Source organism: Phodopus roborovskii, unplaced genomic scaffold, assembly GCF_943737965.1.
Source record: "Phodopus roborovskii unplaced genomic scaffold, PHOROB, whole genome shotgun sequence".
Taxonomy (NCBI): Eukaryota; Metazoa; Chordata; class Mammalia; order Rodentia; family Cricetidae; genus Phodopus; species Phodopus roborovskii.
In genome coordinates this window covers 998,841-1,551,312 of record NW_026125264.1, presented here as the reverse complement: position 1 = coordinate 1,551,312, position 552,472 = coordinate 998,841, and the positions used below count along the sequence as shown (strand labels likewise).

Below are 552,472 nucleotides of genomic sequence, written 5' to 3'. Positions count from 1 at the left end.
CCCGGGCAGGCTTAATTCAGGTGTTCCAGGGCTGGTCTCCAGGAGTCAGGCAAAACTCCTTCCACTGAGTCAGTGGCCCAAGACTCTTGTCTCACAAATTCAGAGTGAATGTCATGGACCATGAGGAGGGTGAGTTTTTAGAAATACGTTTATTGTAAGTTCCCAGGTAAGAGCTTAAGAGGGAGGAAGCAAGCCAAACTTCTGTGAAGCAAGAGAACATCCCAGGGATCGGGGTGCCATTAAGCTGCTAGTTTGGGGACTTTTATGCGGCTTATGGCAGGAAATGGGTTGTGGGGGTTGGTGGGCCCAGTTGTCCCACCCATTAGGCATCCATGTGCCTCTCCGTGCCAAGGTGTCTGGACTGGTGTTTCGGTCACCCCCTCACCTACAGTTTCCAGGAAGCTGTGTAAATGGAAAAGAAAGATACAAGAAATCAAAGCAGGAACTACAGTCCCAAAACACTTCTGGCATTTCTGACCTCCAGCCAGAACAGAGCTGAGGACAAGAATCAAGATCTCTTGTCTTCAAAGCTGCCTGGCAGAGTTCTGTCTTCTGTTCCCATCATCCCCTTCGGAAGCAGTAACCCTGACTGCCAGGAGGAAGTGAGGTGGGTGAGGGTGGCAGTCAGGGAGCCTCTCTGGTGGTCCTGTCTAAGAGATCTTGAAAGTGAGAAAAGGAAGCCTTTGGTGCCTGGACAGCGATGTGAAGGAGACTGTGTAAGGAAAACAGTTAGAAAAGTGAAATTGGAGCCCTTTGAATGTAAGAAATTATTCTGCTCCACTGGAAACAGACAGGATCGCCAACAAATGCTTAACATTCTAAGGCCCAAGAGAACCAGGAAAAGGCAGAACAAAGGAGATTTCCCAGTGTCTGAATCAGAAGCTGGAGATGTAGCTCAGTGATTAAGAGCACTTGATACTCCATCATGAGAATCAGAGCTTGAATTCTAGCACTCACACCGGCTGGTTCACAAACACCTGTAACTTCCGATCCAAGGGACGGAACACCCTATTCTAGACTCAGTAGGCACCTGCATATACATATGCATGTACACCAATGCACAAAAATAAAACAAATCTTTAAAAGAATACAAATGAAATGTCTGAATGAAAGCCCATAGGCTCACCAGAGCGTCCACCTGTCTGGCTTACTGGGACCCTGGTCAGCTCTTTCCTTCTCTGGCCTTCAAGGGTTGACTCAAGAACCATGAACCCAGGATTGGTCTGCCGGTACTGGGAGAGCTGTTGGAGTGGCTAGAACCACTGCATGAGGCCCTTCTCAAATTGACTGGAGAAAGATAAAGACAAGAGACTTTACCCTCATCGACTTTCAGATTGGAACAAAAGTGAGCCTATATCTTGGCTACAAGTCCTATGTAGGCAAAGGATGTGAAAAGTAAGCTAAACTCCAGCATTATTTGTAATAGCAAGAACCTGAAAGCAACCTAGATGCCCCTCAACTGAAGAATGGATAAAGAAGACATGTCACATTTACACAATGGAATACTACTCTGTGGGGGAAAAAAAAAAAAAAACAAAACAAAACAATGGAATCTTGCAATTCCCAGGCAAATGGATGGAACTTGAAGAAACCATCCTGAGTGAGGTAATCCAGTCACAAAAAGAGGAACATGGTATGTACTCACTCATATATGGATTTTAGACATACAGCAAAGGATCACCAGCCTATAATTCACACCGCCAGAGAAACTAGGATACAAGGAGGAATTTAAGAGATTCATACAAGGTCCCTCACAGAAGGGGAAAGGAACAAGATCTCCTGAGCATATTGGGAGTGGGGGGGGGCAGTGAGTGGAGAGGGAGCTAGGAGAAAGAAAAGTGGAGGACAGGAAAGATTGAGTCAGGGGAGGAATAGATGAGAGGGAAAAGAGAGAGAGAGAGAAAGAGAGAGAGAGAGAGAGAAAGAGATACCATAAAGGAGGGATCCTTTATAGGTTTGAAGAGAAAACTGACTAGAGAAATATCCAGAGACCTACAAGACTGACCCCAACTAACAACTTGATCAACAGTGGAAAGGCTACCATAAATGCCTTTCCCTGATAATGAATGAGATTGATGACTAATGTATCCACCATCATGGAGCCCTCATCTAGTAGCTGATGGAAACAGAAGTAGACACCCACAGCTTAACACTGAGCTGAACTGGAATCCAGATGCAGAGAGGGAGGACAAGACCAGGCTACAGAAACCCACAGAGACAGCTGACCTGAACAAGGAGGAGCTACTGGGCCCCCAGACTGATAGCTGGCGATCCAGCATTGGACTGACTCAGACCCCCTGAAGGTGGGTCTTAGTAGAAGGCCTGGACAGTCTAAGGGACCTCTGATAGTGGAACCAGGATGTATCCCTGGTGCACAAAAGGAATTTGGGAGCACATTCCCCATGGAGGGATACTCCCTTAACCTAGAGGCAAGAGGGAGGGCCTGGTCCCTACTCCAAACGATTTGACAGATTATGTTAACCCCTCCTGGAAGGCATCACCCTCCCTGTGGAGTGGGGGGGGGGGAGAATGGGATGGGAGGTGGTGGGGGTTCATGGAAGGGAGTGAGAGAGGGAGGGAGAGGTAACTGGGATTGATATGTAACATAAGAAAAAGTAAATAAATGAATAAATAAAAGCAAGTTAAACTGTATCTAGATAGCAATTTCTTTCTCTTTCTTCCTTTCTTTCTTTCTTCTCTCCTTTCCTGCCTTCTTTTTATTCCCTTCTTTGGTTTTTGCAAAACAGGGTTTCTCTGTGTAGCTCTGACCTGGAACTCATTCTGTAGACCAGGCTGGCCTTGAATACAGAGATTCACCTGCCTCAACTGGGACTAAAGGGATGCACCAACATACCCAGGGCTGCAGTTTCTTACCAAGCTTATAACATCTCATGTGGACTTAAGCCTAATATCTAGGGAGTATCATTATTTGGACTGTTAAAAAAAACTCTAATCATTTTAGTTTGTGGCTATACTTTTCAGTTATATGTTTAAGACCATATAGATGGCCAAAATTAACTATTTCCAGTCTTATTATTAAGGCCAGAGGGTCTGGTCATCGAGTTATTTAGAACTTGGTAGCCCTCTGGTTCTTCTAATCTTTCTTTTACTTATTTTACCATTTTCTGAGTGAGTTGCAGTTTTCTGATCCTTCTTTTGGAAGCATTGAGGGCTTTGCCCTTTTCCAGGATGTGTGCTGCATAGAGTCTAACCTCTGGGTCTCCACAGCCTCTCAGACAAGAGGACAGATGACTTACCAGAGCTGCAGGGTCCTCTGAAAGGTGTCCTGTTTTCATGTGGGAGCTGATGACCTTGGATGGCAAGTGCCAAAGTACAGGCCTGTGCTTTCCGTTCCTCTGTCCACAATGATGTGGGATTTCAGGCACAGTTACTGAATATCCAAAAGGTTGGTGACATCAGTTTTGAAGAATAAATCATGCTTTAAAATGTAGGTGGCATGCAATACTTTCATAAGGCAGAGACAGAGAACTAAATAGTTTTAAATACACACACACACACACACATATACATATACATATACATATACATACATATATATATATGTATGTATATGTATATTGTTCTTTAAGCCAATTTTTGAAAATGTTGCCCAGATCAATACTTAAGATAATTCTGTTGACTGGCATTGAGGTTTGTCATCAATGCACTGAACTTTGAAATCATATATTTTAATATCCTTTAATTATATATACATGACTATGGCATATGATAGATGTATGATGTACACATATAATCTTGGAGTCTCATTCTCTATAAACCTCCTGTGATTTACATCAGCCTTCTATAACATAAATTCCCTCTACCACATAGAAACCCTTCTTTGCTAAAATATCTTTCTGCTTACGTCCTCCTAACATTTTCTTTCCCTACTTACTGGTTCCCCTTTACTTTATGTCCTTTCTTAATGTCATGCAACATTAACAAATAATGACATTGTCTCATTTTTTTTGAAGATTTGAATCCAAACTATAGACATAATGTAATATAACAGATTAAGATTACCTGTCTATGCATTGTTAAACTGCAAGGTTTATGTCCATTGCATGTTTCCAGGTATACTTCATCCCTGCTTAGATTTGTCAAGGCAAGCCATCATTGCCTTTGGTACTATGCGTCGTTGCAGATGTGGATAGAAAAGAAACAGAAAACCAGTCGTTTCCCTTCCCAGGTTAATTTTCCTTGTCTCTGGGAGCTTCCCAGTCAAATCTTCCCCCCCCCCCCATTCTCTCTGCTTCCCACTCCTTTTTCCCTGGCCCAGCACTAGCATTTGTCTCCTTACCCACTGCCCTCTATATGGGTGCCATGTCCAGACCTGCTTGCACGGCTGCAAACATAGGAGCCAACCACTGCTCCTTCCAGAAAAAGGTCATTATGCTTCCTGCTGTAGTTTAAGAAAATCAGCGCCCAAGAGAAAGATGCCATGTGACAGGGTTTAAGCAGAGGATTTTTTTATTAGGGAAAGGGATCATAAAAGGGGGGGAAGGGGAGGGGAGAGACAAGCCTCCAGAGATAAGAGCAGCAGGAGAGAGGGCAAAGGAAAGAGGGGGAGGGAGAAAGAAGGGGGAACAGAGAGGAAGAGAAAGAAAGGGAAAGAGAGGGATGGGAGGTGGGCAGGGCCCTTTTAAAAGGGAACACAGTGAACATGCACAGGTGGTGCTCTTAGTGGCTGCAGCTGAGGCCGTATCTTGTCAGAACCCCAAGGACAGGCCAGTATAGATGCCTGAATACTGACACTTCCACCTACAAATTGCAGCCCCTTACCCTACCTCCTTTTCACTGCCAACATGTGACCAAAGTAAAACTGGCTTTCCAGCTAAGTCCAAATAACTCACATAGCAGTCCCTCATTCTTTAGCCTGCAGAAATGCCTTCAGCCACAACTCTTTCTTGTCCCCTCAGCATCCCAGGAAGCCATGCACCAAGGACATAAAGCTCTGACCCACCTTTATTTCCACCACCGTCCTGCAGCACAGTTCTCAGTCAAGCCACAAAGGACAAGACAGAGGTTCTGGAGGAAAGGGGAGAAGGACATAAAAAGACCTAGGTGACAAAATTCCTTCGTCCTGCACAAGTAAGCCTCCCCAAAAGCTTAAAAAACTACACTACACAGACCCCCAAACCTCTACTCTATCCCCTTCTTTCTCAATGGTCAATGCAATCATATTACATGTTATTCCAATGTGCTGTCATGTTCTGCCAGCTATCGTATGTGCTATTAAAGGCTTAATACAATCTGTCTATGTGATTTGTCTGTCATTTTATGTTCAAAGAGCTAAATAAGATCAAGAGCCACTGTATGATATGATTTATGCTGATATTGCCGCTCCTATCATTTTTAACGTGTGTACATATAGTACATATAGCATACATGTATAGCCATTGGTATGTATGTGTACACAAACACTTTAAAGTAATATCATTTTAAACACTATACAAATGAGCTGGGTGCTGGTGGCACATGTCTGGTCTACAGAGTGAGTTCCAGGACAGGTTCCAAAGCAATACAGAGAAACCCTGTCTTGAAAAAAACAAAAACAAAAACAAACAAACAACAAAAAAAAAAAACCTATACAAATGCCGGGTGTAATGGCACATGCCTTTAATCCCAGCACTCCATTGTGAGAGCCTGTCTAAAACAAAACATCAGTAACAAATAAATAAATGAGATAAAAACTATAAAACCTGCTCAAAGATATATTAGAATGTCTTTTAAAATTTCAAATGATCCCATGTATTTGATTATATCCTGAAAGTAACTTCTCTTTTACAGCATATTTAAATTGACTATGTACTGCCCATACCTGTGATGATTAGAAATAAAATTAGATGTAAAAAACATTCAATTTAAAAAGATGCAAAGGAGTTATAGACACAAAGTGTATTTTCAGTGTGTTTTTGGCAAAAAAGGTTAATGAAAAGAAAAATGTGTTTGGATGAGAAAGGATTTCGTGTGGTGAGGTGAAGACTGTTTCAAAATACAAATGGATGTGAACAACATTAGAAGACAGAAGTGTGCTGTCAAAAGATAGTGAGACTGAGACTAAAGAACATGGGCATGGTGGGAACTGTCAGGTCCAAAGTGGGCCCCCAAAAGGACAGCGCTACTGACAGTGTCCTAAAGTGGCCTCCTGGACTCAGCTCAGGCTGGACTCTGGGGAAACAGAAGGACTCCTAGCATATAAAAATGACTAAAGCATACCTCAGAAACCTTGGGAAGCAGGGTTCTGGTTGTTAGGAAAAGCCATTACTTCCCTCATCTGTCCTACCGTCAACTACCTCCAGGAATGGGGCATCTAGTTCCCCATTAACTTAGACAAGCTCACACCCGATCAAAATCTCCAGGCTGTCCTGTCTTACACAGGCTCTTGTACCTAACCTGTGCCTTCCTCTACTCTAGCTACACACCACCTCCCACCTTAACCTGCACCCCATAAAGCTGGCAAGGCTCTTCCCAGCATTGCTGCTCTCTCTGCCTCCCAAGAAACAGCCCGGCAGTTTTGAATTCCCCAATAACCCTTCCTTTCTACATAGGCAGTGGTCTAGTTCACTGGTTTCACTGTTCCTTTACTTATAACAACAGAGACAATTATAATTATGAGTTACTGAATTTTTAATGTCAGAATTCAATACTCTGAGTAAAACCTATGCCTCATTCTGTCTACAACAACTAGGTATTCTTTTTTATTACTTTTTTATTTGAAAGAATTATTTTACATACCAACCCCAGTTCCCGCTCCCTTCCCTTCCTGCCCCACAGCCTCCCATCCTTCCCACCTCCCCCTATTCACTCCTCAGAGCAGGTAAGACCTTCCTTGGGAAGTCAACAAAATCTGGCATATCAAGTTGAGGCAGGACCAAGCCCTTCCCCCTGTATATCAAGGCTGAGCAAGACATCCTGCCAGAGGGACTGGGCTCCAAAGGCCAGTTCATGCCCCTGAGTTAGGTTCTGGTGACAGTGCCACCCACCCCCCAACAGATCAAGTCTCATAACTGTCACCCACATTCGGAAGGTCTATCTAGTTCAGTCCCATGCAGGTTTCCCAGCTGTCAGTCCTAACAATAAGGTGTTGCTTAAGTACTGATCTTTACTTAGTGTTGTTTACAAAGAAATAACAAAGGCAAGGACTTTGTTTTATTTGTTAACTAAATGAAACGTTTTAAATCTGTAATTAGATTTTATTTTTATGTCTTTATGCTTTCACTTGCTAGACAGCCACTTCTTATCAATAGGAAAATTCTCTTCAAAAGAAGTATGCCTGGGGCTCAGTGGTGACAAGTCCTTGCTGTTCTTGCAGGGGACTGACTTTAGGTTCCCAGCGCTCACACTGGGCAGATCACAATTGTCTGTAACTCAGGCTCCAGTGCATGTGCATGTACACACACACACACACCCGCACACACAAATAAAAATAAAATAAATCTTTTTAAAAAAGAGAATAATTCCTACTTGGAGCATTTCTGCTAAATAGCATAAAGACTATGCACCTCATTTTAATGAACAAGTATTTAAAGATATTTATAAATTTGTACCATTGAATAAAGAAATTATACCAACAATTTGTCAAATTCTGCTAAAGATTTGGTTTCAACTACATTAGTCACAAACTATACCAAGCAACTGAATATTTCTCTTAGTTTTTAGTGCTTCTTAATTGCTTGTATAAATAATTCTTTTTAAATTACTTAAGGCATTTAGTACTTTATTTGGTGTGTTCCTATGTGATTAAATAATGCCAGCCTTAGTTTTAATGAACAACATTAAGGACAGGAATAGTGTTGCATGCTACATAAGGAGACCATTTCTCACAAAGGAAATACATGGCCCACAAAGGGAATTTCTTTTAGAAGATTTAAATAAGATTTGTCAACATAACAACTAGATTTTTGTCATCACACTTCTGACTGTCCTGGCATGGAGACATTTGTTGTCTTCTGGGGTGGTGACCACCCTTCAGGCAGTCTGTCCTGCAACCCTCAGAAGCAGTGCCTTCCTGCCTGCCTCCATCACCTCCTTCCCCAAGTCAGACATTCAGTTAGGCCAGGATCTCCTCTCTATTATCGGTTTCCTGAAGAGGAAGCGCGAAGTGCTTTGCCATCTGTACTTGAAATCTGTCCTAAAGTGTCTCCTTGTTAGTTCTGGGTTCCTTCCCCCATCCCAAAGTGAAGCACCAAGTCTTCCTTTGGAGCCAGCTGTGGTTGGTTCCAACGCTCCGGACCTGTGCGGAGTCCATGAAGCTCCACCGCTTTCAGATTTTCTTCCTTTCATTTGACATTTGGGTTTGTTTTGCTTTGTGTACATGTCTTGTTCAGTGTGGTCAGGGTTGAGTTTCTGCCACTGAGCAGAGTGGACAATCTGACTGCTGTTTCAACAGACCTGAGAGTCAACTCTCTGAACAGGACCCAAGATTGCACAGTATAAAAGTAGACACCCAGGAACCCTGACTTCTGTCTTCTCTCCTTTTGAGTATTTTGTAATTATTTTTGGAAATATTTATGGATTTGAATAAAACCAAGCTATACTAGAAAACAACAAGGAAACAAAGCAAAACAAAGCCTCAAACGTAGATTTATTTTACCCAAGTTGTACTGAATAATGGAAAAAAGTGAACACATGAAATATTTTAAACATGAAAACTGTATTAAAATAAGACAGGGGTTTTAGATAAGCAAACAGTCATAACAAAACTATGATTAGTGAAAATCAAGATTATTTTTGTTTGTTTGAGAGATGCCCGTGTTTGAATCCAAATACTTCAGGAAAAAAAAGAAAAGAGAAAAAAATAACTTTTTCCTACTAACATATATATTAACACACACACACACACACACACACACACACATATGGGGCTAGAAAGATGGCTCTGAAGCTCAGAGTGCTCACTGCACTTGCAGAGGACCAAAGTTTAGTTCTTAGCACTCACATCAGGTGGGTCACTACCGCAGGTAACTCCAGCTGCAGGAGATCCAATGTCTCTGGACTTCGGGGACACCTGTATTCATGTGCACAGACATCCACACATACACATAACTAAAAATAATAAATGGGCTTGAGAGATGACTCAGCCATTAAGAGCATTTGTTCTTGCAGAAAACCCACATGGTGGCTCACAAACATCCATAGGTATGCACATGGTACACAAACATACATGCAGACAAAACACCAGTACACATTAAAAAGTTTAAATTAATAATGATAATAATAAATATTTTTAAAAGTTACTAGGAGCAACCAATTCAATTACTACCTCTCTAACATTAACTCCACCTACCAGTTGGAGACACCTTTGAGTTAACGCCAGTAGTCTACGTTAAAGTGCCTGTCTCTCTCCTCTGCTAGCTGTTCTTCCTGGAAATTTTAATATGATACTTCCATTACTTCAGTGTTATCAGATACTGAGGGCCACCCGGGTCCTGATGGAGAAAAGATTAGTATGGTCCAGGAGTTTTTTTCCTTAGTGGCCTTAGTAACCACTTCTTTCTCCTGAAGCTCTGCCTTCTAGTTATTCATCATCATCTTCATCAACCCCTAGAATGAGCTCCTGGCAATGTGGGACATGCAGCAGTACTGGCCATGCTTGGCCAATAGGTATAAAAGTTACCAGGAAAAGCTATGTCTGTGTTGCTACAACTTCAACAAGGTATGCCTGTGCTTTCAGAGCTTCAGTGGTAAGTATGGAAAGTAAGACTATTTGGGATCTAAAGCCAAAATTGCCCAGGAAGCTGCTCACATGTTGAGCTGAGGAAAGGATTCATAGGACCATACACACCTCCAACCTATTCAGGCAGAGGACCATTAACGAAGGGGTGACTCATGCTGCCTCTAGGGCAGGCTCAGAATCCAGGAAGCTGTATGCTTATTAACCAAAAAAAAAAAAAATCCAACACCTATAAACCCACATGCGTGTGACCACCAGGGCAGGCCCAGCACCCAGAAGACTGAGAGCACACTAGCCTCCAGTACAGGTTGCCTACATGGTCAAGAGTCAGCAACACATTGCCAGTCACCCATATGCTGACTTCAGGGAAAGCCAGTACACAGAAGGCTGCTTGTATATTGAAACCAGTGCATGTCCAGTGTCTAAGAGACTGAGCCCGTGCTTTCCATGGTGTGGGCCCAATACCCAGAGGGTGTCCCTCACATGGACTAAAGGGTAAACTCAGTTCCAAGGAGGGAAATATACACAAATAAGCATGGACCCAGGCTACACTTCACCATGCAGGCCCAATATTAAGAAAACTGTCCCAAGAAAGGAGCAATACCTTGGGCAGGACCAATACCCAAGGGAATGCCCACAGGCTGAATTCAGAGGAGATCCAGAACCCAAAAGGCCAACTGTAGCTATCCCTAGGACAAGCTAGTCAAAGGGATGACCATCCAATGATCCCAATGAGCAGGTACAGAAAAGAAATTGCCAGCATGACTGCTCCATTGTGTGGCTAAGAGGAAGGTTTTTATTGTAAATCATAAAGGAACTGTCCAGGCTACCCACGCAAGAAGGGAGACCATCTGGGACAGGAGAGGGGACACTGTTATAAAAAGAGCAAACTAGTATCTGGGAGAAGCCTGAGAAAGTGAAGAGGACTAGGATGCTGGCACGGGGACTTTGAAATGTTATATACTGTACTCAAGGTGCTTGTGTGTAGGCAGGGGAGCCTGTGAGTTGACTTGGGCTTTGATATACAACCACAGGCATCTTTTAATGGAGCCATATGTCCCTTCTGCCGGAGATAAGGGGACAGACTCCCTTTGGCACATAGGAGCTGATTTCACAAGTTCCTAAGGAATGCTGGCTTTTATCTGACTGTCAGAACTCCTATAGTCCAGTTTGAGCTCATTTCTGAATATGTGGCTTTCCAGTTGCACTGCCTCAGAAGTACTAGAATTAGAACCAACAAGTTCTTGTACTCGAGGTACTATACATACTGCTCCTGGGACAGAACAAGCACAGGTGAGTAACTGCACACTGACCCCAGAGAAGATCCAAAAGCCATGTGACCATGTCCAGGCTGACCACAGTGAAGGATCAATACCCAGGTAAGCTGCCACAAGATGCTCCCGGGGCAGCCCTTGTTCATAGGAAGCTGCCAAAAAACTGTCCTCAGGGTAGTTCCAGTATCCACAATGTTATGCTAAATACTTCCATCCAGAAAAAGCTCAGTGTCCAGGGGCCAACCACATACTGCCCTCCAATGCAGGATGCACACGCAGAATCCTCCCTGAAGTCAGATGTGGTTGGCTTCCTTTGACACACTGTACCCCAAAGCTGCCACAGTAGACAGGCAGCCACTTATGCACTGACCTCAGAATAGAATTGATTCTCAGAAGGTCTCGTGCACACAGTAACCCTTTCAGGCCAAACACCCTGGAAACCCCATGCTACCTCTCTGGAAGGTCTCGGACCCAGAAGACCTTTGCACACTACTAACCTAACAGTAGGTGCAATACTCATGGAGCATCATGCTGCCTTTAGAACTGGCCCAGAAGTATGTCCATGCCCTGAAATAGCGAATATCAAGAAGACTCTTTCTACTGAAAATAACAGCCTTCCTTCTGCTAAAGCACTGTAAGGGGTCATTTTGTGTTCTTTTAAAAAAAAAAAAAACTAAAATCTGTTTTAGGGTTGAGGGTTTAGCACAATGGTAGACTAATTGCCTAGCAAGTACAAGACCCTGGGTTTGATCCTCAGCTCCAAAAGGGAGAAGAGTCCATATTTTATGTATGTTAAAGGGGAAAAAACAGAACTGCTAATTAGATAATATAAAATCTAACAAAAATCTTTAGGGGAAACCTGTGTGTAGCAGATGGATAAAGTGGGAGGAAGAGAAGGAGGAGGGAGATAAGGCAGAAAAGACTACATGAGCTGGAGCATAGGCTCAGCAGTCAGAGCACTGACTGCTCTACCAGAGGTCCCAGGTTTGATTCCCAGCATTCTCATCATGGCTCACAACTGTCTATAACCTCAGGTCTAGGGCATCCAATGCCTTCTTGAGGCCTTCACAGATACCAGGTACATATGCAGTCACAGACATACATGCAGTCAAATACTCACACACATAAAATATAGTTTTTTTTTAAGTTCTAAGGGGAAAAAGAAAGAAAGGTATTGCTACTCACATGTATCGGTCATGCTACCAAATGCTTGATGTGTTGCATCTAATTTAATCCATGAAAATCCTAAGAGAGTGGAGCTCACACTCAAGTAGGATGAAAGAAATAAGGCACAGGACAGCTTAACAACCCAAGGCCATTCAGGCTGTAGGCCATTCAACCACAATTAATGTCTGGGGCCATTTGGCCCCAAAAGCTGTGGTCAGTTATCTTGCCTCCTAAACTATGGGATCATCACACTTTGGAAGTCACAAAATACATGAAGAAACTCATTAAAACCAAGTAATCTCAGCCCATAGAAACTGAGGCAGAAGGATCAAGACCACCGGGGATAATTTACTCGGATAACAAATCGAAGTTGAGGCAAAGTAAGCAGTGTGTGGTAGACACACATGTAATCACTGCTTTGGGGGAAATGCGGACAGGAAGAGCAAGAGATCCATGTCATCATCAGCCGCAATAACAAGTTTGAGGGCAGTCTGAGCTGAAAGATGTCCAGCTTCAAAAAAAAAAATTAAAGGATTAAGGAGGGGGGGGCTTGGTGGTTAAAAGCACTTGTTGCTCTTGCAGAGAATGGAAGTTCAGTTGGTAGCACCCACATGGTGACTAACAACCGTCTATAATCTTCAGATAAATCGTATCCAAACCACTCTAATGATTTCCATGGCCAAGAAACATTCACAATACACATGCAGAGATGAAACTAAAACCTCAAAAACATAAAATCAATTCATCTAATTTTCTCCTTTAAACTAACAATACTAAGTTAAAAGAACATATTTTAAAAAACACTTGGAATATTGCATCATGCTTGTGTACATACCTAGCATATGTAAGACCCTAAGTTCAAAGCCTAGTATTAGAAAAACTAGAATGAGAACTCATCAAGAGTATGTTACCTCTACAGACAAGACCACACCTCACATACAAATTCAGACGATTCCTACTCTGGTTTCTCTTCAGGTCATATAAATCTTTCGCCTTTTACAAATTCAGAAGCTTCAGAGACACAAACACGCAGGAGAGGACCATATGAACCAGAACCCCCAAAGATCAGAACTGATCACACCACAGAAGCAATGGCACAAAAGGCCCAACTTAGTCTCCAAGCACAGAGAAGCAGACACAGACACATGAGAAAGGGGAAGTATAAGCCTGTCCACCAGTGGGAGCTTTGTATGTGCTTAAAGACACAGCTACCAAAGGTGGAAATATTGGTGGCTGTGTCAACAGGCATCTTGGCTCGAGCTGGCCCATTGTGATCTCTTCACATAGAGTCCATTAAGAGTTGGCACCTACCTTACATAGAACTGGCTATTGTGATCTCAGGCAGCCTTGGAAAGCCTTCAAAGGCTCACCCTTCAAAGGCATATAGCACATCCAATGACTTAGTGTCTGACACAAACTGGCCTTTGTCAGTCCTTTGTCCCCAGTTGGGAACCCTGCCCAGCATGGCACACTCCATGCATCCTGGATTAGCAGAATCAAAGGACTGCCCACCTCCTAAGAACCAGGAGGACCAGGGGACACCACAGACAATCTCCTGAGGTGGCCACTCCCCACCTCCTCCATAAGTTGTTTGGTTCCAGAAAAAAAACTACTGGGGACATTAAATCAAGAGGACTAATCACTGGGAGGTGGGAAAACGGACATCAAAACATGGCTCAATTTCCCACAAATGTCATGGATAATGCTATGAATTCTGCCCTATGGGAAACCATCAGCTGCCAAATTTTCTTTGCCTCTGACATTTCACCAAGATCAATGATGCTTGGACCTTTGGGGAGGGAGCAGCAGCTGAGATTCAGAGCAAGGACCAGTGTGGCTGGGGAAAGCCCTGCAATGGGAAATGCTGAGGTTGTTTCGAGAGCTTGTGGGGGAAAAGAAGGCTGCTCTATGCCCAGCATGTGGGGAGCCAGAACAGGCATGGCTGACCTCCAGTCAAATAACTCCATCCTGCTTTAGGGCTGTGATCGTCCCAGAACCTGTGACATCATGTACAGGGAAAATGGCAAACACTTCAGGGATGGGAGTCCTGCAACCTTCTTTGGAAGTGGGAGGGAAACCCAGAAAACAGGCATGGAAAAGAGACACAAAGGAGTTGGACCCCAGACAGACTTACAAATACAACCAGAACCATCCCAGACCTCTAACACCATTCATACCTCATTCTGTTACTGAATATAGAGTTACACCCTGTGCCCCATACAAGACAGGTTTGGGCCACCAGCTCTCAATAAGGCAATGAAAAGCCAAATGATTGTGAAAATCACAAAATGGATACTTAATCAATAAGTCTAAGTGGGAAGCAGGACAAAGAGATCCAGTGGCACACTGTCCCCCATCAAGACCTCTCTAGGGTTCTGCCATGTAGTTCAGGTAAGTAGAAGTCAGCGCTATGTACAGCTATGCAGTCCTACTCAGCACATGCTTGCTCCCATCACTGTCCCCCTGCAATCTCTACTGTTGGTGGTCTGATGAGGCCTCTGCTGTGAAATCCCTTCTAGGACACACCTCTCCCCTGAAAAGCATTGAGCTCCAACCTTTCTGCTCCTAAACTGGGATGCCAGGGCTCATTTCCAATCCCAGCAGGGCCATGTTTCTATCTGCTAGCCAAAGGAACAAATAAGAACCTCTTTAAAATATCCTTATCCTTCCCCTTTCTGCCCCATCATTCAAACAGGCCAATTCTTCCCTGCCCCACAGGCTGCAGGTTCCACAGGGATCTCAACTCCCGATGCATGCACGGCATTTGACTTTACATCAAGCTTCTCCAGAATGCCGCTTTCCTGCCCTATGGTCCACACCACCAGCATCTTGCATCCCTGTTCCTATAGGTAGGCTTGCTCCTTCACACCCCATTAGGCCACCCGACTCCTATGGGAAGCTCTCTAGACTTCACCAGGTCAATCCATCAGTACCAGTGCTACAAATGGAAAACCATGGCTCGACCCTCTCTGAACATTGACCATCCTCACTGAAAGAAAAATGGTTACTTAAACAAAACAGAATAACTAAATCAACAAATTACTTTAGATTGGAAAATTCCAGCACAGAAACAACACACACACACACACACACACACACACACACACACACACACACACACACACACCACACCACGCAGAAGGAAAAACAAAACCAGGAACACACCCCTTCCCAGAAATTTTGGAGTGCAATAATGATTCCAAGTGAGAATGACCTAGAAATTTCAAACAAAGAATTCAAAATCGCCATTACTACTGTGTTGAAACAAGTCAAAGAAGCTATGAGAACACACAAAGTCAATGAAAACAAAGAACTGAGTGAGGGAGCAGTCAATCCAAGATAGGAAAATAGAATTCACAAAGAACACAATGCTGAAATAAACCCAAATAAAAACCTTAGTGGAAATCCACACCAACAAAATAGATCATGTAGAAAAAGAACGTCAGAAATGGAAGATAAAACAGAGGAAGTGGATTATTCATTAAAGGTCAATAGTAAACTTCTAAATGTCTACAGTGGAACATGGCAAAGCTTTTGGACACCACAAAAGAAATAACCTTATGTTATGGATGTGGAAGAGGAAGAATAACATACTGAAGGCACAGAGAATATTTTCAAATTTTGCTAAGATTTATTATGTGGACATTTTTTACCTTCTGCACATGTTTCTGTGTGGATGAAAGCATGCATGCATGAGGAACCCTGAGGACAGGAGAGGGTATTATATCCCCTGGAACTAACTTATACATGGCTGTAAGCTGCCTGATGTAGATGCTGAGGAGAAAATTCATGTCTTCCCCAACAGCAGCAAGTGCTCTTAAACATTTAGACATCTCTCCAGTCCCACCAAGGAGTATATTTTCACAATAACGTGGAAGAAAATTTCCAAAGCATAGAAACAAAGAGATGCCCACCAGGTACAAGAGATTCATAGGATAATAAATAAGCAGGACCAGAAGAGAAACTCCACAACATACTGTAATTAAAACAGTACAGACAGAATTAAGAAAAAATATACATATCAAGTCATGTGACTTGTCAAGGCAGGTTCAATAAAGAAACACACGATAATCTAGTAGGAACTTCAAGGCCAGAAATGTCTAGAAACAGATATTCAATCTCTAAAAGACCCAACTGCCAAACCAGACTATTATACTCAGCAAAATTACCCATTAAATGGAGAAACAAAACTTTTCCACATTAAAGGAATTTATGACCAGTAAACCAGCTCTACAGAGGACATGGAAAGAAACCGTTCCAATGGAAGAGGAGGATAAACACACTCAAGGAGACACAGGGTATAAACAATATCAGGAAAGCATGAGTGGGGATGAGGAGTGAGAAACTGAGGGGGTCAGAGGCTTGACAAAATGACAAGTACATGCAAAGCTATATGAAAATCTATATGCTTTTCCAAACCAAGGAAGAAAATTTTAATTAGAGGACATAGAACACAGGTTATATGAAAGGAGGTTAAAGGGGATTGAGGAGACTAGAGGGTAGGGGTAAATTAGCCCAAATCAAGGATATATGAAAAAATCATAATGAATCCACTAGTTGGTAAGACAATCAGAAAACTCCTTTTTCTTGTGGCTATTGTTTAGTTTTCAGAAAGAGTTTCTCCGTGTAGCTCTGACTATTATAGAACTCACTCTGTAGACCAGGCTGTTATTGAACTCAGAGACCTTTCAGCCTCTGCCTCCCAAGTGCTGGTTTTAGAAGCATGTGACACCATGCCCAGCTAGAAAATACATTTTTGAGTGATTCTGAAGCAAAACTGCTCTTCATGGTTACACAATATTACTCCCAAATTCACAGATTATTACACACAAAAAATTCTCAATGCCAGGCACAAGATAGCACCCTGCAAGTTATAGGTGGAGGAGGTCCCAGAAGTGCCCAGAACATGTTGCTCTTAGGTGCTATATTAGTTGGAGTTTCCATTACTGTGACAAAACACCATGACCAAAGCAACCTGGGGAGGAAAGGGATTATTTCAGTTTATACTTCCAGGTGGCAGTCCATCACAGACAGAAGTCAAGGCAGGAACACAAACAGGGCAGGAACCTGAAGGCAGAGGCCAAGGAGGACTTGCTAACTTGCTTCCCCATTGTCTGCTGGGTCTACATTCTTATAGCACCCAGGACATGCGAACCAGGAATGGCATCACTGACTATGGGCTGGGCCTTCCACCATTATTCACTAATTAAGAAAATGCCTTACAGCTGGACCTTAGGGAAGCATTTTCACAATTGAGGCTCCTCCAATCTGATGCCTAGTCCCAAGTGTGTCAAGTTGACATTAAATTAGACAGTACAAGTGCATACCCTAATTAGATAACAATACCCTATTACAAAATCAGCACTTACTAAAGATACAGGATGCGGAGAAATCAACCTCAATTGACCAGGAAAATCTCTCCCTTCTTTGTAGCATGTATAAATACACAAGGTGCTAGGAAAGATTCTAGGGGAGTGAGAGACATCAAAAGTATCTCCTAACACTAGATGCTACATGCTATAATACTGATCTGCACAATACTGTGCAATAGTAGAACGCTGCTTATGGGGATTACCAAGTGCTTTCTCATTGAATATGAGGTCTGCTTCACAGAGGGATTTCATGTCTGATATTGTAAACAGCTAAAAAGCAAATGACTGAGGACATCATAGGACCAAGAGAAGAAATCTACTCATTTGGTAAAGGTACCTGCTGTCAAACCACCAGCTAAATATGTATGCAGATGTTTGTCAATTTGATTTCAGTCAAAGACACTTCCTCCTGAATTTGATAGCACTTAATACAACCTCATACCTGGTACAAGTATGATGTATAAGTAACTGTGATTTCACCTGTGTAACATACAATAATCTCGCAATACACAAGACTCAGCAGACATCATGAAAGAGTGGGCAGAAACAATGTTAAGGGATGGGAAGAACTATGAAGTGCTAGCTTCTGGAATAGCATGTCTACTGCACATATTAATTCCTACCAGCTGTATTCACCCTCAAAGACCTCCAGGAGATCAAAGGAGACAAAATTCCAGTACGGATGGAGCAGGGCCAAACAAATTTCTGCCCTTAGTGGATGAGCTAAGGTTGAGGGGGATTTGCTCTCCTCTGCAGATGCTACAATATGTTGCCCACCCAACAATGTAGAGTGCTAATTAGATTCAACATATATAAATAACCAAAAGAATGAAACTGTGAAGCTGTGAAGGAGAGGAAGCAAGGGCACCAGGGAGAGTCAGAAGGGGGTAGTTGTAAATGAACATCATCAAAATACATTGTATAAATGTAAAATATTTCAAAGACTAAATAAGGATAACTGGGAATACAATTGCACATATAATATCCATATCCCTGCCAGGCCTTATATAATTACACAACAAAAAAGAATAACAAAAAATAACAAGAAAAAAGAATTCCTACACAATTATATAACACCTTTGCTTAACACACATGACAACTGCCATGCTCCAATCAGTTCACTTTATCACTAGAATCCACCCATCCCTGCAAACCCCTTACACATGAGGAGGTTTTTCATATGGAAGGATCCTCGTATCAGTCATCCATGATACAAGTATTTGACATAAGGCCATCACCAAAATAATGACCAAGGGGACACCATACCTGTATCATGGATGCCTGCACTTCTGCTGATTATTGGGTGCTGAGTTTGTCATAGGACATTATGTGCCATCATAAAAGGACTGCTAACTCTCTGCCATGGGCATCTATCCAGTTTGATGCTGCTTGGAGTCACCCAACACGCTAATGACTACTAGATAAGACTTGTAAGGCTTGTAAAATAAGAAGGGGTCAGGTAAATGACCTTACAATAAACACCATGAAGACATTGACAAAAACAATTCATGGGCTTCACCACATCCCAAGGTGGAATATACAACAGGAAGAACCACCAAGGCCCCAGGGACATTACACGCTCTTTGTGATGTGCCTCCCTCGACATCCCAAGACCATCTCTCACACAACTAAGGAGATGCCAACAAAAGCAAGAACAAAGAGCAGCTGCTGACTTGGGAAAGCAGACTGCATCACACCTGTCTTATCAGCACATCTAGTTTCCGCCCCTTCCTACATGATGACCTTTCTAGGAGAGGCTGAATGCCTATAAAATGGGTGCACCTTTGGGGTGGACAGTCAGAGGCAGGAGCAAGAAAAGAAGCAGCTACTGAAGACTTTGAACCGTGAGAGCGGCAAGGTAAGGATTGACTAGAGGGATGCACTAAGAAGGGCAGGCCAAGTGGGAAGGACCATGGGACAGGTCACCTCTGGACAGATGACTAGGGCTTACTCACTGATCATCTAAAATGTTCCTGGGCTGCTGAACTGCAGGACACTGAGCCTAAAGTGAAACAGGGGAGAGCAAGACCAATTGGAAGAATGTTCTCTTCAGAAAACAGGAAACTGACTGCTCGAACTCTCTGAGAGGTCCACTAAGTCAGCATAGCCATGAACTCCTTAACAGGCACATATACCTTGCTCTTCCTGAGAGAGTGTTTAGATTAATGACATGCTGTTTAGATTTCCCAGAGGTCAGAGAGGGAAGGGGAAAGTATGGTAGAAATGTGGTGAGGTTTACTTTTCAATAAGGCAATTTATGTGATGCAAGAACTGCCACTGGCTTCAGTTTACTGGAACCACCGCTTTCTGATGGTAATGGCAGCAGAGGGTTTACCTTTCAAAGTAGGTATACATGGTGCCAACCTAAACCATCACCATTAGCCTCTAAGAATCATCAAATGTACACACATAGCCTAGCTCAGCTCTGGGAACACTCGGCTACTGTAGACTATGGGAGTATGCAGAAAGGACAACATGGAAAGATTTAAAGGCAGAGAGGGGAGGGATTACAGATGAGAGTCTAAAACAATATCAAGTAATTACTAAAGTGGTAGCAGTCACAGGTGGAGGAAGCGCTTGCTGGGCAGGCATATCACATGAACCTCTGAGGGTGAGGCCGCAGTGGTGTGTCTGTAAAGTAGAGGTTATAGCTGAAGTCTTAACAAATGGTCCCTGCTATCGGGAACACATGCACAGGGTCCCCTCTGTCATAAAGCAAATTGCACTTACTTATTGTGGGGTGAGCATTTGACAGAAGTGACCCAATGACAACTTTTTTATAGGTCACAGCAAAGACCCACACACCAATTTTACAAACCCTGACAGATGAAGGAGGACAAGAGGGAAGAAATGCCAACAGGGCAACTCACATGTTAGGGGGAAATGTCAGGAACACATGTGCAGCACCGTTCTACATGTTACAGTGGGACAGTGAAATCACTCAGCTGGTAAAGGTATGCCACCAAGCCTGATGACTTCAGTGTCATCCCTAGAACCACACGACAGAAGGAAGGAATAACTCCATCAAGTTGTCCTGTGATTTACACACATGACTTGCAATAAATACATAAATGTAACTGAAAGATTTGAAGGCAGACCAGGCATGGTGGTGTACAGATTGGATCCCAATAATCGTGGGACAGAGGCAACGCTTTCTCTGAACGAGAAAGCGAGCTTCAGGAAAGTCAGGACTAAGAGTAAGACCCTGTCTCAAACGTAAAAAAGATACATCAAGGTAGCCGTCAGAGACAAAACATCTAGAGAATAAGCATAAGCAAGAAATCTGAGAAGGTCAGATGGGAAATGATTGTCAGACGTCAACAGCAAACCGCAGCTCCACCATGAGTGGGGTACACCACCCAATTGACACGGGAAACTGAGGTAAAAACAGCACCTGATGTCTAGCTTTACAGGCACAATTTAATACTTTATTAACATTAAACTTTCTTAATGCTAATGAAAAAGGAAAATCAGGATGAATACATATTTATTCAGGGAAAAATAACTTAAAACAGAGTCAGATGAGCACCAGCAGGTTCCAGGTCCCAAGGATGCCTCAGAATGCTCCTCTGTCCCCATGCAGCAAAGAAGAGGGCATTCCAGGGCCCCTTCCCGAGACCTAGTTCCCCCAGATAACACCCACCCCTGTACCCACCCCAATGGGCGTGGTCAGTGCCACGGGTGCAGACAAAGTGAATATCTCACTACACAATTCTATAAGACCTCTCAGGAAAAGTCCAATACCAGCTACTCAGTAAGAAGCTTAACTTAGGGGCAGGGGCCAAGTTTGGAGTTAAGGACTCAAACTTGACATGTCTAAAATGGGAACTGGGAAACTACCAGGGGCCCAAGGACATAGCTTAGTTTTGGAGCAATGATAGAACACAGTCAAGCCTGTATACAATATCAGCACTGAAAAATGAAACAGGAGGAGAAATTATATGTGGGGTAACATAAAGGATATGTGACTACACAAATTAAAAGGAGAATATACATGAACCCAGGAAGTCAGACCTCAGGTCAGGGCTCACCCGCATTGACATGTTACAGCCAATACTGACAGCACAATTGCCCATGGTAGAAACAGTAATAAGAATATGTTAACAGGCATATATCAGACCATGTTCCCATGAGCAGAGGACAAACTAGGGTGTCAATAAAGTGAAAATGAAGCTCTTCTGAGAGACAGGGAGTCACCTGCACAGAGTTACATGACAGCTCTAGGTCCATGGTGAATGTGATGTGTGAGCCATTTCTCTTCTGCAGGTGTCAGCCATAGCAATGTGGGCTCTGCGGGCCTTGGTCATCACGTTGAGCATCCAAGCAGGAACACTTGACCTGGTAGAAACACCTCCAGGGGTGAGCAGTCTCCCCGTTGCTGTGCCCAATGTGAACACCCTTCCTCTTAACCTGCCAGCACCACCACACCTCAAAGGTTCCACCAACAAGCAAGGCTCGCCTTCCAAAAAGCATCCAGCTGCCTCCAAGGGTGGCAAGTGTGCGCCTGCAGCCAGATACTTCCTCTCCAGTGGCAAACTCCATGACTGTAAGTAAGGCTCATTTCAGCTGTCTTCTTAGGTCCTGTCTACACCTTCCATAGCCTGCACATTGGTGAGCTCAGAGCAGGTTCAGTCAACCCTCTAAATAAGTGGTTTCCCAACCTGGAGATCCTGTGGCAGCTACTTGTGCCTAGACAGAGAAGGGAGCTTCGGTCATGTGTAGAAATTCTGGTACAGCAAAGGTCTGAATCCAGCTCATCCAACAGCTCAGAGAGATGAAGAAGCTTTTCTTTCTTTCCTTTGTTTTCAGTCATAATTCTTTTTTTTATTATTATTTATACTATTTTTTATTTTTTCTTATTTTACATATTGATCCCAGTTTCCTCTCCCTCTCTCCCTCTCTGTTGCTCAGATACTTAGATGGGGTCATCCTTGTAGGTCTCTGGACATTTCTCTAGAGTCAGTTTTCTCTTCAAACCTATAATGGCTCCCTCTACTACGGAATCTCATTTTTTGCTCTCATCTAGTCATCCCCCTACTCGATCTTCCTAGTCCCACACGTTCTCCTCTCTTACCCTTGTCTTTCTCCTAGCTCCCTCTCTACTCACTGCCCGCCCCCACTCCCAATATGCTCAGGAGATCTTGTCCCTTTCCCCTTCTGTGAAGGACCTTGAATGAATCTCTTAGGTTCCTCCTTGTATCCTAGTTTCTCTGGCAGTGTGAATTGTAGGCTGGTGATCCTTTGGGAAGCTACTCATAAGATACCTGAGATTGGATCTAGGATTCAACTTGACATTTCTAAAGTGGGGAATGGGAAACTACCAGAGAACTGAAGACATAGCTCAGTGTTAGAGCAATGGTATAACATAGTCAACTCCTATGTACAACATCAGCACTGAAACAAAAGAGGGACTAAATTTTATGTGGGATAAAACCAAGAAGGTGTGACTACACAAGACAGCAGTAGAATATATATGTACCCAAGAAGTCAAACTCTGATAAGGACTCAAACTGCATTGACATGATACACCCAAGTGTAAGTTCAGGGCAGGCCGATGTCACCCTGGACAAGGGAAATGTCTGACTCCGGTGGATTCTTACCACCTACATACAGACTCTGTCACACCACATGGTTCCTCCTTGCTGGGCTCCAAACTGGTGTAGACTGCCTCAGCCTGGTTTTCAGAACAAGGAAACACCAAATTCAGAATCTGGCCCTGCTCTTGAACTCTGAGCCATCTATCCAGCAACAGAGGGCTATTCGTAACTAGGGCAGGGGCAGCACAAGGAACCTGGAAGGCAGAATTCTGAGTTGCCATATGCCCCAAATTTCAAGATGTCGCCTTCCAGAAAGGAGAGTGCTAGGATGAACTGAATAGAAAACCAAAGCACGATTGTCTCTTGATCTTTTTCAGATCTCATGAACAAGCTGCCCCCACAGATTGAGGACATTGTGAAGTGTGATGACGTTAATATGGCAGGCGTGCTCGGGACACTGTTAGCCACACTGGACAACTCTGACCTGCTCTCACTCTTAGATCCCACTTCCCTCCTGAAAGGGGCAGGTGGTCTTGGCCTAGATGGTCTCCTAGGCAAAGGCAAAGAAGGGAATGAGGATTCCTCAAAGCCCTCTTCAGGGTCCAAGGCCACTGGAGGGCTCGCCCAGCTACTCCCAGGGGGCAGTGGTGGCCTGGACAGCTTACTGAATCTTGGGGGAGACAAGGGCTCTGGGAAAGGTCTCCTGAAGGGAGAGGGACTCTCCAGTATCGGGAAGCCTCTGCATGACATGGTTGAAAATGTAGACAATATAAAAGACTCTGTCGAGGCCAAGGTGAAGGAAATGCTCCCCAGTGACCTCAAAGACCCAGTTTCAGATCTACTCAACATAAACATCAAAGAGCTTTTGCTTGAGTAAGTGCTTCTTTGACAATTCTCGGGGTCTCTGGAAGAACAAGATGTTCATTGGGACACTTACACTCAACATACAACAAGCATAGTGACAGCCACTTTCACAGAAGACATGCTTACTCGCACTGGAATCTCTGTAAAGTACTGCCAGGATGTCTTGAGCGCAAAAATCTGGTTGGGAAGCACAGTTCAGGGGCATAGGAGCAGCAGAGTTTAGTAGGTGGCGAGCCGCCTTCCCCACAGGTATTTCTCATGAGGGCTGGGCTGTTTCCAGGAAGCAGAACTGAGCCTGTATTGTCCCTCTGCAGATTAGAGGTGGATGAAGTAACAGTGGACAGCACGGACATAACCATGGCAGCTGATGAGATCCACGTCCACTCCACAGTCACTGCCACCATAGGCGGAAAAGGGTGAGCATGTTTCCAGATGATTGCTGGGTCACCAGGGATGAGGATGCAGGCCCCTATCCTACAGCCCAAGGACAAGGACACACAGAGAGAAAAGAAGATCAGCTATTCCCAGCAAGACTTCCTTACAGAGGGCAACTTCCCTCAGGAAAAAAAAATCACGTCCACATATATACATACCTACTTATGTATGTTATATTTTATGAATGTACATATGTATGTATAAGTATATACAAACACACACATACAAAATTGTCCCTGTATAGAATTTCCAATGTTAACAAGTTCTGGCTTACCCTGCCACGTTTCTCTTATGTATTTCCACACAACTCAGAAGGCCTAAGTGCTAGGTTTGAAGGTGAACTTAAAACTGACACCCTGTGCCAACAACAGGCACCTCCTTAAGGCTAGGTAGGACAATTATTCATCAAACATTAACGGCCTAAATGACCACACTCTTCACTCTCTGGCATAGGACTGAGGCCCTAGAGCACAGGGACTGGAAAACAGTTCTTCCCTCTAGAGGATGACCTTCACCACATCGGGAGGACATTCCCTAATACCTTTCTCTGCCCTGGTGTCTCAGGCAGAATTTCATTCGCCTCACATTCCTCTCCACAGAGCACTTGGACCTGTCGTCAGTGCACTGCAATTTGAATCCATCCTGGAAGTGACAATGAAAATTGCTGTTTCCTCCAACAACACTCAGTGTGTCAACCTTGACATCCAAGACACCCACATCCAGGTCAACGAAATGCACATTCAGTTAATTGAGACGTAAGTACAACCCCTCCTCCTTTCTACTCCATCAATCCAATCCAAATGTGTGTCACAGTGGCCTTCCTGCTGTCCCAGCGGACTGCTGGTCCACAATAGTACACAGGACAATCAGGAAATGCCAGGAGAGCTGACGAGCAATGTTCTGCTGTGTTTAAGAACTACCTTCTCACATGACCTTGTATCTTTCCTTCTTGCTCTATTTAAGAGACTCATCTTGGATTTTCCCTAAACAGTGCACTGACCTGAGTCAAAATGGAGAAAGAACCATGAGGCCATACAGTGAAAGTGACAATCTCTCTGCCACTCTCTGTGCCAGCTGCCTCCCTCTGACTCGGTTCACATGAGGAACATGGAGATGCTTCTCACCCACACATACCAGCCTTGACATCCTTTCCTTCCATCAGCTATGCCCTACACAGGACATCATTAAAATTTCTCTAGCTAGAATTTAGCCAGCTGTGAATTCAGATCCACAGCTACGCCAAGACCACAGGCTGGTCTATGGACAATTGTGCTCCAGTGTCTGAAGCATGAATCCATTCTGGGGACCTCAGGGCCAGGTTTCCTGTGCTTAGGCCAGGTATCTTTGCATCTTCCTTAAAGACCAAAGGTCAAGGCAAGAGCTCAGGATTTACAGACACATAGAGAAACCAAACATCATCCTGACTCCTTCATCAGTGAGGCGCTATAACTAAGACATACACCAATCTAGAAACACGACAATCACTACTTTCAACATGTCTATCTTCCACAGAGTCACAGGAACTGTGCCTCTCCCCATACCACTGCCATTGAATGATGTTGTCCCAATAGTGCTCTCAGCAGAGATGAATGAGAACGTAAGTCCAGGGAAGGGGTGGGGTTCACTCACAGACCTGAATCACTGATAACTGGCCTGCTGCTAGGACAGATTTAAATCAAGACCGGGGAACCTCAGAGCAGAAAGGCCACCATGGACAAGCAGCTCCCCTGACCACATGTCTACCAGCAGAACTAGAGAAGATGAGATTTGGGAACAGTAATAACTTCTACCAAAAGAGTTCAGGGAAATAGCACAGGAAAGGGGAAGCCCAGGAGAGCAGGGGAGGAGGAAGGCAGATTAAACAGGCTCCTGATGCTCCCTCAGCTAAGCTAACCTGTGGTGACTTCACAGCTGGAGAAATCCAACTCCTGTGCCATTGTTCTCAAGGACTTTAATAACTGCAAGAATGGTGAGTCCTTTCTGGTTGTTCTCTTGTCAATGTACTAAAGTGGTTCACAGACCATGGGGGATTTCATAGGATGATATACCATAGAAGAAGGGACTCTGGGATATCACGCTCCAAAACTACAAGGACCCTCACACACTACTATGCACACAGAGGAAGGACAGTGGTCCAACTGACCTTTTTTTCAAGGTACTTGACTTCTGAATCAAGGAAACAATTAGAAGACAGTGCCCGTGGGGGCTGCACAGAGCTTCCCAACCCAAACAGTTTCCAATGAAACACTACATACATAAAGTCTGAATCAAGTGCAGTCCAAGGACATCGTCTTTGGAGTCCTGAGATGAGGACATCCTACAATAACTCAATAAACATACCAAAAGCCAAGTTGGGAGGAAATATTGGGTTGAACAACCCAGGGAGGTGAAGGAAGAAACTGGACTTATTTCTCAAGTCCCACCATAGACAAAATATATAGTGTACATACCACTGTTTCCTTCTTCAAAGAGATTGGGACACATCAGATAAGAAAATAATTCTGTGCGGGTAAACCCGAAGCTCAGAGCATCCTTTGAGATATGGAAGATATTCAGAGCCACATCTTGAGTCTGGCAGGCAGGCAGATGCAGCTGTCCATACTGGTGTCTAGAGAGAGACCACAGGTACAGTTGGGACCCAACAGCCATCAGTGGCAGTGTGGGTTCTCACCATTCCTCCTCCTCTCCTCCACAGCTACCGGCTTATTCAAGTACAAGGTTCAAGGTGCCAGGATTTCTCCCAAAGGACTTTCCATCCTCTACTGTGTAAGTAGGCACTGTCTTTGCAATGAAACTGGATGCAGGGTGGAGGCATACCTGGAAGCACACAAGAGGTTAAAATGTCAGGACAGAGAAATGATCAGCTCTTTCTGACCCCTCATCTGATACTGGGATCAGTCTCCAGAGTGTCCATCGGGGCATGGTCACGCTAGTGCTCCTCTCCACTCAATTTCAGAGGATGACAGTCTATCAGGCACTCCAACTGACAGAACCATAACTTGTCCCAGCTGAGGTCTCCACTCCCAGTAGAGTACACACATCTAAACAAAAGGCCATCTCCTGCCAACCACCCACTCCCCAAACAGGAAGCCAAAACCAGGGTGTGACAAGTGATGAAGAGAGGGGACATGACTAGCTCAGCTTCCCCTCTGGAAATCCAGCAAAAAAGCTGCACTCAGAGGCTGAAGCACAAACCCATGCACATCCAGGATGACGTTCATCAACATCCTACAACATACACAAAGGACTGAGGGTCAGATACTTCTACACGCATCACATGTGGAAACATATAGCCATGCTTTCCAGATACTAATAGTCACTCTAAAGTCAAGAAAAGCGAATGGAGGTATGCACAGGACAAGAGGAAACACCAGTAAAGTCTGCATAAGTCTCTCTTCAGTGTATTCCTTGCTGAATGGTCCAACATCCATTTCAATACAGAAAATACTTGAGAAATATAATGGGAGAATGCACACAAAAATAAAGAAGGAAATGGACAGAAAAGCAGACACAGGAAATACCCAATATTAGCTTTAATATCTAAGAACTTATACATATACACATATGTCTTCGATGGTTTACGAATCATGGAAGGAAGGGAAGTGCAGAGGAAGAAAAGAGAGAGGAACCACTGAGGGGAACTGACTTTCAGTTCTGGAAAAAGAGGATGCAACTATTAAACACACGCACACACACACACACACACACACACACACACACACACACACACCTTCTTGAACTCCATCAAAAATGCTGTCTCACCTTTAGGCAAGGATTCATGATGTCTCAGGAAAGCCTGGCTGCCCTGAGCCCTGTTACAGTGCCACTGGAAATAAGCTAAGGCAACTTCACCCTACACTGTAAGAGCGACACTACAAGGCCATCCCTCTTCTTCTAGTCTCCTGAACCACATCGATGTTTTTCTACTTTTCTCTCCTTAGGTTGGAGCCAATTTTGGCAAAAGAACAGTACCAGTGATTGGAGGTCGGCTGCCTCAAGATCCCAAAAATGCCACCATTTCTGTAACAATGTCCAATTCAATGTTGAAGATACTGTTAATATATGTGGCCAAGCAGAGCTCTGTCAAGGTGAGTGTCCTCCATCAGCCTAAGTCTGCAATACACTGCACATCAGCTGAGACTGTCATTTCAGGGGCAGAAGAAAGGAGATAAGAATGAGATCCTAAGGTTTGGGTGTTTTTGTTTTGTTTTTTTGAGACAAGGTTTCTTTGGATAGCTCTGGCTGTCCTGGAACTAGCACTGTAGACTAGGCTAGCCTTGAAATCAAGAGATCTGCCTACCTCTGCCAACCATGTGCTAAGATTAAAGGCATGTGCAACCACTGCCTACAGTATCTGAAGGTCCTTGAAGACATGGGTAAGATCAATGCCACAGGACACACATCATGTTTAGGAATCAGGAAGGAGCCTTGGTGTTATCAGCAAGGCATCAGAAGCAGTCACGTGGGTTGGAGGAGGTAAATATTATGAGTGTGTCATCCATAGCCAAACAAACACACATCCATGTGTCTTAAATGATCAATGACAAGTAATCCTCAAAATAAAGCTCAGTGTAACAACTCTTCTTCAGACTGATGCCCTCAGAGATTGAGTGAGTGGCCAAGTCACAATAGCAGCAAGGGAACCAGGCTTATCTACCCAGGAGGTACTTTAATATGACCTACCCACGTTGAAGATAGGAGGAGGTCTCCACAGTGAGAGGAGCTCCCAGGCTCTAGGCACCATCATCTTGTGTAGCAGCATACAGGAATCTTTACCACAGAGTCCATAAGTGTTCAGCAGAGAGCTTCCAGAGCACAAGGGCAGAGAAGCACCCTTCCACTTTGAAATCCTTGACAGAAAGCAGCAGTTCACAAGGTCTCTTCCTCTGAAATAAACACAGAAAAGGGATGGGAATGTCCCTGTCATTAATTTTTCTCAGCTACACCAGCTCCCAGCTGGGTGACCAGGCCTACAGGAACAAGCACAGCATCTCATGCAAGACTCAGGCACACATGTCTGCCTCATGATAATGCACATCCCATCCTTTCCCCTCATTAACTGAGGTCTTCTTCACAACAGATGAATGACCTCGAGGCCAACATCACCAAAATAACCTACGCCTTCCAGAAAGACAAGCACCTCAGAGTTTCCTATGAGGTTGCAATAACAAAGGATAGTGGAGACTATGCCACTGGGAAAACGGTGAGTGTGAAAAATGAAGGTTCACTGAGTTGGAAGAAGGCCAACTCTTGAGACTTGGATGCTTGGGATGGACTGATCCCAAAAGCCTGGGGCCCCTTATTATGCCTTGGAGTCCACACAGAAGAGGGAAAGGCCATGGTCGCATGTTACACTAATGCTCCCTTGTGTCATTTCAGCAATTAATCATCTCCCATGACAGCAAGATTTCAAAAACCAAATTGGTACCAAGCATCAAAGTCACAAGGTACTACAATCTGTAACTGCACAGTCCTCTTGAACATGTAAAGGCCCTGTGAAACACATTGGAGTGGTGGGTTCTGGGCAAATATTTGAATAACTATAGGGAATCAGTGGCTTGCATGCTCTTAGTCACTTGTCTGTTCTGCTCAGTAGGCCCTAGTCAACAACTGACTCATCCCAAATCAATAGAGATAAGAGTTGAACTTAAGATTCAGTAGTATTGTTCTCACGAAACTAACATTTCTATCTCTGTATTTTCTTGCTGACAGTTCTGACCACAGAGTGGAGCCCCCTGAGGCTGTAAGTTGATGTAACCTTTTATATTGACCCATGATAGGTGGGAAATCATGTCAATGCCAGACACTCAGTGACTCAGGAGTGGGGGTAAGGGGACTAGAGCACACGTTTACTGTGGAACAGAACTGCAGACTCCTAACTGGCTCTAGGAAGAGCTCTTAAACTATAGCTGCCCATGATCACATTGACATCTGCTTGTGCAAGGGCTGCAAGGAGCACATACATACAAACACACACAAAGGTGACAGAACACATTGCAAGTCTGATGTCACATGCTGGAGAAAGGCCCATAGTGGGTTCCAGAGACGGGGTAGAAAATGTGTCCCTTTAACAGCCAGAGATAAGGACAGGCAGTAAACAGCAGACTCAGGAAACATTCCAAAGCTAGCAATCCCCCATCTCTACTTAGCAGGGAAGCGACTGCATGTTCCTTGCTGTAGACTCAGTGAAAAGAGTAAGACTGACCCCTGACCTCACAGACACATCCACATAGAGTGGTTTATGCCAATAGCTGTCTCCTGGATGGTAGAGGGCAGAGTTTAAGGAATGCCCTCTCTGTGCACACACTAGCATACTGATACAACAGCAACCAAACCCAGTTCTGCAGAAGCCTGACTTCCCACAGAGAAGGGTAAGGGTGATCAGTGAGAAGCTAGCAGAAGTACAGAAATAACCCCATATGCTCTCAGAGAAGGGTCACAGAGAGAGAAGGGGGCACCCTGACATGGAGAATCCCAGACCTAGACACCCTCAAGCCTTGTCAGAGCAGGCAGCAGTGACCACCAATAGCCAGTTCCCACAGCTTTGGCCTCCAAGGAGCTCCTTAAGACCCTCCACCTCCTGCTGTAACTGAAGCAAGGTGGCAGTGAATGGGCCAATATCTCTGCCAATGAAGCAACATGGGCAGCAAACTTAATAGGGGTCCCAAAACCCCCAAAATTGGGAACCATTAGGATACAAGGAGATCAATCTCTACATTTGACCTTGACATGTGACAGACCTGTCAACTAGAAAAATCCCACAGGACCCTGAACCCCGATCTAATGCTCCTGGGCCTTGAGGACAAGGGAAGGACTACAAGGCTCTACTGAAAATGTCCTTTTGTGCCTTGCAGAAGGAAGAGGCTGAAGGCATTTTGTCTGAAGTCATGAAGAAGGCCTGGTCTGGTTTCAATGGTAAGTGGCATTAATAACTCTGACAGCTGGCAGTCAGTGCCCCTTGAGAGGCATGAAAGCAATGGCACATGTAGGACACTAAAGCCCAAGGACAAGGCCACCCTGTCATCTGCTGAGTTATACATCACCTTCTCTATCATAAATGAAAGTATCTCATGGTCTATAGAGTAAACAGATCAAAGTGCCTGCTCTGTACCTGCCAGGAAGTTTTGTTCACAAGTGCCTTGCGACCAAGACCACCAGAGGATGCAGCTGAAGAATGGACCTGGGTCACCACACATTAGACATTAGGGTTATGACACTTGAAGGTTATATCATAGTCTCTTGGGACCATAGCAATGATGGTGATTCTACTTGCCAGGTATATTCATTCCTAGTTAGTTCTATTGTGGTTGTAAATAGTTTGCTGATCATCAAATGTATGTGTCACCTCCAGTCAGGTCCTGTAGTGAGGCAGTGAATCATTTGTCGTCAATGTTAGGAGACCAACAAATCCCCACTGCTTTGGGGACCTTTCTTCTCCTATACCATATCTGGCCTACATCCTGCAGGCTGGGGTATACAGTATCCATGAAACCATATTGAAAGTGTGTGGCAGGGACTGCTGTTAGGGCCACATACAGATCATAGATCCCACATGTGATTGTCCTCAAACAAACCAGCCAGGTTATTTTTTCCCTTAACTCCTGATACAAGGTGGTACTTCCTCATTTCAGAACTGTATAAACAGATGAATATTCCAGAAGGAGTGTCTTCATTTGCATTAATGAATGCCAATGTCAAACCACTGAAATTGGTAAGAAACATAATACAGCACTTTTCTGTGCTTCTGTGCTTTGCTTTGCTTTATTTGCTTTGCTTTGCTTTGCTTTACTTGGCAGAAACAGGACATCACATATAGTCTTCATCTACCTGTGCAATCAGTGTGCAATGTGTCATCAGCTTCTTTCCTAAGCCTCAACCTTAAGCTATGCTTGACCCCATGCTTTCTAGCATCTGGGCCTAAATCAATTCCTAGAGGGTCCAAATGACAGAAAGGCAGCATTTGCTCAGGGTGGCTTTGCATGCTCTCATTCTTCCTACTGACCCGCTCAGGGGCCAGGGGACCTTGCACCAGCCAGCCTTGATCACAAGAACAGATCAGATGGATGACATCTGAGATATAGCTACAGTGACAATAAACACAGCCTGCAGCAGCTTCTGGTGGTAACAGAGGAAGTGTAGTTACTGACAGCCAGCATTGTGCAAGGGTCAGCAGGGGCTACACTCAGCATCCTGTGAGCACAGAGTGGGCGCTGCTGCCTCTGGGTGGACCCTACTGCATCTGCATGGATCCCCTCCTGCCAGAGGCTTCACCTGTAAATTCCTCCTCTCACAGGCTAAGCTCTCCAGGGTGTTCACTCCAGGTGTTCTCTCCCATCCCTGAAGCAGTGCTGTGTGATCTGCTGGGGGACTGGATTGACAATACTCATGCTTGCAGGCAACTTCTGGGTTTAAAGAAGGTAATTATTGTCTTTCTCTCCCCTTAGGGTGAACTTCAGGCAACAAACTGAACACTACTGAAGCCAGGCCAAGACCAGGAAGATGCGAAACCCCCTGTGAATCTCTCCATGCCACCCTGAAGCCCCACCCTTATGATTAAGGGAACAGTAGCAGTAGTCCCCTCAGCAGGCTCAGGATCCTCTGCCTTGATTGACAAGGCAAATAAGAACAGTTCAAGGACATGGGCTTTGTTGTAATCAGCCACTTAATAAACAGTCCCTTCATGCAAAAGTAAAGGACTCTGACTCCTGTCTCAACTCTGGTACATGTTCCTGAGAATGCAAAGAACTTCTTTCTTACTTGGTGCTGAACAATGACATGAGACACCAAATCCAGTGTTCCCCAGAACTCTGTGGGATGGTCTTGACAAGGATTAACCCTTTCAGCAGCTCCCTCCCCTGTTTTACTTTGAATTTGGAGTGACTTCCAAAGGCTCAGGAGGTGAAGATTTGCTCCCCACCTGCTGCCATAGGGAGGTGGCCCCTTTAAGAAGTGCTGCCTAGAAGTAGTTTTTAGTTCACTGGGGCACATTCTTCAAGCCCATGAGGAACCCTGGCTCTTTCTTGCTTTTCCTTTCTGGCCATCTTGTGAACACTTTGCTTCTCAAGACCATAGACTGCTCACCACAGACCTAAACACCAGAAGAGAAATTAGGTCACAGTCTGGGTCCTTAACCTTAACCTCTTCTCTACTTCAGTGATAAATAGTGGGTCCTGGGTTGCTGGGCTCCTTGGGAGATGATATAATGAATCAGATCAGGCCAAATTAATAAATCCAGGATGAATCTGAGCAAAGCCTTCACAGGTGGCCCCAGGTTAACAGGAGAGAAGTTTGAATTAAACCCAAGAGGAGGGTCTTTTAAATGCCCTCCAGGGATGGAGCCCATGACATTGTTCTTCTCAGGACCATAGTTTGGAATGAGGCAACTCCAGGGAAAGAACCCCACCTTGGCACCATGAGGGTGGGGTTTGGAATGGGTGGCAAACTGGAGATTCCAAACAATGGGGACAGCATCCTGGGTCTGGAACATTTTGGTTTTACCATGCAGGTTTTACAAGGTACTATGTGGACACCAGAGACAGAAAAGTCCAGACAGGAGGGCACCAGGCCTGACTCTGCTGAGTTCTCTCTGGGAGTCTGCATGTTGCCTAGGGACCCAAACTTTTACTATGCACACTCTGAATTGTCTGTGGTGGGCCTGGCACCCACCTTCCTCCCAATACACTGCGGATTCTCTATAGTGAGTCAGAATTCTAACCCATGGGAACTCTCATGATAGGTCATTGAGTGTTTTACACTATATTATGTAGTTTCGATGACTATAGAATTATTTTAATTTCAGTTTTTTTCTTTCTTTTTCCTTTTTTTATTTTTTTATTTTTTTATTTTACATATCGATGCCAGTTCCCACTCCTTCCGTATTTCCCTCTCTGCCCGCCTCACATGCACCCCGACCACCCTGCCCTCCAACCCCCTCCACACTGCACATGTAGGGTGATGCCATCCAGGAGGGGTCATCTAAATCTGTCAAGTCATTTGAAGTAGGGACTAGAAATTCTCTCCTGACTCTAGGTAAAGTGTGTATCCCTCCATAGGGGATGTACCCACAAGGTCCTTTTGTGCACCAGGAATATATCCTGGTTCCACTGTCTGAGGTCCCTTAGACTGCTCAGGCCTTCTGGCTGAGACCCATATACAGGCGGACTGAGTCAGTCCCATGCTGGATTCCCAGCTATCAGTCTGGGAGCCCATTAGCTCCTCCTTGTTCAGGTCAGCTGTCTCTATGTGTTTCTGTCTCTGCATCTGGGTTCTAGTTTGGCTCAGAGTTTAATTGTGGGTGTTTGCTTCTGTTTCCAATAGGTACTAGATGAGGCCTTCATGATGGTGGATAAGTTAGTCATCAGTCTCATTATCAGGGAAGGGCATTTATGGTAGTCTTTCCACTGTTGCTCAAATTGTTAGTTGGAGTCAGTCTTTTAGGTCTGGACATTTCTTTAGGTTCACTTTTCTCTTCAATCCTATAATGGCTCCCTCTTTTATGTTCTCTCTCTCTCTGTGTGTGTGTGTGTGTGTGTGTGTGTGTGTGTGCCTGTTTGTCTGTCTCTCTCTGCCTCTCTCTATCTATTTTCTGTCTTCTATTCTTCTCCTGAATCAGTCTTCCTAGTCCCATGTGCTTTCCTCTCCTCCCCTTCTCTTTCTCCTAGTTCCCTCTCCACTCACTGCTCTGGAGGATTTGTCCCTTCCCCCTTCCGTGAGGGATCTTATATGAATCTCTTAGAATCCACCTTGTATCCTAGTTCCTCTGGCCGTGTGAATTATAGGCTGGTGATCCTTTGCTCTAGGTCTAAATTCCATATATGAATGAGTACATACTATGTTCCTCTTTTTGTGATTGGGTTACCTCATTCAGGATGGTTTCAAGTTCCATCCACTTGCCTGTGAATTTCAAGATTCCATTGTTTTTGTCCACAGAGTAGTGTTCCATTGTGTAGATGTGCCACATTTTCTTTATCCATTCTTCAGTTGAAGGGCATCTAGGTTGCTTCCAGGTTCTTGCTATTAGAAATAATGCTGCTATGAACATAGCTGAGCAAATGTCTTTGTTGCATGGATGTGGATCGTTTGGGTATGTGCCTAAGAGGGGGATTGCCGGGTCCTATGGTAAACTAATTCCCATTTTCCTGAGCAACCACCATATTGTTGTTTTGATTTGTGTTTCCCTGATAGCTAAGGATATTGAGCACTTTCTTAAGTGTCTTTCAGCCTTTTTGATTTCCTCTATTGAGAATTCTCTTCAGTTCTGTACCCCATTTTTAATAAGATTATTCGGTGTTTTGTTCACTAGTTTCTTGAGTTCTTTGTATATTTTGGAGATCAGTCCTGTGTCAGATGTAGGATTGGTGAAAATCTTTTCCCAGTCTGTGGGCTGCCGTTTGGTCTTGTCAACTGTGTCCTTTGCCTTACAGAAGTTTCTAAGTTTGTGGAGGTCCCATTTATTGTCTATCTCAGTGTCTGTACTACTGGAGTTATGTTTAAGAAGGGGTCTCCAATACCAATTTGTTCAAGGGTACCTCCCACTTTCTCTTCTAAAGAGTTCACTGTGGCTGGATTGATGTTGAGGTCTTTGATCCATTTGGACTTGAGTTTTGTGTGTGGCAATAGACATGGGTCCATCTGCAGACTTCTACACACCATCATCCAATTGTGCCAGCACCATTTGTTGAAGATGCTTTACTCTCCCCATTGTATGCTTTTAGCTGTTTTGGCAAAAATCAGGTGTTCATAGGTATGTGGGTTAATGTCAGGATTTTTGGTCAACTTGTATATTCTTGTGCCAATACCAGGCTGTTTTCAGGACTATAGCTCTGTAGTAAAGCTTAAAATCAGGGATGGTGATGCCTCCTGACGTTCTATTATTGGACAGGGTTGTTTTGGCTATCCTGGGTCTTTTGTTTCTCCATACAAAATTGATTATCATCCTTTCAAGGTCAGTGAAGAATTGTGCTTGGATTTTCATGGGGATTGCATTGAATCTATAGATTGCTTTTGGCAAGATTGCCATTTTTTACTGTTTATCATACCTATTCAAGAGCATGGGAGATCTTTCCATTTTCTGGTATCTTCTTTAATTTCTTTCTTTAAAGACACAAAGTTCTTATTCTATAGATCTTTCACTTGTTTGGTAAGCATTACCCCACGATACTTTATGTTGTTTCTGGCTATTGTAAAGGGTGATATTTCTTTGATTTCTTTCTCAGCCCCTTTGTCATCTGAATAAAGTAGGGCTACTAATTTTTTTTTTTTAGTTTATGTTGTATCCTGCTAGTTTGCTGAAGGTGTTTATCAGCTGTAGGAGATCGCTGGTAGAGTTTTTTGGGTTGCTTATGTAAAGTAACATAGCATCTGCAAACAGTGAAAGTTTGACTTCTTCCTTTCCAATTTGGATCCCCATGATATCCTTTTGCTTTCTTATTGCTTTATCTAGAACTTCAAGTACAATATTGAAGAGATATGGAGAGAGAGGGCAGCCTTGCCTTGTTCCTGATTTTTGTGGAATTGCCTTAAGTTTCTCTTCATTCAGTTTGATGTTGGCTGTTAGTTTACTGTATATTGCTCTTATTATGTTTAGATATGTTTCTGTTATCCCCAATCTCCCCAAGACCTTTATCATGAAAGGGTGTTGAATTTTGCTGAAGGCTTTTTCAGCAACTATTGAGATGATCATGTGGTTTTTCTTTTTCAGTTTGTTTATATGGTGGATCACATAGATAGATTTTCATATGTTAAACCATCCCTGCAACCCAGGGATGAAGCCTACTTGGTCATGGTGGATGATTTCCCTGATGTGTTCTTGGAGTCAGTGTGCCAGTATTTTGTTGAGTACTTTTGCATCAATGTTCATCAGGGATATTAGTCTGTAGTATTCTTTCTTAGTTGTATCTTTGTGTGGCTTGCGTACCAAGGTGATTGTTTCCTTCACCGTTTAATTGTTTTTCCTTGGCTTTTCTTACTTTTCTTACTCTCTTTAAGAGATTTGTTCATTTCTTCCAATTTTTGTTTGTTTTTTCTTCCATTTCTTTATGGAATTTGCTCACATCATCTTTGAAGGCCTCTATGACTTTTATGAAGATATGTTTTAAGTTGTCCTTTTCTGCTTCATCTGCTTTGGGGTGTTCAGGTTTAACTGGTATAGAGTCAGTCCCTAGGTTCATGTTTTTCTTTCTATTGTTAGGTGTTTTCTTTCTTTCTTTCAAATAATTTATTATTTCACATGTCAATCCCAGTTCCCTCTCCCTCCCTCCCTTTTACCCTCTCTGCCCCCTCACATGCACCCTGACCACCCTCCCCTCCCATCCCCCCACCCCAATTCCACATATAGGGCAATGCCATCCAAGTGGGGTCATATAGATCTGACAGGTCATGTGAAGTAGGGACTAGGGCTTCTCTCCTGTCTCTAGGTTAAGGCAGTTATCCCTCCATGGGGGATGTGTTCGCAAGGTCCTTTTGTGCACTAGGGATACATCCTGGCTCCACTGTCTGAGGTCCCTTAGACTGCTCAGTCCTTCTGGCTGAGACCCATATTCAGGGGGGCCTGAGTCAGACCCATGCTGGATTCCAGCTAACATTCTGGGGACCCATTAGCTCCTCCTTGTTCAGGTCAGCTGTGTCTATATGTTTTTGCAACCTGGTCTTGTGCTCTCTGTCTGCATCTGGATTCTAGTTCGACTCAGTGTTTAGGTAGAGGTGTTTGCTTCTGTTTCCAACAGGTATTAGATGAGGGCTCCATGGATAAGTTAGTTGTTGATCTCACTATCTGGGAATGGCATTTATGATAGCCTTTCCACGGTTGCTCAAATTGTTAGTTGGCAGCAGTCTTATAGATCTTTAGACCTTTCTTTAGGTTCAGTTTTCTCTTCAAACCAATATCGGCTCCCTCTTTTATGTTCTCTCTCTCTCTCTCTCTATCTATCTATCTATCTATCTATCTATCTATCTTCTCTCTTCTATTCCTACCCTGACTCAATCTTCCTAGTTGCACATGTTTTCCTCTCCTCCCCCTCTCTTTCTCCTACTTCTCTCTCCATTCACTGCCCCCCACTTCCCCTGTGCTCTGGGGGACTTGTCCCTTCCCTCTTCTGTGAGGGACTTTACATGAATCTCTTAGAATACACCTTGTATCCTAGTTCCTCTGGTGGTGTGAATTATAGGCTGGTGATCCTTTGCTCTAGGTCTAAAATCCATATATGAGCAAGTACATACCATGTTCCTCTTGTTGTCTTGTATTGCCATCTTCCCATCGCTTCTTCCAGTGGGTGCAGGTGGGATCTCTCTCTCTCTCTCTCTCTCTCTCTCTCTCTCTCTCTCTCTCTCTGTGTGTGTGTGTGTGTGTGTGTGTGTGTGTGTGTGTGTGTGTGTGTGCCACTCCCCTGGTGGGCTTAGATGGGTCAGAATTTCGATGCCTGTAGCTCTGGGTGGTCCAAGCTCTCTCCAGCAGAGGCCCAGCAATGGGGGTCAAAGATGCAGCAGGCAAGGACTCAGGATGGTCCCATGGAGATAGGCAGATCTCTGGCTTGGGCCCAGAGCTCTGGCAGAGGACTGGCAGTGGGGGTCAGAGATCAGGCAGGCAGGAACTCAGGGTTGTCCTGCATGGATAAGCAGGTCTAGTGAGCTCAGAGCAGCTCCTGGAAGTTCTGCCTTTCAATTTCTTTTTTAACCACCAAAATTTAGGAGGATTTCTATATCCTCTCCTCTGCTAAACTCTTTTGAATCATCCAGACAGATTCCTTAGATCATGCTGGCTTTGAGCATTTCCCGCTGTTCTGCTCTGGGAGCCAGCCATGGGAGGCGCAGATCACCAACCTTCCAATTAAGACACTGACCTGATGTTTTTGTTTTGTTTTGTTTTGTTTTTCCTATATGCCTAGCAATTCAAGTAGTACCTATTGTTGGAATTCACACGTTCACAATCACACTTCAGACCCGCATGTGTAGCCACACCATACATACAGAACATACATACATCTTTCAGCTCTCCTTTTCTTTAGGCCAAGATTAGTCTGTTGAAATAGAACATCCTTAATTGAAATCTCTTGTAATGCAGCTTGCTATAGCTAATCCTTAAATTATGAAACATCCAACATCTGCACAAATCCCATATCCCAATAAATTTATCTATGTCACCCTTTTTTTCTATAAGTCTTAAAACAGTTTCTGATAGGCTGAATTAATTTTTCCATACACTTGGCTGGGCGTTACCCATAGCAGTAGCTCCTAAGAGTGCAGGCTTCTAGGTCTTGTTTTGCCTTTGCTCTCTGGGCAGGGTCTGGCTCGCTGCAGCGCATCTGTGACTGCAGCTGCTTGAAAAGTAAGCAATCACCATTGTAGCAACTCTGAGTTCTTGGCACCCCCAGGTCCTGCTGACCTAGTGCATAAGCAGGGCTGCCCCTTTGCTCTCCCAAGCCCTGGTGCAGCTCTAAGACAGCTGCAGTGGCGGCTTCTGTGAGGGGGAAGGATCCTTACAAAACATTCAAATTCTAAACATTGCTGTACTTGCTCCTGTTTTAATCCAGCTATCCCGGCTATTAAAAAATACCCAAATAAATATAATCATCTGACTAATATTTCCCTGTCTCATATCTCTAATTATATACATTTTACCCCTGGAGGCTAACTAACTCACTTCTTTACCATCTGTCTGATATTTCTGTTTCACATCTACAATTATATACAGTTTTACTCCTGGCATTCACGCACCCCACTTTACTGCACTTCTTTATTCCGACGACTCACTTCACCTTTGTGCTGTCTGTTCTTCGGTGGTGTCCATCACTTATGTCCCCCATACTCATTCCCACGTTTCGGAGGTGTATGTCGGCACCATCTGTATGTCCTCACGTTGCTAGGCTATACCTCATCCATCATTTCTGTTCCCTGTTCTCAGCCCCAAGTTCAGGTGCCATATGTCCGGAGTTGTCTTTGTGTGGGCTGCAATCAGAGCCAGCCAAGCAGCCCCAAGTCCATACCTGAGTGGGAGAGTGTGGATGAGGGAAAGGCTAGCTATAGACAATAAAGAAAAGAAGTAGGGACAGAATAAAGGTCAGGAGGGCAGATCAGTCAATACTGAAATGCCACAAGTTTAGTTTTTCACCACTCTTATATACCATAACCCAAAAGGGGAAGGAACATGGTATCGTGTATAAGGAACAAACAGACTTTTCTTCCTCACTTATTCCAAGGGTTCAGTAACCTTAGCTCCAACTTCTTGTTCCCTAGCCTTGAGGTCAGGAGTAGCCACACCTCAGATTCAGGTCTGTTGTTATTTAGACTAAGACAGCCAAACATCCTTACTGTAGCCACATCTTTGACCTTTAGGTCTTGTGACTTGATGACAGCTTTGAACTCTCTTCCCTTGTGCCAAGATGAAGTGCAGCCATCTTTATGGACACCCACAGCCACCTCTGGTCCAGGTTGTGGGGACTTGGGTAAGACTCTGGATCCCTCTGGTCATTCAGAGCACTAGCCACCTCATGGTCTTGGTTGTAAGAGCTTGATTCAGCCTGGACCAACAGAGAACACAGATCATCATTTCCACTTCTCAGCTTTCTGGATGGAAGTGCAGGTTTCTCATTTTCCCATTGGAAAGACAATCCAGGTTTGTCTAGGGATCTGCAGGCTCAAGGACCTATTTGCTATGCTCCCAGTAGAGTAGTACTGATATCTGGCTCTTACCTGCTTTGATCCATATCATTGTTTGTGTTTGAACTGTGCTCTTCTTTTTTATTTTCTTCTTTAATTTTTTTTTTTCAAGAAGCACAGAGTTTATTTACCTCTGTCTCTGAGTACAGCATTAGAAACATTGTAAGAGCCAGTAGGGGTGGAAGACACCAAGCAAAGGCAGACTTATAGACAGAATAGGACCAACACAATATGAACTTCAGAGACTGTGGCAGCATGCACAGGCCTGCACACGTCTAAGGTTAATGAGGTCCCAACATTGAGAAAAGAAATGGACACCATCACCCACCCCTATCCTCCCCTTCTCTTTCTCCTAACTCCCTCTCCACTCACTGCCCCCACCACTCCCAATATGCTCAGAAGATCTTGTTCCTTTCCCCTTCTGTGAGGGATCTTGTATGAATCCCTTATATCCTAGGTTCTCCGGTGGTGTGAATTATAGGCTAGTGATCATTTTAAATTTGGTAATTATAACAGACTACATAAAGACAGCTTCTATAAAAACCTCCACCCACTTTAAGCAGAGACTCCAGTCAGTGCCACAGATATTAACTAAAACAATGGCCACTACTTTTTGTGGACATGAGGAACAAAGAGTGTTTGTTTATTTTAAGGTTGGCCTAAGGGACATGATTAGAGCATGTGGGCCCTCTGCTGGCTTGGCCTATGATAGCATGGAGAACTTAACAGTATCAGAGCAATAATCGCACTCATCAGCCTTGTTCCAGTTTCTGCTATGCAGCAGGACACACACACACACACACACACACACACACACACACGCACACGCACACGCACACGCACACGCACACACACACACACACACACACACACACACACACGAACACCCTAGAGAATAAAGGGCAATAGCTTTTGCCTCTCTGAGAATCCACTCTCAGAGAATCCACTCCAAATCCTTGGAGTTTCTCACTTCTCTGTAAATTCCCTTGAATAGTTTGCTTCCACTTTGTTTAACCACACAATGGGCCTGTTTTTACTCTTAACTGGCATGAGACATGACCTTGAAGTGCCTGTCCCAGGACTGTACTTAAGGCTCCTTGGATCAACCACAACTGGACTAAAGTAAACTCCCATCACACTCAAACTGTCTATCAACCTCAGAGATGGATCTGTACACCAAGGGCCATTTGCAACCCTTGGAGGTCCAGGGCACAAACGACCACCTGCATGGTGACCTAAGACAGTAGCCCACCGAGAAAGGCCCACTCTTGAAGACTTCAGAGCTGTCCCAGTACCTTGAATACAACCCACTCGAAAATCAGTGCAAGCCAGATATCCAAAGTACCATGTCTGTACTCTGTTATCAGAGTAGGCTTAGCACTTAGGGCACATTCCATTCTGACCTCATGTAATCCAAGTATTAAAAAGTTAACTAAACACTACCCTAGGTGAATTCCTACTATCCAGGATGCAGCTGTAACGTGGTCCCTAGGAAAAACCCAGGACTGGAGGAGATAGCCTTTGATTGGCTGAAGGAAAGATGTAGTTCTAATAGGGCAGACAGTGTGCTGAAACAAGGCAGATCCAGGACTCATAGGGAAATTCACACATTGACTTGGTGTAGGACTGGAATCCAGGGGGTCGACTTCCAGCTATTCTCAGAAAAGAGCTAATACCAAGAGGACTGACTGAATGAACCCTGCACTTTAATTCAGGCTCAGCTTCCATAAAGCAACTCCACAGTTAGCCTGACGATAGACCATAACACAAAGGACCACAAGCACACTATAACTAGTACAGACCAAGTAACTAAAGAGCCAAATTCATACTGCCCCCACTTCAGGTCCAGTATGCAGGAGCCACCCTTATACTGGCCAGTGAGTAAAGCCATATGCAACAGATGACCACATGCAGAAAGTAGGGCTTATACAATACCATGGGGATACCCAAACACTGACCAGTGTAGACCACATACCCAGATGGCCATAATCATGCTGTTCCCAGTGTAGGTCTGGTACACAGGATTTTGTTGCTACAATGTCCACAGGACATTGTCAGTATCCAGTGACAGCCTGACTGCTGACACCTACAGTAAGGCTCACCAATGAGGAGCCTGCCATACATCCTCAGTTAAGGTGAAATATCGAGTGTCTTCTGGAATCATGACCCTAGGACAGACCAAGTAGCTCAGGAGTCAACTGCATACTGCTCCTTGTCCCCACCCTATACGTAAGAGAATGCCTGCATGCTGACAGTGAAGGCAGTATTAGTACCCAATGATCCAACCACTTGCTTGATGGGAGATGTCATTCTGTATATGTTTCTCAAACTGGTTAATAAGTAAAGCACTGTTGGCCAATAGGAAAGGAAGATAGGAGGGACTAGGAGACAAGGAGGAAATAGGAAGTAAAAAGGAGGAGTCAACAATTGCTGATCTTTTGAAATCCTTTCAGGCCCAATATTGGGAGTATGTCCCACAATCCAGGTCCCGTCCAGAATCCATGAGCCCCAACAAGCCTAGGTCAGCTGTCTCTGTGGGTTTCTCCATCATGATCTTGACTCACTCCCTTGCTCATATAACCCTCCTGCCTCTCTTCACCTGTATCCCAAGCTCAACCCAGTGTTTGGCTGTGGATTTATGTATCTGCAACTATCAGGTACTGGATGAAGGTTCTGTGATGAATATTAGGGTAGTGACCAATCTGATTACAGATGAAGGCTGGTTCAGGCACCCTCTCCATTACAGCTAGATATTGTAAACTGCATAAAAGCAAATGACTGAGGAGATCATAGTACCAAGAGAGGAAATCTACTCATTTGGTTCATGTACCACCTGTCAAACCACTTTCTAAATATTTAGGTATACACATATAGATGTTTGTTGATTTGATTTCAGTCAAAGACACTTCTTTCTGCAGAAAGTAGTGGTTAATAGCATCTCATACCTGGTGCAAGTATGACGTATACCTAACTGTGAGTTCACTTGGGGACAAGTAACCTACAACAACCTTGCAGCACACAAGGCTCAGCAGACATCACGAAAGAGAGGGCAAAGACAATGTTAACGAATGGGAAGAACTGTGAATTGCTAACTTCTGGACATAACATGGCTATTGCACATATCAATTCCTACCAGCTGTTTTCACCTGAAAGTCCTCCAGGAGATCAAACCAGTCAAGATTCCAGTGTGGATGGAGTAGGGCCAAACGAAGATCTACCCTTAGAGGGAGCTATTGGCAGATTTAATGGTTGAGGAGATTTTGCTCGCCTCTGCAGGAGCTGCAAGTATGTTGCCCATACAACAATGGAAAGAACTAATTGGACTCGGTATATAAATAACTGTGAAGCTATGAGGGAGGGGAAGCAAGAGCACCAGGGAGAGTCAGAAGGAGGTAGTGGTAAATGAACATCATCAAAACACATTGTATAAATGTAAAACATTTCCAAAGATTAAATAAAGATAACAGGCATTTGGTCAGTGTTTAGGGCCCAGGCAAAAGCATTTCATCTAAGACATAACCCAGTCATAAAAAGAAGAACATGGTATATACTCACTCATATATGGATTTTAGACAGAGCAAAGAATCACCAGCCTATAATTCACTCCACCAGAGAAACTAGGATACATCGAGGAATCTAAGATTCATATAAGATCCCTCACTGAAAGGGAAAGAAACAAGAATCTCCTGAATATATTTGGAGTGGGGGTGCAGTGAGTGGAGAGGGAAGTAGGAGAAAGAGAAGGGGAGGAGAGAAAAGCACGTGGGATTAGGGAGACTGAGTCATGGGAGGAATAGACGAGAAAGAGAAAAGAGAGAGGGAGAGAGAGATACTATAAAGGGGGGGCATTATAGGTTTGAAGAGGAAACTGAACCTAAAGGAATGTCCAGAGACCTACAAGACTGACCCCAGCTATCAATTTGAGCAATAGTGGAAAGGCTACCATAAGTGCCCTTCCCTGATAATGAGATTGATGACTAACTTATCCACCATCATAGAACCCTCATCTGGTGGCTGATGGAAACAGAAGTGGACACCCACAGCTAAACACTGAGCCAAACTGGAATCCAAATGCAGAGAGGGAGGACAAGACCAGGTTGCAGAAACACATAGAGACAGCTGACCTGAACAAGGAGAAGCTAATTGGCCTCCAGACTGATAGCTGGGAATCCAGCCTTGGACCGACTCAGACCCCCTGAAGATGGGTCTCAGAAGGCCTAGGCAGTCTAAGGGACCTCTGACAGAGGAGCCAGGATGTATCCCTGGTGCACAAAAGGACTTTGGGAGCGCATTCCCCATGGAGGGATACTCCCTTAACCTAGGGCAGGAGGGAGGGCCTAGTTCCTACTCCAAATGACTTGAAAGATTTAGATGACACCTCCTGGAAGGCATCTCCCTACATGTGGAGTGGGGGGGGAGATGGGATGGGAGGGTGGTTGGGGGAGGCATGGGATGGTGTGATAGAGGGATGGAGGGAGGGAGGGAATGAGGGAGAGGGAACTTGGATCGATATTTCAAATAAGAAAATTTTTTTTTAAATTTTTAAAAAAGAGCAAACAGTAAAAAAAAATCTTTGAAAAATCATAGTTCCTACAGTTTTATGTTAATCAAATTGAGTGACAGAACAATTTTCCACATACATGCATGTAACTTCATTGGAAGTATTTGGATGTCTGTGAAGAAAACCTTAGACTTTTAGCTAGTCCTAAACTTTTATTTTCAGGAAAAGGGTTCCTTATGAAAAATTCACATACTTCTTAATTCTAGAGTAAGTGTGTTTTGGCAATACTATTCTTACATTCTGACACATATAAGTAGGAATTGGTTAAATCAGTTTGGTATTTTTAATTTTAATATATGAAACACCACATATATTAGACTACTCAATATAACCTAATGAAAAAAATACTTTTTGAGAAGAAACAGTCCATCCTTGGTCAAGATCATGTTAATATAGAGAGAGGCTTTTAAGAGAAAGATTTGCTGGCGTAGAAAACACTTCAAAAGAACTTAAAGTGTTCCCAGGTCTAATGAAACCTCATTTGCAATGTTTAGAGCTGTTTACTAGCCATCCCATTATTTCTGATAATGCCTTCTGCATTAATTTCTGTTATTTCAGGAGTTTATGTAGATAAAGCTCCTGGAAGCTGTCAGTCTTATCACTCTGAGATGGTAAGAGGGTTAGATGCAGACTAATTGGAATGCCTCAAGCCCCACCCAGTATTACATTTAACAACATTCATCTTTAACTGCAAGCTTAGGAGATACATTGTATCTCGCCTATACTGATTAGGTTTTAGCTAAACTCACCCACTCCTTTCAGCTTTACTAATTGTCTGTTTTCATCTATCATTCTTACATCAAAGACTGAGAAAAAAATGAAAGGGGTATATTTTGCCAAAGGTATATTTTGCCTCTTTCCCTACTGTTTTTCCCTCCTCACAGAGTCATCAATAAAAAGAGATACAGAGAAGGTCCTTGGATCAAAGAGAAATTCTCATAGATGAAGCAGGCAAATACAGATCAGGATGGGAGACAGATTGGTCATCAGATTTCAGTGATATGTTTCCCTAGGTCAGGGTAGTAAGTGTTCCATGCTGTTGATGCTCACTGAAATCCTTGGTCTCTAATAAAGTGAGAATCCAGGTCATCTAAACACTTCACATCTTTTGCAAAACATTTCAGTGCATCCTTGGATGAGAATATGGTGAAGAAAGCTGAGGTTTTCAATGTTACCAAAGATATATTTTTGGTCTTTGCTTTCTGGTCTCACCCCAACTCAATCTGCAAGGAATAATTTTTACTGTAGAATTTCATTTATGTTGATTGAAATCCCATAAATCTCAAAACACTTAACATTGGCTCCTGGCCTAGGTTCCCAGTAGTCTCATTGGCTGATCAGCTACTTCTATGGAGCATCGTGCCATCTGGCATTCCTGTTGTTGGCATGAATGACACCTCAGCAATGGTAAAAACACTGAACATCTTCCTTTTGTTATTTTCTACTAAACCCCTTATTTTACATCCTTCATTGCTCAGGCTTCTCTGTCCTATTAGCTGAAATATGCTAGCATTTTAGGTCTTCATTGACAGCTTTCAATCAGTTCAACTTCAAAGTCTTCAAGCTTGAACTTCACACAAAGATTTGTCTAAAATGAGATTTTGCAATACATTTAAAGAAATGGAACTTAATGTGTCTTAATTGATTTATTGAATCTATACCTTCAATTGTTAATAAGCCATTCCACTGGGGAAATTATTTTAATGAATGATTATGTGTCTCATCTCAGTTTTAATTAGTCAAGATTCATAAATAAGAATCTAAAAGATTTTTTAAAACTATGTGAAAAAGGCCTTATCAAATAGTCATATATTTCTATTAAAGAATTACTGAAAATTGATATTTTAATTTAGATCACATACATCTTACTAAATTAAATATATTCATTATAGCTAAATAAAAATTGGTTCAAGAATCATAGAAGTAGCAAAGCTTAGCAGGTGGCGAGCCGCCTTCCCCACAGGTATTTCTCATGAGGACTGGGCTGTTTCCAGGAAGCAGAACTGAGCCTGTATTGTCCCTCTGCAGATTAGAGGTGGATGAAGTAACAGTGGACAGCACGGACATAACCATGGCAGCTGATGAGATCCACGTCCACTCCACAGTCACTGCCACCATAGGCAGAAAAGGGTGAGCATGTTTCCAGATGATTGCTGGGTCACGAGGGATGAGGATGTAGGCCCCTATCCTAGAGCCCGAGGACAAGGACACACACAGGAAGGCTTCCTTACAGAGAGAAACATGCCTCAGGAAAAAAATTACATATATAGTCACATATTTCTATATACATATGATTGTATATTTTTACACATACGTGTATATGTATATATGTATGTATGTATACATATATATGTATGTATACATATATATACACAAACACACACACAAGTATATATATAAAATTTTCCCAGTCCAGAACTTCTTATGTTAAGAAACCCTGCCTTTCCCCTGCTACATTTCTCTCTTGTATTTCCACACAACAAAGAAGGCCTAAGTGCTAGGTTTGAAGGTGAACTTAAAACTGGCAGCCTGTGCCAACAACAGGCACCTCCTTAAGGCTAGGTAGGACAATTATTCATCAAACATTAACTGCCTAAATGACCACCCTCTTCACTCTCTGGCATAGGACTGAGGCCCTAAGAGCATACGGACTGGGAAACACAGTTCTTCCCTCTAGAGGATGACCTTCACCACATCGGGAGGACATTCCCTAATACCTTTCTCTGCCCTGGAGCGTCAGGTCTCAGCAGAATTTCATTCGCCTCACATTCCTCTCCACAGAGCACTTGGACCTGTCGTCAGTGCACTGCAATTTGAATCCATCCTGGAAGTGACAATGAAAATTGCTATTTCCTCCAACAACACTCAGTGTGTCAACCTTGACATCCAAGACACCCACATCCAGGTCAATGAAATTCACATTTAGTTCATTGAGATGTAAGTAACAACTTCCTTCTTTCTACTGCATTAATCATCCAAATGTGTGTCACAATGCCCCCCCCCTGCTGTCCACCTGCTCATCCACCACAGTATACAAGAAAATCAGGAAATGCCAGGAATGCTGATGAGCAATGTTCTGCTGTGTTTAATATCAACCTTCTCACATGACCTTGTATCTTTCCTTCTGACTACTTAAGTGACTCATCCTGTATTTTCACTAAACAATGCACTGACCTGAATCAAAATGGAAAAAGAACCATGTGCCAGCTGCCTCCCTCTGACTCGGTTCACACTAGGAAGATGGAGATGCTTCTCACCCACACATACCAGCCTTGACATCCTTTCCTTCCATCAGCTATGCTTTAAGCAAGACAGCTTTATAATTTCTCTAGCTAGATTTTAGCAAGCTGAGAGCCACAGCTATGTCAAGACCAAACACAGGTCAGTGGACTTCTGTGCCCCAGTGTCTAGAATGCATCCATCCAGGGGACCTCAGGGCCAGGTGTCATATGCTTTTGAATCTTCCTTAAAGACCAAAGACTAAGACAAGAGCTCAGGACTTACCCACACATTGAGAAACCAAACATCATCCCGACTCCTTCAGTGAGTTGGTGTGATTAAAACATTGACAAATATAGAAACATGATAAACACTTATTTCTTCTTTATTTAATTTAGACACAATCTTATTTTACATATCTATCTCAGTTCCCTTTCGCTCCCATCTTCCCATGCACCCTACCGACCACCCATCATCCACTCCACATGGAGAGTTAGGCCTTCCATGGGGGATCATGAAAGTCTGTCACATCATTTATGGCAGGTCCTAGGCTCTCCCCTCTGTATTTAGGATGAAAGAGTATCCCCCAATGGGGGAATGGGCTGTCAGAGTCCATTTGTTCACTAGGAATAAATATTGGTTTCACAACAAGAGACCCAGTAGACTTCCTAGGCCTCCTGTCACCCACTTCAGGGGTACTGGTTCAGTCCCATGCAGGTTCCCCAGCTCCCACTGGCTGGGTTCTTAGCTCCCACTTGTTCAGGTCATCTGTTTCTATGGGTTTCCCCATCCTGGTCTTGGTCCCTTTGCTCATCATTCCTCCCTCTCTATGACTGGAATCAGGAGTTTGGCTCAGTGCTTAGCTGTGCATCTCTGCTTCTGTGTCCATCCGCTACTGGATGAAGGAATGCTCAAGGATGGCATCTCATTACATGTGAAGGGCGTTTAAGGTAGCCTCTCCATTATTGCTTAGATTCTTAGAGTGGTCATCCTTGTGGATCTCTGGATAATTACCAAGTGTGAGATTTCTCTTTAAACCTATAATAGCTCTCTCTATTAAGGTATCTCTTCTCTTGCTCTCCTCTATTCATCCCCTGACTCTGTCTTCCTGATCACTCACATTCACCTCTCCCCTCCTCTTCTCCCCTCCTATTTCTCCTACTTCTCTCTCCCCTCCCCACTCCCCCATGTTCCTAATTTGTTCAGGATCTCTTGCCCCTTTAGCCTTCTCTGGGGGACCTTGTATGTCTCTCTTAGTGTCCTCCTTGTTTCTTAGCTTCCCTAAAAGAGTGTATTGTAGGCTGGTAATCCTTTGCTCTGTGTCTTATAGCAATATAGGTAGGAGTGACTACAACCATGTTTTGCTTTCTGTAATTGGGTTACCTCACTCAAAATGGCTTCTTCTAACTCCATTCATTTGCTGTGAATTTCAAGACTGCATATTTTTTTCTGCTGTGTAGTATTCCATTGTGTAAATATTTCATATTTTATTTATCCATTCTTCAGTTGAGGGGTATTTAGGTTGTTTGCAGGTTCTGGTTATTACAAATAATGCTGCTATGAATACAGCTGAAGAGATGTCCTTGTTGTATGGATGTGCATCCTTTGTGTATGTGTCTAAGATGGAATTGCTGGATCTTGAGGTAAACTGGTTCCCACTGTCCTGAGAAACCGCCATACTGATTTTTTTAAAGTAGCTGTGCAAGCTTGTACTCATACCTGCAGTAGAGGAGCATTCCCCTTTCTCCCCATCCTTCCCAGCATAAGCTGTCATTGGTGTTTTTTTATTTTTAGCCATTCTGACAAAGGTAAGATGGTATCTCTGAGTTGTTTTGATTTGCATTTTCCTGTTGTCTAAGGATGTTGACACTTTCTTAAGTGTCTTTCAGCCATTCTAGATTCCTCTATTGAGAATTCGCTATTTAGTTCTGTACCCCACTTTTTAATTGGATTATTTGATGTTTTGGTGACTAGCTCCTTGAGTCCTTTGTATATTTTGGAGATCAGCCCTCTTCAGATGTGGGGTTGGTGAAGATCTTTTCTCAGTCTGTGGGCTGTCAATTTGTCTTATTGACTGTGTCCTTTGCCTTATAGAAGCTTCTCAGTTTGAGGAGGCCCCATTTACTAATTGTTGATCTCAGTGTTTGTGCTACTGGTGTTGTGTTCAGGATGTGGTCTCCTGTGCCAATTTGTTCAAAGATACTTCCCACTTTCTCTTCTAAGATGTTCAGTATGGCTGGAATATATTGAGGTCTTTCATGCATTTGGACTTACATTTTATGCATGGTGATAGATATGGCTCTATCTGCAGTCTTCTACACACCATCATCCAGTTGTTCCTACACCACTTGTTGAAGGTGCTTTCTTTTTTCCATTGTTTGCAAGTGTTTGTAGGTGTGTGGGTTAATATCAGGGTTTTCCAATTTGATTCCATTGATCTACCTGTCTATTTTTATGTCAACACCAAGCTGTTTTCAAGACTACAGCTGTATAATAGAACTTAAGGTCAGGGATGGTGATGCCTCCAGAAGTTTCTTTATTATACAGGGTTTTTATGGCTATCCTGGGTCTATTGTTTTTCCATATACAGCTGAGTATTATTCTTTCAAGGTCAGTGAAAAATTGTGCTGGGATTTTGATGGGGATTGCATTGAATCTATAGATTGCTTTTGGAAAAATAGCCATTTTTACTATATTTACCCTACCTATCCAAGAGCATGGGAGATCTTTCTATTTTCTGGTATCTTCTTTAATTTCTTTCTTTAAAGACACAAAGTTCTTGCTATATAGGTTTTTCACTTGTTGGGTTACTTGTTGGGTTAGCATTACCCCAAGATATTTTATGTTGTTTGTGGCTATTGTAAAGGGTGATGTTTCTCTGATTTCTTTCTCAGCCAATTTATCATCTGTATATATAGTAGGGCTACTGATTTTTTTTTTTAGTTAATCATGTATCCTGCTGATTTTCTGAAGGTGTTTATCAGTTATAGGAGTTCCCTTGTAGAGTTTTTGGGTCACTTATGTAAACTACCATATTATCTTCAAATAGTGAAAGTTTGACTTCTTCCTTTCTAATTTGTATCCCGTTGATTGCCTTTTGTTGTCTTATTGCTTTACCTAGAACTTCAAGTACAATATTGAAAAGATAAAGAGAGAATGGTAAGCCTTATCTTGCTCCTGATTTTAAAGGAATCGTCTTAAGCTTCTCTCCATTCAGTTTGATGTTGGCTATTGGTTTATTGTATATTCTTTTATTATGTTTAGGTATGATCCTGTTATTCCTGATCTCTCCAAGACCTTTGTCACGAAAGGGAGTTGGAAATTGTCAAAGGTTTTTTTCAGCATCAAGTGAGATGATCATATATTTTTCTTTTTCACTTTGTTTATCCCTGGGATGAAGCCTACTTGGTCATGGTGAATGATGTCTCTGATGTGTTCTTGGATTCGATTTGCCTGTATTTTATTGAGTATTTTTGCATCAATGTTCTCTTTCTTAGTTGTGTCTTTGTGTGGCTTGGGTACCAAGATAATTGTAGCCTCATAAAAAGAGTTTGGTAACGAACCTTCTGCTTCTATTGTGTGGAACAATTCGAGGAGTGTTTGTATTAGCTCTTCTTTGAATTTCTGGTAGAATTCTGCACTGAAGCCTTCTGGCCCTGGGTTTTTGTTGTTGTTGTTGTTGTTGGGTGGCTTTTGATGACTGCTTCTGTTTCATTGGAGTTTATAAGTGTATTTAAATTGCTTATCTGTTTTTGATTTAATTTTGGTGATAGCTATCCAGAAATTTGTCCATATCCTTTGAACTTTCCTATTTTGTGGAGTACAGGTTTTCAAAGTATGACCTGAAGAGTGTCTGGATTTCCTCTGTGTCCATTTGTTATGTCCCCCTTTTCATTTCTCATTTTGTTGATTTGCATGTTCTCTCTCTCTCTGCTTTTTGGTTAGTTTGGATAAAGACTTATCTATCTTGTTAATGTTCTCGGAAAAAAAAAAAAACACTCTGTTACATTGATTCTTTGTATTGATTTCCTAGTTTCTACTTTATTGATTTCAGCCCTCAAATTGATTATTTCCTAGTGTCTACTCCTCCGGGGTGAGTTTGCTTCTTTTTGTTCTAGAGCTTTCAGTTGTGCTGTTCTCTAAGGTAACTATACACCGTTATCTTCATATGGGCACTAAGTGCAATGAACCTAGTAGCACTGCTTTCAAAGTGTCCCACAAGTTTGGGTGTGTTATATCATCATTCTCATTGAATTCTAGGAAATCTTTAATTTCTTTCTTTCTTTTTTTCTTGAACCAGGAATGGTATATTATGCATTGTTCAGTTTCCATGAGTTTGTAGGGTTTCTACAATTTGTGTTGTCATTGAATTCCAACTTTAAAGCAGGGAGGTCTGATAAGATACAGGGGGCTATTCCAATTATTTTTGTATTGTTGAGGTTTGTTATGTTGCCTAGTATGTAGTTGACTTTAGAGAAAGTTCCATGTATAACTGAGAAGAAGGTATATTCTTTTGTGTTTGGATGGAATATTCTATAGATATCTGTTAAACCCAATTGGGACATAAGTTCTGTTAGCTCTTTTGTTTCTTTGTTAAGTTTCTTCCTGGTGGTCCTCTCTAGTGGTTAGAGAGGTGTTGAGGCCTCCCACTATGAGTGTGAGAGGTTTTATGTGGGCTATGAGTTTTAGTAGTGTTTCCTCTATGAATGTGTGTGCCTTTGTAATGGGGGCATAGATGTTCAAAATTGAGACTTTATGTTGATGAACTTTTTCATCTCTTTTGATTGATTTTGGTTTGAAGTCTAACTTGTTAAATATTAGGATAACTACACCAGCTTGCTTTTGGTTCCATTTGATTGGAAGATATTTTCCCAACCCTTTACTCTGAGGTAATGTCTGTCTTTGAAGCTTAGATGTGTTTCTTGTATGCAGCAGAATAATGGATTCTGTCTTCATATCAATTCTGTTAGCCTGTGTCTTTTCATTTATGAGTTGAGACAATTAATGTTGAGGGACAGTAAGGACCATTGATTGTTAATTCTTGTTTGTTTTAGATTTGTGGTTGGCTATGGTTCTGTGAGAACAGTTGCCTCACTTTTTCTTTTGGGTTCTGGTAAAGTGGGATAGTCTTTGTGAGTGTACTTAACTCCCTTGGGTTGGAGTTTTCCTTCCAGAACTTTCTGTAGGGCTGGATTTGTGGATATGTATTGTGAAACTCAGGCTTTGCCATTGAATATCTTGTTTACTTTTCTATAGTGATTGAGAGTTTTGCTGGGTATAATAGCCTGGGCTGGCATCCATGAACTCTTATATTTGTAGAATAACTATCCGGGACCTTCTGGCCTTGAGAGTTTCCATGGAGAATTCAGGTGTAATTTTGGTAGGTATACCTTTATATGTTACCTGGCCATTTTCCTTTGCTGCTCTTAATATTCTTTCTTTATTCTGTATGTTAGGTTTCTTGATTATTATGTAGCAAAGGGACATTTTTTTTGGTCCAGTCCATTTGGTGCTCAATATACTTCTTGTATATTGTCCTTCTTCAGACTAAGAATGTTTTCTTCACCTTTGAGCTGGGCTTCTCAGCCTTCTTCAATGCCTATTATTATTAGGTTAGGTCTTTTCATGGTGTCCCATATTTCCTGGACATTTTGTGTTAAGGAATTGTTGGACTTGAGATTTTCTTTGGTCAATGACTCTATTTCCTCTACTTTATCTTCAGCACTGGAGATTCTTTCTTTGATTTCTTCTATTCTGTTGGTGATGCTTGCATCTGTAGTTCCTAATCATTTACCCAGGTTTTCTATTTCAAACATTCCCTCAGTTTGTGTTTTCTTTATTGTCTCTATGTCAGGACTTGAAGTCTTTCAATTGTTCCTTCATCAGTTTGATTGTTTTTCTTAGTGTTCCTTGCTTTCTTTAAGAGATATGTTGAATTCTTGCATTTTTTTGTTTGCCTTTTCCATTATTTCTTCCATTATCTGTTTGGTTTTTCTTCCATTTCTTTATAAGATTTTCTCAAATCCTCTTTGAGAGTCTCTATCATCTTCATAAAGTTGTTCTTAAGGTTGGTCTCTTCTGCTTTATCTGTATTGGGATGTTCAGATCTTGCTGTACTGGACTCCCTCAACTCTGGTGATGTCATATTAGTCTTTCTTTTGTAGAAAGTTTGATTATACTGTCATCACCCCATCACATGTTCCAGTGGGTACAGGTGGGTTCTCTCTGTCTCCTGGTGGGTATGGATCCAAGGCTCTCTCCCAATCAGTTCAGGTGGGTCCAAGACTCCAATGGCTGCAGATGCTGAATGCCTCCAAGTATCTCTGGGGAATTCCATGGAAGAAATGGACTCAATGAACACTTATTTCAACATGTGTATCTTCCACAGAGTCACAGGAACTGTGCCTCTACCTGTGCCTCTGAACTTGAATGATGTCATCCCAATAGTGCTCACGGACCATGGGGGGTTTCATAGGGTGATACACCATAGAAGAAGGGACCCTGGGATGCAACGCTCCAAAACTACAAGGTCCGACTGTACTAGGCACACAAAGGAAAGAGAAATAACCAATTCACTTTTCCCTCAAGGTACTGGAATTCTGAAACATGGAAACAATTAGAACACAGTGCCTGTGGTGGTTGCACAGAGCTTCACAACTCAAGCAGCTTTCCAGGAAACACTGCATAAAGTCTGAATCAGGAACAGTCCAAGGACATGTCTCTGGGATCCTGAGATGAGGACATCTTACAATATCCTAATAAATAAGCCAACACCCAAAGTGGGAGGAAATATTGGGTTGAACAACCCAGGGAGGTGAAGTAGGGAATTGGGCATATTACTCAAGTCCCACAATAGACAAAATACATGGTCTACATAGTCAGTGTTTCCCTTTCCAAACAGATTGTGACACATCAGGTAAAAAAAAAAATTCTTGTCGGTCAACCCAAAACTCAGAGCATCCTATGAGATATGGAAGATGTTCACAGCAACATCTTGTGTCTGGCAGGCAGACAGATGCAGCTGCCCATACTGGTGTGTAGGGGGAGACCACAGGTACATTGTGGGACACAACGGCCATCAGTGGCAGTGTGGGCTCTCTCTGTTCTTCCCCCTCCTCTCCTCAACAGCCAGCAGCTTATTCAAGTACCAGGTTCAAGTCCCAGGATTTCTCCCAAAGGAATTTCCATCCTCTACTGTGTAAGTAGTCACTGTCTTTGAAATGATAACTGGATGAAGGCTGAAAAGCATACTTGGAAGCACACAAAAGAGATTAAAATGTCAGGACAGAGAAATGATCAGATCTTTTTGAACCCCTCATCTTATACTGGGATCAGTCCCGTGAGTGTCCATCAGGACATGGTCAGGCTAGTGCTGCTCTCCATTCAAATGCACAGGATGACGGCCTGTCAGGCATTCCAACTAAAAACCATATCTTGGCTGAGCTGAGGTCTCTACTCTCAGTAGAGCATACACATAAAAACAAAAAGGGCCAGCTCATGTCAACCACCCACTACACAACCAGGATAGCAAACCCAGGATGTCACAGGTAATGAAGAGAGGGGACATGACAGGCTCAGCTTCCCCTCTGGAAATCCAGCAAAGAAGCTGCACTCAATTGTAATATCACAAAGTCATGTACATCCAGGATGACATTCAACATCCTATGACATACACAAAGGACTGAGGGTCAGAACATTCTACACATGTCACATGTGGAAACACATAGCCATTCTTTCCAGATACTATTAGTCACTCTAAAGTAAAGAAAAATTAAGGAGGTATACACAGGACAGGAGGAAAACCTTTGAAGTTTGGCATAAGTTTTTCTACTCTGTGTTCCTCACTGAATGTTCCAACATCTCTTCCAAAAACAATACAGTTCAGAAAGAAGACAAGAGACTGCATTAAAAAAAAGAGAGAGAGAGAGGAGACAGGGAGACAAAGGAAATACCCAAGATGACCCCTAATTAATAACAACTTATCCCTTCCTGTGTTATGAAACATAGGAGGGAGAGAAGTGAGGAGGAAAGAAAGGAAGGAGCAATCACTGAGGGAGACTGACCCTTAGTTATGGAAACTCTGACAAGGAGAGGATGCGACTATTAAACACACACACACACTCACACACACACACTCACATACACACACATACACTCACACACACACTCACACACACATACACACACACATACACACACACACACACACACACACACACACACACACCTTCATGAAGACCATCATAAATGGCTGTCTTATTTTCAGGAGAGGATTTATGACTTCTCAGGAAAGCCTGACTGCCCAGAGCCCTGCTACAGTGCCATTAGAACTAAGCTAAGGCAACTTCACCCTACACTCAGTGACAGCCAGTCTACCAGGCCATCCCTCTCCTTCTAGTCTCCTGAACAACATATTTTTCTCCCTTCCTCTCCTCAGGTTGAAGCCAATTTGGGCTGAGAAACAGTGCCAGTGCCTGGAGGTTGGCTGCCTCCAGATCCCAAAAAGGCCACCATTTCTGGAACAATGTCCAACTCAATGTTGAAGATATTGGTAATATATGTTACAGTTAGTGTCCTTCTTCAGCCCCAGGTCAGCACTACACTGAACATAGCTGAGACTGTCACTTCTGAGGCAAATGGTGGAGATAAGAACGAGATCTGAAGTTTTGCCTGTTTTTGTTTGGTTTTGCTTTGCTTTGCTTTGCTTTGCTTTGCTTTGCTTTGCTTTGCTTTGCTTTGCTTTGCTTTGCTTTGCTTTGCTTTGCTATGCTTTGCTTTGCTTTGCTTTGCTTTGCTTTGCTTTGCTTTTCAAGATGAGGTTTCTTTGGTTAGATCTGGCTATCCTGGAACTAGCACTGTATACCAGGCTGGCATTGAAATCAAGACATCCACCTAAATCTGTCTCCCAAGAGCTAGGATTAAATGTGTGTGCCACCATTGCCTGCAGAATCTGAAGTACCTTGAAGACATGAGTAAGATCAATGCCACAGGACACACTTCATCTTTAGGGATCAGGAAGGAGCCTTGATGTCCTCAGTGGGGCATGAGAAGCACACAAGTGGGTTGGAGGGGGTAAACATTATGAGTGAGTCATCCATAGCCAAACACACATCCATGTGTCCTTAAATGATCAATATCAAAATACAGCTCAATATAGGAACTCTTCTTCAGTTTACTGATGCCCTCAGAGATTTAATGAGTGGCCAAGTCACAGTAGCAGCAAGGGATCCAGGCTTATCTATCCAGGAGGTACTTTAATATGACCTACCCACATTGAAGATAGGAGGAGGTCTCCACAGTGGGAGAAGCTCCCAGGCTCTAGGCACCATCATCTTGTGTAGCAGCATACAGGAATTTTTACCACTGACTCCATAAGTGTTTGGCAGAGAGCGCCCAGAGCACAAGGGCAGAGAAGCACCCTTCCACATTGAAATCCTTGATAGAAAGCAGCAGTTCAAAAGGTCTCTCCCTCAACATTCAACCACTGGAAAAAAAAACAGAAAAGGGATGGGAATGTCCCTGTCATTTCTTTTTCTCAGCTACACCAGCTCCCAGCTGGGTGACCGAGTCTACAGGACCAAGCACAGCATCTCATGCAAGACTCAAGCACACATGTCTGCCTCATGATAATGCACCTCCCATCCTCTTCCCCTCACTAACTGAGGTCTTCTTCACAACAGATGAATGACCTGGAGGCCAACATCACCAAAATAACCTACGCCTTCCAGAAAGACAAACACCTCAGAGTTTCCTATGAGGTTGCAGTAACTAAGGATAGTGAGGACTATGCCACTTGGAAAACAGTGAGTGCTGAGAAATAAAGGTTCACTGAGTTGGAAGAAGGTCATGAACTTGGATGCATGGGAGGAACTGATCCCAAAAGCCTGGGGCCCCTTATTATGCCTTGGTCTCCCCACATTAGAGGGAAAGGCCATGGACACATGTTACACTAATGCTCCCTTGTGTCATTTCAGCAATTGATCATGGCCTATGACTGCGAGATTTCAAACACTAAACTGGAAACAAACATCAAACTCATAAGGTACTACAATCTATAACTGCACAGTCCTCCTGAACATGTAAAGGCTCTGTGAAACACATGGGATTGGTGGGTTCTGGGCAAATATTTGAATAACTACAGGGAATCAGGAGTGATGGCTTACATGTTATTAGTCTCTTGTCTGTTCTACTCAGTAAGTCCTAGTAAACAACTGATTCATTCCGTATCAATACAGATAAGACTTGAACTTCAACTTCAGTAGCACTGTTTTCATGAAACTAACATTTCTTTGTATTTTGTTGCTGACAGATCAGACCACAGAGTGGAGCCCCCTGAGGCTGTAAGTTGATGGAACCTTTTATATTGACCCATGATAGGTGGGAAATTATGTCAATGTCAGACACTCAGAGGCTCAGGAGTTGAGAAAAGGCAGGCCCATGGACACTCGAGCACACACTTACTGTGGAACGAACTGCAGGCTCCAACCTCCCTCTCTGAAGAGCTCTTAAACTACAGCTGCCCATGCTCACATTGACATCTGCATGTGGGGCTACAAGGAGCATACCAAGACAACAAAGGTGGAAGAACACACTGAAACTCTGGTGTCACATGCTGGAGTAGGCTCACAGTGGATTCCAAAGAGGGGATAGAAAATGTTTCCTATAGCAGCCCGAGATAAGGACACGCAATGAAACTGCAGAGTCAGGGAATATTCCAAGTTAAGCAATCCCTCATCTCTATTTACCAGGGAAGCGACAGGCTATTCCTTCCTTTCTGTGGACTCAGAGAAAGACTAAGACTGACCTCTGACCTCACAGAGGCACCCACATACAGTGGTTTATGCCAATAGCTGTCTCTTGGATGTTAAAGGGCAGAGTTTAAGGAGTATCCTCTCTGTGAACACAGCAGGGTACTGATACAGAGGCACCCCAACCTAGTTCTTCAGAAGCCTGACTTCCCACAGAGAAGGGTGATCAGTGAGAAGCTAGCAGAAGTACAGAAGCAAACCCATATGCTCTCAGAGAAGGGTCACAGAGAGAGAAGGGGGCACCCTGACATGGAGAATCCCAGAACTAGACATCCTCAAAACTTGTCACAGCGGGCAGCAGTGACCACCAATAGCCAGTTCCAACAGCTTTGGCCTCCAAGGAGCTCCTGAAGACCCTCAGCCACCTGCTGTATCTGTAGCAAGGTGGCAGTGAATGGGCCAATATCTCTGCCAACAAGGGCAATAAACATAATAGCGGTCCCAAAACCCCCAAAATTGGGAATCCTTAGAAACATGGAGATCCATATCTACATTTGGCCTTCACATATGACAGACCTGTCAACTAGAGAAATTGCACAGGAACTTGAATCCTGAACTAATTCTCTTGGGTCTTGAGGACAAGGGAAGGACTACAAGTCTCTACTGAAAATGTCCTCTTGTGTCTTGCAGAAGAAAGAGCTGGAAGCCAATATGGCTCAATTCCTGGTCCACATCACTATGACCCATAGTACGTGGTATTAATAATTCTCACAGCAGGCATATTGAGTCCCCATGAGAGGCATGAAAGCAATGGCACATGTAGGACTCTAAAGCCCAAGAACAAGGCCACCCTGTCATCTGCTGAGTTATACATCACCTTCTCTATCATAAATGAGAGCATCTCATGGTCTATAGAGTAAACAGACCAAAGTGCCTGCTCTGCACCTGCCAGGAAGTCTTGTCCACAAGTGCCTTGGGACCAAGACCACAAGAGGATGCGGCTGAAGAATGGACCTGGGTTCCACACATTGGACATTAGGGTTATGACACTTGAAGGTTATATCATAGTCTCTTGGGACAACAATGACGATGACAGTACATGCCAGGTATACTCGTTCCTGGTTAGTTCTATTGTGGTTGTAAATAGTATTCTGAGCATCAAATGTATGTGTCACCTCCAGTCAGGTCCTATAGTGAGGCAATTTGTCACTTGTCATCAATGTTAGGAGATTAGCAAATCCCCACTGCTTTGTAGCCATTCTTCTTCTTGTCTGCATCCTGCATGTTGGGGTATACAGTATCCATGAAACCATATTGAAAGTGTGTGGCAGGGACTGCTGCCAGATAAAATTCATGAATCCTACATATGTATTTGGTGAAACAAACCAGCCAGGTTATCATTCCTCTTAACTCCTATTACAAGGTGGTTCTTCCTCATTTCAGTACTGTCTCAGCCAGTCATAATTACAGTAGGAAAATCTTCACGTCCATTATTGAAAGCTGATTTCAAAACACTGAAATTGTAAGAAATGGAAATACAGCACTTTTCAGTGTTTCTGGGCTTTCCTTTACTTTAGCAGATACGGGATCTTGCATATAGTCTTGATCTACCTGAGCAATCAGTATAACATGTGACCCAGAAAACATCAGCTTCTTTCCTAGGACACAACCTTAAGCTATGCTTGACCCCATGCTTTCCAGCATCTGGGCCCAAATCAATTCCTAGAGGGTCCAAATGACAGAAAGGCAGCATTTGCTCAGGGTGGCTTTTCATGCTCTCATTCTTCCTACTGACCCGCTCAGGGGCCAGGGGACCTTGCACCAGCCAGCCTTGATCACAAGAACAGATCAGATGGATGACATCTGAAATACAGCTACAGTGACAAGAAACACAGCCTGCAGCAGCTTGTGGTAACAATGGAAGTGTAGTTACTGACAGCCAGCATTGTGTCAGGGTCAGCAGGGGCTACACTCAGCATCCTGTGAGCACAGAGTGGGCACTGCTGCCTCTGGGTGGACCCTACTGCATCTGCATGGATCCCCTCCTGCCAGAGGCTTCACCTGCAAATTCCTCCTCTTCACTCCAGGTGTTCTCTCCCCATCCCTGAAGTAGTACTGTGTGATCCGCTGGGGGTGGGGATTAACAATACTCATGCCTGGAGTAGACTTCTGGGCTTAAATGCTGTAATTGCTGTCTTTCTCTACCTTTAGAATAAGCTTCTGCCTGTAGTCAGAGCCATGCAGTAATGAAGCCAGGACAAGTCCAGAAAATGCAAAACCCCCTGTGAATCTCTCCATGCCACCCTGAAGCCCCACCCTTATGATTAAGGGAATAGTAGCAGTAGTCCCCTCAGCAGGCTCAGGATCCTCTGCCTTGATTGACAAGGCAAATAAGAACAGTTCAAGGACATGGGCTTTGTTGTAATCAGCCACTTAATAAACAGTCCCTTCATGCAAAAGTAAAGGACTCTGACTCCTGTCTCAACTCTGGTACATGTTCCTGAGCATGCAAAGAACTTCTTTCTTACTTGGTGCTGAACAATGACATGAGACACCAAATCCAGTGTTCCCCAGAACTCTGTGGGATGGTCTTGACAAGGATTAACCCTTTCAGCAGCTCCCTCCCCTGTTTTACTTTGGATTTGGAGTGCCTTCCAAAGGCTCAGTAGGTGAAGATTTGCTCCCCACCTGCTGCCATAGGGAGGTGGCCCCTTTAAGAAGTGCTGCCTAGAAGTAGTTTTTAGTTCACTGGGGCACATCCTTCAAGCCCATGAGGAACCCTGGCTCTTTCTTTCTTGCTTTTCCTTTCTAGCCATCTCCTGAACATTTTGTTTTCATGACCATAGACTGCTCACCACAGACCTAAAGACTAGAAGATAAAATAGGTCACAGCCTGGGTCCTCTAACATTGTACTTACCTTAACCTTTCCTCTACTTCAGTGATAAATATATTAGCTCCTGAGTTGCTGGGCTCCTCGGGAAATGATATAATGAATTAATCAGGCCAAATTAATAAAACCAGTCTTAATCTGATACAAGCATTCCCACGTGGTCCCAGGGAAGGGAACCCAGGATAAGGGTCTTTTAAATGCCCTCCAGGGGTGGAGCCCATGGCAGGGTTGTTCTCAAGGTCATAGTCTGGAATGAGGCAACTCCAGGGAAAGAACCCCAGCTTGGCACCCTGAGGGTGGGGTTTGGAATAGGCCCCAAGCTATAGATTCCAAACAATGGGGACAACCCCCTGGATGCTGAAATATTTTGGTTTTACCATGCAGGTTTTACAAGGTACTATGTGGACACTAGAGAGAAAAAGTCCAGACAGGAGGGCATCAGGCCTGACTCTGCTGCGTTCTCTCTGGGGTGTCTGCATGTTGCCCAGGCACCCAAACTTTTACTATGCACACTCTGAATTGTCTGTGGTGGGCCTGGCATTCAACTAACTCCCAATGAACTGTGGACTCTCTATAGTAAGTCAGACTTCTAACCCATGAGAACTCTCATGATAGGTCATTAACAATTTTCTACTATAACATGTAGTTTCTATGACTATAATTTTTTTTCATTTCAGTTTTTTCTGTGTAGCTCATAGAAAACATGGAACTATGTAGATCAGGCTAGTCCCAAACTCATAGAGCTTTCCTTGCATATGACAGGTGTATGATTTCTTTTTTTTTTTTTTTTTTTTTTTTTTTTTTTTACTTTGCCCCATGGTAGTCTGAGAAGACCATCAGTTAGACACCTGTCATTTAATTGGTTCTTCATTTGTGGCCTTATCAATAACACTTCCTGGGAAAAGTCTCCCATTGTTCTGAAAGAACTTGAGTGAAACCTCCTGTCAGAGCTCATTGTCTTCTTTAGGTAGTCAAGTACTCCATTCAGTTTCCTTCCCTATCTTTTGTGTTCTTGCCATACTTACTGTGGAGTGTCTGCTACTAGGATCTTGTCAGGTCCTGCCTTGATTCCCTCCCTGGTCTACAATCTGTGTCAAATAATGAGTCATGCAGAACATAATATCAAGACAGGCAGAATTTATTACAGTAATGGGATGAGGCTCTCTCAAAGATGAGAGAGAGAGAGAGAGGGAGAGTGAGAGAGAGAGAGAGAGAGAGAGAGAGAGAGAGAGGGAGGGAGAGAAATGGCTGAGGGGCCATTGTGGAGGAAGATATTCTTGAGGTGTGACAGTGGACAATGGTCAGAGAGAACAATGTGCTTATGTACATGTTGTAGTAGGCATTGTCCTAGTCCTAAAGCCATGAGAACACAACAGCTGTCCTGAGGAATGTTTCCTGTTTAAGATATTGACAGGCCCAAAGTTGAATGAACTTTGAAAGGGTTGGACAATGTGTGTCTTTGTTCTTTAGCAGAAAAGTTCCTGCTAGAGAAAACTGTTTTTTCTGGCACTTCAAAAAATGTGTCCTCATGCAACACCTAAAGTGTAATTCAGACCCAGTTCTTTTAAGATGCAAAAAAAAAAAAAATCATGTAACAGGCCAGATGAAAAAGAATTAAAATAAAACAAAAAGTACAATAGCCAGCTTCTCCATAATTAACAACCTCCTTTGCTTGGCATCAACACAGTCCTATTATCCTCTACTGTCTTCCCTTTCCTCTATACTGTAGTCAAAGTCAACATGGCTTTTTTACATCTTATTGAGATTGTGAGACGTCCTCCTTCTAGTGGGATTTCAAAGGTCGAGGAGGGGTAGTTGGGATCTTTTTCCTTTCCTAAATGAGTGTACTAACAGGAAAACTGATTTTGAAGAAATGCTTCTTGTAAGAGCCAGTAGGAATGGAAGACAATAAGGAGAGGAGAATTTGTAGATAGATATGAATTCGCACAGACTGTGACAGCATGCACAGGGCCTGCACAGGTCTAAGGTTAATGAGGTCCCAACACTGAGAGGAGAAATGGACTCCATCTCCCATCCCTAACCCAGAGACTATCTCCAACTGATAACTGCTGGCAAAGACAATTATTTTCTCTAAAGGAGGCTCAATAACTATACAAATCACACTTAGGGTAGCTCCTCTTAAGTCCAGTAGGAGATAGCCAACACAAAAACTACTCAGTGGAATTTTAGGATTTTTTTTTTTTTTTTTACTTAAACTGCTTTGTCCTGGATTTGTTGTTTTCCCTTACAGAACTTTTGTTTATCTATTATGGTTTCTGATTTGGCTTGTATGGATTTTCTGTCTTCCTTACTTTCTATCTTTTTTTATCCAAAATTTTTAGTTCATTAAAACAGTTTTCCCTCCATCCTCTCCTTCTGTTCCCTCCCCCACCTCCCTTCTACCCCTTCCTTATCCACTCCTCTTCAGTTTCCATTCTAATAGGGTAAGACCTCCTATGGGAATCAACAAAACATGACATACATCAAGTTCAGGCAAGATCAAGGTCTTCACCCCAGCACCAGGACTTAACAAGGCATCCCATCGTAGAAAATAGGTTCCAAAGAGCCAGCTCATGCATCAGGGACAGGACCTGGTCCCACAATTAAGGGCCCCACAAAAGACCAAGCAACACACACACAGATGAAGAGGGCCTATGTGGGTCCCATGCCAGTTCCCTGGTTGCCCATTCACAGTCCATGAGATCCCACAAACTCAGGTCAGCTGTCTTTGTGGGTTTCCCCATCATGATCTTGACTCACCCCCTTGCTCATATAACCCTCCTGCCTCTCTTCACCTGGGTCCCAGAGCTCTGCCCAGTACTTGGCTGTGTATTTCTGTATCTGCTTCCATCAGGTACTAAATGAAGGTTCTGTGATGACTATTAGGGTAGTCAACAATCTGATAACAGGTGAAGACCTGCTCAGGCACCCTCTCCACAACTCCTAGAACTCTTAACAGGGGTTAAGAGTGGATTCCTGGGAGTTTCCCTGGCATCAAGATTCTCCCTAACTCCATAATTCCCTCCTTTATCAAAATGTCTCTTTCATTACTCTCCACTCTTTCCTGCCCCCAATACAATCATCTGGTTACCTCATGTTCCCATCTGACTTTTACATTCTGTCTACTCCCACCCTTGTCTCCAGTTTATGCAGTCTATCTCATATATTTCCTCTTCCAGGGGAGATCCATGCAGCCCTTTTAGGGTCCTCATTATTACCTAGTTTGTCTGGGGCTGATAATTCTAGCTGGTTATCCCTTCCTTTACATATACTATCCACTTATAAGTGAATACATGCTGTGTTTGACTTACTGAGTCTGGGTTACCTCACTCAAGATAATTTTTTGCTAATTCCATCCATTTGCATGCAATTTTCATGATGTCATTGTTTTTTTACCATTGACTAATACTCTATTGTGGAGATTTTTCACATTTTCCTTATCAAATCTTTGGTAAAGAGACATCTAGGCTGTGTCAAGTTTCTGGCTATTATAAATAATTATGCTATGAAAATAGGTCAGCAAGTATCCTTGTGGTATGGTTGAGCATCCTTTGGATATATGCCCAAAAATGCTATTGCTGGGTCTTAAGGTAGATGGATTCCTAATTTTCAGAGAAAGTGCCATACTGATTTCCAAAGTGGCTGTACAAGCAGTGGAGGAGTATTCCCCTTACTCCACATCCTCTCCAACATAGGCTGTCATTAGCATTTTTATTCTTAGCCATTGTGACAGGTGTGAGATAGTTTATCTCAGAGCGGTATGGATCTGCATTTCCTTGATAGCTAAGGATGCTGAACACTTCTTTACGTGTATATTGGCCATTTAAGATTCTTCCATTGAGGATTCTCTGTTTAAGTCTGTACTTCATTATTTAGTAGCATTATTTGGTATTTTAATGTCCAGCTTCTTGAATATTTTATATGTTTTGAAGATCAGTCCTTTGTCTAATGTAGAGTAATTAAAAATCTTTTCCCATTCTGTAGGCTGCCAATTTATATTTTTGACTGTTCACTCACTGACTTACAGATTTTCAGTTTCAGGAGGTCCCATTTATCAATTGTAGATCTCAGAGTCTGTGCTACTGGTGTCATACTCAGGAAGAGGTCTACTGTGCCAATGCATTCAAGACTACTTTCTACTTTTGCTTCTATCTGCTTCAATGTAACTGGACTTACATTGAGGTTTTTTACCCACTTAGACTTGAATTTTGTGCATGGAGACAGATATAGATCTATTTGCATTCTTTTACATGTCAACATCCAGTTATGCCAGCTACACTTGTTGAATATGCTTTCTTTTTCGATTGTACAATATTGGCTGCTTTGTCAAGATTAAGGTGTTCACAGGTGTGTGGATTAGTATCAGGATCTTCAATTTGATTCCATTGGTCCATGTATACCTTATTATGTCAATACCATGTTGTTTTTATTACTGTAGCTCTATAGTAGAGCTTGAAGTCAGGGATGGTGATGCCCCCGGAAATTCTTTTATTGTACAGGATTGTTTTGGCTTTTTGTTTTTCCATATGAAGATTGGTATTGTTTTTTCAAGGTCTGTGAAGAATTATATTGGGATTTTAATGGGGATTGCATTGAATCTGTAGATTGCTTTTGGCAGGATTGTGATTTTTGCTATGCTAATCCTATCTATCCATCCATCAGCATGGGAGATCTTTCCATTTTCTGACATCTTCAATTTTTCCCTCAAAGACTTAAAATTCTTGTAATATAGATTTGTTTGGTTAGAATTACCCCAAAATATTTAATATTATTTGTGTCTATTGTAAAGGGTGTTTCTTCTCTGATTTCTTTCTTGGCTCACTTATCATCTGTATAAAAGAGGGCTACTAATTTTTTGTTTTTCTTGTTAATCTTGTATTCTGCCACATTACTGAAGATGCTTTTCAGCTGTAGGAGTTCCCTAATAGAATTTTTGAGGTCATTTACATATACTATCATATTATCTGCAAATAGTGAAAGTTTGACTTCTTTTGTTCCAATTTCTGTCCCCCTCAATCTCCTTTTATTGTCTTATTGGTCTAGCTAGAACCTCAAGTACTACACTGAAAAATATGGAAAAAATGGACAGCCTATTCTTACCCCTGATATTAGTAAAATTGCTTTGAGTTTTCTCTACTTAATTGGATGTTGGCTGTCTGCTTGCTGTATATTGCCTGTATTACATTTAGGTTTGTTGCTTGTATCCCTGTTCTCTCCAGAAACTTTATCATGGAGAGATGTTGGATTTTTTCAAAGGATCAGGATCCAATGAGATGATAATGTGGGTTTTTTTCTTTTAGTTTAATGGATTACATTGACAAATTTTTCTATATTAAACTATCCCTGCATCTCTTGGATGAAGCATTACTTGATTATGGTGGATTATATTTTTGATGTGTTCTTGTATTCAGTTTGCCAGTACTTTGTTGTGTATTTTTGCATAAATGTTCATGAGGGAGATCTGTCTGTAATACTCTTTCTTTGTTACATTTTTGTTTGGTTTGGTAATCTGGGTAACTGTGCACTCAATAAACAAAAGAATTTGGCAATATTCCTTCTGTTTTTATTGTGTAGAACAATTTGAGGAGTATTGATATTAGCTCTTCTTTGAAATTCTGACAAAATTCTATACTGAAACCATCTGGCCCTGGGCTTTTTCTTGGGGGTGTGGAGACGTTGAGTGACTGTTTCTATCTCCTTGGGGGGGTTGTAGGTCTGTTTAAAGGGTTTATCTGGTCTTAATTATGTATGTGGTACCTATCAAGAAAATTGTCCATTTCTTTTTACTTTTCCAAATTTGAGGTATACAGGTTTTTGAAGTATGACCTAATGATTCCCTGTATTTCTTCCAACTATGCCAAGTATGTTGTTATGTCCCCTTTTTGTTTCTGATATTGTTAATTGGGTAGTTTCTCTGTTTTTGGTTAGTTTGTATGGAGATTTATCTATATTGTTGATTTTCTCTGGAAGCAAATCTTTGTCCCATTGATTCCTTTTCACCATTCTCTTTATTTCAATTTTATTGATTTCATCCCTTAGTATGGTTATTTCCTAACTTTTCCTGGGTGAGTTTGGGGCTTTTTGTTAAAGAGCCTTCCCTGATGTCAGTATGTGGTTGGCTCCTTTTGACACAGAGTTCCCCAATGACTCACAGTAGCCAGGAGGCCACTGCATAACAATCTTTGTGCAGGAGCTAATTCTTCGGAAGCAGTAGGGGAAAAGGACTTACTGAAAAAAATTGCAAGATGCTCACATATAATGCTGTGGCTCTGATGATAAAAGAGAGATTAAAGGTTAAAACAATCAAGCCTGCAACACTGGGGAAGGTGGAAATGAAGGTTAGTGTATGGGTATGATACAACCAAACTGGCAAGATAAGAAGAGGGACAGAGCTATGAACTAGTACTGGAAGGCTGGCTATCCACTTCCAAATCCTGACGGAATACACCAAAGGCGCTTCTTTCCTTTCATAGCTTTTAAAGTTGGTAATTCTAACAGACTACATAAAGACAGCTTCTATAAAGCCTCCACCCACTTTAAGCAGAGACCCCAGTCAGTGGCACAGATATTAACTAAAACAATGGCCACTACTTTTTGTGGACATGAGGAACAAAGAGTGCTTACTATAAGGTTGGCCCTCTGGAGTTTCTCACTTCTCTGTAAATCTCCTTGAATAGTTTGATTCCACTTTGCTTAATCCCACAATGGGCCTGTTTTTACTCTTAACTGGTAAGAGACATGACTTTAAAGTGCCTGTCCCAGAACTGTACTTAAGGCTCCTTGGATCAACCACTACTGAACTAAAAAATACTCCCATCACAATCAAACTATCACTACTCAAACTATGTACAGAGATGGATCTGTACATCAAGGGCCATTTGCAGCCAAGAAAGTCTAGGGTTCAAGAAATCACCTGCATGGCGACCTAAGACAATAGCCTTCTAGAAAGACCCACTCTTCAAGACTTCAGAACTGTCTCAGTACCTTGAATACAACCCACTCGAAAATCAGGGCAAGCCAGGTAGCCAAAGTGCCATGTCTGTACTCTGTTATCAGAGTAGGCTTAGCACTTAGGGCACATTCTATTCTGACCTCATGTAATCCAAGTATTAAAAGGTTAACTAAACACTACCCTAGGTGCATTCCTACTATCCAGGATGCAGCTGTAACGTGGTCCCTAGGAAAAACCCAGGACTGGGGGAGATAGCCTTTGATTGGCTGAAGGAAAGATTTAGTTCTAATAGGGCAGACAGTGTGCTGAAACAAGGCAGATCCAGGACTCATAGGGAAATTCACACATTGACTAGGTGTAGAACTGGAATCCAGGGGGTCGACTTCCAGCTATTCTCAGAAAAGAGCTAATACCAAGAGGACTGACTGAACCCTGCACTTTAATTCAGGCTCAGCTTCCATAAAGCAACTCCACAGATAGCCTGATGATAGACCATAACACAAAGGACCACAAGCACACTATAACTAGTACAGACCAAGTAACTAAAGAGCCAAATTCATACTGCTCCCACTTCAGGTCCAGTACGCAGGACCCACCCTTATACTGGCCAGTGAGTAAAGCCATATGCAACAGATGACCACATGCAGAAAGCAGGGCTTATACAATACCATGGGCATGCCCAAACACTGACCAGTGTAGACCACATACCCAGATGGCCATAATCATGCTGTTCCCAGTGTAGGTCTGGTACACAGGCTTTTGTTGCTACAATGTCCACAGGACAGTATCCAGTGACAGCCTGACTGCAGACACCTACAGTAAGGCTCACCAATGAGGAGCCTGCCATACATCCTCAGTTAAGGTGAAATATCTAGGGTCTTTTGGACAGACACAGTTGCTCAGAAGTCAACTGCATGCTTCTCCTTGTCCCCGCCCTATACATAACAGAGTATCTGCATGCTGACAGTATAGGCAAATGACTTGCTGATCTTTTGAGATCCATTGAGGCCCAATATTGGGAGTATGTCCCACAATCCAGGACCCATCCATAGTCCATGAGCCCCCCAGAAGCTCAGGTCAGCTATCTTTGTGGGATTCCCCATCATGATCTTGACTCACTCCCTTGCTCATATAACCCTCCTGCCACTCTTCACCTTGATCCCAAGCTCAACCAAGTACGTGGCTGTGGATATATGTATCTTCTACCATCGGATACTGGATAGAGGTTCTGTGATGAATATTAGGGTCGTCACCAATCTGATCACAGGTGAAGGCTGGTTCAGGCACCCTCTCCACTACAAATACACACACACACACACACACACACACAAATATAATATATATATATTAAACTGCTTAAAAGCAAACTACTGAGGAGATCATAGGACCAACAGATGAAATCTACTCTTTTGGTAAAAGTACCTGCTATCAAACCACTTTCTAAATATTTATATGTACACATACAGATTTTTGTCAATTTGATTTTAGTCAAAGACACTTCTTCCTGCATTTGGTAGCAATTAATACAACCTCATACCTAGTTCAAATATGATGTATAAGTAACTGTGAGTTCAATTGTGTAAACACAAGTCTCAGCAGACATCATGAAAGAGAGGGTAGGAAAAAAATGTTCACAGAAGTGAAGAACTGTGAATTGCTAACTTCTGGAATAACATGTCTATTGCACATATCAATTCCTACCAGCTGTGTTCACCTGAAAGTCCTCCAGGAGATCAAACCAGTCAAGATTCCAGTGTGGATGGAGCAGGGCCAAACGAAGATCTACCCTTAGTGGGTAAGCTATTCACAGACATGAGGCTTGAGGAGAATTTGCTTGCCTCTGAAGGTGTTACATGTATGTTGCCCGAACAACAGTGGAGGAAACTAATGGGACTCCGGGTACATAAATAACCAAAAGAAGGAAACTGTGAAGCTATGAAGGAGGGGAAGCAAAGGCACCAGGGAGAGTCAGAAGGAGGTAGTGGTAAATGAACCTTATCAAAACATTGTATAAGACTGGGACAGAGGGTGGAGCCAACAGTCCACACTACTTCGGGGACTTCTCTGAACAAAGCAACTCTGAACAAAGGAGACCTGCCTATCCACGAGGGACCACCTATAATTTCCACCTGCTTGGTCTCTGACCCCTACCTCCAGTCCTCTGCTGGAGTCCCGGGCCCCTCCCAGAGATCCGCCTATCTCTGCAGGTCCATGCTGAGTTCCCTGGCAAGATCCTTGACCCCCCAAAGCAGGGCCTCTGCTAAAGAAAGAGGCCTCAGGTGGAGAGTGCCAGTTCCCAGTGAGATCTGACTATCGGTGCAGAAACATCCCCAGTATCAGCCCAGCCTTTGTCCTCTTCTGCCAGCCATTTGCTAGAGCCATTGGCAAGAGTCCACACTAATTCGGGGGATTTCTTGGAGCGAATCTGAACACAGGAGACCTGCCTATCCACGTGGGACCACCTGTAATTCCCACCTGCCTGGTCTCCGACCTGCACCTCCAGTCCTCTGCTGGAGTCCTGGGCCCCTCCCAGAGACCTGCCTCTCTCTGCGGGACCACTCTGAGTTTCTGCAGGCATCTTCTACTGGATCCTCATCCCTGACCCCATCCCTGGGTCCCTGTCTGCGGAGAGACCTCCTATAGAGCTTGGACCACCCAGAGCTACAGATATTGAACCTCTGACCCACATAAGCCCACCGGGGAAGTACCATAGAGAGAGGGGGAGACCCCACCAACACCTACTGGAAGAAGCTATGGGAAGACGGCAATACAAGAAAACACCTAACAACAGAAAGACAACCATGACACCACCAGAATTTAGGGAATCTACCCCAACTAGAACGGAACACAACAATAAAGCACAGGAAGCAGAAGGGAACAACTTAAAAATTACCGTCATAAAAATGATAGAATCCCTCAAAGAAGATGTGAGAAAATCCCTTAAAGAAATGGAAGAAACAAACAAAAAAGTGGAAGAAATGAACAAATTCCTTAAGGAAAGTAAAGAAAGTACAGAAAGCCAAGAAAAAAACAATTAAGCAGGTAAAGGAAACAGTTCAAGACTTGAAAACTGAAATAGAGAAAATAAAGGAAACACAAACCGAAGGAATGTTGGAAATAGAAAAACTGGGCAAAAAATCGGGAACTACAGACGCAAGCATAACCAACCGAATTCAAGAGATCGAAGAGAGAATCTCAGGTGCAGAAGATAAACTAGAAGAAATAGATTCATCGACCAAAGAAAATCATAAATCCAACAAATCCTTAACACAAAACATCCAGGAAATGTGGGACACTGTGAAAAGGCCAAACCTAAGAATAATAGGCATAGAGGAAGGTGAGGAAGCCCAGCTCAAAGGTGCTGAAAACATATTCAACAAAATCATCGAGGAAAACTTTCCCAATCAGAAGAAGGACATGCCCATGAAAGTACAAGAAGCATACCGAACCCCAAATAGGCTGGACCAAAGGAAAAAGACCCCTCGACACATAATAATCAAAACACCTAGCATACAGAATAAAAAAAGAATATTAAGAGCAACGAAGGAAAAAGGACAGGTAACATATAAAGGCAGACCTATCAAAATTACACCTGACTTCTCCATGGAAACCCTCAAGGCCAGAAGGTCATGGATAGATGTTCTACAAGTATTAAGAGAACACGGATGCCAGCCTAGGCTACTATAACTAGCAAAACTCTTAATCACTATAGATGGAGAAAACAAGATATTTAATGACAAAACCAGATTTTCCCAATATGTATCTACAAAACCAGCCCTACAGAAAGTATTGGAAGGAAAACTCCAACCCAAGAAAGGTAACTATGCCCACAAAAATGTAGGCAACAGATAATCTAACTACACCAGAACCCAAGGGTAAAGCAGAACAAATATATTCACAATACCACTGCCAACAACAAACCTAGATCAAACAAGCATCAACAATCAATGGTCCTTACTCACCCTCAACATTAATGGTCTTAACTCACCTATAAAAAGACACAGGCTAACAGAATGGATACGAAGACAGAATCCATCCTTCTGCTGCATACAAGAAACATATCTAAGCTTCAAAGATAGACATTACCTCAGGGTAAAGGGTTGGGAAAAGATTTTCCAATCAAATGGAAATAAGAAGCAAGCAGGCGTAGCTATCCTAATATCTAACAAGTTAGACTTCAAACCAAAATTAGTCAAAAGAGATGAAGACGGTCATTTCATATTCATCGCAAGAGAAATCCATCAACACAAAGTCTCAGTTCTGAACATCTATGCCCCTAATACAAAGTCACCCACATTCTTAAAAGAAACACTACTAAAACTCAAAGCTCATATAAAACCTCACACACTTATAGTGGGAGACTTCAATACACCACTCTCAACAATAGACAGGACCATAAATCAGAAACTCAACAAAGAAACAAAAGAATTAACAGAAGTTATGTCTCAACTGGGGTTAACAGACATCTATAGAACATTCCATGCAAAGACAAAAGAATACAACTTCTTCTCTGCTCCACATGGAACCTTCTCTAAAATCGACCACATACTAGGTGACATAACAAACCTCAACAGATACAAGAGAATAGGAATAGTCCCCTGTATCTTATCGGACCACCATGCTTTAAAATTGGAATTCAACAACAACACAAATAGCAGAAAACCTGCAAACTCATGGAAACTTAACAATGTGCAATTGCACCACTCCTGGGTCAAAGAAGAATTAAAGAAAGAAATTAAAGACTTTCTAATATTCAACGAGAATGAGGATACAACATACTCAAACTTATGGGACACCTTGAAAGCAGTGCTACGAGTGAAGTTCATTGCACTAAGTGCTCATATGAAGAAAACAGAGGATAGTCACATAAGAGAATTAACAGCCCAACTGAAAACCTTAGAACAGAGAGAAGCGAATTCACCCTGCAGGAGTAGACGCCAGGAAATAATCAACTTGAGGGCTGAAATCAACAAAATAGAAACCAGGAAAACAATACAAAAAATCAATGCAACGAAGAGTTGGTTTTTTGAGAAAATCAACAAGATAGACAAAACTTTATCAAAATTAACGAAAAAAGCAGAGACAGAACATGCAAATTAACAAAATCAGAAACGAAACGGGGAACATAACAACAGACCCAGAGGAAATCCAGACAATTTTCAGGTCATACTTTGAAAATCTGTATTCCACAAAAATTGAAAATTCAAAGGAAATGGACAAGTTCTGGATAACAAAGGATAGTTCTGGATAACTATCACTTACCAAAATTAAATCAAGAACAGACAAACAACTTAAATAGACCTATAACCCGAAATGAAATAGAAGCAGTCATCGAAAGCCTTCCAACCAAAAAAAGTCCAGGGCCAGATGGATTCAGCGCAGAATTCTACCAGACATTCAAGGAAGAACTAATACCACTACTCCTCAAACTGTTCCACAAGATAGAAACAGAAGGTTCATTGCCAAACTCTTTTTATGAGGCCACAATAACTTTGGTACCCAAACCTCACAAAGACACAAAGAAAGAAAACTACAGACCAATATCCCTGATGAACATCGATGCAAAAATACTCAATAAAATACTGGCAAACCGAATTCAAGAATACATCAGAGAAATCATCCACCATGACCAAGTAGGCTTCAAACCTGGAATGCAGGGATGGTTTAACATACGAAAATCTATCAACGTGATCCACCATATAAACAAACAGAAAAAAAAAACATATGATTATCTCCCTAGATGCAGAAAAAGCTTTCGACAAAATCCAACACCCTTTCATGATAAAGGTCTTGGAGAGGTCAGGGATAACAGGAACATACCTAAACATAATAAGAGCAATATACAGCAAACCAACTGCCAACATCAAACTGAATGGAGAGAAACTTAAGCCAATTCCTCTAAAATCAGAAACAAGACAAGGCTGTCCTCTCTCTCCATATCTCTTCAATATCGTACTAGAAAAGCTCTAGCTAATGCTATAAGACAACAAAAGGAGATCAAGAGGATCCAAATTGGAAAGGAAGAAGTCAAACTGTCTCTATTTGCAGATGATATGATAGTTTACATAAGCGACCCAATAAACTCTACCAGGGAACTCCTACAGCTGATAAACACCTTCAGCAAACTAGCAGGATACAAGATAAACTCAAAAAAATCAGTAGCCCTACTTTTTTCAGACGACAAAGAGACAGAGAAAGAAATCAGAGAAACATCACCCTTTACAATAGCCACAAGCAACATAAAGTATCTTGGTGTAACGCTTACCAAACAAGTAAAAGGCCTATATAATAAAAACTTTGTGACTCTAAAGAAAGAAATTAAAGAAGATACCAGAAAATGGAAAGATCTCCCATACTCTTGGATAGGTAGGATAAACATAGTAAAAATGGCAATCTTACCAAAAGCAATCTACAGATTCAATGCAATCCCCATTAAAATCCCACCACAATTCTTCACCGACCTTGAAAGGATAATAATCAACTTTATATGGAAAAACAAAAGACCCAGGATAGCCAAAACAACCCTATACAATAAAAGAACTTCAGGAGGCTGACTTTAAGCTCTACTACAGAGCTATAGTTCTGAAAACAGCCTGGTATTGGCATAAAAATAGACAGGTAGACCAATGGAATCGAATTGAAAATCCTGATATTAATCCACGCACCTATGAACACCTGATTTTTGACAAAACAGCTAAAATTATACAATGGGGCAAGGACAGCATCTTCAACAAATGGTGCTGGCACAATTGGATGAGGGTGTGTAGAAGACTGCAGATAGACCCATGTCTGTCGCCATGCACAAAACTCAAGTCCAAATGGATCAAAGACCTCAACATCAATCCAGCCTCACTGAACCTCTTAGAAGAGAAAGTAGGAGGTACCCTTGAACAAATTGGTATAGGAGACCGCTTCTTGAACATAACTCCAGGGGCACAGACACTGAAAGAAACAATTAATAAATGGGACCTCTTCAAACTTAGAAGCTTCTGTAAGGCAAAGGACACAGTGGACAAGACCAAACGGCAGCCCACAGACTGGGAAAAGATTTTCACCAATCCTATATCCGACAAAGGGCTGATCTCCAAAATATACAAAAAACTCAAGAAACTAGTCAACAAAACACCAAATAACCCTATTAAAAAATGGGGTACAGAACTGAAGAAAGAATTCTCAATAGAGGAAATCAAAAAGGCTGAAAGACACTTAAGAAAATGCTCCACATCCTTAGCTATCAGGGAAATGCAAATCAAAACAACTTTGAGATACCATCTTACCCCTGCCAGAATGGCTGAAAATAGAAACACCAGTGATGACTTATGTTGGAGAGGATGTGGAGAAAGTGGAACACTCCTCCACTGCTGGTGGGAGTGCAAACTCATACAGCCATTTTGGAGATCAATATGGCGGTTCCTCAGGAAAATGGGCATTAGTTTACCACAGGACCCGGCAATCCCCCTCTTAGGCATATACCCAAAGGATTCACATCCATGCAACAAAGACATCTGTTCAACTATGTTCATAGCAGCACTATTTGTAATAGCAAGAACCTGGAAGCAACCTAGATGCCCCTCAATTGAAGAATGGTTAATGAAGATATGGCACAATGGAATACTACTCTGCAGAAAAAAAATAATGGTATCTTGAAATTCGCAGGCAAGTGGATGGCACTTGAAGAAACCATCCTGAATGAGGTAACCCAGTCACAAAAAGAGGAACACAATATGTACTCACTCATATATGGATTTTAGACCTAGAGCAAAGGATCACCAGCCTATAATTCACATCACCAGAGGAACTAGGATACAAGTTGTATTCTAAGAGATTCATATAAAGTCCCTCACAGAACTGGGAAGGGACAAGTCCCCCAGAGCTCAGGTGAAGTGGGGGGGGGCAGCGAATGAAGAGAGAAGTAGGAGAAAATGAGGGGGAGGAAAGGAAAACATGTGTGACCAGGAAGATTGAGCCTGGTTAGGAATAGAAGATAGGAAAGAGAGAGAGACAGAGACAGAGACAGAGAGAGAACATAAAAGAGGGAGCCAATATTGGTTTGAAGATAAAATTGAACACAAAGAAAGGTCTAGAGAAAAAAATAAAACAACACCACCAACAAACAATCCTACCCACCGTGGAAAAAAAATCAAAAATACCCCCCCCCAGGAGAAAAACAACAAACCACCCCTTCCCCACCCCCCCACCAAACCAAGTTAAAAAAAAAAACACCCACCCCCCAAAAACACCCCCGAGGACCAAAAACCAAAAGGAAAAAGGGGGGGGGAAACCCCCGCGGCGGAAACACATACAGACCGCTTACCCGAAAAAGGGGGGGGGAACGGCCCCTAGACTGATAGCTGGGAAGCCAGCATGGGACTGACTCAGGACCCCCTGAATATGGGTCTCAGCCAGAATGACTGAACAGTCTAAGAGACCTCAGACAGTGGAGCCAGGATGTATCCCTGGTGCACAAAAGGACTTTGCGAACATATCCCCCATGGAGGGATAACTGCCTTAATCTAGAGACAGGAGAGAAGCCCTAGTCCGTACTTCACATGACCTGTCAGATCTACATGACCCCAACTGGATGGCATTCCCCTACATATGGATTAGGGTGGGAGGGATGGGAGGGGAGGGTGGTTAGAGTGCATGTGAGAGGGCAGAGAGGGTAAAAGGGAGGGAAGGAGAGGGAACTGGGATCGACATGTAAAATAATAAATTAAATTTAAAAAAAAATGCTTTGACTCCAAAATTTAAGTTGAAGGACAAGTTACTGGGGAAAAGGATTTCTATTTTTGTTTCCACAGAAAATGAAAAGATGTGGATTCCTTCCAGACTAATGTGGTTTGATCATGCCAGACCGCCTGAAACAGAGTATAAGGTAATCCTACATTCAAAACAGCTGGACAAAGCTGCCCTACAGACTACAGCCAGGATTTCTGAATCTTCTTCGAATCCCCCATGACAGCGCCCCTTACCAGCAGGAAGTAATTTGGAAAGAACAATGCCCAAATTCCCAAATATTGTGTATAAATGTTTGTTTTCATTTAATTGGACTTTGTTATATAAAATAAAATAATAAAAAAACACATTGTATAAATGTTAAACATTTCAAAGAATAAATAAGTGTAACTGAAAATACAAATGTACACATAATATCCATATTCCTGCCAGGCCTTTATAATTGCACAACAAAAAAGATATAATAGGGCTCCTACACAATTATATAAAACCTCTGGTGAACACACTTGACAACTGCCATGCTCCAATCAGTTCACTTTATCACTAGAACTCTCCATCCCTGCAAACACTCATGAGGAGGTTTTTCATATGGCAGGATGCTTCGTGTCAGTCATACATGACACAAAGTATTTCACATAAGGCCATCACCAAAATTAATGATCAAGGGAACACCATACCTGTATCATGGATGCCTGCACTTCTGCTGATCATTGGGTGCTGAGTTTTTCATAGGACATTATGGGCATCATAAAAGGACTGCTGTCTGCCATGGGCATCTATCCAGCTAAATGCTGCTCGGAGTCACTCAAACCCTAATGACTACTAGACAACAAGACATAAAGCTTGTAAAATGAGAAGGAGACAGGTAAACCACCTTACAATAAATGCCATGAAAAAAATTGACAAAAACAATTCCTTCACTTCACCACAACCCAACTTTGAATATAGAACAGAAGAACGGCCAGGGGCCCAGGGACATTACACTCTCTTTGTGATGTGCCTGCCTCAACATCCCAAGACCAGCTCTCACACACCTAAAGAGCTGCCAACAAAAGCAAGAACAAAGAGCAGCTGCTGATTTGGGAAAGCAGACTGCATTACATCTGTCATATCAGCACATCTAGATCCTGCCTCTTCCTACATGATGACCTTTCTAAGAGAGACTGAATTCCTATAAAATGGGGTGCAACTTTGGGGGCAAAGACTCAGAGGCAGGAGCAGGAGTAGAAGCAGCTTCTGAAGAATTTGACCCTTCAGAGTGGCAAGGTAAGTACTGACCAGAATGATGCACTAAGTAGGTGGGAAGGACCATGGGACAAGTCACCTCTGGACAGATGACTAGGGCTTGTTTACTGATGATCTAGAATGTTTCTACAGGAAACTGGGCCTAAAGTCAAACGGTCAAGAACAAAACTAACTGGGAGACTGTTTTCTTGAGAAAACAGGAAAGTGATTTCAGGAACTCTTGAGATGTCCACCAAGTAAGCATAGCCATGAAGTCCTTAACAGGAGCACATACCTTGCTTTTCCTGAGAGAGTGTTTAGATGAATGACATGCTGTTTAGATATCCTAGAGGTCAGAGAGGAAAAGGAAAAGTCTGGTGGAAATGTGGTGAGATTTACTTTTCAATAAGGCAATTTGTTCGAGGCAAGGATTTGTCACTGGCTTCAATTCACTAAAACCACTTACTGATGGTAATTACAGCACAGGGTTTACCTTCTAATGTATATATGGTGCCAACCTAAAGCATCACCATTAGCCTCTAAGAATCACCAAATGTACACACATAGCCTAGCTCAGCTCTGGGAACACTCAGCTACTGTAGACTATGGGAGTATGCAGAAAGGACAACATGGAAAGATTTAAAGGCAGAGAGGGGAGGGGTTACAGATGAGATTCTAAAACAATATCAAGTAATTACTAAAGTGGTAGCAGTCACAGGTGGAGGAAGCGCTTGCTGGGCAGGCATATCACATGAACCTCTGAGGGGTGAGGCTGCAGTAGTGTGTCTCTAAAGTAGAGGTTATAGCTGAAGTATTGAGAAATGGTCCCTACTATCAGGAACACATGCACAGGATCCCCTAGTAATATAAAAAAAATTGCACTTACTTACTGTGGGATGAGGATTTGACAAAATAGACAACATGACAACTTTTTTAAATGTCACAGCAAAAACCCACACACCAATTTTACAAACCCTGACAGGTGAAGGAGGACAAGAGGGAAGAAATGCCAACAGGGCAACTCATATGTTAGGGGGAAATGTCAGGAACACATGTGCAGCACCGTTCTACATGTTACCGTGGGACAGTGAAATCACTCAGCTGGTAAAGGTATGCCACCAAGCCTGATGACTTCAGTGTCATCCCTAGAACCACACGACCGAAGGAAGGAATAACTCCATCAAGTTGTCCTGTGTTTTACACATGTGACTTACAACACAAATAACCCCCAATGGAAAGCAATAAATAAATAAATAAATAAATAAATAAATAAATAAATAAATAAATAAATAAATGGAACTCAAAGATTTGAAGACAGCCCAGGCATGGTGGTGTACAAATTTAATACCAACACTGGAGGGACAGAGGCAACACTTCTCTGAGATTTTAAGGCCAGCCTGAACTAGAAAGCAAATTTCAGGAAAGTCAGGACTAAGAATAAGACCCTGTCTCAAAAATAAATAAACTAATACATCAAGATAAACATCAGAGACAAAATACCTAGAGAATAAGCATAAGCAAGAAATCTGAGAAGGTGAGATGGAAAATGATCTTCAGATGTCAACAGCTTCTACAAGCCCCAAGATCACACAGCCTTTGTATCATGAATATCTTAGAATTAGGGATTCTTGTCATGGATGAAACCAGTACACAGCTGTACCTGGCATTATACTCTCGTGAATGAATTGACTGTGTCATGATGTAGATTCTTCATGTAGCTTACTCCTTTCTATAACAAACTTGGGATTCACTTCCCACAGTTCACACCATCTGATCATTTACTGGGAAAGAAAATTCCCTCATGCATTCGCAGTTTTCCTGATGACATTCCCTATCTATATGTAAATAAATGTTCTCCATGCGCAAGGCCTAGTTTACTGATTATATTCGTCAGCTATGTGTGAGGTCTCTTTCCCACTATTAGGTCCTTGTTCCCCTCTCCACTGAAACTGCGGAGATCTGCCTTCCTGAAATTATCTTTATTGACAGGCATTTGGTCAGTGTTAGAGTCAAGGCAAAAACATTTCATCGGAGACATTCCTAAATACCCAAGGACACAGAATTACTACATGTCCAAAGTTGTTGATTCATAGCCTAGATGGATAGAAAATATAAGCACGCCCTTGGATTTACATCACTGGCAGACAAAGAAAGTGATAACCTAAACTAACCCTGCACTAACAGATTATCAAACTTCTTGTATTAACTCAAGATTTTAGCTCAGACATTTACTGCCCCCTCCTGTTTCCACTGAGAACATAAAGTAACATAGGTAATAGCCCATTTGCTCATGCTCAGGGAAAGCAAACTTTCCTGAAGTCCTGTGGCCTGAGCACTGGAAGGCACCAGGTTTAATTTCCTGTGCAAATCAAATTTTGACCCTTCTTTGACCTACAGCCCTAACTAATTGAAGGTAAAAGATTGTCCTAGCAATTTTAGCTTATTGTTTCTTGTGTAAATCTTATCTGTCTTGCTGACCCCGAGAAACATATGCCTTTCATTGTTATAAAAATAATTACTGTTGGAAATGTATATATACCTGAACCCCCAAGAATTGGGTGAAGAAAAGAACATAAGAGACAAAAGAAACAGAAAAGAGAGTTAGGGAGAAGAAGACAAGAATTGGAGAGACAAATGCAGAGATAGACAGCAACAGAGACACAGAAAAGCAGGAGAGAAAAAAAGGAATAAAGAACAAGAAGAGGAGCAATTGTGGGTGAGTCCATTCTTTTTTTCTCAGATTTTAGTTCCCTCGCTTGTTTTTAGTCCCTTTTATTTGAACCCTGAATGAAAATTTTAGTGCCTGGACTTTTAAAGTTTTAGACAAACACCACAGCTCAGATCCAACATGTATGAGGTATATTATGGAAACTGATATCTAGTTTTGCAGAGACAGTTCTATAAGATGTCTCTAGATAAGTCCAGTACCAACTACTGACAAAGTAGATATTAGAGGGAGGTCCCTGAGATTTGAATTAAGGACATGTCTAAAATGGGAACTGGGAAACTACCATGGGCTCAAGGAGGTAGCTCAGTTTTAGAGCAATGGGGTAACATGGTCAAGCCTTGAGTACAATATCAGCACTGAGAAACACAAGAGGGGGTGAAATCTACTTGTGGGATAATAACACAGATGTGTGACTACACAAAATAGAAGGAGAATACAAATGAACCCAGGAAGTCAGACCTCAGGTCAGGGCTCACCCGCATTGACATGTTACAGCCAATACTGACAGTACAATTGCCTATGGTAGAAACAGTAATAAGAATATGTTAACAGGCATATATCAGACCATGTTCCCATGAACAGAGGACAAACTAGGGTGTCAATAAAGTGAAAAAAAACGCACTTCTGAGAGACAGGGAGTCACCTGCACAGAGTTACATGACAGCTCTAGGTCCATGGTGAATGTGATGTGTGAGCCATTTCTCTTCTGCAGGTGTCAGCCATAGCAATGTGGGCTCTGCGGGCCTTGGTCATCACGTTGAGCATCCAAGCAGGAACACTTGACCTGGTAGAAACACCTCCAGGGGTGAGCAATCTCCCTGTTGCTGTGCCCAATATGAACACCCTTCCTCTTAACCTGCCAGCACCACGACACCTCAAAGGTTCCACCAACAAGCAAGGCTCACCTTCCAAAAAGCATCCAGCTGCCTCCAAGGGTGGCAAGTGTGCGCCTGCAGCCAGATACTTCCTCTCCAGTGGCAAACTCCATGACTGTAAGTAAGGCTCATTTCAATTATCTTCTTGGATCCTGTCCACACCTTTCATGCACATTTCCGGACCCATAGCAGGTTCAGTCAACTCTCTGCATGAGTGGTTTCCAAACCTGATGACCCGATGGCATCTCCTTGTGCCTAGACAGAGAAGGGGGCTTGGGTCATGACTAGAAGTTCTGGTACAGCAAGGGTCTGAATCCAGCTCATTCAACAGCTCAGGGAGATGGAGAAGTTTTCATAAGAGATCTGAGATTGGATCTAAGGTAGCAAATTGACATTTTTAAAATGGGGACGGGGAAACTACTGGGGAACTGAAAACAGCTCAGAGTTAGAGCAAAGGGTGACATAGTCAAGCCCTCTGTACATCAGCACTGAAAAACAAAAGAGGAAGTAAAATTTATGGGTAATAAAACCAAGAATGTGTGACTACACAAGACCTCAGGAAAATATATATGCACCCTGGAAGTCAGACTCAGATAAGGCCTCAGCCTGCATTGACATGATACAGACAAATTTAAGTTGGGGATAGGCCGATATTACCCTGGACAAGGGAAATATCTGACTCCGGTGGATTCTTACCACCTACAGACTGTGTCACACCATAAGGATCCTCTTTGCTGGGCTCCAAGCTGGTGTAGACTGCCTCAGCCTGGTTTTCAGAACAAGGAAACACCAAATTCAGAATCTGGCCCTGCTCTTGAACTCTGAGCCATCTGTCCAGCAACAGAGGGCTATTCTTAACTAGGGCAGGGGCAGCACAAGGAACCTGGAAGGCAGAATTCTGAGTTGCCATGTGCCCCAAATTTCAAGATGTCGCCTTCCAGAGAGGAGAGTGCTAGGATGAACTGAATAGAAAACCAAAACACGATTGTCTCTTGATCTTTTTCAGATCTCATGAACAAGCTGCCCCCACAGATCGAGAACATTGTGAAGTGTGATGACCTTAATATGGCAGGCGTGCTTGGGATACTAATACCCACACTGGACAACTCTGACCTGCTCTCACAATTAGATCCCACTTCCCTCCTGTAAGGGACAGGTGATCTTGGCCTAGATCCTAGGCAAAGGCAAAGAAGGGAATGAGGATTCCTCAAAGCCCTCTTAAGGGTCCAAGGCCACTGGAGGGCTCACCCAGCTACTCCCAGGGGGCAGTGGTGACCTGGACAGCTCACTATACCTCAGCGGAGACAAGGGCTCAGGGAAGGGCCTTCTGAAGGAAAAGGGGATATCCACTATAAGGTAGCCTCTGCATGACATGGTGGAAAATGTAGACAATATAAAAGAGGCTCTCAGGGCCAAGGTGAATGAAATACTCCCCAATGACCTTGAAGATCCAATTTCAGATCTACTAAACATAAACATCAAAGAGCTTTTGCTTGAGTAAGTGCTTCTTTGACAATTCTCGGGGTCTCTGGATGAACAAGATGTTCATTGGGACACTTACACTCAACATACAACAACCATAGTGACAGCCACTTTCACAGAAGACATGCTTACTCGCACTGGAATCTCTGTAAAGTATTGCCAGGATGTCTTGAGCTCAAAAATCTGGTTGGGAAGCACAGTTCAGGGGCATAGGAGCAGCAGAGCTTAGTAGGTGGCGAGCCGCCTTCCCCACAGGTATTTCTCATGAGGGCTGGGCTGTTTCCAGGAAGCAGAACTGAGCCTGTATTGTCCCTCTGCAGATTAGAGGTGGATGAAGTAACAGTGGACAGCACGGACATAACCATGGCAGCTGATGAGATCCACGTCCACTCCACAGTCACTGCCACCATAGGCGGAAAAGGGTGAGCATGTTTCCAGATGATTGCTGGGTCACCAGGGATGAGGATGCAGGCCCCTATCCTACAGCCCAAGGACAAGGACACACAGAGAGAAAAGAAGATCAGCTATTCCCAGCAAGACTTCCTTACAGAGGGCAACATGCCTCCGAAATAAAATTGCATATACAGAAATATGTTAATATATACATATGAATATATTTTATACATGCATGTCTGTATGTATACACAAACGCACACACACACATAGGACACACACACATACACACACACACACACACACACACACACACACACACACACACACATATATATATATATATATATATATATATATATATAAATTTGTGTTAAGAAACCCTGCCTTTCCCCTGCTACATTTCTCTCATGTATTTCCACAACAAAGAAGGTCTAAGTGCTAGGTTTGAAGGTGAACTTAAAACTGGCAGCCTGTGCCAACAACAGGCACCTCCTTAAGGCTAGGTAGGACAATTATTCATCAAACATTAACTACCTAAAATGACCACCCTCTTCACTCTCTGGCATAGGACTGAGGCCCTAGAGCACAGGGACTGGAAAACAGTTCTTCCCTCTAGAGGATGACCTTCACCACATCGGGAGGACAGTCCTTAATACCTTTCTCTGCCCTGGAGCCTCAGGTCTCAGGCAGAATTTCATTCACCTCACATTCCTCTCCACAGAGCACTTGGACCTGTCGTCAGTGCACTGCAATTTGAATCCATCCTGGAAGTGACAATGAAAATTGCTGTTTCCTCCAACAACACTCAGTGTGTCAACCTTGACATCCAAGACACCCACATCCAGGTCAATGAAATTAACATTCAGTTAATTGAGACGTAAGTACAACCCCTCCTCCTTTCTACTGCATCAATGCAATCCAAATGTGTGTCACAGTGGCCCTCCTGCTGTCCCAGCGGACTGCTGGTCCACCATAGTACACAGGACAATCAGGAAATGCCAGGAGAGCTGACGAGCAATGTTCTGCTGTGTTTAAGAACAATCTTCTCACATGACCTTGTATCTTTCCTTCTTACTCTATTTAAATGACTCATCTTGGATTTTCCCTAAACAGTGCACTGACCTGAGTCAAAATGGAGAAAGAACCATGAGGCCATACAGTGAAAGTGACAATCTCTCTGCCACTCTCTGTGCCAGCTGCCTCCCTCTGACTTGGTTCACACGAGGAGCATGGAGATGCTTCTCACCCACACATACCAGCCTTGACATCCTTTCCTTCCATCTGCTATGCCCTAGGCAGGAGAATATTTTAATTTCTCTAGCTAGACTTTAGCAAGCTTGGAATTCAGATCCACTGCTATGCCAAGATCAAAGACAACTGTGCTCCAGTGTCTGAAGGATGAATCCATCCAGGGGACCTCAGGGCCAGGTTGCCTTTGCTTAGGCCAGGTATCTTTGCATCTTCCTTAACGATCAGGACCAAGGCAAGAACTCAAGACTTACCCACACATTGAGAAACCAAACATCATCCTGACTCTTTCTTCAGTGAGTTGATGAAAATAAAAACTGACAAATACAGCAACATAATAATCATTTATTTCTTCTTTAGTTAAATTAGCAACAATCTTATTTTACATATTAATCCCAGTTCCCTCTCCCTCCCATCTCCCCATGCACCCCACCACCACATCCCATCCCCTCTACAGGGAGAGTTAGGCCTTCTATAGGGGATCATGGAAGTCTGTCACATCATTTAGGGCAGGGCCTAGGCCCTCCCCCATGTATTTAGGCTGAGAGAGAATCACTCCATGAGGGAATGGGTTCCAAAAGTCCATTCATTCACTACGAATAATACAGGTTCCACAACAGGAGGTCCAGTAGACTGCCCAGGCCTCCTGTCACCTATGTTCAAGGGTACTTGTTCAGTCCCATGCAGGTTCCCCAGCTGTCTGGCTGGGGTTCCTGAGCTCCCACTTGTTCATGTCATCTGTTTCTGTGGGTTTTCCCATCCTGGTCTTGGTCGCTTTGCTCATCATTCCTATCTCTCTATGACTGGAATCAGGAGTTCGGCTCAGTGCTTAGCATCTCTGCTTCTGATTTGGTCAGCTACTGGATAAAGACTCTAGGATGGCATTTAAGGTACCTCTCCAGTATTGCTTAGATTCTTACCTTGGATCATCCTTGTGGATCTCTGGACCCTTCCCTGGTGTGAGATTTCTCTTTAACCTATAATTGCTCTCTCTATTAAGGTATCTCTTCTCTTGTTCTCCTCTATTCATCCCCTGACTCTGTCTTCCTGATCACTCACGTTCACCTCTCCCCTCCTCTCCACCTCTTTCTCTTACTTCCTTCCCCCTTCCCCATTCTCCTGTGCTCCAAATTTGTTCAGGAGCTCTTGCCCCTTCCCCCTTCTTTGGGGGATCATCTATGTCTCTCTTAGGGTCCTCTTTGTTTCTTAGCTTCCTTAGAAGAGTTTACTGTAGGCAGGTAATCCTTTGTTCTGTGTCTAATATCCATATGTGAGTGATACATACCATATTTGTCTTTCTAGGCCTGGGTTTCCTCACTAAGGTTGGTTTCTTCTAGTTCCATCTATTTGCCTGGAATTTCAAGATTTTGTAATTTTTTTCTGCTTCCACATTTTATTTATCTATTCTTTAGTTGAAGGGCATCTAGATTCTGGCTATTACAAATAATGCTGCTATGAATATATTTGAAAAGATGTCCTTGTTGTACAAATGTGCATCCTTTGTGTATGAGTCGAAGAATAGAATTGCTGGATCTTGAGGTAAACTGATTCCCATTTTCCTGAGAAACCGCCATACTGATTTTGAAAGTAGCTTTACAAGTGTGCACTCCCACCAGCAGTGGAGGAGTGTTCCCCTTTCTCCACATCCTTTCTAGCATAAACAGTCATTGGTGGTTTTATTTTAGCCATTCTGACAGGAGTAAGATGATATGAAATCTAACAGTTGTTTTGATTTGCATTTATCTGATGTCTAAGGATGTTGACACTTTCTTAAGTGTCTTTCAGCCATTCTAGAATCCTCTATTTAGAATTCTCTATTTAGTTCTATATCCAACTTTTTATTTGGATTATTTGGTGTTTTGGTGACTAGCTTCTTGAGTTCTTTGCATATTTAGGAGATCAGCCCTCTGTCAGATGTGGGGTTGGTGAAGATCTTTTCCCATTCTGCGGGCTGCTGTATTGTCTTGTTGACTGTGTCTTTGCCTTACAGAATCATCTCAGTTTCAGGAGGTACCATTTATTAATTGCTTATCTCAGTGTCTGTGCTACTGATGTTATGTACAGGAAGCAGTTCCCTGTACCAATTCATTCAAGGGTACCTCCCACTTTTTCTTCTAAGATGTTCACTGTGGATGGATTTATGTTGAGGTCTTTGATCCATTTGGCCTTAAATTTTGTGCATGGTGATAGATATGGATCTATCTGCAGTCTCCTACACACCATCATCCAGTTATGCCAGCGCCATTGTTGAAGATGCTTTCTTTCTTTTTTTTTTATTATTTTCAGGTGTTTCTAGGTGTGTGGGTTAATATCAGGGTTTTACAATTCGATTCCATTCATCTACTTGTCTATTTTGTGCCAATACCAAGCTGTTTTCAAGACTATAAATGTATGATAGAGCTCTAAGTCAGGGATGCGGATGACTCCAGAAGTTCCTGTATTGTACAGGGTTGTTATGGCTATCCTAAGTCTTTTGTTTTTCCATATAAAGTTAGAATTGTTCTTTCAAGGTCTGTGAAGAATTGTGCTGGGATTTTGATGGGGATTGCATTGAATCTGTATATAGTTTTTGGTAAGGTTGTCATTTTTACTATGTTGATCCTAAACTATCCAATAGCATGGAAGGTCTTTCCATTTTCTGGTATCTTCCTTAATTTCTTTCTTTAAAGACTCAAAGTTCTTATTATATAGCTCTTTCACTTGTTTGCTTAGCATAGTGCAAGATAATGTACATTGTTTATGACTATCATAAAGGGTGATGTTTCTTTGATTTCGTTCTCAGCCCATTTGTTGTCTCGTTTTAATTTTGGTAATTTATATCTATCCAGAACATTGTTCATTTCCATTAAGGTTTTTAAAGTATGACATGTAGACTTTCTGGATTTCCTCAGTGTCCATTGTAATGTACCCCCTTTTCATTTCTGATTTTGTTAATTTTCATTCTCTCTCTCTCTCTCTCTCTCTCTCTCTCTCTCTCTCTCTCTCTCTCTCTCTCTGCTTTTTTGGTTAGTTTTGATAGAGGGTTGTCTATCTTGGTGATTTTCTAGAAGAACCAACTCTTTGTTACTTTGATTCATTGTATTATTTTGCTATTTCTACATTATTGATTTCAGTCCTCAATTTGATTATTTCCTGGCATCTACTTTTCCATGGTGATTTTACTTCTTTTTGTTCTAAGCTTTTAGTTGTGCTGTTAATTCTCTAGTGTGACTATTCTCTAGTTTCTTCATCTGGGCACTTAGTGCTATGAATTTTCCTCTAAGCAGTGCTTTCAAAGTGTCTTAAATGTTTGGGTCATGTTGTGTCTTCATCATCATTGAATTCTGAGAAATCTTTAATTTCTTTCTATTTCTTCCTTGACTCAAGAATGGACAATCACACATTGTACAATTTCCATGACTCTGTGGGATTTCTGAAATTTGTGTTGTTGTTGAATTCTAACTTTAGAGCATGGTGATCTGATCAGATACAGGTAGTTATTGCAATGTTTTTGTGCCTATTGAGATTTGCCTTATTGCCAAGCATATGGTCTATTTTAGAGACCATGTGGCGCTGAGAAGAAGGTATATTCTTTTGTGTTAAGGGGGAACATTATAAAATGTCTGTTAACTCCAATTGGTTTAGTTAGTTCCTTTGTTTCTCTTAGTTCCTTGGTTTCTTTTTAAGTTTATGTCTGGAGGTCCTATCTAGTGTTGAGAATGAGGTGTTGAAATCCCCCACTATAAGTGGGTGAGGTTTTATGTTGATTTGAGTTTTCATAATGTTTTTTTTACGAATTTGGATGCCTTTGCATTTGGGGCATAGATGTTCAAAATTAAGACTTCATCTTGATGGGATTTTTTCCTGTGATGAATAAAAAATGAACTTCCTCATGTCTTTTGATTTATTTTAGTTTAAAGTCTAATTCATTAGACATTAGAATTGCTACACACAGTTTTTTCTTGCATCCAATTAATTGGAAAATCTTTTCCCAATCCTTTACTCTGAGGTAACATTTGTCATTGAAATTGAGGTGTGTTTCTTGTATGCAGCCAGCAGAAGGAGGGATTCTGTTTTCATATCCATTCTGGTTGCCTGTGTCATTTTATAGGTGAGTTAAGACCATTGATATTGAGGGATATTAATGACCACTGATTGTTGATTCTTGTTTCTTTTTATTTTTGGTGTTGGTATTGTGTGTGGATTTCCTTTTCTTTGTATTTGGCTTTTGGTAATGTGGGATCATCTATTGCCTATGCTCATGTCAGTGTAGTTAACTTCCTTGGGTTAGAATTTTCCTTCCAGAACTTTCTGTAGGGATAAATTTGTGGACATGTGTTATTTAAATCTGGTTTTTGTCATGGAATATCTTGTTTTCTCCATCTATAGTGATTGAAAGCTTTGTTGGGTAAAATAGTCTGGGCTGGCATTTTTGGTCTCTTAGTGTTGGTAGAATATCTATCCAGAACCTTCAGGCTTTCAGAGTTTCCATGGAAGTCAGGTGTAATTCTGATGGGTTTGCCTTTATGTGTTACGTGGCCGTTTTCCTTGGCTACCATTAATATTCATTCATTCTGTATGTTTGGTGTTTTGATTATTGTGTGGCAAGGAGACTTTTCTTTTTGCTCCAGTCTATTTGGGGCCCATTATGCTTCTTGTACTTTCATAGGCATGCCCTTCTTTAGGTTAGAAAAGTTTTCTTCTATGATTTTGTTGAATATGTTTTCTACACCTACAACTGGGCTTCTTCACATTCATTCTCAGGTTTGGTCTTCTCACGGTGTCCCATAGTTTCTGGATATTTTGTGTTAAGGATGAGTTGGACTTGAGATTTTCTTTGGTTAATGAATCTATTTTACCTAGCACATCTTCAGCACCTGAGATTCTCTTTCCCATATTTTTTATTCTGTTAGTTATGCATCCATCTATAGTTCCTGATCATTTACCTAGATTTTCTATATCAAGCATTCCCTCAGTTTGTGTTTTCTTTATTGTCTCTATATCAGTTTTCAGGTCTTGAACTGTTTGAATTATTTCCTTCATCTGTTTGATTGTTTTTCTTTGTGTTCCAAGCATTCATTGAAAGATGAGTTGACTTCTTGCATATTTTGGTTTCTCTTTTCCTCTATTTCTTCCATTTTTTGTATGGCTTTTCTTCCATTTCTTTATGAGATTTTCTCATTTCCTCTTTGAGAGTCTCTATCTTCATCATAAAGTTGATTTTAAGGTCGGTCTCTTCTGCTACATCTCTATTTGGATGTTCAGGTCTTGCCTGTGTAGACTCTCTAGAGTCTGGTGGTGTCATATTAGTCTATCTTTTGTTGAAAGTGTTCTTTTTATATAATTATTTTTTATTTATTTTTTTATTTTACATATCCTTCCTAGTTTCCTCTCCCTCCCTCCCTCCTAGCCTCTCTTCCTCCCTCACATAAAAGAGGGAACCATTATAGGATTGAAGAGAAAACTGAACCTAAAGAAATGTCCAGAGACCTACAAGACTGACTCCAACTAACAATTTGAGCAACAGTGGAAAGGCTACCATAAATGCCCTTAATGCCCTTCTCTGATAATGGGATCAACAACTAACCTATCCACCATCATGGAGGCCTCATCTAATACCTATTGGAAACAGAAGCAAACACCCACAACTAAACACTGAGCTGAACTAGAATCCAGATGCAGAGATGGAGGACAAGACCACGCTGCAGAAACACATAGAGACAGCTGACCTGAACAAGGAGGAGCTAATGGGCCCCCAGACTGATAGCTGGGAATCCAGCATGGGACTGACTCAGACCCCCTGAACATGGGTCTCAGCCAGAAGGCCTGAGCAGTCTAAGGGACCTCAGACACTAGAACCAGGATATATTCCTGGTGCACAAAAGGACCTTGCAGGCACATCCCCCAAGGAGGGATACTCCCTTAACCTAGAGACAGGAGAGAAGTCCAAGTCCCTACTTCAAATGATTTGACAGATTTAGATGACCCTTCCTGGATGGCATAGCCCTACATGTGGAGTTTGGGGGGATCAAGGTGCATGTGAAAGTGTTCTTATAATGTCATCTTCCCATCATATCCTCCAGTGGGTACAGGCAGGTTCTATCCATCTCTTGGTGGGTCCAAGGCTCTCTCCCAATGAGTGCAGGTGGGGCCTAGGCTCCAATGGCTGCAGATGTTGTATGACTAGGTCTGTCTCCAGGTCTCCCTGGGGAATTTGGTGGTAGAAAAGGACTCGATGAACACTTATTTCAACATGTGTATCTTCCACAGAGTCACAGGAACTACTATGCCTCTCCCTGTGTCTTTGCCCTTGAATGATTCCATCCCAAGAGAGCTCTCAGCAGAGATGAATAAGAATGTAAGTCCAGGGAATGGGTGAGACTCACTCACAGACCTGAATCACTGGGAACTAGAGGAGAAAATTGCATTTTGTAAATGCCTTGCTACTAAGACAAATTTACATCAAGACTGGAACCTCAGAAGCAGAAGGACCACCATGGACAAGCAGCTCTTTTGATCATATCTCTAACTACAGACTAGAAATATGAGATTTAAAAACAGTGGATGACTTCTATGAGAGTGACCAGGGAAATAGCACAGGAAAGGGGAAGCCCAGGAGAGCAGGGGAGGAGGAAGGCAGATTAAACAGGCTCCTGATACTCACTCAGCTAAGCTAACCTGTGGTGACTCCACAGCTGGAGAAATCTAACTCCTGTGCCATTGTTCTCAAGGACTTTATTGACTGCAAGAATGGTGAGTACTTTCTTGTTGTTCTCTTGTCAATGGACTATAATGACTCACGGACCATGGGGAATTTCATAGGGTGATATACCATAAAACAAGAGTCTCTAGTATACCACACTCCAAAACTACAAAGGCCCACACAAGCTACTAGGCGAACAAAGCAGGAAGAATGATCCAACTGACCTTTACCTCAAGATACTTAATTCATAAACATGGAAAAGATTTGAACACAGTGCCTGTGGGGGCAGCACAAAGCTTCCCAAACCAAAAAGCTTTCAAAAACACACTGCATAAAGTCTGAATCAAGAGCAGTCCAAGGACATCGTCTTGGGGTTCTGAGATGAGGACATTTTACAATATCCCAGTAAACATGCCAACGGCCAAGGTGGGAGGAAATATTGGGCTGAACAACCCAGGGAGGTGAAGTAGGAAATTGGGCATATTACTCAAGTCCCACAGTATAAAAAAATACATGGTCTACATAGTCAGTGTTTCCCTTTCCAAACAGATTGTGACACATCAGGTAAAAAAAAAAATTCTTGTCGGTCAACCCAAAACTCAGAGCATCCTATGAGATATGGAAGATGTTCACAGCAACATCTTGTGTCTGGCAGGCAGACAGATGCAGCTGCCCGTACTGGTGTGTAGGGGGAGAACACGAGTACAGTTTGGGATGCAACAGCCATCAGTGGCAGTGTGGGCTCTCTCTGTTCTTCCCCTTCCTCTCCTCAACAGCCAGCAGCTTATTCAAGTACCAGGTTCAAGATACCAGGATTTCTCCCAAAGGACTTTCCATCCTCTACTGTGTAAGTAGTCACTGTCTTTGAAATAACAACTGGATGAAGACTGTAAAGCATACTTGGAAGCACACAAAAGAGATTAAAATGTCAGGACAGAGAAATGATCAGATCTTTTTGAACCCCTCATCTTGAACTGGGATCAGTCCCGTGAGTGTCCATCAGGACTTGGTCAGCCTAATGCTCCTCTCCACTCAAATGCACAGGATGACGACCTGTGAGGCACTCCAACTGACAAAATCATAACTTGGCCCAGCTGAGGTCTGCAGTCTCAGTAGAGTATTCACATCAAAACAAAAAGGGCCAGCTCCTGCCAACCACCGACTCCCCAACCAGAAAGGCAAAACCAGGGTGTAATAAGTTATGATGAGAGGGGACATGACTAGCTCAGCTTTCCCTCTGGAAATGCAGCAAAAAAAAAAAAACCGCACTCAGAGGCTGAAGCAGAAACCATGCACATCTGGGATGACAGTCATCAACAACTTACAACATACACAAAGGACTATGATCAGATCCTTCTACACACATCACATGTGGAACTACATAGCCATGCTTTCCAGATACTATTAGTCACACTAAAGTCAAGAAAAAATAAGGAGTTATACATAGGACAGGAGGAAACCCCAGTGAAGTCTACATATGTCTCTCTTCTCTGTGTTCCTCACTGGATGTTCCAACATCCACTGCAAAAACAATATAGTTCAGAGAGATGGCGGGAGACTGCATAGAAAAAATAAGGAGACATACAGACAGTGGAAATACCCAAGATTAGCCCTAATTAATAAGAACTTATTCCTCCCTATGTTAGAAACATAGGAGGGAGAGAAGTGAGGAGGAAAGAAAGGAAGGAGCAATCAGTGAGGGAGACTGATCCTTAGTTATGGAAACTCTGACAAGGAGAGGATGCGACTATTAAACACACACACACACACACTCACATACACACTCACATACACACACTCACATACACACACACTCACATACACACACACACTCACACACACACATACTCACATACACACTCACATACACACACACTCACATACACACACTCACACACACACTCACACTCACACATACACTCACATACACACACTCACATACACACACTCACACACTCACACACACATACACACACTCACATACACACACACTCACATACACACTCACACACACACTCACACACACATACACTCACATACACACACATACACACACTCACATACACACACACTCACACACTCACACTCACATACACACACACACTCACATATACACACACACTCACACACTCACACACACATACACACACACTCACATATACACACACACTCACACACTCACACACACATACACTCACATATACACACTCACATACACACACACACTCACACACACATACACTCACATACACACACACACATACACACACATTCATGATGTCCATCATAAATGGCTCTCTCATCTTCAGGCGAGGATTCATGACCTGACTGCCCAGAGCCCTGCAACAGTGCCACTGGAACTAGGCAACTTCACCCTAGACTGTGACACAGGTCTGTCTCCTGAACAACATAGTTTTCTATTTTCCTCTCCTTAGGTTGAAGCCACTTTGGACAAAGAAACAGTGCCAGTGCCTGGAGGTTGGCTGCCTCCAGATCCCAAAAATGCCACCATTTCTATAACAATGTCCAACTCAATGTTGAAGATACTGTTAACAGATGTGGCCAAGCATGTCTCTGTCAAGGTGAGTGTCTGCCATCAATCCCAGGCACTACATTGAACATCAGCTGAGACTGTCACTTTTGAGACAGATGGTGGAAATATGAATGAGATATTAAGGTTTGGATGTTTTTATTTTGTTTTGCTTTACTTTGCTTTTCGAGACAAGGTTTTTTGGTTAACTCTAGCTGTCCCGGAACTAGCACTGTATACCAGGCTGGCCTTGAAATCAAGAGATCCGCCTACCTCTGCCACCCATTTGCTAGGATTAAAGTGTGTACCACAATTACCTGCAGCATCTGAAGGTCCTTGAAGACATGGGTAAGACCAAAGCCCCAGGACATACATCATCTTTAGAGATCAGGAACGAGCCTTGATATCATCAGTGTGGCAAGCAAATGGGTTGGAGGGGGTAAAAATAATGAGTGTGTCATCCATAGACAAACACACATCCATTTGTCCTTAAATGATCAATGGCAAATAATGCTCAAAATACAGCACAACATAAGAACTCTTCTTCAGTTTACTGATGCCCTCAGAGATTGAGTGAATGGAAAAGTCACAGTAGCAGCAAGGGATCCAGGCTTATCTACCCAGGAGGTACTTTAATATGACCTCCCCACGTTGAAGATAGGAGGAGGTCTCCACAGTGAAAGGAGCTCCCAGGCTCTAGGCGCCATCATCTTGTGTAGCAGCATACAGGAATCTTTACCACTGACTCCATAAGTGTTCAGCAGAGAGCTTCCAGAGCACAAAGGCAGAGAAGCACACTTCTACTTTGAAATCCTTGACAGAAAGCAACATTTCACAAGATCTCTCCCTCAACATCCATCCACTGTAGTAAACACAGAAAAGGGGTGGGATTCTCCCTGTCATTAATTTTTCTTGGCCTCACCAGCTTCCAGCTGGGTGACCAAGCCTACAGGACCAAGCACAGCATCTCATGCAAGACTCAGGCACACATGTCTGCCTCATGATAACGCATATCCCATCCTCTTCCCCTCACTAACTGAGGTCTTCTTCACAACAGATGAATGACCTGGAGGCCAACATCACCAAAATAACCTACGCCTTCCAGAAAGACCAAAACCCCAGAGTTACCTATGAGGTTGCAGTAACTAAGGATAGTGAGGACTATGCCACTTGGAAAACAGTGAGTGCTGAGAAATAAAGGTTCACTGAGTTGGAAGAAGGTCATGAACTTGGATGCATGGGAGGAACTGATCCCAAAAGCCTGGGGCCCCTTATTATGCCTTGGTCTCCCCACATTAGAGGGTAAGGCCATGGTCCCATGTTTCACTCATGCTCCATGTGTCATTTCAGCAATTGATCATGGCCTATGACTGCGAGATTTCAAACACTAAACTGGAAACAAACATCAAACTTATAAGGTACTGCAATCTGTAACTGCACAGTCCTCCTGAACATGTAAAGGCTCTGTGAAACACATGGGAGTGGTGGGTTCTGTGCAAATATTTGAATAACTATAGGGAATTGGGAGTGGTGGCTTACATGCTCTTAGTCACTTGTCTGTTCTGCTCAGTAGGCCCTAGTCAACAACTGACTCATCCCAAATCAATAGAGATAAGAGTTGAACTTAAGCTTCAGTAGTACTGTTCTCATGAACCTAACATTTCTCTGTATTTTGTTGCTGACAGATCAGACCACAGAGTGGAGCCCCCTGAGGCTGTAAGTTGATGTACCCTTTTTATATTGACCCATGATAGGTGGGAAACCATATCAATACCCGACACTCGGTGGCTCTAGAGTAGAAAAAAGAGAGGCCCATGGACACTAGAGCACACACTTACTGTGGAACAAACTGCAGGCTCCTGCCCCCCTCTCTGAAGAGCTCTTTAATTACAGCTGCCCGTGCTCACATTGGCATCTGCTTGTGAGGCTGCAAGGAGCACATACATACAAACACACACAAAGGTGGAAGATCATACTGAAAGTAAGGTGTTGCATGATGGAGAGAGGTGTACAGAGGGTTCCATAGGTGTGGGAGAAAATGTGTCCCTTTAGCAGCTGAAGATAAGGACAGGCAGTAAAACTGCAGAGTCGGGAAATATTCCAAGTTCACCACTCACCCATCTCTATTTAGCAGTGAAGCAACAGGCTGTTCCTTGCTGTGGACTCTGTGAAAAGACGAGGACTGATCTCTGACCTCACAGAGACACCGGACATGCAGTGGTTTATGCCAATAGCTGTCCCCGGGATGTTACAGGGCAGAGTTTAAGGAGTATTCTCCATCCTGTGCACACACTGGGGTACTGATACAGCAGCACCCCAACCCAGTTCTTCAGAAGTCTGACTTCCCACAGAGAAGGGTGATCAGTGAGAAGCTAGCAGAAGCACAGAAGCAAACCCATATGCTCTCAGAGAAGGGTCACAGAGAGAGAAGGGGGCACCCTGACATGGAGAATCCCAGACCTAGACATCCTCAAGCCTTGTCAGAGCAGGCAGCAGTGACCACCAATAGCCAGTTCTCACAGCTTTGGCCTCCAAGGAGCTCCTGAAGACCCTCAGCCACCTGCTGTATCTGTAGCAAGGTGACAGCAAATGAGCCAATATCTCTGCCAATGAAGCAACATGGGCAACAAACATCATAGGGGTCCCAAAATCCCCCAAAAATGGGAGCCATTAGGATACATGGAGATCAATCTCTACATTTAAGCTTGACATGTGACAGGCCTGTCAACTAGAAAAATCCCACAGGAAACTGAAGCTTGAATTAATCTGGGCCTTGAGGACGAGGGAAGGACTACAAGGCTCTACTGAAAATGTCCTCTTGTGTCTTGCAGAAGGAAGAGCTGGAAGCCATTATGGATCAATTCCTGAATCTCGTCACTATGGCCCTTAGTACGTAGTATTAATAATTCTCACAGCAGGCATATTGAGTCCCCATGAGAGGCAAGAAAGCAATGGCATGTGTAGGACACTAAACCCAAGAACAAGGCCACCCTGTCATCTGCTGAGTTATACATCACCTTCTCTATCATAAATGAGAGCATCTCATGGTCTATAGAGTAAACAGATCTAAGTGCCTGCTCTGCACCTGCCAGGAAGTTTTGTCCACAAGTGCCTTGCGACCAAGACCACCAGAGGATGCAGCTGAAGAATGGACCTGGGTCACCACACATTAGACATTAGGGTTATGACACTTGAAGGTTATATCATAGTCTCTTGGGGCAACAAAGATGGTGATGCTACATGACAGGTATACTCATTTCTGGTTACTTCTATTGTGGTTGTAAATAGTATTCTGAGCATCAAATGTATGTGTCACCTCCAGTCAGTTCCTATTGTGAGGCAATGTACCATTTGTCATCGATGATAAGAGACCATCAACTCCCTACTGCTTTGGGAGACTTTCTTCCTCTATACCATGTCTTGCCTACATCCTGCAGGCTGGGGTATACAGAGTCCATGAAACCATATTGAAAGTGTGTGGCAGAGACTGCTGTTAGGGCCACATACAGGTCACAGATCCCACATGTAACTTTGGTGAAACAAGCACCCAGGTTATCATTTCGCTTAACTCTATTACATGGTGGTACTTCATTTCAGTACTGTCTCAACCAGTCAGAATTACAGTAGAAGAATCTTCACGTCCATTATTGAATTTCGATGTCAATCCACTGAATTAGGTAAGAAACAGAATACAGCACTTTTCTGTGCTTCTGTGCTTTGCTTAGCTTAGCTTTATTTGCTTTGCTTTGCTTAGCTTTGTTTGCTTTGCTTTGCTTTTCTTTGCTTTGCTTTGCTTTGGCAGATACAGGACCTTGCATATAGTCTTGATCTACCTGAGCAATCAGTATAACATGTGACCCAGAAAACATCAGCTTGTTTCCTAGGACTCAACCATAAGCTATGCTTGACCCCATTCTTTCCAGCATCTGGGCCCAAATCAATTCCTAGAGGGTCCAAATGACAGAAAGGCAGCATTTGCTCAGGGTGGCTTTTCATGCTCTCATTCTTCCTACTGACCCGCTCAGGGGCCAGGGGACCTTGCACCAGCCAGCCTTGATCACAAGAACAGATCAGATGGATGACATCTGAGATATTGCTACAGTGACAACAAACACAGCCTGCAGCAGCTTCTGGTGGTAACAGAGGAAGTGTAGTTACTGACAGCTACTGACAGCCAGCATTGTGCCAGGGTCAGCAGGGGCTACACTCAGCATCCTGTGAGCACAGAGTGGGCGCTGCTGCCTCTGGGTGGACCCTACTGCATCTGCATGGATCCCCTCCTGCCAGAGGCTTCACCTGCAAATTCCTCCTCTCACAGGCTAAGCTCTCCAGGGTGTTCACTCCAGGTGTTCTCTCCCCATCCCTGAAGCAGTGCTGTGTGATCTGCTGGGGGACTGGATTGACAATACTCATGCTTGCACGCAACTTCTGGGTTTAAAGAAGGTAATTATTGTCTTTCTCTCCCCTTCAGGCAACAAACTGAACACTACTGAAGCCAGGCCAAGACCAGGAAGATGCGAAACCCCCTGTGAATCTCTCCATGCCACCCTGAAGCCCCACCCTTATGATTAAGGGAACAGTAGCAGTAGTCCCCTCAGCAGGCTCAGGATCCTCTGCCTTGATTGACAAGGCAAATAAGAACAGTTCAAGGACATGGGCTTTGTTGTAATCAGCCACTTAATAAACAGTCCCTTCATGCAAAAGTAAAGGACTCTGACTCCTGTCTCAACTCTGGTACATGTTCCTGAGCATGCAAAGAACTTCTTTCTTACTTGGTGCTGAACAATGACATGAGACACCAAATCCAGTGTTCCCCAGAACTCTGTGGGATGGTCTTGACAAGGATTAACCCTTTCAGCAGCTCCCTCCCCTGTTTTACTTTGGATTTGGAGTGACTTCCAAAGGCTCAGGAGGTGAAGATTTGCTCCCCACCTGCTGCCATAGGGAGGTGGCCCCTTTAAGAAGTGCTGCCTAGAAGTAGTTTTTAGTTCACTGGGGCACATCCTTCAAGCCCATGAGGAACCCTGGCTCTTTCTGTTCTTGCTTTTGCTTCCTAGCCATCTTGTGAACACTTTGCTTCTCAAGACCATAGACTGCTCACCACAGACCTAAACACCAGAAGAGAAATTAGGTCACAGTCTGGGTCCTTAACCTTAACCTCTTCTCTACTTCAGTGATAAATAGTGGGTCCTGGGTTGCTGGGCTCCTTGGGAGATGATATAATGAATCAGATCAGGCCAAATTAATACATCCAGGATGAATCTGAGCAAAGCCTTCACAGGTGGCCCCAGGTTAACAGGAGAGAAGTATGAATTAAACCCAAGAGGAGGGTCTTTTAAATGCCCTCCAGGGATGGAGCCCATGACATTGTTCTTCTCAGGATCATAGTTTGGAATGAGGCAACTCCAGGGAAAGAACCCCACCTTGGCACCATGAGGGTGGGGTTTGGAATGGGTGGCAAACTGGAGATTCCAAACAATGGGGACAGCATCCTGGGTCTGGAACATTTTGGTTTTACCATGCAGGTTTTACAAGGTACTATGTGGACACCAGAGACAGAAAAGTCCAGACAGGAGGGCACCAGGCCTGACTCTGCTGCATTCTCTCTGCGGTGTCTGCATGTTGCCTAGGGACCCAAACTTTTACTATGCACTCTCTGAATTGTCTGTGGTGGGCCTGGCACCCACCTTCCTCCCAATACACTGCGGATTCTCTATAGTGAGTCAGAATTCTAACCCATGGGAACTCTCGTGATAGGTCATTGAGTGTTTTACACTATATTATGTAGTTTCAATGACTATAGAATTATTTTAATTTCAGTTTTTTTCTTTCTTTTTCCTTTTTTTATTTTTTTATTTTTTTATTTTACATATCGATGCCAGTTCCCACTCCTTCCGTATTTCCCTCTCTGCCCGCCTCACATGCACCCCGACCACCCTGCCCTCCAACCCCCTCCACACTGCACATGTAGGGTGATGCCATCCAGGAGGGGTCATCTAAATCTGTCAAGTCATTTGAAGTAGGGACTAGAAATTCTCTCCTGACTCTAGGTAAAGTGTGTATCCCTCCATAGGGGATGTACCCACAAGGTCCTTTTGTGCACCAGGAATATATCCTGGTTCCACTGTCTGAGGTCCCTTAGACTGCTCAGGCCTTCTGGCTGAGACCCATATACAGGCGGACTGAGTCAGTCCCATGCTGGATTCCCAGCTATCAGTCTGGGAGCCCATTAGCTCCTCCTTGTTCAGGTCAGCTGTCTCTATGTGTTTCTGTCTCTGCATCTGGGTTCTAGTTTGGCTCAGAGTTTAATTGTGGGTGTTTGCTTCTGTTTCCAATAGGTACTAGATGAGGCCTTCATGATGGTGGATAAGTTAGTCATCAGTCTCATTATCAGGGAAGGGCATTTATGGTAGTCTTTCCACTGTTGCTCAAATTGTTAGTTGGAGTCAGTCTTTTAGGTCTGGACATTTCTTTAGGTTCACTTTTCTCTTCAATCCTATAATGGCTCCCTCTTTTATGTTCTCTCTATGTGTGTGTGTGTGTGTGTGTGTGTGTGTGTGTGTGCCTGTTTGTCTGTCTCTCTCTGCCTCTCTCTATCTATTTTCTGTCTTCTATTCTTCTCCTGAATCAGTCTTCCTAGTCCCATGTGCTTTCCTCTCCTCCCCTTCTCTTTCTCCTAGTTCCCTCTCCACTCACTGCTCTGGAGGATTTGTCCCTTCCCCCTTCCGTGAGGGATCTTATATGAATCTCTTAGAATCTACCTTGTATCCTAGTTCCTCTGGCCGTGTGAATTATATGCTGGTGATCCTTTGCTCTAGGTCTAAATTCCATATATGAATGAGTACATACTATGTTCCTCTTTTTGTGATTGGGTTACCTCATTCAGAATGGTTTCAAGTTCCATCCACTTGCCTGTGAATTTCAAGATTCCATTGTTTTTGTCCGCAGAGTAGTGTTCCATTGTGTAGATGTGCCATATTTTCTTTATCCATTCTTCAGTTGAAGGGCATCTAGGTTGCTTCCAGGTTCTTGCTATTAGAAATACTGCTGCTATGAACATAGTTGAGCACATGTCTCTGTTGCATGGATGTGGATCATTTGGGTATGTGCCTAAGAGGGGGAATGCCGGGTCCTATGGTAAACTAATTCCCATTTTCCTGAGCAACCACCATATTGTTGTTTTGATTTGCGTTTCCCAGATAGCTAAGGATATTGAGCACTTTCTTAAGTGTCTTTCAGCCTTTTTGATTTCCTCTATTGAGAATTCTCTTCAGTTCTGTACCCCATTTTTAATAAGATTATTCGGTGTTTTGTTCACTAGTTTCTTGAGTTCTTTGTATATTTTGGAGATCAGTCCTGTGTCAGATGTAGGATTGGTGAAAATCTTTTCCCAGTCTGTGGGCTGCCGTTTGGTCTTGTCAACTGTGTCCTTTGCCTTACAGAAGTTTCTAAGTTTGTGGAGGTCCCATTTATTGTCTATCTCAGTGTCTGTACTACTGGAGTTATGTTTAAGAAGGGGTCTCCAATACCAATTTGTTCAAGGGTACCTCCCACTTTCTCTTCTAAAGAGTTCACTGTGGCTGGATTGATGTTGAGGTCTTTGATCCATTTGGACTTGAGTTTTGTGTGTGGCAATAGACATGGGTCCATCTGCAGACTTCTACACACCATCATCCAATTGTGCCAGCACCATTTGTTGAAGATGCTTTACTCTCCCCATTGTATGCTTTTAGCTGTTTTGGCAAAAATCAGGTGTTCATAGGTATGTGGGTTAATGTCAGGATTTTTGGTCAACTTGTATATTCTTGTGCCAATACCAGGCTGTTTTCAGGACTATAGCTCTGTAGTAAAGCTTAAAATCAGGGATGGTGATGCCTCCTGACGTTCTATTATTGGACAGGGTTGTTTTGGCTATCCTGGGTCTTTTGTTTCTCCATACAAAATTGATTATCATCCTTTCAAGGTCAGTGAAGAATTGTGCTTGGATTTTCATGGGGATTGCATTGAATCTATAGATTGCTTTTGGCAAGATTGCCATTTTTTACTGTTTATCATACCTATTCAAGAGCATGGGAGATCTTTCCATTTTCTGGTATCTTCTTTAATTTCTTTCTTTAAAGACACAAAGTTCTTATTCTATAGATCTTTCACTTGTTTGGTAAGCATTACCCCACGATACTTTATGTTGTTTCTGGCTATTGTAAAGGGTGATATTTCTTTGATTTCTTTCTCAGCCCCTTTGTCATCTGAATAAAGTAGGGCTACTAATTTTTTTTTTTTAGTTTATGTTGTATCCTGCTAGTTTGCTGAAGGTGTTTATCAGCTGTAGGAGATCCCTGGTAGAGTTTTTTGGGTTGCTTATGTAAAGTAACATAGCATCTGCAAACAGTGAAAGTTTGACTTCTTCCTTTCCAATTTGGATCCCCATGATATCCTTTTGCTTTCTTATTGCTTTAGCTAGAACTTCAAGTACAATATTGAAGAGATATGGAGAGAAAGGGCAGCCTTGCCATGTTCCTGATTTTTGTGGAATTGCCTTAAGTTTCTCTTCATTCAGTTTGATGTTGGCTGTTAGTTTACTGTATATTGCTCTTATTATGTTTAGGTATGTTCTGTTATCCCCAATCTCCCCAAGACCTTTATCATGAAAGGGTGTTGAATTTTGCTGAAGGCTTTTTCAGCATCTATTGAGATGATCATGTGGTTTTTCTTTTTCAGTTTGTTTATATGGTGGATCACATAGATAGATTTTCATATGTTAAACCATCCCTGCAACCCAAGGATGAAGCCTACTTGGTCATGGTGGATGATTTCCCTGATGTGTTCTTGGAGTCAGTGTGCCAGTATTTTGTTCAGTACTTTTGCATCAATGTTCATCAGGGATATTAGTCTGTAGTTTTCTTTCTTAGTTGTATCTTTGTGTGGCTTGCGTACCAAGGTGATTGTTTCCTTCACCGTTTAATTGTTTTTCCTTGGCTTTTCTTACTTTTCTTATTCTCTTTAAGAGATTTGTTCATTTCTTCCAATTTTTGTTTGTTTTTTCTTCCATTTCTTTATGGAATTTGCTCACATCATCTTTGAAGGCCTCTATGACTTTTATGAAGATATGTTTTAAGTTGTTCTTTTCTGCTTCATCTGCTTTGGGGTGTTCAGGTTTGACTGTAGAGTCAGTCCCTAGGTTCATGCTTTTCTTTCTATTGTTAGGTGTTTTCTTTCTTTTTTTCAAATAATTTATTATTTTACATGTCAATCCCAGTTCCCTCCCCCTCCCTTCCTTTTACCCTCTCTGCCCCCTCACATGCACCCTGACCACCCTCCCTTCCCATCCCGCCACCCCAATTCCACATATAGGGCAATGCCATCCAAGTGGGGTCATGTAGATCTGACAGGTCATGTGAAGTAGGGACTAGGGCTTCTCTCCTGTCTCTAGGTTAAGGCAGTTATCCCTCCATGGGGGATGTGTTCGCAAGGTCCTTTTGTGCACTAGGGATACATCCTGGCTCCACTGTCTGAGGTCCCTTAGACTGCTCAGTCCTTCTGGCTGAGACCCATATTCAGGGGGGCCTGAGTCAGACCCATGCTGGATTCCCAGCTATCATTCTGGGGACCCATTAGCTCCTCCTTGTTCAGGTCAGCTGTGTCTATATGTTTTTGCAACCTGGTCTTGTGCTCTCTGTCTGCATCTGGATTCTAGTTCGACTCAGTGTTTAGGTAGAGGTGTTTGCTTCTGTTTCCAACAGGTATTAGATGAGGGCTCCATGGATAAGTTAGTTGTTGATCTCACTATCTGGGAAGGGCATTTATGGTAGCCTTTCCACAGTTGCTCAAATTGTTAGTTGGCAGAAGTCTTATAGATCTTTAGACCTTTCTTTAGGTTCAGTTTTCTCTTCAAACCAATATCAGCTCCCTCTTTCATGTTCTCTCTCTCTCTCTCTCTCTCTCTCTCTCTCTCTCTCTCTCTGTCTGTCTTCTCTCTTCTATTCCTACCCTGACTCAATCTTCCTGGTTGCACATGTTTTCCTCTCCTCCCCCTCATTTTCTCCTACCTCTCTCTCCATTTGCTGCCCCCCCACTCCCCCTGTGCTCTGCGGGACTTGTCCCTTCCCTCTTCTGTAAGGGACTTTATATAAATCTCTTAGAATACACCTTGTATCCTAGTTCCTCTGGCCGTGTGAATTATAGGCTGGTGATCCTTTGCTCTAGGTCTAAAATCCATATATGAGCGAGTACATACCATGTTCCTCTTGTTGTCTTGTATTGCCATCTTCCCATCGCTTCTTCCAGTGGGTGCAGGTGGGGTCTCTCTCTCTCTATGCCACTCCCCTGGTGGGCTTAGATGGGTCAGAATTTCGATGCCTATAGCTCTGGGTGGTCCAAGCTCTCTCCAGCAGAGGCCCAGCGATGGGGGTCAAAGATACAGCAGGCAAGGACTCAGGATGGTCCCATGGAGATAGGCAGATCTCTGGCTTGGGCCCAGAGCTCTGGCAGAGGACTGGCAGTGGGGGTCAGAGATCAGGCAGGCAGGAACTCAGGGTTGTCCTGCATGGATAAGCAGGTCTAGTGAGCTCAGAGCAGCTCCTGGAAGTTCTGCCTTTCAATTTCTTTTTTAACCACCAAAATTTAGGAGGATTTCTATATCCTCTCCTCTGCTAAACTCTTTTGAATCATCCAAACAGATTCCTTAGATCATGCTGGCTTTGAGCATTTCCCACTGTTCTGCTCTGGGAGCCAGCCATGGGAGGCGCAGATCACCAACCCTTCCAATTAAGACACTGACCTGATGTTTTTGTTTTGTTTTGTTTTGTTTTTCCTATATGCCTAGCAATTCAAGTAGTACCTATTGTTGGAATTCACACGTTCACAATCACACTTCAGACCCGCATGTGTAGCCACACCATACATACAGAACATACATACATCTTTCAGCTCTCCTTTTCTTTAGGCCAAGATTAGTCTGTTGAAATAGAACATCCTTAATTGAAATCTCTTGTAATGCAGCTTGCTATAGCTAATCCTTAAATTATGAAACATCCAACATCTACACAAATCCCATATCCCAATAAATTTATCTATGTCACCCTTTTTTTCTATAAGTCTTAAAACAGTTTCTGATAGGCTGAATTAATTTTTCCATACACTTGGCTGGGCATTAGCCATAGCAGTAGCTCCTAAGAGTGCAGGCTTCTAGGTCTTGTTTTGCCTTTGCTCTCTGGGCAGGGTCTGGCTCGCTGCAGCGCATCTGTGACTGCAGCTGCTTGAAAAGTAAGCAATCACCATTGTAGCAACTCTGAGTTCTTGGCACCCCCCAGGTCCTGCTGACCTAGTGCATAAGCAGGGCTGCCCCTTTGCTCTCCCAAGCCCTGGTGCAGCTCTAAGACAGCTGCAGTGGCGGCTTCTGTGAGGGGGAAGGATCCTTACAAAACATTCAAATTCTAAACATTGCTGTACTTGCTCCTGTTTTAATCCAGCTATCCCGGCTATTAAAAAATACCCAAATAAATATAATCATCTGACTAATATTTCCCTGTCTCATATCTCTAATTATATACATTTTACCCCTGGAGGCTAACTCACTTCTTTACCATCTGTCTGATATTTCTGTTTCACATCTACAATTATATACAGTTTTACTCCTGGCATTCACGCACCCCACTTTACTGCACTTCTTTATTCCGACGACTCACTTCACCTTTGTGCTGTCTGTTCTTCGGTGGTGTCCATCACTTATGTCCCCCATACTCATTCCCACGTTTCGGAGGTGTATGTCGGCACCATCTGTATGTCCTCACGTTGCTAGGCTATACCTCATCCATCATTTCTGTTCCCTGTTCTCAGCCCCAAGTTCAGGTGCCATATGTCCAGAGTTGTCTTTGTGGGGCTGCAATCAGAGCCAGCCAAGCAGCCCCAAGTCCGTACCTGAGTGGGAGAGTGTGGATGAGGGAAAGGCTAGCTATAGACAATAAAGAAAAGAAGTAGGGACAGAATAAAGGTCAGGAGGGCAGATCAGTCAATACTGAAATGCCACAAGTTTAGTTTTTCACCACTCTTATATACCATAACCCAAAAGGGGAAGGAACGTGGTATCGTGTATAAGGAACAAACAGACTTTTCTTCCTCACTTATTCCAAGGGTTCAGTAACCTTAGCTCCAATTTCTTGTTCCCTAGCCTTGAGGTCAGGAGTAGCCACACCTCAGAATCAGGTCTGTTGTTATTTAGACTAAGACAGCCAAACATCCTTACTGTAGCCACATCTTTGACCTTTAGGTCTTATGACTTGATGACAGCTTTGAACTCTCTTCCCTTGTGCCAAGATGAAGTGCAGCCATCTTTATGGACACCCACAGCCACCTCTGGTCCAGGTTGTGGGGACTTGGGTAAGACTCTGGATCCCTCTGGTCATTCAGAGCACTAGCCACCTCATGGTCTTGGTTGTAAGAGCTTGATTCAGCCTGGACCAACAGAGAACACAGATCATCATTTCCACTTCTCAGCTTTCTGGATGGAAGTGCAGGTTTCTCATTTTCCCATTGGAAAGACAATCCAGGTTTGTCTGGGGATCTGCGAGCTCAAGGACCTACTTGCTATGCTCCCAGTAGAGTAGTACTGATATCTGGCTCTTACCTGCTTTGATCCATATCATTGTTTGTGTTTAAACTGTGCTCTTCTTTTTTATTTTCTTCTTTAATTTTTTTTTCAAGAAGCACAGAGTTTATTTACCTCTGTCTCTGAGTACAGCATTAGAAACATTGTAAGAGCCAGTAGGGGTGGAAGACACCAAGCAAAGGCAGACTTATAGACAGAATAGAACCAACACAATATGAACTTCAGAGACTGTGGCAGCATGCACAGGCCTGCACACGTCTAAGGTTAATGAGGTCCCAACATTGAGAAAAGAAATGGACACCATCACCCACCCCTATCCTCCCCTTCTCTTTCTCCTAACTCCCTCTCCACTCACTGCCCCCACCACTCCAAATATGCTCAGAAGATCTTGTTCCTTTCCCCTTCTGTGAGGGATCTTGTATGAATCCCTTATATCCTAGTTTCTCCGGTGGTGTGAATTATAGGCTAGTGATCATTTTAAAGTTGGTAATTATAACAGACTACATAAAGACAGCTTCTATAAAAACCTCCACCCACTTTAAGACAGAGACTCCAGTCAGTGCCACAGATATTAACTAAAACAATGGCCACTACTTTTTGTGGACATGAGGAACAAAGAGTATTTATTTTAAGGTTGGCCTAAGGGACATGATTAGAGCATGTGGGCCCTCTGCTGGCTTGGCCTATGATAGCATGGAGAACTTAACAGTATCAGAGCAATAATCGCACTCATCAGCCTTGTTCCAGTTTCTGCTATGCAGCAGGGCACACACACACACACACACACACACACACACACGCACACGCACACGCACACGCACACGCACACGCACACCCTAGAGAAGAAAGGGCAATAGCTTTTGCCTCTCTGAGAATCCACTCTCACCCTTGGAGTTTCTCACTTCTCTGTAAACCCCCTTGAATAGTTTGCTTCCACTTTGTTTAACCACACAATGGGCCTGTTTTTACTCTTAACTGGCATGAGACATGACCTTGAAGTGCCTGTCCCAGGACTGTACTTAAGGCTCCTTGGATCAACCACAACTGGACTAAAGTAAACTCCCATCACACTCAAACCATCTATCAACCTCAGAGATGGATCTGTACACCAAGGGCCATTTGCAACCCTTGGAGGTCCAGGGCACAAACGACCACCTGCATGGTGACCTAAGACAGTAGCCCACCGAGAAAGGCCCACTCTTGAAGACTTCAGAGCTGTCCCAGTACCTTGAATACAACCCACTCGAAAATCAGGGCAAGCCAGGTATCCAAAGTGCCATGTCTGTACTCTGTTATCAGAGTAGGCTTAGCACTTAGGGCACATTCCATTCTGACCTCATGTAATCCAAGTATTAAAAGGTTAACTAAACACTACCCTAGGTGAATTCCTACAATCCAGGATGTAGCTGTAACGTGGTCCCTAGGAAAAACCCAGGACTGGAGGAGATAGCCTTTGATTGGCTGAAGGAAAGACTTAGTTCTAATAGGGCAGACAGTGTGCTGAAACAAGGCAGATCCAGGACTCATAGGGAAATTCACACATTGACTAGGTGTAGAACTGGATGGAATCCAGGGGGTCGACTTCCAGCTATTCTCAGAAAAGAGCTAATACCAAGAGGACTGACTGAATGAACCCTGCACTTTAATTCAGGCTCAGCTTCCATAAAGCAACCCCACAGTTAGCCTGACGATAGACCATAACACAAAGGACCACAAGCACACTATAACTAGTACAGACCAAGTAACTAAAGAGCCAAATTCATACTGCCCCCACTTCAGGTCCAGTACGCAGGACCCACCCTTATACTGGCCAATAAGTAAAGCCATATGCAACAGATGACCACATGCAGAAAGCAGGGCTTATACAATACCATGGGGATACCCAAACACTGACCAGTGTAGACCACATACCCAGATGGCCATAAGCATGCTGTTCCCAGTGTAGGTCTGGTACACAGGCTTTTGTTGCTACAATGTCCACAGGACATTGTCAGTATCCAGTGACAGCCTGACTGCTGACACCTACAGTAAGGCTCACCAATGAGGAGCCTGCCATACATCCTCAGTTAAGGTGAAATATCGAGTGTCTTCTGGAAACATGACCCTGGGACAGACCCAGTTGCTCAGGAGTCAACTGCATACTGCTCCTTGTCCCTGCATAAGAGAGTATCTGCATGCTGACAGTGTAGGCAGTATTAGTACCCAATGATCCAACCAATTGCTGATCTTATGAGATCCTTTGAGGTCCAATATTGGGAATATGCCCCTCATTCCAGGTTAGGCCCAATTCCTAAGGTCAGACTACACATAGTAGATAGGGTAGGCCAAGTGCTTAAAATGTCATCCGCACAATGCTCTTAGGGCAGATCCAGTTCCTAGGAATGCACAGAAAGTCTACTTTGTACCCCACTGAACCCCTGTTGACCTGAGTCAGCAGATCATTCTACAGTGACCGATCCTGAGGGAGGGGACCAGAGAATTAGAAATTTTTAAAATTTGGAAAGCTGGTGACAGGAGATCTTTAACAAACTATGTCTTGTGAAAAACAAGTTTATTAGCCGGGTGGTGGTGGCACACATCTTTACCCCCCCAGCACTTGGGAGGCTGAGGCAGGCAGATCTCCCTGAGTTCAAGACCAGCCTGGTCTACAAGAGCTAGTTCCAGGACAGCCTCCAAAGCCACAGAGAAACCCTGTCTCAAAAAACCTAAAAGAAGGAAGGAAGGAAGAAAGGGAGGGAGGGAGGAAGGAAGGAAGGAAGGAAGGAAGGAAAAAGGAAGGAAAGAAGCCAAGTTTATTAAGAAGTATGGCATTACCAGGCAATGGTGGCACTTGCCTTTAATCACAGCACTCAGGAGTCAGAGGCAGGAGTATCTCTGTGAGTTCAAGACCAGGCTGGTCTACAAAGCAAGTTCCAGGACAGGGACATGCTCTAAAACTACAGAGAAATCCTGTCTCGAAAAACCAAAAAAAAAAAAAAACACAGAACAAGAAAAGAAATATAACAACAATCAAATCAATCAGGCAGTGTTGGTACATGCCTTTAATTACAGCACTCAGGAAGCAGAGGTGGGTAGATCTCCATGAGTTCTAGGCCAGCCTGCTCTACAAAGTGAGTTCCAGCATAACCAGGGCTATCTTGAAAAAACAAAAGAAAAAAATGAAATATAGCATCATATAAACAACATATAAAGGAAACTGAGACATACTCAGCAAAAAGTCACATAAAATGGAACAAAGTCAGCAGGGAACTAATGGAGCATACAGAAGTCTTGGGATTGATGAGCATAACTCCTCCAGGGAGAAAGAGTTGAGTTGCTTCAGGACATTACTGGCCTGCCCAATTATGAACTTGTGATGAGGTAAGTAACTATATCCCTTTTCTATACATCAGGGCCTCAGAGAAAGCTTGGCCCAAACATCTCATTGAGAGTATGTCACCTCTGCAGACAAGACCACACTTCATCTATAAATTCAGAAGGTTCAGAGATGCAAAGAACCCAGTGAACCCGGACTCCAAAGATCGGAACGGATCATACCACAGAAGCAATGGCACAAAAGGCCCAACTTAGTCTCCAAGCACAGAGAAGCAAACACAGACAGACAAATGAGAACAGAGAAGTGTAAGCCTGTCCACCAGTGGGAGCTTTGTATGTGTTTAAAGACATGGCTACCAAAGGTGGAAATATTGGTGGCTGTGTCAACAGGCATCTTGGCTCAAGCTGGCCCATTGTGATCTCTTCACATAGAGTCCATTAAGAGTTGGAACCTACATTACATAAAATTGGCTGTTGTGATCTCAGGCAGCCCTGGAAAGCCTTCAAAGGCTCACCCTTCAAAGGCACATAGCAGATTCAATGACTTAGTGTCTGACACAAGCTGGCCTTTATCAGTCCTTTGTCCCTAGTTGGGAACCCTGCCCAGCATGGCACACTCCATGCATCCTGGATTAGCAGAATCAAAGGACTGCCCACCTCCTAAGAACCAGGAGGACCAAGGGACACCACAGACAATCTCCTGAGGTGGCCACTCCCCACCTCCTCCATAAGTTGTTTGGTTCCAGAAAAACTACTGGGGACATTAAATCAAGAGGACTAATCACTGGGAGGTGGGAAAACGGACATCAAAACATGGCTCAATTTCCCACAAATGTCATGGATAATGCCATGAATTCTGCCCTATGGGAAACCATCAGCTGCCAACTTTTCTTTGCCTCTGACATTTCACCAAGATCAATGATGCTTGGACCTTTGGGGAGGGAGCAGCAGCTGAGATTCAGAGCAAGGACCAGTGTGGCTGGGGAAAGCCCTGCAATGGGAAATGCTGAGGTTGTTTCGAGAGCTTGTGGGGGAAAAGAAGGCTGCTCTATGCCCAGCATGTGGGGAGCCAGAACAGGCATGGCTGACCTCCAGTCAAATAACTCCATCCTGCTTTAGGGCTGTGATCGTCCCAGAACCTGTGACATCATGTACAGGGAAAATGGCAAACCCTTCAGGGATGGGAGTCCGGCAACCTTCTTTGGAAGTGGGAGGGAAACCCAGAAAACAGGCATGGAAAAGAGACACAAAGGAGTTGGACCTCCAGACAGACTTACAAATACAAGCAGAACCATCCCAGACCTCTAACACCATTCATACCTCATTCTGTTACTGAATTTAGAGTCACACCCTATGCCCCATACAAGACAGGTTTGGGCCACCAGTTCTCAATAAGACAATGAAAAGCCAAATGATTGTGAAAATCACAAAATGGAGACTTAATCAATAAGTCTAAGTGGGAAGCAGGACAAAGAGATCCAGTGGCACACTGTCCCCCATCAAGACCTCTCTAGGGTTCTGCCATGCAGTTCACGTAAGTAGAAGGCAGAGCTATGTACAGCTATGCAGTCCTACTCAGCACATGCTTGCTCCCATCACTGTCCCCCTGCAATCTCTACTGTTGGTGGTCTGATGAGGCCTCTGCTGTGAAATCCCTTCTAGGACACACCCCTCCCCTGAAAAGCACTGAGCTCCAACCTTTCTGCTCCTAAACTGGGATGCCAGGGCTCATTTCCAATCCCAGCAGGGCCATGTTTCTATCTGCTAGCCAAAGGAACAAATAAGAATCTCTTTAAAATATCCTCATCCTTCCCCTTTCTGCCCCATCACTCAAACAGGCCAATTCTTCCCTGCCCCACAGGCTGCAGGTTCCACAGGGAACTGAACTCCCTGTGCATGCAGGGCATTTGACTTTACATCAAGCTTCTCCAGAATGCCGCTTTCCTGCCCTATGGTCCACACCACCAGCATCTTGCATCCCTGTTCCTATAGGTAGGCTTGCTCCTTCACACCCCATTAGGCCACCCGGCTCCTATGGGAAGCTCTCTAGACTTCACCAGGTCAACCCACCAGTACTAGTGCTACAAATGGAAAACCATGGCTCCACCCTCTCTGAACACTGACCATCCTCACTGAAAGAAAAATGGTTACTTAAACAAAAGAGAATAACTAAATCAACAAATTACTTCAGATTGGAAAATTCCAGCACAGAAACAACACACACACACACACACACACACACACACACACACACACACACACCACAACGCAGAAGGAAAAACAAAACCAGGAACACACCCCTTCCCAGAAATTTTGGAGTGCAATAATGATTCCAAGTGAGAATGACCTAGAAATTTCAAACGATGAATTCAAAATCGCCATTACTACTGTGTTGAAACAAGTCAAAGAAGCTATGAGAACACTCGAAGTCAATGAAAACAAAGAGCTGAGTGAGGGAGCAGTCAATCCAAGATAGGAAAATAGAATTCACAAAGAACACAATGCTGAAATAAACCCAAATAAAAACCTTAGTGGAAATCCACACCAACAAAATAGATCATGTAGAAAAAGAACGTCAGAAATGGAAGATAAAACAGAGGAAGTGGATTATTCATTAAAGGTCAATAGTAAACTTCTAAATGTCTACAGTGGAACATGGCAAAGCTTTTGGACACCACAAAAAGAAATAACCTTATGTTATGGATGTGGAAGAGGAAGAATAACATACTGAAGGCACAGAGAATATTTTCAAATTTTGCTAAGATTTATTATGTGGACATTTTTTACCTTCTGCACATGTTTCTGTGTGGATGAAAGCATGCATGCATGAGGAACCCTGAGGACAGGAGAGGGTATTATATCCCCTGGAACTAACTTACACATGGCTGTAAGCTGCCTGATGTAGATGCTGGGAAGAAAATTCATGTCTTCCCCAACAGCAGCAAGTGCTCTTAAACATTTAGACATCTCTCCAGTCCCACCAAGGAGTATATTTTCACAATAACGTGGAAGAAAATTTCCAAAGCATAGAAACAAAGAGATGCCCACCCAGGTACAAGAGATTCATAGGATAATAAATAGGCAGGACCAGAAGAGAAACTCCCACAATATACTGTAATTAAAACACTACAGACAGAATTAAGAAAAAAAATATACATATCAAGTCATGTGACTTGCCAAGGCAGGTTCAATAAAGTAACAAACGATAATCTAGTAGGAACTTCAAGGCCAGAAATGTCTAGAAACAGATATTCAATCTCTAAAAGACCCAACTGCCAAACCAGACTATTATACCCAGCAAAATTACCCATTAAATGGAGAAATAAAACCTTTCCACATTAAAGGAATTTATGACCAGTAAACCAGCTCTACAGAGGACATGGAAAGAAATCGTTCCAATGGAAGAGGAGGATAAACACGCTCAAGGAGACACAGGGTATAAACAATATCAGGAAAGCATGAGTGGGGATGAGGAGTGAGAAACTGAGGGGGTCAGAGGCTTGACAAAATGACAAGTACATGCAAAGCTATATGAAAATCTATATGCTTTTCCAAACCAAGGAAGAAAATTTTAATTAGAGGACATAGAACACAGGTTATATGAAAGGAGGTTAAAGGGGATTGAGGAGACTAAAGGGTAGGGGTAAATTAGCCCAAATCAAGGCTATATGAAAAAAATCATAATGAATCCACTAGTTGGTAAGACAATCAGAAAACTCCTTTTTCTTGTGGCTATTGTTTAGTTTTCAGAAAGAGTTTCTCTATGTAGCTCTGACTATTATAGAACTCACTCTGTAGAACAGGCTGTTATTGAACTCAGAGACCTTTCAGCCTCTGCCTCCCAAATGCTGGTTTTAGAAGCATGTGACACCATGCCCAGCTAGAAAATACATTTTTGAGTGATTCTGAAGCAAAACTACCCTTCATGGTTACACAATATTACTCCCAAATTCACAGATTATTACACACAAAAAATTCTCAATGCCAGGCACAAGATATCACCCTGCAAGTTATAGGTGGAGGAGGTCCCAGAAGTACCCAAAACATGTTGCTCTTAGGTGCTATATTAGTTGGAGTTTCCATTGCTGTGACAAAACACCATGACCAAAGCAACCTGGGGAGGAAAGAGCTTATTTCAGGTTATACTTCCAGGTGGCAGTCCATCACAGACAGAAGTCAAGGCAGGAACTCAAACAGGGCAGGAACCTGAAGGCAGAGGCCAAGGAGGACTTGCTAACTTACTTCCCCATTGTCTGCTGGGTCTACATTCTTATAGCACCCAGGACATGTGAACCAGGAATGGCATCACTGACTATGGGCTGGGCCTTCCACCATTATTCACTAATTAAGAAGATGCCTTACAGCTGGACCTTAGGGAAGCATTTTCACAATTGAGGCTCCTCCTCTCTGATGCCTAGTCTCAACTGTGTCAAGTTGACATTAAATTAGACAGTACAAGTGTGTACCCTAATTAGATAACAAGACCCTATTACAAAATCAGCACTTACTAAAGATACAGGATGCAGAGAAATCAACCTCGATTGACCAGGAAAATCTCTCCCTTCTTTGTAGCATGTATAAATACACAAGGTGCTAGGAAAGATTCTAGGGGAGTGAGAGACATCAAAAGTATCTCCTAACACTAGATGCTACATGCTATAATACTGATCCACACAAGACTGTGCAATAGTGGAATGCTGCTTATGGGGATTACCAAGTGCTTTCTCATTGAATATGAGGTCTGCTTCACAGAGGGATTTCATGTCTGATATTGTAAACAGCTAAAAAGAAAATGGCTGAGGAGATCATAGGACCAAGAGAAGAAATCTACTCATTTGGTAAAGGTACCTGCTGTCAAACCACCAGCTAAATATGTATGCAGATGTTTGTCAATTTGATTTCAGTCAAAGACACTTCCTCCTGCATTTGATAGCACTTAATACAACCTCATACCTGGTACAAGTATGATGTATAAGTAACTGTGATTTCACCTGTGTAAAGTAACATACAATAATCTCGCAATACACAAGTCTCAGCAGACATCATGAAAGAGTGGGCAGAAACAATGTTAAGGGATGGGAAGAACTATGAAGTGCTAGCTTCTGGAATAGCATGTCTACTGCACATATTAATTCCTACCAGCTGTATTCACCTGCAAAGTCCTCCAGGAGATCAAAGTAGTCAAAATTCCAGTATGGATGGAGCAGGGCCAAACAAATTTCTGCCCTTAGTGGATGAGCTAAAGTTGAGGGGGATTTGCTCTCCTCTGCAGATGCTACAATATGTTGCCCACCCAACAATGTAGAGTGCTAATTAGACTCAACATATATAAATAACCAAAAGAATGAAACTGTGAAGCTGTGAAGGAGAGGAAGCAAGGGCACCAGGGAGAGTCAGAAGGGGGTAGTTGTAAATGAACATCATCAAAATACATTGTATAAATATAAAATATTTCAAAGAATAAATAAGGATAACTGGGAATACAATTGCACATATAATATCCATATCCCTGCCAGGCCTTATATAATTACACAACAAAAAAGAATAACAAAAAATAACAAGAAAAAAGAATTCCTACACAATTATATAACACCTTTGCTTAACACACATGACAAATGCCATACTCCAATCAATTCACTTTATCACTAGAATCCACCCATCCCAGCAAACCCCTTACTCATGAGGAGGTTTTTCATATGGCAGGATCCTCGTATCAGTCATCCATGATACAAGTATTTGACATAAGGCCATCACCAAAATAATGACCAAGGGGACACCATACCTGTATCATGGATGCCTGCACTTCTGCTGATTATTGGGTGCTGAGTTTGTCATAGGACATTATGTGGCATCATAAAAGGAATGTTAAATCTCTGCCATGGGCATCTATCCAGTTTGATGCTGCTTGGAGTCACCCAACACGCTAATGACTACTAGATAAGACTTGTAAGGCTTGTAAAATAAGAAGGGGTCAGGTAAATGACCTTACAATAAACACCATGAAGACATTGACAAAAACAATTCATGGGCTTCACCATATCCCAAGTTGGAATATAGAACAGGAAGAACCACCAAGGCCCCAGGGACATTACACGCTCTTTGTGATGTGCCTCCCTCGACATCCAAAGACCAGCTCTCACACAACTAAGGAGATGCCAACAAAAGCAAGAACAAAGAGCAGCTGCTGACTTGGGAAAGCAGACTGCATCACACCTGTCTTATCAGCATATCTAGTTTCCGCCCCTTCCTACATGATGACCTTTCTAGGAGAGGCTGAATGCCTATAAAATGGGTGCACCTTTGGGGTGGACAGTCAGAGGCAGGAGCAAGAAAAGAAGCAGCTACTGAAGACTTTGAACCGTGAGAGCGGCAAGGTAAGGATTGACTAGAGGGATGCACTAAGAAGGGCAGGCCAAGTGGGAAGGACCATGGGACAGGTCACCTCTGGACAGATGACTAGGGCTTACTCACTGATCATCTAAAATGTTCCTGGGCTGCTGAACTGCAGGACACTGAGCCTAAAGTGAAACAGGGGAGAGCAAGACCAATTGGAAGAATGTTCTCTTCAGAAAACAGGAGACTGACTGCTCAAACTCTCTGAGAGGTCCACTAAGTCAGCATAGCCATGAACTCCTTAACAGGCACATATACCTTGCTCTTCCTGAGAGAGTGTTTAGATTAATGACATGCTGTTTAGATTTCCCAGAGGTCAGAGAGGGAAGGGGAAAGTATGGTAGAAATGTGGTGAGGTTTACTTTTCAATAAGGCAATTTATGTGATGCAAGAACTGCCACTGGCTTCAGTTTACTGGAACCACCGCTTTCTGATGGTAATGGCAGCAGAGGGTTTACCTTTCAAAGTAGGTATACATGGTGCCAACCTAAACCATCACCATTAGCCTCTAAGAATCACCAAATGTACACACATAGCCTAGCTCAGCTCTGGGAACACTCAGCTACTGTAGACTATGGGAGTATGCAGAAAGGACAACATGGAAAGATTTAAAGGCAGAGAGGGGAGGGGTTACAGATGAGAGTCTAAAACAATATCAAGTAATTACTAAAGTGGTAGCAGTCACAGGTGGAGGAAGCGCTTGCTGGGCAGGCATATCACATGAACCTCTGAGGGTGAGGCCGCAGTGGTGTGTCTGTAAAGTAGAGGTTATAGCTGAAGTCTTAACAAATGGTCCCTGCTATCGGGAACACATGCACAGGGTCCCCTCTGTCATAAAGCAAATTGCACTTACTTATTGTGGGGTGAGCATTTGACAGAAGTGACCCAATGACAACTTTTTTATAGGTCACAGCAAAGACCCACACACCAATTTTACAAACCCTGACAGGTGAAGGAGGACAAGAGGGAAGAAATGCCAACAGGGCAACTCACATGTTAGGGGGAAATGTCAGGAACACATGTGCAGCACCGTTCTACATGTTACAGTGGGACAGTGAAATCACTCAGCTGGTAAAGGTATGCCACCAAGCCTGATGACTTCAGTGTCATCCCTAGAACCACACGACAGAAGGAAGGAATAACTCCATCAAGTTGTCCTGTGATTTACACACATGACTTGCAATAAATACATAAATGTAACTGAAAGATTTGAAGGCAGACCAGGCATGGTGGTGTATAGATTGGATCCCAATAATCGTGGGACAGAGGCAACGCTTTCTCTGAACGAGAAAGCGAGCTTCAGGAAAGTCAGGACTAAGAGTAAGACCCTGTCTCAAACGTAAAAAAGATACATCAAGGTAGCCGTCAGAGACAAAACATCTAGAGAATAAGCATAAGCAAGAAATCTGAGAAGGTCAGATGGGAAATGATTGTCAGGCGTCAACAGCAAACCACAGCTCCACCATGAGTGGGGTACACCACCCAATTGACACGGGAAACTGAGGTAAAAACAGCACCTGATGTCTAGCTTTACAGGCACAATTTAATACTTTATTAACATTAAACTTTCTTAATGCTAATGAAAAAGGAAAATCAGGATGAATACATATTTATTCAGGGAAAAATAACTTACAACAGAGTCAGATGAGCACCAGCAGGTTCCAGGTCCCAAGGATGCCTCAGAATGCTCCTCTATCCCCATGCAGCAAAGAAGAGGGCATTCCAGGGCCCCTTCCCCCTAGTTCCCCCAGATAACACCCACCCCTGTACCCACCCCAATGGGCGTGGTCAGTGCCACGGGTGCAGACAAAGTGAATATCTCACTACACAATTCTATAAGACCTCTCAGGAAAAGTCCAATACCAGCTACTCAGTAAGAAGCTTAACTTAGGGGCAGAGGCCAAGTTTGGAGTTAAGGACTCAAACTTGACATGTCTAAAATGGGAACTGGGAAACTACCAGGGGCCCAAGGACATAGCTTAGTTTTGGAGTAGTTTTGGAGCAATGATAGAACACAGTCAAGCCTTGCATACAATATCAGCACTGAAAAATAAAAGAGGAGGAGAAATTATATGTGGGGTAACATAAAGGACATGTGACTACACAAGTTAGAAGGAGAATATACATGAACCCAGGAAGTCAGACCTCAGGTCAGGGCTCACCCACATTGACATGTTACAGCCAATACTGACAGCACAATTGCCCATGGTACAAACAGTAATAAGAATATGTTAACAGGCATATATCAGACCATGTTCCCATGAGCAGAGGACAAACTAGGGTGTCAATAAAGTGAAAAAGAAGCTCTTCTGAGAGACAGGGAGTCACCTGCACAGAGTTACATGACAGCTCTAGGTCCATGGTGAATGTGATGTGTGACCCATTTCTCTTCTGCAGGTGTCAGCCATAGCAATGTGGGCTCTCCGGGCCTTGGTCATCACGTTGAGCATCCAAGCAGGAACACTTGACCTGGTAGAAACACCTCCAGGGGTGAGCAATCTCCCCGTTGCTGTGCCCAATGTGAACACCCTTCCTCTTAACCTGCCAGCACCACCACACCTCAAAGGTTCCACCAACAAGCAAGGCTCGCCTTCCAAAAAGCATCCAGCTGCCTCCAAGGGTGGCAAGTGTGCGCCTGCAGCCAGATACTTCCTCTCCAGTGGCAAACTCCATGACTGTAAGTAAGATTCATTTCAGCTGTCTTCTTAGGTCCTGTCTACACCTTCCATAGCCTGCACATTGGTGATCTCAGAGCAGGTTCAGTCAACCCTCTAAATAAGTGGTTTCCCAACCTGGAGATCCTGTGGCAGCTGCTTGTGCCTAGACAGAGAAGGGAGCTTCGGTCATATGTAAAAATTCTGGTACAGCAAAGGTCTGAATCCAGATCATCCAACAGCTCAAAGAGATGAAGAAGCTTTTCTTGCTTTCCTTTGTTTTCAGTCATAATTCTTTTTTTATTATTTATACTATTTTTTTATTTTTTCTTATTTTACATATTGATCCCAGTTTCCTCTCCCTCTCTCCCTCCAATCCCTCCTGACCACCTTCCTGTCCCATTCCCCACAATCCCACAGAGAGTGTGAGGCCTTCCAGAAGGGATCATCAAAATCTGTCAAGTCATTTGGAGTAGGGTCCAGGCCCTCTCTCCTGTCTAGGCTAAGGGAGTATCCCTCCATAGGGAATGTGCTCCCAAAGTCCTTTAATGCACCATGGATACATCCTGGTTCCACTATCAGAGGTTCCTTAGATTACCCAGGCCTTCTAACTGAGACCCATGTCAGAGGGTCTGAGTCAGTCCAATGATGGTTTCCCAGCTACCACTCTGGGGGTCCATGAGCTCCCACTTGTTCAGGTCAGCTGTCTCTGTGGGTTTCTGAAGCCTGGTCTTGACCCATTTTCTTATCACTCCTCCTCCTCTGCAACTGAATTCTAGGAATTTGGTTCAGTGTTTAGCTGTAGGTGTGTACTTCTCTTTCCAACAGTTACTAGATGAAGATTCCAGAATGCCATATAAGTTAGTTATCAATCTCATTATCAGGGAAGGGCATTGAAGGTAGCCTCCCTACTGTTGCTCAGATTGTTAGTTGGGGGTCATCCTTGTAGGTCTCTGGACATTTCTCTAGAGTCAGTTTTCTCTTCAAACCTATAATGGCTCCCTCTATTACGGTATCTCATTTTTTGCTCTCATCTAGTCATCCCCCTACTCGATCTTCCTAGTCCCACACGTTCTCCTCTCTTACCCTTGTCTTTCTCCTAGCTCCCTCTCTACTCACTGCCCGCCCCCACTCCCAATATGCTCAGGAGATCTTGTCCCTTTCCCCTTCTGTGAAGGACCTTGAATGAATCTCTTAGGTTCCTCCCTGTATCCTAGTTTCTCTGGCAGTGTGAATTGTAGGCTGGTGATCCTTTGGGAAGCTACTCATAAGATACCTGAGATTGGATCTAGGATTCAACTTGACATTTCTAAAGTGGGGAATGGGAAACTACCAGAGAACTGAAGACATAGCTCAGTGTTAGAGCAATGGTATAACATAGTCAACTCCTATGTACAACATCAGCACTGAAACAAAAGAGGGACTATATTTTATGTGGGATAAAACCAAGAAGGTGTGACTACACAAGACAGCAGTAGAAAATATATGGACCCAGAAAGTCAAACTCAGGTAAGGCCTCAACCTGCATTGACATGATACACCCAAGTGTAAGTTCAGGGCAGGCCGATGTCACCCTGGTCAAGGGAAATGTCTGACTCCGGTGAATTCTTACCACCTACATGCAGACTCTGTCACACCACATGGTTCCTCCTTGCTGGGCTCCAAACTGGTGTAGACTGCCTCAGCCTGGTTTTCAGAACAAGGAAACACCAAATTCAGAATCTGGCCCTGCTCTTGAACTCTGAGCCATCTGTCTAGCAACAGAGGGCTATTCTTAACTAGGGCAGGGGCAGCACAAGGAACCTGGAAGGCAGAATTCTGAGTGGCCATGTGCCCCAAATTTCAAGATGTCGCCTTCCAGAAAGGAGAGTGCTAGGATGAACTGAATAGAAAACCAAAGCACGATTGTCTCTTGATCTTTTTCAGATCTCATGAACAAGCTGCCCCCACAGATCGAGGACATTGTGAAGTGTGATGACGTTAATATGGCAGGCGTGCTCGGGACACTGTTAGCCACACTGGACAACTCTGACCTGCTCTCACTCTTAGATCCCACTTCCCTCCTGAAAGGGGCAGGTGGTCTTGGCCTAGATGGTCTCCTAGGCAAAGGCAAAGAAGGGAATGAGGATTCCTCAAAGCCCTCTTCAGGGTCCAAGGCCACTGGAGGGCTCGCCCAGCTACTCCCAGGGGGCAGTGGTGGCCTGGACAGCTTACTGAATCTTGGGGGAGACAAGGGCTCTGGGAAAGGTCTCCTGAAGGGAGAGGGACTCTCCAGTATCGGGAAGCCTCTGCATGACATGGTTGAAAATGTAGACAATATAAAAGACTCTGTCGAGGCCAAGGTGAAGGAAATGCTCCCCAGTGACCTCAAAGACCCAGTTTCAGATCTACTCAACATAAACATCAAAGAGCTTTTGCTTGAGTAAGTGCTTCTTTGACAATTCTCGGGGTCTCTGGAAGAACAAGATGTTCACTGGGACACTTACACTCAACATACAACAACCATAGTGACAGCCACTTTCACAGAAGACATGCTTACTCGCACTGGAATCTCTGTAAAGTATTGCCAGGATGTCTTGAGCGCAAAAATCTGGTTGGGAAGCACAGTTCAGGGGCATAGGAGCAGCAGAGTTTAGTAGGTGGCGAGCCGCCTTCCCCACAGGTATTTCTCATGAGGGGTGGGCTGTTTCCAGGAAGCAGAACTGAGTCTGTGTTGTCCCTCTGCAGATTAGAGGTGGATGAAGTAACAGTGGACAGCACGGACATAACCATGGCAGCTGATGAGATCCACGTCCACTCCACAGTCACTGCCACCATAGGCGGAAAAGGGTGAGCATGTTTCCAGATGATTGCTGGGTCACCAGGGATGAGGATGCAGGCCCCTATCCTACAGCCCAAGGATAAGGACACACAGAGAGAAAAGAAGATCAGCTATTCCCAGCAAGACTTCCTTACAGAGGGCAACTTCCCTCAGGAAAAAAAAAAATCACATCCACAAATATACATACCTACTTATGTATGTTATATTTTATACATGTACATACGTATGTTTAAGTATATACAAACACACACATACAAAATTGTCCCTGTACAGAATTTCCAATGGTAACAAGTTCTGGCTTACCCTGCCACGTTTCTCTTATGTATTTCCACACAACTCAGAAGGCCTAAGTGCTAGGTTTGAAGGTGAACTTAAAACTGACACCCTGTGCCAACAACAGGCACCTCCTTAAGGCTAGGTAGGACAATTATTCATCAAACATTAACTGCCTAAATGACCACACTCTTCACTCTCTGGCATAGGACTGAGGCCCTAGAGCACAGGGACTGGAAAACAGTTCTTCCCTCTAGAGGATGACCTTCACCACATCGGGAGGACAGTCCCTAATACCTTTCTCTGCCCTGGAGCCTCAGGTCTCAGCCAGAATTTCATTCGCCTCACATTCCTCTCCACAGAGCACTTGGACCTGTCGTCAGTGCACTGCAATTTGAATCCATCCTGGAAGTGACAATGAAAATTGCTATTTCCTCCAACAACACTCAGTGTGTCAACATTGACATCCAAGACACCCACATCCAGGTTAACGAAATGCACATTCAGTTAATTGAGACGTAAGTACAACCCCTCCTCCTTTCTACTCCATCAATGCAATCCAAATGTGTGTCACAGTGGCCTTCCTGCTGTCCCAGCGGACTGCTGGTCCACCATAGTACACAGGACAATCAGGAAATGCCAGGAGAGCTGACGAGCAATGTTCTGCTGTGTTTAAGAACAACCTTCTCACATGACCTTGTATCTTTCCTTCTTGCTCTATTTAAGAGACTCATCTTGGATTTTCCCTAAACAGTGCACTGACCTGAGTCAAAATGGAGAAAGAACCATGAGGCCATACAGTGAAAGTGACAATCTCTCTGCCACTCTCTGTGCCAGCTGCCTCCCTCTGACTTGGTTCACACGAGGAACATGGAGATGCTTCTCACCCACACATACCAGCATTGACATCCTTTCCTTCCATCAGCTATGCCCTACACAGGACATCATTATAATTTCTCTAGCTAGAATTTAGCCAGCTGTGAATTCAGATCCACAGCTACGCCAAGACCACAGGCTGGTCTATGGACAATTGTGCTCCAGTGTCTGAAGCATGAATCCATTCTGGGGACCTCAGGGCCAGGTTTCCTGTGCTTAGGCCAGGTATCTTTGCATCTTCCTTAAAGACCAAAGGTCAAGGCAAGAGCTCAGGATTTACAGACACAAAGAGAAACCAAACATCATCCTGACTCCTTCATCAGTGAGGCGCTGTAACTAAGACATACACCAATCTAGAAACATGACGATCACTACTTTCAACATGTCTATCTTCCACAGAGTCACAGGAACTGTGCCTCTCCCCATACCTCTGCCATTGAATGATGTCGTCCCAATAGTGCTCTCAGCAGAGATGAATGAGAACGTAAGTCCAGGGAAGGGGTGGGGTTCACTCACAGACCTGAATCACTGATAACTGGAGGAGAAAACTGAAATTTGTAAATGGCCTGCTGCTAGGACAGATTTAAATCAAGACCGGGGAACCTCAGAGCAGAAAGGCCATCATGGACAAGCAGCTCCCCTGACCACATGTCTACCAGCAGAACTAGAGAAGATGAGATTTGGGAACAGTAATAACTTCTACCAAAAGAGTTCAGGGAAATAGCACAGGAAAGGGGAAGCCCAGGAGAGCAGGGGAGGAGGAAGGCAGATTAAACAGGCTCCTGATGCTCCCTCAGCTAAGCTAACCTGTGGTGACTTCACAGCTGGAGAAATCCAACTCCTGTGCCATTGTTCTCAAGGACTTTAATAACTGCAAGAATGGTGAGTCCTTTCTGGTTGTTCTCTTGTCAACGTACTAAAGTGGTTCACAGACCATGGGGGATTTCATAGGATGATATACCATAGAAGAAGGGACTCTGGGATATCACACTCCAAAACTACAAGGACCCTCACACACTACTATGCACACAGAGGAAGGACAGTGGTCCAACTGACCTTTTGTTCAAGGTACTTGACTTCTGAATCAAGGAAACAATTAGAAGACAGTGCCTGTGGGGGCTGCACAGAGCTTCCCAACCCAAATACCTTCCAATGAAACACTACATAAAGTCTGAATCAAGTGCTGTCCAAGGACATTGTCTTTGGAGTCCTGAGATGAGGACATCCTACAATAACTCAATAAACATGCCAAAAGCCAAGTTGGGAGGAAATATTGGGTTGAACAACCCAGGGAGGTGAAGGAAGAAACTGGACTTATTTCTCAAGTCCCACCATAGACAAAATATATAGTGTACATACCACTGTTTCCTTCTTCAAAGAGATTGGGGCACATCAGATAAGAAAATAATTCTGTGCGGGTAAACCCGAAGCTCAGAGCATCCTTTGAGATATGGAAGATATTCAGAGCAACATCTTGAGTCTGGCAAGCAGACAGATGCAGCTGTCCATACTGGTGTCTAGAGAGAGACCACAGGTACAGTTTGGGACCCAACAGCCATCAGTGGCAGTGTGGGTTCTCACCATTCCTCCTCCTCTCCTCCACAGCTACCGGCTTATTCAAGTACAAGGTTCAAGGTGCCAGGATTTCTCCCAAAGGACTTTCCATCCTCTACTGTGTAAGTAGGCACTGTCTTTGCAATGAAACTGGATGCAGGGTGGAGGCATACCTGGAAGCACACAAGAGGTTAAAATGTCAGGACAGAGAAATGATCAGCTCTTTCTGACCCCTCATCTGATACTGGGATCAGTCTCCAGAGTGTCCATCGGGGCATGGTCACGCTAGTGCTCCTCTCCACTCAATTGCACAGGATGACAGTCTGTCAGGCACTCCAACTGACAGAACCATAACTTGTCCCAGCTGAGGTCTCCACTCCCAGTAGAGAACACACATCTAAACAAAAAGCCATCTCCTGCCAACCACCCACTCCCCAAACAGGAACGCAAAACCAGGGTGTGACAAGTGATGAAGAGAGGGGACATGACTAGCTCAGCTTCCCCTCTGGAAATCCAGCAAAAAAGCTGCACTCAGAGGCTGAAGCACAAACCCATGCACATCCAGGATGACGTTCATCAACATCCTACAACATACACAAAGGACTGAGGGTCAGATCCTTCTACACGCATCACATGTGGAAACATATAGCCATGCTTTCCAGATACTAATAGTCACTCTAAAGTCAAGAAAAGGGAATGGAGGTATGCACAGGACAAGAGGAAACACCAGTGAAGTCTGCATAAGTCTCTCTTCACTGTATTCCTCACTGAATGGTCCAACATCCCTTTCACATACAGAAAATACTTGAGAAATATAATGGGAGAATGCACACAAAAATAAAGAATGAAACGGACAGAAAAGCAGACACAGGAAATACCCAATATTAGCTTTAATATCTAAGAACTTATACATATATACATATGTCTTCGACGGTTTACGAATCATGGAAGGAAGGGAAGTGCAGAGGAAGAAAAGAGGGAGGAACCACTGAGGGGGAAAGTTCTGGAAAAAGAGGATGCAACTATTAAACACACACACACACACACACACACACACACACACACACACACACCTTCTTGAACTCCATCAAAAATGCTGTCTCACCTTTAGGCAAGGATTCATGATGTCTCAGGAAAGCCTGGCTGCCCTGAGCCCTGTTACAGTGCCACTGGAAATAAGCTAAGGCAACTTCACCCTACACTGTAAGAGCGACACTACAAGGCCATCCCTCTTCTTCTAGTCTCCTGAACCACATAGATGTTTTTCTACTTTTCTCTCCTTAGGTTGGAGCCAATTTTGGCAAAAGAACAGTACCAGTGATTGGAGGTCGGCTGCCTCAAGATCCCAAAAATGCCACCATTTCTGTAACAATGTCCAATTCAATGTTGAAGATACTGTTAATATATGTGGCCAAGCAGAGCTCTGTCAAGGTGAGTGTCCTCCATCAGCCTAAGTCTGTAATACACTGCACATCAGCTGAGACTGTCATTTCAGGGGCAGAAGAAAGGAGATACGAATGAGATCCTAAGGTTTGGGTGTTTTTGTTTTGTTTTTTTGAGACAAGGTTTCTTTGGATAGCTCTGGCTGTCCTGGAACTAGCACTGTAGACTAGGCTAGCCTTGAAATCAAGAGATCTGCCTACCTCTGCCAACCATGTGCTAAGATTAAAGGCATGTGCAACCACTGCCTACAGTATCTGAAGACATGGGTAAGATCAATGCCACAGGACACACATCATGTTTAGGAATCAGGAAGGAGCCTTGGTGTTATCAGCAAGGCATCAGAAGCAGTCACGTGGGTTGGAGGAGGTAAATATTATGAGTGTGTCATCCATAGCCAAACAAACACACATCCATGTGCCTTAAATGATCAATGACAAGTAATCCTCAAAATAAAGCTCAGTGTAACAACTCTTCTTCAGACTGATGCCCTCAGAGATTGAGTGAGTGGCCAAGTCACAATAGCAGCAAGGGATCCAGGCTTATCTACCCAGGAGGTACTTTAATATGACCTACCCACATTGAAGATAGGAGGAGGTCTCCACAGTGAGAGGAGCTCCCAGGCTCTAGGCACCATCATCTTGTGTAGCAGCATACAGGAATCTTTACCACAGAGTCCATAAGTGTTCAGCAGAGAGCTTTCAGAGCACAAAGGTAGAGAAGCACCCTTCCACTTTGAAATCCTTGTTAGAAAGCAGCAGTTCACAAGGTCTCTTCCTCTGAAATAAACACAGAAAAGGGATGGGAATGTCCCTGTCATTAATTTTTCTCAGCTACACCAGCTCCCAGCTGGGTGACCAGGCCTACAGGAACAAGCACAGCATCTCATGCAAGACTCAGGCACACATGTCTGCCTCATGATAACGCACATCCCATCCTTTCCCCTCATTAACTGAGGTCTTCTTCACAACAGATGAATGACCTCGAGGCCAACATCACCAAAATAACCTACGCCTTCCAGAAAGACAAGCACCTCAGAGTTTCCTATGAGGTTGCAATAACAAAGGATAGTGGAGACTATGCCACTGGGAAAACGGTGAGTGTGAAAAATGAAGGTTCACTGAGTTGGAAGAAGGCCAACCCTTGAGACTTGGATGCTTGGGATGGACTGATCCCAAAAGCCTGGGGCCCCTTTATTATGCCTTGGAGTCCACACAGAAGAGGGAAAGGCCATGGTCGCATGTTACACTAATGCTCCCTTGTGTCATTTCAGCAATTAATCATCTCCCATGACAGCAAGATTTCAAAAACCAAATTGGTACCAAGCATCAAAGTCACAAGGTACTACAATCTGTAACTGCACAGTCCTCCTGAACATGTAAAGGCTCTGTGAAACACATTGGAGTGGTGGGTTCTGGGCAAATATTTGAATAACTATAGGGAATCAGGAGTGGTGGCTTGCATGCTCTTAGTCACTTGTCTGTTCTGCTCAGTAGGCCCTACTCAACAACTGACTCATCCCAAATCAATAGAGATAAGAGTTGAACTTAAGATTCAGTAGTATTGTTCTCATGAAACTAACATTTCTATCTCTGTATTTTCTTGCTGACAGTTCTGACCACAGAGTGGAGCCCCCTGAGGCTGTAAGTTGATGGAACCTTTTATATTGACCCATGATAGGTGGGAAATCATGTCAATGCCAGACACTCAGTGACTCAGGAGTGGGGGTAAGGGGACTAGAGCACACGTTTACTGTGGAACAGAACTGCAGACTCCTAACTGGCTCTAGGAAGAGCTCTTAAACTATAGCTGCCCATGATCACATTGACATCTGCTTGTGCAAGGGCTGCAAGGAGCACATACATACAAACACACACAAAGGTGACAGAACACATTGCAAGTCTGATGTCACATGCTGGAGAAAGGCCCATAGTGGGTTCCAGAGACGGGGTAGAAAATGTGTCCCTTTAACAGCCAGAGATAAGGACAGGCAGTAAACAGCAGACTCAGGAAACATTCCAAAGCTAGCAATCCCCCATCTCTACTTAGCAGGGAAGCGACTGCATGTTCCTTGCTGTGGACTCAGTGAAAAGAGTAAGATTGACCCCTGACCTCACAGAGACATCCACATAGAGTGGTTTATGCCAATAGCTGTCTCCTGGATGGTAGAGGGCAGAGTTTAAGGAATGCCCTCTCTGTGCACACACTAGCATACTGATACAACAGCAACCAAACCCAGTTCTGCAGAAGCCTGACTTCCCACAGAGAAGGGTAAGGGTGATCAGTGAGAAGCTAGCAGAGGTACAGAAGCAAACCCATATGCTCTCAGAGAAGGGTCACAGAGAGAGAAGGGGGCACCCTGACATGGAGAATCCCAGACCTAGACATCCTCAAGCCTTGTCAGAGCAGGCAGCAGTGACCACCAATAGCCAGTTCCCACAGCTTTGGCCTCCAAGGAGCTCCTGAAGACCCTCCACCTCCTGCTGTAACTGAAGCAAGGTGGCAGTGAATGGGCCAATATCTCTGCCAATGAAGCAACATGGGCAGCAAACTTAATAGGGGTCCCAAAACCCCCAAAATTGGGAACCATTAGGACACACTGAGATCCATATCTACATTTGACCTTGACATGTGACAGACCTGTCAACTAGAAAAATCCCACAGGACCCTGAACCCCGATCTAATGCTCCTGGGCCTTGAGGACAAGGGAAGGACTACAAGGCTCTACTGAAAATGTCCTTTTGTGCCTTGCAGAAGGAAGAGGCTGAAGGCATTTTGTCTGAAGTCATGAAGAAGGCCTGGTCTGGTTTCAATGGTAAGTGGCATTAATAACTCTGACAGCTGGCAGTCAGTGCCCCTTGAGAGGCATGAAAGCAATGGCACATGTAGGACACTAAAGCCCAAGGACAAGGCCACCCTGTCATCTGCTGAGTTATACATCACCTTCTCTATCATAAATGAAAGCATCTCATGGTCTATAGAGTAAACAGATCTAAGTGCCTGCTCTGTACCTGCCAGGAAGTTTTGTCCACAAGTGCCTTGGGACCAAGACCACCAGAGGATGCAGCTGAAGAATGGACCTGGGTCACCACACATTAGACATTAGGGTTATGACACTTGAAGGTTATATCATAGTCTCTTGGGACCATAGCAATGATGGTGATTCTACTTGCCAGGTATATTCATTCCTAGTTAGTTCTATTGTGGTTGTAAATAGTTTGCTGATCATCAAATGTATGTGTCACCTCCAGTCATGTCCTGTAGTGAGGCAGTGTATCATTTGTCGTCAATGTTAGGAGACCAACAAATCCCCACTGCTTTGGGGACCTTTCTTCTCCTATACCATATCTGGCCTACATCCTGCAGGCTGGGGTATACAGTATCCATGAAACCATATTGAAAGTGTGTGGCAGGGACTGCTGTTAGGGCCACATACAGATCATAGATCCCACATGTGATTGTGCTCAAACAAACCAGCTAGGTTATTGTTTCCCTTAACTCCTGATACAAGGTGGTACTTCCTCATTTCAGAACTGTATAAACAGATGAATATTCCAGAAGGAGTGTCTTCATTTGCATTAATGAATGCCAATGTCAAACCACTGAAATTGGTAAGAAACAGAATACAGCACTTTTCTGTGCTTCTGTGCTTTGCTTTGCTTTATTTGCTTTGCTTTGCTTTACTTGGCAGAAACAGGACATCACATATAGTCTTCATCTACCTGTGCAATCAGTGTGTAATGTGTCATCAGCTTCTTTCCTAGGACTCAACCTTAAGCTATGCTTGACCCCATGCTTTCCAGCATCTGGGCCTAAATCAATTCCTAGAGGGTCCAAATGACAGAAAGGCAGCATTTGCTCAGAGTGGCTTTTCATGCTCTCATTCTCCCTACTGACCCGCTCAGGGGCCAGGGGACCTTGCACCAGCCAGCCTTGATCACAAGAACAGATCCGATGGATGACATCTGAGATATAGCTACAGTGACAATAAACACAGCCTGCAGCAGCTTCTGGTGGTAACAGAGGAAGTGTAGTTACTGACAGCCAGCATTGTGCCAGGGTCAGCAGGTGCTACACTCAGCATCCTGTGAGCACAGAGTGGGCGCTGCTGCCTCTGGGTGGACCCTACTGCATCTGCATGGATCCCCTCCTGCCAGAGGCTTCACCTGTAAATTCCTCCTCTCACAGGCTAAGCTCTCCAGGGTGTTCACTCCAGGTGTTCTCTCCCCATCCCTGAAGCAGTGCTGTGTGATCTGCTGGGGGACTGGATTGACAATACTCATGCTTGCAGGCAACTTCTGGGTTTAAAGGGGTAATTATTGTCTTTCTCTCCCCTTAGGGTGAACTTCAGGCAACAAACTGAACACTACTGAAGCCAGGCCAAGACCAGGAAGATGCGAAACCCCCTGTGAATCTCTCCATGCCACCCTGAAGCCCCACCCTTATGATTAAGGGAACAGTAGCAGTAGTCCCCTCAGCAGGCTCAGGATCCTCTGCCTTGATTGACAAGGCAAATAAGAACAGTTCAAGGACATGGGCTTTGTTGTAATCAGCCACTTAATAAACAGTCCCTTCATGCAAAAGTAAAGGACTCTGACTCCTGTCTCAACTCTGGTACATGTTCCTGAGCATGCAAAGAACTTCTTTCTTACTTGGTGCTGAACAATGACATGAGACACCAAATCCAGTGTTCCCCAGAACTCTATGGGATGGTCTTGACAAGGATTAACCCTTTCAGCAGCTCCCTCCCCCGTTTTACTTTGGATTTGGAGTGACTTCCAAAGGCTCAGGAGGTGAAGATTTGCTCCCCACCTGGTGCCATAGGGAGGTGGCCCCTTTAAGAAGTGCTGCCTAGAAGTAGTTTTTAGTTCACTGGGGCACATCCTTCAAGCCCATGAAGAACCCTGGCTCTTTCTGTTCTTGCTTTTGCTTCCTAGCCATCTTGTGAACACTTTGCTTCTCAAGTTATAGACTGCTCACCACAGACCTAAACACCAGAAGAGAAATTAGGTCACATCCTGGATCCTCTAACATTGAGCTTACATTAATATTTTCCCATTTAAAATGCTTATCATGTTACAGTGAGGGAAAGCTAACACACTCTCTAACTCTACATACATATGAATCGAATCCAAACAGAGCCTGAAACCCAAATCCTCCATAAATCCTCCATGTTAAAAATGAAGGAGCACCAGGTGAATTGGGGGAGGACAGCGAATGGAGAGAGAAGTAGGAGAAAATGAGGGGGAGGAAAGGAAAACATGTGCAACCAGGAATATTGAGCCTGGTTAGGAATAGAAGATAGGAAAGAGAGAGAGAGAGACAGAGACAGAGAGAGAGAACATAAAAGAGGGAGCCAATATTGGTTTGAAGATAAAATTGAACACAAAGAAAGGTCGAGAGAACTATAAGACTGCTCCCAACTAACAAGTTGAGCTTACGTGGAAAGGCTATCATAAATGCCCTTCCCGGAGAGTGAGCTCAACAACTAACTTCTCCATGGAGCCCTCAACTAATGCCTGTTGAAAACAGGATCAAACACCCATACATAAACACTGAGTCAAACCAGAACCCAGATGCAGATGGAGAGGACAAGACCATGCGGCAGAAACACATACAGACAGCTTACCTGAACAAGGAGGAGCTAAAGGCCACTAGACTGATAGCTGGGAAGCCAGCATGGGACTGACTCAGGCCCCCCGAATATGGGTCTCAGCCAGTAGGACTGAGCAGTCTAAGAGACCTCAGACAGTGGGGCCAGGATGTATCCCTGGTGCACAAAAGGACTTTGCGAACATATCCCCCATGGAGGGATAACTGCCTTAATCTAGAGACAGGAGAGAAGCCCTAGTCCCTACTTCACAGGACCTGTCAGATCTACATGACCCCAACTGGATGGCACTCCCCTACATATGGAATTGGGGTGGGGGGATGGGAGGGGAGGGTGTTTAGAGTGCATGTGAGAGGGCAGAGAGGGTAAAAAGGGAGGGAAGGAGGGAGGGAGGGCTGGAGGGGAGGGAGCGAGGAAGGGAGGGAGAGGGAACTGGGATCGACATGTAAAATAATATATTAAACTAAAAAAAAAAATGCTTTGACTCCAAAATTTAAGTTGAAGGACAAGTTACTGGGGAAAAGGATTTCTATTTTTGTTTCCACAGAAAATGAAAAGATGTGGATTCCTTCCAGACTAATGTGGTTTGAGCACGCCAGACCGCCTGAAACAGAGTACAAGCTGATCCTACATTCAAAACAGCTGGACAAAACAGCCCTACAGACTACAGCCAGGATATCTGAATCTTCTTCGAATCCCCCAAGACAGCGACCCTTACCAGCAGGAAGTAGTTTGGAAAGAACGACGCCCAAATTCCCAAATATTGTGTATAAATGTTTGTTTTCATTTAATTGGACTGTTAAATAAAATTAAATAAAATTTTAAAAAAATTGAGGAGCACAGTTTAAACACAAACAGTGAGATGGATCATGGCAGGTGGGAGCCTGGTAACACTACAAACAATGCAGAAAAGGGTTTGCATGTCTCAGGTTAGTAACTATAGTCCTAGCCACATGGCCCTGAGTGAAAAGCCACACCGGTAGTGACTTGGAGGATATTCCACTTACTGAAATGCCTTATAGCACTCAAAAGAAAGTGAAAGACAGACAAAGAGAGAGAGAAAGAGAGAGGGAAATTTTTAGGTAGCAGAATATTATCCCAGGGGTGTGGAGACAGTCAGTTGGGGCACTGAGGATTTCTAAATAGCCAACCTAGCTTACTTGCTGTGTTCCAAGCTGAGAGACTTCTCAAAGAAAAAAAATCATTAAGATGCATGAGCAGCACCTAAGGAATCACCCTCAGGGTTCTCTTCTGACCTAAACACACATGCACACAGTTGTTAAGCACCTCATACATACATACACCTGTACATACATGAACATTCAAACATACATGCAGATAAACAAGCAGAAAAGGAAAGAAAACAAGTCAATAAAGGTAGACTAGAATATGTCAAGGACAAACTCAGAAACATGCACAAGATGCTGCTGGAAATCTAACTGACATGTCTACAGCAGGCAGATATCTCTACCCTAGCTCAAAGACTGTACCATGTCTTCTATGAGACCAGATAGAATAAGCAGAGCTTGAGATTGGGATTGCTTTAAACTAAGGGGTTGTACACCACAAAATTAGGACCAGATTGCAAGATTGCCTCAGCTCTTTGCTCACATCTTAAGTCTTGATTTCTCCACAGGTTAATGCCTTCTCTAGCCAATGCCACAGAGGTAATGAGTTGCATAACCTGCCTTCTTTTACTTTAAGATTCTCCTCGATGTTTTCTGAATTCTTCTGCTTGATTTCTTTTTGTAACATATTTACTCTATCATCCTGTATCTTAGTTATGGTTATCATTGTTGTGATGATACACCATGACCAAAAGCAACTTGGGGAGCAGGTGGGTGTATTTAATTTACACTTCCGGGTAACACTCCATCACTGAGGGAAGTCAGGAACTCAAAAAAGGCAGTAACCTGGAGGAAGGAGCCTATGCAGAGGCCACAGTGGAGTACTTCCCCTAACTTGCTCAACCCTCTTTCTTATAAACTCAGGACCACCAGCATACAATAGATCAGGCCTTCCCCCATCAATCACTAATTAAGAGAATGCCCTGCAGGCTTGTATGCATAGTGATTGATGGATGAATTTTCTCAATTGAGTCTCCCTCATCTCTGATGACTCTAGGTTGTGTCAAATTGACATAAAATTGATCAGCACACCCTGGTTGCCCTCAAATGAATGATCTTCCTGCATCAGCATCCCAAGGGCTGGAACTACAGAAATGTGCCACTATGCCCAACCTGAAACCATCCCTAATTTCTCCCTTCCTCTCAGGAACACAACAAGCCCTCCCTGCTATGCTATGCCTCCAGAGCATCCACCATCTGTGTTTCTTTTGTTTTCCTAGTTGCTGGAAACCTGTTTCAGTAGGGGTTCAGGTCCCAAAGAGGATGTGTGGAGTCAGTAGGGGTGGGGAGGAAGGAGGAAATGGACACAATCTGAGGAGTTAATTGGGGGAAAAAAGACTATACCTTTTATACTGTATAGTTGCACACAGGCTTAGATCAGGAATTGAGGAATCTAGCATTGACCTTGACAATAGGCACCAGTCATATCTTAATGGAACAGCCACAAGTTCCTTCTGTTAGAGATAAGAATGACTGCTTTATCAAACAGGAACTTTTTTCAAGTCCTAAAGATAATAGAGACCCTTAGCCAAACGCCTGACCTTGGGAAAAAGACTTCTGGGGAGCAGACACTATAGTAGAATGTCTTAGTCTTACCATATGGGCCTGTTCCTCTCATAACACTCCCAAAAGGGAAGATCCTGATATCTTACTCTTTTTCCATTATACTTTACCATTCTGATTTCTCTGTATTTATTAACTGAACTCATGCCCTTAATGGCCTCAGACTCTGGATCTGAAGTGTAGGCATTTCATCCTTGGGGTCAGGTGTGGCTAGTAAATCTCTAACATTCCTGTTTTTGGTGTAATAGGAGGGCACAATGGAATTCCCAATTGTGTGGTGACAGGGATTTTTTTTCCAAAGAATTATTTTATTAGAGAGGCTACCATTGTGCACATTTTTATCATTTACCAAAGTCCACACACAATTTCCCAAAGGGAAAAGCATTAATATTAAGAATCATTAAAAATGAAAGTAAAAAGGCATTGGAGAAGTCTGGTCTGCAACAATGAAATGTTGGAACTTTGTCAAACAGCAATGGTCAGTTGTTTAAAGTATAACATCATGAAATCTCCATGAAAATGGATGGAACTAGAAAAAAATAATCCTGAGTGAGATCATCCAGACCCAGAAAGACAAACATGGTATGTACTCACTTATAAGTGGATATTAGCTGTAAAGGATAATCATGCTACATTCCACGGACCCAGGGAGGCTAAGTAACAAGGATAGTGCAAGGATGGACGCATAGATCTCCCCAGGAAGGGGAAACAGATCTCATGGGTGGACTGGAGGCAGGTAGGAATGGGAACAGGAGGGATAAGGTGGGGTGGGGTTGGAGAGCATGCAGGGACAACTGGAATTGGGGGTGAATTTCAGGGGTGAGATAGAAACCTAGTTGAAAGGGGTAAACTAATAAAGGGACCAGACCTTCACTCGGCCCCTGCTTTAGCAGCCATGACAGACTAGAGAAAAGACATATAGGCCTCTGACTCAACACATGACACAAAGAAACTTCAGATCCCCTGGCCTCCCAGAGCCCTTGGCCAAAGCTGACCACAAAGAAAGCAACTCCAGACCCCACTAGCCTCCGATACTTGGTTCCTGGGAACTGTTTGGCCACAAAAGAAACTCCAGGGGAGACCAAAACCTTCCCTGTAGTCTCCAGGATACAGTTCTGAAAACTATTGGTATCTATGAACAACAGGCCACCTGCAAATAACAAGAAAAAGCCATAGGAACCACAGAATGTTCCCTGTCAGCACTGGCCAATGAGAATGATTGCTGCACAGGTATTTCATGCCAAAATATGACTTTGAGAAATTCCACTGATTGTTCTCCAAATGTCAACCAATCAGAAACCAGCCCACACCTACTGATGTAATCCTGTGAGGGAACCTGACAGGGAACTCTCTTCCTCTGGTGGCTGCTGTGTCAGCCAGCTAGATGAGGTCTCTGTCATGGTTGAGTGAACAATGAACCTTATGCATTTGCATCAGTGGGTCTGTCTCTCCCTGGTGGTCTCTGGGGATCTTCACGACTTGGCCACAATACTAGTGCAATGGAGACTCCCAGGAATCTACAAGAGTGACCCTATTGAGAAGGCCTAGTGATGGGGGAAACTGAGCCTGAACCAGCCATCTTCTGTAACCAGGCAAGGCTTCCTTCCAGTGGAGGGACTCGGACACCAAACTAGCCACAAAAACTTTCATCTACAATCTATCCTGTCTGCAAATGTGCTGTGGTAAAGCTAGCACAAACATGTGGGAGTGGCCAACCAATGATTGGTCCAGCATGAGACCCTTGCCACAGAGGAAAGCCAGGCCTGAAACTGTCTGGAGGGCCAGGACCCAGAGGCTGGATAGCCCAAAGACCTAAGATAGAACAAAATATGAACACCCCCCCCAAAAAAAAGTCAATGAGCTGGGTACTGGTGGTGCACACTTTTAATCTCTGCAGAGACATATGGATCTTTGAGTCTGAGGCCAACCTGGTCTACAAAGTGAATTCCAGGACAGCCTGGGTTGATACACTGGGAAACTTTGTCCTGAAAAAATAAAATGAAATGATTCCTAATGATTCTCTGAAAAACTTGCTTTGGGGACCCCTTTTCTCCTAATTGCCTCATCTAGCCTTAATATGAGAGGGTGTGCATAGTCTAATTGCAACTCATGATATGCCATGTTTTGTTGGTATTCCTGACAGCCTGCCTTTTTTATGAAGGGAAATGGAGGAGGAGTAGATCTGGGGAGAGGGAAGGGAGGGAAGAAGGAACTGGGAGTGGACACTGCAGTCAGGATGTAATATATGAGAGAATAAAAAAGTTAAAGTAAAAAAAAATTATTCCTGTCAATAAAGTGTTATTGAGTGACTACAAAAGAAGAAAAGGGCCTTCTAACCATTGTAAGATATGATTTTTTAAAAAAGAAAATAAAAGAAAGTTTAAGCATTACTGGTGGCAATATAAAAAACACTTCCATCATTTTTGGATAGCAGAATGGCTATTCCTCAAAAGTTAAACAAAGAAGCAGCATACTGCCCACCAATTCCACTCCTGCTTATACTTAACAACTGAAAAGCAAATACTCAAATAAACTCTGAACATGTCATCCACAGCAGCTATATGAACAATATCAAAAGGTGTATAATACTCAAATGTTCATTTCCAGATGGATAAGCAAATGTGTTATCTATTTTCAATGGGATATTATTTAACCATGAACTGCAATGTGGATGAACCTAAAAGAAAAACACTACACTATGTGAACAACTTTAAAAGGCCACTTATTTCTCATTCTTTGAGACAAGGTGTTAAAACTGGTCTCAAATAAAGTTGTCCTCAGACTTCCAGGTGGCTTCCATAACACACAAACATAAATGTGTGAGCAACACACAGACATACACACATGTACACATAATATCCTTTATCAGAAAGGAAAGAAGGAGCTAAGGGTATGTCTTTTTATCTTTTTTTTTTTTTTCAAGACAGGGTTTATCTGTGTAACCCTTGCTGTCCTGGAACTCATTCTATAAACCAGGCTGGCCTCAAACTCACAGAGATCCACCTACCTCTGCCTCCTGGGTACTGGGATTAAAGGTGTGTGCCACTACCACCTGGCTAAGAGTATATCTTGATGACAGGGTGGTTAGCATACGTGAGGCCCTAGGTTCAATCTCTAGTACCAAAAAAAGACAAAAGAAAAATATGAAAACAGGAAGGGGGAAGCAAGAGGGAAGAGGATATCTGGCTATATGGATAACATCAATTTCATAGATGTCAAAACAAACAAAGAAAGTAATTCCAAAATGGTAATAGTCAATGAACAAGGGAACATATGAATCCTGTTTATACACCTAGGCAAAAAGCTTCAAAGTATTTGAGACAAAACATGGTGTCAACTGCATCAAAAAATGCAACGAACCTATGTTGGATTCAATAACTCTCAATCAATAAAAGAACTTGGGGGATAAAAAGGACATTAGAGCTTTGGACAACAGCCTGAATTATCTGACATTTATGAAATTCTTTCTTAGTTACAGCTTCTGTTCCTGTGAAGAAGAGCTTGGATAAAAGCAATTAAAGGGAGAAGGGGTCTACCTTGGCTCACTGATCATGGTGGAGAAGTCACAGAAGCGGGGGTGTTGGAAAACAGCTTGAGAGAGACTGACACACCATGCAGACAGAAGTCACATGGAGAGTTTTATTGGGAGGAAGGAAGAGAGGGGTGACAGAAAGGGAGTGCAGAGCAGCCTTGTGGGAAAAGGGAAAGAGAGATACAAAGATGCAGAAAGACAGAGAGGCAGACAGACACAGATAGGTAGACAGGTAAAGAGAGAGAGGCAGAGATGGACAGAGAGACAGACACTGTGAGACAGAGAGAGAGGCAGAGAGAGAGGAGGTGGGCAGGCCCTGCCTTTTAAAGGAGGAGTAGCTGATGATGTCATCAGGACCTTGAGCAGGTCACAGTACTGACTGACTACTGGCAAGCACTTCCTGTCAGGTGACAGAAAGCATAATGCTAAATGCTGGGGGCTGGGGGGTTGATGTAGGTAGAAAACTAATGCTAGCACTCAACTAGCTTTCTACTTTTAGACAGCCCAGGGTGCTACCACCGTGAGTGTGTGTGTGTATGTGTGTGTGTGTGTTGGTGTTTTGCTTGCATGTATGAAGGTGTCAGATCCCTTGGAACTGGAGTTACAGACAGTTGGGAGCTGCCATGTGGGTGCTGGGAATTGAACCCTGGTCCTCTGGAAGAACAGCCAGTGCTTAGATGCTAAGCCATCTCTCCAGCCCAGTGCTACCACTTTTAGGGCACATGTTTCCACCTCAAATAACCTAATCTAAGTGTGCCCAGAAGCTCACCCCCAGGTGACTCTACATATTGTCAAGTTGCTAATCAATATTAACAATCACAAGTCTTTACCCAGTAACAGAATACATATTCTTTTCAAGAATACAATAAACATGTACCAAGACATATTTTATTCAGAGTCACTAAACAAGTCTCAACAAAGGCAAATGTTTAAAACCATAAAATGTATATTCTCTGATTACAACGGAATTCAATTAGAAATCAGGAACACAACTTAGAAAAAAAATTCTCAAATATATCAAAAGTAGAAACCTAGTATTGAGGTAGGCAGTACTCAGGAGGCAGAGGCAGATAGATCTCTGAGTTCAATGCCAGCCTGGTCCACAGAGAAAGTTCCAGAATACCAGAATTACACAGAGAAGCTCTATGGGGTGGGGGAGAGAAAGAAACCTAGTATTAACTAATCCCGGAGGCAAAGAAGAAATAAAAAGAAAAGCTAAAAGGTACTTTAACCTGAACTTGATGACAAACCCATCAGAAATCGTACAAATTCTTCCTTGGCTTCCCAAGTGGCAGCATTCTAGGTAGGCCACTATGTCTGCTTCTCCTGACATTTTGGGGAGCACAGGGAGTTTGTAATCAGATTCTGTCCGATAATATTTTTTACATATCAATTTCTCTTTTTTTTTTTTTTTTTTTTTTTTTTTAGATTTATTTATTTATTTTATACAATGTTCTGTCTACATGCCAGAAGAGGGCACCAGATCTAATTACGGGTGGTTGTGAGCCACCATGTGGTTACTGGGACTTAAACTCAGAACCTCTGGAAGAGCAGTCAGTGCTCTTAACCTCTGGGTCACCTCTCCAGCTCATGTCTGATAATTTCTTAAAAGCTGACTTAACATTTGTGCCTCATCCTTGGGCATCTCCACCCCATCATTACTGGGAAGAAAGGGTGTTTGTCATCAACTAGGCAAGCTTCATTTCCTGGCTTCCTGTGGTCCTGCTGGCTTCCTAGAAAGGAGAGGGTTCCTCTGGCTGACACATGGTGGTATCATCCTCTTGTTAATGCATATTTGTTTTCGCTTTATGTTTCTGTGCTTATGATATTTAGTATGTACCTATGCCATTACAAAAAAATTACCAAAGTGAGATACATATAGCTTTGAAATAAGAAAGAAATCACAAAATTGAAGATTCGGCTCAGAGATTATGTAAAACCCTAGTTTTAATCCCTAGCTTCAAAACAACACAACAGAAAACAGGAACAAAATAGGGAAATTCAGCCGGGAGTTGGTGGCGCATGCCTTTAATCCCTGCACTCTGGAGCCAAAGGCAGAAGGATCTCTGAGTTCAAGGCCAGCCTCGTCTAAAGAGCTAGTTCCAGAACACTCAAGGCTACACAACAGAATCCTGTCACAAAAAAACAAAAAAGGAAGATTCTATAGGACACTGTTTGGTCCCTGATGGAATACCTGTTCCAACTGTTACTAGTATCTGTAAGTAGGCCATTGGTTGGAAAAGAATGTTCCACCGCTTGTTCTAGCTCTGATGCTGCAGGAACTCAGAACTGTGGTACCAGCATCACTCCTGGGGATGCACATAGTTTCGTCATAGCCCTGCTCTCCCTCTACCCTGCCCTTGGGGTGGCTGTGAAGCCATCTTCTGGGTGATCTCTTGGACCAAAGGCATCAGATTGGCTCCATGGGTCAATCTGGCAGCTGCTTCCCTGAGCTGAGGGTGTAATTCTTGGTAAAAACATAAATGTGTAGGTCAGGTCCAAGTCATCCTCATTTCCATTCCTATGTCAACAGCAGTTTGGGGAGGGACAGTTTTCTTATTAAAAAAAAATTCATGGTGGATAAACAAAAACAAACCAACAAAACCCTGATCCCCAGACCTGTGAATGTGCTATTGGTCTGTAGCCTCTGGCAATGTCATGCTCTGAGCAGTGCCCGCTGTCCCAGCCCTCCTATAGGATACCCAGGGAAAGTGTCCTATAGGATACATAAACTCCCTGGCCATGACTTCCCTATGTAGAGAGCTGTGCTGGCAGGAGTGATGCAGGTGGACAGGGAAGCAGCTGCCTAGCTCACTCACAGCCCTACACTCTGCTTCCACAAGTGTTCCTGGAAGGCCTTGGCTGGGATTCTTCAAGACTGTCCAGACAGCAGCTTTCTCATGTGACAGACCATACAGCCAACAGGCCATAAAGCCCTGCTTACAAGGCTTGGAGGTTATGTCTTCATGGTCTGAAATACCACAGTAAAGAACATTTATTCTGAATACTGAAGACTTAAGGTTTTCCTCGATTTGTAGTGAACTGGGTGGAATTCTTGAGCAGGGGAAATTGAAGAACAACGCTCTAATTCAGGAACACCCCTGAAACTTCTCTCTCCTCAGTATGGGCTTTGTGGTAGTCTCCTTCACCACACCCCATCCAACAAGATGCTGTAGCACTATTGTATGTAGTGAGGTAGTCCTTCTGTAGCACTGACCACGCCCATTGGGGGGTGGAGCGATGGGCGGAGGTGACCTGAGGAAGGAGGTCGGAGGGGGCCAGGAAGGCGCTCTCTTTCTGGCGTGACTCGGACAGGAGAGGATCGGGTTGAATTTCCTGGTGTTCATCTGTCTAGGTTGTAAGTTATTTCTCCCTGATTAAACATCTATTCGGCCTATTTGTTTATCCTGATCCTTATTTACCGCAATATCTGGTGTCAGAAGCGGGATTTACCTGGGTTTTGCCCCCAGGCGGCAGAAGCCGCCCCCCTCCCCCACCTTCCCTAACGGGCAGGGTTTAACCAGGTGGACTCACCACAGCTTTGGGACATTTGCCTCTTCCTTACTGCAAAGGAGATCTTAGCCGCTAAAGCAGACCTGAGAAGGCACTTACTGCTTAACATTTTTTGCCCATTTCCGCACGGGACTTTGCATTCGCGAAGAGCCTCTCGGCGGCACCCGCCCGGCGGCACCCACCCGGCGGCACCCGCCCGGCTTGCACGCGTTTCGTCTTGTGTTACAAGTAACTCCAAAAGTCCCCTTTTAACAAAATTCTGCTTGCCATAGTTTGTTAAGAACTTTTTACAGGAACCGGGATCAGACGAGCCTCGGCGGCTAGGCGTTATTTGGTGACACACCTCCAGGCTTAGCTACCACAAGCTGAGATATACAACTAAAAGCATCAAAGTTCCAGGACAGCAGAATTACACCTAAGGTAATTGTAACATCCTTTGCAATTTAAGCTGATATAAAATCTGAGATAAATTGTTCCATAACTATGGCAGATAATTTTACTATGCAGAACTTTAGGAATTATTTTACTTCATATGTAGAAGGGATTTTAGCAGAAGAAACTTATGACTGGACCAATATATACTTTTATTTTGTAATAGCAATGGGTTTCATCATTAACATGATATTCTTAAAGAAATGGTTTGAGATTACAGCAAACAATAAGGAACTTGTACAAACCATGGGAGACTTAGTGACAAAGATTCGAAACATTGAAAATGATGGAATTCAAAACATAGAGACAAAGATTCGAAACATTGAAAATGATAGAATTCAAAGCATAGAAAATATAGAAAGAAAGGTTCAGAATATTGAAGATGGCGTTGGCGAGCTGAAAGGTATAATTTGTTTAATGTCAGATACCTCAATAACCAGAACAGAAACAATGCAATGCATTAACAAACTAGCAGAAACAGCCCACTCCTGGTCGGAGGAAGCTACTAATAAGTTTAAAAAACTGGAACATCAGATAGAAAGACTAGATGACAGAATCTCTTCCATGTCTGAGGATAATGGCAAGCTAGCAGATAGAACATTGTTTCTGGAAGGCAGTTTACACGCCATTCAGATAATATCTAAGGATGATAAGATTAAAAACATGGAATCATTTGTAGTTGGAGAAAGTAAGAAACTGACTGATGCAATGAAGTCTCTAGAAAGTTATTTGATTCAAGAAGTTCAGACACTCAAAGAAACAATGGTGAATAGATTTCAGGCTTTAGAAGACCTTCAGTCTGATACATCAGAAGAAGAACTACAGGTAACAGGGCATGAAAAAGATTTAAAATTTTCCACACCATTTAGGGTCAGGGGAGCTTTCCCTGTATCTATTCATGAAAAGCCAGCAACGAAGAAACATCCAAAAGGTGTCGTTGCATATCAGTGGGAACCAATACGTATGAAAGATTTAAAAGGTATAAAGGAAGCAGTAGTCTCTTATGGCATGCACTCACCTTATGTGAAGCAATTAGTAGAATCATGGGCATGGAATAACAAGGTAACCCCTAAGGTTTGGGATCAATTAATATCAGCTGTCCTTGAAAGCTCCTCTCAAATAGAATGGAGGGCTTTATGGAGAGAGGAAGCAAAAGCTCTTGAACTTCAGGGCTTAAAGAAAGGGTATAAAGCTCCCCAAGATAAAATTCTTGGTGAGGGTCTCTATGCTGACCCAGAAACCCAAGCTGCCTATGATGAACACATCTTGTCTCTATGCAGTACAGCAGCTTTGAATGCTTGGGATAAGGTTCATGAATTAGGAGAGAGGATAGAACCCTATACCAAGATAAAGCAAGGACCTAGAGAACGTTTTAGTATCTTTCTAGAAAGATTATCTAGGGCAGTACAATTAGAGATAGCAGACATAGATGCTAGGCGAATACTCATAGAATCTTTAGCTTATACGAATGCGAATCCTCAATGCAAACAGGTGCTTTGGCCTTTAAAAATGCGATCAGCACCCTTGGATGAATGGGTCCTATATACAGGCAACATTGAGTATAATGACAATAAGACTGAAGCATGGATAGGAGAAGCCATATCTAAAGGTCAGAGAAGATATCAAGATAACAGAGTTCCTTACTATGGTGACTTAGAAGCTTGGGTAGGAGAAGCCATCCCCAAAGGTTTGAAAAGATATCATAATGTCAGATGTTATAACTGTGGTAAGATAGGACATCTAAAAAGAAATTGTAGGCAAAGCTTCCCTAGAAATAACACCCCCAGGAATGAATCAAACAGAAGGCCTCAGCCTCCTGGGTTATGTAGAAGGTGTGGCAAAGGCAGACACTGGACAAATGAGTGTAGATCGACCAGAGACAAGCAAGGAAACCCTTTACCATCGGGAAACTCCTTGGGGGGCCTCTCGAAGGCCCCCACGTCACAGGTGGTTCGAACATTCCCAGTCACAGTGGAAGACAATCTTCCACAGGACAATTAGAAAATTCTGTGCCTATTATAAAAACTCATACTGCTCTGGATGACGAACTAGTGACGGAAGTTGAATCAAACATGACAGAAGGAAATGAAAAACGTATATTTTGGCAAACTGCTATAAATAGTCATAGGCCTAGATTGATAGTTAAGATGAATAATAGACTGTTTGAGGGTCTCCTGGACACAGGAGCTGATGTAACTATCATATCTAATAAATCTTGGCCTCAAAGATGGCCCCTGCATGAGGTAAATGTTCAATTCTTAGGGACTGGAACCCTGGCTCAGGTAAAACAAAGCACGAGATGGATTGAATGTATAGGACCAGAAGGACAGAGAGGGAGGTTGAGACCATATGTGGCTGATGTAGTGATAAATTTATGGGGTCGTGATCTATTACAGCAATGGAATACACAGATTAACATTCCTCCTGTATTAGATAGGAACCATAGACGACCTCATGATTGTGGAAAGAATACTGTTAAGTACTATACAAGACAGAGACCAAATATCCAGGCAGTACAAAAACAAAATACAAATGCTGAACAAACAGAGGAACCAAAAGCCCTACCTTTAAAATGGCTAACAGAGGAACCTGTCTGGGTAGGACAATGGCCTATGACCTCTGAGAAGTTAGAAGCTTTAGAAAGCCTGGTTCAGGAACAGCTAAATGCTGGACATATTGAGGAATCAACCAGCCCTTGGAATTCTCCTGTATTTGTGATCAAAAAGAAATCTGGTAAATGGAGAATGCTTACAGACCTGAGAGCCATCAATAAAGTTATCCAGCCAATGGGCTCTCTACAGCCTGGAATGCCCTTGCCTTCTTTGATACCCAAAGAATGGCCTATTATAGTTATTGATTTAAAGGATTGCTTCTTCACTATACCTTTACAAGAACAAGACAAAGAGAAATTTGCCTTCACGGTACCTAATTATAATAATTCTCAATCGGTGAAGAGATATCAATGGAAGGTTTTGCCACAGGGAATGCTAAGTAGCCCCACCCTGTGCCAATATTTCGTACAAAAACCGTTAGAAATAATTCGTAAACAGTTTCCACAATCCATAATCTATCATTACATGGATGATATATTGTTAGCTGACTCTAAAGGAGAAATATTAGAAAAAATGTTTGAGAAAGTAAAGGAAGTTTTACCTCGCTGGGGATTACAAATTGCACCTGAAAAAATACAAAAAGGAGAGTCTATCAACTACTTAGGATATAAAATAGGTCTACAGAAAATTAGACCACAAAAAGTACAGATCAGAAGAGATCTTTGTATTTTATAATATAAATAAATACAACTGTATTTGGAAATATTGCAGGTTATAAAAATGTTGTTTAATAGCCAGGGGGGGGCAAGACTTTACTCCCGGCACTCAGGAGGCAGAGGCAGGCAGATCTCTGTGAGTTTGAGACTAAGACAACCAGGGCTATACAGAGAAACCCTGTCTCAAAAAACAAAAGTGTTGTTTAATAAATTATTTGAGGGGCGAAATAAAAGGGTTGTAACATGAAAATCCATGACAGACTGCAAAGGGACACAAGAAATTCTTCAGACTGATGAACACAGTCACTGTTTGATTTAGAAAGTATCACAGATATACACACATCAAAACTTACCAAGTGAAGGGGCTGGAGAGCTGGTTGAATGGTTAAGAGCACTTGCCTTCTTGCAGAGGACCTGGGTTCAGTCCATAGTGCATGCATAGTGACACAACCATTTGTAACTAGTTCCATGGAATCTATTACAGTTAATCTTGGTTGTCAGAGTGAATGGATCAACTAAAACACAAGCTTCTAAGTATTCCCTGAGGTCTTTCTTAGATTATTTGAAGCAGGAAGGTCCACCCTAACTGTGGGCAGCACCTTCTAGTGGTAACCCTAGATAAAAAAGACCTGGGAGAAGGTAACATTGGTTTTTGCTCTCTCTCACTGGCAATTTTATTTATCCTGTTGCTATGCTATTCTTCCTCAACATTAGAACCTACTTCTTTGAGCTTCCAATATATATTGAAGATCAGCAACTATTCAGGAATCCTCCAGGCCTTCCATGTCAAATTAGGACAACTGTGACACCTAACTTCAAGGACTGAGCCACTAACAGAATAATTGGACTCCATCATGGACTCACTCTCTGGAAGAGTAAACCAAAATAAACTCTCCCATAAGCTACTTTGGTCATGATATTTCATCACATCAACAGAAAGTAACTTAAACAGAAGTTGGCAACAGAAAGTGGTTTAACTGCTGTGAAGAACATGATCATGTTTTTTATAACAGTCTTTTTCTTTTGGGCCACCAACTGGCTCCCAAATCAAGACACAGAGACTTGTTGATGATTTCTTTTTTCCCATTGTACAAATTTGGCTTCTTTGTCAAGTATCAGGTGTTCTATGGTGTGTGCATTAATATCAGCATCTTCAATTCAATTCCATTAATCCACGTATCTGTTTTTATGCCAATACCAAGCTGTTTTTATTACTGTAGCTCTATAGTAGAACTTGAAGTCAATGATGGTGATACCTCCAGAAGTCCCTTTATTATACAGGATTGTTTTGGTTATCCTGAGTTTTTTGCTTTTCCATATGAACTTGACTATTTTTCTTTCAAGGTCTGTGAAGAGTTGTGCTAGGATTTTAATAGAGATTGCATTGAATCTGTAGATTGCTTTTTTTAAGACTACCATTTTTACTATGTTTATGATACCTATCCAAGAGCATGGGAGATCTTTCCATTTTGTGATATCTTCAGTTTTTTTTCTTCAAAGACAAAGTCATACAGGTCTTTCACTTGTTCGGTTAGAATGAGTGAGATGTTTCTCTGATTTCTTTCTCATCCTGTTTATCATTTGTATATAGGGGGACTACTGATTTTCTTTTCTTAGTTAATCATGTATCCTACCACATTACTGAAGGTGTTTATCAGCTGTAGGAGTTCCCTGGTAGAATTTTTGGGGTCACTTATGTGTACTATCATATCATCTGCAAATAGTAAAAGTTTGACTTCTTCTTTTCCAACTTGTATCCATCACTTTGATCTCCTTTTGTTGTCTTATTGCTCTAGCTAGAACTTTGAATATTATATTATAGATATGGAGAGAATGAACAACCTTGTCTTGTTCTAATTTTAGTGGAATTGCTTTGAGTTTCTCTTCATTTAAGTTGATGTTGTCAGCCTACTTTCTTTCAGAACCCAGGACACCACCCACAATGGTCTAGGTCACACCCCATCAATCACTAATTAAGAAAATGCCCTGCATATTTGCCTACAGCTGGATCTTATGGAGGCCTGTAGCATGAATAATAAAAATCCAGAGACAGATATTGGAGTTCAAGATGAAGATGAAAAAAGCAAAGCAACCAAACCAGCAGAAAGATCTTACCTCTACCAAGGCTGGGGCAATCCTGACCTCAAAGCAGCTGGAGACTAATTGCCTGAATACTGACTGAATACTGAATGCCCTGCTCCTATTTTAACATACCTCTCTAGTACTGGGATTAAAGGCATGAACTCTGTTTCTCTTTTAGACTAATTCACTCTCATGTAGCCCCAGGTGGCCTTGAACTCATGGAGATCAATCTGCCTCTGTCTCCCAAGTCATGAGACTAAAGGTATGTGCCATCACTGCCCAGCTTCTATGGCTGTGGCTAGCTTTGCATTCTGATCTTCAGTGGCTTTAACAGATCATAAACAATCTATCACCAAGGGGCCTTTTCTTAATTGAGGACCCTTCCTCTCAAATAAGTAGCTTGCAACAAAATAACATAAAACTATTCAGCACAATTACCAAGTAGGAGGTAACAAGATGGCTCAAAAAACAAGCTTGTCACCAAGCTTGACAAACTGAGTTCTGTATGACCCACACTGTGGAAGAAAACCAAGAAAACCAGCTCCTGCAAGCTGTTCTCTGACCTCTCTCTCTCTCTCTCTCTCTCTCTCTCTCTCTCTCTCTCTCTCTCTCTCTCTCTCTCTCTACTTATGGATCTGAAGGTAGTTCTCAACTACCACTTCAGCATCTGCCTGCATACTGTCATACTCCCTGCCACGATAATGGACTAATTGTGAAACTATAAACCTCTGATTAAATGCTTTCTCTTATTAGCTGCCTTGTTTATACTGCTCTTGCAGAGAACCTAAGTTCCAAGTACCTACAGCAGGCAGCTCACAACCACCTGTAACTTCATTTTGGGATCCAACACTCTTCCAACTCCACAGGAATCTGTTCACATGGCAAACACAGACACACACGCACACAGAAATAAAAATAAATCTTTTTTAAAAAATGTTAAGCAACAGGTAGCAATGGTATATACTAAATGAATTGTAACTATGAAATGAAATACAAAAGGAAAAATTTCCTTAGATTTCAACATACGTAAAGCCAAAGGCTTAAGTAAAAAAAATGAGTAAGAGAGCAAATCTTCCAAACAACTATTCACTGATGCCTGAAATTGAGCTGTGATAGAAAAATGCATTCCACTTACACAGTAGTAAATTCCCCAAGGGCAGAGAATCATCTTAATTGCAGGGCCTAAAAGAAAAGAATGCCATCATCTCCACACTTAGGCAATCTTAGAGTTTTAAATAATGGATGAAACACAATTGTGAGATACTAACTAGTCAGAAACAAAGCAACCTACGTAAAAGCTGTTTGCTCAGCTGGAGATATCACTAGGTCATTTTTGAGTTATTCAGACTTGTCTGAGAAGAATCATTTAAAGGTTCACATTTGTGCTATAAATTTTGGGTGAAGACTTCTGTTGTTGTTTCCTTCCTTATAAAACTGTACCCTTTACCTTTTTTGGCACAAAAGATACAAAGTCTGTTCGGTAGCTGGGGTAGCTGGAGCAAGTATGATGGAAGGTAGAGACGGCTGTTCCGGCACCACATGTGACCAAGAGAAGACACCACTTCTGATCTGTCATCCCTTGTAGAATATGATTGCTGTAAAACAATCCTTTTCTACTCTATGAATATGTATTATGAATATGGTTAATAAAAAGCAGAAAGCCGGTAGCTGGGCAGGCAGTTAGGCAGGAAAGCCAAATTGAGAATGCTGGGAAGGAGAAGGGTGGAGTCAGGAATCACCAGTCAGACACAGAGGGAGCAGGAGATGAACTCATCATGCTAAATAAGGTACCACCATGTGGCAGAGCATAAATAAAGAATATGGGTTAATTTAAAATGGAAGAGCTAGTAAGTAATAAACCTGAGCTATCAGCCAAGTATTTAGAAGAAAATTATGTCTCTGAGTCAGTTATTTAGAAAGCAGCTGCCAGGTATTTAGGAACAGGCAGTCCAAGAGAAATGTTTGATTACATATGATTTTCATCTGGGCCTTCTTGTCATTTTCCTCCTGGTAACTTTTGTAATACTTGGATAATTTACTTTTAAAGAATTGGAAAACGATCCATAATAGATGTTCTTTTCAGGATAAGATGAACACTAAAGAGGCTGGAGAGATGGCTCAGTGGTTAAGAGCACTGACTTCTTCCAGAGGACCTAGGTTCAATTCCCAGCATTTACATGGCAACTAACAACTGTCTGTAATACCAAGATCTGACACCCTCACACAGACATACATGCAGGCAAAACACCAATGCACATAAAAAGTAAATAAATAATTAAAAGTTGGACTCTGAAAATAGAGCCAACTGTCCAAGACTGAACCACACTGAAGAAGGCCCCCATGGGCTGTCATGCTAGTCAGTAGGGTATCTGAAGCAGATCACAGCCAGACACAATTAACAGTTCAGCATGCCTAAATACACAGTCTGTTTCAGAAGCAAATATTTCAAGAACTATTTCCATTTGCTAAGAGCTTATAGTGGACCAGTGGATATAGCTCAGTTGGTGAGGAGTACTTGCTCAGCATACATGAAGCTCTAAATTTGATCCCCAGACATGCATACCTAGTATGGTAGTATATTCCTTTAATTCTAGCATTGGGGGGGGGGAGCAAATTCAAGGACAGCCTCAATTATTAAAGAACCTACCTCAGGGAAAATGATGAGTAGGAGCACTATAAGCATTATTCTGCTTTTTCCCCCTGTGGTGCTGGGGATCTAACCTAGGGCCTTGCTTACTATGACAAGCATTATACCACTGAGTTACACCCACAGTCCTCACATAATGCTAAAGGAGTAAAGATTTGAATTGAAATCTAGTTCTAATTATTCCATGCCACCATCTTGGATTTTGATTTTCATGCTTATTTTACTTCATGAATAAGTACAATGGGAAATAAGCCAAGAACAATTGCTCAGAGCCTGTTAATAGGTAATAACATTTTCAAAAATTCTAAGTGCTCTTACAGCTAAAGGGAAAGGCTGAAAAAAAAGGTGGCCATGATGAAAATCCTCAGTCCAAATAAGTAAATGAACAAGTAGAGGTGGTTAGCAGCTGAGTCAATAGCATCAAATAACAAATATTGTGCTGAGAAGCACTCAACATAGAGATAGAAAAGAACCCCATAAATAAGCCAAGAAGAAAAAGAAAAATACAGACAAATGAGCCATTAACTTATGAAATTTATTGTAAAAGCTGTTCAAGTGACAACAAAGAAATGTACTCTTCCATTTGGTACCAAGGCGCTTCATGACTATTGCCTTGTCTCCAAAGCATGAGGAAAAACTGGCCAAGTCCACTATTAAGCCATCCACTCAGGTCAAGCAATATGTAGATGAGTCTTTCATAGTGGTCCTGCAGAGAATGTGTCCTTTGAGAGTTTGAGAACTGGCAGAGGTGATCTGAAAGACAACCCATCAAAAGACAATGTAACCTGACAGCACCATGGACACAGGACATGGATAGAGATGACAGGAAGTTCATGGTACTTGTGGTATCTCAAATCTGAAAGGAAGACACATCAGACAGAATGGCAATGCATATGAGGTAAGAAGCCACACGCTCCATCAGGTGTGTAAGGCCCATAAGGGACCGTGAACATCCCAACCACAGTAGTCAGTATTCTAATGGGGCACACAGTTGCACACTTGATTGGCTAGAGCCATCAGTTCAGCCTGAGCTGATCTCCAGCCTGCCCAGCATGGAAGAGAGAGAACCAGCCTTCCACAGGAAGGGAGAACAGAACTGCAGGCTGGGCACAGCAGGACACACCTGGGCTGCTGCTGGGAGTGGAGCCTTCTTCCCTCTGTAGTTTCCTTCAGTCTGTTACTAGGCAGACAGTCTCCCTGACCACTGGCATGCTTTCCACACTCTGTGAACACTTCCTTTTTCAACAGAGAAAAGGCCCCCAGAGCCTTGTGCAGGACACCAGATCCGGTTGGAGTTTAACGACATTGTTTTGTTTTCATTGTGCTTATTTTTAAGGATACTTTCTACCTATGGCACAAGATACTGGCTTTCCATTTATGGAGGGATCTAAAGTGTCTTTTGAAATCATATTTACTTTTATTTTTTCCTCTTTATTGAAAATAGATTTTTTTCCTCATATAATACATCCTGATTACAGTTTCTCCTCCTTCCAGTTCCTTCTCATCTCCCCTCCTAACTGGATCCACTCCCTTTGTATCTCTCAATTAGTAAACAAACAGGTAGCCTGCAGTGGTTGGCGCATGCCTTTATCCCAACCCTAGGGAGGCAGAGGCAGGCAGATCTCTGTGAGTTCGAGGCCAGCCCAGTCTACAGAGCTAGTTCCAGGACAGGCTCCAAAGCAATACAGAGAAACCCTGACACGACGAGAAAAATAATAATAATAATAATAAACAGCTTGGTCTACAGAGTGTGTTCCAGGCTAGCCAGGGCTATGTAACAGAATCCTATCTAAAAATAAATAAAAAATAAAAGCTGCACAACATAAATACCACCCTCCAGTCTCCAGAATGAGTTGGGATAGATGCAAGCTGGGCTAGTAAAAGCCATCCTTATGATTTTTTGTTTGTTTTATTTTTCAAGACAGGGTTTCTCTGTGTAGCTCTGGCTGTACTAGATAGAAGTCTCTCTATATACCAAGTTGGCCTCAAACTCAGAGATCACCTGCCTCTGTCTCCCAAGTGCTGGAATCAAAGGTATGTGCCACTGCTGATTGGTTAATCCTTATGATATTTTTGATCAAGACCTAATGAGAAAGATTTTCATCTCTGATTAAGGAATGAATGGCTAGGACCCCAAAGTAGCCATTAATCACATTTCTCATCGCATTTCTGGGTTCCACAAAAACATTCTTTTTGATCTCAGAAACAGCTACCTGAGTGAGGTCACTATAAGAATTCACTGGGCAGGGCAGTGGTGGTGCACACCTTTAATCCTAGCACTTAGGAAACAGAGGCAGATCTCTGTGAATTTGAGGCCAGCCTGGTATACACAGAGAGTTTCACTGCAGCCAGGGTTACATAGAGAAACCTTGTCTCCAAAAAAAAAATAAAAGAGAGAGAGTGAGAGAGTATTTCACTCTCTGAAATAGCCTTGGCTGGCTTGGAACTCACTATGTCTAGGCTAGCCTTGAATTTTTGGCTATTTGTAGTGGGCTTTCTTGAACCACCATTTCTTTTCAACTATGTGCTGCCCCCAGGCTGATCTAAATACTCTCCATCCTGCTTCCCTGCTTCCTCTGTGCCTGCATGGCCGACCCCCTGCTGGCTGGCTGGCTGGCTCCCCTTTTCTCTCTGCCCAGCAGCCCCAGCTATTCCTCCTTTGCCTAACTATTGGCCGTTCAGATTTTTACCAGAGCAATCAGGTGCTTTAGGCAGGCAAGGTTAAATCGCAATACATCTTTATATAACTAAACAAATGCAGCATAAACAGATTAACATATCTTTTTTGTTTGTTTCTTTGTTTTGTTGGGGTTTTGTTTCTATATTGTTTTATTTTTTAATTTATTATTTACATTCCAATCCCACTTTCTCCTCCCATCTGCTCCTCGGAGAGGGTAAGGCCTCCCCTAGGAAGTCTACTAAGTCTGTCCTATTATCTCCTTGAGGCAGGACCAAGGCCCTCCTCCCCTCCCCCCCCAGGTCCCTACGCCACCCCCTGTGCCTAAGCTGAGCAAGGTATCTCTCCATATGGAAGTGCTCCCTCCTCTTGATTGTACTCCAGGAGCTTAGCCCCAACAGTTGTGGATTTCTGCATCTGTTTCCATCTGTTTCTAGAAGAGAGTTCTAGCTTCTCTGGGGTTGTAGATTGTAGGCTGGGTATCTTTTGCTTTAAGTATGGCATCAATTTATGAGTGAGTACATACTATATGTGTCATTCTGGGTCTGGGTTACCTTACTCAGGTTGTTTTTTTCTAGTTTCATCCATTTGCCTGCAAATATTAGGATGTCATTGTTTCTTACCACTGAATAGTACTTCATTGTGTAAATGTACCACATTTTCTTTTATCCATTCTTTTGTTGAGGGGCATCTAGGTTGTTCCCAAGTTCTAGCTATTATTAATAATGTTGCTATGAACATAGCTGAGCAAATGTCCTTATGGTATGTGTCTCCTTTGGGCACATGCTAAAAAGTAGTATTGCAGGGTCTTGAGGTAGGTCAATTCCTAATTTTCTGAGAAATCATCATACTGATTTCCACAGAGGCTGTACAAGTTTGCACTCCTACCAGCAGTGGAGTATTTCCCTTACTCCACATCCTCTCCAGCTATCAGTGTTTTTTATCTTAACCATTATGATCAGTATAAGATGGTATCTTAGAGTGTTTTGATTTGCATTTTCCTAATAACTAAGGACGTTGAGCATTTCCTTAAGTGTCTTTCTACCATTTGAGATTGTTCTCTTAAGAATTCTCTGTTTAGATTTATACCCCATTTTTAAAATTGGATTACATGGTAATTTGATGTTTAGTTTCTTGAATTCCTTGTATATTTTGGAGATCAACCCTCTGTCAGATGTGAAGTTGGTGAAAACCTTTTCCTATTCTGTAGGGAGCCATTCTGTCTTGTTGACCATGTCCTTTGCTTTAGAGAAGCTTCTCAGTTTCAGGTCTCATTTATTAATTGCTGATCTCACTCTCTGAGCTACTGGTGTTATACTTAGGAAGAGGTCTCCTGTGTCTATGCGTTCAAGGGTATTTCACACTTTATCTTCTATGAGGTTCAGTGTAGATGGATTTATATTGAGGTCTTTGATCCATTTGGACTTGTTTTGTGCATGGCAATAGTGATGGGTCTATTTTCAGTCTTCTACATGTCAACTTCCAGTTATACCACAACCATCTATTGAAAATGCTTTCTTCTTTTTTCCATTTTATATTTTTAGCTTCTTTGTCAAAAACAGGGAGTTCATAGGTGTGTGTGTATGTGTGTGTGTGGACACCACGGTATTCCATTCCATTGGTCCACCTGTCTATTTTTGTGCCAATACCAAGCTGTTTTCATTACTATAGCTCTATAATAGAGCTTGAAGTCAGGGACGGTGATGACCCCAGGTGATCCTTTATTGTACAGGGTTGTTTTGACTATCCTGTGTTTTTTTGGTTTTCCATATCAAATTGAGCATTGTTCTTTCCAGGTCTGCAAAGAATTGTTCTGGGATTTTGATAGGATTGCATTGAATCTGTAGATTACTTTTGGTAGGATTGCCATTTTTACTATGTTGATCCTACCTACCCATGAGCATGGGAGATCTTTCCATTTTTTGATATCTTCTTTAAAGACTTAAAGTTCTTCTCATACAGGTCTCTCACTTGTTTGGTTAGAGTTACCCCAAGATATGTTATGCTATTTGTGGCTATTATAAAGGTGGATATTTCTCTGATTTCTTTCATAGACTGTTTATATTTATATATAGGAGGGCTACTGATTTTTTTTAATCAATCTTGTATCCTGCTACATTACTGGAGGTGTTTATCAGTTGTAGGAGTTCCCTGGTAGAATTTTGGGGGTCACTTATGTAAACTATAATATCAGCAAATACTGAGAGTTTGACGACTTCTTTTCCAATTTGTATTCCCTTGATCTCCTTTTGTGGTATTATTGCTGTGGCTAGAACTTCTAGTACCATATTGAATACATATGAAGAGAGTGGACAGCCTTATCTTGTTCCTGATTTCAGTGGGATCACATTGAGTTTCTCTCCATTTAGTCTGATGTTGGCTATTGGGTTACTGTATATTGCCTTTATCATGAAGGGGTGTTGAATTCTGTCAAAGGCTTTTTCAGCATCTAATGAGATGATCATGTGGTTTTTTTTTTTCTTTCAGTTTGTTTATATGGTAGATTACATTGACAGATTTTCATATGTTGAATCACTGGGATAAATCCTACTTGGTAATAGTGGATGATTTTTATGATGTGTTCTTGGATTCGGTTTGCAAGTATTTTATTGAATATTTTTGCATCAATGTTCATAAGGGTATTTGGTCTGTAATTCCCTGTCTTAGTTGTGTGTTTGTGTGATTTAGGTAACAGGAAAACTGTAGCCTCGTAAAAAGTTTGGCAGCCAGGCATTGGTGGTGAACACCTTTAGTCCCAACACTCAGCAGGCAGAGGCAGGTGGATCTCTGTGAGTCTGAGGCCAGCCTGGTCTACAGAGTGAGTTCCAGGACAGGCTCCAAAGCAATACAGAGAAACTCTGTCTCAAAACACCAAAAGAAAGAGAGAGAAAGAGAGAATTTGGCAATGTTCCTTCCATTTCTATTGTGTGTAATAATATCAGAGTATTGGTATTAGCTCTTCTTTGACCATCTGGTAGAATTCTGCACTGAAACCATCTGGCCCTGGGCTTTTTTTTTTTGGTTGGGAGACTATTGATAACTGCTTCTACTTCCATAAGCATTATAGTTGTAGTTAAGTTCTTTACCTGTTCTTGACTTAATTATGGCATGTGGTACTTATCTAGAAAATTGTCCATCTCCTTAAAGTTTTCCAATTTTGTGGAGTACAGGTTTTTAAAGTATGACCTGATGATTCTCTGTATTTCCTTAGTGTAGGCTGTCATGTCCAGGAACTTTTTGTTCCTGATTTTGTTAGTCTGAATATTCTTTCTCTGTGTCTTGATTAATTTGGATAAAGGTTTGTCTATTTTGTTGAATTACTCAAAGGACCAATTCTTTGTCTCATTCTTTGTTTTCTTTGTTTCTATTTTATTGATTTCATCCCTCAATTTGACCATTTCTTGTTGTCTACTCATTCTGAGTGAGTTTGCTTCTTTTTCTTCTAGCACTTTCTGATGTTCTGTTAATTCACTAGTGTGGAATTTTTCCACCTTCTTTATGTAGGCATTTAGTGCTATGAACTTTCCTCTTAGCACTACTTTCATTGTGTCCCATAACTTTCAGTATGTTATGCGGTCATTTTCATTAAATTTTAGGAAGTCTTTAATTTCTTTCCTTATTTCTTCCTTAACCCAGTGGTGATTCAGCTGATCATTGTTCAATTTCCATGTGTTTGTAGGCTTTCTGCAATTTGTTGTTGAGTTAACTTTAAGCCATGATATTCCAGTAAGATACATGGGGTTATTGCAATTTTTTTGTATCTGTTGAGGTTTGCTTTGTTACTGCATATGTTGTCTATTTTTGAGGAGGTTCCATGAGGTGCTAAGAAGAAAGTATATTCTTTTGTGTTTGGATGGAATATTCTATAGATATCTGGTAAGTCCATTTGAGTCACAACATCTGTTAGTTCCCTTATTTCTCTGTAAAGCTTCTGCTTGGCAGACCTGTCTAGTGATGAGAGTGAAGTATTGAAGTGTCCCACTATTAGTATGTTGGGTTTAATTTGTGATTTAAGCTTTAGTAATGTTTCTTTTACAAATGTGGGAGACTTTGTGTTTGGGGCATAGATGTTCAGAATTGAGATTTCCTCTTGATGGATTTTTTTTTTCCCCCTGTGATGAATATGAATGCTCTTCTTCATCTTTTTTTGACTGATTTTAATTTGAAGTCTATTTTTGCTAGATATTAGGATAGCTACACCAGCTTGTTTCTTAGTTCCATTTGATTGGAAAATTTTTTTCCAATTGTTTACTCTGAGGTAATGTCTGTCTGAGGTTGAGGCGTGTTTCTTGTATGCAGCAGGAAGATGGATTCTGTTTTTGTATCCAATTTATTAGCCTGTGCCTTTTTATAAGTGAGTTGAGACCATTCATATTAATGGATATTAATGGCCAGTGATTGCTAATTCTTGTTATTTTTGTTTTTGTTGGTGGTGATGGCACTGGGTGTTCATCCCTTCTTTCGGATTTGCTGCTATAAGCTCATCTATTGTCTGTGTTCTTGTGGATATAGCTGATTCCTTGGGTTGGCATTTTCCTTCTAGTACTTTCTGTATGGCAGAGTTTGTGGATAGGTATTGTTTAAACCTGGTTTTATCATGAAATGTTTTCCTTTCTCTATCTCTAGTGATTGAAAGCTTTGCTGGATATAGTAGTCTGGGCTAGTACCCATGGTCCCTTAGTGTCTATATAATGTCTGTCCAGGAACTTCTAGCTTTCATTGTTTCCATTGAGAAGTTAGGTATAATTCTGATAGGTCTGCCTTTATATGTTACCTGGCCTTTTTACTTTGCAGCTCTTAATATTCTTTCTTTATTTTGTATGTTTATTGTTTTGATTATTATGAGGTGAGGGAACTTTTTTTTTTTTTTAATCCAGTCTATTTGGTGTTCTGTCAGTGGCAGTGACCACATCTCCAAGCCAGCAGCATGCTGCTTGATAGCAGCATAGACCAAGGCAGCGAGGACAGCTCTCAGTGCTGGTGGTAAATGTACCCCTGCCATCTTGGAAATACAGTGGCTAAAACAGCTACAGCTTTAATTTTAACAATGTTGTTTAGCAGATAAAAGATTGTGGCTAGAAAAAGGTAGAGATATTCAGTAAAGACAAATTCAAATGAAGTGAAACCCCTATAAGGTTTACAGTGTGTTTAAAAATACACATTGGCTTGTGAGAGAAATGAAACATGATAGTATTTTAAAAAGGGGGGGAGAAAAAGAAGAAGGAGAAGGAGGAGGAGGAGGAGAAAGAAGAGGAGGAGGAGAAGAAGAAGCCTTTAATCCCAGCTCTTGGGAGGAAAAAGCAAGCAGATCTTTGTGATTTCAAAGCCAGCCTGATGTACAGAGTGAATTCAAGGGCAGCCAAAGTTACACAGGGAAACCCTGTCTCAAAAAAAGAAAATAAAAGTAAGAGAAATAGAGTAATAATAAATAAATAATTCAAAAGCCATGTAAAGATAGAAAATACACAAAGTATCTTGATACTGTATGCTACTGTGTTGTCTCTCAATTGTTTGACTGCTGAGGAAATAGCAACAACTGCTAAAAAGAAATACTGCTGGATTAACCCAATTTACATATTTTGAAAATGCTTTGACTTCAAAATTTAAGTCTAAGGACAGGTTACTGAGGAAAAGAATTTCTACTTTTGTTTCCACAGAAAATGAAAAGCTGTGGATTCCTTCCAGACTAATATGGTTTGATGAAGCAAGACCCCCTGAAGCAATGGCCTAGTTGATTCAACTTCCCAGACGCCTGGGATGATGTAGCCTTGCAGAATACTACAACTAGGATTTGGTCCCCATGGTATTTCAGCGCCCCCAAACAGCAGGAAGCAGTTTGGAGAGAATACCACCCACATTCCCAAATATTGTTTATAAATGTTTGTTTTCATTTAAATGGGATTGGTTATAAATGGGCAATGATCACATTCAATCTCTTTTTAAGGGAAAAAGCAGAAATGATATAGAAATGAATACTTGCATTGGTATGGATTTTCATTTATTGATACAAATTTAAGGTCAATTTTGTTATATGTATATTTATCCTCTTGTTTAAGTATTGTTTATACAGATCTTTTAAAATGTAATGCATAATTATATACGGATTATCATCTATAGTCATCTATGATAGTCAAAACTTATAGTTAGGTCAATTAGGTTTTCTAGATATACAGAGATACATTTGAAATGGATAGATAGATAGTCTTTGAACCTTTCAAAGACCTTCAGAAAGTGGAATTTAAAATGGTCTAGAGTTTTTCATGACTATGAAACACAACTGCTCCTGGTAACAACAATTATGTCTGAGAGGAAGATGGGCATCGAAGAAACTTGTTATGGAGTTTGCTTTTGATATAGCAAGACTAGACATTTGGGTAAGAAACTGCTAAAGAGTGACCGCAAACCTTGCCTAGACTGTTTGGCTGTTGCTGCATAAACTGGACATGCAGGACCCACAGGAAAGTGACTGCTGAACTTATAAAACAAGATGGGCAGTCCAGAAGAGTTCCTACTTCATGAAAGTCTGCCAGACATTCTACAGGACACAGAAAAATGATTAACAAACTGCCAAAACAGGTGGACAGTTTATAATTTCCTCCTTCACGAGAAGTCAGCCATATACACTGTGGCCTATGGGCTGAAGATGGATGCCCCAACATTACAGAAGAACTTCAGGCAATTGTGCAGGTAGCAAATGTCTCTGTCAATTCTACCGTTTATATACTATCCTTCTGTGGTCTTTGATAGAGTTGAAGATAGATGATAGTTATGGTTATAGTTTTCCTTAGTTAAGATTAAAGATAAGTTATATATAAGACTTTAGACTCACAAAGATATGATAGATGATAGAATATTTTCTGTAATTCCTGATGTTAATAGACTAGATATTATAATTATAGTTCTTGCTTAATAACTGTTTTATTATATGTAATTTTACTATGTTAAAGTTAAAACCCTTTTTATTTAGAAAGAAAAGAGATGATGGGGAATGTTCTTCTGTAGATATGTCTGTCTTATTGATTGATGAATAAAACACTGATTGGCCAAGAAAAAAAACAAATTTGTAGGTAAACCAGACTTGGTGATGCACACCTTTTATCCCAATGATCAGAAGAAAATTGGATTTCTCTTGAGTTCCAAGTAGGCCTAGTTTACATAGTGAGTTTCAAGCCAGCCACAGATGCATAAACCCTGTCTCAAAAGAGAATTATACTATCATAACATGGGAACTTTGATAAGATATAAACTTTTGTTTTTGGTTTGATGACAAATATTTACTTCCACGTATCTATTCATTGTGAGCAACTGCACAAATAACATGGATATGTCACTTTGAGCATGAATATATGGAGGCCAGAGGTCAACCTTGGTGTCATTGCACAAGGGCTGCTCACATGGTTTTTGAGACATTGTCTCACCAGGACCTGGGCTTACCAACTAGGCTGCCCAGTTAGACAATAAACCATAGGGATCCTATCTCCTCCCCAGTGATTAAAGTCATGTTCCAGAAGCTAGGTGAAGTGACAATCTTTAATCCTAGCACTCACAAATCTGAAATATCCATATCTCTGCAAATTCAAGGTCGCCTTGGTCTACATAGTGAGTTCTAGGCTAGGGCTACAAAGTGAAAACCCTGTCTCAGAAAACAAAAATAACAACAAAGTAGTCTGCTAGGCCAGAACTTGTCTTTAACCTCAGCTCTTGGAATGGGGGGAAATGAGGGCAGGGGGTCACAGAGGCAGGCAGATCTCTGTGAATTAGAGGGCAGCCTTGTCTACATAGTAAATTCCAGGACAGTTAGAGCTACACAGAGAAAACCTGTATCAAAAGATAAATAGCTGAGCAGTGGTGGTGCAAAAGCGAGGCAGGCAGATCTTTGTGTTCAAGGCCAGTCTGGTCTACAGAGCTAGTTCCAGGACACCCAGGACTACACAGAAAAACCCTGTCTTCAGGGGGAAAAAATTACAACCTGATCACCAACCTTACTGCTTTTTATCAAGTGACCCATAGTTAGTTACAGTGGGAAGAAAATAAGAGGCAATATGAAAAGGCAACTGTTAGAGCTCAGGCAATCCAAATATTCAGAAATGAGCTTAAACTGAATTATAAGAGGATTTCCAGCAATTAGATAAAAGCCTGTTTTCCTTGACAACTTGTGAAACCAGTTCACATCTGCCAAAAGGAGTCATTTCCCTTACCTCGGGCAGAGGGACATATGGCTACCTGTGGTTTCATATCAAAGCCCATTCCAGCCTCCAAGCTTACTCAATCCCTACTCACACGTACTAGTAATGTTTCAAAGTCCACACTAGCATCCTGGCCCTTCTCATCTCAAATTCCTGCTCTCTTTTAAGTTCCCTGCCCCTGGCTACACTTGCTATCCTCACTATTCCCTTTCTGGCTAGTCTCTTTTCTCTCACAGGTAATCCTGGCCATATCCAGTCTCCTTTTCTTACTCACTGCTCTGGACTCTTCCAGATAGATGCCTCTGAATACTTTCTCTTATTCACAATAAAATCCTTCCCTAATAACAGAGCGGTCACATCAGCAATTTCTTTATTGCACCACCTTGCATATAGCAACTAAATCTAAAGTTACACTGCTTTCTTAAAAAATAATCTTGGGTACTCTCAGAAAATAAGAGCACATACTGTGGGGGTTAGAGAGATGGCTCAGCAGATAAGAGCAATGGGTGTTCTTCCATTCAATTCCCAGGACCCAGATGGCAACTCACATTGTCTGTAACTTCAGTCCCAGGAGGGATCCAAAGCCCTCTTCTGGCCTCCACAGACTCCAGGCACACACATGGTACATAAACATCCATAGTCATAAAATAAATGAATAAATTTAGAGGAAAAAAGGGGGATACATATTGTTCTTCCTAAGGACTTGAATTAGTTCCTAGCACCCACATTAGGTAGCTCACAATCACTTTTAATTCTAGCTCCAGGGAGATCTGAAACTTCTGACCTCTGCAAGTACCTGCATTCACATGCACAGACATACACATACACATACACACAACTAAAAATAGTAAAATAAGGTCTGAAAGCTCGCTTAGTGGTGAAGAGAACTTGCTGATCTTCCAGAAGGCCTAAGTTTGGTTCCCAGCACTCACATTGGGAATTTCCAATTTTAAGAAGAGCATTTCTTAGTCCAATGTCAGGGAAGGGAAAGAGGACTATGAGGCCTGCAGCCAGTAAACCAGTTGTGTCCTGAGATTTTGTTAGACAAACAGAACAAGAAAACTCAAAACACCTTACCTTCACCAGCACATAATCCCCAGGCTGAGCTCTGACCTTGAGCCCACAGTTAGTGACATCCTCCACCTCTGCATCAGGGAAGATCACCTTAAGGTTTGCATCATTCCGGCCACACAGGTCTACAGAAGAACGTTTGCTGACCTGCAGAAAACAAAGAGAATACATGCATCTGTCAGTTTTAGGAGGCAGACATTGCTCCTGTTGTCTGAGGCTCTCCTGGGTCTATCACACAGAATTTCTTTTCTTTTCTTTAATTAATTTATTTATGTATCCCTGCAGGCCAGAAGAGGGCACCAGAAGCCAGGCAGTGGTGGTGCACGCCTTTGATCCCAGCACTTGGGAGGCAGAGGCAGACAGATCTCTGTGAGTTCGAGACCAGCCTGGTCTACAAGAGATAGTTCCAGGACAGGTTCCAAAGTCACAGAGAAACACTGTCTCAAAAAACCAAAAAAAAAAAAAAAGGCACCAGATCTCATTAAAGATGGTTGTGAGCCACCATGTGGTTGCAGGGAACCGAACTCAGGACCTTTGGAAGAGCAACCAGTGCTCTTAACCACTAGGCCATTTCTCCAGCCCCACAGAGCATTTCTTAACCAAGAAATCCAAAGTCTCACTTCGTATGGCTAACTCAACAATAGGACTGTACGTGGTGCACAGCAGAAAGTTCTGTTGACTATTTGAATGAATCGGTGAACCTTTACAGGAGTACTTAGAGAAACTCTCTCTTGAAAAAAAAAAGAAAAGAAAATTCAAAACACCAACAAGAAAATAAACCAGAACCATTGAATTCAGCAAGGGCATAAAATGCAAAAAGTAACACATTTTGGACTAGGGATTGATTGTATAGTGTTTGTCTAGCATACAGGAGGCCCTGGACTTGATAAACCACCACATTACCTGGGCATGATGGTGCACTCCTGTAACCCAGTGCTTAGGAAGATATAGGCAGGAGGACCAGAAATTCAAGGTCACCCTTAGCTACATAGCAAGTTTAAGGTCAACCTAGGTAAGCTACATGAGACCAGGTCTCAAAAAGAAAAAAAAAAAAAAAATAAGACCTAGATAAAAAAAAAAACACATAGTGTTATTCCAAAATGCAAAAACTAAAATTAAAAAATATATATGCATGTGAACTTACCCCCTCAACCAATACCAGCTGGGTACAACCCACTGAGGCCTCATTGGCTCTTGACGCCTCTTCTCTGAAGACAGTAATAAGTTCCTCCAAACGCCTTAATTTTACTTCTTCTGGAACATCATCCTTCAGCCTATGATATGCTCGTGTTTTCTATTAAAAAACAAAACAGAACAGAGGCCACACCCCTACAAACAGGCACACACAAAATAAATAAGTTTACAAATAAATACATTTTAAGAAGAAAATCACAGACTCAGGCCGGATATTGGTGGCGCTCGCCTGTAATCTCAGAGTCAGGCAGATCTCTGTGAATTCAAGGCCAGCCTCGATCTACAGAGTAAGTTTCAGGACAGGCTCCAAAGCAATACAGAGAAACCCTGTCTCAGAAAACCATTAAAAAACAAAAAAGAGAAAGAAAATCACAGACTCAAAGTTAGTCTTCATATTAGTCCTAAGTTTAGATTTGGACACAAACTAAAGCATACACTAAGCTACTCATCAGCACTGTTTATAGAGATAGAGATATAAAGCAGCCTAAATATCAACTAGTATCTAATAAATTATGTTTATTAAACACAATGGAGTATTGAACAATTATTAATAAGATAGCACCACAAATACTAATGTAATTGTTCCAAAATACTCTGCAAACTGAAATTAGCAAAACCCAATCAACATGCCTGTCTTTGGTATAAAAGGGAACTAAACCTGGGAGCAACAAAAGGAAGAAGTGTTTTAACCTTCACACTTTATTCCATAAGTACATATTACCTAGTCAGAAACAATAATTACCCTCGAAGAGTGTCAAAAAACTACCCTGGGTATACACTTATATATGTCTTTATTCTCATGCTCAAATCAGGTGGAGAACACCGCTGAGCTAGTAAAAAGTCAAGGAATACAAGGAAAAGCAAAACACCAGTGTCTGGAAATTCAAACCAATCAATCCTGAAAGAACTACCATATCCACAGAGGAAAACAGAATGGGGAATGGGTATAAGATCCTACTTGATGTCAGCATATTGTTAGTAATGATAACCATCCTGATGGCACAGTTACTGTGTAGGAAGCACCACTCTAAGTGTGTTATGTGCAACATCTTATTGAAGCCTCAAAACACCACTGAGCTGGTATTGCTATTCCCACTTCATGAAGCAACTAAGGACTTTAGACAAGGTCACTGTTACTACATGACAAAGTCCCAATTTGAGTGCCATACTTCCACTGTGTATTGAAAGGCCACTTCCCAAGTAGATCGGTCTTATAAATAATTTCTCTTGTGCCTCTGTGATGTCCATGAAAAAGAGGCGATATGGAATGTAACAGGCCATGGGAAGTCTCATTTCTGAAATAATTTTTGTAAAAGAAACTGGCCCACTTACACTGACTACAGAACACTGAGCACTGGGCTTCAGTTTTGTCTTGATTTACTTATTTCTTTTTTTGTTTTGTTTTTAAGACGATTTCAGTCTGTAGTGACGCCTGTTTCAAACTTAAGATTCCCCTGCCTCAGCCTCCTAAATTCTGGGATTACAGATATAGATCATCAAACCCAGCTACTGCAAAATATTTCACCAATAGGAATGCTAGCATAATTTTTTTTTAAGTTTTATGTATTTATTATGTATGCAGTGTTCTGTCTGCAGCCAGAAGAGGGCACCACATCGCATTACAAATGGGTTGTGAGCCATCATGTGGTTGCTGGGAATTGAACTCAGGACTTCTGGAAGAGCAGCCAGTGCTCTTAACCTCTGAGCCATCTCTCTAGTCCCAATCTTTTTGGGTTTTGTTTGTTTTTTCGAGACAGTGTTTCTCTGTGTATCTTTGGCTGTCCTAGAACTCACTCTGTAGACCAGGCTGGCCTCAAACTCATATAGATTGGCCTGCCTCTGCCTCCTGAGATCAAAGGCATGCACCACCACCACAGCCCAGCCTAGCATGGTAATTTTTTCATATCAATTTGCTGAAGTTTGTTGGTTGTAGTGGCTAACACCTATAATGCTAATGATCAGGCAGCTAAGTGAAGAAGGAAAATAGGCTTGAGGCCAGCCAGAGCTTTATAGTAGGACCTTATCTCATATAATATACAAAAGTTAACTAGAGAAAACAATTTGTCAGTAAGATCCTGTGACATAGCTTGGTGTGGTGACACACACCTTTAACTCTAGCAATCAGGAGCAGAACCAGATAGATCTCTAGGAGTTCAAGGCCAGACTGGTTCTGAGACCCTGCCTCAAAACAAACAACAACAAAAGATCCTGAGATTTTATGAGGCCAAACTCTTTCTACCCAACTACCTCAAATCAGTCCCAAGCTGGTAAGAGAATGATGCTAATTGTCTCCCATTCAGGATTTACCTGCCTCATGCTGTATGCAAAGAGAAAACCAGCATTATACTGAACTTCTCGAAGTAAAGACACTGTCTGCAGGTGATCATCCTCTGTCTCTCCACAGAAGCCAGTGATGAAGTCACTGCTGAGGCTTACACCTGTCAATATTCAACAAAGAACCAGAGCTTAGAGGACGGCTACTGTTGACCTCAGAAGGAGTGTGGGCACTTACAGATTGGAGAAGGAAGGCAAGCAGATGGGACACATTTCCAGACTGCTCAGAAGTCATTACAAAGCAAAGGGAAAAAGGCTTGTTTTTCTACATCATGCCAGAACTGGCTCCTCAGTCCTTAAGCACTAGAAAATAAATCTTGGCTTCAAATGCTGGATTCAAAGATACTACAGAAATGCAGTCCTGCTTTTGCAGGGAAAGGGTGAGAGACAGTGCTAAAGACTGAACCCAGAGCCTTGTATATGCTGGACAAGCACTCTACCACTAATATTCCAGCTCCCAAGTCCACTTTTACTAGTCAATCTTTCGGTGCTTCACACAAACATACACATCTATGTATCTGGTTTTGTTGCTTTTGTTTAGAGATAGGGAATTGTTTTCTACTGTGCTAGGGACAGAACCCATTGAACACTCTACCTCCAAGCTAGACTATACCTATGTATTTTAATTAATTCATAATAACAGTGTATATGTATATATGATCAAACATTGAATTTAATTTAGCATCATGTTCATTTACAATGCAGTATCAAAAACTACCAGATACTGAATACTTAGAAAGTATTGTATGAGAAGGAGGGAGAAGGAACTGGGATCACTATGTAAGATAAAAATAAAAAAAATAAATTAATAAAAAAAAGAAAGAAAGAAAGTACTATATGGTCAGGCAGTGGTAGCACATGTCTTTAATCCCATCATTTGGGAGGCAAAGAGAGGCAGATCTCTTGAGTTTGAGGCCAGCCTGCTCTACAAAGTTAGCTCCAGGACAGCTAAGACTATTACAGAGAGAAACCCTGTCTCAAAAAAAAAAAAAGTGCTACATGTCACTAGCTATTCAAATGCCCCCAAAATTAGATGACATGAGCACTATTTACTCCATTTTATAAATGACAAATCTTTGTTGTCACATAACCACTAACACAGTACTGGATTCAAAACTCAGTATTATCCAGCTGCCATATCATCCTACCCCATCAAAACAAAATACATAATACAAGAAGCACAGTAGCACACACTTTTAGTCTCAGTCCTCAGGAGACAGAGGCAGGGTGGGTCTCTGTGAGTTCAAGGCCAACCTAGTCTAGTAAGCTCTAGGCTCAAAAATAAAATGAGGGATATTTCAGATATTCTCAATCAAATCTAAGTAAAATAAAACAAAAACAGTAATTTTATTAGGAGAAAGGGTAGAAAGAGGTATAATGGGTCTAAAATCTGCCTAATTATAGTAGAATACATGATAGTGCATGTTTATAATCCCAGCAACAGCAATGAAGATGGAAGACCAAGTTCAAGGCCACCCTGAGCAACATAACAAGACATTGTCAAAATTCAAGTACTAGAGATGCAGTTCAGTGGCAGAGCATATGCTCATAAGACATGAGGCTTGGATTTAATCTCTTGCAATATACATAGTCAGAAAGATGGAAAAGAAAGTAGAACAGGGAGAGGAAAATAGAGAAGCAGAAAATGAACATAAAAATAGCAAAAACTATGAAATGACATCATAAAGAATTTGCCAAAGAGTCTGGTAATTGAGCAAGATGAATGTGGACTGTGGTAATGTGCTCAGCATTTCTTAATGTACCTGGGATACATTCTCTGATATGATGAACCAATGCCACATAAGCTTCCCTTGAATATCTGTGGTAAAGAACAAAAAGAAAAGACCTAGTTGAAGGAGGAAAGTTATGATAAGGTGTCATGTAGCTGAAGTTACCCTTAAATTTCTGTTCCACCTGGCTCTACCTCCCAAGTGCTGGGCTCATGGGGGTACACCACTATACCTGACTCAATCTTATTTAAATGAGCACTATAGAAAGATAATACTAAGAATTCCCATGTATATTCATTTTTCGACTTGTGATTTCACAGCCAAAAATCACAATAGAGGAGTACATGAAAGCACCCCTTTGAGCCAGTGAGATATTCCAGCTAGTAGATACTTGCTACCAAACCTGATGACTTAAGTTCAACCCCTGGAACCTACATGGTAGAAGAATAAAATCAACTCCTAACAACTGTCCTCTCATCTACATATACACTGTATGTTCTGGATCCTAAGGACTTTTCATTGAATAAATCAAGGAAAAATTAAACACTTAAGAGGACCTCTAGGGGCTGGAGAGATGGCTCAATGGTTAAGAGAACAGCTGCTCCTGCAGAGGGCCCTGATTCTGTTCCTCACATCCACATGGCAGCTCACAACCATCTGCCACTCCTGTTGCAGGGGATCTGATGCCCTCTTCTGGTCTCCACGAACACTGCATGCACATGGTGCAGACTTAACATGCAGGCAAAACACACATACAAAAAAAAAAAAAAAAAAAGAGGATCCCTCAATCTTTGCCTCTGTGAAAAATAAGGCCAAGTTCTAGTTCTGTGAACTTTGTCTTAGATCATATTACTCCCCAGTCTCACCTCTGCAAATTTATTTCCAAAGTGAGTCAAGTGATCTACATTCATATCCTAAGACCTAAAAAAATTTATTATTCTTACAAGTTAAAAGACCAAAGTTTCAAATACGGCACTCAGCAGCACTTAGTTTAAAAAATGTTAAGCAAATGAGAGGCTCACTGCTTACTCTGCTTAGGGGATGCACAGAAGAAAGTTCAACTGTCCACAGATACATTCAAACAACAATCACTTATTAATTTGTTACTGTGTGAGGTATACTATTCTAGGTCCTTAACAATAAATGCAGTGCTTAGTGATTCAGAAAAACTGGAATGGTAAAGGATGTCCTCTCTCCTGCGTTGTACACTATACTAGGTCCTTAGCAACAAATTCAGTGTTTAGTAATTCAGCAAAACTGGAACGGTTAAGGATGCTCTCCCAAAGTATGTCTGACCCTCTCCGCATGGCATCCAGTACACGGTTGCTTCCACTCTGGGCTGGCAGATGGATCTGCTTACAGATGTTGTGTCTCTCATGAATCAGCTGTAGAACCTGGTTAAATGGAACACATTATGGGTTACCTAAGTCTCACCAAAGAATCATGTAAAAAGAATACCCTATACATTCTGAAAGGGTGTAGACGAAAGTTTCAGTCCTGCAGCCCTGTGGTCCCAAATAAACACACAGAGGCTTATATTAATTATAAACTGTTTGGCCTATTGCTCAGGCTTCTTACTAACAAACTCTTACAACTTAAATTAACCCAAAATTCTTATCTATGTTTAGCCACGCTCCTTGGTACCTTTTCTCAGTAAGGCATTCTCGTCTTGCTTCTTCTGCCTCTGGCTCTCAACTCACTCTCTGCCTTCCTCTTCCCAGAATTCTCCTAGTCCCATAGCCCTGCCTTAACTTCTGCCTGGCTACTGGCCAGCCAATCAGCATTTTATTAAACCAATACAGGTGACAAATCTTTACAGTGAACAAGAACATTATCCCACATCAGGAGGGGTTGCTGTTGTTTTGTTTACGACAAGATTTCATCATGTAGACCAGGCTGGTCCCTAACTCAGCAATCTGCCTGACCCTGACTCCTGGGTGCTAGAATTAAAGATGTGTAACGTAGTGCTTGGTAGTACACTCCTCTCATTGTTTCTCCTCAGAGGCTAATTTTCAAGTACTTTAAGGGTTGTTTGTGAACTAAGGACAAACTCAGTACAGTGACTACTTGGCATGCATGAGGCTCTGGATTCAATCCTCAGCACTGCATAAAACTAGGCATGATGGGGCAGATCTGTAAATCTCAGCACTTGGAGGAGAGGGAAAGAATCAGGAGTTCAAGCCTGAGACCTGTCTCAAAAAATAGAAAGAGCCAGGCAGTTGTGGCTCACACCTTTAACCCCAGCACTTGGGAGGCAGAGGTAGATATATCTCTGAGTTCAAGGCCAGCCTGGTCTACAAAGTGAGTTCCAGGACAGCCAGAACAACAAGAACAGCCAGGACTGTTACACAGAGAAGCCATCTCAAAAAAAAAAGACAGTCTTGCTAAGTTGCCCTTACTGGCCTGACAAATCATAATCCATCTATGTTAACCTCCCAAAGCTAGGACTATATGCATCACACACTGACCAAGAGCTGGGATCTGAACCCACGTGTGCCTCAGGCTACAGTCTGGGTTCTTTCCCACTATATCCATCACATTGCCTCTCTTGTGGTTCTCACTATATCTCCACCATGCAGCTGCCCACCTTGATAAACTTCTCACTACACAAGTAGTCCCAGGTTCCCACTGAAAACATCCTACTGCCTCACTGACCTTAGGGGACTTTAAATCTTGCCAAAAGGCCAGTAATTCTGCATTGTAACACAGAATCCCCAAAGCAGGATTCTAGGTCTCTGCTGTATACTACTGGGTCCAGGCAATAATATGCTTCAGAATGCTGATAAAGGTTTGTCACAACACTAAATATCAGCAATACTCACCTCATCAGGAAAATCCTTGGGGTGGGGAGAGGTGAAACGGATCCTCATTTCAGGGTCTATTCTTGAAACCTGATCCAGAAGATGGGAAAAACGAAGCCCCCCTTGTTTGGTTTTATAGTTGGTAGTAAAGCCACGGCTGAGGTTGGTAGACACTGCATTATTGAACTGGATCTCTGAATTGTCCTGAAAACTATTAACATTCTGACCAAGAAGTGTCACTTCTTTTAGCCCCTAAAAGCAGGAAAAACATGTTGAAAACAAGTTTAAACTTCTTGAACAGCTTCATCTCAAACCACTAATTAAAAATTAGCTCAATCTACAAAGAGCCATATAGGAACCTATCTTTATCTGATAATTTCACACTGGAGTACCTTATCTAAAGACTGAACAACAGAGTAAAACCTTGAGAGTGTACATGCCTGTAATCCCAACCCTCAGGAAGTAAAGGAAGGTTTCTGTTACCATCTCAATCCCTAAAACAGAGTATATCTATCCTAAAGGAGTTTTGTGCTGTAGGATAGCTTGAAATGAGGAGGGGGGGTGCCTTTAGTACTTAGGCAAATAAGAGAGATTTTACAAGCTACCAGTGATGGAACTATCTGTGGACAGGAGAGAGGTGGAAGAGACACCACAGGCTACAAATTAAGAAGGCTATCCTCAGCCTAGAAAGTTTGGATAACCTCACCTGCTCAGAGAGCTTCCTCACTTCGTCTAGAATGGAGGCAACTGGTCGACTCCTCTCCCGGCCACGAGTGAAAGGAACAATACAGTAACTGCACATGTTGTCACAGCCCCGCATGATTGATCTAGGGAAGAAAGTACCGGAACACAGTTAAGAGAGGAGCAGTGCCGTCTTAGCACGTCCCAGCTCTACAGCTCTCTTGAGATTTTTCTTTGGCTCTGGATCCTCCTGCCTCTGAACTCACACTGAACTAATGTGAAATCTGTAAGTATATAATCACAGAGTATGAACCAGACTGTAATTGGTAGACATGTTGGTGAGGAAGCACAGTGGTGAGGGGACTGTGGAGTTTCTACTGTTTGTATAAGTCTATTAGTTGGAACTTTTATGCAGAGATTAAAAACAAACTCTATGTCTATATTACAAAAGAGACCCTGAGACCGGGCAGTGGTGGCACACGCCTTTAATCCCAGCAATTGGGAGGTAGAGGCAGGTGGATCTCAGTGAGTTCCAGGTCAGCCAGGACTGTTATATAGAAAAACCATGTCTCAAAAAGCAAAACAAACAAACAAACAAACAAAATACCCTGATTTAAAATATAGTTTGTATTACTCATACAATATTTTTCTTTGAGACACAGTCTTCTGTGGGTCAGACTAGACTTAAACTTGTATGTAGCAAAAAACATGGATGAGGGTTTTGAACTCCTGATGCTCCTGCCCCCATCTCCAAGTGTTGTGTTGCATCATCATATTTGACTCCAGCTTTGGCTTTCTGACATGGGGTCTCTCCTTGGAGCTCTGAATTGCCTGGTACATGTTGTGGAGCCCAGACTGCTCTTGAATGCACTGCAAGTAATATTCTTGCCTCCTGCTCCCAACTGTTAGGATTATAGGTATAAGCCTCTTCCCAGCTGCTGTTTTCTATTTCTAAGACAAGGGCTTTCCAAATAACACAGATTAGCCTGGAGCAACAATAGAACCCAGAGTGACCACAAACTCACAACAATCCTGTTTTGGCCTCAGATTGTGAGCATATACTACAGCAGCTTTAAAAAAAGGAAAAAAAAAAAAGTTTTTCTACTAAAAAAGTCCAAGGTATTTCCTTAAGTGAAAATAAACACAGAATAATAATATTTATGTTTTAAAAGGAAGATAAGACCCAGCACTCGGGAGGCAGAGGCAGGCAGATCTCTGTGAGTTCAAGGCCAGCCTGGTCTACAGAGAAACTCTGTCCCGAAAAACCAAAGGGAGGGAGGAGAAGGCAAGGAAAGTATTCATATGAGTATATGACTGCACATACAAGGGATACTTCTAGAAGGATTAAATAAGAATGGCTGACATGGAAATCTGAGAAATGCCATGAAAAAGCAAGGATGATGGGTGTGAGGGAATCTTACTATATCACACGTTGGTTTCTGCATGTTGTACCTTAACTGTGCAAACACATTCCTTTCCCTTATGTCCAACATAATAAGATGACACATGCTCATCCCCCAGGTCTCACATGATGACTCACACAAAGGCAGAAGTGGCACTGGGGCTTGTCTGGACTGGCATGACATCCGCATAGGTCTCATCCAGAGAGAGAAGCACGTTTGCTGCCTGCTGACCGGACTCCACAACAGCCAGCAGCCGGGGAAGGTCTCGATAGGCATCTGGACCAGCCAAGAGATCCACCATTTTCTCCCTGTTGAGGATCTCTCCCTTTAGTCTCTCAGCCATGCAGCCTAGGAAAGAAAAGAAACTGTACCTCTTCTGCAGTTCATCTGTTTCCCTGGCTTTTGTTCAGTGCACATGACTTACAACTTGCATTGGAGACCAGGACACAGAACTTAGTATTACCCTCCAAACTGGACCCAACATCTTCAAATACAAGAAACCCACAGAACTATTCAGAGCAAATCAGTTAAGTGCCTGGAGTGTGCAAGGAGGTATCCAAAAGCCTTTCCCCATTTTTTTTGTCATTGCTGGAGATGGAAGTCAGAGTCTTTCACATACTAACCACGCACACCAAAAGTGAGCTGCATTCCCCGCCCCTCAAAAGCCTCTCAAACATGAAGTACCTCTTCTCACAGCTAAAAATTACTTACCACTAAGATAAAAGATATTTTGGCCAAGCATTGGTGGCACACACCTTTATTCCCAGCACTTGGGAGGCAGAGGCAGGTGGATCTCTGTGAGTTCAAGGCCAGCCTGGTCTACAAGAGCTAATTCTAGGGCACCTTCCAAAGCCACACAGAAACCTTGTCTCAAGAAAAAAAAAAAAAAAAAGATAAAAGATATTTTTACATCAGAAGTCTGTTCATGTTTACCACTATACTTAACTTTTTTCTCTTTCAGCCCACAATACTTGCTAAACCCATGAGAGATTATATATATAAATTATACTGATAAAATTTGTACCCCTGAACCATCATCTTATTAAGACTATAAAACCTTAAGACATAGCTTTTACAAACTCTTTGGAATGTTTAGTTGTTTGGGGTTTCCTTAAAGATTTTTTATTATTTTTGTTTATGTAAATGTATGCTTGTGTATGAGTATGTTCACATGAGTGCAGGTGCCTGTGGAATTCAGTAAAGGATGTTATCATTTATTTTAAAAAGATTTAAAAAAAAAAAAATTCAGGGGCTAGAGAGAGAGATGGTTCAGTGGTTAAGAACACGGGCTGCTCCTCCAGAGGATTCATTCCTAGCACTCACGTGTCAGCTCAAAACCATCTCTAACTCCAGTTCCAAGGAATCTGACACCTTTACACCAATGCACATTAAATAAAGTTAAATTTTTCTTTTAATTTTTGCAATTATTGGGGTGGGGTGCACATGAGTACAGGTACCTGCATGGTAAAGAAAAGGACACTGGATACCTAAGGGAACTGGAGTTTCAGGTGACTCAGACATGGGAACCAACTCAGGTCCTGTAAAAGAGCAGCATATGCTCTTAACCACTGAGCCATCTCTCCACCCTACCCACAGTGTAAGCTGTCACGCTCACCCAACCTAAGCTCACCTTGGATGAGTCTTAATTGAGGAATTGTCTAGATCTGCTGCTCTGTGGGCATGTCTGCAAGGATTGCCTTGATTGTTAATGGAGGTGGGAGGGTTCACCCTGGATGTGACATCATCATTTCACAGCCAAGGGCTGAATTGTGTAAGAGTAAAGTGAAGCTAGCTAGCTGAGCAGAAGCAAGCCAACAAGAAATGACATTTAGCTGGGCAGTGCTGGTGCACTCCTTTAATCCCAACACTCAGGACACAGAGGCAGGAGGATCTCTATGAGTTTCAGGCCAGCCTGGTATACAAAGTGAGAAAGCCAGGAAAGCCAGAGCTGTTACACAGAGAAACCCTGTCTCAAAAAAACCAAGAGAGAGAGAGAGATAAAGAAAGAGAAAAGAAATGATGTGTATATTCTCTCTATGCCTTGACTGTGGATGTCATGTGACTAGCTACTTGACTTCCTGCCTTCCTGCCTTGACTTGATTGGTATTGGTTTTTTTGAGGCGGGGTTTCTGTGTAACAATCCTGGCTATTCTAGAACTCACTCAGTAGACCAGGCTGGTCTCAAATTCATAGAAATCCAACTGCCTCTGCCTTCCAAGTGCTGGGATTAAAGGCATGCACCACCACCACCTGAGACATCTATTATTTCAAAGTGCTACAAAAAGCTCTTTTAGGAGCTTCATCTCATTTAATCTTGCAATCTCTAACACCAAGTAAAAGAGACTAACATCAAATAAAAGAGATGCATGGGGTAGATACAGCTAATTTATTTACACCCTGTGATCCAGGTCTCTAAAGCAGCAATTCTCAACCTGTGGTCACATATCAGATATCTTGCATATGGACACTTAGATTACAATTTGTAACAGTAGCAAAATTACAGTTATGAAGTAGCAACAAAAATAATTTTATGGTTGGGGGCCACAACATGAAGAACTGTACTGAAGGGTTGCAGAATTACAAAGGTTGAGAACCACTGCTCTAAAGGAAAAACTCTAGGAACCCAAGTCTCAAAATGGGAAAATCTGCAAATGAATGGATACCTAGAATCCCAATTCTCAGAGGTACCCGGGAACGTTGTCTCTTTGTCTTCAGAGCCTTCAGCTGATGTAAACGGTTCCAGATGGTCTGCTCAGCCTTCTCCCTGAAAAATCCAAAGAGACAAAAATGAGCAAGATAGGGGAGCAGGACAGCGGGGAGAAAATGAAAGCCATCTGAGTCCTTTCAAAGGCATCTATGTTGAATTCAGGGAAGGCACATGAAGGCAAACTGGGAAAGCACCACTTGCTGTCATCCTCTTCCCTCTAATAATATCCTCCCTACACATCTCAACCTCCAGACTAGCCTTTAAACAAAACCCAAAACTACATTCTTCACAAACCCTTCCCCAACTCCTCTGTGACTCTCCTCCCTTCAAGTATCCTCTACCTTAACTCTACTTCTCCTAAACTTGGAATTTTGTTTTTTGTTGTTTAACAAATTCTGTAGCCCAGGCTAGCCTAAAACACATCAAAATCACCCATATTTCTTGACTACCCAAGTACTGAGATTATAGGCATAAATCACCACCCCAGCTTGTATGATGTTTGCTTAATATTTTCCATCAGATGTTAGTAGACTACTTTTTCACCTGCCTTAGTCCCCATGTGAGACCAAGTTCTTTGAAGCCTGGCTTTATGATAGAAGGTTCATTTCCAAATCTCTCATAACAGCCAGCTCAGTATCATTCCATAGGTCCCATTAAAAAATGTGTCAGATTAACAAGTTAATGTTAAAGGCAGCTGTGGAAATAGTAACATTAACATGCCTTCAACAGCAACAAAGAAAAAAAAGTGTGTTCACTTTTTTTTTAATTCATTTTTAAAATTTGTTATGTGTATGGGTATTTTGCCTACATGTATATGCACCCACCACCCATGTACCTGGCACCTACAGAAGGATCTGATCTCCTAGAACCAGAACTACAGATGTTTGTGAGCTGCCATGTGGGTGCTGGGGATTGAGCCTGAGTCTTCCAGAAGAGCAGCCAGTGCTCCTAACTGCTGAACCATCCCTCCGGTCTATCACTTTTGATGAACTTCCTGTGATCAGGTACTTCTTGGCAAGCTCTGAAGATGGCACTCAATATTTTCAGAATTGTTTCCCAGCTATTGGCTACACTTCAAATCAGGGATATATGACTGATTGATAGATAGATGATAGATAGATAGATAGATAGATAGATAGATAGATAGTTAGATAGATAGATCATTAGAGCCAGGTGGTGGTGGCACATGCCTTTAACCCCAGCACTCAGGAGGCAGAGCCAAGTGAATCTATGAGTTCAAGGCCAGCATGGTCTACAGAGCCATTTCCAGGACAGCCAGGGCTATACAAGGAAACCCTATCTGGAAAAAAATAAAAAAACAGAACAAACAAACAAACAAACAAAAATGCCACTAGTAGCCAGAAAACTTTAGGAAATTTGGGACCTCAGCACTTTGGGTTTAAAAATTCTATATAATATACAGAGCTTACTTTGGGCATTTTTAATGACTATTGTTTGCTTTTTAGACAGTTTCTTTGTGTAGTCCAGGCTGGTCTAGAACTCACAATCCTCCCAACTTCTACAGTGCAGAGATTACAGGTGTGTACTACCATACCCAAACAAAATGGACTTGGTAAGAAGGGGAAAAAAAACTCACAGAATTGCTACTATGAGAATTAAACTAGTACATCTATGTATACTGTACACACGGAACCAAACACATAGGACATGCTCAGCACATGTCACTTGTATCAAGACTATCTCCATTACAAAAAAAAAAAAAAAAAAAAAAAAAAAAAACCTTAACTCTCAGTGACCTGGAGGCATTGGCTTAACTCCATAAGTAAGTCTCCTTGATATGATTGTACACAATATATTTACTCCCTATGAAAAGAACATATTTGTACCTGATAGAGCACGTGACAAGAAGGATCACATCGGCCTAATGGAGAACAAGAAAAAAAAACTTATAAACTTTGAAATTAGCCTTGCAGAATCACTCATACAGTCCACCTGCCTTTTTGCTATTATTATGGTAAAACACACATCTTATTTTAACCATTTTTAAAGATACAGTGCTATAATAAGAACACCTGAACACTATTGTGCAACCATCACCAACATCTCCTTCCAGAACTTTCCAGAGAAAGCTCTGTACCCATTATGCACTAACTTCTCAAGCCTCACATTCACTCCACAAGATATTTTTGTTTTGCTCTGGTTTGACTGGGTTGGGTTTGGCTGCTCTGGAGATATAGTCATGCCCTATAGTGAACATGGCCTCAAATTCTAGATCCTACTGCCTCTGCTTCCCAGGGCTGGGATTACAGACATAGTGACCACACCAAGTCTGATAACCCCTTTCCTGAAGATCAACAGCATCATGAAAGCTCAAAATAGCTGGAACACCAGCATACGCCAGTCCTACGGCACACGTCACTCAGAGGAACTAACTCAGCAGGCAACATCCTCTCCCCAAAAACTCACTGCATCTAAGAACCTGCATCAAGACAGGTAGCCCAGGCCCAGGATACAGAGAAACAGGGGGTTCAAGCACCTCTTGGAGGTTGCTGGTCCGCAGGTAGCCACTCTTCTGTAAAATGGACCAGGCTATCTCTGTGTCATTCACATTCATCTGGCAGCCATAGGTCTCGAGGTAGACTGCAATGAAAGGCAGATTGAGTAGGCAGAGGGCCACATGGGTCTTCAGCCTCCTTCCCAAAGCACTCAGAGACACCAAGGCAACTTGTTATCCACAAAGTCCCCTGCTGCCTTGACCCTAAAACACCATCAGCTGCCAATACCCCCAAATTAATAATAGCCTTTCAGAACAAAGGAAATACAACACCATATACACACACCTATTATAAACAGGGTGTTTAAAATATAGGGGAAATGTGCCTCTTAAACAAGGAAATAGAGCCTCAGACACAACTAGAACAGGAAGACTAATGATCATTTTTATCCTCCTGAGAAAGAACTAAATTCAAATCCCCATATTACAGTCCCCCCTCTAAACAAACAGGTTCTCTAACCTCTGGAAGCAGTAGCACTGACCAGAGGGTGCAACCACCACAGAATAAAAACGAAAGTAGGCATGGTCATATTATGAAGCAAAAATGCAAATTTATACCAAGTTCCAAAACATGAATCTCACACTTTGACAGACCCTTTCAAATCATATTTATAGTTATTACAAGCCCACACCACCAGCAGGCTATTATTCTAAGTAGAAGCCAGGCATAGTGAGTCATACCCCTAAAGCCAACACTTGGGAGGCCAAGGCAGGAATTAGAAGCCAGCATGAACTACATCATCCAGGCAAACATGGACTAAAAAAGACAGATTCTTTCTCAAAAAGAAAAACAAAGTAGGAAAAATCAGCTTTTCGTTATAAGCCAGGGTTTCACTATGCAGCTCTGGCTGGCCTAGAACTCATGATATAGACCAGGCTAGCCTTGCTCTGTCTCTGCCTGCCAAATGCTGAGATAAAAGGTGTTTACCACAGGCCTAACTAATTTCTTTTATATATTTTGGAAGGTGGAGGATACATATGCCATGGCACCAGTTTGGAGGTCAAAGGACAGTTTGTGGTAGTAAGTTCTCCCCTTTCACCATGTGGGTTCCAGGGATCAAACTCAGGTCATCAAACTTGGTGGCAAGCAACTTCTGAGTCATCTTGCCAGTCCCAAGAATAAAACTCTAAACCAGAAGTGACAGCAGACATCAGTAATTCCAGAAGAGGCTGAGGCAAGGGGATTATGAGTTTTAGACTAACCTGGGCTACACAGCAAGACCAGCTTCAAAAGGTAGGGGGCAGGGTTGAGCAAGATGGCTCAATGGTTAAAGCTTCTGCCACCAAGCCAGATGGCACATGGTGGAAGGAGACAACCAACTCTCACAAGCTCACAAGCTGTCCTCTGACCTCCACATGTGCCTCACACACAAACACATAAATGAAATTTTAAAAATTATAATCAGAACACAGATTTTAGTGTTTCCAAAAGCAACCAAAGAGGGGACTCCAATTCCTGTGTGCATAGCTTTGAGTTCTAGTTTCTCTTTTGAGTTAAAGGTGGAGTACAGAGCTATCATACACACTAAGCAATCACTGCACCACACAACTCCTCCCCTGCCTCCTGCCCAGCCTTTTCTTTTCAGTAAAGAGCCTGATGATTCTGTAACTGAGCAGCAACCTGCCCACACTGGCAACTCCCTACAGCCAGTGTATTAGAACAGCCACAGAGGCTGCAACGGGACAAGGAGGGAAGCCAAAGGGAAGGGGAAGTAAAAGCAACCTTTCCTCTGCCGTCCTAGAAGTTCATCCCCTGTGAGGTAGGGGGGTGGGTCCTCCACTTCTGGAGAAGATGGTTTCTGTTGAAGATCTGAAGCGTTTCTTAAAAAATGCTGAAAAGTTGGTCCGGCGGCTAGCCTGGAGCTGAAATCCCTCTGAACACCTTCTGAGCTCTGTCCCTCTGGACTAAGACATGAAGTGCTAGAGACACTGCAATGTGCCCTGCAGGTCCTGAGCAGTAGGCAGGACACAGAGCTCAGTGGCCCCCACTTTAGAGACCTCGGTGCTTGAAGGACACGTCGTAAAGGGTGCATGGCACCTGCAGTCCTAAATCTGCAAAAGAGTGAGACACACCAATATTAGCTGCACACTCTACACAGGTTCCTCCTCAAAAGCAGAAGAGAGTATGCTTTGGAGGCGGGAGTCACAAGAGGTGTTGAGACAATCTTATTACTGTCCTGAGCTGGCCTGGAACACACTATGTAGTCCAGGCTGGGGGGCGAGGAGGCGGGACTAGGCTTTGTTCATTCTTTTTTGTTTTTGGAGATATTGCTATATAGTCCGGACCGACCTCAAACTCTCCTCATTCCTCCTGCCTCAGTCTTCCAAGCACTAGAATCACCTGCACAGACCACCATATCCAGTTCAAAGGTACTCTTGATAGTTTACCTTAACCTAAGCATGGTAAAGCTGCAGTCTCGGTGACGTGGGAGACTAAGGCAGGAAGATCATTTGAGCCTAGGGATTCTAGGCCTGCCTGGACAACCTAGCAAGTTCTCTAAAAATTTAGTCTTTCATGCTGGGCGTGGTAATACACGCCTTTAATCCCAGCATTTTCGAGGCAGAGGCCAGCCTGGTCAACAAAATGAGTTCTAAAACAGCCAAGGCTTCACAGACTTTAAAACCTAACTTGGACAAGATGGCTCAGTGGGTAAAAATGCCCGCGGCTCAAGTCTGAAAACCTCAGTTAGAGCTCCTGAACCCACCGTGAATGGAAAGAACTAACGGTGGGAGGCTCATCACACGCTGTGCCCACACTCACATAATACTTCTAAAGAGGTGGGGGGGGGGTGCCCAAAGAGGCATACTAAGACTTCAGCAACCATTCATTCGCAGCCCGGCAAGCCCGAGATCTGGGAGCCTTCTTATGAGCTTTGGGATGGGGCAGCGATCCTCTCTGTTGAACCTGGTGGGGGCATCAAATGCAAGCTTAAAGGTCTGCACAGCACAGTGCAGGGCGGAGCTCATAATGTCAGTGGAGGGGGCGGAACCGCCTGCCACATCCAAGCACGTGATTGGGTAGATAATGGCGCTAGGAGTGGCAGGGGATGTGCGTGCACGCCCACGTGAACCCCCACAGCCACCCAGCAAGGCCGATCCGGCCTCATCTCTGCTTCCCAAGGGGAGACGCTAGGGCTCGGAAGGACCCGGTGACTTGGCCAAGGACATACAGAAGTAGACAACGGGACTGAGCTACATTCGCAGCGATCTCTCTCAAGGCCTCACGCCGCCCAATGATACCTTCCCCTGGTGCCCCTGAATTTTCCTGGACGCTGCTAGCCCGCCCATGCCACCGCAGGTCACCGGCGGTCCCTCTCAAGCCTCTCACCTCCCACAACTGCGAGATCCCGCGTCCGAACCGGAAGCTCTGGCAGCTGGTGGGTGTCGCTCTCAGGCGTCCTCCGCCACGCGCCCAAGGTGTGCAACTTCTGTTCCGCCGTGACTTCCGCCAGCGGTGTTCTAACGGAAGTGTTTCCTACCGGGCTGGGAGACTCAAGCGACGGACTCAGAAAATATTTGGGTGTGAAACCAGGTCTTTATATGCTAGCCAAATATTTTTAAATAAAGCTTAAAAACCAGGTTGGGCCGAGGGGTGGTGGCGCACGTCTTAATTTCAGCACTCGAGAGGCAGGAGCAGGTGGACCTCCTGAGTTCGAGGATAGCCAGAGGATGCCGGGAGAAACCCTGTCTCGAAAAACAAGCAGGTTGGGCACGTAGGCAGCCTCAGTCTGTATCTGCCCTGATTCCAAGAAAATGAGGGGTTCTTAGGAGTGTTCTGCCCCTGGAAAGCAGGGACTACCTTATCACCCGTCTGTCACATGCACGCTCTTTTCCTCCCTGTACCACGCCCTTTAAGAAAAGTCACATGGGACTGGTACGATGGCTCAGACAATTGCTGCCAAGCCTGAGGACCTGAGTTCGAACCCCAGAACCTACGAGGTGAAATAAAATTGATTCCTGCAAGTCCTCTAACCTCCACACATAATGCCATAGGACATACAACTCTTTCCCCAACACACACACACACAAACCATCTCCTGGCGAGGTAGCACACTGGTAATTCCAACACTCAGGAAGCAGAGCCTGACAACCTGAGTTCGAATTCCCAGAATCCACAAAGTGAAAGGAAAGAATTGACCCCCCCCCAAGTCCTCTGACCTCCACAGATAGTCATAGGATATGCAACCCCAAACCCCCCACTCCCCACCGCCAAACAGAGACACAGATACACACATATTAAATGTCTTCTGGCCCAGTAGCATACTTCAGTGATCCCAACACTCAGGAGGCAGAGGCTGGTCTTCATAAATTCAAGGCCAGACAGAGCTATATACAAGACTCAGTCTCATAGTAAGTTAAGTAAATAAATGTAAACGAAATTAAAGAGACTAAACAGTGGTTTCTGTGGCTCCCTCTGAACTGCCTCACCTTTCCTCAATGTCCCAAATGGCCTTGGACAGCTCAGTTATTTCCCACCACCTCTTTGCCCTATTCCTGTCACATGCTTGGGCCTTGAGGCTCTCAGTCACTCTTCCCTTCCCAGTGGGTCATGCCTCTAGCCACGGTGCCTCTTCTTCCCTAGACCTAACCTATAGAGAGCAGGAGGATTCAGACAGACCAGGGCCCTGAGGTCAGAACCACCCTGTGTAGCATAGGTGTTTTGCAAGCCCCATCATACACCTAGTTTTAAAGTGTAAACATTTGGTTGAAGCACAAATTCTAAGTGGACAGTTCAATTCCACAGAGGAGAGGCGCCCCCTCCCGGTATGATCCTGTAACTACTCCCAGCAAGAGACTGGATTTGGATGGAGGAAGAGGGACATTCCCAGCCTTCCTCTGTGTCAATAGGTTTTTGTTTTGTTTTGTTTTCATCTATGTGTTTGTGAGTGTGTGCGGAAAGCCAGAAGCACCTCTGTGTGGGAATCCAGAAACCCCATAGTCTCCCACTGAAGCTAGCCTTATAGATGTTGTGAGCCACACAATGTGGGTACTGGGAATCAAACTCCAGCACTATTCGAGAACAACACTAACCACTCAGCACTATCTCTCTGGCCCTCCAACTGGTTTCTTTAACGTGTTAACTCTGAAATTTCTGGGTAAGGCATTCCAGGCCTCACTCTCTACCTCATTCTATTTCAAAGTTACAGATAGTGTATGGTCTCAATGAGGATATCCCCCTCAAATCCACACATTGAAACTGTAACCTTCAAAAAAAAATGTCAATAGAAGGTAGCGCCTTTGCAACATGATTAGGTCATAAAGGCAGAGCCCCTCTCTCAGCCTTAGCACAGTCTTGCTTGAAATTCATGCGCCATAAGACCAAAGAGAAGGAAGAAGCAAATGTGCCCAAGGAAGAAAGATGAGGCAGAGGCCCAAGTGAGCCAGCCACACCCACAACCCACAAAGGCTGAAGGAGCAGAAGTAAGAGATGCTGAAGGCCGGGACACTCGCACAAGTCAATGGACTGTGTGCTGCTGGCCGTGTAAGTCTTGATAGACCTGGGACATCACCATCTGCTCACAGAGGCCACCTGAGAGATTTGACTGTCTACACTACAACCCAAGTAGTCTTGCGGGCCTCTGCCCTGGACCTGTGGCATTCTGGACTCATTCTGTTCTCATGTGTGGCCAAGTGTAACTCGAACACAATAAACCGTCTTTCTCACTGTCTCAGCTGAAGATTCAAATGAAAGGGAGAGAGAGAGACAAAGGCAGAGTCCTCATGGATGTGGAGGTTAACACTCCAGAGACAGAGGCAGGCAGGTCTCTGTGAATTTAAGGTTAAGTCTGACCTATACATATCTGGTTCCAAGCCAGCCAGGGCTACATAGTAAGACTTTGTCTTGATAAATAAACAAACAAACTTTTTAAAAAACAAAAAGTTTATAAAGAGCCAGGTATGTTGTACATGCTTATAATAACAGCACTTGGAAGGTGGAGGCAGGAGAATCAGGAGTTCAAAGCTCAGCTATCATACGAGTTCAAAGCTAGCCTGGACTATGTGTGACCCTCTCTCAAAAATTCCTAAGTGTAAATCAAGAAGCAGAAACAAGAAGATAGGGAGTTCAAAGCTAACCTAGACAATATAATGACAATATATATAGACAATATAGTAGCCAGGCTAGCCTGGGCTAGTGAGTGAGACCTGTCTGAGAAAATTTTTGATCTCATTTATAAAAAAATCCTATGATATTAACTCATTTTACAAACTTTAAGATGAGAATACAAGAGTAGTCACAAACAAAGGCTCACACTGCAAGACAGAGCTGTTCTATAGTTGGGACCCACCCATAGTTCAGTTTGATCCCAAAGTCCTATTCTTAGCTCTGACTAACTCAACCTCAGACTGGCTGGGTTCCCGCTGGGGCTATGCTGCTGACAGTTGGATAACCATGGCCAACTAATCACTGCTGACTCCAGTGTCCTTGCCTACAAAGTGCCAACTGTGTGATGAATACACTGTGGCAGCGTGGGGAGGAAAGGCGTGAGGAGGGGCCAAAGGATCAGAAAGTCTCTGCGGCTGTGGCAGCAGTCCCAAGACCAACTGTGGGTTCCTAAGCCAGTGTGGGATTTGGGGCAATGAAGTTTTAAAAAAAAATAAACAAAACCCTATGATTTCAGGAGACTGGGAACCTCATATTCTCTCTGCTTTAGGACCTGAATTTTCTACCTGAGATATTCATCCTTCTTTCACTGAATTCTACTGGCTGGTAAAGGTTCTGACAGCGAGCATTAGGTCACTCCCCATCCACGCTACTGTGAGCAGGCTGTGCTTTCCTTCCAACTGCTGTCAGGCAGATGACCTGAATGCTCTATGTGACTGACTGTTCTTTGCACTCCACTGACCTACCACATGACGAGCACACCCAAGGAAGCCCAACCAACAGCCAGGAGCGAAAGAGCCCTGCTCAGCCCAGTGTTAACTAGCAAAACTGTAGTCGATGCACAGCCAGGACTATGAAAATAAATGCCTGTTGTTATAGCAATGGAGATTGGACTGGGTTTGTTTGGCGCTTGTGTCACAGTATTATGTCCAGAGAAACTGACTGCAGCAAGCTTTTATAAGCTGTACCTGCTTCAGTGTTTGCTGCAGAAATGAGACCAGGTGAGGTGCCACTATCCCCTCCACTCACTCCCTGTGTCTGACCAATTGGAATCATACATTTGACTGTGGAAGATTTTGATGGATTTCTTCCTGCTGAGGATGGAGACCTGTCGGCTTTATAGCACCAAAGACTAGCACAGCACAGATGTAGGTGAACCATGGGTTGGTGGGTGTATCAGTGAGAAGGATGGGTAAGCCAGACTGGGAAATCTTCACCTACATGCATCTCCCCATTTCTTGGTGCCTAATTTTCAACCACACTAATTAAGTAACTCTGTGGAACAGTTTCCTCATTGGCCACAATTTCCTAAGAGACCTCAAACAGAAATAAATCCAACTCAGGCACTCTTAGGTTTCTGGCCCCCATAATGGAAGACATAATGAGTAAGTGTTGCTTTAAGCTGCTAGATTGTACAGTCATATATCACAGAGCATAGGTAAAGCCTGTATTCACTTTGAGGCCCAGTTCTCCAGGAGAAGGGTCTCACATCTTGGTCTGGTTCCTCTTGGGACTGCAGAGCCACCTCAGAGTCCAAAAGTCAAGACACAAACCACAGACGTGGAGCCAGGCTGCCTCTGTGCTCACAGGCTGTTTATTATCCAAGAGGAAGGAGGAGAGAGAGGAAGAGAAAACAGATGCCCCATGGGGCTCAGGGGAAAGTGAACAGAAAGGTTCCTCTTCTTCCTCTTGTCACTGACCCAGAAAACTCCAGCTGCAGAGATCTCAGGGGTGGCGTATGGGGCCTCCAGGAGGCCTGGCAGCTCTGCTGTTGGCTGGGGACAGAATCCCCACAGGGGGCAGGTCCCAGGGTCGGAATGGCTTCTGTGTACACAAAATATCTCTCTTCAAAAGGCACTGGTGGAGGCGAACAGTAGGAAGGCTGACCATCGCAAGCCACACCCACTGTCCCAGGTCTGAATCCCATACCCCAAGACCAAGCCGGCCTTCCTCAGGCTGGTCTCTGACGCCCGTGTTCCCCTCCTCTCCCTTCCCTCAGCCCAAAGATGAGTAGGCAGTCGGCAGAAGGACAAGTCAAGCCACGGGGTAAATGATCCTCTTCAGGGCTAGTGCCTCTGACGACTTCTAGGCCAAGAGCCCCAAGCGGGTGACTTTGGCGGAGAGGAAAGAGTGGATGATAAAGACCATAGTTTTCGGACATGAATGCAGGTCCAGCTGCTGCAGAATGAACAGAGAACAGGGTCAGGGGCTCTTTCCAGCCTGGCCTCCAGGATAGCATCCCCACCCCCAGGATGCAGAGGTGCCCCCCCCACTTACGATCTCTCCTTCAGCACCCCCAAAGTCCAAGAAAAGGAGACTCGTGCCATCATCTGATGACATCTGCAGCTTCTCGAAGGGCTGTCGGAGCAGCACTGCTCGGCCTGCTCCTGGCTCAGCTGCCCACAGTGTGAAGCCCTTGTCGATATGCACAGAGAGGTTACAGGGACGACCATTCCATGTGCAGGCTGCAGGAGAGCAGTGGACACAGGCTACTCTGAGACTACTTCAAAGACCACTCAACTTCAAAAGCAGCCCTAGAACCAGGCTTGATTTCCCCCAAATATGGGAGACTCACTCTATCGTGACACCTGAACAACCACCCTCCCAGTCACCGCTGTCCTAAAACACAGAAGAGCAGGCCTTCAGAGAACCCACAGCTGTATCCAGCACCACTTCGAGCACATGCGTTGGAGAAGCCTGGGCTGGAAGGTTCCATGGGAGAGGATTTAGCTATCAAGTACAAGGTCTTGGATTCAATTCTCAGCACAATAAAACAAACGAGAGTTCATTTCTGTGATGGACACAATTTATCCCATTAAGGCACAGGATTGCCTGGTTAAATTTAAATCTACAAAATTTAAAGTGGGTAATTTAGATTGACATATAAAAAACTATTCATTGTTTACCTGAAATTCAAAGCTAACTGTTATGCTATTTTTTTTTCCTTTTTAGTTTTTTGAGACAGGGTTTCTCTGTATTGCTTTGGAACCTGTCCTGGAACTCACTCTGTAGACCAGGCTGGCCTTGAACTCACAGAGATTCTCCTGCCTCTGCCTCCTGAGTGCTGGGATTAAAGGCATGAGCCATCAGCTCCCAGCTATCTTACCTATAGCCTCGACCCCAAGACAGGGTCTCACTATGCAGCCCTGGCTTGCCTGGAACTTGCTATGTAGACCAGACTGGCCTCAAACCCACAGAGATCCACCTGCCTTAGCCTCTCAAGTGCTAAAATTAAAGGAGCATGCCATCATGTATCCTCACTAGCAGGATCACAAGGATAACCTAAGAAAGACTCTAAGAAAAAATGTCTCCCTTCTTCCCAGAGCACTTGCATACCCCAAACAGGGACATCTTAAAAGGCCTAACCTCCATTAGTTATCCCCCTCCAGAAATGTCATACAGAAAAAAAAAAAACTTGAATGCCTCTAGGCACAAGAGGTTCCACCTGGCACACCTGTAGACACTTCTTGCACACCTTCGGCAGCCCGGTGACAGCCATCCACCAGCTGTCGGGTCCAGGCTGCCAGCTCTTGTGGTGACTCCACACTGAACAGGTGAGTGTCCACACCGTGACGGGTGCCCGTGCGCAGGGCAAAGGAGAGTTCTGCGTCATAGGGCACTGAGCCCTTGGAGGGGCCCGAGTGCACCAGCCTGTGTGCAGAGCAGAGGGTCAAGCATGAGTCTTTGAAGTAGGGTGGGGTGGGGCCAGGGCAATGACCTGCATCCTTCAGTGTCTTTCAGAGGACAGGAATTACACGGGGGTGTGTCGCCTCCATCTTCCCCTTACTCTTGCTTCAACCATAGCAGAGTCCTCACTCTTACTGTTCCCCCTGCCTGAATAATCCTCCCTCCCAACCCCCACATGGCTCATTCACACCCTGTAGATCTTTGATCAAATATTCCCTCCTCTGAGAAGATTTGTCTAAAATAGTTCCTTTGTCACTCACTAGCCTTACTTTTCATCCGGATTGCAGAAATTATGCATTTTGAATGTTGTTATTTGAACAGGGTCTCACTATGTAACCTTGGCTAGTCTGGAATTCACTATGTAGACCAGGCTGATCTTGAACTTGCCTTGAACCTCCAGCTTCTGACTCCTGAGTACTAGAATTAGAGGTACGTGCATGCCCCCACTCCCAAATGAAATTATATCTCTTACTTATTAGTTTCAGTAGGCTTTTGCCTTCTTCCCTAGAATGTCACTAAAGTAGTTTTTGTCTATTTTACAACACTATATTCCCAGCAATTTAAACATAGTGTCTGTTTAATAAATAACTGTCTTAATTAACAAGGCACTTGATTAGGCCGGCAATCCAAACCTGTCACTTGTCCACTGGCCCAGAACCTAATCCAGATTGAGGCGACATGGAACAAGGATCGCAGACCTTGCAGCTTGATTCTCATCTGCTGCTGTGGCCTTAGGCAGTTCACTGGTCCTCTCTGGCCAGCAGACCTCTAAGTGCTGGCCCTTAGCACACTCTGTTCCTCACTCTACCCATTCTGTTTCCCTTTAGAGCTTCTACTAAAGTCCCACACTCCAGCCCTGAGCCTCAGACCCAACAGTTCCCAAGCCTCTGAGCCACATTCCCTCTACTTCCCATATACATACATATATTCTGGACCTGACTCCGCATCTCGTTGAACCTCCTCCAAAGGCATCCTCACTCCAGACCCACAGCCCACACTAACACACACACTCCAAACCTCCTATTCATCCGGATGCCTCCTGCCCTCTCCCATCTGGCAAGCACTGAGCCTGTGAATTCCCACCCATGCACTTTCTACAGCAAATGCCACTGTTCTTCTCCATATGCTTCCTCCACCCCCTGCCTCCCTCAGCCCATGTCTCCCAAAGATGTGGCAGCCTCTCAGCTTCTGCCCTCCCCTCCCCAGTGGAAGTGCTCTGTGGCGGGCATGTCCTCGAAAACACAGCCGCAGCCTCCTGACTTAACCCCTCCAGCCCTGACTTAACCCCTCCAGCGACACTGCTGGGACTGGGGAGATGGCTCAGTGGGTGAAGCGCTTCCTGCTCAAGCATGTGGACCTGAGTTTGGGTCCCTAGCACCTGTGTAAGAGCAGGTGACAGACACCTGCAGCCCCAGTGCTAGGGGAAACTGAGACAGGGACCGCTGTCCTGTCAGTCTAGCCAAAACAAGCTCTGAGTTCAATGAGAGACCTTGTCTCTAAAAATAATAGGGTGTGGGCACGATGACACAGGCCTTTAATCCCAGCACTTAGAGGCAGTTCAAAGCCAGTTTGGTCCATGTTGCAAGTTCCAGACCAGCCATGGATACATAGTAAGATTCTGTTTCACAAAAGTTAATATGTATGTATGTACACACACACACATACACACACACACACACACACACACACACACACGGTAAAGACAAATGTGTTGGTTCATTTCTGAACCCTCAGGACTGGGGGTAGGGGTGCCAGAGCCAGATGAATCATGTGGGTTTAACAGCCAGCCAGTCTAGCCAAAAATAGCAACCTCTAGGTTTGGTGGGAGACAAAGTCTCAAAAAAAATAAGGTAGAGATAAATAGAGAAAGGTGTCTGGATATGACATCTGATTTCTATATTTGTATACACCTCACATGCATGCATGCACACACCAAATCCTGCTAACAGTGTTCCTTCACCAGACAGCAGCTCTATCTCTCTCCCCACCCCCAGTTCCCATGTGGAGTCTGCATCTGGTTCTGCCACAGTCACAGGTCATGAACATGCTCTGTACCTCTGGCCACAACTAAGGCACTCTACCATCCTTCCTTAAAAGTCACAGTTCTCATTCATCAAAGTCCATTTCAAATGCCACCCCCTCCTTAAGTCTTCCCTGGCCAAGCCAGACAGCTAAGTGTCTCCTGTAACCTTCAGTGTAATGGCTAGACATACATAATGGTTGTTCTGGGTCTGTCTCCTGACTCTGGATTCTCCCTGAGGGCAGCAACTGTTCATGTCAACTCTGTGTCCCCTGAACCATGCAGTACAAGATGTAGGTGTCAGTAACTGAGTGACAGATAGCACTCCACATTTTTCTGCTCTGAGCCTCAACTTTGCAAATGAGGGAAACTGTGGCTCTAAGGAGCAGGGTTTGCTTCAGGTCTCCCGGGAAATATCTGGGGACAGAACAACACTGGGGCTTGTGGCTTCTGGAGCCCATCTGGAATACCATCCTCCCAAGTCTGAGTATAACACTACGTGCAACCCAGTGCCCCTGTTCTTTGGTACCTGGTGGCAATGAGCGGTGCAGTACGAGCTGGCCTGCTCAGGGCCTCTCGAGTCTGGGGGAGAGAGCAGTAGAGGAGCAGCTCCTTCTCTGTCAGCAGGGCCAGGGTTGGGGCTGTACCTCCACTGGGCAACTGCAAGCAAAATGGTAATGAGGAGGGATGGAAGGAAAGCCATCGAAGGGCAGGGAGGGCAGGGGGTGATAAGGGGTGACAGAAATGGGGCCCAGCAAGCACCTGTTCTGTCAGCCAGCCAATCTGCTTGATGTCCTGGCTCCCAGCTGTACCTGTGGCTGTCAGCAGTGCCTGCAGCTCGTCCTTGACCCAAGGTATGAAAGTGCTGATCTGGGCTTGGATGGCACCTGCCCATGACCTTGCACTGGCCTCATCCTTGGCCCTCAAGAAGAGAGTGTCCTGGCCATCTGCTGCCCAGATCTCCAGATACCTGAAAGCGCAATGGGATAAAAGATAGGACATGTCACTGGCCAGCTATCCAACCCAAACATCTAGTCCAAGAAACCCACCCACTGCCAAACTTGAAGACATCACACAGGGTGTCCATGAGAGACGAGGACTGTGTTTGTTGCTAGAATCCCAGCCACGGGTGTTAAAACCTCACAGGATCTGGGGACAAGAAGCTACAACTTACACATACATACACAAATTTCTAGGTGACCACTCAAACATGTGCCAGGAGCCATAGTTACAGCATAAGGACCCAATACCCTTTTATCCTGGCTTCTATGAAAGGTTCCTGCTGAGCTAGTTTTTCGGGCCTCCCTGTTGCCTAGAATCTAAGGCATTTGTCTACTAATAGGAAAAAGATATGAATAATCTTACGAGACCAAGTTTACCTATAATAAATACTTGGGCCAAGTGGTGCACAGTTGTAATCAAATCAGGCTGAGGCAGGCAAGAACAGACTAAAGAGATCATCAGGAAAGAAAAGAGAAGGGAAAGGAAGGGAAGAGAAGAAAGAAAAAAGGAAAGGAAAGAAACCAAACGAAAAGAAAAGCAGCCAGGCAGTGTTGGCACACCCCTTTAATCCCAGCACTTGGGAGACAGACACAGGTGTATCTCTGTGAGTTCAAGGCCAGCCTACAGAACAAGGTCCAGAGAAAGCTACAAAGAAATCTTGTCTTGAAAAAAAAAAGAAGAAGAAAAGAAAAAGAAAAATGAGAAGCATACAGGTGTGGTGGCTCCCATATGAATATCAGCACTTGGGAGACTGAGGCAGAATGATCAGAAGTTCAAAATTATCACCAGAGCAGTCAAGATGGCTCCGTGGGTAGAAGCACTTGCAGCCAAGTCCTACAACCTGATTCCTGAGACCAACTCCTAAAAGTTGTCCTCTGACCACCATACATGCACTGTGGCATGTGCACATGTATGCACACACAAAATAAATAAACAAATACACAAATACATAAATGTAAATCAAAAATTTTAAAGACTGAAATACCTAAACTATACAGACCCTGTCTCAAAAGAAAAAAAAAAAAAACCCAGCTTGAGAAAGGAGAGAAAAGAAACAAAACAAAAAGCCATGCCATCAAGTATGGAGGGAGAGCTCCAGGGAAGAGCAACGGTGGTACAGGAAAGGTTTTCCAAAATGTTTTGTGTTCCATTAAAGATTCACTCCCCTTTGGATTTCTGTACTACGTGGAATACGGCAGCCTTACCCCCGCCTCCCTCTACTGCAGAACTAAAAGCAAAGGACTTGAGTTCATGTCTTCCCTTGCAGTTCTGCCAGTCACATGACCCGGTTCCAATCAAAAGTAAACCTTTCCAAAGACACACTCCACCAAATCCACCCTTCCCTATACACATCAGCTACTTCTCCCAGTACAAGGATGAAATTCAAAATACCAGATGTGGTAGTACATCCTGTAATCACACCACTAGTAAACTGAAAACAGGAGGATCGGAAGCTCAAGGTCCTCCTGGGCTACACAGCAAAATTAAGAATAGCTCTGGCTATTTGAGACGCTTTCTTAAGCAGAAAAAAGAGAACCAGGACTGGAAGCCAGGGCTCCTCCCTAAACCAAGTTCCTGCTCACCTGTTAATGCCCCAGAGGAAGAAGAAGAGACAGAGGGAAATGGTGGCGCCCACCTTTGATCCCAGCACTCAGGAGACAGAGGCAGGCAGATCTCTGTGAGGCCAACCCGGTCTACAGAGTGAGTTCCAAGGCAGCCAGGGCTACAGAGAAACACTGTCTTGAGGGAGGGAGGGAGGGAGAAAAAGAGAGAGAGAGAGAGAGAGAAAGAGAGAGAGAGAGAGAGAGATTGGAGAAAACAAGCAATGCATACCATCACACTAGAGTTAAATCGTGCATCCATTTGACCCAGTTGTGAAACCCCTGCTTCATGCCATCATGGATGCTGGTATCAGTTTGTCACTTATATACAACACAGATATTTTTCATTTGCATTATCTGAGTGCCTCCCCACTCCAGCCTCACCTGGGTTCCGGGTCAGTGGGAGTGCACCTCCTCGAGACATATGCCATCTTCAAGGATATGTGTTTGGCCTCATTGAGGTTCCAGGGCTGGGGGCCAGGGGAAGAAGGCTGACGCTGAAGAGGCGAGGCAGGAGGTGAGTCCCAGCCGACCGAGGTCCCGCCAGCAGAATTCTTGAAATGCGGTGAGACCTCCTTCATGTACTTAACTGGCAGGAAGAGAGGCCACCTGTTACCATTGCTTCATGAACTTCATGTAGCACATATCACAATTGTCCCTAGTTAATAAAAGCTTTCTTTATGGGGCTGGAGAGATGGCCCAGTGGTTAAGAGCACTTGCTGCTCTTCCAAAGGACCTAGATTCTATTCCCTGCACCCACATGGAAGCTCACAAGTGTCTCTACCTCCAGTTACAAGGAATCCAATGCCCTCTTCTGACATCAGTGGGTCATTCATGCACATGGTACACAAACATATATGCAGGCAAAATACTCAAAACATAAAATAATATAATAAAAATAATTTTAAAAAAATAGGTAGTGCTGTCCAGTTTGAATATACATAAACAGATGCAATTATCTCAGAATTTCTAACATCGGACTTGGAACTCTCACCTAAACATAACATTTCAACTATCAGGTATAGGTAAACACACACACACACACACACACACACACAAAACATTTTAAAATTTTAAAAATTATGTTTTAAAGCAAGACATCTTCCAGGCATGGTGACATCAGCTATCTATAATCCTAGATATTGAGGAGGCTGAGGCAGACATGTCAGGAGTTGAGGCCAGCCTGAGTGATTTAGACCCCACCTCGATAATTCAAGCCCAGCCTGATCTACAGAGTAAGTTCCAAGACACAGAGAAACACTTTCTCAAAAAAAAAAAAAAAAAAAAAAAAAAAAAAAAACCTAAATAAATAAAATAAACCAAATGTGTAGCACATGACTGTAAGCCAAGCATTTGAGAGGTAGAAAAAGAAAAATCCAGAGTTTGAGAATAGCCTGGGCCACACAAGCCCATCTCTTCAAAAAAAAAAAAAAATGTGGGGGATGACTCCAGCAGAATACTTGTCTTGCTTGTTCAAATCCCTGAGTTTAATCCTTGGTACAAAAAGAAGGAGGAGGAGGAGAAAGCAATGGAAGGGAGTAAGAAATGGAGACAGAGTTGTTTGATGGTTCACACCTGTAATCCTAGCACTTGGGAAAGTCTAAGGCAATTGAATTGTCAAGAGTTCTAGGCTAGCCTGAGCTACAGAAGTAGGCCCTATCTCAAATGACTAAAAATGAAAAAAAAAAAAGCTAAGGAATTCAGCTTTAGTTCAGGGGTTATGTGTGACACTAGAGTCTGGGTCACTGCCACAGCCACAGGAGGGCTGCCAACGCTCAAGTCAGTCATCCCTTATGTCACAAAATACAAAGCTAGTAGAGAGGAGACAGGCCGCTTCCTTGCACCTGTCTAACAGGTGCCTGTGGAGGCCAGAGGTGTTGGATCCCCTGGAGCTGAAGTCACGGGTGGTTATGAGAAGCTTTCTGTGGTTGCTGGGAACCCAACTCTGATCCTCTGAGGTCAGTGTTCCCACCACTGTAAGGGCAAGAACTTCATGTGACTCATCTATGTCCTCAGAATCCGGCTGGCTTCTCATATGCTACATGCTCAGCAAATGAACATTTGTCAACTCTGAAGCCAAAGAAACCATTAGAGTCACCGCTCGTCTGGCTGTCCCAGAACCAGGTCATCTGTCTCCATTCCCACAGGAACATATTATAAATGAGGAGCATTCCAGCTGGTGCCAGAAACAGGCCTTGGATTTCACAGACCAAGTGGCCTTTCCCTGAATGAGGGTGGAAACCTGGAGGCCCCAGAGTTTGCCCATAAATAGCCCAGTTACAAAGTTGCCTCCCATTCTAATTTCTGCCTGACTCATTTGAGCAGATAGGGCGGGACTGTCTACAGACTATGGCCTCCAGAACTGAGGGAGATGACTATGGCTGGTGGCCATGATCATGGAATCTATGAAGTTAGGCCCAGCCACAGTCCACATTCTCCCCAGGCAAGTCTCTGGCCCAGAAGCCTGGTAAAGCTCACACAGGAAGCTAAGGACAGTGAAGGAAGCCAGAGGTGAGCTGTGGCCCCAGGACACGGGAAGAGATTCCACTCAAAGCATTCCACTAAATTCTACAATAGAGCAAGGCCATACCCCTGCCCAGTTTATCTAAGAGTGCAGGGTCTCATGTGTCTGAGAGGAGTCATTTGTTTTGGCTCAACGCAAAAATGTTCAGAATGCATCCCAGGGCTCAGTAAGTGCCTGTGACTAAATGTCCTGGCCTGGAATCTTGGAAAATCTGTTGGCTAGGATCAACTTGTTCCCTGTCTATTCAGAGTGGGTGGTTACTTCCCCTGTTGAAATTATACTATGGACTTATCTTTTTACTAATCTAAGGCCTCTCTACTCTAACCCAAATGTCAACACTGTGAACAGAAGAGCCCTATCGCATTTTTCAGGGCACACCCAGCTTCTACTACAGCATTTGACACTAGGTAGCAGAAGAATAACACAAACCAAGTGTGGTAATGCATGCCCGAGATCCCAGCACTAGGGGCCGTGGCATGGAAGAGCCACATCAAAAACCACACAGGCGGGGCAAACCCTTTAATCCCAGCACTCAGGAGGCAGAGGCAGGCAGATCTCTGAGTTTGAGGCCAGTCTGGTGTATGAAACAAGTTCCAGGACAGCCAGGACTGTTACACTGACAGACCCGTCACTAAAGCTGGCTGGCTGCAGGACCTGACTGGAAAGAAACTCCAGCAACAGAGGTTTACTTATGAAGATGAGCCAATGCCTCCAGGTCACTGAGAGTTAAGGTTTCTTGATACAAGTGGCTGACATGTGTTGAGCATGTCCTGTGTGTTCAGTTCCATGTGTACAGTATACATAGATGTATTAGTTTAATTCTCACAGTAGCAATTCTGTGAGGTTTTTCACTTTATATGGGTATGGTAGGACACACCTGTAATCTCTGCACTGCAGAAGTCAGGGGGATTGTGGTGCACTTGGGAGGCAGAGGCAGGCAGATCAGTGAATTTGAGGCCAGCCTGATCTACAAAGTGGGTTCCAGGATTATTACACAGAGAAACCCTCTCTCAAAAAAAAAACAAGGCAAAAAACCAACCAACCAACTAACCAACCAACCAAAAATAAATAAATAAATAAGGAAAAAAAGACACGAGTATATATTAGCATGTAAATAAATGTTCATAATAACAGAAATTATTATTTTTAATTATGTGTATGTATGTGTACATGCATGTGACTGCATGTGCCTTCAGCGGCCACAAGAGGGTGGTCCCCTCTTCTTAGCTGTGGTTAACAATGTGAGCAGCCTGCTGTGGGTGACGGAAACTGAGCTGCAGCTGTCTGCAGGAGCTTTCCTAGTCACTGAGACATCTCTAGCTCTGAGAATGAGTAATGTTTTTCAAGTACTGCAGCTAAGAAGACTCTGACTCCAACTGAACTGATTTCTATCTAGTTACAGAGGTCACTATTGCCTCAGTCTTGGATTATACTGTCTGCCATGCTTTTTCCCTCCTGAAATTAAAGAATAATGTATGCAGGCCGGTGATGGTAGCAAATGTTTTAATCCCAGCACTAGGAGGAAGGGGGCTGCAAAGCCAGGCAGATCTCTGAGTTTGAGGCCAGCCTGGTCCACAGAGCAAGTTCTAGGACAGCCAGAGCTACACAGAGAAACCTTGTCTCAAACCCTCCCCAAAACAGAGTAATTCATGTAAAGCCAAAGCTAGCCCATTGGTCAGGATGACACAGTGCATTTCAAGCATCTAGGGTAGACGCTCTTTTTCCCTCAGTGCTGGGAATCAAACCCAGGGCCTCACAGCCAGGGACACACAGAGAAACACTATCTCAAAAACAAAACCCAGGTCCTCATGTATGACTGGCAAGTACTGTACCACTGAGCTATTCCTCCAACCTAGACGGTCTCTGAGAGCAGAAGCCATTGTATACTTCTGAGCCCTACTGCCTCCTCTAGGTGTGGCACTGAGCTCTGTACATCTTGGATCTTGAGAATATGTGAGGTTTGATATCAGGGGGTATGTCCCTGATCTTTTGTACTTTCTTGACAATGTTCCTAATTGCTAGTGTCATTCCTAAATCTTTAAGAATTTCTCCTGGCTCATTATGGCTTGTGAAATTTAATGTTTTCTGTTATGGGTCCTTGGAACTCTGAGGCCAGCCAACTCTGGTTGCTCCTCTAGGAGATAGACACTATGTATCCCATGTGATTTGGCTGCACGTTTTAACAGTTTTAAAGTGGATGTAGTTAATTTGGGGTTCCCTATTCAGCTGAGCTGACTGTTCTGTGCCCCTTAGGTGCCAGAGGGACTTCTGTGCCTGGAACAGACATAAATGGAACCCCTGTCTAGGACTCCCATAAATGCAAAAGACTTGTTATTCTGGCCATTGTCCTCAAGGAGACATTTTTTTGGCTACACACACATAACTTTGGATCATGTGACTCCCCACAGACAAAACTTGGCTTAATCCAACCCTGGCCTGATCTGCAGAACTCAATTGAAATGCCTGTGGGTATTTCCAGTGAGATGGCTCAATAGGTAAAGGCACTCACTGCCAAACCTAATGACCTGAGCTCAGTCTCCACTGCTGGAGGAAGAGAACTGACTGGTGTAAGTTCTTCCTGACCTCTGCACACACGCGTTCATACACATAAACATGCACACAATAAATAAAATTTAATAAAAAATAATTAGGGCTGGAAAGTAGTACAGTGGCAGTGCTTACTTTCCAAAACCATCACCTCCCCCACAAACAAAACAAACAGAAAAACTCTGTGTCTTTAGACACAGTTGCCCGCCTGGTCTAATTGTGAGTTCCAGGCAAGGCAGGGCTACAGAGTGAAACCCTTTCTTAATAAACAACAAAAACAACTCTTTCTCCCATTATTACGATCCTAAAACTCAGGCTGGGAGGTGGTGGCATCCACTTTAATGCCAGCACAAGGGAGGCAGTGGCAGAGGCCAGAGGATCTCTGTGAATTCAAGGCCAGTCGGGTCTACAAAACAAGTTCCAGGTCAACTAGGATTCTGTTTCACAGAGAAACCCTGTCTCCAAAAACCAAAAAGATCCAATACTTGAGGGCCAGTGAGGCCAGTGAGGCCAGTGATGGCCTCATCAGGTGATGCACGATGACCTCAGTTCAATCGCCCGTAACACACCCAGAGACTGGACTCTAAGCTCCCCACGGTCCCATAACTCATGCATCCTGAAATCACACTGTCACACAAAAATCAAAAGATTCTAGAACTCTGAATCTAGGATTTCTGAGTTGAAAATGGCTTTATTTATGGATTTTTTTTTTTACATTTATTTCTTTATGGGGTGTGTGTGTGTGTGTGTGTGTGTGTGTGTGTTTACATATTTGCATGCATGAGTATGCCTTTGCCTCAGTGTACATGTGGAGGTCCGAGAACAACTTGGATGTTAGATTGTCAGGCTAGGCTGCAAGCATCTTTACCTGCTGAATCATCTCCAAAGAAAAATAAAATTGATGTTTTAAAAATTAAAAAACAACATATACTATCCAGAATGAAACAACAGGGAATTAAGGAGGTCACCTCTTAGTCAGGGCTGAGATACAACTCAGTGGTGGAGCACTTGCCCAGATACATAGGGCCTTGGAATGTGGAGGCAGGAGGAGGAGTTCAAGGCCAGCCTGGGCTACATGAGACCATGTTTCAACAACAGTAAGAACAACAACCTCCCACCAACTTTATAGGTTATAGTGATAACCTCTGTTGATATTTTTACATAGGAGTACTTTATATGCTTGTGCTTATAAGTTAAGGACTTGTAACTTTTTGAGATGCAGCCCTGGCTATTCCTGTTTATTGCCTGGCTAGTCTTAGCAATCCTCCTGCCTCAATCTCCCAAGTATGTTGTAGTGAGATAGTCCTTCTGTGGCACTGACCACACCCATTGGGGGGTGGAGCCATGGACGGAAGTGACCTGTGGAAGGAGGTCGGAGGGGGCCAGGAAAGGCGCTCTCTTTCTGGCGTGACTCGGACAGGAGAGGATCGGGTTGAATTTCCTGGTGTTCATCTGTCTAGGTTGTAAGTTATTTCTCCCTGAATAAACATCTATTCGGCCTATTTGTTTATCCTGATCCTTATTTACCGCAATAGTATGTCACTATATCTGGCTTTATTTTTTTTTTTTTTTTTTACAGTGCCAGGTATCTTGCCACATCTAGGTCATATGCTGTGCAGTAAGAGTATTTAAGAACATCACTTCTCAGAGATCTGAGCTCAAAATTTATATTTGTATTTATTTATTTGCTTATTTTTGAGAAAGCATGTCACTCTGTAGCCTTGACTTACCTGGAACTCACACTGTAGACTAGGCTAGTGTGACCTTAGGTAAGTAACCTCACCTGAGTTTCAGTGTTCTCATTTGTCTGAAAATAACCATGTGCCTCACTGAAAGGGGTGGCATTGAGGATCCAGTGAGACCACATACACTAAACACAGTGCCTAGCATACTAGTCCTTTTTTCTTAATCAAAATTTTAATCATGTATTGTATGGTTATGGGTATGTACATCTGAGTGTAAGTACCCATGGAGGCCAGGAAATTGAATCCTAGAGGTAGAGTTACAAGCAGTTGTGAGCTGCCCAACATGATTTCTGGGAACTGAACTCTGGTCCTCTTGCAAAAGAGTTCATGTCCTTAACCACTAAGCCCCATTTCTTAATTTTTAAATTACACTTTTGTTTATTTTGTACGTTAATGTGTGTGTATATTGTTTATGGTAGGCATCACTGTGCATGTGTGGAGGTTAGAGGACAAATTGTGGGAATCAGTTTCCTCCTTCCAGTATGTGGGCCCAAGGGACTATACTCAGATATTAGGCTTGATAGCAAGCACCTTTGCCTGCTGAGCCATCTCATGGTCCCTCTTGTTTGTGTAGCCTCCTTAGCATGAGTACAGGCAAGCTCTACCATGCTTAGCTCATTCATTCTTCTAGCAAATATTTCCTATTTCTTCTGGTCCAGGACTGGATGCAAATACCAGGGCACATAATGACATACACCAGTTAGGGAGGTCACATCTTGTTTTGTGTTGTCGATGCTCATCATGGACATGCATGATGTCCATAGGCTCTCATATCCTAGCTATCCCTGATATGACTTTGTCATGTACCTGTGAATACATATTTGAAATGTGGTTCCTGAGAGGACTACTGCTAGAATAAGAATTTCCCATGCCATTAGAATCTCATTAACGCTATGTTCATTCCACATCTTGTAATACGGTTGAAGTAAAATGAGATTTTATATCACTCTTGCCCCTCCAAGTCTTTTCATGTCCTCTTCCACTATATCTGCTTCTCAAACCCATGTCTGCCAGGTGGTGGTGGCACACGCCTTTAGTCCCATCACTCAGGAAGCAGAGGCAGAAGAATCTCTGTGAGTTCAAGACCAGGCTGGTCTACAAGAGCTAGTTCCAGGACAGACTCCAAAACTACAGAGAAAACCTGTCTCAAAACAAACAAACAAACAAAAACAAACATGTTCTCCTCTATAATTATTATTGTTTATTTAAAAATGCCCCCACCAGACAGCTCATCCCTACAGAAAACTGATTCTTTTTTTTTTAAACTCTAGCTTTTTATTAATTAATTTATTTTTTACTGGTGTTTTGCCTGTGTGTGTGTCTGTGGGAGGGTGCTGGATCCTGGAGTTACAGACACTTGTGTGTTGTTCTTCCAGGTCCTCTGGAAGAGTAGCAAGTTCTCTTAACAGCTGAGCTATCTCTCTAGCTCCAGAACTTCCTCCTTCAGTAGACATTAACTGCCTGTAGCTCTTCAGTGGGGGTGGGGCCTTCTGAACCTTTCCCCCCATTCATGTTGCCATGTCAACTTGCTGTGTACTCTTGTGCAGGCAACCATATCATTGACAGTTCATGGTTACAGCATCCCTACCATGTCCAGAAGACTCTATCTCATAGCATAGCAGTTCCCTCAGTCCTCTGGCCCCAACAATCTTTCCACCCCCTTCTTCTGTTCTCCCTTAGCCTTAGGCTATAGGGGTTATGTTACAAGTGTCCCATTTGAGGCTGGGCACACTAAAGTCACTTAGCCTCTGCAACTTGAGCAGCTGTGGTTCTCTGAAATAGCCCCTGACCATCACAAAAGAAAGTTTCTTTGATGAGCAATAAGACCCGTACTTGAAAAGCATGAAAGCCAGGTGGTGGTGGTGTACACCTTTGATCCCAGCAGTTGGGAGGCAGAGGCAGGAGAATCTCTGTGAGTTCAAGGCCACTCTGGTCTACAGAGTGAGTTCCAGGACAGGCTCGAAAGCTACAGAGAAATCCTATCTCTAAAAAACAAAAACACAAAAACAAAAACAAAAACACAGGTCCTCACTGTGTTGCCCAGGATGGCTCTGAATGCCTAGGCTCAATTGATTCTCTTGTTCAATCTCATGATTACCTAAGATTACAGGTTTGTTCCACCCTGGCCATCTTTTTATCTTTAAAAGCCATAATCTCTGTATGACATGTAACTCTCCCACCTTAAATAAAACACTTAGATTTATTTTATGAGTGTTTACTGTGCCTTAATTTTTTATATATTTATGCATATGAGTGCTGTACTTGAATATATGACTACATGACAGAAGAAGGCATCAGATCCCATTATAGATGGTTGTGGCCACCATGTGGTTGCTGGGAATTGAACTCAAGACCTCTGAAAGAGTAGCCAGTGCCATCTCTCCAGCCCCCCCACCCATGCCTTAGTATTATTTTCCAATGCATGACAGACTCACTCCTGTCACTATCAGTATGTTCAGCCAAACTGGAAAAAGAACGAAAGAAAGAAAGTCATTTTCCTTGTAGATAGCCCTCCCTCTTCTCTCTGGCCTGGTCTCCAAGGGCCCAGGCTAGTCCTGGCATGAGATCTGCACATACAATGGGCCTCTCTAAGCAGCAGGCAGAGGCATGTGGCTGCCAGCTTACACCCAGGCTCTAGTCACAAACATATCCCTGTAGCTGAAAACAGCCTCAGAAGATTTGTGCAGATCCCTGACTTAGCAGGAAAAAGCTCTAGGAGGAATACTGGGATGGCTGAGGCCCAGCTGAGTCCCCAACTCAGGCCAGGTAAACACCTATGGGAAACACCTAAAGTTCACTGGTGACGCCTGTCCTTCCTGAACGTTCTCAGGGATTCTATATCCACTAAGCTGCCTTGCCAAGTTCACCAAATGACAGATCATCCTTCCATGGCTCTTCCAACTAGCCTTAGGAGTAGGTTAGGGAACAGGGGAAGCTACAGGCAATGTGGCCAGTGACAGGGCTCTCAGGAAACCTTGGCCCTGGCAAGCTATTAAAAGCCCTGGTTCCAAGCAGGGAAAATTGAGTGCCTAAATCATACAAACTCCTCAAAGTCTCAAAAAACAAGGACAACCCAGCATCCCTCTGTCTTCCAGGCTTTTCTGGAAGTGCAGACTTGAGCCCAGTTCCTCGTCCAGCCTCTGATGCTGTCCTGAAGGAAACTCCCCATTTCCACGAGGCAGCTGGCCAAGAGACCAGGTCAAAAGGGACTTCGGGGCTGGGAACAGAGCTCAGTGGTAGTTACTTTGCCTAGCTATCATATGTGAGCCTTTAAATTCAGCTCCAGCACTCCCACCTGCAACCACCACCACAAAACAACAGGGAGCTGGGAGAAGGAGGGAGAGAAAATGAGAATTGGAGTAAGAAAAACAGAAAAGCAGAACATAGTGATTAAGACATACAAAGGTGGCTCACACCTTAATCCCAGGACTCAGAAAGCAGTGGCAGACAGCTGTGAGTTTGGAGCCACCCTGGCCTACAGAGTGAGTTCCAGGACAGCCAGGACTACACAGAGAAAACCTGTCTCAAAAAACCAAAAGAAGGAGGAGGAGAATAACCAAATGCATACTATCCTCATAGTTGAGAGGCAGAAGGACTGTAAATTCACCAGCCTGAGCTAAACAGTAGATGCTATCTCAAAAAAAAAAAAAAAAAAAAAAAAAACAACCTTTTTAAAAGCCAGGTATGATGGTATATGCTTTAATCCCAGAACCTAATAGGGTCTGCTAGGTTCTGCTTGGCCTATATCTATGAGTACAAGACCCAGCCTGGTCTACCTAATGATACACTGTCTCAAAAAAAAAAAAGAAAGAAAGAAAGAAAAAGGTCATGGGGGCTGGAGGAGTTGAAGCCAGCTCTGGCAGTTCAGAGCTCATATTGCTCTTCCAGAAGACCCAAGTTCAGTTCCAAACACCCACATGGAACAGTTACTCCAGCTCTAGGGAATCTGACACCTCTGGCGTCCAAGGTCACCTGCACTCACATATACAAGCCCATATACATGCATACACATAACTAAAGATTGATGGGGGATGTCCTTCAATATATATGTTTCTACCATTGGTTGATGAATAAAATACTGATTGTCCAGTAGCCAGGCAGGAAGTATAGGCAGGGCTATAAGACAAGGAAATTTTGGGGAGAGAACACAGAGAGAGGTCGCAAGAGAGACATCATGTAGCCTAGGAAGAAGTAACAGGTCTGGACCCCTCTCCAGTAAGACAAGATCTCATGGAAATACTTAGATTTATAGAAATGGGTTAACAATTAAGAGAGAACTAGCCAATAAGAAGCCTGAGCCATTGGCCAAACAGTTTATAATTATTATAAGTCTTTGTATGTTTATTAGGGGCAAAGCAGCTATGGGACCAGGTGAAACAGAAACTCTGTCTACAAAAGATTATAAATATAATTTTTTAAAAAAGAGACAGGCAGTGGTGGTGCACACTTTTAAACCCAACACTTGGGAGGCAGAGGCAGGTAGATCTTTGTGAGTTCTAATCTAGCCGGGGATACAGAGCGAATTCCAGGACAGGCTCCCAAGCTATAGAGAAACCCTGTCTTGAAAAAATATTTTTTTAAGAATCCAGGCATAATAATAAATTAAATAAAAAAATGGAGGAAAAAAAAGAATCCAGGCATAGTGCTATAGCCTGTAATCCCTACATTCAAGAAATGATGGCAGGAGAATCAGAAGTTCAAAGCCAGCCTGGGCTACTTAAAACTACAACAAATAACCAACACATAAAATGAAGGTGTGGGGGGGAGATGTTTCAATTACCTTCTTTGTTAGTATTCTTTTGTTTGTTTGTTTGTTTTTAAGACAGTCTCACTATGTAGGCCTTGGCTGATCTGGAACTATTTATACCAGGCTTTCCCTCAAACTCATGGAGATTCACTTGCCTTTTTACCTCTGAGTGCTGGGATTAAAGATATGTAGCTATGTGCCACCATGCCCAGCTGCTATTATGTGTGTGTGTGTGTGTATACCACATGTGTGAGGTTATCCATGGAGGCCAAAAGATGCCATTGGATCCCTGGAGCTGAAGTCATAGGCAGTTGTGAACCACTGATTCTGGAGGCTGGGAACTGAACTTGGGTCATCTAAAAGAGCAACAAGTACTCTTAACCACTGAGCTGTCTTTCAGTTCTCCCTACCTTCCCTTACCAGACCCAGGCTCTTCTACCAAGTATGACCTTGAATTTTCTATCTTCTTGCATCTACCTCTCATCAAATGTCAATCATTCATCCTTCTCAGAATGACGTATGTGCTACAGATAAACTATTCTCATTCTAAAGATGAGAGGGTATAGATTAGGAACATGGCTCCAATAAAATGTTGCCATCTATAGACTAAGGTTTTGAACAGCAATCCAGGAGCAGTGGTATATGCCTTTAATCCTAGCACTTGGGAGCAAGAGGCACAGAGGTTTCTGTGAGTTCAATGCCAACCTAGTCTAAATATCAAGTTCCAGGCCAGCCAGGGCGAAACAGAAAGACCCTGTCTCAAAATAAACAAACAAAAAGCTTCAAACAGCAGAAACTAAAGAAGCTTTAACATCGACTGTACTGTGATCCACCTAGATGTGAGCAGTCCCAGGTGGTTGCTCCCACTGGCATAAATTCAGCCATATCTTCCTATCATATTTTTACTTTATACCTTCAAACCATAAGCTTAAAATAAATCTTGTAAGCACAATGAAATGTGACATTTCAATTAATGCTCATTATTTTAAATCACATCACTGGCTATAAATATCAAAACAATAAGATGTCTAAGTGGAATGTCTCTCTGATATCTATACCACATATGATCCTATTTGTTGACTGTGCCTGTTCAATATGACTGATAGGAGCTGATGGCTATATCTCACTGGAGGAATGCTGCTGGCAGGCCAAAGGCCCTGGGAATATGACTTTTTTTTTTCTTTTTATTAGGTTTATCGTTTTTTAATGTGTGTTTTCACTGGATGTAGATATGTGCAGCACTTGCATGCCTGGTACCCAGAGCTCAGAAGAGGGTGTTGAATCCCCTGGAACTGGAGTGTCTGGAGTTTCAGGGGGTTGCAAAACATTATGTGGGTGCTTGGAATCAAACTCAATCTCCCAGAAGAGGAGTAAGTGTTGAACCATGTCTCCACCCTAATTTCTTCTCCCTTTTTTTAAATTTTTTTTATTGTTTTTTTGAGACAGGGTCTCATTTTGTAGCTCTAGCTTACCTGGAACTCCCTATATAGACCAAACTGGCCTTGAACTCACAAAGGTCTTTCTGCCTCTGCTTCCTGAGTGCTGCAACTAAAGTAGGGTGCCAGAATTCACTGCCTCAGACCTGACCTTGATATTACACATGTAACTGATTGATATACTTAACCTTTTAAGGACTAACATTCTAAACTGAGAAACAACACCATTATGCACAATGAAATAAATAGAATGTATCAATACTAGTTACAGATATGTCTAAAATATAAAATAAAATAAAACCGTGTGGGAGTTGAGTTCTTAGACCACAAAAATGACAAAGGTGACAGTCTAGGACAATAGCTCAGTGATTAAGAGTAGGTTAATTGAAGACCAAGGTACTATACATATACATAGTGCACAGACATACAGGAAGTCAAAACACCCATACACATAAGATAAAAATAAGTCTTTGAAAGTAGCAAAGGTCACCCAGGGTCTCAAAGCCGCTTTACTTCTGTGGCGTCTTGGGGACCCCTGTGGGAAAACTTGGCAGCAATTGAGTCTGGGACTGAGCTCAACAGCTTTGCTAGCCATGGCACTGTGCATCAATACCACCCCCTCCCTACAATCTCTCAGTTCCCATTCTGGGCAAGAAGCCAAAGATACATTCTTCAGGCCCCCACAGGCGTTTGGAGCTGACAGAGTGGAGTTTGAGGAAAGGGCTGAGCAAAGCAGAAACCTCCCGAGAGTGTCAAAAGGCAGATAACAAATAACCACATCACCGGGCCTATTCAACAGTGGAGAAACCGAGACCCAGAGAAAGCTAGTGTCTCCAAGACCACACATGAACAGCTCATGGAGAGAGCCACCCAAGGAAGGTTCTCCTCAAAATACTTCTCTGGTCCTCATTGGATGTGATGGGTCACTACATATCTTAGGATTTGAGGGCCCGGGATAACAAAAGAGCCTGGGGTTTAAAAACTCCATCAGTCCTTTTTAGCAAAGAATCTAGTTGTTCTTTCCCAGTCCCCAGTCTTCCCTTTCCCTTAGCTACTCAACAGGTGACAAATCCTGTTCACAACCCAGACAGCCAGGAGTTACGTCCTCATTTTAAGAGGAAATCAAGGTTCTTGGAAATGAAGTGATTTGTCCAAGACCATACTACTAGTGAGTGAGAGACAAGATATACAAACCAGACCTACTGAGCCGTCAATGATGACCCCAGGTAGGTCCTGATTCTATTTTCTCACCCACATCCCATCGCCCTAGGCCAGGCTTGGAGCCACTTGAAGCTTGGGGTAAGCAGGAAAGAAATTAAAAGAGCCCTTCCCAGCCCTCTGGGCTCTGTACACTGGTACTTACCCTCCAACACCACCTCCTTGCCTGTCTTCTTGAGGGCCTGTACCGCTTCATCATGGGTGGCAGAGGACAAATCTTCACCATTCACAGACAGGATGGCATCCCCAACAAAGAGTGCCTCTGTCTGGTCAGCTGCCAGTCCCTTGAAGATCTTGGAAATGAGAATAGGCATCTTGTTTTCCCGGCCCCCTGCACAAGCACAGAAGGAAGAGGAAACTGAGGCCTGTGCTTCAAACACGGGAAACTTATCAAGGTGAAATTGCTTCTGACTCAGTGCTGGCGAGAGGGGCTAATAATGAGAAATAAAGGGAAGAAACTTAGGAGTTTGACACACAGCCAGGCTTGGTGACATGCAGCTATTATTACCCCAGCATTCAGGAGGCTGATGCAGGAATGGATTGCCTTGAGTGCAGAGTCACCCAGAGATATAGCAAAAGCAAGACAGACAAATAATATATTTTCTACATCCATTTTGGCTCCTGGATCTTTTGTTTAAATGTTTTGTTTGATCATCACTTTACTGGTTTTTTTTAAATGTTTTGGATTTTAAGCAACTTTCCACAGTATGAAAATTTACTGATAACCTCCATCTGGAGTCAAGGGAAAAGTAGTGGTTGCTATGGCCTGAAGGGACCTCTTCTACAATCATCAAGTTTTAGAATCCAGAGCTGGGTGTGGTACAGAATGCCTGTTATCCCAGCACTTGGGAAGTTCAGGTGAGGAAGTGGGTGGGGGAAGGCCAGGAATTCAGATCAGGCTCAGCTATTAGGGAGTTTGAGGCCACCCTGGGATATATTAGGCCATCTCAAAAAATAAACTAGTTAATTAAATGGGATTTACTAACCAGGATTCACACTGGAAAGAAGGGTCTTAAGTTCTAGAAATTTCAAAAGTATATCTGAATTTCATCTCTGATACAAGAAAATAATACATTTTACTGAACTACTTTATTGTTAAAATCTCAAATGCCATTTTAAATAATTTAACATGTATTTATTTTGTGTCTGTATGCATGTATACAAACACACATGTGCTATATAAGACACATGTGGGAGTCAGAGGACAACTTGCAACAGCTGGTTCTCTCCTTCCACCATTTGGGTCCTGGAGATCAATCTGGTCAGCAGTCTTGACAGCAAACATCTTTACCCTCTGAGCCAGTGGTTCTCAACCAGTGGATCACAACCCCCTTCATGGGTCAAACGACTCTTCCACTGGGATCGCATCAGATAGCCTTCATATCAGGTATCTACATTATGACTCATAACAGCAGCAAAATTACAGTTATCTTTTCGGGGGAGGGAGTGTTTAGAGACAGGGTTTCGCTGTATTGCTTTGGAGCCTGTCCTGGAACTAGATCTGTAGACCAGGCTGGCCTCAAACTCACAGATCGACTGTTGTGTCTGCCTCCCAAGTGCTGAAATTAAAGGTGTGCACTGCCACCAACACCAGACCAAAATGACAGTTATGAAGTAGCAACAAAAATTTAAGGTTGGGGGTCACCACAACATGAAGAATTATGTTAACAAGTCAAAACATTAGGAAGGTTGAAAACCACTGCTTCTGTTTGAAAACCACTGCTTCTGAGCCCATCTCACCAGCCCTCAAATGTCTTTTGCTGGTTTTGTTTGTGGTTTTGTTTGTTTGAGAAAGGATCTTACTATGCAGCCCTGACTGGCCTGGAACTCACTATGTCTAACAGGCTAGTCTGAAACTCAGAGAAATCTACCTGCCTCTGCCTCTAGGGTGCTAAGATTTAAGGCATTTGTCACCACACCCAGACCAAATGTCTCTTTAAAATTGTCAGCAGGGCTGGGTATGGTGGTACATACTTGTAATCCCGGCACCAAGGTGACAACGGATAAAAGATTACTGCAAATTCAAGACCAACCTGTTCCACATATGAAATTTCAAGACAGTATAACAGTCTCCAAAAAAGAAAAAAAATCAATGTTCAACCCTATATAGACTCCAGTCAGACCCTCAGATATCACATTCCTGATAGTACTGAAGATGAGAGACTTGTGGCACAGAGCAAGAGGTCACTGTTTCAAGGTTATATAAATTGGTGACATCTGAGCCTGGAACACCTCACTCCCAACCCCCACCCAGGCCCCACAGTTGCTCATGGCACTGCACAAGGCTTGAGGCCTTAGGAGAGGAAGGTGCTTCTATTTATATCTAGCCTCTTCACCTAAAAGTAATGGCTTCTATTCCATTTGAAGCTATGACCATTCCCAGCTGCCTTGGACTCAGCTGGACCCCAGAAGGAAAGTTACCATGGCAACAGGAGCCCAGTCTTCAATCCAGGAGAAAGTGAATGAAACTGCTACTTTCCCTAAAGTCCCATCAAAATATACTTTCAATCACCTGGAAGTACAGATTTGGGTAGTATCTCTGTACCTTGGCAAGACCCTGCTCCTCTGAGAATTAGTTTGACTGTCTGTAAAGTGGAACTCTATAGGAACTCTAAATTCCTTCCTGCTCTGACACACTAGTGTATTTTATTATTAATATTATTGTTGTTTCCCTAGTCTATACCAGAGTTTTGGATTAAAGCTGGTGCCCATTCCCTGTTTCCCCTTTAGACTCTTGGGGTTCAGTACATGGGAATTTATACTCTTCTGGAAAGAACTGACTCCCTGGACAGTATTTAGAGCAATAAAGGCTCTATAATTAAGACTTAAATTCTGGTTCTACTGTTCACAGACTGATCCTGGGGAAGTCATTTTTCCCTTTTGAGTCTTGGGTACTTCATCTGCAAAATAGAGATTAAACTCAATGCCTTTTAGCACTGATGGTCAAGATGAAGTAGACCAGGAGCTAAGAATAATGAACACAACACCTAGCACACGGTGGCATTCACCACCATGCCTACTTCCTAACCTGGGCCAAAGTCTAGACAAGGTATCAATGAACAGTTAGCTCCCAGGAGGCCTGGGAATGTAAGGACACATTTAATTTAATTAAAAAAAAAAGGCAGTCTGTTGAGAGCTGAAACTGGTAGACAGAAGGGCAGGAATGGTGAACACAGAAGTTGGGGATACACATGGATTTTAAGCACCAGAACCTGAGGATGCACATGGATTTTAAGCACCACATTTACTGGTTTAAAAAGTCCCTTCTGGCCTCTCTTCATTTCACCACATGTTGGCAAGCCCTGCTCCCAGAAACATACTCATCACATGGTTACCAAAACAGATTCAGAGATAGGGAGTGACTTGTCCAAGTTCACACAGAGATCTAGAACTCCGGTTGCAGCCTCAATGAACTGGGGATGTAGTCAGTTGGTAAAGTGCTTGCCTAACATGTATAAAGCTCTAGGCTTGATCCCCAGCACAACATAAACCTATTTTAGCATCACATTCCAGTAATCCCAGCACTCTGGGATTACTTCAGTGTTATCCTTTGCTATGTAGTGACTATAAGGCCAACCTGGGATACATGAGACCCTGACAAACAGCCATCAGTCTTGGAGGCTAAGAACTCTCAGGAAGGAATGGCAGCTCTGGGCTCACCCTTTCCCCCTGCCCATGGTACAAATGGGCAGATGAGGAGACTCAACCCCAGTCATCAGGACTCCTAGCCTGGGCATACAACCTTCTGGAGCCCAAGATGTCTAGGTTCTTACTGCCCCTTCTCCAGGACCATGCCTATGTCTCCATCCACATTGAGCTCCTAGATGCCAAGCCCTCACCTGTGCACCTAGGTTGCGTCCTAGTAGTGCCCCAGGCATCTATCCCTTTTCACCCGTCTGCCTTCCTGAGGATCCTCATAACCTTGATACCTATAGCTACCATTTTGCTTCAACACGGAACTACGAACCCATGTCCTTTATGCGCCCGCACACTTCCACACTTGGCGTCTTCTGAGCCCCCTGTAAGATCTCCAACTCCCCAAGCCCCTTCCGACCTTGGTGTTCCGCCCTCCCTCACTCCCTTCCTTCCTCCCCTCAATCTCTGCTCCACCTCAGACAGAAGGCTTCTGGCTATCTAGTCGCCTTTCTCTGCCAGGCCCCGTAACCCCTGAGCACTTCACAGCAACATAGACACCACGACCCCATGCCCTGAGTGCCCCGCACCTACCCTTGATGCTGATGCCCAGCCCGCCGGCATCGGCCTTGCGCACCGTCACGCGGCGCCGCTGGAGCAGCAGAGCCTCTGACAGCTGCGGGGGCGCCGTGCCTGGCTCAGCGGCGCCGTTGAACTGCGCGGGCTCGGGTTCCGGGCCGGGCTCGCCGTCGGCGGGGCTCACGGTCAGCGCGTCCTCTGCCAGAGTGAGCAACACCCGCTGCCACCGCTCGCCTCCCGCCCCGGAGCCCGCCCCGGCGCGCAATTCCAGCAGCCCGGTGCGCGGAGCGCGTCTGCCTGACGCCATCTTCGCCTTGAAGTCCCAGTCCGCTGCGCTCGCCCGGTCCCACCGTACCCGGCCGGCTCCGACCCAGCGCCCAGGGCAGAGGGCGGCAGGGCTGCTGAGCCAGCCGCCACCCTACCCCGGGCCTCGGGGGGCGGAGCTTCGGAGGACAGGCTGTCGGGGGCGGGGCTAACGGGGGCGGGGCCCCGGGAGAGACTAAAGGGATGCTGCTGGGTAACCTAAGGATGCTCTAAGGACCGCTTGAGAGTGGGTCAGAAGCGCGTCGCCGGGAGGCCACAAAGTTAGAGGAGGAGGTTGAGGGTGTGGAGTGCTCGGCAGGGACATAAAGGGACCGAATTCTGTGGATAAGGCAACCCAAGAATCAGTTTCTGTTCGCCGTCGAGGACTGGACAGTAAGTAGCTCTCGGCGCAGAAGGACAAGGAAAAGAATCAAGGACCCCTGGGCGAGACTTTGGGCATCTGGACAGGACTGCGTGTGGCGGGGAGCTAGGCTCCAGGGACTTTGCAGACAGAGTTAAATGGTAAAGGAGATGGTTTTCCCACGTTTTGTGGGCCATGGGGAGAAGGTGCCAGAGGCGGTCTGTGGGCGTGGCTCAACTTCAGCGCGCAGCCTCTAAAGAGGTAGGCCTGCCCACGAGGAGAAACTCTACTCCTTTGAGGACTTAATGCTTGTAGGTAGAGGTAGGTAGAGGATCTGCAAGTTTGAGGCCAGTCTGGGCTACATAAGACCCTGCCTTTAAAATATACAAAGTGAAAAAGACATAAGGAGCTGAAGAGATAGAAGGCTCAGCGGCTAAGAGCATACACTGCTCTTATTGAGAGCCAGAATAAACTTTACAGCATCTACGTTGGGCAGCACACAACCATTTGTAATTCCAGCTCCATGGAGATATGACACCACTAGCCTCCTTAGGAACATGTATTCACATTGCGGCACACAAAAATAAATAAAAAGATGTGTGTTATATATGCATGTACATATATGCATGTCATTTATTCAGTGTTTGCATGGCACATGAGCTGGCTAATTCACACTACCATTTGTGCTTCGTTTGTAAATCCTGCATAACCTATATATACATCATTACCATTTTATTGATAAGGAAACTGCTAAGAGCAGACCTCTGTGCTTCTTGTTTGCTTGTTTTTTGTTTGCTTGTTTGTTTTCTTAAGTCAGGGTTTCCCTGTGTAGCTTTGTAGACCAGACTGTCCTCAAGCTCACAGAGATCCCCTGCCTCTGCCTCCTGAGTGCTGGGATTCAAGGCGTGTGTACCACCATGCCCAGCTGCTGACCTGTGTTCTAACTTGGGTCTTTCTGGCTTCCAAGTTCATATCCCCTATTCCCCTGTGCTGCATGCATAGCAGCAAAGGATGATTGCATTATTCACTAACTGATCTCTAACTGGACCACGAAAGATGCCATACACCTGTAATCACAGTACTCGGGAGACTGAGACAGGAGATTCATGAGTTAATTCTAGGCCAACTAGGAATTCATAGCAAATTCCAGGTTGTACATTTTTAAATTTACTTTAATTTTTATGCAGATTGGTATTTTGCCTGTGTGAATGTCTGTGCACTGCATGCGGTCCTCAGAGGCCAGAAGAGGGCATCAGATCCCTGGCACATGAATTATAGATGGTTTTGAGCTATCATGTGAATTGAACTCCAGACTTTTTGGTTGAAGACTGAAGGACGAGCCAGGCCTACTGAGGAAGGTCTGTAATCTCAGATACTCAGGAAGCTTGAAGTAGGAGATTCATAAATTCAAGGTGAGTCTGGGCAATTTAGTGAGAATCTGTTTTAAATTTTTAAAATACAGGACTAGGGGTATATAGCTCAGTGGTAGAGCCTATCATGTATAAAGCCCTACATTCAATCTCACCACTGTAAACACACATACAAGGGGGTAAGGATTACAAGTCTCATGCTTGTAATCACAACACTAGGGAGAAGGAGGCAGGAAAATCAAAAGTTCAAAGGCTAGGGCAGGGGAGATGGCTCAGCAGTTAGGAGCACTGGCATTTGGATTTGATTTCCAACACCCATGTGGTGGCTCACAAACATCTATAATTCTAGTTCCAAGGCATCTTACACCATCTTCTAGCTTCAGTGAGCACCAGACAAAGAAAGGTGTAGGGGCACTCAAACAGGCAAAATACTCATATAGATTTTAAAAATGTTTTGGGTGTGGGGTTTATCACGGTAAATAAGGATCAGGATAAACAAATAGGCTGAATAGATGTTTATTCAGGGAGAAATAACTTACAACCTAGACAGATGAACACCAGGAAATTCAACCCGATCCTCTCCTGTCCGAGTCACGCCAGAAAGAGAGCGCCTTTCCTGGCCCCCTCCGACCTCCTTCCACAGGTCACTCCGCCCATGGCTCCACCCCCAACGGGCGTGGTCAGTGCCACAGAACTATCTCACTACAGGAGTTTTTTTGCATTTTTGTTTGTTTGTTTGTTTGTTTTGAGACAGAGTATCCTGGAATTCAATCTGTAGACCAGGCTGGCCTCGAACTCACAAATGATGTGCCTGTCTCTGCTTCCTGAGTGTTGGGATTAAAGGCGTTTGTGCCATTACCACTCGGCTAAAAAACATGTTTTAAAGTTAAAGTTTTACATAGTAAGACCCTGACTCAAAAAGGGAGTAGAAAGGGAGAGAGAAAGGGATAAGGCAGGAGGGAGGGAATACGGGGGAGGGGGACACATACCCACACACCACCAAGAACTGAAGTTCTTTCCCAAGACCAAGGCTAGAATTAGATTCTTAAAAGTCCCCCCACGTACTGCCCTGTTTAAAGAAGCTTAATGAAGTCCAGACAAACTTCTGGGAAGGAATCCTAATAGAGAGCTCCTCCCCTAGGAAATATTCTGTGGACAGAGCTGAGGAAAGGGGAAACAGGCATCTGTATATCAAGCAGCTAGCAGAGAAGGGAGAAAATGTAAAAATCAGAAAAGGGGGGGGTTGTCCATGATTGAACAGCATGAGCGGTGCCAATCACCTGCTTCTCTGACAGCTGCCTCACGAACATGTAGCAGGAGGAACGCTCTACTCCCCCACATAGTCAGCTGTGGCCAGAAATTGATGACACACAGGAACTAACACACACACACACACACACACACACACACACACACACACACACACACACACACGCCTGGCTACCTACCAAATGCCTGGGCAAAGCTCCCAGAGTAAACCAGTTCACTCTGAGGAGAGAGGAAGGGGAACCTAGAACAGGAAGAAAGAGCACAGGGGGACTGCCCAGCAACTCAAGTCTCAGCTATGAGAGCAAGTCTGAAGTCCTGGTCAACAGTGGGCTCCCTCTGTACAGGCTCCAGGACGAGAAGCAGAGGTTCCTAAATGCCCAGCACTCGTGATAAGAACTGCCATGACTGAGTATATCACACAGGAAGCACTTTGTGTGGATCAAAAGGATCCTCAACACTCAGGAGGCTGAGGTGGAAGTTGCAAATTTAAGGACACTTTACATAGGAGCAGTCTCAAGTAAAATAGCAACAGCAAAGCAGTAAGTGTGGGTCCCTTCTCTGTGTGAGCTAGGGCAGTGGGAATGGCTAGTAACTGTTATCTCTTGGTTCTGAGACCTCCAATCATAAGCTAGAGAAGCAGCTGTCCCAGATACTACAGAGGGCCACTTTAATTGGGTTAGGTGGCACTCAGGAGCTAGAGGCAAGTAGATCAGGAGTTGGAGATCAGCCTGGACTCCATGAACCTCTTTTAAAAAAAAAAAAAAAAAAAAAAAAAAAAAAAAGGGTGGGGGGGGGAGGAATAGAGATCTGGCAAAATTGCTCAGCAGTAAAGATACATGTTGTTTCCAAACCTAAATGACCCACCATGATCCCCCAGATAAGAGAGTTCCAATTCTCAAAACTGTCCTGTGAACTCCACAAGCACCCCATGGTCCACACATTTACACACACAAAAGAAATAAATAAAATTTAAAAGTAGGGTAGTTTTGCCTAAAGTCAGGTGAAATCGGGCCTGGTAACATATGAAGAATCTGCTCCCTAAATGCCAAAATTTAGGATGCTAACATTCCTTTACACTAAATTCTAAAGTCTATTTTCAGATGCTCTAGCATCTGAGATGTCTGAATCTAGCAAATATCCTAGAGTATCCCAGGAAAAATGTTAAAGGCTTTGGATCTAGGAATCTGCTGATTTAGCTGGGCTCAATAACTCATCTCTGTAATCACAGCACTCAGAAGACTGCACAAGAAGATCAGTGCAGATTTCAAGCCAACCAGATTACATAGTAAGGTTTGTTTTTGTCTTTTGAGACTGGCTTTCTCTGTGTAGCCCTGGCTGTCCTGGAATTCACTCTGTAGACTAGGTTGGCCTCAAACTCAGAGATCCATCTGCCTCTGCCTCCCAAGTGCTGGGATCAAAAGTGTATGCCACTATGGCCCACGTGTAAAATCCTGTCTTAAAAACACATAGGCCCATCCACTCAGTGATAATGTACACCTTTAATCCCAGTGCTAGAGAGGCAGAGACAGCTGGATCCCTGTGAGTTTGAGGTCAGCCTGGTCTACAGAGTTCCAGGAAAGGCTCCAAAGCTACAGAGAAACCTTGTCTTGAAAAAACAAAAACAAACAAAAAACCTAATAGGCCAGGCAGTGAGGGTGCTTGCTTTTAACCCCAGTGCTCCAGAGGCAGAGGCAGGAGATCTCTGGGAGTTCAAGGCCAGCCTGGTCTACAGCATGAGTTCCACGACACTCAAGACTACACAGATGCTGGGCTTTGGTGGTGCACACCTTTAATACCAGCACTCAGAAAGCAGAGGCAGGTGGATCTCTGTGAGTTGGAGGCTAGCCTGGTCTAAAAGAGCTTAGTTCCAGGGCAGCCTCCAAAGCCACAGAGAAACCCTGTCTCGAAAAAACAAAACAAAAGACTACAAAGATAAACCCTATCTAGAAAAAAAAACAAACAAACAAAACAGAAAGTGAGCAGGCAAGATTGTTCACTGGGGCCGGACAGTAGTTGCTCATGCCTTTTTTTTTTTTTTTTTTTAATAAAAACGATCTCACAGCATTTATTGTCACCTGATAATAACATAAGGACCACTAAAACAATGTGAATAAATGTTTCAGACTGTGCTCCCAACAGAAGACACCTTTTAAAACACTGTACTTCCTCTTCAACTTCTAGAGTGCCTGAGTTTCTTCATTGGAAACACTTTAGAGCATGATCCGACTCAGTTGTTTCCTTGACTTTGTTTTAGAGTGGATCTCTTCTGCATCATCTAATACGAGGATCATGTACTCATCAAAGCTAATAATACAACCCCTCTATCCTCATATTCACTTGCTCATATAGCCACACCTGAATCTGAGACCTATTATGAAAGTATTTGAAGATGATGTTGATGGGCTGCACCATCACCTTCTGTATCTTCTGGCCCTGGCTTCGGTCATAGCGGAAGTCACACAGATCACCTCAGAAAGCGACTTCCGGAAGTAAGACCAGGAAAAAAACGTGGCTCGTGCCTTTAATCCCAGCATTTTGGAGGCAGATTTTTGAGTTCGAGGCCAGCCTGATCTACAGAGCAAGTTCCAGGGCAGCAAGGGCAACCAAGAGAAACCCTGTTGTTGAAAACAAACAACAAAAAAGATTGCTCAATGGTTGGAAATGCTTTTGTACAGGCCTGATGACCCGAGTTCAATCCACCACAAGGTGGCAGAAAAGAACCTACTTCTGGAACTCACACAGATACCTACACACAATAATTTTTTTTTTTTTTTTACGTTTTAAAAGAAAAAAAAAAAAAAAAAAAAAAAAGAGCTGGCAAGATGTATAAAGGAACTTGCTATACAATCTTGGTGTCCTGAGTTTCATTCCCCAGAACCCACATAATGGTGGTAAGAGAACTCCACAGAACTGTCTTTCTGACCTACACAAGTGTCATGTACACACTTCCCATACACACATATGCATTTCATGTATACATGCTCACGATCGAGAACACACACACACACACACACACACACACACACACTAATGTATTTTCTTTTAGGTGGGCAGGAGAGCTGGCCCAAAGTTAAGAACACTGGTTACTCTTCCAGAGGACCTAGGTTCCCAGAACTCACATAGCAGCTACCAACCATCCAGTTCCAAGGAATCTGACACCCTATTCTCTTCTGTAGGCACCAGGAATATATGTGGTACACAGACAAAATGAAGGCAAAAAAAACCCTACAAATAAAAATGAATAAATCCTTTATTGTAAGAATAAAACAAGTCAGGAGGTAGAGGAAGGTGTATCTTTGTGATTTTGAAGCTAGTCTAGTCTACAAAGCAAGTCCCAGGACAGCCATGACTGTTACACACAGAAACCCTGTCTCAAGAAAGAAAAAAAGAAAATGAGATCAGGTGTTATAACATGTACTTTTATTCTTGTTAAATTTCAAACCCAGGACAAATGGCTGAGGTGCCCACTTAATATATCAAAGTGAACCTAGTCACCAAGTTTTCCCAGCATCCCTCAGTCCCTACCTGTTACTGGGTATGACTGGCATACCCTGCCCTTTACCCTGAACTCTCCTACCTAGAGGTTGGGTCTGTGTTTCCCCCAGAGGCTATTCCCTAAATAATCCAGCCATTTTGGTTACCCACCCATTTTGTATGTTTAGCCTCTTGCACTTGGTTCCTCCCTCTCCCTCTTCCTTCCCCTCCCCGACTCCCCACATGGCCAAGCTTAGTCTGGTCATGTCCACTCTGGACTCTCCCAGATGTCCCTGCCTCTGCCTATGCTCTCCCATATATCTATAATAAACTTTCTTCTCCGCCATACCTCAGAGCAGTCATGGCCTTTCCTTTCCTTTTTATTTATTTATTTATGTATTTATTTATTTTATTCATTCAATTCTAAGAACTCTTTAGTCAGAGGCCAGCCTAGTCTACATAGTGAATCCCAGGCTAGCCAGGACCTCAAGGTAAAATGCTATCTCAACAGTAACAATAAAACCAGGCATGGTGGTACATGCTTTTAATCCCAGCACTTGGGAAATGGGAAGCAGGCAGATCTCTGAGTTTTGAGGCTACTCTGGTCTACAAATCAAGCCAAGGATATACAGAAAAACCCTTTTTTGGGGGGGGGAGAAGGAAAGAAAAAGACAAGGGTTTGGGATAGGGAAGAAACCAAAATATCTGACAGGTCATCCCTGTGTTCTGATACGATTTTAAGCCTAAAGTGACAATGACAGAATCTCAATGCAGTTGGAAGACTATTCACACAAGCCAATAAAAGAATGGATTAAATGCAGAATGGGCATTTCCTACTGAGTGCTCTCTCATTTTTTTCTTAAAGTTTTGTTTCTGCTTTGATACAGGGTTTCTCTGTGCAGCCCTGGCTGTCCTAGAACTCACTCTGTAAACCAGGCAAGCACTCATATACTTAAAAATAAAAGTCTCAAAAAAATTGTTTAGTGCTTCTGCCTGGTGTGATAACACACCTTTATTTCCAGGAACCAGAGGCAGAGACAGGCAAATCTCTGTGAGTTTGAGTCCAGTCTATATGCTGAGTTCCAGTCTAGCCAAAGCTACATTTAATGCAGGAAAAAAAATGCTTTGTGTGTGTGTGTGTGTGTGTGTGTGTGTGTGTGTGATATTGGTGAGGCCATCAAGAAGGTATAGAGTCCTGTTAAGTAGAAATAAATGAAAGACATGTCAGGTGTATGAAACCTACAATCTAAATAGACATTCGATTGTGTGGTATAGAATATATGTTGGGCAGGCCAGTGAGATGCTTAGTGGGTAAAGGCAACCACCATCAAACTTGATGACCTGAGGTTGATCCTGAAGACCCACATGGCAGAAAGAATGAACCCACACTTACAGGCTGTTTTCTGACTTCCATACAAGAACCATCACATAAGAGCACACACATACACACACACACACATAAGTAAAAGTATAAGGAAGAATGTTTGTTGGGCAAACAGTCATACAGTATCTATGTGAAAAAAGGAACAAAAGACAAAACAAGCATCAATGAAGAATAAGTATATGACATCAAAACTTTTAGTAGCACAAGAAAAGGCAGATGTCCTTCATGATTTATATGGAGTATTGATAATACATGAAGTATTTTATTGTTAGGCATCAGCCAATAAGCCTTCCAAGAAAAAAATACTGGTTAAATATTATCAGAGAATACTCTGGCACACTTGCCTTCTATTGCAGATGGTTAGACTGACAGATTCAAGGTTCTCAAGAATCTGACTGGGTATTGTAGATCCATATCCACCACTCTGTGACAGTGAAGGGTCAGATACTGCACATTCATCACACTTCACAACTAGTTAAAAAGTTGTTAGCTGAGCCAGGTGGTGGTGCACACACCTTTAATCCCAGCACTTGGGAGGCAGAGGCAGGCCGATCTCTGAGTCCAGGGCTATCCTGGTCTACAGAGCTAGTTCTAGGACAGCTAAGGCTATTACACAGAGAAACCCTGTCTCAAAAAACAAACAACAACAACAATAAAAAGTTGTTAGCTGGTCTGAGGCAGAGGCAGGCAGATCTTTGTAGGTTCAAGGCCAGCCTGATCTACAAATCTAATTTCAGGATAGTCATTGTAAGGATTCAGGCATTACAATGGCCTGCCCCTGTCACCTGGCAGAATGCACTCAGGCAGTACTCTGGTCAGCCCAGGGTTCCATGAGTCCTAGTCTGTAGGCAGGTGTAAAGGACCCCTTTAAAAGTCAGACCCCTGCCCACTTATTCTCTCTCTCCCCCTCTCTCCTGTTCTGTTCCCGTTGCCTCTATGTCTCTTCCCTTCCCCCTCCCTCCTCTTTCTAAATAAGCTCCTCATTTAAGCTCTATCTGCCTGGTGTGTTATTCCCTCTGCATCACGCCTTGATCACCCTCACCTGCTATGGAAGCTGCTATGCTCTCCCACGTGGTCCTTTACCTTGGGCCCCACTCACTTGGGACCCTCACTCAGGACTCCCCCCCTTCTCCAGCTCTTATATTATTATAACTGTACCAAAGGAACAACAGCCGTGGTTGTTACGCATAAAAACCCTGTCTCAAAAACAAATAAACAAACAAACAAATAATAAATAAATAAATTCAGAACTTGTTAAGGAGGACTTTGGGAGAGGAAGGAGACTGGTGGAAGCAGACATGGGACAAGAGAGATGAGTGGAGGTAAAATATGATCAAAATTATATATACATGAAAATATCATGGTGAAATCCAGTATCGTGTATAATTAATATATGCTATTTTAAAAACCATTTTAGACAGTGTGATGGCACCTGCCTTTAATGTCAGTATTTAGGAGGCAGAGGAAACTGGTCTACACAGCAAGTTCCAGGCCAGCAGAGCTCCATAGTGAGACCCCTGTCTCAGAAATAGGGGGAAAGAGTCTGGATGGATGGATGGTTCAGCAGTCAAAAGCACTTGCTGCTTGCAGAGGATCTAGGTTAGGTTGCTGGCACCTACATGGCAGCTCATAAGCGCTTGTCACTGCATCTCCAGGAGACAGATGCCCTCTTCTGGCCTCCACAGGCACTAGGCACTCACTTGGTGCACACACATTCAGGCAGCCACCATACCTGCTAATATCACATTTCTATAGTCACAGCACTTGGGAGATGGAAGCAAGAGAATCAGGAATTCAAGCTCAGCTTCATCCACAAGACCAGCCTGGGCTACATGATACCTCCCCCTTAAAAAATAGATAGCCAGGCATTGCAGTATGTCTTTAATCCTAGTACTTGGGTACTAGGCAGACTGGGCAGGTGGATTTCTGTGAGTTTGGGAAGCCTAATTACATAGTGAGTTCCAGGACACCCAGAGCTATGTAGAGAGGCCATTTCTCAAACAAACAAATGAATGAATGAATGAATGTGCTATGAATGGTAGTACATGCCTATAATCCCAGCACTTGGGAGGCAGAGGCAGGAAGATGACCACAAGTTTAAAGTTAACAAGCTCTACATCCTATATTCCAGACTAACCAGGGTTTCACATGGAGACCTTGTCTCAAAAGGAAAAACAAAAGCAGACAAACTAATTAATTAACCATGTACGTTTATATACTATATAATTTTGTAAGTTTAATTGATCAAAGTTAGCTCAAAGTCACCTCAGCATCTTTATTTTCTAAACCTTATGGGAAAAACATACCAGAAGGAATTTGCAACGCTTTATCTGTTTTAAGATAATAGACTGTGTAATACTTCTATGTTTAAAAGTTTCATCAAAGGCAACTCTCTTTGGCACAGGTAGTACTGGAAAATGTCCAGATGTTTCAGCTGGTTTTCACAATGCTCAGGTAGCAAGGAACATCAACTTTAGAGAATGAAGCAGACAAGGTCTGCCAGGGCAAAGAATCACAATTTTGATAGAGTCAATAGAAACCAGGAAGGTATTCAGGAACAGATGCTTGGTCTAAGCAATTTGAGTTACAGAGCAACACTTCAACCTGCTCTGTCTGTCCCACCAGCCCATGAGTAGTCACTGGGGAAAGGCCTTGTTTAGGGTTCCAGACAGACTAATGCTGAATTCAGGCCACACGGGTTCTGCCCCCATGATCCACACCACAAAATAACAGCTGGGCAGGGCAGCCTGAGTTTCTGTGAACCAATGCTGTATTATATGTATGTATGTATCTTTTCCCTCAACCCTTTTTCTAGTTAAAACTTTTGTCTTGGAGGTGGAGATTCCAGCAGAGGGCAGCAGACTGTCAGAGCTGCTACCATCTAGCTCAACTCTGGCTGAAATTAACAAAGGGGAAAAGAAGGGGTTTTCTCCTTCCTCCTTTTTTCTCTTTCACCTCTACCTTGTCTCTCCCCTCCCCCTTTATATTTTGTTTCTTTCACACAGGAGCTACCAGCATAGCCCAAGATAGCCTCAAACTGGAAATATGCCCTCCTTAGGCTCCCAAGTTTAGGAATCACAGACCAAAGACATCTCACTTGTTTTTGTTTGTTTGTTTCCTTTTTTTTTTTTTTTTCTGAGACAGAGTCCGACTATATACCTCTGACTATCCTGGAACTCACAGAAATCTACCTGCCTCTGACTCCCATGTGCTGGAATTAAAGGCATTGTGGGGAGTTGGGGGTGATAGTAAGATAGGGTATACATGCTATGTCTGTGTGGTGACCTCAGAGGCCAGAAGGGGGTGTCAGATCTGGAGCTGGAGTTATGGATGGTTGTGAGCCACCTGAATGGGTGCTGGGAACCAAACTCACATCATCTGGGAGACACCTGACTCAGGTTGCCACTATTTATGTATCTATTTACTCCTTCATTAACTCACCATTTATTTAGTGGCCCTGAAGATTGAATCCAGAGCCTTGCACATTTTAGGCAAGGGCTATGGAAAGAATTACTATTTTTGTTGTTTGTTTTTGCTTTATTATTTTTTTGTGCATGTATGAAAGTTTTGCCTGGATGCATATCTGTTTGCCACATGTATGCCTGGTGCCTGTGGAGGTCAGAAGAAGGGACCTCAGATTCCCTGGAACTGGGGTTGCAGATGGTTGTGAGCCACCACGTGGGTTCTGGGAATCAAACCTTGGTCCTCTGCAAGGGAAGCCAGTGTTCTTGAACCATCTCTCCAATCCCTTGTTTGTTTTTTGAAACATGGTTTCTTTATGTATCCCTGGCTTTCATAGTACTTGCTTTATAGAGCAGGTGGGCCTGGAAACCAGAGATCTGCCCATCTCTACCTCTCAATTAAGGGCAAACCCTACTACCACCTAGCTATTTGTTTTTGAAACAAAGTCTCGTTCTGTAGCCCCAAGGTGGGTCCTGAACTCAACTATATCACCCAACCTAGTCTCAAACTTGTTGCAATCTCTGTGCCTTGACTCTTGGGCACTGGAATTACATCTCAGGTCTGCTAAGGTTTTGAAGAGCTTTCTTCTATTTTTCCATATGTGAGGATTACACATCCAACTAATCTATCATCATCTTCATTATCACTATTTCAATCACATTTTTTAGTCAATCCTATCCTTACTCCCTCTCCAGAGCATGTATTGGAGCAGTAGAAAAAGAACTAATATGGAGAGCAAGTTGACTAGGACTACAGCCCTAGCTTTCCATTGATATAGTGTGTGACCTCAGTCAGAACATTCATCCTCTTATTTCCACTTTCCACATCTGTAGAAAAATGTGAATACAAAAGTTAAAGGTTGCCTGGCCTTGCTAGCTCATGCCTTTAATCCCAGCACTCGGGAGTCAGAGGCAGGTGGATCTCTGTAAGTTCAAGGCCAACCTGGTCTACAGAGTGAGATCCAGGACAGCCAGGTCTACACAGAGAAACCCTGTCTCAAAAAAACAAAACAAAACAAAACAAACAAACAAAACAAAACAAAGCCATATGTAGTGTTAATAATTAATTTAAATTTATGTTCCTGGCTTGCAGATTGCTTTGCTGTTGTTTTTAAGAGTTTGTCATTTTATTCAGCAAGCATCTTTTCTTTTTCTTTTTTTTTTGGGGGGGGGGGTTCTCTGTAGCTTTGGAGACTGTCCTAGAACTCGCTCAGTAGACCAGGCTGGACTGGATCCACCTGACCTCTGCCTCCCCAGTGCTAGGATTAAAGGCCTGTGTTTTTTATTTTTATTTCTGTACACTGGTGTCTTGCCTGCATGTATGTCTGTGTGAGGTGTCAGGTTCCCTGGAACTGGAGTTATAGACAGTCATGAGCTGCCAATGTGGGTGCTGAGAATTGAACCTGGGTCTCCTGAAAGGGCAGCCAGCGCTCACTCATAATCACTGAACACCTCTCGGCCCCATTTTGTTCCAACACTCAGGAGATAGAGACAAATGGATCTCTGTGAATTTGAGGCCAGCTTAGTCTACATAGCCAGCCAGAGCTACACGGGGAGACCCTGTCTCAGAAAGAGGATGAAGGGAGCAAAGGACTATCCTCTGGCTTCAGAATTTGCCTGTAACACTGGAATTTACTGCTTTGCAGGAGCCAAAGTCAGGGGGTCCCTAAGGCCTGAAAAAACCCTGCCCGTACAGGTCTCCCTTTCTGTGGTTCTCCGCATTCCACATACCCGTGTGCCGCAACGCTTCACACTTCGTCCAGAACAACTCTTTTCCTTTTTCTCGCAGATGTTCCACAGCCTATTTTTTTCCCTCAGAAATTCCCTCAAAAGCATTCACTGGTAATTTTTCTAAAATCACAGTAATTACCTCATTACTTCGATATTAATAGACCTCACTTGGCACCAGGGAACCAATTGAAAGTGCTCAGGCCCTGTGTGAGGGGTGGAGAGGGAGCCTAAAGAGCAGCCCTCCTGAATGCTGGCTCTGGGACAGCCCTTGTTTGCCCCCCCAGCCCCCCAACCCGTCCCAAGTTGTCCTTCACCTTTGCTCCCAGGTATTCCAATTGCAAAAGAGAATCCTGGTGAGAAATGTTAGCCGCCTCACCAGGAAAAGGAAAGAATAAAAACAAACACAAAACAGTGGAAGCTCAACCATGGACTCTCTAGAGGACTCAGGTCTCACAGAGGAGAGGCAGATGGTGGAAGAGAGACCGGGACTCCTGGCCACTCTAGGCATCCTTTCCCTTCCCTTCTCTCAGCTACACCCAAGGCAGGTCTGAATTGGACATCTTAACGGAGCTTAGCCTGAGGGACTCTCTCCAGTGACATCTCCCCAGGGCCTCTACTGACTTCCTTACAGCTCTGTCATCCAGTATGGTCTCTCCATCTTCTGGTCAATAATTTATTTAATCCTCACTGTATTCTTTTGGGAGAGGTTCACATTTTTATTGGGGGGCAACAGGGAAGAATTCCATCAGCAGGAGTGGTCACAGGTTCTTCAGCCATCCCAGGCTTGGGCCCTGAGGGTCCTAGGGGGTGGCTGGGCACATTGGGCATGATCCCATCATCTCAAACAGGCACTGGGTAGTTGTAGGGTGTAGTCCTGTTGATCATGCTGGCTTACTTGGTGCAGGGGCTAATTATGGACATAATTATAGCAAGGTCCCAGACTGAGAAAGATACCACCAGCACCGGCTCCTTCCCCCAGGGGCATTCTTGAGGAAGGCAATGAGTCTTATGGCCATCTTGGTCTTGGAGGCAACAAGGACCCTCACTATATTCTTTTGTTTGTTTTTGTTTTTCGAGACAGGGTTTCTCTGAGACTTTGGAGCCTGTCCTGGAAATAGCTCTGTACCAGGCTGGCCTCGAACTCACAGAGATCTGCCTGCCTCTGCCTCCCGAGTGCTAGAATTAAAGGCGTGCACCACCACTGCCTGGCTCTCACTATATTCTTATTATTTTTTTAATAATATGTAGGCCTTGACAGATGTTGATGATCCCTCCTAGAAGGCATCACTCTCCCTGTGGAGTTGGGGGGGGAATGGGATGGGGGGCAGTTGGGGGGGCATGGGAGGGAGGGAAAGGGAACTGGGGTCCATATGTAAAATAAGAAAAAATTATATATATATATATATATATATATATATATATATATATATATATAATCTGTAGGCCTTGTATTTCAAAGTGCTTCTTGACTGAAATGAGGCAACTGTTGCCATTTAACCTTTGCAGATAGGAAAAGAACACAGGCTTGTAACTGAGGACTCCTCAGGGTTCTGGGCCTGAACCTGACAGCTATAGACCCCTGGAACTTCTCTCTCCCCACAGGGAGGTTCCCATAGCTCTAGACCTGCAAGTTCCCCCTTGGTTCAGGAAAACAGTGGATTTAATCTGCAGGTATTGAGTGTTCCCATAGGCTACCTTACATTAAGTCACCTTACCCTCTGGGTTATGCTAGGGGAACTCAGGTGGTTTGTCCTAGAGTGTGCTCCCTGTAGCTGATGTGGATTGACCTCAGACTCCCAAGTTTATTTACCCTGAGACTCCTTCAAGCATTTCCCTTTCAAGGTCATCCAGAACAATCTCTGAGACTGCTGATACAGGCTTGCTGAGTGTTAGGTACTGACCAGTTTGCCACAACTCCTACCTGATCCACTGTACTACCTGACTCATTGCATCTGAATCTGCAACTGGTTGTGACTATATGGTTGGCCATGCTATGTTGACCACATTTGTCTATCCTCAGGTTGGTAGATATGTTTTCCAAGTCCAAGGCTCTCCAGCACACTTCCTGGGAAGCTTCCTCTGTAATCAGAATGGGAAGAATGATAGTCTCAATGGAAATCCAGGACTGAGAGTGATTGGGCAGCCAGACTAGACTGGAGCTAGGAGGTGGGAGGGAGGCAGTATAGAGGATCCTTTGTTAGGCCAGAAGCTACAAAGCTGCCCCATCCCCACCATCTGGCTCCTGCTGCAGCCCAGTGATGCATGATGGGGAATACTAGGGGCGGGTGCTAGGGGCTACCCACCTGCTCTGCCTCCTGGGATAAGCTGATCCAAGACCTCCCAGACCCATCTGGTCAACACATCCCCAGGCCCTGACCACCCCTGGGACTCCTTTAGACAGACTGAAATTGGCCGGGAGTGTGGCCAGCCTGTCAGGGTCACAGGTCACCATTAATCTGCCAGAACAAGGGAGGACAGGCAGGTGGGCAGGCAGGCGGTGTGGGCAAGGCCATGGGAGTTCCTGCTGCCTTCCTAGTGACCACAGAGGGAGGGTTTCCCCTTCTGGGAGGCAGGGAGAAGGTTATTGGACTCCAGGGAAATTGCTCATTCTCAACCTAGCTGTTCTAGTTCCAGATGGGAACCCTGGAAATTCTCTCTAAATATGTTCAGGGCATCACTGGAAAGATGCACGGGACAGAGAAATCCTGGGGAAAATGTAAGTGCCCATCAACAGGAACTGGGTTAATCTAAAGACTGAGACCAACTTCAGCGTTACTGAACTCCTTGGGCTGAGAACTGAGGTCCCTGAGGCAATTGACTCTAGAAATGCCTTGCCTGGAAAGATAAGACTGTAAACCAAAAGATCACCTCACTGTTTGTCTCAGAGAGTTCCTGCAAATCAATTTCTTTGGGAAAATAGTTTGTTCAACTTGGCCAAAACATCTTTTGTCAGACAATGCTTTAACTTCAATCTTATAATTTTGGTTGTGAGCCTAGCCTTTAATTATTTTGAGCTATCCCTTCAGCCCTTTACTTCATTCAGTCTTTTAGGAGCATCTTCTCAGAGTCCTGACCTGCAATAAACATGGGTTTGCACTCATGATTCCACCTGACCTCAGGTTTGCAACACTCGCCTTCTCCTTCCCAGGCCAGCCTGCAGTCTGAAGCTCCAGCACTAAGCTCTTCTCCAAGCTTCTTACCAACCTGAGCATGCGTGGAAACCTCCATTCTGTGGATCAGTAGCTCAACATTAAACTAGCTTACATCTGAGTCATAGTGTCTCACATTATCACGAAAACCAACTTCATCTGGGACTCGGTGCATGGGGTGGGGGTGGGGGGACACCACTCTGTACAATTGCAGTGTGTTCAGGAGGGCATACAACCATACAACTGCACCTGCCTTTCTCATTTCTTCCCTGGAAACAGTGGAAGTTTCCTAGATCATATCTAGGTCATTTGGGAGATGAAAGAAAGCTATCCCCCAGTGGAAACAAGATCTATCTATCTATCTATCTATCTATCTATCTATCTATCTATCTGGGTTTGTTTGTTTGAGACAAGGTGTCTCTGTTGTAATTTAAGAAAAGCAGCATGAGAAAGAAGGATGCCAGGAGTCAAGGGTTCAAGCAGAGGGTTTTTTTTATTAGGGAAAGGGATCATAAAAGGGGGGAAGGGGAGGGAGGAGATCAGCCTCCTGGGATGGGAACAGCAGCAGAGAGGAAAGTGGGGGAGAAAGAGAAAAGAGAGGGGGAAGCAGATAGAGAGATGGAGAGAAAGAGAGAGAGATGGGAGGTGGGCAGGGCCCTTTGAAAAGGGAACAGAGTGAATGTGCACAGGTGGTCCTCTTAGTGGCTACAGCTAAGGGCATATCCAGTCAGAACTCCAAGGACAGTCTCTGCATTACCCTGGTTGTCCTGGAACCCACTATGTAGGTCAGACTGGACTTGAACTCAGAGACACACCTGCCTCAGCCTCCAAAATTCTGGGATTAAACCAGTGTACCACCCCTGTCCATGGAGAAGTGGCTCTTTAAAACAATCATATATTTTCTTTTTGCTATTTGTGTGTCTCACACCTTTAATCCCAGCACTTTGGGAGGCATAGGCAAGCAGATCTTGGTGAGTTCAAGGCCAGCCTAGTCTACAAAGTTCCAGGACAGCTAATGTAACACAAAGAAACCCTGTCTTGAGAAGAAAAAAAAAAATCCACTTTTCAGATGTTTACTAGCTCTAAACTATTATGTCGCAAACTTTGCCCAGTCTCAATCTGTTTTCTGCCTTAAGAAGAGTGGGACGGGTGGCTCAGCAGTTAAGATGTACTGCTCTTGTAAAGGACCCAGGTTCTAGTACCAACACCACATGTTGGATCAAAACTGTAACTCTAGCTCCAGGGGATCAGACAACTTCTCCTGGCTTACATGGTTACCAGACACATACAGTCAGTGCACAAGTGTACATTCAAATAAATACTCATAAGCAAAATCAAGGAGGGAAATGGTAGTACACACCTGTAATCCTATCATTAGAGCAGTAGAGGCAAGAGAATCAGGAATTTATGGCCAACCTCAACTACATAGTGAAATGAGACAGGTAAAGTGGTTTACATCTGTAATCCTAGCACTGGGGAGGGGCCTGAAACAGGAGAATTGCTGAGACAAGAGCTAGGGAGGGTTACACAACAAGATCCAGTTTAAAAACAACAAAACTCACTGCATCCTCTTTCATTGTGACTATTCATCTTTGGAGTCTTTTGAGGCACTTCTGAGATTCCCTCAAGGAACTGCACTCTGATTGGGGCTCAGTAGTGCAAGGTTTACTGCTGATCCAACTAGGTGCATCACTGAGCTACACCACCCCTCATTCTATTTTAAATTAAGCTAGTGAGACACAATAGAGATGTAGCGATGTAGCGTAAGCCTTGATCTTGGTATGTAGTCAAGGATGACCTTGAATTTCTTTCTTCCCTGATCTCCAGGTACTAGTTACAGATATGTATCACCATCAAGCTCAATATTTTATTGTGATTTTGAAAAAGTCTCTGTGTGTGTGTGTGTGTGTGAGAGAGAGAGAGAGAGAGAGAGAGAGAGAGAGAGAGAGAGAGACTGCCTACAGAGGTCAGAAGAGGGTATCAAACTGTCTAGAGCTGGAGTTGCAAGCAGTTGTGAGCTGCCCAATGTAGGGTTGAGAATCAAAGAGGAAGGGGCAATAGCCCAGCCATCTCTCTAGAGTCTCCAGGCTGCTTTGTTTTGTAAGTTGAGATAGGCTCTCATGTAGTTCAGGTTAGCCTTGAACTTCTAATCTTGATGTTTTCTAGGTAAGTTTTCTGGTTGATTAGAATTCCAAGACTTCAAAGTTTTACCAGTTAAAATTTCACAACTAGAGACATTTGGAGACAGCGAGTTCAAGGCCAACCTGGTTTACTGAGTGAGTTCCAGGACAGCCCCCAAAACTACAGAGAGATCTTGTCTCGACACCCCCCCCCAAAAAAAATCACAACTAGAGAAGTACTTGATTAGAACTTTATGGCATTGGAGAAATGCTGATTAACATTCTATCACCAGACTTTTCTTTTTGAGACAGGATTTCTCTGTGTAACTGTCCTAGCTGTCCTTGAACATGCTGTGTGCTTTGTTGGCCAGGCCGGCCTCAAACTCACAGAGATCTGCCTGCCTTTGCCTCCTGGGTGCTGGAATTAAAGGCATGCACATGCTTGGCCCATCACCAGACTTTTACTACTGAAGATTTCATGATTTGAGAACTGTACTGTTTTGAATTTCGTGGTATCTTAGTGGTTCAGCAATGCAGGCTTCTCTGCCGAGATGACTTGGATCTCTGCTTTATCACTTTCCCTGGAAGGCCTTCCCTAAGCTATTTCTGTCTATTTGCCATCTGCTTTAATTTTCTTCATGCTGTTGATAAACACTTAAAAATACAACACCTGGTTCCTCTACTACAATTCAAGAAGCTCCATTAGGGCAGAAGCCTATTTTGGAATGTGTTTTGCTTTTTGAGGCTGTCTCATTTAACTCAGTAGGAATGGCCTTTAATTTTTCATCCTGCCTCTCTCAACTTTGTGTTCTACCATGTCCAGTTTACTTGGTGCTGGGAATAGAATTCAGAGATACCTGGAAGCTTCTCAACTTTCTAGATCTCTAAATTTACCATTACTTTCTCCAGAAAGTTTTCCCTGGCAGCCAGATTTATTTGTCTCCATTTTTTAAGTTCTTGTACTGTTATTCATAAGATTCTGTACTATTTCTAATTAATATAGGTGCTAGTTGATAGTCTGTGTCCACCCCACCATCCCATCTTAATCTCTTTTTGTGACAGGGTCGCACTATGTAATCCCTAGCTGGCCAGGAACTAAGTATGTAGACCAGGCTGGTCTCAAACTCACAGAGATCCTCCTGTCTTTGCCTCCTGAGTGCTGGGACTAAAGGCACATGTCACCACCACTGACCAGCAACTGGTTAATTCTTGCTGAGAGCCCATTTACTTTATACCTCCTGCCTACACCAGTGCTTGGCACCCAGTAGCATATATTACACTCCTGCAATCAGAATGGATACCAGGGCTAAGTATCATCCATCAAGGGTCAGAGGATCCAAGAAGGAAGACCTTCAGGAACCAAGACTTTGGGGTTCCTTATGAAGAAGGCAGCTACATAAGGGTGAACAAACTACCTTTTATTTTAAAAGCATTTATTTATTCTTTTACATATATGAATGTTTGCTACATGCATGCATGTGTACTATATGTGAGCCTAGTACCCATGGAGGCCAGAAGGCACTGGATTCCCTGGAACTGGAATTACAGAGAACTGTGAGCCGCTATGTGGGTGCTAGAAATTGAACCCAAGTCTTCTGTAAGAGCAGCAATGGCTCTCACTCCTTAAACTTCTTTTATTATTATTTTGTTGTTGTTGTTTTGAGACAGGGTCTCATTATGTAATTGTAACTATGGCTGTACTGGTGCTACCTATGTAGACCAGGCTAGCCTTGAACTCGAGACCCACCTGCCACTGTAATATAACTGTAATTTCTTAACTGTAATATAACAAAGTCTGTCATCATGAAGGGCCTCCATGTCCAGCTTAAACTTCTTTTTCTTTTTCTTTTTTTTTTTTTTTTTTTCCTTCTCCCCTTCTTCCCCCAGGCAAGGTTTCTCTGTGTAGCCCTGTCTGTCCTGGGAACAGGCTGGCCTCAAAGTTACAGGGATCTGCCTCCTGCTTCTGCCCCTCTGGAGTGCTAGTGCTGGGAATAGAGGTGTGTACCACCACTGCCCAGCTAAAACTATTTTTTTAAAGATTCATTTATTTATTATGCATACAGTGTTCTGCCGGCATGTATGAGAGCACCAGATCTCATTATAGGTGGTTGTAAGCCACCATGTGGTTGCTAGGAATTGAACTCAGGGCCTCTGGAGGAGCAGCCAGTGCTCTCAACCTCTGAGTCATCTCTGTAGCCCCTAAAACTTTTTTTTTTCGAGACAAGGTTTCCCTGTATTGCTTTGGAGCCTATCCTGGAACTAGCTCTGTAGATTAGGCTGGACTTGAACTCATAGAGATCTGCCTGCCTTTGACTCCTGAGTGCTGGGATAAAAGGCGTGCACTAAAACTTTTTTCTTAAACAGAGTAACACATTAAAAAAATAAACTGTGCCAGCCATGTGGTTTGTGATCCCTCTATCACAACTGTCAGGTGTATACAGCATGAGCCACAGACAGTAACTGGAACTTATCCAAGTAAAGTTCTTTTTTTTTTTTTTTTTCTTATGTTAAAGACTGTCTTTATTTTTCTTATTTTACATATCGATCCCATTCCAAGTAAAGTTCTTATACTAGTTTGATTTTTACTTAATTCTCCCAGGGAGAAAAAGGACGGGGGCTCTGAAGTACAGATAAAGCTTTAGGAGGGTCTCAGGTGGACAAGAAACACTTTTTTTTCTCTCCCACTTCAGTGACGCTGGGAAGTCCCTTAACTATTCAGAGCCTGGGGCTCCTCCTTTGCAAAAGGGCTATAATAAAAGACCTTGGCTCCCAAAGCGATCATGAGGATTAACTGAGACAAGCCTTCAACTCCAGCCAGGGGGCTCTGCATTACACACCGGATTGCTATTGTTGATAATGATTATTATTACTATGACCAGCGGGACTTTGGGAGTAGCAAACGGAAGGACCATATGCAAATCCTCCAGCGCAATGTCTGTTACATTGGAGACCTTCATAAAGGCTCCTAACCGCCTGTTTTACACCCTCATCACCCCCCACATCCCGGGTCATTTCACATAGACTTTCCCAGCATCCTTCATGCTCCTCCCCGCCCCCCCCCCACAACCATCCCATTGCAAGATCTCGCCACACAAGCCTCAGCAGAGACCAGAGAAAGTGCCCACGGCAGCTGGCCAGGGTCCGGGAGAGGACCCGGCGCCAAGGGAGGCAGGTTCCGGGCAGACCCCTGCCCATTGTCTCAACCCGCCAGCCCGCCAGCCAGCTGATGTCTTGGGTCGCCGACACCAGCTGGTTAGGCCCCACACCACCTCTAAAAGGCCTCCTCCCTGGACCCTCCCTGTCTCTCATCTTGCCCAGTAGCCCAGAGAGAATCCTAGTGTGATTACAGGGCCTGGGCTTTTGTCCCTCAAATCAGTGACTGATTTGCATTCTTTGGCAATTTGCATAGCCCATTCTTTTGTGGAGGGCTAGGCTGATGTAGAGCCTGCTGGTCCTTTGCGTTTGTTTATTCCAGTAATTCTTTTTGTAGCCCTGACTGCTTTGGAACGCACTATGCAACTTCTGCCTCTGCCTCCAGTTACCTGAGATAACTGGTGTGCTGTCCAATACTGTGCCACTGGCAATTTGGCTATTAAAATTAAAGTTAAGTGATTTTAGCACTTTAGTGCCTCAGTTATAGGCACCACACACATATATAGGGCTTTTCTTTTGGTGGTGGTGGATGGGCAAGGTCTCAATGTAATCCAGGCTGGCTTTGACCTTTGCTATGGAGTCAAGGCTGACTTTGAACTCTTGACCCTCCTTCCTCTTCTACTACTTGGGAGTGATGGGATTACAGGCTTTCATCACAGTACCTGGTTTTATGGCATACTGGAGACAGCCAGAGCTTGAAGCAAGCATTCTACTAAGTGAGCTCTCTCTGGCCTGGCAGCCACATATTAAATGCTCAGGAGGGGCTGGGCGTGTAGCTGTGTTGAAGCATTTAAGTATGTGCACAGGCTCTGAATTCCATTTTCACCACCACATACACATAAAAAGAGATAGCTGGGCTGGGTACGGCGGTATACACCTGCAATCTCAACACTTGGGAGGCAAGAGGATTGCCACATGTCGAGGCCAGAGTTTTCGTAGTTCCAAGCCATCGAGGACTATATATAGAGAGCTGTCTAAAATTAAATAAAGAAACCAAACCTATAGAGACTCTCAAACTAAGGAGTATGGGTATAAATCATCCATCACAGAAAGTCCTGCTGGATGAGGCTGATTCAAACCCTTTAATTGACTAGTTTCTCTTTCTAGACTAGAGGTCTTCCTCCTACAGCTCCTCTCCCTACCCCCAACAAGGTAATGACCTTGGTGAGTAGGTGTTCTTTTGTTCTCCGCAGGGCAGGCTTGCACCTGGACTGAGGGTGGAGAACAGGTGTGGAGCTGAGCCCTGGAGCACCAACCGGGTGGGCTCAATTGTTGTTCTTACAAAGCAAACAACTGCACCCAACTCTGTCTTGGGCCTCAGCTGGAGCCTCCATTGCCTGGAGGTGAATGAGAGAGGAAAGGCTTGGGGAACTGTGAACCCTGTCCCCACCACCACTCACAGGCAGTTTAAGGTCACTCCTCCCCCTGGATGAGTGGTTTCCAGCACAGCTGACACCTGGGGAAGGTGTGCCAGATGGAATGCGCTCTGAGGAGCAGGGATGGGGAAGGACTGGCAATCTGCCAATGGCTAAGGCCCAGCTGCAGCCCAAGCTGTGGGAGGCATGTGTAGGTCTTATCTAGCCTATTTCAGGTTATAGGTATCCCACATCCATTGTGGTTCCATCTCACTTCTGGAGAGAAGCAAGGGTTTAGCAACCACAACAGTCATTTCTTTTATAGTCATGTGGCCATCTTTTGCCATCCCAAAGCGTATACCCACACCTAAACTCTGCTTCTGCTAACCCTCTAGCTAGTGCCATCTTAGCAGATGGCTACCCCATTATTCCAGATATTCAGGCTTCAGATCTTTTATTTATTTATTTATTTATTTATTTATTTATTTATTTTTGTATGAAATGGGGTCTCGATATAGTTTTGGCTGGCCTCAAACATGCTGTAACCCGCTGGGCGCTGGTGGCGCCTAGCACTCAGGACATAGAGGCAGGAGGATCTCTGTGAGTTGGAGGCCAGCCTGGTCTACAGAGCTAGTTCCAGGGCAGTCACCAAAGCTACACAGAGAAACCCTGTCTCGAAAAACCAAAACAAACAAAGAAACAAAAAACATACTGTAACCCTCCTGCCTTGTGAGGAATGAATGAGCCACACTACCCAGCTACCATTCTGGTGTACCACATATAAATTCTTGGCAAATTCTGTTCAAAATATATCTAAAATCCACTCCCTTTTCAAATATCCACTGCCTCCATCCTGCTTTGAGCATTACTCTAGCAACAGTCTACCTTTGCCTTCTCCAGTATACTCTCCCATAGGGATCAAGATCTCAAAACCATCTGGTGGCTGCAATAAAGCCAAGTCTTTATTAAGGCACAATGGGTCCCACACAATCTACAGTTCCCTTCTAAGTCTCTGTCCCTTTACCAATTTCATTTGTTTTCTATGAATGTTCCTGCCTCAGGACCTTTATTTCCTTCTACTCTCTCCAAATTTGGCATCTCTGTTACCTTCTTCAGGTTTCAGTGGTATAAATGTTACCTCCTTAGAAAAGTCTTAGCCTGGTAGTAGTGGCACACACCTTTAATCCCAGCACTCAGGAGGCAGAGGCAAGTGGATCTATGAGTTTGAAGCCAGCCTGGTCCACAGAGTGAGTTCCAGGACAGCCAGGACCACACAGAGAAGCCCTGTCTCAAAAAACAAAAAGGCTTTCTTTGCTATCTTTATATAAAATAGTACCTGAAACGCACCCTTTGCCTTTCTCTCACTTCTTCAGACTAGTGCTATTACTTTTTGTGGTTTCAAGGATTGAACACAAAGTCCGTATGAGTTCTAGGCAAGCTTTCTACCCCTAGACTATTTCTGTAGGCTCTAATTTGCCTAATGGTTTAGATTTTCTTTAGTTCTCTTGATCATTGGCAAATATAGATTTTTCCAATCTTTATTATTATTATTATTTGGTTGGTTTTTTTGTTTGTTTGTTTTGGGATAGGATCTTTCTATGTAACCCTGGAAGTCTTAGAACTCACTGTGCTTACCAGGCTGCCCTTAAACTCACAGAGATCTGCCTGCCTCTGCCTAACAAGTGATGGGCTTAAAGACAAAAACAACCAATCCTGGTCCAATCTTAATTATTAATGTTAACTGTCAGGTCATATAGTACACACAAGGATTACATTACAGAATGGCCAGCAATGGGTTTAAGAGGCCACAGGGTTCAGAGGTGTTTTACTGAAGGCAGAAGGTGGGGAGCAGATAGATGCTAGGAGAGTTACTGTATGTGCTTATATTAATATAGCTGAAGAGATGGCTCAGCAATTAAGAGCACTAGCTGCTCTTCCAGAGGACCTGAGTTCAATTCACAGAAACCACATGGTGGCTCACAACCATCTATAATGAGATCTGGTTTCCACTTCTGGCCTGCAGGGATACATTGATGCAGAACACTGTATACATAATAATAAATAAATCTAAAAAAATTGTAACAACTAATGTTGCCACAGTTCCAGCATGGGCTGTTGAAGCTCTGGGTGCTTCCAGATGCTAAATTGCAGGAGGGGGAGGAGGAGTGTTTCACAGCTGTAATTCCAATATTTGAGAGGCAGAGCCAAATGCATCAAATTCTAGGCCAGTCTGCTAGATTATATAGTTACTACCTAGCCAGATACAGCTACACTGGTAGACTCTGTCTTAAGGAAAAACAATGAGACAGGGTGGTGGTAGAGCAGGGGTGGGGGTGGTGAGTGAGTTCCCAGAAAAGATAACTTGAGCCCTGGGGACAGTCAGGAACTTAACTGCTTGTGGACAGTTGTCAAAGTTAGGAGCTCCTTCTATTGTATGATCCAGGTGAAGGAGTGGTTTCATTCATTGGTCTGGTGTGTTTGATAAGTTTGTGGGCCTGGTTTCTCTGATATAGTTCCCATATACCTATGTGTACAAATGTTTCTGATTCAATTTGATAAATTAAGTAATAGAGCAAGGACATCCTGATCTCTCTCTCTCTCTCTTGGTTTTTTGAGATAGGGCTTTTCTATAGCTTTGCAGCCTGTCCTGGAACTCTCTCTCTGTAGACCAGGCTAAACTGGAACTCACAGAGATCCTCCTGTCTCTGACTCCCAAGTGCTGGGATTAAAGGTGTGTGCCACCGCTGCCAGACATGAGCTCTGTTACATGTGGTATGCAGTTTTGCAATACCAGTACTCAAGAGGCTAAGGCATGAGGATTAAAATGTTAAGCCTAGGGCTGGAGAGATGGCTGTATGGTTAAGAGCACTAACTGTTCTTCAGAGGACCTGGGTTCAATTCTTAGCACCCACATGGTAGCTCACAACTGTTTCACAACTCCAGTTCTAGGGAACCAAAATATCAATGCACATAAAATAAAAATAAAGAAATTATTTAAAAAGTAGAGTTTAAGCCTAGACTGAACTACAAAATGAGACTGAAGTCAGGAACAGCTATATAATAAAATTAGATCAAGATAAAAAAAAAAAATTTTTTTAAATTTATTTTGTTTTGCCATGGGTATCAGGTCCCCTGGAACTGGAGTTACAGGCAGTTGTGAGCTGGAATGTGGGTGCTGGGACTTCAACTCAGAACCTTTTGAAGAGTAATTAGTGCTCTTAACCGCTGAGCCATCTCTGCACCCCAAGATCAAAACATTTTTTAAAAAATTTTAAAATGCTTCATTTTCTTAATAATTTCTTGAGTTTTTGTATTAATTTGGTTTTAGTTTTGCTTATTTATTTATTTTGAAACAGGAACTTATTATGTTCCTTCATCATTTCTCACACTGGCTCAGAATTCCTGATCCTCCTGGCTTCTATGGCCAACACCATACAGAGCATGTTTTGTTTTTGCTTTTTGAGACAGGCTTTGGAGCCTGTCCTGGAACTAGCTCTTTAGACCAGGCTGGCCTCGAACTCACAAAGATTCACCTGTCCCTGCCTCCTGAGTGCTAAGAATGCACCACCTATGCCCAGCAACATAATGTTCTTGAATATAATTTTTTTATCAGAAGTATGCTTATTCCTGTCAAAATTGTAAACCATAATGAATTCTAAAAATACAACTAATGTCTGAGAACCTCAACAGTTCTCTTTGGTTGTTTTTTTTTCCTTCTTCTTCGAACCATGGCTTCTCTGTATAACAGTCCTGGCTTTCCTGGAACTTGCCTTGTAGACCAGGCTGGCCTTGAACTCACAGGGATCTATAATGAGGAAGGATCTCTATATGATTAAGTATGGTTTATTAAACAGGTACAGAATATAAAATACACTCACAATACAGAACAAGGATCCTTTCTTTCCCAAGAGTGATGGTGCTGTCTGGGAAGGTCACCAAACCATTGCTGCCAGCAAGCCTGCCACGTTCCAGGAGAGCACCCTTCAGCCCACTCTGACCTTTTCATTATGGGTCACATACCCCCAGAGAAGACCACACTCATTGGGCCAAGCCACCCCAATACAATTGGTTGTTGGATAAAATTCCCACACCAGATCTGCCTGCTTCTGTCTACTGAGTGCTGGGATTAAAGGCATGTGCCACCACTGCCAGGCTGCTCCTTTTCTTTTAGAGAAAGGATTTGTTTATCTGAAGAGTCACACTCATGGCAAGTATTTCTCAATTACAGAGATAGGTTGTGTCAAGTGTGAAGGAGTTGAGTGCACTGGAACACACCTGTAATATTTCAGGAGACAGAAACAGGAGGAATGGTGGGAATTCCAGACCATGGGCCACATGGCAAGTAGTAGGCCAGCCAGGGTTTTATAGGGAAACCCTGATCAAACATAATAATGATAATAACAGAAAAATCTGGGCATGATGGTATGTCTATAATCTCAGCATTCGGGAAATAGAGCCAAGAGGATCAGGAGTTCAAAGTCATTCTCTTTCTAGGTTACACAGTGAGTGAGTTCTAGGCCAGTCTAGGGTATAGGCGATTCTGTCTCAAGTCCAATCAACAGGCCAACCAACTACCACCACCACCATCCTAAATAAATAAATGCATAAGTAAATAAAGTGCCAGTGATGTTTCAATAAGGAACATTACTTACAAGAAGTTACACAACATGTCTTTAAGTGGCCTCTCTCACTGTCAGCTGGCCTGGCCTTGGGTGTATCATTCAGTAGAGGAAGTGGCATGATCTGGGCAGATGGAAGGCAGCATGCACTTGCACTTCTGCCTGCCCATCTTTACTCTTCCTGTCACTAAAGGCAAACATTGGGGGGAACAAGAGGAAGAAGAAAAGCATTCAGCTTGGCATGATCAGATCTGAAACCCCAGAATTTGGGGGGGCTGAGGCAAGAGATTTGTTAAGAGTTCCAGGCCAGTCTGGTTGGTAACGGCCCATGCCTTTAATCCAGCACTTGGGAGGTAGAGGCTAGTGGATCTCTATGAGTCTGAGGTCAGTCTGGTCTGCCTTGTTCTAGGACGGTCTCCAAAGCTACACAGAGAAACCCTGTCTTGAAGAAAAAAAAAAAAAGTATAAGTTTGAGGCCAGTCTGGGATACAGTGGTAATCTTTAAAAACAAGCAAACACACAAGCATTTTCCATTTCCTTTGTTCTATCTGAACCTGTAACTTTTTGTTTGTTTTTTGGGATGGGATTTCTCTGTGTAGTCCTGGCTGTTCTGGAACTCACTCTGTGTACCAAGCTGGCCTCAAACTCAGAGATCCACTTGCCTCTCTGCCTACCCTAGTGCTGGGATGTGTGTGTGTATGTGTGTGTGTGTCTCTCTTTGTGTGTGTGTGTGTGTGTGTGTGTGTGTACCACCTCACTTGGCAAAACTACAGCTCACCCAGTTGGCCTCTGACTTATCATATTGATGATAATAATCTTGAATTGATCCTCCTGCTTTAATGTGCAAGTGTGGGGTGTACAGGTGTGGGCCTCCATGTCTAACGGTGTTTTATTGAGACAGGGTCTCACTGTGTGGCCCAGGCTGGTCTTGAATTGGCAGTTCTTTTGCTTCAGTTTCCTAAGGGTTGGGCTTGCCGGTGTGATGTGGTGTGGTGTGTGCCATCACGTCAGGCTGCTCCATTTTGGTTATCTTTTACATTTTTCCTTTTAAAGTTTCTTTTCTGTGCACTGGTGCTTTGCCTGTATATATGGCTGTGTGAGGTTGTGGGACGGCCGGCACTAGAAGTATAGAGAGTTGTGAGCTGCCATGGGGCTGCTGGCAATTGAACCCTGGTCCTCAGAAAGAATAGTCAGTGTTCTTAACCGGAGAGCCATAGCTCCTGTCCCTGCATTTAGTTATAATTTCTGAACTATAATTTTTGAAAAATTATGAATAATTCTTGAAATATAATTTTGAGTCTTTGAGAAACTGAAAAGCAGAGTAGCTCAAAGTAATCGTCCTATAGCCAGCCCAACTACTTTCTCTGTTGCTCTGAGCGCCCTCCTCTCCCCCCTATTTAAAACAGGCTAGTGATTCAAGTTTATAATCCCACTACTTGGGAGGCTGAGAAAGGGATTGGTGAGAGTTCCAGACCATCATGGACTACGCTGTGTGTTCCAGGCTAGCTAGAGATCCAAAACAGACCCTTTTTTGGAAACAAAACAATTTGTGAGGCTTGCTGGTGTTATAAATACAACATTTGGGAGACAGAGGCAGGAGTATGGCTTAAGGTTCAAGGATAGCCTGGTCTAGGTAAGAGAGTTCAAGCAGGCCAAATGTACATTAAGACCTTGTTTCAATGGGCAGTGGTGGCGCACGCCTTTAAACCCAGCACTCGGGAGGCAGAGGCAGGCGGATCTCTGTGAGTTCGAGACCAGCCTGGTCTACAAGAACTAGTTCCAGGACAACAGCCTCCAAAACCACAGAGAAACCCTATCTCGAAGAACAAAACCAAAAACAAAAAAAGACCTTGTTTCAAGAAACATAACAAGCCTGGCAGTGGTGGTGCTTGCCTTCCCCTTTAACCATAGCAGTCCAGAGGCAGAGGCAGCAGATCTCTTGAGTTGGAGGTCAGCTTGGTCTACAGAGTGAGTTCCAGGAGAGCTGGAGCTACATAGAGAAAAAACAAAAACAAACAAAAAAAATCAAAACAGAACCTGCATATATACATGCTCCTCTCCCCATGAACACACACAACACTCCTACAAAGCTCTTGGTCTAATGCAGACACCAATAATGACAGCTACTAGTTATGTTTAAACATTTAGATTCCTATAGCCTAGGAAGAGGAAGGAACTTGCGAGATAGCTCAGGTGGCAAAGATGCTTGTCATCAAGCCTGAAGTGAAGTTTGATCTGCTGAACCTACAGGATGGAAGGAGAGCATGCTCCTAAGCTGTCCTCTGATATTCACACGCACTCCTTGGAATGCACGCGCCCAAACACATACACGCACACAAATGCAATAAAAAAATGTAAAAACAAACAAGTAAATAAGAGGGGTAAGAACAATTTACCACCCAATACAACCAACCATAAAGGCATTGAGGCCTGTACCTGAAGCGTCCCTCCCCCAAACCCCGCCCCAGGACTCCGCCCCCGCCCCTAAGTCTCCGCCCAGGCCACATCCGGAAGTCTGGAGTTCGGAGACGGGCGTTTACGTGACGGCTGCGCATAGCGCGCGGGAGGCGGGTCTGAGGTTCAGGCCACTCCAGGATAGGGCGCAGCCTGGCACGGAAGGGGGCCAGGCCAGGGGGCGGGGCTTCGCGTGAGCGCCGTCGGGCCGGGCTTCCGCGTGCGTTGGTTGGCGAGCGGGAGCGCGCGGCGGGGGCGTGCCCGGGCCGTCCGGGGGCGGGGCGGCGCGCGGCCTAACGGCGGCGGCGGCGGCGGCGCTGGTGTGGGCGAGTTCGGCGGGTGCAGGTCCCGGCCTGCGCCTGCGGAAGACTCGGGTGGTGGGTCGAAGCGGGCTGCGCTCGCGTCAGGCTGCGCTCCGCGATGGTGGGCGTCCCTGGAGCAGCCGCCTTCCAGCGTAAGTGGGGCGGGAAGGCGGGCGGCTGAGGGGTGTGTGTTGAGGGGCCTGCTGCTCTTTAGGCGCGAGGCTCCGCAGAGGCCCCCGGCAGGAGGCCCGGGCGGGGAAACTGAGGCCCGGAGTGGCGCGCTGTATCCAAGGTCACGCGACTCCCCGGATCTTCGCGGACTCTCGGGGCCACCCCGGCGCTTCTTGCGGCGCACAGGGACTCCCGGTGCTTGCGGGACTGTGCAGAGCGGCCTTGGATCTCAGGCCTGGCGGGCGCACTATGGACTGGCCGCGAGAGAAGTATTGTTTTGTTTTCGCGGCATCGGGGCTGAAAGTCCGGTCCTGGGAAACCATAGGCACGCCGGATTTGGAGCGACGTGCGCTAGATGTTGGAAGACGCGGGGCTGGTGTTCCGGAGGGGCCTGTTGAGTGCTGGCTCTGGGGTCGGACTGCTTGGGTTCACGTCTCGGCTCCCCAGCGTACTGGCTGTGACCTTGGCGCTCCCTGAGCCTCAGTTGCTCTGTCTGAAAAATGGGTTGTAAGGAACGTTCTCTAAACTGCCCTGTAGTTGGGTTTAGTGAGTCCAGTAGGACGCCCTGTACGTACAGTTGCACATCACAGGTGTGAAAGCTCACTATTGTAATTGCGGTTTACTAATCATGTGTGCACCTCGGAAAAGTCCGAAATTGGGGTTTGGTTGTTTATTTTTTTAAAGATGTCTTTACCTAGCCCTGTCTTGCCATTTCGCTTACCTGATGTTCTTTCTAGAATTGTAAGATCTTTGCATGAGGGTTGGCATCTTTAATAAGAACAATAAAAACTTAATTGCATTAAAATAACAGTAATAGCTAACATTACTTGAGTACCAGGCATTTTGCATTCGATTCATTTAATATTTATTAAATCTTCTCTTAAGTACAAAGTATCACTCTAGGCCCAGAGGACATGGCAACAAAGTAGATTTTCGATTTGAATTTGAGAGAGGGGATTCATGTAAACTGTTTTGTAGATTTTCCTGTTTATGCAGAATGACAGTCTAAAAACAGGTACTTGAGGCACTTTCAAGGCAGGTGGCTCTCTGAGTTTGAGGCCAGCCTGATCTACACAGCCAGTATCTGTGTATCAAAACAGAAAGTAAATAAAAACTAAAACCAGCTATTTGAATATGTCCATGTGCAGAGAATAAAATGAGAGGTATTGAGAACGCCATTCTCTACCCTCACAGGGTTGTTCTTCAGCGCTTAAAAGGGAGGATTTATACAGCATCGTTCTTGGGCCCTCATTCCACATTGGACTGAAGAAATGCAAGATAGATTTACCCATTACTCCCTTTTGTAGTCCTGTGCTGTTGCTGCTCTTGATGGTCTTGTGGAGGCAGACCAGGTAACCCTGAGGTCTGACAAAGATTTCGTTATATTAGGAAAGTGGAAAAAAAAACCTTTTATCTGAATTTAAATTAATTTACTTATAGCAGTGCTGAGGATGGAACTTAGGGCCTTGTGCTTTATGCTGTATACTGAACTGTATCCCCAGCCTTCTTCAGATTGGGTCTTACTAAGTTGCCCAGACAATTTGTAATTCTGTCTCAGCTTTCCAGTAGCTAAGAATACAGGCTTGTGTCACCAGGTCCAGCTGACCTAAGAAATTTCCATGTCTTACTTTATCAGTTAAAGATAAGTCCCAAAAGTTGGGTGTGCTGAAAGCCCATGTAATTGCAGCACTCAGGAGGTTGAGGTCAACCCAAGCTATGTAGTGAGATTGTCCCAAAAAACAACAAAAGCCTAAGCTTTTTGGTTTGTTATGTAACTAGTTTTCTTTGCATAAGGCAGTCTATAGTGTTTAGTATGCTTGCTTATTGGTTGTTAACTAGTTTATTGGGGTTGAGGATTGAACTGAAGACCTATGTGCCGGGCAGGTTGGCTTCCACCCCCACCCCGAAAGTGTTTCTCTGAGTAGCTCTGGCTGTCCTGGAACTTACTCTATAGACCAGGCTGGCCTGGAAACTGCCTCCCATGCCTGGCTTGGTCTCTTAACTCTTAATCCTGCCTCAGGTGCCTGAATATTGGCACGTTACATGTGTGCACTGTCATACGTTTCCTTTAGTTCCGAATAATAAATTACACTGAAATTCGTGGGTTTGAGAACTTTCTTTCATTAAGATAGAGTCTTATTATATCCATAGCCTAGGCCAGTCCTACCTCCTGGTCCGGCTTCCTCAGAGCTGGGGCGTGTCAGTCATGTGTCCTTTTCAGTGCTTCTGTGTTGACCATATGCTGCTCCAGAAGCTTACCTAAGGTTTCTTGTTTTTCTTCAGTGCTGAAGGAACACAGGCCCCAGTGTATGCTAGGCAGGTGCTCTAACTGCCTAGTGTTTTTAACTATAGTCCTGGGGAGAGAAGAGTAGGAAAGAACTCAACCCTGAGTCTGCTTTCTGAACTGGAGTCCCTGGGGAAATACTGTAGCACTTCATCCTCTGGTGTTCATTCCATTGGGATATATGGCGAAGTTTGCACACAGTGCATGGATATTTGTTTTGTCTTACACTTTTTTTTTCCTGGCAGTACTGGTCAAAAATCAACCACCACAACAACCAGGGCCTCCTGTTCCCTAGGCAAGTGTTTTACCACTAAGCTTCATTCCAGCCCTGAATACTTTGTTTTATTGAAGTAGGAACTTACTCTATAGCAAAGGCTTGCCTCAATTCACTATGTAGATCCAGTTGCCCTCAAACTTGTAATACTTTCTGCTTCAGCCTTTTAAAGGAAGGGATTCTAGGTGTGAGTCTGACTGAATATTTGTTTTTAATTACTGGTTTAGGCTAGAGTTGTAACTCAGTGGTAGTCTACTCACCCACCATGGGCAAAGCCCTGGGTTTGATCCCTTGCTCATAAATAAGTAACAATTATAGTCAGACTATACACATTTTGTAATGTGTAAAAATGGCCATTTTAAGGAATAATGAGCTAAAATGTAAGTGTAGTCTATCCGAACCTTGGTGTGATAGTCAGTAGTCTTGGGATGGAGATAATAATCTTACAGTGGGTCTTATCCCTCGACTTACTAAGTATGCTACTCTTGAAAAAAAAAATTCCTTATTTAGCAGAAGTAGAATGCAGTGGTGTAGGATAAACCTTTTTTTTTTTTTTTTTTTTTCCTGAGACAGTTTCTCTATGTAATAGCCTTGGCTGTCTTGGAAGTTGATTTGTAGACTGTACTGGCCTCAAACTCACAGATAATCCACTTGCCTCTGCCTCCTGGGTACTGGGATCAAAGGTGTTCAATACCACTTCCCAGCTAGGGTAAACTTCTAAAGGCTTAAATTTTGTCTGTTTGTTTTTCCTGGATTTTTTGATTCAGTATCTGGAACTTGCAACAGTTCCCTTATCTCTGCCCCCCACCTCCACCCCTACCCATCCCAGCATTATAGACATTACTAAGCCCAGTCTCCTGTAAAATTGAAGGTAGTTCCCTACATCATTTTCTTCCTTCCTTCCTTCCTTCCTTCCTTCCTTCCTTCCTTCCTTCCTTCCTTCCTTTCTTTTTTGAGACAAGGTTTCTGTTTAGCCCTGGCTGTTCTTGAACTTGCTCTATAAGAAGACCAGGCTGGCCTCAAACTCAGAGATCTGTCTTCTGCCTTCCAAGTGCCAGGACTAAAGGCATGCACCATCATGCCCGATTTCATTTGTAGGTTTATTCTGATAATCTGATTAATATGTAAGAGTGACTTGTGAAATGTTTCAGCTGTGCTTGGCACGTTGTTTAGCTACTGTTAGTTGCTAAGGATCATAGGTGACTCAGGACCCCACACTTCATGGGGGTCCTGCATAGATAAGTGGGGGAATGGTAGATAAATTGAGTAAATCTTTTTTTCAGATTTATTTTATTTTATGTGAGAAGTGGAATATATCATGTTAATAGAATGACAGTGAGTTTCAGCTGGGGTTGTGCCTGGGAAGTGCCAAATGACAAGAAAGCCTGTTCTAGAATTCTTCACAGCCTCAAAGCTCTTTGTTTTCAGATGGTCCTTTTTTCTGTTCACTTACCTGAGAATACAAACTTGAAGACTAAGATACATGAGTGTTATGAGAATATCTTCATGTTATAGTTTATTTTGCCTAGCAAGGTAAAGTGTGAAACTCATTATTATTATTGGTTTTGATTTTTCGAGACAGAGTATCTCTGTATTGCTTTGGAGGCTGGAACTAGCTCTGTAGACCAGGCTTTGAACTCACAGGGATCTGCCTGCCTCTGCCTCCTGAGTGCTGGGATTAAAGGCCTGTGCCACCAACACCAGCAAGTGTGAAATTCATAATGTGTCCAAAGGTATATAAATCAGTGACCCTTGAAAGGAGCCTAAACACACATGGAATGGTATTTACAGATAGTTTTACAGTGGAGAGGTCCTGTGCATTCATTATTATAAAAAGATGTAAGAATTGTCCTCTTGAGAACTGTTTTCTTATGTGGCACATAGCTATTAGCATGATAAAAGAGAAATGAAAATGCACCAGAGAGACCTTACTGAGGATGAACGACTCGATGCCTCCTATTCTCTCTCTAGGCTCACTACTGTTTATAACTCTATTCTCTGGTTGACTTAGTTGCTTGTCTGTATCCATGAGCTTCCTTTCCCTCTGAGATGATCAGATTCTTTTCCTGCTCCTTTTTATTGGTATTCCTTCTAGCTGACTGGATTATCCTAAACTCCTCCTTTCAGCATAGCCCATGCTGATTTCAAACTCCTGATTCTGCCTCCCACTTTGCAAGTGCTGAGATTAAAAGCATGAGCCACCATGCCTGGACAGGATTGCCATAAATTACTCTAACAATGATGTGGGAAAGAAAAGGCAGTATTGGTTTAATAGCACACACCTGTAATCCCAGAATTTGGGAGGTGGAGGCAGGAGGATTATTACAAAGTGCCAAGCCAACCTGGGTTTTGTCTCAACAACAACAACAAAAAACCCTAAAACAAAACAAAAAAGGACAAAAGAGGAGTGGGCATTTTTGTTTTGACTTGTTGACAGTTAGTCTGTGTAGCTTTGGAGCCTGTCCTGGAAGTAGCTCTTGTAGACAAGGCTGATCTTGAACTCAGAGATTTGCCTGCCTCTGTCTCCCAAGTTCGCACACCCACCCTGCTTAAACCTCTTAGCAGGGCCAGATCTCCAGGCCAACCTGGTCTACAGAGTGAGTACCAGGACAGCCAGGGCTATACAGATAAACTCTGCCTCAAAAAACACAAACAAACAAACAAACAAACAAAAAGAAGATTTGGATCTTGCAGGGCATGGTGCATTCCTATAATCCTACTTTTTGGGAGGCTGAGGTAGGAGGATAGAGATTTTGAGGTCTCTCTGTGCTGTATAGTCAAACTCTGCCTTATGATGGGGGAAGCCAAATGAAAAACTAAAAAGATTTGATTCTCCTTTCTGTTTTGTATTGCTATAATTAAATGCAGAAATCAAAGTAAAATTCAGAGTGACCAATGTAAAATTCTGAATTTATAGCTGTGGAGTTGGCAGACTTTAAATTAAATTAGCTGATGGCAACAAATATGTAATTGAACCTCTTCAGTAGCTCAAGTTAAATGTTACTATCAGGCATGAACACAGGCCTTGACACACACACAACTTTGACTTTTTCTCTTTTAAAAATGTTGCCTCATTCCTTAGTTAATTTTGGTCATCATGTAGAGGGCCTGCCTGCTTTTAATTTTCAAAACCACATGAGAACAAACATTCACATAGCACAGATTTATTCATTTAGGTCTTATATCCCTAGAGCAACAATAAACACACCCACATTTTCCTGGAATTCATAACACTCCTGACCAGTCCCACCCCCTGGCCCATAAAAGGCCAGTGGTATTTTTCTGCACTGTAAAAATGTGGCAAGTTTTTCTTGACTTCAGTACTTTTTGTTTCTTTCTAGAAAAGTAGTGTCAGCCTTGAGAGGTGACAGGCAGAAACATGTTTTTTCCCCTTTTAGTTTTACTCTTATCCAGGTTAGCCTGGAACTCAGAAATTTTCCTGCCTCAGCCTCAAGAATTGCAGGTGTGAACTACCGCATTCAATCTCTCTCTTTCTCTCTCCCTCCCCCTTCTCTATATATATTTATATTATATATCTCATATAACCTCGTTATTTATTTTGGTTTTTCAAGGCACGGTTTCTCTATGAAGTCTGGCTGACCTGGAACTAGCTTTGTAGACCAGGCTGGCCTCCTCAGGTGCTGGGATTTTTAAAAATTATTTAATTACTTGGTTTATGTGTATGGTGTTTTATCTGTGTGTATATCTTTGTAATGCATATATGCTTGGGGCCCAGAAGATGGTTTCTATCCCTTGGGACTGGAATTACAGACAGTTGAGTTGGGAACCATCTTTGAGTGCTGGAAACCAATCTGAGTCTTCTGGGAGAACAGCCAGCACTATTTAAACAGTCGAGCCATCTTTCTAGCCATTTGTTTTTGTTTGCTTTTTACAGTGCTGATAGGATTTGAGTTTATTAAGTACTCTACCACTGAACTATAGCCCTGGAGAATCTCTTTTTGTGAGGTAGAACCTTCCTATGTATCCCGTGCTAGCCTGGAAGTGACTGCAATCCAGGTTGGCTTCTATCTGCAATGATCTCCCCATCTTCCCATTTCTGCTTCCCAGATGTTAGGGTTATAGCTTTGTGCAACCACCTAAGGCTTTATTTTAGTCCCCCCCCCTTTTTTTTTTCTTCTTTTCCTGAGACAGGGTTTCTCTGTGAAACAGTCTTGGCTGTCCTAGAACTCACTGTGTAGATCAGGCTGGCTTCTAACTCACAGAGATCTACCTGAGTGCTGGGGTTAAAGGTGTATGCCACCATCACCCAGCTTATTTTAGTTTTTGAGACAAGCTCTCACCTTATGATCTGGACTGATCTCCTATTTGTGGACTAAAGTGGTCCTTAGCTACCCAAATACTGGCATTGTAGATATACATTACCGTGCATAGCTCCTGATTGTATTACTGTTTATTTATTTATTTATTTATTTATTTATTTATTTATTTATTTATTGAGACGGTCTATATAGGCTACCCTTGAATTCACTGTGTATCTCAGAACTGGAACTAAGGGTAGTTCTATTGCTTCAGCTTTCATACTATGAGATGAAAGGTATATAAAGATATGTTCTTGGTTCTATTTTTGGTTTTTTTGAGACAGGGTTTCTCTGTATTGCTCTGGAGCCTGTCCTAGAATTTGAGCAGGCTGGTGTCAAAACTCATAGAGATCCACCTGCTTCTGTCTCCTGAGTGCTGGGACTAAAGGTGTGCGCCACCAACGCCCAGCTCTGTTTTATTTTTTAAGTTAAATTTATTGAGCCTTGGTTGGGGATATAGTTCAGTGATAGAACAAATTTTGTATTTGATCTCTTGCATATATATGATGCCCCCAAGTTTAGCTTTTTAAATATAGTTTTTGTTTTCAGTTTTTGGTCTTTTTGAGTGAGGGCCTCTCTTTGTAGCCCTTGCTGTCCTGGAACTCACTCTGCATACTATATATACAGTGTTCTGTCTGCATATATCCCTGCAATCCAGAAGGTGGTGTTGGATCTCATAGATGGTTGTGAGCCATCATGTGGTTGCTGGGAATTGAACTCAGAACCTCTAGGAAGAGCAGTCAGTGCTCTTAACCTTTGAGCCATTTCTTCAGCCCTTGAAATCTATGGGTTGGTTCTCTCCTACCATGTGGTTCCAGGAGATTGAATTCAGGTTATCAGACTTGATGACCAGTACTTTTACTTGTTGAGTCATCTTTCTGGCACTGTGCCTGTCATTTCCTTTTGAGATAGGGTTTCTCTGAGTAGCATGGCTGCCCTGGAACTCACTATGTAGCCTGGCCTCAAACTCACAGAGATAGGCCTGACTCTGCCTAATGAAAGCTGGGTTTTAAAGGTGTGCCACCTAGCCTTATGCCTGCCTTTAAAAAAAAAAATGATTTTGTCTTTTATTTTCATTTCTATATTTATTTTTAATTTTAAAAAAAGGTCTGGCTATGTTGCCCTGATTGGCTCAGATATTTGCTTTGTGCACCAGGCTGGCCACCAAAAGTTGTAGGTAAATAAGTAAAGCTTATTGTTACACTTTGAGATCACAGTATTTGTGTTTGGAAGGTAAAAAGCTTATTTTGGTCTTTGTGCAGACAATAAAATGAAAATACTGATTTGGGCTTGGTATCTTTACAGCTAGCATTGTTCTGACTGCATGGAGTGGATGTATTGAACCAGGTGTTTTACTTCAGCTGTACCATCTGTGGGAGCAGGTGGACAGATCCTCTGTCTTCAGGAAAACACAGCTGGTGAGACTTAGAAGAGCTAATTGGTTGCTTTCCCAGCTCTTTCTAGTCACATATACCTGAATGCAGTTGACTTCAGTAAATGTGTCGATTTTTGTTAGGGCATTAACAGCAAAAGTGAACAAAAAAGTAAAAAGGTATGAATATGTATGCATTGAGACATTGTCTGCTGCCTTGGAGCTAGTATTGTCCTGTCTCATCCTCCCAAATTCTTGGATTGCAGGGTTATGTTACCTCCTCTATGTTTTTGGACTGTACTGAGAAAGATAATTTAAGAATTTATTTATTTGTATTTAACTTTGCGTGATTACGTTCATGTGTGTGCTTATGCCTTTAAAGACCAGTAGATGTTCTTTCTCAGGTGCCATTCTCTTTGGTTTTTGAGTCTCCCTAATTTCACTGATAGGCTAGTCTGGCTGGTGTAGACTTTTTCTTTTCCACCTGGTCCCGAAGCCGTTTAGCTCCAGATAAACACACAGAGATTTGCATTATTGTAAACTGTTTGGCTGATGGTTTAGGCTTCTTACTGGCTAGCTCTCTCTTAATTACTAACCCATAACTATTAGTCTATGTATTTCTACATAGCCTTATCTTACCGCAGAATGCACGGCATCTTGTCTTCCCAGTAGCTACATGGAGTCTCCCTGGTGGCTCCTTTCTGTCTCCTCCCCAGAATTCCCCTTGTCTAGTAGCCCCGCCAATACTTCCTGCCTGGCTACTGGCCAATCAGTGTTTTATTAATCAACCAATAAGAGAAACATATTTACAGAAGGACGTTCCCCATCAGGCTGGTATCAAATGCTAGAGGTCTGCCTCTTACTACCTTCTCAGTGTACTCACCACACCAGCCTTTTATGTTGGTGTTAAATACTTTACCAACTGAGCCATTTCTCTAGTGATGGGTAATGTCCTTCTGATATATGTTTCTCTTATTGGTTTATGAATAAAACACTGTTTGGCCAATGAGGCAGGAAGATAGGCAAGACTAGGGATGAGAATTCTAGGAAAGGTAGGCAGAGTGAGCCCTATAAGGAGAGTCACCATTTAAGGACCAAAAAGAAAGGGCGTACCAGGCGTTCTCCGGTACGATAAGACCACATGGAAATACGTAGAGTAATAGAAATGGGTTAATAATTAAGGCAGAGCTAGCCAATAAGAAGCCCTAGTCATCAGCCAGCAGTTTTATAATTAATATAGCATCCATGTGCTTATTTGGGACTGAGAAGGGTGGCAGGACCTGGTAGGAAAAGAAAATCCAGCACTCAAGAACCTTACTTATCTTTTTAAAAGAGTTGTGTGGGTGGTGGTGGTGGGTGGTTGCCCCTGTGTGTATGGGGGTCCCAAGGTTGGAAGAGAATATTAGGTATTCTGCTTTTATTACACTTTATCTTAATCCTTTCAGATATGGTGTTACACTGAATCCAGAGCTAGCCTGGTGACTGTCAGGGCCCCAGTGGTCCCCCTCTTTGTCCCCAAAAGCATAGCCACAGACTAGGCTGGCCTAGAACTCCAGAGATCTGCTTCTGCCCCATAAGAGCTAGGATTAAAGGCATGTTCCTAGCTTTTTTTTTTTCATTGTCATGTCCTCTGAATCCTAATGCTTCTTTTTTTGAGACAAATTTTTCTGTGTAGCCTTGCCAGTCCTGGAACTCACTTTGTAGACTTGGCTGGCCTCCATGGAACTCATAGAGATCTGCCTGTCTCTGCCTCCTGAGTGCTGGTATTAAGGATGTGCACCACAAAAGCCCATTGGGGGACTACTTTTAATTCCCTTGTATTCTTAAAAATAATCTAGCAAATGTCTCATGGATACTTACAATAGATAGTCATGGGTGTGTCATTCCCTTGGTGTCAGTGTAGTGGTACATAAAGTGATAGCCAGCCATGCAGTGGTGCATACACCTTTAATTCCAGCACTTGGGAGGCAAAGGCAGGTGGATCTCTATGAGTCAAGGCCATCCTGAACTACAAGGCTGTTAGATAGAGATGCTGTCTTGGAAAACTGGAAAAAAAGAAAAAGTGTTTCTTTTTCGGTTCTGGAGATCAAATCTAGGGCTTTACACATGGTAAAGATGATCTAAAATCAAGTTACATGTCCAGTCCTTGGTTTGTTGAGACAGGGCCTCATTGTACAGACCTAGGGTCCTGATATTAGCTATATTGCTTGGCCCTTTTTTGAGGGGCGGGGTGGTTGGAGATAGGGTTTCTCTGTGTAGTCTTGGCTGCCCTGAACCAGGCTGGCCTCAAACTCAGAGATCCACCTACCTTTGCCTCACAAGTGCTGGGATTAAAACTGAGCCACCACCTGGCAGTATCTCCCCCCCTTTAAAAAAAAAAAGATTCATTTTATGTTTGTGGGTGTTTTGCTTTCATGTCATTATGTTGCCTGCCTAGTGCCCTTGGAGTTCAGAAGAGATGCCAGATCTCTTGGAACTGGGGTTACAGGTAGTTGTGAATCAAAATATGGTTGCTAGAAATGGAACCTGGGTTCTCTCCAAGAGCAGACTGTTTTTAACTGCTGCAACATCTATCCAGCCCCTTCTCCCTTCCCCTTCCTTCCTTCCTTCCTTGGAGCCTGTCCTGGAACTAGCTTTGTAGATCAGGCTGGCTTTGAAATCACAGAGATCTGCCTGCCTCTACCTCCCAAGTGCTGGGATTAAAGGTATGTGCCTCCACCGCCAGCCTTTTTTTTTTTTTTTTTTTTTTAAGGTTTTTTAGATAATGTTTCATTATGTTGCCTAAGCAGGCCTGGAACTGCTAGACCTAAGCAGTCTTTTCTGCCTTATGTTCTAGAATTCAGAATACAGGTTTGAGCTACCATGTCTATTGATTTTGTTTTTAAAACTATTTATTATGTGTATGGGTGTTCTCCCATATGTTTGTGTCTGTGCACCATATTTGTGCAATGCCCATAAGGGTCAGAAGAGGGCAGTGTATTCCCTAGAACTAGAGATGCAGGCAAGTGTGGTGTTGGGGATTGAATTCTGATCCTAGAAGAGCAGCCAGCTCTCCAGGGTCCATAATCTTTTGTTTCAGGGAGAATGTTGAATTCCCTATCCTGCCAGAGTCTCCTGAATTGGGGTTGCAGGCGTGTAATAACACGTCTGGCGTCATTATTCTTTATTATATTTTTCCTCCTCCTTCCTCTCCCTCAGATTTACAGCAGTCCTTCTGTCTCTGGGGTATACCACCAGTATCGATTTCATGCCTGTTTCTCCCCCATTGGAAATAGGCTGCTTATATAATATATAGTATAGTCAAGGACAAATAGAATCACTGTGCTTATATGTTTGTCATGCCTACTCATGACCTGATCGTTGGAAGCATCATAAAAATTTCTATGGGCCTTTCAGGAAAGTAAAGATCCCTTCCCCCCACCCTCCACCCCCCAAGATAGGGTTTCTCTTTATAGCCCTGGCTGTCCTGGAACTTGCTCTGTAGATCAGGCTGGCCTGGAGCTCATAGATCCACCTGCCTCTGCCTCCCAGGCAGGTGCTGAGGCTAAAATTGTTCACCACCGTTCCTGGCTTAAAGATTTTTTTTTTTTTAAAATAGGATGTAATAGGGATGAATTAAAGGTTTGGAGTATAGCTCAATCATAGAACACTTGACTAGCATGGGTTCAAAAAAGATGGAATTGAGAACAAAGGTTTTTTGGGAATGTCAGGCTATCATATTTTATAAGCACTTTATGAAGGAAGGATGTGATTTCACAGCTAAAGATGGGGGATGCTGGAAAATGTGTGCAGACTGATTGGGGCCACAGTTCCAGGTTATGTATGGCATTTTTAACAAATGCTGGAGGTGGGAAAGAACAAAAGATGCCTGCAGAAAAGCAACTGTTGTCATTTAAACCAGAATGCATCTGAGACTGTTAGAGGGCATCTTTCCACCTTGTATTTGAGTATTTTGAAAAGATATTTTTCTTGGACTGTTGCCCCATGACTATAAAAAGAGATTGCAGGTCCACGTCGAAACTGCTTCATTCTTCATTCCTTCTGGACCTTCCTAATAATGTCTGGAGTTACATTGGACTTCATGTGTTCCTGTACAGAACAAAAGCACATGATCATTGAAGCCTGTGGCATAAATGAGAGGCTGGTGCGGGTGGTGTGAAAGGAGTTCTCCCAGCCTCACATGCCTGGGTGGGCGAGCTGCACTAATAGCTCCCAGCAGTTCTGAATCAGACATTGTGGAGCCAAGAGTCTAGCATTTGGAATTCCATTGCCTGTGCTAAGGGTCTGTCTTTTATCCTCCAAACCACCATTTGTTAAATGGCAGTGGACCTGTTGACAAGAGGGGGAAGACTGGCAAAGATCAAGTTAAAAGGAGGAAAAAGTTCAAAGGTAGGAAAATAAGACGAAGGGGTTAGTCATGTCTTTACCTCCCCTCCCAGCCCCAACCCCCCTTTTGGAGACAGGATCTTGATATGTAGCTCTGGCTGGCCTGGAACTGACTATGTAGACTAGGTTGGCCAAGAAATGTTCAGCCTGCCTCTGACTCCTGGGCCCTCTGATGTAGGTTACCATTCTGGCTTTTTTTTTTTTTTTTAAATCCATCAGTTAATTATTTATTTAATTTTAGTAATTAATTACATAAAATTTCATTCCTGAAAGCTGGGCTTGGTGGTGTGTGTGTGTGTGTGTGTGTGTGTGTGTGTGTGTGTGTGTCTTTAATCCCAGCACTTGGGAGGCAGAAGCAGGTGGATCTCTGTGAGTTCGAGGCTGGCTTGACCTACCTAAATAGTGAGTTCCAGAATTACCACAGCTATATACAGATAGATCCTGTCTCAAACACAATAAATTTTTTTCTATCGTTTTGTTGTTGTTGGGTTCTGGGGAGGGCTGTGATTCAAATCTATGGGCATGCTAGGGAATTTTTGTTTTTTTTTTTTTTGTTTTTTCTCTGTCCTGTATCTCTATTTGTAGAACAGCTGACCTCCAACTCACAGAGATCACCTGCCTCTGCCTCCCATATTCTGGGATTAAAGGCGTGTGCCACCACTCCCAGAAAAGCCCCCCATGGAAAAATTTCAACACAAAAAAATAGAACAATGTACTGAATTCCCAGGAGCCTATCCTCTAGCCACAGGGACTGGCAGTTTTCACTTTAAGAAGAGAAACTAGAACTCTGAGCATTGGGTTTGGGCTCCATACTTCTCTAGGTCTTGTCACTTTTGTTCTCAGACACCCCTTCTGTTTAGGTTTTACTGTACAGAGTAGAGTACCATATTTAGGCTTTGTGATAATTGGCATGTTACTTAAACTCTCTTTTGTTGGAGGAGTTTGAGAGACAGGCTTTCTCTGTGTAGTCCTGGCTGTCTTGGAGTTCTGTAGACCAGGCTGGCCTCCAGTTCAGAGATCTTCCTGCCTCAGCCTCCCAAGAGCATGTTGTTTATCTTTAGATAGCCTATGTTTTATATGTTTTTTCTTTCTTGATCAATTAGCAAATACAAGTCAAATTTTTAGATGTGTTTATTAAAATGTGTGTCTCTTTTATACTCTAAGATGAATCAGTCATACAGGGTATATTTGATCCTTTTGAAAAACACCATTTCAAAGCATGTTGAACCAAGTTTGATTATCTATGAGAAGACCAATGAGAGGATAGAGAGGATGTGTCTATGTCATATTATGGTTGTTTTTTAGTTAAATGAGCCAGAACAGTCTTCACTTTAGCTTTTATAAAAGTGGACAGGCAGGGTGAAGATGGGTGGGTGGGTACTGAATGTAAATAGTATGCTATAGGTTAATAAGATAGTGAGCTCCCTGCTACCACCTTCTGATTTATGCTGCATTCTCTTTTTCAAGGAGTGATTCCTTTCAGTTTTAAACCGATTGCTTTCACTGCCCACAGATGATGTGCATTTGGCTTGTTTTCCTGTCTTCTCCGATTTAGGTGTTTCAAATTGTATGGACTCCTCAGGGGTGGACACTCCTGGTGCGTCTCACTGGTGCTGTCTTCTGAAGCCTTTCCCCCTTGTGTACATACACTTTTATATTCTTTGTCTTAGAGGGGGGGGGCAGGGATGTAGCTAGGTTCGAAGAATGCCTGCCCACCATGTACAATGCCCGGGATTTGATCTTCAGCACTATATAACTCAGTGAGGTATAGTGCGCCTGCAGTCATATTCTTTTTTTTGTTTTTTTTTGTTTTTTGGTTGAGAGAGGGTTTCTCTGTGGCTTTGGAGCCTGTCCTGGAACTAGCTCTTTAGACCAGGCTGACCTCAAACTTGAGATATGCTGCCTGCAGTCATATTCTGAGACCACCTTAGAGTCCATGGCTCAAAACTTGTAATCAACTTGCCATAAACTATATATTTAAAGTGCATAAGTGGGTCTAGAGAGATGCCTCAGTGGTTAGTTTTCACTGTGTAACTCTAGTTGGCTTGGAGTTATCGACTTTGTTCAAGCTGACACTCCACCCCCCCCCCCCATTATCTGTATTATTTATTGTTTATGCACCACTTTCATGATTTTCATCCTTGGAAACCAGAAGAGGAGATTGTATCCCTCTGGAACTAGAGTTGAAGATAGTTTGTATGGGTGCTGGGACTTGAACCCAGGCCCTATAGAAGAGCAGCCAGTGCGCTCTCTTTCTCTCTTTATTTTAAAAAGTCTTTTCTCATTTTATATACCAATCCCAGTTCCCACTCCCTCCTCTCCTGCTATCCCCCCATTCCCCACCATCCCCTCAGAGAAAGCAAGGGTTCCATGGAGGTGCAGTCAGTGCTTGTAATCACTGATGCTTCTCCATCCAGCCCTCTCTTGCCTTATGCATTTTTTAATTGTTTTAGGGGTTCTTGTGTTTTTAGGCTGGGTCTCACCGTGTAACTTGGCAAATAGAACAAACTGGCATCAAATTCACACAACTAGTTGCCTCTGCCTCCCACATGCTTCGATTAAAGGCATTCATTACCATGTCCAGTTTTAAATTTTTATTTATTCATTTTAATTTTAAAAATATATTTTAGATCAGGCATTGTGGTTCATCCCTTTAATTCCAGCACTTAGGAAGCAGAGTCAGAGGATCTTTGTGAGTTTGAGACCATCTTGGTCTACATAGTGAGTTTCAGGGCATTGTAGAAAAGCCCTGTTTCAAAAATAATATAAATAAATAAGCAAATATAATACACACAACAAATACATTGTATGTGTAGTTGTTTTGTCTGCATGTATGTCTGTGTACCATATGCGTGTCTTGTGCCCAATGAGGCCAGAAGAGGGTGTTGTGTCCTTTGAGACTGGAGTTAGACAGTTTTTAGATACCATGTGGGTACTGGGGTTTGAAACTGGGTCCTTTGAAAGTATCTAGTACTCTTAATTCTTGAGACATCTCTTCAGTCCCTCAATATTTAATTCTTTTTACTTTTTATTTTATTATTTTTGTTTTTAGAGACGGTTTCTTTCAGTAGTCCTGGCTGTCCTGGAATTCCATCTCTAGGTTAGGCTGGCCTCTGACTCAGAGATCTGCCTGCCTCTGAATGCCTCCCAAATCTGGGATTAAAGGCCTGGATCACCACCTCTTGGCTCAAAATTTTTATTTGTCCGTTTGTCTGTCCATCTGTCTGTCTGTCTACCTACCTATTTAATCTATCTAGTCTCTTGAGGTAGGGTTTCTCTGTATAACCCTGGCTGTCTAGAACTTGCTCTGTACATTAGACCTCAAATTCACGTTGATCTGAGTGCCTCTGCCTCCCTACTAGTGGGATTAAAGGCATGTGCCATCACTTCCTGGCCTGAATTTTTATTTCTATTATATGTCTAAGTGTCTTTGAGTATGAGTTTATGCATGGAGTGCAGTGCCCACAGAGGTCAGAAGAGGATGTTGGATCCCCTGAGGCTAGACTAGAGTTACAAGCTGTTTTGAACCCCCTGAGTGGGTACTGGGAACTAAATTCTGCAAGAGCAGCAAGTGCTCTTTCTAAGTCATTTTTCATTTCTGTTTTTGTTTGGAGACTTCTCAAGGTTGCCTTTGAACTCACTATTTAGCTGAAGATGACCTTGATTTACTTATTTTTACTTACTCGAGTTCTGGAATTACATGCAAGTATATGTATGTCATCCCACCCTCCCAATCTCTCATCCCAACCTCTTGTTTATTTACTTCTTGAGACTGAGTCTCTCTAAGCTTCTCACACTAGCCTTGAACTCACTCTATAGTCCAGGATAGCTTTGACCTTGGGATACTCTCTCTTAAGGTTTTAGACATAGATTTCAGAAGATTTGGGAACTATTTGCTTTCTGATATGAGGAGTTTGATCCTTTCCTCTCCCTTGTAGGGAGGACACTTAGACAGAGTTTCTCTGTATTGCTTTGGAGCCTGTCCTGGAACTAGTTCTGCAGACCAGGCTGGCCTCAAACTCCACAGAGATCCACCTGCTTCTTGGGAGTGCTGGGACTAAAGGCGTGTGCTACCAACGCCTGGTTGGGCACCATTCTTCTAAACAAGTTGCTTTTATTGGGAAATAATATTTAGAATCCATAATCTTCACGCTAGATTTACTATGTAGATCAAGTTGGCCTTAAACTTGCTCTGGTAGCAGGGCTGTGGTGGCACATGCCTGTAACTTGGGAGGGAGAGGCAGGTGGATCTCTGAGTTTGAGGCCAGCCTGGTCTACAGAACGAGTTCTAGGACAGTTAGGGCTACACAGAGAAGTCCTGTCTTGGAAAAACAAACAACAGTAACAAAAGTTGCAGTGCTCTTTCTGCTTCAGCCTCTTGACTGTTGCTGGGATTACAGGCACAGTTTAAGAGAACCATCCTTTTCCTTTGTTAAAAACTAAACATTTGGGGGCTGGATAGATGGCTCATGGTTAAGAGCACTGACTGCTCTTCCAGAGGACTCGGGTTCAAATCCCAGCACCCACATGGTAGTTTAAAACTGTCTGAAACTCCAGTTCCAGGGGAATTGAAGCTCACAACTGTCTGTAACTCCAGTGAGTACACCCTCACACAGACAAGCATATAAAAATAAGTAATAAAAAAGAAAGAAAACTAACCAAAAAAAAAAAAAAAAAAAAACCCTAAACATTTATTATATTATCTACTTTCTGTGGGTCCCAGTGGGTCATAAACCTATACTGAGGATTGGAGAGACTTGTTACTCTTTCAGAGGATCCAAGTTCTATTCCCAGCCTCCTCATGTTAGCTTATAACTATTTGTAAACTCCAGTTCCAGAGTATCTGATACCATCCTTTGATCTCCAAAGGCACCAAGCACTTATAAACATTAAACAAACAAATAAATAAGAGGTTCCTTACTTACAGAGTGAACAAGTTGATACTGCTTGTTGGCAAGACATCTTAATTCCTTATCAGGCGGTCCTCTTACTAGAGGCGCTTGACTGTTTTCATGACTTGGTAGTCCACCAGAGTGAGTAATTTGGGATAGCCTCTTGATTCTTTTCCCTCCCTCCCTTGCTTTCTTCCTCTCTCCCCTCTTCCTCCTTTCCTTATCTCATTTCTTTACTTTGCTAGGATCAATAAATACTAAGTGTGGTGTGACTGTTGCACAGGCTGGGTTTGAACGCCTAGGTTTACATAGTGTAGTCCCAAGTAGCTGGGACTACAGATGTGTGCTCCTGCATCCCGCTTAAGTAGTCTAGTCTTGATTAATTTCTTACTTAATAATTTTGCATAGTATTCTGGGTATGAATTAAGACATGCTGCTGATACTAGTTATATGTTAATATGTTTGTTTTTTTTTCTTTCCTTAGCTATAACACCAAGATAATAATGTCTACCAATGTGTTCTGTCCTATTGATTGTGACAAGGAAATAGGGGTAGTCCTTGATAATCATTACTTAAAATAAAAACTCTTGCTACTGCATCAATTAATATTTTTGCCCACTGTCTGGGGGGGAGGTGTTCTTGTAAAACATTACTACTAGGCAGAAAATGCCATGTTTATAGGCTTCATTTATCCAAAGTATGGCAAGGAAGCTGTATCTGTTTGATTGTGTATGTGAAGGATCTTCATTCTTTTTTTGGGGGGGGCGTGTTGGTGTCCCCCCCCCCCCTGCAGGGTTTTCACCACCACCTGGCTTGGATCTTCATGCTTATATTTTTGGTTGTGAGCCTAGCCTTTAACGGCTGAACCATCCTTTCAGCCCTAGATCTTTGTTCTTAATGTGTGTTCTTGTAATGTAGCATATATGTTCATGTAATATAACCTGAGAAGGCAAGTCCTGCCTCCATTTTAATCTTCAGTCTAAAATGAAGATTCACAGGAAATTTACAAAATATATGGAGAAGTTTAAGACCCTTCACCCAGTTTACTCAGTGGTAGGATATTACATAATAACTGATACATTGACAGCTTTCAGATACCAGTTTTCATGCAGCAGAAATTAACTTATCTTGTATTAGCTCTTGGGAAGTGCCAAGGATTAAACTTACTAGTTGTGTGGGTCTATCTTCTTGTCTAGAGTCTCAAAATAATTATGTCAATTTTATTGTATTCTTCACTATTGAAGTTTAAACTTAAGCCTGGCGGTGGTGGCACAGGCCTTTAAATCCAACACTCGGGAGGCAGAGGCAGGTGAATCTCTGTGAGTTCCAGGCCAGCCTGGTCTACAGAGCAAGTTCCAGGATAGCTAGGGCTGTTACACTGAGAAACTCTGTCTCAGCCCCCTCTCCCCCAAAAGAAAGAAATTTGAATTTACAGTTCTAAATGTTAATCATGGGGAGCCTCACATTCATATTCGCTTGATTTTAAAGCAATTTTTGTAACATGTCTTCATCTTTAACTTAAAGTCTTTACAACACCAGAACCGTGTTGTCTGCATTGTCTTAATTTAATCACGTGCCAGCTTTGCAGAGTACCCAGTCTGGATCTGGGAGGCAGCTTGTGTGAATCATTTACATATATTTTTTCTTATTCCCAAAACTAATTTGCAGCTTTTTATTTTTGATCCAATTATACACTTAAAATGTGTTTACAATTTATTTTATGAAGACTTTTGTCTCATAGGGTTTTAAAACTGGTCCAAAGAGCAGCAGTTATTAAACAATAGCAAAAACCTACACAATATGTAGGACTTTAAATGGTGATTGTTAAACATTTGAATGTCCCCCATAATGTGAGTCTGTGTGCTCATGTATGACTATACATTTATTCTACTGACTGATAGGTTTTGCACATTATTCTTGCTGTTATTCTTAGCCATAAACAAATTACATGCATTTAACAAGTTAATGTTAGATTGGCCAGGAGCCACTAGGAGGCGTGTACTTAGTGACATCAGCTGGCAAAACGCCCTGGTAACAGGGAGGGTGAAAGGGGTAGTGGAGAGAGAGGAAACAGGAGGGAGGGAGGCAGAGAGAGAGAGAGAGAGAAACTGACTGTATGTATCTGGGGATTCTGGCAAGGTGAAGAGCTGGTCTGTTTGGCAGGACCTTCCCATCTGGGATCCATCTGTGTTTCCCTGGAATGGGACAGGCAGCTCTAGTCAGTGAGAAATCGCAGATGTGAGAGAGCTGACACATGTCCAGCTAATGAAAGGAGGAGGAAGGCTGGTCTCCGATTGGGCTTTGAAGATTAGGGGGAGAAAAGAGAGCTTTTTAATACCTATTTCAAGTAGATTTGGTATATTTACGCGTCTGGATTTTTAAATTTGGACATTCAGGGTAAGTGTTCATTTTAATTTAGTTCTGGGTGATAAAGTGCACAATTCTGCCTTTCCAAAGCTTTTTGTTTATCTCAAATTATGTGTTTATGAATATTCTGTGGGTTTAGTCTTGGTTTCATTTTGATGCTTCATTTGGTTTTATGTTTCTATTTAATTTTTGATTGCCACCTTTGTATTTTTGAATGGAAAGTTTAGTTAAAATCAGATGTAGTTCATAAGTTTTACTGTTAGGAAAGTAGTCCTACAAATACTTCTTTAAGCTCTTCCATATTGAATACTTCTGGCATATTCTGAGGGAAATTTTTTTTTCTTAAGTTGTATATAAAACCAGTGTTAAAGAGAAGACTGCTACAGTGCTCTTTTCCATAGTCAAGATTTTATTTCAAAGTCATCAGACATAAACTAAGAGATTGCATCTAAACTAGAGTCATCTCTGCATTTTATTTAGATCTTGTTTTATTCCTATGCTATTTTTCTGTGATTGAAATAATGTCAAATCAGACTTGAATTGTGAATTGGAGTGCTTGGGAATGTGCTCACAACACACACACACACACACACACACACACACACACACACACACCCCTACCTTTAACCCCTACTGTGTTCTGGAGTCTCTGTCAGTTTGTGATGCTTATTGGTTATTTATATAGTGTTACTACTGTTCTTGAAAGATTTTCCAGTCAGCCTCCTATATGCAGAACCTGAGTTTAGTGTATACTGTATATATAGGCTTTACTTCTTAGTTTTCTCATATTGGGCAGTCTGCTGCTACGAGCCCCATTTGGTTTGTTTGCTTTCCTGCCTGCAACCCCCTTTTCTCTTTTCTCGACTGAATCTTACTAGGTACACCAGGCTAGCCTTGGACTCACAGAGATCCACCCTCCTCTGTCTGCCTAAAGGTATGTGCCACCACAGCCAGCTGACTCCCAATTTGTGTTGGTAGTGGGGGAATGTGTCCAGAGCCTTTCCAACATATAGAAGGCCATTTCAAAAGTTTTTAGGTATTTATTTATTTATTTATTTATTTTTTTGTGGTAGGTTCCTAAGCCCTTTTCACTTTTCACTTCCATCTTGAGCTACAACTGTGTCTGGTCTAACTCATGATTTCAGATTATTATTTTGACTGCATGTGTGTCTGTACCACACAGCTGCCTGATGCCTACAGAGGCCAGTAAAGATCCCCTAGAACTGGAATTATAGATAGTTGTCAGCTGCAGTATGAGTGCTGGGAATTGAACCCAGGTCCATCTCTTCAGACCCTGCGCCCACCTTTTAGATAGCTTGTATTTGTTGTGCTGTATGTCATCTTTGCTAAGCCTCTCCATGACTGTAGAGTTTGGAAAGCATTCTGAGGATAAAATGCAAATGTAATAAATATTCCCTTTAACTGTACCAGAATAGAAGAGCTTTGAAAAGTCAACTTGTCCAAGTGAAGTATTGATTGTATTACTTTGAAAGAGCATGCTTATTTAAAAAATATTTTTATGTTTATTTGTCTGTTTCTGTTTTTTTATATCTATTGTGTGGGTTCCAGAAATCAAATTTAGGTCATATCAGGCTTGCCTGCAAAGACCTTTACTCACTGGTTAGCACTATTTAAATTGTACCTGGCTCCCCCAAAATTCTATGAAATGACAAATGGGAGTTTTTAAAATAGCTTATTTCTTTTAAAATAACCTTTAGTATTTTAGGTGTATGAGTGTTTTGGCCACATGCAAGCCTGGTGCACATGAAAGCCAAAAGAGGGCATTGGATCCGCTGGAATTTGGAGTTGGGGATGGCTATGTGCCACTCTGGGTCTGGGTCCTTCAGAAGAGTATCCAGAGCTCTTCTGAGCCATCCCTCTAGTCCCCAATAATTTTTATTTCAACTTTATAGCCCCTGAGCATTTTAAGAAAACTGTGGTGCTTTTTTGTTTGTTTATTAAAGACTGGGTCTCAGTATCCCTAGCTGGCTGGAATTTGTTTTGTAGACTCTCTTGGCCTCAAACTTGTAGCAATTACCCTGTGTGCCTCCTGGGATAGGAGAACAGGCATGCACCTGACTGTAATGCAGCATAATATTAAAATTCTTTAAATTTTATCTCCATTTCCCTCAAGTAGTAGGAACTTTTTAAATGTATCTTGTTTGTTTGCTTGATTTGGTTTTTCAAGATAGGGTTGCTTTGTGTATCACTGGCCCTGGCTCTCTGTAGACCAGGCTGGCCTCGAACTCAGAGATTTGCCTACCTCTGCCTCCCAAGTTCTGGGATTAAAGGTGTGTGCCACCATGCCCAATTTTAAATGAATGTTTTTAGAAATTTCTTTTTTGTTAAATTGACTGAATTTGTAGAACAAATTTAGGAAGTTTTGATAGGTGCAGTGGATGGCAGCTGGGACTTGTTTGACTATTTGAGAGGCTATAGTGTTACATTGAATTTACATGGTCCTCCTTCAGTGAGCAGTATTGTACCTTCAGGACCTATGTTCTTGAGGATGAGTGGGGGGAAAAGGACTTAATGCTGAAAGTGTAGTGTAGGCTGTAGTGTAAAATGGGAGAGCCTAAAAGGGAGTTTATTACTGCTATCTGTCCATTCTAGCAATACTGTTTCATATTTTGGGGCTTTGGATTTCATCTAAGACCTTGTGCATGCTAAAAAAGCATGTGTTCTATCAGCTATTAGTGGCTAAGTCCCTGGCCCTCAGGAATACAGTGGCCCAGGTTTGGCATAGAACTATGTATATAGCCCAGGATGGTAAACTAACAGTAATTTTCCAGTCTTAGCCTCCCAAATGCTGGGATAACAGGTTTATATTTATATGTTACCACACCTGACTTATGTGATAATCCATTGACCCCAAATAAAAGTGTTTGATTAACAGTCCTGGTGGGGTGAGATGAGGCCCTGAGTTTAGTCTCCACTTGTGGTTGGGAGTCCCACCTAGGGCTCAGCAGTTAAAACCAAAACCAGGCTCAGCGGCACTTACAGTCAATTCTAGCACTCCAGGAAGCACTGACAGGAGGATCTCTGTGAGTTCAAGGCCAGCTTGATCTACAAGTGAAGTTCCAGGGTACCCAGGTCTATGTATCAAGTTCCAGGACACCCTTTGAAAAGAAAGACCCTGTTTCAAAACAAATAAGCCAATAAGATTATACCAATAGTTTAAAGAAAATGTTATATTTTTTTTATGTGTCTGTGCATAAGTGAATCAAGTGTGCACTTGCACAGGCCTTATGGAGGTGTAGTGGGGTAGTGGGGGTATGCTCCTTGGAACAGGAGTTAGAGGTGTTTGTAAACTGCCTAGTGGGTTGCAGCGTTCGCTGATAGAGCAAGCAATAAGCACTCTTAATTACTGAGCCACCTCTCCAACCCATAACAAAACAAAACTTTTGAGTTAAGTATAACTGAGAAAAATCATAGTACTTTCTGAGGACTGAGAAAGCCCCGTATGTGGGAGTCAGAGGACAGCTTGCAGGGTTTCAGAGATTCAGATTGCTAGTCATATTGCTGAGTCCAGGGAAGGTTCTCTTTGTTTATTTTTAACTTTCATTGATTCTTTGTGGATTTCACATCATGATTCTGACCTTACTTATCTCTCTGCCCCCTGGAATTGACTCCTGCCATTGCATCCCCCCAGGATTCTTTCTTTTTATATAATCTTATCAAATATATTATTGTATCATAAACTGAGGGAATGGATCAGCAGTAGAGCATTGCCCAGTCATGTGCTAGTTTCAGTCAGCAAGGTGCATGTGTGAGGAAGGGGAGAGAATTCTCCCTGGCCCCATAGTTTTTAAAAATCAGTGGCTGAGCTTGGAATGGTATTTTGAATTTCTAGAATATTCGTCGTACTGTCTATCCATCCTACCTACCTACCTACCTACCTACCTACCTACCTATTTGACAGGGTCTTACTGTATGTCCTTGGCTAGCCTGGAATTTATAGAGACCCTCTTGTCATTAATTCTGGTTGCTAGGATTAAAATATGTATACCACAACACTTGACATTTTACAAATTCTTACTTTTTTCCTTTCTTTTCCTTCCTTTCTGAGATAGGGTTTCTCTGTGTAACAGGAAATCACAAAATCCTCTGCTTCCTGAGTGTTGGAAGTAAAGGTGTGGGTCATCACTTCCCAGCTTACAAATTGATTATATGTGTTCATGATATCTTGAAATTATTTGGAATTTTTTCTTGTATTTTCTGATAACATTTTGCCAAGTTGTCCAAGCTGGCCATGCTTTCTCAGGTCCTGGGATTTCAAATGTGAACCACCACACCTAGTTTTGAGATTTTGAGATTTTAGGGGGACAAGGGAAGATGTTGAGACAGGAACTTGATGCTAGTATATGAATTTCTTCTCAGGTGGCTGTGGATTACTTGAACAGATTTCAATGACCCTCATGTCTGCATCTCCCAATCCTGTGATTATAGATGTGGTTGTGAACTGTCGTGCCCAGTTTAGGCTTTTTTAAATATATAAATATAATAATAGTAATTATTATTATTGGTTGTGAGCCCAGCCTTTAACAGTGGAACCATTTCTCCAGCCCAGACTTTTTTTTTTTTTTGTTTGTTTTTCGAGATAGGGTTTCTCTGTGGCTTTGGAGGCTTTCCTGGAACTAGCTCTTATAGCCAGGCTGGTCTTGAACTCATAGAGATCCGCCTGCCTCTGCTTCCTGAGTGCTGGGTTTAAAGGCATGTGCCACCAACACCCAGCTTAGCCCAGTCTTTACTTAAAGGTGAGATGCCGTAGAGGAGATATATTAAGAATGAACAAAATCAATAAGTTCTAGAAGTCATTGCCAACAGAGAGAATCAAATCCTTTGGAGAGGAGGTAACATTTGATTGGGAATCCTGGGGTTATATTTCAGAATGATGGACAGATAGATATATACTAGTTTCAATCCCCAGCAAGGTGGGGGAGAGGGGAAGAAAGTTCTCCCTGGCCCTGATCTCAGTACCTTAAGTTAATTTTGTCAATTATATAGTTACATTAGTTAATTTCTGCCATATTTTTGATTGGGACTGGGGGTGGGGGAGCTAGTCTGGTCTTGAACTCATTATGTAGCCAAGGCTGGTCTTTAACTCCTAATCTTTCTTCCTGATTACTCCCAGGTGATGGGATTACAATTATGTACCACCATGCTTAGTAATATGGTATGGGTTTTTGTTGCTTCTTTTAATTTAATTTTACTATTATTTTGATGTGCATTGGTGTTTTGCTTGCTTGTATATTTTGTGTGAGGGTTTTGGATCCTGGAGTTACAGACAGTTGTGAGCTGCCTTGTGAGGGTACTGGGAATTGAATCAGGGTCCTCTGGAAGATCAGTCAGTGCTCTTTAACTGCTGAGCCATCTCTCCAGCCCCAGCTTTTATTTTTTAAATTGTGTGTGTATATCTGGTTGGGAGTTTCAGCATGTGAGTGCAGGCTCCCAAAGAGGCCAAAAGTGTTGGATCCCCTGATCCCCTATAGCTTGTGTTACAGGTGGTTATGAACCACTAGGTATGTCCAAAGAACTGAACTTGGTTCACTGAAAGACTCTTAACTGTTTAATGTTCTCCAATGCCTTTGCTGTGTTTGAAATATATGCCTTTCTATTGCTATCTTTCAGATCCAAGCACAGTTGTTTGATTGTAAGGCACTTAGCAAAATACAAAATTTTCCCCATGAATTTGTGGTTTATATCCTAGCAAAATCAGTTTAAAAGTCTTGCTATTTTGAAAATATGTGCATTTATTTCTGCTCCAAGTTCAAATCAGTAAATAGAGGAATTAGTAGTGATTGTATCTTAAAGGGAACCCCCCCCCAAAAAAAACAATAAATTTAAAAAAAAACCTACTAAGAGGGTTTTTACATAGAGTTACACTGGCTGATGGACTTCGAAGACAGTTAACTTTTAAGAATTATGTGATTAGCTGGCCCTGGTAGGGTAGGCAGGTCTATACTACTGGCTTCTCAGTAGAATCAAAAGTTCAAAGTCTTCCAGGACTACAGAGTAGGTTCAAGGTCAGCCTGGGTAATTTAATGAGACTTTGTCTCAAAATGAATAGAAAAGTGTCTATGAAGACTGTGGTGAAAATGTGTGCATTAGGTCCTAGGCTCAAGACTTAGCACCGGAAAAACAGCCACAGGTCTTGAGTGTGTAAAGGCCCTGTATTCAGTAACCAGCAATCAAAAGCACGGGCACACACACACAAATTATGTATTGACAGATTTATGTTAGGAAATTGAAAATGCATATGGGTCTACTTTTCTAAAGCAAGCACTCCCCCACCCCTAAGAACTTTTTGTGCTTGGTTTAAAGCAACCATTAGTGAAAATCTTGTTTTCTTTCTATCCTGAGCAGACCTGCAGTGACACCTCATACATAGCTGGAGCTAAAAATGTAAGTGGATATGTGTTTTTTTGGTTTTGTTCATTGGAAACAGGTTCTCTTGTAGCCCAGGCTGTCCTTGAACTCTGTATAGATGAGGCTGTGAGGATAGCTTTGATCTTCTGATCCTCCTGCTTCTACCTCCCAAGTGCTGGGATTACAAGGATGTAGCACAATGCTTAGACTTAGAAGATGTACTTTCACTTGATTGTGTTAAGAAAAATGGAAGAAAGAGAATTAAAATATTGTATGTAGGCTTTAGCATTAGATTAGGTTGTATAACCATGAACATTGATTCTAACATTCTCTAAGCCTGTTTCTTCAACTGTAAAATTGTAGTAAAATTAGTTTTAAGCATTAAATTAATACTTGCTACATGAATACTAAATAAAGCTTATCTTCCTGTGTAATTTTTCTTTGCCCTTCCAACATTGATAAGTTACAGTAATGGAAAAGTTTAATTGAAATATGAGTGTTTTGTTTTTTTTTTTAAATATGTCTCTTTTCAGGCCGATAGAACTACCTCTGCTTCCTTAACTAATTCTTGTCACAAGAGAGAGGGGTTCAGAAGAGAATGTAGTAGCCTTAAAAACTCAAACCTGTTGCTGTGTGTGTGGCAAGCTGTTTAGGGACCTTGCCTTACTTTGCTGGAAGAGCTGGGGGGGGATGGGCCACTTCGAGGGTGACAGATGTGTCCTCTGCTCCCAGCACCAGGTGCAGCCATTGTTCCTGCTGGTCTCTTCATCCCTCCTGTCTGTTACTCTGCTCTTTGTAGCTCATTGTTTCTGTAGGAAATTAGCATTAAATCCATCTGAAACCCCCCCCCCCCCCCCCCGTGTCCCTCCACTGCAGGTGACTGTTACTGGCCCCAGCTGCCACCCTTGCGCTTGATTACTCCCATATGGGGCTGTGCAAAGAAGTAGTAGTCATTTATTGATTTTCACCACAAGCCCCTGCCGCACACCATAATAACCTGAAATCTATTAGGCCCCCAATAGGCTGTAACTCAATTGGCAAGTACAACTGTGATGAACATTTTACAAGCAAAACTAATTATGTCCTTTTTCTTCCTTCTTAGCCACCTCCTTCCTAAATATCGGATGGAGAAAAGCCTGAGTTGTCATAGTGCAGTAGTAATTTGAGCTGCTTCTGAGTAGTGTGGATGGACTTGTCTGGAAAATTATAGCCACTATTTTAAAGACTTCAATCACACCTATAGTGTCCAAGCAAGCCATGGCATAATAGGTCCTGAGGGTGGAGATGGGAAGGGACACAATTTTATTACCTGCTTTATAAAATTATATAGGGTGTTCAATAAATTAAAAAAAAAGGGGGGGGGGAGAACATAGTTTAAAAGGTTGATTGAAAATTATATGCAATCAGTATTAGTTAAATACTTGTTTTGTATTATTTATTTCCTTTTTTATACTGTGGTTCTAGTTTACCTCAGATACTACAGTAAGATAGTTAATGCCCTAGATTTCTTTCTTTATCATTAAATTTGTGTGTTTCATTTTGGGCCTTGTTATGAATTGATTGCAGTGGATGTGGTGACACACACAAGTTCAAGTCTAGCCTACCTGTCAAAACAAGATCTCAAAGGAAATTTGTTAAAAAGTGAATTGGATTTAAAACCCTAAGTCCAATTTTAAGGACAGTATGAAGTTGCTTTTGGCTTTCAATGATTATGTTGATTTTGACAAAGTTAATACCACACCAATGAAGAGTATCCTAGTAGCCTGTGTAGTTTCACAGCTCTTGAAATCAAGTTGACTGACTTGACTAGTGATGCTTAGTTTTGCAGCTCAGATTTTACCACAAAATCCTTAGTTTATAACATCATAACTCAGATTATTTAATAAGCCATTTAAAGTGACAGTTTCTTCAAAGTTAGTATGTGAAAATGGGGGATATAGGACCATTTTTGTTGAGGATATATCTTTTTACCTTTTTTCTGTTTCTTTTGGAGTTTAAATAGGTTTAGGATTTGAAAAACTCTTGGCAACCATCACTTTATTAGCAACTTTTCTCCAGGTAAAGTGGGGTGATTATACCTAGAATAGGTTAGTGTTTTGAGAGCTTTAAAATCTGCTTGATTTGTTTGTTTGTTTGTTTGTTTGTTTTGAGCCAGGGTCTCACTATGTCGCCCTGGCTGTCCTGGAACTTACTATGTAGCCTAGGTTGGCCTTAAACTCATAGAAATCCTCCTGCCTCTCTTCATCCTCCAGAATGCTGGGATTAAAGGCATGAATTACCATGCCTGTTTTTTGCTTCATTGTAAGCATAAGAAAAATGGAAAGATTTAGAGAGATCAGGTGTCTTAGTTACTGTTCTACTGCTGTGAAGAAACACCATGACCACAGCAACTCTTGAAAAACATTAAATTGGGGCTTGCTTACAGTTTCAGAGGGTTATTCTATTGTCACCGTGTTGAAGAGCATGGGACCCTAAGGCAGAGAAAAATGCTGGACCTGATACAGACTTTAGACTTGGTTTTTCGAGACAGGGTTTCTCTGTGGCTTTGGAAGCTGTCCTGGAACTAGCTCTTGTAGAGCAGGCTGGTCTTGAACTCACAAGAAATCTTGTCTCTGCTTCCCAGTGCTGGGAGTAAAGGCTCCACCATCACCCTGCTAGACTTTGTTTTTAAGATGCATTTATTATGTATACAGTGCCCCAGCAAGCCAGAAGAGGGCACCAGGTCTCTTTATAGATGGTTGTGAGCCATCATGTGGTTGCTGGGAATTAAACTCAGGATCTGGAAGAGCAGCTAGTGTTCTTAACCACTGAGCCGTCTCTCCAGTCCCTGGTGTTGACTTTTAAAACCTTAAGGCCCACCCCCAGTGGCACACTTCTTCTAACAAGGCCACACCTGTTTTTTTTCAAGTAGTGCCACTCTGATGGCTAATCATTCAAATATATGATTCTACAGGGGCCATTCTTACTCTAACCACATCAGAGAAGGTAAAGAGTGGGATTTGAAACTGGGTTCTTCTACTTATAGAGTTGGTGTAGATTGATTTGCAATTTGGAACTAGAACAAACAGGTGGGACAGTTGTAAGTACAGTATTGGTGTAGCTGTTACTACTTAAAACCTGTTAGAAGACAGGCGTAGGGGTGCATGCCTTTAATCCTAGAACTGGGAATTGAACCCTGGTCCTCTGGATGGAAGAGCAGCCAGTGCTCTTAACTGCTGAGCCATCTCTCCAGCCCCTTATAAAAATTTAGACATTAATTTATTTATGTATTTTATGTGTTTGGGTATTTTGTCGGCATTTTTGAATACCAGAAAAGGGCATTGGATCCCATGAGAGTTACAGTTAGAGACAGTTAATGAGCCACCGTGTGGATGCTGGGAATTTAACACTAGATCTCTGTAAGTGCAGCTGTAACCCTTAATTACTGAGCTATCTTTCCAGACCTCTGACCAGTCTAATCAATCAATTAATTAATCTTTGGCTTTTCGGGGCAGGGTTTCTTTGTGTAGCCATGGCTGTCCTGGAACTAGCCTTGTAGACCATGCTGGTCTGGAACTCACAGGGGTGCTGGGAATATGATTCTCATCCTTGTACTTACTCAACAGGCACTTGACTGACTGAGCTAGTTCCTTAGCCCTGAAATTAATTTTTTAAATACTATGAATCTATGTATGATGTTCTATACCCATAACCCCATACTCACGAAGTTAAGGGAGTAAGGCTGCCACGAATTTAAGGTTCACTGGGGCTAGAGATCCCACCCCTAAATTACTTATTCATTTATTTATTTTTATGAGCATTGACATTTTTGCCCCAACAGTATGTCTGTGCAAGGGTGCCAGGTAGTTGTTAGCTGCCCTGTGGGTGCTGGGAATTGAACCCTGGTCCTCTGGAAGATTAGCTGATGTGGTGGTCTTAATAAATGAAGATCCATTTGCCTCTGCCTTCCAAGGGGTGGCTTTTATTTCTTGAATAATTTCTTTTTCTTTTCTTTTTTCTTTTTCTTTTTCTTTTTTTTTTTTTTTAGGTTCTCACTATGTATAGCCTTGGCTGGCCTAGAATTCACAGAAATCTGCTGCCTCTGCCTCCTGAGAGCTGGGATCAAAGATGCCACCATGCCTTGTCCATGATTAAAGTGTGGTGGGCATTTTGGGCTTTTAAAATAAAGTTAGACAAATAAACTTGGATACTGTACATACATAATTTTACATATTTTATTAGACACTTGGGATGGCAAAATTACTTCTGAAATATTTCTGGCAACCTCATTTTCATTTTTATCTGTGGGACAAAAAAGAAACAAAACTTTTTTTCTTTCAGTAGACCATATGGTGTTTGCACAGACTGCTTATGTGAGGTAGCTATGTTATTTTTCTTTCAGGATAAAATGCTTTCTTTACCTGATGCCAATGTTCTGAAACATTTATTTTCTAGTCATCAGTGTGTGCAGTAATTATTCTAATCATTCTATTTTTCTTTGCTCCTTCCACATCTCCTTAGGGTGTTATCTATTCTAGGCTAGTCTAAAACTTTCTCAAGCTTTGCATAACCTTGAACTTCTGATGTTCCTCTTTCTACCTTTTGAGCACTGAAATTATAGTTCTGTACCACACACATAGTTTTGAGTTTCTAAGGTGTAACCCAGGGCTTCCTGCATTTTAGGCTAAGCACTACCAAATAAACCATGTCCCCCTCCCCCACACACACACAAAAAGAAGGATCTTGGCTGTTTTTTGAGACCATCTTACTATGTGTCCCTGGCTGACCTGGAAATCAGTGTGTGGGTTAAGCTGGCTTTGAACTCAGATTCATCTTCCTCACCCTCCTGAATGCTGAGATTAAAGGTAAAACATGCCATATCATTTTTAGCCTATAATTTCTTTTTTTCTTTTGGATTCTACAATTAATGTGATTCCACACTTTGTGTAGTGCTTAACCCTAATTTTATATGTGTTTTAATTTTTAAGGGTGTCTTTTTGGGTCAGTGATAAAGCTCAGTGAATAAGGAGAACTGCTAGGAGAAGCTTTCCAACTGCTGTACCTGATCAACCTCAGTTCAATCCCAGGGACCCACACTGTGCAAAGAGAAAACCAATTCCAGAAGAGGGTGTTGGACTCCCTAGAACTGGTGTTACAATTGAGTCACCATGTGGGTGTTGGGAACCAAACGTGGATACTTTGCAGGAACAGCAAGTGTTCTTAGTCAACGAGCCATCTCTCAAGCTCCCAAAGACTCCTTTTAAAATAATAATAGGTAATAATGATGGTATAGGTGGCTATTTGCTCTGCCAAAGTGCCCATCTACCTTCCATTTATGTTGCTTAGATTTAGTCCCTGCTGTATTATAGCCTCATATTTACATTGTGCTTTTAATCTGGAAATGCTTTTTATCCCCATAAAGGCCCCTCAGGGGCAGGAAGTAAAAGCCAGGTGTAATATTTTTATAGAGGAGAAAACTGAGACATCATCATTCTGTTGTCATTTTAATTCTTAGAATAAGGCCTTTTTCCATAGTTTGACCGCAAAGAGTGCTTTCCAATAGGAAGAACCTCCTTCAGTTATTTGGATAGCCCTGAGTGCTGCCCAAGGCAGCCTTACCAGGAGTGCCTGCTGACAACTCAGGCAGCATGGTTGTTGGTTATGGAGCTAACAGCCTGACATCTGCAAGCTGCAGCTGTGCTGTTTTGCTACAGTCTTATCTGTATTTCTGCTTGCATTTGTGAAGAATCACAGAATCTGGAAGACTGTAAGTTAATCATTCCAAACTTGGAAGTTTGTTGTGCGTGTGGGAGTATTCTGTACTTTGGAGAGCTGTCCATGAAGTCTCATAGTTGATACTGTTCTCTCAATTCATTTATTGCCATCTTTAGTTCATCATTCCTATGCCAGTTTTAGTTTAATGCCAAAATAGGATTGAGCTATCATGATAGATGAATTGAGTGGGTGCTAATTGTGTCACTGAAGTGTCTGCCACAGTTTTCTATCCCATTTTGTTCTTCTATTCTTTAGCCTGCTTTGGTAAGCATATAATACTTGGTTACATTTCAGGGTATTGCTGAGCAGAGTTGCTTGTTGACCTCTCCGCCACCCCACTTAACACAGGCTCTCAGTAACTAACCCATCATGGGTCCTGGCCTCCTATTCATGGTGACATTCTTCCTGCCTCGTTCTCCCAAGTGCCATGATTAAAGGTGTGAACCATCATTTCAGGCTGTGTGGTTTGTTTATTTATGCTTTAGAGACAAGATTGTGCCTTGTGTACCTCTAGTTGCTTGGTAACCAAGCAGTTCTGTAGTCATACTGAGTTCTGGGCAGGCCTCCTGTTTCTTTCTAATTACTGGGATTACAGGCATGTGCCAATACATTTGGGCTTATCAGTCTTGGAGGTTGAACCAAGGACTTTGTGCTACTAAAGACATATTCTACCAAATGAGCTATATTCCAGGTGTAGTGTATTTGTTAACTATATTTTAAGGCACATCTGTTGCTACTTCTAAAACCAGCCATTAATTTTTTAAGGGTTAGAGAATCCTTTTTGATGGACAGGGAGGACATAACTGGGCTCTTGTATGTCATCAGTGTCATTTCCATTCAATTCTTAGTCTTACAATAATTTTCTCTTTGTTGTTGTTCTTTTTTGAGACAGGTTCTCACTGTGTAGCTCTGGCTGTCGTGGAACTCAATCTGTAGATCAGCCTGGCCTGGAACTCACAGAGATGTGCCTGCATCAGCCTCCCAAGTGCTGGGATTAAAGGCGTGTGCCTCTCATTTTGGATTTATTTTGTTATAGTTCTAGGCTCTAAGTACAGCACAATTACCACTCTTAGCTATATAACCCTGAATATAACTATTTCTGTCCTTTAGTTTTTTGTTAAGTGGTAAATAAAGAATTGGATATGGTGCTGTACATCTGTTGTCCCACCCAGCACTTGGGAGGCAGAGGGAGTATATTTACTGGCCAGAAGTTCAAATCAGGCTCCGGTATATATGCTAGCAATAGGTAATATGAGAACCAGTAAATAAAGGGAAAGAGAAAACTATCTTTTTTTGTTTGTTTGTTTGCTTGCTTGCTTGTTTGTTCGGATTTCTTTTTGAGACAGCATTTCTTTGTTTAGCCCTGACTGCCCTGGAATGAACTCTGAGATCAGGCTGGCTTTGGAACTCAAGAGATCTGCCTGCGTCTGCTTCCTGAGTGTTGGGATTAAAAAGGTGTGCACCACCGAAAATTATGTTCTAGGGTAATTTATGTATGATTGAGCCATTTTTCATTGAGTAATGAGTCAGTTTTTTAGTCATATTTTAGTACTCTACCCAGTAGTCACACTGAAGTCAAATCTATGGAAAAAAAGGCAATTTGACCCTAAAGTTTAATGTGGAGATGAGATAGACTATTTTTACATATTTGCTAAAAGAACCATTGTTGACAGTGGGAGTTTCTTAAAGAACTGTATTCACCAGTTACCTCCCCCCCCCCCCCATCATCTTATTGCAAGCTTTCAGAGTTGCTGTAGTGTGCAATGTTGCATGGCTGGTGTAACAACTCCCTGCTTGTAATGCCTAGAGCTGTCATCCAAGGAGACCAAACACATGGCACTACACTGCATCTCCAGATGTCCTTTCCTCTGTTTGGGTAACTTGGAGCTAAGAGAAGGGTGTTTGCTTTTGAATAGGAAAGAAAAAAATATTCCTTGGCATAAGGCCCACCCTGGCACCATTCCCACATCTGCTGTTGATTAGAAGTGAACGCTGGTCAGTCAGGATGTCAGAGTGCTGGTCAGATTATCAGGCCCAGCCTTCAAGAAGAAATAGAACAGGAAAGCTAAAGGATGACTTAAGTAGCTCTGCAGAGAATCTGGAAGAAGACTCTTACATCGTGGTACATTCCTGAGTGTTTTCCATGTATTAATCAAAATGTCTACATATAGAAACTGCCCTTAGAAAGGAAGGGAGGGAGATGTGCAGTAGAAACCTTTTATACTGCTTTTTAGAAATACATCATTAAAATGTATCATATATCCAAACACAGATTTATTTGTTTGTTTGTTTATCTACTTATTTATTTTTATAAGGTAGGGTTTCTTGCTATATTTTTGGGGGGTTGAGTGGGTGGTCTCTGTGGCTTTGGAGCCTGTCCTGGAGCTAGCAAACCTGTAGACCAGGCTGGTCATGAACTCACAAAGGTCTGCCAGCCTCTGCCTCCCAAGTGCCAGGATTAAAGGTGTGCGGTACCACAGTTTGGTATTATCTTTTAAAAAAGATTTAGAGAGAGAGAGAGTGCTTGCCTGTATGTATGTTAGTGCACCATGTGTATAGTGCCAGTGTATGCCAGGAAAGGGCATTGAATATCCTGGAATGGAGTCACAGACTGTTGTGAGCTGCCATGTGGGTACCCAGCACTGAACCCAGATGAGCCATCCCTCCAGCACTGCTGGTTCACTTCTTTTTGGGGGGATGGTAGTTTTTCAAGACAGGGTTTATCTGTGTAGACCAGGCTGGCCTCGAACTCACAGACACCCGCCTGCCTCTGCCACCACTCTGTTCCTGTTTAATTTTTTAAAAAGCTTTTGTGGTTCTGGATGCTAGCCAGTGATTCATCATGAGTCATTTTGTTTGTGTTTATAGAGTATTCTTCACATTAATATAATATCTTGGGCTATATCACCCCTCCCTAAAATATAAAGATGTCCTTGAATTTTAATTTTTTTCTTTTTACAAAACTGGGGTTATATATTTTAGGTAGTTATAATGAAAAGGTTGCAAAACTTTAAATTTTCTTGTTTGCTTAAAGCTGGATGTGTAAGAGGTCACTGTAGTTGAATTTTTTTTTTTTTTTTTTTTACTCTTGGGGGGGGGGCCTGCCATCTGGCTCCCAAATAGATACACAAAGACTTATTCTTATGAATGACCAGCCTTAACTTACGTCTAGCCAGCTTTTCTCAACTTAAATCCTGTCTACTTTTTGCACTTGGGCTTATACCTTTATCTACTCTATATACATTTCTTTCCTTCTTAGTCCATGGCTGGTTGTGTGGGTGGGTGGTTGGTCCCTGACATCCTCTTCTCCTTTTCTCTTTCCTTTCTTCTTCTATTTATCCTCTCTGTCTGGTAGCTCTGCCTATCCCTCTCCTGCCCAGCTGTTGGCCATTCAGCTCTTTATTAGACCAAGCAGGTGTTTAGACAGGTAAGTAACACAACTTTGCAGAGTTAAACAAATGCAACATAAGAGAGTACAACATATCTTTGCATCATTAAACAAATATTCTACAACATAAACAAATGTAACACATCTTAAAATAACATCTTAAAATAACAAGTTACAGTGTCATAGCCCTTTAATTCAGCACTCCAGCATGAGGCCAGCCTGGGCTACATGAAACCCTGTCTCCAAAAACATTAAAAAGAGGGTTTAGGATTATCTAGTAGGACCTAGATTTACTTTAAGAGAAAAAAAAGTGGGGGGGGGGGTGTAAGAAGCCAGGGATGGTGATGCTGCTGCATGCCTTTGATCCCAGCACTCAGGCAGAGGCAGGCAGGTTGATTTCTTCGTTTAAGGCCAGCCTGGTCCACAGATCAAGTTCCAGGACAACCAGGGCTATACAAAGAAACCCTGCCTCAAATAAACAAACAAACAACCAAATAAATAAATAAGAAAAGAAAGAAATGAAATAAGAGTATGTAAATAAAAAGCAAATGTGTTTGATAGTCTGACTGAACTTGACACTAGGAATAACCATACTAATGAGGGCAATTCTAGTTCTGGACCTAGCTCCTTGGATTCTTAAGACCAAGAAAGCACAGTGGTGGATTTAGGGACCTGTGATGTGAACTTTTCAGTATTCTTCATTATGTAGTTTGAGGGGTTTTTGGTTGTTGGGTGTTATTGTTATTTGAAGAACATATTTGCTGAAGCCATGGGTGGGTGTAGCAGTTATTGGAATGAAGGTGTATGTATGAATGTACATGTTCATGGTTTTCTTCATTGGCTACCTCCTTTTTTCTTTCTTTTTGGCTTTTTGAGACAGGGTTTCTCTGTGTAGCTTTGAAGCCTGTCCTGGAACTCTGTCTGTAGATCAGGCTGGTCTCAAACTCACTGAAATCTGCCTTTATCTGCCTCCCAGTGCTGGGATTAAAGGCGTGTGCCACCTCCAATTGGCCTCTTTTTCCTTTTTAATTTAATTTTATTTTTGAAATAGGATCTCATTGTGTAGTCTTGGTTGTCTTAGAACTCAATTTTTTTGTAATTCAGGCTGGTGTTGAATTCAAGAGATCTGCCTACCTATTCCTTCCATGAGCTAGGATTAAAGGCATATACCACTATGCCCAGCCACATCTTCTGAGGATTGCTTACTTTAAAAAAACAAAACAAAACAAAACAAAAAAGATGATTTCAGCCAGGCGGTGGTGGCACATGCCTTTAAACCCAGCAGAGGCAGAGGCAGGTAGATCTCTTGTGAGTTGGAGACCAGTCTGGTCTACAAAAGCTAGTTCCAGGATAGTCTCCAAAACCACAGAGAAACCCTGTCTTGAAAACCAAAAAAAAAAAAAAAAAAAAAAAAAAATCATTTCTTCTGGGTAGTGTTGGAGCATGCCTTATAGTCTAGCATCCAGGAGGCAGAAGCAGATGAGTGCGAGGCCAGCCTGGTCTACAGAATGAGTTCCAGGACAAGCCAGGGCTACACAGAGAAACCCTGTCTAGAACAAAAACAAACAAAACAACAACAACAAAAAAATTTCTTTTCAGGTCCAGGCATAGTTGTGCAAGACGTGCCAGCATTCAGGAAGCAGAGGTAGATTGGTCTCTATGAATTTGAGGCCATCCAGGATGATATAGCGATGATTCCCCCTCTTTTTCTCCCACCAAATAAAATTTATTTGTTTATTTATTTATTCGCGCAGGTGGTAGGCAATAACCCTAGGTACTTAGGAAGTTGAGGCAGGAGGATTGCAATTCCTAGGTCAGCATAGGCAATCTAGCAAGACTTACTTTCAAAATCAATTAAAGTGGGCTGAGGGCCAAGTGGGAGAAACAAAACAAAACAAAACAAAAAACCAGAAACAAACAAAGGCTTATGTAGCTTTGTGGTAATACCTGTATAACAGGAGGAAGGAAGGTCCTGTTTTCAATCCTTAAAGGCAGCACAAAATAAATTCAAAATAATTCTTTCCAGTGATGTTTTATGCTTGTGATTGGCATTGTAAAACATGTTAGATAGATTCTTTATGTTGTTCTCTTTTTTTTTTTTTTTTTGCTTAAATCTCAGGGAACTAGAGGTGTTAACCTATGTTTTAAAACTCACATTTGGTAGTAGTACAAACAGCTGTCACACTGCATAATTGTCACATCATTATGAGAGTTACTGTTGCTCACTAATGTGTAGGTATAAATCTGTATTTTAACTAAATGTGATTGGGAAAAATTAGTTATTGAAAGAGTTTATGCTGGATAGGCCATCTTTCCAAATCCAAAATGAAAAGTTAGCCATAGCATTTGCAAATCTGTTACTAAGTTGTGTATAGAAAGATGAGCGGAGTGAAGTCTAAAGAGATAACTTTGATTCATGTAGTCACTATGGAAGTCTAAAATATGTAGACATTCTCTTCATTTAATGGAAAGGAGCCTTAGTTTTCAATCTTAGTTGTAACTTAAAACAGTATTGAGATGATAAAACACCTGTGTGGCTAGCCTCAGCTACTCAGCTATGGAGACAAACAGGCCAGAAATCTGTGCTTTGATTGCACTTAGATTCATTAGATTCAACTGTCCTCTGAGCAAACACCCCCCCCCCCCTTGTTGTACCTACATCGGGTCTGCTTCAGTACAACTCATGGCAGGAAGACTAGAGGCCTGAGCTGGCTTTGAACTCTGGGCTGCTGTTCTGTGTTGGGCTCTTGACTGACTGTTGGGGTCATAGGCATGATCCACTGTGCCAGCTCATCAGTTCATTTAACCCCAACCATCTAGCTGTATCATCAAGTCCTGGAGTTTGGGATTGTATCTTCATGTTATCCTTAGTACTTAGTACAGTTATGCTAAATGACCTTTGTGCTAGGAGTGGCAATAGTATTTTAAAGAAAATTTTCTCATCACACACTGTATTCAAATTATTGGCTCATAAGCTAACTTTGTCTCCAAAAATAAAATTAAAATTTAGTTTAAGCTGGCCATTGGTGGCACACGCTTTTAATCCCAGCACTGGGGAGGCAGAGGCAGAGGCAGGCAAATCTCTGAGTTTGAGGTGGCCAGCCTGGTCTACAGATCTAGTTCCAGGACAGGCTCCAAAACAATACAATGAAACCCTGTATAGAAAAACAAAACAAACAAACAAAAAAATTAGTTGAAAAGGGCCAGATGGCTCATGCCTCTCAGTACTTAGGAAGCAGAAGTAGGTGGCTCTATTGAGTTTGAGGCTTAGTCTACATACTGAGTTTCAGGCCAGCTGAGCTACACAGTGAGACCCTATCTCCTAATATTTTTATAAAAGAATTAATTGAATAACTCGAAGCTAGAAAGTCATGCATATAACAAAAACAAGCCTAGATAAGGTTATAGATTGGGACACAGGCTGCAGTCTCGCAAATGACCAACTACCATGTAGGTAGAACAACTTTGTACTAAATTAAAACAACTGATTTCTCAAACTAGTAATTATGTCCTAGAATAAAGACAGCTAGATAGAAACATAACCTAATGAAAATGATATGTTAGTGAAAATGCACATCCTAGATGTATTTCTCCATACAAATAGTAGGTAAATATTCCTCAACACAAAATCCTTTGATGGAATGAGGAATATGGAGAAATTATAAGACAGTGTATTTATTTATTTTTTTGGTTGTGTTTTGATGATGTTGATTTTGGTTTTTCAATTCAGGGTTTCTCTGTCCTAGAACTCACTCTGTAGACAAGGCAGATCTCAACTCACAGAGATCCACCTGCCTCTGCCTCTCAAGTGAGCTGGGATTAAAGGTGTGAACCACCACATCTCTTTGTAGTGAATCATTTAGTAAATATTTTTAAATAATTAATTTTTCAAAAAGAATAAATACATTGCTTTGTATTGTGTGCATGCCTTAATTGTTGTTATTCTTTTTAATTATAATTTTCAATGCCTTTACAGGTAGCATCAACATGCTGTTCCACTATTTAAGTAACTAGTGGTCAGAGGAATAAATTGCATTTTCTCTTGAGCTATTCTTTTTTTGGGAGGAGGGGAGGATGTTCAAGATAAGGTTTCTCTGTGCCTTTGGAAGGCTGTCCTGGAACTAGCTCTTAAAAGAGCAGGCTGGTCTCAAACTCACAGAGATCCTGCCTCTGCCTCCCAGTGCTGGGAGTAAAGGTGTGTGCCAACATTGCCTGGCTCTCTTGAGCTATTTTCTTAAGCATAAATTCTCAAGGAGTGAGGTCACACAGTCAGAGCAAATGAATATTTTGCTGGCAAAGAAATGTGTTTTTTTTTTTAAAAAGCCCTACCAATTAATGTTGGTAATTTGAAATATATTTATTTTTGTTGTTTCTTCTGACTATATCAGTAATTGGACACTGACACTAATGGAACAAATGAGATTATAGTTAGTATATAAAAAGCCTTAACAGCCAAAACTGGAAATGGGCGACTGTTTCCTTTTTAAAAGTCACCATCCCAATTTATTGTGTTTGGCAGAACTGTGGAGACTGGCATAGGAAATAGAGGGAATTGGTATTAAAACTTTAGCTATGCTAAAAGTTTATTTTAGAAAAATGATTAGCCATAGAAGAAAAGCATAATTACTGTTTATGACTTGCCTAATGCACCATATGCTTGTTTAATTAATTAATTAATTAATTTTATTTTTGAGACAGGTTTCTCTGTATCCTTGGCTGCTCTAGAACTTGCTCTGCCATTCAGGCTGACCTTGACATCAGAGATCCACCTGCCTCTTCATTCCGAGTGCTAATATTTTCTTTTAAAAATATTTGTTTTTTTACATTGTGTGTGTTTGTAGGTCAAAGGACAGCATGCACGAGTCAGTTTTCTTCTTCTGCCGAGTGGGTCCCAGGAATCAAACTCGGGTTGTCAGACTTGATGGCAGTCTCCTTAACTTGCCCACTAACCCAAGTGTATGTAGTCCTTTGTCCTTTGCATGTGTGTCTAAGAGGCTAGCTAGCTAATGAATGAATGTAGTAGTTGACAGGGAACAGAAGAACCACCAGTGTGGGTGCCTGCAGCCCTGTCAGCATTGTGATTAATGGTTGTTGTCTCTGTTATTGAAATGGAGAAAACTGAGGTTCTTGTTGATAATTAGTCGTTGCCCACCAAGTTTGAGGCCTACCTGGGCTACATGAGATCTTCTAGCTACTCTGCAGTCTAAGGTGGGAGGATTTCCTTAAGCCCAGGAGTAGGAGGCCGACATCTCATAAAAGGTATTATCTCTCTTCAAATTCATGCCTTCCTACTTAGATGTAATGCTACCTGCTTTTGTTTAGCGACATCATCTTTAATTATATTTCCTTAAGTGGACCTTTATGGAAAGTATCTTGGAAAAATTTGAATCACGTCACCTGCATTTCATTTGAACTCAGAGGCTGACCAGTTTTGATATTTAAAGCCATTAATTCTAACTCACAGGATGCCTGGATCTTTTGTCACAAACATTGCTTCATTCATTTTTTAAGGAGCTGGTGGTAGCTCAGTGTGTAAAGATGCTGCCATATCTGATGATACCAGTTTGCTCTCTGGGTCTTAAACAGGGGAAAGAAAGAACACATGCTACAAGTTGTCCTCCCACCCCCTCATGTGCATCGTGCTAAGATGATAGGTGTGTAATCTCTCATTAGTATTACCTATGTCTAGAAACCAGGTAGAGTCAAGTACATAAAGCTTCATGGGTTTTTGTTTGTCTATCTGTTTTATCCTGGCTTGCTAGAGTTTGAAGGCATGTAACCAGGGCAGTGAGGGTTTGTGTTTGTCTTTTGATTAGATGTGGTAATGTCCAAAAGCTTCTCATCATGGAAAGCTTGCTGGTTAGCATCCACTACTCCTGAAGCTGAAGTTCTGTTTTTTATTTGTTTGTTTTTCTTCACTCCAAAATAGAAACTGTGTGTTTTGGGGGCACATGGACATCTGTCTGTTTATCTAACTTTTTTTTTTTTTTTTTTTTTTTTTTTTTAAATCCCAGCATTCGGGAGGCGGAGGCAGGCAGTTCTCTTGAGTTTGAGGCAGGCCTAATCTATAGGGCAAGTGCCAGGACAGGCTCCAAAGCTACACAGAGAAACCCTGTCTCAAAAACAAACAAACAAAAAAGACAGGGCTTCTCTGTATAACAGTCCTGACCTCCTGGAACTCTATAGACCAGGCTGGCCTCGAACTCATTGAGATCTGCCTGCCTCTGCCTCCTAGGTGCCTCTGCCTCCTAGGTGCTGGGATTAAAGGCGTGTATCACCACTGCCTGGCAGGGCCTTAATTTTTCAAACATTAAGGGACCTTAGCATTGCCAAGCTCAGAGTTTGACAAATAACTATATAAAAAGAGAAGACTATTTGTGTTATATAAGTTTACTGAATATGATAATGTGAGTTAAAAGTTTTTCTTGGAGTTGAGGATGTAGCTCAGAATGCCTATCATACACAGCCCATTTTCCCACACTGCTTAAGCCAAACTAAAATAAAGAGTAATCACATGTTCACATGGACTAGAGTTTGGGAGCCAGATGTGTGTTACAGGCCATGTAGTTTATTTATGGTATCGTCCCATTGCTATCATCCTGGTGTTTCCTCCCCCAACCCCATACATCCAGGAGACAAAACAGGGTATTTAGATCCCTTGACACTGGAGTTACAGGCAGTTGTGAGCTGCTCATTGTGGGTGCTATAAGCTGAACTCAGGTCCTCTACCAGAGTAGCAAGTGCTCTTAATCACTGAGCCATCTCTCTAGCCCCACATTTGTGAAGGAACAGGGTGCATATAGCCAGGCTGGTCTAGAACTCACTATGTAGCAAGGCTGCCGTTGAAATCCTGGTTCTCACCAGGTATGTTGGCAAATGCTTTTAATCCCAGCACTCCGGAGGCAGAGAAGGAAAAAACTAACCTCTACGTATACCCATGTACACATTCATCCATGTATGTGTGCATGTGCACACTAAAATAAATGTTACTTTAAAAAACTTTAGGAGCTGGTGAGATGGCTCAGTAGTTGATAGCACTTGTTCTCACAAAGTACTTGGGTTTAGTTCCCAGCACCACATGTCAGCTGACAAGTTCTGTTAATTTCAGTTCCAGGGAATCCAGCCCTCTTTTGGCACCAGGCACACACATGGTACACATGCATGCAGGCCAAACACTCATACACATCATTACACATCATTATTCAAAAAATTCAATGAGGAATGGGAGTCAGGTACTGACAGACCCTTATGACTTCAAGGCCCACCTGGTTTATGAAGCAAGTTCCAATCCAGACAGAGCTACCTGGTAAGAAACTGTCTCAGAGAACCTAAATAAACAATGAAAGGAAGGAGTCATTAGACAGAAGGAGAGCCCTGGTTGGAGGTCTCCATCAGGTCCCTCCCCTTGGAGCTCAGGGGTCCCTGGAGGAAGAGAGAGAGAGGAGGAATTGTGGGAGCCAGAGGGGTTGAGGATACTGGGGAGCACAGCCTGCAGAATCAACTAAGACGGGCGCGTGAAGGCTCCCAGACACTGAAGCAGCAATAGTGGGGCCTGCACTGGTCTGCGCTAGGTCCTGTGCACGTGCTATGGCTTTTGGCTTGGTGTTTTGTGGGGATGACTCTGACTCTTTGCCTGCTTTTGGGACTCTTTCTCTCCTAGTGGGTTGCCTTAATGTAAGGGTTTGTGCCTGGTCTTATTGTATCTTGTGCTGTTTGTTTGATATTGCTGAGAGGCCTGTTCTTTTCTGGGGTGAGGGGGTGTTGGTGTTGGTAATGTATTTGGAAGAGGGGAGGATGGGAATGCAGTGGTCTTGATGTACTGTGTGAGAGAAGACTAAAAATTAAAAAACAAAACAAAACAAAAACCCTAGAAAGATGGCTCAGTGGTTAAGAGCACATACTGATTTTTCAGAAGACCTGAGTTTGGACCCTCCCCTCCTTCCTCTCCTCCCCTCTCTCCCCTCCCTTTCTCCACTGTGGATCAGTCCCCGGTCCTTATATATACTGTACAAGCATTCTACCATTGAAACACACCCCCACCCCTGCCTTCAGACAGGGTCTTGCTGTATACTACCCAGGCTGGCCTAGAACGCTAGATCTTTTGCCACAGCCTTCTAAGTGCTAGATTACAGAGACATGCCACCTTGCCCAGTATATCTTAATTAAGTGTACCATTCAGTTGTTTATTCATACTGTTGTATAGTCATCATTACCACTGTCTCCAGAACCCTTTCCATCTTTTAAAACTGAAATTCTATATCCATTCAATGGTAACTATCTCAGGGCTGGAGAGATGGCTCAGTGGTTAAGAGCACTGACTGCTCTTCCAGATGACCTGGGTTCAATTCCCAGCACCCACATGGCAGCTCATAACTGTCCGTAATTCCAGTTCCAGAGAATCCTCATACAGGTATACATGCAGAGAAACCTCATACAGATACACATGCAGAGAAAACACCAGTACACATTAAAAAAGATGTAAATGGGAACTTTCCAACCAGGCCTGTTGACTACTGAAACCTGAGTAGAATCATAGCATTTGGTTTTTGTGTCTGGCTTATTTCATGTAGCACATCATTAACTTTTCTAATGTGTCAAAATTTCCTTCAGGCTAATTATTACTGCATTGTATATATGTATATGCCACATTTTCCCTAGGGGGTGTGCTGTTTGGTGTTTGAGACAGGGTATTACATAGCCCAGCTGGCCTCAAACATGGTATATAATGGAGGCTGACCTTGAACTCTTTTGTTTTTGTTTTGAGAAAGGGTTTCTCTGAGTAGTCCTGGAACTCACTATGTAGAGCAAGCTGACCTCAAACTCAGGTCCATCTGCCTTGAGTGCTCTTGAGTGCTCTTGAGTGCTGAGATTAAAGGCATGCACCACCTACTGCCTGCCTGGCCTAGAATTCTTGATTTTCCTGCTTCTACTTTGCAAACACTAGGATAACTGATAATGTACTATTCCCTGTCTCCGCTTCTATGTTTTAGCTATTGTGAATAATACTGTTAATGGGAATGACTGTAGTAATAATATGAATATCTTTTCAAGAGGCTGCCTTTCAGTCAGATGACAGATAATTTTTAAAGTGAGAAAATAATCATTTATCCCAGATGTTATATAGCTGGTTAACGGTAGAAAAATAGGCTATAGCTGGTCATGGTAGCATGCCTATAATCCCAGGACTCAGCAAGTGGAGACAGTAGTTCCAGCTTGTTATATGTAAGACTCTATTCCCAAATAAAGAAAGGAAGAAAGAAAGAAAGGAAGGAAGAAAGAAAGAAAGAAAGACAATTGAGCCCCCAAAATGATTTTGAAAATCTGTTTCTCCTTCTCCCCTCTGCCACAAAAGGTCTTCAGAGTGCTTAGCAATTTTAATCAAACTTTGAGAACTGCTTAAAAGACCGTGGATAGTACTCTAATCCCAGCATTCTGGAGACCGAGGAAGGAAGATTGACACAGGCTCTAGGTTAGCCTGGACTACGTTTACCATAGTATGTTCAGTACTGTCGTGGGATATATTAGTGAAATCTTGTCCAGTCTTTCCTCACTAAGCCAGGTAAAGACCTGATTTTTACTGGAGGAACAGGAAGAGGCTTTAACTCATTTTAGGGCTTAAATCAGCTAAATTGGAAGGGGTCAGATGCAAAGCAGGAAGAATAGTTAGGGACTAGTGTTACCATTCATGACAGTGGCTACAATATTACCAGTGGAGGAGGGATATGGGATACCTTGTAAAATGTTTTGGAGTTGGACTGTCAGCATTTAATGTATTTTGTTTCAGAAGATGGTGTTCATTCCAGAGACACCACAGTACAGTTCTGTCAGTGGCTGGTACCAGAGAGACCTGAGTTCCATCTTAGGAAAGTTGTTAATTAGTGATATGAAAAGTTGACAGTGCTCTGTTTCAGACAGACAGACAGACAGACAGACAGACAGACAGACAGACAGACAGACAAGCAACCAAAGTGAGGAGGATTATATGTGACCAAGAAGATAAGAGCTAACTTATTTCATGATAGTACCAGGCTGCTCTGGACTCTCTCTGACTGTGGAAATAAATGTTTGGTCAGGATGTTAATACTAATTATGTTAAAGCTTGAGATCAGTTAAACTTAGACTGTGAAAGAGGTAGCCTCTCTGAGAAGGCAGGGTATTTGTCATTTCTCATCATGTGAGAAATATTACCTTGGTGGAGACTTGAAACAGATGGTGTACAGTTGGAGTAGACTGTTGTTCCAAATAAACATTTGCTGGAACTGGGGTCCAGTAATCCATATTTCACTTTTCCCTATTTACATTATCAGGTCAGCTGTGTTGCTGCTGCTTTTACTAGCATGAAGGTTATCAACAGGCTTTGATGTTGGCAGGCTGATTACATGTCTTTAAATATTAAAATGATTAGCACTGGAAGAAACCCTTTAGTATTGCCTACCCTCTATACTCAGTGGCATAATGGCTGTTAACACTAGCTAACAGTGTGTGTGTGTGTGTGTGTGTGTGTGTGTAGGTAGGTAGGTAGCACTTTCTCAAGTTAATTTTTAACACCTGCTCACTGGGATATTCAAGCACATCTTCCAGATTCAAGATCAGTGTTGATTTCCACAGGAAGAAAATTTTATGATTTTGATCTCATGTAGTCCATTATTAAGCTCAGACACCCATTGTAATAGGAGACATTGAACTTGTACCTCCTTCTAAGTCCTGGGGGCAGGGAGTAGGATATGTGTGTGCTTTCATGTATGTTAGATGAGGTTTCTACTGAGCTACATTCCTATGCCTTTACATGGTTATCTCAGATAACCTAAATACATTAATTCCACTTGTATTGTTGTAGCCAGACTGGCCAGGATGGGAAGTCTGAGCTTTGGATTAAAGGCTGTCAACTGATCAGGTGGAGGGTGACATCAATGCCAACATTCAGCCTTACAACCCACAATGCCAAGGGCTGTCATTAGCTGCTCTCTATCTATTAAAACAACAACAACAACAACAAACATGGTCCTCAAGGGGGATGGAGTCTGGAGTCAGCTCAGCTTAGATGCATTGAGAAAGAGTTGGGTATGACTGCCAAACATCCATCCCCTCCAGTTTGCAGCCTGGTGAGTGGGGTGGGTTTCAGGAGGTGTAGTCTGGATCCACTCACTTCAAAACTGAGTATTGCTGTCCCACCATGGTTATTCCTGGGCAGCTTGTTATGGACAATAGCCACAGAGCTCCACAAGCTTCAGGAGGACCTGAAGGCTGGCAGCTCCTAAACCAACTGGCCTCATCCTGGTATATAGAACAACAACAACAAAAAAAGGTATACAGATAATTTTTAAAGCTTGAGAGCAGGTATTTTGGATGAAATGAGTCAAGAATAGATCTGAGGACTGAGCTCCAGGGTCCTAAATTTAAGATGACAAAGAAGATGCTAAATGAAGTACATGAAAAACAGCAACCAGGGATATGGGGATGGGGGTTGGGCACCACACAGGAAAATCAAGTCAACAGTGTCTTTTGCTGGCCTATAAGCACTGCAAGTGTAAACTGTAGAAAGCACCACTACAGTGTAGGCTAGCTGTCTACAGTATTATAAGGGTCAGACACATTAGTAATAAATACCTTCTTAAAATTTCTGTGTAATCTCCCCAGCTGTCTTCAGGCGGACAAGACACTCTTTCTTTCTGGTCTTGGGTTTTCTAGAAAAGTGGAGATGGAGCAGAGCCTGAAAATAAGCTTAACCCGTTGCTTACCTGATTGTTCTTCCAGAATTCCCAAGTTCAGTTCCCAGCACTGACATGATGGATCATAACAGTCCATAATGAAATCCAGTGCCCTCTTCTGGTGTGCAGATGACAGATAAAATACCCATATCCACAAACAAATCTTTTTTTTTTTTGTTTTGTTTTGTTTTGTTTTTTTAAAGAATTTATTTTAGAGGCAGGCAGATCACTGTGAGTTCCAGGCCAGTCAGAGATACATAGTGAGACTGTCTGAAAACACACAGACACCCCTCATTTTATGTGAGTGTGGAGGTGACAGAATGCATTTTCTCTTTCTACTAGATAGGTTCTAGGAATTGAACTCAGACCACCAGGCTTAAGACACAGCAGACTTTACCTGCTGAGTAATCCTTCCAGCTCTAAAGTATCTTTTAAAACTAAATTACTTTAAAATTTATTGTATTTGTGTAATACATACATATAAGTGTATATGTGTGTGCCTGAGTGTTCACATGGGGAAGCGAAAAGGGACATCCAGAATCCTTCATTTTATTCTTTTGGGACGGGGGCTCACTGAACCTGGAACGAGGCTAATGGCCAGCAACAAGTGATCCTCATGTTTCTATTTCCCCACACCCCTAGCTGTTACTACCATTCACCTGTTGCTCTTCCATGTAAAGGCACAGGGAAATGCTGGCTGTAACTCACAGAGAAGGTCCCAGAAGACACCCTCCCACATACTCAAACTTCCAGCCTCTGGAGTTGTTAGAAATTTCCCTTGCTTAAGGATCTAGGTTGTGTGGCGCTTGTTTATGAGCAAGCTAATTGAGCAGAGGGAGCATAAACCAGTTACATTCTTTTCCAATCTGGGAAAGTGACATCTTGTTCCTTTCCTTTTTCTTTCTTTCTTTCCTTTTTTTTTTAATTTTTATTTATTTGTTTATTTGTTTGTGTGTTTGTTTATTGAGATAGGGTTTCTCGGTGCAAGAGCCCTGGCTGTCCTGGAATTCACTCTGTAGACCAGGCTGGCCTTGAACTCAGGAATCTGCCTGTCTCTGCCTCCTGAGTGCTGGAATTAAAGTTGTATACCACCACACCTGGCCTTTTCTTTTTAAAAAGAGATCTATTTTTATTTTCTGTGTATGAATGTTGTGCCTACATGTTAGTATGGGCGTTTTGTACCTGGTACACTAAAAAGAGTATATCAAATCCCTTGGAACTGGAGTTAGGATTGTGAGGTACCATGTGGGTGCTGGGAATTGAACTTGGGACCTCTAAAAGAACAGCAAGCACTCCTATCTGCTGAGGCATCTTCCCAGCCTCCAAATCTCCCTTTCCCCCCTCCCTTTCCTGTTTTATCCTTTCCTTGTGAATTGATTGTCTTAAAGGGGCTTTGGTTTAGAGCAGTGGTTCTCAACTTTGCTAATGCTGAGACCCTTTAATACAGTTGCTCATGTTGTGGTGATCCCCAACCATAAAATTACTTCATAACTGTAATTTTGCTGCTGTAATGAATGCTAATGTAAATATCTAATATGCAGGATATCTGATAAACAACCCCCAAATGAGTTATAATACACAGGTTGAGAACTACTAGTTTAGCTTGAAAAAAATGGCTGGAGGTAGCTAAGTGTGAGTTTCCAGAATTAGGAGCTGGAAATGACAGCAAAGACATGTAAAGCCAAGTTTTTCATGGGACAATTATGGATGAATTGCAGAATTTGCACAAAAAAAATCTGGGCATTTGTGAAAATGTTATTTTTCATCTTTGGCTTTGTGACTTAACCAAAGTAAGCTTGAAAAAGATAATCTGTGTAAATAGTTAAAGCTTTCTAAAGGGAAAGGGTACTTAGTGTGTAGTACTTACCAGCTATTTTTCACTGAGCATAGAGTAAAAGCAGGAACAAAACAACAACAGCAAAACAGAAGAAGCTGAGTGTAACAGTACATACCTTGTTATATCAGCACTCAGGCCAGCCTGTTTTTTGTTGTTGTTTTTAAGTAGACCTGAGACTGTAACTCAGCAGGAGGATCAGAAGTTGAAGACTTCCTCTGTCAATAGTATGTTTCTAGGATACTCTTGCTCTCTCTCTCAAAAAAAAAAAAAAAAAAAAAAAATAGAGAAGAAAATTTACTTTGGCCTGAAGACATGGCTCAGTAAGGTTGAGAGTACACACTGCTCTTGCATACAATCACAGTTCAGTTCCACTGCCTCTGATACCTAAAGCCTCTGCAGGCAGAGGAACACATACCCACACACACAGAATTCTTTAAAAAATAAGTAAATAAATAAATAAATTCTTTAAAAAAAAAAAGTTACTCCTTTTATAGCCTCGATTTCTTCATTTTTATGCTAGTAACTTCCTGTTCTAAACTGAAGTGTTCTTTTATTTCTAAACTTCTGAATTAAACTACCTACTGGGAACATATATTGGTTTAGAGTCAGTGCAAAAACTTAATGTCCTGTGAGGAGGCAGGAGGAGCTCTGTGAGTTTCAGGCCAGCCTGGTCTACAGAGTGAGTGCCAGGACAGCCAAAGCTACATAGTGAGATCCTGTCTTAAAAAACCAAAACTTTAATGTCCAAGTTTTCTCTCCTCAAATATACTCTGCCATTACACTCGTGTTCTCTATTTTGGTTCAGATATACTCTGCCATTACACTAGTGTTCTCTAATTTGGTCAGTAATTCCATTCCACCTTGGTGTTTATCCCTTTCCCCCCATCATCTTATCAACGACCAAATTCTCTGCATTTTAAGTGTCTTTTAAATCTACTTTCTCATTCCATTCCTATTGTTACTGCTTTTTAAGGAATTGCTGTCACAACATGAAAACTCACACATAGCTATCTTGAATCACAGTCTCATTTCCCCATCAAAAACAATGATCTCTTTCTTTTTTTTTTATATTTCCTTCCTTTTCCCTCCCTCCCTCCTCCCCATGTATTTCTTGGGTAATTTATTATTTTATGTGGAGTAATTTATTATTTTAATGTGTATTATTTTTGCTTGCATGTATGTGTGTGCATTGCATGCCTGGTGTCCATAGAGTTCAGAAGAGGGTGTCAGATCCTCTGGAAGTTCAGAGGATGCTATCTATCATCAAGTTGGTGCTGAAACCAAGCCCTGGTCCTCTGCAAAAGCAACAAGTGCTGTGCTCTTAACTGCAGAGCCAGCTTTTCAGCCCCTATGTTTTACTGTATGTATATAGGTGTTGCTTGTGTGTATGTTTGTGTACCACATGTGTGCTTGGTGCCTGTGGAGGCCAGAAGAGTGTATTGGATTTCCTGGAACGGGAGTTAAAGGAAGTTGTAAGTCAGCATGTGGGTGCTGGGAATTCAAACCCACTTCCTCTGGAAAAACAGCTGTGCTTTTAACCTCTGAGCCATCCCTCTAGCTCCTGTCTTTGATTTTCATAGCTTTCCTTCTGTGGGTGGTTTTTATTGTCACTTATTTACTTACTTGTGTTGAAAAACAAGGAAGGCCTCGAAAGGTGAAATTATTTGCTAAATTTTATGTAGGTCATGAGTAACAGAAAAATGCATCAAACCAGCCCTTTTACTCTGCATATCTTTATTGCTGTTTGAAACTAGGAATAACAGTAATGGTGCTGGTTTGTGGGCAGTGGAGTAAACAAGAAGTGAGTAATGTGGCCTGTAAACTGTGTTCTTGAGGCAGATTTTATCCACTAGCTAAGTTTTCCGGAGGTGAAGCATGGAGCTCAGTGTTTTGGAGTTGGGCTGAGGCATCTTTGTTACCCTGGCCATGTGCTGAATGTTAAAATGTATCTATTTGACTGCTAAGCCCCCCCTCTAGCCTTTGGCACCCTTGCTGTAAAGACAGGTGGTCTGAGAAAGATGCCCTCTAGGTTGATGCACACGATACATAACAGTGCGAGACAACTGTCAGTTCCTTCCTCTATTCCTACTCCCTCCAGAAAGCTGGGCCCCAGATGGAAGAGCTGGAAATGTGTCAACTGTTCTCTGAAGGGCATTGAGAAAACACTGGCAGGAAGAGAAAGGCAAGCGCAACAGCTCATTAGCCCACTAATCAGATAGGACTACCATCATTTTCACAAAGCATCCTGACCAGGGACAACAAGAGTGTGAAATTTTGGCCTCATGATTCACAGAATACTGTAGGTTTTGTTAGAGGTTTCGAACACTGGTGCTTGGCTTCCTTAATACTTTTTATTCATATATCCCTCTCTGAAATAGAGCCATTGCAAACTGGAACATAAAATAGTATCTAGGGACATCTTCCCCATCAGAAAGTGTGGTGAATATGCTAAGATATGCCTTGTGGTTTATATGAATATGCTGGAATATGCCATCTTTATAGCTGATCCTACAAGAAAGCTTCGATTTTACCTTCTCATTTAAACCTTTTCTGTGGTCTTTGCACTTGAAATCAAAATCAATTGCTACTACAGTATTTAAGTTAAAAACAAACAAACAGGAAATTAGTGAGAAGCATATATATATAGTTCAATTTAAAGATAAGTCTGTTAGCCAGGTATATTAATAGGTTCTCTTTTGTGAGAAATAGCTTATTTTAAATGTTTTTTTGAGTCAAAGTTTTAATCCAGAATGTTTTATAGCTAGAGTCTGGTTTGAGCTTCTGATCTTCCTGTTTCTCCCACCCTGGTGCTAGGATTACAGGCATGTGCCACTGTGCCAGGTTTTACTTTTTAGATTTTTCTTGTGTGTATGTGTGTTTTGCCTCTATGTATGAGAGGCCAAAAGAGGCTATGAGATTGCTTGGAACTGGTGTTAGAGCTGGTTGTGAGCTAGGAACTGAACCTCTGTCCTCTTTAACCTCTGAGTTGTTCTTCCAGTGCCCCTCCACCTTACTCCCCCCCCCCCCACATGCATTGGTGTTTTGCTTGCAATTATGTCTGTGGGGTTGTCAGATCCTCTGGAACTGGAGTTACAGATAGTTGTGAGCTGCCATGTGAATACCGGGAACTGAACCCAGGTCCTCTGGAAGAGCAGTCAGTGCTCTTAACTGGTGCTATCTCTACAACCTCACTTTGCCCAATCTTAAAAGGTCCTTTCCAAGGCCTGCAGGGTTTACTGCCAAGGCTGAAAACCTGAATTTGATTACTTGGACCCACATGGTAGGAGAGAACTGACTCTGGCAAGTTGTCTTCTGACTGCCACACACACATCATGGTGCATGTGTGTGCCAGCTCTCGCTCTCTCTCTCTCTCTCTCTCTCTCTCTCTCTCTCTCTCTCTCTCTCTCTCTCCCTCCCTCTCCCTCTCCCTCTCCCTCTCCCTCTCCCTCTCCCTCTCCCTCTCCCTCTCCCTCTCCCCCTCCCTCCTTCCTCCCTCCTTTCTTCCCCTTTCTCTCTCCCTCCTTTCTTCCTCTTTCTCTCTCCCCAAATAAATAAATATGTTATTAGATTTTTTTTTTTTAAAGGTCCGTTCCCCAAATAAGGTATTATTTGCAGAGCTAGTTGTTAGGGCATCTCCAGGCAGTTAATATTTTTACCCTTTGTTGTAAGTATCATCTCATCTTAACTTCTGAGTCCTAGAGGACAGGTTCATTTCCAATTGCTGTTGCTATTTATTATTTATAGAGAGCTTTGACCTCCCCCCCTTTTTTTATTTTTTTATTTTTTTGCAGTTGGTTGTGAGAAAAGGGTGCCAGCAATGCCTGGATCGCCTGTGGAAGTGAAGACACAGTCAAGATCCTCACCTCCCATCATGCCGCCCCTCCCACCAATAAACCCTGGAGGACCGAGGCCAGTGTCCTTTACTCCTACAGCATGTGAGATCTCTTAATTAAATTGGATTCATGATTCAGAGTTATAATGTAGATCTGAGTAACTGGCTTATATTAAAACTTCAATATACATTATTCAACATGACTAAAATATAAATAAGAGTATAGTGATGCATTCCTATAATCTTCAGCCTGTAATCCCAGGACTCAAGAGAATCAAGAGCTCTAGGCCACTCCTTGGAGTGACACATGCCTTTAATCCTGGCGCGTGGGAGACATAAACAAGTGGCTCTCAATGATTTTTGAGGCCAGTCTGGTCTACATAGTGAGTTCTAGTCCAACTGAGCTATTTTGTGAGGGAGGGGCCTATTTCAATATGACTTCCAAATAAAGATTGGCATGATTTTTATTTATTTGTGACAGAGTCTCACTCACTATGTAGCTGGATACATTATAATTTGAAGAATGTGAAAATAGATTATACAATTTAATTTAAAAGGCTGTGAAAAGTTTGTCTATATTGTCAGGTGGCTACAAGCATAGTAATGTTCTGTTTTTTGTGGGGTGCTTCTAAGAGGGCAGCTCTGATTAGGATCGATCTTCCTATGGAAACAAAGAAATGAAAGATGATTGCAATAAATTTTCTAGATTGGCGAAGTTAAAGTGTGGAACTATCTTTTCTGGGAGTTTTGGTAATCTCTTTGACTGGAAGATAGAATTACCCTCCTTTTTTCCTCAGCCCATTAGTTTTTTATGAATTCAACACCATTTTCCTGAAAACCTACCGCTTGTTAGGGGATGATGAACAAAGCAAGTGAAGGTGCCTGTTAACAAGACTGACAACCTGAGTTTGCTCCCCAGGACCCATGTTGTTGGAGGAAAGAACCAATTCCTGCAAGTTGTCCTCTGACCTCCACATTCACTATGACATTCGCACATGAAATAAATGTATTGATGGTTTACAAAAATCTAGTAATGTATATACATGTGCATATGTTAAGGCAATATTCTTCAGACATTCTTACCTGGTGTGGTGACATGCACTTGAAATGTTTGAGGGAAAAGGGAAGTAGAAGGCTGAGGCAGAAAGAACTCTAGTTCAAGGTCTGTCTCATGAAGCAAAAACCAAACAGAAAGAAGACCAGTCTGTCAACTAATTGCATATGTACAAAGAAGTAAAGTAGTGGTCATGTGTGTGTGCACATTTCTGGAACTCACTCTGTAGACCAGAGATCTACGTCCTCTGCCTCCAAGTGTTGGGATTAAAGGCATACACCACTACACCCAGCACTACCCTGTACCAAAAAAAAGTTCTTAACTTCAAGTGATAGCTGAGCTATATAAGATACAGAAAAGTTTGCTGGTTTAGGTCTGAATACTGTCTGTCCAGGAAGAAGAAGTAGAGATGGAGAAGTGACTGTGACTATTTTAGGAGAAGGGAAGTATAACCAAGTGTGTGCAGGTCTTCATACTCATGAATGGTGGTTTTTATTAGCGAAGAGGTTAAAGGATTGACATTTTAAAACAGCTAATGACTTGACTTAGATTAATTATTTTCTGTACTTCCTTGTTTGCTTGCTTGAATTTTGTTTGTTTTGGTGTGTGGTCTCATGTAGCTCAGACTCGTCTTGAACTCTTTACAACCCAGCATGATCTTGAACTCTTGAGATTTCTGCCTCACTTTCCAAGTGCCGGTGAGATCATAGTAATGGACTCCCATGCCCCACTTTGTTTTTCTAAGATGGGGGTCTCACTCTGTAGCTCGAACTGGTTTCCAAGCTAGAACCCTCATAACTTGTCTCCAGAGTGCTGCAGGCATCACTGGTGTGAGTCCACTACATCCGCCATATATATATTTGGTTAACAGTCTCTTCTTTCCCCCTCCCCTCCTCTCTGGGCAGGGTCTCACTTTGTATCCCTAACTGTCACAGAATTCACTATGTAGACTAGCCTGGCATCTACTCACAGATGTGTGCCACCATGCTGGCCCTTAACTTGATTAGACTTTTAAGCATTGATATGATTAGTTGCTAGGTAATCTTGTTTTACTGTTCAGTTACAGAGGAGATTTTTATAAAAATTATTTTTATGTGTATAGGTGTTTTGCCAGAGTGAATGTTTGTACACCATTTGCATGCCCTCAGGGGCAGGAAGAGGGCATGCCCTGCAACTGGAGTTAAATACAGTAGTAGTAAGCAGCCAGGTGTGTGCTGGTTACCAAAGCTGGGTCCTCTGGAAGAGCGGCCAGGGCTTTTAACCCCTGAGACACCTCTCCATTTCCCACAGGAGAAATTTTTCCTTAATGCCACTGAGAATGTAGCTTTAGAAACAATATTTAATCCTGTCTCAAAAAAAAAAAAAGAAAGAAAGAAAATATATAATAAATTTAGTCCTGAGGTTTCCTACATTAAAACTACCAAGAAATAACTACTGATGAAAGCAAGAAAAATGGGAATACAGATTAGTTGCTTATCATAATTTGACCAAAAACAGAGAAAGGGATACCCTTTATGGAGTTTAAATAGTGCCCTTTCCCCTTTTCTTCTTTTGGGTATATGGGGTCTTGATGTGCTGGTTTCAACCTCTTGAACCCAAGTGATTCTTCTGCCTTAACCTCTAGAATAGCTAAGAGCACTCTGGTTTTAGAAGGCATTTTTCTGAATGACCAAGACTTTTGCATTATTTATCAATCTGTGTCAAGACAAGGGGAAAGCTACTCTAAAGGACATTAGTATTTTGAATGGTCAAAGAGAGACATTTTGATGCAGATTAGGTAGTAAAGATAGAACCTGGAAATATCTTTGGCATTAGTATAATTCTGTTTCTCTGTTATCTCTCACATGCTAACTTGTGACTGATTGCTTGGCTTCTTTAAGAAGGAAATTTGTAAAATGAACATAAAGCTTGTTGTGGTGTCTCATACCTATAATAATACTATTCTGGAGGCCAATGCAGGAGCATCTTAGCAAGTTTAAAGCTACTGTGCAAGACCCTGTCTAAAATGAGAGGGAGGGAGGGAGGTAAGAAAGGAAGGAAGAGAAAAGAAAAGAAAAGAAAAGAAAAGAAAAGAGGGGCCTCTGAGGGAGATGACTCAGGAGTTAAGAGCACTTTTGGTCTTGCAGAGGACTGGAGTTTCCCAGCACTCACAGGCAGCTAACAGCTGTCTGTTAGTTAACTCCAGTTCCAAGAGATCCAATCCATCACATGCGATACACAGACATACATGCAGGCAAGGCATTCATACACTTACATTAGATCTTAAGGGGGAAAAAAGGTAAAAATAATGAGTTTCAGTTAGTCTCCAACTCACCTTTAGCACCGTGGTGTCTATACTTTTTGTTGTTGTTTTTGTTTGTTTTGCAGAAGGGACTCACAGTAGCCAGGTGTTCTCTAATATCCTCCTTCACCCAAGTGCTGGGATTACATGTGAGCATTAGTGGAGCTCACCTTTTCCTATTCATAGTACTCCACATTGATTGTGTGTGTTGTGTCTGCCAGTTTGCTTTGTGAATAATATTTTTATTTAGTACTTAAGAATTTCCTGTAATATATTTGATCATATCCAACCCCCTCCCCAATTCCTCTCAGATTTACCCCCAGGTATTCAACTTTACCCCCCCCCCCCCCAATCTCTGTCTTTCTCTCTTGTTTTCACATTGTTCTCCTCTTTCCTTTCCCTCTTTCAGTCTAGTTTGTGTTGACTGACAGACTACTTCTGGATGTGGGACCTGCCCTGGAGGTATCAGTACATTAGTGGAAAACTAACTCTACTTCTCCCAGCAAGAATCATGTTGCCGGGCATGGGGGCACATGCCTTTAAGTCCCAGCAATCGTGAGACAGAGGCAGGGGATCTCTATGAGTTCTAGGCCAGCCTTGTCTACAAATTGAGTTCCAAGACAGCTATGACTGCTGTTACACAGAGAAACCCTGTCTGGAAAACAACCAAAACACCGAACAACAACAATAACCCCCTCACACATGGACACATATACAAAGAATCGAATGCCAGTGGCTACTGGGAGTGGGGCTTATGTGCCCATCTCTCCTCTCTTATATGCTGAAAATTTATCTGGCTTGAACTTGGGTTTGTATTAATAATCTCTGTAAGTCAGTATGTGCATGTACCTTACTATACGTGAAGACATTCACCACCTCTGGATTTTATAGTCTTTCTCATAGATCCCTAAGTCATGAGGGGAGGAGTATAATAATAGACATCCTGTTTAGGGTTGAGTATTCTGAAGTCTTTTTCTCTGCATGTTGATCAGCGTTGGGTTTCTGTGGCCATTGGCTACATAAAGAAGCTTCTCTGATGAATGTTCAGTGATCTATTATTTATGCGTATAGAAATAACTCAACAGAAGTAATTTTATTGTTATGTCCATTTAACAAATAACAGTAGGTTTTTCTCTTAGGTCTCATGACCTATCTAGCCACAGGTTCTTGGCCTCATTGACAATATCAGATACAGGTTCTGTCTTATGGAGCAGGCTTAAAAGTCCATTCAAAAAGTGTTTGGTTACTCCTGTAATATTTATGCCAAGCAGTTATTTATTGTAGCTCACAGAGTTCGTAGCTGGGTTCAAGATGGATGAATTATTTTTTTCTTCCAGTAGCATGAATAGCACTTTTTAGCACCCTGAACACTGGCCAGTAGGGATGACACTTCTAGTTAAGTATAAGCTAGGTTTTTCCATGTTTGATGACTTTTGATTGGTGCCTCCAAGAGTAGAATCTTACAGACAAGTTCTGGAGAGTAACGAATAGCATTGGTAAACCCTTTAATGTTTGGGGTTGGGGTGGTCTCTGGAACTTCATTGTCCAACAGCTCAAAAAGAGGTTATCCAGTAGTTTTCTTTGGTAGTGTCGGCTGTGTAGTTGGGGTCTTGTTCCTCCATCATTGATCATCTCCATGAGAGAGAGAGAGAGAGAGAGAGAGAGAGAGAGAGAGAGAGAGACCTCTAAAATAGTTTCTGTGACCTTTTCAAAATGGCTTTAATGTTAGTTATCCTTCCCATGTTCCTTCTCTTTGCTTGCTTGCCTGCTTTAAATGGAATGTCACTATGTTACTAAGGACAGCCTCCTATTCCTGGATATATGATCTTTCCATTGCAGCCCCCTGAGTAGCCATAACTACAACAAAAACACGTATCACCATACTTAGATTTTAACACTTGTACAATATTCTGTTGTCATTTTTCCCTGACAGTTTGTCTTGGTATGCAACAATCTCTTTATTATTTATTTATTTTTGTTTTTTGAGATAGGGTTTCTCTGTGTAACTTGAGCCTGGCCTGGAACTTATTCTTTCTGTAGATCAGGTTGGCCTCCAACTTACAAAGATCCGCCTGCCTCTGCCTCCCAAGTGCTGGGATTAAAGACCACCACTGCCAAGCTGGTACACAGCAATCTCATTGAGGGTAGAAATGAGTGTGTGTGTGTATACATACACATATATGTGTGTACATATATACACATACACACACTAAAATGTTTTACAGAATTCAAGAGTAGTGAAAGACTATACATAAGTCAGTAAAAGGCTCTTATGTTCTGTACTTGAATTGAGTCTTCTTATTCTGGCTTTCTTTTAGTAAGCAACGGCATCAACCATTCCCCTCCTACCCTGAATGGTGCCCCGTCACCACCACAGAGATTCAGCAATGGTCCTGCGTCTTCCACATCATCGGCACTAACAAATCAACAGTTGCCAGCTACTTGTGGTGCTCGGCAGCTCAGCAAATTGAAACGCTTTCTCACTACTCTGCAACAGTTTGGCAATGACATCTCACCTGAGATTGGAGAGAAGGTTCGGACTCTTGTTCTAGCACTGGTGGTGAGTATGTCTTCACCTTTACCAGCTGCCTAAGAAGTTATGACAGTCCTGCTCATTCTCAAAGCATGTAGATACTATGGACTACATTAGTTGTTTCAATTTTTTCAAAACTGTCGAATTACAGATTTCATAGCAGTATTTATTTACCAAAGAATCTATAAGAGTCTTATTATCTAAGGTGTGGATTTAATTCTGGTAAGCAGCTTTGGATTTGTCTTAAACAACTTTCAGCAGGCCTGCTGAAGTTCAGCCACGTAAATAGAAGGCTGTTTGTCAACATTTCAGTAGCTGGTGCATTATTTACAAACCAGTTTTAATTTTCTAAACAATATTTTGTAAAATTAGAAGTTTGATGGTCTAATAGTTTCTTTACAGGTATGTTATTCAGCTCCTTGTGTATAGTTTTAGTTTTTCTTTCTATACTAATCATACTGGGCCTGCTTATAAAGGATTAACTTTCTATATTGCTATCTGGGTGAGACTGAGTCTTCTCAATTTATGAGGGAAATACTGCCAGTTGTCAGTGTTTCCAGATGAAATACTGTAAAATTCATTCCTGGTGAAAGCATTGTGTTCTTTTCCCACATGTTAATTTCTGTTTATGATGAAAAACTGAGTTATTGTTCTGTTCCTTACAGTTGCATTTTCTCTCAAAATATAATTTAGGGAAACCCCTGGGGTTCTCCAGTATACTGGAGGGTAGGGCATGGAACATAGTTGGTAGAGTACTTGTCTAGTATCCACAGCCCTGGTATTCTGGATATCTGCATAGAAAGACCAGAGGTTCAAAATTATCCTGATTTTTACATGGTTTCAGTCTAGCAAGTCAGTGTATAAAATACTGTCTCTAACAAAAAACTAACAGGGTCTCCTGTAGGGCACTGGTCTTGAACTCTGTGTAGTTTAGGACCTTGAACACTTGATCATCTGCCTCTACCTCCTTAATGCGAAGATTTTAGGCATGAGCTACCATTATTTTGTTGTACTGCTTTATTATACCACAATGTATACATTTTTGCTTTTGATAACATTTGAATTGTTTGCATTTGGGGCAGTGTGTCAGGAATCCCTAATACTGCCCTGTGATTGTAGATTGGTTACCTTTTCCAGATTTGACATATGGTGGTACTCACAGCTAACATTCATTCCAGAGAAGTAATAAAAATACATAGACAGATTGTAAAGGAGATCTACATGGGCAGAGTCTAGAAGAATCTGTGTCCTGGCCTCCTTAATATTCTCCCCATTTCATGATTACACAGTACACACTCTCCCCAAAACAAAGAAAATGTATGTAGTGCTTCTGCCCAAAGAACCATGTAAAGACTGATTGTGGCTGGGTCTTGTTGACCATCTATGTCTAGCTCCTCTTATGGAATCCAGAAACAGTAACAATGAGCCCTTTCTGTTACTTGGAGAAAGTGTGAGGTTTTTTTTTTTTTTTTTTTTGGTGTGTGTGTGCATTTGTTTAGAGCAAATCTACTTATTAGTCAAAATTTAAACTATGTTAGAATAGTTAGTATTATTAAATGGAGACTAAGTTAGCTTTTTAAGTTTATATTTTGTTGTATGAGTGTTTTGCTTATACACACACACACACACACACACACACACACATATGCACACCATACATCTCAGAGGATGCCAGAAATCACGTGGGTTGGGTCCCTTGGAACTGCAGTTACAGATCATTGTAAGCTGCCATATGCTAAGGATTGAATTCAGGTCCTCTGGAAGAGCCAGTACTCATAACATTGAGCCATCTCTTCAGCTCCAAGATCTATTTATTTTTATTTTGTATGTGTGGGTGTTTCACCTGCATTTGTGTTTTTGTGCTTCACAGTGTGTAGTGCTCAAAGAACCAGAAGAGTTTGTTGTATCCTCAGGATCTCTTGCTTGTGTTTAGTTTGTTTTCCTCAGCCAGAGCCTTTCCAGCTCTCACTTGCTCTGGTGCTATGTCTGTGGAGCTTAGTGGTTGTGATAGCCTGTTTTTATCACTTTCAGGGTTATAGTACAGTACATTGCCATTGTTGTGCCATCACTGTCACCATTATCACCACCACCATTCACCGTCAGAATTATTTCTATCTATTTGGTTTTTCTAGATTATGTTTCATGTAGCCCCAGCCAAATTTCACTGTGCAGCTGAAGATGCTTTTTTTTTCAAGATAGGGTTTCTCTGTGTAACAGTCCTTGCTGTCTTAGAACTCACTCTGTAGACCAGGCTGACCTTAAACTCACTGAGATCTGCCTGATTCTGCCTCCCGAGTGCTGGGATTAAAGGCCACCACTGCCCCACTGAAGATGACTTTTTTAACTACTTATTTTCCTGCCTCTACCTTTTTCCAGTACTGGAATTATGATCATGTGCCACCATGTTCAGCCCATGTAGTATATATGGGTCATATTCAGGTCTTCATGTATGCTACGCACTTTGCTGGCAGAGCTATTCTCCAAACCTTTATTCATGGTTCAACAATGATGTAACACATATGATTGTTTTGTTTTTGTTTTTGAATCAAGGTTTTTCTGTGTAACATTCCTAGTTGTCCTGAACTCAATTTGTAGACCAGGCTGGCCTTGAACTCACAGAGATCCCCTGCCTCTGAGTTCTGGGATTAAAGGCACCACTCCAGCCAGAAAAGAAATGTTTTTCCAAAGGATAAGGCATATTCTGTTATCTTTGTGTTTATTTTGCTTACCCATTTGTCCTGTATGAGGAACAAAGGTTGTTGCTTCTACCTTTTTAGTTAGGGAAAGTTTTATCATTTTACAAGTTTTGCTATCCATATTCTCAGATCAGCTAGTAGTCTACACTTTCATGAAAGCATGGTCTTTTTTTCCTTTTCTTTTTATATATATTCTATTTTAATTTTTATTTGGTGTAAGCATGGGTATGGGTATGTTCCAGGGTTCTGGTGCCCTCTTCTGGCCTCAAACAAACAGGCACCAAACATTCACATGTTACATGTACATACATGTATTCAAAATTCATACACATTAAAGAACAATAAATCTTTTTTAGTTTATACTGTATCAGTGTGTGTTTCATGAGATGTTAACAGTAAAGATTAGAGAAATAGCCCATTACATGTAACCTTCCTAAGTTTTTTTTTTTTTTTTTTAAAGTTTAAAAAAAGTTATAATTTTATGTGAATGACTGCTTTGCCTCCTTGTAGGTCTGTGTTCCACATTTGAGTCTGGTACCTTCAGAGTCCAGAGGAGGGCATTAGATCTCCTTAGACTGGAATTAGAGCCGGTTCTGAACCACTATGTGGGTGTTGGGAATCAAATCAGTGTGCTTAACTGCTTAGCCATCTCTCCATCCCCTCTAATTTGGCTTTACAACTTTGTTAGACTAATTTATCTCAAAAAATTGTAAAGCTATGCATAGGTTTGTATGTCTATAATTCCAGCACTCAGTAAACTGTTCTAGGTCAGCTTCAGTGCCATAGAAAGAGCCTGTTCCCAACAAAGTGTGGAGGACTATCTCTATCCTTGTACCTTATCTTCTAAGTCCATTGTAGATGTTCTCTTGAAACGAAACCTACTAACATCCTACCCTTTGAATTTTCTCTCTCCCAAAAATAACCATTTCTGAGCTTTAATAAAAAAAAAAAAAAAAAAAAAAAAAAAAAAAAAAAAAGACATGCAGAACCAGATGTACTAATGCAAGCCTTGAATCTTTGTGCTCTGGAGGCAGAGTCAGGAGGATCTCTTGAGTTGAAGCCAGGCAAGGCTACATAGTGAGGCCCTGTCTCAAAAATGAAAACAAGCAGATAAAAGAATTACGTCTATCTAATGTGAGTGTGTGTGTATACTTGTACACTGTAAATGCATAGAAGTCAGAGTACAACTGCAGGGGATGAAACTCTGCTTTGGTAGTAAGCACTTTTCCCATTGAGCCATCTTAACAAAACAAACCAAAAAAAAAAAAATTGTAGTCTGTTTTCCTGCTGGACTGTGCATTCTTTGGGGGGGGGGGAACTAAACTAAACAAAAATTAAATAGTTAAGCTCTTTGTGATTTAACAGTTGACTGAAGACAGTCTGGTATGACAGCTCATTCCTCTGAGATCCAGTCTGCTCTATTTTGTCCAAACATGCGGCCTTGAGTCTGTTCCTGTGGCATATGAGTCATTTATTCTCTGCTACAAATCTGTATTATCACTTTGTCCATCCATAGAGGAATTTTAGACCATTCCTTTAGTCTTTGCTGCTGTGCCCAGTTTTGGATGTTGAACATTATTTGTTGTTTCAGAATTCAACAGTGACAATTGAAGAATTCCATTGCAAGCTCCAAGAGGCAACAAACTTTCCTCTTCGTCCATTTGTGATTCCATTTCTCAAGGTAATTCTAAGAGGCATTTAGCTTATCATCAGCATGTCCTCAGTCTGCTGACCCCCCCCCCCCCGCTCTGTGATCTCAGGGCCACTTACTGCAGTTCACTGTCTTTGTTGCATTTGGGGCTGGTCAGTAAACAGCATGTACATCAGCCTCAAACATGATGAGAATTGCAGTGTTTTGAGTGATTTCTGTTTGCAAACACTGTACTCAGCATACTGGAGCAAGTGAAGGAATTAATAAAGAAGAAAATGAGGAAATACCACTAAACCTTGTGAGTGTGGTCTGAAGATGAGACGTCTGTGCTATCTGAGAGGAGAACCTTTACAAAGAGAGGCTTATGCAGTTGTGTCAAGAGGGTGTGAGAAGGCAGTGGTTGTTTTCCCTCAAACCCCAGATAATATAGTCTAATTAACGCCCTCTAGAATTATTGTTTCCTGGAATACCTTTTGGGTATATGGTTCTAAGTTATCATCTTATTTTCTTTTTTTTAATATTAATTTATTTTTTATTTTTATTTTACATATCCATCCCAGCTCCCTCTCCCTACTTCTTTCCCTCTCTCCCACCCTCACATGTACCCCGACCACCCTCCCCGACCACGCTCCACCACCCTCCCCCACCACCCTCCCCCACCACGCTCCCCCACCCTCCCCCACCCTCCCCGACCACCCTCCCCCACCACCCTCCCCCACCACCCTCCCCGACCACCCTCCCCGACCACCCTCCCCCACTCCACATGTAGGGCGATGCCCTCCAGGAGGCGTCATCTAAATCTGTCAAGCCATTTGGAGTAGGGACTAGGACTTCTCTCCTGTCTCTACGTTACCATCTTATTTTCTTAAAAGTGTTTTCATTTTGAAGTAATTTCATGCTCACAGATGAGCAGTGACAGGGTACAGTAAACTTTCTTTATGGTTTCAAACCAGTTTTTCAAACAGTAGCACTTCAAAATCATTTCCTATCTTTCTTCTGAAAGTTAAAAAAAAAAAAAAGAAGAAGAAGAAGCAGCAGCTATAGATGTGCTACATTTAAATTTCCAAATCTAGAATTTTCTTTTATATTGCTACTAAGGATCCCACTTTGGGCTTCAGGTATACCAAACAAGTGCTCTCTCAAGTAGTTGTGTCCAGAGCCCTTGAGTCAAGATGTTAACATTCACACAACACTTGGTATCTAATGTGCAGACCGTATTTATGTTGTAGTAGTTACTAATGCTCTTTACACAAAATGAAGCCTTTATGTGTATGTGTGGCTTAATAAATTGATGTATTCCTCAGTCACACAGAATAGTCTAGTAAAGGGAGTTGGGAGTGAGAGCCTTCTTTCCATAATCATTCAAGACCAAGGACAATTCCAAAATTTTCAACCTTTGACTTACTAGATGATTTGAGCACAGATTCAGTTAACTGAAGGCTAAGAGGTGAGAAAGAGGGAGAAAGCTAGAGAGGTTTTGAAGGAGCTGGTCCTGGGATTGGCATCTGTGCCTGTCTGTCTATGACTCTGTGTCTCTATCTCCTCATTGTCCAGGACGCAGTCACATGGTATCACCTAATTACAACAGAGGACAGAAAATCTAGGCTAGATAGATGCTAGGAGAAAAAGAGCTTGTTACATGGTTCAATTTCTGCTGCAGATGCTATTTGAGGGCTGTTTCTTTTCCTCTTGCCTATTGGCCTTCTCTCACAACTGAGATAGGTATGGGGGAGGCCCTGGAGAGCTCCCTCTGTGGAAATTCCTTCTTGGTGCATCCCAGGGGCTGAGTCTCTGTGCCTTTGCTCTTGCTTTTTCTGAAAAGGGCTTGAGGGGCAAGTGGTCACTGATAAGGATCATAAGGAACAATGTGACGTGGCACCAAAACACACAAATTGAGATTCTTGTCTGCCCAGAGCACCAGTCCTGTCATGATAGGTAGTTCCTGTTCTTGATGCCCTTGAGAGAGTAGAGCTTTTGTGTGAAATACTTGGTACTGAATGCTGCTTTCTGCCATCTCAGAAACAGAGAGGTGCATTATGAAAGTTTTTTTTTTTTTTTTTTTTTTTCAGAACAGGATTTCACCGTGTTATCACTGGCTGTCCTGGAACTCACTCTGTAGACCAGGCTGGCCTTGAACTCACAGAGATCCATCTTCCTCTGCCTCCTGAGTGCTGAAATTAAAGGTGTGCGCCACTATGTCTTTGCTTCCCTAGTGAAGAACCAAGTTTTTTGTTGACTGTGGGGCGCAGGACTATATTTAGTCATGGTTCCTCATGGCATGTAGTATTAATTTGTAGCAATTTCTTAACTTTTAATAAGTGTTACGGCTTTGAATAATTTCATTTTTAATAGTTTGTATGAGTGTCTGTGTGTATATGTACATGTGACTGTTGAGTGCCTGTGGAGGCCAGAAAAAGGGGTTGGATCTCTTGGAGTCCTCGTCAAGAACAATGTTCTTCAAATGTGAGCCATCTTTCCAGCCACAAGAGTGTCGTGATTTAAAGGACGCTGGTTGTAAAGAAGCTCAGCTTGCTTTGTTCTGGAACTTTATTTCCTTGAAGCTTAAAGTCACTTGATATATTTTAGTTAAGAATCACAGGTAGTTTAGTGTATGGTGATGCTTGCCTGTAACCCCAGCATCCAAGAGGCAGGGGCAGGAATACTGCCCCTAGTTCAAGGTCAACCTGATCTATGTAGCAAATTCCTGTCTAACTAATGGTATATAGCAAGATCATCTAGCAAAACCAAAAAGACAATATATCCGTACAAATAATTATCACTACCAAAAAAATTGCAGTATCACTGCATGGTGGCACAGGACAGAGGCAGTGATTGGTTCCATCGTTGATAATGCCTTTTTTCCCCTCCTTAACAATTTAGCAAAGCTGACTTTCTGCCATGACTTTTTTCTATAAAGTTAATATTTTCTCTGATTAAATGATTGTTTTTCCACATGGTGTACAGTACTAGTACTTGGGAGACTCGAGACAGGAGAATCATAAATAATTGTAGATCAGCCTGGGCTACAGAAATCCTTTCTCAAAAAAAAAAAAAAAAGAAAATTACTACCAGGTCTTGGAATAGAGGACCTACCTGTCATACACAAGGCCTTGAGTAAGTAGCACTGCAAATTTAAAACAATTACCACTAAAGATTACTTTCCCTTTCCCTGCTGGGCACTGTTGGTACATGCCTTTAATTCCAGCACTCTGGAGGCAGAGAGGCAGGTGAATCTTTTGAGTTCAAGGCCACCCTGGTTTACAGAGTAAGTTCCCGGATAACCAGGGCTACACAGAGAAACCTGTCTTCAAAAACAAAACACCAAATTATTTTTCCCTAATAGGTAACATGTATCAGATATTTTATTTTATTGAGTTGATGAATGCATCTGAGAGACCTTACAGTCATTATTGCCTAATAGATAACATTCATAGGTCACAATTAGTACTTGTAAAAATATTTTTAATGGTGGGGGTGGGGGAGGGAGTGTACACTACTGTCCATGTACCAGAAGCAGGGTTATGTGTTGTGGAGCTGGAATTTCAGGCATTTTTGACAGTCTGACCCCAGTCCTCTGTAATAACAGCGAATACCTCTAGCTGTGGAGCCATCTCTCTAGCTCCATAGATCATAGTTATGGACAGTGATGGTATAAACACAGGACTCATTCTAAAGTGGCGCTTTCCAGAAACAATTCATGTGAAATGTAAGTTGTTTTACTTCTATCAGCTATTTTTAAGTTACACAAGGAATAGTTCAAAAGAAATAAAAGATTAGAGTTTTATTGTCAACTAGTATGAACAAATCTAGCACACCATGTGGTTTTGTAACACTAAGAATGCTGTATACAGATAGACATTTGCAATTGATACCCACTTGAAATTCAATTAAACTAAATATTACCCCCTTCTCCCTGAGGGGGGGAAAAAACCATACTATGTTCAATTAACATATTTTGGATTTTAATTTTTCTACCTATAAGGAAAATCCTTAGAATTAATTCTGTTTCTTAGCTAACAAATTCTGATTATTATTTTGGTCAAACAAATAAGCCTCCTTTTGCTGTCCTTAAACTTAACTTTCATTTTCTCAGAAAATGTTCTGTTTTAGTTTGGTTTGATTTGAGGGGCTATTATAGCACATATATGGAGATCAGAGGATAACTTGCAGGAATTGATTCTTACCTTCTGCCATATGGATCCCTAGGATCAAACTCAGATCATCAGGCTTGGCAGCAAGTGCCTTTATCTACTGAGCCATCCAGCCCCAAGAAAATGTTAAATCATCAAAGCTATGTATCCCTTTCCAAAATACTGATGTTAGTTTATTTTGGTTTTGTTCATTATTTAGCCCTGGCTGGCCTCCCAAGTGCTAGAACTAGAGGTGTAGTATATTTTTCCTGTTCTTAGAACAATTTTGGACTGTAGCATAACAGGACAGCCAAGAAGATGGTCTGATCTGAGGTGTATAGGCCTATACTAGACTCTGCTCTTGAGAACATGGAAACCTTGGTGGCTGAAAGTATGCTATGACCTTTGTGAGCCCTGGAGCAGCTGTGCTGCTTGGACCCTGGTTGTCTTTCTTGTCTCTTCTTTTTCTTCCTTCCTTCCTTCTTTCCTCCCTCCCTCCCTTCCTTCCTTTTTTTTTTTTTTTTTTCTTTTTGTGTGTGTGTGTGTATTTGTTTGTTTGTTTGTATTACACGGGTTTCTCTGTGTAGCCCTGAATGTCCTAGAACTCACTTTGTAGACCAGGCAGGCCTTCAATTCAGAGATTCACCTGCCTCTGTCTCTTGAGTGTTGGGATTAAAGGTGTGCCCCCCACCACCACCCCATTTATCTTTTCTTTATATCTGAATTTATAGACAACTGTTCACTGAGACTCTAGAATTAAAAAACAATTCATGAAGTTTGTGTTAACAGAACATAATTAACTATGTTTTTCCTGTATGCCACCAAAGGACACATGTCACAAATATAAAGATTTGATTAAATTTTTGCAGCTGTAAGATTTAGAATCTAGACCACACTTAAGTATTTCATATTGTCAGATTCTCTATTCTTAAACTGTGTTATTTGGAAACAGCATGAGGTAGGTTGTTACAACAGCTTTTTGGCTAGCATTTGAGGTTTTGTCAATTTATTTCTGCTTTAAAACAGCTACTAATTATGGTGCCTGCTAAATTAACCCTCAGTGAGGGGGTGACTACTTGCATGCATTAAAACTTTTCTTTTACTCATTTGTCCCTTGAGGTGAAGGCATTCATTATAGGTGCCTCCCTGAGTTATGTTTAAGTTTAAGGGAAAAAAATACAATTTTTTGATACATACAAAAAGAATTAGAATTCTGAAGTTTAAAAGTATGGGGAAGTTTTGTGGGCTTGTTTGTTTATTTTTATTGTATGTGCATTGGTGTTTGCATGTATTTCCATGTGGAAGCATGGTATCTTGGAGTTGCATACAGTTATTAGCTGCTATGTGGGTGCTGGGGATTGAACCTGGAAGAACAGTCAGTGCTCTTAATCTCTGAGCCACCTCTTGCCCGTTTGTTTTGTTTTGTTTTGTTTTGTTTTGTTTTGTTTTTTCTATCTACCAAAAGTTTTCTTAGTATGAGAAGGAAAAAACAACAGAACATAAGCTTCCTTTTCCAGATTATGTTATTCCCAGCACTCTTCTTCCAAACTGCATTTCCAGAGTAATCTTGGCTTCCAGGGTTCCAAAATCTCTTCAGAGAGCCCTCAGAGAAGGCTGAGTGCCACCATCAGAGAAGTTGTGATTCAGAAGAGAGAAACCAGAGCTTGTAATTCTCCTTTTTAGGCAGTAGTAATTCTCTTAACTGGCTAGTCTTCAAGAAAATGTGTATTTTGGGTGCTGGAGATGCAGTTTAGTAATAGAGTGTTTGTCATGTCTCCATTTGGCGTTAGTCCTATTTCCCAGACTGAAAAATCCTTGCTGAAAATGTATGTTTTAGGGCTGGAGAGGCAACCCAGTGGTTAAGAGCGCTTGTTGCTTTTGTAGAGAACCTAAGTTTGATGTACAGTACCAGTAGTACTGTGGTTCACGACCCCTAGTAACTCCAGCTACAGGACATATGCACTTACATACCCAAACACACAATTAAAAATAAAAGACATCTTGAAAAAAAGAAAAATGTATGTTTTAAAATTCTGTGTTCAACAAACCTTTATTGTGCTCTGTGTCAGGGCACGGAAGTAACTAAGACACAGTCCCTTTAAGACTGACATCTTCTTGGGGGTAGAAACAGACCAACCAGTATCTTATATAAAAATGCCCCTTTACTACTTTGATGCCACTTTACTAGTGAGTGTTAGAGGGAGAAAGCAAAGAGGGCTGTTTGTCTGCAAGAGCTCGTTGAGATGCTAATCTCTGTAGGTAGGGCTCAGCAGATGGGAAAACTGCCTTTTCTTTTCAAGGCCAACCTGCCCCTGCTGCAGCGAGAACTCCTGCATTGTGCCCGGGCTGCCAAGCAGACCCCATCCCAGTACTTGGCTCAGCACGAGCACCTTCTGCTCAACACCAGTATCGCATCTCCTGCTGACTCTTCTGAACTGCTTATGGAGGTTCATGGAAATGGAAAGAGGCCCAGTCCTGAAAGGTGAGCAGAGAAGAGATCTGTCCTATTTTTCTGGAGCTGCTCTTTGCTTTAAAAGAAAGAAGGTTTTGTTGGTGGTTTATACACATATAATGTGTTAGACTTTCCAAGATTAGTTTTCCTTTGTCCCAGTGACTCTTCAAGTAACTGACTGCATATTCCCATCAAGAAGCTCTGCCCTAGAGTTTAGACATGAAGACTCAGCTCCCAGGATTGCCCAGTCCCTTTAGCCGATGACAAGTCTCAGGGTGTGATTCTGAATAATCTAATAATAATGCCACAATAATACATAAGTTGTTGAGGAAGCAGTATTATGAACAATAGAAAGATAACTACAGTTGAAGCTGAGTCATTAAAACCCCTACCAAGTTACAGAGGCAGTTTTCTTTCTAGCAACTGACCTCTACAATGACAGTTCTGACTTTCAGCATTCCTAAACCTTGTCCTATTCAGTTTCTCTTGTTCTGTGTCATGATTAGAGATGGTTCTGCTTACTGGACCTCTCCATGCTGGAATAAACAAACATTTACATATTGTTTCTGCTCCAGAAGACAATTCAGTTCATGCCTCTTGTTAAACCATTCCTGAGCTGGGTACAGGAACATACACCAGAAGTCACAGCTACTGCAGAGGCGCTGAAGTCAGATCTCTGGGGTTTGGCTGAAGACCAGCCTGGGTAACCTACTCAGATAAGGGCTGATGGACTGGGAGTATACCAGTATGAAGCATGTGCTTAGCATGTAGGCTGCAGCACCAAAAATAAATTCTTTGAAGTCTTCCTGCTTTGGAAAGTGCACAGTATCTGAAGGTTGGGTTTCATAGGAGGTGAGTTGCTGGGAAGAAACTGCTATCCTGAGACTTGGTAGGGATGTTAACCTGAGCTCTTCTTGACAGGCTCCTATAAGCACTTTGCTTCTTCTGCAGGAGGGAAGATAATAGTTTTGAAAGAGATACAATTCCTTCTGAACCACCTGCCAAGAGAGTGTGTACTATCAGCCCTGCTCCCCGGCACAGTCCTGCCCTCACTGTGCCCCTCATGAATCCTGGGGGCCAGTTCCACCCTACCCCACCACCTCTTCAGCACTATACTTTAGAAGACATTGCAACTTCTCACCTGTATCGGGAGCCCAACAAGATGCTAGAACACCGAGAAGTTCGTGAGAGGCACCACAATCTTAGTAAGTGCTCTCAGCAGTATGACAATGCTTTAATCTGGAGGAAATCCATGGGTTGCTTTCCTAGTCAACAATAAAGCCAAATAATATCATCATTGCCTTTTTTCTGTTGATAAGATGATGTTATGCAGTTGGACATAATTCCACATGCCTGCACTTCCAATACTATAGAGGCTGAAGTAGGATGATTAGCTCAGGGTCATCCTCATCTACATAAGGAGTTTGAGGCTAGCCTGTGCTATAGACAAAAAACAAAAGCAAACAAACAAACAAAGAATGGGGGCTGGGCATGGTGGCATATATCTTAGCAGTCAGGAGAATAACTCCAAGTTTGAAGCTAGCGTGGTTTACATGAGTCCCAAGCCAGCAAGAGTTGCTCTGACTCTACATGTGTAATCTGATGAAAGTTGCTTAGCCTCAAGTCTGAGAGTGATAACTTTTTTGTGTGTGTGCCATTTTTCTTTACTGAGCTATACTTTCCCTCACTCCCCTTTACTCCTCTCCTCTCCCCTTCCTAAGTGGATCCATGTATGTCTCTTTTAGGGTCCTCTGTGCTCTCTGGGGTTATGGCCTGCAGGCTGGTTGTCTTTTGCTTTATGTCTAACATTCACTTATGAGTGAGTACATATTATATTTATCTTTCTGGAACTGGGTTACCTCACTTAGGATGGCTCTTTCTAGTTCTGTCCATTTGCCTGCAGATTTCAAGACCTCGTTTTTTACCACTGAGTAGTATTTCATTGTGTAAATGTACCACATTTTCCTTATCTATTCTTTGCTTGATGAGCGCTAGGTTGATTCTAGGTTCTGGCTGTTATGAGTAATGTGCTGTGAACATAGTTGAGCAAATGTCCTTGTGTGAATATGCCTCCTTTGGGTATATGCCCAAAAATGGTATTGCTGGGTCTTGAGGTCGGTTCATTCCTAATTTTCTAAGAAACCACCATACTGATTTCCAAAGTGACTGTACAAGTTTGCATTCCCACCAGCAGTGGAGGAGTGTTCCACTTTCTCTACACTGTCCAGCATAAGCTGTCATCAAAGTTTTTGATCTTGGCCATTCTGACAGGTGTAAGATGGTATCTCAAGAGTTGTTTTGATTTGCATTTCCCTGATGTCTAAGGATGTTGAGCATTTCCTGAGTGTCTTTCGGCCATTTGACATTCTTATGTTGAGAAAGTTCTCTTTTTAGAGAACTTTTGGTCTTTTGATGTCTAGTTTCTTGAGTTCTTTGTATATTTTGAAAATCAGTCCTCTGTCAGATGTGGAGTGGGTAAAGATCTTTTCCCAGTCTGTAGGCATCTGTTTTGTTGACTGTGTTCTTTGCTTTACAGAAGCGCCTCAGTTTCAGGAGGTCCCATTTATTAATCACTGCTCTCAGTGTCTGTGCTACTGGTGTTCTGTTTAGGAAGTGGTCTCCTGTGCCAATGTGTTCAATGCTTCTTCCCACTTTCTCTTCTATGAGGTTCAGTGTGATTTTATGTTGAGGTGTTTGATCCATTTGGACTTCTATTTGCATTCTTCTTCATGTTGACATCCAGTTATGCCAGCACCATCTGTTGAAAATGCTTTCTTTTTTCCATTTTATAATTTTAGTTTCTTTGTTAAAAAATAAGGTATTCATAGGTGTGTGGATTGACATCAGGGTCTTGATTTCATTGGTGTACCTACCTGTCTGTTTTCATGCTAACACCAAGTGTTTTCATTATTGTAGCTCTCTATATAGTAGAATTTGAAGTCAGGTATGGTGCTGCAGAATTCCTTTATTGCACATAATTGTTCTGGCTATCTTGGGTTTTTTGTTTTTCTATATGAAGTTGAGTATTGTCCTTTCTAGGCCTGTGAAAAAAATGTGCTGGGGTTTTGATGGGGATTGCATTGAATCTATAGATTGCTTTTGGTAAGGTTGCCATTTTTACTATGTTAATCCTACCTATCCATGAGCATGGGAGATCTTTCCATTTTCTGGTGTCTTCTTCAATTTCTTTCTTCAGAGACTTAAAGTTCTTGTCATACAGGTCTTGAGAGTAATAACTTCCTGAAATGCCTGAAGCATAGGCCTATGTAACTATTACATTTAGGAATAAACACTACCATTTAAAAAACCCACAGTCCTAATTTGAGATCAGTTTTGAAAAGACCTTTTTTTGTCACATTCTCTTTTGTAAATGAATCTTTAGAGTTTAACTCCTCAGTATCAATCAGGCGGGAGATGGGGGGAGAGGATAGGCCTGCCATCTTGATTGGTTTGTCTTGCATTTCATTTGTTAGGGGTACCTTGTGGAGAACACATTGATTATTTCCCACTTGGACCTAGGCTGACTAGCATCTTCCCAAGGCACAAACCTCACTAAGGCCTCATGCTTCATGCAGTTCTTACTGAATGGTGAAGGCCATGAGAGTATTGTCTCCATGCACTTACTGAGTCTCAGCTACCACAAATTATTTTATTCAATCTTTTTGGAAGGTCTAGACAATCAGTAATTTCTTCATACAGAGAGGATCAAAGTAACTGTGGCCAGTGTCACATAGCTAGTAAGTGACCTTGACAATATTCAGTTCCTAAGCTGCCTGATGTTGAGATTGGCTACATTGTCAGCAGGTGATGATACATACCTTCTTTAGTGTCCTTCCATACTCTCTCATGCCTTTTGTTTAGCTGTTAAATCTAGGCTTAGTTAAAATCAAGATGGCTTTGTGAATAAAGGCACTTGCCATGTAAGCCTGGGTCTTGAGTTTGATTCCTGAAGAGAATTAACTCCATAAAGTTGTTCTCTGACCTCCATTGTAAGGAGTAGGTTTTTCCTCCCACCGCTGGTCTTGTCCCGCCACCACGCCAGCCCCAGTTAACACAAGACTCTGTATCAGATATAATGCTGTTGGCCAGATACTAGTTTCTTATCGGCTAGCTCTGTCTTAATTATTAACCCATTTCTATTAATCTCTGCGTGGTCTTAACGGAGAGAGTGAGGCAGGCATCTGGTCTCCCCTGTCTCTCCATCTTGACTCCTCCTTCCCACTTCCTCTCTCCTTGTCTCCTAGTCCCTCCTCTCTTGCTTTCCTATTGGCCAACAGTGCTTGGATTCATTAACCAGTATGAGAAACATATATACAGAATGACATCTCCCATCATCTCCTGTTTTCTGTCTAAATGAAAAGAAGGGTTTTAACCTTAACATAGCAAAATACATAACACAACAGTTATCAGGTAAGAATCACAGTTAACAATATTTAGTCCATTAACATTTAGCAAGATTAAAAGAAACTATTCTATCATCTATCCTATATTTATGAGTCTAAAGTCCTATATGTAACTTATCTTTAAGCTTAACTAAGGAAAACTATAACCATAACTGTCTTCAAAGACCACATATATATAAACTCTAGAAATGACAGAGACATCTTGCCTTGTCAGTCACCTGAAGTTTTTTTTGGAATCTTTCATCTTCAGCCCATAGGCCATAGTGTGTCTGGCAGACTCTTCAGCAAAGCAGGAAACTTTAAACTATCTTCTTGTATTGGCAGTTTGTCAGTCACTTTTTTCTGTGTCCTGTAGACTGTCTGGCGGTCTCTTCCATGAAGCAAGAACTCTGTAGCAATGTCCATCTTGAATCAGCAGTCACTTTTCTGTGGGTCCTGCATGTCCAGTTTATACGTCACAAAGTCAAACAGTCCAGACAAGAGCAGTATCTTGTCCAGATGGCTAGTCTTGCCATACTGGAAGCAAACTCAATACATGTTTCTTCAATGTCTATTTTCCTTTCTGACAGGAGCATTTATGTCTCATTGTCAAGAAAAATCGTAAATCATTTTAAATGCCATATTCTGTAGGTCTTTGAAAGGTTTGAAGAATGCCTATTAATCTCAAATACATCTCTACATATCTGTGTATCATCATAGTCAACATCATCATACAATCAGACAAACAATAATAACATTAAATTCTTTTTCAGAGCTAGACTTGGCTATTGATTTTTTTTTTTTTTTTTTTTTTTAATAACCTCTTCATACACAGCTCCTGCCCATTTGAGAAAGAAGAATGGTGAAAGCTAGGTGTGGTGGTTTGAAAGGAAATGTCCCCCAAAGGAAGTGGTACTATTAGGAGTGTGGCCTTGTTGGAGGAAGTGTGTCACTGTGAGGGCGGGCATTGAGGTCCCTTTTACTCAAATATTCCCTCGATATGACTGTCATTTGACTTCTGTGGCCTGTATGTCAAGATGGAGTCAGCATGCAATCTGCCTGCATGCAGTCATGCTCTCCATGATATGATATGGACTGAACTTTTGAAACTGTGAGCGATTCACCCCAGTTAAATGCTTTCTTTATAAGAACTATTATGGTCATGATGTCTCTCTCTGCACAGCATTAAAAACCCTTAGACAATATAACTCTATTTTGTTAAATTTTACTTGTATTTCTAACAGTTTTTTTAAAAAATGTGTATCTACATCTAGAATTGTACTTTGAAACTGTTGGTTACTTACCATGATTAATCCCTTTGTTTTCCTTAGACCTATTAGGAAATGTGTGCCCTATTATACTGGTCCACATTAACCAAACTATCATATGCTCCTCCCCCTAATTGAATCAGTACGTACACTCCCCTAAAATGAAGTGTATGGACACAATCTATAGCTTGCCTTATATCTCTAAATTTAGGATCTATAGTCTATCCAAAATATAAAAAAGTATTTAGAATAAAATGTACTAGTGCTTAGGCATTAGAAAATAGCAATGAATGATACAGTGTTTAGGGTGTGGCTCGGTGGTAGAGCAAACTGCAATTCTCTTGCCTCTACTTTGCATGTAATAGAGTTAAAGATGTGTATGTAGTACAGCACTTCTTAGTGCTCTCTTGCTGTGAAAAGACCATGACCACATCAGCTCCCCCCCCCCCCAAACCACAGCAGTCTTATAAAAGAAAGCATTTAATTGGGACTTGTTTACAGTTTCAGAGGTTTGGTCCCATTATCAGCAGAGCATGCAGGCAAACATGGTACTGGAGAGGCCTATGTCTGGATCCAAAGGCAGCAGGAAGGAAAAGAGAGCCACTGGGCCAGACTTGGCCTTTTTTAACCTCAAAGCCCACTCCCAGTGACACACCCTCTAATCCTTTGAAGTAGTGCTACTCTCTGGTGACTAAGCATTCAGATATGTGACCTTTTGGGGCCCATTATTCAAGCCACCATAGACACCCAACTCAACAGAGTACTTCTGATATTTTATTTTCCAGAATGTTGGATATGAAATGCTTATGTGAACAAAGGAAAGGGGCATAACCCCTGATAACATGGAAGGTTTGCTATCCTTAGAAGATGTTTATGATATATCTGTACTTCCTTTTCTGATATAATCTGTTGTGTTTGTTTTTATTTTGTGATTTGTCTTTACAAGTGAATTGGTAAGAGTTTGGGAGTCATGCCCCAAAAGTGCTAGGAATGGAACCCAGGTCCTTGATAGAATTCAGTTGCTCTGTATTCTTTAAATATAATCTCTTGTTTCTAATAGATCTGAATGGAGGCTATCAAGATGAGTTGGTAGACCACCGTTTGACAGAAAGGGAATGGGCTGATGAATGGAAACATCTTGACCATGTAAGAATCTCAATATGTTTAATTTCCCTAAGTCCTTATTACTTTTAAATCTTTATAGTTTATTTATTTGGGGGGGGTTGGTGTGTATTTGTGTACACATTTGTGTACATGCCATGACTTGAATGTGGAGATTCAGAGGACAACTATTTGGTCTTCTACCTTAGCAGCAAGCTCCCTTTACATTCTTAACCATTTTGCCCACTCACTTTTGCTTTTTTACTTTCCTACTTAGACATGTACTATGACATCTAGCTCTTTTAATTCTTAATGCTGCCAGTAAGTTCATGTGTGCTTGAAGTGAACAAGACTTTTGAACAGAAGTTGATTTATTTTCACCACTTGCTCAGATGAAGAGCTGCTGAGTTACTCCCAGATCTTGATGGTAGGCTGGTCTCTCCAGTTCCTAAACCAGGTAGTCATGTAATAAATAGATGGTTAAAGCAGAGGTTCCAGCCTTGCTATTTATGTCTTTGTGATCTCAATAAGTTACTCTACCTCTTTTAGCCGTCATTATTCTTTCCTTTAAAAATAAGGTTCAGTGAGATATCTCTGTGAGCAAAGACACAGCTAAGCTTGAGAGCCTAAGTTTGATTCCCAAGACCCACAGGGTAGGTGGGGGAGAACCAACTCTTCATAAGTTGTCCTCTGACTTCGTTCATGGGCCATGGAATATACACATGAAGATACACAAACACATTCACCACTAAATTATGTAATCTTTTTCCTTTTAAAAAAAAGATTGACATTATTTGTAATAATACATAAAGTGTTTTTATAGCGTGTGGCACATGGAAAGTTAAACAAATCCAAGTTAGAATTAGTATACCGATACAGGCTCATGTTCTCTTTCCCATCAGAGGAGAGCATCTCTTCTCCCTGAAAATAGGCAGTGCCTACTTGAAAACTGCATATTGTGGTTTAACTCAGATATTATTACTGTTACTATCATCATCATCATCATTTGACCCTGGTCCTTACCTAGAGGGTAGTACATTGTGTATGTGTGTATGCATGCATGTGTCTGTTACAGAAACAGCCCCAGATTGCATTGTTACAAAAGCATCTAGCTTTACCTAATGATTCCAGGGATTCAAGCCTGGAGAAAAGTTCTTCTACTCACTGATCTGGTAGCTTATTGACAGCAGTTTTTCTTTCATGAAAAGCAATACTTATTTTGTGTATGTAGGTGTGGTGTTGTGTTGTGCCACTGTATGTGACAGTCAGAGGACTACCTCCACCATGTAATTTCCTGAGGGCAGCAAGTACTCCTTACCTCTTGAGCCATGCTGGCCTGTGTAAAGACTTTTTTAAGTGACATAGATATGTGGGTAGATGTGCACAGGATATATGCAAATGCCACACATTTTATATAAGGGAATTGGAGCACTTGTGACTTTTAGTGTACTTAGAGGATTCTAGAACCAATACCTCCATGGATAGGAAAAGATAGTTGTATATATAAAATAAAAGGTATAACAGGGACTATAGCGATGACTCAGTGGCTAAGAGCACTTTCTGTTCTTGCAGAAGACCCAGGTCTGCTTCCCAGCATCTACATGGCAGCTCACAACCATCAGTAACTTAGTTCCAGGGGACTCTCTTCCCCTCTTCTCATCTCTGAGGGCAATACATAGGCACAGACTTTTGTGCAGACTAAATACTCACACATAAATTAATTTTAAAAGTCAAGGTATAAGAATGACTTTCAAATGTAACCTTTATTCCTAAGGTTATAAAATCTGTGAGTCCTTCTCCCCATCCCCCTGTGGTTTGTCCATCCTTGAATTTCACTGTTCTTGTTTAAGTTTCTCATCTCTACCTCACTTTCTCTCTGGCTCAGGCCCTGAATTGCATTATGGAAATGGTAGAGAAAACGAGACGGTCCATGGCAGTTCTGAGGCGCTGTCAGGAATCTGATCGTGAAGAACTCAACTATTGGAAAAGGCGATTTAATGAAAACACAGAGATGAGGAAATCTGGGACTGAGCTAGTCTCCAGACAGCACAGCCCTGGGAGTACAGATTCTCTCAGCAACGGTAAGGATAGTAAGGGGTAGCCTAGAAGGAGCAGCAGCTTTCACTCCACTTAAATATCAGATAGATCTGAGTTCCTAGTTATTCTACAGCTATTCTGTAGCACTCATTTGGTTTGTTTATTGAGACTCTTACTATGTAGCTTAGACTGGCCTCAATTTCTCAAGTACTGGGATTAAAGGTGTGCATCACCATGCCTAACTACATTTATTTAGTTGTGTATGTGTTTGTGTGCCATGTTTGTGGAGGTTGTTGGTTATTTCAGCCCATCATATTGGCTCTAGGGATTACACTTAGTTCTCCAGGCTTGGTAGCAAGCACTTTTAACCTATTGAGCTATCTTGCTATCCCCTTCATTACTACTAATTTTTTTTTAATTGGTGTGTTGAGGGGGTGTCAGAGGACAACTTACAATATTCAATATTTGTTATACACCATGTGGTTTCCAGGGATTGAACTCTGGTCATTGGCCTCTGCTACAAAGATGGTTATCTATTGAGCCTGACGCCTCCCTGTCACATTACATCAAGTTTGCAAGCCCCAGGTTCTTCTGTTCATGTTCTGATCTGCTGACTATCAACTATGCTTCCCACAATTATCTCCTTAGGTTTGATTGATTTGCTCTAGCTGCTCACAGGCTCAGGGAAGCAAGCTTATCTGTTTACAAAAGACACACATGAAGAGATACAAGGTCTAGGGGAAGGAATACAGGGCTTCTCTGGACCTGTCACACTCAGAAACTGCACATTTCAGCTAACCAGCTTTATGAATCCTGTGTCTTATGGCTATATCATTGCAGTTGAATTACAATAGACTGGATGAGGAAATCAAGGAAGGCATGTGTGCATCAGTGCTTTTTGCTATTCTGTAGAATTCCTTGTCTAGGTGAAGGGGCAGGACCCATCAGTATAATATATTATCAGACAAGGGCACATTCAAACAATTTTGTTACTTTTGGGTTTGGTTTTATTGTTTATTTTTGAGATGGGTTCTCACTTTGCAGTCTAGGCTGACCTCAGGCTTGCTTCAGCCCTGCCTTTGCTGAGATTACAGCATGAACAATCAGCAAATCCTATGGCTTTGTTGTGGCCAGTCCCAAAGTAGAGAGGTTTGGTAGCAGGTGAAGGCAAGAGCAAGAGGAGGAGAAATTCGGGCTTCTATGGCCTCCAATGGAGGAGTTATTAGCCAGAAACAATGATGACATCTAAACTTTGGTGACTGGGGTATAGCTTAATGATGACTACTTGCCCAGCTTCATCTGAGTTCAGCACAGCATAACAGAAATCAGTAAGGGAGAAAGAAAAGGGCACCAGTTATGTATATCACATCATAACTAGGTACTCCGATGGCTGCATTCACCATATTCCTTCTTGGTGGTATTCACCCACTTTGCTTTCTTTCCTCAGTTACTCTCCATTTCCTGATAGCTGCCTTCAAAAGATGAGCTTAGGCAGAACTGGGTTGTACATCTTGATGCAGCAGAGATGAGTAGCTCTTATCCCTAGGATATATCCAGGAAGCTTGAGTTATCCCCCAGAATGTTCATCACTTTCCCCTAGAAGCTAAAAAGGTGCCCTATCCAAAGGCACAGCTGAATGACAGGCCATCTGTGATCACACTCTTTCTCCACCCACCCACTTAAAGTTCCCAAATGTTCATCAGAGAGAATGAATTTCTTCTTATGACAGTGCTAGCATTTTTCATAGAAGACAGCTGTTGGTCTCAGAAGAACTGGGAGAAATTTTTGAGGAAATGCCAGCATTAATAATGTGTGTCTTATCCTAAATAGCTAAGGGCTGCCACTTTCTCTTTTAATTGACAGGCGTGGCTCTTGAGCCAGTCATTACTTGTCACCATTTTATATGGGATAGCTGGTATATCAAGAAACAATTTACATTCGAGCACACCTTTGATTTAAAACTTAAAAAAACAAGTGAGGCTACTTTTCGGGTCACTCTAACAAATGTGAGCCCTTAACAAATATTCCCTGAAGCCACTTAGAGATGTTTGACAGAATACCGACATCAACAGTCACGTGCATTACTTCCATGAGTATGCATGTGTGCAGCTGGGATGGCAGAGTACAGGCTAAAAGCACTCAGCAAAACACTGCTGTGCTTAGTACAAACCACCCTAACTTGAGGGTCTAGCTGGGATGACCATATTGTCTAATGTGTCTACGACAGTGATTATTATTTTTATGATCTGTCCAAGTCATTACTAGCACCTCCCTTTCAAAATGAAGACAATTTGATAAATTCTAGTTGCTCTAGATTTAGTGTTTCACAGATCCAGGGTCTCCTATTAAGAGTCTGAGAACATTGCCAGCATGTCTGATTTCTGTTGCATCATTTTTCTGAGATATAGCTTAGTTGATGTTGTGTTTACTTAACATGCATTAAGCCTTGGGTTAGTCCCTAGCATCACAAAAACTGGGTGTGGTCTTAGTGCACACTTGTGCTTACAACATTTGGTAAGTAAAGACAAGAGTTTCGAAAATTAATTGTTAGTCTGAATTTCATGAAACCCTGCCTTTAAGGAAGGGGAGGAAGAGAAGGGGGGTCGGGGGAATGGTAGGGTATGAGCTAGAGGGGGTGGCTCAGCAGTTAAAAACACTAAATGCTCTTCCAGGGGGCAGGACTTTAGGTGGCTCACAACCACTTTTAACTTCAGCTTTAGGGAATGTGACCTACCTAAGCAAGGCACTTATACAGACTCAAATCCATACACATATAGTCAGACTTTTTGTCAGGACCATTAGTTATTAATTATAAAAGCTTGGCCTGTAGTGTAGGCTTGTCTCAGTAGCTCTTATAACTTAAAGTAACCCATTTCTATTCATCTACATAACTCATGGCTTTTACCTGTTTCTTATGTCTTGCTCCCTCTCCATCTGGCTGGCAACTCCACCTTTCTTCCCAGCACTCCATCTGTCCAGATTCCCTACTGTACCTCCTGCATAGCTATGGCTGTTTATCTTTTTATTAAACCAGCCACCAGATACATCTTCACATGGTGTAAAGGGATATTCCATAACACAACACACACTTAATGAAAATCAAATATAAATCTTTTGTTTATTTTGGTTTTTGTAGCCGGGGTTTCTCTGTATAGTTGTAGACCAGGCTAGCCTCGAACAAACTCACAGAGATCTGCCTGCCTCTGCCTCTTGAGCACTAGGATTAAAGGTGTGTATCACCACTTCCAAGCTAAATATAAATCTTTCAAAGAAAAATAAAAATGGCAGGATTGGTTATAAGTGAGGGGCAGCCTGAGTAACATGGGGACACTTTTTCTAAAAGTATCAAAAGTGATCCCTAGTCAAGTTACACTGAATACATGTATATGATGTCCCATGTTTTCTGTGACCTACTGGTATAGCTCTTATTTATCATGAACAAGGGCCATCACAAAAAATTTGTGTTTACCTACTTATAGAGTTGAGTATACTGTTTTATAATTTGAAGTTACTTCTTAGTTTGAATATGTTTTGTACTAAACAAGCATACATATTTGGATCTAGGTGGTAAATGAGAAGAAATTTTGTGTCAGGGTTAGAGAGTATCCTTAGAGCATTTGCCTAACTTTTACAAGAACTTGGGTTTTGAATACTGGGTGAAGAAAGCTTCTGATCCCTTGCTCTTTATCTCTTATGTAGATTCTCAGCGGGAATTCACCAGTCGGCCAGGAACAGGATATGTACCTGTGGAGTTTTGGAAGAAAACAGGTGTGTATCTGTCTGCTAGTGTGCTGTCTGTCCTCACTAGTTTATGCAAGCTGGGAACCCATATACTAGGGAAAGGTTCATAACCTGCTTTCAATCGTCCATAATGTCCTCATAGGATTGATGGCTTTTCCTACTCTCCCTCCGTCTGGTCTGCACATCTCCTGGACTGAATTGCTTGCCTGATCCTTGGCAGGTCAGGAGTTTGGAATGGGTCCCTCTAGGCCTTTTAACACCCTTCTACCAGCTTCCATTAAAGCATGAAATACCTAGCTCTTCCTTCATTTTGACAGAAGTTGAATTTATTTCTGTGGCCTCTTTGCTGAAGAGAGAATTTATTTGCTGTGGCCTCTTTGTATCCACACTGTCACAATATTTGCTGAATTCTGATTTTCTTCTTAAGTTTTCTTGTTTGAGGTAGCACAGTATGAAGGCCAGAAGGCAACTTCAGTATCAGTCCTTGATCTACCTTGTTTTGAACCTGTCTCGTTTCCTGCTCTGAACTCCAGGCTAGGTGGCCAGGATGTTTCTGGGAGTTCTGTTTCTACTCAGCATCTCCCTGTGGGAATACTGGGATTGTTAGATGCATGCTTCCACATCTGGCTTTATGTGGGTTTTGCAGATAAAAATTCATGTTTTACACTTACATGGCAGGCCCTTTATCCACTGAGCATCTCCATAGAACTCTGCAAGAGCAATGAATGATCATAACCACTGAGCCATCTTTCTAGCTCCTTTCCCTGCCTCTAGCTTACCCAAGACTATTCTAGGGCTAAAAGATGTCAGCTCTGTGGTTAAGTTTGTGTTAGGTCTCATTAGCACCACCCATGGTTTCCAACAGTGAGTTTATGCTGGTTCTTGGGTATATTAGGCAGTTCTACCTCTGAACTATGTTCCCCAGTAAGCCACACCCCCCTTGTTTTTAAGGCGTGGTTTCACTAAGTTGACAAGACTGGCCTTGAAGTCAAAATCCCTCCTTAGCTCCAAAGTAGGTAGAATTATAGGCTTGTTAATTCATAATTAGACATCAAAAACAATTGTTTTTACCATGTAAAACAGTTTGAAAATACTCTTAAAAATGAGAAAAATAAATCTTCTGTTTTTGTTTTTTAAAACAGGGTTTCACTTTGTAGCCTTCCTGTCCTGGAACTCACTCTGCATAGTCTGCAGACTAGTCTCTTATTTTGACATATAAGATGGCACCTAAGCCACTGAGGTACTTGTAGGAAAATGGTGTCTATTCACCTATGTATTCCTAGCCTTAAATAGCATCTACTTCTGAGTGTATACCTAATAGTTACATCAATGGATGAGCTCTTGTAAGAATAGAATGTAAATGTATGTTTCATGCTCAAACACATGCATGTAATCTCACTACTTGGGAAGCAGAAATAGAAAGATTACCAAAGTTTGAGGCTAGTCTAGGCTGTATAGTGAAGAACATACTAACCTACCTCTTTGAACCCTGCTTACTACCCTCCAATGTTGTAGGTTGGGAGGGAAAAGATTTCTCTGCCAGTTGATTTTACTGTTGCTTTCTTCCAGAAGAAGCTGTGAATAAGGTGAAAATTCAGGCCATGTCAGAGGTACAAAAGGCTGTAGCTGAGGCAGAGCAAAAAGCCTTTGAAGTGATTGCAACTGAGAGAGCTCGAATGGAGCAAACCATAGCGGATGTCAAAAGGCAAGCTGCGGAAGATGCTTTCCTGGTCATCAATGAGCAAGAAGAATCCACAGAGGTCAGAGCTGTGCTGGGCTGTGGGCTGGGGTGGGCTGGGCAGCTGAAGGGGAGCAAACCCATTGCTTGCTACTGAGGTGCTGGGTCCAAAGAGTCCACTAGAGGATGGATTTTTATCTAAGTCTGTCACATACTCACAGTAGATTGCTTTAGTTTCTGTGAAGGCAGATGTTTGTCCCAGCTATAGTTGTAGGGGGCTCACTGTGTGCAGAGTCATACCTAGCTATATATGTATACTTCTTTTTAATCCTCACAGTAACCTCACTGGGTAGATGTTGATTCTCAGTTTATATTAGTGACAGATAGGTAGACTGCCCAGTACCCTATCCAGGGCCCAAAAGTAGGTGATGCTTCAATACAATGAAAATTGCAAGTGGACATGATGTTTACATACCTGTAATCCTAGCATTTAGGAGGCTGAGGCCAGAGGTTTAAGAGTTCAAGGTGAGCCTGATACACATAGGAGAAGATGGGTCACAAAGACTAAAAATAAAAATTCTCCAGCCCGCTATCCATCCCCTCTGTACTGGGCATTAAATTTATGGCCTTGGGTAGCAAATGTGCTACCTCTTAATTGCATCCCAATCTTTTCTTGTTTCTGTTTTGAGACATGGTCTCACTGAGTTGATAAATTCAGCCTCTAGAGGAGATAGGACTGTGGATACATCCACTCAGCCCTAGCACTGGAATATTTGAAATCAGTGGATTTTTTATTTTAATTTTAATTTTTTTGCATACAGGATCTCTTTATGTAGCCCTGACTGTTCTGGAACTTGCTGTGCAGATTAGGCTGGCTTCAAACTCACAGAGCTTTGCCTGCCTCCCAAGCTTTGAGATAAAGATGTAAAGATTCGCACCACCACTCCCAGCTTTCGACTTTCATCTCAGTCTTCATTCATTCATTCGTTTTTTGAGGGGTGGTGGATTTTTGAGACAGGATCTTTATAGCCCAGTCTGGCCTGGTACTGTGTAATCCTGGTTGTTATTGGGCAATCCTTTGGCCTCAGTCTCCTCAGTGCCGAGATTTATACATGTGCACCATCATGCCAACTTTCTCATTTGAGTCATTTTTTAGGTTTAGAACATAAGGAATAATTTTAAACAACAAAGTAAAAGTAGTCTACAGGTGAAATGAATGCCAGTATGGGTCCTGGCAAATTTGCACTTCAAAAGCTTTTGGTGAGTTTGCAATGGACCAGAAATGCTGATTCTCCTGCATTTCAAGAAATCCTGCTGGATAAATAGCACTTTCTCCGTCTCATGAGAAATTGTGTGGCACATGAGAAGCATGTGCCACATGCTCCTACCTTCTCTTCACACTGACTTGTCATTAAGGAATCAGTTGTCTCTAGAGAGGGTATAACTGCCCTGTCATTTTGGCCTGATAGCTTTTAGGAAGATAAACTGAGTTTAACTGAGTTTATATGTGATACTTTCCAGAGGTGTGTAAACTACAGTAGCTCCTGCTCTTGGCATCATTGCCCTAGACCCAGGCTGCTTTTCTGCCTGGGAACGTTGGATTGATTGATTGATTGATTGATTGATTGATTGATTGATTGATTGATTGATTGATTGATTGATTGATTTTCTTGAGACAGGGTTTCTTTGTATAGCTTGGCTGTCCTGGAACTTGCTCTCTAGACCAGGCTTGCCTTGAACTCACAGGGATGCACCTGCCTCTTTTTCCTGGGTGCTGGGATTAAAGGTGGTGCCACCACTGTCTAGCACTCTGCCTGGAATGGAGTGTGTGTGTGTGGTGGTGGAGGGGGTGTCATCTCTCCAACAAGGCATGTTCCAATTTTTCTGGCAAATACAATAAGGTAGCAATTGACCTTGAAGTGGATGTCTTTTCTCCTGTGGGCCAGGACTGCCAAAAGTTTTGAGTTGGGATCCAAGGCTTTTGACAAGCCCCAGGTAATTCTGATAGATGTTACCTGAGATGCTGTGATATTCAGTGGCCTCTCGTTAACAAAGGAGATCCTGTAATCATAACCCTGACTTCTGTAACTAGTGACTCAGGTTTATGACCTTCCCACAATAACTACAGAAGAGCCAAGTCTGTGGCTCGGGTTGTGAGGAATACTGATCTGAAGGGTAACTAAACAGTAAACAGTTTTTATTTGGGGCTGAGGGTTCTCCTGAGATGGGGCCTCACAGTTTAGGCTGGTCTTGAGTTCACTATATCTCCAAGGTTTACCTTAAGCTCCTGACTTACCTGCTTCTACCTCCCAAATGCAGGAATTATAGGCAGGCACCACCAAGCCTGGCTTACACCATTTGTTTGGTTTGTTTCAAGAAGTTGTCTTACTTACCATATTGCCTAGGCTGGTCTCAGATTAAATCTTAGCCTCCCAGATAACTGAAACTACACACCAGTGCCACTCCTTCACCCAAGTTCTCCTGACACTAACTGTATTTTTTATGCCTGCATACCAGGAGCCTATCTCTGGAGGCTCTTACTTTTTTCTACTATATTTCATATAGCATGAAGATATTGTTAAATAGTGGCAGCCAAGATGGAAATGTTGTTGGCTTGGTGTTCTGACCAGGTTCTTAGATGTCCTTGGAGACACCTGGAGAGAGAGAGAGCCTGGTAGTAGCAACCTGTGTAAGCAGCTCCTAGATTGTTTCTCACAAGTGCTATCAACTTGAGGTATTGACCTTTGGCACCCCATCAGACTCACAGTGTTCCCAACTCTGGAACATAAAAGTTCTTGAATTCTGTCCTCTGATGGAAGTGGTGGTGGCAAGATTTTATTGTCCCTATAGTACATTTCCCAAGAAGCCGGAGTTAAAAAGGATCTGTAGTCTTTTCTGATGTGCTTTGAAGTAAGTCTATGTATGGAGTATCTGGACCTCAGGAAACCCAGGTTCTAGGCTTTTTGAATAGCCAGCCCTTTGATGACATTCTAGGCTTAGCACATCTGGGCCTCAGTTTTCCCATCTTACAATGCTAGGAAGGAGCCAGTAGATCTGTTTATATTCTGGTCAAGCATTCTGAGTTTAGGGAGAAGACTGTCTTTCTTCACTAGCTAGTACTTACTGTATGTAGTCAGACTTTTGAGAAAAAATATGCCAATCTGGTGTCCCTGTAGGCAAAAAGGCTAGTTGCTCTGTCCTTAATAGCTCCCCAAAACTAGAACCTTTAAAACAAATAAAAAAAAACCTTCCTTTTACCAGTAGGTCCTGGGAATCTCATGTCACTAGTGTATTCCTCCCAGAGGTAGCAAAGGACTTAGGAGTCAGTGGTGGGGCTACACAGGGGTGGGTGTTTTGTTTGTTATTTTGTTTTTAATACTGTCTTTGCTCCCAGTCACCTAGAGATGTTAGTAAGTTGTGTGTTTAGTGACTTGTGACTGTCCTGACACTTTCCTGGCTGCTCCTTGAGGTCTTATATTCTGTGATAGAATTACTGTCCTTAGCTGGTGCTTCCTGCTGAGCCTCAGGATTATTTGCCCTACTGTGAATAAATGTAACAAGCAGTGAGAAAACTCCCCAAGCTCCACTTCAGGTACCCACTGTTGAGTGGTCTTGACAAGTGACTACAGCTCCCCTCAGCCCATCTGTAATTGGCACGCAGTGAAGGATATAGGCAGAGGACAAAGGAAGCAGTAGCAAGCCACCTCCCTCTTCATCCATCCTGGTTCCTTGGCAGGTAGCTTTGGGGAAAAAAAGTCTGTTTTCCTTTATTCCTTTAAAAATGTTTGTTAAGGCCAGGCATTGGTGGCTCATGTCTTTAATCCCAGCACTCAGGAGGCAGAGGTAGGCGGATCTCTTTGAGTTCGAGGCCAGTCTGGTCTACAGAGCTAGTTCCAGGACAGGCTCCAAAGCAATACAGAGAAACCCTGTCTCCTAACACCTCCCCCCCCAAATCAATCAATCAATTAATTAAAATATTTGTTGAGGGATCAAATCCTAGCCAGATGGTTTTGGCACACACCTTTAATTTCAGCATTTGAAGGCAGAAGCAGGCAGATCTCTGAGTTTGAGGTCACCCTGGTCTACAGAGTGAGTTCCAAGACAGCTAGGGCTACACAGAGAAACCCTACCAGGGACGACTGGGGGTGGGGGTAAGGATTGAATATTGCCAGTAAAAAATGTGAAAATGGTTCCTCCATTGGTTGCCATAGAAAATGTTTGTTCAAGCCTCATATGTGGATGTGTGGTCTGGAGAAGGTAGTTTTGAGACCCCGGCCAGGTGGCTCGTGGCCATGACCCTGGCATTTGGGAGGGAGAAGCACAAGGGTCAGGAATTAAAGGTCATCCTCGGAGGACTCACCCACAGGTGTGTAGCTCCATGACCCATGCTCTACCATGCAGATAACAAGTAACAGCGGCAAGCCTGCCCCGCAAGATATCAGCAGCCACTAACTGATGCCTGTGTCTTGCAGAACTGCTGGAACTGTGGCCGAAAAGCCAGTGAGACGTGCAGTGGCTGCAATATTGCTCGCTACTGTGGGTCCTTCTGCCAGCACAAGGACTGGGAACGGCACCACCGCCTCTGTGGCCAGAGTCTGCATGGCCATAGTCCCCACAGCCAGAGCCGGCCACTGCTCCCCGGAGGGCGGGGCTCAGCCAGGTCTGCTGACTGCAGTGTGCCCAGCCCAGCCCTGGACAAGACCTCAGCCACCACCTCACGTTCCTCAACACCTGCCTCTGTGACAGCCATCGATGCCAATGGACTCTGAGCCACAGACTCCACCGCCCTGATGACCACTCCACATGGCAAAATGCTTGCACCAGGGAGCTGGCAATTAAACAAGTAGCTGTTGAGTCATCAGCAAGAAATGAATTGGCAGGAAGCATCCAAGAGGCACTCCACAGCTTCTCTAGGATTTGCCATGTGTCCTTGGGAGAACTGGTGTGCCATTCTCTGCACACAGAAAGTAGCTTAAGCTTCATCCATGGCTTTCCTGATGTTTCTCTTCCACCTAAAACTGGCGTAACTGGCCAGTGTAGACCACCAGCTCCCTCCAACTCCTTGCATCAGCAGATTGTCAGTAGTGTCCACCAGGCATCTGTGCTCCATACCATCCATAGTAGAGGCCTGAAGGCTGGTAGCAGGCTAATGGAGGAGACCTTTCCTCCCCTTGCCTCCAAACAGTTTCTTGAGCCACATCTTCACCCTCCAATGGCACTGATTGGTTTAACAGACTCAACTAGCCAGAAAACAGTACTCAGGACTCCTTCCTGAGCCACTCAGATCTGCTAAGATGCTCAGATATGCCAGAAAGAAGCCACTTCAGTAAAGTCTCTAGTAATGGTTAAAAATTAAAGCAGTCTTCCCTAAGCATCATAGATTGTTTTGGACAAGATTTTCCAACCTGGCCAGCTCCATTAGTTTGGAACCCACCTCCCAGCTCCAGTGTTTAACTTGATTTTGCTTGTGCAAAAAATAATCTCCATCGCATGGATTGGTCTGAGAGAGGATGAAACCATTGTGTTAGTCTTTTCTCTGAGCATGCTGGCCAAACTAAAATATTGAGTGCAATATTGGAAATGCAAAACCCTCTGCTGTTGCTTGGCTGTTTAAACAGTCGTCTTGTTCTTTGTGTCCTTTTATCTCTCACTGTGCATGTCTGGATCACTGGGGTTGTCTCTTGACCATAGGTTCTGTTTGACAGTGCTCCTGATGCCAATGGATGGATTATTCATACCTGGTTTTATGACATTACACCACTACATGGGTTTTATCAGGTGGACATTCTTAGCCTCCTTTTTCTGTGTTATATGTTTGATAGCAACCCTCACAGCTCAGAAAGGGTTTGTGAAGTATGGGAACTAAAAAGCCTGACCAGTTTTTCTTCCCATCTTCAGGGATTTTTCCAATCTGATTCTCCAGATAGAACATCATCTGTTCCCTATTTATCAGGCTAAATACTGCCTCTCACACCTTTTCTACTTCTGTTTGAGGTTTGTTAGGAGTCCCAGTACCTTTCCCTTTCCACTAAGTATCCTCCAGTATCCTCTTGCCCTGTGCAGGCAGGCAGTTAGGATGAGACATCAACTTTGATCTTGTTGACTTTTGGAACTGGTGGTCACCTTCTGTACAATGACCAAGTCTGAATATTAGCCCTTTCCCCATAAAAGCATGGATGTCATTGTCCTTGCATACAGTTACAGCTAATTTTAAGAATTTTGAGTCCCTACTTTATTTGAACAAGGATTTTCAATTTTAGAGACTTAGACCTTTAAAATCATTTTTCAGCATAGAATACCCAAGACCCACTAGTTGTCAGACAATCTAGTGCAGCCTGACCTGCCTGGCCGAATCCCCATCAGCCTGCTGTTGAGTATCCTAGCCACTGGGAACAACTTTGCTTTACTAGGTAGAGTCAGTACCAGATAGCAAGGCTGTGTCATGAGATCACAGGCTTCTGAGAATCTGAGGATGTCTCCTGGTGTTACCTGGGTTCATTATTCATTAGTAAATTGGATGACACCTGAGTGTTAAAAAGTCTTAGAACTACAGGACTACTCCAGGTAGTTAGTATTAAGAGCTAGAACCGGCACACTACTTCTTACCAGGTTGGAGATCAGTTTCTACAGCAAAGGTTTGGGGTAAGGGCCTGGCCTACTTTTGTGGGCTACATGGTTTCCCTGACAGATTCTGAGTTACTATAGTCCTGTTTGGAGACTTTTTGGTTTCCGTGCCCTTCACAGGTTTGTCTATAAACCTGGACAGTACTGCAAACTATATAGTTCAGTTTTCAGACCTGTCACTGCCTTGACTCTGGTCAGCATCACTCTTAAGTGGCATCTGCTTAGGACTTACTTTTCAGATTCAAGGAGTTCCCTTCTGCAGTTCTTTAACTTCTCCCTAGTCAGGAGGAGCAGCAGCATCTAGGGTAGCAGTTGGAGTGAGTCCCAGCTCCCCACTTCATTTCTAGTCTGCTAATACGATCCATTATGAGACTGAAAGGGAACATAAAGCTTACACTCATCCACACTAAGAGAGAAAAGGAGAAACAGCTGAGTCAGGCTGCTCAGAGGTCTGCATTCTGCAGTAACTCTTTGGGGAACAAAAAAGATCAGAGTTATCGTCCTCTACCAGGTAAGAGATAAAATTGTAGTCAGACTGGACTTATGCAACCATCCCTCACTCTAGCAAATGATGAAGACTTGGTAGGTAGGATGCTGTGAAAGTTAGATGAGATATGGCTTATTTGGTAGTGTGGCTAGCATGCAGAAGTCCTGGATTTGATTCTCAGTATAACATAAACCAACTTATTTGTTATCTCAGCACTTGGGAGGTGGAAGCAGGAGGACTAGAAGTTTAAGATCATCCTTGGTTACTACATAGCAATTCTGAGGCCAACCTGAGTTTCATAAGACCTATCTCAATAAAAGAAAATCACATTGAAGAAGGGTCCCTCACAACTCCACCATATTGGCTCATGCCAGTAGGTGGTAGTGAGGGCATAGACTGAGTGGCTTTTTCTGGAGGATGGAAACATCTGCCCCGCTCAGGTCTGCTCAAGGTGTTGGCTGTTACCTTCAGCAGGGTGGATTCTTTTACACATTTGGTCCCCAGGAGGTGCTTCACTTTTTGGTGTCAACTCTAGCATCTTTAGCTTCCAGAGGGGATATCTACATTTTAGTTCATATAGCCCTGTCCCAAAAGATGAAATGACCCATACCTGCTTATAGAGAGTGAAGACGTTTTTCTGAGTGGCTCTGGAAGCTATCTCAGCACGTATGTGAGGACTCAACAGAACCGCAAGTGTGTGTTAGTAGAGCATAAGGAATGAGCAGATGGCCATCGTCCTGGAAACTGCAGACGGGATTGTGGGTTGAATAAACTATTACAAATAGGACACATCTTGGAGGCTTTCTCCAGAACTGGACTAGAACCAAGGTTTCCAGGCTCCTGGCTCAGAAGACCAAGCCAGTGTGCTTTGATGAATGTTAGCTGTTTGCGGAGAACTGGGTGGTGGCATGTGTGAACCAAATGTGAGAGAAGCCAGAAGGAACTGAGCTGGCCAGTGTGGGCCAGGTGGCCAGCTGTGGAAGATCCTTGACCTGGCTGGCAGCTGCTTGGCAGAGCCTGCCCACTCAAGTATATTCTTTGTAAAGCCAAAATGCTGAACTACCTGCTTCTGCCTCGTGTTGACACCCATTTCCAAAGATGATGGAGTGTGAGCCAGGAAGAAGTTGAGATGGTGGGCAATGATTCAACCCTCCAATCTCACCTTCCGCAGCCCAAAAGGTAGGTAGTACTTTGCACTCAGACCCCATCTTGTCAAGCCTCCAGCTGCCCAGTGTACACAGTCAATGCTTATACCAAATAGGGCATGTGCAGCTGGTGTCTGTCAGGGACAGCCCAGTCCCTGCCTTGTTGCCAAGGAGAAGCTGCAACAATTGTTCCAGTGAATGGCTAAAAGGGCTGTTTGATACAAGGCCTTCGTTCCACTCCTGTGGCTTTCCAAGTTCCTCATGAGGCTGCAAAGGCTCCATCCCTACAGAAAACCAATAATGTAAATAGAGCCAAACCTCCAAGCATGGTTTGCAGAGGTGGGTGATGAATGTGAAGCCACCCACAGGACACATTTGAATCTGGTTTTTCTGTGCTTTGTCATTTGACTCAATAGGAACTTTTGTTACTTAACTCTGTGCATAACTTATTTAATGTACTGTATAAATGAACCAAAACTGTTAAATACGTATTTAGTTTGTTCTACTTAAAGTAGTTAATAAAAATGCTATATTCCTTTTCTGACTCAAGCTGGACTAGGCCTGGGCAAGATAGTATAGTGATGATATGTGTGCCAGGTGGCCTGCCGCAGGCTTTGGTATCATAATGCACCACACATTCTCTTTCCTCCCCCATCTCCAGACTTTGGTGAAGGGCCAGTGGAGCTATGGCCAAAAGAGCATGAGATTGGACAAATCAGGAAGAAGGTAGGCTGTTAAGGATAAAGACTCTAGCGCAGAGGTCTCAAAAGGCTTACAGTTAGAGCCTTCCATGAAGCCAGCTGCAGCCATCTCGCCAGCAATAGTGGTCAGCGTCCTTGGTTCTTCTCCACTGAGTGATTTTACTAAGAACATTCAGCCACAGAATGCCCTTAGTCACTTTTGTTATTTCCTTATGAAGTTTCAACATTAACATACCTGGGCATGTGAAAATTTATGTCTTCTGTACTAGCATTAATTCTTAATTTCACTGATGTGTAATTTGAGGCTATACTTTACCTCCACGTCTCAATCAGCTTCACTGTTTGGTATCAGGTGCCCTCTGGAGGACAAAATGGTGCCTGCTACTTCTGCTTCCATCCCAGCTAATTCTTATTTAGGGTAATCCTATGACTGCTTTTGTGTTTGTCTGGGCTTTAGACTTTTCTGAGTGTCTCGAGTGCTCTCCCAATCTTCTGAGACAGTTTCTGTATAACAGCCCCAGCTCTCCTGGAACTTGCTTTGTAGACCAGGCTGCCCTCAAAATTCGCAGAGATCACCTGTCATTTCTCAGACTCTCTATCCTATAAGTTCAGATGGTGTTTTTCTGAGTTCATTAAGAAGTTCCAGAAGAACTCAGGAATTGAGCTGGACTGTACCTTGCTTTGACACCTCCTAGACCTCAAGATTTGGTTGGCCTTGGCACACTGAGTAGAACCTTTCATCACTGTCCCTGCTTCTTTAGCTAGGATACTGCTACCCAAGGATGCCCATTTTCAGTGCCTCCCACACTTGACAAGTAGCAGTTAGTACCAGAGCAAAACCTATAACTGCCTATCTGTCTCTCCTGTAACTTGGGGTGCTAGCAGTGCCTACCCAATGTGATCATAAGAGAGCCAGGCAGTGTATGTGGATACTGTTTCTTGAGTCAGTGATAACTGACTCAATCCATAGACCACGGCAGTTAGATATAAAGCAAGGGATGGGGTGGGAGGGCAGATAGATCTCATTGGGAAAGGGAGATTAGAATAGTTGTGGATGGATTGGTGGGATGGAACAGAAGGATCAAGGGATGAGGGAAGGAATACAACTAGAGGCAGCTAAAATTAAGAGCCATTTGAGAGGCAGTATGAACCTAAATACAGTAGGAGCTTCCTAAAATATGTACATACTTGAAGGTATCTAAATGAAATCACTAAATAATGGAGACAGAACCTCAACTGGCTATCTCATCACCAAATGAAACTTCCAGTACTGGAATTGTGTTGCATCTAATTGAGCTGTTGGACAAAGGTGTCCCATGGGCATCCCTAAACAAACCAGGCTGTCGGCGAGACTACATAAACTGGTGGCAAGGCCTCATTGCTGAAGACAATACCTATGCAAATCATTGGACTGGGAGAAGCTGAGCTGATGGCTACATAAGAACCTTCACCCATACTGGCAGTGCTTGCATCTTTGGTACAGGAAGGTACTCGGCATGTTACCAAAAACCAAACAGCCAGGCGTTGGTGGCGCATGCCTTTAATCCCAGCACTTGGGAGGCATAGGGAGACAGATCTCGATGAATTCGAGACAAGCCTGGTCTACAAGAGCTAGTTCCAGGATAGCCTCCAAAGCTACAGAGAAACCCTGTCTAAAAAAAAAGGAAAGGAAAGGAAAGAGCATAACAACTCAGTCAACAACCCTTTGATCTACAATGGTGGCACAAAACTTGTGTTAAGGAACGAACTAATACCTGACTTAAGGCCCACTCCACAGAATAAAACCCATACCCAGCATTGCTTGGATGACCAAGAATCTGAGATTAGCTAACATAGGGACCTAGGGTAAAACCAAATATTATTGTTCTTTAAACTAAAAAATTCCTTTTGACTCTCTCTACCTCAGACACTTTGAAACACTCAGCCTTAAACAGGATATTTCCCCTCAGGGCTCAGGGAATCCATGAAGAGGAGGCAGAAAGAGCAAAGGCAAGAGAGGATGGAGGACGCGAAGAAATCAAGGCTTTCTGTGTCAACATGATCAAAGCTCACATGAACTCAGACAGCATACACAGGTCTGCACCAAGTTCTCTGTGGATTTATTGCAGCTTCCAGTTTAGAGTTTTTGTGGGATTCCCAAGTATGTGAACAAGCAGATCTCTGATTCTTGTGCCTTTTCTTGGCATTTTTTTTCCTTGTGTTTGTTTTGTTCAACTCCAGTGTATTAGTTTTGTTTTTACCTTATTATCCCTTAGAACCTTGAACCCTTTTTTGTTTGTTTGGTTTTGAGACAGGGTTTCTCTGTGTAACAGTCCTGACTGTCCTGGAACTCACTCTGTAGACCAGGCTGGCCTGAGATTCACCTGCCTCTGTCTTCCAAGTGCTGGGATTAAAGACGTGCCACCACTCCCTAGCTCCCTTTCTGTTTTCTTATGAGAGGCAGAAAGAGAGTGGATCAGGGTGGGTGGGAAGGAACTGGGAGGGGTAGAGAAAGGGGAAATGGTATTTTGGGAGGATCTACTTTCAATAAAAGTGGGGAGTATTGGGGGTTGGGAGGGAGCCAAACAGGTATGGTGGCACATTCCTCGAATCCCAGCACTTAAAAATGACCCCAGGAAGATTGAGAGTTCAAGTTTATAGTGAGTTTGAAGCCAACCTGAGCTACATGAGACCCTGCCTCAAACCAGGGATTGGAGAGCTGCTCTTCCAAAGGGCCTGGGTTCAGTTCCACAGTTCACAACTGTCTATAACTACAGTCCCAGGGATCCAGTGCCGCCTTCTGGACTCCACAGACACCAAACATGGTACACAGACGTACATCCAAACCGGGGGAAAAAAGAAAAACAACAAAAAACTTCTAACATTTTTTAAAGGGTGGAGAGATGGCTCATTGGTTGAGAATACTGCTCTTGCAGAGGACCCAATTCAGTTGACAACAAGCTCCATGAGAACCAAAGAGTCTGACTTCCAAGGGCACCTACATGTACGCGCACACACATGTGGATTGTTTGTTTAATCTTTGGGGCTAGAGAGCTGGTTAAGAGCACTTGCTGTCCCAGAGGAACTGAGTGGAGTTCCCTGCATCTAGGTCAGGAGGCTCACAGTCACCTGTAAGTTCAGCTTTTTCAAGGGGTCTGATGTCCCCTTGACACCTGGCACATATGACATACACTCACACATATGAGGCAAAGGTAGAATTGCCACAAGTTTGAGTTCAGCACGCTCTACATAGTAGGTCTCAGGCCAGTCAGTGTCCATAGTCTTGTCTCAACCTCTGTCACTGCCAAGAAAAGTGTAATGGTGGTGTTCACCCTAGCTCTGGCTAGGGAGCTACTGTTAGCATAATTATCACACTTTCTCCCAGCCAGTCTGATCCCTTAATGGCTTTCTACATGGAAGTTGTGGGATTTATTCAAGTAACATCTACTTTAAGAATGACTTTGCTGGTGGATTTCTGTGAGTTTCAGGCTAGCCAGGGCTACACCCCTGCTAAGAATAACCTCTTGACAACCCTACTCTCCAGTCCCCTCATTTTATCTTTTCATAGGCTGTATCAACAGGAGCTGGTACACAAGGAGCTAAGTAAGGTGCTAGAAGCAGTGGGCACTGGCGAGGCTGCTGCACCTGGCCTGATCCTACTCCAGACCCCAGTCACAGATACAGGCAGTTCAGGAAGGTGGAGTTGCTCCTAGATAAGAAGCCAGAACACTGGCTTCAGGGCTCACTCAGCTGGCCACGTCCTGGTTGCTAATATTATCCCTAGTGCCTATCACAGAGCATGTCTCCAGTAACTGTTGGGAGGACTGCAGATCCAGTCATAGCAGGCATTGAGGGCCATGGTATTGGGGGTGATGCTGAGTTTGTGTCTTTGGCCTACAGCTAAAAAGCTGAGGAGTGTTTGTCTAGAGTAGACATCAGTGTGAGGCCACGGAGAGGTGACTAAAGCTGGGGATGGCCCCTCAGCCTTCATGTGATTTAGGGAAAGGGGACTGCATGAATTGGGGAATGGGAAAGATCTCAAATGTCAGACAAGAAATGTTATCAATGGCGAAGAAAAGAGGAGCTATTGAAGGGTCTTGGCTAAAAGAGATGCGGTGACCACAGGAATGAACATTGTCAGGGCCTCCTTCCAGTACAGAGTGCAGCCTGATGATGCTGCTGTGTCACTGTTCTGATGCAAGACAAAGATGAGGTGGGCTGTGGGAGTACACATCATTAAAGGCACAGTGTGTCCTCACTGCCCCAGCCTCAGATTCCTATAGCTAAGACTCCGGATTCATAGCTACACCTTTTGGACCTGCCTGGATCCTGACCTCTGATGCTCCCTCTTCACTCTGTCCTTTCATAGCTGTCTGTGGCTCTTGTGCCCCACCACCCCTCCATCCACTAAGATCCCCTGCTTAAACTTGGAAGGAAAACTCAAACCCAGCCAGTCTCCTAGAGGACTCCCAGCAGGACAGATACTCCACCTGTAGTGTCCTCCCTAGCAGCTCTGAGCCTTCAGCGAGGGAGCAAGGATAGGTACAGGTGGCTTATTAAATAAGAGTTAGTTGGACCTGGTAGTAAAGGTTCCAGCATCTCAGGAGGCTGAGGCAGAGAAACCAAAAGTTCAAGGCCTGGAAACTTACTGAGATCCTGTCACCAAACTAAAAGTTAAAACAGAACTTGGACATGGCAGTGCACAGTGAGGCAGGAAGGTCACCCAAGTGTCACACTATCTCCAAAGTAAGATAAAAAATGAAAAGGCAGCCGGGTGGTGGTGGCACACTCCTTTAATCACAGCATTCAGGAGGCAGGTGGTGCTCTGTGAGTTCGAGGCCAGCCTGGTCTTCAAAGAGTCGCAGGATAGTCTCCAAACCTACAGAGAAACCTTGTCTCAAAAGAGAAAAAAACCTAAATAAAGAAAGAAAAGGCTGAAGCTGTAGCTCTGTAGAACAGTGCTTGTATAACATGACCCTAACACTTGAAAGGCAGAGGCAGGTGGGCTCTGAGTTCAAGCTACATAGTGAAGACCCTTTCTAAAATAAAAGCCTCAAGGCCAGGTCTAAGTATGTCCCAGCACTTAGGAAGCTGAGGCAGGAAGATCTTAGAAAATTCAAGGCTTATATGAAGACCTTGTCTCAAAAGTGAACTCAGAGGGCTGAACAGTAAACTTTCCAGGACATCAGATTCTGAGTGCTCCCCTTCAGAGGAGGTTGTCTTGGAGCTAACTCTGTAGACCAGACTGGCCTCAAACTCACAGAGATCCACCTACCTCCTGAAGGCTGGAAGTAAAGGTGTGCACCATCAACACCCGGTTGTTTGAAGCATCTTTAAGATAATGGAGCCAAGTGTGGTGGCAGGAAGAGCATACCTTCCAGGCTAACCTGGGCTACTACAAAGTAAGATCTTGTCCCCAAAACAAAGCAAGGAGCTTGTGAGATAGCTCAGTCAGTAAAGTTTTTAAGAAGACCTGAGGTCATTCCCCAGACCCTTTTAAAAAGCCAGGTGAGGTTGAGCTCTCTACTAGGGAGGTAGAGATAGATGGATCCCTGGGCCTTATTGGCCAGCCAGCAAAGCCTCAGCAAGTTTCGGGTCATTGAGACATTATCTTAAAAAAAAAAAAAAAGAGTACCTGAGGTTGTCCTCTGGCCAAGACTTGTCTACTGCAACTCATGCCTGTAGTTGTGAGAGCTATTATTACTGTTGGTGGGGGTCCCTCTGAGGAAACATGGAAACCACAGTGTGAGCAACAAACCTCTCCAAGGAGGCCCAGGGTCCTTGTGGACCAGATACTGGCAGCACATTCTAGAGCCTGCTGGGTTCAGATGCTGGCCCCAAGGCATCCTGGCCTCTGTTAAGGTCACGAGGGGAACCCACAGAAAAGAGCCTGCCTGGAGGCCAGATCTGCACTCCTGCCAGCAGAGATGTTTTTCTGGCCAAACCCCAGCACCCAGCAAAGATCTGGCAGTCAGGCACACAGGGACATGAATGGAGCAGCACTCCAACTCTGGCCACCAGCCTTGGCTTCAGATCTACTGCAGCTTCCAGAATGAAGCCCCTTTAGGCCCTGCCTCCCCAGCTGTACTCTCCGTCTTCTTCCTTCCCCCGGTCTCAGTATCCCTCTGGTTTGGCTTCTCTTGGTTGACTGGAATTGAATATCTCTGCCACTCAGATTTTGGGGCCCCCACGTGAGACAGGTGACATATTCCATGCTCATGTGATACCCTGTGCCTCCCTGTAGATTATCATTTAAGGTGTCCACATTAGTTACTTCTCGGTCTTGTCCTATGGGAGTCCCCCATCCCGCTACGGCTGGTAGGACTTCTGGATATGCTTGCTATTAGGAGACAGTGATGAGGACAGGATTGCTGGCAGGTTCTGGCATGAGATAGGTGCACTCAGGAATCCAGCCAAGCAGGCTCTTTGGAACACCAAGAAGGCTCTGTAGGGTGAAGCTGAGCTTGGACCGTATCATTCCCCTTTCCTAGGCAGAGCTGTGGAAGTAGGATCTGGAGTATAGCCTTGAGCTGAAAGTGATGATGAAGCTCCTCCCTCTTCCTGTGAGGCAGCTTCGGCTAGGAACCAACTGCAACTTCCTTCTCTTGAGTTTTGAATCAAGGTGGCCAGGAAAGGCTGGCCTTGCCAAGGGAGAGAAGAGAGACAGACAGAGGCAACACCGCAGGTGACCACCAACTTTATTGCCTCTGTGCTGGGGTCCCAGACTTGGGTTCAGTGATCTCTGGGGGCAACAGACAACTCTAAGCCCAAATTATTGCTACTCTGCAAGGTCTTGGGGCTCTCATAGTGTCCTGAGATGCCAATGGGTGGGGTGAGATCATGCAAATGATATGCAAGTAACATGCAAACCAACCCTGCATCCTCCAGAGGTCTCCGGTACAGCCCCTGATGCTAGAAATTCTAGGACTGACCTACAAGGGTGATAGACACCCAGGTTTCTACACTACAGACTATGAGTTGGCCTAGCCTCAGGGGTCAATGTTCCAGGGTTTGAGGGGGTCCCTGAGCATCAGCCCTGGTTCTGCCATTGGTTGAGGAAGAACAGAAACCTGACCCCAAAACAGCAAGGAGAAAGCGGGATACCCCTAGGCAGCCAGAGAGGGATGGGATCTGCCTGGGTCACACAGCAAGGCAGAAAATAAAGGGACCAGAATCTGGGCTTCCTGGGTCAGGCAGAAGCCTGGGTGCTTAGAAGATAGAAACATTAAAATAAATAAGCAAGTAGCCCCATCTCTGATCCCTGTGCTGACACCTTCTACCAGCTGATCAGGCCCTTGGCCTGAGAACAGGCAGGCTCCTTGGTCTTAGTGTAGAGTTGACCAGTGCAGGAGGCTCTAGAATGATAGGCTGGGCTGGAGAGTCACCAGCTTAGGCAGATCCAACTCAGTTATTATTCACAATCCACCAGGAGGCTGTGAGTAAGAGATTGGGGGGGTCAGGAGCTATGGGGGGGCTGCCCCTCCTGGGCCCCAGAGCTGTTTGGAGCACAGGGATACAGCGCACCTGGGAAGAACACAGTGGTGAGGGTGTCCGGGGCCCGCAGGTGATCGATGAGGGTACGCTGGAAGGCTTTGCTGCAGGGTGACTGCTGGTGCCTGGGAGGACCATGGAATAGACAGAGGCTGCAACCATCTGCTCTAAGGTCAGTGCTCTGGGTTACCCAAGATTAGTCCTGCTGCCAGGATTCAGGCACCAACCCTTCTACTACTTCTAGCCTCAGTCCTCTCCCTCAGTAAAATGGGAACAAGGTACCTACATCACTAGACTACTGCAAGGACTAAATGAAGGCACAGGGTCATACACTAACAATACTGTACATTCATTGTGTGCCTACTCGCACCTGGCATTGTATTGTTTTGAGTTTGTGTTAGACAGGGTCTTGCTAACTGGCCTTAAATAATTGATCCTCCTGTCTCTGCCTTTCAAGTTCTGGGATTTTAGGTTTGTGCCATCCTGGCCAATTTGTGTTACTCTCTCTGTCTGTCTGTTTGTTTGTCTTGAGACAGGACTATGCTGAATTTGCTCTGTAGCCCAGACTGGCCTTGAACTTTTGAGCTCTCTTGCCTCTGCCTTCAGTGTTGATGTAACAGGCATGCACTTGACACCTAATTTGCATTCATTCTTTACACATCATCTCATCTGGGACCCAGATATGTTAGGTCAGTTATCTGAAATCACACAGCCAGTGGACAGGAGAGTAGGACTTGAACCTAGTCCAAACTCCTCCAGAACCCACACTAAGTGTCAGATGTTAAGCCACCACTCACCTCCTCCAGGAGGCTTCATCCTGCCAGAGCTCATATAGGGTGAAGGCAGCATGGTCCAGCGTCTTCTCCGCAGACACACTGCAGAGCCAAAGAGGTGGCCAGGTTGGACCAGGGCTGTGACCACCACTGCCTACCTGCCAGTGGTCTTGTGAGAGCCCTGCCCAGAGTACCCAGCCCACCATCCCTCCCTGCTCAACCCTGCCCACCTCAGCCATCCCACTAGCTAGCCAGGGACTCACTGCAGACAATGGCTCTGGGCCCCTGTGAAGTTCATGTAGCAGCACAGGGCACGTTGAAAATCCTGCAGGGCATCCTCTGCCACCTGTACTTGCCTTTGTGCCACAAGGATGTGCTGGCAAGAGAGCAGCTAGTCACTGGGGTAGGCGAGGCTCGGAGTAGAACTTCACCCTTGCTAATACGGTTCGGATCTGCCCGCTGTGGGCTCAGGTCCCCACAACCGACAAGACCTCCCAGCATCTCTGACTCCATCCTTTTCTGCTGTACCACCTCCCACTGTGCCCTCTAGGTTCCATCCCTACCTCAGGCCTGACTGTCAGAGATACAGAGAACAGAGAACCTAAGAGGGTCACAGAGCAAGAACCAGAACCCAGCATCTGCCTACCAGGTCTGAGTAGACAGCCATTACCCTTCTTCATAAGTACTTTTTCCAAGCTCACCGAGTCAGGACCCTTGGCACAGTCCTCTTCATGAAGGGGTTCCAGCCGGGGTGCCTGCAAGGTACAAGAATATAGGCTGAGCCTCTAACATGTATTGGTTTGGGCAAGTGCCACAGAAGTTATCTCTCAGGGGCACTGGCCACCCAGCTGCTTACCTTGCATTCAAGCTGGTCTATGAGCTCCTGGAGGCGGTTGACCTGCAGCCGCCAGTGCAGCTCAGCCTCTGAATTCCACCCTGACAGGACCAGGAGAACATCAGCCAGGGGCCCCTGAACCTGAGAGTCCTCTCAGGATGAACTGGGAACAGTGGCAGAGCAAAGCCTTGAGAGAATAGGAGATGCCACATCTCCCCTGGACTCTATGCAGCCAGCTCCTACCCTGCTACAAGCACACCTGTATCAGAGGATCCAGGAGAGCAGGTTGGTGACCAGCTGATGCTCCTCAGGGCTCTGCGTCCTGCCCGCCTGCTGCCATGGAACCTCCTCTGCACCTCCATATTTACTTCATCCAACCTAGAAAGTAGAAGGTCAGCCTTCTGTCCCCAGACCCATAGGGTCAAGGACTGGGATTCCAGCACAAGACCAAGCTTAGGTGGGGCATGACAGGTCTCCTGGGTCTTTGAAGCCCAGCCCCCAAACTACCCATCCCAGAAGGCTGAATGGACCACGACACTGAGGAGTTCGGAATGCAGGAACAAAAGGCACTCACAGCCCAGACAGAGGTCAGCAACACTCACGTACCGCTGACCACGGGCCTGGGCCTCCAGGGTGTCTGATGCCCCCTCCAAGGAGCTCTGCAGGGCTTGTAGCTGATTCACTGTCTCCCGAAGCAGGAATCGTGTGACAAACTGCTCTACCTTGGAGGCCTGTTCATACTCCTGTGGGCAGGGCAAAGAGCTGTGGCTTAAGCCTGGCTTGTGAGAGCAACAGGGAAGTAAGTGAAAGGTGCAGAGCCCAGGCTGCTCACTCACTTTCTAGTTTCCTTGCGAGACAGCACAGGCTGGCCCTGAATTCATGATCCTCCTGCCTATGCTTCCCCAGTGCTAGAATTAAAGGTGGGCAACACTGTGCCTGGCTTCCAATGGGCCCTTTTCCTGGTCCAGACGGGTTTTTGTTTTTTGGTTTGGTTTTTTTTTTTTTTTTTTTTTTTTTTTTCATCCTGGCAGGTATGAAGCTGACTCATAAGGGTCACAACCCACTGATACACTGGTTTTCCTGGATCTCAGTTTCTCTTCTTTGTTAAGGCTGGTCTTCATCTTTGCCACAGCCAGTGGGGCTCCTGGGCACAGCCAGGCAGGGTGAGGGCACAGAGCTGTAAGGCCAGTTTTATACTTGGTACAAAATGATGTGTGATGTGGCCTCTTACTGACCTGTTGGAACCAAACTCACAGTCTACATATGCATTTGTTTGTTCTTTCATCATTCCATTCACCAATCTGTGTAACCAATATTTTCTGCATGGATTTTGTGAGACACTACATATACAAGACATCCCGGTCACTAAAGAGAGACAAATACCCTTGCCTACACACTACCAGCCTCCCCTCGGTTCCTTTAAGGTAAGCAGGGACAGGGAGAATTTTGTTTTGTTTGAGGTGGAACATTTTTGTTGTTGTTTTGCTTTTTTAAATAGGATTTCTCTGTAGTTTAGGGCCTGTTCTGGAGCTTGCTCTGTAGACCAAGCTGACCATGAACTCACAGAGATCCACCTGCCTCTGCCTCTGCCTCTGCCTCCTGAGTGCTGGGATTAAAGGCGTGCGCCACCACTGCCCACTGCAGACACGGGCTGACTGACCATGCTTCAGACCCTGTGCTGACCACCTTGGGAAACTCACACTTGTGCCTTTCACCGTGTGCCTCCATTTCCCCACCATACTGAATTGAGGTTCCCCTCAGTTACTTGCTACATAGAGCTAAGCCTAGTGCCTGCCGTCGTTGTTCTCAATATAGAAATGCCATCACGGTTATGGAACATACTGTTAGTAATCTGCCTAGCTACATACCTGGACAGTCACAGGATGCCCTTAGAAGTCTTCACCCCCACCACACACCCAAACGTAAGACTCTCAGAGTCTTGGGGAGCATGAAGACGAGGCTCCACAGTGACATCTATCATAGGTTTCATTTCTCGTCTATCACCTGCCTTGGCTCAACCAAGATGGTACCTTCTGAGCCATGCTTATAACAAATGCAATGAAATAGTGCCTGATTCCTGTCCTGAAGTCTGTGGGTTCTGTTTCCATGATATCTCTTCGGTTACTTCCCTTTGGAGGTGTGACTGATCGGTTCTCTGCCGTTTGCAAGCAAAAAACCCTGGTTGGCAGAACCACCCACCCTGTACCAGACTCATCCCAACAATTTCATTTAACCAATCTAATTTGTAGGAACCATGGTTGATTCCACTTCATATCTGGGGCCTAGAGCTTAGCCAAGGTTAAGCACCTAATCAGTGGCAGGCCAGGATTCAAATTATAGCCACAGAAATTCCCCTTACTCACCTTTAAGCATCACTTTGTTAAAGCACTAGCCCTGTTTCGCAGGTGGGAATTAGAGACCGGAAGAGGTCATAGACAGTGAATAGAGGCCAGCTTCTCAGCCGAGTTCCAGGGGAGGAACAGAGCTTTTGGTGTGGTGAGGTCACTTGTGAGCTCACAATGCAGTTCACCTGGTGGGGCGGGGCTAAACGGGACCCCTGGGTAGAGGGCAGGGCCGAGGCAGCATGGGCAGTGGCCTCTAGTGACCAGTCCTACCATGGGGAACAGCAGTTCCCACAAGAGGATCAAAGCACCCAGTCAGGCCAGCAAGGACGGGCCGCCTGACATGGACAAGGCCCGTCATAAGCAGTTCTTCAGCCACCTCAAGCGGAAGAAGCCAAGTGTGAGTATGGGGAGCCCAGGGGGATGCTGGGTGCTGGGGTCTACGCCTTTAGACCCAGAGATGAGAGGGGTTAGAGAATCTCTTTTGGGGGGGGGTCCCTGAAGCCGACATAGGTGGTATAGAGGACCCAGAAGCAAGGGCTCTTTACCAGGGGTCAGGCTGGGGTCACAGACGTGGAATGTGGAATAACCTTTACTCCCTCTCTGCAGCCCACAGCCTCACAACACATCACTTTCCCCTTCTTTCAATGGCGAGAGGCCCCTGACTCCGCCCGGGTGGGTGAGAATCCCCGCATCAAGGCTGGGAAAGTACGCAGTGGATCGGCCTAGGGTGGACGATGGGTTCCTGTGAGGAGGCAGGGTCCCCTCCCGGGATGTGGGTTGAACGGCCCTGATGGCACCGTGGGGTTTGGCAGGTTGGGTCCTCCAGAGGCGCGGGAGTGGCTTCATGCCCTGCTCGGGCGCGTTCTTCCCCTCACCACACGCCCACCCCCAGACCAAGATCGTTCTGCTTTTCCCGCTGGACAAGCGGCAGCAGCTGGCCGAGGCAGCAGCGGGCCCGTATGCGCGGCCCGGGCGGCCAGCTGAGGACGTGCTCGGCGCCCCGACATGCTTCCCAACGGTGGCGCCCATGCTGCGTGGGGCAGGTGACGGCGTGGACAGGCGCGAAGGCGCGCGCGCGCGGGAGATGAAAAGGATCCTGGTGCTGCTGCTGCAGCTGGACGCGCGGCTGCAGGAGGAAGGGCGTCGCGGGGCAGGCGGGCGGGGTGGCGGGGCCAAGGCCCCGCAGGGCTGGCAGCCGCTGTATGCGCACTTGCTGACCCATCGTGAGGCCTGTGGCGAAAGCGACCCCCGCGAGGAGCAGCCGCGCAAGCGGCGCCGCTGCCCTCGTCCGCGGTCCTGAGTGCCTGGTGCGACCCCCAGCGCTAGGGCTCTGCTCAATAAAGAGCACATAGCAACCTGGTTGTCTGCCACCTCTGTCCCGACCATCGGATTCAGGTTCAAAGCTGAAACCTCGGGTGAGTAGGAATGAAGAGTACTTAACCACCACCTGGAGCTAGGACTGTTTTTCCCTTATCTTTGTGGCACAAAAGTCAGCTCATGCCAGATCTACAGGCTCAAGGTGGGCTTGAGCAGTCTATACTTGGCTACACTTGGAAGAACCTGTTTGTTTCGGGCAAAGGCTTGAGGTCTCCAAGTGTCCTCAATGTTCAAAAACCCCTCTTAGGGGCTCAGCGGTTAAGGACACTGACTGCCTTTCCAGGGGACCGTGGTTCTATTCCCAGAACCCACATGGGCAGCTCACAACTGTGTGTGACTTCAATGCTAGGGGACCTGACATCCTCACGTGGATACACATGCAGGCAAAACACCAATGCACATAAACTACTTACCAAACAAAAAACCTTGGATGGAGGGAGGGTCCCAGGCTGCTAACAGACACCATACCAGGAAGAACAGCCAGCCATGGTGGTGTGGAACCTAGGATTCTACCTAAGGCAACACACTCAAGAAGAGGGGCTTGAGCCTCTGACCTCTCACTCCGGCAGTGGTCAGTAACTCCCAAGTATTCAGCTCCCCAAGTAGTCAAAGGATAGTCAAAGGCCTTTCCTCCTGAGGTACCCAGTTCCATCCTCTACCCCCACATGTAGCCAGAAGATTCTTCCAAACCCTTAACCTGTCCAGGGCAGTTTGTTCTCCCTGTTCATAGCTCCCACTATTTCTCCACTACCCCTACTAAAGCCCATGGCTAAAATTGGGATGTGCTGTCTTCCCGCAGTACCTCTCGGCGTTTGTCCCCTGCTCTGACATGTCACCAGTGGCCTTCAGGGTCCAGTCTTACTCCTTGCATCATCCCTGAGAGAAGCAGCATGCTCTGGGCAGAAGCCAACTGCTGACTTTCTTGGATCCCACACCCAACTTCCAGACCAGACCCTAAAGTTACCGTCTCCAGTTGTAGCCGCTGAGATAATACCAGCACTCAAGAGGATGGGGTAGGAGGATCAGTGCAACAGATTGCTTTAGAAAGCAAACTGTCTTTCCTGCTGCACACTGTTGAACAACTCAGAATGCTTCCCCTGGGGCCAGAGGTAGCAGGAGGAAGGTCTCAGCTCACTAGAGCCATAAGCCGTGGACTTAAGGATGCATTTTTGTCACTGTCCACAGGCTTGAATCATGCTAGAAAATGTGTGACCCATGCACAGCATAGGTATTGAGAGCTAATTGCCCTGTCACGTGGTTCTCGGCACATGCACACTTGACCCACGATGGCCCTATCATCCCCTTCCCCAGGGCTGTAATTGGGAACTTTCAGAGATCTTCCCATTTAACCACAACCCTGTGGTCAGATTCTGTTCCTAAGGCCTGTTTTACCCTTGTGATCCAGAACACATCCAATAGCCGTGTAATCCTTATTTTAGCTTAAATGCATCTGAGTCTTCTATTTGCAACCAAAATGGTCCTATAGAGTATAGTCTATCCAGGAGGTGAGGCTCATTGCTGTCTTTTGGAGGAACACCAGAAAGATAAATTTGGATTTGCTTAGGTGGTTACGTGAGCTTCAGAGCTGAAGGGGTCAGTCCAGACCCCCTGTGTGGCTATCGGCTGAGCACAAGGAAGCCCTCATTGTAGCTGTAGATGTGTGGTTGAGAGTTCTACCTTTAGAACTGGTACAGAAGGGATAGCGCATGCGACTCGAGTACACAGATAACTCCAAGCATTTGGGAGAAAGAATTAACCGGCTGTGCTGGTCCACCAGCACAGCTCTATTATGGGGCCTCAAATGACTGCCATCAGCCCCGTGCAGGAGAGAGGGGGTGGGGTGGCACTGCAAGACTGAGGTCATAATGAGCCCAATCTAAGTTCCTTCTCGAACCTTTCCTTCCCACCTCCACAGCTAGATAACTCTCTTGCCAAGCTAGGTGATGTGCCAAGAGACTTCCTAGGAGTCCAGGACTCTGGGACCCTAAGGAGGAATTAAGTACTAACAAGGCCACATCCCTTCTTTGGGGTGGAGCCACAAAAGGAACCTCCACCCTAGTAGGCGGGGCCTCGTAGCCAGAGGTGGAGCTGAGAATTGAGAGCTTGTTGTCTGCCCAGAAGGCCCACAGGGCCTCGGGGCACACCGAGACCAGAAGGTGGCGTCGGCGCGCAGGACCCGGCGTGTCCACAGACTGCCTTCTTTGGACCACGTTGCGGTGGTGGTAGATCAAGGCTCCGGCTTCACCAAGGCGGGCTTCGCTGGGGAGATCCAGCCTCGCATTGTGCTGAAGAGCTCGAGTCTGATGCCAAGCTGGGACCGGCCTGTACTGCCAGGAGCACCGGGTTGCGAGCTGGCGGGCGGCGTGGCGCGTGCGCACCCCATCAAGCATGGTGTAGTAGTGGACTGGGACGCACTGGAGGGACTGTGGGAGCGCCTAATGGTGGGAGGCCTGCAGGTCCACCCAGAGCAGTGGCCTGTGCTAGTGAGTGACTCACCATCAGCACCACCGGAGGGCAGAGAGAAAGCGGCAGAGCTGCTGTTCGAGGCCCTGACAGTGCCCGCGTGCCACATGGCCAGCACGGCATTACTGGCACTCTGCTCCACCGGAGCATTCAGTGGGCTGGCTGTGGAGGCCGGGGCGGGCGTGTGCCACGCCACACCCATTTACGCAGGTCATTCGTGGCACAAGGCCACCTTCCGTCTGAACGTGGCAGGCAGCAGCCTGTCGCGCTACTTTCGAGACCTGTTGATGGCAACGTGCCCTGATCTTCAGCCGCAGGCTCTGCCCCGCAAGACCATCACACAGCTCAAGAAGCGCTGCTGCTATGTGTCCCTAGATTTCCACAGGGATATCTGTAATCCTGCCCGCCACCAGAGGGCCTGTTTTTGCCTGAGCAATGGCTGCTATGTGCACCTGGGCAGCGAGCGCTTTCGCTGCCCTGAACCCCTCTTCCAGCCAAGTCTCTTAGGCCATCCTGAGCCAGGACTGCCCACATTGGCCTTCCAGGCACTGCAGAAGATACCCATAACACTGCGGACACGGCTGGCCAATACGGTGGTACTGGCTGGTGGTTCCACCCTTTTCCCCGGCTTTGTGGAGCGCATGAACCTGGAGCTAGAGGCACAGTGCCAGAGGCATGGGTGCCCGGCCCTGCAGCCCTGCCTGGTGGCTCAACCTGGGCGGGGCACAGCTGTGTGGACTGGAGGTTCCATGATGGCCTCCTTGCAGTCCTTTCAGTGCCGCTGGGTGACTCGGGCCATGTACGAGGAGTGTGGTCCTTTTCTGGTGCGAGAAGTGTTCGATTGAGTTTTATATTGAAGTAGAGTGGGTGCCACCAGGGGTATTGCAGGGACAGAGGCTGCAACTCTGTCCTAGCATGGAGAACCAGATAAACAGATTGAAGCGTCTGCAGCTGGCAGGGTTATATGTGGATGGGCTGCCCTCTTCCCTTGCTGGACTAAGCTTGGCCCTCATTTTGCTTTCATTTGAATACCCAAACCACCACTAGTTCAGAGAATGTCAGTCCAGCAGGGCCAGGCTCAAAGAACACTTGAAAAAATACCTCTTACACGAGGGAACTAGAAGCCCGGCCTAGGCTGTGTGCTCAAATGATCCTCGAAGTTCTCAATTTCCCCTTGTGTAGAAAGTGGGGTCAGAGGGCAGTGACTAGCATGTGCAGTGAAAGGCCTTAGGGCCTGTCCTCAAGTACCAAAAAAAGTAAAGCCTCAGGCCTGCTCACTCCACCCCCAGAAGAGCCATGAACCTGGGGAGAGGGAACTGTTCCTCTGTTTTCTGAGACAGGATCTCAACTATATGCCCAGGCTGGGTTCAATCTCAAGCTGTTTTACCTCTTCCAAATTCGGGGGTTAGAAGTGTAAGCTGCCTTGGGGCAGTGGTGCTGCACGACTTTAATCCCAGCACTCAGGAGGCAGAGGCAGGCAGATCTCTGTGAGTTCAAGGCCAGCCTGGTCTACAGAGCAAGTTCCAGGACAGCCAAGGCTATACATAGAAACTGTCTCCAAAAAGAAAAACGTGTAAGCTACCACTTAGTCTTGGCAGAGATAGAGATGGTTCTAAACACATAAAGGGAGGGGTTCTTGTTTGTTTGGTTTTGGTCACTAAGGGTCTGAAGCTCTGGTTGTCAACACATCTACACGGGTTATAATATAGGCCAACACACTGGCAGGCATATATACACACACCTGCCTCCTCACATGCCCTGCCCCATAGGTACCACGCACCTGTGGACATGCATCATGTCTCCAATGTTCTAGCCCATGCCTGCTAGGTCCTGGCTTGACAACCCCCAGCAATTACATCAGGCCAACAAACACCTACCTGAATTGTTGCCTGAATTGTTTTGGGTACTGGGAACACAGCAAAGGACAAAACACTAGATCTCTGCTTTTCCCTCCCTCTGCAGGGTCTCACTCTAGCCAGGCTGGCCTGAAACTGGCAGCAAATCATCCTGCCTCTGTCTCCTGAGTATTGAGACTACAGGTGTGAGCCGCCATGACCCACATGAGGAAAATGATCAGGGAGTAAAGGGCAGTCATTAAGTGGGAATACCCAAATCTGAACCCGAGTTCCATTCCTACAGCCCCAAGGCACAGCAGGCAAGAGTGCCACCTCACCACCAAGCCATCGTTTCAGGCTCCCCATAGACCCTTCCCTGCACTTACCAGCTTTGTAGTGTCCATGGCAGTGAGCACGGCGCGGTTCAGTGACTCTAGTGCAGCCAGCACAGGCCGGTACACACCCAGGTGTTTGGAGAAATAGTCTGCAGGTAGGAAAAGTGCTCAGGGGCTCCAGCCTACACCATCTCTCCAGCCTGGACTTCCTCAGCTGCATTCCTATCCCATAAGAGTAGCCCATAAAGCATCCCTTACCACTCCCACCTGCCCAGGGGCTGGGACACAAGGGCCAGCATAGGCCTACTCACCACACAGTTTCTCTGTTTCTAAATTGCTGTGAGAGAAAGAGAAAACATCCATCAGACTTTTAGAACCTGGGCCTGGTGAACTGAACATAGACACCAGTGTCCCATTCTTTTACTCAGCCTGACATGGTTATCTGTTTGGGGGCGGGGAGGCATCGGCACTTCAAAGGATCAGCCCAAGCCTTTGAAGCCTTGAATGTTGATCAAGTCTGTGATATATACTAAGGAGGAGATGGGACGGGAGGGGAGGGGAAAGGGCAGCTGTGCATGTTCATGGTGTGTGTGAACCCAAATAGAGAAGCAGGGAAGGATTATACATTTGAATCAGATGTGTATGTGGACATGTGGGAAGATGTGTATTCCTGCACCTACATCCACAGGCGGAGGCAGGCAGAACCCAGCTGTCCTCAGACATCCTCTGCATGGGAATGGAAGGGTTGAGTACGGGTGGTGACTCAAGCCTGGCTATTCTGGGGGCCCAGCTGCAAGCAGCGTAGCAACGAGGCTGGAGCTGAACAAGGTGTGGGTGGGTGGGTAACATCGCACTGGGCTCTGGCGTCTTTCCCCACCCCCTGGCCTCCAGAAAGAGCCATGACAGCAGGGGACACAGTGGGGTGGGACAACCTAGCCAGGCACTGCCACAGCAAGTCATTGCTTCTATTGTACTCACTCGGTAAGATGTCCATCGATGCCACTGAACAGTTCCCGCAGTTCCCCTGAGCTGAGAACCCCATCAGCAAAGTAATTCTGGAATTCTTCAAATGAGAGCTTACCATCATCTGGGGAGAGACAGGGCGTGGAGTTGGTATCCTTGGGTCCTGGCTGCGTCCTGACCCCAGATCCAGGCTCCCAAAGTCCTGATAGCATTCTCAATCACTCAGTCAGATAGCCTAGGGTTCTGACCTTAGTGGTGGCCCTGACTGTTTTGGACAAAAGGGCAAAAGCCCCCAAAGGTGTATGCTGAAGGAAACCGAGCCCAACTTGTACAGGATACATTTGGTAGGAACTCAATATCTGCCAAAAGGGAATACAAGAGACCAGCCTGGAACACACCAGATCATAGCTTAGGACTTAGTGGCACAGTCCCTGGCCACATAAACTAGCCTTGCCCCAGGGTCACAAGCAGGTGAAGCCTTCTAACAGTTTGACTGCCATGCAGCAGACTGGCTCAGATGAGAGTTAGTTTCCCATCATACGGGACATATCAGCAGAGGCAGAGAACAGAGGAGCAAGATTCTTAAAGATGATGGGATTTGGTCTGAGTGATGAGCAAAGATGAGAAGGGCCTGAGCCTCTGCCACAGAATACACTGACAGCATGTGTCTTAAATTAGTGGTCCCTACCAGTCTGAAGAGGCTCATAAAATGACAAGCACTTGGGGACACAAGGAGTCTGAAACACATGAGTCTGCAGGTCCAAGGAGGAGGAAAGTGGAGGTTGAATGGATGTCTCACCCCCTAGTCCAGGATCTGTATCCCAGACCCACTAAATAAAGGCTTAGACAATTGATGCACACACACACACACACACACACACACACACACACACACACACACAAAAACTTCCTTTTTTTTTTAATTTTTTTTTTAATGAAATGGAATGAGGAATTCCCACCCAGCAAGCTGTTGTAAGGACATCACAAGGTCTTGTACAAGCACCCATCACTGAGCAAACATTCTACTTAACATAAGCCCCCCACTTCCAGGCTCAGGTCAAACCCCATTTCCCTGCTCCCTATTCTGCATACCATTTGCTCTCTAGGCAGTATCCCTTGCTTGATCTCCCATTTGGAGGTCTCAAGACATCACCCTAGGCTGTACCTCCAAGTCTCTAGTTCTCTTACCCTGCCCCTCCCCCCACACACAGACACACTGTGGGACCAAGGGGAAGAAGCCACACTCACCATTCTTGTCTGCTCTGCGGAAAACCTAAGGGACAAAGGGAAATGAGTGGGTGCTGTGAGTGGAGCCAGAGAGGTAGGGGTCCCCCTCTCAAGCCAGTGGGTCCCCAGCAGGCCAGCCAGGTCCCCTGCATCGCCTTCCTGCTTAGGGCAGCCCTGCAGGAGCCTCTAGCAAGGAAGTACAGGAAGACTGCACAGCGAGTCCTAACACCGACTCCCTCCTGCTGCAGGGTGGCTTCACAGTGGGTAGGTGCTCCTGGCCAGATCTCTGTACCTCCACCTCCCACAGCTGGAGGCTAGCCTGAGTTCGCTCTGATGTATCAGCCTTTGGCACGGTCCCAGCTTGAGGAAGCTTGGACAGATGGGCCACGAACCATCCTGAGGAGCTGTGGAAGCCTCATCAGACCTGAACCCCTACTCCTCTGAGTCATCCCATAGTCCACCTCATTCTCCATCCACCCTCACTGAACAGGAGCTTCACTTATGCCTGTTGAAGAGTGGCAGACAGTGGCTAGCCCTCTGTGGGTGCTTTGGTTTTCCCACTAGTAGTGAGGGAGTAGCCTGAGTTTAACCTTCCCAGGGCCAGGGAAGAGGCCATCTCATTGTAAAGACTGGGCATCCGTGCAGACACGTTTGTGTGAGGGGCAAGGAGGATGGCAAGGGTCAGCAGATTTTGTTTGTAGAGGCAGTGATGAAGCAGCATTCTCAAGTCCTGCCCTCCTAGGAACCAGTTCTCCAAAGCAGCCGAGCAAAGGGCATCAAGTTCAGGGTCTGGACAGAAACCCTGTAGGCCAGGGTCCTGAGTGCTAAACTCTTCCAACCAAGTCCCTCAGGGTCACTGGCCTAAACAACTAATGGAACCCTAAGGCTGACTCAGAGAAGGCCTGCTACTAGATTGGGATCACACAGCAGCTCAGTGTGGCCTGGCTGGGGAGTGGGACAGACGAGCTAAGCGTGGAATAAAGACACTTTCTTCCACATCCTAGTGTGCCCCCTGACACCATCTGTGACTGGAACGTGTCTCCTCAGGCCTGAAGAACCATGGTCAATGTGCTGAGTCATCAGGGCATTGGGGAGGGGGCATGACAGCCTCTCCCTCTGGCAAGTACCTCTGGAGTATGGGCAGGAGAGGGCCAGGACCAGCTGAGCACATTATTGAAAGGTTAATAAAGGGGGGGGGGGGCTCAGAGCATTGGCTGAGGCAGATCAGGATGCTCTACAGCCATACAAGGGGCTTCAGTGCCACCTGCTGCTAATGAGAGGGGTCCCTTACCAACTGTAGAACTCTGCCACCCTTGTATCAGGCCTGAGGTTTCAGGGGCAGGACAGAGCTCCTTCTAGGACCAAGCTCCCATGTCCATTCAGCCCAGCAGGGGCTGCAATGGAGCAGGTCGGTGATGGCTGCTGTGACAGTGTTGACAGCCCCTAGCCCCACTGGGCAAATTTAGGGTGGAGGATACTAACACTGTTGCAGAGACACGGAGCGGCGCAGACAGTATAAGGAACACAAAGGCAAGGGGTTGAGAGCAGCAGGGTAACAGATAATCTGGGAGAGGGACCGAAGCAGAACCAACAAATGTGGAGGGAGAGACAGGGACACAGAGGACCGAGACCTGGGGAGCCCTGCGCCCGCCCACCGGTGCCCTACTCACATCCTGGAAAAGCGCGTGTCCCGCAGCAGGCGCGGGGTATCGCGGCGGCTGAGGCGCGGGTGGCCCAAGCAAGCACACAGCGAGCAACCCAGCGCACGCCATGGCTCAGATGCTCGCAAGGCTGCGGGTTGCTGTTCCCAGGACGCGTCTGCTGGCTGGGGGCGGGGCACACGCCCATTGGCCCAAGCGTGGCCCCGCCCCTACCTGGCCTCGGTTTCCCTGCCTGGAAGAGGCTTCCAAAAGGGGTGGATGAGGAGCCATCCCAAGGGTCACTGGCAATGATAGCCTGCCAGTTCTACAGGACCAGGTGATCCAGTCTGGTGTGGACAAAGCTTTAAATGCAGAAGCCATTAACAGGTCAAATTCACAAGCTCTTCACCTCTGGGCATTTGTTTCCCTCCAAGATTGTCAAAGGTAATGTAAATACTCGGCTCAAAGGACTCCCATTGAGGGTTCATTATCGCATATCATGGCTTCCCAGTCACCTCCCCCTTCTCCCACATCTCAGCCCATCTCTTTCAGGAAAACTTTGGTCTCCTCACTTGCAAGACAGGCCTAAAGGGAGGAACACATACTACAAGTACAGGACACACACACAAAAGCATGCGACACAAACACAGTTCACTGTGTGTTGCATCTTTACTAACGCTCAAAAATGTCCGGAAGGTGCACAGCAAGCCGACTCTAACACCCCCTTTTCTGCACTTAGGTAATATGCATGACTCCCTACTTCACTGGCTCGTTTTTCTTCCTCTCAAGCGGTTACATCACAGAAAGGAAATTAAACCAGATAGGAAAAGGAAATGAGTATTCCCTCTGACCCTAGCCTCACGTTGGCATAGAGTCCCAAACCCAGCCCTAACTCCATCAAAACATTTATTAAAACCAAAGCAGGAGGGAACAGAACTGTTAAGAAACAAAGTGCAGACTGGAGGGTGGATGGGACAATGGAGAAGCACTGTAGCCACAGGAGGGTCCACACCCTGTCACTCACGTCTCCCATCTCAAACCCACCTGGGCACAGTGAGGGTGCCGGCACAACCTTGGGGACCATTTCTCCAACCCGCCCATGGCTGTCAGTCTGTTCCCCGCCTCCCACTTTCCCAATAAATAAACTGCTTGGGCCTTAGCTCCTTTGGGGTTGGGGGAAGAAAAAAAAAAAACCAGCTAGGGGACCCTGCCCTTGCTTCAGAGTATAGGAAGTTGGGGTATTAGCCCATATCTCTCCCACCCTTAGCTTATTCCCCAAGCTTGCCAGAGGCCTCGATAAATAAATAAACGCTCCATTAAAGCTTCGATCGGAAAACTTTTAAGCAGTGCTCTTGCTGCCCTGCAAATGCAGTCGGCCAAGCTACTCCACCTGGCCTGGCTGGCATACAGGATTCTGGGAGCCGGCAGCCACCCTGGGCCTCTCGAGGCCTCTGCAGCAAGGACACCAAAAGTGCAGTTAGAGCCCCACCCCCACCCCAATGCGCGCACATGATTTCATGCACACATGTGGACACAGCAGGATGTGTCTGCAGCACACATACAGATGTGTTCACCTTCATTCCCCGGTACACACATGCATACACGCATACATACAGAATACACCCCAAGCACACAGTGTGCAGTGTGGGGTGCACATTCGTGCATACACAAGTGTGCGTGTGCACACGCACGCACGCACACACACACACACACACACACACACACACACACACACCATACAAAATCCTTCCCCTTTTGGTCTGCTCAATCTGGCAGCTGCCAAACCCCAGATCTAGAAGCTACTGCACAGAGAAGAGGGTATGAATCGTGCTTTTCCAATAAAGCAGGAAGGATGACCCAGGGCAGGAGGCTCCAAAGCTGCAGACAGGGTGGGCATCTCCAGACACCCTGGCTCCCTAGGCTTCTGTCAGAAATCCAGAGGGGTCAGGTCCCCAAAGTCACAGTCAAAGAGATCTCTGATGCCTTCACTCTCCTCAAGGCCAAAGTGGTAGTCAAGGGCCTCGTGGGGTGGGGAAAGGCTGATGAACTCCCCAGGGAGGAGCCCAGAGAAGTCTTCTCGAACATGCTCCAGGAGTGAGTCAGCAGCCACCAGCGGTGACAGATGGTCGTCTTCCATGGGGGTCCTCAGGCTGCTCATCCGTGACAATCCTGGTTCTGGGGAAAACAGGCATGATAGGTTAGAGCTGGCCCAGCACACAAGGGCTGCCTGCCCAAATAGGCAAAAACCCACCCCTACCTACCTTGCTCCAGGCCTAGCAGGGACTGGCTGGGATCCAAGGTCGGGGATGTGGAGGGAGGTGACGGTAGAGGCCCTGCAGTGCCAGGATCTGCGGTCCTGTCTTCCCCAGAGGATATCTCCTGGGATGGGGTCCTCCCAGGGCTGATCCCCTCTGCACTCTCCTCAGGACACAGAAAAACATCGATGGGTCCTTGTTTGCTCTTAAGAGAGATCTGAAATGTCTGGATAGAGACAGCAGGCAGGGTAAATTGAGGCCCAGGTGACCATTAGCCCAGCCCACCCTGTCTTGGTCAGGCCTGGAGTCCCGAGTCTCACCTCTGCAGAGTCTATAGCTTGTAGTTGGGTCTCAGGAGGGGCCTTGATCACTATGACCATCTGTTCTGCAGGGTCCGCTATGCTACGAAGGTCCTGGCAGGTCACATAGGCCAGGGTTGGGGGAGTCAAGGACTATGTGACCTTTGAAGAACCTGACAGCCCACCATCCCTACCTAGTCACTCCTGTTTTGACTCCTTCATCCCAAGGCCTGGCACAAAGTAGGTACTCAGAGCCTCATTTCCAAACTTCAACTGCCATATCTATACAGTGAGGCTATCTACCCATCCAATTCCAAACTAATGGCTGCCTCTAAATAATTCCACATAAAATGCTCAACAGATCTCCAGGCTGGGAGATGGAAATTGCTTTTGACAATCTTACTGTTAATCAATGATATTCACTAAAAATAAAACAAAACAAACAAACAAAAAAACAAAACACATTCTAAATGAAGTTTTAACTTTGAAGCTACAATCAAGCACTAAGTCAATGACTAAGGGAAGGTTTGTCATCACTGGTACTGGTTTTTCTCTTGGATGACAGGCTCTCAGTGTAGTCCAGTGGCCTGTGAGTCTTTTCATTCAGACGGTCTCACTACAGTCTTGACTGGCCCTGAGCATGTGGCAGTGTCTGCCTCATACCCGGTCCTGGGATTACAAGCACACACCACCTTACTGGGCTTTTCTTCTTTGTTTTGCTGAGACGGTCTCATTGTATATCTCTGACTAGTCTGGAAATACATAGACCAGGCTGGCCTCTGCTTCCCAAGTGCTGGGATTTTGAAGGCTTGTACCACCACACCCAGCCAGGATTTCTGCATTTGAGTATTTTCCCTGACATATATTCTGCATATGAGTGTTTTCCTGACATGTATGTGTGTCTCATATGTACCTGCTGCTTTGAGAGGTAGAAGAGGGCATCAGACGCATTAGGACTAGACTTACAGCTGTGAGCAACCACCATATGGATGCAAGGAATTAAAACTTGGGCTCTCTGCAAGAGCTACTCTTAACTGCTGAGCCATCTCTCCAGTCCTAGGCTTCTTTTAAAACTTACTAAAACTTACTACTTTGTGTACATGCATACACATGCCACAGGGGAGTGTGTACACACACATACGTGCAAGCCAGAGAACTTATAGGAGTCAGTTACCTCTTTCCACTGGGGACTCAAACTCAGATGGCTAAGATTGGCCAAAATCACCTTTACTCATTAAGCTATTTTGTTTGCCCTTTCTCTCCCCCCCCCCCAATAGGGTTTCTCTGTGTATCCCTGGCTGTCCTGGAACTCGCTCTGTAGACCAGGCTGGCCTCAAAGTCACTATGATCCACCTGCCTCCCAAGTGCTGAGATTAAAAGTGTATGCCACCATCACCCAGGTTTTTTTTATTTTTTTTAATATGTAATATTTTGGAAATGATATTACTATTCTCTTTTATAGACGAAACTTGGGCCCATAAAAGCTAAGTAACTTGGCCAGGCTATGGTGGTACAAGTCTTTAATCCTAGAACTTGGAAGACAGAGGCAGGTGAATCTCTGTGAGTTTGAGACCACACTAAGTTCCAAGACAGCCAGGACTATTCCACAGAAGCCCATCCTGAAAATCAAAAAATAAACAAACAAAAGCCAAGTAAGTTGTTCAGTGTCCTATGGTGAATAAGTCAGAGCCAGGCCTTGCTTCCAAAGCCAGAATCTTTGAGAATCCAGAGCACTAGGTAAGCTCTATAGTCTCTGTGGGGCCACCACTGGCCGAGCCTGCCCTCCACATTCCCTGGCCAATTCAAGGATATCGCTGGCTGTCTGAGTCCTCAGAAAGCAGTTGCAGCTGCGTGGTACAGATATGCATCAGGTGATCCAGGTGCTGCTCACTCTCCTGCAGTTGCTGCAGGTCCTGGGTCAAGCCTTCAAGCCGCTTACTGATCCCCACCATGGTGCGGCCGCCTCTGTGGGGAGCACATGAAGAGTTAGCGGTCCTCGGGCCCTCCACACATCAGCCGTGGTCCACAAGGCAGTGTGCCACTGTTCTGTGAGAAGTAGGCAAGCTCCTTCCCCTCTCTGGCTCTGCTCCCCAGCTAGGCTCCAAGTTAGACTGGCATGGACTTATGCCTGGTCTGTCAACAAACACCTCTATGTCCCACCAAGGAGCCACCACTGCCACGGAATGCCACCAAGATACACTGACAAGTGAAGAGAAAGCAATATAGAATGAAGAATGGGCTATCAAAAACCAAGAAGGCAGATATGCCAGAGAGGGCAGCAGGATGTCTGGAGAGAGAGGGAGGTACAAGGGAGAAATCCTAACAAAACTGGAACACCTCTAAGGCCAACCTCAGTGAGGACAGCAAAAGCTGGAATGGTGTTTGCACAGTGAACCAAAAATGGGCAACACCGGGAAAGGGGACAGGACCTTCAGAATGGGTGTGTATGTGCTCACTGGATGGAACACCTCGTACAGCTATAGGGAGCTGGATCTGCAAGACCTGTATATCCCTCCCCTTCTACTACCCCAAGAAGACACCTCTCCTTGGATGCAGGAAGCCACTGAAGCCTGGTCTGGCTGCCACCAGCCCACCTGACTGGTCAGTACTTACAGCCACTGGATATGATTCTTGGACTTCTTGGCAATGAGCTGGATGCCCTCAAGGACATTGGTGATGTCATAGATGCGCCGTTTCTGCACTTTCAGCACCTCAGCCGCCCAGTTCAGGTCAACAACACCATCAGCTGAGCGGCTCAGCAGCTCCAAGAAGCGTTTGGTGGTCAGATTTAATGATGTCTCATAGCGTGACTTCTCTCCTGGAGATTTCACACCTGGGGGGGGGCAGGGTTTAGGGTAGGCAGGGCTCCTCAGACACTCAGCCTGCCCCCAACAGGCCTGTCTCCCTAGCAGTGTAGAGTGGGGAGATGAAGTGGGAGACAGAGGGCTCCTTCCCCTTAGTCAGGCCAAGCAGAAAGGCCCTGTGGCTGCTGTCTGCCAACCAAAGCATCCCTCTGTGGCTGGGGAACTCCCCACCTCCAGGGCCCGAGGAAGTCTTATCAGCCAGCCATTCCAGCTGCCCCAGAGGCTACAAGCATGCCCACCCCCAAATCTGGGCCTGAGATGCTAGGGTCAATAAGCACCTTTCCCTGGGTGGCGGCCTCGGCCCCGGAACGGCCCACTGCTCCCAGCCAGATACTGATGGTCAGTTTCCAGATCCAGCCTCCTTTTCACCTGTAGCAGGAACACAGGAAGATGCCCAGGAACCAGGAGTGAGACCACACAAGAGACTTAGCTAAGGGCTTGTCACCCCAGTCTTATTTTCTCTATTAGGATGTCTACGTATGTGAGCAGAGATGGATCCTAAGGGACACAGCATTGGATGATCCTACCACACATATCATTCAAGTACAAGACTGGAGATCTGAGTTCAAGTTTTAGGTCCAACAGGTATTTTAAAAAAATACACGAGCAAAGAACAAACATGGCTGTAATGCTAGAGATTAAAATGAAGGTCTTGTGCATACTAACACACAATCTAACAGCCCAGGCTGTCCTCAAACATACTATGTAGCCCAGGGATGACCTTGAATTTCTTTTGTCCCTGCCTCTACCTCCCAAATAGTGGTCTTACCATCAGGACTTGCTACTTCTAGTACTCCTTTCAAAGATAAGTGCTAACTTCCTTCCCCTTAAATGCTAGCCAGAATTGATGGTGTTGCGGAGACTGGACACGGAGGCCCCAGAGCTTCTCCTCTGAGGAGACGGGGCAGAGGAAGCTGATACGCCATACTCTCTCTCATGTAGCTCTAAAGAGAAGCCCCGCTGGCAAAGAGCTGAGGAACAACACAAGTTTGGAAGCAAACCCAGCAGCCTCAGTCCTGCCCTTAGAGTACAACCAGTTTTCTTTCTGCAGCAGGGTTCCATCCCAGGCTAGAAGCACCAGCTGACTCTCCCTCAAGCCCTGGCCCACAGAGACGACGTACAACACAAGCCACCAAGGAAGGGTATAGGTCCCTCGGACATGTAAGTCACTTCTCTGGTTTTTAACTCATTAACCCACCTATAACCATGGCAGCAGCTGGTGCCTTTCAGCTGGCAACACCAATGGCTCCACTTTGCAGATTAAAGCAACCCACATTCAAGATCACAGTCAGGAAGCGGCAGAGCCACCATTCCTACCCATGGGCCCCCAAACTGCTAATCCCCATGCCCCCTAGCTTAGGCTAGACATGTGGAGACGGAAAGGACCCCGAAGACCCACTGACAGCTCAAGACATCCTAACAGGACCAGACTTGCTGTTCACCAGCCACAGGCCCTTCTCACCTAAACCCACTTTCAACCTGGCTTACCACCTGTCACGTTCCTTTGCCAAGAATCCTCCCCACAGCTATTATCACCCTCCCACTGGACAGTCCAGCTGTCCCTACATTGGTCTCCTTCCACATCTCTGCCTCAGTAAAGCCTTCAAACCTATGAACTGCTGAGATGGACTTCTCCCAACCCCTGTCTCTAAAACTTAGCCTATGCCCCTCTCCTCCAGCAGGAGCCTTAATCACTTAAGAGACGTCACCCTTCTCTCTGTATTGACTCAGATCCAGCCCTTTCTTACATCCATTACAAATTTCTGCACACCTGTCAGTCTTCCCCGCCTACCCCTCCACGTCCCAAAGTGTCACTGGATCCAATGAACTTCTGCCTCAGTGTCAGTCAACAGGTGTTGACTAGACTCCCCCCCCCCCCCATACTCCTGGGATCACATTCGGGCAGACGTCTATGCTGTCTATGCAGAACAGGGTAGTAACTGCTTCCCATACATTTCCTCACCAAATTCTTGTCCAATGGCAGAGCCTATGGTGGTCTCCACCTTGGGATGGACCTGTAGCCAGGGAGAAATCCAACATGGACACCCCAATGGGCTGACAGGGCCCTACATACAAACTAGCAGGGACACCTTCTCCCTAGTACCCTGGCCCCTGTTGACCGACTCCTAAAGAGACACTGTAAAAGTAAGGGCTTAGCTTAGACAGATGCCTGTTTCTGTCATTCCTGTCTAGACAACCCTAGTACTGAAACCCTAAAAGCCACAGGTGAAGATAGTCACTAATGAAAATAGCTGACTCAAACACCCATTCACAGGAAGGGCCACAAAAATGGTTTACTTAGCCCCTGGAACAGCATGCAATCTCGGTGAAACACTGAGGCAGCCCAGGCCAACACAGAACACTCTCACAGACACACGAGGTAACCACTGTGACTGGTTAACACATATATGGTCCCTTCCTGGATTAACAATCTCAGGAGCTGTTCTCTAGTTCAGTTTTTAAGAGTGTGTTCCTGAAACAGGGCAGACTATTGCCTCCTCTGGGCAAAGAGAATGATGTGCTGTCTCTCAGATAGCCTGGCTGGCCTCAGGCATAGTAGCAACTGAGAAAGACCTTGAACTCCTGATCCTTATACCTTTGTAAGTACTGCCATCACATGACTCACAGCAAATTTTGGAACCATTAAAAAAAAAAAAGAATCCTGAGGATTGGCAAAGTGCTTGTTCAGCATGCACTAAATCTTGGGTTCAATCCCCAACAACATTAAGTAGGCAGTGGCCAGCCAGGGACACATATAATACAAATCTAACCTAAAACAAGAGCCCCGAGCTACAACTGGCTTTCAGTTCTAAATCTATTTTTTTTCTTTACAGACCTAATGTCTGATACTACATACTTCCTATAGTAAATAGGTATTATGTGTATAATGGGAAAAACTCAGCTTCCCATTATTAGTCATGTACTAAGGTCTTTGTAGTACAGGCTGGCTTTGAACTCAAGAGTTAGTATCCTCATTCTTGCCTGCCTAAATTATAAGACATGCCAATAAACCAAGATAGACTGTTGGTATTTTGATATATTTTTATTTAATTGGTTTACTTTTTAAGAAATTTGTGTCTGTATGTGTGTATGTGAACATGTGGGCATGGGGGCAGAAGACACTATCACATCCCTCGAAGCTGGAGTTATAGTCACCTACAACCTCAAAGTGGGTGCTGGGGTCCACACTCTAGCTGTCATAGCAAGTTTACTTTTAAAATGTAACTTACTTTTAAGGAAGGTCTCACTATGTAACCCTGGCTGGCCTTGAACTTATGGCAATTCTCCTGTCTCCACTTTCCCCCTGACACACACACACACACACACACACACACACACACACCTACCTCTGACCAGGTAGGGGTGGGCAGGCAGGGCAAAGAAGAATCTGAATCAAATGGGAGTTCTGTACACAGGAAGCATTCAACAAGTGCTTACTGGATGGAAGCCAAGCCTGCAGCTCATTTCAGGGACTGACCCCCAAAATGCCAGAGCAAAGTCAGCAGAGGTCAAAATCTGGATTTGCATTCCGGCCTTTGGCTCCAGGATGTTGTCAGCCTCTCCCACAGAAAATGTTTGCTGGCCCTTAAGTACCTCTACACCTAGTATGTAACGGGGACTCACTAACTCGAGGGAATGGAATGTTTGGTCAACTGCAGACTACCTGCCCAGACCCTAAGCTCCAACCAGCAGGCACAGGCCCCTGGAGTACACGGAAGGCAAGCCGGCTCTCATCTGGAGGAAGAGCCACCAACAATCAGGAAATACCATCCCTGGCTGAATGAGTAAAGTTCCACCATTTCTGGGCCTCAGCCTCCCCATCTCTAAGAAGCATCAAGGGTCAAAAAGTAAGGTTGTTGACAGGGTTAAGTGGGTGAAGTGCTTGGCACACAAAACATCCTTAAAACACTGGTAGTTGCTATTGTTATTATTATTAGCATCTTGGTGATTCCGGAAGGAAGGCAGCACTGGGCACTGGGCCAAGGGGGCTGTGGGCCTTCCCAAGATGCCTCAGGAACCAGCTGCCACCCACACCCACACCCCCACCAGCACTACTCCCGGGGTTCTGGGCCCTGGCCCTCCCACTTGCTCCAAGCCCCCTGCTGAGAACCCTCCTGTCTCCTCCACCCCCACAATAAAGTTGGTGGCCCACACCCTGCGCCTGAGCCCGCCTGCTTGGATGCAAGTTCCAAGCTTCCACTCTCCACTGACTCAGCTGCCTTTTCTAGGCCCCCAGCCTAAACTGGTCTTGAGCTGTTCGGGGATAAGTGAAGACTTTATTCAGGGATCTCCCTCCCACACCTCTCTCCAGGCACTGGAGGGCCCTTCCATAGATCTCAGGGGCCCAGCCCACCCAGACTTCCAGAGACTCGGGGGTCTGCCCGTTTGACTAATAAAGTTCCATGGCAACCAGGGGCTGGAAGGCTGGCAGATGGACGGACAGGCAGAAGAAGGGTTGCAGCAGCTGGCCCAGCACCCCGCCCCTGCGGAGAAGGCCTCCAACTGCACCTGGCAATCCAATATCGAGGCACTAAGGGGTCTCCCCAAACCACCTCCTTCACCTCCCACAAGCAACCGTGCTCACTACCCAGTCCTAAGTTCTGCTGCAAGTCAGCAGGCATCTAAATACCAGCCCCACCACCTGCAGCTGCGTGCAGCACTTCCCTGTCTGGGCCTCAGTTCCTCCCTCTGGCAGATGGGCACGTGACAACACCCAGCTCACGGTAGAGAATTTTGGCCGAGATTCTAAGTGTGCCAAAGGCTGGGCGTGCACTAAGCAAGCACCAGCTGAATACACGTGAACCATTATCATTAACGAATCCGACGCTCTGGTGAGGACCCTGAGGCCCAGAGCTGGGAGCAGCAGCAAACAAGGGACAGGCAGTCTGTCACCGCGCGCCCCGGGGCGGAGCCCCGAGGCCCAGCCCAGGCTCCGCGCCGCCCAGCGCTGCAGCCCGCCCCTCCCCCGCCCGCGCCTAGGGTCCGTACCGGCGGGCGGCCGAGAGCGGGACGCGGTGCACTAGGCGCGGGCCGGGGCGCCTGCGGCGTGGCGAAGAGCAGCACGTCAGGGTCGCGTGGGCCGGCGGGCGGCGCGGCGGGGCCGGCGGGGCCCTGCGGGGCGCCGACATCGGGCGCGGCAGAGATGATGACGATCTGCGAGGAGTCGAGCAGCCGCAGCGCGCCCGCCCCGAGCAGGGCCTCCAGCGCCGGCGCGCGCTGGCCGCCCGCGGGGGCCACGGCCATGGTGCTCACGGCCCTCGTGGCCCGGGAGGCAGGCGGCGGCGGCGGCGCGGGCCCATGGCGGCAGGCCGCGGCGAGGGCTCGATCCCGCTCCGCCCCGGCCGCCGCTGCCTGCAAAGTCCGGGCCACTTTTACGCGCCAAATCCTTTTTGCCGCGAAAGAGCCACGCGCCGCCGAGCGCCACCTCCATTGGCCGACGCGGCTGTGACGGAGGTGGCGCCGGTGGCGGACATTGGCTGCAGCGTCCGGGGCCGGCGATGGAGGGCGGGACCCTGGGCGGGGCGGCCAATCCCGGGGCGGGGCGCGCGCAGGCTTTGTCCGGGCGGTGCCGGGCGCCTTCTCCTTCTCCCCTCTGCCTCCAGCCAAGCCCGGCAAGAGGCGTGGGCGCCGGGCTCCGCCCTCTCCACCGCCTACTCGATGGGTGGCGGGGTCTGGCGAAGCGAACAAACTTCGTACTTGGTTCTGCACGTCCCGCAGTCCCCCCCCCCATGACACATGACCCCTACATTCTCAACCTGTGGCCTCTACCCCCCTCAGTTCATATTCCAGAAATTGTTTCTTCTGCACGCTCAGGCTCACCTCCAAAGTTCGCTTCAGCCACCTCTGCGGTCCTAGTCCATTTTCTCACATATCATGGGCTCTTTCTATCCCTGTCACCTACAAGCCACGCCAAAGAGGGGTGCTGGGAGATAGGCAGGGATGTATGGCTTTGATCTCGATCTGATTTTAGCTGAAATTCCTTCCGTAGCCAGCGCCCAATTTTCGTTCATTCATTTGCTTACATCACAATGGCTCCTGCCTTTAATCCCAGCACTTGGGGAGACAGAGGCAGGCAGATCTTCAGGCCAGCCAGTTAGGACTACACAGTAAGACCCCGTCTGAGAGCATGCTCAGTGTCCCTACCTCAGTCCAGACCTTCACTCCTGCCAGTGAAAAGGAGAAAGGGAAACAAAGGCAGCAGAAGCGTGCAATGTAAAGAGACTCGGCCATTATTAACTCCTCGTTTAGACCTCACCTAGGGTGGTAGGGCAGTGCAATGGCGGTGAGGGCACATATGGATTGCATTTAATATTGAGGCCCTGGGCTATCTCCGTCAGCATTTCTCATTGTTCAGGTCAGCCCATCTGACCAGTATTGTCCTCTCTGCTAGGCATTGTGCCAACACTGGGAACAGAGATGTGAAAGATTTAACAAGACCTACAAGCTTCCTGCACTGTGGGCGGGGCGACCACAAGAAGAGAGTAGCTGACAACATTCAAGTCCCCAAGTCCAATGTAAGCATTGCTTCCTCCAGGGAGCTCTCAACCCAGGGTGACTTATTCCATGGCCCCATGCTACCTTCTCCTCTGTCTCAAGTCTGAACACACTGCTCTGGGCTGGCCTAGAGGGGCTGTTTCTCATAACCCTTCTGTGTATGACAGAAATGGAGGCTGAGGAAGGAACAAGGACGCTGTGATTTTCCAAGGCTTCTGAAATGCCAGGGCACCTGTTAACTTTGGGCCATCCCAGCTGGCCAATTTACAATCAGCCCCTACCTCCCACCCAATGCCCCCAGCACCACCTCTTGGGTTGTTTTGGTTTTGGGTTCCTTTGGCTTGTTTGAGTTTGAGTTTGTTTTTTTGGTTTGGGTTTGTTGCTGGTTAGAGACAGGGTCTCTCTATGTAGCTCTGGCTGCTCTGGAACTCACTATGTAGACCAGGCTGGCCTGAATGAACTCAGAGACCTACCTGTCTCTATCTCCCAAGTGCTGGGATTATAGGGGTACATCACTTGTTTCTTTTCTTTTCTTCTTTTAAGAGACAGAATCTTGCTATGTAGCCCAAACTGAATCAAGGTAATCTTCCTGCGTCAGCTTCCTGAGTGCTGGGTTACAGGTATGTGCCACCTCACCCAGGTCCAATTTAGAATCTTTACCAGCCCAGGAATGTGCATTTTGCAAGCAACTTCTTAAGAAATACACTTGTATTTCTAGCATTTAGAGGGCCAAAGCCAAAAGAGCTTAAATCCCAGGACAGCCTGGGCTATATACAGCAAAAATAAATAAATAAGATCTTAAACAAAAAACAAGGAGTTGCTGGGTGGTGGTGGCACAGGCCTTTATTCCCAGCACTCGGGAGGCAGAGGCAGGTGGATCATTGTGAATTTGAAGCCAGCCTGGTCTATAGGACTGTTACACAGAGAAACCCGGTCTTGAAAAACAAAAACCCCCTTGTGCCCATCCCAAGCAATGTGTTAATCTTTGAAAACAAATTACAGTTCCCACGGCTGAGTATAACTGAACACACCTGTAACCCCCGCAGGTAGATGCAGAAAGACCAGGAGTTCTAGACCATCCTTGGCCACATAGGCAGCCGGGGCTACATGTGACCCCGTATTAAAACAAGCATATTGAAGCTCTCAGGGATGGTTTTCAGTTCAGTTTCTTGTCGAAAATGGACACCTAGACCTTGCCTTGGCCACCTCAAGTTTCCCTGAGAGGAAGGCACAAGCGACTAGACAGTACTCTGTAGACTGTGAGGTGTTTGGGAAAATAGCAAGCATGTCTTTCCTTCCCCCTCTCGTGAACAGTTTGTGAAATCACTCATTGCAGATCCTGGAATGTGTCAGAGCTGGGAAGGACCACGAGAGCACATGAGCCTCTTGCTGTACAGATGGGGAAATGAGGCTCATGCAGGGATTGTGCTTGTGAACCCAGCTAGTGACAGAATCCAGCCCACATGGGATCCCCAGCCCTGGGGTCCTCCTGTCCCCACATCTGTGCTGCCCACCACCTGCCCCATGGTAGAGAACCAGAGGACCAGATCTCATTCAACATAACCAAGCCAGACACTGACGGAGGGTGAGAGAGGTTGGCACATTCTCCTTCCAGATGGAGTGCTTCCTTTCTCTGAGCTTTCCTAAGGGACCCATTAACAATGACACTCGCTTTCGAAAAGCCTTCTGCTACTCAATAGTCATTCAACAAACACTTACTGAGCATCTGTTATATATCAAGGATCAAGATGGTTGCTGGAGGGGAATAACATAATATTGTACCATTTTATGATGATTAAACTGAGTTTACCTAGTAGGCTGAAAGGCTTTACTACCCAAGGTTGGAGAGGCCAAGAGCAAGGGCTTTGCAAAATCTCATCCTCCCAAAATGTTCAATGATATAACCTACACAAACTTAAGAGTCACAAGTGCTCAGGAGGTTGCTGTGGGAAGATTACTTGAATCTAGAGATTCAAGGACAGCTGGGCCACAGAGGAAAAAAAAATCTTAAAACCCCATTATAAAGAGGGGGCAGATCTTAGACAAGGTGTTGCACACCTTTAACCCCAACAGTCAGGAGGCAAAGGCAGGTGGATTTCTGTGAATTCAAAGCCAGCCTAGTCTACATAGTGAGTTCTAGGCCAGCCAGAGTTATGTAATGAGACTCTTTCTTAAACAAACAAAACCAAAAAACTCAAGTTCATATCCAAGGTGACAGAGGGATCCTCATTCCCACCAGCCCTCGTGTCCTGAGTAGCAGAAAAGAATATGGGGTGAAGACCAGAGTCCCTCAAAGGTAAATGAGGATAAGACAAGGGCTTTTAAATCTATTAATAAATAGTGGACAGCTGAAAAGGGCCTGAGAGATGGGCCCTGTGGTCCAGAGCCTGAAAGAACCTGATAAGGCTATTCTCAATGTCAGCAGGTCTCCTGAGGCCCACCAGCATCCAAAAACTAATCCATCATCACTGGGCAGCCACTGCAACTGACTTCTCCTTTCAACCTCATAATCCCATAAGTGAAGCTTGCTTATCTTCAGGATGCAGAAAGGAAGAGGCTCAGAGAGGGTCCCTCACAACTCAAGGTCACACAGCAAACTGGGGTGGAAACTTAGCCTGTTTCTCTGCAAAATCCAGTAATGCCCTTGATATTCCCCATTCTCTATTAATGTCCCAGGAACTAGGATCAGGGTTTAATGTGTGATTTCCATAGGATATTAGGGAGGACTCTGGTTTGGCTAGTAGGTGCCTATATCTACCACCATCTCGTCTAAAGGAGTCCATGGAGGTGTTAGCTCCTGGCCCTGTGTCTTCTGCCTAGAGACATCTTACCTTTGGTTCTTTCTGAGATGAACAATGGGCCAGGCAGTGGTGGTGCACACCTTTAATCCCAGCACTAGGAAGGCAGAGGCTGGTAGATCTCTGAGTTTGAGGCCAGCCTAGTCTACAGAGTGAGTTTCAGGACATTCAGAGCTACACAGAGAAACCCTGTCTTGAAAAACAAACAAACGGATGCAGAATGGTATGGCTAGACCTCTCATTCCATACATTCAGATAGACAGACAAAAGCAGGCATCCTGGGCTGTGTGGCCAAGGTTCACCTCATTTACACCATGGATAGCTACGGAACACCTAGTGAGTGGTTGTCATTGTAGGAGCTGGGGAGCCCTGAGAAAAGAGGGTGCATGGAGACACCTGGAGCCTGCAGGCCATGTAAGACTGAAAGATTACTTCCATGGACCTGACAATATGCCTATTAAGAAGTTTGACAGTGACAAGAGATAATTTAAAGCTATTTATTCCACACAAACCTCCCATAAATATACATTCTTAGCTTGAAAAAAAAAAACCTCTTAACATGAGTGTCCCATCATTACAAGGAATGCATAATTAGGAGAAATGTCTCTATGGTGACTTCATGTTATTAAGGGCACAGAGACATCCATTGTTGAATCCTGGCAGAGGGCAGTGGGGAGTTTTGCATCTGCGATTCCTCGTTCCTCTTGAGTGATCCCAGGATGCTACACTGACTGGCAGTTTACTGTCCCTAGAGATGTTCTGTCACCATGCCAGCTCTAGTTGAGTAGGCCCCCCTACCCACTGGAGAGGTAGTCTCATACAAAGGAAACCCTTCAGAGCCAGCAGACCCCAGCTCGTCCTGGCTGGCTGGCAAGGGACAGTGACTTACTTCTGGAAGGGCTGTGCATGCCCCAGCCCTGGAATGTGGGCTAACAGTTCTAAGACGACTGTCAGAGTCAGATGAAGAAACCCAGCAAGGAGATTTCTCGAACTGGCCCCCCAGGATGGTTTACTTTTAAAAATGCAAAGCACCTGGCTTTCTGAGAAAACCAGCAATGGAGTCTGGGGCTTGCCTAGCATGCACAAAACCCTGGGCTCCTTCTCCAGCTCTGCATAAAACTCCTTGTGGTGGTACACACCTGAATCCCAGCACTAGGGAGGGAGAGGCAGAAGGATGAAAAGTGAAGTTATTCTTGGGTATCTAGCAAGTTCAGGGCTAGCCCAGGCTACATGTGACCCTGTCTCAAACAAAAATGAAACAAAAACAAAACCTGTCATAGTTGGCAATACTAACCAGGCCATCAAGGTTATTGTCATATGTGTCCTCACCCCCTACTCCGATCACCATACTCTTTTCCTGGCTTGCCTTGCTCCATGACTGTGACCATACTTGCCCTGAGGTTCCAGGTTCATATGTAGTGCCTTGTGGGACACAGAGTAAATGCCACAATACTGTTGTGGTCACAACTGGTTCCAGCACAGTTTCTCTCCTCTCTCCTCGGCAGGTCATGCAGGATAAGATACAGATATGGGAGTACAGGGAAAGTAGGCATTTCTGGGGTCACTGTGCGGCTCTGGCCATCAGTCAGCCCATATGTTCAGTGTGATAAACTTCTGATGGACCATGCCTGTCCCAGGAGAGAGGGAAACCCATATTGAGTCACTTCATGTTTGCCCTGGCCTCACTGATGAGGTAGGAGATTCTTAGAGCCAATGGCTCTGAGTCTTCATCTGTAAATGGGAGTGATAACATAACGATAATAAGAACAATGTTTCTGATAGGGCTGTTGCCATAGTGAATGAGCTGCTGATGCTTAGAACAGTACCTAATATGTCAAGAGTGCTCAATGCAGTGTCAGCTGCTGTTAAACATGAAGATAAAAGCTGGAAGGTGGTGGCGCACACCTTTGGTACCAGCACTCAGGAGGCAGAGGCAGGTGGATCTCTGAGTTCTAGGCCAGCCTGGTCTACAGAGTGAATTCCAGGACAGCTAGGGCTGTTTCGCAGAGAACAGTCCAGAAAAACTAAACCAAACCAAACCGAAAAAGTATGTACTACTCTTCCAGAGGACCCGAGCTGGGTTCTCAGCACCCACTTAGGTCTGTTCACAGTCCTCTGTAACTCCAGCTCTAGGGGATCTAGGCCTCTATGGACACCTACACACACACACACACACACACACTCAATGGAGACTCAGGCAGTTTCTCTACCGTCTCATTTTGAGTTTTCCACTAAGAAAAAGGAAAAATACTCTTGTTCACCTGGAGAACAGGAGAATTGTTAGAAATAGCCCAGTCCTACCTCTCAAACTCTTTGAGTCGTCACAGACATGCCCAAAGACAGCCAGGGGGAAATATGTTTGGTGGACAATGGAGTGTGGTACTGAGATGAACCCTATTCCACTGATTTTTTTTCTTGGGGGCAGGAGAGAGGCAAAGGGTTTCATGTAGCTGAAGATGATCTTGAGTCCCTGATTCTCTGATCTCTCCACTCCTAAGTGCTAGGATTGTAGGTGTGCACACCATACCTGGGTCCTGAAAGGTTCTCATACTTTAACATCTCTGAAATTCTTTATCTCCCCTCTCCCTTTCTCTCTCCCACTCTCTCTAACACTCACACCCTCCCCCTCCTCTCTTTTGGTGCTGAGAATAGAAAACCCGTGAATGCCAAATGGGAGGCTGTGCTCTGTAACTCAGCTGGACCTCCAACCCCTCTTTTCCTTTTTAGGGAGTCAAAATAATGATGTAGTCTAGATCTTCAATGGCTTCTTAGAGGAGGTGAGCTAGTTTACCTCAAATGCCAGGTGGGGCTGGGAGTGGTTATCAGTGGAGGAGCCCATGCTCACCGTAGGCAGCGCTTTGGTTTCCACCCCTCGTACACACAGGGCAGGGCCCAGCACTGGCCATGGTAAGCCCTCAGGTCACCACAGTGGTCTCCCGCATCAGCACAAGCTGGCCACAAAGGAGCAATCAGCTTCTCTTTTCTTTTTGTAGCTGACACCTGCACTGGGCCCCAGGTTGACAGGCAAATGATGACTGCAGCTATGCAGGAGAGGGGAGGGCAGGGCAGCGGGAGAAAAGGACTTCTTATAATATATTAAGATATTCAGAGGAAGAGCCAGAGCCCTCCAACCTCCCCCCTCGCCCACACACTATTTTTAAGTTAAAAAAAAAAAAAAAAAATCTCCTCTGGAAGCCAGAGTTATATATATGCCAAACAGGCTAGGAAACCCAGCAGGCCTCCTGGGGCTGGCAATGAACCGAAACAGGGGCATTGTGTCCAGGCCACTGGCTGGCTGAGGGGGCATTGTTAGGGCCTGGCCTCGTCTGGGAAGAGGGGGGTGAAGAGGGCAGGGGGAGTGTGTTCCCATGACTCCCTGGGGAGCAATGACAATCGGGGCCAGCTGCGAAGCCTGGCATGCCAGGGGCCTGGTAGGCGGCTGGCCTCAAAAGGGCCATGAAGGGCAGGAGAGGACTGAAGAGGGACAGGGAGGGACACTAGGTCCAGGGGCTATCTCTTGGCTGGAGGCAAACTCGAAGCAGCGAGACATGGGGGTTTATTCACTACACCCTCATCTCTCACCCTCCCTAAGCATTGTGCCAGTCTCCAAGGACACCCCAGATCCACCCACTCTTCCTTCACTAGCTGCGGCCACCTAGCCCTGGTCCAGGATACCCTGAGCTCCTGTGTTCTGTTCTTCAAGCAAAGGTAGAAAAGTCTTTCCCAAAGGTGACTCACATCAATCACACTGCATGCCCTTGCTTAGGCCCTCCGCTCTCCCTAAGCATGTCACGCTCGCCACAGGTGCCCACAGTGATGGTTAGGCTCATCATACCTTTAAGTCATACAAGGGTTTTTTTTTTTTTTTTTTTTTTGGTTTGGATTTTTGTTGTCAATAAAAAAGGGCTCACTATGTAGTTCAGGCCTGTAACTCACTATGTCTTCCAGCCTAGACTCAAGTGTGTAGCTCTGCCTCCTGAGTGTTGGCGTTACAAGTGCGTACCATCACGTCTGAGCTTTTTTAAAAACTTATTTTCTAGCTTACCTGTTGTTTTTGTTCTTCTAGGCAGGATCTTACACTGAGAGGTGATTGTACACACCTTTGATCTCAGCAATTGGGAAGAAGCAGGTGGATCTCTGTGAGTTCAAAGCCAGCTTGGTCTGCAGAGTGAGTTCCAGGAAGCTGGGGCTGTTAACACAGACAACGCCTGTCTCAGAAAAACAAAACCAAAACCAAAACCCTAAAAAAGGAAAAGAAGAAGAGATAGGATCTTGCTATTGGCATTCTCTGGCCTCAAATTTGTGATCCTCCTGCCTGAACTTGATTGAGGTCCTGGGATTATACATACATTTTAAAAGATTTTGTTTGTTTATTTTGTATTTGTATTTTTTGGGATGGTGTCTCATTATGTAATTTGGGCTGGACTGGAACTTGTTATATATTCCAGGTTGGTCTCAAACTCACACAGATCTACCTTCCTAAAGATGTGGGTTACTACTCGATGCCTGGTGATTTATTATTTTTAATTAGAGTATATGTGTTGGGGGTGGTGTGTGTGGCCATAGGTGACCAGAGATGTCAGAAGCATCAGATCCTCTGGAGCTAGAGGTACAAGTGCTTTGTGAATCACCTGATGTTGGCTCTGGGAACAGAACTTGGGTCTTCCGCAGGAACAATATATGCTCCTAACAGCTGAGCCATCTCTCTAGTCCTGAATCCTGAGATTATAGATGTGACAGTCACTGCTAAATTTTATTTAATGCAAAGGAGGAGAAGGGGGAAGAGGAGAGTATATTTTGTTCTACTAAAACCCAGCACTTGGGAGGCAGAAGCATAGGGATGTCTGAATTCAGGGACAGTCTGGTCTAATGAGTTTTTAGATCAATCAGGTTTACATAGTGAGAGCTCATCTCAAAATACCAACAACAATGATAATAAACTAAAATAATAAAGGAATATATATTCATAAGTTATAACTAATTAGGCAAGTGGCAAGTTGTGTACCACCGAGCTACACCCTTGGCCCCAAAAATAATTTTTTGTTTTGTTTTTTTTTTTTTGAGACAGAGTCTCTCTACAGAGCCTTGGCTGTCCTGGAACTCACTATGCAGACCAAGCTGGCCTTGAAATCACAATTTTCCTTTCCTCCCCTGAATACTGAGATTAAAGGTGCCATGACACCTAGCCCCCCAAATATTTTATTGTTAATTTTGTGTATGTCTGGGAGAAGGTGTACCTGTGAGTGTAGGTGCTCATGGCATCAGGTGTGGGTGCTGAGAGGCAAACTTGATCCTCTGCCAGAACAGAGAAAGCTCTCAATCACTAGCCCCTTGGTTTTGGTTTTGGTTTTTGAGATGGCCTTATGTAGTCTAGACTGGCTATCCTGGTTGATTTTGTGTTAACTTGACACAAACTAGAGTTATCTGGAAAGAGGAGCCTCAGTTGAGAAAATGCCTCCATGAGATTGATCTGTGGATATGTCCATTTTCTTGATTAATGATTGATCTGGGAGGGGCCAGTGCCATCTTTGGGCAGGCAGTCCTGGGTATATAAAAAAACAAACTGAGCAAGCTATGGGAAGCAAGCCAGGGGGAGCATTCCTTCAATGGCTTCCCCTTCAGTTTCTGCCTTTCATTCTTGTCTGACTTCCTCTGTGACTGGGTATGACCTAAGTAGTTACTGGATGAAATAAGCACTTTCCTTCCCAAATTGCTTTGGTCATGGTGTTTTATCACTGAAATAAAAATCTAAGATAGTGGCCTCAGATTCACTGTGTGTAATGATCATGGACCCATGATTCACCTTACTTTACCTCCTGAATGCTGAAATTACACGGGCAACAGAAATTGCAGCTCTTCCAGGACCGGGGATGTAGCTCAGATGGGAGACTGTCTTGCAGGTACAAGGGTTCAAACCCCAGCACTGCACACATGAACAAAGGAACTCACAGGTCTGCCTACATGTGCCATACTTGCAGCTTTATCTAAGATACAACTTTGAAGGCATAGTTTTTGATATCCTATAGGTCTTGGGTTTTTTGGTTTGTTTGTTTGTTTGTTTTTGTTTTTTTGCTTTGTTTTATTTTTTGAAGGGAGTGTTTTTAGGTTTTTTGTTTGTTTGTTTTGAGACCGGCCTGCTCTATCTGTCCTGGCTCTACTTACTTGATTGCATGGGTTTTGGAAACAACGCTTGTGACAGGCTCCTACAGATGCCAGAGGAATTCATGACATAAACAAAGCCACTCCAAGAGAAGTATCTAAAGAGCTGATGTGGCCTGGCCCTGGTCCTGACTCTCAGCTGACACCCAGCCCACATGGAGAAGCCTGGAAGAGTGAAGAGAACAAAGACGGGACACTCACGACAGGAGCCAATGCTGTTCGTTCTGCCTGCTTTCTAAGTCACGACTTCCACGGGAGCTCTTGAGCAGAGTCCTGGTGCAAATAACCAGGATCCCTGTGTTTAGAAGCTTTCTTGAACCCACACTCAGAAGAGAGCTCTGCTTCCCTTTGTCCTCTGCCTGGATGTGTTTGGCCTCTTCTGCCTCTGTTTAACTTCAAAACCCTCGCTCCAAAATCCCCTTCAAGGCTGAAGTAACGCATTCTCTCCCTAGGAATCTGAAACGAGACAAGGGAAGGGGGAAACACTTTCCTTTTTATAAATACGATCTAATCTGTCAAAGAAAAAAAGACATCTGAAGCCACAGTTTGTCGTGACACGGTCTTCATTCTGGGAGGCAGGACATGGTGTTCTAGTTTAGGAGAACGGAGGGTTCAAAGCCGGCTTCTTATAAACCAAATGAACTCCTAGAGCGGTAAAAGGGAACAATGGGAAAAGAGAGGCTCTTGCCAGGATCCTTTCTGGAGCCTGGACATGGAGGTCTTAGTGGAAAGCATCAGACACAGGCAGTTTCTTGGCATCTCAGTCTGTACATCGCTGCTCTCACGTGGGCTTGCTTAACGATCTCTAATCTGGGAGTGGAGAAGCAGAAGGGCCCCAAATTAACGTCAGCCTTCCCCTTCACTTGGAAGTCTGAGAGCCTGAGTTTTGGAAACTGTTCCTGGTACGGCCCAGGGTATCTGGGTGGTTCTTTATTATTCATCATAGTATGGCCTGGCTCAAGGTATTGGGAAAGTGGCTCAAAGAATCACTTAAAAACAGATCTTTTTTTTTTTTAATTTTACATGCATGAGACAGAGTGTGTGTGTGTGTGTGTGTGTGTGTGTGTGTGTGTGTGTGTATAGAATAATAAATAAGATTCAGGAAAACATATTTTTCTGACAGAACTTTTATTATTTGAGAATTTCACATCATGCATCCTGATTACAATCACTTCCTGGTCCTTCCCAGGTTCACCCCCATGTGACTTCCTCCCACCAAAGAAAGAATTAGGAGAAATCAAGTCCAGTTTGTGTTGCTTATATACTCAGTGGAGTACGGTCAAATCCCCAGCGGTCAGCCCTTAAAGAAAACTGAGACCTTGCCGGGCAGTGGTGGCGAATGCCTTTAATCCCAGCACTTGGGAGACAGAGGCAGGAGGATCTCTGTGAGTTCGAGGTCAGCCTCGTCTACAGAGTGAGTTCCAGGACAGCCAGGACTACATAGTCTCAATGCCCCCCCCAATAAAACAAACAAACCAACAAACAAACAAAAGCAAAAACTGTATCCTTCCACACCCAAACCACTGACAGAAGTCCTTAATTGTGGAGAGCTACACTTCAGCATCCTTATCTCAATTTATAAGAGTTCTCTTGGTTGGTGTTCTGTCTAGGTTGTTTCTTTTTGGGGCAGGGAGTGGGGGAGGTTGTCACAGAAGCAGTCTACATTCCTCTTTCTCAATTCTGACTCTGCAGTCATCGATACCACTGCAAAAGTAGCTTCCTTGCTCTTTACACTCACTGGAAGCAAACATCATGAACTTCCACGTGATTTCTTGTGGCAGCACGGACCGTGGACATCCACATGGTCTCTGGCATTAAAAAGTGCCACAGACCTCAGCATGGTCCTCTGTGGTAGTACAGACCACAGATACTAACATGGTCCTCTTACACAGCATGGACCACAGATAACATCATAGCCCTTGGTGGCAACACAGGTCAAGGATATCAACATGGCTTCTGGGACAACATGGCCCACATATACCAATATAGTCCCTGGAAGAAAAAATTTTTTTATAGGTATGGGTATGTGTTTTATATGTAGGGGTATTATGTCTGTGTACAGTGTGCATGTAATGCCTGAGAGGGCCAGAAGAGGGTGTCACATGCCCTGGAATTGAAGTGACAGTTGTGTCTATCATGTGAGAGCTAAGAATCAACTTGGGTCCTCTGAAAGACAAGCCAGTGCTTTCGACCACTGGCCATCTCTCCAGCCCCTCAAGGGCTCACTTTATATAGAATATTTCCTTGTTTTCAGGCCAGAGTTTTTTTGTTTCACTGTATAGTGCTCTGGCTGTGTGGAATTCATTCTGTAGACCAGGCTGGTCTCAAACTCACAGACTTCCATCTGCCTCTGCCTCCCAAGTGCTGGGATTAGAGGTGTGTGCCACCACACCTGGCTGGAATATTAATCAGAAATAAGCCAAACACACATATGAGGATCAATGTCAAAAAAGGCAAGGTAAGTGCAACATAAAGGTTTATTTGTAGACAAAGAGAAGCAATAGTACATAGGACACACTAGAAGGCTGTGTAGTTCAGAAAGTGCTAGAAGCCAGGGGTGGGGCAAAGGGGGGAAGGGATGGCTCAGTCGGTTAGGAGCTTGCATATAAGTATGAGGTCCAAAGTCTGGATCTCCAGCATCCATGTATACAACAGGCACAGGAGTGTGTGTCTAATCCCCGCTCTAAGGAGGAGAGGCAGGGAGAAGCCTGGAGTTCACTGGCCAGTTAACCTAGCTGAACCAATCAGAGTGAGAGTGCTGGCGCACGCCTTTGATCCCAGCACGCAGGAGGAGGGGCAAGCAGATCTCCGTGAGTTTGAGGCTGGCCTGATGGGTAGAGTGAGTTCCAGGACAGCCAGGGTTACACAGAGAATCCCCCCAATAAGATGGAGAGCAACTGAGGTAGACACCGAATGTAGCCACACACTGACACACACACACACACACACACACACACACACGCACGCACGCACGCACGCACGCACGCACGCACGCGCAGAGTGGGTAGGTATTCTTATAGCATGTTTCCCTGGTGCTCAGGACTAAATTTAGGCATAGCAGAGAGTCTGACTTTCCTGTTATACAGCTTGATGGTTTGTTTTGTCTGACACAGGGTCATTGTGTAGCCCTGCCCAGCCTGGAACTTCCTATGTAGACCAGGCTGGTCTCCAAACTCACAGGCCTGCCTCTGCCTCCCAAGTACTGGGCTTAAATGAGTGTACTACCTTTGAGTTTTATACTAAGTGGGGTGGGTGCTTTTTGAGACAAGATCTCTCATGTAGTCTGTCTCTGAAAAATGAGGATGACAGGAATGTACAGGAACACACCGCCATGCCTAACTTTGGTTATACAGTGAGTTGCAGGTCAGCCCGAGCTATAGAGTGAGACTGTGTCAAGAAAACCACAAAAAGCCCCAGCAGGATGGTACATACCTGTAATCCCAGCATTCAGGAGGTAGAAGCAGAAGGATCAAGAATTCAGGGTCAGCTTCAGCTGCATATTGAGTTCAAGATTAGCCTGGCCTGGGTTACATGATACCCTGTCTTAAGAAAACAAAACCAAGACTCCCAAAAGGGAGAAAGTTAATTAAAATAGTAAGATAATTTTTTAAGTCTTGTATGTCAGAAGACTCCACACAAACGTAGCAGGCAGTAATTGCAGATTTATCTACTGTGCTGTTTCAGGAAGTCCCATCCAGGAATGGTAGTAGCTCCCCCCTGTGTGCCAAAGGCCCTTTGGCATTTCCTACATATAGATCATAAAAATGGAGGCTTAGCTAGGAAAGCGTGAAGCTGGGCTCTTCCCAAAGCTGCTGAAGACAGGATCTGCTCCTCTCTGTGGGGACTACCCCGCCTTCCTCCCTGGAGTGTGCAGTTGGAGGCACCAGATGCTCTGGCAAGATCCAGAGAGATGCCATCTGCGAGGGAAGCCTATTCTTAGAGAGCAGAGCCAGTCGGTGGTGGAGCCGGCCACCCCCCCACAGCAGAGGGGGGATGTCAGGGCAGGAGGCCAAGGCTGGCTGGGGAGAAGGGCAGGCTAAACACAGGGCACACTTATTTCTTACAACCAGCTTCCTCCCACATTTGTTCTATTGGAAATAAGAGCAATGTTTATTGAATGTTCACTTATATGTATCACTTAATCCCTCCAGACACCACAAGGTGGGTGTCATCACAACGCCTCTTTACAGATGAAGCACAGATGGCTACGTCACTAATAATAAGGCAGGCATCAAGCCCATGCATGCTGGTTCCAAAGCCCTTGTCTCTTGCAACCATGTATACTGCCACTCAGCCTGGCAGTGGCCAATTTTAGTTTGGGTTTCCCGATTTCAGTGCAAGTGGTCTAAATGAGGAGTGGTCCCAGGATGCAAAGGCTGAAGCATGAGGCACAGTGTTTCCGTGAGCATCTGAAGCCCAATGCTTCTGGAGCTCTAGCAAGCAAGGCAGAGTATATGGAGGGTATCTCCTCCAAGGGCTGGGAGATGCTCGTGATGGTTCTTCTCAGCGCTGGGTTAATGCTGTTCAAGGGGCATGTCAATCCCCAAAGCTTCATGCCTGCTGCAGAGAGGCAAAGCAGGCACTGGTGGTGGGAGGTCCTCAGACAGGGAGATACAGGAGTGTGGCAACTGGAGAAGTCTGGTGTATACATAGAATGGCAGGGCTCCCCAACGCCTGCTATAATAAACCTGCCTGGCAATGGTCGGCCTCCCTAAGGTCTTGAGTTTGCTCATCGAACACAGTAAGAAGCTCTTCTTGCAGTGAGCTGCAGCTGAAAGTACTGGGAAGTCTGACAAAAGCCGCCTCCACCACCACAGAGATACCTAGGATAATGATGCTTGGTCCTGCTGTTCACCACTCCCTCAGCACTCAGGCTGGGCTCATAGCACAGCACCTTCAGCATGGGAACTTGTAGGCTATTCAGTCTCTTGTAACCATTCCTCACCCCTGGATCAGAATCTGTATTGTGTCCATTTGTTGTTTTTGAGACAGAGTCTCATGTGGGCCAGGCTGGTTCCCAACTTGCTATGTAGCAGAGTGTTACCTTGAACTCCCATTCTCTTGCCTCCGCTTCCCAGGTGCTGTGACTATAGGTGTGTATGCCCATGCCCGGCCATAATCTACACACTAACAAGCTCTCCAGTGACTTGTGTAGATTTCTACCAGTCATTTCAAACACATAAACACACAGTGGGGGGAGGGCACATTAAAGTAATGTATTGCACTAAACCAAGGGTCTCAGACTGGCAGCCTCTGGACGAGGCTTTTCTGAGAGTTGTTTTGTTTTAAAAATTCTGCCTGCCACACAACTCTCCAGGTCACTGTGGCCCATTTCCCCTATGCATAGCACCTCATGAACTTCCATTTAGGGTTCTGAATTTATGGCTGAGCTTGAAGTGCCTGGAAGCCTAGTCTGCCAATTTACCAAGGACACTTCTTCTAGAGAACTACCCAGGCATTCATGTAAGCAGGAATCAAGATAACTAAAAATGTCTGTCCCTGAGGAAGATTTATGCTGCTACATGAAAGTAGTTGTTTGTGTGCATTCTGAGAACACAAAAGGCAGTTGTGTTTCACAAAGTAGTTCCTGTGGTCGATAAACATATACTCGTTTTTTGATCCAACAAGAAGTCAGGTTTTTTTTTCCCCATGGAAAGGAAAACTACAAATTTTGATATTACTAAAAGGAAAAACAAAGATCTTAAGTTTGTATTTGATGCTGTTTTTGATGAAATCTCAACTCAAATGCAAGTTTTTGAGCATACTTCTAAACCAATTCTTCATAGTTTTTTGGAATGGATATAATTGCACTGTACTTGCATATGGCGCCTCAGGAGCTGGGAAGACACACACAACGCTAGGATCAGCTGCTGTACCTGGACTAACGTACCTAACAATGTCGGACCTTTTTAAATCCATAGATGAGTTTAAAGAAGAGAAAGTGTGTAGTACTGATGTTTCTTATTTGGAGATAAGTAATGAACAGATTCGTGACCTCTTGATAAATTCAGGGCCACTTGTTGTTGCCCCAAAAGGAGAGGTTGTTCAGGGTCTCACTTTATACCAGCCCAAATCCTCAGAGGAAATATTACAGCTAATAGACAATGGGAACAAAAATAGGACCCAGCATCCCACCAAAATGAATGCTCCATCTTCTCGTTCCCATGCTGTTTCCCAGATTTATTTACGACTGCGGGACAAAACAGCAAGCATCAATCAAAATGTCCGTGTAGCCAAAATGTCACTCATTGACCTGGCAGGATCTGAGCAGGCCAGAACTTCTGGTGCTAAAGGGACACAGTTTATAGAAGGCACAAATATTAATAAATCCCGCCTAGCCCTTGGGAATGTCACCAATGCCTTAGCAGATACAAAGAGAAGGAATCAGCATGTTCCTTACAGAAATAGTAAGCTTACTCGCTTGTTGAAGGATTCTCTTGTAGGAAACTGTCAGACTATAATGACAGCTGCTGTTAGTCCTTCCTCTTTGTTCAACGACGACACATATGACACTCTTAAGTATGCTAATTGTGTAAAATTAGCAAATCTTCTTTGAAGAGCAATGTCCTTAATGTCAACATTTACATATCTCAATATGTAAAGATCTGTAATGTGCAGAAAGCAGAGATTTTAATGTTGAAAGAAAAACTAAAAGCCTATGAAGAACGGAAAGCCTTGACAGTGCAAAATCAATACATTCAAACACTCAAGACAAAGAAATGAAAAGAAATTCAGAAATGCTTGTTCCAGAATCAAGAGGGAAATCAGGCAGGAATATCTAAAGTTAGAAATGTTCTTAAAGAGAATGAACTCAAGTCATTCTATCAGCAACAGTAGCATCACCAAATAGAGATGATGTTTTCAGAAGACAAAGTAGAAAAGGCCACTTGCAAATGAGATCACAGACTTCAAAGGTTGAAAACTGTTCACTGTTTCCTAGAGAAAAAGAAGGAAGAGGGGTTGAAACAATTTGATGAGAATACTAATTGGCTTCATCGAGTGGAAAGTGAAATGAGGCTCTTAGGTCAAAATAGTGACATCCCAGAGCTACTCAATAAAGATCTTTACTGTCACCAATTTCACCTCCAGACCAAAGACCTCAGAGCTTGTCTCCAAGAGCAGCAGCTCAGTCAGACTGAGGCACTATTGAATGCTTTACTTCCAGCCCCAAGAAAAAAGTATTGCATGTCAGAAGGAACTAACCTGTCCTATGTTGCTTTTGATTATGACTTCAAAGATATTGAGCATTTGATAGAAAGGAAGAAGGTGATGGCTGACCAAACTACCAAACATTCAAACCAAAGTGATCCAGGGATTTCTCTTCTTATGACCTTACCTCAGCTCGAACCAATTCAGTCTGTTCCTTGTTGCATGTCCTCAAATGAACCTGACTTGCTTAACATTACTCCAGAAATTAATACTGTCTTCCTCGAAAGTAAAGCATACTGAGAAGTCCCTGCTGTCTGAAAGTACACAGCTCAACGATTCTTCCAGCAAAGAACCCCAGAGGACTGCAGAAGACCTCTTCAAAACCCATCCCCAGCCTTAATAAGACCTTCATCACATACTACAAATAATCAATGATTCTCTGGAAACACTGTGTGAAGTAGTATAAACAGGATTTGACCTCTACACTTACTATATGTAATGCCATCAGGAGCTTGAAAAATAAATTTCCTGAATAGGAATCACTACCAAACACCAAAGCTAGTTTACACAGGTTTGAATCTTCCTGGTTCTCAAGGAAGGACTCTAGGCCTGTGTCAACAAGCATACCATCCTATATGGCAATGAAAAGAGGAAAAGGAAACTAATAAGTTCTATGTCAAATGCTTCATTACAATCTGAAGAAAATTATGGATTTGCCAAACGCATTCGACAGGATAATTCAAGTGATAAGCTCTTTCAAGGAAACAGACTAACAATAGCACCAGCAAAATAAATTCAACCATGCTTAGAAAATTTAGAAGAATTGGGCATTGGTGGTGCACCCTTTAATCCCAGCACTCGGGAGGCAGAGGCAGGTAGATCTCTGTGAGTGTGAGTTAGAGACCAGCCTAGTCTACAGAGCTAGTTCCAGGACAGGCTCCAAAACATCCAAAGCAATACAGAGAAACCCTGTCACAAAGAAAGAAAGAAAAAAAGAAAGGAAGAAAGAAAAGAAAGAAAAAGAAAATTTAGAAGAAACACTTGTAAAGAAAAATAAACTATCTACTGTCTATGTCCTTTGCCTGGTATTTGTCCCTGCAGAAATGTATTTCAAGTCTCTGAACAAAGGTCATCTAAAACTGTTCACTAAAATATTTTCATCAAGCAAAATGAAACTTCTTTTGTATTTTAAAATTAAATATAAAATTACAACAGGTTATGTTTCCCATTTCTCAGATCCTTGTTACTCTCGAAAATCTCTAAGCATGATGTCAGTTTAGTTTTACTTTACCACAGCTTGATTAGGACATTTTAGAAAAAATCGTGAAACAAATTACCCTTATCATTTTCAAAGGCAAGGAGACTTTAGAAGTCATAAAATTAAGGTCAAGATGTATTTTCTTTTCTGTAGCCTGTTAATATATTGTTTTATTCATTCTTGTGATTTTACTTTTTGATGTAAAAATGTAGATATGTATCTATAACATTGTAAATATTATTTAAGTATCTGTCATAAATAAAATACTAATATTTTATTACTTGATATATTAAAAATGTAGATTTAAAAAAAAAGAACTTCCATTTATGCCACTAAGAGCTCCTGTATGCACCTAGGTTGGTTTCAAATACCGTATCCTATACCTAATGATTGCAAAGCATGGTTAAGTTTTCTAGATTCCAAGCAAGGCACTACAAACAAAACAAAACAAAAAAAACCAAAACCAAAACCAAAACCATGGGCTTCGAAATCAGACAGATGGTTCATGTCATAGTAGCCATGTTGGGGGAATTACCTCCTCTCTGACCTTGACAAAGAGTTTAGTTTGTTTTTCAAAGTATCTGTAACCTGTTGTCCACTAGCAAAGAGCCCTTTGATACACAGCACAGAGAAGATGTTCATACCCACCAGGAAGAAACTCTCCTCAAAGGGTCCTCCCCTGAACTGAATGACCTGAGGCCCTAGCCTTACAGAAGTTGGAAGAGCATGGGGGGGGGGGGTCAAGCCCCAGGCTCCTTAGCAGGCCACTTGCTACGTACACTATTCAAAAGTTCCTGGCAGGTGCAAACTCAGGGCTTTTACTTCAGCAAATGGAACCCTGGGATAAAACAAGTTGGAACGTGAGGTCCATGACTTTGAGAAGGCAAGATCCTCCACGAGGTTGTGTTGATAGAACCACTCTCTGAGCAGCAGCTGGACACTGCCTGGAAGCTGTCTGGGCAGAGGAGTTCCTTAAGCACCTTGGGCTGTGTTACTTGGAGGGGCGGCTCTTGTTGAAGATGAGGAAGTCTGAGATGTCATGCCACACGTTGCTGTCCTCGTAGAGGTAGGTCATGGAGGACTGCAGTGAGGGCTGCAGAGTGGGCCGGTGATACTCGAAGAGCCATAGCACAAGCCCCCAAATCACTGCAGTGTGCAAGGGGAACGGATCCCACCTGAGCTTAGGGATGTAGCCCTTCTCCACACCCAGGCGGCACAAGGCAAACAGGACGCGTGATGTCAGGTACATGTTGATCTGCAGGGAGGGAATGCTGAAGATTACTAGTCAGCATGGTCACTGGAACCCTAGGCAGTGGGCATTACTGGGCAATGGCTCCGTGATTTTCAAAGTTAGCGTGCAAGATGATTGAGGTGGTATGCAGCAGACATTTTAATATTTCCATTTTTGTGTGTGTGGTGCATATGTTTGTATAGATGCATACCCATGTGTGGGTTGGGTGCTTGTGGACATGTGGGTATGGAGCCTAGAGGCTGCAATTAGGTGTCTTTCTCAGTTCCCTTTCTAGCCTAATTATTTGTTTTGTTTTTATTGTTTGGACACAGGGTCTCCCTATTATGTAGCTTTCCCAGAACTTGATATATAGACCAGGCTGGCCTAGAACTCACAGAGATCTCCCCGCCTGCCTCCTGTAAAACATCCTCAGAGCTCACAGTAAAGCATGAAATGTTCCAATTGGAAAATGAGCAAAAGACATGAATGTTTCGCCCAATGGGTAGCAAATGCATGGCAATGAGGAAAATTTCAACATCATTAGCCACCAGGGAAAGGTGAAGTCAAGTCACAATGGATAACAGAGAGCTGGTGAGATGGTTTAACAACCAGGGTTTGCAGCAAAAGTCTAACAACCAGGGTTTGATCCCCAGAGCCCATAGTGGGAGGAGAGAACCAATTCCCAAGAGCTGTCCTCTAACCACATCCACACACCAGGGCAGGGATAAACATTACACACACAACCCCAAAACCTTTAAAACACAGATAAAATAAATCATGAAGCAAACCAAATGTTCGTAGGATGTGGAGAAACTAGACATTCATATATTTGTGGTGATGAGAATGTAAAAAAAAAAAAAAGATAGTCACTGAGTCACTGGAAAATAGCTTGGCAGAAGGTTGTCAGGTTTTTCTTTCTTCTTTTTTAAAACCAAGCATGCCTGTACCATACAACCCACAATTACACTCTTGGGCTTTTTCCCAGAAAAATGAAAACTTATGTTCACAGAAGTATCTATACAAGAGTGTTCTTCACAGCTCTACTTGTAATACCCCAAAGCTAGAAACTGCCCAGATGTCCTTCAGAGGATGGGGGGAAAAAAAACCAAAAACTTGATGGTACTTCTATACTACTTAGGAATAAAAGGAAAAAGAATTAAGCCAGGGTGGCCATACATGACTATAACCCCAGTGCTCTGGAGGCTCAGGGAGAATTGCCAAGGTTCAAGGCCAACTTGGGCTTCAGAGCAAGACACAGTAAGAAAAAATACATAGCTGGATGTGGCTGCACATGCCTATAATCCAAACCCTGGGGAAGTATAGGCAGTAGATACTGAGTTCAAGCCCAGATTCAGCTGTATATTGAGTTTGAGTCAGCCTGGGCAATATGAGACCCTGTCTCAAGAAGTAAAAGGGGCTGGAGAGATGGCTCAGTGGTTAAGAGCATTTGCTGCCTTTGCAGAGGATCAGGTTTGGCTCCCAGCACCCACATGGCAGCTCATTACTTTCTATAACTCCAGCTTCAGGGGACACCACACCTTCTTCTGGCTTCTCCAGGCACCGGGCATGCAAATAGCGCACACACATACATGCAAGCAAATACTCAGGCACATAAAAGAAAAAAATGTTTTAAAAGAAAAAGTCAGAGCCGGAGAGATGGCTCCATGGTTAAGAGTACTGCCTGCTCTTCCAAAGGTCCTGAGTTCAAGTCCCAGCAACCACATGGTGGCTTACAACCATCTGTAACGAGAGATCTGGTGCTGTCTTCTGGCCTGCAGACATACATGCAGGCAGAACACTATACACATAATAAATAAATGTTTAAAAAAGAGAGAGAGAAAGAAAAAGTCGGGCTGTCCTTCCCATGTGACCTTGGCAATTTTTTTTTCTTCCCAAAGAATCAGTCTATCTCTTGTCAGCTACCAAGTTCGCAAAAACAGAATTAACCATAATATTCCATAGCTTTTAAAAATCTACATTTTGTTTATTATTATTTTATTTTTCAGGGTGCAGGACACATGCATCATAGCACATGTGAAGAGGTCAGAGGAAAGCCTTTGGGACTTGCTTCTCTCTTTCCACCATGTGGGGCCCAGGAGCCACACTGTCACCACACTTAATGGTAGGCAACTTTACCTGCTGCACCACCTCAGGGCCTCCGTGCTTGGGCTCTTTATCTTTATTTTTGTGTTTGCTTATTTATCATTTTTTGAGACAGGGTCTCTCTATATAGCCCTGGCTGTCCTGGAACTCACTATGTAGACCAGGCTGGCCTTGAATTCACAGTGATCCATGTCCTCTGCCTCCTAAGTGTTGGGGCTCCCCGAGGCCTTTTAATATACAGAAGACATTAAACATAACCCTTGTATTTGCAGTATCGGTAAAAGTCTTTGTAGGTGATCCTGGGGTAGAGGTTTATTGATTCTATTCATCTTAAAAACAAAACAGCTTTCCTCTTTCTATTTCCTGTTTCCCATTTCATTGAGTTCTGAGTTCTTGTTTATTCTGAGATGCAGCCCAGGCTGGCTTCAAATATGTGCCTTAGTCTCTCAGTGTACCACCACACCCAGGTCAAAGTGCATTAGGAAAAACAATCTTAAACTGGAGAGACAGCTCAGCAGTTAAAAGTACTTGTTCTTGCATAGGACCAGAGTTTGATTCCTATAACTCTAGCTCCAGAAGATATAACACCCTCTTCAGCCCTCCACGGACATCTACACACAGGTATACAACAGGCATGCAGAGGCATACACACATAAATAAATAATTAAAAAAACAGGTGTACCACCAAATTATCGATGCATATGTAATCTCAGCACTTGGGATGAGGCAAGAATATCAATAGTTCAAGGCAAGCCTCAGCTAGCTTCATAGCAAGCTCAAGACCTGTCCCAACAATATGAAACAGCCTTAACTACTACCACCACCAAAATCCTTGCCCCAAAGAGCAGCAGACACACTGATGTGGGGAGTTCTGGGATTCTGACTGTGACTGGGAAAACAGAGGGAGAAGTGACCTTCCCAAGGTCACACAGGGACTGGTGATTCTTAGACTCAGTCACAGACAGCAACTAACAGTCCATCTTTACTCCCCTGTCCCTCAACTAAAGGGCATCCCACTGTCCCATCTCAGGAAAGTCTTTACCTGGCTATTGATGTTATTGTTCTTTCTAAACACCAGCAGGCCCCCGATGAAGGCCGCCAGGAAAGAGTGCATCTGGTGCGTCTCGCCTTGCACGTGGGACTGTAGGGCACAGAGGCTCTTATAGATGAACACAAAGCAGGCCAGGTTCCGGGAGTGGGTGTACGTGGCTTTCAGGATGGCCTGTAGCTTCTCTTGGAGACTGCACAAACAGAAAATCCCGTAAGCGCAGGCCCAGAGTACATACAGATCTGAATTAGGCCAGGAGCACAAAGTTAGGGTCCATCCGATTCAAAGCGTCTGTGGAGGATGCCCCATGTCCTCAGGGGCACGCCTCTCTCACCAGACGGGGGCCTTAACTCAGTGTCACCACCTCCGGGGTCACTCCCTGACACCTTGCATTAATGAGTGCCCATCCCCTTCCTCATGTTTCTTTTCCATCATGGTTCTCATTGCCACTTAACATTTGTAAACTGATGTATGAAGTTCCCTTGGCCTCCGTATAAGTTCCTGCAGAGCAGGGTAGATTTTGCTTGTTCATCCTAAGGGCACACAATGGGGCCTGACACACAGTAGGTGCTCAACAAATGGGAGAGGTGAGTGAACAGGGAACACATGAATGTGCACCTATTATGAGCTGAAGCTGCAGATAGAATCTTGAGAAAAGACAGATCTGCTTTCTGCCTTTGTGAGGTTTATGAGAGGGGAAAAATAACCACCAAGGGTCAGCACACAGGATTGGTCTTTCTTTTGAGATGAAAAGGAGCTGATTCAATTAACCTTTTCCTTAAAGGGAATGTCTGAGGGGGTGTATGTGAATGTGAGTGTGAATGTGAGTGTATGTGCGTGCGCGCATGTCTGTGGTTACCCACAGAGGCCAGAAGAGGGCATTAGATTCCCTGGAACTAGAGTTACAGGCAGCTGTGAGCTGTTGGGTATGGGTGCTGGGAACTGAACTCCAGTCCTCTGTAAGAGCAACAAGCACTCTCAATGGGTGAGCCATCTCTATATTCCCACTAGGGAACAGCAAAGATAACTCAGGGAGAGAGCAGAGTATACCTCCTAATTCTACACAAGGATCTTCCATAGGAAGGGATGGTGGTGCTGGACAGTGGTAGCATATACCTTTAATTCCAGCTCTCGGGAGGCAGAGGCAAGTGGATCTCTTTGAGTTCAAGGCCAGCCTGGTATATAGAGTGAGTTCCAGGACATCAGGATAGCCAGGGCTACACAGAGAAACCATATCTTGGGGGAAAAAAAGAGAGAGAGAAAAGAGACAAACCGACAGACTGACTGACTGACATGGTAGAAGTTAGTGGGAAAAGCCCATAGCAGCTGGTTCTTGGCTTTTGAGACCATGAACCCATAAGTACATTTGTCTGTAGGATGCTTGATTGTGTGTGTGTGTGTGTGTTGTGTGTGTGTGTGTGCGTGTTTGTTTGTTTGTTTTTGTTTTTTGAGATACGGTCTTTTTATGTAGCCCTGGCTGTCCAGGAACTCACTATGTAGGCCAGGCTAACTGGAACTCAGAGTTCTACTGCCTCTACCTCCTGAGTGCTGCAATTAAAGGGAGTGTGCCACCATGTATGGCTATAAGTAACATTTTAAAAGCAAGAATGTTGAATTGCAGTTGGGCACGGTGGCACATTCCTGTAATCCTGGGTGAAACAGGAGGACTAAGAGTTTGAGACCAGCCTGGGCTACAAAGCAAGACCCTGTCTCAAAAAACTAAATAAAAAATAAGGCCAGACATAGTGTTGCTTGCCTTTAATCCCAGCACTTGGGAGGGCAAAGGCAGGTGGGCCTCTGTGAATTTGAGGCCACCCTGGTCTACACAGTGAGACTATGCCTCAAAACTAAAAACTAAGACCAAACCCTCAAAAAAGTAAGTCAGTAGCTGGCACTGACTTCAAGACATCTCTAGTCTGACTCACCTGCCGGCCTGGCCACCCCCAGATCTAGGTTACCACACTAGGCTACTGCATGGCTTCCTGCTAATGTCCACAGGCACTTCTGCTCTTGAGTCATTCCCTGCTCCCTCTTCAAGCCGTTCTCAACCAGGCAGCAAGTGGTTAGTACTTATGCTGTTAAACATAAGGGAAGCCAGGCACCTGTACTCCCAGCCATTTGGGAGGCAGAGGTAGGACTTGAGTCTTCAAGTGGGAGGGCAGGCTGACAACATAGCAAGACTTCAGCTCAAGAAGCAAAAAGGAAAGAAAACAGGCAAAGCCTCCCAAAAGAGGCCGAAGAGATGGCTCAAAGGTTAAGAGCACATACCGCTCTTACAGAGGACCTGAGTTCAGTTCCCAGCATCTGTGTAACGTGGATCATAACCACCTGTAACTCCTGTTCCAAAGACTCTGACACCCTCATCTGGCCTCTAAGGGCACATGAACTCATGGTACATGTTCAGAAATATATCATTAAAATTGAAATAAATCTTCTTAAAACAAAACAAAAACCTACAGGAAGTCAAAGAGTAGTATGCCCCTTCTCAAAATGTTAGTTTCCTATTCTCGCTTAAAAGGAAGGTCAAGCTCTTCTTTCAGACCTAGAGCCAGACAGGCCTGACCCAGTTCCCCCTATGTCGCCTCTCCCTTTCAACAGTGTGGTGGCCAGCCTCTCACTCACCAGACATAATCCACCCTCTAGCTGGTCCCTGACCTTCAGCACCTTATGAACTCTTTTCCTTGATTTTTTTGTTTGTTCTTTTTTTTTTTTTTTTTCAAGACGGGGTTTCTCTGAGTAGTCCTGGATATCCTGGAACTGTAGACCAGGCTGGCCTCAAACTCAGAGATCCACCTGCCTCTGCCTTCCGAGTGCTGGTATTAAAGGCATGAGCCACCAATGGCTGACTTCCCTGATATTTTTAATGTTCATTTTCTGCTACCTCCTGCTAGAAGATAAACCCTAGGAGGGCAGGGATCCTTGTCTGTTTTGTTCACTGCTGTATCCTTAGCAGCCACAACAGTGCGTATTTATTATAAAGTAGATGTTCACTGAACACTTGGTGACTGAATGAGTAAATTTGGATTTTAAAGAATGTTTTTGGACCCTGTCTCGAAAATAAAACGAAACAAAAAGATTTGGAAGGGCTGGGCATATAGCTCAGTGCCAGTGTGCTTGCCTAATGTTTCTTGCTCTGGAAAGAGAAAGAAAGGGGAGAAGAGAAGGAGGGAAGGGAGAGAAAAGATGCAATTTGGAGGGCAAAAAGCCCCAACATAGATAAACAAAATTGCCAAACAGAAATCTTTTTTTAAAACTCAACCTCAGAAGATGGACAAAACAGAAATCTTGCAACTTGGACTTAGCCCACCCTCTTTGTCTAGTTCTATTTTTTTTTAGGTTTACTTATTTATATTTTATGTATATAAGTGCTTTGCTTGCAATGTTTGTGCATCACCTATGTGCCAGGTGCCTGCAAAGGTCAGGAGAGAGTGTTGGAGTCCTTGGGACTGGAGTTACAGGTGATTGGGAGCTTACCATGGGAGTGCTGGGAACTGAACAAGCAGCAGGCGCTCTTAACCAGTGAAGTCATCTCTCCAATCCCAGTGTACAACTCTAATAAACTGCAAGTGTGTCTATAAACATTAGACTGCAAGGCATTTTCTGAGTAAGGCCTTGAAGGAAGGAACTCAGGTCAGGAGAGGAGCAGGAAAGGAGAGATCAGAGATTGATTTCCAGAGACTATGACCCAGAGGACTGGACAGGTTTCTAGGGAGAAAAGAGAGGCTCCTGGGAAGTGGGTGTGCACAGGCAAATGGGTGGAAGTGAAGTCTGTACATGGAATAGGGCCTGTGGCCAAGGAAGCCCACAGTGGACATTGTAGGATTAGCTGTGTCACACTGCAGAGGACTGGGTCTCCGTGGATGATAGTGGGGAGCCACAGGCATTTCCAAGTGGGGGACATATGGTTAGAGCTGCATTTTAGGAAGCACAAGGGAATGAGGAAGCTAGTCCAAGCTTGGAAACTACTACATCCATCCTGGCCTGAGGGCTGACCGCACTTTCTCCCAATTGGTATGCAGTGAGGGTAGGTACCTGCCACTTCTGAAGAGAAAGGTCATGACCAGTGCATGAGGTGCCCGGATTTTGACTCCATAGCTGTAGAAACAGAAACAAACAGTTACTCGCCCATCACTGTAGCAGTTTCTAGAACCCCCCCCCCTTTGGCCCCTGGTCCTTTCTCCCATCCCTAATTCTGATACCATGATGGGAGGGACGTAATGTTGGCTTTCCAGTTACATCTGGGCTCAAGTTGCAGAGCCCCCTGGTAGAAGAGTGATCTTTGCCTTATCTTGACCCTTTCTGAGGTTCAGTTTCACCAACTAAAATGGAATGCGAAACCTTAGAGAGCTGGGTATATCGTTCTTGTGAGCAAAACTGAAGTACACAAAAGGTGTCCACTATTCCTAGCTGGCAGAGATGCTCTCTCAGCTCCTATTACAGTCTATCTATTACAGTCAGGCTCGTCTTTGATTAATTTTAAATTGATTTATTATTATTACTAATACTGTTTTATTTTCTTTTAATTTTTCTAATGGGTGTGGAAATCAGGATTCACTAGATTCTGTATATATGAAATGGATCTTATTAGGGGAAAAGAACTTACACAGGGTCAGGCAGTGGTGGCGCAAACCTTTATTCCCAGCACTGGGGAGGCAGAGGCAGGTGGATCTCTGTGAGTTTGAGGCCAGTCTGGTCTACAGAGCGAGTTCCAGGACAGGCTCCAAAGCAATACAGAGAAACCCTGTCTCGAAAAATGGAAAAAAAAAAAAGAAAGAAAGAAAGAAAGAAACTTACACAGAAAACAAGTGGTGCTCCAGCTCCAGGAACACAGACCCCACCACCCTGGTGCTCTCCAAGACTGAAAAGGGGGCAGGAGAGCTCCGAGCCCCAAACCTAATCCTAGCACCAGTCACATCCAAACATGTGTGGGGGCAGATCTACCACTACATTTTTCATTACATTCATTCATAGACATAGAATCTTACTACGTAGTACTAGCTCTGGCTGGAACTCACTATGTACACCAGGTTGGCCTTAAGCTTCGAAAGGCTGGGCGTGGTGGCACATGTCTTTAATTCTAACACTTGGGAGGCAGAGGCAGGTGGATCTCTCTGAGTTCAAGGCCTGCCTCGTCTATATAGTGAGTTCCAGGACAGCCAGGGCTACATAGTGGGACCCGGTCTCTAAAAGTGAATCAACAACAAACTCATAGAGCTCTGCCTGCCCATATATACCCCCGAGTCCTAAGAATTTTATTTTACTTTATTATTGCTATTGTTTTGGTGGATTTAACAAATTATTTTAGTAATTTATTTGCGTATGTGTGGGGGCATGTGTGCTAGCTAGTTTTATGTCAACCTGACATAAGTGATATTCATTCAAGAGAAGGGAACCTTAATTGAGAAAATGCCTTCATAAGACCAGGCTTCAAGTTGGTTCTGAAGGTAGTAGTGAATGCCTTTAATCCCAGTGCTCAGAAGACAGAGACAGGTGGATCTTTGTGAGTCTGAGGCCAGTCAGGTCTACAGAAGGAGTTCCAGGACAGCCAGGGCTCCACAGAGAAGCCCTGTCTTGAAAAACCAAAAAGAAAAAAGATCAGGCTGCGGGTAGGCAAGCCTGTGGGGGAATTTTCTTAATTAATGATTGATTAGGGGGGAACCTAGCCCATTGTGGGTGGGTGATGCCACCTGTGGACTGGTGGTCTTGGGATCCATAAGAAAAACTGAGCATCAGCTCCTGACTTCAGGTTCCTTCCCAGTCTGAGTTCCTTCCTTGGTTCCCTCAATGGACTGTGACTTTGGATACATAGGCTACATAAACCCTTTCCTCTCTAAGTTGTTTTTTGATAATAGTGTTTCATCACAGCATTAGTAACCTTGACTAAGACAGCATGCATGCCACAGCATGTATGTGTGTTAGAGAAGAGCTTGTAGGACTCACTTTTCTCCTTCCCCCACTTGAACTCAGGGATCACATACTCTGCCCTTCAGGCATGGTGGCAAATACTGAGCCTCACCACCAACTCTGGCTTTCCTTTCTTTCTTTCTTTCTTTCTGGTAAGGATCTCGTGCAGGCCAGTTTTTGTAGCTGTCTGAGTGATTGAGGCCTTGAACTCCTCCCATCACCTCCTGAATGCTGAGATTGTAGATGCATGCTTCCTTACAGATTAATATATTATTATTATTTTATTTCTGTGTGTACATGCGTGCACACATGTGCACGCGCACACACGCATGCAGGTGCATACAAACGTAGTACTTTTGGAGTCTAGAATCGGGGGTAAATCCCCTAGAGGTGGAGTTACAGGTGGCTGTGAGCTAACGGCTGTGGTCTTGGGAACCAAACTCAAGTTCTCTTCAAGGGAAAGAAGTGCTATTCACCACTGAGCAGTCTTTCCACTCCCATGCCTGGCTTATTTTTCTTTCTTTTCTTTTCTTTCTTTTTTTTTCTTTTTCCTTTTGGAGACAGGATTTCTCTGCAGTTTTGAAGCCTGTTCTGGAATTCATTCTATAGCCCAGGCTGGCCTCAGACTCGCAAAGATATGCCTGTCTCTGCCTCCAAAAGTGCTGGGATTAAAGGCATGTGTCACCACTGACCTGCCTTTCTTAGTTTTCTTTATCAGATGCCTTATGTTGGTTAGTTTTAGTTTTATGTCAATCTGTCACAGGCTAGAGTCATCTGAGAGGAGGAAGCCTCAACTTAGAAAATGTTTCCATAAGTTCAGGCTATATAGGTAGGCCTGTAGGGCATTTTTTAAACTAGTGATTTATAGGGGAGGGCCCAGGTCATTGTGAGTCATACAGCCTCTGGGCTGATGGTTATTGATTCTATAAGAAAGCAGACTGAGCAAACCATGAGGAATAAGCCAATAAGCTTCTGTTTCAGCTCCTGCCTCCAGGTTTCTGTCTTGTTTTGAGTTATTGCCTTGGCTTCCCTCAACAGACTATGACACAGAATTTGCAAATCAAGTAAGCCCTTTCCTTTCCAAGTTGCTTTTGGTCATGTTATTTCATCATAGCAACCCTAACTAAAATCCCTTCAAGGCCTTGAGACAATGATTATGAGCCACATATGGCTGTCCCTGAATACATGGGAATATTCACTGCAGGCTTCAAAAAAAGAAGGGCTCCTGTGGCATACACCATTATCCTGGTACTTAAATGAAACAACAAATGGCCAGAATCAGGCACTGGGTAGACAGCTCAGAAAGTAAAGCTGCACAGTAAGCATGAGGACCCACAGAAGAATCAGAATAGAACAGTGGAAGCCCCAGACTGTCAGGACAGAGATGGCAGGCAAAGCCTTGGTATAAATCAAGGTCTTTCTCTTTCGTTCTTTCTTTCTTTCTTTCTTTCTTTCTTTCTTTCTTTTTTTTTTTTTTTTTTTTTTTTTTTGAGACAGGGTTTCTCTGTGGTTTTGGAGAATGTCCTGGAACTAGCTCTTGTAGACCAGGCTTGTCTTGAACTCAGAGATCCACCTGCCTCTGCCTCCTAAGTGCTGGTACTAACGGTGTGCACCACCACTGCCCGGCTTTGGCTTTTTTTGGTTTTTCGAGACAGGGTTTCTCTGTATTGCTTTGGAGCCTGTCCTGGAACTCACTCTGAAGACCAGGCTGGCCTTGAACTCACAGAGATCTGTCTCCCAAGTGCTGGGACTAACGGCGGTGTGTGCCACCAACAATTGAGTTTGTTTTTGTTTTTTACATTTTTAAGTTTTTATTTATTTATTAGATATACAGTTTTGTCTGCATGTGCACATGCAAGCCAGAAGAGGGCACCAGATCTCATTATAGATGGTTGTGAGCCATCATGTGGTTGCTGGGAATTGAATTCAGGACCTCTGGAAGAAAAGCCAGTGCTATTAACCTCGGAGACATTACTACAGCCCAACAAACAAGTCCTTAATTGGTCTAGACAATAAAAGGCCAGAGTCAGATATAGAGGGAAACGCTGAGAGACCAGAGAAAAGGAGCAAGCCACAGCACACCTTACCTCCTAAGGGTCTCAGCAGAGAAGAGGATTTCCTGTTTATCCCTGCTTATATACTGATTCTGCCCAGCTATGTCACTTCCTGCCTATCTGTACAGCCCTCCAGACCTGTATGGTTAACTAGTGGCAGTTTCTGCCGAGCTATATCACTTTATGGGATCACATGATGACTCTTCTCTGCCTACACTTCCCAGAATCCTCCTTGTCTCCTAGTCCCATCTATCATCCTGCCTGGCCAATCAGTGTTTTATTCATCAACCAAATAAGACAAACATATACACAGAAGACCGTTGCCCATCACTTTGGAGCTCACCCGTCAGCCAGTCTAGCCAATGAATGAGTTCCACGCTCAGTGAGAGACACCCCACAAAAAAAAATAATGCAGAAAGTGCCAGAAGCCAGAGGCCAGGTGAAGGTGGCTCATGCCTTTGATCCCGGCATTTTTGAGTTTGAGGCCAGCCTAGTCTACAAGACCTAGTTCCAAGACACCCAGGGCTACACAGAGAAATCCTGTCTCAAAAACAAACAAACAAATAAGCAAGCAAACAAACAAAAAGTGATGGAGGAAAGCAATTAATGTCACCCTCTGGCCTCCCTGTGCTCACCCACACACATCCATGTGAACGTGTGTGTGTGTGTGTGTGAGAGAGAGAGAGAGAGAGAGAGAGAGAGAGAGAGAGAGAGGGAGAGAGAGAGGAGATGGTCTCTTCTCTCTGTTTCCATTTTACACGGGAGGATGAGGCCCAAAGAGAGTAAAAGAGGAAAACAAGCCGAGTGTTGTGGCACATGCCTTTAATCCCAGCACTTGGAGGCAGAGGCAGGCATTTCTGTGTGAGTTCAAGGCCAGCCTTGTCTACACAGGAAGTTCCAGGGCTACATAGACAGACTCTGTCTAAAAAGAAAAATTAAATAGAAAATTAATTTGGAGCTAGAGAGATGGGTCAGTGTTTAGGAGCAGGTGTTGCCCTTGCAGGGGACCTGGGTTCAGTTCTCAGCACCACATGGTGGCTCACTGCTATGTTTCTCCAGTTCCAAGGGACATCATACCCTCTGGCTTCCACAGGTATTAAGCACGTACACAGCACATAAACATACATGTAGGCAAAGCATTCATGAGCATAAAATAAATGTTTCTTTCCAGGTGTGCACACATTTAATCCCAGCACTCAGGAGGCAGAGGCAAATGATCTCTTTGTTCAAGGATAGCCTGGTCTGCAGAGCAAGTTCCAGGACAGCCAGGGCTACACAGAGAAATCCTGTCTTGAAAGAGCTCAATAATTAAATAAGTCTTAAAAGTAATTAATCAAAACATCTTTCATTCTTCTCTCCTACAGTAACCCTGAGTGAAGCCTCCCTCCCTTTACTCGTGTCCCCTGCCTTCCTCCACCTTGCCCCTCCCCCAGATCCACTGCTCGGTCCAATCATTAGCGGTATTGGGGGGGTGGGGGTGGGAGAGCATCAAGACAGGGTTTCTCTAGCTGTCCTGGAACTCCCTCTGTAGACCAGGTTGGCCTCAAACTCACAGAGATCCCCATGCCCCTGGAGTGCTTGGTGAGAAAAGGGAGTCATCCAATATTCAGAGTAAAAACATGAGGATTGGAACAGGAGGACATGACCACAGAAAGTGCCATGGCTGGCAAGGTTCACAGAGGGTATGGGAGAGCTGGAATCGGAAAGGATTACACAGTCCTCACTGGAAAATGCCTGCTGGCTCTGGAGCTAAGTCTGTGGGATATAAAAGAACAAGGTAGAAAAGTGGGCAGTGAAGCAATAAGTGTAAGGTGAGGAACTGTTCTTTAAGTCTAGCATTATTCCAAAAGGAAAGCATTAAGGTGTGGGGGAGCTGAGGTGCATTTGTGTGCATGTGCATAGGGCACTCTGGAAGGCAACACAAGAGTCATCCCGGGGCTGTCTGCATGGAGAGGGGCTGGTGACGGGACATTCGTGTAACTATTTTAGAGTCAGGATGGACCTCAGGACCTCTTGCATGCTAGGCATGTGTTAAGCATGTGCTCTCCGTGGAGTTACATGTCTGGTTTAGCAATGAACTTTTACGACTTTTGTGAATGTGTTACCTAACTTTTAAAAAAGGATATTAAAGATGATTGAAAAGCTAACAACTTAAAGTGTGTTTCTGTTGCAGAAGCCAGTCTGCTGTCCTTATTATCTCCTCTGCCTGGCAGTGTCAGGCCGTTCCCATCTTAGTCCCTGTGGCCCTTCTTCCCCCAGCATCTCCAGAACCTTATCTCCTTCTCCTGCACAGAGAGGCCTTCAGCCTCCTCCAGTCAGCCAGGGCCTTCCTTTAGCCTAGACACAAGACGACTGTCTTCAAGTCCCTACATCTGCCAAGCCCTTTCTCAGAGTTCTCTAATTCAGATGAGACCTGTTACATCACACCTATAATCTCAGAATTTGGGTGGCTTAGACAGGAGGACACTGAATTTGAGCACAACCTAAGATAGACAGAGAGACCCCCCCTTTTTTTAATGGGGGCTAGAAAGATATCTTGGTCAGTAAAGAGTTTGGCTTGTAGCTGTGAGGACCTGACTTTGGATCCCTGGAACCCATGTAAAAAGCAAGGCATGATGGTGGGTACTATATTCCAAGGCACGTCGAGGTAGTGGGTGGAGACAGGCAGTCTTGGAGCTGGTGGCCAACTAGCCTAGCCCACCTGGTGAAGTTCCAGGTCAGTGAGACCCTTTCTCGAACAAAAAGTGAAAGGAAAGTGCCTAAGGCATGGTGGCGGAATGATCTTGGACCTCCACGTGTGCTGGCATACATGTGCGCACGTACATCTGTGTGCGCACGCACACACATGTAAAACTCTTGAATATTTGGGGGTGAGTTAAATGTTCACCCAGGTCAAACATCTCAGTCATCCACATTGACCTCTCTAAACCAATGGCCTCTCTTCACCTACACAGCACATTTCCCTCTACCCCCGCCCCCCTTTGCTGAATACATTTCCATGCCCGGGATGCCCTTTTCTTCCTGGAGAACTCCAACTTGGCCTTCAGAATGTCACCAGCACCCCCTCTGAAAAGAATTCCTGAATACTACTTTGCACTGATGTGATATTTGGGTGGTGTTGTTGTTTTGGTTTAGTCTTGCTATTCAGCCCAGGCTAGTCTCAGACTCCCAATCCACTTCCTCTAAAGTGCTGTGACTGCAAGTGTATGCTGCCACCACGCTCAGCCCTGTCACCGTAGTTTGTGAGACTTCCCTTTGGACTTATGGTCCTTATAGATGGGCACACTGTCAATGCCACTAACAAGTAATAAGGTCCCTCCCTGCCTTGGAGACTCAGGAATGGCCGAATTTGCAGTTTTAATTTTACAGAGGAGGAAACTAAGACCAGAAGAGACAAAGGACTACCCAGTTTGTCACAGTGAAAGCATTGGGATTAGAGCCCAAACACCTGACCCTGAAAAATGTCTGTCCTGTCTGAGGAGGGCAGAGAGAAGTGGGGTAGGGGCAGGCGTACAAAGTCCATATTGGGCTACACTTGCTGGGACATGGGCGTCCAGAGCATACCTGGCAAAGGGGCTACTGATGTTACCTTGGGCTTCATTCCATCCTGATCAAAACATGGCTGATATAATCTGGCCAGATCCAGCGGGAAGCAGTCTCTGCCTGACTGAGCGTCCACTCTGAGTCTCAATCCTGTCTGTAATCTGACTTGATATGTGCAGGAACAATCAGCATAACCCCCCAAGTCACTATCGGCATCTAGTCATCTAGAAGGCAGAGACAAGAGTGGTCCAGAGTTTTCAAATATTCATTCAAGAATTTTTGAATGCCTATAAGTAGGGGGATTACCAGGATACATAGGTAAAAATGTGTGTTCCTGTGAAACACATTTTGTCATTGTTGTTGAGAGAGGGTCTCACACTATATAGCCCAGGATGACCCAGAATGCACTATTTGGCACAAGTTGGTCTCAAACTCACAATAATCCTCCTGTCCCAGCCTCCCAAGTACACCACCCCAGGCTGATGAAGCACGAGTTCTAGTGAGAGACGTGGACTATGAAACAAGATTTCAGTGTCTGTTGATAACAGGTTCAGAGGCAGCCTCGCTGGGGAGGTCTCAGTGAAGACTTAGTGAGCTAGGCAGATAGCAAGAGCCTGCGACAACAGCCATCCCTCGTGCACACACACCAGGTACAGTGCTCTGCATTTCACAGACTGACCGGTCCTCAAACAGTACCATGTAAGTTCCAGAAAGTGAGGCTCCGAAAGGCCAAATGACCCACTCAAGATAGCTGACACTGGGTTTTAAATCGTGGTGGTTCACACACTGAACACCATGCCACGCACTGCTACCTAGATGCCAACCTTACGGACTTTGGTTTCTTCTCTGAGTCGTTGCTAGTACTGGCACAACAGCCCCTCAATAACTGTGAATGCGTGAGGTTTAAAGAAAGTGGAGCTACCCTCCAGGCACCGGTTGAGCAAAATGACCCTAAGACCTCCTCTCCTTTCTGTATGAGGGAGTGAGGTCAACCTGTCCAGCAAATATTAGCTGCCTTCTCTTACTTACATTCACCGTCACTCCCCATGAGTACCCCCTCAGTGAAAATGCAGGCTGAGGTGAAGTCATATACATGAGAAGCAGGATGTGAACCTGTTGGCAGCTTAATAGGGGGAGCCTATTAGGTAGCAGGTGACCACCTGTTTGCTTTAGGGCACAGTCCAGTTTCTTTTGTGCACACAGAGCCACTGAAGCCAAATAGGCCAAAGGGCATACGGCAAGATGAGGTGAACTGGACCCAAATGAGGACATACAAGTGCTGGCATATTAGGTAACTAAGTCAAGAGTGCCAGGTTGTAAAGCACAAAGGACCTAGGAGAGAGACAGGGGGAGCCCCAGCTCAGGACTGACAAGGTGACAGGAACCCAGAATCCTACTTCCGCTACACCAATGGGACACCGAAATCTAACCCGAGAGCTCTCAGAGAATGCAGAGGGAGGTGACACGGGCCTCGAACTCGCGACCCCAGCTAGGCCCGTCCCTCAGCCCCACTCACACAGCCCCGTTCCGGAAGCCCTTAAGCAGGGCCAACACAGCGTGGTAGCGGCGCTTGCGCAGCAGCGTGTTGACAGCCTGGAGAAGAGCCCGCAGCTGAGGTGGGGAGGCCATAGCATCAGAGAACTCGGTTGTGGAAGCCGGGTGGACGCGGACTGACAGCCCTGGGTTCTGGCCGCACAGCCCACTGCATTGGGGAGCACCGCCCCGTCGTTGTGTCCATAGGCTGAGTCTGCCGTCACTCATACAAGGCAGCCAGTCATAGAGCACACTGGTCTGCAAGGGGCTGAGCCGCTTTCACTCTTCGGAATAGCTGTCTGATTGGAAGAGAAAGGAGAGTTGGTAACCAATCACCGTGACTCGGAAGATCTCACGCAGGATTCGCCCAATCGGAAGGCAGTTTTCGTAGGGAGAAGTTTGTCTCATAGTGAGGCTTAGAAGGGGTTTCTTACCCTCCTTGGGGCTGCCATGGATGACTCCGGGGAGGTGACATTGGTCTTACCTCATACACGACACTTTCGACTGCCTAGCAGATAGCGCAGCTAACTTCTCAGAGCATAAAGCACATGTTACTCTTGTTTGGTGTTTCGAAACAGTACTTTATGTAGCCCAGGCTGGCCTTGAACTCTCTCCCCTCTCCGCCCCCCCACACACACAGGGCCTTCCCCCCCCCCCTTCCCATGTGCTAGGTAGGATTGCAGGCCTGTGCCATCTTACCTGTTTTCTATTTATTTTTAAAATACAAACTCCTTTTCAGGGCCCCCAGGAGCAGATGTATTTAGTATTTGCTGGCCCTTGCCTCTTGTCCCATATCCTCCCTTTTCTCCAACGCACTGGCTTAGTTTCCATTCCTTGAGCATTCCAAGAGTCGCACCTGCTATTTCCCTGTTGAAATGTATTGCCCCTGCACTCTCTATGGCTAACTTCCTCTCAGTATTCAGGGGTTAGCTCAGGTACCACCTAATCAGGGAAGCCCTGCCCGGTATCCCACAGCCAACTTATTAGCTCAGGAGTTTTCTTGTTTTTGTTCGTTCGTTTGTTTTTCAAGACAGGGTTTCTCTGTGTAGCCCTGGCTGTCCATGAACTCACTTTGTAGACCAGGCTGGCTTCAAACTCACAGAGATCTGCTTGCCTCTGCCTTCCCAGTGCTGGGATTAACGGTGTGTGCCAACACTGCCCAGCAGGCAGCCCAGGCTTTCTGTTGTTTTGTTTGCTTTTTTCCTCTCTAGAATTCTTCACATTTTCTAATTGTTAGTGCTTGTCCAATGTCCATCATTACACGGTCTATTACTTTCCTGGAGCCAGATGTTTGTCTAGTTTTCTACTGTAACACCAGTACCCAGCATGCGTTTCTAAAAGCAGTAAGATTAAGTTATCACTGCTAGAAAATTGATGAGTGACATTTACATATAATGTGTATAAATGTCATTAGATAACAGTCACACATTGAATGGTGGCTGAAATTGGGCATATGATATTTACTTGTGATATTGACGGGGCTAGTATCAGAGATCAGTAAAGAAAATGAACTGTGTTGAACCTGTTCCATATTGGGTCTCTCTCTCTCTCCTCTCTCTCTCTCTCTCTCTCTCTCTCTCTCTCTCTCTCTCTCTCTCTCTTAGTTATCAACTAGTTTATTCAGTTAGACCTCTAAAAATAGTTTATGAGAAAGCAGAATCTCTAGGCTAGGTATGTAACTCATTTGATAGAGTGTTGTCTAGCTTGCAAGAAGCCCCCAGCTTTGTCTCCAGCACCTCAGCAATTATGTGTGCTTGTGTGTGGTATGTGCATGTAAGTGCCAAAAGTGTCCCATGCTCCTGGAGCTGAAGCTACAAGTTTTGTGAACTTCCTGATGTGGGTGCTGGGAACTGAACTTGGATCCTCTACAAGAGCATCATTCCTCCAGCCCCAAGAATATATATATATATATATATATAGCAAATTAGCACTTGAGAGGTAGAAGCTAGAGGGTCAGGAGTTAAAGGCCATACTCAACTTCATAGTGAGTTTGAAGCTGCCTAGGCTACAAGAGACCCTTTCACAACCCCCCCCCCGCTCGTGTGTGTGTGTGTGTGTGTGTGTGTGTGTGTGTGTGTGTGTGTGTATGTGTGTGTAATTTAGAAAAGCAAAGCTGCTAGAAATTTCACCTGTAACTGCATGGAGGTCAGTCTGAGTGACATATGGCCCAGTGTTGGGAAACAATTGTGTTTGGCAGGTCTTTCTGTATATTATCTTTTGGTAAGCCCTTTCTTAGGTAGATGAATCAGTTTCTACCTTTCCAAGCCTCCTATGGTGCTAAAGGCAAAAAACCATTGCCACAATAAGAGTGTTTATTGCCTAGTGACCCATTTTCATTTTGCACAACTCTAAGTTCCTCAGGGCACATTGTTTATTTACCTTTGCCCGGAAAACACAATTTCACTACCTGCACTATCTATAGAATAGTAACTAGGTATCAGTTTCCTGCATGCCTTTAAGCGTATGGTGCTGAGTGACAGGCTTAGGGCCTCATGCATACTGAATTCCCTGTCACAGAACTACATGCACAGCCCTTGAATACTTTGTTACTAGTCTTGTTCTTATACAAAGTCTGCAAGCTAAGTGCTATGAAATTGTTAGTTAACTTATAGAAAACAGAGGAATATAGAGGCCAAGCCACTTGCCCAAGATATTATAACTGATGAAGGCTAGAGGAATTTAAAACCAGGCCTCCTGGCTTGCATCTGAAGTCTGTGATCTTAACTATATTCTAGTTTGTTAGTACTGCCATGAAATCTATTGTATCAGAATCATGGAAACTGGCTGTTAAAGACCTAAGTGTTGTTAGTAGTTTTCATTTCTCTGGAGACCTTTCTCCCTTGTTTTAAAAGAAAATACCTTTATCCCAGCACTGGGGAGGCAGAGGCAGGCGGATCTACAGAGCTAGTTCCAGGACAGGCTCCAAAGCAATACAGAGAAACCCTGTCTCAAAAAAGAAAAAAAAAAAAAAAAAAAAAAGAAAAGAAAAAAAGAAAAGAAAGGAAAAAGAAGGAAAGAAAAGAAAAATGAAGTTCTCACGTGGCTACCTTTTTTTAAAAAATTAATTCCTAGTCAGCTGTAGTATCTCAGCACTGGGGAGACAGAGAGGCAGGTGGATATCTAAGTCTCAGTTCCAGCCCAGCCAGAGATACATAATGAGTTCCCATCTCTAAAAAAATTCCTGAAAAAAAAATACATTTATCTATGTATGTGAGAGGGGCACGTATGTGTGCCACCAGAAGTTCCATAATAACTTTTAGGAGTCAGTTCTTTCTTCTACCATGTGGGCCCAGGAGATCAAACTCCAGTTCTCAGGCTTAGGGGGAGATATTTTTATTCACTGAGCAGGTGTCCTCTCTCTCTCTCTCTCTCTCTCTCTCTCTCTCTCTCTCTCTCTCTCTGTGTGTGTGTGTGTGTGTGTGTGTGTGTGTGTGTGTGTACACGTATATATACATACACACCACACCGAGGTCCTCTGAAAAAGCAATCAGTGCTCTTAATCACTGGGCCATCTCTCTAGCTCCCACTTTCTTCTTCTGATTGTATTTTAATTACATTTATTTCCTTAGTGTGTATATGCACACATACACCACAGTGCACATATGGATATGAGAAGACAACTGGCAGGAATCAGTTCTCTTCTAATTCGTGGCAAGTGCCTTCTTCCCTTGCTCAGCCATCTTGTTGGCCTCTCCCCAATACCCCCTCCCTCCCCCATCCCCACCAATCAAGATCTTATATATCTCCAGCTGCTCTCAAACTACTCTGTAGCTTAGAATGACTTGAAGTTAAAAATTTTCCTGCCTCCACCTCCTAGTGCTGGGGTTATAGACAAGCTACCATGCCCATTTATACATTGCTGAGGATCCACTTGGGGCTTCAGGCTTGCTAAAAAAGAAAGCACCAACTGAACTATATCTCCAGCCTCCACATACAGAAACATCCTGACTACTGGGCCTCAAACCTCCTAGTATGGGTTGGACAGTGAAAGAGAACACACAATTCTGTCTGTAAGAACTGCCATACCTTGCTACTTCCTACCAACACCAAAATGGAAGGATGCGACATTCATTTTCTCCCCTCAGCCTAGGACCTAGTTTTAAGCTTTGTCCCTCTGGGGAAACTGGCGTGCTCACTGTAAAGTTTGTCATTAAAAGTTTCTCACACTTTTACTTTTCCCTAGTTGGCCCAAAGCCTGGAATTACTACATTAGCTGTTTCAGAAGTTCAATGCCAAGCAGGTAGCCCGGAGGGAGTAGGACATGGGACTGATAGCGATTGTGATGGAGGAAGGGACAGAGGTTAAGAATGGGAGGTCTGTAGAGGAAGCAGTCTGACTGGGGAACCCATCCGTATTAAAGCTTTGCATCCCAAAAGGCTTATTGATCTGTTCCATCCAGCAGGCCATGCACTTCTTGGTGGGCTCTGTGTCAAGCCCTGAGTTCCAACCAGAATGAATGCAAATACTTCCCTGATTGATGTTTGGGAAAAGGATAACTTACTGGTGGCAGCTACTGTGAGAATTCAGTATGGCAGGGCAGGGTTCTGCTCTATCCTGGGAGGTCACAGATAATTTCTCAGGGGAGGCAAGAAGGCGGGTCCCTAATGCTCCATGGAGGATAGGAAAACTGCCATTTGGGAAGACAGGCAGAACAGACGTGCACGTACCCCGTGTGAAGAGAGGTATCTGGGGAGCTGCCATGGCTGTGTTGCCTTGTGTTTGTGGAGCTCCCACTCTTAGACTCTTAGAACAAAACCTAAACTCTCACTTAGTCTCAGCTGTGCTCTCACAATTCTTGGCTCTGAGTGTGTAGGGCTAGAGGGGGGTGGGGTGCACACAGAGCCTTGCGAACAGTAAGCAGGTGAGCTGCTCTTGCTCTTTAATTTGAACCTCATAGCCTTGGTGTTTGCTACTCTCTCCAGCTTCCCTATTATTCTTTCAAAAAGCTGACTCCATTACATTTCTTGGGTCATTCACCTTCTCAGAGTCTCTTCCTGTCCCTCCTCCACCCTGAATAACATAGCTTCTCTTCATAACAGAACAAAAAAATGATCTGAAGTCTCTCTCTCTCTCTCTCCTCATTCCCCTATTTACTTCCTTGTCTACAGCCCATCTTTCCTGCTGGATTATAACTGCACAAAGACAAAACTTTTTTTTTTTTTTTTTTTTTTTTTTTTTTTTTGGGCGCGGGGCTTGACCACGTTTCTAGAATCTAAAACAATTCATGATATACAGTAGCTGTTAAACAAACATGGTAAATTAAATGTCCAGATTTAGGGAAGAGATCAGAACCTGAGGCCAATGGGTTAATGGAGATGTTAAAGATAGGAAGGTAGAAATTCTAGTCACTCATGCAAAGGGTACTGGGAAAGAAGCTTTAGAATGTGCAGTAGGCTCTATGTCTCCAAGAGTCCCAGGAAAAGGAGTCTCTGAGGAGTGTTTTCGCTGTGGCGATAGCTGTAATGATAAATAAAAAAGGACTGCGAAGCGAGTCCCTTTTGGTGGGCCCTGCCAAGGTACACCACTAAGCAAACATGTCTCTGGAAAAAGGTAGTGCAAGAGGTTTATGGCGGGGGGAGTGAAAGAGAGAACAGCCATGTTGGAGTAGGGACAAGAAGAGGCAAGAGAAGCAAGACACAAGAGAGGCAAGAGAAGCAAGAGGCAAGAGCTGTCGTCCTTCAAAGGCACATTGTTCCCCTGGAACCTTCGGCTCACTCCGGCCCCATTCCTGCCAAAAAGCCCAGTCCCACATTCCTACAGTTATGGCAGCTCCTCCCCTGAAGCTCCCAGCTGCCCAAGACTCCACCAAAGCACCATGCTTGGGCATAAGCCCAGCTTGTGGCAGAGCCGTCATCGCCCCTTACAGGGCACATAAACGCCCGGCTTTAGTTTGGCCATGTGATTTTTTTTTTCCTGCCCCTTCCCTCGATCTCTGGGGACCGGAGAAGTCAGTCTCAAGTTGCTTTACCAAAATAAACCTGGTCTTTTACCTTTTCAACTCGGCTTGATCTGGCTTACTGGGCTGGCTGAAAAAAATCTATTATCAGGGTATAGAGAACCTATTATATACATCACATAGATGGCACCCGGTGACAGGTGATGACTGCTTGGTGGCAGAGACAGGCTGCTGCAGCAGCAGAACTAATATTCCTCCCCTTGGTTTCTTATAAAAAGTTGAGGAGCTGGGAAGGGTTAGCAGGTGAGGCAGGAAGGAAAACACAATGCTCTTGAGACTGCTTCCTACTGTCTGGGGGTGTTAGCATCTTGCTTAGTGGCATACTTTGGCAGGGCCCATCCAAGGGTACCCACTTTGCCTTTCTTATTTATTTATTTATTTATTATTACATTGGTGTCGATGCTCCCATATGCTCTCCTGGCATTGGCCTGGCTAGGATCATACACCCCCACCCCGCCCCCACTCCATCCTCACCCCCCCACCCCCCACCCTCCCTCCACCTACAACAGATCTGCTCTCTAGTCCACCCCTGGCTTTGCCTTCCATTCAGTACTGGTGATTGGATCTCCGGCAGGGCTACCCACCTCAGACGATTCCCCTGGATGTGAGGCTTTGTTTCTCCAGCACTATCTTTGTCTTCAGACTTTTCTTGAAATCCCGGTACCAGGTGCCTGTGTTGCACTCGGGCTCTTAGCCTTTGGGCCCTGTTCTTGAACAATGACTGCTGTGTTTGGTCCTCCTCTGAGCCCAGGGATGCCCGAGGCTCTCAGGTTCTGGACTTCTCTCTGCCTCATCCATGAAAACTGTATCATATGCCTCACTCATTGCTCCCATTGTGATGCCTTTTGAGACCCTCTTACCACTCCTTTCAAATCAAAATCTAGCCTCATTATACCCTGATCAGGTGGTCTGAGAACGGAGAAAGAATTCTCTACTGTTTTTCTTTGCTCCAAGACCTACTCATTTCTGTCTGTTCTGTAAATTTCCTAAACACCCTATCTGTATGTTTGTTGCAACCTGGGAGCCAGAGATGGAGAGGCTGGCTTTGTCTTGCTCAGTACAGGCCACTTCTCCTCTGCAGTATCTGCTGATTTAAACCTCAGTAAGAGAGACATGCCAGCTCCTAGCAGCACTCTTATCTCCTCCAAAGAAGATATTCAGACACAGAAGCTTGATTTAAGTATGGCAATGCTGGCCACTGGGGGGGGGGGGAGGAACCAATCAAATAAAAATACTGCTTTCACTTCAGCTGCTGCCAAGACCCTGCCCAGACTGTGGACAAGCAGAGCAGGAATTAATTGCCCGGCTTTGTCTAGACAAGGTAGGCTGGTTGTCCCCAAGTTCCTACTCCACAGGAAAATCTGTCAGACATTCTGGGCCTAGTACCCGAAGACTGATGCTGCCCTGAGACCTCTGCCCCCAAGGACCATGTTGGAAGCTGGGGTAGCTGTCTAGGTCACCAGTAAGTCTCTATCATTTTTAAAATGTTTATTTATTACGTATACAGCGTTCTGCCTGCACACAAGGAGAGGGCACCAGATCTCCTTATAGATGGTTGTGAGCCACCATGTGGTTGCTGTGAATTGAACTCAGGACCTCTGGAAGAGAAGCCAGTGCTCTTAACCACTGAGTCATCTCTCGAGTCCCCATTTCTGTTATTCTTAATAGATTCAGAAGCTGCTTAGTCTGCACTTCTGCTTACTCGGGTGAAACTTATCCTTCTTAGAACTCTGATGGTGTTGATGACTAGGCTAGTGATAGCTTTGTCAGATTAACAGCAGCAATCGTGGCTTCAGCTGCCTTCTCAGTTCTCTTTGTGTGAAAAACTCAGGCGACAGGCCTCACTTTTCTAGAGCTACTATTAGGTCTAGACACAATTTACCTTGTTACCAGGCTCAGAAAAGAGATAAACTCACAAAATAGATTTCAATGTTTTTACTATTCCTTTATTTATCAGAACTCACTCTACAATGACTGCTCACAGTAATCAATCACCCGTGTCCCCTGGTAAATGATTAGACAGAAAAAAGTATAAAATTTATGTGAAGATATGAAAGCTTAAGTTGTAAGAATCTAAGAAAATGTTTTAGGGTCTAAGGTGTTTTAAGATGTCTAAATTTGAGTTATAAAGGTCTGAGGATGTGAAATCTTAGATGGTGATTTTTTTTAAAAGGTGACTTAAGGTGTATGAAAGAATGAAACATGTTTTAGGCCTCTTTCTCTGGCTTGCTACTGTTATATTAAGACTCCAGAAGTTTATAGTCTTAACATTAATCAATGGACTTCTGATAGGCTGCTACTCTAGCTCTGGTAAAGCACTACTGCTATATCATAGTCACAAACTCAAGATTTTAAATCCCTTTTGGTTGTTTTCTAACTATAGATTTAAAAGTGTTTCTCATTTCGCTAAAAACTTCTGTGTAATCTATATATATCCAGTCTTCTGGATAGAGTAAAGAGTATTAATGCTTTTAACCAGAATCATTTTTTGGGTCCCCTATGACTCAAAGGCATGAGTCTACTGCCTTTTCTACAATGTGGATTTCAGTATAGATTACAAACAGTGGGAATGCTAATGTGTCTAAAACTAATTTCTTTTTGTAAACTCAAAAAATTCTTGTAAGCTCCAGGGAGTCAACTTGGATCCACCTCGAACAGTTGAAATGAATTCCAGATAAGTACTGTCAATCAACAGCCTAAGTTTCCACACCTACTGCCTGATCCTAAGGGTGGGATCTCCCCCCACATTTTACTGGTCTTGGGACTCCCCTCCCTCAATTATCAGGACATGAGAAAAAAAAATTTCCCCTGAAACTTTTAACTCCGTCTTCTGCTCTGCCAGCATCCTGCCAGGCCCAGATGTCCCCTCAACATCTGCCTCCTGGACAGCTTCAAAGTGGCTAGCCCCAAGTGGTCCAACCTCACTGACTGCTTCAACCAGGCCTGCACTTTCCTAGGTCCTAGCACTGGGGATGATCCTACAAAGCCTGGACAGTGAGCAAAGCAGCCAGCTGTCTCAGGACTTGGGCAGCATCCCAGCTTTCTCAGGTCCCCCAAAGGTACCTTTGCCCCCAGACAAGAAGCAGGCCTCGCTCGCTAACTCTTCCTAATTCCTCACCTTTTTATAATACACAATAGGGAGGGATGTTAGTTTCTGCCAAGGCAGCAGCCCGCCTTTGCTGCCAAAGCAGTTACGTCATCACCTGTCACCAGGTGCCTTCCCACCGTCAGCTGTGGGACATGTGCACCCCTTAAAAGTGCCCACCAGGGACAGCTTACTCTCTTGCCTCTTCCCTCTCGTCTCTCCTGCCTTACTTCTCTCCTTGCCTCCTCTCTCCTCTCTTGCCTCTTCTCGTCCCCACTCTGACATGGCCTTTCACTCCTTCACTCACCCTTCCCAAAATCACCCTCTTGCACTAACTGTGTGGTTTGTGGCATGTTTGCTTAGTGGCATACCTTGGCTGGGCCTGTTGAAAGGGACCTACTTCACCTTCCTTTTTTATTTATCCTTACAGTAGTGATGGCTTTTTTTTTTTTTTTTTTTTTTTTTTTTTTGTTTTGTTTTGTTTTGTTCTGTTTGGAGACAGGGGCTCACTACATAGTCCTGACAGGCATAGCGCTTGCTCTGTAGTGCCCCAACAGAGAGGCGCTTTAGGTGCTTTTCTTAATTTTTAGGAGTTTAGTGAAGAGGGTAAAAATTGTGGTTTGTATTGATTGTTCCTTTGGCTGAGGTTTAAAGGTATCTGTGGGAAACAAGAAGGATATTTGGAGTCAAATTCATGGTAGTTCAGTCTTAGAAAAATATGGCTATGATCATAGAGACCATCCATTGTTGATGGCATCTCTCTGGTTCCCCTTTCCCTATGTGGGCTTTCTCTAACATTCCCTTGTTGCCCAAGGGCAACAGATTGACATCCATATTGCATATTGTAGTTATTTTTAATTTTTAATGATTTACTTTCATTTTATGTGCATTGGTATTTCGCCTGCATGTATGTCTGTGTGAGGGTGTCAAACTCCGGAACTGGAGCTACAGCAAGTTGTGAGCTACCATGTGGGTGCTGGGAACTGAACCCAGGGTCCTTTGGAAGAGCAGCCAGTGCTCTTAACCACTGAGCCAGCTCTCCAGCCCCATAGTTAAATATTTTTAAAGACTGAATGTCCATAATATAAAACTGCCCTCTAAATTCCTAACTTTCTACCCATAGATTAGGGCAGCTCTCAGCCATCATCAGAGAACTCTCTTTGTGCAATGGATTGCAGTTAACCCAGAAACTCACAGCTGGATAAAGTGTCAGTAGAGTGCCAGCCACAAGTGGGAGGGACCTCTATCTTCTATCTCTTCCCCCTGCCAAGACTCATGGATGAGGGGGTGGAAAGATATTCTAAGAGCCAGCCCTTGGGAAGGACTGTGGTGAAACAGTGTTTCGGAAATGACAGGCCTATAGCATTTACAAACTCAGACCAGCTGCAGTTTTCTTTGCCTGCACAGGATCAATTCAATCAACATTCCAGAATGCATGAGGGAGGAGCTCCCAATCCCCATCAAGGGCTGCCTTGGGAGGGATAGTCAGTTTCCTGTAAGGGTGTAGTCCCTGGTAGACCGTGTTCCAGTGGATAACCACACACCAATCAATACACTGGTACACAAATTAGATTCAGGGGTTTATAAACAAAACGAGAGAGGCCTTAGAGATGGCTCAGCTTGTAAGGCTACTTGCTATAGATCCTGAGTTCAATTCCAGGGTCTCAGATAGTGGAAGGAAGAGAATCGATTCCTGAATGTTGTCTTCTCATCTTTACACATGTACTGGTGTGTGTGTGTGTGTGTGTGTGTGTGTGTGTGTGTGTGTGTATACACAAGTAATAAATGTAAAAAGAGGACATGAGGGGCTGGAGGAATGGTTCAGTGGTTAAAAGCATTAGCAGTTCTTTTAGAGGACCTGGATTCAAGTCCCAGCACCCACATGACCGCTCACTCCAGTTCCAGGGGACCCAACACCTTCATACAGACATACATTCAGGCAAATCACCAACACAAGATGGAAATGGAGGTGGGGGGTGTGTTATGATAAAGTGCGTGGGAAACCTTGGCAGATTCCGGGGCAGATGATGGTGATCGAGATGGGGGACAAACATGCCAGGCAGACAGAGCTTTGTGAGAAGTGTTATTAGAAAGGGAAGGGGGAGGGGGAGAGAAAAGAGGTAAAGACAGAGACAGAGAGAGGACAGAAGAGAGAGGGAAAGAGAATGTAAGTGGGTGGGGGTCTTTCTTTTAAAGGGGACCTTTGCACCTGCGTGCAGACTAGTAGTCATGGAACCTGGGCTGACCAGGGTACTGCCTGAGTGCATTCTGCCAGGTGACAGGAGCAGGTCAGGATAATGACTGAATCCTTACAGGGTGGATCCCTATGAACTTGGGACAGGGATGACTGAAATGGGTATAAGGTCTGTGAAAGAAATGGAGTCTCAGAGAATTAGGGTCGAGAGATGTGACTAGGAATGGAGATCCCCTCAAAGCTGGAAATCCGGGTTAAGAAGAGCCTTAAGGGAACCTAAGAGATTAATATCAGGCAGAGATGAGAATCATTTTGACAAGGATGCTTTCCTACAGACGTGGCACAGTTGCAGGGTGTGGGGTGTGTCACTGTGACAGTTGGGTAATCCCGGTGAGGTTGGTTGGTGTTGCAGAGTTGGAGAGTAATAGCGATAGTAGGGTGCATTTTAGAACTAGGGTCGGTGTCAGCTTTCGGAGGCGGCGTGCGAGCGTCCGACGTGTCCGTGCAGAATTGGAACCACTGGGGAACTGGGTCTCTGGCGGACTGCGGCGAAAGCTGTGTTTCCGGGGCAGGGGACTCGGCGCCGGCTCTTGGGCGCCCCCTGGCGGCCCCGAGCAAGCCGCCGCCGCCGCGGTTCCCACAATGCTTGCGTAGCCCGGCTCGGACTGCCCCGGCGGCGGCGGCTCCAAGATGGCGCAGGCGATCTTCGAGGCCCTGGAGGGTGAGCGCGCCGGGCCGGGGCAGCGGCTGTTCCGCGTGGCGCCCCCTCCCGCCGCGCCCTCGCAGCAGCGGGCCCAGGGCGCGCGGAGGCCGCGGGGCGGAGGGCGGAGGGCGTCCGGGCCGGAACAGCCGCGGGGCGGGAGGGGGCGGGAACAGCCGGGGAGCGCCGGCCCTGCGGGGAGGGGGCCTCGGGACCGGAACAGCGCGGCAGCAGAGGCCGCTGGCGCCGGGGAGGGGAGCACGCGGAGCAAACAGCCAGGCGCCGGGGCCTGGAGGGGCCGCGGGGCGGGCGGGCCTGGGCGGCCCGGCAGCCCAATCGGCGCCCTGACCACTGAGAACTTCCTGAGGCCCACTGTGCCCCTCGAGCTGGGGTGTAGTCCGGCTAAATGCAGAGCAGGCCAGGCCAGGAGACGCCGCCTGCGTGCACAGCCGAGTCTGGGAGCGATCACAGGCCCGAACCAGTAACCATAGGGCACCCGTCATGTGCTCCTGAGTCAGAACCGACGACGCCGTGTGTCTGCACGGGTCACGCTGGTCTCTGATCCGATTGGATCCTATCCTGTGATCTATAAGATCACCGAGGTGGCTGGGCCTCAGGCGCTGGAGAAAGCGAGCTCCGAGCGCCACCGTGTGCCCTGCTGGAGTTTATCGAGAAACGACAGCTCTAGAGACAGGAGAGTGGAGTTGGGCACAGTAGTCGCCGCGGGGCTGGAGGGTGGGGTGATCTGCTAGAGTAGACCCTTGTGGACAGGACGGGCAGAAGGAAGCGGGGACTTGCAGTTCTCTAGATCTCAGCCACCTAGCTTCTGGGAGGATGAGTTCTCACCACGGAATGATGGTGTAGTTTCAGTGATTCTCGCTGAACCAGACTCAGCTGTTCTCACCCTGCCTCATTACTACCCCACCCCATCCCACTCCCACCACCAAAATTGTGGGAAAGAATAGTAAAAGAAGGTAACTCCAGCCTGGTGTCACCAGGTGGTGCATGGCCTAATCTCAGCGGCTGGAAGGTGGAGGCAGGCAGGAAAATCAGGGTTTTGTTAGCTTCGGCTACATATTGAGTTTGAGGCCAACCTGGCCACTGTAAGACTTAAACTAACAATTAGGAATATATGTGTTCATACACTGCGTACATATATGCCTGCAATTACATTTCTTTTAAAGGCCATAAATAAGGAGAGTGGAGAAATTATATGGGAGGGTTTTGAGGTTGGAAAACGAAGGGAATGTTGTGATGAAATTATCTCAAAAATAAAAAAATACTAAAAATAAATATCCTCCAGAAAACAAACAGACGAAACCACAAAACAACAAGAACCCCAAAAGAAGATGGCAAAGACATCCCAACTGTGTGTTCTGTGAAGAAAATAGCAGGGATGGTTGGAATCTGGATATACTGTAGGGTCATGGGTGTTCCCTCTTGGAGGACAGTGGGGTATTGCATTGTTTCAATATTTTCTACAAGCCTGTGTTTGTTGTGTCTTGGATAATGGAGAAAGAGAAATCGGAAGTGTAGCTTCACTGGCCTTGGAAGGTCTCCAGCACCAAAATAAATAAAATTTCTGAGCGAGGGAAGAACAGCAGGTGTGCGTTGATCCCACGAGACCAGAAGGACCAGGTGGTAGAAGCCGGCATTTGCGAAACCCTGGGGGGAGCAAGATTTCCCTAATTCACAGTTCAGCATAGGAGGGCAGCTGGAGAAAAGACCTCCACTGATTTGATGACGCTTCTGAACTTTATCTTGGGATCAGTGTGGTGCTAAGAAAAGATTTTCATCAAGGCAGCCATATCATCTGATGTATGTTTTATAAAGTTCACCCTGGCTTCTGGGGATTGGCCTGGAGGGGGCTAAATGGCAGCAGGGAGGTGAGCGAGGAGCTAGGTTAGGCAACTGAGGGCGTGGAAAGAGTGGATTTCAGATATGTTTGGAAGACAGAATGGGCTAGATTCGCCAGCAGTCTAGAAATGTCAGGAAGGAAACAGGAAACAGTGGGGTGAGGGGGGACTGGGCTCTTGCTGGGAAGGACAGTGCCTGCTTCTGTGCTGGTAGTCATGGTTGTTCGCAGAAGACACAGAAGTGGAGGGTTGCCTGTTCAATTGTTCTTTTTATGTACATACTTATGTCCCAGCATGCATGAGGAGGTCAGAGGACAGCTTGACGGAGTCATTTCTCTCCTCCCACTGTCTAGGTCCCAGAAATCAAACTCAACTTGCCAGATGCCTCAGATGCCTCTACCCTCAGAGCCGTCTCACAGGCCCAAGTATTTTATCTTGAAAAAAAAACTTTTTTTTTTCTTCCTGAAGTTCTAAGACACAGTAGGGAGTGGCCCCAAGAACTGATTTCTCCCAGCTTGTGCTTTTGTACTGATATTATCTCTATACTAGTGACTCTCGCCTATCAACGTGGGAAAATTCCATCGCTATCAGCTGATGGGTTGATCCAAGATCCTAGCTGGTCCTTTCCAAGCCACACTCTGAATCCCTCTCCTCCCTCCATCCCTGACTCCTGGCAAGCACAAATCTGTTCCTCATCTTTGAAATGTTGTCTTTGCCAGACTATTATATAAGTGGATCTTGCCTTTGAGACATATATTTTGCCCATCAATTTCCTCAAGGTGCATCTAGCTGGTGTGTTTGTTGGTACCCTGGAACTCTTTGTAGACCAGGCTGGCCTGGAACTCACAGAGAGTCACTTGTCTCTGCCTCCCAAATGCTGGTATTGAAGGTGTGTACCACCATCATCTGGCTTAATTTGGGTGTCTGTCTGTCTGTCTGTCTGTCAAGAAAGCCACTATTTCCCTTCCCTGCCACTGATGGTCAACTGATAGGGGCAAAGTGCATCTAGTTTCTGTTTAACCAGAACAGCCTACATCAGCTCAAAGAACCCCACCCACCCTGCTGACTGCCATGTAAAGGCCACTTGCCTTCCCACCAGGCTGATGCTCTGTTTTCTCTGAGGCAACCCAGCACTTTGTCCCCCAGGAAACTGTCTTCCTACCTATGGAGCTCCCCTCCTCACAGACACTGACCTGCACTGTACTGGGACATTGCAGACAGAATTTCCCACTTGGGAAGTGAGGTAACATCAAAGGGCATTGATGCTAAGGTTTTGGTACCAGGCATATCCTATTCCCCACCCTCTTCTCTGACTCCTGCCTGGGAACCAGAGAGCTTGACTCAGGTTCTTGCTGTAAATTTCCTCCCCTGGTTTACAAAGGGCATGAGAACAGACCTCACTTCTGCCCCATAGGTGCTGATTCTCTTAACAGGACACCAAGCTGTCTCAGATTCTGGTGCCTAAGCCTTCTCAGAGCCCCCACTGTCCTGTCCTGTTGGCCCTCTGTCCATGGCGTTAGTAATTCTAGTAAACTACTTAGCTTTTATTGCAGTGTCCTCCTGAACCACCTGACCCCATCCAAAACCTAACAATGGGAAGGGGTTGGCGGGTTGGCAGAAGCCGTGTATGATAGCATGGGCCCCAGGTCTGTACCTCCCGAGATATGAGACGAGTGGGAAGGAGGCCACTGGGGACTGTGTAGGAGGTGGAATCCAGACAGAAGGAACACCTCAAAACAGCTACCTTTGGGCGTGGGCGGTAGGAGACTGGAAAGAAGGACCCTCCAGCAAAGCAGAAGAGATCCAAGAAGGGTGGCACCTGGAGCGGAGGAGGGGTTGCTGGTGTGTCGGACACTGCTGCATGGCTTTGGTGGAAGGTCAGGGCTTGAGTGTCACTAGAGGGATAGAGATGATGGGAGGTGGGCAAGAAGATGTGGGCACGGGCTGATATTTGAAGATCTAACATCAGTTATTTTATGTTGAAGGGACAGAGAACAAAGAATGAAGGAGACTTGTAGGGCATAGGTGAGGGAGAGCAGCAAATGGGATTTTCAAAGGGCTCTGTGACTTACTAGTCTCCAGCAATGGCTTTGAGACATTACAAAAGTGTTTGCCTATAGAGAGCACAAAGGAAGGTGATCTAGGGGTGTCAGTTGGCCCAGAAGAATTCTCAGTTTTCTTTTTCTTTTTTTGCCAGCTGGGAGTAGGTACTGGACCTCTGTACAACATACTAAAACCAAGTGTGTACATGCCAAGTGTGTGCTCTGCCATGAGGCATGCTCTCAGCTTCTTTTTCCAGCTTTTCTGTGTTCTAGTCCCTAGAGTTCATCCTCCTGATCAAGGAGTTGGGGATGGGGTAAACAAGGGCACTACGTACTAGCAGCTTTTAAGACATGTCAGGCCTAGTAAGATGGCTCAGCAGGCAAGGCCCTTGCCATCTAAGTTGAATCTCTGGAACCCACATAAAGATAGAAAGAGAACTAATGTCACAGCGTTGTTCTCTGACCTCCATGTGTACTGTGGTACAAACAAACCTCTTGGTTTGAGGATGCAGCTCGGGTGGTTGAATGCTGCCCCGCCCATGAAACAAAGCCCTGGGTCCAGTCACCAACACCACATAAAACTGGTTGTGGAGATGCACACCTGTAATTCCAGCACTTGGAGACTGAGGAAGGAGGATCACCATGAACTCAAGAGCAATTTAACCCTTCATAATGAGTTCAAGGCTGACTTGGGCTATTAGAGTGAGACCCTATCTAAAAAAAAAAAAGTGGGTAGGTGATCTTTTGAGAAGCTCTCTCTTTTTTGTTTGTTTTCTGAGACATTGTTTCTCTGTGTAGTACTGGCTGTCCTGGAACTCAGTGTGTAGAACAGGCTGGCCTTGACTAATAGAGATCGCCTATGGATCGTGACCTTTTTGGAGGTTAAATGACCCTTTCACATGGAGTCCAATGGAAATCAGAGATATTTACATTATGATTCTTAACAGCAGCAAAATTGCAGTAATGAAATAACAATGAAAATAATTTTATGATCGGGGTCACCACAAGATGAGGAACTGTATTAAAGGGTCACAGCACAAGGAAGGTCAGAACCACTGATTTAGCCCTAGCTGTTCTGGTGTGGTATAGATCATACTGGCCTCAGACTCACAGAGATCCCCCTGCCTCTACCCCCTGAGTGTTGGGAAACTTTCTTAGAACACCTTCTGCCTCCCACCTCCTCCCAGCATGTAGTCCTTTCCTAGCTGCAAGAGAGGTCTAGGAAGGGAATCTTTAGTCTGAGACTATGTTTCCAGCCTCATATCCTGGAATCTGTTGCAGGGAAATAGAGAGAATATATTTTGGGTTCTTGGGATAGATCTGGCTTGTGAGGGGGAAGTTGGAGTGGAAGCTGGGTCCACTTCCTCACAGGCTGCATTTCCTGTTTCAGGAATGGACAATCAGACCGTTTTGGCTGTCCAATCATTGTTGGATGGCCAAGGAGCAGTCCCTGATCCAACAGGACAGAGTGTCAGTGCACCACCTGCCATCCAGCCACTGGGTGAGTATCTGCTCTGTCCATCAGACTGTCCTCTGGTGTCTGAATTCTCTCCCTTCTCCTTCGTGCACCTGCCCGTGCATTTCTCTGCCCACTGCCTAGAGGATGTGGGTAGTGGCATCCATCCTTTGGGCGTGTCCAGGAGCCCTGATGCTGTGCAACCTTTGTCCTAGAAGTCATGTCTCAGCTTCCCTTCTGTAAAAAGAGATCAAACCGATTCTTCCAGTTTATGGGTCAAGCCTCTGACACTTAGAGAGGGGAAAGAATTTCCCTGGAAGTTCTGTGAGTCTTTATCAATTTATTTGTAACTTTTTTCTTTAATGTTTTTTTAAGACAAAGTCTCATAAAGCCTCAAACCCATTATTTAAAGATGATGGCTTTAGGGCTGGAGAGCTGGCTCAGTGGTTAAGAGCACTGACTGCTCTTCCAGAGGACCCAGGTTCAATTACCAGCACGGCAGCTCACAACTGCCTGTAACTCCAGTTCCAGGGGATCTGACACCTTTATGCCAATGAACAAAAAATAAAGTTAAATTATTTTTTTAAAAAATGATGACTTTAAACTCCTAAGTAGCTCTGTGTGGCCTAGAACTTAGATGTGACTGGCCTTGAACTCACAGAGATCTGCCTTCCTATCTCTTGGTAAGGTGTAGGTTCTTATTCCCATAGTTCTTAGCTTCAGTTTTAACTGTTGCATAAGAATCCTATGAGAGTCCTTAGGACTTGGCCCTAGCTGTTGTCTACAAGAATGGAAGTTTCTGATGTCAGCAAGATGGCTCCGTGCATAAAAGTGCTAGTTGCCAAATCAGACGACCTGAGCTTGATCCCTGGAACTCACATGCTAGATGGAGAGAACCCACTCCTGCAAGAGTTCTCTAACCTCCATGTGCAAGCCATGGCACAATTATACACCCACCCACTAAAATAGAATGTTGAAGAAGAAGAGAAAGAAACAGCAGCCACCTTTAACCCAAGAAGCAGAGACAAGTAGGATCTCTGTGAATTCAAGTTTGAGGTAAAACTGGTCTACATAGTGAGTTCAGGCCAGCCAGGGCTGTAAGCTAAAACCTTGTCTCAAACAAAGAAACAAATAAAAAACAAAACAAAAAAATAGCAGCTAAACAGCAACAACAAAATACCTAATCTAAACCAAGAAAGAAATGGAAGCTTCTACTAGCTTCCTTACAAATGAAGCTAATATTTCTCTCCCTGAAGCTCTGACTGCCCATCTGTATAGCTGTTCTGACTTTGCCTATACCCCATAGTTTAAATGGACTTCCCCTGTTCCCACTCTGATTTCATCTTTTGGCCAACATGAAGGGGAAGAGAGGAGGAAGAGGAAGTCATAATCCATTCTTTTTTATTTTGTTGTTTTTTTGGCTTTATGATCAGGATTTTATATGTAGTGCAAACTGGTCTAGAACTCTAGGTCCTCCTGCCTTAACATCCTGGGTGCTGAGATTATAGGTGTACACCACCATGAGCAGCACACACACCAGATGACTCACAACTGCCTATAAGTCCAGTTCCTCTGTTGTCCTCTTCTGGCCTCTGAGGGCACTGCACTTATATGTGTGCCTACACACACACACACACACACACACACACACACACACACACACATACACACACAATTAAAAAATACAAACAAATCTTTATAAAGACTTTATAAAGAGCTGATGAGCCTTGCAGCATGAGTTGAACTGAGATGCACCAATATGAGGGGAATAGTGGATGCAGAGGTATGAGGAAGTAGCTACATGACCCATGGGAGACTGATGAGTAAAAGTCAAGATAGAGTCTGTATTTCTCAACTTTGGAGTGAAGTCACTGTACTGCTTCCATATTTCCAATTATTTGATACCTGTCTGCACATGGCTGCCTCTTCCTGAAGGTTCCTGTTGGGCTCTGAACATTCCTAGGAAACACATGGTTGATGCTGGACACCTGCATGTCAACTCACACAATGCTGTTCTGGGCTGTCCCATTTGTCACTGTGATCCCTCTGCCTCATTCTTGCTTTTTTCATTACTCCACTAACTGTGTGGCCTCTTCAACTACTGGCCTGACCTCAGATGACGAGGATGTCTTCCTGTGTGGGAAGTGTAAGAAGCAGTTCAACTCACTGCCAGCCTTCATGACCCACAAGCGTGAACAGTGCCAGGGGAACGCTCCGGCCCTGGCCACCGTCTCGCTAGCTACCAACAGCATCTACACACCTCCAGCAGCACCTGCTACCGTCCAGCCGGCCCCACCTCCTGCCAACCGCCAGGTAGCCTTTCGTTCCTTTGTTAATTCCTTTAGAAGGTCGCTTTCCTCTGCGCACACTGTCCTAAGTCTTAGAGGAATGCTGCTGGGCAGGACTGACGAAGTATCTACATTGTGGAGTTGGATGAGATGCACAGAGATGGACATGTTTTGCTGGGTCTGGTGGTATATACCTGTCATTCTAATACTCAGGAGTCCGGGGCAGGAGGATCAAGACTTTGAGGCCACCCTGGGCTGCAGCTTGCCAGGCGGCAGCAATGCATCTTCCTGAGTCTGCCCACTTTCCTACATCATTCAGAAAAGTGTAACTTCTTTCCTTCACTAATCTCTTTTCCAAGTATGCTTTTCCCAACACTTGGGGTTTCTTTCCTAATTCTTGCTCTGACTCGTCCTTTCCACCATTGGCTGCTTGTCTGCCAAGTGTCTGATCTCTATGCTAACTTTAGTGGTTTGTTTTGTTTTACCCTTCTTTCCTCCATTTTCTTCTCCTAACTAGCTGATGAAATTTATAGTTCGCCTGTCCTCCTCCTCCTCCATCTTCTTTTTCTTCTTCTCTTCTTTTCCCTTCTCCTTGTTTTTCTTCTTTTTGGTTTTTTGAGTTGTGATTTCTCTATGTAAAAGCTCTGGCTGTTCTGGAACTCACCTTGAACTCACAGAGATCTTGCCTAACTTTGCTTCCTGAGTGCTGGGATAAAGGGCATGTGCCATCACTGCCCAGCAAATCTTCAAATAAATGAATAAATTATACTTTTCCAAGTCTATTAAATGCTGAGATGTGGGTGGGAGATTTTACCATATTATGTGTGGTATTTGGAGCAGAACTTTGAAAAAGTGACATGTAACCAGAGCTTCAAGAGGTGAGGGAATCATATATATTGTGTTCCTGCAAAGGCTCTGAGGTTCAAGTATACTAAGGTATTAAGAGCTACAACCAAGAGATGGCAGAGTGGCTGGGCCTGAGTAAAGGAGGAATCAGAACATGTGGGCCCTGTGGGCTTTTACTTAGATACAGGAGTCACTGGAGAGTGTTGAGAAGAGAGGCCTAGACTGGCCTACACTTTATCCATGTGGACTGCTCTGCGGACATTCTGAGTGCTTGCTTCCCTAGAACAAGAGGCAAGAATATTATTGCTGGACCAAAGGTCTGTGCCTTTCAGAGAGATGTGACCCCTCCTCATTGGTAGATGACTAATTGGAGGCTCAGAAGTGTAGACTGGCTTGCCAAGAGTCAAGTGATAGGAATAGCTAGGTGGAAAGGCCCCAGAACCTGTATTTTTCACTTAGTTTCTGTTGTTCATGTTCTTTTTTTCTTTCTTTTTTAAGTTTATTCATTTTATTTTATGTGTGAGTATTTTGCCTGCATGTATGTATGCTTGATGCCCTTGCAGATCAGAAGAGGGCATTAGGTCCCTTAGAACTAGAGTTATAGATGGTATGGACCACTATGTGGGTGCTGAGAATTGAACTTGGATCCTCTGCAAGAGCAGGGAGTTCTCTTAACCACTGAGCCATTTTTCCAGCACCTTGTTTTTGTTTTTTGTTTTTAGACAGGGTTTCTCTGTGTGGCTTTGGAGCCTGTCCTGGAACTCACTCAGTAGACCAGGCTGGCCTCGAACTCACAGATATCTGCTTGCCTCTGCTTCCCAAGTGCTGGGATTAAAGGCATGCACCACCAATGCCTGGCCCTTGTTTTTATTTTTAAACACAGTCTTCCCATGTAGCCTAGGCTTGTCTAAAACTTACTATGTAATATGTTAGCCTCAAATTCCCAGAAATCCTCTGGCTTCCCAGCTGCTAGGATTTTAGGTGTAGACCCTATGTGTGGCTTGAACTTAGGTCTTTCACATCCCCTTTCAGCTTCCTTATGTGCCCACCTCCTCTCTTGCTCAGATCTCTACATACATCACAGTGCCCCCGTCCCCACTGATCCAGACCCTGGTGCAGGGGAACATCTTGGTGAGCGATGATGTGCTTATGTCTGCCATGTCAGCCTTTACATCCCTGGATCAGCCTATGCCTCAAGGGCCCCCACCTGTGCAGGTAAGGCAATGGGGGCTTCTCATGGGGTTTTTCCCCCTTCTTGCAATGCTAGGGACTGACCCCAGGGCCTTATACATCTCTCAAGAATTTCATTCCAAGTCTGCAAACTAACTCCTGTGAAATCAGAATACTGTAGAAGAAAATAGCTTTAGCTCCAGCTCCCCTACATGGAAGGGACTAGCTGTCTGCTCTGGCTAGGCCTGCTGAGCAATGGAGCCGTGACAACCACTGTCCAGCTGAGTCCTGTTTTTATTCATGGTCCATTACAAAAAATAGAAAATACAGTGGCTCCTTGAAATTTTCCAGTACACATAGGTGACCAAGACCATATTTCATGCTCCCAGAAGGGAAGGAGTTGGTGCCCTGACCCCCACAATTGGTACATCCTAGTAAGCAGCTGCTGTATGATCAGTATCCTGGGAAATGTCCCAGAGTCAGTCTTGAGTCAGCAATCAAGAGCCAGTCCTGCTTTACAAACTTTTTTTTCTTTTTCGAAATGGACTTGTTAGGCCTCCTGTATGCCCAAGGCAGACTAGCTTAGCTGACCTTCGTGGAGAAGAGGGATCAAAGCCCCAAGCTGGCATCCCTTGACATTTTCCCTGGTCTTTGTTCCTTTCCCTGTCTCAGTACTATTCTCTGAGCTGCCCAGTGAGCTCCTGTCCCTTCCATATGCTGACTAAAGCCTTTCAAGTTGATGAACTGGACACTTAACACTGTCATTTTCTCTCCTGATTGCAGAACGGCTTGAACATGCATCCAGTGCCCAACTACCTCACCCAGCCTCCACCGCCACCGCCACCCCCTCCACCCTTACCCCCACCTCCCCAGCCTCCACCGCCTCCGCCCCAGACCCTGGGCCCTTCCGGGCGGTCCAACCCTGTTGGGAGTAGTGTGGTGGAGGTATACAGTGCTGCTGTACCCATGGCAGGGAATGGAACAGTGGAGATCCAGGCGCTGGGGATGCAGCCCTACCCACCCCTGGAGGTGAGCAGAGGCAGTGTGTGGGCAAACTGGGCACAAGCCTGCCAGACACTGTAGAGATCAAAAGCAGACCCAGCCTTCCCAGGAGAGCCTGCGTCGGGGAGAGCAGGTTTAATCAAAGTGTGCAGTCTACCGATGGGACACATAAACTGTGTGAGAGCTGCTGAGGGGTGGTGTTAACCCAGACAACCAAGCTCAAAACTACTTCATGAAGTTTGTTCTCTCTCTCTCTCTCCCTCTCTCTCTCTCTCTCCTTCCCTCTGTGTGTGTGTGTTTGTATGGAAGTGTGTATGTGTGCCTAGTTGTCTGTGTCTCTTCTTTCTTTCATTTATTTAGTGGATGGGGGTGTATGTATGAAAGTCAGAGGACAATTTATGAGAGTACTGTGTGGGCTCTGGAGATTGGACTCAGGTCATGAAGCAAAGGTCTTTAGCCACTGAGCCATCCTATCGGCCCAGTTCATGAAGTTCTAAGGGGTCTTTGGAGGTCCGAGTGAGCCGGGTGCAAGCTTTTGTGATGATGGAATGACAGTGGTTGAAGGTATCTAGGTTGAGGGTCTATAAGGGTCCCCTTATCCTGTCCCTTCTAAGGCCTTCCCCTCACAGTGCTATCCTTCTAGGTGCCAAACCAGTGTGTGGAGGCTCCGGTGTACCCCACACCTCCAGTGTACAGCCCTGGCAAGCAGGAATTCAAAACAAAAGGCCCCAGCTCCACTGCTCCCATGACCAGTGCACCGGGGAACACAGTGGCCGCCTTTGACTCCCCGCCACCGCTGAAGACAAGACGTGCTAAAGGGGCCAGTGGACTCCCAGAAGGTTGGCCACCCACCCTCCCTGGGCATCTTTCCTTGGCACTGGCCTCCCCACAGACTGCTTGGGTCTAGTCTCTGCTGTTAAGATGAGTAAAGTTGAGTTAGGTGGTATGTACTGGAAAACGTGAACTAACAGTGGCTTCAGAATGACGGGGTTTCTTTCCTTAGACCGGGAGCAGAAAATCTGGGCATTTGCTAAGCAGCCGTATTACTTCTGTTCTTCCCTTTCTCTGTCCTTAGAGCACGGCTTCATTTTCAGGGTGTCTTGTCACCTGAGGTCGTTGCTGAAATTCCATCAATTTCATATTCCAGAAAATAAGAAAGCAGAGGAAGAGAAGGGTAAAAGGGGACTCTCCCAGCTTCCAGCAGTCCTATATGAGACTTTCTTCACATGTAGTCACGTGGCCATGCATAGCTGCAAGGGAAGTTAGGAAATGTTTGTCTTAGCCAGGAGCAGGAATGAGGCAAAAGTGGCTACCAGTTCACCAGTTGTGGTCTTCCCCGTTTTCGAGATGTGTGGAGTCAGAGTAGAGTCAGAACCAGGGAACAGATGTGGGGAAAGGAACTGGGAAAATTTTTTTCTTTTCAAGACAGGGTCTCTCTGTGCAGCCTCGGCTGTCCTGGAACTTGATGACCTCGAACTCACAGAGATCCTGCTGCCTCTGCCTCCTGATGCTGGGATTAAAGGTGAGCACCACCACTGAGCAGCTTAACTAGGAATGTTTTAAGAGCTTTTCTTTCAGCCCCTTCTTTCTCCCTTCTTTCTGCAAATATGCATTAAGATCAGTGCATCACCCACTAGGGATTTAGGTCTTGGTCTAGGACCTCCTCTGCTGTCAGTCACTCACAGTTTAATGGGAGAGATGGGCAGGAAATAAGTGCGTATTTGTGAGCTTCTCTAGGGAGATTACAGGGTAGAAAATGACACAGCCTACCTATCCTGAAAGAAGGAAGTAGTTCTGTAGGCATTGAAGGGCAAGCTTTCCAGGCAAGGGAAGCAACAGGTACAGAGTCCTGAGGTGAGGCCATGCTTGGGGTCATCGAGATTAGCAAGGAGTCCATTGCAGGATGGAGGGAGTTCTGAAGTTGGCAGACAGAGGACATGGAGTGCTGGAAGGCAAGGGAGAGGTGGTGGATTTCACCGTGAGCAGAGAAAGCCTCTCAGAGAGCTTTGTCTGGCTTTACCTCTTACACTGTCCACACATAGATGGAGATGTCCCAGAGTGCATACTGTCTGGCCGCAGGTACAGGGGAGAAATGGTTGGAGGTTTGCCCTGTCCCCTCAGCTGGGCCCCCTGCCTGACCATCCCTCTCTTTCCTTGTCTTTCAGCTGCAGGGAAGCCCAAGGCCCAGAAACTCAAATGTTCCTACTGTGACAAGTCATTTACCAAAAACTTTGATCTCCAGCAACACATCCGAAGGTACAGGTAGCCTTGGGGGCAGGGGCTCTAGCACAGCCCCGACTAGGGTCCACCTGCAGGGAAGTGAGGCTCCCTTCCCAGGCCAGTGCCCATCTTCAGGCGTGCAGTGCCCAGGAGGAGGGATCCCCGCATTCTTCTCAAAGCCGAGGGCCAAGTTTGCCTACCGAGACAGCAAGGTTGGCTTGTCTGTGTGGGTGGATGGCACCCTTGAACTGAGAGCTGCTTTGCACACACACAGCTTGTCTTCCAACTGCAGAAGGGTTAGCCTGCAGGCTGCCCGCTGTGCCAGGATAGCTAACTACAGAGGATCTTCTCGCCCCAAGAATGTGGAGTCCATCTGTGGAATAGTGGGGTGGGCAGGTTCAGCACCTCCTCACAGTGGGATACATTAGAATGTGGGGGACTTGGGGTCAGTCATGGCTCTGGTGTTGGAAAATTTGGAATGGTGTGGTGAGATGATTTCACCTTCAGTCCCTAAAGAGTCAATGGAGGAAGTAATCTGTCTTTAACACCTGCCATGAATTTGTTCATTTCTGAGAGAACTAAGGGCCAGTCCACACCAGCAGTACATCTGTCTGGATTAGGGTCTAGGGTCTCCCAACCCTGCATTATTGGGACTGGGGCTTGGGGTCAGGTTGTGCTGACTGTGCTTTGTGGAATGTTCAAAATTATCCTTAGCCTCTGACCGTAAACGCCACTACCACCTCTCCCACAGCTGTGACAGCCAAAAATGTTTTCAAACCTTGCCAAATGTTGCTAGAAGCAAACTGGACCTCATCCGGAACATTTGGCAATACTGAAAATGTCCAAATTGGCACTGTTAACCTTGCATGGCTATTAGAGCTCAGCTAGTGCAGCTGAGAAACAGACTTTTAAATTTCACTTGTAATGAAGCCAATTGTGACTGGTCCCACATGGCTGGTGTCTGCCTCAACACAGCTGGCCTCTACCTTACCGGGTGGCACCACTTTGGACCTCCAGTGACATTGGTTTTATAATCACTGAATTTTTCCATTACTGCATTTTCAATACATAGGTGGTCATAAAAAGAAATGGTTTTCCATATTCAATGACAACCAATAGGGAACTTCTCAAAATTATTTTCAAAGCTGAGCATGGTGGCACCCACCTTTAATCCCAGCACTCTGGAGACAGAGGCAGGTAGATCTCTGTGAGTTTGAGGCCAGCCTCTGCCTCTCTCTCTTACACACACACACACACACACACACACACACACACACACACACACCCCTTCCTACTTGATGCTTTAGCAGTTAGGAAATCTGTGCTCTCAGGTGTGAGGTGGCCAAGGAGAAGTTTTGCTGACCAGGTAGCTCAGAGCAGGTCTTTCTACTCTGGTCTATCTGCCACATTGGGAGAACAAGTCCTGGTGGTGCCGGATGATGACCGGCAGCATCTCTAGGCCTCCTGGTGGCTGTGAGCTCCTGGGTGGAGGCCATGTCCCTGTGTCTGTGAAGGAATGCTGACTGACCTTGTTCCTGCAGCCATACAGGGGAAAAGCCTTTCCAGTGCATTGCATGTGGCCGCGCCTTTGCCCAGAAGTCCAATGTCAAGAAGCACATGCAGACTCATAAGGTGTGGCCTCCGGGGCGCAGTGGTGGCACCATTTCTCGAAACTCTGTTACAGTGCAGGTCATGGCTTTGAACCCCAGCAGGCAAGAGGAGGAGGACACAGGTGAGTAGAATGCATTTGCGTTTACAGCACATGTGCACTGGGACTGGCTATCTTCCAGATCTTATATATCACCTGTGACTTGTGGCCGCTATATAGGACAGTGTAGAGCCAGAACCACAGTTCTTCCTACCCGAGCAGGGCGAGCAGCCCCTGCCACGTGCCAGCTGTTGAAGAGCCTTTTGTTGGGCATGTGCCAGAGGACTGCTTTTATGTGACACACCAGTGCTCTGTTGGAGCAGGCCTGCCTGGCTTCTTGCTTTCTGAACTCTGGCTCAGCACCAGAGGCCACCCATTAAGCAGACACTGTGGAGCCCTACTGTGTGCCAGGCCATGGGCTACAGAGGTGAAGGAGCAGGCCCCTGATGTCAGGGAGAGTGAGGATGGTCTAATTTGCAAAGAGTAACAAAGCAAAGGGAAGTGTTGTGGTTAGAAAGGCCTGAGAGGCAACCTGAATATGCTTACAAGGCAACCTAAATATGCTTATGAGTGTCTAGTTTCTAACGCCCATGGAGAGGCCACTAGCTGTCTCTCGGTCAGAATGTATTTCAAGGGCTGTGGATGTGCCTCAGGACAGAGTATTTGCCTTCATACAGGATGCCCTGGGTTCAGTCCCCAGCACTATAAAACTTAAAATGGGCCATGTGGTGGCAGTTCACACCTTTAATCCCCATACTTAGGAGTCAGAGGCAGGCCGATCTCCGTGAGTTTGAAGCCAGCCTCACTCTATAGAATGAGTTTCAGGACAGCCAAGGCTACACAGAGAAACTCTGTCTTGAAAAAACAAAAAAACCTGAGCATGGTGGCACCATCTTGTAATCCCAGCACTTGGGAGATAGTGGAGGAGGATCAAGAGTTCAAGGTCACCCTCAGCTACATAGCATGTTTGAGGTCAGCCTGGACTACCTAAGACCCTGTCTGAAAATAAAATAAAAAAGAATGTGGTTTAGTTAGTGTTTTAGCATCTTGTCTGGATGGACTGGAGTGCATGTGCTAAGTACAGTCCTGAATACAGCATGCGACAGCGTGTCTGTAGTAGCAGGTGTCCTGGGAGCCCTTCTGTATGATGTGGCTCTCATTCTGCCTACTCAAACCCTTCTCTGTGACTTCTCTCTGTGTGTGCCTTTTTTCTCTTTCTGCATAGGGTTGGGCCAAACCCTGTCCAGCACCGCACAGCCCCAAGCCTTGCCTGCAGCAGGTGAGGATGAAGGTGGCAAGCCAGAGGCCAAGCAGGTAGTGCTCATTGACAGCTCCTACCTGTGTCAGTTCTGTCCCAGCAAGTTCAACACCTACTTCCAGCTCAAGTCCCACATGATCCAGCACAAGAAGGAACAGGTGGGTGGGCATGAAAGCAGAGGGCACAGCTGCTCCTTTATGAGCTTGATGACACTGGGGCCACCAATGCTGCCTGGAAAGGGACAGGAATCAGGCCGGCGTTTTCCATGGCTCTTTGTCCTGAAGATAGATTCCTGGAGGAATGATGCATAGTTGGGTTAAATGTGTAGGAGGTGTATCATCTGACCTAGCAGGAGGCTGAGCCAGGGCAAGCCCTCAGCTCAGATTCAAGGGCTTTGTGTCTTGTCTCCTCACCAGCTCTAGTGGCTGTGTTCATGAGGTGTGGCCTTGTCTCCCATTGTGGCTTACCTCCTGCTTGCTGGAACTGGCTGTGTAGAGCATGCCAGCCCCAAATTTACAGAGATCCGCCTGCTTCTGCCTCCTGAGTGCTGGGATTAAAGGTGTCCACCACCATGCCCTGTGCTCTATTTCTGACCTTTGGTGTGTGTGTGTGTGTGTGTGTGTGTGTGTGTGTGTACGTGCCACAGAGCATGTACAGGTCAAAGGACAGCTTGTGGGAGTTGGTTCTCTCCTCTTACTGTGGGAGTCCCAGAAGTCAAAGTCAGGTCATCAGGTTCAGTGGCAAGTGTTACTGTCAGGGTTACTCTTTATAGAAAATCCAGTCATAGTATTTCTCATGAGCAATGGAAACTTTTCCTAGAAGAATTCTCTAATCTCTTATGGATTAGAGGCAGTTTTGTTTTTGTTTTAAGATGGGATCATGGGGCTGGAGCTTTGGCTCAGTGGTTACGAGCACTGAGTTCATTTCCTAGTACCCACATCAGATGGCTCACAACTGCCTGTAAGTCCAGCTCCAGGGGATGACAGCCTCTGCTGGGCTCTGAGGGCATTTGTACTTACATGCGTGCACTGAGGATGACCTTGAAGTTCTGTCCTCCAAGCATTGAAATAGGGCTTCAAACACGCTAGGCAAGCCTGCTACCAGCAGACCCGACTGAGCTGTGTCCCAGCTCCAGAGCCCTGCTCGTCTCCTGTAGGAGACTGTTAATATGCCTACAATAGTAGAAGGCTGGCTAACAGTTAGGGTTTGGTTTCTCTCCTATCATACTATCATGTAGGAGACCATTAATATGCCCACAGTGGTAGAAAGCTGGCCAACAGTTGGGGTTTTATTTCTCTCCTATCATAACAGTCCTGAAATCAGCAGTGTTGGGCTGGCAGGCTAGGCATGTCATCCAGGGCCAGGCTTCTGACTTCCTGCTCTAGCATCCTTAGCTTGTGGTGTTCACCCTCAGTGCTGCAGAATAGTTGCTGTGTCTCCATCTATCACATTTATATCCCAGTCAAGATAAATGCAAAAAATAGAAGGGACTCCTGCTGGCAGGCTTTTGCCGTTTCTTTGGGGGGGGGGTGATGATCACCCCAAAGATGGCTGCCTGTGTATCACTGCCAAGAAAGTAGCAACATGGCTGGCACCAGATTAAAGGCTGTCAGGAGGACCAGGGGTTTTACCCAGTCTGTTTGTACCCTGGGAAAATTGGAGTTGACTTCATTAGGAATAAAGAGGATTTGATACTATGTAAGCATCTGAGGAATATTGATGACTACTAGAATTTTCAAAAATACTGAAAGCATATTTCTTATAGAAGTGAGACCAGACATATGTCAGAGTGTCGTGTAGATCATGAAAGAAGCGAAGGAAGTGACACATGTGACACATAGCTCCTGCATTTGACTGTCTCCGCATCAGACTGCTAAAGTACACACAAATTTCATCAATGCCTCATCCATAACCTTTGGAGTTACCTCTTGTATCTAACAACAACAGTGGCTCAGTGGTCGAGCACTTGCATGTGCAAGGCCCTGAGTTACATCCATAACATCACACACACACACACAAATCATTTATACATACATACATACATACATATACACATGCATTTTTTTTCTACAAATTAACATTGAACTTGAAAGTCGATTCTACATATTCAAAATTAACCATGTCCCCAAGGAGCAAGAGGACCCAATGATGATCTCTAGACCTGTGTCATCAGAGAATTCCTGCTAGGAGTAAGTAACATGTTCGGGCCACCAACTTCTGTCAAGTCAGATACTCTGGTGGTGGTATTTCTCAAGTTTTTCTTTTATTCTTCTAATTCTTCTTCCTCTTCTTCTCCTCCTTCTCCTCCTCCTTCTTTTTAATATGGAGTCTCATGTAGCTCAAGCTCATGTATGTTGCTAAGGACTAGCTTTTTAAATTAAAGATTTATTTACTCTATTTTAGGTGTATGAGTGTTTTGCCTGTGTGTGTATGTATATCATGTGCATGCTTGGTGCCCTGGAGGTCAGAAGAAGACATTGGGTTCCCGCAATTGGAGTTATGGTTATGAACTACCATGTGGGTGCTTGGAATTGAACCTGGGTCCTTGCAAGAGTGACAAGTGCTCCTTTACACTTCTGATGGCTGAGGTATTGCTCCAGCTTCACCAATCGTGATCTTGGACTCCTTTGTTCCTGCCTTTCCCCCAAGTGCTGGGATGACAGGTGTGTGCCACTGCCCTTAGCTAATGATGTCCACTCGTTTGAGAGCCAGGACATTAGAAGGGCATAGTGTCACCCTTCACTGTACTTCTAGGTCTTGGGTAATTTTTATGGATACAATCAGGCTTTGCCAAGCCTTAGGGAAGAGTAACTGATCAAGGGAAGGGAACCCTGCAATCTTAGTGAAGCTAGGAACTGAGCCTGGTGCTACAGCCTGTGACCCTCAGAAAGCTTATGCAGAAACATCTCAGTTCAACACCTGATTAAGCTATGGAGTGAGTTCAAAGCCAGTCTGGGCGAACTTAGTGAGCACCTGTATCAAAATAAATAAAAAGAGAGCTAGAGATAAAACTCAATGGTTTTGCCCAACATTTGGGAGGCTCTGGTTTCATCCGTAGGGAGCTGGAGAATGACTGGCAGGTTGTTCACAGCGTCAAGGGTAGGGGTAGCCACCGAGGTGACTCCCACCTCTCACCTCCCAGTGTCTCCTCCCAAGGTGTACAAGTGCGTGGTCAAAAGCTGTGCCCAGATGTTCCCCAAGCTGGACACCTTTCTGGAGCACATCAGAAGCCACCAGGAGGAGCTGAGCTACCGCTGCCATCTCTGTAGCAAGGACTTCCCCTCACTGTATGACCTGGGCGTGCACCAGTACTCCCACAGTCTCCTGCCTCAGCACAGCCCCAAGAAGGACAGCACCGTCTACAAGTATGTGTGCATGCTACCAGCCCTGCTGAACCCGTGGGCAGGGGAGCCTGGCCCAGGCTGCTCAGGATCAGGGACAAATTGCAAAGGGAAACAGAGGCTAAAAACTGGGGCCCAGCCTGGTGTGTTTCTGAGTGTTTTGGCACCCATGGGAAAAAATGGTACTGACTCTTCTTAGACCATTTTTTCACTTCTTAGGCATTTATCATAGAAACAGCCCTTGGAAAGGGTAACTAGGAAAAAAAAAAAAAAAAAAAAAAAAAAAAGGGTAACTAGGGGCTAGAAAGATAGCTCAGTGAGTACAGGCTCAAGGCCTGGGTTTGATTCCTAATACCCAACATGATGGAGGGAAAGAACTCACTTCCATTTATTGCGATCTCACCTCCACTGGCACATATACACACAAAGTAGATAAATACAAATGAAAAGGAGGGGGACACATTAGTGTGGTGCACACCGTTAGTCCCAGTGCTAGGGATGCAGAAGCAGGTGGATCTTTGATAGTGTGAAGCCAACCTAGTCTACAAAGTGAGTTCCAGGGCAACACTATCTCGAAAAAACAAAAAAGAAGGGGGGAAATGTTGAGAGCTAGAGAGGTGATTTAATAATTAAGAGTATTTGCAGAGGACCTGGGTTCAGTTCCCAGCCCCTACATGGTGGTTCACAACTGACTGTAATAGAAGAGGGATCTGGTGTCCTCTTCTGGCCTCTGTGGGCTCCTGCAAGCACAAGGTGCATATAAACTCATCCAGGCTCACACACACACACACACACACACACACACACACACACACATATACACAGAAAGTGTTCTGGGGCTGGACAGATGGCTCAGCTGTTAAAGGCTAGGCTCACAGCCAAAAGCACTGGTGATCTGGATTCTTTTGTCAGAAGTGAGATTGCCACATAGACCTTCAGCTTCTTCTCCCTGAAGCTGTCCCTTCTGTCATCACTTGTCTATAGAGTATCCCTCTGTGTTTTCTGGGCCTCCTCTAGAGAGGATGTGTTCTGTAAACACCATCATGCTTCTGCCCTTGGGCTTTTTCTGCCCATTTGCTGGCTGCTGGTTGAAAGCAGGTGTGTCACAAACAGTCCTGAGCCTATGGGGACAGGTGGTAACAGGTATCTATCTGGGACACCTTCCACAAAATATTTCATGTTGGGATAGCATTTGTATTTTGTATAGACTTATACCTGTAGGGACTTGTCTGGTGACCTCTGTTACTTCAGAAACTTCTAGGTGAGGCTTCTGAGATTAAGATAAGTAAATGCAGATCTTTGAACCAAAGTCATTGTTGCTGCAGGGAGACAGGTGCGTCAATAAATGCCTTTACTACATGGTAATGAAATGCTGTCAGCCTGCCCTCAAATAGCTCAGAAGGCAGCTGCTTCAGGGTTCCCTGACGGTAATGATAAGGGCTGTGGAGCCACCTGCCGGTGCTTGCATCCCAAGCTGACTTACACGGGCCGGTGCATGACTTTGGGGAAAATATTGACTTGCCATTGGCCTCAGCTCCCTCACTTGTGGTGAGGGGTCCTGATCACGTTTCGCCTGTTAGAACGGGGCCACCCCTGTGTCACTGCCCCCCCCATCAATATCTTAAGTAGTCTGGCCTTTGTCATTGCACAACCAAGGATGACCCTTGATTACGTTGTCTCCACTTCTCTCAAGTACTCCTAAGTGGCCCAGGCTAGCCTTGAACTCATTGTATAGGTGAGGATGATCTTGAACTTCTGATCTTTGTTATTACCTCCTGAGTGCTGGGATAGCATCTGTTCCACCACACCTCACTTATGCAGTGTTGGGGACCAAACCAAGAGCCTTGTGGATGTTAGGCAAGCACTCTACCAGGTTAGTTATATTCCTAGCCCTTATTCCTCTCTTCTTTGTTTCCAGTTAGGGTTTCCACAGGTACCCTTGAATTCACTATGTAGCTAAAGTTGGTATTGACTTTGAAGTGACCCTCTAGCCTCAGCTCTTTGAGTGCTAAGATTATAGGCCAATACCATTGTGCCTAGCTTTCTCCTGAATTCTTTGTAAAGGTCAAGTAAGAGAATTTACCAAGGGGCTGGAGAGGTGGCTCAGTAGAGCCTGATTGCTTTTCCAAAGGACCTGAGTTCAATTCCCAGTCCCTACACAACTGTCTGTAACTCCAGGATCCAAAATCCTCACACAGACATACGTACAGGCAAATACCAATAAAATAAAAAGAGAATTTACTGAGCTTGGAACACAGAGGATGCCCAGTAAGAGATGACTACAGTCCTTCTTGCTGTATTATTCAACTGTATGCAGAAACCCAAAATGACATTGATACAAGGGCAGGTTTGCTGTTCTCCGTAGGTTGAGCTTGTGTGGTGGTCACATCATGTTTTTAGAGGTCCACACTTGGGCAACTGCTCTGTGTCCTTGGAGTTGAATGGACTTGGCCTGCCTATGGAATGTCCCCCAACCACTGGAGTGACTCTATATTCAGTCTTGCTTTTTGTTTTATTTGATTCTTCGAGACAGGGTTTCTTTGTGTAGCATCCCTGGCTTCCTGGAACTCACTCTGTAGACCAGGCTGTCCTCAGACTTACAGAGAGCGGCCTGCCTCTGCTTCCTGAGTGCTGGAATTAAAGGTGTCTGCCACCACTATCCAGCTTGGATTCATTTTTGCTTGTTTGTTTTTTCTTTGTTGTTGTTGTTTGAGTCAGGGTGTTGCTGCATAACCCTGACTGGCCTGGAGCTTGGTATGTAGACTAGGCTGACCTCAAATTCTTAGCAATCCTTCTGCTTCTGCTTGCCAGGTGCTAGGTTATAGGTCTGTACTATCACACCTACCCTACCTCCTTATTTTCCTTATGAAAATAAGATCTGTTGCCTGGTATCACAGCTCATGGAACCACAGCATTTGGTAAGTAGAAGCAAGAATTCAAGGTCATTCTTGTTCACATGGAAGTTTGAAGCCAGCTTGGGCCCTATGAGGTGCTGTCTCAAAAAATTTTTTTAAAGATTTATTGGTGTTATTTGCTCCCTAGTTACAAAAGGCATTTTTGTTAAATACAGACAAAAGGATTTTTTTTCCTTAATTTGTCACCCATGGAAGCCAGAAGAGATTATTGAGTCCCCTGAAACTAGAGATGGTTATGAGCTGCCATGTGGGTTCTGGGAATCCAATCCCGGTCCTTTGGGTGAGCAGCCAGTGCTCTTAACCACTGTGCCATCTCTTCAACCCTGATTTCCATTTTTAAAGACAACATCTGGCTTCCTTGGGGGATAAGGGACTTCAGGGATCAGGAGGGGGCTGGGAAACCAGAGAGGCTCCTACACGCGTTTCAGCAGCCCAGCCGAGGGTGGAGAATGTCAGAGAAGAGTGGACACATTTGGGAATGAATTTCATGTAGGATTTTGCCTCCTGAAGTTGGTTTTGGGGGAACAAGGGGAAATTTCCATACTTGCTAGAGCTCATCTCTCTCTTCCTTCCCACTTAGGTGTGTCAAGTGTGTCAATAAATACTCCACTCCTGAGGCCTTGGAACACCATGTGCAGACGGCCACTCACAGCTTCCCCTGTCCACACTGCCAGAAGGTAGGTGTCACAGCATCTTCCTCCCAGGAGGCCCTGAGAGGGACAGTGACCTGACTGAGGACTTTGGATAGCTGGGTGTGGTGGCGCATGCCTTTAGTCTCAGCACTTGGGAGGCACAGGCAGGCAGATCTCTGTGAGTTGGAGGCTAGCCTAGGCTACAGAGCCACTTCCAGAACAGCCAGGGCTACACAGAGAAACCCTGTCTCAAAATACAAAACAAACAGGCAAACAAAAACAACAACAAAATAGACTTGGCTGATCACTCAGAGGCAGAACTTGGGTGTCTAACATGGCATCAGAGACTTAAGGCTTTGAAGAACAGCACCGACACCTGACTTGAGGGATGAATAGGAGTTTAGGAGACCAGGAAATAACATCCTTTGTGTAGGAAGAATAGCCTGGGGGGCAATTCACAAGGAATGTGTTTTGGCTGGGCTTATGAGTGCTTAGAGAGCCAAGGGGTCTGGAGGGCTGGGTCTGATAGTTTGGCCTCCAGCACCGAGGACAGATAGGATGATGTTTCCAAGGAGCTTGAAACCAGGGTTCCTGAGCTCAGATACTGGAAGATGGTGAGGGAAGCGGTTCTGGAATCTGGCCTACCATGATCCTGTCTTTCTCCAGGTCTTCCCCTGTGAGCGCTACCTGCGGCGTCACTTACCTACCCATGGCAGTGGTGGCCGGTTCAGGTGCCAGATCTGTAAGAAGTTCTTCCGGAAGGAGCACTACCTCAAGCTGCACGCCCACATCCACTCAGGTGGGTACCCTCCCCTCTCTATCCAGCCGTTCTGTTGCTTTTCCATCTATACTGGCTCTTCTCCTTTGAATTCCTCATCCTTCTCTCCATACTGCTCCTCACTCACCTGTCCTCAACTGTGAACATGGGGTCCCACCACCTCACCTGTGAACATGGGGCTCCCAATACCTTATAAAAGCAGAGTTTAAGCTGGGTGGTGGTGGTCACTATAAGAATTCATTGGGCAGGATGGTGATGGTGTACACCTTTAATCCCAGCACTTGGGAGGCCGAAGCAGGCAGATCTGTGAGTAGGTGGCCAGCCTGGTCTACAGATTGAGTTCCAGGCCAGGGCTACACAGAGAAACCCTGTCTCAAAAAAATAAAAATACAAACAAACAAGGAAGGAGGAAAGGAAGGGAGAGAAGGAGGAGAGAGAGAGAGAGAGAAGAGGTGAGCCCCAGAGGCAGGTAGGGAGGACTTGACCCTGCTGTCTGGGTGGCAGCCCTGCTAGACTATCTCATGGATGTTGGGTGACTGTCCTGCAAATCCCTACCCCGCCTCCTAGGTTCCCAGCTGGTTGTATAGAAGTTTTTGGATTGTTAAATTTTTATGGAGGAGGGAGAGATGGTACCTCACATAGCCAAGGCTGACCTTGCACACTCCTGATCCTCCTACCTCTACCTCCCCTCCCAAGTGCTAGGATTGCAGGTTTGTGCTGCAGGGTTCAGGTGTGTGTGTGTGTGTGTGTGTGTGTGTGTGTGTGTGTGTGTGTGTGAGTGTGTGTGTGTGCTATACATGTGTGGTCAAATGGCAGCCTTGGGTGTTAGCTCTTACCTTCAACCTTGCTTGAGGTGGGGTCTCTGTTGTTCACTGCTGTGTACACAGGCCAGTTTTGGCCTTAAATGCTCAGGGATTGTCCTGTCTCCACCTCTCATCACCCTTTGGCCATATAGGATTACAGATGTGTGTTACCCCTCCCAGCTGTATGTGAGTTCTGGAGATTTGAACTCAGTTACTCACACTTTGCACCAAGTATTTTACCCACCGAGCCATCTCCCCAGTCCCAGGATTCAGTTTTATTTTTAAAATAAGTACTGGATGGGTGTGGTATATGCCTGAAATCCTGGCTACTCAGGAGGCTGAGATGGGAGGGCCCAGGGGTTTGAGATAAGTCTGGGCAATAGAACGAGTTTCTCTTTCAACACAATAGCAGACAAAAGGAAAATCCTTACATGCTCGAACCTGCAGGCCACAGCTTACACAGTATTCCCAACTCCCTCCTTAGTAACTGCAATCACTGCCTAGTTTGGGTGACAGATTAGAAAAAAAGTATGTGTTTGTGGGAGTGAATGTCATGTGCATGAAGTACCCTCAGAGACCTGAAGAGGGCAGTATTGGAAACTGTGAACTGCCCAATGTGGGTGCTGGGACCTGAACTCAGGTCCTCTGAAAGAGCTGCTGCAAGCTCTCTTAACTGCTGAGTCAAGTCTCCAGACCCTCAGGTTGTTTATTATATCTGTTCAACACACTTTCTTTTACATAAGTGAGCACATGATTGTAATTCTGTTATCTGTTTATTTCCTTAACAGTATGTCACAAAGACATTCCTAGGGAGTACTTTCCTTTTCCATAGCTGCTTAGTATTCAACTGTTCCCTGTGAATGAGCTTTCCTATTATTATCATTATCATTATCATTATCATGCTGGGAATTGAACCTCAGGCATCATATAGGTCAGGTAAGCCCTACAACCGAGCTATAACCTCCCCATAGATCCTTCAATAAGTTTTCAGCCATTATTATTATTAAGTTAGATAACATTGCAGGGCGCACACCTTTAATCTCAGCACTCAGAAGGCAGGAGCAGGCTGATTTCTGAGTTCGAGGACAACCTGGTCCACAGAGAGAGTTCCAAAAACAAAAAAAGAAAGAAAGAAAGAAAGAAAGAAAAAAAGGAAGAAAGAAAGAAAAAAGAAAACTTTTTTTTTGGTATTAAGGTCTTTGTTTTTTAATACATTTTAATTAAAATAGAATTACATGACTGTCTCCCTTCCTTTCCCTCTCCACAGCTCTTCCCAGATTGGTTTTATGGTGTGTTTTGTTTGTTTGTTTGTTTTTCTGACAAGCTTTCAGAAGTTGGTTTGTGTGGCTTATTCTTAACAGTGTGTTAGTTTAAACCATGTATTTATTTAGAGCATACTTTCCTGTTGGGATGATGAAGATTCTGAAAGGCAAGGCAAGGTGGTACACACCTGTAATACAGGCCAGCCTGATCTACATAGAGAAACCCTATTTGAACACACTTAGCTACCTTTGCCTGACACATTTAGGCCCATGCACATTGACATGAACACACGAGCTCATGCTGGTCTTGAACTCACAGAGATCTGCCTGCCTCTGTCTCCCAAGTGCTGGAATTAAAGGCTGCACCACCACCATCTGGCTGCAGTATTATTCTTTTTCCTCCTAGAAAGGCAGGTGGCTGTACCAATCTGCTCCCCTAGCATGTCCAGAGATCTTTCTAGAACAGGAAACAAAATGACTTCAGGTCTTTTTTATTTATTTGAGATAGGGTCTTGTTCTGTCATTCAGATTGGCCTGGAAGTAAGAGTCAATATTCAGGTGACATATCAATACCTTGTATCCTAAAAAACAAGCCAGGAGGTAGTGAAGCACACATTTAATCCCAGTACCCTGGAGGCAGAAGCAGGCGGATCTCTGAGTTCAAGGCCAGCCTGGTCTACAGAGTGAGTTCCAGGATAGCCAGGACCACACAAAGAAATCCTGTCTCAAGGGGGGAAAAAAGTAAGCTGTGGGTAGGAGTTAGGTGGAGAGATGGCTTAACAGCTAAAAACACTTGCTGCCCTTCCAGAGGACCCAGATTCAATTCCCAGCACCCAAAGGTTGGCTCTGAACTGTCACTAACTGCTGTTCCAGGGGATCTGACGCCCTCTTCTGGCCTCCCGGGGGCAACAGGCTTGTGGTAGTGTGGTGCTTTCCTGGCAAGCATCAGCCTTGAGTTCCATGGTGACACATTCCTATAATCTTAGCACTTGGGAAGGATGAGGCAGGAGGATTGAGTACTCCAACCCAGCTTGGGCTACACAGTGAAAACCTGTCTCAAAAAACAAAACTCTTCCAAATTCTCTGTGCCAAATGAGGAAAAATAAGAGAATCTCCTCCTCCTGGGGGATTCAGACTTGTCCTCAGGGGACCCATGAGGTGTTCCCATGTCCCCACAGGTGAGAAGCCCTACAAATGTCCAGTGTGTGAGTCTGCATTCAACCGCAAGGACAAGCTGAAGAGACATATGCTTATCCACGAGCCCTTCAAGAAGTACAAATGTCCCTTCTCGTGAGTTGGGGCTGCCTTATTCATGGGGACGGGAGTTGGATTACCTTAGAGGGGCCTATATGGAAGGATGGATTGAGGGCCTCTCTCCATGGGTCCTGTCCGGCCCTGCCTATTGATGTTAATAAGAATCAGGAGAAACAAATAGGCCGAATAGATGTTTATTCAGGGAGAAATAACTTACAACATAGACAGGTGGACACCAGCAGGTTCCTGGTCCCAATGATGCCTCCGGATGTACCCGTCCCTGTGCTGCAAGCAAAAGAGCTCTCTGAGCCCCCTCCTCAGCCTTAGTTCCCCCAGGTCATGTCTGGCCCTGTCTCCATCCCCCAATGGGCGTGGTCTATGCCACAGGTGCAGACAAGGTGAATATGTCACTACAGCTGCCTGGCTCACTCCCACACTGTTCCCTTGCCTAGCCTTTTGCTTGGCAAAGGCTGGTGTAGGCACCAATGAGAGGGTTCATACTCCTGTCCTGTAACTGATGGCTTTGGGTTCTAGGATGCACACAGGATGCAGTAAGGAATTCAACCGGCAGGACAAGCTGAAAGCCCACATTCTCTCCCATGCTGGTAAGAGGCTTCGGGCCCATTGGAGGGACTGGCTGAGATAAGTTCCCCAAGATCCAGCTATTGGGAAGAAAAGCAGGCACCTATATGAGGCCTATCCAGCCAATGGGTTTCTGCTTATGTGTTCATGGGGGCTAGAAGCTAGGTCTGTGTTGGGGACCTTGGAACAGCAGAGGTGAATTAGATGCAACCCCAGTCCCAAGGGAAGTAGATGTAAAAGCTGAATTAGATTGTGTACAGTAACATAGAGGTGTGAATCAGTGCCATCCAAGATGTGGCCAGGGATTGCCTGGGAAGACAGATAGACAGGTCTCTAAGTCATTTGCCCAGGTGTTTATCAGCATCCCATCCTCTGTCCATGCCAACCCCCACCCACTATCCATGCCGACCCCACCCACTGTCCATGCTGACCCCACCCACTGTCCATGCTGACCCCACCCACTGTCCATGCCGACCCCACCCACTGTCCATGCTGACCCCACCCACTATCCATGCCCACCCCACCCACTATCCATGCTGACCCCACCCACTGTCCATGCCCACCCCACCCACTGTCCATGCTGACCCCACCCACTGTCCATGCCGACCCCACCCACTGTCCATGCCGACCCCACCCACTGTCCATGCCCGCCCCACCCACTGTCCATGCCCACCCCACCCATTGTCCATGCCCACCCCACCCACTGTCCATGCCCACCCCACCCACTATCCATGCCCACCCCACCCACTGTCCATGCCCGCCCCACCCACTGTCCATGCCCACCCCACCCACTGTCCATGCCCACCCCACCCATTGTCCATGCTACCCCACCCACTATCCATGCCCACCCCACCCACTGTCCATGCTGACCCCACCCATTGTCCATGCTACCCCACCCACTATCCATGCCCACCCCACCCACTATCCATGCTGACCCCACCCACGGTCCATGCTGACCCCACCCACTGTCCATGCTGACCCCACCCACTGTCCATGATGACCCCACCCACTGTCCATGATGACCCCACCCACTTTCATAAGCACCCCACATCCATGGCATGTCAGTGTGGCATCTCCCACTTAGTGTAACAATCAAAAATGTCTCCAAAAATCCCCATGGAGACAAAGTTGCTTCTGTTAAAAGCTTGAAAATGGGGCGTAGGTATCCCATCTCAGTTGGTAGTGCACTTGCCTAGCATGCATAAAGCCCTGGGTTTGATTCCCAACTAAATATAAACTAAGCATGGTAGCAAAAAACTGTAGTTCCAGTACTTGGGGGCTAGAAGCAAGAGTTCAAGGTCATTTTTGGCTTCGTAGCAAGTTCAAAGCCAGCCTGAGCTACATTGAGCTACATGAGATGCCTCCCTCCTTTTTAATGGGAAAGTTGATCAAGAACTTTGACATCTTGGCTTTGAGCCTTAGTGACACCAGCTTCTTTCTGGGTGGTCTCGGGCAAGTAGCTGCTCCTTTTGGGCCCCCAACCCCAGGAGGCTGAAGGCTGAAGGAATTTACAGAAGGAGCCTGGCCCAGCAGAGCTGCTGTGGGAATCAGGGAAGTCCTCCACAGAGCGTAGGCTGAGGAGAGAGAGGAGCTAGGAAACTGTCCCTGGAAGAGAGAACGAGTGATAAGGAAAGACCAGAGGAGAGAGCACGGGCACAGGGTGGAGGAGGGGCTGGGCAGACCACACACCCCGATTGGTAGGAAACAGCCTCAGAGTAGGATTTGGGCACCAGACAGGCCTTTTACTATTCTGTGCTTTACAAAAAACAAACCTCTGCCATTGGCAATGGCCTGAGGGGCGCAGATGAGGCCAGCAGCCCAGAGGGGGTGGTGTGGCCTACAGAGTCCACCAAAGCTTAGGAATTAAGCAGATTATTTCAGGCATGGGAAAAGTAAGTGCAAAGGCCCAGGGGTAGAAGGATGCACAGTGTGGTAGAGCAAGTCCCAGGGAAAGTCAAAGATGACATGCAGCCGGCTGAAGCCTGACCACACAGATGCTTGTCAGATCAGAGGCTGCAGATATCTGGGCGGGACAGATGCGGGATGTGCCTCTCCCTGACAGCCCCTCCCTCCGCAGGCCTGAAGCTCCACAAGTGTGGGCTGTGCAGCAAGTCCTTCAGCCGCCGAGCCCACCTGGCAGAGCATCAGCGCGCGCACACAGGCAACTACAAGTTCCGCTGCGCGGGCTGCGCCAAAGGCTTCTCACGACACAAGTACCTCAAGGATCACCGCTGCCGCCTGGGCCCCACGAAGGACAAGGACTTGCAAGCCCGGCGGCCTCCTCGAAGGAGGGCAGCCCCACGTGGTGGTGGCAGCATCGTTGGAGTGCACAAGGAGGAGAGCCCGGTGCCCGACCCGCTAGGGCTGGAGGAGCTGAAGGCCACAGGGCCAGCACCCGAGGCTGCTCCTGGCAAGCCACCCTTTGAACAGGACGCCGTGCTGTCCATCGTAGTGGGCGGGGACCCGGAGCTGGTGGTGCCCGGGCACACTGAGGGTCTGGGCTCCAACCTGGCGCTGGCTGAGCTGCAGGCTGGGGCTGAGGGAGCATGTGCCATGCTTGCTGTCCCAGTCTACATCCAGGCCTCAGAATGACCAGGCTGGACTTCCCGGGGTGGGCAACTGGCACAAGCCCTTTTGGAAGTTACTGTATCAACCCTATCCCATACCTGCCCTCCTATGCCCTGCGGTCAGCTGGGGAGCCACAGGGTCTGAGGCAGGCACCGTAGCTCCAGGGCATAGCAGTGGTAAGAGAGATGGCCAGAACAATGAGGTGCCCAGGGCCTGGCTGATGGAGGCTGGTACTTGGGCATCCTCCAAGAGAAGGCCATGTGGTTCTACCCACCCACCTGGGGTGGCCTCAGATTGGGCTGCTCTTTATGCTGGGTGTGTCCTAGTGTGTTGTACCAATAGGAGAACACTTCCCGATGGCGTCCTCAGAGGACTGTGAGGTGAGTATGTCGGAGGCACTCAGCCTGGGGCTTAGCTGCCAGCCAGACCTGGCTTCAGATTACCAGCGTGGCCTGAGCAAGGCACTTCACCTCTCTGCTCCATGTCCCTCACCTTTACAGCAGGACTTAATATAGTGCTACCTCTCAGAGTGTCCTGAGGCAAAGGATGGTGAAATGCACTAAGGGCTGCACATAGTACCCATGACTTGGAAAGTACTCAGTAAATCTCAATAAATGTTTTTATCAATGATATGTGTCCAAACAGGGCAGGCAATTAAGGAAGCAGGTATGAAGTCTGGGCTGGTGAATGACCCAGGGTGACTAGAGATTAGAGATTGGGAGGAGCGCCTGGAAGATGACAATTGCTGATGCTTTAAGCCTTCAGTAATGGACACTGCTAGGCGGCTCATGTCACACTGCCTCAGTCGTCAGGTGTGTGCTATTGCTTTCCCAAGTTTAGAGTTGAGGAAGCAGAGGCACAGAGAGGCAGAGCTCCTTGCCCAAGCTCACACAGCCTACATTGCAAAGCTGAGAGTCAAGCCAGCCTGGCTTGCCTCCACATGCTCCTAGCCTCTCTGCTCTACTGAAGTAAGGGTTTGTGATGAATTAGAGAGAACATAGGGTATTAAGAAATTTGGCTTTTCTTCTCTACATATCAGAGGAGTCCAGGGAGAAATCCTGTTTTTAGATTGGAGCATGAACATTCAGAGAAATGTTAATACATCTGCTTCTACGCTCAGTGAAAGTTCTGTTTCCAACAGCACTCACATGTGCACATATTTTCCAAAAGTCATGAAAAAATAATCACTCATTTGCCATAGGCTTGCCATTGGTTTCAAGCACTCAAGCTAGGAACTGAATCCAGTTTTGCAGCTGAGATAAGGCACTGGGGGTATTGAGGGGTTATCAGGCCAAAGCCACGGAGCAAGGAAGTGGTAGAGACAGATCACAGAATAAGGCAGCTTTGGCACGGGACTGTATGAGGGAAGCTTGACACTATTGCAGAATGATTGGCACATGTTAGCAGGCGGGAGACTGAGCCCCAGAAGCCCTTCATCTGAGGTCACAGAGAATTGGTGGCAGAGGGCCCAAAGCTCCTTGAAGAGCCCCCAAGTTACAGGACAATGTAGTGTTGACAGGCTGAGTGTCCAGGTCTCACCCTAATCCAGAAAGAACACAGACTGGTGTCAGGCAGGGCTGAGTTTGAACCCTGGCTCTGCCCCTTCTAGACTATGGTGAATGCTTCTGAATCTCAGCTTCCTCAGCTAATGGAAAAAACAGTACCAGTCTTCGGGTTTCTATTCCTGTGAAAAGATACCCATGACCACAGTAACTCTTATAAAGGAAAGTCATTTAATTGGGGTGGCTTACAGTTTCAGAGGTTTAGTTCATAGTGGGTGGGACATGGCAGCATGCAGGCAGACATGGTGCTGGAGAAGGAGCTTGAGAGTTCTGTCTTGACCAGGGGGCAGCAGAAGCAACTGTGACACTGGCTGTAGCTTGAATATATGAAACTTCAAAACCCACCTTCACAGTGATGCACTTCCTCCAAGGTCACACCTAATAGTGCCACTCCCTATGGGCCAAGCATTCAATCATGAGTCTAATGGGAGGCACTCCTATCCAAACCACCACAGTATCCTACCTGATGAGGCTGATGCCGTAATTCAGGGGCATAGAATGGAGAGCACAGACTGGCAACTGCTGGGTTGAATCCAGTTAATAGATAGGCATTCACCATGTTAGAAAAAGAGAAAAAAAAGATGACATTCTCAAATGATGATACTGAGGCTGGAGGTATAGTTGTGTAGTAGAGCACAGTCCTGGGTTCAATCCTTACCATTGCCAAAGAAGATAAATAAATGGATAAAAATACCAGAAGGGTGGTGGTACATAACTATAATACTAGCACTCTGGAAGCTGAAGCAGGAGGATCATAAGTAAAAGGTCAAACTTGGCTACTTACTAAGTTCAAATCCTGCCTGAGCTGCCATAGCAAGACTGTGTTTCAAACAGGCTTGATGTGAAAGCTGTGTGTGTGTGTGTGTGTGTGTGTTTCAAACTGTTTCTCTGTGTAGCCTTGGCTGCCCTAAAACTCACTATGTAGATAGGTCTGGCCTTGAATTCAGATCTGCCTGCTTCTGCCTCTCAAGTGCAGGAATTAAAGATGTGGGCCACCACTGATGCTTTAGTCCCAGTACTTGGTAGGCAGAGGCAGGCAGATCTCAGACTTCAAGGCCAGTCAGGTCTATATATCGAGGCCCTGTTTTAAAAAGTATAGCCTGGTGTGGCACATGCCTTTAATTTTAGCATTTGGGAGGCAGAAGCAAGTGAATCTTTGTGAGTTCTAGTCTAGGCAGAGCTATATTGTCAGTCCCTGTCTCGGGGGTGGGGAGAGAAACAAAGAAAAAAAGGCTGGGAATGTTTTCAGAGCATTTGTGAAGCTTGGGGTTCAATCCCAATACTTCATAAACCCAGCGGTGGTACACACGTGGGAGCTTAACATGTGGGAAGCAAAGGCAGGAGGAGCAGAGTTTCGGGCCATTATTGGGTAGATATCAAACTGGAGGTCAGCCAGGGACTCACGAAACCCCATCTCAAAATAAGTAATAAATATGTCACAATCATGAAATTAGAATGAACTACAAATAAAAAATAATGGTAAAAATGTACAACAATGGGAAAACATATGATAGGTTTCCTTTATGTCAAGATACATACTAAACATTCAAGCAGGACAGTAGAGGTCTGGCCAGAGCAATAAAACAAGAAAAAGAAATGCCATAAGGGGCTCGTGAGATGACTCAGGGTAAAGGCATCTGCCACCAATTTCTGACCTCCACACATGAACAATGGCACACTCACACACATACATTCACACTTCAATAGATGTTAAAAAACATGAAGGAACACTACAAGGCTTAGGAAGGGTAATATAATTGTGCTGAAATAATGAGATGGGTATACACAGATTTTCTGTTCTTCAGTAGCAATTAAAATATAATTTTCAATTTGGGCATTTCACTTAAAAATCTGGGCTTCTAATATACTGAAAAGTGGATTATCTGACACAGTGCCAGTAGCAGGTAGAGCTGAGCAAGCCAGGCTCTTGAGTTGGGATGCACATGACAAATGACCCTTGACCCCACTGCTGATATACCAAAGCAAACTCTATATGATGACCATGCCCTGGATTTATGCCTCGCAGCAGCTTTGAGTGATTGGAACAGAATTGGAGAAGTAGGGGGGGGAAAATTGAATTATTTACTTAAGTTATACAGGGCCCAAAAGGTAACCTTCACAGATTTCTTACAAAGATTGACCAGCAGTAAATAGAATGATACCAGATTCAGAAGCAAAACAAGTAATAATTGAATCTCTGGCTTTTGAAAATGTTAATGCACAATGCAAAAGAGTAATTAGGCCATTAAAGGCAAGATCAGCACCCGTGGAGGTCTGGGTGTGAAATACAATCAATACTGAATCTCATGACCATGATGATGCTTGGATAGGAGAGGTGATTTCCAGAGGTTTGAAGAAAAATCTAAATGGCAAGAGTTTCAATTGTGGCAAACAAGGTCACCTAAACAGGGATTGTAAACAGGGCATTCTTAACAATGTTTTTTCTAAGCATAATTCAAATAGAATGTCCCTCCCTTTTGGATTAGGCAGAAATTGTGGCAAAGGCAGGCATTGGACTAATGAATGTAGATCAACAAGGGATAGTCAAGATAACCCTTTGCCATTGGGAAATGCCTTGAGGGGTCTCTTGAAGGCCTCATGCCAAATTCAGTTCAGTTGTTTCCTGTAACCATGGAGGGAACTCCTTGCCAGAGAAATTAAAGAACCTAATGTCTATTGTAAGAAACCATACTACTCTGGATGATAGAAAAGCTATAGACTAGAGAACAATAAATTCAGGAGAAACTGTAAAGCAAATATTTTGGCAAACTTCTATAAATGAACCAAGACCAAAATTAAAAATATGAATAAATGACATTGTCATTGGAGGCTTTATAGACACAGGTGTGGATGGTACAATTATTGCACCAGAATCTTGGCATCCAAATTGGCCTCATAAATGTTCAGCATTTAGGAACTGGAACTTTATCTCAGGTACAACAGAGAGTGAGATGAATCTATAGGGCTAGAAGGACAGAAAGGAAAACTAAAGCCATATGTAGCTAACATAGGGATTAATTTATGGGGACATGATTTGTTACAGCAATGGAATATTCAGGTTAACATTCCTCCAATTTTAGAAACAAACCATAAATTAATGTATGTTTCTTGGAAAAAATATTAGAAGGAAATATAAAGACTAATCACCAACCATTCAAGTTGTACAAAAACAGGGCACAACAGCTGCTGATCTTTCAAAGGCACCAACAGCCCTATCTTTAAAATGGTTGATGGACAAACCTGTATGGGTTGAGCATGACCTTTAATAACAGAGAAACTGCAAGTCTTAGAACAGCTGGTACAGGAGCAGCCAAATACTCAGCATAGCCAGGTGGTGGTGCAAGCCTTTGTGAGTTTGTGAGTTCCAGGACAGGCTCCAAAGCTACATAGGGAAACACTGTCTTGAAAAACCATAAATAAATAACTAAGTAAATAAGTAACTACTCAGTATAATGAAGAATCAACTGGCCCTTGAAATTCTCCGATATTTTTTATTAAAACAAAACCTGGAAAATGGAGAATGGTAACAGATCTAAGAGCTGTTAATAAGGTGATTCAGCCAAATGGCTTTCTACAGTCTGGAATCCTTTGCCTTCTTTATTACCTAAAGGATAACCTCTTATAGTTATTGATTTAGAAGATTGTTTCTTCACTATACCTTTACAAGAAAAATACAGAGAAAAATTTGCCTTTACAGTGCCTACTTATAATAATTCTCTACCTTTTAAGAGATACCAGCACTGGAGAGATGGCTCAGTGGTTAAGAACACTAGGTGGCTTTCCAGAGGTTCTGAGTTCAATTCCCAGCAACCATATGATGGCTCACAACCATCTGTAATGATATATTGTACCCTCTTCTGGCATGCAGGGGCAGATGCAGACAGAACACTATATACATAATAAATAAATTGAGAGAGAGAAAGAGAGAGAGAGAGATCAATGGAAGGTTCTCAAACAGGGAATGTTAAATAGTCCCACCCTGTGCCAATATTTTGTATGACAGCCATTGGAAATTATATGTAAGCTATTTTCTCAATCTATAGTTCACCAATATATGGATGATATTTTATTAGCTGATTCAAATGTAGATAGATACCTTAGAGAAAATGTTTGAATAAAGAAAATTTTGCCTTGTTGGGAATTACAAATTGCTCATGAAAAAATACAAAGAGGAGATTCTACTAATTATTTAGGATATAAAATAGGTCTACAAAAAATTAGACTCCAAAAGATATAAGTTAGAAGAGATAGATTGCAGACACTTAAAGACTTCCAAAGATTGCTAGGAAACATTTCCTATCTACTGCCCACTATTGGGATACAAAATGATAAACTGAGTAATTTGTTCAAAACTTAGATGGTGACAAGGACTTAAATAGTCCAAGAGAATTATCAGCTGATGCTAAGAGAGAAGTGGCTTTGGTGGGAAAGAAATTACAGGATGCACATGTGGATGGTTTGGATCCAGAGCTTGATTGCATTTTGGTTATTTTCCCTTCTTAGAATTCTCCTTCAGGGATACTAATGTGGAAGGAAGATAATAATTTAGAATGGATCTTTTTACCACATAAACAGGGTAAAAAATTAAAAGCTTGTGTGGAAAAGGTCTCTGAATTGATTCTAAAAGGAAAATTAAGACTTGGTCAAGTAGCAGGAATAAATCCATCAGAAATTATAGTACCTTTTACTAATGTTGAAATTGACAAATTATGGGCAGACAGTGAACCTTGGCAAAGAGCTTGCAGTAATTTTTGGGAGAGATTAACAACAAGTCTCTCCAAAGCAAGAGAATTCAATTTATAAAGAGAACTAACTGGATCCTTCCTCGCATTATATGGGGAACACCAATATCTGGAGCACCTACATTCTGCAAATAAATTAGGAAAGGCAGGCTACAAATGAGAAAATTTAACTTAAGGGGCTCAATGCCCTTAAGATTACATCCAAAAATCAGAATTATATGCTATTCTGATGGTGTTAATGAATCATTAAAAAAAAAAAACCTCTTAATATAGTTACTGACCCTGAGTATACTGAAAGAGTTGTTTTACACACTGAAACTGCTGAATTTATTCCTGATGAGTAAGAATTAACTTCATTATTTATTCAGTTACAAGAAATAATCAGGAATACGAATCATCCTATATATATATAAAACACACATCTGATCATATACGGGTCTGCCAGACCCTCTAGCACAAGGTAATGAAAAAATTGATCAACTATTGATAGAAAATGTGCTAAAGGCCTCAGAATTTCATTAAAAAAAACATCATGTCAATACCAAAGATTTTTCCATCACTTGGCAATAAGCCAAAGATATGATCCACTCGTTCTTTATACAACTCCACTACCTGCAGGAAGTAACCCGAATGTAATCAAAAGAATAAAATCTAGCAGATGGATGTGTTTCATTTTGTAGAATTTTGAAAATTAAAATATGTACAATACACTATTGATACCTATTCAGAATTTCATTGGTCAACTGCTTTGAGTTCAGAAAAGGCTGATTCTGTATTCACACATTTTTTGCAAGGTATATGATGGGATGTAAATATGTTTCTCTTATTGGTTAATGAGTAAAGCACTGTTAGCCAATAGGAAAGCAAGATAGGCGGGGTCTAGGTGGAAAAAAGAAGAAGTAGGGAGGAGTTTCAAGATGCAGGACCAACAGGGTAGAACTCTGGGCCCTCTCTCCGGTAAGATAAGACCACGTGGAAATACTTAGATTAGTAGAAATGGGTTAATATTTAAGACAGAGCTAGCCAATAAGAAATGGTAGTAACAGGCCAACAGCATTGTATCTAATACAGCGTCTCAGTGTGTTATTTGGGGCTGGCATGGCTGAGGGACCAGGCCAGCGGGAAAATTACTCCTAACAGGTATACTTGTAAACAAATTAAGCAGACAATGCTCCAGTATATGTCTCTAGTAAAATGAAACAGGTTTTTTGTTTTGTTTTTTGCCTATTACAATATAAAGCATATTACTGGTATACCACACAATCCTACAGGGCAAGCAGTTATAGAAAGATCAAATCAAACTCTAAATGATATGCTAAATAAACAAAAAGGGGTAGTAAAGATCCCCAGAAATAGATTGCATAATGCTTTATTAACTTTGAATTTTCTAAATGTGAATGAGAAAGGAACAAAAGTTGTGGAGCCAGGCAGTGGTGGCTCACGCCTTTAATCCCAGCACTCCCCAGGCAGAAACAGGTGGATCTCTTTGAGTTCGAGGCCAGCCTGGTCTACTAAGTGAGTCCCAGGACAGTCTCCAAAGCTACAGTGAAACCCTGTCTTGAAAAACAAAACAAACAAAAAAGTTGTGGAGAGACATTGGATAATAGAAAAATATGGAATTAAATCAGCAGGAATACTTTAAAAAATCTGTTGGCCTCAGAATGGATACTGTGTTATGTTGGAGAAGGGGTTTTGCTTTTGTTTCCATAGAAAAATAAAAGCTATGGATACCATCAAAATTAGTAAAGATTCAATTTGAACAAGAAAGGCACCTTAATTAGAAGAAATCATAGTTCATTAAACAGCATGGCTGTTCAATCTAAACTAACTTATAAAACTAACAAATGTTTTTCATTTGATCAGATATAACTTGCCAAAAGAGAACCTCCCTAAAATTAGGGTTGGGGAAGAATTTTGTTTCTGTCTTTTCAGGAGAACAAAGGGATCCAGCTAAGGAATCCAAAGACCACTGGACAAATGAGACATCTGAAGAAAAAGGACAAATCATCCAGAAAAATTGTCCCAAGGAAAAGAGTAAATTGGTCTATTGGTAGATCACATTTCCAACAGGATAAAATTTCATAAATGTTCCTAAATGTTTGTTCCTACTGTTCTCTATGGACAGATAATTAAAATGTTCTCTGTAGCCCTAGTCCAATTAAAAATTAAAACTGGCTTTGGAGTTGGCTCTCTATTTCTCTAAACCCAAGCATTCTTGTTAAAATCCAAAATCTCTGTCTCATGTCAGAAGAGCCACCTGACAGAAGAAAAACCAAAATTAAGGGACTATTTTATTGCCGCTAATCTCATAATATTTTGGTTTTATTTTGGCTCTTTAACAGCTTTTCTTACGGTATAAATATTATCTCAAAATTTATTAGTATATGTACACACACAAACACACACACACATAAATAACAAACTTTTTGTCATGATATTAATGGTTAGATAGAGAACTAACTGATTCTAGAAAGAGGCTCCATCTTCCTCTCTGTACATGATTTCAGGTTTGAGTCTCTACCCGTTTTATGGTAGGTGACCACGCCTAACACTGACCTTTGAAGTCTCCAAAAGGAGGATGGGTCCCACAATAACGATTCCACCAGGACAATAGTAACACCACTAAGCTGAAACACCTCCTAAAGATCAGTTTTGGACTACAAACTACTCAGGACAATTCCAAGGTGGCTAGCTGAGATGATCCAGCCTCACAGATAACTCTAGGCAGGACTTGAGACAAGGCCTGCACTTTCCCATTGCACACAGACTGGACAACAAATGATACAGCTACCTCTCCCAGAACTTGAAAATTAACCCAAATTTTTCTTTTCAGGAAGTTACCATCACCCCCCAGACAGCAGGAAGTAAATTTAAGAACATAATGCTTACAATCCCAAGAGTGGGGTGGGTGGTTTTTGGTCGCTCAATTGGTTATAGGTATTTGTCATCGTTTAGGATAGCTGGTTACAAGTTATTAGTAATGGTCAGGAAAAAGGTAAACAAAGGAGATTAGATTCAGAGTCTTATTTTGAAAAGAAAAAAGGGGGATACAGATATGATAAGATAAAAAGGCAGATTATTGAATCTACACTTTTAAAAAGCAACTAGTAGTTTAAACATTTTACATTGGATTGGACTTTTTATATTGTAAACAAATTTTGTATATTTATACAAATTTTGGAATAATTAGAACATTCTGTACAAACATTTATAATCCTTCAAGGTATTGTACCTTTACAGCTCATTTAATAATGTAATGCTAATTTCTAATTCTTGGAAGTTATTATTACCGACTGTTTAGGATAATAAGGAATGCAGATTAGTAATTAGTTACCTATTACAATTAAATTTGTAATCATATTAGTTATGTTCTCAAGGTCAAAAGAGATATAGTTTAGATATCTTCAAACACTTCAGAGATCTGCAGAATATGGCATTTAAGATGTTTTAATAACATAGGTTTTTTTTTTTTTTTTTTACAACAATGAGATATGTCTGCTCCTGGCAGCATCAATCTACATCAGAGAAGGTGATGGGCAAAGAAACTTCACATGGAGTTTAATTTCTTTGTGGTGAAAATAAGCTACTGGGCAATAAAGTGCCCTTGCCTTGACTGCTGATAGTATGCTGTCCAGATTGGACAAGCAGAATGAGAAAGATAGTGACTGCCAAACCTTGCCCAAACAAGGCAGGACAGTCCTTCAAAAATACTGCTTCATAGAAAAGTCTGTAGAACATTCTAGGCCTATAGGTAGAAGATGGATGCTCCAATGTCGAAGGGAACCCTGGGTGACTTTCCAGGCAGCCAGCTGTTTTTGTAATTTCTCTTAGTTTTCAGAAGTCATTTGCTTGCACTTCCTGCTTACTCAATGTTATTTACGTCTCAGGTCTCTGAGGTTATAGCTTCCCTTGTTTATTTACCAGACTCAGAAAAGAAACTCATTAAAGAGGTGTAATGTGTAAAAGGTTGAGACACATAGAAATATAATTTTGAATTGGTAATGCAAGTCAAAATATAAAGTGAATTAGGTACAACACTTTTGGACTCACCAAGGTGAGATAGATACGGAGTATTTTCTCTGAATTTGTCAAATGCAAATGGACTAGATATTGTTGATGTATTTATTGCCTTGTATAATTACTGTACATGTATAATTTTTCTTAAATTAGTTACAATTTCCCTTTTATTTTAGACAAAAAAAGGAGAAATGTGGTGATATTTTGTTTATAATATAAAAAATAAAGCTTGCCTGAAGACCAGAGTGCAAAGCTAGCCACTGTTTGGGATCCAGGGATGGATTTTAGGATGAGAGGCTTAGCAGCAAGCATTTTTACCCACTGAGCAATCTTGATAGAACTGAGTTTCTGCATATTTCAATTCATTTTATTCCTTTGCTGTTTTTCTCCCTCTCCTTTCTCCCTCCCCATCACTCCTCCTGCCTGGAACACCTGGAACTCACAGAGTTGCTCAGGTCCATTTGAACTGTCAGCAAAGCTGCTGATGTGGCTTCCCTGAGGGTAAGATTATAGATTATGAGCTGCTACACCCTGGTAGCCTCGGTTTCTTTTTTTTCTTTTTTGGGTTTTCAAGACAGGGTTTCTCTGTGTAGCAGCTCTGACTGTCTTGGAACTCACTTTGTAGACTAGGTTGTCCTGGAACTCACTGAGATCCACCTCTGCCTCCCAAGTGATGGGATTAAATGCATCTGCCACCATGCCCGGCTAATATTATCTTTTTATTCATATAAATAAATTATTTAGTTGTGTGTGTGTGTGTGTGTGTGTGTGTGTGATGCATGTGTTGGAGGTCAGAAGTGGGACTCAGATCCCCTGGAACTGAAGTTAGCGGTGATTGTGAGTCACCTGGCATGAGTGCTGGGAGCTGAACTCATCCTCTAGAAGAGCAGTGCCCACCTTTAAGAAAGGGTCTTCTAGATGTCTGAGATTTCGATAGACTATCCTTGAACTTGCTATGGAGCTTCAGATAACCTTGAACCTTACTACCTCCACTTTCCAAGTGCTGTTACACTATACCCGGCGTTTCTTTTTTTCTTTTTTAAGATTTATTTATTTATTATGTGTACAGTGTTTTGTCTGCATGTATGCCTGCAGGCCAGAGGAGGGCACCAGATCTCATTTCAGATGGTTGTGAGCCACTATGTGATTGCTGGGAACTGAAATCTGGACCTTTGGAAGAGCAAGCAGTGCTCTTAACCACTGAGCCATCTCTCCAGCCCTGGCATTTCTTTATGGTTTATTGTCCTCCTTGAAACAGACGCTCTATGAAAGTTAATGGCTTAGTGGTCTAAAAGCCTCAGTTGGGCTGAGAAACTCTAGGGAGGAAAGCTGACTTGCCTGTGCTGTCAGTAGAACCCCCACCCCCAAAAAATCTTTTGAATAACTTTCCTCAGGTAGACTCTGCTATGTGGGCTTAGCCATGTGTAAGAGAAGACACTCCAATGGTCTGAAGGTGGGGCAGAGACCTGGGAAAATGACTGAAGCAATAACTTGCAAGTCTCAGTTGACTGAGCAGGGCCGCATGGTCTAGGAAAACAGGTTGGACCAGTTCTGCCCTACCCCCACGTCCCACCTGGCGGGGAGGAAGGAATGGAGGCCTCCAACGCAGGTGCTCCCAACCCCCACAGCTTCAAACCCCTTGTCCAGGTTCTCAGGGTCCTGTACAATTTGAATCACAGAGGTTGTAGGGTCTGCACTCATGATTAAGGGTCTGACATTCTATACGGGCATTTGGGGTACATTTGAAAGCCCTAGCCCTGGGACAGGTGACCAAAGACCAAAGTCCTTGTCCTTTGTACAGCCACAAAAAATACACTGTGTTTGGGAGGAAAAATCCCCTTCCAAGGTCTCACTGGGGCAAGACTCCCAGATTATCCCTACCTCTGTCCTTTCATTAATTCCTTTAACAAATACTTTCCTAGCTTTGAAGATAACATCATAAACACAATGATTTGTACGATCCTTTGTGGAGACAAAAAAAAAAAAAAAAAAAAAAACACACACACACATACACACAATAAATGAAATGAATACATCAATTATGTGGTTTGTTGTAAAGCAGAAAAGAATAAAAAGAGGAGGGTGTGGAGTGAGGTGCCTGGAGGAAGAGGGCTGGGAGAAGGGAGGATCCTCTCTCTCTCTCTCTCTCTCTCTCTCTCTGAACTCAGGGCTTGGCAGCAAGTGCCTTTACCTACTTCCACACCCACCAGTGCCTTCTCTGCATTTCTTGGCTCGGCCTTTCTGCACCTTCAAAGCCAGGAGGAACATCTTGCATTCCAATCCTCCTTGTTGTGATTACACCAAGTCCAACTGGATAATCCAGAATATCCTCTTCCTCTCAAAGACCTTTGAGGACATTCTGGGGATAGGACATAGGTATCTTTGGAAAGTTATTGTGTGACACACTTCAGGGGGTTACTGCAACAGTTCAAGTAAGATGATGGTGACCCAGCCAGCATGGAGTGACAGCAGTGAGAGGGGGGACAAGTGCTGGGGTTCTGGGTATACTCTGAGGGTTAAGCCATCAGGATGTTCTAAAGCATTGAAAATACATTAATTCCACAGATTGAGAATAAGACAGCAAGCTTTAATTAAATATTGGCCGGGTGGTTGGGCTCTGGCCAGGTCCATACCTAGGCTCCTGGGAAATGGCCCGTGTCACTGTTTGAAGTGACTTAAGAAGTAAAACCCATAATTCATTGCATTTCCCATCAGGTCCAATCAAGGACAAGCATACATCCTGACATACCTCCAGCCTACATCCAATCAGGGGCAAGCATATATCCTGATGTGTTTCCTGCCAGTGAACCTCCCTCCCACAGGAGATCAAGCACTTCTGGTGCAGATGGGTCAAACAAACAAGTGAAAAACATGTGGCTTGTTATCTCCCATAAACAATATTTCAGGAACTGTTTGTCCTTGAGCAAGAGGCTTGAAGGTCACAGACATTTTTGTTTCATGTATCTCTCAGGCATAGTATTAAAACGTAAAATGTAGCTTTGGCTCTCACACATGGACTTTCCTTCCATCTACCTGGACTTGGATGCAGACCCTCCCTTCTGTGAGAAAGAGTAGGTGTCTCTAGGTAAAGGGAGTGATCACTGGAGCCTGTGTGCCTCCTCCAATGTGTTGTCACTGTTAGTATTCAGGCATCTATATTGGCCTGTCCTTGGGGTTCTGAAAGGATACTCCCTCAGCTGCAGCCACAAAGAGCACCACCTGTGCACATTCACTACCTTCCCTTTGAAAAGGGCCCTGCCACTTCCAATCTCTCTCTCTTCCTTTCTCCCTTCCTCCTTCTGTGTGTGTCTCTCCTCTTTCCCCCTCTCTCTGTTTCTCCTCCTCTGCTGCTCCTGTCCCCAGAGGCTGATCTCCCTCTCCCTTCTCTCCTCCTCCCTTTTCCCATTCACTTTCCCCCAATTAAAAAAAAACACCTTACCCAAGCTCTGTTGCATGGTGTCTTTCTCTCACATGAGCTGCTTTTTAAAATTACAACAGTCACTTGGTTTACTCAGACTCAACTGAACCCACCATTGTCTCAAGGCGAGGCCCAATCCAGCCTATATCTCCTGCTCACCCACCTCTGGTTGGGTCTGTCTCCTTTCCCGTTGCTGAATTTGTTCAGATCTCACTATGTAGCCCTGTGTGACCTAGAACTGGACACAGAGACTGGGCTGGCCTCAAACTCATAGAAATCCACCTCTGCCTCCTCAGTACTGGGACTGAAGATGTAAACTAGCATGCCTGGCATAAATAAATACTTTTAGATATAAAAGAAAATGATTTGTAGGGAGTGGGGATTTAGCTCAATAGGAGAGTGCTTTCCCAGCACATGAAAGGCCTGAAAAAGAAAAAGAAAGGAAAAAGATATTCAGCAGGGCATGGTGGTTTGTGTCTGTAACCCAGCACTTGAGAGAGAAAGGCACAAAGACTGCCCTGAGTTTTTGTGCCTAGCTTCTTTCATTCAAGGTCAAGGTAACACATGTGTTTATCGTTTTCACATGGTTTCAACACTTTTGTCTGTCTGTTTTTTTGGTTTGAAGATAGGTTTAAAGCCTGTGTAGTCCCCTCCCCCAAGTCCTGGAACTCACAGAGATCCATCTGCCTCTGCCTCCCCAGTGCTGGGATTAAAGACGTAGGCTACCACTGCCTGGCTCTTTCTTTCCATAATATTTATTTATTTACTATGTATACCGTGTTCTGCCTGCACACTAGGAGAGGGCACCAGACCTCATTATAGATGGTTGTGAGCCACCATTTGGTTGTTGGGAATTGAAATCAGGACCTCTGGAAGAACAGCCAGTACGCTCAACCCCTGAAGCATCTCTCTAGCACAAAAGGATATTTACCAGTTATTATATAAAGTATTTCCCAATTCCGGACCTTAAGCTACATATCTCACCGAAGGGGAGCATCATGTGTCTCCATGACTCTAGTCCTTCATTAAGCATTGTGTGCACTACACAAATAATACAAGGTATCCTGTAATCAAGGTCATGGGATAGCACCCTCAGTAAAACATTGTTCTCTGCATGGAATCCTGAGGGTCAAAGTACTTCTAAGAAGCATCTGTTTATTCCAGTCTGTATCCCATACAGTGATTTTGCTAAATTCCTACAGAGTACAGGTGACATGTTTTTCATCTTACATGATTAATGAAGTTTTTGTTCCCCAATAAGCCTCTCTGCTGATGCAGCAATCCAAATCAGACTAAATCAAACAGAATTAGAAAAAGTCCAGGTTTAATGGATGCAACGCTCCCAGGTGATTTTCCAGACCCCCCCCCCCCAGAGGGGAGACTGAAAAGAAAGACCGGAAAACCACAAATCTATTTGTGGGAGTGGTCTTGAGCATCTCTGGGGGAAGGTCATCATTTGGTGGGCTTCTGGAGATGGCCGGGTTTGGAGAGATATGAGTGAAGGGGATTTGAGGTGGAACTTCCACCAGAACATTCCAGACTCTTTGGGTACATGGATGCCAGAGGCTGGGGTGAAACTTCCACCAGAACATCTAATACTAAAATCATCCCAATATCCCATATACATTTACAGCTAAGTAACTTGTTGCAGATCAACAGAGCATAAGCATAAGGGACAGAAAGTGTTCCTTCACAGACAATGCCCTTGCTTGCTAGCAGGGTATATACCATGGCTACAAAGAATCAATCATTCTAATGTTTATCTAGAAAGTTAATTTTTGTTTGTTTGTTGAGACAGGGTTTCTCTGTGTGTAGCTTTGGAGCCTATCCTGGAACTGTCTTTGTAGACTAGGCTGGCCTTGAACTCACAAAGATCTGTCTATCTCTGCCTCCCCAGTGCTGGGATTAAAGGTGTTCTCCACCATGCCCAACAACATTTTTTAAAACAAATTCTTTTCTTGTAAGAGCATTTTGCCTGCATGTATTTGTACTTCATGTGTGTCTGGTGTCTGTGGAGGTCAGAAGAGGGCACTGGATCTCCTGGAACTGGAGTTATAGTTGCAACCCATCACATGGGTGTTGGGAACTGAGCCTGGCAAGCAGCAAGTGCTACAGCCCCGTTTTTCACGTAGCTTTTTAATGAGGTAATAGTAACTGATCAAAGTTTTAAAAGGACCTGCACTTACCCCACAGGCCAGAACAATTAAGCCCAGGCCTTCTGGTATTTAATCAATATACACTGTGAGTCTTGCCATGGCGGTTAAATCCTCAGGCAAGATGGCAGCTAACCCATGTGTTACCATGATGCATTTCACATCCTAAGCAGACACCATGACTTGATCTTAGCGTTTTTTCTTCTTCTTGAGATTGAGAATTATGCTATGAAGGCTAAGCTGGCCTGGAACTTGTGGTCTCCTATGTTAGTCTTCCAAAGGCCACACAATAGACAGGCACACTGCACCTGGATCTTAGCACCTTTTTAAAAACAGAGCCAGGGTAGGTTCAAAATTATTCTTCGGTGGCCAATGTCAATTGTATGGGAACAGCACTCAAGTTAAATTTGAGTTTTCTGCTGTGCTTTTCCCCCAAGATGACTTCGTGGAGTCCTAGGGTCTCATTTGGGGTTGCTATTGCTGTGATGAAACAGCCTGACTAGAAAGCAAGATGGGGAGGAAAGGGTTTATTTAGCTTACACTTCCACATCCGTTCATCATCTAAGGAAGTCAGGGCAGAAACTCAAACAGGGCAGGAATCAATGCAGAGACCATGGAAGGATGCTGCTTACTGGCTTGCTCTTTCTTCATGGCTTGCTCAACCTGCTTTCTTTTTAAATAATTTACTTATTTTTATTTGCATTGGTGTTTTGCCTGCATGCATGTCTGTGTAACGGTGTCAGATCTTGGAGTTACAGTTGTGAGCTGCCATGTCGGTGCTAAGAATTGAACTCGGGTCCTTTGGAAGAGCTGAGACATCTCTCCAGACCCTCAACCTGCTTTCTTAAAGAACCAAGGACAACCACCCCAGGGTGACCCCACCCACAATGGGATGGGCCCTCTCCCATCAATCACCAATTAAGAAAATGTTCTACAGGCTTGCCTATAGCCCAGCCTTAACTGAGCCTTTTTTTAACTGAGGTTCCTTCCTCAGTTGACATAAGCTTGTTAGGACACACTCAGGACACAAGGAGTCTGCTGTCAGCCAGTTTAGCTCAACAGCAGTGTGAGACTGGTGATTAAGATTTGTGGCATCTACACCAGTGGTGATGGCATGCACCTTTAATTCCAGCACTTGGGAGGCAGAGGTAGGCAGATTTCTGTGAGTTCGAGACCAGTCTGGTCCTACAGAGTGAGTTCCAGGACAGCCAGGACTGTTAAACACACACACACACACACACACACACACACACACACACAAAAAAAAAAAAAAAAAAAAAACTCTGTCTGGAAAAACCAATCTTCCTGTTCCTGTTCATAGGTTTTGAAGGCCTGGATCAAAACTGGCAAATGTTTTTCTCTGAGTGCTGAGGAGCAGCATGTCTGAGGTAAGCGAGGGGCAGATTTGAATGGGTTGTGCCCTGATGTTAGACAGATGGGTTCTTTTTTTTTTTTTTTTTTTAACTTTGATAAAACATTGCAAATTTTCAATTAGAGAACAGATATAACTGTGACTCATGTTTCATAATTCATGGTGCCATAAAATATAGCCCTTTCAGACAAAGTTTAGGTTCTGTGTATACCAGCTTAGCTTTGAACTTGTTACATAGCTGAGAATGACCTTGGACTCCAGATCTCAAGGTGGTGAGAACAGGATGTATGCCCCCACACCTGGCCCTTATGCCAACTTTGAAAGTGCTAGGGTCTCCTTCTGGTTCAGTAACAACTGATGATTAGAATCCCTAGAACATGCAAACACAAGAGGCTTTAGGCAGAGGCAGGAGGATCACATGTTTGAAAACAGCTTGGGCTACATAAGGAGACCTGTCTTACAACAAAACAGACATTGTCACAGGTCCTCTTAAAAGTGAGTGAGATTTAATCTATTTATTTATTTTAACTCTAAAGGAACTCACACTATAGCCCAGGATGGGCTGCATGAAGTGCCACGTCGTTTAAAATACACATTTTTGTTTGAGTGCCTGAAGTATGCTGTGTGCGGGCCCTTTGTATTTCCTATCCCACTTTCAAGAGGACCTGTGACAGGAAGAAGTACCTGCCCAAGTGAGTATTCAAGTCTGATGTGAAGTTTTGCAATTGAACCCCACTGCCAAGGTGGAAGTCTCTTAGGTTTCGGGAAATTTGTTAGGTTGAGTAAAGGATAGAAAGACTACCTACCCAAGTAGAGACGACCAACTGGGCTGGTTAATTAAGTTAGTTGGTTAGTTTCCAGAGCTTGATTCACTTACCCATAAAAAAGGAACAGCAGGAGGGACAGGCTGGCACACACCTTTAATCCCAGTACTCCAGAAGCAGAGACAAGATCAAGAATTCAAGGCCTGCGTCTGCTACATACACAGGGAGTTCAAGGCCAGCCTAGGCTACATGAAACCCTGGAACAGCATTATCTGTCACGAACTGATTATGAAAATCAAATATGATCATGTGCTTTGGGGGCTGGTAATTAAAGTCAGGCCTCTACCACTACGAATCCCTGTCTTTGTAATAGTTATTTCTCTCCTTGTTCTTCCGCCTCTAAGGAACACATTCCAAGGAGACTACGTCTTCCAGCATGCCACCTCGCCCTTTGACCTCGGCGCGACTAAAAAGGTGCGCCGTCGTACGCCACGAGCCGGAAGACTCGGACTCCCGGCATGCAGCGCACGGTCCTCCCTTAGACTCGAGGGGCTGTGGGCGCGTGGTGTTCTGGGAGCTGTAGTCAGCGGCGCGTTGCCCTGACGCCGGCCGGGCCCGGGCGTGGGGGCCTGTGGGAGGTTGCGCGGCCGGGCCCAGCTGCGGGGCGGAGGTGGAGGCGAGGCCTGCGGCTGCGGGGAGCGGCGGGGCCGGGAGCGGGCGCCGGAGCCGAGCCGAGCCGGAGCAGGCGCCGGGGGCCGGCGCGGCGAGCAGCAACCATGTCGGTGTTGGGGAAGCTGTTCGGGACTGGAGGGGGTAAGGGGAGCAAGGGCGGCCCGACCCCCCAGGAGGCCATCCAGCGGCTTCGGGACACAGAGGAGATGCTAAGCAAGAAGCAAGAGTTCCTGGAGAAGAAGATCGAACAGGAGCTGACGGCTGCCAAGAAGCACGGCACCAAAAACAAGCGCGGTGAGGCGTCCCCGACCCCATCAGACTCCACTGCCTCTCCTAAGGTTCCCCAGGCCCGGACTCCACTTTGTCTGACTCGTTTCGGGGTCTCCTTCAACCCTGGAACTCTTTGCTAGACTTCTTTCGGTGCCTCTCCTGGCCCGGGACCCCTTTCCGCCAGATTGCTGTGTCTCCTTGAGCAGGCTCGCGTCCACCATCAGACTCCCTTCAAACTCTTCCCTCCCCTATCAGGCCTTTCTTGACCCAGATCTCACAGCGCTCTAACTCCGTGCTCAGTCTGTACCACTCTGTTTTACTGTGTTCTTCTCCCTTTGCCCTCAACCACCTCCCCAGCCGCTTCCTCTACCTCCACTTTGGCTTATTTCTTTCCCTCAACCTATCATTATGTGGCTCTCGGTTCACTTCTGCTCTCCTCTGAGCCCTTGGTGGAGTCTGAACCATCTTCGGACTCTGACTCAGGAGTCTTCTTGAAAAACCTCCTTTATGGAGAGAAAAGAGGATTGGGGAGTGAAGAGACCCGCTGGTACCCACACTATTCACTTGTGAAATTGAACAAGTTTGAGACCTCAGTTTTGGCATCCACTAGTTAGGATCTGACCGCTGTGAGGCCCAGGATGTCACTAGCCCTATGATTCTCATTTGGTTGGTTGCCTCATATCCAGGCCTTCTTGGAACTTCCGTATTGTAAGCCTTACCCCATGTGACTCACCACTTTCCTGTCCTTTGCTGAACGAGAAACAAGGAGATTGGTCCAGCTCAGTCCCGATGTTGATTGCTACTTGATGGCATACTTCCTGTTGTGAGTCTAAGAACGTGCCTTGTAGTTTTCTTAAGGGAAACAAATGTGAAAATGCTTTAGTGCTGTAAAGAATGTCTGCTTTTTGTAGAAGCAATGTGAGCATGAATCATAGCGTGGAGTTGTTCCTTTGAAAGTGGGCCAAAGGTGAGAGGGGTTTAGAAGTCATACAGACAATTATTGAACTCAAGGTCACCAAGGAAGTTTGTTCTGGGGTCCTGAACTAGTGGATTTGCCCCCCTCAAAAGGATTAATATTACCCAGCACATAGTAGGAACTAAACTAACATTGTAAACATCTGCTTGGTGTTTTCCCAGATCCTGCTGGGCAGTGGTGGCACATGATTTTAATCCCAGGACTCGGGAGGCAGAGGCAGGCAGGTCTCTGTGAGTTCTGGTCCACGGAGCAAGTTCCAGGGCAGGCTCCAAAGCTACACAGAGAAACCCTGTCTTGAAAAACCAAACCAACCAAACAAAAAAAGATGGTCCGTCTTGAGGATGCTCCTTGCTAATAGCAAATATTTTGGAACTTCTGGGCACCCAGTGCATGCAGTCATATTCATAGAGATGGTGGGGGCAGGCAAGACCAGAAGTGAAGAAGCTAGCCATTTAGGAGATGTCAGTGATGCGCATTAAACAAGGAAAAGTTGGTCATAGTGAGTAGGAGCCGTGCTATTTTGGTAGGATGGTCAAGGATAGATAGCCTCTTTGAAAAAGTAAAGTTTGAACTGAGTCTTTTCCAAGGAACCAGCTTTCGGGGACTTTTTCCTGCCTGGAAGAACAGCATAGGGATGGCTGGAAAGTTGTCAAGGTTGAAGAAATTGAAAGACCTCTGTCTGGAATGTAGAGATTGAGGGGAGGGTAGACTAAATAAAAGGAGGGGGTGGGCCTTGAATGGCTGACAGTTTGGATTTTAAGTGGATGGAAAGCTTTTGAAAGGTAGTTTGGAAGCATGCCCTAATCATTGGTAAGAGTTTTAAGCATCTGGCTGCTCTCTGGAGAGTGGGAGGGGCATCCATCTGTAGACTGGACACCAGTTGTAGCTGTGGAGAAGGAGAAGGAGGCTGTGTTCGTTAATCAGCTCTTTTCTCTGACAACTCTGCCTTAATCAAGGTCCTCTTTCACCAGCGGTAATTAGTCATGGTTTTTGCCGATCTGCATGTTGGAAAGCTTGCCTCTTCACAGTGGAGTGGAGGAGGGTGTCATTGTATATCCTCTCCCATCCCACAGGCCTCCAAGCACAACATCTGTCTTATGGTAAGAGGTCAGTAACTCAGGTCTCTTGGTCTAGGGCTAGCTTAGTTTCTGCAGTTGTAGAGCTGACTGAATTTGCTTTCAAGACGCTTGTAGAGAAAGCTGACACACTGTGGAGAAGTGACCTCAGCTGTAACAACTTTGTTCAAAGTGATGTCTGTCTTTTTGAGTTTGCCTGTGAGGGTACAAGTTCTCTTCTTTTTATTGTCCTAAGGTATAATAGTTGTGTTCTTGTCCTAGCACCTAATCTGCTTCGTCAGAGGCTGCTGTGAGGTTTTACCATTACCACACGCATACCACTTATTTACTGACCCACGGATGTCGGGACTCTGAGCATCAAATATGAGAAAACACTGCCTGTCTTCATGGGAGAAGTCGGGATTGAAAATAGAGGAGTGGGAAGGGCCAGGGGTAATTTTAGAAGTTAGTGGTGAAGCGTGTTTAAATGGTTGAGGTTACAAGGGGGAGGTTCTTGTGTGGAGGGAGGGAAGGGAGGAGGCTTTGGGGAGGAAGGAGAATGAGGTGGGTCATCAAGGGTTTAGTGTGTTCAGGAGCAGTGTACCTTTGGAGAGTGACTTCTAGCATTTGGATCTTGCCCTGGATATGTTGAAGTGCTGTTGGTGGGAGTTCCAGGACAGGGCTCCAAAGCTACACAGAGAAACTCTGTCCTGGGGTGGGGTTGGGGGTCGTGCATTAGGATCTTACAGATCAGGGTTTAAGCTGTTGTAGCTTCCTTACTGACTAGTTATTTGCCTGGGCAGGTTACTCTGCCTCCCGTTCCTCTATAAATCTGAGTCCTATCAACAGGACAAGCTAAGGTATGTTGTGTATGCAAAGTTAGCACAGAGCTTGCCATATGGTAAAAGATCAATAACTGCTCAACATTAACATTATCGCACTGATACCAAAGACTGTTAAGGAGAGTTAGAAGAGGCTTGGTGGTTTGGTGGGATTATTGGAGATAGTGGGATGCAGACATTCCCAGGCTTTCAGCTGGGGCAGCTGGGTGCACGGTGATACACTAATAAGTCAGGAGATGAGTGGCATGTTGTAGTACAGTCCTTTGAAGTTTGTGAAATGCTTTTTCATGAGTGTTACAGCGTCTACTGAAACTATGGCTCCGTAGGTAGGATTTTACAGAAATGGTCACTGCTCTATGCCTAGCAGTGTCTGGCTTACGGTTAATGCTCAGTAGATATTTAGTTATGAGTATTTATTTATTTATTTTGGTTTTTTCAAGACAGTGTTTCTTTGTATCAACAGCTCTGGCTATCCTGGAACTCACTTTATAGACCAGGCTGGCCTTGAACTCACAGAGATCCGCTTGCCTCTGCCTCCCAAGTGCTGGAATCAAAGGTGTGTGCCTCTACCACCCGGTGAATGAGTATTTATTATATGACTAAAACCAGTCTTGCGTCTGGAGAGGTGGCTCAGTTGGTAAAGTACCTGCCATACAAGCATGAGGACCTGAGTTCAGATCCCCAGCACCCATGTAAAGGGCCTCATCAGTATGCCCAGCTGCAACCCCAGTGCTGGGGTAAGGCAGAGACAGGCAGACTCCTCAGCTTCATGACCAGCCAGTCTTTCTAATGTTATAGCTTCAGGTTCAGTGAGAGATCTTGTCTCAAAATATAAGGTGGAAAATAATAGAAGCTATTTAACTTTGACCTTTCAGTCTTGACCTTTAGCCTTCATATGCATGTACACATACACATAATCATACAATCATACACAGGCACACATGAAAAGTATGATTGGTATGTTTTTTTGTTTTTGTTTTTATTTTGTTTTTAATTCCCAGTGAAAAGGGAGTAAAATGAGGCTTATGAAGTGATACGTCTCAACTCAGAGACGTGTTCCAGTGATCAGGGGGCATCATATGACTGATTCTGTGATTGTCAGAGGCTTCATCATGGCTGGCATTGTCCCTGCACTCAGTACATACCCCATTTATGCAAGGTGTGGGATGAGATGGGAGAAAGTGAGAAAGCACCAAATTCTGCCCACAGAATATGTGTCCAAATTCAGAAGCTGTCTTGGTGGCGTACACATTATAAAGATGGCACACTGCCCCTTGGAAGAAAACATGGAAGCCAGGTTGGATTATCTGCACTGTGTCCCTGGCAGTGGCTCCAGTCAGATGAGAGCAAAATTTGGGTCACATGTTTTTTCCAGTTTCTTTTCCCTTCCATTAGTCATATATTCATTCTCATGTTCTCATCCTGGTTTGCCTGCTCAGTGCTAAGAATATAGACATGGCAGGACATAGGCCCTGCCACCCAGGAGACTTCAGTTTATCTTCACTTGTGAAATATTTCTACCTGGCTAAGGGGAGGATTTCCTAAGATGTGTATGAAACAACAAGATATATGGCACTTGCCTGATAGTTACCACTGATCAGATTTATATGGGTTAATTATTAATAGAAACCAGCTTCAGATCGAGACCTATCAACAAGAACCATCCAAACTATCCCTGGGCACCTCTGTAGCCAGTACTCTGTTAGTTTCCCAAGAAGGGTGATTGTATGTCTCAGATTCTCTTCTTGTTCCTCCCTTTCTCCCGCTTCTTTTCTCAACACTCCCCTCCCCCATTTTGTCTTTGTTGTCCTGGAACTTGCTCTATAGACCAGGCTGGCCTCGAACTCAGAGACCCCCCCTCCCCCTCCCCGCCTCCCAAGTGCTGGGATTAAGGGCATGTGTTACCACCACCTGGCTCCCAAACCTTTTAAAAAGAGATGTGTTTACTTATTGTTCATGTGTACATGTGTGTTCCTGTGTGTTTTTGTGCACTGCATGTGTGCATGTGCTCTGGGAGGCTCTAGAACTGGAGTTACAGGAAGTTGTAGGCTGCCTGATGTGGCTATTAGGGGAACCACACCCAGGTCCTCTGTGAGAGCAAGCACCCTTAAGCAATGAGTTCTCTCTCCAGCCTTTCTTCACTTTAAAATTAAATTGTTGTTATTTTTATGATTATTACTATTGTTATTATCATTTGGGGGCACTCAGGGCACAGCACACATGTAAGAGGTCAGAAGACAACCTTCAGAACTTGGTTCTCTGCCTCTACTTTTCTGTGGGTTCTGGGGCTGAAACTCATGTCATCGGGTTTGTATAGCAAGCACCATCTGAGACATCTTGCCAGCTCCTTGTTTTATTTTTTTTTTTTAAGGGGAGTCTAGGGGCAGTGAGGGATTGGGACTTGCTATGTAAAACCCAGGCTACCTTTGAGCTTATGACCCCTTGCCTCAGCCTCCTGAGTGCAGGGATTCTGAGTTATGGTAGCGCCACACCTTTATTTTTCTAGAGTCTCTTGATGGAGTTGGTTCTCTCCTCCCACCTCGTTAGTGGGGCTGGGGTGGACTCAGGTCCCTGGTTTCCAGGCAAGGGCCCTTTCACCTGTTGAGCCAACTTACTGCCCCAGTTTCTTTTCTTTTTATGGCATGGTAGCTAATTAAGGAAGTATCCACCTTAGGTAGTTCAGATTTTCTCTTGTCTTATTTTAATAAAGAGGAAGAGAGTTTGTAGGAAGGGCCTTATTTTAGTTTACACACAATTGTGTAAGATTAAGCAATGGAGACTGGTGGTCACACGTGTCGCTACATTTCTGTAGTTCATGGAAGCAATCAGTTCATTTACTGTTAGGTTCTGTTGAGGATGTTACGGGAAGTACATCTTCATTAAGTTCTGCTTATTGCTGAGACCAGGGTAGCACCCTCACGGTTAATAAAGTCACCTTTTGGTTCTTGGTATCAAGATAGGGTTTCTCTGTGTAGCCCTGGCTGTCCTGGAACTCACAGAGATCCTACTGCCTCTGTCTCCCAAGTCCTGGGGTCAAAGGCATAGGCCACCAACTCCTGACTCAAATCACAGTATCTTAATAGTGTGTGCTCACCAGCTGGTCTGTGTCTCAGAGGCCCTTGGATGGAAAACTTGAAGCCCACCCAGAAGCTAAGCAGTGGGAATTTCCCTTGGTGACATTGTTTGAGGACATAGTTTTATTTATTTTTTAGGACAGATGGGGTGTCAGAGCAGCCCTATGTGTCAACTGTTTAAACATACTGGTGTCTTTGATTCAAATGAAAAAAAAAAAAACAAAAATCTTTTTTTTTTTTTTTTTGGTAAGAAGTTTACCAAAAACATGTGTGCATGTTTGGGAACTTTTGTATATGTGGAGGCCAGGGGTCAACCTGGAGTGTCATCCCTCAGGAGGCATCTACCTTGTTTTATGAGACAGGGTCTTCCACTTGGACCTGGACTGGCTGGCCTACATGTAAGCCTCAAGGGTTCTCTTTCAGATCTCTAGCGATAGAGTTACAAATACACTTCACCACTCCGAGCTTTACATGTGGGTGCTGGGACTAACTCAGGCCTCGTGCAAGCATAGTAAGCACATGACTGGGTTCGTGATCTGTACAGCCTAGGGGTGAGTGTGTGTGTGTGTGGGGGGGGTGTGGAGAGAGAGGGAGAGACAGACAGATAGGCCAGCCTTGAACTTAAAAGATATGTCTGCCTCATGAGTGCTGGTACTAAAAGAACATTCCACCACCTACTGTTTTCTAAAAGAGAAAGAGCTTAATATAATGGTCTCGTTCCACCTGTGATCCCAGCGCTTGGGCAATGAAAGCAGAAGTTTCCAGCTAGCTTTAGTGAGACTGCCTTAAAAAAAAGTGTAGAACACAGAGAGAAAGAATATTCAAAAACAGCTTTAGTGCTCTCTCTCTCTCTCTCTCTCTCTCTCTCTCTCTCTGTCTCTCTCTCTCTGTGTGTGTGTGTGTGTGTGTGTGTGTGTGTGTGTACACGTACACGTGCGTTCGTTTGTGCTCAGTTCATTGATCCCAGCACTCAGGCTGAAATAGGAGGATTTCCATGAGTTTGAAGCCAGCCTGGACTACATAGCCTGTTCAGGGCTAGCCTGAACTAAATCAACAAACGCTTTAGGTTAGTCATTGTTAGTCATTGAGGATGGATGACTATATATAGGTTAGTCATTGAGGATGGATGATTATATTTAGAAGGAAAATCTGAGCACATCAAGAAGAAACAGCAGTCTTAGCCAGCATCTAAGGCAGTGCGCTCAAGTCAGCAGCATCTATTGTGCTCCTTGTAGAAGTCCACATAGTAGTGTAGGTGGACTATCCCTGGTTTCAGCTTTCCCTCTTAGCATCAGTGCCTTGGAGCTTACTCACCCTGAGTCTCTTCCTTGTAAAAAGGGAATACTGTGTCTTCCTTCAAAACAAGTCAACATGTGTTTCCTCCCTTGGTTTTCCACTCACAGTCTTCAGCCCAGTAAGGGTGTAAAGATACAACTCTGCCTTCTCCTTTCTATGGGGATTCATAACTCAGCAAGGACAGCACACGAGTGACTATAAGAAGTGTCAGAGGAAAACAACAGGAAGAGATGACTCTCCTCTGGACTTGGCTCCTTCATTTCACCCAGCCACCCATCCAGGGCCCAGATTCCCTTTGCTGCATTCCTGCATTCCTACGAGCGATTAGCCTCCCATTGAACTGCCCCACCCCCTGCCGACAGGATTTGCTTTAGGATCTCTGGCCTATGTTACAGTTTATTCTGTCTTGGACAGCTCTGCCTGTAAGATTAGTTTCCTACCCAGGCTTAGAGCTGTCTTCCTGAAGGCTTACATTGGATCAGGTTGGATGGTCCCTTGTGGAGAAACAGTCTGGGTGGGGTTAGAGAGCTTGGGGTCCGACATTAGACAACTGTGAACTGGAAAATGGGGAGTGGGGTTGGCACCCCCAGGAGAACAAGTCTGAACTCGACTATGGCTGATGGAGAAATTTGGTGCTTTGGTTTCAAGTCTGCACTTCTTGAGGACAGACAGATGTTTCTGTTCCTTTTGTTACCCTTTGTAGGTTTTCACCCATTTAGTGGTGAGTGCCGCTGAATACTCAATATTCCAGCAGAAATCTGAACAGCATAGCTCAGAACATGCAGGGTCATGCCATTTGCTTAGGGATTTAGTACAAGCTCTTAAGCCAGGTAATCACCAAGTCAGATCTTCCTCTCCTCAAAAAACGTACGTGTGTGTGTGTGTGTGTGTGTGTGTGTGTGTGTGTGTGTGTGTGTGTGTGTGTGATATGTTGTACCATTGAGCTAAATCCCTAGTTCCCACCCAGCCCTTTAAGGAGTCTTAGCTAAAGGTTGGATGATTGAAATTACCATGAGTACCTGGCTGGCTTGATTGTCCCATAGCTGGTATTTCCAGCTCTACTCCTCCCTCTTCCTTGTAGGACAAAGGAAAGCTGCACATCTATTTGGTTGTGATCTTTAAATTAAAAGATTGGTGATATGGGTTAGTGGCGATGGTGCTAAGTTTGCAGTCAGAAGACCTAGGTTCACAATCTGCCTTTGCCTCTGCCTCTTGGAACTCAGGAATCTTGCCCAAGTTTCCTTATCTTTATGAGCATTGGCTTCTTCAATTGCAGAATTCAGAATACAGTATTTGCTTGGTGTTTGATGTGGCCTGTAGGAACATCTGGGGGATTGTTAGAAATACATACGTATCTGGGCAGTGAAGGTGCACACTTTTAAACCCAGCACTTGGAAGGCAGAGGTGGGTGGGTCTCTTGAGTTTGAGGCCAGCCTGGTCTATACAGTGAATTCCAGGACAGCCAGAGCTGTTACACAGAGAAATCCTGTCTCCAAAAAGCAAAAACAAAACAAAACAAAACAAAACAAAAAAACAGACACAGTAGCCACATCCTGAATTTCTAAAGCAGAACTGTTGTTTTTATGGAATTCCTATGTAGTTTGTGTATTTCTTGAAGTTTGAGGGGTGTGTGTACCCACATGTGTGCACGCACCATAATGCTTGTATGGGGGTCAGAGGACAACTTTTCGGAGTCAGTTTTCCCTCTGCATGTTGAGGCTGGATCTCCCTGGTTTCTGTGCTTCCCTGTGTGCTTGCATCCTGCAGGCTAGCAGCCTTGCGACTTCTGGTTATTGTGTTGTCTCCACCTGCTATGGGATTATAGGTATTTACTACTGGCTGACAAGCGTTTTTACCCACAAACTATCTTGCTTGCCTTGTGGGAATTTTTGATGGTATTTGTTTTTGAGATAGGGTCTCACTTTGTAGCCTAGGCTGACTTCAAATAATGATTTTTCTGTTTCAGCCTTCCAAGTGCTGGGATTACTGATTTGTGCAACCATGTCTAGAAAGTTTGAGGGATTTCAAAACCAATTTGGATATCATACATTTGAGACTGCACTCTTGTAACTCAGCTGGCTTTGAACTTTGCTTCTACCTCCCAAATGCTGGGGTTACAGACATGCACCTCCTTGGCCCAGTGTCATTCCAAGACTTGTTGATGTGAATACTTCATAGATAGATGCCTGTGTTTAATTTCAAGGTCTCTATTTTCAAGTGCTAAGGATCAAACCTCATGACTTATGTATGTTAGCCAAACACCCCACCACTGAGCCACACTCTTAGCCCTGTTTGTAGTTGGAATTTTCTTTGGGCTGGCAACCAGTTTTCAAATAAAGACACAGAGACCTATTAATTATGAATTCTCAGCTTGACCTTAGGCTTGTCCCACTAGCTCTTTAAACTTAATTTAATCAATTTTTATTCATCTATGTTTTTTCTCAGGGCTTGTGTACCTTTCATACTATATGTCCTACTTTCTTGCTTCTTCCACATCTGTCTGGCATCTCCCTGGTGTCTCTTTTTCTTTCTCCTTTAGCCTAAATTTCTCTTCCTACTTACTCTCCCTTCTCAGAAATCCTGCCTTTACCTCCTACCTTGCTTTTGGCCATTCTGCTTTTTATTCAACCAATCAAATACCTTAGGCATGCAAGGTAAAACAGCAACACATCTTTACATAATTAAACAAATGCAACAAACACATCTTTATGTAGTTAAACAAATGCAATGCATCTTTGCATAGTTAAATAATCTGAAATACTTGTTTGTTTATTTGCTAGTTTATTTTTGAACTCCTGGTCCATCTGTCCCTACTTCTGGGATTCTAGGATGACCTACACCTGATTTATAGGTGATGAGGATTAAACCCCAGCCTTGTGCACTACTCAAGCACTCTACCAACTGAGTACATTCCTAGCCCAAAAGGTCTATTTTCTTTCTTTTCCCCCTTCTGTGCTAGGTATTAAAACTCACGTCCTCTAAGCTGCATCCCCAGTTTTATGAGCTCTTTGAGATAGGGTTCACTACATTGTCTAGATTACCTTGAACTTGTGATCCTCAAGTTCCAGAAGACCTGGGATTACAGGTCTTTACCATTGGTTCTGCTAATGTTCATCTTAAAAAGAAAGCAGCTGGGAACTGGTTCCACTCCTATACGTGATAAGTAAGCATGTTTTAGTGGGAGAGGTGTGCTGATACTGTCCTAATTGTTAGGCAGGTTGCAGGCAGCAGTTAGGTTCCTGAGGAGTTTAAAATCTACTTGAAGTGGTAAACAGATAGTCAGGGTACAGGATGATCTGTTCTAGAAGCATCTTCAGAAGTATTTGGCACTGGGCATTGTGGCAGTGTCCAGTACTTGGGAGGCAGAGGCAGGTGGATCTCTCTGACTTTGAGGACAGTTAGAGCTGTTAACAGAGAAATCCTGTCCCAAAAAAAAACAAAATTAAAAAAATAAAACCCCAAACAAACAAAAAGAAACACTTGGTAGTGCAGTGGCAGAAGCTAAAATAAAAGGAGAGGGGAGAAAACTTTAAATTTATGTTTTATTGGATAGTTATTATGGAGACTGATGGAATTTTAGAAAGGAATGCGTTTTAATTTACTTGGAATTAGTAGATTCTTATATATATATGTATATTCATATGTATGACTTATTTTTATATGTATGGGTGTTTTGCCTGCATGTGTGTCTGTGCATGTGTACAGTGTTCATGGAAACTAGAAGAGGGTATTAGAACCTCTAAAACCGGAGTTTCAGATGGTTGTGAACCATTATGTGAGTACTGGGAACTGAACCCAGGTCCTCTGCAACACGCACACTCAATTACTGCATCATCTCCCCAGCCCCAGTTTAAAAAAAGAAAAAGTTTAGGAAGAAAACAATGGAAGTGTATGCTGTATTTTGTGGTGTATGTGTGAGTGTGTGTGTGTGTGTGTGTGTGTGTGAGAGAGAGAGAGAGAGAGAGAGAGAGAGAGAGAGAGAGAGAGAGAGAGAGCTCAAATTCTGACTGTCCTGTATTAAAGGTGTGTGCCACCACCACCCAGCTTATGTGCTGTGTTTTTTAAAAGCTGTGTCTGAATCAGAAGTATTAGTGATGGAGAGGATGTAAGATTGGATCAGTGTTTAACTCTATTTGGTAATAAAATAATTAACACTGGGATCTATGTTAAGGTGTTGTTTGTTGTGATGATTAATTTGCTTCATTAATTCAGTTAGATCAATTAATAACAGTTGTTTTGCTTCCTGTAAAAGGAAGTAGGAACGAAGAACCCTAGGAATGGATTCTTTACTATTGTCTATGTATAGCCCTGCTGCTCTTCTTGTTCAGGCCCAGAGAGGAAGGGCTCTTTAGACAGGCTGCCTATAAGATGTTTGCTTGAGACCTCACACTAAAGTGAGAAATGTGATCATAGGACTTGGAGATGACTGGCAAGGCTGACATTTAAAAAAAAAAAAAAATGTTTTTTTTGTGTGCATCTTCTTGCCTGCCACATGTGTGGGTGTCATAGAGGCCAGGAGAGGGAGTCAGACGCTCTGGAGCAGGTAGTATAGGCAATTGTGATCTGAAATGTGTGCTAGTCAATGCACTGGGATCCTCTGGTAGAGCAGAAAGTGCTCTTAGCCACTGAGCTCTCCAGCCCCAGGGCTGACTTTTAAAAGCAAAATGATTGCTAAATGTAGTTTTTTCTTTATTTCTTTTGTTTGTTTTGAGATAAGCTTTCTCTGTGTAGCCCTGGCTGACCTGGAACTTGCTCTGTAGATCAGGCTTGCCTTGAACTCACAGAGATCCACCTGCCACTGCCTCTGAGTGTTGGGATTGCTACTTTCTTAATTTTTTTTTCAGGTGGGCCTGTTGCTTCTACCTCTTTGGAGCACTTTCCTCATTAGAATTTGCAGATAGATAGCTCATTTTCATTGGCTGCTTGACAAGTCGGGACATCAAGTTGCAATGCTGTTGATAGCTGATAATTTTCTGTGATCATGTCTTAGCACTGGTACCAGTCTGCCTGCTGTTCACCCTGTTGTTGCTAGGGAAAATGCCATCCATGCATTTTACAGATTTGATCACTCTTTTGGCCTTTTAGAAACCTGTGCATTGCATGTGTTTATATTAAGGGTTGGTGCAGTCATCAGTGTGCAAGCAAGTGCTTGTGAGCGCAGTCACTGGAGTGCTAAATGAATGCTATGGGATGGCTTACACTGAGACACTGGAGAGCACAATAGGCCTGAGATTCTGGGCTTTCCCTGAAACCATGAACTGTGTCCACACTTGAGGTGGACATCTCTACACTCTGGAAATGCAGAGCTAGTATGCTACCCAAGAGTCCTCAGTGCAGCTCTCTCCTCTGCCACACACTGGGCTGTTTGTGATGAAAGAAGAGTCGTTTGACTGGAAACAGACTGAGTTCCTAGCATTAGTTGGTAAAAGGCACACGAGTCTAGAGAGTTTGAAATAATGGCCTAGAACTGGAGAATCTGTTTCTAGAGCTGCTCATCTCAAAACACTCAGCTTCTCGGATGAGAGCCATTATTCTTAGTCCAGATGTAAGAAGCAGAGAGGCCAGGCCACACAGATCATCCCAGAAAAAGAGCTAGCCATTCCCAGAGCTAGAAGCTAGGGCTCCTGATGGCATCCCAGGGTGGGCTGTTTATTTCTGTTGGATGATGATGGCAAAGAAAAGAGACTGGTAGTTTTAAGTCCCACCCAGTTCTGCAAACATTTTGAGCACACTGTGAAACTGTCTGCAAGGGCCACCTGGGACGCAGTTGTTCCTCTACAGAAGCATCCAGCTAGCTCTCAAATAAGTACACTGCTATTGGTATTCAGTCACAGTGTGGCAAGAGAAGGGAGACTCAAACTGGAGAGTCAGTGCCAGAGAGTATGCATTTGGGGGTGGGGTTTCTGAGCTGGGCCTTGGTAGATGAGTGGGGTGCAGAAGAAACTAAGGAGTAGGACCGTTCCAGGTAGAGATTGTGGAGATTAGCATATGCCTTATGTTATGTAGGAGATGTCCAGGAGGGTGAGGAGAGTTAGGCAGGCTAAAGTCTGCCTCAGAAAGCCCTGGGTGTGAAGTCAGAGAACTTGAGTTGTGTTGAGGTACTTACGGAGGAACTTTGTACACCTAGACGATGTGAGGACCAGCAGTTATCTGTGCAGCACTCTGAGGGCTTTTATCCATCATTGTCTGTGAGGTAGGGTGGGTAGAGGAGCTGTGTGCTCTCTTGTAAGGGAAATCCTATCATCACCACTCTTTCTCTTGTTACTTTACCCTGGTTTTCCTTGTGCCCAGCACATCCTGGGCAGCTAAACAAGGGAAGAATAGCAACTCTTCCCCCTCTCCATACACATACACTCTGAGCATGCCAAAGGTAAACAGGCCAATCCTTGCTTCGTAAACTGACCCACCCTCATTTAATTAGCAGGCTCACGGCTTCCTGGTGTTTGTGTGGCTCACTGTCAGTTGCCTGGCAGATTGACCCAGTTAGCCATGATCTTTGGAATTATTTAATCTGGGCCTAGAGAGAGCACTTAGTGTTCAATAATCCAAGGCCAGTTCCCAACATCCACCTTGTAAGTTCACAACTTTTCATGTAACTCCAACTCCAGGGGAATCTAAAACCTCTGGCACCTGTACCCATATACACATACACACACAAGTAAAAATAAGCCAGGCATGCTGGTGCCTTTAAGCATGCCTTTAAGCTCATCACTTGGGAAGCAAAAGCAGACAGATTTCTGTGGCTTCAAGGCCAGGCTGGTCTACATAGCAAGTTCCAGGACAGCTGGGGTACATAAAGAGGCCCTGTATCAAAGCAGGGGTTGGGGGTGTGTGTGTATAAGCTGGGCATGGTGGTGGATGCCTTTAAATCCAGCCCTTGGAAGGCAGAGGCAGTGGATCTCTTTAGTTCAAGACTAGCCTTGCCTCCAGAGTGAGTTTCAGGACAGCCAGGGCTACACAGAGAAATACTGTCTCAAAACACACACACACACACAAGAGAGGGTTTGCTGGAGAGATGGCTCAGCAGTTCAGAGCACTGGCTACTTTCCAGAGGACTTAGGTTCAATTCCCAATGTCCACATGGCAGCTCACAATTGTCTGTAATTCCAGTTCCAGGGAATCTGACACCCTCATACAGGCATGCATGCAGGCAAAACACCAGTGCACATAAAATAAAAAAATAATTTATTAAAAGTACTTTTAAAACTATGCATCCTATTTTGCATATGTTGCCTATGTGTATATAAGTAAGTATGTGCACTGTGTGGGTGCTCACAGAGGCTAAAAGAGGGTGCTGGATCCCTTGCAATTGGTGTTACAGGTGGTTGTAAGCTGCTGTGTGGATACTTGGAATTGAATCTGAGTCCTCTGCAGGAGCAAGCAGCAAGTACTCTTAATCACTAAGCCATCTTTTTAGCCCTTTAAAAATGATGTAATCTTCCATGTGTGGATTTTTTTGTTTGTTTTATTTTTTCCAAAGCAGAGGCAGTTACTTCTTGGATGACAGTGACCTCTGTTTCTAAAACTATACATTTCCAATTAAGTTCAGACTTTTATCTCACTCACAAAAAAATCTGGGTTCGTAGTCTCCTAGCTTTCCTGCCCCTGAGTACAAGGCCTTGCGGCCTCAAGACACAATACACTAGGGTTCTTGTTGTAATACTGTGTATTTTAGGGTAAGTGCCTTCTCACTTTGGGGCCTTATTTTCTCAGCAATAAAAGGAGGATAGGCTAAACAAGTTCTGAGACTCCTTCATGTGCTACAATTCTCAGAGTCAACAGGTGCCACATTACCATAACTTCCAGAGAGCCACGTGTTGCTCCAAGCAGTTTGGCTGTGTAAAAAGATGAAATAAGTCATACTTCATTTTGTTGGTTGACAGCTCAGTCAGTCTAGGGCAGGCATAGGCTGTTTTGTAGAAGGTGCTGAGTTTTTTCCATTTCAGTTCCCTAGTTCAGAGTCTAGAGAGCTGGATAATGGCTTTCGGCTGCTCCCCTGAGCCTGGATCCAGGCAATAGCACAGATTCAGCAGGGCATTTCTCCTGGCTCCCAAGCTTGCTTTGGATCCATAATAAGCTAGCCATTTGGTGAATCAAACACAGATTTCTTTTTGGTCTGAGCATCCTCAGGTTTTACTGAGCAAAAATCTTAACAGTGACCAGTTAAGCCCTAGGATACATCCCTTGATAGGATTTTACTTCCTTGCTGACCACCTATGAGGTCATCAGGTGTAGAGGACTTGTCTCCTGTGTAAGGATAATGGAGAAAAGGACCAGTTGTTAAGGGTTGGCCTATCTTGAGTATTTTGAATTAAGTGTACTCTAATATCAGGTGGTGATTGAGATACCATCTCTGCTAGGATGCTGGAAATGTCAGGAAGACCAGCAGGCTTTTCTCTGAAGGCCTCAGTGTTAAGTTCCCAGCCCTACCATGAGCAGCTAAGCCTCTTAATATGGAAAACACTTATCCTCTGCTTCTAAATTAGGACCTTTAAAAACCTCAAGTCCCAAGTAGTGCCCATCCTAGTGGCTCACTCCTTTTTATTGACCTGCACAGTACATTGTTATCTAAGAAGCTTTGGAAAGCCAGAGAACTCCAGAGCTCATTTTGTACATAGGAGGGTATCCCAGTCCCAGAGATGCTAGCTAGGTTTCTTATTAATAGTGACACAGCTCACTGCAGACACGGAGGAATGGAGCCCATGGTGGAACCCAGAGACAGATTCAAGCTGAATATCAGAAAAGCAAAGCAGCTGGTCACTAGCTTCTTACTTCTACCTCAGGCTGAATGGGCTGGTCCTGTCTCCATGAGCTCTCACCAAGCCCCAGACTGTAACCTGTCTTCAACATGATTGGAGAATGAGTACCTTCTTCTTAATGTCTGATACTGACTTATATACCTCTTATGAGTCCTGGAATTAAAGGTGTGAGCTATATATCTTTTAGACTTGTTTTACTTTTGTGTAGATCTGGGTGGCCCTGAACTCACAGAGATCTGTCTACCTCTTAATCCTGAGTCCTAGGATTAAAGGTATGTGCCTAGCTTCTATGGCTTGTGGCTGATTTTGCTTTCTGAATCTGCAGGCAAGCTTTCATAAATCATAAATAATATATCACCACTCCACGGTGCCTGTCTCCTTGTTCCAGTGAGTTCTCCTGCCTTGATGCTTTCTGACAGACACTGTGGCTCAGTGTTACCAACCCTGCTAGGGTGGTTTTGAAAATAACATTGCTGTGCAGAAAAAGCCAGCATGGAAGAGATGGAATGAACAGTTGCTATTTTGAGGTTTGTTTTCTTTGGAGTTCTAAGTGGCTGTAGGTGGTTTGGCCTGCTGGCACAGCCTGGGTGGAGGATCACAAACCCTAGGGGCTGCTGCTACATTTCTACTCTGTGACAAGGCTATCAGTTTCTTCCCATGCAGAGGACCAGACTAATTCTCCCTTTTCACCCACTTAGGGTCTGGGAGGATTTAGAGACTTAAGAAAAGGTTGGCATAGCAGTTTATAAGGGTTTCCTTTATAATTTTTAAAAATGATTTGCTTATTTTTATTTCATGTGCATTGGTGTTTTGCCTGCATGGGTGGCTATATGAGGTCCCAGATCCCTTAGAACTGGACTTACAGGTGGTTGAAAGCTGCCATATGGGTGCAGGGAATTGAACCCCGGTCCTTTGGAAGAGCAGCCAATGCTCTCAACTACTGAGCCATCTCTCCAATCTGGCTCTGTGTGGGTACGTGCATGTGTGTGTGGGGGTGTTGGTGTAGGGGTGTGTGTGTGGGTGTGTGGTTGCATACGCTAGCACGCACCATGTGTATTAACTTTTGCCAATATGTACCTATGAAAACTCCCTTCCCCCTAAAGTTTCCACCTTTGGTAGTCTTGACCTTATAGCCAGCCACTCAGGACTTAGAGAAGACCGTGTTTGTCTCAGCAGGTTCTTCCAAACCCTCACAGGGCAGGGTGCTAGGTAGTGTAGGGAGCTCAGAAATGATCAGTGACTGTCTGTTGTCACACACTTCTAGCACATCAGATTGTGACCATAGTGCAAGGGCGAGAGCTTCTAGAAGAGAGATTATTGCTTACTAGGGGAGGAGTGGGTATAGGATTTATATAGTCATGGGTGTTGTCCTCCCAGGGTTGGTAAATACTTTCAGCCTCTTCCAGCTGGTCCCCCCTTAGATAATAATAAAAAATACTAATTTTATTTTGTGTGTAAGGGTGTTTTGCCTGCATGTACATCTGTGTGTCATGTGTATGTAGTGCCTGTGGATGCCAGAGGGAGGGCTGTGGACTCCAGGAGTCTGCTCTTAACCACAGAGCTCTATCTTTAGCCTCCAGCTGGTTCTTTGCTCTCTAGCGTCCTAGTCCTGCTCTGCCTTCAACTGTACCCTCTCCCTGGGAAGCAGGCAGGCACAAAAAGAAGCAGTCCCTCTTCTTTGGCCCCAGGCTCCCAGAAGCTGACTTCTCTTCGTCTTCAGAGTGTACTGCCACACATCTGAGATGATTTTGGCTTAAATGCCTCTGCTTTCTTCGGTTGGATAGTTTAAAACACGAGGCTTTCTTTTTCGTAAGTGAAAGTAGACCCAAGAGCAAGTTTTTTGATGCCTTTTTTTTTTGGGGGGGGGAGTACAATAGACATTTTAACTGCTAATGGTGTATGGCTCTCTGGTCAATGGGAGTGAGGAAGGCCATGTCCTGATTAGGTTCCTGGTGACCCACTTTTATAAGCCTTCCTAAGGTGGAGTCAGTGTGGAATGGCAGCACCCTGGATGTCTGAGTGTTGCAGCCTTCTCATGGCACATATGTAGACAGTAGATAGGGAAGAAGACGCTGGCTCGGTTTGGCTGAATGCTGCTTGGGTTCTAGTGAGTCCTTGACTCTTAGAAATAGAAACCACAGTAAACACGAGCTTCAGCTCCTCCTGTCTCTACCTCCCAAGGGCTAGGGTTATAAGCATGTGCCAAAATACTAGGGATGGGACCCAGAGCCTTGCAAATGCTAGGCAAGTCCTCTGTCACCTGAACTGTATCTCCAGCTTCCTGTTTTGTGTTTTAGTTGTGGTAAAATGTGTATAACATAAAACACAAAACCTACCACTTTAATGGTTTGTAAATGTACAGCCTTGTGATATTAAGTACGCTTACCCGGTTAAACTGCTCTGTGTTTATTCTTTTTATGTACATTGGCATTTTGCCTGTGTGTATGTCTGTGCGAGGGTATCATCTCCTAGAACTGGGGTTACAGACAGTTGTGAGCTGCCATATGGGTCCTGGGAACTGAACCCAGGTCCTCGGGAAGAGCAGTCAGTGCTCCTAACTGCTGAGCAATCTCTCTAGTCCCTGCATTTACGCTTATGCAAAACTGTTCTTCTGTTTGGTTCCTTCCTGCTATTAAGATGAGCTGTTAACTGAAACAGACGGAATGGCCAAAGGGTTCTGGAGTCAGGCTCCATCACTTGCTATGTACAATTGTTTTGGTTTTCTTTTGAGAGTGCTCAGTACCTCAGGCAGAATTGGAACACCCTGAGAATGGCCTTGATCAAGAGAGTCTCCTGGAACTGGAATTACAAGCAGAGCCGCTGTACCAGGCCTGTTGTGCTTTAGTTACTCTGCAGCAAAGGGGTTTTATTGGCTCACAGGACTGTGGGAACAGGCAGGGTGGGGCTGGGCTCTCTTCTGCCAGTCACCTCCATTCTCTTGGCTCCCTCCTCTAAGCCCAGTCATGGCAGCTTGCCAGTATAGTTTATAGTTTTGTTCCTGGAAGGAAAATTCCTCCTACCTCCCTATTCTCTCCCACCAGAGTTAGAAAACTCACAGGAGAGGATCCTGATTGGCTACTGCAGTCATGTGCTCATGACTAGCCAATCACTACAAGCCAGAGCATGTTAAGTCTAGATAACAGGCCTGCCCCACCCTTGATAGGGAAGCAGTCTTTCTGCCAAGGCCAGGGCTTTAAAGGACCATCCTCAGGGAAAGTTTTCCAAGTTATCTTTCCTGTTCCCTGATCTGGCTTGTTGTCCTTCTCAGGTGATTTTTCCAAGCCCAAGCAGGGCTTGTAGGGAAGGCCAGAGACCTAGGTTCTCTTCCTGGCGCACTCCTTCATTAGCTACCTATCAGGATCTGCTGAGCACGCTGCCCAGGGCTTGAACTTACGTGCTCAAATAAGTGTGTTTGCCTCTGAGCACTTGCTGTGTATCAGGGATCCCGAGAGAGCTGGACATATTCTAGTACACATTCTATAACGACGCACATTCTATCTAGTTAAGCTGCCTGCAGAGTAAAGGGAGACATGCATCAGGGTTCCAGGACTCCGGGGTGGTCTATTTTTGTATGGGTCAAGCAAAAGCTGCCCTTTCCCAGAAGAGAGTTTTTTTTTTTTTTTTTTTTTTTTTGCCATTTCCCCCTGCTGCTGTTTGGACAGGGAAATGATGTGGCTCTTCAGCCCTTTCCCTGTGCCTGACTGGGAAGGGCAGGATGCTTTGGTCTCTCCATCCACTCCTAACAGTTGCACACACTGGAAGCATTTTCTGCTGACATTCCTCCTTCCCCACTTCCACATAAATGTCCCCAACCCCCAGCGCTCTGTTGTCACCTCAGTTGCCAGGGCACTCATGCTTGCTCAGGCAGAAGGGGGCTTTTGTTGGCATGGATTCAGTTGGAAGCAGAGGAAGAAAAGCCAGTTGGAAAGAACAGTGCACCCCAGCCTGGGAACGGAAACCAAGGGCAGGCAGTTTCCCTCTGTCTCAGTCCAGACTTGTCACCCAGGCTCGCCAAGCCCAGGACCTGGCTTGTAGGGGAAGAGAGTTGTGCTGAGGAAGTGATTGCACATAAATAAGTCCATAAAAATAAGACAAACAAATCAGGCATTTAAAAACTCAATCTCAGAACAAAGTACCTTCTAATTCTGACATCTGTGCTCATGCTGCGTTACTTTGTGACTTGTTGAATTTTTACGTTATAGTTATTACCTCCCTCTCTTCTTACATGATCAGAAACGTTTGGTTGAATCTCAAATGTAAAATTTTCCTAGTTGGATGTTGTATTTCTATATTTTTATAGACTTTTTTCTTGAAAACTGTTTGTCCTTTTAAGATATGTTAGCTACGGCTGACATGGTGGTATAGGTGAATAATGCCAGTACTGAGGCAGAGTTGTGAGTTTGAGGCCAGCCTGGACTCTGTGTTGCAGACTTATTTTAAAAGTCCCCACTGTGGGTATATGTATGGTTGTAATCCCAGCATTCAGGGGTTAAGCAGCAGGATGACCTGGAGTTCAAGGTAGTCATTGTCTACTTGAGAACCTCTTAAACTAAAAAAAATATGACTAGAGTTGGAGGTACAGCCTGGTGCTAGAACATATGTTTCTGTGTAAGGTATTGGGTTCAGTTACCAGCACAGGGGGGGAGAAAAAAGCAAAGAAAGAGATGGCTGTGGTGTGGGGGGGGGGTCATGCCAGAGAACCCTGAGTAGGGGAGGGACTTAGAAGTGTAAGGAGATGGCTGGAGGGGTCTGACTGACTTAGGTTTCCTGAGTTACATTTGTAGCCAGCATTAAGTCTGGGCCCTGACTTCTCTGCCCAGCTGGAGTAGCTGAGTTCAGAGACCAGCTGATGTCTCAGATCTTGCTGACACAGGTTGTGAAACTAGTCAAGATGAGAGAGGCTGCTAATACCCCACACAGGATAACCGTGATTATGTAACATACTCAGGAAGTGGCGTGTGTGGGCGGTAATTACATTTCAGGATGATACACGTCCATCAGGAGACTTTTACCTTTGTGTTTGTCTAGTCTGTTAGTGGAAATCTCGAGATTCTATGAGCTCCTATGTAAGGAGTAAGTTTTTTCCTCCCACCGCCGGTCTTGTCCCGGCGCTGCACCAGCCCCAAATAACGCACAGAGACTCTGTATTTGATATAATTCTGTTGGCCAGTTACTTGTTTCTTATCGGCTGGCTCTGTCTTAATTATTAACCCATTTCTATGTATTTCCACGTGGTCTCCTTACCGGGGAGCCGGCCAGCATTTTGCTTTCTCCAGACTCTCCATCTTGACCCCTCCTTTCTCCTTCCTCTTTCCTCCTTGTCTCCTAGTCCCTCCTATCTTCCTTTCCTATTGGCCAACAGTGCTTTATTCATTAACCAGTATGAGAAACATATATACAAAATGACATCTCCCATCACTCCTATATTGTTTTCAGTTGGGTATAGCCTTAACTGCCTGAAGGCAAGCTGATATACCAGGAAAATTCCTTTTGGTTCCCTCCAGAGTTAAGCTGAATGTCCAGCACTGTCAAGTAAAGTGGCAGATGGGCTGTAGTAGGCTCTATGGTGACCTGGAAAGTCTATCATGTCTCTTCTAAAGCTGGGCATGGATAGTTCACACCTGTAATCCCAATGTGTGAAAGGCAGTAAGGCAAGGAGGAGCAAGGATTCAAAGCCAGCCTGGGCTATGTAGTGCAGCCACATCACAAAAGGAGAGATAGGTGGCTAGGTGGGTGGGTGGGTAGGTAGATGGGTAGGTGGGTGGGTGGGTAGGTGGGTGGGTGGGTGGGTGGGTGGGTGGGTGGGTAGAGTGGGTAGGTAGGTGTACATCAAAGGGATGCTGGCTGCTGCTTAACTCCTGCAGGTTGGTGTGGGGCTGCAGAGTGGGCCCTTGTTGCCACATAGTCAGCATTTGCAGAGGAAGCCCATATGTGGATTTAGGGGTAACATATATAAATAAAAATTTACCTATTAAGAACTTTTGTCTGCTTTTTTATTTTATTTTATTTGGGTTTTCAAGACAGGGTTTCTCTGTGTAGCTTTGGAGCCTGTCCTAGAACCCACTCTTTAGACCAGGCTGGCCTCAGACTCACAGATATCTGCCTGCCTCTATCTCCCAAGTGCTGGAATTAAAGGTGTACACCACCATCACCCAGCTTTTATTTTAGTTTTTCAGACAGGGATCTATATATCCCCGGCTGGTGTTAGGTCTGCTGTGCACCTGAGGGTGACCTTGAACTTCTGGTCCTCCTGCCTCTACCTCCCAAGTGCTGGGATTATAGGTGTGTACTACCATTTTTATGAATTTGTTTTCCTTCCTTGAAACTGGATCTCACTTTTGAAGTGCACAGCAGCCTCCAACACAAAATGTTCCTGCCTCAGCCTCATGAGTGCTGGGATTACAGACTTGTATCAGCTCATGTAGCTAAGGCACACTGTAATTAAGACAGGACTTGTGTGTGGGCTATACTGGTTTTTAGTTTGAACTTCCAAGAGCTGTTTAAGTGGGATTCAGCCTTGCTGGTAAACAGAAAAGGACCTTGACTTTGGGTAGATCCTCAGTAGCCTATCTCTTTCCTAAGGTCCCTATCCTGGCCTGAGTTATCACCAGTGCTGCTTCCTGTGTTTAGGAAGTGAACAACCCCCTTGGGATCAGGGATATGGCTCAGTGAAGAGCATTTGTCTAGCACATACATGACCCTAACAGAAAAACAACAAAAATCCCCTTGTCTTTCAGACAGAACTCTGATGCAGCAGAGTCATGGGGAAGCCATTCCTTCTTAAGAGTAGGAGGTACAACGCTCCACTCCCTCCCTCCCAGTGTAGTCACAGGATGGCCAGGTTCACCATGCCATCATGACAAAACCACTGGGTCCTGTGGTTTCAGAATTAAAGGAATCCTAGTGGGGATTGACATTGACAAAAGTGTGTGGGCAAATGACATTTAGTGAAATGAAGTTCTTCCCAAGAGGTTTTTCCCCAGCAAAGGTCATTTTAGGCTCGGAGAAAAGTCTGGAGACCGGTATGGGGTGAGAGGGCACTAACAGGCAAAGGTGAGGTGTAGCTGAGCTGGGCACCCGCTGCCTTCATGCTTTCACAGGGTTCTGCTGGGAGGAGTACAGGAGCCAAGGAGCCACACACTGGAAGCCATCTTTCTTTCCTTGGCACTTGCAAAGCACCTCCTTGCTAGCCCGGTTCTGTAGGTCACTAACCTATGTGGAAAGATGCAAACGTACTGATTTTTATCATAAGTGTTTTTGAAACCAATCTAAAATCTACTGGAAAATAATTTTGTGTCCAGTCAGAGAATTTACTGCTTGTTGGCATGGTTGCCAGTTGGTAGTTTCTGGGCAGACTGAGCCTCCCCTGATGCCTTTGGAGCCAGACTGCTAGCTTGCAAAGTCAGGGTGCAGAAGGCAGAGCAATAGGCTCAAGTGGAAGTAGGCCAGCGCCTGCTGCTCTTCAGAGAGAGAGAGAGAGGACCCTTTGCAGACAGGCAGCCTGAATTTGATCCTCACCTGCTCCCCTTTTTAAAAAATATTACACTGGTGTGTGTACGCGCGTGTGTGCGTGTGGGCATACTTGCATGGTCACTCAGTGCCACAGTGTGCTAAGAGGAACCATGTGGGGTTCAGAGATTGAATTCCTGTCATCAGCTTGATAGCAAGCATCTTTACCTGTTGAACCAGTCCACCAGCCAGGTGCCATCCCCCACCTTCCTAACTGCCTCTGACCTGGGATTACAGGCCTCACCTGGTTTCTGTGCTTCTGGGCATAGGACCCAGGGCATTGTGTACACTAGGCTCCAAGCTGTATCCCTGCCTCTGTGTGACTTTGTGCCCCAGTATTCTAATGTGTTACGTCAGACAATAATAATCCCTGCCTATGGGGTTGTTGGAGGATGTAGATGACCAACAACCCTTTTCCCCCCAAAAAGTGCCAATCATGATGCCTGTCATCCTCAAGAGCATGTTGTGCAAGGCAAGGAGAGAAGCAAAGGGGAAAGAAGCAAGCGGAATGGGGTGAATGCTCCAATCACCCAGTGTTCTTGTGCAGATTGCCTTCTTTTCTGGCCATGAAGGTGCTGAGCACTCTCACTTTACCTCTGACAGAACTCATTGAGAGAGGTGTAATAACTCAACCTGCCTCTTGCTCAGCATCAGGGCCACAGTCCTGGCCCAGTCTTGATAGCAAACCCTATGATCTTTTCCTCTATGCCCTAGTGCTGCTTGGCTTCAGCCAAGGGTTGGGGATGACTAGGCTGGCATTGGCTAGAATGATAAAATGCTCTTATATGCGATACATGTATGGGTGTGGGTGTGGATGTGTGTTGGAGTTCATGCACAGGAATGTGGAGGCCAGAGAAGAGTGCCTGGTGTCTTCCTTAGTCATGTCCTACCCTATCTTTGGAGGTAGGGTCCTCACTGAGCAGAGCTCACTGATCCAGGTAGGCTGGCTAGCCACAGCTCCAAAGACCCACCTGTCTTCACCTCCCTAGCACTGGGATTACAGGTAATCTACCGGACTTGTTACAAGGTTGCTGGGGTCAGAAGACATTTATTTTTCCCAAGCAGGTTTGTTTTGCTTTGTTTTGTTTGAGACAGGGTTTCTCTGTGTAGTCCTGGCAGTCCTGGGACTAGCTCTATAGACCTGTCTGGCCTCGAACTCAGAGATTGCCTGCCTCTGCCTCCCAGGTGCTGGGATCAAAAGCATGTGCTGCCACCATCTGGCTCACACTGTGCTTTGCAGAAGTTGATGTGTATATGTCGGTGTGTACATATACACACTGTTTTCCTGCTTTTTGTTTTGTTTTTAAAGCTTGGTGCTAGTGATTATATTTTTCTATTAAAATGGGCTCTGTCCAGAAGTTCTGCAGTTACATAGACCAGTGACAGACATTTTCTGAGCATTTATTGTGTGTCAGACTCTGCTTAGTATATCACATTCATAACTCATTCTGACCAGCACAATAACCTCTTGAGATTGGTGTTGTCATAGTAAGGGTTAGTGAGGTTAGGAAATTGGCTCGGGCAGTAAAGGTAGAGCTGGACTTGGTAGCTGGCTGCCTGAACTTTCTAAACCATCGTTATAATGTGCCACAACCCAGCAGATCCTAAGTTTGCTGGACCATGTAAGTGTCTCTTCCAGTTGTACATAGAACACACTGCTGTCTCAGCGCCTCTGGTTGGCTCAGCATTCTGTGAGGTTGCTATTGTAGGGCTTATTTCTTTCATCTTTGTCTGTGTTACACAGATAAGAGGCTTCTTTTTCTCTAGAATCTTCCTCTGCAGAGAGTACTGTAATGCCTGTGTACTCCCTGTGTGTCTGCTGATGAAGTCAGCAGGGTTTCGGACTCCCATTTCCTGGTCATATACAAGTACTTATTTTACCATCTCTAAATGGAGTGCATTAGCTCCAGGCCACGGAGAGCAAATTAGGGAGCAGGGAGATACATCACGAGAATGAGGCTGCTTGGAAAATGTGTCTGTGCTTCTGGCCTGAACTCCCCAGCTGTGTGGGAAGAAATACAATGATGTTGGGTATCATTCCAAGGCTGTTGTAGAATGAGACTGGCTGGTCTATAGGTGATCCTAAAACAAAACAACCTATCTGGGCTTTAAAGGTGTGCTTTTTGCTTCTGAGTACTTTTAAAAAAATGTTATTACATTTATTTGAGAGAGAGGTATGTGGTGTGTGTGGGTGTATGTGTGTATCAGAGGACAATGATATCTCTCCTTTCACCATGTGGATCCTAGGGAATCTAACTTAGATCATCACACTTGCTGGCAAGTACCCTTGCCTGCTGACCTATCTGCCTGGAGGGAGTCACCATGCCTGGCCTCCTTTTCTTCTGACTGAGGACTTAGGAGAGCAAGTTGTCATTTTTCAGCTCTTCCATGGGTCAGCACAAGCCTTAAACAAGATTTACAAAGGGCAGAGTTTAGGAATGAATTAAGAGGAGCTGGAGATGGTTCCACAGTCGAGAATGCAACTCTTGCTGAAGACTTAGAGCTCAGTTCACAGAACTTACATGGGTGGCTCAGACCACCCTAACTCTAGCTCCAAGGGCTCCCACACCCTCTCCTGGCTTTTAGCTGCTCCTACAGAAGGATGGGCTTCAGCTAACTGTGATTTTGACTTTGTGTCTTGTCTTGTTCTCATACATAGGACTGATGACAGGTGGGCACCTGACCTGCTTTCAGCACATGATCCATGCTGGATGCCTAGTTGTGGTCTCCTAGCTCATGGTTCTCCAGGAATCTCCACTCACAGTAGAATGAGGCAAGAGCCCTTGAAAGATGGCTAGAGGCAGGTGAATCAAGCCCCCTCAGCTGCCTTTGGCTCACTGCCTGCTGTGGTCCTGCCATGCATGCTCAAGCTACTGAGGGTTCTTCATAGTCTCATTAATGCTGGAGACGCAGTGTTGTCTTTTTTGGGGGAAATAGCCTCTGGAGTGTGCTGGTGTTTGCTGATTAGGAAGGAAGTGCATGCACACCCCTCACCCCCACCCCGTCATCACTTCTGATGGGTGCTTTCGGTTGTAGATCATGGCTTTTGTAAGAACTGCAGACACTGCCATCCACTTATGTGACAGCTGGTTCCTGAGCTGGGGTTCTCTGTGCCCATAGGGAGTGTGCAGACATACTTTCTGCAAGTCCATTGAGATGCTTTGAGCTGTTTTTACCTGTACTGAGTGTGGGGCAGATCACAGCATTTTGATCTCTCTTCTTCCAGGAGAATCTAGTTGATCTTGATCTAGAAGAAAGGAAGTCATCCCTAGTTACACTCAACTGACACATCCTCTGTTGTCCCTGCCAGCAGATGCCTTTTAGAAAGGGTTTCCAGTCCTGGGTGAATGAATGTCTTCCTTACTAGTTGCTCTGCTTCTTGGGTGTCTCTTGCATGCTGTCTTTTTAATAGCTGTTAGGAGGGTCTAATGAAGCAACTGTCTGGAGACCAATGTTTATTTCAACATGGTTGCAGTTGCTTTTGCTTCAGCTTTCAGAGCCAATAAAGCTGGTTATTAGATTCTGTAATTGCTGCTGTAATTACTCTCTTGGAACTGGCAAAGGCATAATTAAATATGGAGATTCCACAGACTTTTTCTCATCTAAAAACAACCTCGTAAACTTCTTTTAGCAGGGTTAAATTTTTGCTGTTAAAGCCAATGTGTTTACAAATGACACTGAGTTTTGTGGCTGAAGATGAATTTCTTTGGATACTTCCTTCCTCTTTGAAGATTTGGCTTTGATGAACCGCTGTTCTTAGCCTGGAAGCTATTTCTTTACTACAACCACCCAGAATTTGGGAAGGTTGGCAAATCCTTACCAGCCAATTTGCATTTATTTGTGTAAATACTGGGTTTGGGCTCTGTGAACTTTGGCTTCTTAGGAAAACTAGTCTGGTTGGAAATCTGGTTAGAGCTGGGTGTGGTGGCTTATACCTATAGTCCTAGCACCCGGGAGGCTGCGTATGGTGATTGCTGAGAGTGTAGGGCCAACCTGGACTACAGTGAATTCCAAACCAGCCTGAACTATAGTATAAGAAAGGCCTTGTCAGTCGGGCATTGGTTGCACACGCCTGCAGAGGCAGGCAGATCTCTGTGTGTTCAACACCAGCCTGGTTTACAAGAGCTAGTTCCAGGACAGGCTTCAAAGCCTGTCTGGAAAAACCAAAAAAGAAAGGCTTTGACTCAAACTCTCCGCCCCAGGTTGACATCTGGTGGGAAGAAGGGAGTTTTACTTGGACAGTATTCAGAAGGAAGGGTGGTGTCACCTGGCCCGTGGGAGCATCTGCTTCCCCTCAGTTATCCTCCATGGCAATGCCCCACATTTGTAAGGCTTAGGAAGTGAAGTGCTATGATCCTTGTGTTCACGTATGTTCTTGTGGACCAGATGCTGACCAAATGACAGTCTTCAGGGTTACTGGGTTTTGTTTTGATGGAGTTTTGGTTTGGTTTGGTGTTTTGTTTTTGGTTTTTCAAGACAGGGTTTCTCTGTAGCTTGGACCCTGTCCTGGAACTCACTCTGTAGACCAGGCTGGCCTTGAACTCACAGAGATCTGCCTGTCTCTGCCTCAGAGTGCTGGGACTAAAGGCATGCACTACCACGGCCTAACAGGATTACCGTTCTTGAGAAACATATCTTAGGGGTTTCTTAGAATTTGCCCTTTCTTTTTAGAGATGTCAGGTAGTTGAAAAATACAGGTTAGACATGAGTTAGGAGGAAAAACAATCCATAGTCCCTGCCAGACCCCAGCCTGGGGAATCCACTGCTTTCTGGGATGAACTTTATAAGCCTGCAGCAAAAGGGTGACCCTGGAGACCATGGTATTTTCTGGGACCTTCCCCTACTTTTTGCATGCTTACCTTACAGTGAGGGTCTTTCAAAAGATGCTATTGTATGAACCAAGAAAAAGGCAGGGAGACTCCTTCGTAGAACATATGCTCCTCTGGTCACGCTGATAAGCCCATTGTAAATGAACAGTATCATTAAATAAAAAATGCAGCACACCTTGCATAGCTACCTTAAATGCTAAGATGGGAGCATTTGTATATGAAAACATGTTGAGTTTAAAATTCAGCTTGGCATGTATTAACTAATTGCCTACCAGCCAATGTGTTAGAGAGATGATGATGGTCTGCAAAGATGACTGGTAGTCATCATTCATTAACTGGAGCTTGCTTCCTTACTTCCCTTGTGTATTGGCATTTGCTTCCAAGTCATTTATTCTTGAGGGATTTTATTTCGGGGTGTTTGTGTGTCTGTGTGCATCTGTCCCTGTGCCCTTCTGTCTGTCCGTCCCTTGGTACTGGGGATTAAATAGGTGCTCAGCCATGGAGCTCCCTTGCTGACTTTTTTAGACAGGTTCAGCCCTCAATTAAGCCCTGGATGGTGGGAATAGTTAGGAGCAGGGGAGTCTGAGAAAGGAACACCCTCAAGATGCAGGGTCTTGCCTGAGAAGGCGTGAATGAAGGCTTGAAGTCATGGATGATTGGGATGGGGGTGTTTTTAAGTTTCTGTTACAAGTGAAGTAGCCCCAGACCCAGGATAACTTGGTTGTCCTGCTTGCTGCCATGGTTGCTGAGGGTGGCTGTTCCAGCCAGGTGCTAGAGTTCACAAGGACTAGGAAATCCATCTCTTGCATCTGCAGGACCCTAAGAGTAAGAGGCTGTAATGTGGGCCTAGAGAGCTATGAAACGTTTTTTAAGAAAAGTGGTTGGATTTATTCTCTTTGGCCACTTCTTGCTGGGGTGGGTGACTCCTTCCAGGGTACAAGAGCCTGCTATTTTTATTAGGTGGGAGGCCTAACCGAGTGAATGGCACAGCATTTGTTGTGGACCCCACACCAGGTTAAGTCCCTCTGGGAATTACTGCCTGGAGACCCTGGCTGAGTAGTAGAACCACTCTGAACTTCCGTTTCCTCATCTGCTGAAACCTTGCAAGGCTGCCGATTCAACAGCAGGCACACAAAAGTTCTGCAAGGGTCTAAGTCAGAGCAGAGTCTAGAGTTAGTAGCTTTTCAAATTTTAATGAGGGGCAGTAATACATTGTCCTTCTCATCTGTTTCAGGTTCTCCTATTCATTGGTTTCCTTCCTAAAGTTGGGGCCTTTAATACAGTTCCTCATGTTGTGGTGACCCTAACCATGATATTAATTTTATTGTTACTTCATGACCATAATTTTACCACTGTTGTGAATATTTGATAGGAAAACCTCAGTAGGTGTCATGACCCACAGGTTGGATTTTCTGCAGTGCTAGGGGTTGAACCCAGGATCGAACTATACCCTCAGTTCTAACCAATTTAAATGTTCCCTTGCAAAGATCTAATTATGCTGGTTATGATGGCACACACCTTTAATCTCAGCACTTAGGTAGCAGAGGCAGGTGGATCTCTGAGTTTGAGGACAGTCTTGTTTACAGAGGAAGTTCCAGGACAGCCAGGGCAACACAGAGAAATGTCTCAAAAAAAACCAGAAGACCTAATTATTTTGAGGCCAAACCATTGTTCTTGGCAAGTGGTTCCTCGAACAGATGCCTAGGCTAATAGTCAGGTTTCTTCAGCCTTCAGACCCTGGGCACGGCACTGTCGTCTACAGAGTTCTCAATGGAGAAGTGTGCAATTGAGTTACAAAAAAAAACAATTTTATAGTGTTAGCATAACTTTACAGTTTTATGTTGGGTGTTCATAGCTATCCTGTGAAGCATGTGTCTGTAGGTTGTAAAGTGGACAACTGGAAGTGGAAGGAATGTGTTAGCCTTTGTGACATACAGAGAAACCACGTCTGTAGAGGAGGTGACTGTCACCTGCAGCCTGCGTGTGCCTGGATGGCACTGGTGCACACCTCCTGGATGAGGGAGTGTGCATGCATGAGTGCATGTGTGCGAAGCTTCCCTGACCCAACCCAGTCCAGTGCAGCTGCTCCTTCTGCCTAAGCCTGCCGGGCTACCTTTCTGAGGTTGTAAAGGGAAGGAGCCTGAATTGTGTGGGGGAGCTGGAGCTTAGTCCTTGCTTTGCCACAGATTGATCTTACTGGAATGCTTGCCTTGACTGGATCTCAGACAAAATGATCTCTCTCTACATAGGCTGAGAATTAACAGAGCAAATGCCATTGATTGACAAATGGTTAAACTCCAGATTTGTTCATGGCAGGAGCTCCGTGTTCAGTTGCCTTTATGTGTTTTCTGTTATAGCGAATGCTGTACTAGCCATCGTTAGACATAAGGCTTTTTGGTTTTGTTCAGTTAAGTTACAGACAGAAATTACTGGCTCAGAGAGCGAGAAAACATCTTTATGCTGTGCACTATTCCCACGGTACTTTCAGAACCATAACAATTTGCAGAACTGTTGGCTTTTTGTGACATAGCATTTTAAACTAATCTAGTGTTTGTTAACCATTTATTATTTTTGTCATTTAGTTGGTGTGAAATGGTACCGCAATGGTGCTTTATAATAATTAGATCCAGCGGGGGTTTTTTTTTTTTTTTTTCCCCTGGTGTGCTATCTTCTTTGCTAATGTGCTAGGCTGCTCTATATGTTAGCCCATCTCCTCTTCACAGTCAACCTAGCAGGGAAGCCAAGCCACTCACCTGTGTCTGTGAACTATAGTTTGATTCCAGAATGCATTCTTCCTCTGGGAACCTGTCCATACTTTTGATTTTTGCAACAGATGTGGTTACCAGAGAATTTAAACTGTGTTTGTGTGCTTCTTCCCTGTCTGCATCGTGAGGTGTGTGAACTTTGTACGTTTTCTTAGAAAATAGAATGCGCTCCTGGTAGATGTTATTAGATTAGCTCTCTTACAGAGGAGGCAACAGCTCAGGTGTATGCAGCACATTTGGGAGAAAGGCTCAAGTCTCCTTTCCTCCCTCTAGCGGCCCTGCAGGCTCTGAAGCGCAAGAAGAGGTACGAGAAGCAGCTGGCACAGATCGATGGCACCCTGTCAACCATCGAGTTCCAGCGGGAAGCCTTGGAGAATGCCAACACCAACACAGAGGTGCTCAAGAACATGGGCTACGCTGCCAAGGCCATGAAGGCTGCCCACGACAACATGTGCGTGCCACTGCTGGGGAGGGGGCTCTGGAAGGGGGGATTGCTGAGGCCATGGCCTTCTTGTGGTTGGCTCCCTCTTTGCGGCTTCTGAGGGAATTGTGTACTGCTGCCTTTGTTTCCCCAAGAGCTCAGGAGTGGAAGGAGAAATTGTTTTGCTGACAGGTGTAGTTAAGTTGAGCAGTTCTTAGAAGGTCTTCTCAGTCACCTCTGCTCATCAGACTGTGCCAGAGACGGACACTGCCTGGGCTGAGTAGGGTGGGATTGGGTCCTCCCAGGGCATTGAGTCTGTTCAGCCTTGGGGGACCCTTTTGTCTTGGCTGCCCTCTGCTTCTGTCCTCAGCAGCTCTTCCCTCCCTGTGGATGGTTCCATGCCAGTGGCCCAAGAACTACATGCTCAGCTTGGTTCCAGTTGTAAAGGGCAGGGATCTTTCATTTAGTTCTTTGACACTTCAGCTGGCAAGAGGGGGACTTGGAGCACTTGTTGCTTTGGCTGCTCAGCGGTATTTCAGCTCAGGGGTTGGCAGAGTGCCCCTATGGTCTGAGATGTATAGTGGCCATGTCCTTCATTTGCATACTGTCTGGAGCTGCTGTGTTGATTTTTTTTAACAGTCTCTATGAATCACATTAAAATTTTTATTAGTGGGCTGGGAAAATTTTCTACTCTTTGCTCTAGGGACAAGAGGTGTGAAAGCATTGTCCTCAACATGCATGAGGTGTGGTAGTGTGCTGCAGGCAAAGGCTGCATCCCTTAATTTTGGTTTCCCCAGACATTTAGCCCAATGGATAGTAAGTAGTGTATATGTTTTAAAGTACACAGACCATGTTGAATAACTGTGCTACGCAATGTATAAAACGCAGGCATTTGCCTTTCCTTTGGGACCTCATAGGTGTTTGAGTAGGGAACGGTGTGGCTCTGTTTTGTGGTTTGTGATTTTTACCTTGTTCTGTTTAGAGTTGCTTTGGGGCCTGAAGAAGAGGTCTTGGCACTAGAGTTAAAGTCCTGTGGTTTCAGATCTGTTTACAGATCTCAGGTAGAGGTGGAGGGTTCTTGACTCCATTCGGTGCTAAGCCTGCTTTCCTTCAGTGCTAGAATGAATGTTGTCTAAGGATTTACCTCTGCTTGATTCTGCCATTTCCAATTTTGCATTCATTTGAGTGTGTGTGCCCATGCCTGTGTGGATGTGAGGGGTCAGTTCTTTCCTTCCACCTTTATGTGGGTTCTGGGGCAAGAACTCTGGCCACCAGGCTTGCACAGCACATAACTGGCTGAGCTGTCCTAGCAGCTTGTGATTCCCAGCTTTGAAGGGAAGGAGGAAGGCAGTAATAACAGGCAGTTTCCTCAGGAAGAGTTAGTGGGTGCTGAGGAGCAGATGGTATGCCTCAGGGCTTCTGTTCCAGCCTCAGACCGTTATTAGCTAATGTGATAACCTCTTCATTTCATTTCAAGGGACATTGATAAAGTGGATGAGTTAATGCAGGACATTGCTGACCAGCAAGAACTTGCAGAGGAGATTTCCACAGCTATTTCCAAACCTGTAGGCTTTGGGGAAGAGTTTGACGAGGTGAGTAGTTTCTTGAAGATCACATGAGTCTCTCAGGTGACAAACTTCAGGCTTGGATGTCAACATAGTGCATAATGTACACCTCCTTGGATTCTGAATTTTATTTTAATTTTTAATATGTATTTTGTGCTTGGCATAGTAGCATGTGCCTTTAATCCCATCATTCAAAAGGCAGAAGCTAACCTGGTCTACATAGAGAGTTCCAGAACAGCCAGAGTGGCAGTGAGACCCAGTCTCAAAGAAGAAGAAAAAGAAAACATAATTTTGATTTTATGCTGAAGGGTGTTTTGCCTGCCCATGTATATCTATGCACCATTTGCATACCTTGTTCCCCTGGAGGCCAGAAGAGGGTGTGAGCACTCACTTGGCACCTAGCAACTATCTGTAATTCCAAGATCCTAGGGGATCTGATGCCTTCTGTTTGGGAGTGCTGCATACACCTGGTACACAGACAAATATAAGCAAAATAATATAAAAATCTCAAAACAACAACAACAAAAAGAATGGTGCTGGGTTGATGGTACAGGCTTGTAACCTAGCAACCCAGGAGTTTGGGGCAAGAGAACAAGAAGGCTGGACCACAGGAGGTGTAAGGCTGGCTTGGGCAACGGCCAGAACCCATCTCAAAACTTTTATAAGAAGGAAAAAGAGTCTGGGCATGCATCTCAGTGGTAGAGCATAGCTTAGCATATGCATGATCCTGGGTTCAGGTTCCAGTATTTCCCCCTCCAAAGGCAAGGAAAGATACAGTCCCTGCACCCAAGAAGCTCATAGGAAGGACCCCAGATGCATACATAATGCCAGTGGCCTCCTCAGAAGGTTCACTGGGCAGCAAGGGGAGGAATGGCTGCAGGGAAGGTTTCACCACACTTCCTTTTTGCAGGACGAGCTCTTGGCAGAGTTGGAGGAACTTGAACAGGAGGAGCTAGACAAAAATTTGCTGGACATCAGTGGGCCCGAAACAGTCCCGCTACCAAATGTCCCCTCTGTAGCCCTACCATCAAAACCTGGTGAGTATGCCCACAGTCGGGACACACACACCCTGGCACCATGAGAAGGGGGTGATCTCATGGTAAATTGACTTGGGGTCTGATGTGATGACCATGATACTGGTGTCATTTGCAGAGCAGATTTCCTAACCTCAGCACTGCTGACGTGGCCAGATAATTCTGGGGCTTGCATTGGGTCTGTCTTATAGGATGGCTCTGACTTCTCCCCACCAGTTAAGCAGTCCCTGCCTACAATGCCTTCAGGCATTGCTGCTGTGGGGTTGGGAGTGGGAATTAAGAGCCTCTGTTCTAGAATGATTTTTCTTATCTCCTAATAAGGGAAAGTTCTAGGCATTGTGCAGAGGTATGAGGACTTAGGACTTGCTCCATCTAGGACCCTGTGATATATGTGTGTGTGTGTGTGTGTGTGTGTGTGTGTGTGTGTGTGTGTGTGTGTGCGTGTGCTCTCTGGAAGGAACCGGCTCTGGCTGGTTTGGATACCTGCTTTGTAAAGCCATCATTCCCTTGCCTGCATTTTCTCCCTCTTCTCCTCCCACGTGCTCCACACAGGGTTCCCAGAAAGACAAAGCTGCCCATCTGGAGTGGAGACAAGGGCCTACCAGCAGGGTGTGAACAGGGTGTGACCCTGTCCCTTTGCCATCGTAAAGAGAGGTCCCTGGCCAGTCAGTGGCTGTCAGAGGCAAAGCCTGGCTCCAGCGACGGCAAATGGGGTCAACTTGGCAAGGATTGCATCTCTTGGGAGAGATGATCTTGCTTTCCCCCCAAACGACCCTGGGTGCTTTAGGACGGAGGGACCCTCAGTGTAAAACAGGCCCTCCTGGTGTGGCTGCCCTTCCTGAGGGCCGTTTCGATGGAAGGTGTGCCCACTTTCCTGAATTTGGGTGTCAGCTAGTAGGCCCAAAGCAGTATGCTGTTTGCCTCAGTATCTGCAGGGCAGGGCTGTGTGCTTACACAGTGGGACGCAGCCCCAGCTCCCAGCCAGCCTTCAAAAACCCCCTCTTCTGTCTCCCACAGTCAAGAAGAAGGAAGAGGAAGACGACGACATGAAGGAATTGGAGAACTGGGCCGGATCCATGTAACTGGTCCAGCATAGGCTGGGCCCAGACAGACTCTGGTGGCCTGTGCGACGGGCAGGCATGTGCGTGCGCAGGGTAGGCAGGACGCGTGCAGGCAGCCTCCATCGCTCAACTCTCACCCAAAGCAGTAGGCCGCATCTGCTCACTCTCGCATAGCATGGTCTGTGCCCAGGGGCGGGCGGGCGGGGGGAGGGGTGGGCGGGAGGGAGGTGCCTGCTGTTTATAATGTTGAATTTCTGTAAAATAAACTGTATTTGCAAATCCAACATTGAGCTTCTGGACTACGCTAACTCCACTGCTGAATCCTCCACGGAAAGGGTCGGCCGCTTGCAGTTGAAACGATCCGGAAATGTAGCCCGTGTCCTTTAAGTCAGCTGACTTGTCGCACATCTCCCTGTAAGACGTGTATGGTACTGGCAGAAAAGTCGTTTTTTAAAAGCCATAGATAGGCTTTCCCTCGTCCTTAGCTGTAATAACATCTGATTTTGGTTTCCTCAAGAGCTGTGTTTCTGTCTGTCACCTGTGTACCCCCCCTCCACACCCCCATGTTTATCATCCTGGCCTGGTCACTCCTGCTCCCCTGGGCTTTGGAGTTGTAACTCGGATTAGGGATGGATGTATTCTCCTGAGAGCAAATAAGATTGTTAGAATTAAATTCCAGCTATCCAGTTTTCTAACATAGCTCTAAAGTCTTCATTGCTGTTTGTGATAATTGATAGATAACTCATTGGAAACATGTGCATACATTTATATTCAGATGAAATTATGGTTTGCACTGTCTATTAAATATCTCGATTTAATTTTCACACTTGCTGTTGTGTTCAATCTCTCACCTCCCTTGGGAACCGACCCTGTCCAGTCCAGCTCTGGTCTGGGGTCACCACGGAAACAGGAAGGGCTTGGGAAGAGCAGCTTCCTTCTCCCTACAAACCTCCAGCTTCTGGAGACCACTGAGCTGTGGCCACTACTTAGCGTGGGGACCTTCGGGTCCACTCTTCAGTGAGCGGTTCTTGTGCAGCCCCAGAATCTTCCATCCTTGCCCACCAGCAGTGCCTCTGGGAGCCTCTGCCTGGTGGGAACCACGGTGCCTCCGTGAGACGAGGCCCAGCCAGGCAGAGTGTTCCCACAGTAGGGAAGTGTATTGGGACTGAGGGCACAAATGCTCCTTTGGGGTCTGTGTGTCTTGGGCCCAATCCTTTCACGCTGCACTTTTCTTTATTCTTGTACCCTCTTTAGAAACAGATGGATGCTTTGGACCCTCTCATCCAGCCGAGTAGATCTCCACGTGTGTCCCTCCTGCATATCGATAGTCTCAGGACTGAGAAGTCACCCCACCCCCCCCAGCTTCTGAAGATTAAAAGCAATCTGAGTTCACAATGGGCTATTGTCACACTCACAGTGTCCTCAGAGCAAGCTGCCTTTAACACTGTTCTGTTTGCTGTGAAGAGACACGTGGCAACTTTTAAACATTTGACTAGGAGCTTGCTTAACAGTTTCATAGCGCGAGTCCATGACCATCATGGCAGGGAGCACGGCAGCAAGCAGACACAGCTGGAGCAGAAGCCGAGAGCTTACATCTTTATGCACCAGTTGGAAGCAGAGAGAGACTGAGCATGACATGGGCTTTTGAAACCTGAGGACCCACCCCCCCCACCCCACCCCCCGTGGGCGGCACACCTCCAAGGCCACACCTCCTAATCATTCCCCAGACAGTTCCTGTTGTTCTTCTGCTGCAGCTATTTATTACCTGAGAAACACCAGACTCAGCGCCCACATGTGACCCTAACCCAGCTTCCAGAACATGGCAGCACCCCAGCTTTCTCAGATCCCCCAAAGATGATCAACGCCCCCAAGTCAGCAGGAAGCAGCCTTGAGAACTCAATGTTCTTATTCCCTAACCTGCCACGCCCAACCACCACCTTTTTTTAATAACAATAAGAGGTGGGAATGTTGGAAACCACCAGTCTGCAGGATGCTCATGGCCATGTCATCGATAGGGCAGGCTTTACCTGGCTGCACAGGGGACTCAGTTACCCACGCGCAAGTCCCCCTTTTGAAGCAAGCGCCGAACACACCCTTCCCTCTCCTGCTTTCAGTTGGCCACCAGCTACCCCTTTTTTCTCCCCTCTATCAATAAACTCCACGTGGGCGCTGAGTCTCCTGTTTGTGTTTCATAGGCAATAGCTGCAGCAAAAGAACAACAGTTCTACCACCGGGACCAAGCGTTCAAACACATGAGCTGATGGGGGCCATTCGCCTTCAAACCACACAGCTCTCTAGGTCTCATGCTCTCCCTTGCTTGTGTGAAGCCGTTGGTGCCATGCTCCGTACCCCCCCCCCATGGCTGCCACACTCAGAATTGAGACTTGATGACGGAGTTGAAATTTCCTGGTTTGGGAGAGATGGGGTTTGGCTTATGTCACAAATTCTGTACACCTCATGAAGAATTTAGTGGTAGCACTTGCTGGCATCCCTCTCTTTGCTTCTAGGCATCCTTTGGTGTAAGATTGCCAGAGTGGCCTGTCTTGAGTCTTACCAGCTGCCTTGGACTCTCTCCATAGGACTGAGTAGAGCTGCCAGATCCCTCTCAGCTCTGACAGGCAGAGAGACCAGTCCAGGGCAATGTCACATACCTTATACCTGGGTCTGTGGGGCACAGGGCTCACCAGTGCCCAGACCCTTTTTTGTCCTTAGGAAGGCCTCAGACCTGGCGAGACATACAAGCAACAGAAAACTCAACCAACACACAGACATAACACTTACTCTAAATTCATTTAAGTATTTTTTTTAATCACCTACTCTGCAGGCACTGAGAATACTTGCAACAGAGCCCATGCCCTTGAAGTGTTTGCAAGCTGGTCTCAGGACAGGAAGTCTCAGAGGCAGTGTTGGGGCTCTGGGTTCAATACTCAACCACCTTCTTAAGAACAAAACTCTTGCTAGTGCGACAGCACACAATACCAGCACCAAGGAGGCTGAAGCTGGAAGGATCACAATTCACGGCTAACTTGTATGTAGTAGTGAGATTGTCTCAAAATATAATCAGCCAGGTGTGGTATATTCAGTACTCAGAGGCAGGAGGATCTCTGAGTTCAAGGCCAGCCTGATCTACATAGGTAGTTCTAGGACAGACAGGGCTGCATAGAGAGACCCACGTGGTCTAAAAACAGCAACAGGAGCTGAGAAGATGGCTCAGTGGTTGAAAGCACTGGCTGCCCTTCCAGAGGACCCTCGTTTGATCCCCAGCACCCGCATGGCAACTCACAACTGTCTGAAACTCCAGTTCCAGGGGCTCCAACACCCTCATACAGACATACATGCAAGCAAGGCACCCATACACATGAAATAAAATAAGTCAACAAAAATGCTTCCTGCTTTGCCTAGGCACGCGGGCCTTTTCCTTAGGCTACCTTTGGTCCATGAGCTGCCCTGGGTCACATCCCACTCCCAGAGCAAACAAAGGGAAGATAGACTTCTGGCCTTGCTTTCCCTGTTGCCTGTGTTAACAGATCCCATAAGATTACATCCAGACTATTTCTGTGTCTTGTGGACCATGACTATTACATGGCTGAAGATGGGAGGTTTCTGTCCTGTCTGGTCCCACAGCTGCTTTGCCTTAAACACACAGAAGCTATATTAATTACAAAATGGTTGGCCAATGGCTAGGGCTTCTTATTGGCTATCTCTGTCTTTTTTAAATTTATTTTTTATTTTCTTGGTTATTTGAGACAGGGTTCCTATGTGGCTTTGGAACCTGTCCTGGAACTAGCTCTTGTAGACCAGCTGATCTTGAACTCACAGAGATCCGCCTGCCTCTGCCTCCCAAGTGCTGAGACTAAAGGTGTGCGCCACCACTGCCCAGCTGGCTGGCTCTGTCTTAATTATTAACCCATAACTACTAATCTATGGCCTTATCTTAACAGAAAATGCCTGGCACTTCCTGTCTTCCTGTTCTCTGCATGGCATCCCTCCCGTGACTTCCTCTGCCTGCCTCTCCCCAGCCTTCTGGTCTGGTCGCCCCACCGATGCTACTTGCCTGGCTATTGGCCAAACAGTGTTTCATTCATCAACCAGTAAGAGAAAACACATGGCTGGTTCCAGAGCCTATGGTTCCCCTTAAGGCTTGAGATGGGCTTTCCAGTTGCAGAGTATCTTACCATCTGCTCCTTCAGAGCCTAGAGGAGCTGGGGCAGAGTGGTGCATCATGTTTTATCGCAGCCCTAGGAGGCAGAGGCAGGCAGATTTCCGAGTTCAAGGTCAGCCTGCCTCATCTGTGTAGACAAAACTGGGTTTCTGTTACCAGGAGGAAGCAGCAGGTTGCCAAGCAGTGAGCAGAAATGCAGGCACCAAAAGTCAGCCACATGGCTAATATGGATTTAAAATGTTATAATGGTTATTTTATGTGTGTGAGTGTTTTGCTTACATGTATGTGTAGTGGGATATTCACTTTGTCTCCTTCTGTGGCACTGACCACACCCATTGGGGGGATGGAGCCAGGGGCTGAAGTGACCTGTGGAAGGAGGCCTGAGGAGGAGCCGGGGAACACCGCTCTCTTGCTGGCGGGACGCAGAGAGGAGAGCATCCGGTGGAACTTGCTGGTGTTCACCTGTCTAGGTTGTAAGTTATTTCTCCCTGAATAAACATCTATTCGGCGTATTTGTTTATCCTGATCCTTATATAACTGCAATATCTGGTGTCAGAAGCGGGATCAGGATTTTCACGGGACCTGGGTTTTACCCAGGCAGCAGACGGCAGACGCCATTCCCCAACGGGCAGGGTCCCCTGCCTAACCAGATAGGCACACCACAGCTTTGGGACATTTGCCTCTGCCCTACAACTCCTTTGCCTCCACAGCAGCCCTGAGAAGGCACTCACTGCTTCTCATTTTTTGCCCATTTCCCCACTTTGCATTCGCACAGAGCCACTTGATGCCCGCCCTGCTTTTGCATTTCCCGAGGTTAGCCCTGCGGTCCCAGCAATTCCACAAGGCTCCTTTTACTCATTTGTCTAACAAAATTTAGCTTGCCATAGTTTAAGAGCTATTATACAGGGACCTGGATCAGAAGGATCGTCTGCTGCCAGACGCTTTTTGGCGGTACACCTCCAGGTGTAACTACCACAAGCTGAGATCTACAACTAAAAGCATCAAAGTTTCAGGACAGCAGAATTACACCTAAGGTAATTATAGCATCCTTTGAAATTTAAGCTGATATACTATCTGAGATCAATTGTTCCATAACTATGGCAGATAATTTTACAATGCAGGACTTTAGGGATTCTTTTACTTCATATATAGAAGGAATTTTAGCAGAAGAAAATTATGACTGGACCAATAAGTACATTTATTTTGTAATAGCAATGGGTTTCATCATTAACATGATATTCTTAAAGAAATTGTTTGAAATTACAGCAAACAATAAGGAACTTGTACAAACCATAGGAGACTTAGTAACAAAGATTCAAAATATTGAAGACGGCAGTAGAGAGCTGACAGGTAGAATACAAAATGTGGAACATAAAAATGACCAACTAGAAAACAGAATTTGTTCCATGTCCGATGCCTCAATAACCAGAACAGAAACAATGCAGTGCATTAACACACTAGCAGAAACAGCTCATTCCTGGTCGGAGGAAGCTACTAATAAGTTTAAAAAACTGGAACATCAGATAGAAAGACTAGATGATAGAATCTCTTCCATGTCTGAGGATAATGGCAAGCTAGCAGATAGAACATTGTTTCTGGAAGGCAGTTTACATGCCATTCAGATAATATCTAAGGATGAGAATATTAAAAACATGGAATCATTTGTAGTTGGAGAAAGTAAGAAACTCCCTGTATCTATTAATGAAAAACCAGCAATAAAAAAGCACCCAAAAGGTGTCATTGCATATCAGTGGGAACCAATACATATGAAAGATTTAAAAGGTATTAAGGAAGACGTAGTCTCTTATGGAATGTACTCACCATATGTGAAGCAATTAGAATCATGGGCAAGAAATAACAAGGTAACCCCTAAAGATTGGGATCAATTAATATCAGCTGTCCTTGAAAAATCCTCTCAATTAGAATGGAGGGCTTTATGGAGAGAGGAAGCAAAAGCTCTTGAACTTCAGGGCTTAAAGAAAGGTTATAAAGCTCCCCAAGATAAAATTCTTGGTGAGGGTCTTTATGCTGACCCAGAAACCCAAACTGCCTATGATGAGCATATCTTGTCTCTATGCAGTACAGCAACTCTGAATGCTTGGGATAAGATTCATGAATTAGGGGAGAGGATAGAATCCTATACCATGATAAGGCAAAGACCTAGAGAACACTTTAGTGTGTTTCTAGAAAGATTATCTAGGGCAGTACAATTAGAGGTAGCAGACATAGATTCTAGGTGAATACTCAGAATCTTTAGCTTATGAAAATGCGAATCCTCAATGCAAACAAGTGCTTTGGCCTTTAAAAATGCGATCAGCACCCTTGGATGAATGGGTCCTATATACAATCAACATTGAGTATAATGACAATAACACTGAAGCTTGGGTAGGAGAAGCCATCTCCAAAGGTTTTAAAAGATTTCAACATGTCAGATGTTACAACTGTGATAAGATAGGACATCTAAAAAGAAATTGTAGGCAAAGCATCTCTAGAAATAACATGCCCAGGAATGAATCGAACAGAAGGCCTCAGCCTCCTGTGTTATGTAGAAGGTGTGGACAAATGAGTTTAGATTGACCAGATACAAGCAAGGAAACTCTTTACCATTGGGAAACTCCTTGGGGGCCTCTTAAAGGCCCCCACAACACAGGTGGTTCGAACATTCCCAGTCACAGTGGAAGACAATCTCCCACAGGACAATTAGAAAATTCTGTGCCTATTATAAAAACTCATACCGCTCTGGATGACAAGCTAGTGATAGAAGTTGAATCAAACATGACAGAAGGAAATAAAAAATGTGTATTTTGGCAAACCGCTATAAATAGTCATAGGCCTGGATTGATAGTTAAGATATGAATAACAGACTGTTTGACGGGATACTGGACACTGGGGCGGATGTAACTATCATATCTAATAAATCTTGGCCTCGAAGATGGCCCCTGCACGAGGTAAAAGTTCAATTCTTAGGGATTGGAACCCTGCCTCAGGTAAAACAGAGCACGAAATGGATTGAATGTATAGGACCAGAAGGACAGAGAGGAAGGTTGAGATCATATGTGGCTGATGTAGTGATAAATGTATGGGGTCGTGATCTATTACAGCAATGGAATACACAGATTAGCATTCCTCCAGTAATAGATAGGAACTATAAACGACCTCATGATTGTGGAAAAAAATATTATAAAGTACTATACAAGACAGATACCAAATATCCAGGCTGTACAAAAACAAAATACAAGTGCTGAACAAACAGAGGAACCAAAAGCCCTACCTTTAAAATGACTAACAGAGGAACCTGTCTGGGTAGTACAATGGCCTATGACCTCTGAGAAGTTAGAAGCTTTAGAAAGCCTGGTTCAGTAACAGCTAAATGCTGGACATATCGAGGAATCAACCAGCCCTTGGAATTCTCCTGTATTTGTTACCAAAAAGAAATCTGGTAAATGGAGAATGCTTACAGACCTGAGAGCCATCAATAAAGTTATCCAGTCAATGGGATCTCTACAGCCTGGAATGCCCTTGCCTTCTTTGATACCTAAAGAATGGCCTATTATAGTTATTGATTTAAAGGATTGCTTCTTCACTATACCTTTACAAGAACAAGATAAAGAGAAATTTGCCTTCATGGTACCTAATTACAATCATTCTCAACCAGTGAAGAGATATCAATGGAAGGTTTTGCCACAGGGAATGCTAAACAGCCCCACCCTGTGCCAATATTTTGTACAAAAAAACCACTAGAAATAATTCGTAAACAGTTTCCACAATCCATAATCTATCATAACATGGATGATATATTGTTAGCTGACTCTAAAGGAAAAATATTAGAAAAAAATGTTTGAGAAAGTAAAGGAAGTTTTACCTCGCTGGGGATTTACAAATTGCACCTGAAAAAAATGCAAAAAGGAGAGTCTATCAACTACTTAGGATATAAAATATGTCTACAGAAAATTAGACCACAAAAAGTATAGATCAGGAGAGATCGTTACCAGACTCTTAATGATCTTCAAAAATTACTAGGAGAGATTTCTCAACTGCAAATCATTATTGGAGTAGGAGGGCATGATTTGGAAAACTTGAAAATGGTCCTAAAAGGAGACAAGGACTTGAATAGTCCACAAATACTATCAGCTGAGCTGAAAAAGAATTAGAATGGGTAGAAAAGAGGATACTTGAGGCACATGTGGACCATGTGGATCCAAACCTAGACTGTATTCTGGTTATATTACCATCTAGAGAATATTCTTCAGAGATTTTGATGCAGAGAGAAGATATCAGATATTCCTACTACATAAACAGAATAAAAAACTAAAAACATATATAGAAAAGGTCTCTGACTTGATTATAAAAGGTAAATTAAGACTTTGTCAGCTAACAGGAAGGGACCCAGCAGAAATTATAGTACCTTTAACTAATGAGGAAATTTCCTCCTTATGGAAAGATAATGAATATTGGCAGAGAGCATGCAGTAATTTTTTGGAAATGATTAGCAACAATTATCCCAAAACTGAGAGAATCAAATTCATAAAGAAATGATTTGGAACCTTCCACACATTGTAAGAAAAACACCTATTTCTGGAATTCATACATTCTACACTGATGCAAACAAATCAGGTAAGGCAGGATATAAATCAGGAAAAATTAGTAAAGTGGTTCAAAGTCCTTACAATTCTGTACAGAATTGTATGCCATTCTCATGGTAGTTATGGATTTTACAGAACCCCTCAATATAGTTACTGACTCTCAATAAGCAGAGAGAGTCGTCTTACACATTGAGACTGCAGAATTTATTCCTGACAATACAGAATTAGCTTCATTGTTTATACAGTTACAAGATACTATCAGAAAGAGGACTCATCATATACATATAACACACATCAAATCCCATACGGGTCTGCCAGGTCCTCTAGCACAAGGCAATGATGAAATTGATCGGTTATTGATAGGAAGTGTGCTAGAAGCTTCAGAGTTTTATAAGAAACACCACGTGAACAGCAAAGGTTTAAAAAATGATTTTTCTATCACTTGGCAACAAGCCAAGGAAATATTAAGGAAATGTCTTACTTGCTCATTCTATAACCAAACTCCTTTACCAAAAGGCAGTAACCCTAAAGGTATAAATAGGAATGAAATATGGCAAATGGGTGTGTTTCATTTTGCAGAATTTGGAAAATTAAAATATGTACATCACACTATAGATACATTTTCAGGGTTTCAATGGGCCACTGCTCTGAGCTCTGAAAAGGCTGATTCTGTTATAACACACCTATTAGAGGTAATGGCCATTATGGACATACCTGCACCAGCATATGTCTCCAGCAAATTGAAACAGTTTTTTGAGTATTAGAACATAAAGCACATAACTGGCATACCACACAATCCTACAGGACAAGCAGTAGTTGAGAGATCCAATCGTACTTTAAAAGAAATGCTCCATAAACAGGCAGGAGGAACCAAAACACCCAAACACAGATTATATAATGCTTTATTAACATTAAACTTTCTTAATGCTGACGAAAAAGGAAAAACAGCTGCAGAAAGACACTGGACAATAGAAAAAACTTCTGAACTAAATCAGCCAGTGTACTTCAAGGATGTATTGACCTCAAAATGGAAACCAGGATGTGTGTTTCCTGGGGTAGGGGTTTCACATTTGTATTTACAGGAGAAGAAAAACTATGGATGCCATCTAAGTTAATCAAGATCTGAGTTGAACAAGAGAAACATCTTAATGAAGAGAAATGACAAGTTATCCAACAAATTAAGTTCCTTGAGATGTGCGGAGACCTCTCAAAGGTAGGGGAAGTGTTCTGTTCTTGTTCTTACAGGAAAACAGAGAAAACCTATCTTCAAACAGCCAAAAGACACTGAACATGTAGGTACCTACAGAAGAGAAGACAGCTCCCCAGAAACAATCACTTAATGAAGAGGAATCTGATATATGGTAAAAATATTCTAGTAAACTATTTCTATACAGAAATCTATTTCTCTTTACTACCTAGTATTCCTGTAGTCCCAATTCATGTAAACCAATGCTGGCTTTGGAGTTGGATTTGGCTTTCCTTCTCTAAATTCAAGCATGTTGTTAAGATTAAATTCACGGTTTCTGCCTTAAATCAAGAAGCCAATTGGTGTAAGGCAGAAGAAAACAAAATCTGGGGACTCATTTCTTATATGCAATTTTCTCTCTGAAAACCTAATTTTCTCATATACATTTTAATGCTTATTGTTGCCTTTCCCTAATGCATACCTTAAAACTTGAAAATTTTACTTTAATATTGATGTTTAAGTTTTCCACAAGGAATAATAACAATTCCTAACAGCAATTCTTGAACTCTCTGGAAAGAAAATGGGGCCCCACGTCATCGTTTCCACTTGACTCAACCTGATGCATCTAGACAACAAACATCACCCTAAAACCAGTTTGAAACTGTTTTGCTCGAGACAACTCATGACTAGCTAGCTGTAATGGTGCACCTTCTTATTATACCCTGGCCAGAGTGTCAAATTGAACTGCAGTCAAGCATTTTCTGCCACACAGTGACTAGCTACATATGTCACAGCCAATTCTGTTGAGAAATTTGGTTGCTAAAAATTTTCTTCCTACAGGATCCCATGGAGCAATCATCATCCCATTTCAGCAGTAAGTAACCATAAGATAACACGCCCCTTTCCCTACCCTTGGAATTTGGGGATAATATTCATCTTCTTTGGGTTGGTTTTAGTTACTTAGGGTCGGGTATGGAAGGTGATGCTTACACTCGGGTTTATCTTTTAGACAGGAATAGGGTATGGTTGGGAAAGGTATGGTTTAGAAGGGATATAGGTAGATTAGCCTATTTTCTTGTGAATTATTGAGTAATAGTGAGATAATAGTATTATATAGCTTACATTGTTATATATTCTTATTTGTGGTAAGCTATGTAAAATTAAGTTTATATTTTGTTATATTGTGTAAAATCTTTCCACTTATGATGTTTTATGCACATTATTCTTACCATATTCTATGTATGTATACTTTTACTTATGTTCAAGATGTTTTATATATTGATACAATTTATGCACATTTATTCTTGCCATATTCTATGTATGTATATTTTTACTTATGTTCAAGATGTTTTATATATTGATACAATTTATGCACATTTATTCTTGCCATATTCTATGTATGTATATTTTTCTTGTATTCAAGACATTTTGTATATTGATATAATTTGGGATATTTATTATGCTGCCCTTTATAGTTCTACCTCTTGTCTTGACATTTCTATTCTACCTCTATTTTAGGGATTTATATGTATGTATATGTACATAGTTAAGTTGTTTAGGTATTTGTTCCTGCTTTACTCAGGGACGTTTCAATCAGTTTCTTAGCTAAGTTCCTGAGTATTACAGATTATCTTCACTCATGCTTCCTGTACCTATGAGATTAGTCAGACATAGATGCTTAATCTTCAATCACTTCATAGACATGCAGAACATGGCATTTAAATGTTTTAATATTAGTACTCCATTGACATGAGACACTGTTGCTCCTGACAGCACCGTGCACTTTCCCGAAAAAATGTTGGACACTGCTGTTGCTCCTGCTGGAGTCCATTCTCACCTCAGCTAATGGCCTCTTGGGCAAAGAACTGCCCCCACCTTGACCACTGATTTGGACATGCAGTCCTATGTGCTTGCAGGAGACAAATATAGAAGACTGCTGGACCTTGCCATGTCAGGGTAAGACAGCCTTTCTATCTCCCTGCTGTTGTTGTGGTCTGTCAAGTTCTCTTGGCCTTAATCAAAACTGGGTGTGCCAGCATTGCTGTGAGACCCTGGGTGACTGTTCAGGTAGCTTGCTGCTTCTGTCCTCGCTGCACCTTTTGGAAGTTGCCTATCCACACTTCCTGTCTACCCTAGTATCTTTATTGTCCTCCTCAGGTCTTGATGAGGTTGAAGATTAAACTATCACAACTATTATTCTCTCTTCCTAGTTAGATATATTAGGTACTAGACTTAAGTTTTCCAGTTTAGGACAACTCTATTGTAAACTCTGTTATGCCTTCACCCTAGGACTAGATATGTAGGTCGTTTTGTTCTTGATTTTCCTTTTCTTAGAGCACACTTGTTATTCACTGTTTTGTATATAGTTTTGTATCAAGCCTAAATCTTTCTTTAGACTAAAAGGGGAATTGTAGTGGGATATTCACTTTGTCTCCTTCTGTGGCACTGACCACACCCATTGGGGGATGGAGCCAGGGGCAGAAGTGACCTGTGGAAGGAGGTCTGAGGAGGAGCCCAGAATGCTCTCTTGCTGGCGGGACTCGGAGAGAAGAGCATCTGGTGGAACTTGCTGGTGTTCATCTGTCTAGGTTGTAAGTTATTTCTCCCTGAGTAAACATCTATTCGGCCTATTTGTTTATCCTGATCTTTATTTAAACACAATATGTATGTCTATACATCATGTGTGCCAGGTACCTGAGAAGGGCAAAAGAGGGTGTCAGATTCCCTGAACTGGAGTTACAGAAGGTTGTGGGCTACAAAGCGGGTGCTGAGAATCGAACCTGGGTCCTCTGGAAGAGCAGCCAATGCTGTCTTCTCAGCCCCTAAAAGCAGATGGAATCAAGATACTTTTGCAAATCCCTCAGTCACCTCCAGATTCTCATTCTTAAGAGCCCCAGAATAGCTGAGTATTTAATCTTAGGAGGCAGAGGTGACAGGCAGGTTCTGTCAATTGAAGGCCAGGCCACCTTGTCTATAGGGTTCCAGGCCAGCCAGGGCTACAGACTGAGACCCTGTCAAAAACAAAAAAGCTCCAGAATAGGGTAGCGGATCTGAGACTTCAATTTAGCAAAGTTCTTGGTAGCTATTGGGACCTGTGCTTAAAGCCAGCAGGCTTAAATTCTCAGGAAAGCATGTGTGGTCACTCTGACCCAGCTCCTTGCTCATTTCCCAGCTACTGTTACCCACAATTCCTATAATGAGAATTCTAGTAGCCCTTGGGCCTTGTCCTCCCTCTCCTGGACACAGCCTCCTCTCTTTTGCTCCTTTGCCCTCTCGTGTGTGTGTGTGTGTGTGTGTGTGTGTGTGTGTGTGTGTACATGCACACACATAATGCATGCTTCTGTTGAGATCAGAACCCAGCATCTTGCCCACTATAAGCCCAACCCTACAAATATAATTTTGTTGTTTTGTTTTTTGAGACAGGGTTTCTCTGTGTAGTCCTGGCTGTCCTGGAACTTGCTCTGTAGATCAGGCTGGCCTTAAACTTAGAGATCCACCTGCCTCTGCCTCTCAAGTACTGGGGTTAAAGACGTGCACCACCACTGCCGGCATACAAATGAACCTGAATGTCTCTCTGCCATCTCTAATGAAATTCTGGTTTGATAGGAAATTGATAAAGGTAGTTGCCATCACTCCTCTTTCTCATTGCCTTTGGGCTCTGAGTAATTGATGTGAGGAAACATTGGAAAGAACCCACCCTTCTCAGGAGTGCGGATGGGAAAGAGTACTTCAACTGGAGTGGGGGTGGGAGGCGGCCTGGGGGTGGGGAAGGTGAAGAAGGAAGCCCCACCTTGAAGCATGAGCAGAGTCTGTGGCTGCCCTGCTTCTGAGCCATGGCAGAGTCAATAGACCTGTGGTAAATGCTTAGGAAATGAATTTTAGATGGGGAAACTAAAGCTCCAGGGTGTTTCAAGCCCCAGCCTGCACTAGGACATGTTCTCAGCACCCTTATGCCCATCCGGGCCTCGTTCAATATGTCTTCTGTATCCACCTAACAAATCAGCTTCCTTCCTTCCTGCCAAGTTGCATCCTGGCCTTGCTGCTCCCTTTCTCAGCAGAAGTGTGTTCTCTGGCTCAGAGCGCCACAGACCTGAACACTTTAGTTTTCTGTAGGAATAGCAGCTCCACAGGGGCATCGAATTCAGAACACACAGAGCCGTCATTTCATTCAACCTCCACAGACCATCTCAGAACCATCTGCCTGTTCTACAGCTGGACAAGCCCAGGCACAGTAGAGTTAAGGAGATTTGCCTAAGGTCATAGGGCATTTCCTGTTACCATAGTGAGGCAGGGGCAGGTTCACACAGGCATGTTCCTGTTTCAGAAGGTGCCAACCCTGAATGTAACCAAATGCTAGGGTCCAAAGACCCAGAAACGAGCGCTGCCACTCTTATTTCTGCTTCCTGCTGGAGCCAAAAAGTTATATGCAACAGAAGCCAGAATCATCTAGAGTGACGTAAGGTGGAGCAGTGGGTTCAGAGGCATGCCACAGTTGGGCTCCTTCCAGAATGACTGATAAGATGGGGGTCCTAAGGCTGGGCCCCTCCTCCAACCTGAGACCTTTTCTCTTTTCTCCTCAGACACTCCTCCTCCTTTCTTCCTCTCCCTCTTTAACTTGGACACTTGGTTCCTTCACAGAAAGAGTGGACAAAGCCACCAAAGTATATAAAGAAGCTGCTTTGCTTCTCAATTGCCACACAAAAAAGCCACCCTGAAATTTATGTGCATTTGTACATGTGCGTGTGCGTGTGCGTGTGTGTGTATGTGTGTGTGTGTGTGTATACACGCACATACACAAACACATAGGGCACAACCTGATTCATGTATGGCAATTGGGACAACTTTGAGTCTTTTTGCTGGTCCCTGTTACAGACATCAGGCTAGCTGATCCATGAGCTTCTGGGCATTCCCCTGTCTTAACCTCCCATCTCAGTGTAGTAGCACTGGGTGCATTACCATGCCTGCCTTTTTTTTTTTTTTTAAGACTTTATTTATACAATGTTCTACTTGCATGTTTGCCTGCATGTCAGAAGAGGAAAGAGGGCACCAGATTTCATCATAGATGGTTGTGAGCCACCATGTGGTTGCTGGGAATTGAACTCATGACCTCTGGAAGAGCAGCCAGTGTTCTTCACCTCTGAGCCATTTTTCCAGCCCCCATGTTTACCTCTTTATGTGGGTTCTGGGGGGCTCAAATCCAGGTTTTCAGGCTTATGTGGCAAGCAACTTACCCACCAAGCCTGAAACTTAAGTTGTGAGAAGCAGTCATTATTATACTCAGAGGGTGTGGGTCAGCCTGCAGCGGTCTAGACCGATGCAATTCGATCCACAGTAGCCAGGACCTTGGGAAGCTGCTGGCCAAGGATGCTTTTAGCAGAGGCTGCAGCTCCTTCAGCCTCAGGCTGTGAGTTGTAGCCCATGCCTGTAGCTAGCTGGGACTTCCTGGGCTGGTGGAAGGAGCACAGAGCTCTGAGTGACTACCCTGCCAGCAGAGTGAACAGCACATTGTGACCCAGCCTTAGAAGTCACACAGAAACGTGTAAACTCACTCAGGGTTAGGAGGTAAGGACCAGACACCATCTCTGACAGGGACATAGCTAATTCTACAGGAGCATGGAAGGCAGGAAATGACACTGGGCTGTTTTCTTTCAGAAACAGTCTATGGCAACTTACTGAGTGTGTGAGTGTGTGTGTGTTTGTGTGTGTGTGTGTGTTCGTGGGCTCTGGAACCCATGGTTTTGCCCATGCTAGGCAAATACTCTAGCACTGAGCTACACACCCAGCTTTTTATATAATGTTCAGTAAGTTTCAAGTATGAATTAATTCATTTGGTCTCTGAACCTGTATCAGATTACTTTTTAGTATCTACCATATTTTATACTTATAAATTCTATGTATACTGCTGCGCTAGATTTTATACCAATATACATGTAACTGCCTGAAGTTTGTAAGGACAGACACATAAGAAATATGCATAATAAAGACCTGTGCTGCTCCTGCATTCCAGAGGAGTGGAAGGACTTACCTCTGAAGTCTGCCTTCTCGCTGGCATTTCTTTTCTCCCTGGAAACTGCTGCAGCTGCCTCCCTGGTCTTCCTCCCTGCTGTCCACCTTGCCCACATGCCCGAACATGGAGGCTTTTACCTGCACTCCCAGCACCCGGGAGAAAGGAGCCTGGGAATTGTAATTTTCAGGCCAGCATGGATAACACAACAAGATCTTCTGTTTTATTTATTTTTATTAAGAAACAATCTTGTTTTACGTATCAATCTCCCCTTTCTCTCTCCCTCCCATCCTCCCATGACCTTCACTGACCCCCCCCCCCAGCCCACCTTCTACCCATTCCTCAAGGATAGTGAGGCCTTCCATGAGGGATCATCAAAGTCTGTCACATCATCTAGTGGAGGCCTTAAGCCCTCCTCCTGTATCTGGGCTGAAATAGTATCCCTTCATAGAGAATGGGTCTCCAGAGTCCATTTGTCCACTAGGGATAAATACTGGTTCCACTGTTAGAGGCCCTGTGGTCTGTCCAGGTAGTGAGTGGCACACACCTTTAATCCCAGCACTCAGGAGGCAGAGGCAGAGGCAGATGCAGATGGAGCTCTATGAGTTCGAGGCCAGCTTGGTCTACAGAGTGAGTTCCAGGACAGGTTCAAAAAAAAAAAAAAAAAAAAAAAAAAGAGAGAGAGAGAGGGGGAAAAAAAAGCTGTAATTCTCCCTCTAAGACAGCGGTTCTCACCCTTCTTAAAGTCTCGACAACCCTTTCTAACACAGTTCTTCGTGTTGTGATGATCCCAACCATAAAATCATTTCCATTGCTGCTTCATAACTGTGATTGTAATGTAAATATCTGTGTTCTTCGATAGTCTTAGGCGACCCCTGGGAAAGGGTCGTTTGACGCTCCCGCAAGAGCCACACACACACACACACACACACACACACACACACACACACACACACACACACTCCTTCCCTAAGGCCTTGTTCAGGATCAACTCAAGTCAGACTCAGGGAAGACGCACACTAAGCACGTCCAAGGAATATTTCCAATCTACTGAATCCGCAGACCTTTTGGGAGTCTCTGGGACCCCCGCTGTGGAACCAGCAAGGAAGCAGACTACTACTCCCAGGAGCTGCGTCGGGTGTGACGGCAGCAGCGCTCCCGGCTACCTGAAGGTGGCGCCATCTCCCAGACAGTGAAGCAGCACTGGGCTCCTCCCGTGTTGACCACAGATCTCGGGATGTGAGGGCCAGTGAGAGGAGGGTGTGTGTCACTGAGGGTCTCCTCTCCTCGCACCCCTAGCCATCCCTCTTCTAATCTCATCTCACACCGTCACTGTTGCCCGCTGTCTCAGAGATGTTCCTTACAGAGGCTGGTGGATAAGAGGACCTCAGAGGGGCGGGCGGGCCATAGAAACAGTAGCAATGGTGATCAAAATACTTCCCCTGCCTCATTTTGCAGGGATCCTCCGTGGAGGACTGGAGGAGGGGCTGCTGAGGGTACCTAGAAAGTTCTGCCAGCTTGGGCTACATAACAGTGTGAGGCCCTGCCTCAAAATAAACCAAAACAAGCTGAGTGATGGTTCATGCTTTGCCAGGAAGTTCAAGAGTTCAGTATCATCCTCGGATACATAGTCCAAGGCTTGCTTGGACTACATGAGACAAAGCAAATCAAACAGGAAAAAAAAAAAAATGCTCACAGAGAAGCTCCTGACTGGGATGTATCTCAGTAAAGTATTTGCCTAGCGTGTATCAAGACATGAGTTCAGGCTGGGTAGGCTCACCTTTAATCACAGTACTCAGAAAGCCAGCCTTGTCTACAGAGAGTTCAGGATAGTCAGGGCTGCCCAGAGGAAACCATGTCTTGAAAAACTAAAAGGAAAAAAGAAGTCATGGGTTCAATCTGGTACTGCATGAAGCTGGGTATGGAGGTACACGTTTATAAACCCAGCACTAGGGAGCCGGTCTTCAGAAACAGCAAGTTTGAGTTCCAGCTCTGGGATATGTAAGACCTTGTCTCAAAACAACATTCAAGAAAAACCAAACCGGAACAAGACTTTCAAGGCAGTGAATCTTAGTTAAAGGTGAGTGTTGCACAGCAAGGGCCCTGTGTAGCTGGAAGGATTGAATAACTATGGCACTGAGCTGGCCCAGCCCAGCCCACCATCATCTTTGCCAGCCATGACCTCCACCTCCCTCCTGCTATCTGCCTGACCCCTGCACATCAGTCTCCAATAGGCAGTCAGGGTAGCATTTTAGCATCTACTGATGGGGGATGTCCTTCTGTATATATGTTTTTCTTATTGGTTGATGCATAAAACACTGAATGGCCAGTAGCTAGGCACAAAGCATAGGCAGGGCTACCAGACCAGGAGAAGGCTGGGGAGAGGAAGGCAGAGAGAGGCCTCAAAGGGACACCATGTAGAGACTGGGAAGATAGAATGCCTCAGGCAGTCTCTGGTAAGATAAGGCCATGTAGGAATACATAGATTAGTAGTTATGGGTTAATTAAGAGAAAGCTATCCAGTAAGAAGCCCTAGTCATCGGCCAAAAGTTTATAAATTAATATAAGTCTTTGTGTGTTTATTTGGGGCTAATCAGCTGAGGGATCAGGTTGGAAAGAAACTCCTGCTACAATCTAGTCCAGGTCTTGTCACTTTCCCACTGGACACTAGTCCTTAAGAGAGCTAGGGCAGAGCATCCTGGTAAAAAGCCCTGGGCACTGAGACAGGAAGACCTCTAGCTCATTCAGCCCCAGATTACACACACACACACACACACACACATACACACACACAGAGAGAGAGAGAGAGAGAGAGAGAGAGAGAGAGAGAGGGAGAGAGAGACCTTATATCAAAATTCACCATGGGAAGGCTCTTGAGGAATGACACCCAAAGTTGACCTCTAACCTCCACATGCATGTACATGTGTATGTGTATACACAGAAGCATGGGCACACACACACACACACACACACACACACACACACACACACACACACACACCCCAGGCCATACTAGGCCTTTCAGCTTGGCTCTTGGCTCTTCTACTCTGAAGAACTCTCCACTTGTATGTCCTAGCCTGGTTTCCTCATCACTGTAGAAAGTTTACATTTTCTCCTTCAATGCCTATTTCTCCTTCCAGACCACAAGTTCCATGAGAGCAACAGCTGTGATATGCTCGTGTCCTGTGAACACTCTGCCTCTGAATTGAACTAATTAAAGAGGACAGCTGTACCAGGACAGGAGGCTTTGGAAACAGGATCATTTAGACAAATAATATCTTCATGACATCAGAGTCAAGGGAAGGACAGGGGACTGTAGCTCTGGATCTGGATTCCACATGCAGAATTGTGAAAGGCTGGGTGACGTTATTTTCAACAATATGTTTGATCTTAGCCCCCACTCCCGCTGTGTCAATGATCTTCTTTATGTCCCTGTAAGGTAGATTCTCACTTCAGCTATCATGTTGGTTGTAAATCTAGATGACATTCATAGCTATTCTCTTGCCCCTCTGTGTGTGTGTGTGTGTGTGTGTGTGTGTGTGTGTGTGTGCGCATGTGCACACATGCAAATGTGAGTGCCAACATGTGCAGATCATTCTTGGCCACCCTGGGCTCTGGGGACTGTTACCAGGCTGAGTCACGAAGAGGATTTGGTGTCCTGTGGAGAGCTTAGGGCTCCTTCCCATCTGTCAGACAGCCTGCTGTTACACTCCGGTTGTCATATGTAACTCCCTTTAGCGGCCTCTAAACTCTCTTTAACAACAGCCAACCTGCGCTAGGAGGTACTACCTGGTGCCCAGCGTGATGTGGAGGGCATTCTCACATGATTCGTAGGGCCATTATCATGTTCATCGTTGTTCAGATGAAAAAATAAAGTTCATGAGGAGGAAAGATTGGCTCAAGAGTTTGAGAGTGTGGTTCAGGCTTCCCATTCACCTGTGCTGCATGCCACAGGACAGCTCTTAGGACCATAGGGGAGGCAGAACCAGTACCCAAGCTGATGCTCTGGCCTGGTGCATATTACAACATGGACCAGCCCTGTCTCTCCTGGGCTGTAGGATGGGTAAGAAGCAGGCACAGGCTGGCCCGAGCTGGAGTTGCAGCAGAAAGATGACTTCCAGGCCTTACTTCCTAGTCAAGCCAGCAGAAGACAGGTGTTAGTGTCTATCTACCTGGGTAGGGGTGAGTATGTGAGGAGAAGGTGGCTTTGATCCTGGGTCCATCTGACAGTAGAGACAGACAGAGCCCCATGGGGACTTTCCTGTGATTCTGCAGAGCAGACCCTGGCAGTGCCTGTGCTGTGTGGTTCCTGTGCTGGGCAGTGCCTTGCTGGACTGTGCCTGTGCTGGTCAGTTCTGAGCTGCAGACACCACCCACTCAGCTCCTTGTGGGGAAGTTGACTGGGTGAGTATGTCTGGCTTCAGGGCCTCACCAGTCTGAGTGAGTGCAGTGCAAAGGCAGTTTCAGGCAGGCTGGAAGCATCAGGCCCCTTTCTGTGGAGACAAGGGGTTGCTTCCTTAGGCTGCCCTGGCATCACCACACATTGGCTTACCACAGTGGTGAGCAGACACATGGTGTCACAGTTCAAACTGGTACTAAACAGTAGAGATGTATCCCTATATGGTTCAGGAAGCCTTATGTAGTCTGAAGTCGAGGAGGTGGTGACTGAGGTTGTGAGGAGAATGGCTCCTGGGGACTATGGGCAACCTTGGCTCTCCTTGGCCCTAGTTCCAGCTCTGCTCTATACTGACATCAGCACCATCACTGTCTTCTCTTGTCTCTTATAAGGATGCTTGTCATTGGCATCAGAGGTGACATCCCAAATGACAACACCTTAAACCCTCACATCTATCCAGGAATGTCACGTTCACAGGGCCTGGTGTTCTGGGGTATCGCTCTGCACCTACCCAAGGCTATTACAAAAGTGAGTCCAGAGGACCCCTTGAGGACTGCTCTGGTAGCAGTGACACCCTCTCTGCTGACTCTGGAGGACACAGGTCAGGCAGGCCTTGGGTAAGGAGCAGTGTGTCCTGTGCAACAACCCTGAGCCCAATGGCCTGCTCTGGCAAAGCGCTATCCTAAAACATATTTTACTCATAAACGGGCCAATTAAAAAGGCAAATGTTTTCAAACAGGAGGATTTATTGGCACAGAGAGTGCCATCCCTCTAGCACAAGGAGTGGGTGTGTGTGTGTAGCCATCTGGAGGGGCTATTTGTCATTTTTATTTAGTTACAAGTTGTTGGATTGTTACTGGCAGGGTTTCATGAGGTCTGAGCCGGGATCCCTAGAGGTGGGGACCACAGGCTGTGTGCATAAGTGTGTGTCAGTCTGTCAGTCATGTGTACCTAATGTCTGAGTCCATGTGTGTGTATGTATATCTACTTATGTTTGCACATCTCTGTATTTCTTCCCTGAGTGTATACATGTATACCTATGTGCATGAAAGAGTATGTATGCATATAGGATGATATGTTGGCCTTTATGTAGGCTTTCATGTATATTTATATATGCATACATATGCCTATATGCATATGTTGTCACATGCCTGTATGCACTTTTCTATGTCATTGCATACATGTACCTGTGTGTTTGAAAGGGTATAAACATGCAGAGTTATATGAGGGCTTGCATACATGCCTAGGGGATGTGCATATACATTCTTCTGTGTGGATTCATGCACAGCATGGAGTGTGCTTGCATGTCACACCCACACATGCACACGCACACACCTTACCCAGTGTAACTTCCTGCCAGCCATGGAGAACCCCTTTATATCTCCATCACCTCCTCTCTCAATGTCCTCTCTTTTCTCGTCCCCATGTGTCCTTGCCTCTTGCAGTGGTTTGAATAAGAATGACCCTGCAGGGTTATCTATTTGAATGTTTGTCCCCAGTTGTAGAACCATTTGGGAAGGCTTAGGAGGTGTGGCCTTGTTGGAGGAGGTGTGTCACTGGGGCCAGCCTTGAAAAGCCTGTGGCATTCCCAGTTAGCTCTCTGCTTCATGATTGTGGATCAATATGTGAATGGCCAGCTCCATGCTAATGTGAAACTCTCCAGTGCTGACCCCCCACCCCCCCAGCCGTGGACCCTCTGGGACCAAGATCCCAAAATTAAATGCTTCCTTTCATAAGTTGCCTTAGTCACGATGTTTGATCACAACGATTAAGAAGTAACTACCACATCATCTTGTCTTTGTTTGGACCCCAGTAGCAGGTTCCTGGATGACAGAAAAGGGCCTGACCTGGCCTAGATTTGGATCCTGTCTTGGTCTCTTTGTTTCACCTGTTACAAGGACTTGTCTTGGCAAAGAACTACACTGCCCTGTTTTGATTGAAACAAATAATTGTGTCTCTCTGAGGTCACCCTTTGTTCCCAGAAGCTGGCCGAGGTGTAGCCATAGAAACCCCAGCATGTTCCATGACTCCTGACGCACAGCCTCTGCTTGCAGGGATGGTGAGCACAGGCACAGAGCATGTACCCCATCCCAGTGTTGACCAGCCACAGACGGCTACTCTGGGATTTTCCAGCCCGTGTTTCCCCAAGACAAGCTAGAGAGCTCAAAGATTTTGTACAGGTCAAATTGAGTTGTGTTTAGTAGGTGGGTCCTGGAACCACCCACTGTGGCTTCCCACACCCACAGTTCCTGCATATTTTCAACTCCATGACTTTAGAGTCCCTTCCAGGCTATACTTCCTGTGTCCCACCATCAGCCCTGCTGACTGGATTTTGAACATCATCTCTCCCTCCGTGAGATCTAGCCAGCCATCCAGTCCTGTTTACTAGGTCCTCAGGATATTTGTCTCCAGGGTCCATGGTCTATCTCTGGGAACTCTGTGACAGCTTACTCTTGTACCCACTGGCTTGTGACAAGGTCCTTAAAATGCTTTGTGACTGTCCTGTCACCGCCACCCTCATCATTACTTGTCCCCATTGGTATTTAAAGCTGCAGCAATGCCAAACTACTTTTACTCTATTGTCTCTTGGTTTTTACATACACTGTCCCCATTTCAGATAACACCTTCCAGGCTTTTCCATTTCCCATTACTCCTCTTCATCCTTTGAAGCCCCACAGGAAGCACCCCCTGAAAAGGGCAGAAACACCTTATTCTTAGGATTTTGTAAGGTTATGCCTGGCAAGGAGAAGGCGCTCAATCAATGTGCACACTTTTTCCTTGAACCAGCAGCTTCTTCAGTCGATGTGGAGGGAGGACCTTCTACACTCCCTGGTCTCAGAGATTGGACAGTTTGACTCAGGCAGGAGTGACCTCACAGCCTTCCCCAGCCTTGGACCCACCCCACAACTCTCAAATCACATCAGCTGCAACTTCTCCAGCATCTGAATTTTCCTCATCAGCCATTTCTCATTATATAGGCATTTTACTGCTTTCCGTGTGACTGTGTTGGTCATGGAGAATTCTGATTTTTACAGCCCCCTGTTTTAGAGTATGACATTCTGGGCTATAAAGATATAATCAGCTCTCAAAAGAGATGGTTTCTTCAGCACTCAGGTAGTGGGAGGCTGGGTGGCAACAGTGTGATTGGAACCCCTAAGTATCTAAAGTGACTGTCACAAGTCCCCGGAGCCACAATTCAATCAGCCTCTAAAACATGAAATTCAACAGAGAGTGTTAAAAAGATGGCAGAGGACGAAAGTGAGAAAAGAGAAACGATCAGGCTGGAATTGGGTTCTGATATCATTTGATGGAAGTGTTAAAAAGCAGTCACCCCCCCACACACCTTACACATACCTTACACACACACCCCCACCCTACCTCCTACCCCTACACACACACCCACACACCCCATACCATACACACACATACCCTACACATTCTACACATATACACCCTACACACCATACACACACATGCACACCACACACACTCTAAACACACATACCACACATACCCACACACCCTACGGACACACATCCTACAGACATACACACCCACACACCCTACGGACACACACCCTACAGACACCCTACACACACACACACACACACACACTCTACACACACACAACATGTGCATCTTCTCCAATTCTGCTGAATGGAATTAGGTTTGCTTCCTGCTGTTCTGGAAGAACCACTCAAAGTTTTCTTTTTCTCTCTCTCCCTCCTCATCCCCCACATCCTTCCTTCCATGACAGTCAGATGTGGTCCTGCTTATTTTTTGGGGTATGTGTGGGGCGGGAAACAGGATTTCACCAAGCAGCCCTGACTGGCCTTCCACTCACTGTGGACCAGGCTGACCTTGAACTCTCAGAGAATAAGAGGCCTTCCTCTGCCTCCCTGAGTGCTGGGATTACAGATGTGCACTACCACGCCTGCTCTCCTCACAGTCTCAACTTGCCTCATTGGTAGTTAGGCACCAGAGCTGCTTCCGGCGTTGGTCTGACAATTCACTTTTTTTTTATACACCTATCAGCATGAAGTGTGACAATGTAGTCACTAAGGCCAAGCAAAAGCATCATATCCCAGGTTTGTTTGGTTTGTTTTTTCTTTCAAGACAGGGTTTCTCTGTGTAACAGTCCTGGCTGTCTTGGAACTCATTTTGTAGACCAGGCTGGCCTCGAACTCACTGAGATCTGGCTGCCTCTGCCTCCCCAGTGCTGGGATTAAAGGTGTGCCCCACCACCGCCCAGCTTCACATCCCAATTTTAAAGAGCACAGCTAAATTGTGTCCAGACACACCCTACAAATTTACAAAAGGCAGTTATACCTCCTGCTCTCCAGCCACTTTGTTGGCTGCCTGCCCTTCCTTGGCTCCATCAGCATAAAACAAGCAAGAGACATCAGCAAGAGACAGTGAAAATTATTGAGCCATAACTCAAGGGAGCCATTTGCTATCTATCCCTTTGTGTGTGTGTGTGTGTGTGTGTGTGTGTGTGTGTGTGTGTGTGTGTGTGTGTCTGTCGTGATCTTCAAAGGGACCGCTTAGACCACTTACAGAGATACAGAGGTCTAGGAGGACAAGGGATTCTCTTGTGCAATGTGGGGAGTCTGCTTAGGCAGCTGCCTGGCCTCTGCCCTCTGACTGGACAGGAAGATATGGGCAGGCAGCAGGGAGCTTTAGTCAAGCAAATTCTGGAGGCAATTGATTGAAGTCACATGCTGGGACAAGGCATCAGAGGCATCAGTATCGGAGTGGAAACTTAGCAGTGAGTCCCCAGCATAAAGTAGTTGCTCATTGTGTGTGTGTGTGTGTGTGTGTGTGTGTGTGTGTGTGTGTGTGTGTTTGTGGATGCTCACATGCATGTGAGACAGAGGACAACCTTGGGTGTCTTCCTCAGGAGCCACTGAGCACTTGGGAGGCAGCCTCTACTGCATAGAGTACCAGGCCAGCAAGGCCTTAATTGAGGTAGAGAATTAAGGTGGAGAAGATTGACCTGGGCAGTAGGAGGTAGACTTGAACAAGGTGTCAGAGGCAGAATTCCTGGGACATTGCCTCTCTTAACATGGACTGGTGGAGACAGGAAGGGGCAGGGACAGCTGTGGTTGGTCTCAGGCCCAGTGAGAGGTAAGGCACCAGGGAACAATCTAGAAGCTATGGACTTAGTTGTGGTAGAATATTATTTTAAGGAGTGTGACTTTTGTTTATGCTGCATTCGTTTAACTCTGTGAAGCTGTGACTCTTCTCCTGTCTAAAACACCTGATGGTCTAATAAAGAGCTGAATGGCCAATAGCAAGGCAGGAGCAAGGATGGGCGGGGCTGCCAGGCAGAGAGGATAACTAGAAAGAGAAGCCAGAACAAGGGGAGGAGGGGGTCAGGCCATGCAGCCAGCCAGAGTAAGAAGGAAAGTAAGATATGCAGAAGTAAGAAAGATAACAACCCAGAGGGAAAAGATTAATTTAAGGTAAGGAAAGCTGGCTAGAAACAAGCCAAGCTAAGGTCGGGTATTCATAACTAATAAGACTCCCTGTGTGATTTATTTGGGAGTTGGGTGGCAGGCCCTTCAAAAGACCTCTAAAGAGCCAAAGAGTAAAAAACAACCTCCAAAACTCAGTGGTCTGGAGAAAGACCGGGCTGCTGAAATAGCATGGTCAGTCTGGTAAGGAGCCACCATGGCTGTGTCGGGACAGAAGCCTGAAGAGCTGCAGCAAGGGGACACGGACAGAAGTCTTGGAAGAATGGGACTTTGTTTTAACTTAGGCCCTCTGACCAATTCATTGTCATCATAATTAAAACTATCCATGTTTATCTGAAAATAAATAGAATTTGGAGTGATGCCACAGTGGATCCGTGTGCAAACATGGGGACCTGAACTCTCTCTCCAGAGTCCAGGTAAAGGCAGGAGGAAATGATACCACAAAGTCACCCTCCTCCACATGCGTGCTGTGGCATTTGCAGCCCCCTAATAATGACAATTTTTTTTTAAAAAGGAAATATAATTAAACATTTAAACTTTCTTTTGTTTTTTTGAGACAAGGTTTCTCTGTGTAGCTTTGGAGTCTGTCTTGGAACTTGCTCTATAGATCAGGCTGGCCTCAAACTCACAGAGATCGGCCTGCTTCTGCTCCCAAGTGCTGGGATCAAAGGTATGTGCTTTTGGTTCAGAAACATGTTTGAGGAAAAAGCATGGCAAGAACATGGCAGTGGTTCAGCACCGCCCTCCCTGCAGTACTTATATATTACAGCCTCCCGTGTTCCCTGAGTTCAATATCCTTTCCCAAAGGGGGTTCTAACATCGGCTTCAAAGTGGGGCTCTGATGGCTGGCCAGGGTGATAAACCATCTCTTGCCTTCCCTTGGCTCTTCACCCAGCTGCCCCTGCCTCCCGAGTGCTGGGATTAAAGGCCTGCACCACCAATGCCCAACTCATGGCAACTCTTATAAAGGAAAAACATTTAATTGGGGTGGCTTACATTTTCAGAGGGTTAGTCCATTTTCATCACGGTGGAACATGGTGGCGTGCAAGCAGACATGTGCTGGAGAAGTAGCTGAGAGCTCTTCGTCTCACAGACAACTGGAAGTGGTCTAAGACACTGGCTGGTATTTAGAGACCTCATATATATGAGACCTCAAAGCCTGACTCTACAGTGACACACTTCCTCCAACAAGACCACGCCTACTCTACAAGCCCATGCCTTCTAATGGTGCCACTTCCTTTGAGAGCCAGTTTCTTTCAAACCACCATAACTAGTCACCCCAAAAGGGCTGTGCAGCTGTCCCCATCTTACAGAGGTGGGAATTGAAGCTGGGGAGGTGAATTGCTTTAGCTGTGAAGCTGCTGTGGGACTGAGCTGGTCAAATGCACACCCACCAAGCTCCAAGGTCCAGGTTCTTGTTCAATTTCACAGCTGAGAACAATGACCAAGCTTGGATGATATTAGAGGGTACTGAGAATGTCCAGATCTCTTGTTCCAATTTGCAGAACCAGGAGCCAGTCCCAGGGCTCCTGACCCAGGTCATCCCAGGGAAGAGATGTATAAGGAAGATGTCAGCACAAGGGGCCAAGTCTGTGTCCCTCTCACCCCGAGCCACACACAGTATTCTCCTCTATCGTCCCCCCCCCCACACTCCCACACCCCACCTGGCAGCTGGGAGCCTAAAACTGTTGCTCAGAACTGGTGGCCAAACCCAGCCACCAGCAAGGGGCTGGGCTCTGCATGGAAGAATCATGTCCTTCATCTTGTCCCCTGCATTTTACACCACCATGTAAAATTTCCCATTAATTCCCCAGAATAAAATGTAGTGGCTGTTAATTTTCGACGCCTGGGAAGTAGCCAGCTGAATGCCTTTTTTATGCTGGAAACTATTTTCCACTATTAGGGAAGGGTAATAAAAAGTTGCCTTTCCTTGATTTTATTTTTTAATTAAGTGGGGAGTTCTGGGCGGCCCTACTGCTGGCGCTGTGGCCTGTGGCTTGCAGACTGAAGAAGTGGCAGAGAAAGGACACAAGCAACTTCACCTTTCCAACACTTTCCACAGCCAGGCCCCAACCCTCAGAACCAGCCAGCAGCACTGGCCTGGCCCAGATCATAAAGAATCCTGACTCCTTTTTCTTTTCCAAGACTTCACACAGACCTGGGCTGAAATCTTGTTGCCTCAACTCTTTAAATACATTTGTGTGTGTTTGAGTGAGGGTGTGTGTACACGTGAAGGTCAGAGGTCAGCCATGGGTGTACTTTCTCAAGAAACCATTTGTAATGGCCAAAGAAACTCCAGTTGGTGCTAAGCATCCATCTGGGTACCTGATAGCCATTTGTCTCTGTCTCAAGTTCCTGGAGATAAGTTCCAGGCAACCCTGACTCCTTGGCTTCCATCCAGGAAGGTTCAGCTGTGACTGTTGTTATAATATGACTTGGTTTTGGTTTCTGCAACTTGCTTATGCAGACATTCAGGGACTATTCAAGGTCAGAGTTTCTTTGACCCTTTGATTTTGGCAGAGTAGAACTGCTCTTGTGGTTTCCACCTTTAAAAGCCTTTCCTGCACCTGCTCCTGCATGACACATCTCTGATTTAGGTTAGAGACTGTGGCTCTGCTAGTAGTTTTAAGAAATCTGGCTAATTACAATCTGAATTGGGTTTCATCATTTTTTCCCAGTGATCTCGAACTCTGTAACACACTACCCTTGGTTTTTGAGTCAGGGCCTCTCACTGGCCTATAACTTGTTGACTTGGCCAGGCTGGCTGGCCGGAGAGCCCCAGGGATCTTTTCAGTTTGGCCTTCCAAATTTGGGATTACAAATTCATGCCACCAGGGCTGGACACTGGCTCCCTCTTGGCACTTGCTGCTTGCTCTCCCAGAGGACCCTCTGTAGTTCCCAAGACCCACACCAGGCAGATCACAGCTGTAACTCCATATCCAAAGGATCCAATTGTGAAATATTTAAGTGTGTAAAGATGTGCTACATTTGTTTGTGCTGTGGAATATTACTTTGACTATGTGAAGGTGTTACATTTGTTTCTGCTGCCTTTGTTAACAATAAAAAGATGTGCTACATTTGTTGAATTATGTAAAGATGCATTCCATTTGGTTCAGCTTGCCTGCCTAAGGCATGTGATTGGTCTAATAAAAAGCTGAATGGCCAGGACCTAGGCAGGAGATGGATAGGCGGGGCTGGCAGGCAGAGAAAATAAGTAGAAGAGATCTGAGCTGGAGAGAGAAAAGTACAAGGGAGAAAGAGAGGGGCCATGGGGCCAGGAGCCAGGTAGCCAGCCGGCCATGCCCAGCAGTGAAAGTAAGATATACCGAGGGAAGAAAGGTAAAAAAAGCCTTGAGGCAAAATTTAGATGAAAAGAAACAGGCTAAGTTCTAAGAGCGTAGTGCGACAATCATAAGATAAAGCCAAGCATTCATAACTAATAAGTCTCTGTGATATATGGGGGCTGGTCGGAGGCCCCAAAGAAAGTCTGTTACATTCAATGCCCTCTTCTGGCTTCTGTGGATACCCTACCCCAGCATTCACTCACTCACACACACACACACACACACACACCAATAAAAATAAATCAGGGTGGAAACCAGTTAAGAGCCCATACTGATCTTGCACAGGACCCCAGTTCAGTTTCCAACACCCATGTCTCACAACCACCTCTAACTCTAGCTCTAGGGAGATCCAATGCTTCTGACCTCTGTGGGCAGCTACTGCCATGTACACACACACACACCTTAAAACAATAAAAAATAATCTTTAAAAAAATGTCATAGTTTGTTGAGTGTGGTGGCATTCCATAAGGAGAGGCTCTGAGAGTTCCAGGACAGTCAAGGCTATGTAGAGAGACCCTGTCTCAAAAAAAAAAACAAAAACACAAAACAAACAAACAAAAAACACCACTACCACAACAACAAAAAACAAAACACAAAACCTTCAAACCAAAACCAAGCAACCAACCAACCAAACAACCCCCCCCCAAAAAAAAAAAAACAATAGGAGGCCGGAGAGATGGCTCAGCAGTTAAGAGTACTGATTGCCCTTCTGGAGAACCCACATGGTGTCTCACAGCCACCTGCAGCTCTAGTCCCAGGGATCCAATGCCCTCTTCTGGCCTCTGCAGGAACAGGCCGGCCTTGAACTCACAGAGATCTGCCTGCCTCTGCCTCCTGAGTGCTGGGATTAAAGGTGTGTGCCACCAAAGCCCGGCCGTTCTCATGAATTTTTGAGTGGTGGGTATAGCCAGTGCCCTTGGGTGGAGATTTTATTTGCATAGGGTTTCGTCTAGTGTCCACCAGGGAAGACACTCCCCACTAACTAGAGTCCACCTAGAGGAAGTTCTCAGAGTTCAGGGCTTCTGGCTTCTTGCTCCTGTACCGCTGCCTCCAGTGTGGGGCCCTGGCCAGCTCGCTCTTTCACAAAGAGCTATTCTTGTCAGGACATGTGTATTTCAAGGTTTATGAAAGTCACATCTGTGCTGATGTGGCCTTGTTTCCTGGAAATCCCTGGGCCAGGGTGCATCATACCACTCAGTGACACATAGTATCAGCCCTGCACTATCGTTACATTCATATCTGTGACCCAAACTCCACCATGTTCTAAAACAGCTGTCACTGCCCTGCTGCCTTGGAGCTCACCCTCCATCCTTCACTCTGCTAGCAATGTTTCCTTTCCCCTCCTCCCAGTGAATATATAACTCTAGCTTTCTACAGTCATGTTCAAGGAGCTGGAGACATAGCTGAGTGCTAGATCGTAAAGCTGCGGCCTCCATTTGCTCATGTGTCTGCCCTTCGAGAGCTTCTAGCTGGGCTGGAAGAAACTCCCTTTATTTTTCTAGAATGGCAATACACATCTCTGAATGTCTCTGCTATTATTTTTATTGATCTCTCTGGGTTTCTTTATGGCCAGAAATAAGGAATCAATTTGATTAGGGGCTGATTTGGCCTCCAAGGTAAGAAGCATCAATACAACAGCTGAGAATCAAGCAAATGCCAATTTAGTTAGAGTTGATTAGACGCATTTAGGGTGGTACCAAGGCCCACCCTTGCCTTTCAACCACCCCTTCCAGCTGTCAGCTACCCCTGTCTCTTCGCTGCTGACTCCCAATGGGGACGAGTAAAAACACAAAATACAATGTTCTGCTGAGGTTGGGAGCAATTTACCTGTGGTGTCAATCCACGCACTCTCATCCTCTCGGGAGGTGTGAAGAGATGTTTATATGCTAATTGTGGAGTCACGCCGACTTGAGTTCAAGTCTTACCACACAGCCCCCAGGAAAGTCATTGACCCTTCTGAATCTCTATTCCCTAGAGGCTGGGGATGCACCTCAGTTGGTAGAATGCTTACCTAGCTCACTTTAGCACAAAAGCCAACTCTGAGCCTTTAATCCCAGCAGCTGGTAGACAGAGGCAGGCAGATCTCTGAATTCGAGGCCAGCCTGGTCTACAGAGTGAGTTCCAGGACAGCCAGGGCCACACAGAGAAACCCTGTCTCGAACATTCCCTGCCGCCCCCCCAAAGCCAGCTCTGCCTTCCCGAGCCCTGAAATCAATATCCCGTGTCTTCCAACAGTCTGCTGCTGCTTTTGTGGCTCAGCCATTTCACAGAGTCCCACAGAGTCCCCCATCCCTGATTCTACATAACAACAATGGACAGAAACAGACTTAGAACTAGTGGTGTCTGCCATTTTACAACTCACTCATCACTGAAAAAAAGAAAAAAGTTGCCATTTTAAAAATTGCTAATCGGTTATTGATTAACCAATGAGTTTGCTGGCTGGCTTTGGTCAGGTGATCATTTCTAGCCTTACATCTCTGGCCTCATTCCCACCTCGACACTTTGGCTGCAACCACGTGTACTTCTTACCTGATCCCTTGAGCCATGCTACAGAGGGGCTGGGGGCAGTGGCTGTCTGTCCTGTTACCCAGTTTGATTCATTTTGCCCCAAGGAACAATGATTGGTGGATGCAGCTCAGGCAATGGAGAAGATGTCTATTATTCATCCCTTTATTTATTTATTTTTAAAGATTTTTGTAAAGGTTTTTTTTTTTTTTTTTTTTTTTTTTGGAGGAGCAAGCAGGCAAGGTCTTGTATCATATTCTTAGCTGGCCTGGAACTTACTATGTAGACCAAGATAGCCTCGAATGCTGGGATTAAGGGCATTCACCAACACCCTGGGCTCATGTTTTATTTTTAATTATGTGTATTTGTGTGGTGGTGGGGCGTGTGCCTTGAAGTGCCTGTGGGGGTCAGAGGAAGGGCAGCCCTGCTGTTCCTATCATCCATTCCTTTTGAATGTATGTCCAGGAATGGAGCAGTTAGATCGTAAGGTAGGTGTACACTCATCGGCTATATATTCTTTTACCTCTTTATAGTGTTGTTCAAGGCTAGCCTCTGAACACAACTTCTACCACATTCAGGTGTTCTGCTAGGCCTGCTCAAAAAGATCCGCACAGCCAGGCCTGCTGACTGTTTACCTTCCCCCAGAGGAGGGTGGGATTATCCATCCACCTCTTGCAAACAGTTGAAGGCCATTCATCCTAATGGCACATGGTCTTCAGGAAGGGGCTAGAGGATTTATTCGAGGAAGAATGAGGGATGAGGAGGTTAATCCCTACTGTGTGCTGACCTCCAAGAATGGCTACTCTAAGATCACCTATGCTCCTACACATAACTCTTCACACAGTGCTCTGTAGATAAGGCTGGTGACATTGGTTTTCCCAGGGTGATCTTTGGTGGGACCACAGCTCAGTTTATCTTTGGGACCACTGGAGAAAGGTAGACATTGTTTTTTATCTCCCTAGTGAAGGCATTTTAGTAACAAGTGTTTTTCTCTCCCTAGACTCTAAGTTCTCCAAAGGTGGAAACAAACCTGTCTTGTTCACAGTTATACTCCCTGCATGTTCATAGCATAGTACCTGGAACATAGTAGGTGCTCAATAAATATTTTTGGGGATTTGGAATGTGGTTCCAAGTGGCAGACCACTTACTTTGTGTGCGCAAGACCCTAGGTTCCATCCCAAGTGTGTGTGTGTAAGTGTATGTGTGTGCATGCTTGAGCACATTGAAAAAATCCAAGAACAAACTCAAGCTGCTTTTGGTTCAAAGAGAACTGTGACAAATTCAGGACAAGACCCAGGGCCTCCCACAACTGCCTCTCCCCTGTCTACCAAGAGCCCAGCCGAATCAGAAAGAGCCAGCAGTTCAAGGGCTGGCTGATTTCAGCATTCCCTTGTTCTCTGAAGAAACGGCACCCTCCCTGTCCCTCTCTTGGCCTGCATTGTCACAGCTTGAAATATTCTTTTGATTATGAGAACATTTCCCATTAAGTGTGCAATTCCAGCTCCTCCCCACCCCCACCCCCCAGTATTTATGACCCCATAACTCGGGGGTCTGTCACAACTGGTGCTGCAAAAGTGTATCTCAGTGTAATGAAATAATTCCATGAAAATCACGGTGAGAGGCTGTCAGGTTCTCCCGCCTTATGAACCATCAGGGGATGGGGTATATCAATCACAGCCTCCCTTAATTAAGTAAAACATTTTAAGGAGAAAAAAAAAACAAATTAATTAGCACTTCATAGCACCACCCCAGCCGATTACCCAAATGGTTCACATCCCATAAACCCTGACTGAATTTAGAACTAATTGTTGCTTTTTGGGTTTGTTTATGCTTTCCCACACATATGCTTCCAAAGTGGTAGCTCGGGAAGGTTCCTCCATCCAAAATGATGGAGGTTGTCATAAAATCAAGAATCATGGTTTGCTTTTTCTTTTTTAAATTGATGTTGTTTTTCAGGCCGAAAACACAGGCTGTGTGAGAACGTAATTGAAGTATTCACAGCATTGGGGTGGGGCCTTGACTTGGCCAAGCTCCTGAGTGCCTTGAATGCTGCTTAATCCCACCTCCTGGGATCCTGCAGGCTGAGTGCTTCCTTAGGATCAGTGGCCATCTGTTTCTGTTTGGCTCTTGCCAGGACTCTCTCTAAAGACCAAGGCTAAGGCAAGAGCCTATGAGCTGGTCCCTCCAGGTTATGTGAGAGGGGGGGTGATGGCTATTCTTTTTGTCAAATTGACTACATCTGGAACTAACTAAAACTCAAGCAGCTGGGTACATCTTTGAGGGATTATTTTTTTTTTTCTTTTTTCCTTTTTTTCTTTTTCTCCTATTGGTGGGGATCGTTGAGACAGGGTTTCTCTGTGTAGCTCTGGCTATTTTAGACCAGGCTGGCTTGGAATTTAGAGATCTGCCTGCCTCGGCTTCCTGAGTGCTGGGATTAAAGGCGTGCACCGCCACCAACCAGCAGGATTTTTTTTCTTAATTAAATAATTTGAAGTGGGAGGATTCTGTTTTTTGATTTTTGTTTGTTTGTTTGTTTTTGTTTTGTTGTTTTTTTGAGACAGGGTGACAGGATTTCTCTGTGTTACAGTGTTGGCTGTCCTGGAACTTGCTTTGTAGACCAGGCTAACCTTGAACTCACAGAGATCCACCTGCCTCTGTCTCCTGAGTGCTAGGATTAAAGGCGTGTGCTACCATTGACTGGCTGGGAAGAGCCACTTCTAATCTGGATCTTTTTGAGGTTGGTTCCCCTTTAGTCTGGGCCACACCTTCTGCTGGCACCCTATATAAAGACAGGGAAGAAGGAAGCTTGCTGTTTTTGCCAGCTTGTTCTCACTGGCAAGTCCATTCCTTCATTGGCATGAAAGCCTACTTCTTTGGAATTCTGGTTATACTATAGACCAGCTGAGACATCTAGTCTTGTGGACAGAACAACTACTGGATTCTTAGACCTTCTGTTGGTAGGCAGCTGTCTTAGTGTTTCTATTTCTGTGAAGACACACCACAACCATGGCAACTCTTATAAAAAAAAACATTTCATTGGAGCTGGCTTACACTTTCAGTGGTTTGGCCCATTGTCATCTTAGTGGGACATGGTGGCATGCAGGCAGACATGCTTCTGGAGAAGGAGTTGACAGTTTCTACATCTTGATCCACAGGCAGCAGGAGAGACTGTGTACTGGGTATAGCTCTGGCACATATGAGACCTCAAAGCCTGTACCCATAGTGACACACTTCCTCCAACAAGGCCACACCTACTTCAAAAGACCACACCTCTTAATAGTGCTACTCCCGGTGGGCTAAGCGTTCAAACATATGAGCCTATGGGGGTCATACCTACTCAAACCACCACAATAGCTAATGTTAGAGTAGCTGGACCACAGCCTATAAGCCCTTCTAATAAATCACCCTGTGTGTGTGTGTGTGTGTGTGTTCGTTCCATAACTTCTGTTCCTCTAGAGAAGCCTGACTGATACAGGTGGAGTGGTCTGGAAACCCTCTTTGGGATGCCAGCTGTAAAATGAGTGCCTAGCATGAGACTTTAGCCCTGGGGTCAATCTTCAGTGCACATAAACCAAGTGTGCTGCGCTTCTCTAATTCTAGCACTCGGAAGGCGGATGCAGGGGAATCTGATGTTCAGAGTCCTTCGACTCCAGACCCAGAGCAGGTAGGAAGGGAGCTGGACTGGAATGGACATTGATTCCCCTCAGGCAAGCCTCACCATCAACGCCAAAAGCTTCACAGTCAATGATGCAAAGGGTGCTGTGGAGGTCCAAGCCGTCAGGTGTGGAGCTCTGGAATCCAGTATGTTAAAGCTTCATAGTCACTTGAAAATCACTGGCTGTTGGTGTCTAGGCATCTACTTGTAGGCAGTCCCTTATCCAGGGAGGGGGAGGTAACCCCTACCCACAGCCGTTTAGTCCCAAATAAACACACAGAGGCTTATACTGTTTATAAACTGTTTGGCTGATGGCTCGGGCTTCTCATTGGCTAGATCTCTCTTAATTATCAATCCATTTATATTAATCTGTTTATCTCCATGTGGTCTTGGCATACCTGGGTCTCTTGCTTCTTCGGTAGCTACATGGTATCTCCTTGACTCTGCCTACTACATTTCTCTATCCCTGTTTGGATTTCCTGCCTGGCCAAATTCTGGCTTTCCATTGACCAAAACAGCTTTATTCATCAACCAATAAAAGAAACATATATTCACAGCATAGGGAAAGACATTCCCTATCAGGGAAGACCCAGCAGGACCAAGGCCCAATGGCCCTGAACTTCAATTTTAACTCTATCCATATCACTGCAACCTCAGACTAATGATGTCATTCTCTTGCCTTAATTCTCTTTGTACAGTGACAGCAGCTCGTCTGGAGACTGCGATGGACCCATGCACTAAAGTTTATGGCACAGAGTGAGGGTCCATTGTCCCCATCAGCACTGCCATCATTGCCACCATCTACAATACACAGAGAAACTGAGGACCAGAAAGGGTACAGGATAACGCAGAGTTACACAGCAGCCATGAGTGCTAAGCAACCAGAAGGACAGCTGTGTTGCCCACTTGCATAGCCCAATGTTGCAGTTACAGGCTGAGGAACAGGGCGGGGCAGATGGTCTAGGGCATTTGCCTCCTGTCTCTGTAACTCTCCTCTGTCTCTGCTCATCCTTGTATGGGCCCAGTCAGGACCTCTTTCCTTTTTCGGGAAGACACCCCTGGATTCTGATGTTAGAATGCATATCTCCTCATCATTTTTAAATGTCATCAGTTCTTTCTTGTACCCAAGGTATTTGCCATATCTGAAGCCACCTGGATGCTTGTGTCAACCCACCCTGAACTCCCTAATGCAGCTGGGCCCCTCTACTCTCTGGATAAATTGTTATAAAGCACAGAGCGCATTGGCTCACTTCTCTTCTTAAAACCCTCCAAGGTGGGCTGGGCATTGGTGGTGCACACCTTTAATCCCAGTACTCCGGGGGGCAGAGGCAGGTGAATCTCTGTGAGTTCAAGACCAGCTTGGTCTACAGAGCAAGTTTCGGGACAGGCTCCAAAACAATACAGAGAAACCCTGTCTCAAAAAACCATAAAAACCAAAACCCTCGAAGGTGTAACTGGATCAGGAAAATGTTATATGCATAGAATGGAACCTTATCCAAGCTTTAGAAGGGAAAGCTGGGGCCAGGGAGATGACTCAGTGGGTAAAGGTGCTTGTTATCAAGTCCAGTGACCTGAGTTCAATCCTGGGTCTTACATGGTGGAAGGAGAGAAATGACTCCCACAAGTGTCTGACCTCCACACGGGCACCATGGTACGTGCACTCATGGACACCTAAAATAAAACAAACAAGAGAAAAGCAAGGAGAAAAGGAAGAGCCTGCATCACTGGAATAAAAGATGTTGGCCAGGCTCACACACTGGAGTCCTCATCCCCACCTGGTAGTGGTTTTGTTTGTTTGTTTTGTGAGCAAGTTCTCACTATGTCCCCTGGCCAATCTGGAACTCATTATGTAGACCAGGCTAGCCTTGAACTCTCAGAGATTTGCCTGCCGGTGCTACTCTGAGAGGTTTAGAAATTTTAGGAGGTTATGGGTCACCAGGGTTGTGTTTGGTCCCAGGTCCCTTAATCTCTTTCAGCTTCCAGTCCACCATAAAGTAAAGAAACTCTTCCCAAGAACCAGATCACACACACGCTCTCCCTAAAGCCTCCCCTTAGTCCCTGTCCTGGGAGCGTGGTGCCAGAGCACTGCCCTATGGCACTTCTACCTCCCTGCAGACAGTTTAATGGAGTTCACTATGTGCACATGAGTGTGCCAAACAAATTCCAAGCACTGGGATCTTGATGAAGCCTCATGATGATCCTGGACCATCTGCATTCCACAGATGTGGAACTGAGGCTCAGAACAGGAACATATCATGTAGCTAGTAAGTTGTATCCTCAAGACTTCCAAATTACAGAGAAAAAACTTCTGACAACTTGTGACAGTCAGCTTTCTGTGACTATAACAATTGCTTTGGATGAATCAACCCACAAAGAAGGAAGGTTTGTTCTGGCTCACAGTCGTAGAGTTTCGATCAATGATAAACTGGTCCCTCCCATTGTTTTGGGCTGTGGTGGTACAGTCCATCACAAGAAGAATGTGTGGCACAGGGGACCATTCACCTATCTCATAGTAGAATACAAAGAGAGGGAAATGTTGGAGTGCCGTTATCCCCTTTAAGTACATGTCCCCATGCCCCCAGTGGCTTCAAAGATCCCACTAGAACCACCCCTAAAAGATTTTATCACTTCCCACCTTGGGGACCAAGCCCTTAACAAATTAATCTTTGAGGAACATATATCCAAACCAGAGGATCATTTGATTCTGTTCCCCAAGGCCACCCTGGACCATCCATCCATCCATCCATCCATCCATCCATCCATCCATCCATCCATCCATCATTTCTCTTCACTCCCCTCCAGGCCCAGTGAGGGGAGGGTTGTGGTTTAGTCATCCCAGAGCTTGGCACAGAGCAGGAGATCATTTTGCTGAACTTTTGTGTGATGCCCTGGAGTGAGCCACTACATACCCTGATTCTGTTTCTGCCACTCTTTCTCCTCCAGGAATTGGCAGGTTGGCAACTGCCAAAGGAACATCTCCAGCCGATCAATAAATAATAATGTTGAAGAATTTAAAGTAAGCATCTGGATTATTAAAGTTGCAAATCTTTGGCCTTTATGCCTTCAATAAAACATGCATCTATTAATAATGAATACTGGCTCAGGCCTGCTTAGGCTGAAAAGGGGAGGAAAAAAATGACCAGTCAAAAGATGCTAATATTTTTTCTTTTTACCCAGCTTGGTTGCCAAGCCACTGCTTCCATGACAAATTGTTCGTCATTTGAAAGGTTTAAAAGTTTTAACAGCACAAAAGGGAAATTGGAGACCAAATGTTCAGCCTTGTGAACTTCATGGTCATCCTTACGTTGTTCCTCTCTGTGGACTTGAGTTCCCTGGCTTTTCTCTTAGACCCCAGTAGGCCCTCTTCTTGTTTACTCTTTTTCCTCCAACTTTTCTCTCTCTTCTCCTCAACCCCCACCTGACCCCATCCACTCCTACTATTGAAAAGTCCTGGTGCCAGCCTGGGCTACATGAGAATCAACCCCAAGCTCTCTCTCTCTTTCTGTCCCCCTACCTACCCCTCTCCTCCCTCTCCCCCTCCCGTGTGTGTGTGTGTGTGTGTGTGTGTGTGTGTGTGTGTGTGTAAACCAGCCCATCTCATCTCCATTTTGTTCCTAGGAGCCATTTTGAGTTTCTACCAAGTTAAGTTTCTGTTTACTATAAAACTTGAGTTTCTGTTTCTCAGGGCTGGAATGTGCTCTACCCCAGCAACCATATGATATACCATAAACCAGCTCCTCTGGGCCACCTGTTCTCAGAAGTGCTTTACACCCATTGTTCCATGGCCCACGCAGTTAAGCTGCATGGTCTTGCTTCTGTAACCATGCTTACATGCAAAATCCCCCACCCTATGGTTTTTGTCCTATAAAAAAGGACTTGAGAAATTGGCTTGGGGCTGATCTCATGAACCTGAGGACATCAATCAGGCCTTGAAGGAGAAAAGCATGACAAACATGGTGTCGGCAGGTCTTTCCTGTCCCCCTCCCCCTTTTAAACTGTAAAATCTCATTCTTAAAGCTAATCCCCAAGGTCTATTCCCTTATTTGGCCATGGACTCATTCCTGAGACCAAACATCAATGGCCAGCAATCAAAATTCATTATTTGGCTACATATTGAACTAACCTGTCCAATCAGGACTTAGCAGCTCAACCTAGCATAGACTTCCCCTCCCTTTTTTCCTTAAAAGTGTCCAATTCAGAGGCAGTCTTGGCCCCTCCCACTTGTCCCTTCTCGGATAGTAAGTCTCAAATCTCCTTTGTGCTGAGAACTTGGTGTCTGGGTGTGTTCTGTGCCAATTCTGAGGTCCCCTACATTGGTTCCATGACTCAAATAATGACTCGGATTGGTCTACAGGACCCACCAACCCAGTTCTCCAGCTTCCTGGACTATTAGGTGCCTACTCTCTTCATCCAACAGCAGCTAATTGGTGAGTTTTCCTTTACTAGCAGTCCTAACTATTCCCCAGGACATCAGGTGTTGAGTGCTAGGTATCCCTGCTCTGTCTTGTAGGGATGGGGATAATGAACCCTGTCATGGCTTCAGTGGCCCTGGTGACTCCTTTGGATGGCTGGAGGCATATTCCATCACATTCAGCTTGGGTGGCAGTTTTCCTTTCTCTTTTGGTATTTGTTCCTAACCATCCAACAAGGGATCTCTGGATTTTTCCTTGAACTACTGTGCCCTTCTCTTGGTGACAGAGGTTGGGTGACAACCCCTTCCTCTCAGAGACCTCTCTATTGAGAAAACTGGGGATGCTCTAAGTTCTCAACTTTGGCTCCCGCAGCCACTATCAAAGGAGATATGATCTCTCCATCATGACAAGCCTTGCGGGGTGTCTCCCAAGACTCCAACTCACACCCAACATTACTGGTGCATATTAACACTCAAGAATGGCCCTTAGGCTGGGCATTGGAGGAGCAGACCTTTAATCCCAGCACTCGGGAGGCAGAGACAGGCAGATCTCTGTGAGTTTGAGGCCAGCCTGATCTACAGGCTCCGAAGCAATACTGAGAAACCCTTTCTCAGAGAGAAAAAAAAAATAGCCCTTAGACTCCCTAAATACCAAACCAGATGACAACCTTTACAAATTTTGTGTGCACATGGGTCAATGGAAGGAGATGCCCTCTCCCTCTCCACATTATAGACTCCCGATTCTCTGCCTGCTTCTGATCTGCACTCCACGCCTTTCCCTTGCACTTTATGCTCCCTGTCTCATGTCCTATTGGCCATTAAAACCTCCAGTGCCACCCTGGGCTGCAGGAACAGTGACTGACACAGACTAGTGCTCAGGGCCTGCCCCCGCAGCTGTGGCTCATCCCATGTCTCAATTTGACAGCTGCTGATTTGGCTCTGAGATGTACATAAATAAAGATTGCTTTAATTTGGCCATGATTTGGGTTGGTAGTTTTTCTTTCGAGTCTGTGGGATTAACTGTGTGTGTGTGTGTGTGTGTGTGTGTGTGTGTGCACCTGTGTGTCTTTGTGCACACATGCTGGGAGATAGTTGATAAAGTGTCTGCAGCACAAGCATGAGAATTTGTGCTCAGATGCCTGGCACTCATGTGCTGGTCCAGTCATGCAGAGCTATAATCCTAGTGCTGAAGGACAGAGACAGGCAGATTTACAGAATCAGTCTAGCCAGTCAGCAAGTGAGAGAGCTTGTCTCTGGAGAGACGGTGGAGAGGGATAATGAATTAATGGAAGACATCTGATATTGACCACTCACCTCCACATGTATGTGTATAATGTGCCTCCACCAGTATAGTCACACACACAGAGACATACATACATACACAAGAATGAAGAAGAAGAGACTGGAGGGTGCGGGGCTTTGCCTTGCTTGGACCTGAAGGCATATGTATACTAGCAAAGCAGAAACTTCCTGTTGTTAGTTTGTATCTCTTGGTAACTCACATGCAGTTATGCACCTTCTGGTTTCTTGATGTTCTAGTAGGACAACACTTAACCACAGTAGCATTACACAAAGTGGCTGGCCATGATGCTCCAACAACACGCTTCATGGGAAGGAACTGTCAGTGAAGATGGTCAGATGGTTTCCTCTCACTTTAAAATATTTCTGTACAGCGACTTGACCTTTTTTCTTTCATGCCCATCATTTTGGAGAGTAGTAAAGAGTCCTTCCTTAGCAGCACCCCAAAGTCTATGTGAGATGAAGGGGGTTTCATTCTCAGTGTAGTAATCAAAGTATGTCACCTTCTAGTCACTTGCCAGTGACATCTGTTTGCAGAGTGAGAGGCATTTCCTCTTCATTCTGAAAAAATCTTTACGTGTTTCTTTCTTTCTTTTTTTTTTTTTAAACCTCTGTGTGTTCTATGTATGTGTGCATGCAGGCTTGTATGTGCTACGATGTGAGTGGAGGTCAGAGCATCTTGGGTGCCATTCCTTGCCCTCCACCTTACTAGAGACAGTCTGCTATTGGGCTTGCTACTTCTGGAGTTTCTCCACTTCCCAGATCCCAGCAGGTGCTCACACTTGCAGGGCAACCCTCCACCCACTGAGCCATTTCCCCAGTCCCAACCTTCACACTTTCTGTAGTAATGGAAGGCTCTGTCAACAGTATGGTGACGACCATCTTTTCCCTTTTCTGATTTGGAGAGGCCTTTTGTTCTTTGTTGAGACAGGATCTTGCATTGTAACCCAAGCTGGCCTCAAACTCACTACGCAGCACAGGCTAGCTTTAAGTATATAATCCTCCTGCGTCAGCTTCTTGAGTTCTGGGATTACAGTTGTGTGGCATGGTGCCTGATTCTTGACACACTTAAAATGTTGGGCTGTGGGGACTGGTAAGAGGCCTTTCAGGTCATGAGAGTATGCATTTGAAAGAGGCTGTAAAACCCTACCCTTTCCTCCTTGTCACGTTCTCCTACTTCTAGAGGTTCTCCTACAGCTAGACGTGCCATAGTCTGATGAGAGATGCTGGCAGTAAAGAGCTGACCCTACCTGGAGAGCCATGAAACAAGGTGAACGGTACCACGGAGCTGGACTTTGAGAAGAGGAATAGGAGTTGGCCCAGGGGAAAGAGAGCAAACGCCGGTTTCCACACAGGAAGAGGCTGGTGCTCATTTTTTTCTGTTTTTTCTTCCTTTTCCCCACACCTCTACATTCACAGACACACCATGTAACCATTAGGATTCTTGTTTGCAAGTGACAGAAAACTCTCTTCCACAAGGCTGAAAGGATTGGAGTGCCGGGGTTCGTGTCATTGAAATGGTTAAAGCCTGATGTAAACGTTCAGAGCCAGGGACAGAACAATGGTGCCATAATTTGACCTTTCTCCAAGACCAAGGTCTTAGCCTGCTCACTGCATGGAACAGAGAAGGCTGCTGTCAGTACCAGGTCTGTCATCTCAATGGCAGTTAAAGGAGACCCTCTGCAGCTGACCCATTCATTGGATCGTGTTAGAGCTGGAGTCAAATTCTTTGTAAAGCATCCGGTCTGACAACTACAAGGATGCAGTTCTCCTGAAGAAAGTAGGGCAGATAAATGGGCCATTAGCCACAGAAACTGTACATGTCTGTTTCCATGGAGTAGATGCCAGGAAGATGTAAGCTTCGAGGATTGAAGAGCCCCCAGGAAGGATAGAACTTGAGCCCCAAAATGCCAGATGTTTGGAAAGGACTGAGAAACACAGAGCTCAGAAGTCACCCAGCCCTTTCATTAGGCAAATGAAGCTATGTAGACCAGGAAAGAGCCCTGTCCAGGGTCATAGACAATTGAAACAGAGCTTGGACTCAAACACAGGTGATGTGAAGGCCAGAACCAAGCTCTGTGCATCTTGCAGGTGCCACATTCATTAACTCCCTCCTATCTGCTTGTTTCCCTGTATATTTTTTACAAGGCTGTTAATTACTAGCCATAAAGCTCAGCAAACATTTTGATAGGCTTTAAAGGCTCATGAAAACCACATTACATTTTAAGGCATGGTTCCCTAATTAGCCCAATTAACTGTCAGACTCATATCCTGCTGGTTTTCCAGATGAGGCCAACCCTGCCTCTCATCCTCCAATCCAGCCCCATTGGACAGGATTGGCTTGGATGGAGTGTTCCTGTCAAGATCTCTCTGCTGTACAAAGACACTGGCTTAGAGATGCCCATGCAAACAGGTGGTACCTGGCCAGCTTAGATTAGGACCATTCCAGGCTAAGATATAGGCACATGAGGGCTTCCTCAGTGATGCTACCATCCCTGACTTCACTCATAGCCTTGGCCATGTGATTGTGCTTCCCTCAATAGCTGATAGACACAGGCAGACACCTGACCCCAAATGGCTCAGTTCTGATCCATGACTCAAAGTCATGGACCAACTAGAGGCAACTCAGGATGGAGACAATGGAAGCAGGAATGATGCATTAATTTCTTAGGGTTGTAATCACAACAGCCTGGAGGGCCTCAAGGCAGGAACATATTGCTTACAGCTCTGGAGACTAGGAGTCTAAGGGTGTCACCTGACATTTTTTGTTTTCACATTTCTCGTCTTCAGCTTGCTAATGGCTGCCTGTACCTCTCTCCTATTCTCAATACCTATGTCTTTTCTTGTTGCTCTTCACATTTTCCATCTTGGCTATGTATTTTATGGCTATCAGCACATCTGAATGTCAGGTCTAAGGATTAAAGTTAGACCCTTTAAATAAGGACCTAAAAGCTAGAAATCTTTCAGGAAACTTGGACTTGGATCATGAATTGTATTCTTAAATCTAAATGCCTGCTTCTTGAATTCTTACTATAGAATTCCTTGTATTTTTGGCCTGGGAGAGTTCAGGGTTGGAGAGGAGTAGATGAGGCAACAGAGATACCAGTTACTTATGGGCCTGTGCCAGGTCATGGGAGATACCTTCACACCCGGGGCCAGGGATGGAGGGATGGCTCCAGCCGTTAAGAGCTCTGGCTGCTCTTCCTGAGGACCCAGGTTCTATCCCAAGCACCTACGTGGCAGCTCACAACTGTGTGTAACTCCAGTTCCAGGGAATGATGCCCTCTTCTGGCCTCCATACTTGTGGTGCAGACATACATGCAGGTAGAACACTCAGACACATTAAATAAAAACAAATGAACATCACCAGCCCCAGGGTCAAGGATAAAGAATAACATGATTTTATAATAAAGATGGCATATTAGTTACTTTTCTCATTACTATGACAAGATACACGACACAAGTGAGCTTACCCTTATCTTGGCTCACAGCTCGAGAAGACAGAGTTCATCTGGAAGTTGAGGCAGCCAGGCACACTGCATCCACAGCAGGAAGCTGATGGGAGATGCCATTATGTATATATGTTTCTCATACTGGTTAATGAATAAAGCACTGTTGGCCAATAGGAAAGGAAGATAGGAGGGACTAACTAGGAGACAAGGAGGAGAGAGGAAGTAGTAAGGAGGGGTCAAGATGGAGAGTCTGGAGAGAATAGAACCGCCAGCCGCCTCTCGCTGGTAAGACCACGTGGAAATACATAGAAATGGGTTAATACTTAAGACAGAGCTAGCCGATAAGAAACTAGCACCTGGCCAACAGAATTATATCAAATACAGAGTCTCAGTGCATTATTTGGGGCTGGCGCGGCGGCGGGACAAGACTGGCGGCAGGCAGAAAAAACTTACTCCTTACAGGAAGCAGAGAAAGATGAACACTTGTGCTCAAGTGCTCAGTCGGCTCCCTCCTTATTTCTCCTTCTCATCCTGAGGTGTCAGCCCATGCAGTGGTGCAACCCTCATTTAAGATGGGTCTTCCCATCTCTATTAGCATGATCTAGATTACCCTTCAAGGAGCTTTGCATGCTAAATCATTCTAGATCTTGTCAAGTTGACCGATGGTGACTGAGACCACGATCACACCATCTCCTTCTACAAGAGACAAATTCACTCTCCACTGGGCTGAATGTCAAGTCCGAGAATAACATCTGATTCAGTGGTCAGAGGGTAGGATGGCTGGGAGCAGCTGGGAAATGGAGTCCTATTTGGGTCAGCACAGGCTATTTGGCCTGAGGTTGAGAACACTGGAAGGAGGTCAGAGGCCATCTGGGGGTTAGGCTATTGTGGGAAAGGGCTAGTTCTGGGGCTCAGATGCCCAGCAGGATGGAGCAGGACCGTCCTTCCAGTGGCTTCCATCTTTCACCTTCTAGTACATCCCAGCCTCAATCTGTTTGGCATGCCTGCTGTATTTCAATGGATGCCTCAACACGCAGAACTAGAGACTGCCTCCTTCCTGTCCACTCACCTTCAAGAACCTAATGAGTTTGTCTAGGTTAAAATGCTTTATTGAAGCCCAGTGATGGTGGTATCACTGAGGGAATAAATCCTAAACTAATAAAAGTTGAGTGTAATGTAAAATAGCAATTAATCTCTGTTGTAGAGAATAAGAAAAGTGAACAAGCCATTGTTGAAATATTTATTAGTGAGAAAGACTGGACAGATGTATTTGTTCTGAATGGTGGCTGCTTCAGTTTTGGGGTTGTGGTTTTTTGTTTTTGTTTTCTGTTTTTGTGGTGTGTGTGTGTGTGTGTGTCTGCACACTCACACATGTGTACACTTGTTCAGGTACACAAATATGTACAGGTACATGTGTATGTTTGTGTATATGTGTGTGTACATTTGTATGGAGTCAGAGGTCAACCTTGGGTATCATTCCTCAGGAACCATCCTTTCTTTTGAGACAGGGTGTCTAACTAGCCTAGAGTTTGCTCAGTAGACTATACTGGTTGGTTAGCAAGCCCTAGGGATTTGCCTGTCTCCCTGGCACTGGGATTCCAAGCCTGTTTCTCTGCATTCAGTTTTTTTTTTTTAAATGTGGGTTCTGGGGGTTGAACTAGGGGGTTGAAGACTTTACCAATAGACTGAGCTATCTCCCTAGTCCCTCCACTCCCCCCATTCTTAAATAGAGGAAGAATAGGTCAAAGAATGATTCTATATCATACAGGGTTCAGAAACATCCCTGGAGAGCAAAACATATGATCTGAAGTTAAAATGCCTTGGTAATTCCTAGGGATTATGCATTTCTCCCTAAAAATGCTGGATCACTGCTGCATGTAGCAGTACTTTCTTGTTGGGACCAATGGCCAGCTTACAAATAATGACACTGAGACTTCTTACTAATTATAAAAGTTCAGCCTGTAGCTTAGGCTTGTTCCTAACTAGCTCTTATAACTTAAATAAACCCATCTATAATAATGTATGTCCTATCATGTGGCATTACTTAATCTTCCATCTTTCATCTCCTGTTTCCTCTCTCTGTCTCCTGGCTTCACCTGGCTTCACACTTAGATTCCTCCTCCTCTTTCTTTCTCTCCCTGGAAATCTTGTCTATACCTCCTGCCCTGTTGTTGGCCATTTAGTTTTTTATTACACCAATCGTATAAATACACCTTCACACAGTGTACAAATATCCCACAATACCACCTGTGTAGATGGAAGTTTCTGTCCTGCCTGGTCCCGCAGCCATTTAGCCCCAAATAAATACACATAGGCTATATTAATTATAAATTGTTTGGCCTATTGCTTAGGCTTCTTATTGGCTAGCTCTCTCTAGCCTTTAATGGCTGAGCCATCTCTCCAGCCCTCTCTCTTAAACCATGTTTATTAATCTGTGTATTTCCACATGATCTTGGCTTAACAGTGATGCCCAGACCTCTGGCTTCCTTGGCAGCTACATGACTTCTCTCTGACTCTGCCTACTACCTTTTTCTATCCATGTTTGGATTTCCCACCTGCCTAAATCCTGCCTATCCATTGGCTGAAACACCTTATTCATCAACCAATAAAAGAAATGTATATTCACAGCACACAAGAGGACATCCCCCATCACACCTGCAGGAACCACCCATCACCTGTTCTCCCTGACCAAGCACACACCTAAGACTAAAAGATAACTATAAAGGATAGCACCTGGAAGACAATGGTCCAAAGTTTTATTTCCTGAAGATGGCCAGCAACAATTCCTCATGTCCCTAGATACACTTGACATTTCTGCTCCTCAGAGTCTGAGCTGGCCTTGTGGCTAGCTGAGCTGTAAGAAGCCAAACAGCATCTGCTCTCTGGCAGCCCTGAGCCACTGGAAGGAAGTCCAGTTACTGCTGCCGAATGAGGGCCATGGAGCCACCCTCCCTCATACTGCAGCCACCTCTTCAGAAGGAGACCTAAGAGAGCAGCTGATGAAGGGAACATAGCAGGACAATAATGTAAGTTGAAGGCTGACTGTCTTGGTGGGGCAGGGGCTGTCCCACATGTGGCATGTTGTTGATTTTGTACTAGGGATGAACCCATGGCCTTGTGCATGTTAGGCAACTGCCCCGCCACTGAGCTATATCCCCAGATCTGTGGTTTCATTTTGAGACAGGGAATTACCAAATGGCCCAGACTGGCCTTAAACTTACCCTGTAGCCCACACAGGCCTTAACTCATGATCCTCCAGCTTCAACCTCACAAGCAATAGGTATGCACCATCAAGCCTTACATGTGCCTTGGGATGTAGTGCAGTTGGTAGAATGTTTGTCTAGCATGCATGAAGCCCTAGGTTCAATCCCTGGCACCACATGAAACAGATGCAGTGATACAAGCTTCCTGTAATTCCAGCACCAGGGAGGGTGGAGACAGGAAGATACCCTTGGCTACACATTGAATTTGAGCCTAGCCTGGGCTACATGAGACCTTATCTCCAAGAATTGTTGGGGTTTTTTTTACCCAATAGACAAAGTGCTGAGGTATGGGCAGGACATGATTCCGATGAGAATACAGGTACAAGGGGGTGGGAAGCTTGCCTGGGTAGTCTTCATGGGAAGGTGGTTTTGAATGCTCAGTGGGGAATTGGTAAATAGGTGGGTTCCAAATCCCTGTGATTCTGTCCTGTCTCCTGTGACTGTGTCCTTCCCCTGTCCTAGGCTTCATGCATCACCTCTGCAGACTCTGGCTTCACCAGAGCTGAGCCCTGAAGAGAGTCCCAGGTGAAGGTCCTTGCTGCATTCACTTGGTGACCTGGTAACCCATGTAAAAGAGAAGATGCGAAATGGCTCCACAGAAGTTCTCCACTGACCCCCACATGCACTCACATGTGTGCACACATATGGTAATAACAATACTTGTAGAAGGACGTGAGGTTCTCACACTTGCAGATATGCAGTAGAAAAGCCAGAATGTAAAAACACACAGGCTTTTCTCCTCCCACAGAAGGCTGGATGGGATGTTGTTTAATAGCCCAGTGATCTTTTGCTAGTGTGAAGAGCCTGGTGAATCACTCATCCTATGAAAGGTTCCAAGCACTTTTCAGAAGAGCTTTACTATTATGCTTATTAGAAACCCTCCCTCCCTAGACCCTTATCCTGAGCATTGCCTTCAGTCAATAGATCCCATTCTTGTGGAAAAGGTAACTGGTACTTTGCAAAAGACATGTGCTTTGCAAAAGAGTTTCAATGTAGCCATGCTTTAAGCTTTATTGCAACAATTGTCATGAAGAAACTTTTTTCTTAAGTTGTACTGTGCTTAAACATGTCAAAAAATAAACTGCTCTGGGTCAGATTCCGGAAGTTTGAACCAGCCCAGCTAAGTCATACTGAGCCCAGTTTCCTTCTTGCCTCTCACAGTTCATTTCTCTGCCAGCTGTAGAGCTTGCAAGTACCCCACAAATAATAACAATAAATAGAGTAATGTTAGACATGGAAAATATATATGAATGTGTGGTGATAGGTACAAGAATGTTCTGGTAGCTTTGTTTATGATGCGGTGTTATGTTGAAAAGGGCTAAGTGGTTAAGAGCACTTGCCGTTCTTGCAGAGGACCTGGGTTTGATTCCCAGCACCTACATGGCAGCTCACAACCATTTGCAATTCCAGTTCCAGGGGATCTGATGCCCTCTTCTGACCTCCGTGGGCGTCAGGCATGCACATGTGTTGCATAGACAGACAAGCAGGCAAAACACACACATAGAATAAAATACATTTTTTTTTTTTAAAAAATTAAGAAAAAAGAAGGATCTGGAAAGAGGCTGAGGATGTGGCACAGCGGTAGACCAATTGCTAGTCATACACTCATCCAGGGCTAGAGCCTCAACACCACCGCTAAATGGAAAAGAACTTGGAATGAATCTACACATCAAGCAACAGGAAAACAGTCCACAAATGATGGGAATCCTTCCATCTTAAAAGTAAAGAAGTGCCAGGCAGTGGTGGCACACCTTGAATCCCAGCACTTGGGAGTTGGAGGCAGAGGCAGGAGGTTCTCTATGAGTTTGAGGCTAGCCTAGTCTACAGAGCGAGTGCCAGGACAGGCTCCAAAGCAATAAATACAGAGAAACCCTATCTCAAAGCAAAAAACAAAAAAACAAAAAAACAAAAAAAAAAAAAAAAAAAAAAAAAAAAAAGAAAGAAAAGAAAAAAAAATCCTCAAGAAATGACTCAGCTACAAGAAATGACTCAGCTACACGACAATATGAGTAAGAGTCTTGGAGACACACAAAGGTTGTATCTGATATATAAAATCAACTACACTAGAAACCCATGAAAGTATTTCATATAAGATGTGTAACTATATGCTTATATATGTGTAAGTACTGTATGGAAGTACCAGGGTTGGGACTTGGCACCTGCTGGATAAGCACTCTACAACTGGGCTACAATCACACAAACCTGCAATACATAATATATGTATGTTATATGTAACATTTAGCATTTTATTATTTATTGTGTATGTGTTGTTTTTGGAGACAGACTCTTTTTATTTTTATTTTTTGCTTGTTTTTGTTTTTGTTTTCAAGATAGAGTTTCTCTGTGTAACAACCATGGCTGTTCTAGAACTGTAGAACAGGCTGGACTTGAACTCACAGGGATCTGCCTGCCTCTGCTTCTTGAGTGCTGGGGTTAAAAGCATGAGCCATTATGCCTGGCTGGACATAGACTTTTGCTAGGCTGGCCTTGAACTCTGAGCTCATATGATTATTTTAGCTTCCCAGGTAGCTACGACTGCACTAGGCTTCATTTTTGTGGTTGTGAGGACACCAGTCTTGTCCTCTAGGAAACAAATGGAACCCCCTCATACCTGTGTCCATGGGCTTTGGGATTTTGTGTGGGTTTCGTGAAGCCCAGTGTTATTGAGATCCAAGTTTTGCTGAAAATTGTGGTTTAGGACTGGAATGTACTGCAAAGGTCCTGTGTTAGCTTAACCCTGTGTTAGCTCAGCACTGTGTCAGCTTGGTGCTGTTGGAAAGTGGAGAAACCTTGGTGAGGTACAGCCCAGTGGGTGCTTTTAGGTTTTCAGGAGTATGACTTGAAGAGATTGTGGGATGCCAGCCTCCCTCTCACTCACCTCCTGGTCACCATGAGGTGAGAAACTAGTTTCATTGTTTGCTTTTCATCATGATAATCTGCCTCATCATAGGCCCAGAGGCAATGGGGCCAAACCACCCTGGGTGAAACAAATAAAACCGTGAGCCGAAATAGACCATTCTTCCTGTAAATTGATTAACATGTGTATTTTGTAATAGTAATAGAAAGCTGACTAACACAGGGAAAGAGAATAAGGGTTCTTGGACCCCACAGAAGACTCTATTTAGAAAATAAAGTCACAGATTTCCCCTATCAGGCCTTCCCCGACAACTCCTGAGTTTTCAAGGCTTGGGTGATAATCTGGGGTTTAGGGCATCTCCCTGCTTTCAATGCCACCCACAGAGAGAACTAAAAAGTCTATGAATCTACAGGCATTGCAACATGGTGTTGTTGAAGACTAATTCTGGTTAGTTCCAAGGACACCTGGTTGTTGCCATAAATGTCCTTGCTGAGTGTTTACCTGCGGTTGTCTGGTTCCCTACAGAGAATAAATTTCATGATGCAGCTCATGTTCACTTCATGCAACACTGTTCTATTTGGGGTTTAATACTGGGGTTTAATAAACACCAGTCAAGTCGATGCATGTATGCATGAATGAGTAAATTAAAGGAGGTCTCTAAAGCAGTAAAGATAGACAGAATCTAATCCTCTCACTCCACCCCCTGCCATGGAGAGCAAGAAACAGCAAATACTTGTCATACACTTTCCTTCTGAGGGTGGAAACGATTCCCAAATTCTTAGTCCAATGGTTCAGCCATCTCTTGCAAGAAAGTGGAACTTGGTGGTAACAGGACTGAGGCGGTTCAGAAGGCTCTCATAGAGACTATTTTAAAATACAGCGCCGAGCCAGATGTAGTGGCTCAAACTTTAATCCCAGGACTTGGGAAGCAAAATAGGTGGATCTCTGTGAGTTTGAGGACATTCTGGTCTACCAAGTACGTTTTAGGACAGTTAATGCTACATAGATGCTGTCTCAACCCATGCCCCCCCCAAAAAAAACAAATTAAAATACAACTCTGGAATTCTTTGCTATCCCTCCTACAGAACTGTGGTCTATGAGTCCTCCTCTTGAATCTGCATACTTGAACAGAAGAATATAACCCAAATAATAAAAACCCAGAGACAGATATTGGAGTTCAAGCTGAAGATCAGAGAAGCAAAGCAGCCAGCCACCAGAGAGCTCCTACCTCTACCAAGGCTGAAGGGGTCCCATCCTCAACATGGCTGTAGACTAACTGCAGAGACTGGATACTGAAATGCCCTGTTTCTATCTTATATATCTCTCTAGTACTGGGATTAAAGGCATGAGCTCTGTTTCTCTTTTAGACTGATTCACTCTCATGTAGCCCCAGGTGGCCTTGAACTCATAGAGATCCATCTGCCTTTGTCTCCTGAGTTCTGGTATTAAAAAGTGTGCCACCACTTCCCAGCTTCTATGGCAGTGGCTGGCTTTGCATTCTGATCTTCAGTGGCTTTAATAGATCATAGACAATATATCACCAGAGGAAAACATGGCAGAAATGATGTTATGTGGGTTTCTAGGAACAAACCTTTAAAAAACTGCCTATCTGGGCACAATGGCACACACCTTTAATCCCAACTCTTGGGAGGCATAGATAAGTGGATCTCTGTGAGTTCAAGCCCTGCCTGGTCGACATAGCAAATTCCAGGAACCCTAGGTTACATAATGAAACCCTGTCTTTAAAAAAAAAAAAAAAAAAAAAAAAAAAAAAAAAAAAAAAAAAGAAAGAAAGAAAAAGAGGCCAAGTGTTGGTGGCACAAGCCTTTAAACCTAGCACTCAGGAGGCAGAGGCAGGCTGATCTCTGTGAGTTTGAGGCCAGCCTGGTCTACAGAGCTAGTTCCAGGTCAGGCTCCAAAGTAATACAGAGAAACCCTATCTCAAAAAACAAAAAACAAACAAAAAAAGAAGTAGGGTTGGAGAACTGGCTCCTCAGTTAAGATCACATGTTGTTCTTGAAGACCTGGGTTTGATTACCATTGTCCACATACAACTGTCTAATTTCAGTCCCAGGGCATCCAATAAGGCTCTTCTGACCTCCTGCGTCTACATAATACATATATACATATAGGAAAACACTCAAATACATAAAAATAATAAAATAAATTTTAGGAAAAAAGGGAAAGAAACTCTTGGCTTCTACTTCTTGTTCCTATGCAGCCTAGGCTGGTTTTGAACTGGTTAAGTAGCCAAGCATGACCTTGAACTTCTGATCTTCCTGCCTCCATCTCCCAAGGGCTGGGACTACAGGCATGCATCACCAAGTCAATTCTTTCTTGCTCTTTTAAAATTATTTTTATATTTTCTTGTTATTTTGGGTTTTAATTCTTATGTGTTTATTATTATTAATGTGCCTGTATTTGAGTGTGTGTCATGTGTGTCCAGGTGCCTGTGGAAGCCAGAGGCAATGGATCTCTTGGAGCTGGAGTCATGGGCAGTTATGAGCTGCTTGGCATAGGTGCTAGGAACCAAACTCAGGCTCTCTGGAAGAGATGCAAGTGCTCTTAGTTGCTGAACCCTCAATCCAGTACCCTGTGGTGTGTGTGTATGTGTGTGTGTGTGTATGTGTGTGTGTGTGTGCATGTGTATGTGTGTGTATGTGTCAGGTCAGGCTCTTACCATGTAGCCTAACTGGCCTGGAAATTACCACATAGTCCAGATCTACCTCTGTCTCCTGAGTACTGGGATTAAAGGCCTGTGTCACCATGCCCAGCCTGTCTTTTTTTTTTTTTTTTAATGTAGGATCTTGCTTTGTAGTGTAGGCTGGGCCAGAACTTGTTCTGTAGCCTAGGTTGATTTGAATTTACCATTCTTACATTTTAGCCTCTCTAGTATGAAGTCATTCTTGAAACCCAGCCATGCTGTGAGGAGACTAGCTGCTTTGAAAAGAGGCTCATATGGAGAGGAACCAGCAGCCAGTTTGCCTTTAGTGAGGCCGAATCCTCCAGTGTTGAGGCTGCATTGCACCTGCCGTGGCACAAGCAAGACTGAGCTGTCTCTTCTGCACCCTGAGGGTCCTGAGAAAAGCAAATGTTTCTGTCCTCTGTTACTAAGTTGGGACTCTCAACTCTCCCACTGTGCTTAGTCTCCACAGTCAAGATCTGTCTCCCTTCCCTGCCTATAGGCCTCCTGCTGGGTACTCAGTCTGAAGAGATAGCTCACACCCCATGAAGAGACAGCTCATATCCCCATCTGTGGGATGGAATGAGAGATTTTCCTGTGCCCTGTGTTCCTGTAGGAGGATTGCTTAGCCTAAGGACCATCACCCCCCACCTTTCCAGCATCCATGTGGAGCTCCCTACAGAAAGCTTCACAGCCAACGAAGGCTGCTTAT

General features: G+C 44.4%; 12 protein-coding genes, 1 long non-coding RNA gene and 1 pseudogene across 22 annotated transcripts; 8 read left to right on the top strand and 6 right to left on the bottom strand.

Moving 5' to 3' along the window:
- The first annotated feature begins 21,770 nt into the window (after positions 1-21,770).
- On the top strand, positions 21,771-82,762 carry LOC127228937 (vomeromodulin-like). Its single transcript, XM_051194037.1, has 19 exons — positions 21,771-22,035; positions 23,404-23,899; positions 24,205-24,306; positions 24,925-25,080; positions 25,838-25,922; positions 26,237-26,294; positions 27,021-27,091; positions 28,267-28,413; positions 29,406-29,528; positions 29,705-29,772; positions 30,038-30,068; positions 31,180-31,240; positions 31,957-32,036; positions 43,432-43,499; positions 47,568-47,669; positions 48,321-48,444; positions 58,439-58,561; positions 58,733-58,800; positions 82,750-82,762. Exons 1-19 carry the CDS (start codon positions 21,771-21,773, stop codon positions 82,760-82,762), a joined length of 2,241 nt encoding a protein of 746 aa, XP_051049994.1.
- A 2-nt stretch (positions 82,763-82,764) lies between these two features.
- LOC127228926 (vomeromodulin-like) lies at positions 82,765-122,642 on the top strand. Its single transcript, XM_051194028.1, is given in 14 exon segments — positions 82,765-83,029; positions 83,919-84,091; positions 84,093-84,409; positions 84,715-84,816; positions 85,512-85,667; positions 92,288-92,375; positions 92,713-92,770; positions 93,497-93,567; positions 95,156-95,302; positions 96,308-96,430; positions 96,601-96,668; positions 117,483-117,543; positions 119,960-120,239; positions 122,143-122,642. Coding segments are annotated over 14 exon segments (2,409 nt in total).
- Positions 122,643-151,476: 28,834 nt separating this feature from the next.
- Cdk5rap1 (CDK5 regulatory subunit associated protein 1) lies at positions 151,477-180,302 on the bottom strand. The gene is made up of 13 exons (XM_051192893.1): positions 179,978-180,302; positions 178,237-178,340; positions 177,587-177,621; positions 175,696-175,796; positions 173,170-173,380; positions 171,655-171,775; positions 170,970-171,200; positions 169,444-169,541; positions 168,181-168,236; positions 166,391-166,521; positions 164,034-164,183; positions 162,896-163,036; positions 151,477-151,708 (listed from the first exon to the last, which is right to left on the bottom strand). Exons 1-13 carry the CDS (start codon positions 180,285-180,287, stop codon positions 151,622-151,624), a joined length of 1,776 nt encoding a protein of 591 aa, XP_051048850.1. The 5' UTR covers positions 180,288-180,302; the 3' UTR covers positions 151,477-151,621.
- A 5,627-nt stretch (positions 180,303-185,929) lies between these two features.
- Snta1 (syntrophin alpha 1) lies at positions 185,930-211,543 on the bottom strand. Of its 3 annotated transcripts, none has more exons than XM_051192860.1 (8): positions 211,112-211,543; positions 207,030-207,215; positions 193,052-193,256; positions 190,827-191,034; positions 190,594-190,724; positions 187,803-188,008; positions 186,635-186,822; positions 185,930-186,535 (listed from the first exon to the last, which is right to left on the bottom strand). In XM_051192860.1, the coding sequence occupies exons 1-8, from the start codon at positions 211,401-211,403 to the stop codon at positions 186,443-186,445; spliced, it is 1,509 nt and encodes a 502-aa protein (XP_051048817.1). In that variant the 5' UTR covers positions 211,404-211,543; the 3' UTR covers positions 185,930-186,442. The 3 variants fall into 3 exon arrangements, with proteins under 3 accessions (XP_051048817.1, XP_051048834.1, XP_051048825.1); XM_051192877.1 differs by having other exon boundaries at positions 187,833-188,008; XM_051192868.1 differs by having other exon boundaries at positions 187,812-188,008; positions 211,112-211,542.
- A 29,995-nt stretch (positions 211,544-241,538) lies between these two features.
- Positions 241,539-336,578, top strand: Cbfa2t2 (CBFA2/RUNX1 partner transcriptional co-repressor 2). 6 transcript variants are annotated; one of them, XM_051192788.1, is made up of 12 exons: positions 241,539-241,753; positions 282,689-282,831; positions 294,514-294,657; positions 300,208-300,449; positions 304,710-304,799; positions 311,200-311,381; positions 312,303-312,556; positions 318,062-318,147; positions 319,988-320,183; positions 323,839-323,907; positions 325,450-325,640; positions 336,465-336,578. In XM_051192788.1, exons 2-12 carry the CDS (start codon positions 282,780-282,782, stop codon positions 336,480-336,482), a joined length of 1,524 nt encoding a protein of 507 aa, XP_051048745.1. In that variant the 5' UTR covers positions 241,539-241,753; positions 282,689-282,779; the 3' UTR covers positions 336,483-336,578. The 6 variants fall into 6 exon arrangements, with proteins under 6 accessions (XP_051048745.1, XP_051048727.1, XP_051048718.1 ...); XM_051192770.1 differs by lacking the exons at positions 282,689-282,831; positions 336,465-336,578 and adding exons at positions 249,955-250,067; positions 330,031-334,363 and having other exon boundaries at positions 241,541-241,753; XM_051192761.1 differs by lacking the exons at positions 282,689-282,831; positions 336,465-336,578 and adding an exon at positions 330,031-334,363 and having other exon boundaries at positions 241,541-241,753.
- On the bottom strand, positions 311,045-321,594 carry LOC127228279 (uncharacterized). The gene is made up of 3 exons (XR_007835020.1): positions 321,540-321,594; positions 312,493-312,616; positions 311,045-311,374 (listed from the first exon to the last, which is right to left on the bottom strand). It is a non-coding gene; the product is annotated as an uncharacterized LOC127228279 (long non-coding RNA).
- A 5,190-nt stretch (positions 336,579-341,768) lies between the features above and the next one.
- Positions 341,769-356,001, bottom strand: Necab3 (N-terminal EF-hand calcium binding protein 3). Of its 2 annotated transcripts, XM_051192808.1 has the most exons (13): positions 355,809-355,971; positions 354,160-354,184; positions 352,927-353,035; positions 352,260-352,285; positions 352,000-352,097; positions 344,200-344,336; positions 343,853-343,971; positions 343,615-343,694; positions 343,460-343,513; positions 343,022-343,134; positions 342,783-342,860; positions 342,019-342,110; positions 341,769-341,927 (listed from the first exon to the last, which is right to left on the bottom strand). In XM_051192808.1, the coding sequence occupies exons 1-13, from the start codon at positions 355,908-355,910 to the stop codon at positions 341,899-341,901; spliced, it is 1,062 nt and encodes a 353-aa protein (XP_051048765.1). In that variant the 5' UTR covers positions 355,911-355,971; the 3' UTR covers positions 341,769-341,898. The 2 variants fall into 2 exon arrangements, with proteins under 2 accessions (XP_051048765.1, XP_051048757.1); XM_051192800.1 differs by lacking the exon at positions 354,160-354,184 and having other exon boundaries at positions 355,809-356,001.
- On the top strand, positions 346,111-347,293 carry CUNH20orf144 (chromosome unknown C20orf144 homolog). 2 transcript variants are annotated; one of them, XM_051192832.1, is made up of 3 exons: positions 346,112-346,335; positions 346,545-346,643; positions 346,831-347,293. In XM_051192832.1, the coding sequence occupies exons 1-3, from the start codon at positions 346,210-346,212 to the stop codon at positions 347,236-347,238; spliced, it is 633 nt and encodes a 210-aa protein (XP_051048789.1). In that variant the 5' UTR covers positions 346,112-346,209; the 3' UTR covers positions 347,239-347,293. The 2 variants fall into 2 exon arrangements, with proteins under 2 accessions (XP_051048797.1, XP_051048789.1); XM_051192840.1 differs by lacking the exon at positions 346,545-346,643 and having other exon boundaries at positions 346,111-346,335.
- Positions 349,252-350,724, top strand: Actl10 (actin like 10). Its single transcript, XM_051192821.1, has one exon. The coding sequence runs from the start codon at positions 349,619-349,621 to the stop codon at positions 350,621-350,623; it is 1,005 nt and encodes a 334-aa protein (XP_051048778.1). The 5' UTR covers positions 349,252-349,618; the 3' UTR covers positions 350,624-350,724.
- A 427-nt stretch (positions 356,002-356,428) lies between the features above and the next one.
- Positions 356,429-366,555, bottom strand: E2f1 (E2F transcription factor 1). Its single transcript, XM_051192593.1, has 7 exons — positions 366,186-366,555; positions 361,475-361,565; positions 360,946-361,165; positions 360,145-360,297; positions 358,354-358,468; positions 358,040-358,259; positions 356,429-357,953 (listed from the first exon to the last, which is right to left on the bottom strand). Exons 1-7 carry the CDS (start codon positions 366,438-366,440, stop codon positions 357,706-357,708), a joined length of 1,302 nt encoding a protein of 433 aa, XP_051048550.1. The 5' UTR covers positions 366,441-366,555; the 3' UTR covers positions 356,429-357,705.
- Positions 366,556-382,137: 15,582 nt separating this feature from the next.
- Positions 382,138-384,646, top strand: LOC127228915 (kinesin-like protein KIF18A; annotated as a pseudogene).
- Positions 384,647-385,857: 1,211 nt separating this feature from the next.
- Positions 385,858-402,714, bottom strand: Pxmp4 (peroxisomal membrane protein 4). Its single transcript, XM_051192642.1, has 4 exons — positions 402,455-402,714; positions 393,470-393,532; positions 389,432-389,630; positions 385,858-386,310 (listed from the first exon to the last, which is right to left on the bottom strand). Exons 1-4 carry the CDS (start codon positions 402,697-402,699, stop codon positions 386,047-386,049), a joined length of 771 nt encoding a protein of 256 aa, XP_051048599.1. The 5' UTR covers positions 402,700-402,714; the 3' UTR covers positions 385,858-386,046.
- Positions 402,715-414,324: 11,610 nt separating this feature from the next.
- Znf341 (zinc finger protein 341) lies at positions 414,325-444,912 on the top strand. The gene is made up of 15 exons (XM_051192565.1): positions 414,325-414,427; positions 419,695-419,805; positions 421,877-422,073; positions 423,960-424,109; positions 424,848-425,093; positions 425,710-425,905; positions 427,232-427,322; positions 428,828-429,018; positions 430,160-430,350; positions 433,349-433,557; positions 437,029-437,125; positions 437,747-437,879; positions 441,102-441,213; positions 441,712-441,782; positions 443,837-444,912. Exons 1-15 carry the CDS (start codon positions 414,397-414,399, stop codon positions 444,349-444,351), a joined length of 2,541 nt encoding a protein of 846 aa, XP_051048522.1. The 5' UTR covers positions 414,325-414,396; the 3' UTR covers positions 444,352-444,912.
- Positions 444,913-462,983: 18,071 nt separating this feature from the next.
- On the top strand, positions 462,984-498,681 carry Chmp4b (charged multivesicular body protein 4B). Its single transcript, XM_051192652.1, has 5 exons — positions 462,984-463,321; positions 494,676-494,853; positions 496,301-496,415; positions 497,299-497,425; positions 498,440-498,681. The coding sequence occupies exons 1-5, from the start codon at positions 463,132-463,134 to the stop codon at positions 498,502-498,504; spliced, it is 675 nt and encodes a 224-aa protein (XP_051048609.1). The 5' UTR covers positions 462,984-463,131; the 3' UTR covers positions 498,505-498,681.
- The last annotated feature ends 53,791 nt before the right edge of the window (positions 498,682-552,472 follow it).

Bases quoted from the DNA above. Each gene is read 5' to 3' on its own strand.
- Cdk5rap1 (XM_051192893.1), bottom strand. From the start codon at position 180,287: ATGCACCCTTTACGACGTGTCCTTCAAGCACCGAGGTCTCTAAAGTGG. The intron at 177,622-178,236 runs GTGCTTGAACCC...GTTCTCCATTAG, and splicing joins GGACCAGCAACCTCCAAGAG to GCCGATGTGATCCTTCTTGT. The intron at 151,709-162,895 runs GTAAGGTGTTTT...GTTGTCTTTCAG, and splicing joins GGGATTATGTGCTGGTGAAG to ATCACCTCTGCCAGTTCTCA.
- E2f1 (XM_051192593.1), bottom strand. From the start codon at position 366,440: ATGGCCGTGGCCCCCGCGGGCGGCCAGCGCGCGCCGGCGCTGGAGGCC. The intron at 361,566-366,185 runs GTACGGACCCTA...TTCCTGCTACAG, and splicing joins CCGCTCTCGGCCGCCCGCCG to GTGAAAAGGAGGCTGGATCT. The intron at 361,166-361,474 runs GTGCTTATTGAC...GCCCCCCCCCAG, and splicing joins AGGCCGCCACCCAGGGAAAG to GTGTGAAATCTCCAGGAGAG.
- Pxmp4 (XM_051192642.1), bottom strand. From the start codon at position 402,699: ATGAGTGACGGCAGACTCAGCCTATGGACACAACGACGGGGCGGTGCT. The intron at 393,533-402,454 runs GTGAGTGGGGCT...CTGTTTCTACAG, and splicing joins GGCTTCCGGAACGGGGCTGT to CTATGGAGTCAAAATCCGGG. The intron at 386,311-389,431 runs GTAAAGACTTTC...CCCTCCCTGCAG, and splicing joins ACAATAACATCAATAGCCAG to ATCAACATGTACCTGACATC.
- Actl10 (XM_051192821.1), top strand. From the start codon at position 349,619: ATGCCAAGCTGGGACCGGCCTGTACTGCCAGGAGCACCGGGTTGCGAG.
- Snta1 (XM_051192860.1), bottom strand. From the start codon at position 211,403: ATGGCGTCAGGCAGACGCGCTCCGCGCACCGGGCTGCTGGAATTGCGC. The intron at 193,257-207,029 runs GTAAGTACCAGT...TCTTCCTGCCAG, and splicing joins CAAGGAGGTGGTGTTGGAGG to TTAAGTACATGAAGGAGGTC. The intron at 186,823-187,802 runs GTGGAACCTCTT...GCTCTCCTGCAG, and splicing joins AGTGTCTACAGGTGTGCCAG to CCTGCACATGGAATGGTCGT.
- LOC127228937 (XM_051194037.1), top strand. From the start codon at position 21,771: ATGTGGGCTCTGCGGGCCTTGGTCATCACGTTGAGCATCCAAGCAGGA. The intron at 23,900-24,204 runs GTAAGTGCTTCT...GTCCCTCTGCAG, and splicing joins ATCAAAGAGCTTTTGCTTGA to ATTAGAGGTGGATGAAGTAA. The intron at 24,307-24,924 runs GTGAGCATGTTT...TCCTCTCCACAG, and splicing joins GCCACCATAGGCGGAAAAGG to AGCACTTGGACCTGTCGTCA.
- Cbfa2t2 (XM_051192761.1), top strand. From the start codon at position 241,720: ATGGTGGGCGTCCCTGGAGCAGCCGCCTTCCAGC. The intron at 311,382-312,302 runs GTGAGCAGAGAA...CTTCTTCTGCAG, and splicing joins AAGAGGCCCAGTCCTGAAAG to GAGGGAAGATAATAGTTTTG. The intron at 312,557-318,061 runs GTAAGTGCTCTC...TGTTTCTAATAG, and splicing joins TGAGAGGCACCACAATCTTA to ATCTGAATGGAGGCTATCAA.
- Necab3 (XM_051192800.1), bottom strand. From the start codon at position 355,986: ATGGGCGTGTGCCCCGCCCCCAGCCAGCAGACGCGTCCTGGGAACAGC. The intron at 353,036-355,808 runs GTGAGTAGGGCA...GTCTCTCCCCAG, and splicing joins GACACGCGCTTTTCCAGGAT to ATGATGGTAAGCTCTCATTT. The intron at 352,286-352,926 runs GTGAGTACAATA...TTTCTCTCACAG, and splicing joins ATCGATGGACATCTTACCGA to CAATTTAGAAACAGAGAAAC.
- CUNH20orf144 (XM_051192832.1), top strand. From the start codon at position 346,210: ATGGGGAACAGCAGTTCCCACAAGAGGATCAAAGCACCCAGTCAGGCC. The intron at 346,336-346,544 runs GTGAGTATGGGG...CCCTCTCTGCAG, and splicing joins TCAAGCGGAAGAAGCCAAGT to CCCACAGCCTCACAACACAT. The intron at 346,644-346,830 runs GTACGCAGTGGA...GCCCACCCCCAG, and splicing joins CCCGCATCAAGGCTGGGAAA to ACCAAGATCGTTCTGCTTTT.
- Chmp4b (XM_051192652.1), top strand. From the start codon at position 463,132: ATGTCGGTGTTGGGGAAGCTGTTCGGGACTGGAGGGGGTAAGGGGAGC. The intron at 463,322-494,675 runs GTGAGGCGTCCC...TCCTCCCTCTAG, and splicing joins CGGCACCAAAAACAAGCGCG to CGGCCCTGCAGGCTCTGAAG. The intron at 496,416-497,298 runs GTGAGTAGTTTC...TCCTTTTTGCAG, and splicing joins TTGGGGAAGAGTTTGACGAG to GACGAGCTCTTGGCAGAGTT.
- Znf341 (XM_051192565.1), top strand. From the start codon at position 414,397: ATGGCGCAGGCGATCTTCGAGGCCCTGGAGG. The intron at 437,126-437,746 runs GTAGGTGTCACA...GTCTTTCTCCAG, and splicing joins CCTGTCCACACTGCCAGAAG to GTCTTCCCCTGTGAGCGCTA. The intron at 441,783-443,836 runs GTAAGAGGCTTC...CTCCCTCCGCAG, and splicing joins CCACATTCTCTCCCATGCTG to GCCTGAAGCTCCACAAGTGT.